The sequence below is a fragment of the Narcine bancroftii genome, chromosome 14, assembly GCF_036971445.1.
Source record: "Narcine bancroftii isolate sNarBan1 chromosome 14, sNarBan1.hap1, whole genome shotgun sequence".
NCBI lineage: Eukaryota > Metazoa > Chordata > Chondrichthyes > Torpediniformes > Narcinidae > Narcine > Narcine bancroftii.
In genome coordinates this window covers 36,953,377-37,388,558 of record NC_091482.1, presented here as the reverse complement: position 1 = coordinate 37,388,558, position 435,182 = coordinate 36,953,377, and the positions used below count along the sequence as shown (strand labels likewise).

The 435,182-nt window shown below is 42.3% G+C and overlaps 2 protein-coding genes and 1 long non-coding RNA gene across 5 annotated transcripts; 1 reads left to right on the top strand and 2 right to left on the bottom strand.

Annotated features, from left to right (window-relative positions):
• Positions 1 to 76,883: 76,883 nt before the first annotated feature.
• Positions 76,884 to 348,434, top strand: LOC138749270 (ras-like protein family member 10B). The gene is made up of 3 exons (XM_069910448.1): positions 76,884 to 77,099; positions 134,196 to 134,320; positions 348,164 to 348,434. The coding sequence occupies exons 1-3, from the start codon at positions 76,884 to 76,886 to the stop codon at positions 348,432 to 348,434; spliced, it is 612 nt and encodes a 203-aa protein (XP_069766549.1).
• On the bottom strand, positions 134,699 to 359,870 carry LOC138749271 (uncharacterized). 2 transcript variants are annotated; one of them, XR_011348529.1, is made up of 4 exons: positions 359,387 to 359,870; positions 165,552 to 165,607; positions 144,558 to 144,720; positions 134,699 to 134,871 (listed from the first exon to the last, which is right to left on the bottom strand). It is a non-coding gene; the product is annotated as an uncharacterized lncRNA (long non-coding RNA). The 2 variants fall into 2 exon arrangements; XR_011348528.1 differs by lacking the exon at positions 134,699 to 134,871 and having other exon boundaries at positions 144,428 to 144,720.
• A 31,087-nt stretch (positions 359,871 to 390,957) lies between these two features.
• LOC138749307 (GAS2-like protein 2A) lies at positions 390,958 to 416,200 on the bottom strand. Of its 2 annotated transcripts, XM_069910525.1 has the most exons (6): positions 415,675 to 416,200; positions 413,180 to 413,421; positions 410,785 to 410,892; positions 405,155 to 405,251; positions 401,455 to 401,761; positions 390,958 to 395,125 (listed from the first exon to the last, which is right to left on the bottom strand). In XM_069910525.1, exons 1-6 carry the CDS (start codon positions 416,018 to 416,020, stop codon positions 393,448 to 393,450), a joined length of 2,778 nt encoding a protein of 925 aa, XP_069766626.1. In that variant the 5' UTR covers positions 416,021 to 416,200; the 3' UTR covers positions 390,958 to 393,447. The 2 variants fall into 2 exon arrangements, with proteins under 2 accessions (XP_069766626.1, XP_069766627.1); XM_069910526.1 differs by lacking the exon at positions 410,785 to 410,892.
• Between the last annotated feature and the right edge of the window lie 18,982 nt (positions 416,201 to 435,182).

The window sequence follows — 435,182 nt, the reverse complement described above, 5'->3', positions numbered from 1 at the left end:
TCTGAGAAAAAAATACAACCTGCCTGCCCGCCTGGTTGAAGGTAGCAGCCAGGGCTACGTCCGAAGTGTCGTTTTTCACTTGGAAGGGTATATTCTCGTCCACCGCATGCATAGCGGCTTTTGCAATGTGGAGGTAGTTAAAAGCCACTTGGATTTCAGCCTAGCGGGGAAATTAATGGCTTTTAAGAGAGGGTGAACCTTATCAGAATATTAATATCTACTGGGCGTAATATGAGAAAAACCTCAAAGCCTTTGTGGTCCTGGGAATGGGAAGCTCTAACAGGGGGAGCATCCTATCAAGATCAGGGCCAATGATGTCATTCACCACGTAGCCAGGGATAGCCAGATGTTTAGTCCTGAACGTGCACTTCTCAGAGTTATAAGTGAGATTCAGGACTTTCGCTGTGTGGAGAAAACTCTGGATGTTGGCATCATGGTGACATTATTGAGGTAGGGGAAGGTAGCCTTTAACCCATACTCATCCTCTATTCTGTCCATCTGCCGCTGGAAGATAGAAACCCCATTAGTAATTCCAAAAGGGACTGTCTGGAATCGATAGAGATAGCTCTTAGCCTCAAATGCCGTATATGGACAGTCCTCAGAACGGATTGGCAGCTGGTGATAGACAGCTTTCAGGTCAATGGTCAAATAGACCCGATACTGCGCAATGTCATTCACCATGTCTGAAATATGAGGGAGGGGTATGCATCCAGGAGTGTGTACCAATTAATAGTTAGGCTATAGTCAATTACTAGCCTGGACTTGTTTTCCCCATTTACCACCACCACTTGCGCTCTCCATGGGCTGGTTCTAGGTTTGATGATACCTTTATCGAGCAAACGTTGTGTCTCAGACTTTATAAACTCTCGATCTGCTGCACTGTATCTCCTGCTCTTGGCAGCAATGGGTTTGCAGTCTGGGGACAGATTCGGGAGGAGAGGAGGAGGGTTAATATTTAGTGTGGAGAGGCTGCATGTGGATTCTGATTTTAGGGGCCCTCCATTCTGAATCGTTACAGTGGGGAGGGGACCAGAATACTCCAAGGTCACGCTTTTGAGGTGACATAGGAAGTCCAGGCCCAACAACACCAGAGCACACAATTCATCAAGTACATACAAGTGAAATTTACAGAATTCCCCCCCATCATACAACAGATGAACTATACAGTGTTGTTGAACACATGTAGAATGTGAATGAGACACGAGAAATATGCAGTAATTGGAAGCATACATCTTGAGGTTGTATTTTTGCACAGTTCGTGAGTCTATGAAGCTTTTAGTAGAGCCTGTGTAGATCAGGCATTTAGTGGAAAGTCATTTACCTTCACAGTCACCATGGAGTTGCTGAGCTGGTGAGGGCTGTCCTGATCTAGAACCATCAAGGCTAGGTCTCTGGAGACTCCATACTCCTCACTCGAGTGGCCCCCACTATCCTGGGTTGCCCTGCATGGGTAAAATGGCATCGACCTAGTGGCACAGCAAGAGAGCCGCCCTCCTTCTTCTTCCAACGTTAATGATGGTGCCGAGTTTAGATTTTGGTCATGGCAAGATGGCTGCTGAGTCTTTTTTATGCCATTTCCTCACTGCCACCCTCCTTCAGCGTGTCATCCAATAAGTGGATTCGGGTGAATTTGGGGGAGACAGCTTGGGGCTGGAATTAGATCCGGGAGCGGTGCAGCCTGCGGACTTCCCCGGGCTTCCCTTCAAACGATGCCCTTTCTTGCCACAGTTGGAACACACTGAGTCTTTAGCCGGGCAACGAGTCTGAGGATGCTTCCTCTTGCTGTAGAAATAGCACTTCCTAGCATGGGGAGCGGCAGCCATTAGGGCAGGGGTAGTGGAATGGGTCACCTGGCTGAGCAAGCTTGCTGGCTTCAAGGTTGTCATTCTCGAGTTTGGCCTGTTCCAATGATTTGGCCATTTCAACGTGGCTAGCCAGGTCCTTCTTACCCGACATGAGCAGTCGCTGCCTCATGTACCTCGAGCGGATCCCTGCGACTAGAGTGTCCTGGATCTGTTCTTCCTCATGATTGCGGCCTGTAGCCGCTTCATACCTGCACTTCTTAGCAAGTGTCCACAGATCCAGCAGGTAGTCATTGATGGTCTCTCCTGGCCGCTGGCAACGTAGAGCGAGTCGGTGCCTTGTTCTGCGACTTCAGGTACCGAGCCTTCAATGCCTCAATAGCAGTGTCATATGTAGTGCAGTACTGCATACCCTTTCGTTCTTACCCTCGAAATGAGTGCAGACCTTCTGAGTTCATCATTGTGGAAGACGTCTCTGGTCGCATTTAGGTAGGTATAGAAGCAATCTAGCCAGGACATGAACTCCTCAATTGCCTCAGGGGACAGAGGGTCTATTAGCAGCATACCAGGCTTGAGTAGCGCTTCCATCATTTAGGGAATAAGTGAATAAAATTGTAGCACGAATGAAAGCTCTCACAACTGGAGGGAGAACAAACACTTTTATTAGCTTCTAACTAGTGGTAGGGAGAACAAACACTTTTATTAGCTTCTAACTAGTGATAGAGTTTCACAGTCATCTTCAGAAGGGTTCTGGGTTTAGGCGGGAAACCAGGGTTATATATGTAAGCAGGTGGGGGTGGAGCCGGGTGGCGGGGCTAGCCATTAGCACAACACACTACCAGTGAATCCAAGTTCACTGCACTCCTTGAAAAGAGATTTTATAAATATGATTGAGAGTTGTAATTGATGGTGTACATAGTTCATCCTGATCCCCCCCAGACATGTATTAAATCAAAATTTACATCCAGCTCAAGCTAAACAGTCTCTCTCCTGACTTGGAGAAATCAATATGACATTAGTTTGCCAATCTCAATCTAACTGCTCACTTGCAGCTGATCGTTGAGTGCTATTAGCAATTTCAATTCATTGCAGAAGAATAGTTGATGTGGGATTTGATATCATTCCCGCTCACCGATTCGAATTTGTTAAATCTTTTCATCTAATGGTTTGGTTATTTCCATTTATTTAAGTTAATAGAAGGGATTCCAACATTGGCAGCTGTTGATGAAGCAGATATTTGGGTGAGAAGATTACGGTTTGAAGTCACCACTTCAATTTTGGTAAGTGCCTGACATTTTGATGAAATGACTTAAAATAAATTACTTGAACTTTGAAGAGGCAAAGTTTCCTTGTAACAAGAATTCTCTGGTGTTGCTCAGTTTAGGTTCATGGCTGCTTTTTGAATTGATACCAGTCATAGAGAACATGTCTTTGAAAGCAAGATTGACAGAGCAAGGGAGGGAGCAAGGAAAGATTATTTAATGTAAGATTATGGGAGGCATGGACAGGGTGGACAGCCAGCACCTTTTTATCCCCGAGGTGACAATAGAATTACAGGAGGACTTGTTCACGGTGAGTGGAGAAGAGTTTAGAGGAGACATCAGTGGTGTTTGTCTGCACAGAGAGTGATGGGTGCCTGGAAGGCCTTGCTGGGGGTGGTGGTGGAGGTTGGTACAATAGGGGCATTTTAAAGACTCTTTGGCAGGCAACATGGATGTAAGAAAAATAATTGGTTCTGGATGTGAAATAGGGAGGATTAGACTGTTGTGGAGTAGATTTACATTAGTCAGTACAACATCATGGGCTGAAGGGCCTGTGCTTTGATGATCTATGTTCCATGAAGAGAACTTCTTGATTCATTTATAAGGACAATTGAACAGTTCAACATGCACTAACCTTCCACTTCTGAAGTATATTGTGGAGACCTGTTCACTAATTTACATGGCTCCGCCCCTTGCTGTGAGTGTACCCGTGGCTCCACCCACTTGACCCCGTAGAAAGGCTCAATGCTGTAATTCCTCTCACAGAACCTGGGTCACTGCATGGGATGTGCTTGGTTTATTGCAAATAAAAGCCTGTCGTTCTCTAACTCTAGTCTTCCAAGTTATTGATAGTGCATCAATTTTATTTACAATAATTTTTACCCCAACAATGGATCAACTCTTGGAGCCTGATAAGCTGGAGATTGGCCCACCATCGCCAGAAGCTTCAGATAGCTTTGAACCCTGGCTATGCCACTTTGAAGTGTTTCTGCAAAATTCCACCATAATTGTGGCCTTCGAGGCAAACAAGCTGCACCTCCTCTTCTTCCGTGTCGGACATTAAGTGTTCCTTATAATCAGGGATGCCTCAACACATAAAGGACATACTGAAAGATCAGTAGAGGGAAAAAGTTAATGAGGTATATGCCAGACACATGCTGTCTACCCGCAGACAGCGACCTGGAGAATCGAGCGACGAATTCCTCCAGGCTCAGTGGGGTTTCGCACCAGTGCGCAACTTTCAGAGAAATACACAGAGGACATGATCCATGCCCCCTATGTCACAGGCATCAGATCAGATTACATGTGCCAGAGGTTACTTGAGCTGAGTAAGTTGGACTTAAAGGGGGCGATTGACCTTGTGAAATCACTGGAGATCGCCCTCCATAATATGGAGGCTTATTCAGTGAATGGTGCGGAGGCTTCATGGTCTCCACGGATGCCGCCATCTTGGAACGCAGGACTGCAAACTTCATGGTCTGCTACCACGTTCGGCTAGTGAACCCACCACAGCCACAGTCTCCCATAAGCATCTTAAGTGCTGCTTCTGTGGCCAGTCAAAGCACCCCGCAAACTCTGCCCAGCAAAAGATGCAATGTGCTCAAAGCACAGGAAGAAGGGGCACTGTGCAAAGGTATGCTGATTGCAGCCACCTTCTAGCTTCAGCGTCGCCACGTGCACAGCATGGGGGCCGCCATTATGGATGCTGCCATCTTCCAGGGATGACCACGCCATGACATGGGGGCCTTTCAAACACCTGAGTATGGATATCAAGGGCCCCCTCCCTCCACCAACCGCAATGTGTATGTCCTCACAGTCATCGATGAGTATTCACATTTCCCCTTTGCCATCCCTTACCCAGACATGACCACCACCACAGTCATCAGGGCACTGCGCAACTTGTTCACCCTTTTTGGGTAACCATCATATGTCAACAGCAACCAGGGGTCCTCATTCATGAGCAACGAGCTGTGCCAATACCTGCTGACCTGAGATATTGCCACTAGCAGGACCACTAGTTATAACCCCCCTAAGGGAATAGCCAAGTGGAGAGGGAGAGCCCCACCATGTGGAAGGCCATCCTCCTTGCCCTTAAGTCCAGGGGGCTGTCAGTTTCTCACTGGCAGGAAGTCCTTCCCGAGGTGCTCCATGCGATCAGATCACTTTTATTCACTGCCACCTCACAAACAAATTTTATCCTTTCCCAGGAAATCTATGTCGGAGACCACCCTGCCATCCTGATTGGTGTCGCCAGGTCCAATCCTGCTATGAAAACACGTGATGGGCCATAAAACCGCTGAATTGGTTGAAAGGGTCCAGCTCCTCCACACGAATCCCCAATATGTGACATACCCGGATGGGGGTGAGGACATTGTCTCCATTCAGGACCACGCATGCAGGAGCCCCTCAGGAACTTAACCACCAAGCATTACCCTCTGGAGTCTAGTTCCGGTCTCCATATTTGAGGAAGGATATACTGGCTTTGGAGGCGGTCCAGAGGAGGTTTACTAGGTTGATCCCTGGGATGAAGGGGTTGACTTATGATGAAAGATTAAATCGTCTAGGATTGTATTCACTCAAGTTGAGAAGAATGAGAGGAGTTCTTATAGAAACATATAGGATTATGAAGGGTATGGATAGGATAGATGTAGGAAGGTTTTTTGAGCTGGCCGGGGAAACTAAAACGAGAGGACACAGTCTCAAGATTCGGGGGAGTAGATTTAGGACAGAGATGAGGAAAAATAGTTTTACCCAGAGAATAGTGAATGTTTGGAATTCTCTAACCAGGGAAGTGGTTGAGGCTGCCTCATTAAACATATTTAAAATTCGGTTAGATAAATTTTTACATGATAGAGGAATTAGGGGATATGGGGAGAAGGCAAGTAAGTGGAGTTAGGTCATAAATTAGATCAGCCATGATCGTATTGAATGGCGGAGCAGACTCGATGGGCCATTTTTGGCCTACTCCTGTTCCTACTTCCTATGTTCCTATGTTCCATGGACACACACTAGATACCATCGCACCCTAGCTCTGCCCCCCCAGTCATTCCAGTTGAGCCGCCGTGCACCCAACAAGTTGACGCAGCGGCGGAGGTCCAGGACTCAACAGTGGTCCCAGCAACCGACTCTCTGATGCTCGCAACGAAAATCCAGGCCACAGAACAAACTTGACTTGTAAGAACCTCTGCCCCACTTCACCCCACTGGGCAAAATCAAAGAAAAAGGGGTGAATGTAGTGAACTGTTGTTTACTCATTTACATGGCTCCACCCACTTGACCCTGTATAAAGGCTTCAAAGCCTGGGTCACACTTCGTTTGTTGTAAATAAAAGCCTGTTGTTCTATAACTCCAATCTTTTGAATTATTGAGAGCACATCATATATAGCCTCCTTTTTTCTTTATTTCATTCATTTCATGATTCGATTTGTTGTCTTTTGAGTACTGGGAACACTGCTCTTCATTAGTGTGGGTTATTTGCTCCATTGGATGTAAATCTATTCCACTGTGAGGTTAGTGAGTCGATACATAAATCAAGATCCCAATGAAAGAATTATGTGTTGATTTGGAGTTGAACAGAATAAGCACTGGAATTAAGTTGGACTCATCAGGCAATATCAATAGATCTATGATACATTGAGTATCACCTGTTGACTTGAATGAGAAGTGGGAGAAGTACATGTGTGGCTGACTTTCACCCAAAGTCATTTTCAGCAGTTGTTGGGGCTGTATCATTCAGGCTGGCAAAGATGCAATTAGAATTCTTGACGAGTACTCCCAACAGACATTTCATTCTCAGAATGTGATCAATAGAAATTAGCTTCCATTGAAGCTGAATATATTAACCATGCAATCAACCATCCCTCCTGTAGCCTATGAGGCACAATGTAAAGAATTAATTTTCTCTGATACTCTGAACATGGGCTATAAACTAGAGAGAATGGCTCTATCCCAGATAGATGTCAGGCCCTGCTCACACTCCATAGCGATTGACCTTCCTTCAAGCAGCTGAAATCTTATTACTACTGTCATAACATCCCTTCTCCATCTGCGATCAATGCTATGGGCTGATGTTAAATGTTTGGATGAACACTGATTGGACCTAATGGATGCTGTACACAATAGTGACACTGCTGTTAGTCCATTGAAGTTGCTTTATCATCTGACTCTCATGACAGCTGGATGTCATTTACTGATCCATGACTCCCTTCCTGCCATTGCTAGAAAGATTAGAAATTGATCCAGTTTGCATTTGAATGGGGAGGATACTTCAGTCATCAGTTGGCACTATTTTTGAGTAAACTGACAGATGTAAGATTCAACGAGAACAACCTCTGAGTTAAAGTAGCCTGGCCCGGTGAGTTCTTTGCAAATTTCCAGATGAATAGGTGAGATTTTGATGATGAGTGCAGAGGCAGATTTGGCTCGAGGTCCATTGATTTTGAAATTAAAAACTGTGGTATTCGCATTCATGAGAAGGTGAATAGGATTCTTTTTAAAACACAAAGTAAGCGTTGAAAAAAAAGCAGGAAGAGGCTGTTTGGCTTCAAACCTGCCCCAAAAGATCAAAACAATTTCATCATCCTCGCCATGTCCTCTCTCCACTCATATCTTTACTGCATTTCAGGCTCCCCTCCCCCCACACACACTGGTTTTGCATTTAAATTGGAAAAGAAAAGATCTCCCCTCCATTCACAGAAACATTTGATAAAACCAGATAAAGCTGAACATGTTGAAATATGTTTCTGGATCATTATCCCTTTAGTTTTTGCTGACAAGTTAAATGTAAGACAATTAATTTTAAAATGAACATGTGCTTTTGTTCAATCAGCCCGTTTAAAAAAAAAGATTTAATGGAAGGACATGAAGCAAGAAATGCTGCAGGTGCTGTAATTGTTGTAAATACACAAAGGTGCTGGAGAAACTCAGCAGGTCCTGCAGCGTCGACAGGGGGAGTTTATAACCAATGTTTCGGGCCTGAGGTATGAGGAAAAGATAGGCAGAAGCCTCAATCAAAAGGTAGGGAGAGGAGGGAAGAAAGGGCATGGGAAGGAGCACAGGCCAACTGCCAAGATAGGTGGACTTGCATAGGAGGACGGGAGGGAAAAGCTGAGAATTGATCAGGAAGGTGGGGTAGCTCTCTAAATGCAGAGATGGAGGAGGGGAGACAAAGGGATGGGGGAGGGCAGAGAGAGAGACACTAGGGGCAGGGAGCTGAAGGAAAGGAGACAAGGGGATGGGGGAGAGACAGACAGACAGACAGACAGACACACACACACACACACACACACACACACACACCAGGGGCAGGGAGCTGGAGAAAGGAGAAATAGGATTAGGAAATGAGAGAGACACAGGGTTGGGGGTGGGGGTGGGATCTAACAGAATCCAGAGGTCAACATTAATGTCATCTGGTTGGAGGGTGTCCAGTCAGAATATGATGTATTGTTCCTCCAGTTTGCATGGTCTCAGTTGGGCAGTACGAGGCCATGGACAGACATGTAGACATGGGAATGGGGTGAGAAATTGAAATGGATCACCACTGGGAGATTAATTTGCTCCATTGGTACATAGACCACAGGAGATGCTCCAATTATGCCCACACCTCCTCTTTCCCCACCATTCGGGGCCCCAAACAGTTCTCCCATGTTAAGTAACATTTCACGTGTGAATCTACTGCATCCAGTGCTCCTGCATTGGTCTCCTCTACATCGGAGAGACTGAACACAGACTGGGAGATCACTTTGTTGAGCACCTCGGCTCCATCTCCTTCAATAGCATGGATCTCCCAATTTAGTTCCCGCCCCATTTCATTATCAACCCAGTTCTATTGTCTGCCCCATTAATAATGACCTCTGGTTTACATTAGGCCTGCTGGCCCCCATCTCCTTTCATCCAGCCCCCTACCACTTGTCTCTCCCTTTTCCTGAACCCCTGTCTCTTTGTGAATGGAAAAGCTCCTCTCTACCTTGATCAATTATCAGCTTTCTCTCCTATCCTTCTATCCCTATCCAACTTGGCTGTTGGCCTGTACACCTCCCCCTGCCCCTTTTCCCCTCTTCCCCCCCCCCACCTCTTATTCAGGCGCCTGCCTGTTTTTTGCTCATGGAGGGGCTCAGGCCTGGAAACATTGGTTCTAAATCTTTGCTTTCTCTGGGCACTGAGGTACTTTGCTGAGTTTCTCCAGCACTCATGAAAAGATGTCATAGTTTTCTGCTAAGGGAATTTAAAATAACCTCAAAAGAATTAAATTGTCCACTTGAATGGAAGTAGGTCAAGCAAGAGCACATTTCTTGGGCAGATGATCTGTTTAGCAGGCATTTTTCAGCATATGTTAGAATTAATAAATAACTAAAATGATCCAGATATCAGAAAAAAATCAGACTCCGCCATCCAGGGTACACTGACGCCATCAACTAGCAGAGGACTGTGCAACATTGCATTGGTGTGCGGCCAATGGAACATGATCAGAGACGGTCGCAAGCTCACAGCAGTTCAGTAGCCGAGTTAATGTTTTGGATCAACGAGCATTCATCAGGACTGGGAAAGGGAGAAAACAAGTGTGCTTTATGATGCAGACAGGGGGAGGAGTGAAAGGAACAGAGGGGATGGATGCCTGCAACAGGGTACAGTGAAAAGTTGTCAAGGAGACAAAGGGGAGTTGAAAACAAAAAAAAAAGGAAACAATAAAAATAAAATCAAGCCAGATATGGAGTGAGGGGAAAGAAGGAGGACAGTTATGTGGTTGTTCAATGTTTCCCCAAGCTCTTTGGCAAAAGATGAGAAGCCCTTATAATTTTTAATTTAATCTTAAGTTAGACATACACCATAAGCCCATGCTGCCCAATTTACACCCGATTAACCTGCACCCCTGATATGTTTTGAATGGTGGGAGGGAACTGAAGCCCCTGGGGAAAATCGACACGAACACGGTAAGAATGTACAAACAGACAGTGCGGGATTCGAACCCCGGTCCTGGTCGCTGGCACTGTCACAGCGTTGGGCTAACCACTATGCTAACCATGCCATCCATGATCAGGTATATTTGGAGACACAATGACTCTATGACTCAGATTCACATTTCATTTTCCCTCTGCCACTGGCCATCCAGATATTTGTATCTGGCAGTTGATAACATTCAGCTAATGGGGAAGGCATGGCTGGGCCAGATTCTGTCCTCATAAGGTGTTCACACCTGCTCATCTTCACCAAAAGTTTTGGATAGATCTGGGTAAGTTTTAAACAAGTAAGTATTTCATTTCATATTGGGCCAAACAATTTTGTACAAATAATAAATGTTCTGTGTGTAAATGCAGAACCCTGGGAGATTCCCAAGATTGATTCTTTCTTCTTTTTCTTTCTTTGGCTTGGCTTCGCCGACAAAGATTTATGGAGGGGTAAATGTCCATGTCAGCTGCAGGCTCATTTGTGGCTGACGAGTCCAATGCGGGACAGGCAGACACGGTTGCAGTGGTTGCAAGAAAAAATTGGTTGGTTGGGGTTGGGTGTTGGGTTTTTCCTCCTTTGTCTTTTGACAGTGAGGTGGGCTCTGCGGTCTTCTTCAAAGGAGGTTGCTGCCCGCCGAACTGTGAGGCTCCAAGATGCACGGTTTGAGGCGATATCAGCCCACTGGCGGTGGTCAATGTGGCAGGCGCCAAGAGATTTCTTTAGGCAGTCCTTGTACCTCTTCTTTGGTGCACCTCTGTCACGGTAGCCAGTGGAGAGCTCGCCATATAACATGATCTTGGGAAGGCGATGGTCCTCCATTCTGGAGACGTGACCTACCCAGCGCAGTTGGATCTTCAACAGCATGGATTCGATGCTGTCGGCCTCTGCCATCTCGAGTACTTCGATGTTGGAGATGAAGTCGCTCCAATGAATGTTGAGGATGGAGCGGAGACAACGCTGGTGGAAGCGTTCTAGGAGCCGTAGGTGATGCCGGTAGAGAACCCATGATTTGGACCCGAACAGGAGTGTGGGTATGACAATGGCTCTGTATATGCTAATCTTTGTGAGGTTTTTCAGTTGGTTGTTTTTCCAGACTCTTTTGTGTAGTCTTCCAAAGGCGCTATTTGCCTTGGCGAGTCTGTTGTCTATCTCGTTGTTGATCCTTGCATCCGATGAAATGGTGCAGCCAAGATAGGTAAACTGGTTGACCATTTTGAGTTTTGTGTGCCCGATGGAGATGTGGGGGGGCTGGTAGTCATGGTGGGGAGCTGGCTGATGGAGGACCTCCGTTTTCTTCAGGCTGACTTCCAGGCCAAACATTTTGGCAGTTTCCGCAAAACAGGACATCAAGAGCTGAAGAGCTGGCTCTGAATGGGCAACTAAAGCGGCATCGTCTGCAAAGAGTAGTTCACGGACAAGTTTGATTACTATACTTGGAAATGGCTGGAATTTAAACATATCTTTTTTAATGGTTCCAGTAAAGATGGGTAGTGTGCAGAGAAGAAAACCAAGCACATTTCAGCCATGCATCTACTGAAAAAAATTACCCAATGGATCCTTTGATTAACTTGCACACCAAATCTCTCACTTTTGTAGGAATTTTTAATCAGAGAAATAACACTGTTCTTCTGTTTTCTATATGACATATCAGAGCAGTGAAATTTCCTTTTACAAAATATGTGATCTTTATTCCCTGACACAATGATCAACTTGCAGGATTTATGATTTGTACAAATATACACAGAAATGTTCAGCCAATATTCCAAATTCATTTGCTAGTGGTCAGAGGTGGAAGCGGATTGCAGGTGGCATCTTCTTCATTGTGTTGAGATGGGCACAGAGAGGAAGGGGGAAACTGCATTATCAGTTGCAGCCCAGTCGTGAGTCAGCAGTGTGAACGGTAGTGGGCTGAGCACACAGCCCTGAGGTGCCCCAGTGCTCAGCATGATGGGACTTGAGGATTCGCTGCCAACCTGGACAGACTGTGGTCTTTCAGTCAAGAAACCCAGAATCCAGTTCTAGAGATGGGTGTTGAGTCCCAGCGAGGACAGTTCATCCACCAATCTCTGAGGTATGATTGTGTTGAGCTCTGAGCTGAAGTGGATGAACAACAGCGTGGTGTATGAGGCATTGTTGTCTCAGTGGATCAGGGTGTGGGGGGGTGGGGTTAAGGGCTATAGCATTGTCTGTGGATGGTAGGCAAATCAGAACAGATCCAATGCCACTGGAAGATGTTATATGATGCAACCCATTCCCCATCGCTCAAAGCACTTCGTGATCCTAGAAATCAGTGCAGTCACTCTCTTGGGCACCTGGATGACGGTCGCTGCCAGGAATCCTGTGGGGACAGTGGACTTCTGCAGAGGGACATGAAGATGTGTCCATTAGGACATCCTTCAACTGCAGGATAACTTCACAGTTTTTTTCCATTAATGTCGGGGAAAATTAACACTGTTGCTTTTGCTTTTTCAATGACTGTGAATTTGCTTATATTAAAACTGATAAGTTCTTATTAATCTTTTAAGTAATTTTCTCAAGATATCAATGCGTGTAATTTTCATTTATAATTTCACCGTGAGCTGTGTTTAAGTGGCTGAGCATCTTCTTCATTCTCCATGTTTGAATCTCACGATCTGTCCCAGCCACTGATATTTATTTCAGTTTTTCATGTTGTGTTTTGTGTTATATTGCTCAAAATTGTTTAGTCATGCTGATGTTTAGCAGATGGAGTTCTTACTTCTTGGGAGAATAGACTGCTTCTGTGTCACATGAAGTACTTCAAGGTACACGTCCCACTATTCTGCCAGCCCTTGAGCAACTTTTCCCTTGAATATTCCCCGCTTTACCTGAATGTGGGACGCAACCTCTCCCAATCACCAACATGGGATTTTTAAAAAATTAAATTTAGACATACAACACGGTAACAAGCCATTTCAGCCCATGAGTCCGTGCTGACCAATTTACACCCAATTAACCTACACCCCTGGTATGTTTCAAATAGTGGAAGGAAACTGGAGCCCCCACGCAGATATGAGGAAAACGTACAAACTCCTTATAGACAACGCAGGATTCAAACCCAGGTCGCTGGTGCCGCCTTATGTGAATAAATAAAACAGAAATCAGAGTTAAGAATTAAAGAGGCAACTTAAAACTCACCGTCACTCTTGCATTAAAATAGCAGTGATCTTCCAAGTGGTCACGCAATATGTGATATATCGATTATTTCTTTCCAACCTCACCTTCCCTTTATTGCCCGTATAAAAAATAACCCTGGAAGAACACAGCACTGGGATCAAATCAGTTCAGTTCACTGTCTAGGAAAGGCAAGTCAATGTGTTTGAGGTTATGAAATAAGTGAGGAATGGATATCTGTCTCTGGTGAAGCTTCCTGCCAGGATTCGCATAGGGAAAATGACCACATTGGCATCAACGGAACTATCTATCAGTACCCTCCATGAAGAGGATTGGGGATAGAAATCTTAAATGGTTCTATTCCTGAATTTCCAATCACGCGAAACAAGGAAAAGCCTCACTCTCTGGAAAGAACAAGCATGTGATCTCTCCTCGGATGTCAGACAAGGTGCACTTCATGGAGAGAGATGATCTTGATCTATCATTTGGTCAGATCTACTCAGAGCGGGAGAGGAACCTCAACATCCAAACTGAAACTTCAATTACTATAAATGATACTCCACAAATGAAGAGTTATTAGCAGCTATTAGCATTGACCTCACTCTTATCCAGGCATTAAGACAAATTTGTCAACAGACTGAACATAATCTCTTTATTCTCCTCAAGACACGTTGGAGCCTGAAGCAATACTATGTTGACTCAACTCTAAATCTTTCTTCTCACAGAAGCTATTTAGTAGCTGGATGGGATTTTCAGGCATACCGGATGGATTTATATAGCTTTAGCAACAATCAGAGGATTCCTCCCTATATATTGGTCTGAGTCTACCTGATAGAAAATGTTTCTAAACTCCTGTCATTTTAAGAGGATATTTTTTTTAACTTTACAGCTGGTTTCTCATCAGCTTGATTTGCTCAAACAAACCTTGCATATGTCTCTTAGAACTTGCAGTGATCAGTGTGGAACAGCAGAGAGTAAACCCATATTGAGGCCAGGTTCAGGCAGACCTACTTTCATCTAGTGATCTATCAGACCGAATGTACTTGAAGGTCATGAGGTTCCTTCTTGTAGTGGTGGCTATGCTGAGCTTGATTAGAGCACTACTTATCTTCCTGTCCAATGGAAATATTGTACTAGTTGGCAGATCAAAGCATTCTTTTAACTGAACCATTTCCTCACAAACTCATGGATTCCATTATCTTTCTCTTTCTTAATTGGAGATAAAAAAATATAGCTCAATCTTTTATTTAAATGATGAAAAATTGTGCAGAGGGACTTGGGAGGGTTTGTGCATAAATCACAAAAGGCTGGTAATCAAGAACAGATATGGGATGATGGCGCAGGGAGGTTCTACTGCAACTGGTCAAAGAAAGATGTGCAGTTCTGGCCACCTTCCTTGAGAAAGGAGATACTGGTTTTGGAAGAGGCTCACCATGTTGATTCAGAAATGAAGGGTTAGTTTCTGAGGAGAGAATGTGTAGTCTGGGACTGCGCACATTGGTGTTTGGAAGGAGAGCAGAGATGGTACAGTCATATAAAATTATGAACATATAAGATAGGAACATGGAGGCAAATGAATCCAGAACAAGAAACATAGCCCCATGATTCGGAGAGTAGATTTAAGACAGAACTATCTATCAGTTATGAGGAGGAACTGGTTTTTTTCCAGAGATGTTACGGAGTCCAGAGGACCCTAAAAACCAACAGCAATAGATATGCACCACAACACAGGGTTACTTAAACAAAAGTATTTTTTAATTATATTTGAACAAGAAAACAGAATTAAACTTTAACTTATTACTTAAACTACTTACTTAACCTACTTAACCTACTTAATTACCCCTCTAATACTAAGCATAGGTGTGTGTAATGTGTATATAAGCTTAGAAAAGTTCTTTGGATCACAATTCAATCTCACTGGTTGCAGGCAATTCTTGTACTGTGCATAGAAGTTAGCATTAATAAAGTTCACCAGTCTTTGGTGCTTATCAGGCAAATGGTTACCACTCAGGAGGGTTCTGGTTGGTCTTCAGAGAGAGATTCCTTTTTGTTCCAGGACATTTGCATTTATTCCTGTTTATTCAGTCTTACTGATGAAACCTGCTCCCTTCAGGGTTCTCCAGATGATCCTTCCTCTTTCAGGTCACCTTTCAGTCAGCCAGTCTTCTCCTTTGACCAGGCAGTCTTCCAAAAGTTTGCCAGCTTGGCCTCTGGAACTGATTTCTGTCTCTCTCCTCTCTATTTCACACCCTCCCTCCCTGAGAGCAAAACTGTTCTGTCTCTCCCTGCAAAAATCACATGTTCTCCCAGGCAAGCTGTATGCTGCAACTTTGTTGCTCTTGTTTTGCAAAAAGCACTCTGCAAAAGTCCTGCAAATATTCTGTGTTTTAAAACATTTGTGTGTAACCTGCTCTTACAATCCTGCCCAAAACACCTCTAAATACTCTGTCACAGAAGTAACAGAAGCAGTAGAGGCCGCCTCACTGAATATGACAGATAGTTGGGTTTTTAAGAATATGGGAATTAAGGGTTATAAGGGAACAGGTGGTTAAGTGGAGCTGAGTCATGGCCAGAAAAGGTTTGATGGGTCAGGTGGCCTACCTCTGCCCCTATTTCATATGTTCTTGTTTATATCGAAAGAAAAATGTTATATTTCATTCAGAAAATAGCCAACAGCTTTCTGAACTAATTTTCCTCTGAATTCAAGCCGCAGCCAAAAATAAAATGACTATTGAGGGAATGCTGCACTCTGGGACCGACTGTCTTGTGATGGAACAGTAAACCAAACCTCCTCCAATGGGCCACAGAACAATTATGGAAGCATCCAGGGTTTGCATATCTGTAAGTTGATTCTTCACAAGTCTCTTCCAGGGATAATAGTGAAGATGAAGCAACAGCTTTATCCCCACCTTGACAGAGCACCACCAGCTAAGTATTGCAATGAGGTACCAAAATGTCTGAAAGAAAATGGACCATTCCCATGTGACCATCAGAGTATGAAGCTGTGCAGTGCATTGAACTGGAAAGGAAATCAGTGGGCCAAAATGTAGAGTTAAAATTTCCTTTTTGACCCAAAGAAGAAATGACTGCAAATTCACATCAGGCCATGGGGTTCTCAAAACATATTATGTAAATAATCTTCCTCTAATTTCATCAATGAGAATTTATAATAAACCCTCAGTTGCTATGTAACCCATTAGCGAGAAGATAGGTTGCTATGTTACAATGAAAAAGGACTGGAACTGACATGAATGAAAGATCAGGACCCCCCCCCCCCCCACACCCCCTCCCCCTGCCAGTTTCTCTTGATTTTCTGTGTGAGTGGAATAACCTGGGGGGGGGGGGGTCTGAGTTAGTTGAACTCACTGGGGTGTATGTTGATGAGCCAGGAGTGTATGGAATTTCAAAGATAATTTTCTATGTTTATGAATAGAATAACAATAATTTGAAAAGGATGTCTGGGTGAAAATACACAGATCAATTTTACTTTTTAAGTTTTAAGCTGAGGCCATTAATCACAAATGAAAAATCTTTTATAAGGACGGTTACACCATTTGGATGAATGAGATAGATGGCCTGCTGTGTTGTTTTCTGGGGGTGGGGGAGGGAGTGGGTGCAGTGGGATTGAAGAGCCTGCTGTTTGACTATTTGTAGTCTTTTTCAACTCTTCAACAGTTCCTCGCAATGGAGATGACTTGCTTCCACTCTGTGTCTTTGAGATCAGCGGTGGCTGATCATGGGAACCTCTGATTCTCCCACAGATGGGACAAGGAGACAGTTAATAGAGTAAGTCAGTTGTCCAGAGCTGTTACACTCTTTCTATCATTCACTGTGGGTGTTTTTGTGCTTTTGGCTCAATGTCTAGAGGAGTTTGAAAGACACCATGGAGCTCCCTCTCCAGAGCTTTGAGGAACCTACCGTAGGTAGTCCACATCTCTGAGAGTCGCCTGAGCTGGGTTATAATAATAATTCACTGGAAGAACCATGGCCCGGTAAATGCAACATCCCTCAAGCACCAATATCAACGTAGCTTCTCTGTTCCATACCATGTGGTCAATTGTGCAATGGCAGTTGCTTGCTGCAATAGCATCCAATCATGAAGATAGTTCCTTGGCCATGAGCTTGAGTGATGAGCAAGTAAATGTAGATTATTTTCTAATCCATCTCCCATATTGTTATCAAATCACTGAAGTCCCAGGGTGACTGCCTGGGGTGAAAAGAAGAGGGGCCAGATGGAACTTCAGCCAAATCTCGTCACTGACCCAGGATTTTTCTGTAGCAATTACTGTAAAATTCCCAGGCTTGGTTTGTTGATTTTGTCCAATTAGGAAAAATCAAATCAAATCTCAGAGCATGATCAGGTAAATTCCTTTACCTAAGTTGATCTCTATCAGTTCTAGGCTTTTGTCATGGTTTGTGTCTGGTCAAACAATATATAATGCGGCTATTACCAGTCATATAACCATATAACCACTTACAGCACAGAACAGGCTAGTTCGGCCCTACTAGTCCATGCCGTAACAAATCCCCACCCTCCTAGTCCCACTGACCAGCACCCATTCCATACTCCTCCAGTCCTCTCCTATCCATGTAACTAACCAGTCTTTCCTTAAATGTAACCAATGATCCCGCCTCAACCACGTCTGTAGGTAGCTCATTCCACATCCCTACCACCCTTTGCATAAAGAAATTTCCCCTCATGTTCCCTTTATAATTTTCCCCCTTCAATCTTAAACCATGTCCTCTAGTTTGAATCTCCCCCACTCTTAATTGAAAAAGCCTATCCACGTTTACTCTGTCTGTCCCTTTTAAAATCTTAAACACCTCTATCAAGTCTCTCCTCAATCTTCTACGCTCCAGAGAAAAAAGCCCCAGTCTGCACAACCTTTCCCTGTAACTCAAATCTTGAAATCCTGTTATCATTCTCGTGAACCTTCTCTGCACTCTCTCTATTTTGTTTATATCTTTCCTATAATTTGGTGACCAAAACTGTACACAGTACTCCAAATTTGGCCTCACCAATGCCTTGTACAATTTCATCATAACCTCCCTACTCTTGAATTCAATACTCTGATTTATGAAGGCCAACATTCCAAATGCCTTCTTCACCACACCATCTACCTGAGTATCAGGTACTATTTACCACAACTCCTAAATCCCTTTGTTGCTCTGCACATCTCAATATCTTACCATTTAATGCATATGACCTATTTAGATTTGCCTTTCCAAAATATAACACCTCACACTTATCTGTATTAAATTCCATCAGCCATTTCTCAGCCCAAACCTCCAGGCTTCCTAAATCACCTTTTAATCTACGGTAATCTTCCTCACTGTCCACAACACCATCAATCTTTGTATCATCCGCAAACTTGCTTATCCAATTCTCCACCCCTACTTCCAGATCGTTAATATATATAACAAACAATAGTGGACCGAGGACTGATCCCTGAGGAACTCCACTAGTCACCGACTAGTAAGTCATTTGACTTATTCTCTCAATCACCAGCTGAGTGATGGACGGAGTCATCAACAGTGTTTTGGGTAACCTACTCAGTGATGCAATTTGGCTTTTACCACGATCACTCGGCTCCTGACCTCAGGACTAACATGGACCAGAAAGCTAGATTTCAGATGTCAGGTGCGCGTGATTGCCCATGACATCTGGGCAGCATTTGACCAAATGTGGCATCAAAGAAGCCTGGTGAAAGTGAAGTCACATGGAAGTGGAAAAACTCCAATGGTTGGAGTAATTCTCTGCCTCAAGTTTTTGAGGTCAATCAGGATTTCACTGCAGGACCATGTCCTGTGGCCAATTACTCTCAGCTTCTTCACAACCACTTTCCATTCATCAGAAGTAGGGATGCTTAGGATTCTTGATAAATTTTCTTTTCTATTCACAGATGAACAGGTGCATGCTAAAGTGCAGCAAGACCGCGATAATATTCAGGCATAGACTGCTGAGTAACATTTCATCATCTAATGATCACTACTTCCAACGAGAGTGAGTCTAATCACTTACCCAGGACATTCCATCACCAAGTCACATGCCGTCAACATCCTGGTGTCTCTATTAACCAAGAGCTCAACTGAATGAACCATATAAATACTGTTGCTATAAGAGCAGTTCAGAGGCAGGGAATTCTGTGGCAATTCTTTCTTACCATGTACAAGGCTCAGGTGAGGAGTGTGATGGTATACATTGCACTTGCATGGATGAGTGCAGTTTCAACTTGGCAAGAAATGTAACACCATTCAGATCAAAGCAGCTGTTTGATTGCTAATCCTAATCAATGATGACCTCTTTCCCCACTCCATAGGGGTTGGAGGGAGAACCACCTTGCTATGATTTGTTACTCTGACAGCAACTCCCAAGCCTATCATCTCAACAAAGGGCAGCAAGGAAAAGGATAGCAGGTGAATGGGAACACCAGCACCTCTGAGTCATACAGCATCCTGGCCTGGAAATGTAATTGCTGGTTCTTCCTCTTCACTGGATTTAAATCTAGGAACTCCCTCTCAACAGCACCCTCACCAGAGAGAGTGCAGTGCTCACACCACCTTCTCAAGTCAAATGAAGTTTATTGTCATCTGATTGAACAAGTACAAACCAATGAAACGCACAGACAACTAGACGTAACACACATACATTTGCAAGACAAGTATTTTTCTCTATAAGTAAATATTGTTTTGTATGTTTGAGAGTCTCGGGTGGTTAGTGTGAGCAGTTCCTTTGGTTGTTCAGCATTCTCCCTGCCAGTGGGAAGAAGCTGTTCCTCAACCTGGTGATGCTGTCTCTGATCCTCCTGTATCTCTTCCCTGATGGGAGCAGCTGAAAGATGCTGTGTGCAGAATGGAAGGGGTCCTCAATGATTTTGCACGCTTTCTTCAGACAATGATTGCAACAATTTATATTGATAGAGGGGAAGGAGACTCCAGTGATCCTCTCTGCCTCTCTTACGGTCCTGTGGATTGACCTCTGATTCATTTCTCCACACAACTGTACCACAATGTGATGCAGTCAGCCAGGATGCTCTCGATAGAGCTCCTATAGAAGGTTAATGTGACGGTGGCCTTGCCTCCCTCAGTCTTCTCAAAAAGTACGGTCACTGTTGCACCTTCCTGGCAAATTAGGAGATGTTATGTGTTCACCATAGGTCATTAGTTAAATGAAGTCCAAGGAACCTGGTATTCTCCACTCTCTCTAGTACAGAGTTGTTGATGTTAAAGGAGGGTAGTCAATCCTGGTCCTCCTGAAGTCAATGATCATCTCCTTCATCTTGTCCACATTGAGCATCAGGTTGTTACTCTTGCACCATTTCGCAAGATTTTCCACCTCTTCTCTGTAGTGCGACTCATCGTTGTTGCTGATGAGGCCGACGACTGTCATGTCACCTTGGTGACACTGTTGGAGCTGGATCTGGCAGTGAAATCACAGGTTAGTAGTGTGAACACAGCCCTGAGATGTGCCCAGTGCTCAGCCTAACGGAGCTCAATGTCCTGCTATGACCTGGACAGACTGTGGTCTTTCCATTAGGAAGACCAGAATCCATTTCCAGAGAGGGGTGTTGAGTCCCAGCAAATACAGCTTCCCCACCAGCCTCTGGAGAATGATCATATTAAACTCTGAGCTGAAGTCAATAAACAGCACCTGGCGTATCAGGCATCAATCTCCAGGTGGGTTAGGATGGAGTGAAGTGACAAGGTTACAGCAAAGTCTGTTTCTTCTAAAGGCAGTTTTGCCACCTTTGCCACCCATGTCCAAATTCTAAAAAGTAAACAGGCATTCAGAGTCCCAAATATTAAGGGTTACTACATTGTGGAGGTCCTCATTTCATCGGGCAGGATAACAGCTTCAGTTGGTTCAATAACTTGGAATCCTGTTTAGCAATTTTTCATATATTAGGATCTATTTACTGTAACAATCCTGCATCATTCATGTTTGCATTTTGCTTTTTATAGAAACAGGTAAAAACTCAATAAAATTATTGGGAACCTGCGCTTTCCAGAGTTAGGACTTTTTTTTAATTGAGATTTCCTGGATTTGTAGGATTTTTAAAAATTCAGTCCTGATTACAAGTAATTATGTATCTAATTGCGCGAATATATTTAAATATATATAAATATATTTATATATATATTTTTTTAAAGAAAATGGAAAGTTGTTGGAGGGACAACACCGTCGGGCTCCCTCCAACTAGATGGAGTCCATTACCCCTCCCCCCTCCACCCCGCCCCAGCCCAACTCTCCCTGTATCCTATTGTTTGTCTCCTTTCCTCTCTCTCTCTCTCTTCCCCTTTCCCTGTCTCCTTCATTCACAGAGAACCCTCCTCACCTTTCCTCTCTCTGTCCTCCTATCCACAGCCACTTCACACCTTGTGTCTGCCCCCCTCCCCCGGCCTTTCTTCCCTTCTCCCCAGCCTTTTTAATTCAGGCGTCTGTCTGGTCTATTTTTCCCTCATACCTCGGGCCCGAAAAGCACCCGGACGCTATGAGACCCGCTGAGTTCTTCCAGCATTTCTGTGCTTGAGTTCATGTCAAATACCTGGAGTTTCCAGGAAAACTGGCAGCTTGATACAGCGGATAAACACTGCATACGTTTTAAGGAGAAGTGGGGCGTTTTGCTTTCCCAATAGCAAAGTTCCAGCCAGTGTCCAGGCAAATAGGGTCGGAACCGGGTATCTGTTAGTTTTTGCTCATAAAACGGCTGTTGTGTCCACTATTTCTGTTCTAGCCCTTTGGGAAAAACTATCCCATTACATCTAACGGCCTGTTCTACCCCCTTTCATCGAACATCCATTTGAAAGTCAAATTGAATCGGTGTCCTTGAAATAGATCCACTGGCTCAGTTGTTCTTCTGCGGTTCAAGAGCGTTTATAGGACCTTTCTTCCGTCCCCGATGCGTCGTTTCTCGGCTGCGACGTTACAGAAGTTGGGTGTAAAAACCGATTCAGTGGTGTAGAGGACAGAGGGTTGTCAGGAGAGCTCCACTCCCTCCACACCTTTGTTCGGGTGCCTTGTCTCCCTGACTGAGGCAGAGAAAGTGACTCTGGTGGGGTTGATGAAGGCTCAGCGGCTGCTGAGGGAGTAGGATAACCTTCCCAGCTTCTGCAGCACTGGGCCATAGCAAACTGCTAGCTGTGGGGCTACACTCAGTACTTCTAATGTAGGACACGGAAATGCTTCCTTCGGCGCGGCCGTGAGCGACGGAGGGTTGAATTGGATGGGCTTTAGGACCGTGGAGAATCTGAACCCCGTGTGCGTTGGAGAACAGGAGACAGGGAAAGCACCAATAAGGCGTGAGAGCGCTATTCTCTCAAGGCAGAAAATGAGAAAATCGCATTATTCCTCCTCTCGTACAATTTAGTGGGAGGATTCGTCAATCGCGCAGACTGGTTTCGAAGTGTCTGGACTTATCGCCCTGTGGAAAGAATCCTTATCCAGGAAATTTGGCTTTACCCGCTAGGTGCCTCTCGCCTCCCTGATCTCAAACTCCGGCAAGAACTGGATGCAGCAGGTAAGAACTTTAGCGGATTCCAGAGGTCGCATCGCGTCCGAGCGGGGAGCTGCGGACAGACTCAGGGCATCCTCGGTCAATGGTCTGCAGATCCCATGGCCATATCACCCATCCCTGAACAATGCCAGGCGGAGGACGTTTCCTCGTTACAATGTTTTATAAAAGATCGTTTCTATTTTCATCAAGAAAACTATCGGAATGAATGACAGTATGACGAGTGAACTGCGTGCGTGTGTGTGTGAGAGAGTGTGAGTGTGTGTGTGTGTGAGTATGTGTGTATGTGTGTGAGTATGTATGTGTGAGAGTGTGTGTGTGCGTGTGAGTGTGTGTATGAATGTGTGTGAGTGTGTGTGTATGTATGTTTGTGTGAGTGTGCGTGTATGTGAGCGTGTGTTTATGTGTGTATTATGTATGTGTGAGTGTGTGTTTATGTATGTTTGTGTGTGTGTATGTATGTATGTTTGTGTGTGAGTGTTTGTAGGATTGAGTGTATGTGCTTGCTGTGTCCGTCCCTTGTCGGGCCATGAGTAGATTGCGTGCATCTGTATGTGTGAACTGTTACGCTTAAACAACCCTATTTCCGCCAACATTTTCTGTGCAGGTTAGTTCATATTTGTAGTATCTGAAGTATTGTTTCTCCTTGCTCATACTCGCTATCTGTCGGTACATTTTTTTGTCGCCATGCATTTTGCCCGTGCTTGTGACCGCTTTTATTTATTTTGTCATATTGGTCTGCATTCTTCCGAGCATTCCCGAATACATCTGGGACGGACATGTTGGCTACAAATTTAGAGCGAACTAACGAGAAGAGGGCAGTGTGTCTTACACAGTAAACGACGGAGGACCGCTGCATTTAAAATCCCAGATGCCGGCTGCTCACTGGGAATTGGAGGGTTACTGATTAACCACTAGCGGTGGAGTTAACACTAACCGTGGAGTTAACCACTAGCTATGGAGTTAACCACTAGCGGTGGAACCGACCACTAGCCTTGGAGTTAAAACTAGCCATGGAGTCAGCCATTAGAAGAGTCAACCACTAGCCATGGAGTCAGCCACTAGCCGTGGAGTTAACACTACCAGTGAGGTTAACCACTAGCCGTGGAGTTAACCACTAGCCATGAGGGTGACACTAGCTGTGGGGTAAACAGTAGCCGTGGAGTTAACCAGTAGCCGTGGAGTTAACCAATAGCCGTGGAGTTAACCAGTAGCCGTGGAGTTAACCACTAGCCGTGGAGTTAGCCACTAGCCGTGGAGTTAGCCACTAGCCGTGGAGTTAGCCACTAGCCGTGGAGTTAGCCACTAGCCGTGGAGTTAGCCACTAGCCGTGGAGTTAGCCACTAGCCGTGGAGTTAACACTAGCCATGGAGTTAACACTAGCCATGGAGTTAGCCACTAGACATAGAGTTAACACTAGCCGTGGGGTTAACCATTAGCCATGAAGTTAACCACGAGACGTGGAGTTATCCACTACCAGTGGAGTTAAATCTAGCCATGGAGTCAGCCACTAGCCGAGGAGTTAATACTCGACTTGGAGTTAGCCAGGAGCCGTGAAGTTAACCACTGGACGTGGATTTGACCACTTGACGTGGAGTTAGCCATTAATCGTGCAGTTGACCACTATCCGTGGAGTTAACTACTCGGCGTTGAGTTTGCCACGGAGCTCTCCATGGTGCTGGCCAGCCACTCGCTAACTGCGGTGTTATCCCTGGAACTGATTTCGCAAGGTCTCATTTTTAAACTATTCTCTTGTCGTTCCGATGCTTTGGCGTAAGACAGATGGTGGTGGGGGTGGGGGTGGGGGTGGGGGGGGGGGAGCCAAAGAATCTTATTACTCAGCAATTTAGTGGATTATGCACTAATTACATCTGGAAACAGCGAGAAGGCTTGTGTCCATAAAGTTGGGAGAATGAGACAAATTAATCAATTTAGATTGATTCTGCGGGTGCAATTGCAGGTCTTTTAGAATTGGAAAAGAGTACCGGATGCAGCAGGTTCCTTAGACGAATTGTGATTTTATTTCCTGGAATATTAACTCTAATAAAGATTTGTTTTTCAAAGTCAAACACTTCAGATCAGGAAAATTGAAATAAAACATTGGATATACTCAATAGGTCAGTTGTATGGAAAGGCGATTGACTTGAAACAATCACTTCTCCAACCGGAGAGACCTGCTAAACATTCCAACATTTTCTATTTTTTATTATTTACAAGTTTGCGTTTGCCTGATCCCTTTATAGAACAGTTGTGTTCCGCATTATTTTACACGTGGTTATAATTGGCACAGTGATATAAAAATATTCTCGTTGATTTCAGTTGCAGACACCCGCCACTACTTCATCTAGCGCTTCTCGTGTTCCCATAGTGTCCCGCTATTTATAACCACGGAGGCTCTTTCAGATTATTCTCGCTCTGTTGTAATATAGATTAAGATTTGTGCAGGTGAAGAACGCGCCTGTGCATGCGAGAATATGTTTGTGTGAGCGCCCTCGTTTACATACGCGCCTATGTTGTTCCTTCTAAACGACAGTTTCATCTTGAAATATCCCTGCACATGATCCTAAGGGTAAGTGCAAGCAAATTAAGGGGTTATGGTCGGGGAGAGGAGGGTTAATCTACAAGACTAATTTAAACATTTCCGATATTACATCCATAGCACAGCTATTTTCGGTCTTGATCTAATAATAGACTCATTGCTTAACCCTTTGCCAGCAAGGAACGTATATGCCAAACAATTGAAGAACTCGCCGAGGGGGTGGGGTCAGAAAATAACAAGGTGAACAGTCCTGAGATCTGTTCCCTTTTATAACATTGTGAATGAAAACAATTGTGAGTTTAAATGGGGAAATCGACTTGGATATGGGAAAGCACGATTAAAAGGTAAATTGCACTAAATTATTGCTGTTTCAACTGACTGGCTGTTTTCATTTCCATTAGGAGTGTAGTTTAGTAGAAAGTGGAGTAAATAACAATCTTATTTATAATGTTTTGTAAAGTGCATTTTGTCTGTTAATAGTGACCTTATTAAGACTAACAACATGCTGTTAGTTAATTGCCTACTGCTAATAAATACCAATTATGGGCATGTTCAAGGTATTAATGATAATTTGGATCAAACAAATTATTTGCTATTAGTCCTTTCATGGAAAAGCACCAGTAAGGAGGTTTGTGTTGTGATTAAGCTATTGTGATTACTGATGGCCTAAATCACAGAAAGTGATTGTAAATAAGAATGGTCTTGAGGAACAAGACTACACAGAGCATCATTTAGGGATGAAGATTATTTAGCAGCAATTTGGTGCTTACCATGTGAAATCTTAGCATTTTAAGACATGTTGGTTTTCAAAGTTGTATTTTATGATCCTTTCAGGTATCAATTTATAGTAAATAAACCACTCGACCAAACAGATAAATGCAGTTTCGGAGCTGCTTTCCATTTATTTCAATCACCCTCCTTGTTTTCACACATATTTGAACACATTCTAAACTAATCATTGCAACTACTTCATTGGCAATCAAGCTTCATATACTCAGCAAACACTGGAAAATGGGTTTCTTCCGAATTACCCACTGGATTTATTGCTGATCAAGTAAAACATTTGATAAAAGCATTTTTGATGATCCTGTTAGGATGGTTTCCAGCAGCACTCAGGAAGTTATTTTCTAAGCCTTTTTCAAACATACCTGCGTATTTTTTTTACTGGGCATGAAACAAAGTACTGGTAGGTATTTTTGCAGATGACTAGAGAAAGTTTTGTATCTAGCTGTTGACAGCATCCATTCAAGGCCATTTGCATATATCAACACCCTGGTGGTCATAGATTGGAAGATTTGTTCATTTAGATTTGGTATTTACAAACAAGGTGAATGGAAAGTGTCCCAAGATACTGTGCTTGGAAAAAAAAAAGGATAACATGGTTTATGGTTTTACAGGTGGAAGATTATGAATAGCATCCTCAGCCAAAATAAATTGATAAGCTTAAACAGGTCTATCCATGATTTCTGTGCCATGTTCAATTCAGGACTGATGTCAAACCATATTTCAGTTCAGGTTTTCTGGTCCACAGAGAAGAATGGGCTGCCTCCTGCTCTCAGGGAATGATGCCCACCAAATGTAGTCAGCCTTATGACATGAATTTTCCCTATACCTCTATAATATACAATCTGTGGGGAATCACCAGCAATAATGATGTCAATAAATAAGATAATCACAAAACAATAATTGATCATCATTGATTTTTTTTTAATAATGCAGTTTCCCAGCGGCTGTAAATCACCCATCCAATGTTCACCACCCATCTATCTATTAAGCCTGTTCTTGCATTTGGCAGGTCTTGGTTTCAATCTAGCAGGCATCTGGATACATACCTCATGATACCCCACAGCCATACCCCAGGTGAGAACAAGACCCACCCACAAAAATTCTGAAAGAAACTGACAGACATGTCCCACCTCAGCCAGTTGTCAAAAACATTGAATGTTTGTGAATATTTCTGACATTCAAAAAGATACCCCAAAGCAAAACCAGTTAAACAAATAAAATAACTAACTGAAATGCAAGCCAGAAATTAAGACACTTGAAATATTTAAATCATAATTTAAAAAAAAATCCTAAGTAATCTCCCTTGCAGACATTCTATTTTACCAAGCTGAAAGGAGATAATGTTCGCTGCCTGGTTAAGGTGATGGAGGTTCAATGGGTAGGTCACCCAATTCAAGTAGAGTACTGGTGAATTGCAGGGCTCATGTTCCATCACAATGGTTGATCAGAGTCAGATGATCATGCCAATTCCTGAAAGCAGCCAATTGAATGTTTGTGGTATGTTTCAAGGGGAGAGGAAAGATCATGACCAAACTAAAAAAAGGAACATGGGATAAAACCACAAATTCTAATATCATTTGCAAAAGACAAAGAGGACAGTTTGACCAATGAAATCCATGTTGACTCAGTAATCCTTTCAGCTGCATTCCCCTGTAAACTATTCTCCCTCATGTTCTCATCAATTTCCTCTGTCACCCACTTTTAGTTGGGAATGTTTAGTGGCCAAGTTATTGGTCAGCAAGCCTTTGGGATGTGGGAAGAAATAGAAACCTGGCAGAGCCCCATTGGCTGTAGGACATGCAAACTTTGTGCACAGCTGTTTCTTTTCTTTTTAAATATTTTTATTGATGTTTATATTATGCACACTTGAAGAGTACAGTTATATATTATGTTATAAAATTCAAAAGAAGAAAAAAACCAAAAAAAATTATAATTCAGAACCCCTACCAAGGAACCAAGTGGCAATAACCCGGAGATGGACAGCACAGCACCACAGCTTCTGAACAACCTAAACTGAACTATTGTGTGTGTGTAGGTGGAGAATTATCTGAATTTCATCAAAATTGCATGTCCGGCTATTAATGAAGTAAAAGATAAAAATTCGTTTTGAGTTGGAGTCAGTAAAACATCATCATCTTGACATTATCTGAATAGAGCAATTAAAGGGCAAGGTTCTAATCTGAACTTGAGAATCACCGATAATGTTTGAAAGATGTCTTTCCAAAATGTTTCTAAACGAGATCAAGTCCAGAACATGCGAACTAGAGCAGCATCACCAATTTCACATTTGTCACATAGAAGATTAATATCTGAATAAAAACTAGGCAATTTAACTGTAGACCTATGGACTACTTGAAATTGCTTGAATGTGTTGTGCCCAAAAGGAGGTCATATTAATTAGATAACAAATAGAAACATAGAAAATAGGTGCAGGAGTAGGCCATTTGGCCCTTCAAGCCTACACCATCATTCAATATGATCATGGCTGATCAGTACCCGGTTCCTGCCTTCTCCCCATACCCCTTGGTCCCCTTAGCCACAAGGGCAAAATCTAACCTACTCTTAAATATTGACAAGGAACCAGCCTCAAGTACTTCTTGTGGCAAAGAATTCTACAGATCCACCACCCACTGAGAGAAGAAATTTTTCCTCATCTCAGTCTTAAGAAACTTCCCCTTATCCTTAAACTGTGACCCCTGGTTCTGGTTTTTTCCAACATTGGAAACAACCTACCTGTATCTAGTCTGTCCAATCCCTTAAGAATTTTATATGTTTCTTTTTAAAAAAAAACTTTATTTATTTGAAGAATCATTAATAGTAATACAAAGTACATTCCATAAAGAAAATTTTATGAGTATATATTAAAAAATAATTAAAAAACAACTAAAAAAAAATCAGTCCCCACCCCCCTCCCACCCCATCTGCCAACTCTCTTAAGGAGAGCTAAAAATATATAAACAGAAACTAAAGGTATATAATAAATCAAAATGTATCTAAATGCATATATTCCAAATATGGTAACCACTTATTAACAAAAAAGAATAATTGTCATGTAAATTATATGTAATTTTTTCCATAACAATACAAGCTTTCAATTCATTGTGCCATCGCATTATATTAATCACTATATTATCTTTCCATGTACTTTCTACACATTTTTGAGCCACAGACAATGCTAAATATATAAATGCAATTTTAAATTTATCCAACCCTAATCCCCTTAAAGAAATCATATAACCCATTAAAAAAATAGATGGATCTAATGGTAACTTAAAATAATATAATTTTTCCAAAATCAACTTAATTTCATCCCAGAATGGTTGTACATGCACACAAGACCAAACAACATGTAAAAAAAAGTTCCAGTACATGCACCACATCTAAAACAAGAATCTGAATGACTGAAACCATATTTTTTCAATTTCTCTGGTGTTAAATACGATTGATGTAAAAAAAATTATAATTAACCATTCCATACTGTACATTCGTCATTTTAGTAACACTTTTATGACATGTATCTGCCCAGTTGTCTTCAGGAAAAACAAAAGCTAAATCATTTTCCCATTTAAGCTTAGATTTCTCCCATTCTGACTTATCCATATTGTCTTATAATACATAACAGAAATATAACCCCTTTTTGGTATGGAAAAAATCAAAGACTCAAATTCCGTTAATACAGGTAAAATCATCTCTCTACCATACATATTTTTCACCAAAGATCAAAGTTGATAATAAACAAATAAAGAATTTTCAGCAATATCAAAGAACTGACCTTCTACAAAACAATCCTATAATGTTTTTATACCCTTAAAATCCCAACTCTTTAAATGACTATTAAACATTGAAAAAGAAATAAGCTGATTATCATATAATTAAGTTAAAATTAACAATTTACCTTTTGATCCTAAAATTTTGTGTTTTTTAATCCATAATTTTAATAACTGTTTTAATATCGTATATTATGTTCCCTCAACAAATTTACATTCCATCGAAATATAAATTGATACACCTCAACTTCAGAGATACAGACCATCTCAACTTTAGCCCAACTCGGGGGCTGGTCAAAATCCATCAATCTTCTAATAAATTTCAACTGGGCTGCTTCATAATAATTTTGAAAATGAGGTAATTGAAGCCCACCTAATGCATACATCCAAGTAAGTTTATTTAATGCTCCCCGTGATAGTTTATCTTTCCATAAAATTCTTTCGTAACTTTATTTAAATCCTCAAAGAAACTCTTTGAAGGAGAAATCGGTATTGATTGAAATAAATATTGAATACGAATTTTATATTTTTTCTATAAGATCTCCCCTCAATCTTCTAAATTCCAGAGAATACAAGCCTAGTCGATCCAACCTTTCTTAATATGCAAGTCCTTCCATTCCTGGTATCAGTCTAGTGGATCTTCTCTGCACTCCCTCCATGGTGAGGATGTCCTTCCTCAGTTAAGGTGACCAAAACTGCACGCAGTACTCCAGGTGTGGTCTCACCAAGGCCCTGTACAGCTGTAGCAGGATCTCCCTACTCCTGGACTCAAATCCTCTTGCTATGAATGCCAACATATCATTCACCTTCCTCACCACCTGCTGCATCTTCACACCCACTTTCAATGACTGATGCATAGCAACACCCATGTCTCTCTGCATCTCCCCTTTTCCTAAACAGATACCATTTAGATAATAGTCCTCTTTCCTGATCTTACCTCCAAAGTGGATAACCTCACATTTATCGACATTATATTGCATCGTCCACATCTTGACCCACTCGCCTAACTTGTCCAAATCACTCTACACCCTCCTAGCATCCTCAACACAGCCAACCCTGCTACCCAACTTTGTGTCATCTCCAAATTTTGAGATATTGCTATCTATTCCCACATCTAAGTCATTGATATATATTGTAAACAACTGTGGCCCCCGACTAGTCACCGGCTGCCATTCTGTAAAGAACCCATTTATACCTACTCTTTGCTTCCTGTCTATCAACCAATTCTATATCCACCTTAATACCACACCTCCTATACCGTGCTCTTTAAGTTTATACGTTTGTCTTCAGTGTGGAATCTTATCAAGTGCCTTACTAAAGTCCAGATATACCAGATCCACTGATTTCCCCCCCCCCCCACCCAATCCACTCTACTGTTACATCCTCAAAAAACTCTTAGATTTTTTGTCACACATGATTTTCCCTTCACAAAACCATGTTGACTCCATCTGATGATGCCACTACTCTCCAAATGTACTGCGATTGCATCTTTAATAACTGATTCAAGCACCTTCCCTACAACCGATGTCAGGCTAACTGGTCTGTAGTTTCCCAGGTTCTCTCTCTCTCCCTTCTTAAAGAGTGGGGTTATGTTGGCCACCCTCCAATCCTTAGGAACTAATCCAGTATCTAAGGAGGTTTGGACAATTATTACTGCTGCATCCACTATTACCTGGGCTACTTCCTTCTGCACTCTTGGATGCAGACCATCCAGCCCTGGGGATTTATCCACCTTTAATCCCTGCAATTTAACTAATACAATCTCTTGACTTACAATTATTTCCTTTATTCCCTCCCTCACATTAGGTCCCCGATCCTCAACAATTTCCTGAAGATTAGTTATGTCGTCCTTGGTGAAGACAGAACTAAAGTAGTCATTCAGACAGTCTGCCATACCTTTGTTCTCCATGATTAACTCACCTGTTTCTGTCTGCAACTGACCCACATTTGTCTTAACAAACCTCTTTCTCTTATCGTATCTATAAAAACTTTTACAGTCATTTTTTATGTTCCCTTCCAGCTTTCTCTCATAATCTCTTTTACCATTCCTAATTAATCCTTTAGTCCTCTTCTGCAGAACTCTGAATTTCTCCCAATCATCAGGAATTTTTTTAGGGTAATTTATTTGCTGCTTCTTTGGATTTGATACTCTCTCTGATTTCCTTTATTAGTCACTGATGCGCTACCTTCCTTGATTTATTCTTTTTACAAACTGGGATGTACATCTGTTGAACTTGCTCCAATTTATCCTTAAATGATTGCCATTGTATTTCTACCATTAGCCCTTTAAGTACCATTTGCCAATCTATTTTAGCCAATTCATATTTCATACCATCAAAGTTTCCCCTCTTCAAGTTCAGAACTTTTGTATCTGAATCAACTCTGTTACATTCCATTCCTTAAAAAAAATTGATTTAAAATTTATACAAAATCCATAACATAAACATTAAAACTAAAACTACAACTTTCCCACCCCTACTCCCACCTCAACAAACAAAATTCATAACATAAACATTAAAAGTAAAACTATAACTATCCCACCCCTTTCCCGTCTTCCTCAAAAGACCCCACAAGGGAAGCAAAAACATTTATCACAATTTAAAATCAATTACTAAGTTCATACATCTCAAATAAGGCGACCACATCTCCATTGCCTCCAAACTCAAAAACCTCCCGACAGGCCACTCGGACCGGATCATGTCCATGCGACTCCCCCTTCAAAACAAGCGTCGCATCACCCTCATCATTGTCTATGCTCCAACCCTCCAGGCAGAACCAACAGAAAAGGACAAGTTCTACACTGACCTGCGCAACCTCATTCAACACACCCCTACAGCCGACAAGGTTGTCATCCTTGGCGACTTCAACGCTCGCGTCGGCAAAGACTCAGAAACCTGGCCAGGAATCCTGGGCAAGCATGGTGTCGGCAAGTGCAACGACAATGGGCGCCTCCTGTTGGAGCTCTGCGCAGAACAGCAGCTTGTCATTACAAACACCCTTTTTCAGCAGAGGGACAGCCTGAAGACTACCTGGATGCATCCCCGATCCAAACACTGGCACCTCCTGGACTACGTCCTGGTGCGAGAAAGAGACAAACGAGATGTGCTCCACACCAGGGTTATGCCCAGCGCGGAATGTCACACTGACCACCGGCTGGTTCGCTGCAAGCTCAACCTTCACTTCAAGCCAAAGCCCAGGAACAGTAAAGCCCCCAGAAAGAGGTTCAATGTTGGAAACCTGCAGTCAGACGAAGTGAGAGGAAACTTCCAGGCAAACCTCAAAGCAAAGCTCGACGATGCAATCCGCATCACGACTCGTCCCCTTAAACCCTCTGGGATCAGCTGAAGACTACCATACTGCAATCCACTGAAGAGGTACTGGGCTTCTCCTCCAGGAAAAACAAGGACTGGTTTGACGAAAACAGCCAGGAAATCCAGGAGCTGCTGGCAAAGAAGCGAGCTGCCCACCAGGCTCACCTTACAAAGCCGTCCTGTCCAGAGAAGAAACAAGCCTTCCGTCGCGCATGCAGCCATCTTCAGCGCAAACTCTGGGAGATCCAAAATGAGTGGTGGACTAGCCTCGCCAAGCGAACCCAGCTCAGTGCGGACATTGGCGACTTCAGGGGTTTCTATGAGGCTCTAAAGGCTGTGTACGGCCCCTCACCCCAAGTCCAAAGCCCGCTGCGCAGCTCAGATGGCAAAGTCCTCCTCAGCGACAAGATCTCCATCCTCAACCGATGGTCAGAACACTTCCAATCTCTTTTCAGTGCCAACCGCTCAGTCCAAGATTCCGCCCTGCTATAGCTTCTTCAACAGCCCCTAAGGCTAGAGCTGGATGAGGTCCTCACCCAGGATGAGACATATAAGGCAATTGAACAACTGAAAAGTGGCAAAGCAGCAGGTATGGATGGAATCCCCCAGAAGTCTGGAAGGCTGGCGGCAAAATTCTGCATGTCAAACTGCATGAGTTTTTCAAGCTTTGTTGGGACCAAGGAAAACTGCCTCAGGATCTTCGTGATGCCATCATCATCACCCTGTACAAAAACAAAGGCAAGAAATCAGACTGCTCAAACTACAGGGAAATCACGCTGCTCTCCATTGCAGGCAAAATCTTCGCTAGGATTCTCCTAAATAGAATAATACCTAGTGTCGCCGAGAATATTCTCCCAGAATCACAGTGCGGCTTTCGCGCAAACAGAGGAACTACTGACATGGTCTTTGCCCTCAGACAGCTCCAAGAAAAGTACAGAGAACAAAACAAAGGACTCTACATCACCTTTGTTGATCTCACCAAAGCTTTCGACACCGTGAGCAGGAAAGGGCTTTGGCAAATACTAGAGTGCCTCGGATGCCCCCCAAAGTTCCTCAACATGGTTATCCAACTGCACGAAAACCAACAAGGTCGGGTCAGATACAGCAATGAGCTCTACGAACCCTTCTCCATTAACAATGGCGTGAAGCAAGGCTGTGTTCTCGCACCAACCCTCTTTTCAATCTTCTTCAGCATGATGCTGAACCAAGCCATGAAAGACCTCAACAATGAAGACGCTGTTTACATCCGGTACCGCACGGAGGGCAGTCTCTTCAATCTGAGGCGCCTGCAAGCTCACACCAAGACACAAGAGAAACTTGTCCGTGAACTACTCTTTGCAGATGATGCCGCTTTAGTTGCCCATTCAGAGCCAGCTCTTCAGCGCTTGACGTCCTGTTTTGCGGAAACTGCCAAAATGTTTGGCCTGGAAGTCAGCCTGAAGAAAACGGAGGTCCTCCATCAGCCAGCTCCCCACCATGACTACCAGCCCCCACATCTCCATCGGGCACACAAAACTCAAAACTGTCAACCAGTTTACCTATCTCGGCTGCACCATTTCATTAGATGCAAGGATCGACAACGAGATAGACAACAGACTCGCCAAGGCAAATAGCGCCTTTGGAAGACTACACAAAAGAGTCTGGAAAAACAACCAACTGAAAAACCTCACAAAGATAAGCGTATACAGAGTCGTTGTCATACCCACACTCCTGTTCGGCTCCAAATCATGGGTCCTCTACCGGCATCACCTACGGCTCCTAGAACGCTTCCACCAGCGTTGTCTCCGCTCCATCATTCATGTCTCCTCAACATTCATTGGAGCGACTTCATCCCTAACATCGAAGTACTCGAGATGGCAGAGGCCGACAGCATCGAGTCCACGCTGCTGAAGATCCAGCTGCTCTGGGTGGGTCACGTCTCCAGAATGGAGGACCATCGCCTTCCCAAGATCATGTTATATGGCGAGCTCTCCACTGGCCACCGTGACAGAGGTGCACCAAAGAAGAGGTACAAGGACTGCCTAAAGAAATCTCTTGGTGCCTGCCACATTGACCACCGCCAGTGGGCTGATATCGCCTCAAACCGTGCATCTTGGCGCCTCACAGTTCGGCGGGCAGCAACCTCCTTTGAAGAAGACCGCAGAGCCCACCTCACTGACAAAAGACAAAGGAGGAAAAACCCAACACCCAACCCCAACCAACCAATTTTCCCCTGCAACCGCTGCAACCGTGTCTGCCTGTCCCGCATCGGACTTGTCAGCCACAATCGAGCCTGCAGCTGACGTGGACATTTACCCCCTCCATAAATCTTCGTCCGCAAAGCCAAGACAAAGAAGAAAGGAAAAAGAAAAGAAAGAATGATCATGCAGATTATGTTATTCTTTCCATATAAATACAGGACGTCAACTCATTATTGCCAACGATTTACATTGATCTCAACTTCATCTTCCCAAGAAGTTGCAATACATTTACGTGCCACCGTCAATGCTAAACACAAAAAGGCTATCTGAAATTTATCTAACCTCAAGTCCAAAAATGGAACAATATAACCCAGCAAGAAAATTTTAGGATCTAATAAAAACTGAATTTTAAACAAATATTGAAGAAAGTCCCTAATTCTATACCAAAATGATTGAAATTTATCACAAACCCAGACCAAATGTAAAAAAAGTTCCAACACATAATCCACATCTAAAATATAACTCTGAATTACTAAATCAATTTTTCCTCAATTTCTCAGGTGTTAAATATAATTAATGCAAGAAATTATAATTAATCATACTGTATCTTACATTAAACAATTTACTCACACCTTCCAAACACATCCTCTCCCAGTCGGCCTGGTCAATATCACAAGTTAAATAATTTTTCCATTTAATCCTAGATTTATTTAAGTTTATTTTTTCCATAGTGTCTTGTAACAAGGCATACATCTCTGAGATAAAACCCTTATCTGAAAAATGAAAAATCATAGACTCAAATTTTGTCAACTTAGGAATTTTTACTTCTCTTCCAAAATGTTCTTTTACTCTAATTTGATAATAAACAAAGAATTCCCTGAAATTCCAAATTTCTCTCTAAGTTGATTAAATGATAAAAATCACCCTCTTCAAAGCAATCCTGGAATGATTTTATTCCTTTACTTTGCCAATTTCTTAAAAATCTATTGTTCCATGAAAAAGGAATTAACCTATTTTGATATATTGGAGCCTGAACTGATTTTTTATCCTTAGAACCTATTAATATAATGTAATCCAGCACAGAACAGGCCAGTTTGGCCCTACTAATCCATGCCGGACTTTTATTCCAAATCCCTAATAAATGCATCAGGACATCATATCTTTGTAACAAAAAAGAATTTCATTTAAATACAAATTGATGTGGACAAGGTTCCGATATACCAGCCAATTCTACCTTGGCCAACTAGGCGGACATTCGTCTTAATACAATTTACTCAACCTATTGAAGACAAAGGTAAATCCTTCCATTTGATCAAATCAGCTTTAATCTTTCTCAATAACGGTATGTAATTTAAATTATACAATGATTGAATCTTAACCTCAATAATTTCCCTAAATACTTAATTTTATCAGTCCATAAAAGTTTAGTAATTTGTCTACATTGGTCATAGTTTCCTTTCAAAAATGGTAGTATTTCACATTTATCCCAATTCACTTTATTACCTGATCATTTACCATATCACTCCAAACATTCTTGCAAGTAAGTTAAAGATAGTTCTGGATTAGTTAAATATATCAAAACATCATCCACAAATAATCTTATATTCCTCATCTGCTAACTTTATACCCCGAATAGTCTTATTCTGTCCAATAGCCTGAGCTAAAGGTTTGATGACCAATGCAAATAGAGCTGGTGACAAAGGGAAACCTTGATGAGTAGAACATGATAATATATAAAAAAAGAAGAGGTTTGACCATTTGTCATCACCCTAGCTATACGATTTCTATATAATGCTTTCACCTAACCAATTAAAAAGGGTCCAAACTTTAAATAAAAAATTCAATTCAACCCTATCAAAAAATTCTCAGCATCTAATGCAACTAGGTCGTTTCATTGTCATGAAGCGTTAATTAATGAAATCACACTAAGAATATTATCAGATGCATACCTATTTTTAATAAAACCAGCCTGATCAGCACATACCAATTGTGGTAAATACTTTGCAAGTCTATTGCCCAACAATTTCGCTATTATTTTATAATCAACATTCAATAAAGAAATTGGTCGATATGAAGCTACTTTCAAAGGGTCTCTGTCTTTTTTTGGTATAACTGTTATTACTGCACTTAGTCATGAGTCTAGTAAGGCTTGTTCTTGAGTTACTTGATGAAGAACATCCATAAACAAAGAAGACAAATCATCATAAAAAACTTTATAAAATTCAACAGTAAACCCATCATCTCCTGGAGATTTCCCATTAGGCATTTGTTGAATAACATCCTTTATTTCTAAATATGTAAAAGGAGAATCTAATTTCCTCACATCATCTTCCACTAATATTGGAAAATTTAATTCTGACGAAAAAGATTCAATCAATCCGTTGTCTCGAACTCCCTCAGAGGTATATAATTTCTGATAAAATTATAAAAATTGGTCATTGATTTTCTGATGTTTAAAAGTAACTGAATTATCTTTCCTCACAGCATTAATAGTTCTTGATATCTGTTCCATTTTCAATTGCCAGACCAAAACATTATGGGCTCTATCCCCTAACTCATAATAAAGTTGTTCAGATCTTTGAATCAAACGTTCAAACTGATATGTTTGTAATGTATTATATCGTAACTTCAGTTTTGTCAAAAGTGCCTTATTATCTTCCGTACAATTCCTCTGAAATTCTTTTTCCAAATCAGTTTCTCCAAAGACCGAGTCTCTGCCAAAAACTTCTTTTCTTTTGTTGCATAACTAATAATTTGACCATGTAAAAAACACCTTCAAAGCATCCCATAAAGTAAAATTACTTTGAACTGTATTCCTATTCAGATCTAACAAAAAAGCAATTTGATCCTTAATAAATTTTACAAATTCCGTTTTTTTTCAATAACATTGAATTAAACATCCAACGAAGTTGATTGACTAACTTCCGGTCCAACACAAGAAATAAATAACAATGAATGATCAGAAATTATTCTACACTTATATTAGCTTGAATAAAATGTGGTTGCAAAGGTGGAGATACTTAAAAAAATCAATCCTTGAAAACGATTTATGGCATGGAGTAATATGAAAAATCTTTCTCAATAGAGTTTAATCTTCTCCAAACTTTTATCAGATTTAAATCTTTCATCAGCGACATCAATTGAACCACTGCCTTTGATTTTTTTTACAATTTTTGGGGATTTATCTAATAATGGATCTTTCTTCTTTTCTTTGGCTTGGCTTCGCGGACGAAGATTTATGGGGGGGGAAAAAAGTCCACGTCAGCTGCAGGCTCGTTTGTGGCTGACCAGTCCGATGCGGGACAGGCAGACACGATTGCAGCGGTTGCAAGGGAAAATTGGTTGGTTGGGGTTGGGTGTTGGGTTTTTCCTCCTTTGCCTTTTGTCAGTGAGGTGGGCTCTGCGGTCTTCTTCAAAGGAGGCTGCTGCCCGCCAAACTGTGAGGCGCCAAGATGCACGGTTTGAGGCGTTATCAGCCCACTGGCGGTGGTCAATGTGGCAGGCACCAAGAGATTTCTTTAGGCAGTCCTTGTACCTTTTCTTTGGTGCACCTCTGTCACGGTGGCCAGTGGAGAGCTCGCCATATAATACGATCTTGGGAAGGCGATGGTCCTCCATTCTGGAGACATGACCCATCCAGCGCAGCTGGATCTTCAGCAGCGTGGACTCGATGCTGTCGACCTCTGCCATCTCGAGTACCTCGACGTTAGGGGTGTGAGCGCTCCAATGGATGTTGAGGATGGAGCGGAGACAACGCTGGTGGAAGCGTTCTAGGAGCCGTTGGTGGTGCCGGTAGAGGACCCATGATTCGGAGCCGAACAGGAGTGTGGGTATGACAACGGCTCTGTATACGCTTATCTTTGTGAGGTATTTCAGTTGGTTGTTTTTCCAGACTCTTTTGTGTAGTCTTCCAAAGGAGCTATTTGCCTTGGCGAGTCTGTTGTCTATCTCATTGTCGATCCTTGCATCTGATGAAATGGTGCAGCCGAGATAGGTAAACTGGTTGACCGTTTTGAGTTTTGTGTGCCCGATGGAGATGTGGGGGGGCTGGTAGTCATGGTGGGGAGCTGGCTGATGGAGGACCTCAGTTTTCTTCAGGCTGACTTCCAGGCCAAACATTTTGGCAGTTTCCGCAAAGCAGGATGTCAAGCGCTGAAGAGCTGGCTCTGAATGGGCAACTAAAGCGGCATCATCTGCAAAGAGTAGTTCACGGACAAGTTTCTCTTGTGTCTTGGTGTGAGCTTGCAGGCGCCTCAGATTGAAGAGACTGCCATCCGTGCGGTACCGGATGTAAACAGCGTCTTCATTGTTGGGGTCTTTCATGGCTTGGTTCAGCATCATGCTGAAGAAGATTGAAAAGAGGGTTGGTGCGAGAACACAGCCTTGCTTCACGCCATTGTTAATGGAGAAGGGTTCAGAGAGCTCATTGCTGTATCTGACCCGACCTTGTTGGTTTTCGTGCAGTTGGATAATCATGTTGAGGAACTTTGGGGGACATCCGATGTGCTCTAGTATTTGCCAAAGCCCTTTCCTGCTCACGGTGTCGAAGGCTTTGGTGAGGTCAACAAAGGTGATGTAGAGTCCTTTGTTTTGTTCTCTGCACTTTTCTTGGAGCTGTCTGAGGGCAAAGACCATGTCAGTGGTTCCTCTGTTTGCGCGAAAGCCGCACTGTGATTCTGGGAGAATATTCTCGGCGACACTAGGTATTATTCTGTTTAGTAGAATCCTAGCGAAGATTTTGCCTGCAATGGAGAGCAACGTGATTCCCCTGTAGTTTGAGCAGTCTGATTTCTCGCCTTTGTTTTTGTACAGGGTGATGATGGTGGCATCACGAAGATCCTGAGGCAGTTTACCTTGGTCCCAACAAAGCTTGAAAAACTCATGCAGTTTGGCATGCAGAGTTTTGCCGCCAGCCTTCCAGACTTCTGGGGGGATTCCATCCATACCTGCTGCTTTGCCACTTTTCAGTTGTTCGATTGCCTTATATGTCTCATCCAGGGTGGGAACCTCATCCAGCTCTAGCCTTAGGGGCTGTTGAGGGAGCTGGAGCAGGGCGGAATCTTGGACTGAGCGGTTGGTACTGAAAAGAGATTGGAAGTGTTCTGACCATCGGTTGAGGATGGAGATCTTGTCGCTGAGGAGGACTTTGCCGTCTGAGCTGCGCAGCGGGCTTTGGACTTGGGGTGAGGGGCCGTACACAGCCTTTAGAGCCTCGTAGAAACCCCTGAAGTCGCCAATGTCCGCGCTGAGCTGTGTTCGTTTGGCGAGGCTAGTCCACCACTCATTTTGGATCTCCCGGAGTTTGCGCTGAAGATGGCTGCATGTGCGACGGAAGGCTTGTTTTTTCTCTGGACAGGACGGCTTTGTAAGGTGAGCCTGGTGGGCAGCTCGCTTCTTTGCCAGCAGCTCCTGGATTTCCTGGCTGTTTTCGTCAAACCAGTCCTTGTTTTTCCTGGAAGAGAAGCCCAGTACCTCTTCAGTGGATTGCAGTATGGTAGTCTTCAACTGATCCCAGAGGGTTTCAGGGGACGGGTCCGTGAGGCGGGTTGCAACGTCGAGCTTTGCTTTGAGGTTTGCCTGGAAGTTTCCTCTCGCTTCGTCTGACTGCAATAATGGATCTAACACACAATTAAAATCACCCCCAATTAAAATATTTTCTTTGACTTGATTTAAAGTTAGAAAAGTTTCAGACATAAATTGCTCCTCATCAACGTTAGGAGCATACACATTCAGCAAAGACCATGCTTCCGTGAAAAGTTTACAATTTATCATTAAAATTCGGCCAGCAGATTCCACCAAAGATTCAATTTCAAATGTTCTCTTTCAGTTAAATTAGTTTCCTGTGGAAAAGCAATATCAATTTTCATCTTTTTTATATAAGCTAAAACTCATTTTCATTTAATTGGACATTAAACATTAAACATTGTAAAATTCAGATTGGACATTATTATCAAAATACAATAAAAACAAATTCAGAATCCTCTCTTTCTATTCTTTCTATTCACAAAAAACCCCTGCCCTTCTCCAGTAATAAAATTTAAAGCTCCCCTTAGATCTAAATTAAAGAATTAATCAACCCCTTTTTAACAAAGTAAAACTAGCACTAAAAAAAGTATATTTTGTATAAATACTACAAAGGTAGTAACTCCCCACTTAACTGGGTGTGGAAAGATATAAAATGCCTCCCACTAGTGGCGGACGACTTCCGAAAGCTTCAGTGAACTCCATCCCCCCCAACTGGACTTACAAAATTATGTCTCAATCAGCTTTCAGTCCCAAAACTTGCTCTGGATCATCAATATCAATCAAACTTAGTCAGAGATGTCTTCCCATTCCCATTTCCATTCTTCTTATCAGATATCTTCCTCTTAGGCGAAGAATGCCTTTCAGTAGCCCTGTCTGGCAAAGAATTGGCAAAAATTAGAGCATCATATCACTCTCAAAGAATTGTGATTGGAAGTTCCCATAAAATATCTTAAAAACTGCAGGGTTTCTAAAAGAAAATTTATAACCCTTCTTCCAAAGCACTTCCTTAGCAGAATTAAATTCTTTACGCCTTTTAATAATTTCTTGACTTAAATCTGGGTAGAAGAAAACCTTGTTTCCTTGTACCATCAATGGGGATTGATATCTACGTGCATTTTGAACTGCAACTCTCAATATAGTTTCCCTATCTTGATAGCTTGGACAACGAATCAAAACAGCTCTTGGAGGTTGACCCGAGTATGGTTTCCTTCGTAAAGCCCTATGTGCTCTATCTAATTCCAAACCTTCTGGAAAAAATTCCAATCCCAATGCTTTGGGGATCCATTAAAAAAAATTTAAAATTGGATCCAAACCTTCAATTCCTTCAGAAATTCCCACTATTTTAACATTATTCTGACGACTTTGATTTTCCAAAGAGTATATTTTCTTCAACAAGTCCTTCTGAATTTCCCATCCAACAGAAAAATCTTCCACTTTTTCTATTTTTTGTAGTTTCAGTCCACTTGTTCTTTACAAACTTGAAACGTACCTTCCATCTTTTTAAAATTATCTTTAACTATATCCACTATATTCAGGCACCTATTAACATCAGCTTTGACAACAGAGATCTCTTTCTTAACGGAGGAAACATCTTCACAAATACTATTAATTTTTTCAGTCGTATTCATAAATCCATGACCAATCTGACTAGACATTTATGTTGACATGTTACCCATTTGATGAGCTATAGATTCTAAAATTGTAAAAACAACATCAAAAGTAGTTTCACCATGAGGCATCCCTTCTTTCCCTTCAGCAGCAGTCATTATTTCTTCTTCTGTCTGTTCAGTTTGAGACGAGGCTTTAGACTGTTGTTCTTTTAATTCAGTTCTTCTTGTAACTTTATTTCTGGTCTGCATGCCTGCAGAACCAGACTCGATATACTCAGAGCACTGCTGACTGACTTCCCCAATGGTCCAAACCTTGTCTAATAATTCGCGTACTCTTGACGCACCGCGCATGCCTGACAGCACTGAGGCCCGCATATGCATGTCTTCTGACGCACTGGCTTGGGCCTCTGCATCACCGGGACCCACAGTGGTATCGTGCTTCAGGGCCGACTCAGTCGATTCCGGCACTATTCCAATGTACCCAACATCTTGATAAGAGGAAAAAATCAGAAGCCCAGTGCCCTGAGCTGGTACACTTTGTTGTTTGGGTAGCTGTCCAATCGATTTCGTGGATTCCACTTGGTAAGTATGCCTCTTTTCTTCCATACTTTTAAATGGAAGTTTATTCTGAGTCTGTACCTTTGACTTCTTTGTATTGGCAGCCATTGTAGTCTTTTAACATTCAAACAACTTCTGAACAGACATTCCAGACTTTTAAAGTATTTTAATTCAAGTATTTATCAGTCCAGCTGGGGGAAGACGGAATTACATCTCTTCTTCCTTCGCCATCAGGCCACGCATTCCATTCCAATGAAGAATTCCACCATATTGTGGTCACTTTTGCCCAAGGGGTTCTTCACTACAAGATTGTTAATTAACCCTTCTCCATTACTCAGTACCCAGTCTAGAATAGCTTGTTCCCTCATCAGTTCCTCGACATGTTGATTTAGAAAACAATCCCGCATGCATTCTAAGAAATCCCCTTCCTCCTTACCCTACATCTAGATTAAAGTTATCCATTATATCTGCTGTCCCTTTGTTGCACACATTGCCAATTTCCTTCCTAATGCCATCCCTAACCTCACTGCTACTGTTAGGTGGCTTGTACACAACACCCACTAGCGTCTTCTTCCCCTTAGTGTTTCGCAGCTCTACCCACATCCATTCCACATCTTCTAAGCTAATGCCCTTTCTTTCTATCTCATTCACCTCTTCCCTAACCAACAATGCTACTCCACCTCCTTTTCCATTCTGTCTATCCCTCCTGAATGTCAAGTAACCCTGAATGTTGAGCTCCCAGTTGTGATCCCAACTCTATCATAGTCAAAAGGTATCATAGGTATCTCCACATTCAATTCATCCACTCTATTACAAATGATCCTTGCATTGAGACACAAGGCCTTTAGACTTAATTTAGCCTTGTTCTTATCCCTTTTACCATTATGTAAATAAGTATCTTTTTGATTTTCACCCCAGTCTTACCTGCCCGTCACTATTGCTTTTCACCTTGCTATCTTTTGCTTCTATCTTCTTTATACCCCTCTGACACTCTAGACTGGTACCCATCCCCCGCCACATTATTTTAAACCTTCCCCAACAGCGCTAGCAAACAAACCCCCAAGGACATTGGTCCCGGCCCTGCCGAGATGCAGAATGTCCTGTTTGTACTAGACCCATCTGCCCCAGAACCAGTTCTAAGAATCTAAAGCCCTCCCCCCCCTACACCACCATTCAAGCCACATATTTATTTTAGCTATCCTGCTATTCTTACTCTGACTAGCTTATGGCACCGGGAAGAATCCAGAGTCCCACTCCTCATCCAGGAATTAAAGAATCAAATCCTGGTCCCAATCATTCTTGATTTTAACTAAAGAGGGTGTTCTTAAATCAAGCAAATTATTACAAATAAGAGATATTAAACCTTTATGAGAAAGTAGGAAATCAAAAAGTTTATCAAGGATGTTTGCCTCAGGGATTTGCAGAAGGAAGACTGAGATTGAATAAAATGTATAACTTGTAAATATTTTTTAAAAATGAGGGCTTGGTCAGTTATATTTTACCACCAGTTGTTTAAAAGAAGCAAAATTATTTTGAATACAAGGATCTGACTTGGCACTGGTAGTTCTGACCAGAATTTTAGTTCTGAAATATTTGGGAATAATTGTGATTTGATATCTGTAGCCCCAGACCCAAACCAGAATTAAAAAAAAGTTTTCTAAGCAAGCATTCCTGAATGTATGCTTGAATGAGAAACCAATAACTCATTTTACCATCAGAAGATTAGTATTCTGAATCTCGCTGATTTTGAGGGGGTGGATGTAGATATACATCTCATTTTGGGGCTGTGGCACAACAGGCTTCAGGCTTGTGGCAGCTGAGGTCCATTATATCTGCTGTCCCTTTGTTGCACACATTGCCAATTTCCTTCCTAATGCCATTTTGCGAAAGAAGGGAATTTAAACCATCCAGTGTTCCTGCTACAAAGAAGAGCCTTTACAGAGGTTGCGCAGGACTGCATGGATATAACTGCCTGGACACAGACCAGGAGCTATTTGAACAAAGCAAGATGGTAGGGTGAAATTTGTTGAATCCTCCAAATTGAGAATTGAGGGAGTTTGAAGTAGGGAGATGTTGAGAATAAAGTGAAGATGAAAGGGTTGTGTGGAAATTGGAGCACACATTTCTCTCCCCAGATTTTCCTCGGATCTCTAGTGCAACATTCTGGTCAAAGTTTGTACATGGCCTCGTGATTTTGTGGAACCAGTATCTTTTAATATTTTAGTTTGAGTTGACAGAACTATACAGTATAATACGTAGACACTGTGGAACACTTCCCATTACCTAGTAGTGGTGCTCTCCCCTCGAGTATTGGAGTCAAGACCTTCCAGCTCTTGGGTTTTGGTGCAACTTCCTGTTGATTTCCTGTTAAGACAAGATGTTTGAACATAAAACTTGTGTTTGCATTGTTTTAGCCAAAGTGGCAATGATACTTCAACTGGAAACACTTGAGTTGTGATCTACTGTAAAGTACTTTAATTCCAGTAGTTCCTTCACATCATTATCTAAGATCATTTTGACCGCACAGGTACTTCATACTAGGTGCAGAAGTGGGACATGGAAATCTCATGGCACTGCTGCAATGTGTATTGGTATAGGTCTCTCATTTGGGCACGTGATTAGTGAATGCAGCTGCCCCTATATTTGCCGTGGATCAAATTGGGAGCAAGGCGATCTGCAGCACAGGTGAAAAGTATTGACAGGTACAGAGCAGCAGTTGGAATGAACAGTAAAATTGATGTACAAGTTCCACAGGCACTGAGTCATTGGGATATGGTATTCCAGAGTCAGGATCAGATTTATTGGCATGAACAGGGGTGTTATGAAATTTGTTATTTTGAAGTAGCAGTGTTGTGCATTACAAGGGTAAAATTGCAATTCTGTCAATACAGGATTTGGGGAAAAAAAGTGCTAAAAAGAAAAACAACACGAGGTAGTGTCCATAGATTGATTGTCAGTTCAAAAATCTGATAGTGGAGTGGAAGAAGTTTTTTGTAATGTTGAGTGTGTGCCTTCAGGCTCCTGTACCTCTTCTCTAATGATAGTAATGAGAAAAGGGTGGTTAGGGTCCTTGATAGAAGCTGCTTTCTCCTGCCTCTTAAAGATATCCTTAATGGAGTAATGATTAATAGCCATGTTGGCACTTGCTGAGTTTTCAGCCTTCTGTGATCCTTTCCTGTCCTGTGCATTGGCACTTCCATATCATACAGTAATGCAACCAGTCAAGAGGGCTCTCCATGTTGTACTTGGGCATTGATTCACTGCAGTAAAGGTTCAGAGAGCTTTGGCTCACTGGGTTTTGGTTTATCACGAAACCCATAGATTCTACCTGTGCTCGATATCACTGGGATACAACTTCCAAGGATGTGTATCGTTCTCTTTTATAGCATTGTTTTTGTGTAAATGTGTACAAGAAATGTGATCGGGACATTTGGCTGTGAGTGTGTTGTAAGATCATTCATAACTTTGCATGTTGTAAGTAACTAGTTCATGATCAGAAGCTGGAATCAAAGCATTCTACAATCCTGGTCCAAATACCAAGTTTGATTGGCATGAAGGAGGAACATGACTTCAAGTGGCAAAACGAGTTGCTGGAGTTATTCAGCTCATAGAATGTAGATGACAAAGACCATTCATTTCAGCCCAAAGATGATCTCTAAGAACAATGGACAAGGCTCAACCATCTTCAGCTCTCTCATAGATTGTGAAATTTGATCACAAATTCCCTTATTTCTATTAATTCAGGTTGACTAATAGTGGGAGGTTCTGTCTTGTCAAGACAAAGAACATTTGCTTCTACCATCATCAGACTAAAGCTTTTCAAGTAATGGAATCTATCCTGAATGCTGGGTGGCTCACCACTCGATTCTGCACAAAGAAGTGAGGTTAATGGGGAAGGGAGGTAGGTGCAAGCAAGTTTTCCCACACCCCCCCCCCTTCCAAATGGGGAAATTTCTGCGAAAGGATCTTTCCCCTCCCAACTGGTTTCTCCCCAGTGGAATGCCTCGCTGAGAGGCCCTTCCCTTCCCCCTCCCCCACCCCCACCGTCTTCAGGTTCCAGAGTCTCACTACCGAACTTGACTCCCAAATTTCTCTGATGCAGGACTGGTTAAGGAGGGGGGGGGAGGGGAGGGGGTCTCCGACGAGCAGATGCACTTCCTCTGTCGGTTTGGAAGGTTTCGGCGCTTACCTCCATGTGGCTGTCGTCATTTGGGGGGGAAATGTTTCTTTCAACTCCAGCAACCCCCAATCTTGTGGGGCTCAACGAAGGTCTGGTTTAACCTGCTTGGTTAAACTTACTTTGAGGAAGGGCTCGGTCTTTACCTCCGAGAGGCGCTGCCAGACCTGCTGAGTTCCTCCGGTCATCACAGCTTCTGCAAACTTTAGTGTTTCACTCAACCTGCCTGGGCACCTGCGCTTCACTCTCGATGGCCGTTCTCGGCTTCTGCCAGGCGGGCGCCTACCCGTTCTACGTGCTCTGCTGCCTCCTAGTCACCTACCTCCTGAACCAGCTTGATCGCTATGATCTCGCCATCGTCATTCAACCTCTGGCACAGGAGCTCGAGTTTGGGCACAAAAGTTGTGTCCCGGTCGAGAGTGCGGAAGGGAGCAGAACGCCGTGCCGTTATGCCAGTTCGCAGGAGAGGTGAGAACTGCGGGAGAGGGACGGGACGATCAACTTGGTGCCGCTGACTTGAAGTCTGAATTGTCTCTTTTGCTCTGGAGTTGTCGCCGTTCTGCTGAATGTTCAGGCATTCTCTGAGTCAGGGAATGGGGGAGAAGGGGTTGGGCAAAGTTGAATGAAGTCAAGAGAACAGACGATTTGGGAATGCGCTGGTGAATAGAGTTGAAGAATGGGCAATATTGAGGAAAGGCCATCTCTGAACACTACTTTAAAGCCACTTAACAATGACATTTAAAATATGAGGGGGGTGGAGAGAATAAATGCAGGTCGGCTTGCACTGAGGGGAGGTGAGAGACAAACCGAGGATGTGGGTTAAGGGGTGAATAGAGAAAGGTTTAGGGGGAACTTTCTTCTTCATACAGAGAATGGTGAGAGTGGAACGAGCTGCCAGCTGGAATAGCCTCAATTTAAGAAACACTTGGACAGGTACATGGCTGGGAAGGCTGGGGACTGGGTGCAGGTCAGCGGGACGAGCCAGAACAATAGTTCGGCACGGACTAGAAGGGCCTGCTTTCTAAACTGTCATGTTCTATGATTCGATGCATCCTGAGCACCGCACCCAAGGGAAATACCCTCAAGATTCAGGGGAGTAGATTTAAGTCATACATTGGGGTGGAACTGCTTCTCCCAGAGGGTAGTAAATGTATGGAACTTTCTGTCCAAGGAAGCAATCGCTCCTGCCTCATTCATTGTATTGAGGATACAGATTTTTGAATAGCAGAGAATTTAAGGGTTTTGAGGAACAGGTGAATAAACTGAGTTGAGTTCACGGTCGTTTACGCTATGATCTTATTGAATGGCAGAGCAGCTTCCTCCTGCTCCAATTATGGGCTAAGGGGAGAACTAATTGGGGAGGGGGCTGTACAGTGCATAGGTTGCATTAGGCATTGTGATGGGAGAGATGCGCTGGGACTGAAATGGCAATTCCATTCCCAATTCTTGGAATAAAGGGAGCAGTCACAAAATATTAGGGTCTCAGCGCCAAGGGCCTCCCTCAGCATTCTAAATATTTTGGAAAGGTCCGAAGGAGGAATGGGGGGAGGGGTCACAGAAGAGCAAGGACCGTTCACGCGAGGCAGGAATGTGGTGCAGGAAAAGAATAGAGGAATTCTGCAGGTCAGGAGCATCCAGGGAGGGAAAGGTCGAAACTCGGCTTCAGAGCAAATGTTGGTGGTGTCAGTCTCGCCGTTTGCTAAATCTTGGAGGTCACAGGTGCTATTTACCTCTTTAAAACGTTAGCAGCTGCCCTCGTGTTTCTTTTTTTTTAAAAAAATTCACACTGTGAGCCATATCAATTGTTATATATAGAGAATTTAGGTTAAAATGGCTTAAGTTAAAATGTGATGATTAATCATAAAAAGGGAAGCCAGAACGGACAGGGAGCTTACTAGCAGCCAAGGACAAAAGGTTCAGCTGGATATGTTTTTTTAAAACATATCTTTTCATGGTCATAGTGAGAGACATGCAGGAGACAAAAGATTGATAAGAAGGGTGAGAAACAGAATTTAGTGTATGTAGAGTTCGCAGCGTACGTAACGAACGTGATAATTAAAAATGCAGTTATACTTAGAATGCTTTTGCAATACTAACCAATTAAAACAGTATTAATAAGAAGGGGAAGGGCAAACAATAAGGGTATAAAAATCAATGCACTGTATGTATCGGGGCTTAACTGGTGAGAAGCCAGTTGAGTCCAACTCTGCAGACTTGTAAATAAAGCTTGTCGTGTCATCAGTTTTTAAGAGACTCATGTGTGAGAAGTTTTATTTCTGACATCAACCAAAATATGTACAAACGTTTCTCATTAAATTTACACAGTGGCATTTTCTCCCTTTTTTTCCCCTTTCCCTCCCTCCCCTCTTCCCACCCTCCTCCAAAACCCTTAAACATTCAACATATTCAATACAGTAAAACCATAAAACAATATCTTCACACAAAGGAAAGCAAACAAGAAAAATGCGCCATCTATTTGTTACACACTAAATCTAGTCATTTTGTCGTCTTATCATTTTCATTTTATTTGATGGAGGTCCTAGGCAAGATCTCTCTTTTATGCTCCATGTCCAGCCCCCAAATCTGTTCAAACAATGTGACCTTATCTTTTAAATTATGTTATTTTTTCCAATGGAATACATTTATTCATTTCCATGTACCATTGCTGTATAAATGTATACTGTATTCCATTTTCCAAGTTAACATTATACATTTTTTTTGTGCTTTATCCAATTTGACACCTAATTCTTTACTTCTTATGTTACTTAAAAGAAAGACCTCTGGATTTTTTGGTATGTTATTTTTTGTAAATTTCTTTAATATCTGATTTAGTTCTTCCCAAAACGTATTCACTTTTGTACTTGCCCAAATTGCATGTACTATTGTTCACATTTCCTTCTTACAGTGAAAACATCTATCTGATAATGTTGGATCCCATTTATTTAATTTTTGAGGAGTGATATATACTAATCTGCTAAAGTAGGGACCCATTTGACTTTTGCATTGTGAATACTGGCTTTTCTCATTCAGCTTTCATCTGCCCATCTTATCTTCCCTAACCAACATATGGAGGATGTTATAGTCTTCCATTAGGCAAGCTAGACAATGGAGTTGCTTAACTTGTGATCGTAGTTGCTAAATTAAGGATAAAATTCCAAATTAGAGTTTTTTTTAAATTCTTTTAGCTCTTCAGCAATTTAAAATTTTCACAAAGGAAGTGAGAAGGTTGGATGTGTACATGGAAGTGAGGGGGTTGGAGGGTTATTGGCGGTGAATGGGTGGTTTGAGCTAGTGGAGTTGTTCTAGTGAACCGGTGCGGACTCGAAAGGCCGACATGGCCTGTTTCCGCTCCGTAAATGGTTATATGGTTATATGGTAAAAGATCTTTAAAACATTTAATACCTAATCTCTGCCAGTCATTAAAGACAGTATCTTGCAAAGATGGTTGAAAAAGATGATTAAATATAATAGGGCTGGAAATAGCAAAGCCCTGAAAACCAAATCAAACCTTCTGAATTGTGCCCAATATTCTCCAACTATGTCTAATGATTGGATTATTCGTTAGTTGGTATAAAGACCATGAATTGCCAACATGGAAGTACTTTTAGTAAAGTTCAGTTCCATTTCTACACCTGAAGGGTGGTCAAATAAATTATCAAAGTGTACAAAAGAAGCAAATTATATATATTGACTGCCCAATAATAAAATCTAAAATTAGGAAACACCAATCCACCATTTCTTTTGGCTGTTTCGAAGATGAGCTTTAGGGTATTTTGTTTCCCATATGCAGGAAGATGTTAGTGAACTGAGTGAATCAAAAGATTTGGGAATGAAATTTGGTACAGATTGGAAAAGATACAAGAATGTATGTAAAATGTTCATCTTAACAGAATTGATGCGACCAATCATGGAAATAGAAAAAGGTGGCTATCTCGATAGCAGTAATTTGATTTGATTAAATAAAGTAGAAACATTTTCCTTAAAAAGATGGTTATAACTCCTAGTAATTGTAATACAGAGATGGGTAAATTGATCCTTCACAATCTTTAAAGGAAAATTAGAATACCTTAGTATAGAACCATTTAAAGGTAATAGTTCACTTTTATGCAGATTCAACTTATACCCAGAAAATGGACTAATATGAGAAAGCAAAGCTAATTTGCTTGGCAAAGAAACATCTGGATTAGAAACAAAAAGCTAGAGATCATCAACCTTGAGTTCAATGCTATTTCTACAGATCCCTATGAAATCTCTACTTTCACGATGAGCAACTGCTGGAGTTTCTAATACCAAGTCTAAAAAATAATGGATTTAAAGGACAACCTCAACAAGTACCCCATTGAAGATTAAAAGATAAATTAGTAAGAATTGAGGCAGTAAGAAATAAATATAATTAATTTAATCCATTTCATAAAACATGGTTAAAAATTAAATTTTTTCCAAAGTGGCATGTAGATAACCCCATTCTACCTGATCAAAATCCTTCTCTGTATCTAGAGAGAGAATACATTCAGGGGCAGGAGAGGGAGGTAAATATAAAATATTCAATATTCCAACAGCAGAGAATATTCTTTTTTTCAAATGTGGATCGACAATTTTAGCCAGGGCAAAAGTCAGTGGTTTGTGGTCCGTGCAAGCTCTTCCCTCAAGAAAATACCGGAAGTGGCGGATGGCTAAGTAGAACGCCAGCAGCTCTCTATCGAATGCACTGTACTTTAGTTCAGGGGGCCACAGATGTTTGCTGAAGAAAGCTAGTGGGTTCCAACTTCCTTCTATCTGCTGTTCCAGGGCTCCACCAATCGCTGTTCCTGAGGGCCATGGTTGCATCTGATCTGGGGTGGGTCAGGAGTGCAGCTTTAGTCAGGGGTTCTTTGGTTTCCACAAACACATGTGCGGATTTGTTGTCCCAGGTCAGGTCCTTCTCCTTGATGAGCAGAGGGCGTATCACTCGGGCAGCTGCTGGGATAAACCTACGATAAAAGTTAAATCATCCCCATGAACTCCTGCAGACCTTTGGTTGTACTGGGATTCAGGAAGCTGCGGATGGCCTCTACCTTGTCAAGCAGCAGTGTGGCCTCATCCTTTGTAATCCTGTGGCCCAGGAAGTCGATGGTGTTCAGGCCAAATTGGCATTTGGCCAGGTTGATGGTGAGGCTGAACTCTGCAGGTGTCTACAGAGATTTTGGAGGTGCTGAAGGTGTTCCTTTTGGGTTCTACTTGCCACGAGGATATCGTCGAGGTGGACAGGGATGGGCAATTAGTTTTCCCAAGGGGCCACATGAGAAACAATATATTGTGGAGGGCCGAACCAATAGGCTGAACTAAATTATGCATAATATTAATTCTATCTCTTTATAAAAACAGTAAATTGCATCGTTTTGACAAGATGTGACTGGTAAGAGTAAATGTGATGATTAACCAATGGTAAATAAGCTTAGGAAAAACATCATTTATTCAATCAAAATTACCCCAAACAATTGTAAACATAATGTGCATGTTCAAATGTACCATTTTTGAAAGACCAGCATTAAATCAGCTTTATATAAATTGTTATTACCATTTTGCTTGTAGTCCAACCACCTAATTTGCTGTTTTTCAGTTCTTTTTTCTTGTTCAGTGAGAGAAATCTAGTCTCTATTGGGCTTGAACAAGTGCATCGAAGTCAGGCTAAATGTCTGAGGTGGATATGCGAAGGACAGCTGACAGATGATCATCAGTGAGAGAGGATCGATACCTGGATTTGTTAAACTTCATCACTGAGAATATTTGTTCACATATGTAGGTAGATCCAAAGGGAACCAACATCTTCTGAGCATGTCTCCTCATATGTGGAAAGTTCTCCTCCTTGAGAGGAGTAAAAATCCAACAGTGATACTGACTTAAAGTGCTCTGCCGGCTGAACATCATTGGCTGCAGGTAAAGGGAGAGGAAATCATGTGCATTTCATCCTCAACTGTTTTGAAGTCTTCAAATTGTCTTGAAAACGCACCATGCAGTGCCCCTAATGTGGATGAGTACCTGCGGAGGTGATCAGCTGATGGTGTGTCTTCTTTCAGGGTTTGCATGTGAGTGAGAGTGCTACTCTCCAATTGGCTTGAAAGAAACTGCAACTTTCTCCTGAAAGCCTTCACCAGGCTGTACATTTCATGAACAAAAAGGCCCCTACGCTGCAGTTTTGTATTTAGTTCATTCATCAATGCAATCACATCAACAGCAAATGCAAGATTTGCCATCCAGTTCCTATCTGAGAGCTCTGGTATGTCTTTGCCTTTCTTCTCACAAGACTCTTGAATCTCTGCTTTCAGGTCCCAAACTCTTTTCACCAATTTGCTCAGGCTGAGCCATCTTACAGTTGTGTGGTAGCCTCTGTCACATGTTCAATCTCATGCTCCTCCATGAGTGTAACAAACTGTCTGTGATTTAATGCTCGTGCCCTGATGAAGTTAACTATTTTAGATATCCAACATCAATAACATGCACTGACTTATACAACACATTCTGATGTAAGAATATAAGAATACCAATTTCAGTTCTGGGATCATTTCAGTCACTTTATCTTGCATCCGTTTCAAAAGTCCAATGATTTTCCCTGTTAGATTTAATCAACCATCCTTTGTAACACCTGCCAGTCTGTCCCATTTCAGTCCCAGCTTGTCCAGGCATGCATTTACCTCCGTGAACAATCACTCCCCGTCGTCATCCCTTTCATTGACCACATTTCCCCCAGCTCCTCCATAATCTTAAAGTCCTTTGTTATCCCATGGACAAAGACGAGTAACTGGGCTGTGTCACAGACATCACAGGTCTCGTCCAGAGCCAAGGAGAAAAAAATCAATATTGTTCATTTTATTTTGCAGCTGAAGCTCCAGATTTCCCGCGATGTCCTCGATCCTTTTCATCACGGTTCACCTGGAGAGGGGCCCGTTCTCGAATGCTTTTTTCTCGGGGCATATTAGCACTGCAGAGTCCACCAAACACTTTTTGATGAACTCCCCCTCAGAGAATGGCTTACTGTTTTTAGCGATTTTTGTAGGATATCACAAAGCTGGTATTGGCTGCTTCATCCCTGGATGTTTAAAGCTTGGTTTAAAAAAAAGCGTGTTTAGTCTCATAATGGTGATTCAAATTGTAGTCCTTAAACATGGCGATCTGCTCTCCACAAACTAAACCCACGGCTTTACCTCTAACTTCAGTAAATAAATATTTAGTAGTCCATGTTTTGTTAAAAACTGCATTCTGCATCAATCTTTTGTTTTAGCATGAGCGGACATTTTTGTGGGCTAACACTTGTAAACTGAGTAAAGGTAAAGGTGTGCAGACGCACAGATTTATAAACGTAGGCTATTACATTTGTATATGTGCGTAGCCTATGTACGCATGTAACTTGTGCAAAAAAGACACCTTCAAAATAAAAGCAATGCAGTTTTAATCCACGCATGGGGTAAATTTATTTAAGTTTTATTTTCTAATTTCTGATTAACCTTACAGCCAAAGGGCCGGATGTGGCCCACGGGCTGTACATTGCCCAGGTCTGAGGTAGATGGAAGTGCCATCCAGTTCTCGGCCCACTATGTCTATCAGTCACTGGAATGCCTGTGCTGCATTTTTGAGCCCGAATGGCATCCTCAGGAACTCAAACAGCCCAAATGGAGTGATAATGGCTGTCTTAGGGATGTCATCAGGATGCACCACGATCTAGTGATATCCTCGCAAAAAGTTCACTTTTGAAAATATTGTTGCCCCATGCAAGTTTGCCACAAAATGCTGGATGTGTGGCACAGGGTATCATTTACCTCATTGAGCCGACAATAGTCAACACATGATCTCCAGCCCCCAGTTGCTTTAGGCACCATGTACAAGGGTGAGGCCCATGGGCTGTCTGACCGTTGAACAACACCCAACTCCTCGAGGTTGCAGAACTCCTCCTTGGCCAATTGGAGCTTCAACGGGGGGAAGTCTCACCCTTGCATGGCCCTTGGTCAGGATGTGATGACTTATGCCACGTCGAGGCATCTTCGCTGTGAACTGAGGGGAAAGGATTGCACCTTGGAGAACTCATCCTCCAAGCTCTGGGCAGAGTCCAGGCGCTTTGCCGGAAACCTGGCACCCCTCAGTGCGATGGTCTAGTAGGTCTTGGTGTGGACAAGTCACTTACCCTTAAGGTCCTCTAGGAGGCTGTAGGCTCGCAGGAAATCTGCTCCGAGGAGTGATTGTTCCACTGCAGCCAGCTTGAACTCCCACAAGCAGTGACTGCCCCCCAAACTGCATCTCAGCCCTACGAGTGCCATAGGTCTGTATACTGCTATTGTTAGCAGCCCTCAATATGGGTCCCGCTAGCCTGCGCCTAGTGTCCAACCCTGTCAGGGGTATCACACTGACCTTTGCTCCTGTATCCATCAGGAAGTGTCTGCCGGACAGGCAGTCCCAGACGTACAGGAGGGTCTCTTGGTGGCCAGCCATCGTGGCCTCGGTGCCCCATCTCTGGTTGTAGAAGCACCAACTGTCACTGAACTGACTCCTGCCTCTCATCTGCTGTTCCTTGCTTGGGACTGCTCTGGTCTGATTGCAGGACTTCTTTACAAACCCCATGGTAGCCAAGCACTTCTGCTTCTGTTTCCACAGAATGTCTGCCTGTGCTGGGACTTTCTGTGGGTTGGTGAAATGCACATCTGCCAGGAGCAATTGGATGTCTTCAGGCATCTGTTCCAGGAATGCTTGCTCGAACAGGATGCCGGGCTGCTCATCTCCCAGGAGGGCCAGCATCTCGTTGATGAGTGCTGATGGGGATTTGTCTCCAAGCCCATCCAGGTGGAGTAAACATGCTCCATTGCGAGAGTTAACAGATCTTTGAGGGCAGTGAATGTGCCTTCCGATGGTGGCCTGTGGATAAAGTAGGCCATTCTGTCTGCAGTCTGTGGATCCAGGGCACTGACCACATGGTGGTATCGGGTGGTCTCTGTGGTGATGCCCCGGATCTGGAACTGAACCTCCGTCTGGTCGAACCACATGCCGGGTCGAACTGTCCAGAAGGTTGGGTGCTTCAAGCCAACTGCGCTGACTGCTACTTCGCTATCCATCACTGGGTTTAGATGCTGTATAAACCCATCGGGGTCACCAATTGTAGCCGAACGCTACAAAGACACACACACACACACACACACACACACACACACACATTTTAGGGCTGTTGGTCTGTTGCTGCCCCAGCTTCTACCCCCATTGGTCCGTTGTCCTGGGAGTCGCTTTAACGATCTCTGTTCACGTCTGCTGCTGCGCGATGTGCCGGCCCGATCTCCACAATTGCGGGCCGCCACAGTTATCTGAATTTTATATCATATGTATCTGATATTATCTTCTCAAAAACCAATAAATGGATTGAAAGAGAAAGAATGAATTACAGCTGCAGATTAATGTACAACAGCAGGTTTAGAAGAAGAATGATTTAGCACAGTATGAAGCCAATATTTAAATCCCACCCCCCCACCCCCAGTATTGATTTAAATCAGGTAGGGCTGAAAAAAAATCACTTTCTAAAAGTTTGAAAACCTCTGATCAAGATCCTGGTGTGGCCTTGAATGACGTTCTTCATTATGCACTATTCTACCAATTTGATATCATGCACAAACTGAACATTTTCATTCAAATTTTTAATATGGAAAGTAACAGGGGAACCCATCACCAATCCACTTCTACAATAACCCTCCACTACTACCATCTGACATCCAACATCCACCTTTGGTCTTGTCAGTTTTTATGGTTACCTCGAAAAACACAGTCAAATTCATGAGAAAATTTCCCTCAAACAAAACCATTTGACTATTCCTCGCCTTTCCACATATAGGCAGAACTTATCTCGCAGAATCCCCTCCAGTAACTTTCCCACCACAGAAGTTAGGCTCACTGGCTAGTCATTCCCTGGCCTGTCCTTGCAGCCCTTCTTAAATAATGATGCAAATTTAGCCCCCCCACACCCGCCCCCCCCAGACTTCTTGTACCTCATTCCATCTGCAAATTTGGAAAGGTTCCCTGCACATCAGTTTGTTATTATATTATCGGAAACAGCGGTGTGCCCTATACTGCTCTCCATGGAGCTCCATTGTCCACCTCTCCCCATCTTAAAATTAGATTTACTCACTGCTCTGCTTTCTCTACCTAATCCAATTTCTTATCTACTTTGCCACTGACTGTTTATTCCATGGGATTTGTGGTTGTTAACTTGCCTTTATGAAAAGCGATCTGTATTTATGTCAACTACTTCATGATCACTAAACATCATGTTTACCTATTCATAGAATATGATCTCATCAGTCAAACATTTGCCTTTAACAAATCCAGTTTTAACCCATACCTTCAAAGGACACTGTTTGACCTGCTGAGCTTCTCCAGCATTTTGTGTTTTTACTTCAAGTGATTATCCCCTCTGAAGGTATTTTTACTGTAGGTTTGGCTGGAACTGTCCTTCCACACCTTGCTGAACAAGAGTATAATCTTGTCTTCTGGCACCACTGGAAGATTAAGGCCAACTCTCCCGAGCTCCATCCCCTGGGATGCATCCATCTGGATTGGGTGGCATCTTCCTGGTGTAACCAATGTCTCCTGAATCTTTTATTTTCATTTGCCACCTCCTTTATCACTTTGCCCTTGGCAGCATTTTGTTCCTTGGTAAAGACAGATACAAAATAATCATGAAATATTTCAACCACATTCTCTGCCTCAAGCCACTAATAAGTTCCCTTATCCCTTCTCTAAAGATCCTATTTCCATTTATACCATTGTGGAAGATTTTGGCAGTGTTGTGTTAGCTGTCAGCCTATTTCCTGTGTACTTTGTTGTCGGTAATCTCATTTTCCACTTCCTTTCAGAGTTTTTAAATTCAAACCAGTTCTCACTTAACAATAAACTGAATCACACGAAGCACCTGCATTTTTCTGCACTATTTTACTCTTGCCTTTTGTCATGCTGGGAGCCCTGATTTTGCTTACCCTGTCTTGTGGGAATGGACCAAATTGTACCCAAACCATTACATCTTTAAATCTGGCCCATTGGGCCATTAATTTTGCTTCCCAATCTTTGATTTCTATTTTTCTGGGTTATATCCCCTCTCATTCCACACAAGCAAGTATCTTGCGATTATATTCCTTGCCCTTTGCGTCAGTGAGTATGAAACAAATCTCACTGTCCCCCACTGAGAATTTAATATCTCCTTCCTCTCTGCCAGCATGACCATACTGATATGGAGTGGCAAGTTTCATCTATGATGGTTACGTTTCTCTGAAGCTAAAATTAAATGGTAAATATAACAGGCTGTTTAATCCTCTGAGTCAGCTCTGCCATTCAATAGCAGCATGATTGATCATTGCTTGGTAGCAGATTCCCATTCTCTCTCTATAACTCCCTGTGCATTTTGCGCTTCGTATTTATTTTCCATCTCCAAACTTTCCAGCTATGAGGCACCTACCCTGATCCATGGTCATGAATTTCACAGCTTTAACACCCTCCAGCTGAAGACATTTCTCCTTCTCTCAGTATCTAGTCTAACTCTGTAACTTGGGAACGTGAGCCCTCATTCTGAACACCCCACAGAGCTCGCATCTTCCAGTCTGCTGAGGCAGAGGACCAGGGAGAGACACTGGTGTTCCAAAAGAGATGGCAGGATATGTCACTATAGGCCTCTCAGTTTAAACTGAGTAGAGAATGACCAGTGAAAACATTGGATCTGGGTCTGGCCTTCCTGTTCCCCCAGGGAGAAGATTGCAGAGAACTTCTCTGACAACTTCATGACTGTCAACTGTAGCCCTCCACTTGACAGACAAAAGGGCTGTGATTCTGTACCACAGCATATGTCCAGCCATTTCTTCTCATGTTGCACAAAGATTCTGAACCTATTACATAGGAGTGGTACTTCTTGCCAAGGAGTTGGTATGCTGACAATAAAGTGAATTAGGGTTTTTAATTGAACTATATATACCAGGAAGCAGTGTAGTAAAACTGTGCTAATTATCAGATTTCCTGTTTCTAATCAGGATGGTCTGAAAAAAAAAGCAGATAAACATGTGGCCCAAACTCCCTTCTTTGAACTGAACTGTGACAGAATATAGATATGTTTTTGGGAGATAAATTTGGGCAGGTTTTTCATTGTAGGTCACATACAAATACTTTAAAACAGAGCTTATTTAAAATGCTGGACATGTCAGGGCCAACATTCTTTGCAAAAGCTTTGGAGAGTGCCCAAGAGAGTTCATTAATGGAATGTTGTTTGCAATCTATCTGGAGTGGAACTTGCTGTTCAAAGAGGGTCATGTGGTTTTGCAAGCAGAGAGAGTCAAATAGGCTTTCTCTCAGAGAGAGAGAGAGAGAGAGAGAGAGAGAGAGAGAGAGATCAGTTCTACTGTGTTACAGTCAGCAGCAGCAGCAGCTGGGACTGGAACAGGACAAGCTGGCAAGCTTGTGGAAAACCCCAAGATGGATTGTGAGTGCTTGATTCAGCCTGGTCAAAGCCCTTGTGCTTCATGCAAGAGGAAAGGACTGGTTCTCTAATGTTTCACTTGAAATAAGAGAAAGAGAAAAGGCACTCTGTGGTGACATGAAAGAAAGAGGTTATCATCTGGAGAACCCTGAGGGGGCAAGTTTCGTCAGCAAGACACTGGAGTGGCTGATGGAAGTAAATCAGTCGTGGATGTCCTGGAACAACAAATCTCTCTCTGAAAACTGACAAAAGCCAAAGCCTGGTGAACTTTATAAATGTTCAATTTTGTGCACAGTATAAGAATTGCCTGCAACCAGTGAATTTGGAGGAATGAGAAGTGAGATTGGACTGTGAACCAAAGAACTTTTCTGAACTCACAAACACATGCGCTTAGAATTAGAAGGGGGTTAAGTTAGGATAGTTAAGTTAATAGTGAAAGCTTGTTTCTGTTTTATGTTTAAAGATAATTCAAAGCAACTTTTGTTTAAGTAACCATTTGTCTTGGTGAATATCTATTACTGCTGGGTTTTGGGGTCCTCCAGACTCATAAAAGAACACAGATCAGGTTAACAGATATGCCTATAGGCTACTTCAATTACAATGCTTAAGCAGCGCACAATGTCTATATGTGGTCAGAAGGTGATTGCTGATTCGTGAAGAAGCCATCCAATTAAGAAGTCAAATGGCATCATAAACCACAAGTTGTTAGTTTTCATTAAATTATCTCCTTGACTAAATTATTGGCCTAAACCTCACTGGCAGCCATACAGCTTGTATCTGCAATCAGTTTGAAGAGAGTGCATTTGATTTTAGTAAATGTCTTCTGCCATGTCATGTCCAAGCATCCACTCTCTCTTGTGCCTCCAATAAATCACCTGCCAAGATAGTTTTCAATAAGGCCATTGGGGAAAATTAAAAATAAAAGATTTTGGGATAAGGGCATTGTAAAGTGAAATGGATAAGCAAACCCAGTGGGCTGAAAGGCAAGGAATTAAAAAAAAAATCACCATGATAAGAATGAAAAACCAAGCAATTCATCTATAAGATGATGGGATTTCAGAGATTTGGATGTTAATGTAACAGCTCACCTAGAAACTCTGGACATTGTGGTGTTATTTAAAGATATTTTTATTGAAGCAAAATAACCATATTTTTAATATGCAGATACACATTTTAAAAAACCAAATGAACAAATAAAATGCTCCCTCCCACCTCCCCCATCCTCCCACCCACAACCCTGATATGGGTGAAATTTCTCCCATGTTCACAATTGAAAAATAGCAAAAATAAAATTTGATCAAATTTGATAAAATATGAGGTCCTAGTGTGTGTGTGTGTGTGTGTGTGTGTGTGTGTGTGTGTGTGTGTGTGTGTGTGTGTGTGTGTGTGTGTGTGTGTGTGTGTGTGTGTGTGTGTGTGTATTACTAGCTCCTTAATGTAGTTGTATACTTAATGTAGGCATCACCTACGGCTCCTAGAACGCTTCCACCAGCGTTGTCTCCACTCCATCCTCAACATTCATTGGAGCGACTTCATCTCCAACATCGAAGTACTCAAGATGGCAGAGGCCGACAGCTACTGCTACTGAAGATCCAACTGCGCTGGGTAGGTCACGTCTCCAGAATGGAGGACCATCGCCTTCCCAAGATTGTGTTATATGGCGAGCTCTCCACTGGCCACCGAGACAGAGGTGCACCAAAGAAGAGGTACAAGGACTGCCTAAAGAAAGCTCTTGGTGCCTGCCACATTGACCACCGGCAATGGGCTGATATCGTCTCAAACCGTGCATTTTGGCGCCTCACAGTTCGGCAGGCAGCAACCTCCTTTGAAGAAGACCACAGAGCCCACCTCACTGACAAAAGACAAAGGAGGAAAAACCCAACACCCAACCCCAACCAACCAATTTTCCCTTGCAACCGCTGCAACCATGTCTGCCTGTCCCGCATCGGACTTGTCAGCCACAAACAAGCCTGCAGCTGACGTGGACATTACCCCTCCATAAATCTTCGTCCGTGAAGCCAAGCCAAAGAAAAGAAGAAATATTACTACATTATGGAGCTAGTCGGAGCATGGGAGGACAGGTACTTGTACTAATTCAGTAGCTGAGGGGGTGTCTTGATAGTTATGAGGCCAAAAAAATGCCCTGTCTTTTTTCATATGTTGCTGGTTTCCTCCTCACACTATACTATAGGATGTTAACTTGTTTAACCATTGACTCTGTGAAAGAAGAAATTCTGATTTGTAGGATACACTTTTTCCCAGCTGTGGCTGCAAGCAAGATTAGTATTATTGTAGTTCACATTAAGATCTTGTAGATCTCCCAAATTCCAGACCCTAGGGTCAAATGAAATTTTGGTTTTTGTAATATCTGAGGTTATTCTAACAATGTATTTCCAGAAGTCTTCCAGATAAAAGCAATTCAAAAGCATAGGAAGTAAATCTCCATCACAAGTTTTACATCTCTGTCAATTTGGAGAGGGGTTATGGTATATTTTGTGGACTCTATGTGGAGTATAATAGGTCCAGTTAAAGATATTAAACTATATTTGTTTATGTTAGTGGAGATTAATACAGTTTGAGACATTTGAAGAATATTACACCCATCGGCATCATTGTAATTTCATTCAAGATCAGATTCTCACTTATTTTTAATATCACCCTTAGTATAGATTGGCAATAAAAACATAATGTCCATGCCAATGGGTATGTGCATAAGGCAAATAAAGCATTGGGTTAAATCGATATAGGACTTATGATACCACACATATGGCACAATACACAGTTCTGTTCTGTTGACCCATGACAAAATACACTTCCCTTATAGGGAGAGCACTGAAGATTCACTGCATTTTTACCAGAAATCTGAAGGGTGGTGCAATAGTGCAGCTATAGATCTTCTGCCTTCCAGTTCGAGAGCTGGGTTCCATCATCCAATGTCAACTGCATGGAGTTTGTGTGTACTCCCTGTGACCATCCAAGTTTCTGTCGGTTGCTCAAGTTTTCACCCACACCCCGATTTGCCCCCTGTTTGTAGATGAGTGGTAGATTGGGGGGGGGGGGAGGGGAGTGGAAAATTAGGTGGGGTGGAGTTGATGGGAGTATGGGGAGAATTAAATCAGATTAATGTAGGATTACTGGTCACCATGGATTCAGTGGTTGGAAGGAGCTGTTCCTGTAATGTCTGACTGACTCTTCAAGATTATCCTGTGAGAAATTGCTTCAATAGGTCTGTGATTTTATAAGATTAGGCTGAGGGGTTAATAAGATTAACTTCAATAGTCACACAACATGGGGCAAGACCACCGGAGCTGTGAAACTCAGTTTTAACAGGTCACTATGTGTGTTCAAGAGGTGTAGGAAACACCAAGATGCTACCTCCCTGGATGAAGAATTTATATCCAAGGATTAAAATATTAGGAAAAAGTTTCTCATTCCAATGTTGTCAAGCTGAGTAAATTTCTTCCCCAGAGGGCTACAGAGGCTCAGCTATTGAACTTGCTCAAAACCATTAGGAAGATGAGGAAACAATGAGCAGACTCAGTAGGTCAGGCAGCGTCCATGGGTGGAGATGGTCAGTGGAGGTTTCGGGTCAGAGTCCTTTCCCAAGACTGCTGAGATGTTTGGCTTGTAAAGAAATGAATATCATGGGGATAGGCCAAAGGTGGGATTGATGCATTAATGGCCTGGGTGTGAAAGCAGTCTCTAAGGCCGGCGTGCATTCTCTGATCTTATAACCTGCCATCTGGTGTCTCTATGCTTCAGCAGCATCCACTTTTCCTTCCAGGCAGGCATCCTTCTGTTCTTTGTTACACATCAGCAGAGAGACTTCAGACAGAATTCCACTGATCATTTAAATGGGTATAGAAGTTATGAAAGGGGAGCAAAAGTGTTGGACACTGGACATTGGATGTCTATTTAGCTCACCTTGGCCCAGTGGTTGACAATGGTGAGTTGGCTAACATTATTGAGTGGTGGCAGAATTACAGAATGGACAGCCAACAATGGATGTAGCTCAGACGAGCTTTATTTAAGAGAAATATGACAAGTCTCACTCTCTCCCATAGCCCTGCATTTTTTCCTTTCAGACACACTCCACTCATTTGATCATTGCCCTTGTCTGCTTCGATTACTACCCTGCAGTGCAATCAACTGCTCAATGTAAAAAAAAATCTTCATGACTTCTTTGGTTGCTTCACCAGTCACTTTTATTTTGTCCCCATTCTTGACTCTTCATTATATTAAATATTTCTCTCTGATCACTTCAACCACACCCATCTCAAGGAGAACAACTGAAATTTCTCCACGTCATGCATATGGCTAAAGTCACTCAACCCCAAGCATTAGTTGGGTACATTTCTTCTGCTGCTTCACGGAAACCTTGACATCCTTTTTAAAGTGTGGCATTAATGCCCTGTGCTCTATTATTCCCAGCTCCAGTGACCCGAGTCTACTCCCAACCTTCAGAGCTATCTGGTTGGTATTTCCATGTTCTTGGGGTGGCCAGTTCCCTCCTACATTGCAGTGTGCGCTGAAGTTCGACAGCGACTGGGTCGGGGCTGGTAGTTCGGCAGCGACTGTACAGTACAGTCCAGGTTTATTGTGTAGAAAGTGAAGTCAAATCTTGAGAGTTAATATGTAACCAGAAATGTGGTGGATTGTATCTTTGTGGCTACATTGTAAACATTTGTCCTACATTGTAACAAAATATTAAAACATCACTAGAAAGCCCTGGACCCTATTAGTGTTCTTTTTCCTGTTAAAATAATTTTCTTTTCAACTTGTTGTGAACTCTGCACCTGTCCCCTGAATGTCTGTTCTTGTTTCCTTTTAGAATGATCTCAACTGGTTAACATTCTTATGTTTTGTTGTTATCACACTTCACATATCTCAGAATTATTCTTCATTTGTCTCTGTTGCAGACGACTGCTTTGTTGCCCTTTCATTCTAATCAATGTGCATACTTTTTAGCCATAAGCGAGGTCCAAGAAGACTAGAGAATATTGAGTATTTTTCCTTTGTCCAAGTGCAATCAGGAAAATTGAAGAAATTATATGTGAGCCTTGCAGCAGTGCTCGGGAAATTATTAGGGAGGAAGGTTCTCAAGGGCAGGACGTGCTTGCGTTGGGAAAGGCAGAGACTTAATAGGTCTAGTCCGAATAGCACTGGGGATCTTGGGCTGCAATTTACAGCTTCCTGAAAGGTGAAAACCCAAGTTCTTAGGATGGTTGAGAGGTGTTGGTATGCTTGCCTTCATCAATTAGATCACTGAGTCTTGAAGTTGGAAAGTCTTGTTGCAGCCATATTAAACTTTGGTTAGGTTACATTTGATGTTAGGTGTGCAATTCTGGTCACTACATTACGGAGTGATATGGTTAGACAAACATGGATTGTTTCCACTGGAGCATAGAAGCATGTAAAACTATGAGAGACACATGGTTGTATCGGTTTTACAGCACAGCGACAGGTTCTTCAGCCCAATTGTACACACAGTCAAGTTGTCTTCCTGATCATGCAACAGAAGTGAAATAGAAGTGTTTTGGAGGGATCTCCAATTATCGAGCAATTATCTACTCATCCAGCAGCACCAAGTCCAAACCACACTGGGATATCAGAGTTTTACTGTACCAAATCCTGAGGAATGCCATTGCACCCTTCCTTCTCGTCCCAAAACTATCTTCCACTTTTTCTCTTCCCATTCATATCCCATTTACTGCTACTGCCTCTGTTATTTAAGCTTTCAGTCTCAAAGACAAATACATTGTCCAACATTACATCAAACCCCTTTTGGTGGTCCATCTGTGCCAGACCATCTCCATTTCCCTCTTCAAGTTGCTCTATTAAAAAGGTTCTTCAATCAGTTCTGTCATTACTTTCTAGAAGGAATTCTGACAACTAACAGCATGTTAGCTTTAACTGGCAATGTTGGTGCATAGTTTTATAGTTGTAGTTTTAAAATACCCAAAAGAAAAATTTACTGCAAATATCTGGGCTTGGGTGTTACTAAAGGAAGGATAGTGTTGCATAAACCTGGTAAGGCATCAAGTGAAAATAAACCAAGTAATTTCAAGTGAGTCTGTCTAACTTTAGTCTGGAGCAAATTACTATGATCCCTTCTAAGGGACACTGAGAACTTACATTCAGATAAATGATAAATTTGGCAAGTCAGCATGGATTAAAAATTTTGAGAAGCTAATAAAGAAAGTCAAAGAGGCCAGTGTCTTTGGTGTCCACTATATGGTGTATAGCAAGATCCCACGTGACAGCAAAAACAAACTACTGATGGAAGTCAGCAAATCAAGCAGTATCTGTAGGGGCTAAAGAATGGACGACCTTTTGGATCTTGTCCAAAATCATGCAGCTAATGTGAAGGTAAAGGTTCCATTACTGTCATGCAATCCTTCATTTAGAATGTAACATACATGAAATTCTTCAACGTTTGTCCACCATAAGGAAGGCAGAGAGTCGCCACTTTGTTCAGCGGCCATCACAGAAACCTACAGCACTTGGTGTTCCCAGGCAGTCTCCCCTCCAAGTACTGACCAGGCCTGAACCTGCTTAGCTTTTGAGATCAGATGATTTCAGGTGTATTCAGGCCATGGGTTTAGAATGTCTTGTTGAACCTATACATAGCATTTTTTTAAAAAAAAGTACTGCTGGAGGAGCTCAGTAGCACTTGTGGGGGTGGGGGGGGAGGAGTGGGGGGTTTGGAGAAGAAAGGATGCTTTGGATTGAGACCTGAGGTGTCAGCAGAGCCCCCCACCCCCCACTGGTGCTGGCCGGCCCACTGAGTTCCTCCAGCTGTTTGCCAGATGGTCTAGATTCTAGCATCTGGAGTCAGTCTCGACAAAACTGGGATCTAAAAGAGTAGTAAATAGAATCCAAAATTAGAGCTACCAAGCAAAGGATAATGATTGAATGATGTTTTAGAGACAGGAAGGCTGTTCCAAATGGGATTTCACAGGGTTCAGTGGCTTACTGTTGATATATTAGTAATTTATATGTCAGAGATTGACATTTGCTGATTGTACAAGAATTGCTCGTGTGCTTGATGGTGAGAACAGTTAAACCAACCTTCCCCATCCATTTTGTCTTCTTGCTGCCAACGATTAAAGGATATATCTGTGATGCACTGTGACACAAGATTCGAAAGACTGATCAACAGGCTTTATTCTACTTAAAGTCTCTGCTGTAGTTAGCTGCACCTCTGTGTGACAGACCTCGAGGGGCCAGATGTGGCTTATATCGACAGCCGACTGGGTGGGGCTTGATCCATTCAGGTCGGCTGATTGACAGCCGGGCAGATGTGGTCTGTGCTCTGGTGATCTTCCTGTGGGTACACAGGTGGCCCCCTGCAGTAGGCTAGTGGTGTATCACACAATATCCCACCCCAATCATACTCCCTTCTCCGCCAAACACCCTTTGAGGAGCCAATACACGAGTTTGAAAATGGACACCTCTAGAATCAAGGGCAGTTTCTTTCCAGCTGTTATCAAACTTTTGAACAGATCACCCATTGGTTCAAGACAACTCCTTGGACTGTTTAACTGTGCGTTTCTCTTTAATACAATACCCTGCACCTTTGTTTCATTGTAACCCTGTTTATGAACTATGTGAGATGAACTTGGCTGGAAAGCTCACTGAACAAGGTTTTTCTCTGTATTTCAGTACAGGTAACAGCAAACAATTCAAGAAGAAATAGGTGGTCAGCTGAGCAGTTAAATACTAAATGGAGTTTAATTCTGAGGTGATGCATATAGCGGGTATATCAGGGAGGGAGGCTCCAGACCCAAAACATCATCCATTCTCTTTCTCCCACTGATGCTGCTCAACCTTGTTGAGTTGTTTCGTCAATTGTTCTTTTGCTCCAGATTCCAGCTTCTGCAACCTCTTGACTGTCCCCAAGGGAGGATATTGAGTGATGTGGAGGAGAACTTGGAGAGTGCATCCTTGAGTTCCCAGAAGAAACAGGGCAGGTCAACGTGGGTGCAGGCCACATCCCATTGAGAAGGGAATCGTGGGATGCTAACCGTGGCAGTGGATGAGCCAGGGGCTCACACCTGAAGGACCCACATGGGTGACTTGTGGTCAAAGAACCCACAGAGGCTGCAGGCTGCTGGAGAATGGCTCATGGGATCAGAATCTGAATTCAAGAGGGAGCTGAGGGCGAGAAGGGCTCCCAAAGGACATGGGTACTGAAGGCTTCCTGATTGTACTGGAGGTTTGGATCTAGAGCTCAGGTTGCCAATGGATAGAAGAAGAGCCCGTGCAGCTGCAGAGGCTGGGGAAATACTGGAGGAGAATCCACGGACACTCAGCAACTCTAAAGGGGCTCTCTTTTGCTTCTCATTCTCTTCCTGTAAGGGGTGCCAGGCAATACTAATGGCAATTCTTCATTTGCCTTATGCCACACTCAAGGACATTCTGTGCAATATTACATTTTTTAAATTATATGAAATAAAAGAATCAAGAATCTTGAATCTTGAATTTTGTCTGCAGACTTTCTTGTTTAAGGTCAACATGTTCTGAGGCTTGGAATATTGAATAGGGACATTATGCTGGAATTATGCACAACATGTTTCAGTGCTCTCTCCACACCTGGTCACCACATGCCTGGACTGGAAAAGGTGCAGGGGAGATTTACCAAGATATTGTCGGGAATGGAAAAAGGTAAATGTGAAGCAAGGTTGGATAATCTGGGGTCATTGTCTTTGGGAATGGGAGAATGATGGCATTAGTTGAACTGAGTAAAATTAAGGGGCCCAGACAGAATTAACAGGAAAGATGCTGTCCCTCCTACACATAGCACAGTACAGGCCCTTTGGCTGTCAATGTTGTTCTGACCCATATATTCCTTCCAAAAGAAAAAGTACTAAACCGTCCCTGTCCTGTAACCCTCTATTTTTCTTTTATCTATGTGTCTGTCTAAGAGTCTCTAAATGCCCCCAATGTTTCTGCCTTCACCACCATTCCTGGCAAGGCATTCCAGACACCCACAACTCTCTATATATAAAAAACTTACCCCTGATGTCTTCCCTGAACTTCCCTTCCTTCACTTTCTATTGATCCTCTAGTGTTTGCTGATCCTGCCCTGGGAAACAGGTGCTGGCTGTTCACTTTATCTATGCCTCTCATAATCTTGTAGACCTCTATTAAGTCTCCTCTCATCCTTCTACTTTCCAAAGTGAAAAGTCCCAGCTCTGCTAACCTTGTCTCATAAGACTTGTTTCCCAATCCAGGCAGGATTCTCTGCACCCTCTCCATAGCTTCCATATCCTTCCTATAATCAGGTGACCAGAACTGAATACAGTACACTGTGTGATCTACCAAAGATTTGTAGAATTGTAACATGACCTCCCTGCTCCTGAATTCAGTTGCCCATTAATGAATCCCAACATCCCATAGGCCTTTTCAACCTGTGAGGTGACCTTGAGGGATATAAGGATTTGGACCCCAAGGTCCCTCTGTTCATCTACAGTCTTAAGTAACCCACCCTGTATTCAGCCTTCTACTTTATCCTTCCAAAATGCATCACCTCACACTTGTCAGGATTGAAATCTATCTGCCACTTTTCTGTCCAACCTGTCTATATAGACATGCTGTCTATATCCTCTTGTAACCTTCGACAACCTTCAGCTCCATCCACAACTCCTCCAACCTTCGCATCATCTGCAAACTTACTGACCCATCCTTCCGCCTCTTTATTCAGTTAATTTATAAAATTCACAAAGAGCAGGGGTCCCAGAACAGATCCCTCCAGAAATCTACTAGTCACTGACGTCCAGGTAGAATACTTTCCTTTCACTACTGCTCATTACCTTCTTCCTACAAGCCAATTTTTTATACATACAACTAATTTTCCACTGATCCTGTCACCCATGACTTTCTGGATAAGTTTCTCATAAGGGATCTTGTCAAATGCCTTGTTAATATCTATGTAGACCACATCTTCCACCCTTTCCTCATAAATTTCTTTTGTGACCTCCTCAAAAAACTCAATTAGACTCTTGAGGCACAACCTTCCTTTTACAAAGCCATGCTGACTATCCTTGAGTAGACTGTACTTCTCCAAATGCTCCTAGATCCTGTCCATAAGAATCCTCTCCATTAGTTTGTATGCCACTGATGTAAGACTCACCGGTCTGTAATTCCCAGGATTCTTCCTATTACCTTTTTAAACAAGGGGACTACATTTGCCATTCTCTAATCCTCTGGCACCTCCCCTGTGGCCAAAGAGGATTCAAAGATCATAGATACTGCCCCAATTCTCTCTTCCCTTGCTTCCCAAAGCAGCCTGGGGTATATCATGCCTAGCCCCTTGACATCAATCTTATCAACTGATCCAACACTCCGCTTCCTTAATCTCCATGTTGTGCAGCACACAGGCCTGTTCAATTTCGAACTAACCCTTATCAAGGTCCTTTTCACTTGTGAATTCTGACAAAGTATTCATTTAAGACATCCCCAACCTCCTCCAGGCATGTTACCTCCTTTATCGTTTAGCGACCCCATCTTCATTCTCCTCATCCTTCTGTTCTTCACATACACATAGAACATCTTGGGGCTCTCAGTTTTACATGTCAAGGCCTTCTCATGTCCCCTTTGAGCTCTCCTAGGTCTTTTCTTAAGCTCCTTCCTGGCTACCTTATACTTCTCACGAGCTCTTCCACTTTCCTGTTTCCTATATCTAATGTATGTTTCCTTCTTTCTCTAAACTAGTTACCTGACCTGTTTTGTCAGCCACAGTTCCCTTTTCCTATGATCTTTTCCTTGTCCCAGTGGGACAAACCTATCGTGAACCCTGCACGTGGTCACTAAACTTCCTCCACATTATTTCTGTGCTTTCAACTTTAAACATGTTTCCAATTTACTCTTGCTAGTTCCTGCCTCTTCCTTTCATAATTACCCCTTCCCCTGTTGAGCACTTTCCCAGTTTGACTGTTTAGATCCTTTTTCATAGTTCAGGGAGTTGTGGTCCCTCTCACCAAAATGCTCTGCCAACAACAAGAAGTCCACCATCTGATCAGGTTCATTACCCAGTATGGCCTCTCCTCTCATCAGCTGGTCCACATACTGTGTCAGGAATCTTTCTTGAGTACACCTGACCAACTTGGCCCCCTCTATCCCTCTTACAGTCAGGAGGTGCCAGTCAATATTAGGGAAGTTGAAATCACCCATAGCTACAACCCTGTATTTCCTACACCATTGCAAAATCTGCCTGCTTATCTGCTCCTTGGTGTCCCAGGGGCTATTTGGGAGCATATAGATGTCTCCCAGCACAGTGATAGTTCCCTTCCTATTTCAGATTTCCACCCACTGACTCAGTGGACCCTCCCTCTTCAGTCTCCTCCCTTTCTATAGCCATGACCAGTAATGCTACTCCCCAACCTTTTCTACCTCCCATCCTATTAAAACACCTAAACCCTGGTACCTGCATCAGCCAATCCTGCCCTTCCTCCAGCCAAGTCTCTGTAAAAGCCATACATCATAGTTCCACATACTGATCCAAGCTCTAAGTTTATCCCCTTTATTCCTAATACTCCTAGCATTGAAATAGACACATTTGAACTTCCTCTAACTGGCTCCATTTATGTTCTGTCCCCTGCCTGTCCTTCCTCACCAACTCAGATGACATAGCATCATGCTTTTGTCCTTCTACCCTAATCTCTGCCCTCATATTCTGATTCTCCCCTCCCCCCCAGCCAAACTAGTTTAAACCCTCCCCAACAGCTCTAGTAAACCTGCCCACCTGGATATTTGTTCTTCTCCAGTTCAGATGCAGCCTGTCCTTCTAGTACAGGTCGGACATTTCCCTGGTAACCAACTCTTCAGCCACACATTCACCTGCCACAACGTCCTGTTGCTACCCTCTCTAGTGTGTGGCACAAGCAGCGATTCTCAGATTACCACCCTTGAGGACCTGCTTTTTAACTTACTTCCTAACTCCCAAAATTTTCTCCTCAGGACCTCATCCCTACTCTTGTCTATGTCATGGGTCCCCACGTGGACCACGACATCCAACTGCTCGTCCTCTCCTTCCAAAATGCTATGAACTCGATCAGAGATGTCCCTGACCCTGGCACCTGGGAGGCATATCATACCAACCAGGAGCCTCAGTCTTGTTCACAGAATCTTATATCCACTTGTCCAACCAATGAGCCCACAATCACCATCACTCTCCTCTTCTTCCCCCCCCCCCCCCACCCACCTTCTGAGCCAAGGGGCCAGCCTCTGTGATCAGCTCAACTTGTCATTGGTAGATTTTCCCAACCAACAGCATCTAAAACAGTGTACTTGTTGAGGGGAATGGCCACAGGCGTACTGTGCACTGTCTGCCTCTTCCCCTTCTCTCTCCTGACAGTCACCCAGCTACCTGCCCCCTGACCTTTGGGGCTCTTCACTGAGCTGCTCCCCTTCCTTTTATTACTCAGTGGTTATCTGATGGGTACGTGCTTGACTCTGGACAAAATTAGATGCTCTACGAATGTAATAGAATTTAACTTATGGGGGCCTTTCCTTGATTATTTTCAGAATTTATAAGATTATTGGATCCTATTTTACTGTTTGGTTGATCTTTAATACAGTAATAGAATATTTGTTTAATCACAAGGGAGGGGTTCAGACATTAGATTTGATTTGTACACATTTTGTTGTTTTTGTCTCTTTCACAGTTTCTTTACAGCAATTTGTTAATACACATTTTACTTTGTTAAATTCTTGTTATGAGCAAATATATACTTAAAACTTATTAAATCTCTCTTTCCAATATTTTTATTAAGAAGGTCCCATATCTCTGAGCAGAGGGATTAAGAAGAGAGGGTTGTAGATTTAAAGTAATTGATATAAAGTGGAGGGAAGAATTATTCACGCAAAAGGACCTGGAACTCATTGCCTGAATGGGTGGTAGAGGCCAAATCTTCATCTTAGTTAAACTCTACCTGGATGTGGATGTAAGTCTTGAACCAGGAGGAACCTATGAACTGGAGGGACCAGAATAGGTTGTTCTTTGCTGGCCAGCACACAGCAATGGGTGAAAGGGCCTCCTTCTCTGTCATGTTTCCTTTCATAAATCCATTTTGGCTTTATTGGATCAAATGATACAGTGATCACTAATTCTGAGCCTGGCTATCGTTTCTAGAGATTTCCCCATCACTGAGATTAAATTGGCTGTTCTGCAGTGACTGGGCTTTTCAATTTAAGTTTATTGTCATCTGATTGTACAAGTACAGCCCGATGAAACAGCGTTCTCTGGTCCTCAGTGTAAAACATGCAGACACATCACCAGATAGAACACATAGACAGACCAAACAATACATATGCAGGACAAGTATTCATGCATGCAAATAAATGAATAAATATTGTTTTGTGAATATGAGAGTCTCGGATGGTCAGTGTGAGCAGTTCCTTCAGTCGTTTAGCATTCTCACTGCTCATGGGAAGAAGCTGTTCCTCAGCCTGGTGGTACTGGCTCTGATACTCCCGTATCTCTTCCCCAACTGGAGCAGCTGAAAGTTGCTGTGTGCAGGGTGGAAGGGGTCATCAGCCCTCTTCAGACAATGATCCCAGTAGATCATGACAATGGGGTGTGGGGGTGTTAGAGGGAGACTCCAGAGATCTTCTCTGCCACTCTCAATGCCCTGTGGACTGACTCCATTCTATTTCTCTGCATCAACCATACCATGCTGTTTTGCAGCTGGCCAGGATGCTCTCGATAGAGCTCCTGTAACAAGTTGACATAATAGTGGCTCGTAGCCTTCCCACTTCAGTCTTCTCAGGATTTCAGTCACTGTTATGCCTTCCTGACAAGAGAGGAGATGTTGTGTGCCCACGATAGGTCATTAGTTATGTGAACTTCAAGAAACTTGGTGCTTTTCACTCTCTCAACTACAGAGTGTTGATGTGGAGTGGAGGGTGGTTGATCCTGGTCCTCCTGAAGTCAACGATCAGAGTCCACATTGAGACTCAGGTTGTTACTCTTGCACCATTTCATGAGTTTCTACTCTTCAATGTAGAGCGACTCAGGTTGTTGCTGATGAGGCCAACGACTGTGGTGTCACCTGCAAAATTGATGACCTTGTTGGAGCCGAATCTGGTAATGATGTGTGTGTCAGTAGCATGAAAAGGGGTGGGCTGACCACACAGCCTTGATGTGCACCAGTTCTCAGTGTGAGAGTGCTTGAAGATCTGCTACCGACCCAGATAGACTGTGGTCTTTCTGTTGGGAAGTCCAGGATCCAGTTACAGAGAGAGGTGTTGAGTTCCAGTGAGGCAGCTTCTTCACCTGCCTCTAGGGAATGATCATATTAATCACCAAGCTAAAGTTACTGAACAACAGTCTAGCATATGAGGCATCATTCTCCAGGTGGATCAGGACGGAGTGAAGGGACAAGACTTTGGAATTTTCTGTGGAATGGTTTCTTCCTTAACATGAGAGATGGAAGCTACTTGTGACTGCTTCACCAGTTCATAATATTAGGAGTGATCATTCCCTCAAGGCCAATATCTTGCACTAGTCCCCATTCCTGGATTTTGTCCGTTACTTAAGAGGGACCTTGGGGTTCAAGTCGTTAAGGTCGCTGCACAGATTGATAGGATAGTTAAGAAGGCCTAAGGGATGTTGGCTTCATTAATCGGGGGGTTGAGTTCAGGAGTAGAGAGGTCATATTGTAATTCTACAAATCTCTGGTAAGACCACATATTGTGTTCATTTCTGGCCACCTCATTATAGGAAGGATGTGGAAGCTATGGAGAATGTGCAGAAGAGATGGACCAGGATGTTGCCTGGATTGGGAAACAAGTCTTATGAGGCTAGGTTAGCAGAGCTGGGACTTTTCACTTTGGAGCGTAGAAGGATGAGAGGTGACTTGATGGAAATCTACAAGATTATGAGAGGCATAGATAGGGTGGACAACCAGCATCTGTTTTTCAGGGCAGGAATAGCAAACACCAGGAGACGTCTGTACAAAGTGAAGGGAGGAAACTTAATCAGAGACTCATTTAAGGACTCTTACTTGTGCACTTTATTTTTTTGTTCTCTGTGTATCATTATTGGTGGAGAGCGGGAGGTTTGAGCTAGTGGAGTTGTTCTAGTGAACCGGTGCAGACTCAAAAGGCCAACATGGCCTGTTTCCACTCCATAAATGGTTATGTGGTTATATGGAAGTTTAGGGGAGACGTCAGGGGTAAGCTTTTTACACAGAGAGTTGTGGGTGCCTGAACTGCCTGGATGATGGAGGAGGCTGAAACATTAGGGGGATTTAAGAGGCTAGTGGATGGCAGAAAAATAGAGGGTTAAGGAGAAGGGAGGGTTTTATATTTTCGGCATTGCAGGCCGAATGGCCTATACTTTGCTATGGTGTTCTATGTTCATCACTCTATCTTTAATATTCTCAGTGACAGCCTCCACAGTTCTAATGGGTGTAGAATTCCAAAGACATACAACCCCCCTGGTTGAAGAGATTTTTTTTTTCATCTTAACCATGAATAACCGACCCCTAATTTTGATTCTGTGGTCTCTGGTTCTAGACACTCCAGCTTGGGATTCATCACTGCTGTTCCTTGCCTGTCATCTGCTGTAATAATTGTCTGCATTTAAATTCAAACTCGAAGATTCCAGCGCAGTCTGTTAATCCCTCCACACAATCTGCTGTGCCAGGAATTAACAAGGGGGCTTCACATTTGCAGTTTTCCAGCAACAGGCTGCCCTCTGAATCTACAGATCTTTGGAAGATTATTGTCAGGGTCTCTGCAAATACCCACCTAACATTCCAAAGAAACCTGGGATGTATCCAATCTGAGCCAGGCAACTTAAGAGTAGCTGGTTTATCTGGACCCTTCTCCTTGGCCATTTTTTTTTAGTTTGTCTAGAATTTAAGCATCCTTTCTCTTTTTCTTTGATAACAATTATATTCAGAAGATCCTCCCACACCCAAGAGACTTGATCAAACACAGGAAGCTGAGCTCTGCTTGGTGTACTGTTGTTCAGGGAGGATACGACTCCCAATCACCATAGCCTAAGACCCCCAACCCTCTATTATTTCACCTCTCCACAGTGCCCAGGATCTTTATATTGCGGGGCTTCTTGTTGAGGTGGAACAATATGACAGAGGGGAGTGTGATTCCTCATGAGAAGGTTTTAATTTACTTCTCTTGCTGTAACCTCTCCTCATGTGCATCCCTGGACAAGAAACCAGGCAGACAAAATGCTCCTAATCTCTCATCCAGTGGGGCCTTGTGATCAGCTTGTAGTAGGCATGAATGAAGGGCTTGCTCCCTCCCCACTGTGGAACTCTGGCTCCTCTGCCCTGCGCTTTGTCCAGAGCCAAGGCTGTAGGTTTCCTGTTTAGATCAAGATGAGGATCGTAAAAGTCCAAAGGAGCTGCTTGAACAATCCAGAGTCCTCAAATTAATACAGTGAAAGTTCAAAAATCAGGATGGCAGAAATCCAGATCACCCAAAAATCCGGACTTCTCAAGCTCTCGGCAGAAATTCAGACCACTCAAGAATCCAGACCTCAAGTTCTTGGTAGCAATCTGGACCACCCAAAAATCTGGACTTCTCAAACTCTCGGCAAAAATCTTGATCACCCGAGAATCCGGACCTCAAACTCTTGGCAGAAATCCGCATCACCCGAGAATCTGGACTTTTCAAACTCTCAGCAGAAATCCGGATCAACCGAGAATCCGGGTTTCTCGAAAACTCTCTGCTTTGTGGGTGTGCGCGACCGTGCGCACGCGCGCATGTGTGTTTGCATCCATAAGCACCGCAGATGACAACAAGCAACCATGCAGAAGTTGTGGAAATGTAAGAAAAAATACAGTATTTATTTGTTTCTTTGTACTTTGTATTTTATCTGGAAAAAATGTTTTGCTAATAAACTATCCAAGTTTACCTTTAAATTCTCCTTAACTTTTAACTTTAAAAGTACTGCCCAAGAATATGGAAAATCCGTAAATCCAGACCAACCCATTCCCTGAGCAGCCAGATTTTAATGATGTTTACTGTATTGAGACAGAATCTAGTTCCTTTGTTCAGTTGTTGTCCCACATCCTTTATCAGGAAAATCCAGCCCAATTGGTCCTAAAGCAATGGGTCCTCCTGACCCATGAAGACAACTATTGCAATTATTTTCATGGAAATAGTCACTGTGAAAACACATTGAATATACATGTGCGGGTGTTGAATGGCCTCTCTTTCTTGTTCCAGGAGCAGGCCGACTGGAACTGTGTGGCCATGGTTCTCAACAGGATCTGACTGGCAGTCCCTGGAATATGCATGAGCTCAGCCCATGTGCACCAAGTGTCCCACAACGGCATGGTGACAACTTTCAAAATAGCAATCCTCGGAGCACAAGGGGTAGGGAAATCAGCAATCGTGCACCAGTTCCTCTACAATGATTACAGTGATCGTTACATGCCCACAAAGACACGCCACATCTACTTGCCTGCCGTGGTTATGAATGAGCATGTGCACGACCTCCAGATAATGGACTTTCCACCCATTCCATCCTTCCCAGTCAACACTCTGCAGGTAACTGTTATGCTGTTTGGTTGTTCTGCTGCTTACAGTCCGAGAGCCACTATCATTCCCCTGCTGCTGTGTGGCAGACTACTTCAAAACCTGTGTCCATTTTCACTCAGTTATTCATGGCAAGCTCAGCCCTGGAATCATCGCTCATGTGGCATAGAGCAGGCAATTCGGCATAACCTCTCCATGTTGACTTCTGAACCCTTCTTCTCCATATGTCTTTTGAGTATTGTTATTTTCCCTATTTGAAATTTTTAAATTTTACATTTGCATCCAGCATAGTAACAGGTCATTTTGGCTCATGAGCCCAAATAACCTACAACCTCAGTACATTTAGAACAGTTGGAGGAAACCAGAACCCCCCCCCTCCCGGAAACACCCATGCAGACAAGGGGAGAACATACAAACTCCTTACAGATGGTGCCGGATTCTAACCCGGTCCAGATTCTGGCACTGTAGAGGCATTGTGCTAACCACTACACCAACCGTGACACCCTACTTTGACAGGTTCTCCTGGGAGCTCATTCCAGAGATAGGCCACCCTCTAATTGAAAATATTGCCTCTTCTGTCCCTCCTCAATCTTTCCCCTCTCACATTAAACCTAAACCCTCTAATTCTCAAATCATCTACCCTGGGAAAAAAGACTAAGCATTTCACCCTGCCCAAGCCATTCACCTTCTTAGAAACCTTTGTAAGATCACCCCTAAGCCTTCAAGAGAAGCTAAGATGAGCTTGCTTGTTGATGGCCTTCTCTCCTTTTCCATCCCTTACTTCCTCTTCACTCTAGTTTTCTCCAAGTCTCCCTTTCCTCCATGACATGGGAGACAGCAAATGCTGGAAATGCTCAACAGGTCAGGCTAGGAGTTGACATCTGACATTTTGGGTAAAAACACACCGAAATGCTGGAGGAACTCAGCCAGTTTTTCAGCGTCCACAAAAAGCAACAATATATTGCCAACATTTCAGCCCTGTGCCCTTATTCAAGAAATAAACAGATTCTGAGTTGCTCTAGCATTTTGGTGTGTTTTTACCACAATCACAGCATCTGCAGATTTTGTAGCACCTCCTGTCTCCATTTCCTTTCATTCTTCTTCTTCTTGTTACCCAATTTCACAATCTTCTTGTTGAAGATTACTGCCCATCACTCTATTAGCTTGTCAATTGATTGCTTTTTAAAAAAATTTTTTTATTTTTCACACTATAAACCATATTAACCAAAATGCACACAAACATTTCCCTCTTGAATATACACAGAGTCATTTTCTCCCCTTTCCCCCCCTCTCTTCCCTCCCTCCTTCCCACCCCCTTCCCCACCCACTAAACGTTCAACATACATGAAACAATGTTGTCACACAATGAAAATAAACAAGAAAATTGTGTCATCTACTTTTACACACTGGGTCAGTTCATTTTGTCTTCTTCTCATTCTGTCATTTTAGGGGGTGGAGGTCCGTGGTAGGCCCTCTCTGTTGCATTCCATGTACAGTTCCCAAATTTGTTCAAATACTGTTAACTTAATCCATGCAGTACAAGAAAATAAGACACCAACAGTGGTGGTTGCTTGAGACACAGAGAAAGCCTTTGACAGAGTAGAATGGAATTATTTATTCAAAGTACTACAGAGGTTGAACCTACCAGAGAAATATATTAATTGGATTAAAGCATTATATAAGGGACCATTGGCGAAGGTGACAGTAAATGGATATATATCAAAGCAATTTAAATTAAGCAGGTCAACTAGGCAGGGATGTCCACTATCTCCCTCACTGTTTGTGTTAGCCATAGAACCCTTTGCAGAACTGATAAGAACAGAAAATAAAATAAAAGGGATAAAAATAAAAGAGAAGGAATATAAAATCAGTCTATTTGCAGATGACGTCATAGTATACTTAACAGAACCAGAATTATCAATAAAAGAATTACATAAGAAATTGAAGGAATATGGAGAAATATCGGGGTACAAGATCAATGTAAATAAAAGTGAAGCGATGCCAATGAATAATGCGGATTTCACAAAGTTTAAGAAAGAATCACCATTTAAATGGCAAACACAAGCAATCTCCTTCTTAATAACCTAGGCCATCTATACAAATTAAATTATCAGCCATTAATGAAGAAATTACAAGATGACTTAGGATATTTGGAAAGAATTGATTGCTTATTGAATGCCCTTTATCCCTGTTATCTGTTCTGGCCGACTATTTTAAACACTATTCCCCATTAAATTCTTCTCCTGAATTCCCTGTCAGTATGTGGGCATCAGAGGTGACATTGCACTTAATTTCCCATCAGTAGTTGTTCTGAGAAAGTGTGGATGAGCCAAGTTCTTGAAGAATTACCTGTGGGATTGCATCAAGAAGCAGTTAAAAATGACTGGAGTTCCATCTGATGAGGGGGTTACAAAAAAGGTTGATGAAGGGAAAGCTGTGGATGTTGTCTATTTAAACTTTAGTAAAGCTTTTGACAAAGTTCCCCACAGGAGGTTAGGAAAAAAGGTGGAGGCATTAGGTATAAATGAGGAGGTAGTGAAATGGATTCAGCAGTGGTTGGATGGGAGGTGTCAGAGAGTAGTGGTAGAAAATTGTTTATCCAATTGGAGGCCGGTGACTAGTGGAGTTCCTCAGGGATCGGTCCTGGGTCCACTATTGTTTGTTATATATATTAACGATCTGGAAGTAGGGGTGGAGAATTGGATAAGCAAGTTTGCGGATGATAAAAGTGATAAAAGATTGGTGGTGTTGTGGACAGTGAGGAAGATTACCGTAGATTAAAAGGTGATTTAGGAAGGCTGGAGGTGTGGGCTGAGAAATGGCTGATGGAATTTAATACAGATAAGTGTGAGGTGTTACCTATTTCTAAATAGGTCATATGCATTAAATGGTAGGCTATTGAGATGTGCAGAGCAACAAAGGGATTTAGGAGTTATGGTAAATAGTACCCTCAAGGCCGATACTAAGGTAGATGGTGTGGTGAAGAAGGCATTTGGAATGTTGGCCTTCATAAATCGGAGTATTGAATTCAAGAGTAGGGAGGTTATGATGAAATTGTACAAGGCATTGGTGAGGTCAAATTTGGAGTACTGTGTACAGTTTTGGTCACCAAATTATAGGAAAGATATAAACAAAATAGAGAGAGTGCAGAGAAGGTTCACAAGAATGTTGACAGGATTTCAAGGTTTGAGTTACAGGGAAAGGTTGTGCAGACTGGGGCTTTTTTCTCTGGAGCGTAGAAGATTGAGGGGGGACTTGATAGAGGTGCTTAAGATTTTAAAAGGGACAGACAGAGTAAATGTGGATAGGCTTTTTCAATTAAGAGTGGGGGAGATTCAAACTAGAGGGTATTGTTTAAGATTGAAGGGGGAAAATTATAAGGGGAACATGAGGGGAAATTTCTTTACGCAAAGGGTGGTAGGGATGTGGAATGAGCTTCCGACAGACGTGGTTGAGGCGGGATCATTGGTCACATTTAAGGAAAGACTGGATAGTTACATGGAGAGGAGAGGACTGGAGAGGTATGGACCGGGTGCTGGTCAGTGGGACTAGGAGGGTGGGGATTTGTTACGGCATGGCCTAGTAGGGCCGAACTGGCCTGTTCTGTGCTGTAAGTGGTTATATGGTTAAGATTCGAGATTCAGTTTACTGTCATGTAATAAAATAGTGTCATATTACACAAAATTGCTTTTCCTGTGGACGGATTCACCATTTGCAGAAATTGCCTGAAGCACCTTGCAGTCAGAGAAAGAGAAGTAAAGGAGAATCCCCTTAGAGTCACCGCCTGTGGATTTACCTCCAGCTCCTGCAGCCTCCGCTGTCATACAAAAAAAATTACACTTAAAAAATTCTTACAATAAAGTAAAAGCAAACTCACTGGGACTCCACCACTGGCCTACAGGTCTTTAAGTCTTCCTGATTCAACCTAATGAAGATGGATGGATAAATGGACACCCCCCCCCCCAACTATATCTTTTCCCCTATATAATACAGGTATGGTTGCCAAATTTTTAGTAAGGTGTCATATTTCCTCCAAATTCCAATGCACATTGCCTAGATGAGAGTCCAACTTCCAAGTATGTACTTCCTGACCACCGCTGAAGTGATCAACACAAATTGGATTTGAAATTTTGACCGTTTCAACGTAAGCCTTATGTCCACGATGCGGTCCTGTGGAATTTCTTTACCTATGGTTTTCTCTAGGGCTTGGCATAGCTCTACCTAAAAGGGCCACACCTTGGAGCATTACCAGGTTGAGTGCACAAAGGTTCCCGTCTCCATACCGCACCCTAAACATTGATCTGTAATTTCTGGCTTAGCCTTGTTCAGTTTCTGAGGTGTATAGTACAAATGGTGTAGACAATTATACTGCACCAGCCTGTATCTAGTATTAATAATTGAGGTCATGCTGTTATGACACAGGTCTGACCAGCGCCGTTCATCAATTGTTACACCTAAGTCTAACTCCCACCTCTGCCCAGATTTATGAAGACCTCCATCGGGCTTTCCACTTGGATTAAGAAATACATTGCAGTAATAAACTTACACGTGTTTCCCTTTCAAATCAGGGCCTCCATGCCACTGCACTTTGGTAGGACTTAATTTGTCCCTTATAAATGACCTTAACTGAAGATAGCAAAAGAATGTCCAGTTTGGCAAATAATATTTATTTTTAAGTTGTTCAAATGACATAAGCTGCCTCCGCTTGCAACAGTCCTCAATACACCTGAACCCTTTCTGGCACCAGTTATCTATTGTCCATGATATTAAGCCATACTGAGTTAGGGGAGTTGGTGAAGATTCCATCAGTGGGCGGGCTAGCTCCATATCTACAGTAGTCACCAATCTATTGGCCAAGGCCTTAACAAGTATCTTATAGTCCATATTCAGCACTGAAATAGGACTATGAGGACGGTTTCAGAAGATCCCTATCTTTTTTTTAGGAATCACCATAATAATTGCCATTGAAAAAGTTTATGGGAGTGTATGAGCTTCAACCACCTGATCTACCACCTCCATAAAGGTATTTGAATTCCCTATAAAACTTGGGGGGGTGGGGGGTGGGGGGGAAACACATCCTCCCCCAGAGGCTTGCCAGCTTGTATCAGACTTGGTGATTTTCCTATTTCTTCTTCTGTGAAGGGAACATTCAATCCCTCCTGATCTTCCTGACCTAAATTTGGTAACTCCAATATTGACAGGAATTCAATTTAGGCAGTCTCAGGCCTCCCCCAAAATTGTGACTTATACAATTTTTCATAAAATTGTCTGAAGGTGAAATCCAGCTTGATCTATATTTAATAATTTTGACAAATATTGTGCTAATCTATTTGCCATAGTTTTAGCTATAATTTTATAATCTGCATTCAATAGAGAGATTGGCCTATAAGATAATGGTTTCAATGGATCCCCATCTTTTGTGGGAATCACTGTAATAAGTGCAGTTGAGAAAGATTTTTGGAGAGTATGAGTTTCCGTTGCTTGTTCTAATACCTTCATTATATAAAGGAATTAGAAGATCCTTAAAAGTTTTATAAAATTCTGGTGGGAAACCATCTTCTCCCACATTAGATTGTAAGGAAGATAATGCCTTTATTATCTCTTGTTGAGTAAATGAAGCATTTATTCCTCTGTTCTTCAAGATTTAAATTAGGAACATCTAATTTTAACAGGAAATCATCTATTCTTCTTCTGTCCCTTAATGATTCAGATTTATAAAGTTGAAAATAGTAGTCTTTAAAACTTATAATTTGTGGATTATAAGAGATTCTGTCATTCTCTATCTGAATTGCATTGATTGTCCTTGAGGATTGTTCTGATTTTAACTGTCAGAAGAGGACCTTATGAGCTCTATTACCAAATTCATAATATTTCTGTTTTGTTTTAATTATCATTTTTCTAACTTGTATGTTTGCAAAATATTATACTCAAATTTCTTTCTCATCAACAATTGATAGTTATTATTTGAGCCCCTTTTTTGTAGATCTTTTTCTAATACTTTTATCTCCTGTTCCAATTTTTACACCTCAATTTGGAGGAGAAATTAATCATTTGATCTCTCAAATATGCTTTTAATGCATCCTAAAAGACAAATTTATCAGCAGTGGAATCGTAATTAGCCTCACAAAAAAAATGCAATTTCAGTTCTTCAAAAATCTCTTCTTCTCAACAACAAATTATTAAAATGCCATCTATAAACCATCTTTTTCTTGGTTGGTATCTCAATAATAAGTACAAGAGGTGAATGATCTGATATTAACCTGGCTTTATATTCGGTCCACATAATCCTATTTTGTAAATGTATTGATCCCAAAAAAATAAGCAATTCTTGAATAGGAATCATGTTGAACCAAATAATAAGAGTAATCTCTTTCTTTAGGATTTAGCCTCCACCAAATATCCATTAAATTCATCTCCTTCATTAAGTTTAAAGTGGTTTTAGCTGACTTTGTTCTTTTTACTGTTCTTCCAGACTTATCTAGAACTGGATTCAGAAGAAAATGAAGATCTTCACCAATTAATACATTTTTGTGCGCTTCAGCTAGATTTAAAAAATACTTCTTATATAAAATTATTATCATCTATGTTAGGAGCATAGATATTCACCAATGTCTATATCTACCTGCCATCTTCACCAATTAATACATTTTTGTGCGCTTCAGCTAGATTTTAAAAATACTTCTTATATAAAATTATTATCATCTATGTTAGGAGCATAGATATTCACCAATGTCCATATCTACCTGCCATCTCAGAAACCACCCTTTGCATTCCAATTGGAATATTTTTTGCAACTAAGATTACTACTTGTTAGGCACTTCCAGTGACCACAGAGACAAGACTAAGGGAATGATAGACTTTAATATACAGAAGAACCTTGTTGGCCTGGATCCAGGTATAAGAATGGAGGAAAGGTGTCTTGACTATTATGGCCCAGGACCACGGGGGAGGAGTCATAGGGTATGAGTCATCAGTGGGCGGGCCAGCTCCATATATAGAGTAGTCAACAATAACTATGTACAATGGAGGAAACATATCACCACACTACTACCTTGCTTTAGAATTATAAGATGAAGACAGGACCTTGCCCACCCAATCTCTTTTTAATTTTTTATGCTCATCCTCTATGAGATGAGTTTTTTGCAGGAAGGCCACGTTTACTTTTATTTTTTTAATATTCATTAGAGTCCTTTTCATATCTAATTTAAGTTAATATCGTGTTTCTCCTCCACTCCCCACCAAACCTATATTAATCAAATTTGGTTGAACTTCCAGTCTCAAACCCTGAAGTGAAAAAGAAAAGTACATAGTATAGATAAGAATAGGAAATAAAGATGAGGTACCCAAAGGTGGGACCAAAGATCTCTTAAGAATTGGTGATGCAAAGACATCAGTCACTTGATACCAACCAGAAATCTTGCATTTAATCCAGAGCCTCACTATTAATGCCATAATTAATATATTGAAGGAATGTCTAAATAAACTAAAATATATCAAAAATTTACAATATTAAACAAAAAAATATCTTAATATGTATTTTCTACATATTCCTACCATAACAACTTAAATATATATTTAATTGAGTACAATACAGTTGACCAATTAGATTTTAATTACAGGAGAAAGAGAAAAATTAGGAAAAGAAAAGCAGAATCAATGCATAAAAACTCACTTCTAGTAATATAATATCTCAAAATCCAATCCATCAGAAAAGAGAGAAAAACACTAATATCTTCTTTGGCTTGGCTTCGCGGACAAAGATTTATGGAGGGGGTAAATGTCCACGTCAGCTGCAGGCTCGTTTGTGGCTGACAAGTCCGATGCGGGACAGGCAGACACGGTTTCAGCGGTTGCAAGGGAAAATTGGTTGGTTGGGGTTGGGTGTTCGGTTTTTCCTCCTTTGTCTTTTGTCAGTGAGGTGGGCTCTGCAGTCTTCTTCAAAGGAGGTTGCTGCCTGCCGAACTGTGAGGCACCAAGATGCATGGTTTGAGGCGATATCAGCCCACTGGCGGTGGTCAATGTGGCAGGCACCAAGAGATTTCTTTAGACAGTCCTTGTACCTCTTCTTTGGTGCACCTCTGTCACGGTGGCCAGTGGAGAGCTCGCCATATAACACGATCTTGGGAAGGCGATGGTCCTCCATTCTGGAGACATGACCTACCCAGCACAGTTGGATCTTCAGCAGCGTGGATTCGATGCTGTCGGCCTCTGCCATCTCAAGTACTTCGATGTTAGGGATGAAGTCGCTCCAATGAATGTTGAGGATGGAGCGGAGTCAATGCTGGTGGAAGCGTCCTAGGAGCCGGTAGAGGACCCATGATTCGGAGCCGAACAGGAGTGTGGGTATGACAACGGCTCTGTATACGCTTATCTTTGTGAGGTTTTTCAGTTGGTTGTTTTTCCAGACTCTTTTGTGTAGTCTTCCAAAGGCGCTATTTGCCTTGACGAGTCTGTTGTCTATCTCGTTGTCGATCCTTGCATCTGATGCAATGGTGCAGCCGAGATAGGTAAACTGGTTGACCGTTTTGAGTTTTGTGTGCCCGATGGAGATGTGGGGGGGGGGGGCTGGTAGTCATGGTGGGGAGCTGGCTGATGGAGGACCTCAGTTTTCTTCAGGCTGACTTCCAGGCCAAACATTTTGGCAGTTTCCGCAAAACAGGACATCAAGCGCTGAAGAGCTATATCAATACATTCATAATTATATATATATATTTATTCCATTCTACTCTAAAGTTATATCAATCCATTCATATATTAATTTCTAATTTATCTACAGATCCACTACAGAAAAGAGAGAAAAAAAAAATCACATCCTTTAATTCATTCAATTTGTTATTTGAACTGGCAGCTTCTCAACAAAGGATTTTGCATTTTCAGAGTCAACAAATGTTTTATGAGCATCATTTCCCAGTACTATATTTAATGTCGCTAGCCCTTTTGTCTTAAAACTTGTTTAGCCGAGTCAAATTTTCTTCATTTGTTTAATAAAGTTGCAATTTTATCTGGATTTAAAAAAAGGTTTTATGACCTTAAACATTGAGTGGTGCTTTTCTCTCTCTTGCTTTCATAATCGCTGCTGGAATGATGTTTTATCTATCCTTGTATCTGAGTAGTTTAATCAGGATTGAACGAGGTTTCTGTCCCTGTAAGGGAATTGATGTATGATGTGCTCATTCAATTTCTAATCCATCTAAAAAGTTTTCAACACCTAAAATTTCTGGTATCCACTTCTCAAAAAAATTTATCCGGGTCATCTTTTTCAAATCCCTCAGGTAAACCAATTATTTTCACATTATTACATCTGCTATGATTTTCCATGGTGTCAAGTTTCTCCCTGATCTTTTCCTTATCCATTTCCAAACTTTCAATTTTTAACTTATTATCTGTTACCTGGGAGAATGTTTCTTCCATCTTCTCATTTTCATAACAAGTTCATTTGCAATCTCTCGAACTCTTGTTACTTATGTATATCTTTAATCTGTTTTTTCACTTTCAGAAACATTTTTGTTATTATCCAAAAGTTGTGCTATAACATCATTCAGCTTATATTTAATAGTCTCTGGAGGGTTTATAGTTTTTCCTCCTGATGAGACACTTCCCACAGCTGCTCCATGTATTTGTTTAAATAATTTTCACCTCCCTGCTACTCCAAAGCTGAAAGGGAAGCAGCCTCCAAGCTCTGCAGTGACTGTTAGCAGCAAGCCATCCTTAACAATGTTGCAGTGTCAGTATCTGACGCTACGAATCTCCTGTTCCAGTTCACTTGTCAGGCTTGATATTTCAGCTGGGTGCAGCAAATAGACCTCCCCATTTGCTTTCTTTAAGAGGCCCTGACTTCGGATCCAATGGCTTTGCCGGCAACACTGGTCCTGCTGCTTTTTGAGTGGCTTGTCTAGTCATTATAGCCTGTTTCTTCTTTCCCATTACACTTCCAAGAAAACAGCTTAAAAAATTATATTTTACAGCATTTATTCCCTATTTCATAGGAGAGCTCCAGGATATCACATGACCTCCCCCCCTCACCCCCCCCCCCCAATATATGCAATTGAAAAAGTTTCTGGGAGGGTATGGGCTTCAACCGCCTGATCCACCACCTCCATAAAGGTGGACATCAGGAGATCTTTGAATTCTCCCCCAGAGACTTGCCAGCTTTTATCAGACTTGATGATTTTCCTATTCTTCTGTGATTGGAGCATTCACCCCCACCAATGTTGTCCTTTCCCCTTTCTCCTCCACAGTCTCCATTAGTACCGCAGCATCAGAATGCTGCATTCTTAGTGCTTGGCTCTACTTGCTATGCACCTATGCCCAAAACACCATCTACATATTCGCTGATGATACCACAGTAAAATGGGTGAGGATTCAGCATACAGGAGGGAAATTGAAAACTTGGCTGAATGGTGCACCAACAACAACCTTGCACTCAGTCACGAAAACCAAGGAGCTGATTGTTGACTTCAGGAAGGGAAAGCCAGAGGTCATTGATTTATTGATCTAGTGATCCAATGATCCCCCAATGATCCCGTGATCATTGGGGGATCAGAGGTGGAGAGGGTGATCAAATTTAAGTTCTTGGGAGTCACTATCTCAGAGGATCTTTCATCGACCCAACACACCAATGGCATCATAGAGGAGGCACGTTAGCACCCCAACTTCCTCAGGAGCTTTGTGGAGGTTGATATGACATCAGAAGCCATGGCAAATTTCTAGAGGAGTGTGGTGGAAAGGGTGCTGACCCACTGTATCATGGTCTGGTATGAGGACACCAATACCCATGAGGTGAAAGCCCTGAATAGGTAGTGGACATATCCCAAGACTTCACCAGCAAAAGTCTTCCCACCGTCGAGAACATCCACAGAGAACATTGCTGTGGGAGAGCAGCAGCAATCGTCAAGGATCCACATCACCCAGCACATGCTCTATTCTCACTGCTACAATCAGGAAAGAGGTATCGGTGCCACAAAACTCACACCACTGGGTTCAGGAATAGCTCCTCCCCCTCCACCATCAGACACTTCAAGAACAAACTCAATCAGAAACTCATTTAAGGATTCTTACCTGTGCACTTTATTGATTTGTTCCTCTCTGTAATGCACAATCAGTTTGTTTATTTGTGTACATGTGTACGTTGAGTACAGTTATTATTTGCACTACCAATAAGTGGTAATTCTGCCTCACCCAAAGGAAAAAGAAACTCAAACTTTTATGTAACGTCATGTAGGTACTCTGACAATAAAGCTGAAATCTAATACTGTGGTTATACCAGGAATCCCAAAGCTGGATTAATGTTCTTGATGAGTACACAAGACTGCAAGGACTGTGCAGTGATTACTCCCACCAAGCCATTATTATTAGCCACAGATATATTGGTGTGGACAGATTTGGTTGATACTCCCTTACCATCTGCCATAAATCCAATCCAGCAACGGTACCTTTAGGACTTGGCCAGCTCTGTTTGTTGTTGCTAGCAAACCACACTTTGTGATGGACAATGAAGTCCCCACCCTCTGTACGTTCTGTGTCCTCGATGCTCTCAGAGAAGCACTGAAGAGAAGCATTGATTCATCAGCTGAAATTTGGGGTAGGGAAGAAAGTGTAAACAAGGACTTTTCCATGATCCCCCTTTTGCAAAATATGAAACAATTTGATGTTAAAAGTGGGAATTTAGTGTGAATAATAAGGGATGTCGTCACAGACTTGGTAGCAGGGCTTCTAGAATGGTGGGAAAGATGTGCAGAAATCCACAAGTGGTAAACCAGATTGTGCAAAGATGGTTTGATTGTTTCAGAAAAGAGCTCAGAACTGACATGGCAGATGTCACTCAACAATGGTGAAAAGAACTGGGCTTGGATTTTAACACAGGAGGTTCGGAAAAAAGCTGGAGGCATTAGGTATAAATGAGGAGGTAGTGAAATGGATTCAGCAATGGTTGGATGGGAGGTGTCAGAGAGTAGTGGTAGAAAATTGTTTGTCCAATTGGAGGCCGGTGACTAGTGGAGTTCCTCAGGGATCGGTCCTCGGTCCACTATTGTTTGATATATATTAACGATCTGGAAGTAGGGGTGGAGAATTGGATTAGCAAGTTTGCGGATGATACAAAGATTGGTGGTGTTGTGGACAGTGAGGAAGATTACCGTAGATTAAAAGGTGATTTAGGAAGGCTGGAGCTGTGGGCCGAGAAATGGCTGATGGAATTTAATGCAGATAAGTGTGAGGTGTTACATTTTGGAAAGGCAAATCTAAATAGGTCATATGCATTAAATGGTAGGCTATTGAGATGTGCAGAGCAACAAAGGGATTTAGGAATTGTGGTAAATAGTAGCCTCAAGGCTGATACTCAGGTAGATGGTGTGGTGAAGAAGGCATTTGGAATGTTGGCCTTCATAAATCGGAGTATTGAATTCAAGAGTAGGGAGGTTATGATGAAATTGTACAAGGCATTGGTGAGGTCAAATTTGGAGTACTGTGTACAGTTTTGGTCACCAAATTATAGGAAAGATATAAACAAAATAGAGAGAGTGCAGAGAAGGTTCACGAGAATGTTGACAGGATTTCAAGGTTTGAGTCACAGGGAAAGGTTGTGCAGACTGGGGCTTTTTTCTCTGGAGCATAGAAGATTAGAGGGGACTTGATAGAGGTGTTTAAGATTTTAAAAGGGGCAGACAGAGTAAACGTGGATAGGCTTTTTCAATTAAGATTGGGGGAGAATCAAACTAGAGGGCATGGTTTAAGATTGAAGGGGTAAAATTATAAGGGGAACATGAGGGGAAATTTCTCTACGCAAAGAGTGGTAGGGATGTGGAATGAGCTTCCGACAGACGTGTTCGAGGTGGGATCATTGGTTACATTTAAGGAAAGACTGGATAGTTACATGGATAGGAGAGGACTGGAGAGTTTGGACCGGGTGCTGGTCAGTGGGACTAAGAGGGTGGGGATTTGTTACAGCATGGACTAGTAGGGCCGAACTGGCCTGTTCTGTGCTGTAAGTGGTTATATGGTTATATGGATCAATTTTCTGTCATACATCCAGTGGGTCAAATATTCCAAAAATAAAGATTGATGTTGTTGGAAATGACAAACCAATCCTCCAGAGATGTGCTCAGAGAGCTAAATGTCATCATGAATATCTGACTCAGCATTTAGGAACATCAGCAGAAGATGATGAACAAGATTGTTAAAACCTCAAAATAGACTCCCAGAAAGGAACTGAATCATTGGCCTTGCATGTAACATTGGAGAAAGTGGTACTTGGAAGAGACTCAGTAACACTGTTGGAGAGTAGGTACAGGGCACAGTCTCAGTAACACTGTTGGAGAATAGGTACAGGGCACAGTCTCGGTAACACAGTTGGAGAGAAGGTGTAGGGCATGGTCTCAGTAACACCATTGGAGAGTAGGTACAGGGCACCGTCTCGGTAACACCGTTGGAAAGTAGGTACAGGGCACGGACTCAGTAACACCGTTGGAGACTAGGTACAGGGCACAGTCTCGGTAACGCTGTTGGAGAGTAGGCACAGGACACAGTCTCAGTAACAGTGATGGAGAGTAGGTACAGGGCACAGTCTTGGGAACAGTGTAGGAGAGTAGGTATATGGCACAGTCTTGTTAAAACTGTTGGAGAGTGGGTACTAGGTACAGTCTAAGTAACACTGGAGAGTAGATATTTGGTACAGTCTCAGACACACTGTTTAAGTGTGAGGATAGGATACAGTCTCAGTAACCATGTTGGAGAGTGGGTACTAGGTACAGTCTCAGTCACACTGTGGGAGAATGGATACTTGGTACAGTGTCAGCCACACTTTTGAAGTGTGACAATAGGATACAGTCTCAACCACACAATTGAAGTGAGAGGATAGGATACAGTCTCAGTAACCCTGTTGGAGAGTGGGTACTAGGTACAGTCTCAGCCACACTGTTGATGTGTGAGGATAGGATACAATCTCAGTAACAATCTTGGACTGCCTAAAGAAATCTCTTGGTGCCTGCCACATTGACCACCGCCAGTGGGCTGATAACGCCTCAAACCGTGCATCTTGGCGCCTCACAGTTTGGCGGGCAGCAGCCTCCTTTGAAGAAGACCGCAGAGCCCACCTCACTGACAAAAGGCAAAGGAGGAAAAACCCAACACCCAACCCCAACCAACCAATTTTCCCCTGCAACCGCTGCAATCGTGTCTGCCTGTCCCGCATCGGACTGGTCAGCCACAAACGAGCCTGCAGCTGACGTGGACTTTTTACCCCCTCCATAAATCTTCGTCCGCGAAGCCAAGCCAAAGTAACCTAGTACCCACTCCCCAACAGTGTTACTGAGACTCTATCCTATCCTCACACTTCAACAGTGTGGCTGAGAAGTGGATACTTGCACAGTCTCAGCACACTGTTGAAGTGTGACAATAGGATACAGTCTCAGCCACACTATTGAAGTGTGAGGATAGTATAGAGTCTCAGTAACAATGTTGGAGAGTGGATACTTGGTACAGTGTCAGCCACACTGTTGAAGTGTGAGGATAGGATACAGTCTCATTAACAATGTTGGAGAGTGGGTACTAGGTACAGTCTCTGTAACACTGTGGGAGAGTGGATATTTGGTACAGTCTCAACCACACTGTTGAAATAAGAGGATAAGATACAGTATCAGTAATACTGTCAGAGAGAGGGTACTAGATACAGTCTCAGTAACACTGTGGGAGAGTAGATACTTTGTACTGTCTCAGACACACTGTTGAAGTGTGAGGATAGGATACAGTCTCATTAACACTGTTGGAGAGTGGGTACTATGTACAGTCTCTGTAACACTGTGAGAGAGTGGATATTTGGTACAGTCTCAACCACACTGTTGAAATGAGAGGATAAGATACAGTCTCAGTAATACTGTGGGAGAGAGGGTACTAGATACAGTCTCAGTAACACTATGAGAGAGTAGATATTTGGTACAATCTCAGTAACAATGTTGGAGAATGGGTACTAGGTACAGTCTCAGTAACACTGTGTGAGAGTGGGTACTTGGTACAGTCTCAGACACACTGTTGAAGTGTGAGGATAGGATACAGTCTCAGTAACACTGATGGAGAGTGCATAATGGGAACAGTATCAGAATCAATTTGGAAGAGTGGGTATCAGTATAGTCTCAGTAACACTGTTGGAGAGTGTGGATGTGGGCACAATCTCAGTAATGCTGTGGGAGAGTGGATACTTGGCACAGTGTCAGAAACAGTGTTGGAGAGTCCTTACTAGGTAGAGTGTCAGTGACACTGTGGGATAGTGGGAACATGGCACAGTCTCAGTAATACAGTGGGAGAGTGAGAATATGGGTACACTCTCAGTAACATTGTTGGAGAGTACATACCAGGAACAGTCTCAGCGACTCTGTGGCTGGTGGGTATCGAGTGCCGTCTCAGTAATACTGTTGGAGAGTGGGGATATGGGTACAATCGCTGTAACACAGTGGGAGAGTGGGGATGTATGTACAGTCTCAGTAACACTGTGGAAAGAGTGGATATCTGGCAGAGTCGGTAACATTGTTGGTGAGTGGGCACTTAGTACAGTCTCAGTAACTGTGTGGGAGATTGGATACTTGGTTCAGTCTCAGTAACATTGTTGGAAGGTGGGGTGTGGGTAGAATCTCAGTAACACTGTTGGAGTGTGGGTACCGAGCTTCTTATAGATTTATATGCTACAATTGGAAATTAATGATGTATAACCAGCAAAGATTAGAAAATAGAACAGACTCATAGGTCTGTGCTGAAGACGATGTCCAAATCAAATTAGAACTCTGCTCTTTGCATCTGATAGGATTCCCTCCATCCCCTTCATATTCATGTGTCTATCAGAAGCCTCTTAACCTCTTCTGTTGTATCTGGTTGCATCAGTATTACTTACAACCCATTCCACTCTCTGTATAAAATATTTGCCTTACAGGAACGCTCCTGGATGTCCTTCTCAAATTCTGCCCCATCTGACCTCTGGCACTAAAGGTGTCCTAGTCAACATTCAGGAAATTAAAGTCTCCCTCTCCAACAGCCCTCTTGCTTTTGCAACTTTCCACATGTGTCTACACATCTGTTCCTCCATCTCTTGGTGGCTATTGGGACATCACCATATCAGAGCAATTGCACCTTTCTTTTTACTGATGTGTCCCCACACTCCATCAGTAGCTGAGCCTATCTTTATGAGTGCGATTGTTATGAGCCGAAAGGACCCCAAAACCCAGCAGCAATAGATATTCACCATGACAAATGGTTACTTAAACAAAAGTTGTTTTTAATTATCTTTAAACATGAAAACGGAATCAAACTTTAACTTATCTCTATTAACTTAACTAAACCCAACTTAACCCCCTTCTAAATCTAAGCGCACATGTATGTAATGTGTGTGTAAATTTAAGAAAAGTTCTTTGGTTCACAGTTCACTCTCACTTCACATTGCAGGCAATTCTTATACTGTGCAAAAAATGTAACATGTATAAAATTCACCAGGCTTTGGTGCTCAAAAGGTAAATGTTTACCACTCAGGAAGATTCTTTGGAGGTTTGCAGAGAGAGATACGTTGTTCCAGGCTTTCCACAACTGAGGTACCACCATTAGTCACCTCAATGTCTTGCTGATGAAACTTGCCCCATCAGGGTTCTCTTTTGTTCAGCCTACCACAGAGTTCCTTTCTGTTCCTCTTATTCCAAGAGAAACATCAGACAGATAGCACTTCCAGCCATCCGCCATTCTGGAGCTTTCTGTTTTAATTCCAACAAGCTTTCTGCTTGCCTCAGCTGTGACTGTTCACTCTCTCTCTCTTCATCTGCTAGAAAGCCCATGTGACTCTCTCACTTGCAAACCCCCCTGCCCCCCCCACCCCCACCACCACCACCTTCTCCAGCAAACAATAGGAGTTAGTCTTTTCCTCCCATCTGTTGTCTTAGGTAAACAAACTTCTCAGGAGTGACATTTCTGTGCACTTTGCAAAAAGGTCAGAAGCCTTATAAAAATGTTCAACACTAGTCGATTCATTTGATGACATCATTTCAATTAGCAGCTACTTGTGAAATGTGCATAGCATTCTCCATAGTTTCTGTAAAGTTCACTGAATATGAATTCTTCAGTATTTCAAATAAGATCTGTTTTAAAATGCGTGTATCTATGTAACCTACTCTAATTTTACCAAACTCTCCCAATATTTATCTACATTACACACTTGTGTCACTCCCTGAATTGCAATGCTGCATTAACATTGACCTTCACTCTATCCCATCTAAAACAATGGAACCCAGGTACAAATCCTATTCTTTTGGAGCCAATGTCTCTGTAATGGCCCACAACATCATAATTCCAAGTACACATCCAAACTTGAGGTTCAGCTGTCTTATCCACAATACTCCTTGCATTAACATGAACACCTTAAATTGCTCAGTATTGCTTTGACCATTTACCCACACCTTCCTGTCCTTCCTGTCAGGCTTGCTTGCCCTACCATCTGCCTTCCCCTCCACTTGCTGCCTTGTTGCTCAGGTTCCCACCCCTCCCTTGTGGGGAGGTTCACTAGCTTTACTAGTGAGTGGTTTAACAAGAAAGCTAGTGAACCTCCCCACAAGGATATTAGTTCCCTTTTTCAATTCAGGCATAACCCGTCTTTTATACAGATACACTTGCCCTGGAGGAGAGTCCAATGATCCAAACCAATGAATACCTCCCTCCTCCACCAGTTCCTTCGCTGCACACTATCGTCCTAGTTCTTACCTCACTAATAATCCTGAGCTTTATTATTTTTTTTATTTTTCACACTGTGAACCATATCAAACAAAATACATAAACATTTCCCTCTTAAATATACACAGTGGAATTTTCTCCCCTTTTTCCCCCTCCCTTCCCCTCCCCCTTCCCACTCCCCTCCAAACCCATGAAACGTTCAACATATACAATACAATAAAACCATTAAACAATATCATCACACAATGAAAATAAACAAGAAAATCATGTCATCTACTTTTACACACTTGATCAAGTCATTTTGTTTTCTTTTCATTTTATCATTTTAGTGGGTTGAGGTCTGAGAGAAGCCTTCTCTGTAATGTTCAATGTACGGTTCCCAAATTTTAATGTGACTTTATTTTTTAAATTATGTTATTTTTTCCATTGGAATTCATTTATTTATTTCTATGTACCATTGCTGTACTCTCAGGCGCTCTTCCGATTGCTAAAGTGACATTGTATATTTTTTGGCTACAGCTAAGGCTGTCATAATAAATCTATTTTGCACTTCATCCAGTTTGAGGCCTAATTTCTTACTTCTTATATTACTTAGAAGAAAGATCTCTGGATTTTTTGGTATGTTGCTTTTTGTAATTTTATTTAATACTTTATTTAGATCTTCCCACAATGTTTTCACTTTCTCACATGCCCAAATTGCATGTACTGTTGTTCCCATTTCCTTCTTACAGTGAAAACATTATCTATCTGATAATGTTGGATCCCATTTTTTTTTAACTTTTGGGGTGTGATATATAACCTGTGTAACCAATTATACTGTATCATACATAACCTTGTGTTTATTATATTCTTCATAGTTCCAGAGCATAACTTTTCCCATGTTTCATTTTTTTATCTTTATGTTTAAATCTTTTTCCCACTTTTGTTTGGGTTTATAGCTTATTTCATAATTTTCCTTCTCTTGCAGCTTGATGTACATGTTCGTTATAAATCTTTTTATTATTATTGTTTCTGTAATCACATATTCAAAGCTGCTTCCTTCTGGTAATCTCAGTCTTTTTCCCAATTTATCCTTCAAGTAGGCTTTCAGTTGGTGGTATGCAAACATAGTACCATATTTGTACTTCAATTGTTCAAATGATAATAAGTTATTTCCCAAAACACAATTTTCTGTTCTTTTAATTCTTTTTCTCTCCCATTCTCTAAAGGAAAGGTTATCTATTGTAAAAGAGAATAGCAGGTTTTGCGTTAATAATAATTTTGGTATTTGGTAATTTGTTTATTTCCTTTCTAAGTGAATCTTCTTCCATATATTGAGTAAATGATGCAATACTGGTGAGCTTTTATATCGTTGAAGCTTTTCATCCCACTTATAAAGTATATGTTCCGGTATCTTCTCCCCTATTTTATGTAGACCAATCTGGTTTTTCCCTTGTCTGATAAAAACCTGATAAATACCTTAATTGTGCAGCTCTATAATAATTTTTAAAGTTTGGTAACTGCATACCACCTTGGTTGTACCTTTTTGTTAAATTATCTAATGCTATCCTCGGTTTCCCCCCTTTCCATAAAAAATTCCTTATTATTCTCTTTATTTCATTAAAGAATTTCTCTGTTAAGGGAATTGGTAACGATTGAAATAAGTGTTGTATCCTTGGGAAGACATTCATTTAATGCAATTTACCCTCTCTATCAATGTTAGTGGTAATTCTTTCCAATGTTCTAAGTCTTCTTGCAATTTCTTTATTAATGGCTGATAATTTAATAAGTTATTATCTAATCTAATACCTAGGTATTGGATTGCTTGTGTTTGCCATTTAAATGGTGATTCTTTTTAAAATTCTGTATAATCCGCATTACTCATTGGCATTGCTTCACTTTTATTTGCATTGAGCTTGTACCCCGATATTTCTCCATATTCCTTCAATTTCTTATGTAGTTCCTTTATTGATATTTATTGATATTTCTGGTTCTGTTAAGTATACTATGATGTCATCTTCAAATAAATTGATTTGCATTTTCTTCTCCTTCTCCTTTATTTTTATCTCTTCTATTTTATTTTCTCTTCTTATCAGTTCTGCTAAAGCGAACAGTGAGGGAGATCATGGACGTCCCTGCCTAGTTGACCTGCTTAATTTAAATTGGTTCGATACATATCCATTTACTGTCACCTTTGCCAATGGTCCATTATATAATGCTTTAATCCAATTAATATATTTTTCTGGTAGATTGAACCTCTGTAATACTTTGAAGAAATAATTCCATTCTACCCTGTCAAAGGTTTTTTCTGCATCTAAAGCCACAGCCACTGTTGGTATCTTATTTCCTTGAACTGCATGAATTAAATTAATAAATTTACAGACATTATCTGCTGTTCGTCTTTTATTAATAAATCTAGTTTGATCTTGTTTTACTATTTTTGGTACACAGTCAGCCAATCTGTTTGCTAATAATTTTGCTATTATCTTATAATCTCACTTAAGTAGAGATATCAGTCAATATGATGCTGGTGTTAATGGATCCTTCCCCGTCTTTGCTTTTACTGTAATTATTGCTGTTTTACATAAATCTGCCAAGTTTTGCGTTTCTTCTATTTGGTTCATTACTTCCAGGAGAGGAGGAATTAATAACTCTTTAAATGATTTCTAGAATTCTATTGGGAATCCATCCTCTTCAGGTGTTTTATTGTTTGGCAGCTTTTTTTCTGTATCCTGTACTTCCTCTATTTCAAATGGTTTTATCAGCTTGTTTTGCTCCTCTTCTTGCAATTTTGGCATTTCAATTTTAGCTAAAAACTATTCTATTTTATCATCTTTCCCCTCATTCTCAGTTTGGTATAATTGTTCATAAAATTCCTTAAAGTTCTTATTATTCTCCATTGGATTATATGTAATTTATTTGTCCTTTTTCCTTGATGCCAATACAATTCTTTTAGCTTGTTCTGTTTTAAGGTGCCAAGCTAATATTTTTTGTGTTTTTTCTCCTAGCTCATAATACTTTTGCTTTATTTTCATTATGTTCTTCTCCACCTTATACATTTGTAATGTTTCATATTTTATTTTTTTTTCCACCAATTCTCTTCTTTTCATTATATCGTCCCTTGTTGCTAGTTCCTTTTCTGTACTTACTATCTCCCTTTCTAACTGTTCTATTTCCCGATTGTAGTCCTTTTTCATCTTAGTTACATAACTTATTATCTGTCCTCTAATGAAGGCTTTCATTGCATCCTATAATATAAATTTGTCTTTCACTGATTCCATATTTATTTCAAAGTACATTTTAATTTGGGGTTCAATAAATTCTCTAAATTCCTGTCTTTTAAGTAGCATGGAGTTTAATCTTCATCTATATGTTCTTGGTGGGATGTCCTCCAGTTCTATTGCTAATAACAGGGGTGAGTGATCAATTAGCAATCTAGCTTTACATTCAGTTTTTCTAACTCTCCCTTGAATATGGGCCGACAACAAAAACATATCAATCCTTGAGTATGTTTTATGCCTACTTGAATAATATGAGTATTCCTTCTCCCTTGGGTGCTGCCTCCTCCATATAACCATAAGTTTCATTTCCTGCATTGATTTAACCATAAATTTGGCCACTTTATTCTTTTTGCTAGTCTTTTGTCCAGTTTTATCCAACATTGGATCCAAATTAAGGTTAAAACCCCCTCCTATCAATATATTCCCCTGCAAATCTACAATCTTCAAAAAAATATCTTGCATAAACTTTTGATCCTCTTCATTAGGTGCATATATATTGATCAAATTCCAAAATTCTGAATATATCTGACACTTTATCATTACATACCTCCCTGCTGGATCTATTATTTCCTCGTCCATTTTGATTGGTACATTTTTATTAATTATTATAGCTACACCTCTGGCTTTTGAATTATATGATGCTGCCGCTACGTGCCCTACCCAGTCTCTGCTTAATTTATTATGTTCCACTTCAGTTAGATGCATTTCCTGCACAAATGCTATGTCTATTTTTTTTTCAGGAAATTTAATAGACTTTTTCATAATTTTACATAATTTTGTTATGTATTCCATTAATATTTATAGTCATATAGTTCAACATGGTCATCTCATATTCTGTTTACACCTTATTTCTGCTTCCTCACCAACCTTTTCCCCATTTTCATCTCTCAGTTTTCCCTTTCAACTCAATGTATGAACATACTTAAAACATAAAATACTTCAACAACTCCCACATCTAAAATTTCCTTAACCCCAAATGGCCCGTTCCCCCACTCTCTGAGTTGCCCCTTATCCCTTGCCAGCCAATCACAACTCCCTTCTCCATTTGGATTGTGAACCCGCTTGCAAGCGTCAACTGATTTGCAGTGACGGTTATTCTCTCCCACCCAACCCCCTCCAGAAATGACTTTATCTTCACATATAACAAAGCTCACCCTCTTTTTTCCCCACTTTCTTCCCTTTTCTTTCCCTTCTTTAGTTCTTACTTATACATTATTTTTATATTTTTATATGTATTTTGTCGTCATTCTTCGTTCTTGTTACATCTCTTCATCTCTCCTTCTGTCCTGCGGGCGTTCTGCAAATTCTCGTTCTTCCTCCGGATCTAAGAACAGTTTGTTTTGCTCCCCCGGGATAAATATTTTAAGCACAGCTGGATATCTTCACATAAATTTATAACCTTTTTTCCATAGGATCGATTTTGCTGTAAAATTTTGCTCCTTCCTCTTCTTTAAGAGTTCAAAACTTATGTCTGGGTAAAAAATATTTTTTGACCCTTGTATTCCAATGGATTTTTGTCTTCTCTAATTTTATTCCTTGCCCTCTCCTATATATTTTCTCTTGTTGTGTATCTCAGAAAGTTTACTAAAACAGATCTTGGTCTTTGCTGTGTCTGTGGTTTCGGGGCTAGTGTTCTGTGTGCCCTTTCTATTTCCATTCCTTCCTGTATTTCTGGCATTCCCAGGACTTTTGGAATCCATTCTTTTATAAATTCTTTCATATTTGTGCCTTCTTCATCTTCCTTTAGGCCCACTATTTTGATGTTGTTTCGCATACTATAGTCTTACTTAATCTTCTGAGCTAACAACTCTTGTGACTCTTTAACTTTTTTGTCATTTTCTTCCAATTTTCTTCTTAAGTCATTCCCTTCCATTTCTACAGCTGTTTCTCATTCTTTCACATTTTCTAATCTTTTCCCTATTTCTGTCATGACCAGCTCTATTCTACTCATTTTTTCTTCTGTATTTAATTTTTCTTTTCATTTCACTAAATTCTAATGTCATCCATTTTTTCGTGCTCTCATTTGTTCTTTAAAATTTTTTATCTATATTCTGTCCATCTACTTTACCTTCTCTGTGTAGAGCTTGGTCTTCTTCTGTGTCTGCACTTGTGTTTGTGTCTTCTACTTCTCTTCCTTGTATCTGAGTCTCTTCTGACTTTCCTGTTGAGTTGCTTGCCTCACTTTGCTGGGCTTCTTCTTGCTTGGCTTCTTGCTGTTGGTCCTCTTCTTCTGTGCTAGTCATCTGTTGGGCCTCCTGTTGCTGTTCTTCTTTCCTCTCACTCCCTTTCCTGTCACTTTCCTCTTCTTCCAGCTGTGAGCCCTGGTGTCGGGCATCCCTCAGCTGGTTGCGCTGTGTTTGCTCGCTCCTCAGCTGGGCCCCCCTCCCGTCAGTGTTCTCTTTTTCCTTAGTGAGCGCACTTTTGTTTGGGTCAGAGAGCCATTTTTGCAGTCCAGCAGTTGGGAGGTCGTGACTGTGGGATCATCACCAACCTTGGGGAACGGGCTCTCTTCTCCATGACAGATCCCTGTTGCTTCATGCTTCATGGCCTTCTCCTTTCTCTTCCGGTGTCTTTTCTTCTTTTTTTCCTGTGACAAATGATAATCTAAAGATGAAGTCAGTAAAACTATCCTGTCAAGGGCATATAGGTGTTGTTCTGCAACGTTGCCCAATGGAGAGTTTAGCCCGGCGATGTCAGGCTGTGACAGGTTCAGTTTATAAATTACACACTCCCTGACCAACCATTTCCTACAAGACCAGTCTAACAGGATTCACAGGGTATGTAATGTTCGGAACTTGCTAGTACATAGACCATTACTTGGGGACGTCATTTCCCCTTTATCGGGAGTGTACTTCTTGGAAATGTTATTTTCAGAGCCCCTGCACATGCTCTTGCAAAAAACAAATTCAGGATTTAAATTAAAACCAGGTGCTTAGTGACCTGTGCCCTGGCTGTGTTGGGAGATCATTACATCAATGGACTGTCCTCTGGCTGTGTTGGGTGATCATTACATCAATGGCCTGTGCTCTGCCTGCATTGGATGATCATTACATCAATGGCCTGCGCTCTGGCTGCGTTGGGTAATTATTACATCAATGGACTGTGCTCTGGCTGTGTTGGGTGATCATTATATCAATGGCCTGCACTCTGCCTGCGTTGGGGATCATTACATCAATGGCCTGCGCTCTGCCTGCATTGGGGGATCATTACATCAATGGCCTGCGCTGGGTGATCATTACATCAATGGCCTGCACTCTGCCTGCGTTGGGGATCATTACATCAATGGCCTGCGCTCTGCCTGCATTGGGGGATCATTACATCAATGGCCTGCGCTGGGTGATCATTACATCAATGGCCTGCGCTCTGGCTGCGATGGGTGATCATTACATCAATGGCTTTTTTGCTTGTGATTCCACTGCTATGGTGCCTAAGGCTGCAAGGTTCAATGCTGCCACATGGCTGCTGTGCTGCAGGCTAAGGCTGAGATGAGGAGATGGGGTGGGCTCCAACAGATTCATGCCCACAAGCAAATGAGCATCCAGATGGATGATGGGTGTGGGCATGAGGCTAGTGCAGGTCAAGGGGGCAGTGAGGGGTGAGGGTCTCCATAGTACTCCTTCCCCTTCCCCCACACATTTAATGCAGAGTTACATGGTAAAGCACATCAGATTAACCATCAGATGATGCTAAAGTTATGCTTTTCTTCTTGAATCTTTCATTGGACAAAAAATACTTCAGCAGAGTTTAGCTGCAAATAAATCTGATATATTACGAATTGTGTAACTTCAAGACTGACCTGTGAATCATCAGTTGTTTAAAGAGGAATAAAACCCATCAAGGCTAGCAAGTTTCCATCGTTGAGAGAGAGAGAGAGAGAGAGAGAGAGAGAGAGAGAGAGAGAGAGAGAGAGAGAGAGAGAGGAGAGAGAGAGAGGGGGAGCTCAGGATCATTTGGATTCATTGTGTTGATGGAACATGTGATGGTTTTAAATGCGAGGTGATGTCAAGTCTCCTGGGTGTAACTGCAGCAGAAGATGTTCCAGCAACTGAAGAGTTTTCCATCAATTTTGTTTCTTGAGATGATAGAAAGCCCTTGGGGAGTGAATGAATAAGTCACATACTCCAGGATGCCCAACTTTTTGCTCTGTTCCTGTAACCGAAATATTCAATAACATAAACATAAACATAACAATTACAGCACGGAAACAGGCCATTAGGCCCTTCTAGTCCGCACCGAACCAAACACCCCTTTCGAGTCCCACCTCCCTGCACAATGCCCATAACCCTCCATCTTCTTCTCATCCACATACCTGTCCAACCTTTTCTTAAATAATACAATTGACTCCGCCGCCACTATTTCTCCCGGAAGATCATTCCACACGGCTACCACTCTCTGAGTAAAGAAGTTCCCCCTCATGTTACCTCTAAACCTCTGCCCCTTAATTCTTAACTCATGTCCTCTTGTTTTAATCTTTCCTCCTCTTAACGGAAATAGTCTATCCACATCCACTCTGTCTATCCCTTTCATAATCTTAAATACTTCTATCAAATCCCCTCTCAACCTTCTACGCTCCAAAGAATAAAGACCTAATCTGTCCAATCTCTCCCTATACTCTAGATGCTTAAACCCAGGTAACATTCTGGTAAACCTTCTCTGCACTCTCGCCACTCTGTTTATATCCTTCCTATAATTAGGCGACCAGAACTGCACACAGAACTCCAAATTAGGCCGCACCAACGTCTTATACAATCTCAACATCACCTCCCAACTCCTATATTCCATGCAATGATTGATAAAGGCCAGCATACTAAAAGCCTTCTTCACCACCCTATTCACGTGAGTTTCTACCTTCAGGGAACGATGTACCGTTACTCCTAAATCTTTCTGCTCTTCTGTATTCCTCAATGCTCTCCCATTTACCACGTATGTCCTATTCTGATTCTTCTTACCAAAATGAAGCACCTCACACTTATCAGGATTAAATTCCATCTGCCATTTTTCAGCCCACTTTTCTAAGCAGCCCAAATCCCTCTGCAATCCTTGAAAACCTTCTTTATTATCCACTATTCCACCTATCTTAGTATCGTCTGCATATTTACTAATCCAATTTACCACCCCATCATCTAGATCATTAATGAATATAACGAACAACAATGGGCCCAATACAGATCCTTGAGGCACACCACTGGTCACCGGCCTCCAACCTGACAGACAATTATCCACTACCACTCTCTGGCCTCTCCCTTTCAGCCAATGTTCAATCCATTTGACTATCTTAAAATTTATACCTAAAGACTGCACCTTCCTAACTAACCTTCCATGTGGTACCTTATCGAAGGCCTTACTGAAGTCCATATAGACAACATCCACTGCGCTACCCTCATCCACATTCCTAGTCACCTCTTCAAAAAATTCAATCAGATTGGTCAAACATGACCTTCCTCCCACAAATTCATGTTGAGTGCTCCTGATCAGACCCTGTCTATCCAGATGTTTATAAGTACTATCTCTAAGAATTTTCTCCATTAATTTACCTACCACAGACGTCAAACTTACAGGCCGATAGTTGCCAGGCTTCCTCCTTGAACCCTTTTTAAATAACGGAACCACATGCGCAATGCGCCAATCCTCCGGCACTATCCCCATATCTAATGACATTTGGGAAGTTCATTTTAGTTGTTGAGAACAAACACTGCAATCCCCTCCCCTCTCCATGCCATAATATTCAAGTTCAAGTTTATTTTAAATTTAATTTTTTTTTTAGATTTAAAAAATATTTTTAGACATACAGCACGGTAACAGGCCATTTCAGCCCATGAGCCCATGCTGCCCAATTTACACCCAGTTAACTGACAGCCCCCTGTACATTTAGAATGGTGGGAGGAAACCGGAGTCTCTATGGAAAACCCACACAGACATGGGGAGAATGTACTAACACTTTACAGACAGCACGGGATTCAATCCCTGGCCCCGATCCCTGGCACTGTAATGGTGTGGCACTAACTGTTCTGCCCTAATTTATTGTCATGTGTACCAAAATGCAGTAACAGAGGAATTCAAGATGCTGCTTGACCTGCTGAACTCTTCCCTCAGATTATGTTTGGCCTCAGATTCCAGCAGTAAGTCTGCAGTGATAGTTTTTGCTTTGCAAACAGACATCTCACATATAGTACTTTAATGGATCTGAGTTAATATTAATATTTAAGTTAATGTAAAGCTATATTTCTTTTAAATATGTCTTAGGTAACGTAGTGGGTTTGGAACAGGGTTACACACACCCATACAATAAATTCAGAGGTGAGGTCATCTTTTGGAATCGTGACGTCTGCAAGCCAGAGTTATTAAGGTGATATGGTTTCCAAGAACCTGGAACTGGAAACTGTTAAAGATTCCAGTTCATGGTCATATGGTTTCCAAGAATTGAGATGATCTCATTGAGGATGTAATGTTACATGATTTTGAGAATTATATTGGCAAATTCAGACATTTTGAGCCAGTTCAAAAGACTCTGTGGAACACATAGGTGTTGGACCCTTGTGAAAGACAGGTTTGAATTGCTGTTATGTGTTACTCCAAATACAAGAGGAATACAGAAAATAGGTGGATTTCAAAAAGGAGATCACTTTCAGATTGCTCTTTTAAGAAAATTAAAGAGTGAAGCCTCATTGTGGAAGAAAACTCGATGACTCTTAAGAAGAAAACTGGACTGAAGAAAACTTGACCTGGAAAGACAGAGCTTGTATTATCCTTATCACAGGAGATACAACATTAGTGGCATTTAAATAAGTAAGAGCACCTCTGACTACCTTTAAGAAGTAAGAAACACCCAGTGGTATTTTAAAAGAAACGCACTGCTCCAACTGCTCTTTTAAGAAAAGAGAGACCGCCTCATTTGTGCCCAGAAGATTGTCACCCCCTGAAGACCAGCTCATCAAAAAACTTGAGTTTAAAGAGATCAGAAAATATAATGTTTAAAAGTGCTTCATAATTACTTCTGAATTGTGATTTAAAAGGATCCTGAAGTCAACAAGATATTTGAAACTGGACTTTAAAATTGACTTTTTCAGAATCAAGTTTAAACTGTGATAGTTTTGTAGTTTAATACACACACCCATTTACATTTGCACATAGTGGGAATTAAGTTAGAGTTAAGTTTAGAGATAAGTAAGAAATGTTAGGTTATTAATAGTTTAATAAAAACTATCATTTGAATTTATCATTATCGGGTGAATTTTCCATTGCTGCTCCTTTGTTAGATTTGTTAGTTTGTAAAAAAATTGGGGATTCGTCTGGCATTATACAAAAAAATTAAAAGGTTTATTGTGTGTGTGAATAAATAACAGCAATGGATATCAAACATTTTTTGGAATCATCAAATTTTTCAGATTTGAAAAAGGTAAAAAAAAGGAGTTGTTGTTTATCGCTAAAGAGTTGAAACTTGCAGAGTTAAAAATGTTCATGAGGAAATTTGAGATTCTAGAATTTTGACTGATTATTATGGAAAAGAATATTTTTGGAGAGGAGGAGTTAAAAAAAATTCTTGAGATTATATCACTTGAGCAGCAGTTACTGCTGAAAGAGATGGAGTTAGAAAAAATATAAAATTGATAGGCAGCTTGAGCTAGAGAGAGAAGAACTTAGCTCAGAGGGAGAGAGAAAAATTAGAATAGAGGAAGCGGAACAGCGAAGGAGATTTGAGACAAATGAAGCAGAGAAACAATGGGGTTTGAAAGAGAGAAACTTAGAAAATGTAGAGAAGGGAGGATGAGAAAGGAAAAGAAGATTGGAAAAATTCTGTTTAAAGAATTTTAAGTTACAGTTGATTGTGTGTTAAATCCAGAGCTTAAATTGAAGCCAAATGAAGCTTTTCAAAAGGGACAAAATTCTGCTACATTTATAAATGAGGATCATAATGTGAAATTTGTGCCCAAAATACCTTTTTCAAAGGGTAACATTAAGTACCAAAATAAGGTAGATGGGAAAAACCTTTTGGTCCATTTTCTAACTATTTTAAGAAAGCTGGTCATGTGGTAGTGAGCTGTCTTTCCTTGAAGAGAAAGAAAGAAAGGGAAACAGCACTAGAGGCTTATATTCAGAGATGGAAGTTAAAAAGTTTAAATTATTAGTAACAATGTTTTTTAATAAAAACGATTATTTTGAATGTACCATTGTCAGGTGAATTTTCCATGGCTGCTCCTTTGTTAGTACTAATAAGGTTTGTTAGTTCATAACAGTACAAAAGTGCAGAGTTACAGAATTGCTTTCGAGCAAAGGAAATATATTTACACTATTTTAGGGTTCATTCAGGCATCTGTTAACAGTGGGAAAGAAGCTGCCCTTGAATCTACAGGTGTGGAATTTTAAATGCAGGAATCTTCTTCCTGAAGCGAAGGGGGTGAAGAGAGTGTGGCCGGGGTGGGATGAGTCTTTTAATATGTTGGCTACATTTTCCAGGGCAGTGTGAGATGGAATCAATGGAGGGGAATTGATTGTGTGATGGGTTGAGCCATGTTCACACTCTTTGAGTTTCTTGCAGTCTTGGGCGGATCAGTTCCCGTCCCATGCAGTGAGATACTTTCAACAGGGCTCCTGTAGGTTGTTGAGAGATGTGGGAAATGGGCTAAATTTCTTCAGTGTTCTGAGGAAGTAAAGGCATGTATGTACTTTCTTGGCCAATGCATTGATGTGCGTTGATTAGAGTAGATCCTGATAGGTGGGTGAGTGAAGATATTTACACTTAAAGCTGTCTACCATCTCGACCTCAGTTCTGTAGTGTTGACCACCAAGTTGTATTTAGTGTTGCAGAACCATACCGGCCATCAAGTACATGTCTAGTTGGATTCCCTTGGCAACTTGTACTCACCAAGAAACTTCCTCAATGTTATGAGAGTTTCTGCTTCCATCATTTTCCCTGGCAATGCATTCCTGCTTTAAACTACACCATGGGGAAAAAAAATCTCTCTGCAAATCCCTTCTAACTCTCTTCCCTCTTAACTTCTGGATATTGGCAATCCCATTAAGTGAACAAGATTTTGCTATCAATCCTGGCCTTCAGCTTTCTCCGATTCAAGAGAGACAAAGACCATCCTATCTCGAATCTCCTCTGCCATTCTCTCTGGACTGATCAAATCCATCCTATACTGTGGTGACCAAAATAGTGTACAGTCCTCCAAGCTATGACCTAGTTAATATTGTTTTGTATCTTCCCTGTGCTTATGTTTTATTCCTTGGGTAATGAAGGCAAATCTTAAGTGTACCTTCTTAATCACATTATATACCTGTGCTGTTGCTTCAGCTTCCTTGGATAGGCGCACCAAAGCTCCTCTGTTTTTAAATCTTCCTTGGGGCCTACCATTCGTGAGGTATATCCTGGCTTTATCAGTTCCAGAATACAACAGTTCACATTTTCCAGGATTAAGGTTTGTTTGGCATTGCTCCGCTCATCTTACTAACTAAATTTAGTCAGGTGCCTGCCTGCGTTTTGCTCATAGCTTGATGAAGGGCCCAGGCCCGAAACATTAGTTACCCTTTAATTCCCACAGATGCGGGATGACCTGCTGTGTTTCTCCAGCACTTTTGTGTATTGGACCCTTGGTAATATACTTAATTACCTCAAGTCAATTAGTCAAACAGTATCTCCCTTAAGCAAAGCCATACTGATTATCCTTGATGAATCCTTGTCTCCCCAGGTGCAGATGAACCCTGCCCATCAGAACATTTTTCCAATATCTTGCCCCTTACATTAGACTAACAGTCCTGTAGTTACTTGCTGCCTTTCTTCAATCAAAGCACCACATTCATTCTATTCTACACATCTGACTTCTCATCTATTGAGGGAAGATTTGAAAATTTCTGTCTGAATCCCTGCTCTTCCTTCCCTTGGCTCCTATAGGAGTGCAAGAATCACACACCTTTAAGACCACTAAGATATTCAGTAATGATACTTCATTCTAAAATTCCAGCATCCACCAACTTGAATTCTCCAAGTACTGCATATAATCTCCACTTTAGTGACTACAGATAGGAAATAAGTTTTTTCTTAAATATTTTATTTTGAGAATCTTCAATCCACATGCAGTCAAATCAAAGAATAATCAGAAAGAAAAACATGGATATCCATAATATTATCAAAATAATACAAATATTAAGGAAAGTGAGAAAAAAGAAGCAAAGAGTCAAAAATGTGATTCAATTATTATAAAGAAAGAAAAATTACCATAATACTACAAAAATGCACATTCAGACATCTACATTGAACAAAGGGAGAAAAAGAGAATAGAAAGATTATGGAGAGAAAGAAGACCAAAATAACCCACCCCCCTCCGAGAAACAAGAAGAAAGAAAAGCAAGGAAAGAGAAAGAATAAGAAAAAAAAAACAGATTGTCTTTACCCTGATAAACCCCACTCCCATCAAAGGACAAATAACCTGACTTATCAAGGGTCCTCGGGGTTGGGAAAGAGACAGGTGGGGGGGAAATCATTAAGGATTTACCCTGATGTACCTTGGGTATGAATTCCATATTCTTGAAAATACATCAAACCTGTTTCTGAGGTGATCATCTCCAGGGGAACACAGTTAGGCATTTCTATCTTCCAGTGGCCTAAACCTAGATTTCCAAGTAACTGCTATGCATTTCCTGGCCACTGCTAAAATTAGCTTAACAAATTTTAATTGATAATTTGAAATTTCATTTAAGATCTTGTGTCTTCTAAATTCCCCAATAAAAACTATTCAGGTACCTGAGGTATCTAACTCCAGTATTTATTTTTCCCAGGAGATTACCTAAATCTTCCCAGAAAGGCCTCACTTTAGGGGATGAACAAGTTGAATGGAAGAAAGTACATATTTCTTGACCACATTAGAAACATTGGTCTGATATTTCTGATTTCAATTTATGTAATTTTTGTGGAGTGAGGTACAGTTGATGCAAGAAGTTATATTGCTCCAATCTGATTCCCAGCTTTGTCTTGATTTATTAAGCCCTTGTTCATGCCTAAAGTAGACAGGAACCTCACCTCCTACCTCTGGCTCCATGTAAAGTTGACCTCCACCTGGGCTCACCAGGCCAACCACATTACTGGCCTGAAAGCTGTCCATATTGTGTAACTTCCCATTCTCAGGAATTTCCAGCCAGGGAAAGCAGTCTCTTTATATCCATTAAAAAAAATATCTTTCTACAAGTCTCAATTTAATCAACTCTCCTTTTTTTTAAACTTCAGAAATCATAAGCCTTTCATTCTCAACCTTACGTTTTGGAACAAATCCTTCATTCACAAATCCTTACTGCAAATCTCTAAGGCAACAATTTATTCTTCCTTAGATACAAAGACCATAACAGCAGGCAGTGCTTCTCAACAAATTTTTGTACAATTTCATCAAAATTATTCTTCTCTTACAATCTTCAAATAAAAATTGGCATATCACTTTGTTCCTAATTGCTTCCTGTTAACTTTCCATGTTACACATTTGACTCCCAATGTTCTAAGAATTCCAACTGCTAAATGATTTCTCACTAATTTTTTAAAAAGTTACTTTTTCTTCACACCGTAACATTTTATTCCTTCTGTTACCTTCCCCCCAGCTACATTCACCTGATTATGCCTTTGCTCATACCTTGTGTTCTTCTCAGAGAGCACCTCCGCATACCTCTGTCACGGTCGTGTACTTACCTTCGTCGGGAGGAGGAGAGTGCGAGTGTCAGGATCAACCGTGTGGCAGTGAGCCAATGGGAAGGTCAGAGGAGTTTGGCTGTGCAGTGTTTGGGGAGTTGAAGAATGCAATGTTGTGTCTAGTGAATAAAAAGGAAAGTTGACTTCATGGTGTGTGGAAGAATATTCTTTATTTGTTTGTAAGCAGTGGTAAATCAATGCCATTTCACCTCGTTATCGTGTCAATAAACTTGGATGCATTACAATCTGTCCCACTCATCTAGCCATTAATAAAGGCTCATAATAACCAAGGCCACCATCAATCCTTACGTACCCAACTAGATACACCAGAAACTATTAGATCTGTTAGGTAACATGGTCAACTGCTCGCTGAATTCAGTGCAGCAATGTTGAGGAAGAAGCTTCCCAGAAAGTTACTATTCCTGCGCAGAAGCTGTTTGTTTGTGTCTATGTGGCTGACAAGTAGCATTTATAGGAAGTACAGCTCTCACTGAGTTCTTCATTCGATAAAGTGCTGTGTTAGTGCAATATTCCTCTCCTCTTGTTTTATTTCTTTCTTCTTCTTTCCACATCTCCACCATTTGTTCTCATGATTTAATGCTCTCAAAAGCCCTCCTAAATTTTCAGCTCCTCTCCATCTCCCTCCTTCTTTAAATCCCAATCTTTCCCCCATATATTTTGTTCTGCCCCTTCTTTGGTTGTCCATTTGAATTCGTCATGTTGCAGCATGGTTTCAAATATTCAAGAACTTCCATGATATTAAAGTATACAGCACAAAGAACTACATTCTTTTAAAAATAAACAACTTCTCTTTTTGTTTTATAACCAAAATCTTCAAGAATGAAGCATTGTTGCAAAGATGGAGTTGGGATTGTTACGAGTCCAGAGGACCTCAAAACCCAGCAGCAATAGATATGCACCACGACAAAGGGTTACTTAAACAAAAGTTGTTTTTAATTATCTTTGAAAATGAAAATTGAATCAAACTTTAACTTATCTCTATTGACTTACTTAACCTACTTAACCCCCTTCTAAGTGCACACGTGTGTAATGTGTATATAAATTTAGCAAAGTTCTTTGGTTGACAGTTCAATCTCACTGGATGCAGGCAACTCTTGTATTGTGCACAGAAATTAGCATTAATAAACTTTTCACCGGGCTTTGGTGTTTAACAGATAAATGGTAACCACTCAGGAGGCTTCTTGTTGGTTGTCAGAGAGAGAGTTTTCTCATTCCAGGGCAGCCACTCCAGTGTCTTGCTGATGAAATTTGACCCCTTTCAGGGTTCTCCAGATGATAACCTCTTTCTTTCAGGTCACCACAGAGTTCCTTTCTCTTTCTCCCATTCCAAGGGAAACCCTGGACAGCCAGACCTCTGCTTTGACCAGGCCGTCTTCCAAAGCTTGCCAGCTTGTCCCTCTGGAACCGAAGTCTCTGTCTCTCCTCTCTCTCACTCCCTCCCACTCTGAGAGCAGCAAAGCTGTTCTGCCTCTGCCTGCAAAGATCACATGTTCTTCCAGACAGCAACCTTTTCCAGACAAAGATGGTGCTGTATGTTGCTACATTGTTGTCTTTTGCAAACAGCAGCCCATCATGAGTCTGTGAGCTCTCTGCCAAACTCCTGCAAACATCTTTGTTTTACAGTGTTTGTGTGTGACTTGCTCCAACAAACCTTTACCAATTTATCTCCCAAACACCTCTATATACTCTGACACAGAATGTTATGGTAAAATTGCATAAGACATGTGTGAGGCCAAATTTGGAGTATTGTGTACAGTTTTGGTCACCAAACTACAGGAAAGTTATCAATAAGATGGAAAGAGTGCGGAGAAGATTTATTGGGTTGTTGTCCGGGCTTCAGGAACTGAGTTACAGGGAAAGGTTAAGCAGGTTATTCTTTGGAGCATTGAAGAATAAGGGGAGATTTGATAGAGACATTTACATTTATGAGGGGGATAGATGTAGGTCAGCTTTTTCCACTGAGTGTAGGTGAGATACAAGCCAGAGGACATGGGTTATGGGTGAAAGGGGAAAAGTTTAGGGGAACATGAGAGGGAACTTCATCCCAGAGAGAGTGGTGGAAGTGTGGAATGAGCTGCCAGCAGAAGTGCTGAATTTTTACCTTTAAGAAGAATTTGGACATGGATGGGAGAGGTATGAAGGGCTATGGACTGGGTTCAGGTCAGTGGGCCTAGTCAAAAATGATTTGGCACAGACTAGAAGGGCTGTAATGTTTTATGGTTCCATGAAACCCGATGTGGGGACCACATTGTTGAAACAGACAGCAGACTAGAAAGCTAAGGTCTACCTGTCTCCACAAGCATCCATTTCACTTTGCTTTGGCCTGGGAGCAGTGTATGTTGCACACAGAGTTAACTGCAGCAGAAATTCTTCTTGGACAAGTACAAGTGGTGAAGCATCCAAGGCAGGACTTATAAAATCAGCGACAGTCCTTGTGCACTCTGGTGAACGACCATCAACCACAATCTGACAGAGAATCGTGATAAAGTGTCAGCACTGCTTGCACGTTGCTGTCCCGGTTTCAAAGCAGGTTCTGAGGGAGGGGTTTGGGTGTAACAACCTTTATGGAGATATCTGGGAGGGAGGAGTCACAGGTTGAGGGGGTGGGCCAGCCCATACAGTACATACACATAGTGGTAGCACCACATCCACCCCTCCTCTTTAAACAAAGTCTGGAGGGGTGGTGTGGTTAAGTGTTCATTGCAGTTCCAAAGTCCCTTACAGGTTCAGCCTGTCTGGCGGTCTCTGTCACAGGGTCTGCTGCGGCACAGCTGTCATTTCCTGGGTGATGTCTTGTGTAACAGGCAGTGTCTCAAGTGGATGAGAGGGTTTTGGTACCGTGATGTTGTTCATGTCAGTTGGAGTTTGGGGTGTGAGATCGGGAACCAATAGTGGGGCCAGTTGCTCAGGGTTATCGGGGGAGGGGATTGGCCGGTTGAATGAGGGGGTCTTCTGCATGTGCCAGGTGCTGGATTGAGACGGTGTCCTGTTGACCATCCTGATACTCCACATAGGTGTATTGGGGTTTGGCGTGGAGGAGCTGGACCTTCTCAACCAGAGGGTCAGTGTGTGGTGTCTGATGTGCCTTCGGAGCAGCACAGGCCACAAGGTTCATCAGTCAGGATGGTCGAGTGGTTCCAAATACCAACTTCCTGGAGAAGGAAAAGAGCCTTTCATGCAGTGTTACATTCGTGGCTGTACAGAGAAGGGACCTGGTGGTATGGAGCACATCAGGAAGGGCGTCTTGCCACCGGGAGGTGGGTAGTCCTTTCAACAAGGGCTGAGAACTGATCTCCAAATGGTGGCATTTTCCCTCTCTACCTGCCCGTTCCCCTGGGGGTTATAGCCTATGGTCCCACTCATGACTATGCCCTTGGCCAACAGGTACTGTTGCAGGAAGTGGTGCCTCCCTGGCTTGTCATCCCCAGGGCCTCATCGATCCATATCTGGCACTGGAAGTGATGTCTGAGGTGGAGTCAGAAATGGGCTGGTCCAAGATGGCGATGGCTGTTGGCCAGACGTGGCAGTGCTGAAGGAAGGTTGGGACATACATACTTCCACATAGTGCCCTTTCTTCCCGCATCTGGAGCATGTGGCGGCACTTCAGGCTGGGCAGCTCTTCTGGGGGTGTTTCCCGTGCCCACAGAAGTAGCACTTCTGGTGCTCAGTGGCGGCGACAGTGACATGGTGCCTGCGTCCCCCCTGCAGCAGTTACATTACCTGAAGAGAACGCTTCAGCACCTTGTTGCGCTGTCCCCAATGATTTAGCCAAGTCCACTACTTCCTGCAGGCTCTGATCACCCTTTCCAGGAGCTTCTGTCTGATGTAGCCAGAGCTTATCCAGGCCACGCACTAGGCCTTGAGGTGGGCAACTGCCGAGACTTCTCATCAGTCACAGGCTCGCCCCAGCTGCCACAGTGAGCACATATACTTGTCAATCAACTCATCCGGTGCTTGGTTCCGGCTGCCCAGCAGTAATCGTGCGTAAATGATGTTTGTTGGGGCCCGGTCTGCTTCTGCAGGAACTCCATCACTTCAGAGCAAGTAGCAAAATCTCTTATCACTTGGGAAACTCGGTGGCTGACTTGAACAAAGAGCACTTCTCTCTTGTCTTTTTCCCTCCACATGTCGTTGCACCTCATGAATGCTTTGAGGCAGTGCAGTGGTCGAACTTAGTCAAGGCCTCCGGATCCTTGGGGTTGGTGTCTAATCCCTCCGCCCGTATTACCTTGTCCATCATCTGAAATTAAGGTGATTAAATTGTATGACCAACCAACCACAATCAGATAGAGAATCGTGATTAATAGGCTTTAATCACCTTTAAGTGTCAGCACAACTTGCATGTTGCTGGGCCGGTTCCAAGGCAGGTACTGAGGGAGGGGTTTGAGCATAACAGCCTTTATGGCAATATCTGGGAGGGAGGACTGGCCAGCCCATAGAGCACATACATATAAATGGGCAAGAGGAGGCTGCATACAGTTTGACAATGTCCAACTGAGCTCTGCACTTTGGCCCAATCGCACACTCTGTGGATGTGCTGCCGCACTCCTCTCCTATGTTCATGAGCTGGGAAACCGCTGCTCTCTGTGGTTAATGCCAGCAATCGGAACCAGGGTTTGAAGTCTGTAAGAGTTTGTATGGTCTCTCTGTGTCTGTGTGGGTTTTTGCCGGGGACTCCATTTCCTCTCACTATTCAAAATGTACTGGGGGTGTAGGTTGTAGGGTGTAATTTAGGCAGTACAGGCTCATGGGCCAAAATGGCCTGTGCTGTATGACTAAATTGAAATTTTAAATCATCACCTCGAGGACCTGTGGGAGATTTCTTGCCTTTGTTGGGTCACATCCTTTTAGATCCATGCACTTACCTGGAGGCAGTTTCCACCCCAATGATAGTTGTTATGCTGTATATCACAAAGTAGATCTCGGGTATTTATGTCCTACGTCAGCTCAGACTATGACAGGTGTGGAGGGAGGAAAAACCTCAAGTAGGGGACATCCTCTGGAACGCACCAACACATCTCCGGGCCTCGTTGACACAAAGATGCCTACCTCTCCACTCCCCACCTGCATCTGGGAAAATCAGGCTGGGAAAATCTCCTCCCTGCCTACAAACTGAAGCACGGGAATCATATACTGGACTGGTCCACATTTAAAAATTCATCAACCAGTCTAAAGGATGCCATTGCTGTCAAAAACTCCATCAGCAAGTGGAGTGCCAGAACTGGAAATGGTGAATAAACAGAGAGGTCCCGGATGCTGAGTTTCTTCAGCACGGTTGGGTTTTGCCCACCCTTCTGAAGCATTCAAGTCGGGTGAACCTGACCAAGACAGATTCACACTGTGAGCTTCACAAAGCCATCAGGAATGTCAAGAGACATTACCAAGCCAGGTTGGGATCCCAGACGAACCACACAGATGCCCATCAATCGTGCCAGTCACACACGCTATTATGGGCAAGACTGATGGGAAAAATCTCTTATCACTTGGGAAACTCGGTGGCTGACTTGAACAAAGAGCACTTCTCTCTTGACTTTTTCCCTCCACATGTCGTTGCACCTCATGAATGCTTTGAGGCAGTGCAGTGGTCGAACTTAGTCAAGGCCTCCGGATCCGATCCACACGTTGCACAGAAGGTCAGCGAAATGAGGTCCGCCCGAGAGCCTCGATTACACCTGTTTCTGCAGTCACTGTCGCAGACATCAGATCTGCCCTCCTTAGAGTGAACCCGTGGAAAGCGACTGGCCCAGACGGAAACCTCAGAACCTACTGGGAAGGGGTATTCATGGACATCTTTAGCCATCCACCTGCTTTCAGACCACGGTCACTCAGAGAAAACCACATTAACTACTGCCCAATGGCTCTGGCATCAGCTTTGAGATGTCGGTTATGTTTCAAATCAACTCCAGCCTCTCAGACATCCCAACTGCAGTACAATTTGCCCATAGCCACATGATTCCTTGGCAGGGAAGATAAGCAATTCAATTCAACGTGTCAAGTAAGTGCCTAATCTGTGAGCAGGAAATGACACTGACACAATTACCAGACTCAAATGAAAAATGTTACCCATTGCTCTCCTGTCTTATGAAGGAACAGCCTCTGTCAAACCTGTAACCTCAGTTCAAGATCATGATCATCAAACTGTACATATGCAACCTGACAAAACAGTGTTTCTCCACATACACACACAATGCACGACACACAATATTCACATATATAGTATACAGAAAAACATTGAAAATAAATATAAATAAATATTTGGAATAATTTACTTGGTTACAGGACACCGTTCACCAATCTCACAGCCTGCGGGAAGAAACTATTTCCCAGCCTGGTAATCCTAGTTTTGATGAATTTGTACCTCCTTCCTAATGCTAGTGGGTGGACGAGTGATATTGTGCGCTGGATGGAAAGAGTCCTCTATAATTCTTTGAGGTCCATTTAAGCAATGCTCCTGATGAATGTCATCAATGTAGAACAAAGCAACAATACAGCATAGTACAGGCCCTTTGACCCTCAATGTGGTGCTGACCTATATATTCCTTCAATTAAAGCCTCCCTATCCCGTAACCCTCTATTTTTCTTTCATCCATGTGTCTGTTAAATGTCCCCAATGTTCCAGCCTCAACCACCATCCCCAGCAAGGTATTCCAGGCCCCCACACTCTCTGTGTAAAAAAACATGCCCCTGACATCTCCCCTAAACTTCCCTCCATCACTTTGTACTTGTGTCCTCTGGTGTTTGCTGATCCTGCCCTGGGCAACAGGTGCTAGCTGTCCACCCTGTCTATGCCTCTCATAATCTTGTAGAACTCCTTCAAGTTTCCTCTAATCCTTCTACACTCCGAAGTGAAAAGTCCCAGCTCTGCTAACCTTGCCTCATAAGACTTGTTTCCCAATCCAGACAACATCCTGGTAAATCTCCTCTGAATCCTCTCCAAAGCTTCCACGTCCTTCCCATAATCAGGTGACCAGAACTGAACACAGCACTCTGTGTGATTGTACCAAAGATTTGTAGAGATTTACCGCAACCTCTCTACTCTTGAATTCAACTGCTCTATTAATGAATCCTAGCATCCCATAGGCCTTCTTAACTCTCCTATCAACTTCTGTGGTGACTTTGAGGGATGTATGGATTTGAACATCCACACTGTTAAGTAACCAACCATTAACCCAGCACTCAGCCTTCTAGTTAGTCCTTCCAAAATGCATCACCCCACACTTGAACTCCATCTGTCACTTTTCTGTCCAACTCTGCATCCTGTCTATATCCTCTTGTAACCTTCGACAACCTTCAGCTCCATCCTCAACTCCTCCAACCTTCTGCAAACTTACTGACCCATCCTTCCACCTCTTCATCCAGTTCATTTATAAAATTCACAGAGATCGGGGGGGGGGGGTGGCCCAAAACAGATCCCTCCAGAAATCTACTAGTCACCGACGTCCTGGTAGAATACATTCGTTCCACTACTGCTCTCTGCTTTCTTCCTGCAAGCCAATTTTTTTATCCACATGACCAAGGTTCTACTAACCCCATACCTCATGATTTTCTGGATGAGTCTTTGTGGGGGACCTTGTCAAAAGCTTTGCTAGAATCCATGTAGGCCATATCTACCACCCAACCCTCATCAATTTCTTTTGTTATCTCCTCAAAAAAATCAATTAGACTTGTGAGGCATGACTTTACCTTTACAAAGCCATGCTGACTATCCTTGAGTAGACTGGACTTCTCCAAATGTTCATAGATCCTATCCTTAAGAATCCTTTCCATTAGTTTGTACACCACTGATGTAAGACTAACCGGTTGATAATTCCCAGGATTCTCCCTATTATGTATTTTCAAACAAAATGACCAAATTTGCCATTCTCCAATCCTCCTGCATTTATCCTGCAGCCAAAGAGGAATAAAAGATCATAGCTACTGGCCCAGCTCTCTCTTCCCTCACTTCCCACAGCAGCCTGGGCTATATCACATCCAGCCCCTTGACATCAATCTTATCAATTGATGTTTTTAAGGAGATCCAACACGTCCACTTCCTTAATCTCCACATTGTCCAGCACAGAGACTTGTTCAATTTTAACTTCACCCTGATCAAGGTCCTTTTCTTTTGTGAATACTGAAGCAAAGTATTCATTTAGGACCTCCCCAACCTCCTCCACCTCCAGGCACATGTTGCTTTCTTTATCCTTTAGCGGCCGTACTTTCATTCTCCTCATCCTTCTGTTCTTCACATACGCATAGAATGCCTTTGAGTTCTCCTTCATTCACATGCCAAGGCCTTCTCATGCCCCCTTCAAACTCTCCTAGATCTTTTCTTAAGATCCTTCCTGGCTATCATATACTTCTCACAAACACTCCCTGTTTCCTGTATCTAACATATTCTTCCTTCTACCTCTTAGGTCGGGCATTAAGCCCGACCTGTTTCATCAGCAATGGTTCCTTTTTACTACAATCTTTTCCTTGTCCCATTGAGACAAACCTATCCTGAACCCTGCATAAGTGGTCCCTAAACTTTTCCAATCACTTCTGTGCTTTCACCCTTAAACATATGTTTCCAATTTATTCTCACTAGTTACTGCCTTATCCCTTCATAACTAGCCCTTCCCTAGTTAAGCACTTACCCAGATTGATTGTTTATATCCTTTTCCATAGCTATGTTGAAGCTAAGGGAGTTGTGGTCACTCTCATCAAAATGCTCCCCCAACAAGAGGTCTGCCACCTGACCAGGTTCATCACCCAGGACTAGATCCAGCATGCCTCGCCTCTTGTCGTCCGGTCCACATACTGTGTCAGGAATCCTTCTTGTACACACCTGAAAAACTCAGCCCCCTCTATTCTTCTTACAGTCACAAGGTGCCAGTCAATATTAGGGAAGTTGAAATCACCCATAAGGTCAACCCTGTATTTCCCACACCATTCCAAAATCTACCTGCTTATCTGCTCCTCAGTGACCCAGGGTCTATTTGGGGGCCTATGGATGACTCCCAGCACAGTGATAGCTCCCTTCCTATTTCTGACTTCCACCCACCGACTCAGTGGACCCTCCCTCTGCAGTGTCTTCCCTTTCTGTAGCTGAGATACTGTCGCTGACCAGTAATGCTACTCCCCCGCCCACCCCACACTTTCTACCTCCCATCCTATTCTTTTTAAAACACCTAAACCCTGGTACCAGCTTCAGCCAATCTTGCCCTTCCTCCAACCAAGTTTCTGTAATGGCCACAACATCGTAGTTAGAGGAAAGGAATACTTGACTGTTTTGATGATTCTCAATATTGATGTCTGATCCAGTGCTTTGCAATGATTTACAAATATTTACAATGATGCAGCCAGACAGGATACTCTCAATCAAGCTCCTGCAAAATGTTGTCCAGATGGGAGCCCGTAGCCTTGCCCTCCTCAACCTCCCAAGGAAGTGCTATGCCTTTCTGACTAATAAGGAGGTGTTATGGATCCAGAATAGGTTACCACTTCCTGCAAGTCTCTGCTGCACTGATTTGGACAATTATAGCTTTTTCTTCTGTTGCCAGGCCCAAATCCTAAAAGCAACTTCTCTTTGGGAGTCTGTTCACCCTGCAGACCTGTCACAACTTTCTACCGGACACCTATATCCCAAGAGAGGTTTGTGTTGCTGAAGCTTGTTGCCAGGACCTTGTGAACTAACTTTAGTTCTGGGTGCATTAGATGGACAGGTTGACAGTGTTAGCATCCAGAACAAAATGTCTTCCATGGCTCACATCTGAATCAGGACATTATGCATTCAAATCCCAAATGAATGACAAAGAAACAATCAAAACTGACACTTCAGTTGAGTACTGTGAGAGGGTCAGTGGAGTTACTTTAAGATGGGGTACTAAGCTCAGGTCCTGTCTACCCACTTGGTATAGATGGTAGGGATGGGAGAGCGGTTCGTCTTTGTGTCCTGGCATGTCTCTCCTGATTGTTGGATCTTGCTGTGCACACCTTCTAGCTTACAACAGTGACGTCTCTTCAGTTCATTCTTCCCTGCAGAACTATTGAAGTGCCTGAAGCTCCATGTATTTACTCTTCTAACCTCTCCACGGTAAATGTCAGATTTCTAAATGTGGGACCTGACCACAGGCTGGGTTTCAGATTGCCTTGATGAAGACTTGCAATTTTCACAACTGAAATTGACAGCTTCCACCTCTGTCTAGCACATCTGCTGCTCAAATATACTTGTTGAAAGACCATTATTGCCAACTGAATAATTCCCATTATTATCAGCTGCCAAATTAATGTTATTACCAAGTGGTGAAATAAAACCAATTTTACTCCATTATCACCATTAGTCACAGTGACTGTACAGTCACTGTATTAACACACCAACTATTTAATGCAACCATTGTTACCAAATGCTGCTATCCCAGCAATTACTGCTATAACTGTCTGATTTGAAATTACTGGCTTATTTCTTCTTGTGTTAACTATTCCATTGCCTTCCTGCCAGCTTCCCTTATACTGCATTTATTATTTTATTTTTGCTCCCGTGCAAGAGACAAAAAGGCAGCATGGTTAGCGCGGCAATTCGCACAACACATTTGCAGCGCCAGTGAACCAGACTGGAATCTGCTGCTGTCTGTAAGAAGTTCAAATACTCTCCCCATGTCCATGTGGGATTCATCTGGGTTCCTCCCACATTCCAAAGACATACGGTGCTCGTAGGTTAATTGGACACATGGGTGTGTTTGGACAGTGCAAACTTGTGGGCTGGAAGGACCTGTTACTGTGCTGAATCCCAGATTCTACAACTAACCTACATAAGGGGGAAATTTACAGAAGCCAATTTACCTGCCAACTTGTACATCTTTGGGACATGGGAGGAAACCAAAGCACCTGGAAAATGCCCTCAATGTCACTTGGAGACCTTGCAGACTCCACATGGTCATGATTGAACTATTTACAGTATTCACTTCAAATATGGAGCTGATAGCAGTTGGTGTGATCAACACAGACAAAAGCACACACACACACACACACACACACACATGTGCTGTCTCTTATTTAATTAAGATTTCTGGTCACAATCACTACCCTGTGACTGTTTGTGACTGACATCCAAGATTGAACCATAGACCTTTCATTCCTGTAGCACACAATCTCTGACCAACAATTAATCAAACAAGCTTGTCTTTGTATTAATTAAAGGTTCCCTGAACGCTGCCATGTTGAAGCTGTGTCAGGCCACTGCTTTCACTGCAGCCTCTGGAGAGAGAAGACTGAGATTGAGAGTGAAGGCAAGAGCAAGAACTTGAACTTGTACAGCCTCACTTCATTCTTTGGTGGATTTGGACAGGAACTGCTGTACCTGCAGGTCACAAAGAAACTTGGCTGCCAACTTTAATTGGACTAAATACACTGCTGAATAAACTGTGAATGAGTGCTATCCAATAGCCCCTGGAAGGAGATGCACTAGACAATAAGAATGCCTGAAAACACTGATGTACATAGTTGCAGAGCATCACAACACAAAAACCCTCGAATACTTCGCATATTCTCCACCACAACTGTACTATTAATGCAAGCACAAAGTGCATAAAAGGGACAGCTGGAAATATTTAATCCATCTCTGCCAATATTTGCATGAGTGCAGATTAATTTAAAAACTTATTATTCATTTGAAGTAATAGTGCAAATCTATTATTATGTCAAGGAAAGTGGAATTAAAATCATTCTGATTTTGTATTAACCTTTAATAATGTGCATTTCTGCATTTTAATCTGTACCCTCTGACAATTCCCATGAAATTCTTGAAACATGAAACTATTTTAATCAGCTCATACTGTGAAAGTGCGACAGGGCTTTGAGTAGGTACCCATACAGCATCAGCACTTGCGCTCAAAGACATTTGGATCTTGCAGTGTTTGAATTCAGTCACGTAAATAAAATGGTATTTTCAGTCAAGGTGGAATGAGAAAATGAAAAGCTGAAGTTATGCAGATTTCAAATGAAGAGTCCGTGAATTGAGAGCAGTTTATGTGGGTCATGGAGTAGGGAGTGCTGAGTTGCGGTCTGCCTTCAGTCCTGAATTAGCACACTGCTAGGCATAGCTATAAATGAAGATAGCTTATCCTCTTTGTGAATCCCACATCACCGTCTTAAGTACCGATCCTCTGGGTACATAGATCTAAGTGGAGAGGACATCAGAGCAGCATTTCAAGTCTCTCTGGATTTTGTTCTGTGGGGATGTGAATGTGTCTAATCTTTAAAACTGATGTTATCGATGATTGGACTTTATGCTTCATTCTATTTTTAGCCAGCATGGCAGCAGCCTTTAGATGAAATACTGCTTATGCAGACATTCTTTTACATGGCCAGGTCTTCATCTGAGTGTAAAAGACCTTTAGCGTAGATCACGAGATCATGAAGAATTGTCCTGGAATTGGTGTCCAAAGCTTATTCAAATAGAGACCAGCTCCTCACAAACCCATGTGCAGGCAGCAAGATTCTAACTAATTCCTTTCATTTAACCACCCTCGTACAACTCTGACAAACCCGAGGTTTTGTATTTTTGCATTTTGGGATATTAAACAGGGGTGGAACTTACACTGTGAATGGCAGGACCCTGTGGAACATCATAGAATAGAGACCCAGGGGTTCACTGTACATGGGGACGCAGATAGACAGTGGTGAAGAAGTCATTCAATACAGTTGCCTTCATCAGACAAGAATTTGAGTACAGGAGATGTGTCATCATGTTACAACTATACAAGATGTCAGTGAGACTACAATGAAAGTATTGTGAGCAGTAAATGAAGTATGTCATTGAGCTGGAACTATACAGAAAAGATTCATAAGGATGTTATCAGGACTGGAGGTCTTAATTTATTAGAAGAGACTGAATAGGATGAGACTATATTTTTTTCTGTTACAGAGGAAGCTTGAAGGGTAACTTTATGGAGATATATATAAATGCTACTTTGTAGAGATCCTGTAAAAATGGGTCTGTGGGTGAGTCTACATTTTTTGTTATTAGATTTAGATACCAATTTAGCCACCTAATTACACCCCATTAACGGCGGGAGGAAACCGGAGCCCCTGGAGGAAACCCACGCAGACATGGAGAGAACATACAAACTACTTATGGACAGCACAGGATTCATACCCTGGTCAAGATTGCTGGCGCTATAACAGCGTTATGCTAACCGTTATGCCAACTGTGCCCTCAGTCTCTGAGGGCACAGCCTCAGAATAAAAGGGACATCCTTTGCAAACAGAGATGAGAGGATTCTCTTCAGTTAGAGGATGGTGAATCTGTAGAGTTCATCACCACAGGTGGTTGTGGAGGCTACATCTTTGAGTAGATTTAAAGGAGAGGTGTAAAGGTGCCAAAGGTTGCAGAGAAAAGGCTATCAAATCGGGTTGAAAGGAAGAATACATCAGCCATGATGAGGCAGATCAGATTCAATGGGTTGAATCGCCTAATTCTGTTCCTATTTCTGATGGTCTTATTGTCTTAATTTTCCCCAATATATTCACTACCATTTGCTCTTTGAATAATCATACATTTAGCATGCTATTCAAAAGGGATTGTCTAAAGTTTCTTTTCAAGAACCCAATCTTGATGGGTTCTTAATCCTTTACAGCTTATCTCTTTTCCTCAGAGTCCACCCCCAAATCTTCTCTAGCACGTTGCTGAGAAACCTTGCCCCCTACCCATCCTCCCTGTGACCCATGCCATGAACTTGCTACCCCAGTGCTATTACCCTAGTACTATATGTGGATTCAACACCTGAATACTGGGCAGTTCAATTGTAGAAACTCTTTACAGACAGTGGCAGATTCCTTGAGTCCCTTGTTCCCTGGTAACTCACCTGGTTTTGTTTTTAATATTCCCTTTAATCTTACTAGTTCCACTGCTACAGGGCCAGCGACCGGGGTTCGAATCCAGCGCTGTCTGTAAGAAGTTTGTACATTCTCCCACGACTGTGGGTATCCTCTCGGGGCTCTGGTTTCCTCCCACCCTTCAAAATGCACTGGGGCTGTAGGTTAATTGTGGGTAATTGGGCAGCACGGGCTTGTGGGCGGAATGGCCTGTTACTGTGCTGTACGATTAAATGTAAATGTAATGCCCTGATTGATGATAGGTCAGTAGGTCTTCTCAAGATGGTGATTGCTTGAAGGAATAGCATTACAAAAGACAGATAGTCTTCAAAAACATTGTGAATTTAAACAGTCAGATGTGGTACCTAACTAACCCATCTAATAGTTAATTATACAGGGCAGATAAGTGGTAATATTTCAATTTTATGCACTCTGGACATCAGTATAAGTTGTTTCCCCAAGGCAGTGCAATTAGACATAATTCTGTTGATTTCATGATTATGAAAATTAATACCCACATTTAAAAGCTTCCTCAAGTTCAAAATGATCCAAATTAGTAAAACGGCTTCTAACTGTTTTGGAAAGGTCATGCACATTTTGGAGAATGGTCTGTTCCCACCTGTACAGGTCTGTAAGAGTCTGGGCACTCTCTCCCCTTGCACAGCAAGGTGGCATTTTATACAGTTGGGAGGTGGGGTGATAAACACTTCCAATTATCCATTATTTCCTGATATTACTTCACCAGTGTGGTCATCATTTAGCTTGGAAACTCTGTCAACTTATCAGTTGCTGAGTCCTTCCCCTCTCCTTTTCAATATTTTGTGTCTTCCCTATCCTGAAGCAGGGTTTTGACCTGACGTCAATCTGTTCATTTCCATTCTGCCTGACCTGCTGGGTTCCTTTAGCAATTTGGCTTGTTTTGCTCTCATTTCCAGCATCTGCAATCTTTAATTTAAAAAAATAAATACAGTACAGGCCATTTTGGTCCATGATCCCAATTTACACCCAATTTAACTTACAACCCCTGGTGTGTTTCAAATGGTGGGAAGAAACAGAGCCCCCGGGGAAACCCCACACAGACATGGGGAGAATAAGCAAACTCCATACAGACAGTGTGGGATTCAATCCCAAGTCCCGTATGCTAGCGCAGAAAAGGCATTGCACTAACCGCTATGCCAACTGTGCTGCCCAGGTGCTTCTATTAATCAATCAATGCTTGGTTAAGAACCACTCCAATAACAGTACCAGGGCAAACACTGATCTCTGATCTGTTCTCGCTGCTGCCATCAGGAAAGAGGTAGAGGTGCCAGAGACTCGCACCACCAGGTTCAGGAACAGCCACTCCCCCTCCACCATCAGACTCCTCAACAACAAACTCAATCAGGACTCATTTAGGGACTCTTACCGTTGCATTTTATTGTTTTTCTTTGTCTCTGTATTGGAGTCAATTTGTTTACATTCCTTTATTTGTTTATGTATGTACATTGTGTACATTTTTTTTCCAATTCTGCCTCACCCGCAGGAAAAAAGGTTGTATGTGATGTCATGTTTGTATTCTGACAATAAATCTGAAATTTGAATTGGCCTATTTCTGTTCCTGTGCCTTTTAGCCTATCAATCCTAGCCACATTCCTCCAATGGACATCCTTCCTTACAATTCTGCAAAGATCAATTGTCATAGGAACATTTCTTTTATTATCAAGGAGCGATGTCAGGAAAGACCCATTACCTATTTTCTACATCTTGAGAATAGGCTTTTATCCCAGAGCCCATTTGTTCCAGGAAAACTCGGCCTAGACTGTTGAGTTCAAATATGTCGAATAGATCTTCACCATACCTAAAACTGTTACTTTGCATGTCCAGATGCTCACTCAGGGCCTTCATTACATGGAGTTTTATAATCCCTCCCTCAGAGAGTCCTTTTGCTTCAGTCAGCCATTTATTCCTTACCTTTACTGCTGACACTTTGAACATCTATATGAATCAAGTCCAGTGTTTGTGTGGCAGGTATTGACTTTATCTCACTGTAATATTAGATTTTTAGGTTTCGACATACAGTACAGTAACAGGCCATTTCATTCCTTGAGCACATGCTGCCCAAGTATGCTCAATTGACCTACAATCCCTGGTATGTTCTTTTTTTAATTATTTTTTTATTTTTCACACTGTGAACCATATCAACCAAAATACATACAAACATTTCCCTCTTAAATATACACAGTGGCATTTTCTCCCTTTTTTTCCCCCCCTACCTTCCCTCCCCCCTTTCCACCCCCTTCCAAAACCAATAAACATTCAACATACACAATGCTCCCCCGGGATAAATATTTTAAGCACAGCTGGATATCTTCACATCAATGACCTGCGCTCTGGCTGCGATGGGTGATCAATGGTTTTTTTGCTTGTGATTCCACTGCTGTGGTGCCTAAGGCTGCAAAATTCAATGCTGCCACATGGCTGCTGTGCTGCAGGCTAAGGCTGAGATGAGGAGATGGGTTGGGCTCCAACAGATTCACGCCCACAAGCAAATGAGCAACCAGATGGATGATGGGTGTGGACATGATGTTAGTGCAGGTCAAGGGGGCAGTGAGGGGTGAGGGTCTCCATAGTACTCCTTCCCCTTCCCCCACACATTTAATGCAGAGTTACATGGTAAAGCGCATCAGATTAACCATCAGATGATGCTCAAGTTATGCTTTTCTTCTTGAATCTTTCATTGGACAGAAAGAGTCTATGAAAAATACTTCAGCAAAGTTTAGCTGCAAATAAATCTGATATATTACAAATTGTGTAACTTCAAGACTGACCTGTGAATCATCAGTTGTTTAAAGAGGAATAAAACCCATCAAGGCTAGCAAGTTTCCATCGTTGAGAGAGAGAGAGAGAGAGAGAGAGAGAGAGAGAGAGAGAGAGAGAAAATGAGAGAGAGAGAGAGAGAGAGAGAGAAAGAGAGAGTGAGAGAGGGAGCTCAGGATCATTTGGATTCATTGTGTTGATGGAACATGTGATGGTTTTAAAAGCGAGGTGATGTCAAGTCTCCTGGGTGTAACTGCAGCAGAAGATGGTCCAGCAACTGAAGAGTTTTCCATCAATTTTGTTTCTTGAGATGATAGAAAGCCCTTGGGGAGTGAATGAATAAGTCACATACTCCAGGATGCCCAACTTTTTGATCTGTTCCTGTAACCGAAATATTCAATTTAGGAAGTTCATTTTAGTTGTTGAGAACAAACACTGCAATGCCCTCCCCTCTCTATGCCATAATATTCAAGTTCAAGTTTATTTTAAATTTAATTTTTTTTTAGATTTAAAAAATATTTTTTGACATACAGCACGGTAACAGGTCATTTTGGCCCATGAGCCCATGCTGCCCAATTTACACCCAGTTAACTGACAACCCCCTGTACATTTAGAATGGTGGGAGGGAACCGGAGCCTCTGTGGAAAACCCACATAGACATGGGGAGAATGTACTAACACTTTACAGACAGCACGGGATTCAATCCCTGGTCCCAATCCCTGGCACTGTAATGGTGTGGCACCAACTGTTCTGCCCTAATTTATTGTCATGTGTACCAAAATGCAGTAACAGAGGAATCCCTGGTACATTCTGAAGGAAACTGGGGCCCCTGGGGAAATCCCATGCAGTCACGGGGAGAATGTACAAACTCCTTACAGACAGCGTGGGATTCGAACCCCGGTATCGATCGCTGATGCTGTAACAGTGCTGCTCTAACCGTTACGCCAACTGTGCTGCCAAGATGCAAGTGTGTAACTTCTCAGCATCCAGGTAATCACATGATTCAAATAATATAAATTCCTTTCTTTGTTGCCTTGGATGAACATTTTTGTTTTACCTCTGGTCACATTTGAGCAATGAAAAGGCTGGAGTCAATGGGCCATTTTTAGCTTTACAACATTTTTCAGAGAATAATTTACCTCCTGTAACCTGCAATGCAAAGGATTCTTATTTTAATTAAGCACCATCATTGGGGAGGTCAAATAACACTCTATGATTTGTGTCCAGTTAGCAAGGCTGGGAAACTGCCATGAATTAGTGAGTCCCTGTCTCCAGTAACTGAAGGCCAATCTGTAAATACTCTCAGCTATCAGAAACCATCAAAGAAGGTTTCATTTTCTTTGGAGAAAAATATTCGAAGGAAAAATTGTCTGAGGAAGCTTTCTTTGAACCTGGGTATCTGGGTCTTTATATTTACAAAGTGCATCATTGAGCTATGGTCTGCAGGGCCCTGGTCCTAGCGCTGGAATGCGGGATTAGATCATTCTTGTGTCTCTCTGACATAATGGGCTGACTGTTTTCTTTCAATGTTGTAAATTTTTAACATTTCTATGACATCTATGTGGTACTATCAATTAGACCCGACAGGCTAGAAGTCAAGGTTAACAGGCTTTAATCATTTAAACATAGTCAGATCTTACATGCTGTTGGCCCGATTCCAAGGCAGTACTGAGGGATGGGGATTGGACTTCACTGCCTTTATTAGGGATCCTGGAGGGGGAGGAATTATAGTATTGGGGGAGGGCCTACCAGTACAATGACTATATTACAGTGTTCTACCACATTCACCCCTTCATTTCAAATGGGCAGGGTGAAGTGTCAAGAGTCCATTCAGAGCCTATTTGCTGGTTCAGCTGTTCATCTGTCGAGCTGTCCAACACTGTGGCTGTGGTGTTGCTGAAGGCTCCTGGGGAGTACTCTGTGTGATGGGCTGCGATTCAGATGGCTGAACATAATCACTTGGGGCTGGTTCTGGGTGGGGGGGTTGTGAGTTGGTGTTCGGGTGGTGCAGTTGGTGCCAATGGTGGGGTTGGATCCTTGACTGTGTCTCTGCTAATCATGGGGGGGCGTTGCTGGTTGATCGACCGTGGTCGGTTCAGTGAGCGCCTCAGTTGTGGGGGCCCCTGCATAAGCCAGGTCCTGGACAGAGACAGTGTAGCTCCGCCCATCCTGGTACTGCACATAGGCATACTGGGGATTCACATGGAGGAGGTGGAGCTCCTCGACCAGGGAGTCTGCTTTGTGGGTTTAGGTGTGTCTCTGGAGTAGTACAGGCCCTAGTATCATCAGCCAGACCAGTAGCATTGTTCCCAATGCTGACCTCCCGGGGAAGGAAAAAATGTTTCATGAGGGGTCACATTTTTTGCTGTACAGAGGAGGGACCTGGTGGCGTGGAGTGCCTCTGGTCGGACCTCTTGCCATTGGGAGATGGGCAGCTTTTTGACTTGAGTTCCAGATGCTCTCCAAATGGTGCTGTTCTCTCTTTCCACCTGACCATTCCCTCAGGGATTAGAGCTGGTGGTCCTGCTTGTGGCTATATCTTTGGCCAGCAGGTATTCGCGCAACTCTTCACTCATAAATGAGGACCCCCGGTCACTGTGAATGTAATTTGGGTATCTAAAGAACGTGAAAAGGTTATGCAGGGACTTAATGACAGTGGTTGTAGTCATATCTGGACAGGAGATGGTGAACAGGAATCATGAGTATTCGTCAACAATGTTGAGGAAATACACATTCTGGTTCAGACCAACACAGTTCAGATCCTGTACATTCAGCCCACCATACAGGTCATCATCCCACAGGAGCCGGCTATAGCAGTAGTGGATAAAGCCACTGGACCAGCTGATCCCACCTCCAACCCTGTAACTCCTCCCTGTAGATCCCCAATAAAGGCTGATAGCCCTAGTCTTCCCCATCTATACCAACCTTGGATCTGAGCCAGCAACATGTGGACACATGCCTAAGGTTTCTGGATTACTCTATGCTCTTAATTCTTCTTCATGGATGTTAAAAGGTTAAATAAATTTGTCAGTGTAAATCAGAATGATTTACCATCAGCAGTTGGCACTGGATTTAGATGACTCAGTTTTAGGAGACTGACTTAAGGTGTCATATTTTTTCATGATGAGTTGGTTCAATAGAGTCATAATGTGCCATAATGATACAGGGAGGTTCAAATGTCCGATAGTTGTTGGGGAGAAAAAACTGCTGAAGCTAGAGGTGGCAGACTTTGGGTAGCAGAAAATGGGAACATGACCAGCATGACGGAGGTCATTCAAGATTCAAGATTCAGTTTATTGTCATTGTAATAAAACAGTGTTATAGTACATGAAATTGCCTTTTGCCTGCTGTGAAGTAGACAGATTCACCATTGGTAGAAATTGCCTGAACCAACTCTTACAGTCAGAGAGAGAAAGAGAAGTGAAGGAGAATTCCTCCCAGAGTCACCGAGTGCCCGTGGATTTGCCTCCAGTGCTTCCGCAGCCTCCTCAGTGGCACAGAGTAAAGTCCAAAATGTCAGCAGCCCGAGCTCCAGATCCGAACCCCTCAGCGCCTTCACCACCCCCTCACTTCTCAGATCTGATAACTCGTACCCCTTCAGCCAGTTTCGAGTTAATCTCCAGCAGTCTGCAGCCTTCCTGGGTTCCTCACCTTGAGTTGCCAGCAGTCCGCAGCATTATGATATTACTTGCCAGTATTTACCTTCAAATTGTGTATACCTATACTTCCATGGGGTCATACAGGAGAGAAACAGGCCCTGCCAACCATCAAGTACCATTACCATCATTCTTACATTGATCACAATGTGTTGATTCTAATACTGGCTTGTGTCTTGATTCAGAAATATACAAAGTTGACCATTTCTAAGCTATGAAAGATGGGACGTGGCTCAACCCAAATCAACTGAATATATGATGTGCATCTAACTCCCTGCTGCATGTTGTGGAAGGCAGTGTCTAAGCTGAAGGCTGTGAGAGAGAAATGGAGTCCCTGCCCTTCATCAAGTGCCCATTCAGACCAACTCCACCCTAAACTCATTTTATTCTCCCCACATCCCCATCACATTCTCCCACTGTGGGCGATTTACAGTGGGAAACTAGAAGCCCCAGAGGAAGATCATGGGATCCCATTTTAAAACCTATTTTGATAGGCATATACTTAAACTGAAATTAGCATAGGATATGGAACAGTACAGGAACAGGCCATTCAAGGTCTGCGCCAAACACAATTCCAATTTAAACTAAAATCCCTTCTGCCTCCATTTGCTGCACACTTGAGCATCTCTTTTCCTCAGTCTCTTTACATGGTATTACAGAGTTCTGTGTTGTGTATTGGCCTGTGTTGTGTGGTTTTATGTTAAAAAGTGACAGTTTGCCTTAGAGAGTCAAGTTGAAGGTGGACTGCTGAGAAAGTGGGAGACAGAGTGAGCATGTGCAGAAAATGATCTAAAAATTTCTGGACTTGGACAATAAACCACCACTGAGTGGTGCTGTGGAGTGGAAGGAGGCCCGGAGCATGATTCATGGTCTGGAAGACAGTTTAGAATGTTGGGATTTCAAAAAAGGATGAACATTCCAAAGGCAGCCATAAGGATCCGGACCAAGCCAGTGGTTCCTCTCTCTGCAAACAACACTAGACAACTTTGAATTTTGTTCTCTCTCTCTCTCTCTCTCTCTTTCTCTCCCTCTCTCTCTCTCTTTCTCTCAAACATCTCTTGGCTTCAGTTTACCAAACAGACTGAATTTTGTTTATGATCTTTGCTTTGGTTGAGATCGAGGTTTTGTGTTTCTTGTGTGTTTTGTGTCTAAGTTTTTCTGTGGGATGGTTGGAAATATAACTTAGACATTAATTACATATGTTATATTTAGGCTGGGGAATTTATTAGTTTTACACTGTTATAGAAATTTGCATAGTAACCAGTGGGCATTAGGGTTAGGGTTAGGGTAAAGGGGGGATTTTGAATTAAAGTGTGAAGGTGAATTTTTATTAATAAAGTAATTGTTCATCTTTACCCCTGTGATAGGCCTTCTTTGTGGTTGCTGGTATGATCTTGTAACAACGAGGATTTATGTGGAGTCACTTTTCCTAACATCCTCATTTATGGAGAAGGATCCAACAATGACCTTTCTAATTTGATTGACGTCTTCTTGATCATCCTGTGCTGTTTTCCTTGAGTAAGGAACAGGCAGGGCTGGACTCCCAGAGAGGGGCAGGAGCTTTGGAATCAGACCAGGTTAAAATCAAACTGCTGATTCTGGCAGAGGGAGAAGTAGGAGAAAGGGAGTGAAGGGGTTTCCATGGCGATAAACTGTAAATGAGGTCCAGACAACAGGTTAATGAGAATAGCTAGAGAGGGAGGGCTAGCTTGGAATGCAAAAGTGGTGAGATCCGATAGATCTAGGTGATTACGGGGAGAGTAGAGTTGAGCTGACACCATGTGGTCTGATGGACCGTAGTTGACCTGAGGTTGGAGGACTCAATATTGATGTGGCCAGATGAAAGCTGAGATGTTGTTCCTCAAATTTGCATTGGGCTTCATTATTACAGTCAGGAGGCCACACAAGCACACAAAGTGGGGGGGGGGGGGGGGGGGAGGGAATAGAAAATTAAAGAGACATTCATCAGCAATGTCAGGGTCACCCTATATTGATGCACTGAGCCATCACCCAATCTGTGTATCACAAAGTGGTCTCCACTACTTTGGAGAAGCTAAATACAGATTGGGTGATGGCTCAGTGAAGTAAAGTGAATCATTGCTTCACCTGAAAGGACTGCCTGGATAGTGGGAAGGGATGAGGTGCAGGAACAGGGGTGGCATTTCCTGTGGATAGAGGGGAAAGTGGCATAGGAAGGAGAGTGGTTGATGAGATAGAACAAAGAAAGCACAAAGGGGAGGGGAAGAATTGTTCTGTGATGAAAAATGAAAAGAATGATCCATTGACTGTGGGGACCAGTGGTCAGGAAGGTGAGGCCAGGGGAGTTATACCCTTGCTCTGTCCAGGTGGAATGGGGATGAATGCTGGAAAGAGAAAGGGTGCAAACAAGAGCTCTTGTTAGCTATGGTGGAGGGAAAGCTACAGTTCAGGAATAAGGAAGACGTCTGTGATTCCATACAACAGAGAGGGGGAAAACAGAAAGAATGGATGGAGTCCTTGTTGGAGGCAGAGAGGAAGGATGTATTAGGATATCTGTGGAAGGCTTGTAGTAGATCATTGTTTTATGCTTCTCATTTGAGATTAAGGCAAAAATAGAACCTGTGGGCAGGGTGGAAAGTGGCAGCAAAGTAATAAGATGGTTAAGTTTAGAGTCAGTCCAGGTGGAGTATGAGGTCGGATGAGAGTTGAAGACTTCATGCGCAGTATTTCCAGCTTGAGCATCTGTATGATGATCAGCAGGTTTGGTAAGTTTGAACCCACCAGATGGGTACTATGCTACTCGTGAAATGTGAATGGCAGAAAAACTATCTGACTGATGGATTGGGGGCAAGTGGTAATGCATTAATTGCAATAAGGTGAATGGCGCTGTTTGTAGACTCCCTGACACCGTCCATGCATTGAGGCAAGGCAGCTGCCACTGACATCTTCAGTCTCTGTGCTCGGGGAACATTGGCAGAGCAGCTTTAGACATGGACATGTCTTCTTTAAATTTTCAGATTTCAGAGTGCATACATTTTTTGTTTGTTTGTATATTTGTCATTTATTATTTTAAGAGGTGGAGGTTTGAAATTGGTGGTTTCTAGTATACTCTATGTATGGTTTCCAAATTTGTTCAAATAAAGTGTATTTATCTTTTAGATTGTAGGTAATCTTTTCTAATGGAAATCACTTGTTCATTTCTATGTACCATTGTTGTATTTTTAAGGTTGTTTCTGTTTTCCAAGTTGTCATTATGCATTTATTTTGCTGCTGCGAGCGCAATCATAATAAATCTTTTTTGAGTTTTGTCTAATTTTATGCCTAATTCTTTGTCTTTTATGTTGTTTAACAGGAGGATTTCTGGATCTTTTGCTATCTTATTGTTTGTAATTTTGTTTAAATCTTTCCAATTAAAAAAAAACTTTTGTACATGTCCAAATTGTGCAAAATATTGTTCTAATTTCTTGTTTACAATGGAAAATCTGTCTGACATTGTTGGATTCCATTTTTAAAAAATGTTTGTGGTGTCACGTATAATCTATGTAGCGAATTATATTGTATCATAGAAATCAGATATTTATTGTGTTCTTCATGGTTCCTGTGCATAGTTTCTCCTATGTTTCATTCTTTATTTGTATTTTTAAATCTTTTTCCCAACCTTGTTTAGGTTTGTACACTGTTTCATCATTCAGAGTACATACATGACATCACGTATAACCCTAAGACCCCTTTTTCCTGCAGGCGTGGCAGAATTACCATGAATTGGTCGTGCAAAAATAAACTGTGAGCAGCGTAAACTTCCACCACCATTGTTGGAGCCTTAACCTTCACGTTGTATCATCCATTCTTTCCCAGCAATGCTCCTGACCAGAGAGAGGCAGGTAAATCTTAACTGGTGTTGGTGCTGCAATACACTGTACAGGCAGGGGTGAAGAGACCACCTGGCCCAGCTCCACCACCAAGTAAAGTCCTTACAACCTGCTTGTCTGTTTGGAACACATTTGGATTCTATATGACCAGAGGAATTAGACCAGTCACCTCCATCCAAGAGTGGGATGTTGGTTGTACGTTCTTTCAAGTAAACCATTCCCTTGGCTACCACTGTATGCCAGATTCCACTTGAATCATTAAGGATGTTTATGTCGCTGGACAGTTGAGAAACTGAGCTTAATTCTGGTTTTCTCATTGATTCCAGGAGTGGGCGGACACCTGCTGCCGGGGATTACGGAGCGCTCATGCCTATGTACTGGTGTATGACATCTGCTGCTTTGATAGTTTTGAATACATCAAGACAATCCGACAACAAATATTAGACACAAGGTAAGAGAATTTCCAAGGGAAATGAAGTCATTGTTCATTTCACCTGGACATATTTTTTAAGATGAATTCAATTTTGGGATCAGTAGAACACTGCAAGGTCGGTTTTTGGTGGAGGGTGTGCTGGTGGAGAGAAAGTTCCAGGGTTTAAACTTCATGACAATGAACAAATGACAGGCAAGGGAAGTCGGAGCATTGGTGAAGTTGTTCCTCCCCTTGTTGTTCCTGGTGTGGTTTGGAGAGGCAAGGAGAGCATAGATTTCACAGGTAGTACACACTGCAACCATTGTACCCTGGCAATGGTGGGATGAGCTCATTTGAAATGAATTGAATTGAATTGATTATTGTCATGTAATGCAACTGACAGCACTCAAGACCACAGAGAGTTCAACACGCTTTTATTCAGTAAGAATAATACACAATGGTCTTTGGACTGAACTGGGTTTATATCAGGATATGTGGGGGCAGAGTCAGGGGAGGTGCCCATCTTTAAAACATCACATCAATAGTGAATTCCCAGTTCACTACATTCACCCCTTTCTTCAGAATGAAGCCTGCAGGTGAAAAAGAGAACATAGTATAGTCATAGAATTTTTTTTACATTATTTGCAATTCAACGTGTCAGAAGGTCTGGAGATGTGGGCCGAGCACCGTAGGCTCCAGACTTCCTGATCCTCCTGTGGTTCCAGGACTTCAGGGGGTGGGTGGTCCAGCTCTGGTTGAGGGATGGCTGGAGCCCCTTCCTGAGATGTCTCATCTGAGCCCCTTGGTGTTCCCCAGGGAATCCTGGGTAGATTCTGGCTCCCTTGAGGTGATGGACCCTCCGTTCCAATGGGTGCCAGGTCTCTGATCGAGACAGTATCCTCCCTGCCATCCGGGTATGCCACGTAGGCATGTGGGGTTGGCATGGAGTAGGTGCACTTTCTCGACCAGGGGTCAGAGTTGCTCTTCCTCATGTGCTTTTGGAGCAGCACTGGACCTGGGGCTGTAAGCCAAAGCAGGAGGGTGGTCCCTGACATTGGCTTTCTCTTGAAAGAAAACATCAGCTTGTGAGGAGTCGCATTGGTTACAGTGCAAAGTAGCGACCTAATGGAGTGGAGCGCCAGGGGTAGGACATCCTGCCAGTGTGAGTATGTAAGTCCTTTGGACCGGAGAACCAATTTTCCAGCCTTCCAAACTGTAGTGTTCTCCTTCTCAACCTGTCCGTCGCTCTGCGGGTTGCAGCTGGTTGTCCTGCTGGACGCAATTCCCCTTACCAGTAGGAACTGACATAGCTCCTCGCTCAGAAATGGGAGTGCAGTCACTATGCATATACCTGGGATACCCGAACAGGGTGAAAATGGAGTCTAGGGCTCTAATAACAGAAGGTGTGAACGTGTCCAGGCCGGGAATGATGAACGGGAGACAAGAGTACTCGTCAATGACTTTGAGAAAGTACACATTCCCTTCATGGAAAGGAGGGGTCCCTTGAAAGTGACACTGTCATTCGAAGGGCCGGGATGCCTTTATCAGGTGCGCTTTGCTGGGGTGGTAGAGGTGCAATTTGCATTCAGCATAGACCTGGCAGAACCTGGTCATTTCCCTGACATCCTCAATCGAGTAGGGGAAATTGCATGCCTTGACAAAATGAGCAATTCGAGTGATGCCTGGGTGGCAGAGCTCATCATGCAGAGGCACAGCTTCCTCTGGACAGGGTATCTGGAGGCTCATTGAGGGAACTAGGTCAGTAGACTATGTTGTAGTTGTAGTCATAGTTCGATCCTCCAGCAAGCAATTTCATCATTTTTAATTTTGCCTTGTTTTGTGCTGTTGAACATAAAAGCCATCGATCAGTGGTCCATGAGGAGTGTGAATTTCCTGCCCACCAGGTAGTGCCTCCAGTGCCTGATGGCCTCCACAATGGATTGGGCCTCTTTCTCCCCTGATGGATTCCGAAGCTTGTGGCCTGGTAGGGTCCTGGAAAAAATGCAACTTGCCTGCCTGCCTGATTAAGAGTTGCAGTCAGGGCTATGTCTGAGGTGTCATTTTCCACCTGGAAAGGTACATTCTCGTCCACCAAGCATGGTAGACTTTACAATGTGGCTTTGGACATAGTTGAAAGCAGTTTGAGCTTTAGCTGTCAGTGGTTTTCAAGCGGATACAAACCTTGTCTGTATATTGAGAAACCTACTGGACATAATATGAGAAGAAGCCCTGGCACCTCCTCAAAGTTTTCATAGTCCTCGGGATTGGGAGTTCTAATAGGGGGCACATCCTGTCAGGGTCGGGGCCAATGATGCCATTTTCCACCACGTAGCCCAAGATAGCCCTGAACACACACTTACTGGTTTTGTAAGTGAGGTTCCAGGCCTCAGCTGCATGGAGGAAATTCTGGAGGTTGGCGTCATGGTCCTCCAGAGAGTGGCCACAAATGGTAAAGTTGTTGAGGTAGGGGAAAATGGCCTTCAAATTAAATTTTTTTTTCATAACTTTATTTATTCATTCAACAAAGTTATTGCATACAATAAGAAAAATACATATTATGAATGATAAAATTTTTTCTTTATATATATATATAAAAAAAAAGAAAAGAAAAAAGAAAAAAAAAGAACCCCCCTCCCCCTCTCAACCTACTCTCTTTAGGAGAGCCAAAGAAAAAGAAAAAACACTGAAATATATTTACTAAAATCTAATCAAGGTAAATCTAAATGTAAATATTCTAAATATAAAGATATTTTACAAAAAGAATAATTATCATGTAAAGCATACGTAATTTTTTTCCATTACTAAACAAGTTTTCATCTCATTATACCATCTATTAATATCAATCACATTAGCATTTTTGCATGTACTTGCTATACATTTTTTGCAACAGATAAAGGTAAATACACAAAAGCAATCTGAAATTTATCTAATCCTAAATCTTTCAAAGGATTCAACTCACCCAACAAAAATATTGTCAGATCCAGAGGTATTTTGAGCTTATACAAATGGTCCAAAAACAGTTGAATTGCTTTCCAAAAAATTTGTATATGTACACATAACCAAACAGCATTAAAAAATTCCAACCTAATTACCACACCTAAAACAAGAATCTGATCCACTAAAACCATTTTTTAAAAACTTTTCAGGTGTTAAATACAATTGATGTAAAAAAATGTAATTAACCATTACATAACGAATATTTATCAATCTAGTAACACAATCATGACAGATATCTAACCAGTCATCCTCAGAAAAACTAAGGTTGATATCCCATTCCCATTTAATCTTAGATCTATTCCATCCTTTTTTTTCCAAACTTTCCTGTAATATTTGATACATCAATAAAATATATCCCTTCTTTGATGCAATGACAAGAAAAGATTCAAATTTAGTTAATTTAGGTAAAATCATGTTTCTACCAAATATTTGTTTTACTAGAGATCGAAGTTGATAATAAACAAATAAAGAATTCTCATTAATACCAAAATCTTCCCTCATTTGACTAAATGACAAAAATTGACCTTCTTTAAAACAATCCCCCAAGTTTTTTTATACATAACATAACATAACATAACAATTACAGCACGGAAACAGGCCATTAGGCCCTTCTAGTCCGCACCGAACCAAACACCCCTTTCTAGTCCCACCTCCCTGCACAATGCCCATAACCCTCCATCTTCTTCTCATCCATATACCTGTCCAACCTTTTCTTAAATAATACAATTGACTCCGCCGCCACTATTTCTTCCGGAAGATCATTCCACACGGCTACCACTCTCTGAGTAAAGAAGTTCCCCCTCATGTTACCTCTAAACCTCTGCCCCTTAATTCTTAACTCATGTCCTCTTGTTTTAATCTTTCCTCCTCTTAACGGAAATAGTCTATCCACATCCACTCTGTCTATCCCTTTCATAATCTTAAATACTTCTATCAAATCCCCTCTCAACCTTCTACGCTCCAAAGAATAAAGACCTAATCTGTCCAATCTCTCCCTATACTCTAGATGCTTAAACCCAGGTAACATTCTGGTAAACCTTCTCTGCACTCTCTCCACTCTGTTTATATCCTTCCTATAATTAGGCGACCAGAACTGCACACAGAACTCCAAATTAGGCCGCACCAACGTCTTATAGAATCTCAAAAAGATTTCCAATGTAATCTTTTTCATTCAAATGCATCTCCTGTAAAAAAGCAATATCAATCTTCATCTTTTTGATGTAAGCCAAACTCGCTTACATTTTGTCAAATCATTTACTCCCTGAACATTTAAGGTAGAAAATTTCAAATTCGACATATCTAATACAATTGCTAAATACCAAAAAGTCACAAAATTAATAATAACAAAGAAAAAAAAGGCAAAGAAAAAAAAATTATATATAGAACCCTCAAATTGAAATATATAGGCCCTTCAAATAAAAATAATATTAGTTAATAAGAGAGAATAAAACAACAAAAAAAAATACCAGAAGGTTGTAACTCCCTAAAAAAACTGGGTGTGGATTACCCACTGGGGAGTGATGACTAACAAAGAAATTAGTGCAATCCCCTCCTCCCCAGCCAGCTCGTCAGAAATATTAACATACTACAAAAAAAATCAGCCTTGAGATTCCAGTCCAGATGGTGAACTCATTTAAAGAGTAGATGAACTCTTTCCATTCCCGTTCTTTCCATTTCTGCCATTTTGTCCATTTCCAAGTCAATCAGATTTTCTTTTAGGAGATAATGGTGGACTCTTTCTTTGACCTCTGACATCTGGTAACCAATTAGCAAAAACCATTCCCTATGCTCACTCTCAAAAAATTGAAACTGATAATTTCCATAAAACAATTTCAACAGAGCAGGATAACGAAAAGCAAATTTGTAACCTTTACGCCATAAAACATCTTTAACTGGATTAAATTCATGTCGGTGTCGGATAATATCTTGACTCAAATCAGGGTAGAAGAAAACTCTACTATTCTGATTCATCATTGGAGTTTGCCTTTGTCTTGCATCTTGAACTTCAAGTCAAAGAATTGTCTCTCTATCCAAACAATTCAAACAACGAACTATCACAGCTCTTGACGGCTGAAGGTGGTCTTCTTAAAGCTCTATGTGCTCTTTCCAATACCAGTCCGTCAGGAAAGGACACTTTCCCCAACATCTGGGGAATCCAATTTTTAAAAAATTTGATGGGATCTTGACCTTCTATACCTTCTGGCAAACCCACAATTTTCACATTATTTCTTCTGCTTTGATTTTCCAAATAGTCCATTTTTAAAATTAACTCTTTTTCCTGGGCTCCTAAATATTTAACTGAATTTTCCACCTTTACTATTGTTTCTGTATTGGATTGTACCTGTTGTTTACATTCAGAAAGAGAAGCTTCAAATCTTTTAAAGGTTTCCCGGTTTTCTTTAACTTCTGCCTTAACCACATTTAAGTCTGAAATTATATCAGTATTCATTTGAACTATCCAAATAGGAAGCAATACCTTCAAACATCATGTTGACAAGCTGAAGTGCAGTTTGAGTTACAGGATCCGGTTCCATAATTTGTAACTCACTTTCTTCCAGCTCTTCTTCCATTTCCTGTACAGCAGTAGAGTAAGGTAAGTCTTCTTCTTGTTGCTCTTCAAAAGGTAGCATTCTAGTTGTTTTACTGTGAGTTTGGACACCCAACGATGATCCCCTAACTTCCTCAGAGGGTCCCCCCGCAGACCATTTTTTAATAAAATTACGGAGTTCTCCATAATTAACAGTTCCACCCAAGCGCATAGTCACTGCAGACTGCGTGTCTACCATCAGAATCTTCTTCCTCCGCGCTCCCGTCTCTTCCAATGGGAGAGTTCTTTGTAGCAAGCCTCCAGGCTTGTGCCCAACATCTCAGGAGCGTGCTCCTTCCTCCGCAGAACGGGTCGAACCAGCGCCATCTTGAGACTGGTGAGTAACTGTTACCTTTGCTTTTGTCCCCACCGGCGATCGTTGAAGCTTGGGAATAGCTGAAAACGGGTTGTTTAGGCCCCAATTCTTCTGCACTTTGAAACTGTATTTTCTTTTGTAACTGAAACTTAGTTTTTTTACATTAGTAGCCATAATGGCTCACCAAAATATCAAACTAAAAATTTAAGTTTTTAAATTAAAAATAAAGGGTTAAAACATGGGCATTTAAAAGTCTGACCGGAGAGGGCAGGGATTACACGTCTGATCTCTACGCCATCTTGCCACGCTCCCCTAAACTTAAATTCTTCCACCATTCAGTCCATCTGTCTCTGGAAGATTGAGACCCCATTTGTGATACCAAATGGAACCCTCCGAAACTCTGTTAGCCTCAAAAGCAGTGTAATGACGGTCCTCAGAATGGATTGGCAACTGGTGGTTGATGGTTGAATAAATGTACTGCGCAATTTCGTTCACCATGTCCAAAATACGGGGATGGGGTATGCGTCCAGGAGTGTAAAATGATTAATGGTTTGGATACTGTCAATTACTAGCCTGGACTTTTCTTCCCCCTTTACCACAACCACATGAGCTCTCCATGGACTGGTCCTGTGCTCGATAATGTTTTTGAAATTTATTTATAGTATCTCCATACATTCATTTCAAATTGACTTAGTATAATATTACATAATAGATACTAAATAATTTTCAAATTTTTACCCCCCCCCCACCTCCCCTAACCCCTTAGGAAACCACCTTGAGGTGGTTAATTCCCAAAAACCCAAATGGGTATGGTATAAACCACAAGTGGCCTATGACTTTTGGGAGCAGAAGTACCACTCCCTCCCCCCCCACCAGGCAGAGAAAATACACGTATAAACCGAAAAATCATCATTTCTTATATCGATAAAACCCCGGTCCATCAATTTAATCAATCTTATTCATAAACTCTTTTTTTTGAAAATCCAAACTTGATATTAAATTTTGCACCCTTTCCACCCTCCCAACACTGAGTGTTTACAATCAATAAAAGCTTTTTAAAAAAATTTTTTTTTCAAGTCTTCCTGAATTTCATCCACTGAATTAAAACACCTCTGAACATCCCAGTTCAACACCGAATCTTCCATTCTTCTCAGTCTCAAGTTGAATTTGTAGCTTACTTTCAAAAAAAGTTTTTTCAAATCTTTTAAAATTTTCTTGAACATAATTCCTTCAGTCTTGATCTTCTAAAGCATCAATGTTATTCATAAGTTCTTTCTTCTATGTTTCCCAATTTAATATCAAATTTTCCACTTTGTCAATCTTCTCAATGTTAAGTTGAAATTATTGTTTATTTTCAAGAAAAACTTATTCAAAATTTTTAACTCTTCTTAGACATTGCTCCTTCGACTTTAATTTTATAAATCATCAATCTTGTTCATAGTTTCTTTCTACTGAGTTTCCAAATTTAATAAAGTTTCCGTTTTTTCCAATTTTCTCAATATTAAACTGATCTTGTTGTTTAGTTTAAAAAAAACCTTTTCAAAACTATTAAAATCTGTTTGCAATGTATGCATACTCACAGATAATAAATTCACTCTTCCAATATTCCATCCAAAAAAAAAATCACTGATAAACCTTATTGCAGGTCAAGGAGTTCCATATATATATGTTTATCTTCAGAAAATATTTCAAATATTTCAAATCAACATTCGTCGCCATCTTTCAAAAAGGAGTCCGAAATCAACTTTAATAAGTTCTGTTCTTGAGAAAATTCCAGCACCAACTCCGGCTCAGTCTGGGCAAATAGGTCAAATTTCTTCCAAAGTCAAAGAATGTAATTTTGTTCTGTATTTATAGATAATAAGTTCATCCTTCCGATATTCCATCCAAAAAAAATCACTAATAAACTTTAATGTTATCTGGATTTTTAAAACTCACGGGCAACCAATGCCAATTACTGCAATTTATCTTCATAAAACATTTCAAATCAATATTCATCACCATCTTTCAGAGGGGTGTCCAAGGCCAGCTTATCCGACAGTCCAATTAATGAGCTCCGTTCTTAAGAAGATTCCAGCCTTGACTCCATGGTTCTGTCTGGGCAAGTAGGCCGAGTTTCTTCCAAAGTCGGAGAGTGTAGTTTTGTTCTGTATTTGAACTCTATTTTCCTTAATCTTTGTTGCCATTTTAAACTAAAAACAATTGATAAACAAAACAAAGACTTTTAACAGAAAAGAAATATTCTTAAAACGGGTATTTATATAACTGCCTGGGGGAGACCGGGAAGGCACGTCCGCTCCCTACGCCATCTTGCCACGCCCCCTGTGCTCGATAATGTTCTCCTCAAACAGTCGTTGTGTCTCAGGCTTGATGAATGCCTGGTCCTCTTCACTGTAGCTCCTGCTTTTTGTAGCCATTGGTCTGTAATCGATGCTCAGGTTCAGAAACTGAACTGGATCTACGTTCAGTGTGGAGAGACAGCAAATGGCATCACAGAATTTTGGGGCCTTCTGTTCTGAACTGTAATGGGAGGGAGAGGATCAGAATACTCCAGGGTCACATTTTTAAAGTGACACAAGAAGTCAAGACCCAACAGAATCGGAGCACATAAATTCTCAAGTACATACATTCTGAACCTACAGAAATCCCCCATCTGCAAAGATAAATGAATATTTACAGACTGCGTATGGGACACTAAAAAAGTACGATAATTAGAGGGATGCACTTGAAGATTGAGTGTTTGGACGGTCTCTGCATGTATGAAGCTCTTAGTCGAGCCAGATTCAATTAAACACTTCAATTTGTATCATGGTTAATGTGATTTATGGTGTGAAAAAAAAATTAAAAAAAAAAAAATTATGCCCGTTAACCCACATTTTCATCATGGAATTGTTAGGTTGGTATGGTACCTCCTGGTCCTACACCATTGCTGCCAGGACTCTGGAAATGCCATCATTCCCCTCGCTGGAGTCACTCCCCCCTTTCAGATCCTTGTGCAGGCAAGATGGCGGAGATCACACAGTACAGCAAGATGGCTGCCATCCTTCCTCATCTGATGAAGATGGTGCCAGGTTCGAAACGTGCCAGGATGGCTGCTGGGGCTTCTCGTGTTGCTGCTCTCACCGCGCGGCTCTGCAGGAAGACCACGGCATACAACACTGGCACCAGGAGATCATGGGTTTGGCTTTCAAACTCACCTCAGTCAGCCTGTTGAGGGTTGTGCATACGCTGAACCTCTCAGCCCAACACAGCAGATCTTCACCCAATGCCCCTTCTGACCAGAACTGGAGCAGATGGAGTCTTTTGCAGGACATTGAGTTCTTGGGTGCTGCTGCCAACCATAGAAGAAGCTTCCCCTGGTGCCGGAGGCTGGCGCCATCAGGGCTGAAGCAATGTGTGGAGCTGCTCCGGGAATCAGATTCTCCTGGAGTTTGCTGCCCTGCCTTCCAAGTTATCTGCTCCTAGTTGGGCCATTTCCAGTGACTCAGCCAGCAGTACATTGTCAGACCTTGCTCCAGGAACTGCTGCCTTATGTACTTGTACTTACCCCAGTGACAAAAGCATCCTGGATCTGCTCATCTTCCTGTTCTCAGGCCATGCCATCCTCATACCTGCAGTTCCTCACTAGTGCTTGTAGGATGAGGACAAAATATTTAATAGTCTCACCAGACTGCTGCTTCCATTGTCCTCATTGTCCTCACTAGGACAAAATTCTGGGGCCTCATATATCAAGCCTTCAGCCTTTCAATGGCCGACGCATAAGATGATCAGGAATCCTTTAGGGCGATGTGAGAGAGAAGCACTGACCTGTTGAGCTCATCCATTGAATAGACTGTTTGTGTGGCCAACAGGTACATTTGGAAGCACTCCAGCCAGTAGGTGAACTCTTCTGAGGCCTCTGGGGTCAGAGGGTCGATGACAAGCATCATGGGCTTCAACAGGGCTTCCATCCTTTTGTTTACTGAATAAAATTGTAGTCTGACTGAGGGCCCTCGAGACCAGAAAGAGTTCGACATGCTTTTATTCAGTAAGAATAACACACAATGATCTTCGGGCTGAACAGGTTTTGGTGGGAATCCAGGGTTTATATCGGGATATGTGGGGGTGGAGTCAGGGGAGGAGCCAGTCCTTAGACCATCACACCAGCAGGGAATTCCCAGTTCACTACATGTCATGTACACAAAGATGGAATGAAAAGCTTTGTTCTACATAGTACAGCAGGTAGGCAAGAATGAAACCATAGCAATACAATAAAACAGGTGCATGATTTACTATCGTGGAAGACAAACATACAGGATATGGTGTTAAAGAGAAAAGTATAATTAAACAGTGCACTTGGATGATTTCAAACTTGCTGGGAGTTAGCAGATACATACTCATCCAGGTAGGTGAGAATATCCCATTATGATATGTGCCTTGTGGATGAGTCACTCTCTACAAGACACCAAACTTCTTGGAGCCAAAGCATGTCTTCATCGAGTTGATAGTCTTCCAGGAGCCATCGATGTCTGGCTCTGTGTGTGTGTCCCCAGGAACAGCCTGTAGATCAGAAAGTTGACTGTCACGCTGCTGATGTGGATGAACCGTGACAAAGTCCCCTGCACCCTTCTCCACTCTTAGCGAATCTGCATTCAGCAAAGAGGTGGCTAACTGTCTCCTCCCCACTGCAGTCATCTCAAGGACAATGTGTGGGGTGGGTGGCCTTTTGGTTGTACAGGAAGGATCTATCAGAGAGGGTTCCTCTCACTGTCAGCCAGGCCAGGTTTTGGTGCTTGTTTGTGACCTCAGGCAATGAGGTATTCCGCCAGGTGACTTGGATGGTCTGCTCAGAGAACCACCCCAAAGAGTCCACTGAGTCTCTCAGTTTCTGCAAGACAATCTGTGGTGATCAGTGCCTGAAGGACTTATGGTCAAAGGTGTTGGTCTTGATAAACTTTTCCATGAAGAATAGGTGGTGTGGAAAGGTCCAGTTGACTGGGATATTGTGGAGCAACAGGGCCAGGCCCGTCCTTCACAACATCTCAGCTCTTGGTGTTCTCGTACTTTGGCTCCATGCATAGCTTGGTGCACCCACACAGAATGAGGGCTACATTGGGTACGCTTTTACCCCTGTTGTCTGGTGATTTGCACATGGCAACCATTCGGACCCTTTCCAACCTGGATCACCACGTGAACTGGAAAACCGTTCTTGTATGGCACGGTTAGCTTGTATGGCAGGCCAACACTGTTTTAGCTCCAGCAATAGGACTGGGGTTCGAATCCCATGCTGCCTTTAAGGAGTTTGTACATTCTCCCCATGTCTGGGTGAGTTTTCCCCAGGGGCTCTGGTTTCCTTCCACCATTCAAAAGCATACTGCGGGTGTACGTCTTTTGGGTGTAATTTGGAGTTACAGGCTCATGGGCCAAAAGGACCTGTTACCATGCTGTATGTATGTCTAAATTTGTCTAAACTGCCAGGGCGGAGATGCAGGTGATGGGGCACATCAACAGCAGTCCTGAAAGCATCTCGCACTTGATGACCTGGTTCTTCCCTGTAATTGAGAGGGAGTGCCACACCTACATACCTAATTTCTGCTGACTTTTGTGATCCGCTCTAACCAATTCTCATTGCATGCCCTGGCCACTGTTCAAAAAAGGATCCAAGAGTAAACCTGGTAATTATAGGCCTGTAACTGTGATGTCGGTGGTGGGTAAATTAATGGAAAGTGTCCTTAGAGATGGAATATACAACTATTTGGAAAAACAGGGATTGATTCGAAGTAGTCAGTATGGTTTTGTATGTGATAGATCATGTCTAACAAATCTTATAGAGTTTTTCGAGGAGGTTACTAAAAAGGTTGATGAGGGGAAGGTGGAGGATGTTGTCTAAGGCTATGGTTCCCCATAAGAGGTGAGTAAGGAAGGTAGAAGCATTAGCAATGATGAAGTAGTGAAATTGATTCCAAACACTAAATGGGAAGAAATGAGGATTCAGCAATGGTTGGATGGGAGATGCCAGAGAGTAGTGATGGAAAATTCTTTGTCGAATTGGGAGGCCGGTGATGAGTGAGGTCCTCAGGGATCGGTACTGGGTCCACTCCTGTTTGTCATATATATTAACAATCGAGATGATAGGGTGGCAAATTGGATTAGCAAATTTGCAGATGATACAAAAGTTGGCGGTGTTGTGGACATTGAGGAAGATTATCGAAGATTACAGGGTGATATACGGCAGTTAGAAGAGTGGGCTGAGAGATGGCAGATGGAGTTTAATACTGATAAATGTGAGGTGCTACATTTTGGTAGGACTAATCAAAATAGGTCATACATGTTAAATGGTAGATAATTGAGAAATGCAGTGGAACAAAGGGATTTAGAGGTCATGGTACATAATTCTCTAAAAGTTGAATTACATATGGATAGGGTGGTGTAGAAGGCATTTAGTATGTTGGCTTTCATAAATCAGTGTATAGAATACAGGGGTTGGGATGTTATGTTGAAATTGGTGAGGCCAAATTTGGAATATTGTGTGCAGTTTTGGTTGCCAAATTGCAGGAAGGATATAAAGAGAATAGAGAGAGTGCAGAGGAGGTTCACGAGAAAGTTGCTGGGGTTTCAGGGTTTGAGTTACAAGGAAAGTTTGGCCAGGCTGGGATTAATTCCATAGAGCGTATAAGGTTGAGGGGTGATTTGATAGAGGCATTCAAAATTATGAGGACAGGCTTTTACAGCTGTGAGTGGAGGAGATTCAAGCAAGAGGCATGGATTGAGATTAAAAGGAGAAATGTTTAAGGGAAATATGAGGGGGAATTTCTTCACACAGAGGGTGGTGGGGGTGTGGAATGAACTTCCGATAGAGATGGTAGAAATAAGATCAATGCTAATATTCAAGGAAAGGTTGGATAGGTATATGGACAGGAGAGGAGTGGAAGGTTATGGGCCAAATGCAGGTCAATGGGACCAGGTGGGAGATAATGTTTGGCATGGACTAGTAGGGGCAAACTAGCCTGTTTCGGTGTTGTAAAAGATTATATGTTTATAAAGTAGATCCCTAACATCTTCAGGCAGTCAGATCTGACTGTGAAAGGAATGGTGGACCGCTCAGACTAATTCTAGATCTGATTTAACCTTGCACCCGATGCCGACTCAAATTGGTTGCTGATCAGTCTGTGGACCGATCTTGTGTCTGAACAAAAGACGGCGACGTCATCATGGTACTGGGAAGTCTTGACTCAAGTGCATTCACTGCCTGGCAGCATCACTCCTCTTATGCACTTATACTTCCTGATGGATTGGGAAAAGGGCTCTATGCAGCACATGATGAATACTGGCGAAAGTGGACCACTCTGGCTGACTCCAGACTTGATGGGAAGATATCTGTTTTCAACCCATTGCTTTAGACTGCGCTACGGATGTGCAGTTTAATCCATTTCTGAATTCCCTCCCCAAAACTCATTTGGAGAGCATGCCCATCATGTACATGTGTAATATCCAATCAAAGGTTTCCTCCTGATCAGCATGCAGAGTAGACCTGCACTGCATCAAGGGGATTCATTCTGCAAAATTTGCTTTCACAGACTATAGGTAATCAAATGAATGGTATTGGTGCTGAGACGACATGACGCTGGTTTTCTTCATAGGTTACCACGATTAATCCAACATTGTGATTATCTACAGTACATGTTCTTGGCTAGTGTTGGGAACTCTCATATCTACCTGATTAGTGTTGGGAACTCTCATATCCACCTGGTTAGTGTTGGAAACTCTCATATATAACTGGTTAGTGTTGGAAACTCTCATATATAACTGGTTAGTCTTGGGTACTCTCATATCAACCTGGGTATGGTTGGGAACTCTCAGATATACCTGGTTAGTGGTGAGAACCCTCATATCTACCTGGTTAGTGTTGGTTACTCTCATATCTAACTGGTTAGTGTTGGGTACTCTCATATCTACATGGTTAGTGTGCGAACACTCATATCTACCTGGCTAGTGTGTGAAATCTCATATATAGCTTGTTAGTGTTGGGAACTCTCATTTCTACCTGGTTACTGTTGGGAACTCTCACATCCACTTGGTTATTGTTGGAAACTTTCATATCTAGTTGGTTAGTGTTCAGAACCTTCATATCATCCTGGCTAGATTTGTTAACCCTCATAGAATACCAGTTAGTGTTTGGAACTCTCATATCTACCTGGTTAGTGTAGGGAACTCTCATATCTACCTGGTTAGTGTTGGGAACTCGAATATCTACCTGGCTAATGTTGGGAATTCTCATATCTACCTGGCTAGTGTTAGGAACTCTCATGTCTACAAGTTAGTGTGCAAACTGAGGATCATAAGGGAAGGAGAAGCAGTGATAGAGAAGAGTTACAGGGAGACAGTCACCCCTAGAAGGCAGGAGTCAGGGAATTGGGTGACTGTGAGGAAAGGAGGGAGAGTGCCTGTGCAGAGTACCCCTGTGGAAGTGCCACTCAGCAACATGTATTCAGCATTGGATACTGCTGGGGTGAACAGCCTACCAGGGATGAGTCGTGGGGGTCAGGTCTCTGGCACAGGGGCTGCCCCTGAGTTTCAGAAGGGAAGGAGGGATAAGAACAGGATATGTAGTTGGGGACTATTAGTCAGAGGGACAGATAGAAGGTTTGTGGGACGAGATCGGGGATCCAGGTTGGTATGTTGCCTCCCTGGTGCTAGGGTCAGGGATATCTCTGATCGTGTTCATAGCATTCTGAAAGGGGAAGGAGAACAGCCAGAAGTCGTGGTCCATGTGGGGACCAATGACATAGTTAGAAGTGGGGATGAGGTCCTGAAACAGGATTATGTGGAATTAGGTAGGAAGTTAAAAAACAGGACCTCCAAGTTAGTAATCTCTGGATTGCTGCCGATGCCATGCGCTAGAGAGAGTAGAAATAGGAGGAAGTGGAGGATGAATGCATGGCTAAAGAGATGGTACATGGGGCAAGGGATAAGATTTCTGGATCATTGGGATCTCTTCTGGGGAAGGTCGGACCTGTACAAAAGGGACGGACTCCACTTGAACTGGAGGGGGACCAATGTGCTGGCAAGCAGATTTGCTAGAGCTGTGGGGGAAGGTTTAAACTAGTTTGGCAGGGGGGTGGGGAACAGAGTGTGAGTGCAGTGTCAAGGGAGCATGGCCACCTAGATAGGAATAATAACAATAACAAAGGTAGGATAAAAATTAGGGTAAAAGGTAGAAAAGAGAATTTAGGTGAGGGTCATTCTCTGAAATGCATATATTTTAATGCAAGAAGCGTAGTGAAGAAGGTAGATGAGCTTAGAGCATGGACAGATACTTGGGGTCATGATATTGTGGCAATTAGTGAGACCTGGCTACAGGAGGGGCAGGACTGGCAACTTAATATTCCAGGATACATTTGTTTTAGATGTGATAGAGCAGGGGGTAAGCAGGACATTACTGCTGTGAGGTGCAGGATGGTCTGGAAGGATTGTCCAGTGAGGCTGTTTGGGTGGATTTGAGGGGTGAAGGAGGCATGAGGGTGCTAATATTACAGACCACCAAATGGGCCAAGAAAATTAGAGGAACAAATTTGTAGGGAGATAACGTATATGTGTGAGAATCATAAGGTAGTGATCATGGGAGATTTTAACTTCCCTCACATTGATTGGGATACCCATACAGTTAGAGGGCTGCATGGGCTAGAGTTCGTTAAATATGTTCAAGATTGTTTTCTAAATCAATTAGTAGAAGAACCGACTCGGGACGGTGTAATACTAGATCTCCTGTTAGGGAATGAGCTAGGTCAGGTATCGGACATTAATGTTGGAGAACAAATTGGGTCTAGTGATCATAACTCTGCTAGTTTTCAGGTAGTTTTAGGGAAGAGGAAGGAGGGGCCTAAAGTTGAGATTCTGGATTGGAGAAGAGCAAATTTCGAAGGAATAAGAAGGGATTTGGGAGTATTGAGTGGGACAGGATATTTTCAGGTAAGGATGTAAATGAAAAATGGAAGATATTCAAAAAAGAAATTTTGAGGGTACAGTGAGGATCAAAAGAAAGGCTGGAAGTCATAGGGAGGCTTGGTTTTCGAGGAATATTGGAAATTTGGTTAAGAGAAAAAGGGAGGTGTACAAGAAGTATAAAGAGCAGGGAGCTGAGAGTTTGAAGGAGGACTACAAGGAGTGTAGAAGGAATCTTAAGAAAGAAATTAGAAAGGCCAAAAAAAGGCACGAAGAGGCTTTGGCAGACAGAGTAAAAATAAATCCAAAGTGTTTCTATAGGTACATTAAAAGTAAAAGATTAGTGAGGGATAAAATTTGACCCCTTGTAGATAGCGAAGGTAGGCTGAGTGAGAAGTCAGAGGAAATGGGGGAAATTTTGAATGATTTCTTTGCCTCGGTATTCACTAGGGAAAAAAAAATATTGAACCAGCTGGAGTAAAGAAAAATAGTGGGGACGTCATGAAGCATATAAGGATAACCGAGGAGGTAGTGATGGCTGTGTTGAAAAAGATAAAGGTGGATAAATCTCCGGGACCGGACAAAATATTCCCAAGGACACTCAGGGAGGCTTGTGGACAGATAGTGGGGCCATTAACAGAGATATTTAGGATGTCACTGGTCATGGGGGTAGTGCCAAAGGATTGGAGGGTGGCGCATGTGGTTCCACTGTTTAAGAAAGGGTCCAAATGTAAACCTGGGAATTATAGGTCTGTGAGTCTGACGTCTGTGGTGGGTAAGTTGATGGAAAGTGTTCTGAGGGATGGTATTTACAAATATTTGGAGGTACAGGGATTGATAGGGAGTAATCAGCATGGTTTTGTCAGGGATAGACATTGCTTGACAAACCTGATTGAGTTTTTCGAGGGGGTTACAAAAAAGGTTGATGAAGGGAAAGCTGTGGATGTTGTAAATTTAGACTTTAGTCAAGCTTTTGACAAAGTTCCCCACAGGAGGTTAGGAAAAAAGGTGGAGGCATTTGGTATAAATGAGGAGGTAGTGAAATGGATTCAGCAATGGTATTGTCAGATATTTATATCGACTAGGATAGTGTTGGGTAGTCTCATATCTACCTGGTTAGTGTTGGGAACTCTCATATCTATTTGACTAGTGTTTTAAACTCTCATATACACCTGGTAAATATTGGGAACCTTCATATATACGTGCTTAGAGTTGGGTATTCTCATATCTACCTGGTTAGTGTGCGAACTCTCATAACAACCTCGTTAGTGTTGCGTACACTCATCTACCTGGCTCATGTGTGAACTCTCATATCCACCTGGTTAATCATGCGTAATCTCATATCTACCTGGCAAGTAATGGGAACTTTCATATATACCTGGTAGTGTTGGGAACTCTCATATCTTACTGGCTAGTCTTGGGTACTCTCATATCTACATGGTTACTCTTGGGTACTCTCATATCTACATGGTTAGTGTGCGAACTCTCATAACAACTTTAGTGTTGCGTACACTCATCTAACTGGCTAGTGTGCAAAATCTCATATCTACCTGGGTAGACTTTGGTACTCTCTTTACTATCTGGCTAGTAATGGGAACTTTCATAAATACCTGGTAAGTGTTGAGAACCTGGCTAGAGTTGGATACTCGCATAGCTACCATCAGGTAGCATTGGGAAATTTGATATAAAGCCTGTAAGACTTGATATAAAGCTTGTTAGGCTTGGGAACCCACATTTCTACCTGGATAGTGTTCAGAACCCTCATATCATCCTGGCTAGATTTGGGAACCCTCATATTTTCATGGTTAGTGTGGGAACACTCATATCTACCAGGTTAGTTTTAGAAATCAAATTTTGACCTGGTTATTGTTGGATACTTTCATAACTACTTGGCTAGTATTGTCAGCTCTTTATATCTACTAGGATAGTGTTGGGTAGACTCATATCCACCTGGTTAGTGTTGGGAACTCTCATATCTACTTGACTAGTGATTTAAACTCTCATATATACCTGGTAAGTATTGGGAACCTTCATATATACGTGCTTAGAGTTGGGTATTCTCATATCTGTCTCATATCTACCAGGTTAATGTTGGGAATGCAAATATTTACATGTTTACTGTTGGGAAATCTCACATCTACCTGGCTCATATATACTATGTTATGTGGGGTACACTCATATCTACCTGGCTAGTGTTGGGAACCCAAATATCTACAAGGTTAGTCTTGGGCACTCTCATATCTACATGGTTAGCATGAAAACTCTCATATCTACCTGGTTAATGTTGGTTACTCTCATATCTACCTGGCTAGTGTGTGAACTCTCTCTTACTCACCTGGTTAGTCATGGTTTTTCTCATATCAACCTGGCTAGTAATAGGAACTTTCAGATATACCTGGCAGTGTTTTGAACTCTTATATCTAAATGGTTACTCTTGGGTACTCTCATATCTACATGGTTAGTATGCGAACACTCATATCTATCTGGTTAGTATTGGGTACACTCATATCTACCTGGCTAGTGTGCGAACACTCATATCTACCTGGCTAGTGTGCAAACACTCATATCTACCTGAATAGTGTTGGGAACTCTCAACTCTACCTGGTTAGTGTTGAGAACTCTCACATCTACCTGGTTATTGTTGGAAACTTTCATATCTAGTTGGTCAGTGTTCATATCCATCATATCATCCTGGCTAGATTTGGGAACCCTCATATCTTCCCATTTAGTGTTTGGAACTCTCATATCTAACTGGGTAGTTTAGGAAAATCTAATATCAACCTCTCATATCTACTTGGTAAGTGTTGGGAATGCACATTGCTTCCTGGCTAGTGTTGTGTCTCTCTTATCTAACGGGCTAGATTTGGACGTTCATATATTCATATATCTATCTGGAGATTGTTGGGTATTCTCATATCTACTGGTTAGTGTTAGAAACTTTCATATTTACCTGGCTAGTGTTGGGTACTCTCATATCTACCTGATTAGTCTGGCAACCACAATATCTACCTGGTTATTGTTGGATACTCTCATAACTACTTGGCTTGTACTGTCAACTCTTCATAACTACAAGGATGGTGTTGGATAGTCTCATATCTACCTGGTTATTGTTGGGAACACTCATATCTGCCTGGCTAGTGTTCTAAACACTCATATACACCTGGATAGTATTGGGAACTTTCATATCTACCTGCGTAGTGTTTGGTACTCTCATATCTACCTGGTTAGTGTTGGTAACTCTCATATATACCTGGTTAATGTTGGGAACCCTCATATCTTCCTGGTTAATTATGGGAACTCTCATTTCTATTCTTTTAGTGTTTGGAATTCACATATCATCCAGGCTAGTGTTGGGAACATTTATATTTATCCGGCTAGTATTGGCTACTCTCAAATCTACCTGTTTAGTGTGTGAACTTTCATAACAACCTCGTTAGTGTTGCATACACTCATCTACCTGGCTAGTGTGTGAACTCTCATATCCACCCAGTTAATCATGGGTAATCTCATATCTACCTGGCAAGTAATGGGATCTTTCATATAAACCTAGTAGTGTTGGGAACTCTCATATCTTACTGGCTAGTGTTGGGTACTCTCATATCAACATGGTTACTCTTGTGTACTCTCATATCTAGATGGTTAGTGTGCAAACTCTCATAACAACTTTAGTGTTGCGTACACCCATCTAACTGGCTAGTGTGTGAAATCTCATATCTACCTGGTTAGACTTGGGTATTCTCTTTACTACCTGGCTAGTAATGGGAACTTTCATAAATACCTGGTAAGTGTTGAGAGCTCTCATATCTACCTGGCTAGAGTTGGATACTCTCATAGCTACCTGATTAGCAGTGGGAACTTTCATATCTAGCTTGTTAGGCTTGGGAACTCTCATTTCTACATGGTTAGTGTTTAGAACCCTTATATCATCCTGGCTAGATTTGGGATCCCTTATATTTTCCCGGTTAGTGTGGGAACACTCATATCTAACCTAGTTAGTTTGGGAACTCAAATATCGACCTGGTTATTGTTGGATACTCTCATAACTACTTGGCTAGTATTGTCAACTCTTTATATCTACTAGGATAATGTCGGGCCTTCTCATATCTACCTGGTTAGTGTTGGGAACTCTCATATCTATTTGACAAGTGTTTTAAACTCTCATATACACCTGGTAAGTATTGGGAACCTTCATATATACCTGCTTAGAGTTGGGTATTCTCATATCTACCTGGTTAATGTTGGGAACTCTCATATCTACTTGGCTAGTCTTTTAAACTCTCATATACACCTGGTTAGTATTCGGAACTTACATATATACCTGCCTAGAGTTGTGTACTCTCATATCTACTTTTTTAGTGTTGGGAATGTGCATATTTACCTGGTTAGTGTTGGGAAATCTCACATCTACCTGGCTATCGTTTACTATTCTCATATCTACCTGGCTATTGTTGGGAACCCTCATATATTCCTGGTTAGTGATAGGAAATCTCATTTCTATCTGTTTAGTGTTGCGAATTCACATATCTTCCTGGATAGTGTTGGGAAAATTTATACCTACCTGGCTAGTGTTGGGTACACCCATATCTACCTGGATATTGTTGGGAACTCTGATATCTTCCTGGCTAGTGTTCAGTATTCTCATATCTACCTGGTTAATGTTGGGACCACTCATACCTCCATGGCTAGTGTTGGTAAGTCTCATAACATACTATGTTATGTTGGGTACACTCATATCAACCTAGATCATGTTGGGATGTCTCATATCTTCCAGGTAAATGAGAACAAAGCTCATATCTACTTGGCTAGTGTTGGGTACTCTAATATATAGCTGGATAGTGATAGACACTTTCATATTTACCTGGCTAGTGTTGGGTACTTTCACATCTACATGGTTAGCATGCAAACTCTCATATCTACCTGCTTAGTGTTGGGTACTCTCATATCTACATGGTTAGTGTGAAAAATCTCATACCTACATGGTTAGTATTGGGTACTCTCATATCTACATGGTTAGCATGCAAATTCTCATATCTACCTGGTTAGTGTTGGGTATACTCATATCTAACTGCCTCGTGTGTGAACTCTCATATCCACCTGGTTAATCATGCGTAATCTCATATCTACCTGGCAAGTAATGGGAACTTTCATATATACCTGGTAGTGTTGGGAACTCTCATATCTTACTGGCTAGTCTTGGGTACTCTCATATCTACATGGTTACTCTTGAGTACTCTCATATCTACATGGTTAGTGTGCGAACTCTCATAACAACATTAGTGTTGCGTACACTCATCTAACTGGCTAGTGTGCGAAATCTCATATCTTCCTGGGTAGACTTGGGTACTCTCTTTACTACCTGGCTAGTAATGGGAACTTTCATAAATACCTGGTAAGTGTTGAGAACCTGGCTAGAGTTGGATACTCACATAGCTACCATCAGGTAGCATTGGGAAATTTGATATAAAGCCTGTAAGACTTGATATAAAGCTTGTTAGGCTTGGGAACCCACATTTCTACCTGGATAGTGTTCAGAACCCTCATATCATCCTGGCTAGATTTGGGAACCCTCATATTTTCATGGTTAGTGTGGGAACACTCATATCTACCAGGTTAGTTTTAGAAATCAAATTTTGACCTGGTTATTGTTGGATACTTTCATAACTACTTGGCTAGTATTGTCAGCTCTTTATATCTACTAGGATAGTGTTGGGTAGACTCATATCCACCTGGTTAGTGTTGGGAACTCTCATATCTACTTGACTAGTGATTTAAACTCTCATATATACCTGGTAAGTATTGGGAACCTTCATATATACGTGCTTAGAGTTGGGTATTCTCATATCTACCTGGTTAGTGTTGGGAACGCAAATATTTACGTGGTTAGTGTTGGGAAATCTCACATCTACCTGGCTATTGTTTACTATTCTCATATCTACCTGGCTGGTGTTGGGAACCATCATATCTTCCTGCTTAGTGATAGGAACTCTAATTACTCTCTGTTAGTGTTGGGAATTCATATATCTTCAAGGATAGTGTTGGGAACATTTATACCTACCTGGCTAGTTTTTGGTACACCCATATCTACCTGGATAGTGTTGGGAACTCTCATATCTTCCTGGCTAGTGTTCGATATTCTCATATCTACCTGGTTAGTGTTGGGACCACTCATACCTCCATGGCTAGTGTTGGTAAGTCTTATATATACTAGATTATTTTTGGGTACAGTCATATCTACCTGGTTAGAGTGGGGAAAGCTCATATCTACATGGCAAGTGTTGGGAATTCAAATATCTACTTGGTTTGTGATGGGTACTCTCATATATAGCTGGTTAGTGTTAGAGACTTTCATATTTACATGGTTTGTGTTTTGAACTCTCATATCTAACTGTTTAGTGTTAGGTAATCTCACATCTACCTGGTTAGTGTTGGGACCACTCATATCTCCATGGCTAGTGTTGGTAAATCTCATATATACTATGTTATGTGGGGTACACTCATATCTACCTGGCTAGTGTTGGGAACCCAAATATTTACAAGGTTAGTCTTGGGTACTCTCATATCTACATGATAAGCATGAAAACTCTCATATCTACCTGGTTAGTGTTGGGTACTCTCATATATACCAGGTTAATTTAACTCTATCTACCTAGATTAGTGTTGAACTCTCATATCTACCTGGTTAGTGTTGGGTACTTCTATATCTACCCTGTTCTTCTTTGGCTTGGCTTCGCGGACGAAGATTTATGGAGGGGGTAAAAAGTCCACGTCAGCTGCAGGCTCGTTTGTGGCTGACAAGTCCGATGCGGGACAGGCAGACAAGATTGCAGCGGTTGCAGGGGAAAATTGGTTGGTTGGGGTTGGGTGTTGGGTTTTTCCTCCTTTGCCTTTTGTCAGTGAGGTGGGCTCTGCGGTCTTCTTCAAAGGAGGTTGCTGCCCGCCAAACTGTGAGGCGCCAAGATGCACGGTTTGATTCGTTATCAGCCCACTGGCGGTGGTCAATGTGGCAGGCACCAAGAGATTTCTTTAGGCAGTCCTTGTACCTTTTCTTTGGTGCACCTCTGTCACGGTGGCCAGTGGAGAGCTCGCCATATAACATGATCTTGGGAAGGCGATGGTCCTCCATTCTGGAGACGTGACCCATCTACCCTGTAGTGTTTTGCTAACTCTCATATCGATGTGTTTAGTGTTGGGATCACCCATATCGACCTGGTTAGTGTTGGGAACACTCATATCTACATTGATAGTGTTGGGAACTGTCATATCTGCCTGGCTAGAGTTTGGTACTCTCAAATCTACCTGAGTAATGTTGGGAACTCATATCTACCTGGTTATGTTGGAAACTCTCATATCTACCTGGTTAGTTTTGGGGACTCTCATATCTACCTTGATAGTGTTGGGAACTGTCATATCTACCTGGCTAGAGTATGTAACTCTCAAAACTACCTGGTTAATTTTGGGAACTCTCATATCTATCTGGCTATTGTTGGGAACTCTCATATATACCTGGTTAGTGTTAGGAACTCTCATATCTACCTGGTTAGTGTTAGGAACTCTCATATCTACCTGGTTAGTGTTGTGTACTCTGATATCTTCCTTGTTAGTGTTTTGCTAACTCTCATATCTATGAGTTTGGTGTTGGGATCTCTCATATCTACCTGACTAGTGTTGCATACTCTCATATCTATCCGGTTAATTTTGGGCACTCTATCTACCTAGTTAATGTTGGTTACCCTGATATCTACCAGATTAGTGATGAACTCTCATATCTACCTGGTTAGTGTTGGGAACTCTCATATCTACCTTGATAGTGTTGGGAACTGTCATATCTACCTGGTGAGAGTTTGGTCTTCTCATATCTACCAGGTTAGCATTGGGAACTCTCATATCTACTTGGCTAATGTTGGGAACTCGCATATCTACCTTGTTAGTGTTTTGCTAACTCTCATATCGATGTGCTTAGTGTTGGGATCACTCATAACTACCTAATTAGTGTTGGGAACTCTCATATCTACCAGGTTAGTGTTGGGTACTCTCATATCTACCTGGTTAGTGTTGGGTATTCTCATATCTACCTGTTTAGTGTTAAACTCTCATATCTACCTGGTTAGTGTTTTGTACTCTCATATCTTACTTGTTAGTGTTTTGCCAACTCTCATATCTATGTGATTAGTGTTGGGATTACTCATACCTACCTGGTTAGTGTTGGGAATTCTCATATCTACCTGGTTAGTGTTGGGAACTCTCATATCTACCCGGCTAGTGTTTAGTACGCTCATATAGAAACATAGAAACATAGAAGATAGGAGCAGGAGTAGGTCATTCGACCCTTCGAGCCTGCTCCGCCATTCAACGAGATCATGGCTGATCTTAACTAACTGTTTTGTGTTGGGAACATTCATATCTACCTAGCTATTGTTGGTACTCTCATATCTACCTGGTTAGGTTTGGGAAGTCTCATATCTACCAAGTTAGTGTTGGGTACTCTCATATCTACCTGGTTACTTTAGGGAACATTCATATCTACCTGGCTCGTGTTAGGCACTCTAATCTACCTCGTTTTTCTTGGGTACACTCATATCTACCTGGCTAGTGTATGAACTCTTATGTCTTCCTGGTTAGTCTTATATACCTGGCTCATGTGCAAACTCATATATCTACCTGATTAGTGTTGGGTACACTCATATCTATCTGGTTAGTGTTGGGAACTCTCATATCTACTTTGCTAATTTTGGAATCTCTCATATCTACCTGGTTAGTGTTGGGAACTCTCATATCAACCTGGTTAGTGTTGGGAATTCTCATATCTACCTTGATAGTGTTGGGAACTGTCATATCTACCTGGCTAGAGTTTGGTACTCTCAAATCTACCTGGTTAATGTTGGGAACTCTCATATCTACCTGGTTATTGTTGGGAACTCTCATACATACCTGGTTAGTGTTAGGAACACTCATATCTACCTGGTTAGTGTTGTGTACTCTCATATCTTCCTTGTTAGTGTTTTGCTAACTCTCATATCTATGAGTTTGGTGTTGGGATCTCTCATATCTACCTGACTAGTGTTGCATACTCTCATATCTATCTGATTAATTTTGGGCACTCTATCTACCTAGTTAATGTTGGTTACCCTGATATCTACCTGATTAGTGATGAACTCTCATATCTACCTGGTGAGAGTTTGGTCTTCTCATATCTACCAGGTTAGCATTGGGAACTCTCATATCTACTTGGCTAAAGTTGGGAACTCGCATATCTACCTTGTTAGTGTTTTGTTAACTCTCATATCAATGTGTTTAGTGTTGGGATCACTCATATCTACCTGGTTGTTGTTGGGAACTCTCATATATACCTGGTTAGTGTTAGGGACTCTCATATCTAACTGGTTAGTGTTGGGAACTCTATTATCTACCTGGTTAGTTTTGGGAATTCTCATATCAACCTAGTTAGTGTTGGGAACTCTCATATCTACCTGGTTAGTGTTGTGTACTCTCATATCTTACTTGTTAGTGTTTTCTTACTCTCATATCTATGAGTTTGGTGTTGGAATTTCTCATATCTACCTGACTAGTGTTGCATACTCTCATATCTATCCGGTTAATTTTGGGCACTCTATCTACCTAGTTAATGTTGGTTACCCTGATATCTACCTGATTAGTGATGAATTCTCATATCTACCTGGTTAGTTTGGGGAACTCTCATAACTACCTTGTTCGTGTTTTGCTAACTCTCATATCTATGTGTTTAGTGTTGGGATCTCTCATATCTGCCTGGTTAATGTTGGGAACTCTCATATCTACCAGGTTAATGTTGGGAACTCTCATATCTACCTTGATAGTGTTGGGAACTGTCATATCTATCTGGCTAGAGTTCGATACTCTCACATCTACCTGGTTAATGTTGGGAACTCTCATATCTACCTGGTTAGTTTTGGGAACTCTCATATGTATCTGGTTAGTGTTAGGAACTCTCATATCTACCTGGTTATTGTTGGGAACTCTCATGTCTACCTGTTTAGTGTTGTGAACTCTCATATCTACCTGGTTAGTGTTGGGTACTCTCATATCTTCCTTGTTAGTGTCTTGCTAACTCTCATATCTATGAGTTTAGTGTTGGGATCTCTCATATCTACCTGACTAGTGTTGCGAACTCTCATATATATCCAGTTAATTTTATGCACTCTATCTCCCTAGTTAATGTTGGTTACCCTAATATCTACCTGATTAGTGTTAGACATTCTGATATCCACCCACATAGTATTAGGTCACTTTATTATTTCCTCTTATATCTACCTTGTTTTTGTTGGGCACTCTAATATTATCTGGTTAGTTGTGGGTACTCTGACATCTACCTGGTTAATATTGGCCAATCTTACATCTACCTTGTTAACGTTGTTTCTCTGCTACCCATGTGGTAGTGTTTGGGCACACTGGTATTCTACTGATTAATGTTAGGGCACACTGGTAGATACTTGGTTCATATTGGGGAACGCTAATATCTATCTGTATAGTGTTGGCTTCTCTGATAACTACCTTGTTAGTGTTGGGGCACTCTGGTATAAACAGTTAGTGTTGGTCACTCTCCTGTCTCCTGTTTATTATTGAGTACTCTCATATCTACCTGGTTAGTGTTGGGGCATACTGATATCTACTTGGTTAGAGTTGAGGTACACTAATATCTAACCGGTTAGTTTTGGGACCCACTGGCATATAACTGGTTAGTGTTGGGGCACTATGATATCTACCTAATTAGTGTTAAGCCACCCTGATATCTACCTGATTAGTGTTGGGTTCTCTGATATCTAACTGGTTAGTGTTGTGGCACACTTGTATATACTGGTTAGTGTTAGGCCACCCTGATATCTACTCGGTTAGTGTTGGGTGTGCCCTGATGTCTGACTGGGTATTGGGATGTTTTGTTAGAAACAGAACTTATAGCACTGGACCCAGAAGAGACACTGAAGAATTAATAGATTTGAATCAAAGTGTCTTACAGCATGGATACATGCCCTTTATCCCATCATCTGCAGCAACCATCAGCTGCTCATTTATGGTCCTGCTGTTATTGTCCCCACATTTCCAAACATTCTCCTGGATCGTGGCCATCGCACACATATTGGGATGATTTGCTGCGAATAATTATCCCAACAATCTGCATATTGTTTGAGCAGTCAGAGGAATCTCACACAGTCAACTGGAGAACGTGCAAACTCCATGTGGATTGAACGGGTCACTGGAACTATAAGGCAGTGTCTCCACCTGCTCTGACACAGTGCAGCAATATCACATGCCTGAAATGTTATTGTTGTACTAGTGCATGGCACCAAGTTAGATCAAAGGAGAGGTGAATGCCGTTGAACTTAGAGAAATAAAAGGGAGCTGATGGAACAGACGGTCAGGGCACAGCAATGAAGCAAACAGGGCACAGCAGTACAGTAAAGTGTGCTGTTTCACCTGAAGCGATGAGATGCTGGCTTTTACCATGCATTCCTGTGTTATATAAATGAAGAAGGCAAGCTTTCGGCATCTTTGATTATAGGAAAGATATAAACAAAATAGAGAGAGTGCAGAGAAGGTTCACGAGAATGTTGACAGGATTTCAGGGTCTGAGATACAGGGAAAGGTTGTGCAGACTGGGGCTTTTTTCTCTGGAGCGTAGAAGATTGAGAGGGGACTTGATAGAGGTGTTTAAGATTTTAAAAGGGACAGACAGAGTAAATGTGGATAGGCTTTTTCAATTAAGAAAGGGGGAGATTCAAACTAGAGGACATGGTTTAAGATTGAAGGGGGAAAATTATAAGGGGAACATGAGGGGAAATTTCTTTATGCAGAGGGTGGTGGGGATGTGGAATGAGCTTCCGGCAGACGTGGTCGAGGCGGGATCATTGGTTACATTTAAGGAAAGACTGGATCGTTACATGGATAGGAGGGGACTAGAGGGGTATGGACCGGGTGCTGGTCAGTGGGACTAGGAGGGTGGGGCTTTGCTACAGCATGGACTAGTAGGGCCGAACTGGCCTGTTCTGTGCTGTAAGTGGTTATATGGTTATATGGTGGACAAAATGAGCCCAGCCTATTATTTGTTATTGATTCATTATAACTCTAACTTTTCCATTTCTCTTTTAAATCTTTTTTTATGGCCTTTCCCTCGAGCTGATACATCTTTTCTAAAGCATGCAGTAATTTCTTTTCCACAGTCAAGGTTAGAACATTGACTAGTACAGGCCCTTCAGCCCATAATGTTTACCTGCTTATGTAAATGTTTTACACATCTATCTTATCCTTCCCTTCCCCCACCCATAATCCTCATTTTTATTACATTCAGGGGCCTACCTGTGTTTTAATTGTACTGATTGTACCAGTCTTCACCATCACCCCAGGCAATGCATTCCAGGCACCCACCTCTCTCTGAGTAAAAATTCTTCATTAAATTTAAAATCCTAATTTTCTGATCCTCTCGAATTGAACCCAAATTATTGTTTGCATTTTTGTTCTCAATGAACAATCTATATCCCTGGACCTATTTGCTGTTGCACTCAACCAAGACTTACTTTCCAAAAAATATATAATGTAGCGGAGCGCTGAATGCACCACGCCCGAACCAGCGTCCTGACACTGGGAGGCCGCCTCCTATAGAGCCAGCCATGACGGGCTACATGGTTCAAAGTCGGTGTTCGACTCAGCAGCAGGTGGCTGCAGCAGCCCACTCTGATGGGGTGGCCAGCGGCAGCCAATTCGGTGGAGCGAGGGAAACAACCACACCCGGGGATGAGAGTGTCCCACTGATTGGCCTCTCCCCAGGTAGCACAAAATGACTAATCTGACCCCTGACTGGTCCAACCAGCATCGTGGACCTGAAGATTGAGCAATTAGCCTGCAAACAACATGGTTTTGTTGAAGCTGCCCAGCTTCTGGATATCACAGCCATGGGTGTTGTTCCAGCAAGTTGAGGCGCAGTTTGCCGTATGGAACATCACTGCCGATGACACCCACTTCTACAATGTGGTTGGCACACTCGAGCAGGACTCGGCAGCACATATTATCGACTTCCTCCAGAAACCTCTGGAACAAGGGAAGTATTAGGCCATTAAGGAGTTTTCGGGATTTCACGGTGCAAACACGTTGCCCATCTGCTACACATGGACGGTTTGGGGGACAGGGCCCATCCACTCTCATGAGCGACATGTTTGCCTTGAATGATGGCCATATCCCTTGTGCTCTATTCGAGCAAATTTTCCTGGAGCGGTTACCCAAGGACATCAGGCTGCTCATAACCGAAGAGGACTTTGCTGACCCCAAAAAAGCAGCCGCCATAGACGACCTGCTCTGGTTGGCAAAAAGGGATGCCTGTGTTTCGTTAGACCATGTGGCATCTTCTCGTCAACATCGGCCTACCAGGAAGCCACTCGACAGACTAACCAACAAGTCTTCCTCCAAGCATGCAAACCCCAGTGATCCATATTGCTTCTACCATCAGCAATGGGGTGCTGATGCCCATCGATTCCAATCACTCAGCGGGTTCCTGGGAAACGCTAATGCTGGCCATCGTTAATGGCTGAGGCGGCTGGCCTACACGATAGCCTTCTCCACATCTGGGATACAGTGTCAGGCCGATGCTTCATTGTCAACACCAGGGCCAAGCTCAGCATCCTCCCCACTCTACCTCCGACGCATGCCACTGGAAGGCAGGGTTACAGGCTGCCAATAACTCTTCAATACGGACTTATGGGACCCGTACTATCCACCGCCATTTTGGCAACCACTGCTTCGCTTGGCAATTTATTTTAGCAGATGTCCACCAGCCTCTCCTCATGGCTGATTTCCTGAGGGCCTACTCCCTCCTAGTCAATGTCAAGAGCCTCCAGCTAGTGCATGCAAAGACATTTCAGAGCCTTGCACTGGAAGGCACCAAACTGACCGCTCTCCACCTACACTTGGTGGCAAGTCCAAGCAACAAGTTTGGCAAGGTTCTAACTCCACTGAGCCTGAACACGAGGTAAGGCATCACATTCTCACTAAAGGTCCCCCACCACACCAGAGCATGATATCTTCTGCCAGATAAACCCACCCTTGCCAAGGAGGAATTTTTTTAAATGGAGGAACGGCATTGTCCACTGCTCCAACAGTACCCTTCTACATGGTCCCTAAGGCATCAGGGATTAGGGACTACCGCTAGCAAAATGAAGCCATCATGCCGGATAGATACCCCATACCCCATATTCAAGTCTTTTTCAGCAACCTGCAGGGGGCACGGATATTTTCCAAAATCAACTTGATCCATGGCTATCATCAGAACCCCGTCCACCCTGAGGATATCGCAAAGACTGCCATTATTACACCATTTGGGCTGTTCGAATTCCTCAGAATGCCCTTCAGCCTAAAAAATGCTGCACAGACTTTTCAAAGGCTTATGGATGCTGTGGTTAGGGATTTGAAGTTTGTGTTCATCTACCTTGATGACATTCTGATTGCAAGATGTGACCATGCTGAATACACCGCTCACATCAGACAGTTGTGCCACAGGTTGAGTGAGTTTGGCCTAACAATTAATCCAGCAAAATGTCAGTTCAGCAAAGACTTAATTTACTTTTTAGGTCACAGGATCAACTGCCACGGGCCCAAACCACTGCCCGACAAGGTAGAGGCTATTTGGGCCTTCCTCAAACCTACAAGAGTAAGGGGACTACAAGAGTTCACCGGTAAGGTGAATTTTTACTGCAGATTCCTGCCAGGAGCGGCTCGCACCATGAAACTATTCTCCCCTATGACTGGTACAAAGAAGACGATTTTGTGGAACCAAGAGGCATCCGATGCTTTCCAGGTAACAAAAGACCCTCTGACTAATGCTGCCCTCCTGATACCGCTCTCACAGTGGATGCAGCTGACACAGCAGTGGGGAAGTCTTGGAACAGTGGGTGAGTGGACACTGGAAACCCCTTGCATTTTTCAGTGGACATTTGCGGGTGCCTGAACTGAAATATAGTGCTTTTGATAGAGAACTCCTGGCATTGTACCTGGCAATCAAACATTTTAGATTCTTCCTTGAGGGCAGGAAGTTTCAAATTTTTACCGTCTACAAGCCCTTCACCTTCACCTTCACTAAGGTTTCTGGCCTGTGGTCAGCCAGGCAACAGAGGCATATTTCATATATTTCAGAATTTTCTACTGACATTCAGTATTATCTGGGAAAATCCAGTGTGGTGGCCAATGCCTTGTCATGTTCCACCGCAGGCGGTTCACACCTCAGCATCTAGCAGTGACTATCAGGCTCTGGCTGAAGCTCAGGCAGTGGACAAGGACATCGACAAGTATCACACTGCGATTACTAGCCTCCAGTTGGAGGACATACAGCTTGGCCCTGGGGAGCAGACCATCCTGCGTGACATATCTAAGGGTAAGCCTCGCCCTATCATTCCCACCACGTGGAGGAGGTACATTTTCAAGGACATACATACCCTACTATCAAAATGACCGTCAAAATGGTTTCTAGTTGATTCGTCTGGCATCGCATCTGCAAAGATATCAGACAGTGGGTCAGGAATTGTACACAGAGCCAGACCTTGAAAATCCATACCCACATTAAAGCTCCCCTACAGTCATTTCTACTAGCCTGATGCTGTTTCAGCCACATCCACATGGATCTGGTGGACCCCTACCAATATCTGGAGGTGCATGGACACTGGTACCGACAGGTCAACCAGATGGCCGGAAGCCATCCCTTTGCCAGAGATCTCGCGCCAGGGTCCTCCTGCACAACTAGGTGGTTAGATTTGGGTTTCCAGAGGATATAACTTCAGACATAGGCTCCCAATTTACCACCGGCCTCTGGGCTAATCTGGATAACGCCCTGGGTACTCAGCTCCACCATGCCATGGCTTACCATCCTCAGGCCAATGGTTTGATGGAGTGATTCCATCGATACCTTAAAGCAGCTCTCAGGGCCAGAATCAATGGCCCTAACTGGGGGGAACGAGCTGCCGTGTGTACTCCTGGGAATCCAGGCAGGTCCTACAGAGGACCTAAAGGTTTCTGCAGCCAGAATGGTGTACAGTGCACCATTAGTGATTCCGGGTGAATTCTTGACCACCAAAGACACTGGGGATGATTTCCCTGAGGCCGCCTTGTCCTGCCTGCAGGACCCTCACCCCGACATAGCCAAAACAGCACGGCTCACAGATGATATTCAAACCTAAAGAACATGAGACTTGTAAATATGTTTTTGTCAGACACGGGCCACACAGACCCCACTACAGAGACCTTACTAAGTTATATGACACAACGGGTCAACGTGTCTTATGGATATTGAGAGAAGAAACGAGACTTTCACCCTGGACCGGCTCAAGCTGGAATTCCTTGACTCTGACTATCCGATCCCTGACCCATCCCCACACCGAAGGGGCAGTCCTCCCAAGCCCAAGGCCTCGCCGAGCACGAATTCTGGATAGGGGGGGGGGGTCGTGTAGCAGCCGCCACATGCACCACACCTGAAACAGTGACCCGACACCGGGAGCTCGCGGCCTACACAGCTAACCAAGACGGCTACGCACTTCGAAGTTGGCGCTCGACTCAGCATCACGCTCCGATGGGCTGGCCAACAGCAGCCAATCGGGTGGAGCTAGGGAAACGGCCATACCCAGGATGAGAGGGGCTTACTGATTGGCCACTCCCTGGGTAGCACTAAACGACCAATCCCAGGAAGTGGATCGTAATGCCACCAGTCGGGGGGCATGATGATGTCAGAGATGGGCTTCTGAGTCCTTTATAAGCAGAGCTGCCAGCACAATAAACCAGTGTTGAATTCACTCCCGTAGGGTGTGTCTGCTACAACAACCAATGTATTATCCTGATCAAATTGTACCAGCTCCCCTGTATATTGTTCATTGACTGCCTCCTCGGTTATTCTGTGTATTTATTAATACCTTCATGTATGTCAGCACACTACTTCTCAACTTCTGCTGTATTTGAAAATTATTTTGATTTCCAGTCCTAAATTCAGATTAGATTTGAGATTTATTGTCAGAGTACATATATAGTCCTCCTCAGCGACAAGATCTCCATCCTCAACCGATGGTCAGAACACTTCCAATCTCTTTTCAGTACCAACCGCTCAGTCCAAGATTCCGCCCTGCTCCAGCTCCCTCAACAGCCCCTAAGGCTAGAGCTGGATGAGGTTCCCACCCTGGATGAGACATATAAGGCAATCGAACAACTGAAAAGTGGCAAAGCAGCAGGTATGGATGGAATCCCCCCAGAAGTCTGGAAGGCTGGCGGCAAAACTCTGCATGCCAAACTGCATGAGTTTTTCAAGCTTTGTTGGGACCAAGGTAAACTGCCTCAGGATCTTCGTGATGCCACCATCATCACCCTGTACAAAAACAAAGGCGAGAAATCAGACTGCTCAAACTACAGGGGAATCACGTTGCTCTCCATTGCAGGCAAAATCTTCGCTAGGATTCTACTAAACAGAATAATACCTAGTGTCGCCGAGAATATTCTCCCAGAATCACAGTGCGGCTTTCGCGCAAACAGAGGAACCACTGACATGGTCTTTGCCCTCAGACAGCTCCAAGAAAAGTGCAGAGAACAAAACAAAGGACTCTACATCACCTTTGTTGACCTCACCAAAGCCTTCGACACCGTGAGCAGGAAAGGGCTTTGGCAAATACTAGAGCGCATCGGATGTCCCCCAAAGTTCCTCAACATGATTATCCAACTGCACGAAAACCAACAAGGTCGGGTCAGATACAGCAATGAGCTCTCTGAACCCTTCTCCATTAACAATGGCGTGAAGCAAGGCTGTGTTCTCGCACCAACCCTCTTTTCAATCTTCTTCAGCATGATGCTGAACCAAGCCATGAAAGACCCCAACAATGAAGACGCTGTTTACATCCGGTACCGCACGGATGGCAGTCTCTTCAATCTGAGGCGCCTGCAAGCTCACACCAAGACACAAGAGAAACTTGTCCGTGAACTACTCTTTGCAGATGATGCCGCTTTAGTTGCCCATTCAGAGCCAGCTCTTCAGCGCTTGACATCCTGCTTTGCGGAAACTGCCAAAATGTTTGGCCTGGAAGTCAGCCTGAAGAAAACTGAGGTCCTCCATCAGCCAGCTCCCCACCATGACTACCAGCCCCCCCACATCTCCATCGGGCACACAAAACTCAAAACGGTCAACCAGTTTACCTATCTCGGCTGCACCATTTCATCAGATGCAAGGATCGACAATGAGATAGACAACAGACTCGCCAAGGCAAATAGCGCCTTTGGAAGACTACACAAAAGAGTCTGGAAAAACAACCAACTGAAATACCTCACAAAGATAAGCGTATACAGAGCCGTTGTCATACCCACACTCCTGTTCGGCTCCGAATCATGGGTCCTCTACCGGCACCACCTACGGCTCCTAGAACGCTTCCACCAGCGTTGTCTCCGCTCCATCCTCAACATCCATTGGAGCGCTCACACCCCTAACGTCGAGGTACTCGAGATGGCAGAGGTCGACAGCATCGAGTCCACGCTGCTGAAGATCCAGCTGCGCTGGATGGGTCACGTCTCCAGAATGGAGGACCATCGCCTTCCCAAGATCGTATTATATGGCGAGCTCTCCACTGGCCACCGTGACAGAGGTGCACCAAAGAAAAGGTACAAGGACTGCCTAAAGAAATCTCTTGGTGCCTGCCACATTGACCACCGCCAGTGGGCTGATAACGCCTCAAACCGTGCATCTTGGCGCTTCACAGTTTGGCGGGCAGCAGCCTCCTTTGAAGAAGACCGCAGAGCCCACCTCACTGACAAAAGGCAAAGGAGGAAAAACCGAACACCCAACCCCAACCAACCAATTTTCCCTTGCAACCGCTGCAATCGTGTCTGCCTGTCCCGCATCGGACTGGTCAGCCACAAACGAGCCTGCAGCTGACGTGGACTTTTTTTACCCCCTCCATAAATCTTCGTCCGCGAAGCCAAGCCAAAGAAAACATATATAATCCTGAGATTCTTTTTAATGCAGGAGAGGCAGAAGTACCACTTATTGGTAGTGCAAAAAACACTGTACGATAATCTGTGCCACGCCAGAGTCACGAGGCTATTCCATTTCGTTAGGATTCAGAACCTCCCGTACTCTGTTGAGGAAGTCCGGTCAACAACCATATGCTGCCAGATCTGCTCTGAGTGTAAGCCACAGTTCTACCAACCAGAAAAAGCACACTTCATCACACACCCCTTCGAATGACTCAGTGTCGATTTCAAGGGCCCCCTCCCAACCACCAATAGGAACGCTTACTTCCTGACGGTGGTGGACGAATTCTCCAGGTTCCCCTTTGCTATTCCCTGCCCGGATATGACCTTGACGACCATTATTAAGGAATTTCGCAGCATCTTCACCCTGTTTGGGTACCCCGACTGTATTCATAGCAACCGGGGGTCCTAGTTCATGAGTGAGGATCTGCGACAGTACTTCCTGGCCAGAGGCGTAGCCATCAGCAGGACCATCAGCTATAACCCCAAGGGTAATGGCCAGGTGGAAAGGGAGAATACTACTGTCTGGAAGGCAGTGCTCTTGGCCTTCAGGTCTAAGAACATGCCAGGGTCCCGCTGGCAGGACGTTTTGCCCGAAACCCTCCACGCTATCCAGTCGCTGCTATGCACCACTACTCTGACATCATCATGCTTTCCCTAGGAGATTGGCGAATGGTTCATCCATCCCTCTCTGGTTGGCAACCCCAGGGCCGGTCCTGCTATGGAAGCATGTCAGGGGCCCTAAGATGGACCCACTGGTTGAAGCAGTGCACCTCATACATGCCAACCCCCAATATGTGTTTGTGAAGTACCCTGATGGCCGTGAGGGCACTGTGCTGATACAAGACCTGGCGAGGGCCGAAGACCCCGAAAATGACTTGGCGGCCACCCAACCACACCGCGGATCCAATCGTGCTGCACCAGAGCTTGACCTTGGAGTCTGAGCCGCCTGCCTCACCAATGGATGTCCAGAAATCTACCCCCCATGAGGCAGCAGACCCCCCTTCACCCTGGGAGTCTCCTGCCAACACCCTGACCCCGATGGTTCCTGCATTGGATTCTACCCCAACGGCCTCCCCTCTGGAGGAGCACTGAATGGACATGCCAGTCCTTCGGCGGTCTGGCAGAAGGAGAATGTCATTCATGCAACTAAATCTCTAGTTGGAGGGAGCGTCCACTTTTCCATTTTTTTGTTTGTTGTTGTTTGTTGTTGACTAACCCTGGTTCTCTGTTTGTTCCCGGTGGGTTCTATTTAAAAAGAAGGGGTGAATGTAATGATATGGTTGTATGTACAGGCTGGCCCGCCCTCCTGGTGACATCCTCTCCTTGACTCCTCCCTGGTCTCCTCCTATGTGACCCAGGCAATAGTCGAGCCCCCTCTCCCTCTCCTCATTTTCCCTAGCCTTGATCTGGGCCAGCAGTCTCCTGTATAATAAAGCCTATCTTTCCCCTCAGTCTTTGTCTCTGTAATTATATGGGCAACTGGTAGCACCCAACAGAAAGAATGGGCAGAATGGAGAGAAAGAGAAAGGGAAAGCAGAGACACTATCAAGGAAAAGGGAAAGAGTGGAGGGATGGACAGAGGAGAGTGGGAGGAAGTGTGAAGGAGAGACAATGGGAACAAAGGAAGAGGGAGAAAGAACTACCAGTTGCTGGGAATTTAATGTGTGAACATGTTTGTCCAAGTCTGTCCTTGTTTGGTATCAGAGATGCTGATTCAGGTCCTGCTCTGGAGATTCAATCACACATCCAGGTTGAAAGAACAGATGTTGTTAAGGAGTTCTGCGTCATCAGTCCTGTCATCTGATGCATATCAATAGGAACAACATTGAGAAAAGTACTGTGTCACTACCAATAACGCCGACGATGATGGGTCTTTCACATGAAACATTTCTCATTCCACAGACACGGTCTGACCTACTTGGTCTTTCCAAAATTTTTGGCATTGGTCCTATTGGGCATTCTGGCTCCTGTTCGTATTTGTTCTGCTCTTTCATAGCATTGTTTGACCAGCACCAGCCACAGGGACACTTTTGACCAATACTGGGAAGTCAATCCTTTGATTTTAATGTTTAATTTACTTACCCTGCTTAAGCCGACCCTTTGCCCTACCAATCCCCAGCCCCTTTCAACCCACAGCTCAATATTGTGATCTCCCAACAAAGGTCATTCACCACCGCAACCCACATCACTTCGCCTCCTGGACCAGATTGGAGTTTGACTACTGGCCCTTTCTACCCCAACCTCCAACCTTGGGAGCTGGCCCCAATCCCAGAGTCACTACGTTTACAGTGGTATATTCTCCCCCATATGGAATGAAGGACCTTATCAACCTCAGACACTCAATTAAAGATGCAAACTAATTTTGAATCCCTAGTATTTAAATCAAGAGGTACAAATATTATTTTAATATTTATAATTTTAATTTTTTATAATTTAATATTAACACATATAATTATACTATAAAGTATATTCATAAATTGTATTAAGTATTAAATAACTAAATATACAACAAAAATAATCAAATATCAACATAATAAATAAATAAATAAATGGTAGCTGATAAATAAATGAACTTGAAGTTGAACTAATTATATCCCATTGGGTTGCTATATGGCATTATTAAGATTTGTTCCTCTTGACCCATCTTATTTTAACCTATCAGTCTCACTCAACAATTATAAAGCAATTAGGAAACTTTTATATTGTAACTTACAAATTGTTTAATGAAGACCACCTTATCTCCATCTGGACATCTTCACTGGGCTGTGAGATCATTTGATTTGAAACAGTAAAGGTACAGGTATATTTAATCTATTGTATTAACCTCACAGAGAAAAGGGTGGATAAAATTGGATGAGTGCCAAAACCCTGCAAAAGGTAGTGGAATCAGCCCAGTATATCACAGGCAAAGCTCTCCCACTATTGAGAATATCTGCAAGGAACGCTGCCGTCAGAGAGCAGCAGCAATCATCAAGGACCCACAGCACCCAGGACACGCTCTGTTCTCACTGCTGCCATCAGGAAGGAGGTACAGGTCTGACAGGACTCGTGTCACCAGGTTCAGGAATAGTTTCTACCCTTCCACCATCAGACTCCTCAACAATAGACTCATTCAGAGACTTAGATAAGGATATATTTTGCACATTATTTATTACTATATATTTATATCGACATCTGCATTTTGACAGTCAGTTTGTTGACAGTTCTTTCTTTGAGTACAGTTTACTGTTACTAGTAATAGAAATTCTGTCTACCTTGAAGGAATCTCAGGGTTGTTTGTGAAGTCATATATTTTTGTGGTGAACCACTGTATGTTTATGTTTGTCTGTTTGGGCACACCTATTGTGCAACTGTGTCTCTGGCTCCTCCCACAGGCTCCAGAATGTTCCACAGCTCGCTGGCCAGTGCAGAACAGACGAGCAGCATAGATGTGCTTTTGTTCTAAATCTAATAAAAACTGATCAGTTCATTCAACTTCAGTCTTTTGACGTTATTGATGGTGCAACAGTAAACCTGAACTTTGAACACAAGGCATAAATCTGAACATGAAGGTGACAGCAAAATTGTAGTTAAAGGGGAAAATATGATTCCTGAATTATTGTGGTTATATCTGTGCCAGAATTAGGATTGGGACAGCTGAAAGATTGAAGAGTAAGGCTTACATTGCAGCTCACCAACACGTGAATTTGGAGCAAGAGTGAGCCATTCACCCTGTGTACATCACTCGGCCAACATGTGGCCTAGAATTTAATGTGTGAGGACAGCCTAATGACATGTGACTACCGGGTGGGCCCAAATGGCCCATGGTATAAAGCCAAGGACCCAACTGTGTACTCTCTCTCTCTCTCTCTCTCTCTCTCTCCGCCCCCCCCCCCCCCCCCCGGATCACTGTAAACATGGCTAGCAGCCAACTGGATATTTATGTGAGTGGAATAAAGCTGTGTTGCCCCAAACAGTATTGTGCCTGTGTTTTCCTTTGGCACAGCCTGCCATTCACCCCTCAGACCAGCTCTACAATTCAACAATATTATGGCTGAGCATGGCCAATAGGCAATCCCTAGTTCCAGATGCTCTCACAGTAGCAAACATCTTCTCAATACCCATCTTGTCAAACTCCTCTGGATCTTAAACATTTCAAACAAGTCAAGTCTCCTTCAAACTGAATGTAAAACTAAACCTATTGTGATGGCTGGTACCTGTTGCACCAAAGTGAATAACCACTTTTAATCAGTCTAGTCCCAGTTTTGCTGTTGAATCACTTTGTGGAGAGTTTAGTTCTGGGTTTGAACTTAAAGACAAATCTCGATCTTTGGCAGTTTGGTCTGTAGCTTTCTGAAGTCTGCATTCGAAGCGATAACCAAGGTCGCTTCACAGTGAGTGCTTTCCAGTCTAGGTTCCTCTCTGGAAGATGGCATTCAATTGGCAACACACTTCGCATTTTGTCACTAGGGTTCAACGCTTGAAAATTTGACTTGGTTCTTGTGAGATGCTCATGCTTAAGAGGCTAAGAACATGAATGCCTTCTTTCTATCTGACACTTTGTTCCCTCTGATTAATGTCAACTCCAGAGGTCAAATTTTATTGGGAAAATTTCAAACAAAATCTCAATCTTTGCTGCAGAATTCAGCAGAACATTGAAAGAATAAGATACTGTGGGGTGGTGCAGAGTTGGGTAAGAAGATGGCAAGAGGCCAAGAAGGCCAGCTGCTTTGTTTGAAGCAGAGAATCTGTTTGAAACTAGCTCATTTTAAAAAGTTTACAAACAGGTCAAAATGGAGAAACAGACACTGCTCAAAGCGTATGGGTCCCCTACCCTGTTAAGCAGTCATTTAGTTGGTTTCTTCCGCCATTCTCTCCTGTGCTTTCCCACTGAAATTAATATCATTCAAGAGAAGCAGAAAGTGTGCCTTTATTCATTGGAGTTTGCACCCAACTGAAGGCACCCCCCCCCCCCCCCCCACAATGCACAACTGACATCACGCACACATGTGTGTTCCCACATCACTTTTGACCAATAAATCAAAATTTATTATCATGAACGTCATGAAATTTGGTGTGTTGTGACAACATCACAGTGCAAACACTCATATTATAACCATCTTACATTTCTATAAAAAATAAAAATAATAGTGCACGAGAAGTCAGGCAGTGTCTTTGGTTCATTGATCATTCAGGAATCTGATGACAGTGGCTGTCCTTGTGCCTCTGAGTCCTCGTCTTCAGGCTCCTGTACCCTTTTCCCGATGGTAGAAGAGTGGAGAGGGCATGGCCTGGGTACTGGGGATCTTTGAGGATAGAGGCTGCTTTTTTAAGACACCGCCTCATATGGATGTCCTCGATGGAGTGAAGTCTGGTGCCTGTGATGTCGCAGGCTGAGTTAACAACCCTCTGGAGTTTATTCTTGTCCTGAGAGTTGGTGCCTCCATACCAGGCACTGATGCAACCAGCTGAAATGCTCTGCACAGTAAATCTGTAGAAGTTTACAAGAGTCTTCAGTGACATACTGAACCACCTAAGACACCTCACGAAGTATAGCCGCTGGTGAGACTTCTTTATGATTGCATCAACATGAAGACTCCAGGAAAGATCCTCGGAAATGTTGACACTCAGGAATTTGGTTCTTGACCCTCTCCATGACTGAGCCCTCAATGAGTACTGAATCATGTTCCCCTGACTTTCTTCTGAAGTCCACAATCATCTCTTTGGTTTTGCTAATGTTGAGTGCAAGGTTGTTGCCTTTACACCATTCAATGAGCTGATCTATCTCCCTCCTGTACACTTCCTCATTGCTATTTTTGATTCTGCTGATAACTGTGGTGTCATCAGTAAACTTGTAGATGGCATTAGAATTGTGCCTGGCCACATAGTTGTGGGTGTATAATGAGTCGAGCAGTGGGTTAAGCACGCATCCTTAGGGTGTGTCTGTGTTGATGATCAGTGAGGAGGAGACATTGTTTCCAATTCGTACTGACTGGTCTTCTGATGAGAAAGTCAAGGATCCAGTTGCAGAGCGGGGTACAGAAGCCTAGAGTTTGTAGTTGAAGGCCGAGCTGCAGTCATTGAAGAACAGCTGTGTGTATGAGTTGCTGTTTTTGAGCTGATCCAGAGCTGAGTGGGGAGCCAGTGTGTCTGCTGTGGAGCGATCCAACCTCTCAAAGAATTTCATCACAGTAGAAGTTAGTGCTACTGGGCGGAGTCATTAAGGCAGCTTACTCTACTCTACTCTACTATGTACCTGACATCATGTGCGCATGCATGTTCCCATAACACTCTTCCCCTCAAAAAAAATTATGTATAAACTTAAAATTAACAATGTTGACACTACGTAGAATTTAACGAGGCGAACACTTCCGAGAATGTAACTATAACTTCCATTAATCATGCACTACTGGAAACATACAAAATCTTAAAGTCACCACCCATAGTCTTTAAGATGTACTGAATAAAGTCTTTACGTGACTCCACATAGTCTTTTAGATGTACTGGAGGGTGACTCTCTCTCTCTTGGATCTTCTCAGATCTGCTGAAGTACGACTCTTCAACACTTCTGGAGCAGATGACTTCCCTCGCCAGCTGACACTATGAGCTGTGTGTCTAATATTTGACCGGCATCTTTCTCCTGGGCCGCCGGTACCTCATAGTTCCTCAATTGTTTTCTCCATTGACATTGACCACATTTGGAATGTGCATCAACAATAATCAGAACATTTACTCCCAGGTATGGACCAGTGAAATCGATGTGAATTTGGTGCCATGGTTATGATGGCCATTTCCATGGGTTGGCTTCGGCCTGGGGTGCCTTCAGTTACATTTCTTGGCAGATGTGGCATCCCTGCACGATCTGTTCAATGTCACTGTCAATCGATGACCACCAGATGTGTGAGCTTGCCAGTGCCTTCATCCAGGCCATTCCTGAATGTTTGGTGTGGAGCTCAGTTAGCAAGGCCTGTTGTCGTTTCTTGAGGATGATTGCTCTCTTCCCCACAACAGGCAAACCTCTTCAATTGATATTTTGTTTCATTGCAAAGCTTTCAATTCAGGGTTAGGGTTAGGGTTACTGTCGGCATCTGGCCACCCATTCAAGGTGAATTATAGAATCTTTGACAGTGTAGCCTCTTTGCTGATAGCCTTCAATGTAATAGGCAAGTAAGTGGTGAAGTGTTCCTGGTTGATCGCTGTGGCTTCCACCGTCCAATTAATGTTCCCTTCCGCCTGTTCTGTCTCAGGCAGAGGTAAGCGTAATAATGCATCTGCATGGCTGTTCTCATCTGCCAGATGATGCTTTAGGTCATAATTATACACTGCAAGCTCCATCGCCCCCATCTTTGAATTCTCACTGCCGCTAAAGTAAACTTCCTACTATATAGGTATTGGTGAAATTGCTTAAGACCAAAGATTATGGCCAGTCCTTTCTTCTCCAGTTCTGCAGAATTCTAGTCACAAGCTATCATGGAGCAGGAAACATATAAAAACCATAGAACACAAAACAGGCCATTCAGCCCTTCTAATCTGTGCTGAAACATCATTCTGTTAGTTCCACTGATCTGCACCTATTCCATAACCTTCCAGACCTCTCCCATCCATGTATCTACCCAATTTATTCTTAAAACTCAAGAGTGAATCCACGTTTACCACATCAGATGACAGCTCATTCCGCACTCCCACCACTCTCTTAATGGCGTGCCCCCTAATATTCCCCCTAAACATTTCCCCTTTCACCCTAAAGCCATGTCCTCTTGTATTTATCTCTCCTAATCTAAGTGTAAAAACCTACTTGCATTTACTCTGTCTGTACCCCTCATAATTTTGTTAACCTCTATCAAATCTCCCCTCATTCTTCCACACTCAAAGGAATAAAATCTAACCTGTTTAATCTTTCCCTGTAATTCAACTCCTGAAGACCCGGCAACATCCTAGTAAATCTTCTCTGCACTCTTTCAATCTTACTGATATCCTTCCTATTGTTTGGTGACCAGAACTGCTCACAATACTCCAAATTTGGCCTCACCAATGTTTTTTACAACCTCAACATGACATCTCAACTCCTTTACTCAATACTTTGATTTATGAAGGCCAAGGTGCCAAAACCTTTCTTTACAACCGTGTCCACTTGTGACACCACCCAGATCCCTTTGTTCCTCCACACTCCTCAGTGCCCAACTAGTTACTGTGTACGTCCCACTTTGGTCTGTCCTTCTGAAATGCATCACCTCACATTTGTCTGCATTAAACTCCATCTGCCATTTTTTGGCCCATTTTTCCAGTTGGCCCAGATCCCTCTGCAAGCTTTGAAAGCCTTTCTCTCTGTTCACAACACCTCCAATCTTAGTGTGATAAGAAAAATTGTTGATCCAATTTACCACATTATCGTCCAGATCATTGATGTAGATGACAAACAACAATGGTCTCAGAACCAATCATTGAGGTATACCCTAGTCACAGGCCTTCAGTCTGAGAAGCAACCATCTACTACCATTTATCCCATTCAGCCAATATCGAATCCAGTTTGCAACCTCTCCATGGATATTGTGTGCCTGAACCTTCTGAACTAACCTTCCATTTGGGACCTTGTCAAAGGCCTTACTAAAGTCCATGTAGACAACATCCACAGCCTTTCATTCATCCACTTTCTTGGTAAACTCCTCGAAAAACTCTATAAGATTCGTTAAACATGTCCTGCCATGCACAAATCCAAGCTGACTGTCCTTAATGGCCTTTTATTTGCTGTAAGGCAAGAAGTAGGGGTATAGCCAGGTTCTAAAATTAGGTAGAATGAGTACAGAGAAAAAGTCACCATGACACATGCCAGATGGAGAGTCAATGCTTGAATGATGGGCTGCACTGATTTTCAGTGGTGTCAGAGCAGAGGGAGAGGGTGTCAGAGTGGGGGGAGAGGGTGTCAGAGCAGGAGGAAAGGTGGGGGAAGAGGTTGGGTCAGAGCAGGGGAGAGGATGTCAGAGTGGGGTAGAGGAGGTGTCAGAGTGTGAGTAGTGGTGGTGTCAGAGTGGCGGGGGAGAGGGTGTCGGAGCAGGGGAGAGGTTGTATCAGAGCAGGGGGAGAGGTGGTGTCAGAGCGAGGAAGAGTGTGTCAGAATGGGGGGAGAGGGTGTCAGAGTGGGGGGAGAGGTGGTGTCTGAGCGGGGGTGGCAGTGGTATCAGAGTGGGGGGAGAGGTAAGGTCAGAGCAGGAGGAGTGGTGTCAGAGCGGTGGGAGAGGTGGGGTCATAGCAGGGGGAGAGGTTGGGTCAGTGTGGGGGGAGAGTTGGGGTGAGAGCGGGGTGAGAGGTGGTGTCATGGTGGGGGGAGATGTGGTGTCAGAGTGGTGGGAGAGGTGGTGACAGAGCAGGGGAGAGATTGTCAGAGTGGGGGTAGAGGTGGTGTCAGAGTAGGGTGAGAGTTGGGGTCAGAGCAGGGGAAGAGTGTGTCATAGTGGGGGTAGAGGTGGGGCCAGAACATGGGGAGAGGTGTGGTCAGAGCGGGGGGCAAGGTGGTGTCAGAGTGGGGGTAAAGTGTGGGGTCAGAGCAGGGGGAGATGTGATGTCAATGAGGGGGGAGAGGTGTGTTGGACTGAGGGTGGAAGGCTCCACTTTTGAAAGTCTACATGAAGCGCTCTGCTTCCCCAAGAGTACTAGCATGGTTAGGTGCAGATAATATGTCATGTCCCCCTGCTCCCCCCACCTAGCTACACTACTGGCAACAAATATCTCCTTCTCTTTAATCTCTATATATTCCATGCCACAATTGCTTGTTCCCTTTCCTTCCTTATACACCCTGAATAAATACTGATGCAAAAAACTGTTTACCATCTCCCCCATCTCATCATGTGAGGCTCTACGCATAGACAACCACTATGATCGTCTAGGCAAAAATTGTTGTCCCTTACTATCCTTTTACTCTTAACATTGTTCTGGACCATGGACAGTTTTATTTCTTACCAGGGACAGTGGCCGACTATGCAGTGGGAGAAAGGAGCGCCTGAGCAGTGAGCTGGGAGGGTGAACAGCTGTGTGGAGTGCGAGAGCCATGCTCTGAAGTCGATGGGCACGCTGACCGTGAGCCTGCTGCTTTCTTCCCCTCTCCTCTAATCAGAGTGCCAAAGACACATGCTACGACAGCGTCTAGTGCGCTGAGTAACAGTCTGTCAGTATGTTCACCCGACTGCTCCAGCTAAAAGGAAGGAGGCAGCGCTGCTTGGTTCACAGAAGCCAGCACTTCTGCTCTGACAGATTCCCAGTGTGTGTGTCCAACCTACTTCTCCAGTCCCCATTTGAGAAGAGGACTTTGTGTGACACAAGTCATTTGGTATAACCCAAGGCAGGGTTTTGGTGGAGAAGATTGAATGTGACAGAGGGTCATCTGGCACAATCTCAAAGAAGGCTTCAGAGGTGCAAACTTCGTGCTGGTGACTTGGAGGTCACTGTGAGAAACTCTCTCGTGACAAAACTGAAGGTGGTCGTTGCCACACAAGAGAGGTCTCTTTCAGTCAATTGCCAAGACTTTTGTAAGTCGACTCAGTGACAACAGTTATCCCTTTCCGCGTTCAACTCAAAGGCCTGTGCACGACTGAAGTAAGACATTAAAGGCTGTGGATTGTTCTTTTGATTGATTTACTTGACGAGACTGACTTGGATTTTTTTGTTTTGGGACCCTATTTGGGGGCATTTGGGCTTAGACTGTAATGGTCTGAGTATTTTTCCACATACACACTATAAAAATCCATTGTTAGTATATAGTTGCCATAAAGGCAAAAAATCTGGGTGTTGTTAATTATATGATTGACAATTGCTAATAAATTTTGAGTTAACCCATCTGTTTATGCGTCTTTCAATTGTAGCTAGTGAGGTGTAACAACGTATTTGTTGCCTTCCTGATTTATTTCTTAAGTATTTTCTATACTCTGCTAGTACCTCATTTGCTCCTTGTTGCCCACACCTGCTATAGACCTTCTTAACCAGATCGCCAATATCCCTTGAAAACTAGGGTTCTCTACGCCAGTTAACTTTGTCTTTAATCCTGATACGAACATCCAACTCTGCACTCACAACATTTCACCTTACTGAACACATCATTGTCAGAAAACAACTTACCCAATCCACTCTTCCTAAATCCTTTATCATTTCCACAAAATTGGCCTTTCTCCAATTTAGAATCTCAACTTGAGGACCAGACCTATCCTGTTCCATAATTAACTTGCAACTAATGACATTATGATCACTGGATGCAAAATATTCACCTGCACATACTTCTGACATCTGACCTGTCTGGTTCCCCAACAGGAAATCAAGTGCTGCATCCTCTCTAGTTGGTATTTCTATATATTGATTTAGAAAACTTTCCTGAACGCATTTCACAAACTCCAAGCCATCCAGCCCTTTTACAGTATGGGAGTCTCAGTCAATATATAGAAAGATAAAATCTCCGACTATCACAACTTCTTGTTTCTTACATCGGTCTGCTATCTCTCCACAGTTTGCTCCTCCAGTTCTCTCTGACTATTGGGAGATCCATAATACATCCCTATCAGTGTAGTCACACCTTTCCCACTCCTCAGCATCCATATGGCCTCTGGCGATGAGCCCTTTGACCTGTTCTGTCCACGCACAGCTGTGATATTTTCCCTGACTAGCAATGCTCCTCCTTGCTCATTCATCCCTCCCCCTCTATCATGTCTGAGGTAACGGAACCCCAGTCCTGCCCCTCCTGCAATCAAGTCTCACTAATAGCAATTCTGTCATAATCCCGCATGCCAATCCACACCCTAAGCTTGTCAGTCTTCCCGACAACACTCCTTGCATTGAAATAAATACACCTGAGAACATTTGTAGCATGTACAGACCTCAGATTTCTGTCTATACATGCAGTCCTCACATGACCTATATCCTCCTCCACCTCACTGTCTGCTCTAATGCTCTGGTTCCCCTCCCCCTCCAAATCTAGTTTAAAGCCCCTCCCTCCCAGAGCAGCACTAGCAAATCGCAGCCCTGGAGTCCTGTCCTTCAACATTGCTCCTAACTCCCTGAACTCTCTTTGCAGGACCTCCTCATCCTTCCTACCCATGATGTTGGTCCCTACATGAACCATGACATCTGGCTGCTCACCCTCCCTCCTGAGAATATCGAGAACTCGATCTGAGATATCATGGACCCTGGCACCAGGGAGGCAACAGAGCAACCGAGATTCTCTGTCCCCCTAACTATGGAATCCCCATCACTACTGCTCTCCTCTTTACCCTCCTTCCTTTATATTTTTTAATTTTTAAAATTTTTCACACTATGAACCACATCAATCAAAATACATACAAACATTTCCCTCTTAAATCTACACAGTTGCATTTTCTCCCCATTTCCCCCCCCCCCCCACATTCCCTCCCTCCTTCCCACCGCCCTCCAAACCCATTAAATGTTCAACATATACAATACAATAAAACCATTAAACAATGTCATCACACAATGAAAATAAACAAGAAAATTGTGTCATCTACTTTTACACACTGGATCAGGTCATTTTGTCTTCTTTTCATTTTATCATTTTAGGGGGTGGAGGTCTGAGGGAAGCCCTCTCTATTGTGTTCCATGTATGGTTCCAAAAATTTGTTCAAATAATGTGACTTTATTTTTTTAATTATATGTTATTTTTTCCAAAGGAATACATTTATTCATTTCCATGTACCATTGCTGTACTCTCAGGCTCTCTTCTGATTTCCAAGTTGACATTATACATTTTTTTGCTACTGCTAAGGCTATCATAATAAATCTTTTTTACGCTTCATCCAGTTTGAGACCTAATTCTTTACTTCTTATATTACTTAGAAGAAAGATCTCTGGATTTTTTGGTATGTTGCTTTTTGTGATTTTATTTAATACCGATTTAGATCTTCCCAAAACTTTTTCACTTTCTCACATGCCTAAATTGCATGTACTGTTGTTCCCATTTCCTTCTTACAGTGAAAACATTATCTGATACTGTTGGGTCCCATTTATTTAACTTCTGGGGTGTGATATATAGCCTGTGTACCCAATTATATTGTATCATGTGTAACCTCATATTTATTATATTTTTCATAGCTCCAGAGCATAACTTTTCCCATATTTCATTTTTTATCTTTATGTTTAAATCTTTTTCCCCCTTTTGTTTGGGTTTATAGCTTATTTCATAACTTTCCTTCTCTTTTAGCTTGATATACATGTTTGTTATAATTTTTTTTATTATCGTTGTTTCTGTAATCACATATTCAAAGCTGCTTCCTTCTGGTAATTTCAGCCTGCTTCCCAATTTGTCCTTGAAGTAGGTTTTCAGTCGGTGGTATGCAAACATTGTAACATGAGTTATTCCATAGTTGTACTTCATTTGTTCAAAAGTTAATAAATCATTTCCTAAAAAAACAATTTTCTATTCTTTTAATTCATTTTCTCTCCCATTCTCTAAAGGGAAGGATATCTGTTGTGGAAAGGATTAGTTGATTTTGTGTCAATAATAATTTTGGTAGTTGGTAACTTGTTTTTTTCCTTTCTACTTGAATCTTCTTCCATATGTTGAGTAAATGGTGCAGTACTGGTGAACTTTTAAATTGCACCAGTTTTTCATCCCACTTATAAAGTATATGTTCTGGTACCTTCTCCCCTATTTTATCTAGCTCTATCTTGGTACAATCTAGTTTTTCCTTTGTTTGATAAAAATCTGATAGATACCTTAATTTTGCTGCTCTATAATAATTTTTAAAGTTTGGTAGCTGCAAACCACCTTGTTTGTACCATTTTGTTAATTTATCTAACACTATCCTCAGCTCCCCCCCCCCCCACCCTTTCTAATAAGAATTTCCTTATTATTCTCTTTAGTTCATTGAAGAATTTCTCTGTTAAGGGAATTGGTAATGATTGAAATAGGTATTTTATCCTTGGGAAGACATTCCTTTTAATGCAATTTACTCTCCCTATCAATGTTAGTGGCATTTTTTTCCAATGTTCTAATTAATCCTGTAATTTCTTCATTAATGGCTGATAATTTAATTTGTATAGGTGGCCTAAATTATTATCTAATCTAATACCTAGGTATCTGATTGCTTGTGTTCATATCAACCAATATCTCTACTTAATTCAGATTATAAGATTATAGTAAAACTATTAGCAAACAGATTGACTGACTGTGTACCAAAAATAGTAAAACAAGATCAAACTGGATTTATTAAAAATAGAAGAACAATGGACAATGTCTGTAAGTTCATTATTTTAATCCATGCAGTACATGGAAATAAAATACCAACAGTGGCTGTTGCTTTAGATGTAGAAAAAGCCTATGACAGGGTAGAATGGAATTATTTATTCAAAGTATTACAGAGGTTCAACTTACCAAAAAATTATATTAATTGGATTAAAGCATTATATAATGGACCATTGGCGAAGGTGACAGTAAATGGATATGTATTAAGCCAATTTAAATTAAGTAGGTCAACTAGACAGGGATGTCCACTGTCTCCCTCACTGTTTGCTTTAGCAATAGGACCATTGGCAGAACTGATAAGAACAGAAAATAAAATAAAGGGATAAAAATAAAGAAGGAGTATAAAATCAGTTTATTTGTAGATGAGATCATAGTAAACTTAACAGACCCAGAAATATCAATAAAAGAACTACATAAGAAATTGAAGGAATACGGAGAAATATCGGGGTACAAGATCAACACAAATAAAAGTGAAGCGATGCCAATGAAAAATGCGGATTACACAGAGTTTTTTAAAAAATCCCTCCTTCCTTTTTGAGCTGAGGGTCCAGTCATGGTACCAGAGAAATGACCACTACAACTTGTCACTGGTAGGTCATTCCCACCATCACCAAAACTGTGCTTATTGTTGATGGGAATGGCCACAGGAGAGTCTATTCCCCTTCCCTCTCCTGACAGTAACCCAGCTACCTACCTCCTGACTTTTGGGTATGACTGTCTCTCTGAAACCCCTCTCTGTGTTCCTTTTAAAATGGTTCTCTCACTTAGGTTGGTTCCCACCACTCTCCCAACTCCCTCATTTCTCCTCTGTCTGCAAATGGTTGTTCTCCCTTTTCTGTGACTTGTGACAAAGCGCACCTAAACCAATAGGCATCAACAGGTAATTTCCTCGTCTGGGTCATAATGTACGAGAACATTGACCCTTGAAGTCATCAGATTTTTCAAGTGATTGAAAGTTTAGTTGCTTTCTGCATTCCAGCACATTTCTGGTCTTTTTTTTAACAATTGGTTGAGCGGGTAGCACCGTGTTGACATGTTAAGGATGTGCTTTCGATAATTGTTAACCAAACCTAATAACAAGTGTTACTCAGCTTAATTTGATGGGCAAGGTGCACTGAGGATGGCTTCGGTGCCTGACTCCTTCACGGTTAATTATAAATCCCAACTACGTTACTGAGGGTACCATGAATACACACTTGTCTTGTCGCAGTCTAACTTCAGCCTGTTTTAACCTGGCTAGGATTTTTTTCAAGCTCTGCATCATCTCGACCCATTATGATTATGTCATTAGGTAATATCCAACATTTAGTCCTTTCAGTGGTTTGTCCATGACAGCTTAAAATATTGCTGGAGCTGATGATATCCCATATGGCATCCTGGAGTAAGTGAACAATCCCAGGTGAGTCTTGAGATGAATATATTTCTTTGATTCTGGGTCCAGTTTGACTTGTTGATTTGCTTATGGTAAGTCCAATTTTGTGAATTTTTTTCCCATCATTTAGATCTTGAAATAATTCCTTCGTTTTTGGAATGGGATGTCCGGGAACCTTGGTTAATTGTGACCTGATAGTCCCCACTAATTTGAATTTGACCATTGGGTTTCTAACTGGCCAGTGGCTGTTCTGAAGTTTCTCAAATATTCCTTCATTTTTCAATCTGTTGAGCTCCATCTCAATTCCTTTTTTTTATTGCCAAACGTACTGTCCTTGGCTTAAAGAACTTTGGTTTGGTTTCCAGTTCCAGTCGCAATTTCACCTGGACTCCCTGAATTTTTACCAGGTCCTTCTCAAAAACTGTCTGATGCGTGTGAAGCACCTGCTTCAGCTTTGATTTCTTTTTGCCCACAGTTTGTCCATTTTTCACCGCAACAATTTCCTTCCAATCCAGTTGGACGTGTGGCAACTAATCCCTTCGAGGTGGATCCTTTTGTGTCTACAATGTAAAGGGGTAATGCTTTATTTGTCTGTCCCTTATACTCGATGTCTGTGTTACATTCCCATTGCACTTTGACTTTCTCTCTGGTAACAATCTTTAACACTATGTCTGACCATTTAATTTCAAGTTTGGACAGTAGTTTGTCTTTCAGATCTTTCGTCATTAATGGCACAGCCGCCCCTGTGTTGAGTTTCATCTGGACTAGTTCATTGTTATCTTTAATTTGAACAAAATTTTCTGACTTGTGATCAATTACGTTACTGCCAATGCCCCGCCATCCTCGGACTTGCTTTGGTTCTTTGACTCACCACTGGAAGTTTGCCATTTCCCCCGAGGTTTTTTTATTTTGGAAGATTGTTTTTTATGCTTCAATTTCTGGATTTTCTTGCCTCAGTGACTCTCTTCTTCTCTGTTTTCTCTCTGTCTTTGACACTTTGACTTAATGTATCCCTCCTTGTCACTCAAATAATCCTTGTCCCCTTTGTGATAACAGTTATCAGGGCTGTGGTTATCCCTAACAGAGTGGACCATTCTCTTCACCTTGTATAATATCAATGTTTCAAAACTATCTCATAGGTGGACTTCATGACCAAACATTTCCTGCTCAACACTTGTTGTTGGGCATGGCAGCTAGCCAAACGGATTACCAACTGGTGTCTCAAGGACTCATCCAAAAAAATTTCCAAAACTACGTCTTCAACACCTTACACAATTCGGGAAAAATATTGGCTCACCATTTTGCCTGTCTTATGCTTTTGGGTGTAGAATTTGTATCTTTCCGTAGTCACCACTGGTTTTGGGGACAGATGCTCTCCAACCTCGTCACATAACTTTATGAGACTTGGTATTTAGATTTGCTGGTGCCAATATGGTCTTGATCAGATAAAACCCCTTAAAGGTTTTATCTTACAGGTTTCTGTATCCCTTTCATCATGGGCAATGCCATCCATATCGAACCTATCCACATAGTCATTCCAGTTTTCCACTTCTTGAACTACTCTTTACAGACGATGCCGCTTTAGTTGTCCATTCAGAGCCAGCTCTCCAGCACATGACGTCCTGTTTTGCAGAAACTGCCAAAATGTTTGGCCTGGAAGTCAGCCTGAAGAAAACTGAGATCCTCCATCAGCCAGTTCCCCACCATGACTACCAGCCCCTCCACATCTCCATTAGGCACACAAAACTCAAAACGGTCAACCAGTTTACCTACCTCGGCTGCACCATTTCATCGGATGCAAGGATCGACAACGAGATAGACAACAGACTCGCCAAGGCAAATAGTGCCTTTGGAAGACTACACAAAAGAGTCTGGAAAAACAACCATCTGAAGAAACACACAAAGATCAGCGTGTACAGAGCCGTTGTCATACCCACGCTCCTGTTCAGCTCCGAATCATGGGTCCTCTACCGGCATCACCTACGGCTCCTTGAACGCTTCCATCAGCGCTGTCTCCACTCCATCCTCAACATTCATCACCAACATCGAAGTACTCGAGCTGGCAGAGTCCGCAAGCATCGAATCCATGCTGCTGAAGACCAAACTGCGCTGGGTGGGTCATGTCTCCAGAATGGAGGACCATCGCCTTCCCAAGATCATGTTATATGGCGAGCTCTCCACTGGCCACTGAGACAGAGGTGCACCAAAGAAGAGGTACAAGGACTGCTTAAAGAAATCTCTTGGTGCCTGCCACATTGACCACCGCCAGTGGGCTGATATCATCTTCAACCGTGCATCTTGGCACCTCACAGTTCGGCGGGCAGCAACCTTCTTTGAAGAAGACCGCAGAGCCCACCTCACTGACAAAAGACAAAGGAGGAAAAACCCAACACCAACCAACCAATTTTCCCTTGCAACCGCTGCAACTGTGCCTGCCTGTCCCGCATCAGACTTGTCAGTCACCATTGAGCCTGCAGCAGACGTGGACATACCCCTCCACAAATCTTTGTCCGCAAAGCCAAACCAAAGAAGAAAAGATATTCTTCAAATCGTCCTTCCGTCATTTCATATGAATACTTCATATTCAGTAACAAAGTAAATCCAGAATTTATTCTCACTTTTTTGTCGTCTTCCTCTCAAGTTTCTTCCCTTTTCCTTTCTTTCTGCTGTCAAACACATTCTTCTATCTCGCTGTAGCTTGACTTCATTCCTTTTATAACTCAATTTTCAGCTCTTTTTTTTCCAAAATCCTGTCGATCCTGTCATCCAGAGAGTGGATTTTTCATCCTCTCTCATATATGACAAATAACATACTTTGAAAATAACATCACTCGAGAGAAGTGGTAAGCGTGTCTTTATTCTTCCGAAGATGGCACCTGACTAAACTCTCACCACAATGCACACTGCGTACCTGATGTCACCCGTGCATGCACGTTCCCACAACACTTCGCGTAGCTGACATCACACAGCATGCATGTTCCCATAACAAGTCAAGTCACCTTTACTTATTGTTCATGCCCTGCTCACACGGTAAAGAAGAGATAGTGTTCCTCCAGGACCATGGAGCATATTTATGTACATATGTTAGAATAGAAGTTAAACACATAACATAACATAACATAACATAACAATTACAGCACGGAAACAGGCCATTAGGCCCTTTTAGTCCGCACCGAACCAAACACCCCTTTCTAATCCCACCTCCCTGCACAATGCCCATAACCCTCCATCTTCCTCTCATCCATATACCTGTCCAACCTTTTCTTAAATAATACAATTGACTCCGCCGCCACTATTTCTCCCGGAAGATGATTCCACACAGCTACCACTCTCTGAGTAAAGAAGTTCCCCCTCATGTTACCTCTAAACCTCTGCCCCTTAATTCTTAACTCATGTCCTCTTGTTTTAAACCTTCCTCCTCTTAACGGAAATAGTCTATCCACATCCATTCTGTCTATCCCTTTCATAATCTTAAATACTTCTATCAAATCCCCTCTCAACCTTCTATGCTCCAAAGAATAAAGACCCAATCTGTCCAATCTCTCCCCATACTCCAGATGCTTAAACCCAGGCAACATTCTGGTAAACCTTCTCTGCACTCTCTCCACTCTGTTTATATCCTTCCTATAATTAGGCGACCAGAACTGCACACAGAACTCCAAATTAGGCCGCACCAACGTCTTATACAATCTCAACATCACCTCCCAACTCCTATATTCCATGCAATGATTGATAAAGGCCAGCATACTAAAAGCCTTCTTCACCACCCTATTCACGTGAGTTTCTACCTTCAGGGAATGATGTACCGTCATTCCTAAATCTTTCTGCTCTTCTGTATTCCTCAATGCTCTCCCATTTACCACATTTGTCCTATTCTGATTCTTCTTACCAAAATGAAGCACCTCACACTTATCAGGATTAAATTCCATCTGCCATTTTTCAGCCCACTTTTCTAAGCAGCCCAAATCCCTCTGCAATCCTTGAAAACCTTCTTCATTATCCACTATTCCACCTATCTTAGTATCGTCTGCATATTTACTAATCCAATTCACCACCCCAGATCATTAATGTATATAACGAACAACAATGGGCCCAATACAGATCCTTGAGGCACACCACTGGTCACCGGCCTCCAACCTGACAGACAATTATCCACTACCACTCTCTGGCCTCTCCCTTTCAGCCAATGTTCAATCCATTTGACTATCTCAAAATTTATACCTAAAGACTGCACCTTCCTAACTAACCTTCCATGTGGTACCTTATCGAAGGCCTTACTGAAGTCCATATAGACAACATCCACTACGCTACCCTCATCCACATTCCTAGTCACCTTTTCAAAAAATTCAATCAGATTGGTCAAACATGACCTTCCTCCCACAAATCCATGTTGAGTGCTCCTGATCAGACCCTGTCTATCCAGATGTTTATAAGTACTATCTCTAAGAATTTTCTCCATTAATTTACCTACCACAGACGTCAAACTTACAGGCCGATAGTTGCCAGGCTTCCTCCTTGAACCCTTTTTAAATAACGGAACCACATGCGCAATGCGCCAATCCTCCGGCACTATCCCCATATCTAATGACATTTGAAAAATTACCGCCAGAGCCTCTGCTATTTCCTCCTTCACTTCTCTCAATGTCCTGGGGAAGATCCCGTCTGGTCCCGGAGACTTATCCACCTTTATATTCTTCAAAAGCCTTAAAACTACACCTTTTGTAATCTCTATATTCCCCATATTTACCCAATTTGCTTTTTTTATCCCACATCTCCCAATATCCTTCTCCTTAGTGAATACCGAAGAAAAGAAACTGTTCAATATCTCCCCCATTTCTCTAGGTTCCACACACAGTTTTCCACTCTGATTTTCTAAGGGACCAATTTTGTCTCTAGCTTTCCTCTTACCATTAACATATTTGTAGAACTCTTTTGGATTAGTTTTCACCCTGCTTGCCATAGTTTTCTCGTACCTTCTTTTAGCTTTCCTAATCCCTCTCTTAAGATTCCTCTTACATTCAATGTATCTTTCAAACATCTCCTTAACTCCATGCTTCTTATATCTAATGTACCGTCATTTAAACTGTTCTCCCTTCTGCCATCTGGTAGAAGGTACCGTAGCACTCGAGCCCTGACGTCCTGATTGGGCAACAGTTATTTTTCCACTAAGCTACCAGACTCCTAAACTCCCAGAATATATGTGGATAAAGTTTCTTGGTACCATGGACTCTTGCAGTATACGTCTTAAGATATTAAGACGTATACAAGTCAAGTCACCTTTGACTTGTATATATTCACCAATATTCCTTGAAAACCACGGCTCTCTCAAACCTTTTGCCCCTCCTTTTAACCTAACAGGAACATAAAGCTTTTGCACTCTCAAAATCTGATCTTTAAAAGACTTCCATCTCTCTACTACATCCTGCCCATAAAACAAATTGTCCCAATGCACACCCTGCAAGTCCTTTCGCATCTCCTCAAATCTAGCTTTTCCCCAATCAAAAACCTCAATCCTTGGCCCTGATTTCTCTCTTTCCATAATGACATTGAAGCTGATGGCATTATGATCACTGGACCCGAAGTGCTCGCCAACACTAACCTCCGTCACTTGACCCATCCCATTTGCCAACAGTAGATCTAACACTGCTCCTTCTCTGGTCGGCACCTCTACATATTGTTGTAAAAAACTATCTTGCACACATGTGGGCAAGTATACGTCTTAAGATATTAAGACGTATACTGCAAGAGTCCATGGTACCAAGAAACTTTATCCACATATATTCTGGGAGTTTAGGAGTCTGGTAGCTTAGTGGAAAAATAACTGTTGCCCAATCAGGACGTCAGGGCTCGAGTGCTACGGTACCTTCTACCAGATGGCAGAAGGGAGAACAGTTTAAATGAGGGGTGTGTGGAGACCTTCACAATGTTTATTGCCTTTCACCTACTTCGATTGTTGTAGGTGTCCTTCATGGAAGGAAGAGGTTCCCCACTGATCTTTTCCACTGACTTCACTATCCTCTGCAGGGAGTTACATTCCGAGGAGGTACAGCTTCCAAACCAAGTGGTAATGCAGTTGCACAGGATGGTCTCTGTAGAACGTAGTGAGGATGGGGGATGGGAGATGAAATTTCCTCAGCCTTCGCAGGAAGCAGAGAAGCTACTGGGCTTTCTTGGCTATGGAGTTTGTGTTAAGGGACCAGGTGAGATTCTTCCCCAGGTGCACTCCAAGGAACTTGATACTCTAGACAACCTCAACGGTGGAGCTGTCAATGGTCAGTGGAGCGTGATTCCCCCTGGGCCCTCCTGAAGTCGACCACCATCTTTTGTTTTATCAACATTCAGAGACAGGCTGTTGGCTCTGCATTAGTGTCCATTAGTGACTGCACCTCATCTCAGTACGCAGACTCATGTTCTCACTAATAAGGCCCACCACGGTCATGTCATCAGAGAACTTGATGATGTGGTTCGAGTTGTGTTTAGCTGCATAGTTGTGGGTCAGCAGAGTAAACAGCAGTGGACTAAGCACGCAGCCCTGCGGGGCCCCCATGCTCAGTGTGATGGTCTTGGAGGGGCTGTTACCGATCCGGACTGCCTGAGGTCTCCCCGACATGAAGTCAAGAATCCAATTGCAGAGGGAGGTGTTTAGACCCAGCAGCTCAACTTCCTTATCAGGTACCGAGGTATGATTGTTTTGAATAGTGAACATATGAGTCCTTATTTTCCAAGTGGGTGAAGGCTAGATGGAGGGCGGTGGTGATGGCATCATCCATGGAATGGTTGGATCTGTGGGTGAACTGTAGGGGGTCCAGTGTCAGGGTCACCAGGAGCTTGATGTGCCCCATGACAAGCCTCTCGAAACACTTCATGACAATGGATGTGAGTGTGGTAGGGCAGAAGTAATTGAGACAAAACACAGATGATTTCTTGGATGCAGGGACAAAGGTGATTTGCTTTGAAGCATGTTGGGACCACGGCGCTACTCAGGGAGATGTTAAAGATGTCGGTGAGAAGATCTGCCAGTTGAGCCACACATCTGCACTACTGACTATATAAAAACATTAAAAATATTTATGTTTCATGAGGTGAAAAGAAAACAAGACTTTTACTCTGAGCATTACAAGTGTGGCTTGTAATTCCAGAAGAGGCAGATTAAAGGAAACTGTTCTTATTGAACATGTAGGAATGAACAAAACATGAACATTTATATTACAACATTTTTAAAAAGGTTCTTAGAATACAAAAGTTTGTAAAAAATGAGTCATTAGAGAACCTTAAGCATAAACTTGAGGATGTGAAAACTTCATAAAAATAACTTATAAAATGCAAGATTTGTGTGAAAGTGTTTTGATGTCAGGGTCCAAATTGGACAGTGATAGTCGAAGGTCTCCTCTTGTTGTGATATCAAGTTCATTCCTTGAATTTGTCAAGGAAACGACCTCACTGAATCCACACTCAACTAAATATGTTGAGGGAAAGGCAATGAAAAATATTTTGACCTTTTCCCATCGTTTTGGAAATCTATTCGACAGATCACTCTTAACTCAAAATATTTTAAATATTGATGGAACATATGGTGTGCAATTATATTTCTCTGTTCATCAATCAATCCTTCTTACATTTCTGCCTCAATATCAGTGAGTTGTACTTCAAATGGATCTACTATCCAATATGGGATATTGAGGTTTCACGGGTCATTAAATCTTTATTGCAGATCTGAGTGTATTTGCATCAGGGGTTTCACATAAACAATAATGTCATCGTCCTTCAGTGCCTCTCAGATTTGGAAATAGTAAAAGTTCTGACGTCGAATCTAGGCTTCAAGCTTTTGATGGAAAGAATTGATGGCTTCATTATTATCAATGAGGTTATTGTCTTTACCCTTAAATTCTTGTTCAATAAATTGAGTTTGTCAAAGATAGTCATCAGATAAAATGTGTCTGCCATTGCATCAATGGGTTTTTCTCCACGTTTGTTATGAGAAAGAAAGCAGCAAAGTCTGGGAATGGTCGTCATCTTCTTCACACAACTGCTGGAAAACACGGTCTTGAAGGGGATCTGATGTTATAAAGATTACTCTCTTTATGACTATGGAAAGTAAAGCATATGGCGCTCTGCGTAGCTGGAGAAAGCACAGTCACCATACCAAAGGTCATTAACAACTGTTCATTCCAATTCAGCGTGTGCCCCTTTAAGGGCAGCGTGGGCTCAGCCACCATGTGCATGGTCATGTCATAATCACTGCCCAGGGTGTGCTCTGGAAGAGAGGCTGGAGTCAGGGAGAACCCCTGACGATGCCATCATCCCATGGCTGCCCCGCCACATGGCAATACACATGGCGCCAGTTTGCCATGAGAATGTGTGCCACCACACAACACCCCCCAGAACCGGCTATGCATCCTGCCGCTTTGGTGGCCGGCCCTGACACTTGGGCACGGCCATCTGCACCGGCTAGGATGTCCAAATGAGCAGCTTTTAAGCGGTCCACAGTATAAAGTTCCTCCTCCCCCTCCCCACCCCCCACATCCAGGGTGAAAGTCCCACCTGATCGCCGGAGAACCTTACATGGCCCTTCGTATTGGTGCTGCAACGAGGGCCTCTGTGGACCTCTCCGGACAAATGCAAGGCACACCGCATCCAGTTCTGTGGGTCTATGGGATGATTTGGTGCCGTGATGTGATAGGGGTGATGGGGTTAGGTTGGCCAGTCTTTTGCGGAGGTCCGCTAGCAGCTCACCTTCTCTGGGCCGAAAAATTTGCCTGGTAGGGAGAGTGGCGCGCCATATACCATCTCCGCCAACGAGGCTTGCAGGTCTTCCTTGGGCACCGTTCTGATCCCGAGGAGGACCCAGGGTAACTTGTCTCCCCAGTCCGGGCCGGAAAGTCTTGCCATCAGAGTGGACTTCAAGTGTCAGTAGAACCTTTCCACCAACCTGTTAGACTGTGGGTGGTAGGCTGTGGTGTGGTGGAGTATTACCCTCAAAAGCTTCACCAGCTGAATCTACAGTGTGGAGGTAAACTGAGCACCTCTGTTGCTCGTGATGTGTGCTGGCACGCTGAAACAAGCGATCCACTGGCTGACCAGGGCTTTGGGACACATCTCTGCCAATGCCTCACAGCTTCCGGCCATCTCGTTGCTCTGTCCACTATCGTAAAAAGGTAGCGCAACTCCTTGGACACCTGCAAGGGGCCCACAACATCAATGTGGATGTGCTGGAACCTCCGCGTTGCTGAGTTGAAATGTTGGATATGGGCCTATGTGTGCCTGTGAATTTTAGAAGCCCGGCACCTGGTGCAGTTCCAGGCCAACTCCTCCACCTCTTTTTTGAGCCCATGCCAGACGAATCATTGTACCACTATCCTCATGGTTGCCTTTATTGAGGGATGAGCAAGATTGTGGATCGAGCTGATGACACTTGCCCTCCACTCCTTCAGAACTACTGGGCGCGTTGGGCCAGTGGGGGTGTCGCAGAGCAACACCTGAGGGGAGTCAGATAGCCAGATATCCTCGAGGTGCAGACTCGAGATGGCAGTCTGGAGGGCTTGTGTTTCAGTGTCATGCTGTTGGGCCTGTGCCAGTTGCACATAGTCGAGGCTGGGAGCTAACATGTTGATGGCCAGGCAGGAGAGTGTGTCCACGACTAAATTGTCTTTGCCTGCCCTGTGCTGGATGTCCATGCTGTACTCGGATATATAGGAAAGTTGCTGCTGCTGCCTGGCAGACCATGGGTCCTTGGCCATATCCAGTGCTTGGGTAAGGGGCTTATGTTCAGTGAAGACTGTGAAAGTTCTGCCCTCCAAGAAATAACAAAAGTGGCGGATGGCCAGGTACAGCGCCAGAAGCTTCCGGTCGAACACACTGTATTTAAGCTCTGGCAACAGCAACTGCTCAGTGAAAAAGCCCAGAGGGCGCCATTGCCCGTCCAGCCACTGTTCCAATACTCCCCGACTGCCATAGCTGAAGCATTGGCCAAAAGCGCCAAGTGTGCTCCCATGCACGGATGTACCAATAACATCACCCTGGCGAGGGCCTGTTTTGTTGCTGTGAAGGCCTCATCTGCCTCCTTTGACCAGGCTAGGGTCGTGATTAGCGCGAATAGAGGGCACATGGTGCAAGCAGTGCTGGGGATGAATCTACGATAGAAATTGATCATCCCCACAAATTCTTGGAGGCCTTTAAGGGTGGAAGGTTTGGAGAAATGCTGGATGTCTGCCACTTTCTGCAGTGCCGGAGCAGCACCAGATGCTGAGATGGTGTGCCCCAGGAACTGCAGTGTTTGCTTCCCAAACTGGCATTTGGCCTTGTTGACTGTGAGGCCGAACTCTGCCAGCCGGGCGAACAGGGTGTGGAGATGAGCCTTGTGTTCTTCGCGGCTGTGGCTGGCGACCAGAATGCCATCCAGGTAGATAAAGACAAAGTCCAAATACCTACCCACCGCGTCCATGAGGCGCTTGAACATCTGGGCCATGTATTTAACCCGAATGGCATCCGGAGGAATTCGAATAGGCCGAAAGGGGTGATTATAGCAGTTTTTTCAATATTGTAGGGGTGAACAGGGCATGGTATCCCCACACTGTCGACCTTAGAAAAGAACTGCGCGCCGTGGAGGATAGCCGCGATGTCCCGAGTACCTGCCTGGAGTCGTGGTGTAATTTAACTGCCTCAGGGCCTCCATCCACCAGATGATTTAGGAACCATGTGGAGAGGCGCCACCCAGGTACTGTCCGACTGTCGGACGATGCCCAACTCCTGGAGCTTGGAGAATTCCTCCTTCGCCTGATTCAATTTTTCTCGTGGCAGCCGTCTAGCTATGGCATGCAATGGGGGGCTGTGTGTGGTGATGTGGTGGAACACTCCATGTCGTGGGAAAGTGATGTTGAATCATCGCTCCAGGATGGCGGGAAACTCACTGAGAATATCAGTGTACTCAGCCCTGGTGGTGACTACTGCGGCAATTCTGGGCTTGTCGTGACCCGCCATGCCCAGTTGCACTGAGTGAAAAATGCAGGCGTTGAGCAGCCTCCTGCCCCTCACATCCACCAGCAGGCCGTGAGCCCTCAGGAAATTGGGGTTAGTGAAATGTAGCTGGATATCGTCTGGCATTTGTTCCATGAAAATCTGGCAGAAGAGGGAACATGGCTCGTGATCATCCATCAGAGCCAGCATCTCACCCATCAGGGCTGAAGGGCTGCAGTCACCTAACCCATCCAGATGTAAGAGCTTGGAAGCACGCTGCTAGGGGGTAAGGCCAAACATCCCCAGGAGCAGGTTTTTGAGGGCTGTATATTTGCTCTCTGTTAGTGGCCAATGTCTCCTGATCCAGTGCACCCACGACGTGGTAGAACTTTGTGGCTTCGGCTGAGATGTGCGCAGGTGGAATTGTGCCTCTGTCTGCCTGAACCACGTTCGTGGATGATGGGACCAGAAAGGGAGAAGCTTGAGGGCTAAGAAGTTTACCTCAGCTGTGTCCATCGTTAATTGGGTCCAGAAAGACATCTGGGCCCATGTGGGTCACCACTGTGACACTCTGCACTGCTGGAGTAAGCACAGTCACCACACCAAAGATCGTTAATGACTGTTTATTTGAATTCAACGTGCGCCCCTTAAAGGGCAGCGTGGGCTCAGCCACCATGTGCATGGTGATATCATAATTGCTGCCCAGGGCACACGCTAGAAGGGAGGCTGGAGTCAGGGAGAACCCCTGACAATGCCTTCTTCCCATGGCTGCCCCACCACATAGCGATACACGCGGGGTCATTTCGCCATGAGAATGTGCGCCGTCACAAGCATTTAAATATCGTCTTTTGATGTTAGCTGGAAAGTGTTCCCTATGAGTGGCGCAATAAACAGTAAAGACTGAAGGTATAAAGTTTTTCAGGTGCACGACGAATCCTTCGTGTTGTCCAACCCGTGAAGCCGCATAATCAGTTGCACAGGCAACTATGTTCTCGAAAGGAATACAGTTTCATTAATGTAATTTATGTAATATTTATGTAATTTTTAACTTCTTTGGAAATAGTAATTCCCTTTGTATCTGTTTTAATTCTTCTGGCAAACAATGTCTCTTCCAACAGTTCATTTCCAGTCCAGAATCTGGCTTAAGCCATGTGAAGAACATCATTCCCTTGCAGAGTGGAGTTGTCTAATTGTCAAGAGAATTTCTTGGATCATAATGAAAGGACTCATTGCTTTTCAATATCCCTTCCCATCCCATATTTCTTCTAGAAACAGTGGAATTACTTGAAGGAATCACCTGAATAGTTTCTTTGGCATTTAAGTTCATGACATCAGATATTATTATGGACACTGAGGGCAAAATAAGTGAATCAGCGACGTTCTGAGTATTTCTACGTTTAGCAATCAATTCACTTATGTTGCTTGGTGCCAGAAGACCCCTTTCTAGTTTCTGTGACATTTCAGTAATTATCTGCATGAGCGTTGGCGTTCTCTCAAAATTAGCTCAAAGGGTTTTGAAGTAATCCAGGAGTTTATCTTTTTTCTCTTTACGTACAGTCTCTAAATTTTGTTTCAGCTTTCGTTTGAAAATGTATTCAAACAGGGACAGAGAAGGATTTTATGGTGATGTAATGAACCATTCAATAAGTATTCCACCAAACACTTCTTTTTCTGAGAAATTCATGGGTAAAATTATTACTGAAATTACAAAAACTATTATAAAACATCGGTACTTCTAAGCACACATCATCAAAGGTCAGGATCGAACTGGGGATGGCTAGAATTGGGAGGCGGCATTGACGCAGCCCTACTCCCCTGCTCAAATAACAGCTCAATGTGGCAAGCATCCAATGGTCCAGTTCTTTGACTGTCTTCTGGTAAACTGAGCACATCCTTTTAATGTCTGTCCCAAGAGCTTTGTCAACATTGTTCCATTGTTGAACCTCCTTCTCTATTTCAAGGTTGGAGGTTCCTTTTATTGTTACGTAATAATACATTAAAAATGTAACATATATGATATCCTTTAACTTTTGTCTGCCATGAGCCTGGCACCCCGAACAAGAGGAGAAAGAGAAGCGAAAGAGAGTCCCTTCACAGACACTCAGTGTCTATGGATTCATACCCAATGCTTCTGCAGCATCTGGCCACACAGACTCCTGTTCGATTCATCGGCCACCCAATCCACGATCAGGAAGCCTCCAGCACATTGAATGCAGTCATTGGAAACCCTGGATCAAAGCATTTAACATATGGATCCCACTTTAATTTCCAGCATCAGAGGTTCTCAAGCAGTAGCCATGAGAAAACATCCTCAGTGATGTCCTCCTCACACTCCAGAAATCAACTGTATACCTGTACTCCAATAACAAGTTTGCCTGCATTGACAGTCTCTGATTTGGAATAGCTCTCGTTGTGACTTCTTATTAGAATGTCTAATAACAAAAGGATTTCTTTAAATTTTTAATGATATTTTAATCTAAACACAAGGGTATGTGTTCCCTCTCGACATAAATGAAGGCATTCACAATTAGATGCAGCTAACGTTTAACATGAGGCATTGCATATTTAGTTTTGTCCTGGGCTTAGTATTGTGGTGAACAAGAAATGCTTCATTTACTGATCATTCCTTGTGTTTACCCTATTTCATTTGTTGTTCCTGGCTCCATAGCCATCCCACATCCTTTTAATACATGATAGGACTGAATGAGCTCCACTGGAAAATCTGGAAGGAGCCTTGTGAATGACTGTGTCACTCCTTGGAACAACCTTCACCCTGTGAAAATGTACAAGCTTTGGCCTCTCTATTTCCTTCAACTTTCGCAACATATGTTGGGAAACATAGAGACTAATGCAAGGGAGGAGCCTAAAGAAATCAGTATCTCTAAGGACATGGTCTTGGGGAAATTGAAGGGAATGAAGGCCAATAAATCCCAGGGGCCTGATAATCTAAATCCTAGGGTATTTAAAGAAGTGGACATTCAGATAGCAGATGCTTAAAAAATTATTTTCCAGAACTTGATAGACTCAGGATGAGTACCCATGGATTGGAGGGTAGCTAATGTTACCCCACTATTTAAAAAGGGGGGTAGAGAAAAAGCAGGGAATTATAGGCCGGTGAGCCTTACGTCAGTAGTGGGCAAAATGATGGAATCCATTATTAAAGATGTAATAGCGGAGCATATGACAAGCAGAGAAGGGATCGGACAGAGTCAACATGGATTCACAAAAGGTAAATCATGCTTGACAAATCTATTGGAATTCTTTGAGATGGTGACAGGTAAAATAGATGGGGGAGAGCCAGTGGATGTGGTATACCTGGATTTCCAAAAGGCCTTCGATAAGGTCCCACATAAACGACTGGCATGCAAAATCGAGGCTCATGGGATTGGGGGCAAGGTATTGATGTGGATTGAGAACTGGCTGGCAGATAGAAGACAGAGAGTTGGGATAAACGGCTCATTTTCTGAGTGGCAGGCGGTGACCAGTGGGGTGCCACAGGGATCTGTACTGGGACCCCAGCTGTTCACAATTTACATTAATGAGGGGATTGGATGCAATATCTCCAAATTTGCAGATGACACTAAGCTAGGAGGGGCTGTGTGCACTGAAGAGGGGGTCAGGAAGCTCCAGTGTGATTTGGATAAATTGGGGGAGTGGGCACATACATGGCAAATGCACTCCAATGTGGATAAATGTGAGGTTATCCACTTTGGTAATACATACCGGAGAGCAGATTACTATTTGAATGGCAATAGATTGGGAGATGGGCAAGTGCAGAGAGACCTAGGGGTTCTTGTGCACCATTCACTGAAGGCGAGCATGCAGGTACAGCATGCGGTTAAAAAGGCAAATGGTATGTTGGCCTTCATATCAAGAGGGTTTTGAGTATAGGAATAAGGATACCTTACTGCAGCTGTACAGAGCCTTGGTGAGACCACACCTGGAGTATTGTGTGCAGTTTTGGTCACCTTATCTGAGGAAGGATGTCCTTGCAATGGAGGGAGTGCAGAGGCGATTCACCAGGCTGATACCTGGAATGGCAGGAATAACTTATGAGGAAAGATTGTGCAATTTGGGATTGTACTCGCTGGAGTTTAGAAGATTGAGAGGGGATCTCACAGACACATATAAAATTCTGGCAGGACTGGACAGAATGGATGTGGAAGGGATGTTTCCAATGGTGGGGGAGTCCAGAACCCGAGGCCGTGGTTCGAGGATAATAGGCAAACCATTTAGGACCGAGATGAGGAGGAATTCCTTTACCCAGAGGGTGGTGTATCTGTGGAATTCATTGCCACAGAGAGCAGTAGAGGCAGGTTCATTGAATATATTTAAGAGGGAATTAGATATATTTCTTCAGTATAAGGGAATTAGGGGTTACGGAGAGAAGGCGGAGATGGGGTACTAAACTTTAAGATCAGCCATGATCTCATTGAATGGCGGAACAGGCTCGAAGAGCCGAATGACCTACTCCTGCTCCTATCTTCTATGTTTCTATTACACTCTTCCTCATTCTCACCAAAATCTGAGATGGTGGCAATCAACAGATTTTCTTGGTCAATGATCTACTCCTGGCAAGATTTATCAAGCCAGGCCTGGAAAATGACTGGGTTCTGCGGACTATCCTCATGTTCGAGTGAAGCCTTTTGCTTGCATTGAAACTGCTAACTATCTTTGTCAACATTCACTTGGGTAATTCAGTTCGGAGATGTCCAATTTTGTAAACCTTACTAACTTGGTTAATGTTGGTAGTTTACAGCTTAGTTTTGTGTGACTCTGGAGTTTCAACTTGGCCTTTCTGTTGGCCTTAGACACAGTCATTACTGGTGTCACCCACTTTTATTGGAAGTTTTCATAAGTACACCTTTGTTCTAGACCAGGGGTGTCAAACTCAAATTCACAGAGGGCCAAAATTAAAAACTTGGACTAAGTCGTGGGCGAAACTAAATATTTATTGAAAATTTTCAACAACATCTGCATGTTTTCTCTTCTTTCAACATATGTAATGTTAAACTTTTTCTTATTAAAATATATGTTTAATAATAGTTTGGGTTAAACTCTTTCCAGAAGAAGCATTAACAAATGAGAAATAAAATATTCAATAAATAATATTTCTCTATAGCCTTTAAGCTCCTTTTAAATGTAGTTTTTTTCATAAGCCAACAAGTCAAAAAAATAACAACTTGCTTCAATGACAAACAGGTTTGTCTTTTAAAATGATGAACATATAGTCTGTCTTGAAAGGTCCTGTTTTCTGTCTTTCGTTTGGCCATTTTTCATAAGGGGTTTATTACATGTGAGTTAGGCGACAGGTCACAGATGCTTATGAAAGTAAACAGAGGAGGTGGGGGCGATTAGCGGGCTGACGGGCCAGCGCCAACGCATTTGCAAAGCATTCTGGGATTTGTAGTATTAGCTGTGCATGTGCTATACTGGTGCGGCGGCCAGTGGGCCAGCTCTAATACATATTTGATATGATCTTGCGGGCCAAATATAATTATATCCTGGGACAAATCTGGCCCGCGGGCCTGAGTTTGACATGTGTGTTCTAGACAATTCAGCTGCCACTCAAATGGCAACACAGTTAATGTAGCGTTTTGAATCTGCTGCAATCTGTTTGTATGTTTTCCCAGTGACCACGTGGGTTTCAATCGGGTGCTCCAGGTTCCGCCCAAATTCTGAAGATGTACAGGGTTAGTAAGTTAATGGTCGCATGGGTGTAATTGGGCAGAACACCTGTTACCATACTGTATCTCTAAGTAAAAGCTCTGTAGAGTATGTTACTGCTCTGGGCATGAAGTCTGGTCTAAAATAATATGCAGATTTTACTCTGGCATTCCACTGTCTCCAAGCACATCACCATACCACCCATCAATGTGTCTAGCTGCTCAGTGTTTAAAATGCAAATATTCCACCAATGCAGCTTGGCTTGTCACAGCCAAACTTTCTCAATGAAGGCGGGCTTGTTCGCGTGGTTTGCCACAATGATGGGGAGATGCACTGGCTCTCTGCTCTAATGTTGGTAAAGATACCCACTAGGTTTCAGAGTGGTCATGTTCTCCATCAATGGAACATGGCTAAGCATTAGCAAGTCACTGTCCTGACTCAGTATCGAACAGGCTGCGGCAGCGTCGATCTCATAGCCCCAGATTCTGGTTGGCACCTTCACTTCAAAGTCTGTCAGTTCCATCCTGTGGTTCTTTGCGACACAGATCGATAATGATCCCTGTTCTTTATTGTTCAAATAAACATCTGAGATTTGCAAACCTCTGCCTTTTTAAATTGGCAGTGAACTTACTTTTATTCCTTGTCTTGGCCTTGGATCTGACAATGATATCCCCTGGACATTTTAAGCCGACAAGGCAGTGCTAAGCAAAAGCCTTTGCAATGATAACAGCAAACTGAACCTGTCGCACAAAGTGCCTCAGTGATATTATCTTGTGCGCATCAGGGAGTTGTAGCAAGCCTGTCACTTGTGATGAATTAAATGCTCAGCTGCTGTTTCCATTGACGTAGCAACTTTACATCCAAGTTTGAATGCCAGGTTTTGCATAATCAATCGTTAAGAATGAATCCCCATTTACTAGACTAACATCCATCCTGTAGGTCAGCAAAATTGCAAAACCAGGTCAATTCTTTCACAAAATAATGAACTCAGATTCAGCATCAGAATTTATTGTCATGAGCAAGTCACCCTTTCAGGTGGCCAGAATACCCCAACATAAAGCTGCCTAAAATACCCGAATGCGGTTGTTGGGAGGCCACCTGAAAGCGGAGAACCGTGACCCAAGGAGTACTTACCCAACACTCCTTGGATAGGTGTATTCTCCGCTTCCGAGCGCTCCCCCTAGGCACCTGAAAGTGGACGGGACAACGGCCACAGTTGACAGGAGCCGGCATTCGCTCCGCAGCTCCTCTTCCTGCTGTGGACTTTTCAGGTTCCAGAACAGCGCCTTCAGCGCTGCCACCTGAACGTCGCCTCACACACACTCACAGCCGGCTCTGGAGCCACAGCCTCCCAGCTATTCCACCTGAAAGCGGTTAAAATTTGTTGTTTTCTGGCTGCATCGCTGTCCAAACATTCACATAAACCAACTTACAAAAGTTTTTAAAAAATAATGTACAGAAAATCAAAGTCAGGACATGTCTGTGGTTCATCAATCATTCAGGAATCTGATGGCAGAGGGAAGATGCTATCTTTGTGCCACTGAGTGCTCCTGTACCTCACAAATTGTCTCCTTATATTTTGGGGTCCTTCCCTGAAACTTACAATTCTGGTGAATTTCTAGCATTTTCTTCATAACATCTTTAAACAAGACTTCTTTCACCTTGTGTGGTTCATGAATGTGCCATATGTCTCTCTAGCCCAGTCTCTCCAATGCTGCATTTGATATCCAATGCAGTGATGTGGTGTTGATTTTGGGAGGTCACTGTAAGGTAAAGTATGACAGAGTTCTTAACCACATTGATGTGCAAATGGACCTGGGCTCCCTGAAAATGGCCATGCAAGTAGACAGTGGTGAAGAAAGCAAATGGGACATTTCCCTTCATTTGTCATGCAGGGGTGACCAAACTACAGTCCCTGTTGCCCCTTTTTAAGTGGCCCAGGGTGAATTTTAAACTAAAATGGAACATGTCCTATTAGAACATAGTCTTTAAGAATAAAATGGAGAGGTTACACATTACACCTTTTAGTGAGATGTTACTGCCATTTTGAACAACTACCAGGCTGACCAATGAAATGTTACTCATCAATGAAAATGTTTATCTCAATTTAAAAAACATTTATCTCAGTTGATTAAACATGGCAGAACTGAAAAGATTGAAAGTAGCAAGAGAATGCCAAAAATTTCAAACTCCTTACAGACAGTGCAGGATTCGAACCGGGTCGCTGGCGCTGTAATAACAATGCATTAATTGCACTGCTAACCAGTTATTTTGATAGAAAATTAATTTTTGATGGCATGGGGGTGGGGGTTAGTTCTGGTCTAAAAACACTGTTTTTTTTTGCAGTGTAACTGGTTGAAAACTGCTGGGTTTAATATTGTTTGGCCAGGACACCTTATATTTTTCTGTATGTGGCCCACAACCAAAACTGTTTGGCCTCCCTTGGTCTTATCCATTGAGTAACAAGGCTAAGGAATCAAGTTTCAACACTAGGTTCTCATCAACTTATGATAGATTTACAATCCGGAAAACCCATCATAAGTCACAAACAAAAGATACCACACTTTTTATAATTAAATTTTGAATACCTTAATTCCACACTGAAAAAAATATTACCTACACAGGTGAATGCACACTGGGCCTGAAGAATGTTTGAAGCATTGAAGTAAAATGAATTGCTGGATGGTGAGGATGGTGGATGTCAAAGGGAAAGGGTCATCAATTTCACTTTTTTCTGATGATACTCAAGAAAAATTCGTTCACCGCACTACATCATTGACACTTGTTCAAGGAACTGGGGCATCGACACTTGTTCAACCGACTATGTCATCAACACTTGTTCAACCCACTATGTCATCGACACTTGTTCAAGGCACTGGGGCATCGACACTTGTTCAACCGACTATGTCATCGACACTCATTCAACCCAATGCGTCATTGACACTCGTTCAACCCACTGCGTCATTGACACTCGTTCAACCCACAGAGTCTTCAACGCACTACATCATCTACACTCGTACAACACACCACGTCATCGACACTTGTTTCACACACTATGTCATTGACACTCAAACAATGCACTATGTCATTGACACTTGTTCAAAGCACTACGTTATCGACACTCGAACGATGCACTCTATCCTCAACACTTGTTCAAGACACTGGGGCATCAACATTCGTTCAACGCACTACGTCATTGACACTCGTTCAAGGCACTGGGGCATCGACACTCATTCAACGCACTACGTCATCGACACTCGTTCAATGCACTGGGGCATCGACACTGATTCAACGCACCACGTCATCGACACTTGTACAACACAGTACATCATCGACACTTGTTCAACCCATTGGGTCATCGAAACTTGTTCAATGCACTGGGCCATCAACACTCGTTCAATGAACTACATCATCTACACTCGTACAACGCACCACGTCATCGACACTCATTCAACGCACTACATCATCGACACTCGTTCAACCCACTGCGTCATCGACACTCATTCAACGCACAATGTCATCAACATTCATACAACACACTACGTCATTGACACTTGTTCAATGCACTGGGGCATCAACACTCATACAGGTCCATTTGCACGTCATCGAAACTCGTTCAACGCACTACATCATCGACACTTGTTAAAAGCACTGGGGCATCAATACTCGTTCAACGCACTATGTCATCAACACTCGAACAACGCACTACATCATCGACACTTGTTCAACGCACTGGGGCATCGACATTCGTTCAATGCACTACGTCATCGACACTTGTTCAACACACTGGGGCATCGACGCTCATTCAACGCACCATGTCATTGACACTCGTACAACACAGTACATCATCGACACTCGTTCAACCCACTGTGTCAGCGAAACTTGTTCAATGCACTGGGCCATCAACACTCGTTCAACGCACTACGTCATCTACACTCATACAACGCACCACATCATCGACACTCATTCAACGCACAATTTCATCGACACTCATACAACGCACTACGTCATTGACACTTGTTCAATGCACTGGGGCATCAGCACTCATACAATGCACCACGTCATCGAAACTCGTTCAACCCACTGTGTCAACAACACTCATTCAACGCCCTTTTGTCATCTACACTCGAACAACGCACTACATCATCGACACTTGTTCAACGCACTGGGGCATCGACATAGGTTCAATGCACTACGTCATCGACACTCGTTCAACACACTGGGGCATCGACACTCATTCAACGCACCATGTCATCGACACTCGTACAACACAGTACATCATCGACACTCATTCAACCCACTGCGTCATTGACTCTCGTTCAATGCACTACGTCATCTACACTCGTACAACGCACCACGTCATCAACACTCATTCAACACACTATGTCATCGACACTTGTTCAATGCACTGGGGCATCAACACTCGTTCAACGCACTATGTCATCGACATTTGTTCAAAGCACTACGTTATTAATACTTGAACAATGCACTACATCATCGACACTTGTTCAACGCACTGGGGCATCAACATTCATTCAACGCACTACGTCATTGACAGTCGTTCAACGCACTGGGGCATCGTCACTCATTCAACGCACTACGTCATCGACATTTGTTCAAAGCACTACGTTATCGACACTCGAACATCACACTACATCATCGACACTTGTTCAACACACTGGGGCATCGACATTCATTCAAAGCACTACGTCATTGACAGTCGTTCAACGCACTGGGGCATCGACACTCATTCAATGCACTACGTCATCGACACTCGTTCAATGCACTGGGGCATCCACACTCATTCAACGCACCATGTCATCGACATTCGTACAACACACTACATCATTGACACTCATTCAACCCACTGCGTCATCGACACTTGTTTAACCCATTGTGTCATTGACACTCATTCAACACACTATGTCATCGACACTTGTTCAATGCACTGGGCCATTAACACTCGTTCAACACACTATGTCATCGACACTTGTTCAATGCATGTCATCAACATTTGTTCAACGCACCATGTCATCGACACTCATTCAATGCACTACATCATCGACACTCGTTCAACCCACTGCATCATCGACACTCGTTCAACCCACTGTGTCATCTACACTCGTACAATGCACCACGTCATCGACACTTGGTCAACGCACTATGTCATCGACACTTGGTCAATGCATTGGGGCATCAACACTCGTTCAACACACTACGTCATCGACACTTGTTCAACGCATGTCATCGACATTTGTTCAACGCACCACGTCATCGACACTCGTTCAATGCACTACATCATCAACACTCATTCAACCCACTGTGTCAGCGACACTCGTTCAACACACTACGTCATCTACACTCGTTCAACACACTACGTCATCGACACTTGTTCAACACACTATGTCATTGACACTTGTTCAACCCACTGCGTCATCGACACTCATTCAACACACTATGTCATTGACACTTGTTCAATGCACTGGGGCATCAACACTCATTCAGCGCATTACATCATCGACATTTGTTCAAAGCACTACATTATCAACACTCGAACAATGCACGACATCATCGACACTTGTTCAATGCACTGGGGCATCGACATTCATTCAATGCACTACATCATTGACATTTGTTCAATGCACTGGGGCATCAACACTCGTTCAACGCACCACGTCATTGACACTTGTTCAGCGCACAACTTCATGAACACTCATACAACACACTACATCATTGACACTCGTTCAACGCACTATGTCATTGACATTTCAATGCACTACGTTATCGACACTCGTTCAACGCACTACATTATCAACACTTGTTCAACGCACTACGTCATTTACACTTGTTCAATGGACTGGGGCATTGACATTCATTCAATGCCCTACGTCATCGACATTCATTCAACGCACTACGTCATCGACACTCATACAACACACTATGTCATTGACACTTGTTCAACACACTACGTCATCGACAATCATACAATGCACTACATCATCAACACTCATACGACCCACTACGTCATTGACACTTGAACAATGCACTACATCATCGACACTTGTTCAACGCACTATGTCATTGACACTCGTACAAGGCACTATATCATCGACACTCGTTCAACGCACTACATCATCCACACTCATACAACGCACTACGTTATCGACATTTGTTCAACGCACTGGGTCATCGACACTTGTTCAAGGCAGTGGGACATCAACACCTGTTCAACGCAGTGGGGCATTGACACTTGTTGAATGCACTATGTCATCGACACTTGTTCAACACACTGCGTCATCAACACTTGTTCAATGCAGTGGGGCATCGACACTTGTTCAACGCACTGTCATTGATACTTGTTCAAGGCAGTGGGGCATCAACACTTATTCAATGCAGTGGGGCATCGACACTTGCTCAACGAATTGGGGCATTGATGCTGGATGATGATTTAACAGGCATTATCTTCTGCAGGAAGATAACACTCTTTGTCTGGACAGCAGCATGAAAGAGTAACATACCGCACAGTGTGGTTACAGATTGGAATTTGAAATTGAAAGTACGGATTCAAACTATGGTAACTTAAAAAGATTATAAGTCGTACCGTCGTTAGTAGGGGAGCAGTTTGGTTTGACCACACAAAATATTTTGTGCAGTTCTGGTGGCCTCATTACAGGAGGAATATGGAGGCTAAAGAGAAGATTCTACTTGGACCTATAAGCAGAGCAAGATGAACATGGGTCGTTTCTTCTGAAGTGTCGGAGGTGGGAGGGGAGATTTGATAAAGGTTTAGAAAATTATGAGTGGCATCATTTGGAGAGATAGTCATATTCTTTTCCCCAGGGTAAAAATGTCACAGTAGAGGATGTGCGTTGAAGGTGAGAATGGAGACGTTATTGGGTGCTTCAATGGTGTAGGGAAAAATGTTTCCACAGGGAGTGGTGGGCGCCTGGCTGCCAGGAGTAGTGGTGGAAGCAATGTTTAAGAGCCTTCCAGATGTTTCCTCTTGTATCGTAAGTGCGAGTTCTTAAGACAACTCATGGATGAAGGAAAAGGTTCTTTATATAAAAATTGGTATGAACAGCACCTCATGGCCATGAGGCTGCAAGTCTCCATTACAGATCCAGTATACTGTGTGTCTCCTGCTCTATGTTCTCTATCATTACACCAGATACACACAGGGAATAGAGCATGTTATGAACTGCACATAATGAGCAGCATTAGGCAATGAAGCAGACAGTTTAATTTTAAAACACACATTTTATTTCTAACTCTTAAACTATGCTTAAAACTAAATCTATCCCCAGCTATGCATAGGTGTCGTGTGTGTGTGTGTGTGTGTGTGCATGTGTGTGTGCGTGCGTGCGTGCGTGCGTGCGTGTGTGCATGCGTGCGTGCGTGCGTGCGTGCGTGTGTGCGCGTGCGTGCGTGCGTGTGTGATATACCCAAACAATTACTGTCTGGGCCACAATCTAGAAAGTTACTTCAAAGTTCAGTCTTTTAAAAAAGATGTTGAAGTGCAGGCCTTTGAAATTTGCTGGGAAGACTGAGGTTGTGGTTGCTACAGACTCACAAGTTCTTCTTGTGTTACCTTTGAAGAAATGTTCCATCTAGCAGGCTTAGTGGTGATGATTTAGTGCATGTAATTCAATCACAATGTGACCTTTAGATATAGAGTATTTACAGGCTGGTAAATCAACTGTTTGCTAACCCATATCCCATTGCAATGTGCATTTTGGGATCACAAGCACAAAGCCAGACCTAATGTCATTTAATTTAGGTTCTGAATTTCAACTTTGGAATGGGGAGTGAGGGACGACACTTGGCAACAGTGCAGTATCCCTCAGGATTGCCCTGGAGTGTTAGCCTGGAGTTCTCTCTCAAGTCTCCATGCTGCTCCCTGCTTATTTATGAAGTTCCTTCCTGGAACCAGCCTTGGATCCAGAGATGGGGTCGAAACCCCTCCAAGGCAGCAAAATAACATAAAAATATCATATCATTAAAAACAGCAGGTGGACTCAGGAGGGGAAACCTCAACCATTTTGTTCAGTGTTGGGGGAGGGTACTGCACAAAAGGTAACCTTTTTACATTTTAAAATTTAGACGTCAGCACGGTAGCAGCCATTTCGGCCCATGAGCCTGTACCGGCCAATTACAACCCCCGGTATGTTTCAAAAAGTGGAAGGAAACCAGACCCCCCCTGGGGAAACCCATGAAGACACGGGGAGAACATACAAACAGCGTGAGATTTAAACCCCGGTCCCAATCGCTGGCGCTGTAACATTGCTACGCTAATCGCTTCATCAAACATGCCATCCAGATCCCAGATTATCCTTGGCTTATTCATAATGGAAATGATACAAATATTATCACAGTGGATGAATACCACTGGTGAGGCTGTGAATTACTTACCTTCAAATGCATTTGTGAGGTAATGGGGATTGGTGTATCATCAGAAGGAAGCCTCTATGGGTCTATTACAGGGCAGAGATGGTCTAGGATTTTCACAAGTGAAGAAATGGAGGTGACCTGCATCTGATCAGATCATACAGTCATCTACCCAGACTGCCAACACTGTGTCTAGCAGTTGTGGATGGTGGGGCATTGGGTGAAGGCAATCATTTATATTCTGAGCATGTCACAATTTCTTATATCCCGGCTGGATGGCAAGACACATCTGAGCTTCTTGCCTGAGGGACGACACTTGGCAGCAGTGCAGTACCCCTCAGGATTGCCCTGGAGTGTTAGCCTGGAGTTCTCTCTCAAGTCTCCACACTGCTCCTGCTTATTGATGAAACTCCTTCCTGGAACCAGCCTTGGATCTGGAGATGGGGCCGAAACCCCACCAAGGCAGCAAAATAACATAAAAATATCATATCATTAAAAACAGCAGGTAGACTCAGGATGGGAAACCTCAACCATTTTGTTCACTACGTTCTTCCTTATGGTCTGGAAGCAACTTCAGACCCACGGGTGAAGTTGACTCGCTTGAAGCACAATCTAGGGAAGGTTCCTGTTGTTTAAGCTGAAGTGAAAGAGAATCCACCCTTGCTGAGTACAGTCAGTCCACCCTTCTATGGCTCCAACGACCACAGCCTTTTGATTCACTTCCTCACATTTTGCCAAAGACACAGATCTCATTGTCTGGTAATTAGTAGCAAGGAATAAAGACTCTCAACTATCTCAGTGAGAAGCCAGGGGGCTGGAAAATTTTCCAATTGAATTTTATCTCAAAACAGATGGGTGCCAGGCTGAAGTACCTGGACCCTACTGCCATGCTGATGGCCAGGAAGCATGTTCAATGATGCCCTATTGTGTACAACACAAATGTTGACAGAGACAAGACAGACAGAGTGCGGCGAAGGGACTGTCGCTGTAATATTTAATATTGAGCCCATAATTTCCGACCCATCAAGAGCTCTCTTGTCCTGCTGCAACATGCGCACACACACACACACACACACACACACACACACACACACATACATAAACACACATGCACGCATACACAAGCAGGAACACACACACACACGCACACACACACAAACACACACCCATGCATACACACACACCCGGCCCGTCAGCGTGTTCCTGTGGAATTAAGGTCGTCTCGTATCTGCATGGGTTTTCCCCGGTTGTGGGCAATTTCCTCCCACTGTTTCAAATGTACTATGCTTGTCGGAAAATTGGGTGTAAATTGAGTGATATGGACTCGTGGGCTGAAATGACCTATAACCGTGATGTATGTCTAAATTTAAAGTCAGTGTGCATTTGGAGAGTGAGGCATGGAGACAGAGAAATCACAAGAGTTCCCAGACAATTGCTGCTCATGAGGAGTAATGAGCGATATTGTCACACCGTCTGGGTAGAGGTGGAAACTGAACACACTCAGCGCTGAGAGCCAGTCGACACTCAAGAAATCTGTGGCAGCATTGGCACGGGGACCAGTTATCACTGTCACAGAGAACAACGTCACAGAGATCAACATCACAGTGATCAATGTCACAGAGAACAAATTTACAGAGATTAACGTCACAGAGGATAAGGTCACGGAGTTCAACATCACAGTGATCAACATCACAGAGAACAGTCAGAGAGAACAATGTCACAATGATCAACGTAACAGAGAACAGCGTCACAGAAATCAACATCTCAAAGATCCACGTAACGATGATCAATGTCACAGAGATCAACGTCACGGAGAACAAAGTCACAGAGATCATCACAGAGAACAATGTCACAATGATCAACGTCACAAAGAACAACATCATAATGATCAACGTCGCAGAGAACAATGTCACAAAGGTCAATGTCACAAAGATCAATGTCACAGAGAATGTCACAGAAAACAACGTCACAGAGATCAATGTCACAGTGAACAATGTCACTAATCTCAATGTCACAATGATCAACATCACAGAGAACAACGTCACAGAGAAGAACATCAAAGAGGTCAATGTCACAATGATAAAAGACCCAGAGAACAATGTAACAATTATCAATGTCATGAGGAACAACGTCACAGAGAACAACGTCAAAGTGATCATCGTCACATTGATCAACGTCAGGTCAGAATGAACAAAATCACAGAGCACAACATCACAGAAATCATGTCACACTGAACAATGTCACAGTGATCAACGTGACAGAGAATAATGTCACAGCGATCAACGACACAGTAATCAATATCACAATGATGAACGTCACAATGATCAACGTCACAGAGAACATCACATTGATCAATGTCACAGTGAATAATGTCACAATGATCAATGACACAGAGAAAAACGTCACAGAAATAAATGTCACAGAGATCAACGTCACGATGATCAAATCACAGAGAAAAACGTCACAGAGAACAATATTACAGTGATTAACATCATGATGATCAATGTCACAGAGAACAACATCACAGAGAACAACGTTACAGTGATCAACATCACAATGATCAATGTTACAATAAACAGCATCACACAGATTAATGTCACAGAAAACAATGTCACAATGATCAATGACAGAGAGAACCATGTCACACAGAACCACATCACAGACATCAATGTCACAGAGAACAAAGTCACAGAGATCAATGTGACAGAAAACAATGTCACAAAAATCAATGTCACAGAATTGAACATCACAGAGAACAACGTCACAGTGATCAACGTCACAATGATCAACATCACAGAGATGATCGTCACAGCGATTAACGTTACCATGATCAATGTCACAGAGATGAAAGTCACGAGGTTCATCGTCACAGAGAACAACGTCACAGTGATTAACATCACAATGATCAACGTCACAGAGAACAACGTCACAGTGAACAACATCATAGTGATTAATGTCAGAGGTCAGCACCACAAGGTTTAACGTCACAGAGAACAACATCAAAGATATCAACGTCACAGTGATAAATTACCCAGAGAACAATGTAAAAATGATCACTGTCATGAGGAACAACGTCACATAGAACAACGTCACAGTGATCAACGTCACAATGATCAACGTCAAGATGATCAAAATAACAGAGCACAACATCACAGAAATCAATGTCACAGTGAACAATGTCACAATGATCAACATCACAGAGAACATCTTCACAGAGATCAATGCCACAGTTATCAACGTCACAGAGAACAATGTCAGAGCGATCAGTGTCACAGAGAACAACGTCACAGTGAACAATGTCATAGTGAATAATGTCACAGAGATCAACATCACAATGTTCAACGTCACAGAGAAGAACAACAAAGAGATCAATGTCACAATGATAAAAGACCCAGAGAACAATGTAAGAAAGATGAATGTCACGAGGAACAACGTCACAGAGAACAATGTCACAGTGATCATCATCACATTGATCAAAGACAGGATGATCAAAATCAAAGAGCACAACATCACAGAAATCAATGTCACAGTGAACAATGTCACAATGATCAACATCACAGAGAACATCTTCACAGAGATCAATGCCACAGTGATCAACGTCACAGAGAACAATGTCAGAGCGATCAGTGTCACAAAGAACAACATCACAGAGAACAACTTTACAGTGATCAACATCACAATGATCAATGTTACAATAAACAGCATCACACAGATTAATGTCACAGTGAACAATGTCACAATGATCAATGACACAGAGAACCATGTCACACAGAACCACATCACAGACATCAATGTCACAGAGAACAAAGTCACAGAGATCAATGTGACAGAAAACAATGTCACAAAAATCAATGTCACAGAATTGAACATCACAGAGAACAACGTCACACTGATCAACGTCACAATGATCAACATCACCGAGATGATCGTCACAGCGATTAACGTTACCATGATCAATGTCACAGAGATGAAAGTCACGAGGTTCATCGTCACAGAGAACAACGTCACAGTGATTAACATCACAATGATCAATGTCACAGAGAACAACGTCACAGTGAACAACGTCATAGTGATTAATGTCAAAGGTCAACACCACAAGGTTTAACGTCACAGAGAACAGCATCAAAGATATCAATGTCACAGTGATAAATTACCCAGAGAACAATGTAAAAATGATCACTGTCACGAGGAACAACGTCACATAGAACAACGTCACTGTGATCAACGTCACAATGATCAACGTCAGGATGATCAAAATAACAGAGCACAACATCACAGAAATCAATGTCACAGTGAAAAATGTCACAATGATCAACATCACAGAGAACATCTTCACAGAGATCAATGCCACAGTGATCAACGTCACAGAGAACAATGTCAGAGCGATCAGTGTCACAGAGAACAACGTCACAGTGAACAATGTCATAGTGATTAATGTCACAGAGATCAACATTACAATGTTCAACGTCACAGAGAAGAACAACAAAGAGATCAATGTCACAATGATAAAAGACCCAGAGAACAATGTAACAATGATGAATGTCACGAGGAACAACGTCACAAAGAACAACGTCACAGTGATCATCATCACATTGATCAAAGACAGGATGATCAAAATCAAAGAGCACAACATCACAGAGATCAATGTCACAGTGATCAATGTCACAGGGAACAATGTGACAGAGAACAATGTCACAATGATCAACGTCACAGAGAACAATGTCACACAGAACCATATTACAGACATCAATGTCACAGAGTACAGAGTCACAGAGATCAATGTGACAGAAATCAACGTCACAAAGATAAATGTCACAGAATTGAAAATCACAGAGAACAACGTCACAGTGATCAACGTCACAATGATCAATGTCACAATAATCAACATCACAGAGACGAATGTCACAGTGATTAACTTTACAATGATCAATGTCACAGAGATCAACGTCACAAGGTTCAATGTCACAGAGAACAATGTGACAGTGATTAACATCACAATGATCAACGTCACAGAGGACATCACAGTGATCAATGTCACTTTGAACAACGTCACAGGGAACAATGTCACAGTGAACAATGTCATGGTGATCAATGTCACAGAGATCAACATCACAATGTTCAACGTCACAGAGAAGAACATCAAAGAGATCAATGTCACAATGATAAAAGACCCAGAGAACAATGTAACAATGATCAATGTCACGAGGAACAACGTCACAGAGAACAACGTCACAGTGATCATCGTCACATTGATCAACATCAGGATGATCAAAATCACAGAGCACAACATCACAGAAATCAATGTCACAGTGAACAATGTCACAATGATCAATGTCACAAAAAACATCTTAACAGAGATCAATGCCACAGTGATCAACGTCACAGAGACAATGACACAGCAATCAATGACACAGTGATCAATAACACAGAGAACAAAGTCACAGAGGACAATGTCACAGCGATCAACATCACATTGATCAATGTCACAGTGATCAACGTCACAATGAACAGCATCACACAGATTAATGTCACAGAGAACAATGTCACAATGATCAATGACTCAGAGAAAAACCTCGCAGAAATCAATGTCACAGAGATCAACGTCACGATGATGAAGTTCACAGAGAAAAACATCACAGAGAACAACATTACAGTGATTAACATCAGGATGATCAATGTCACAGAGATGAATGTCAAAGAGAACAACATGACAGAAATCAACTTCACAGAGAACAATGTCACAATGACCAACGTCACTGAGAACATCACAGTGATCAATGTTACAATGATAAACGTCAGAGTGAACAACGTCACAGAGATAAATGTCACAGTGAACAATGTCACAATAATCAATCACAGAGAAAAACAATGTCACAGACATTGTCACAGAAATCAACGTCACGATGTTCAAAGACACGGAGAAAAGCATCACAGAAAACCACATCACAGACATGAATGTCACAGAGAACAATGTCACAGTGATCAAGGTCACAATGATCAATGTCACAATGATCAACATCACAGCGATTAACATGTCACAGAGATCAACGTCACAATGTTCAACGTCACAGAGAACAACGTCACAGTGATTAACATCACAATGATGAATGTCACAGAGAACAACGTCACAGGGACGAACGTCACAATGAACAACTTCGCAGAGATCAATGTCACAGAGATGAATGTCAAAGAGAACAACGTGACAGAAATCAACTTCACAGTGATCAATGTCACGATGATAAACGTCAGAGTGAACAACGTCACAGAGATAAATGTCACAGTGAACAATATCACAATAATCAATCACAGAGAAAAACAATGTCACAGACATTGTCACAGAAATCAACGTCACGATGTTCAAAGACACGGAGAAAAGCATCACAGAAAACCACATCACAGACATGAATGTCACAGAGAACAATGTCACAGTGATCAAAGTCACAATGATCAATGACTCATAGAAAAACGTCACAGAAATGAATGTCACAGAGATCAACGTCACAATGATGAAAGTCACAGAGAAAAATGTTACAGAGAACAACATTACAGTGATTAACAACAGGATAATCAATGTCACAGAGATGAATGTCAAAGAGACAGAAATCAACTTCACAGTGAACAATGTCACAATGATCAACGACACTGAGAACAATGTCACAATGATCAACATCACAGAGAACATCTTCACAGAGATCAATGCCAGAGTGATCGACATCACAGAGAACAATGTCACGCAGAACCACATCACAGACATCAGTCACAGAGAACAAAGTCACAGAGATGAATGTGACAGAAATCAACTTCACAGTGAACAATGTCACAATGATCATCGACACTGAGGACTATGTCACAATGATCAACATCACAGAGAACATCTTCACAGAGATCAATGCCAGAGTGATCGACGTCACAGAGAACAATGTCACGCAGAACCACATCACAGATATCAGTCACAGAGAACAAAGTCACAGAGATGAATGTGACAGAAATCAATGTCACAAAGATCAATGTCACAGATTTGAACATCACAGAGAACAACGTTACAGTGATCAACGTTACAATGATCAACATCATAGAGACGAAAGTCACAGACATTAACTTTATAGTGATCAACGTCACAGAGAACAACGTCACAATGATTAATATCACAATGATCAATGCCACAGAGAACAACGTCACAGGGAACAATATCACAGAGAAGAACATCACAGAGATGAATGCCACAGTGAACAATGTCACAACGACGAACGTCACAATGAACAACGTCACAGAGAACATCACAGAGATCAACGTCACAGTGAACAATGTCACAATGATGAATGTCGCAATGATCAACGTCACAGAGAACAACGTCACAGATATCAATGTCACAGTGAACAATGTCACAATAATCAATGACACAGAGAAAAACGCCACAGAAATGAATGTCACAGAAACCAACGTCGCGTTGTTCAAAGCCACAGAGAAAAACGTCACAGAGAACCACATGACAGACATGAATGCCACAGAGAACAACATCACAGAGAACAATGTCACAGCGATCAACATCACATTGATCAATGTCACAGTGATCAACATCACAATGAACAACATCACACAGATTAATGTCACAGTGAACAATATCACAGTGATCAATGACACGGAAAAAACATCACTGAAATCAATGTCACAGAGATCAACGACACGATGATCAAAGTCACAGAGAAAAACATCACAGAGAACAACAATATAGTGATTAACATCACAATGATCAATGTCACAGAGATCAATGTCACAGAGAACAACGTGACAAACATCAACTTCACAGAGAACAACGTCACAATGATCAATGTCACAGAGAACAATGTCACACAGAACCACATCATAGACATCAATGTCACAGAGAACAAAGTCACAGACATCAATGTTACAGAAATCAACGTCACAAAGATCAATTTCACAGAATTGAACATCACAGAGAACAACGTCACAGTGATCAAGGTCACAATGATCATTGTCACAATGATCAACATCACAATGTTCAACGTCACAGAGAAGAACATCAAAGAGATCAATGTCACAATGATAAAAGACCCAGAGAAAAATGTAACAATGATCAATATCACGAGGAACAACGTCAAAGAGAACAACGTCACAGTGATCATCGTCACATTGATCAACATCAGGATGATCAAAATCACAGAGCACAACATCACAGAAATCAATGTCACAGTGAACAATGTCACAATGATCAATGTCACAAAAAACATCTTAACAGAGATCAATGCCACAGTGATCAACGTCACAGAGAACAATGACACAGCAATCAATGACACAGTGATCAATATAACAGAGAACAAAGTCACAGAGGACAATGTCACAGCGATCAACATCACATTGATCAATGTCACATTGATCAACGTCACAATGAACAGCATCACACAGATTAATGTCACAGAGAACAATGTCACAATGATCAATGACTCAGAGAAACACCTCGCAGAAATCAATGTCACAGAGATCAACGTCACGATGATGAAGTTCACAGAGAAAAACATCACAGAGAACAACATTACAGTGATTAACATCAGGATGATCAATGTCACAGAGATGAATGTCAAAGAGAACAACATGACAGAAATCAACTTCACAGAGAACAATGTCACAATGACCAACGTCACTGAGAACATCACAGTGATCAATGTTACAATGATAAACGTCAGAGTGAACAACGTCACAGAGATAAATGTCACAGTGAACAATGTCACAATAATCAATCACAGAGAAAAACAATGTCACAGACATTGTCACAGAAATCAACGTCACGATGTTCAAAGACACGGAGAAAAGCATCACAGAAAACCACATCACAGACATGAATGTCACAGAGAACAATGTCACAGTGATCAAGGTCACAATGATCAATGTCACAATGATCAACATCACAGCGATTAACATGTCACAGAGATCAACGTCACAATGTTCAACGTCACAGAGAACAACGTCACAGTGATTAACATCACAATGATGAATGTCACAGAGAACAACGTCACAGGGACGAACGTCACAATGAACAACTTCGCAGAGATCAATGTCACAGAGATGAATGTCAAAGAGAACAACGTGACAGAAATCAACTTCACAGTGATCAATGTCACGATGATAAACGTCAGAGTGAACAACGTCACAGAGATAAATGTCACAGTGAACAATATCACAATAATCAATCACAGAGAAAAACAATGTCACAGACATTGTCACAGAAATCAACGTCACGATGTTCAAAGACACGGAGAAAAGCATCACAGAAAACCACATCACAGACATGAATGTCACAGAGAACAATGTCACAGTGATCAAAGTCACAATGATCAATGACTCATAGAAAAATGTCACAGAAATGAATGTCACAGAGATCAACGTCACAATGATGAAAGTCACAGAGAAAAATGTTACAGAGAACAACATTACAGTGATTAACAACAGGATAATCAATGTCACAGAGATGAATGTCAAAGAGACAGAAATCAACTTCACAGTGAACAATGTCACAATGATCAACGACACTGAGAACAATGTCACAATGATCAACATCACAGAGAACATCTTCACAGAGATCAATGCCAGAGTGATCGACATCACAGAGAACAATGTCACGCAGAACCACATCACAGACATCAGTCACAGAGAACAAAGTCACAGAGATGAATGTGACAGAAATCAACTTCACAGTGAACAATGTCACAATGATCATCGACACTGAGGACTATGTCACAATGATCAACATCACAGAGAACATCTTCACAGAGATCAATGCCAGAGTGATCGACGTCACAGAGAACAATGTCACGCAGAACCACATCACAGATATCAGTCACAGAGAACAAAGTCACAGAGATGAATGTGACAGAAATCAATGTCACAAAGATCAATGTCACAGATTTGAACATCACAGAGAACAACGTTACAGTGATCAACGTTACAATGATCAACATCATAGAGACGAAAGTCACAGACATTAACTTTATAATGATCAACGTCACAGAGAACAACGTCACAATGATTAATATCACAATGATCAATGCCACAGAGAACAACGTCACAGGGAACAATATCACAGAGAAGAACATCACAGAGATGAATGCCACAGTGAACAATGTCACAACGACGAACGTCACAATGAACAACGTCACAGAGAACATCACAGAGATCAACGTCACAGTGAACAATGTCACAATGATGAATGTCGCAATGATCAACGTCACAGAGAACAACGTCACAGATATCAATGTCACAGTGAACAATGTCACAATAATCAATGACACAGAGAAAAACGCCACAGAAATGAATGTCACAGAAACCAACGTCGCGTTGTTCAAAGCCACAGAGAAAAACGTCACAGAGAACCACATGACAGACATGAATGTCACAGAGAACAACATCACAGAGAACAATGTCACAGCGATCAACATCACAATGAACAACATCACACAGATTAATGTCACAGTGAACAATATCACAGTGATCAATGACACGGAAAAAACATCACTGAAATCAATGTCACAGAGATCAACGACACGATGATCAAAGTCACAGAGAAAAACATCACAGAGAACAACAATATAGTGATTAACATCACAATGATCAATGTCACAGAGATCAATGTCACAGAGAACAACGTGACAAACATCAACTTCACAGAGAACAACGTCACAATGATCAATGTCACAGAGAACAATGTCACACAGAACCACATCATAGACATCAATGTCACAGAGAACAAAGTCACAGACATCAATGTTACAGAAATCAACGTCACAAAGATCAATTTCACAGAATTGAACATCACAGAGAACAACGTCACAGTGATCAAGGTCACAATGATCATTGTCACAATGATCAACATCACAATGTTCAACGTCACAGAGAAGAACATCAAAGAGATCAATGTCACAATGATAAAAGACCCAGAGAAAAATGTAACAATGATCAATATCACGAGGAACAACGTCACAGAGAACAACGTCACAGTGATCATCGTCACATTGATCAACATCAGGATGATCAAAATCACAGAGCACAACATCACAGAAATCAATGTCACAGTGAACAATGTCGCAATGATCAATGTCACAAAAAACATCTTAACAGAGATCAATGCCACAGTGATCAACGTCACAGAGAACAATGACACAGCAATCAATGACACAGTGATCAATATAACAGAGAACAAAGTCACAGAGGACAATGTCACAGCGATCAACATCACATTGATCAATGTCACATTGATCAACGTCACAATGAACAGCATCACACAGATTAATGTCACAGAGAACAATGTCACAATGATCAATGACTCAGAGAAACACCTCGCAGAAATCAATGTCACAGAGATCAACGTCACGATGATGAAGTTCACAGAGAAAAACATCACAGAGAACAACATTACAGTGATTAACATCAGGATGATCAATGTCACAGAGATGAATGTCAAAGAGAACAACGTGACAGAAATCAACTTCACAGAGAACGATGTCACAATGATCAACGTCACTGAGAACATCACAGTGATCAATGTTACAATGATAAACGTCAGAGTGAACAACGTCACAGAGATAAATGTCACAGTGAACAATGTCACAATAATCAATCACAGAGAAAAACAATGTCATAGACATTGTCACAGAAATCAACGTCACGATGTTCAAAGACACGGAGAAAAGCATCACAGAAAACCACATCACAGACATGAATGTCACAGAGAACAATGTCACAGTGATCAAGGTCACAATGATCAATGTCACAATGATCAACATCACAGCGATTAACATGTCACAGAGATCAACGTCACAATGTTCAACGTCACAGAGAACAACGTCACAGTGATTAACATCACAATGATGAATGTCACAGAGAACAACGTCACAGGGACGAACGTCACAATGAACAACTTCGCAGAGATCAATGTCACAGAGATGAATGTCAAAGAGAACAACGTGACAGAAATCAACTTCACAGTGATCAATGTCACGATGATAAACGTCAGAGTGAACAACGTCACAGAGATAAATGTCACAGTGAACAATATCACAATAATCAATCACAGAGAAAAACAATGTCACAGACATTGTCACAGAAATCAACGTCACGATGTTCAAAGCCACGGAGAAGAGCGTCACAGAGAACCACATCACAGACATCAATGTCACAGTGATCAATGTCACAATGATCAATGACTCATAGAAAAACGTCACAGAAATGAATGTCACAGAGATCAACGTCACAATGATGAAAGTCACAGAGAAAAATGTTACAGAGAACAACATTACAGTGATTAACAACAGGATAATCAATGTCACAGAGATGAATGTCAAAGAGACAGAAATCAACTTCACAGTGAACAATGTCACAATGATCAACGACACTGAGAACAATGTCACAATGATCAACATCACAGAGAACATCTTCACAGAGATCAATGCCAGAGTGATCGACATCACAGAGAACAATGTCACGCAGAACCACATCACAGACATCAGTCACAGAGAACAAAGTCACAGAGATGAATGTGACAGAAATCAACTTCACAGTGAACAATGTCACAATGATCATCGACACTGAGGACTATGTCACAATGATCAACATCACAGAGAACATCTTCACAGAGATCAATGCCAGAGTGATCGACGTCACAGAGAACAATGTCACGCAGAACCACATCACAGATATCAGTCACAGAGAACAAAGTCACAGAGATGAATGTGACAGAAATCAATGTCACAAAGATCAATGTCACAGATTTGAACATCACAGAGAACAATGTTACAGTGATCAACGTTACAATGATCAACATCATAGAGACGAAAGTCACAGACATTAACTTTATAATGATCAACGTCACAGAGAACAACGTCACAATGATTAATATCACAATGATCAATGCCACAGAGAACAACGTCACAGGGAACAATATCACAGAGAAGAACATCACAGAGATGAATGCCACAGTGAACAATGTCACAACGACGAACGTCACAATGAACAACGTCACAGAGAACATCACAGAGATCAACGTCACAGTGAACAATGTCACAATGATGAATGTCGCAATGATCAACGTCACAGAGAACAACGTCACAGATATCAATGTCACAGTGAACAATGTCACAATAATCAATGACACAGAGAAAAACGCCACAGAAATGAATGTCACAGAAACCAACGTCGCGTTGTTCAAAGCCACAGAGAAAAACGTCACAGAGAACCACATGACAGACATGAATGCCACAGAGAACAACATCACAGAGAACAATGTCACAGCGATCAACATCACATTGATCAATGTCACAGTGATCAACATCACAATGAACAACATCACACAGATTAATGTCACAGTGAACAATATCACAGTGATCAATGACACGGAAAAAACATCACTGAAATCAATGTCACAGAGATCAACGACACGATGATCAAAGTCACAGAGAAAAACATCACAGAGAACAACAATATAGTGATTAACATCACAATGATCAATGTCACAGAGATCAATGTCACAGAGAACGTGACAAACATCAACTTCACAGAGAACAACGTCACAATGATCAATGTCACAGAGAACAATGTCACACAGAACCACATCATAGACATCAATGTCACAGAGAACAAAGTCACAGACATCAATGTTACAGAAATCAACGTCACAAAGATCAATTTCACAGAATTGAACATCACAGAGAACAACGTCACAGTGATCAAGGTCACAATGATCATTGTCACAATGATCAACATCACAATGTTCAACGTCACAGAGAAGAACATCAAAGAGATCAATGTCACAATGATAAAAGACCCAGAGAAAAATGTAACAATGATCAATATCACGAGGAACAACGTCACAGAGAACAACGTCACAGTGATCATCGTCACATTGATCAACATCAGGATGATCAAAATCACAGAGCACAACATCACAGAAATCAATGTCGCAATGATCAATGTCACAAAAAACATCTTAACAGAGATCAATGCCACAGTGATCAACGTCACAGAGAACAATGACACAGCAATCAATGACACAGTGATCAATATAACAGAGAACAAAGTCACAGAGGACAATGTCACAGCGATCAACATCACATTGATCAATGTCACATTGATCAATGTCACAATGAACAGCATCACACAGATTAATGTCACAGAGAACAATGTCACAATGATCAATGACTCAGAGAAACACCTCGCAGAAATCAATGTCACAGAGATCAACGTCACGATGATGAAGTTCACAGAGAAAAACATCACAGAGAACAACATTACAGTGATTAACATCAGGATGATCAATGTCACAGAGATGAATGTCAAAGAGAACAACGTGACAGAAATCAACTTCACAGAGAACGATGTCACAATGATCAACGTCACTGAGAACATCACAGTGATCAATGTTACAATGATAAACGTCAGAGTGAACAACGTCACAGAGATAAATGTCACAGTGAACAATGTCACAATAATCAATCACAGAGAAAAACAATGTCACAGACATTGTCACAGAAATCAACGTCACGATGTTCAAAGACATGGAGAAAAGTGTCACAGAAAACCACATCACAGACATGAATGTCACAGAGAACAATGTTACAGTGATCAAGGTCACAATGATCAATGTCACAATGATCAACATCACAGCGATTAACATGTCACAGAGATCAACGTCACAATGTTCAACGTCACAGAGAACGTCACAGTGATTAACATCACAATGATGAATGTCACAGAGAACAACGTCACAGGGACGAACGTCACAATGAACAACTTCGAAGAGATCAATGTCACAGAGATGAATGTCAAAGAGAACAACGTGACAGAAATCAACTTCACAGTGATCAATGTCACGATGATAAACGTCAGAGTGAACAACGTCACAGAGATAAATGTCACAGTGAACAATGTCACAATAATCAATCACAGAGAAAAACAATGTCACAGACATTGTCACAGAAATCAACATCATGATGTTCAAAGCCACGGAGAAGAGCGTCACAGAGAACCACATCACAGACATCAATGTCACAGTGAACAATGTCACAATGATCAATGACTCATAGAAAAACGTCACAGAAATGAATGTCACAGAGATCAACGTCACAATGATGAAAGTCACAGAGAAAAATGTTACAGAGAACAACATTACAGTAATTAACAACAGGATAATCAATGTCACAGAGATGAATGTCAAAGAGAACAATGTGACAGAAATCAACTTCACAGTGAACAATGTCACAATGATCAGCGACACTGAGAACAATGTCACAATGATCAACATCACAGAGAACATCTTCACAGAGATCAATGCCAGAGTGATCGACGTCACAGAGAACAATGTCACGCAGAACCACATCACAGACATCAGTCACAGAGAACAAAGTCACAGAGATGAATGTGACAGAAATCAATGTCACAAAGATCAATGTCACAGATTTGAACATCACAGAGAACAACGTTACAGTGATCAACGTTACAATGATCAACATCATAGAGACGAACGTCACAGACATTAACTTTATAATGATCAACGTCACAGAGAACAACGTCACAGGGAACAACATCACAGAGATGAATGCCACAGTGAACAATGTCACAACGACGAACGTCACAATGAACAACGTCACAGAGAACATCACAGAGATCAATGTCACAGTGAACAATGTCACAATGATGAATGTCACAATGATCAACGTCACAGAGAACAACGTCACAGATATCAATGTCACAGTGAACAATGTCACAATAATCAATGACACAGAGAAAAACGCCACAGAAATGAATGTCACAGAAATCAACGTCACGTTGTTCAAAGCCACAGAGAAAAACGTCACAGAGAACCACATGACAGACATGAATGTCACAGAGAACAACATCACAGTGATCATGGACACAGAGAAAACATCACAGAGAACAATGTCACAGCGATCAACATCACATTGATCAATTTCACAGTGATCAACATCACAATGAACAACATCACACAGATTAATGTCACAGTGAACAATGTCACAGTGATCAATGACACGGAAAAAAACATCACAGAAATCAATGTCACAGATATCAAAGTCACGATGATCAAAGTCACAGAGATCAATGTCACAGAGAACAACGTCACAGGGACGAACGTCACAATGAACAACTTCGAAGAGATCAATGTCACAGAGATGAATGTCAAAGAGAACAACGTGACAGAAATCAACTTCACAGTGATCAATGTCACGATGATAAACGTCAGAGTGAACAACGTCACAGAGATAAATGTCACAGAGAACAACGTCACAGTGATCATCGTCACATTGATCAACGTCAGGATGATCAAAATCACAGAGCACAACATCTGAGAAATGAATGTCACAGTGAACGATGTCACAATGATCAATGTCACAGAGAACATCACAGTGATCAATGACACAGTGATCAATGTCACAGAGAACATCACAGAGATCAACGTCACATTGATCAATGTCATAGAGATCAACGTCACAATGAACAGCATCACACAGATTAATGTCACAGTGAACAATGTCACAATGATCAATGACCCATAGAAAAACGTCACAGAAATCAATGTCACAGAGAACAACGTGACAGAGAACAACATCAGAGAGACCAACGTCACAGAGAACAATGTCACAGTGATCTAACTCACAATGATTAATATCACAATGATCAACATCACAGAGATGAACGTCACAGTGATTAACGTTACAATGACCAATGTCACAGAGAACAAAGACACAGAGATCAATGTGACAGAAATCAACGTCAGAAAGATCAATGTCACAGAATTGAAAATCACAGAGAACGTCACAGAGATCAAAGTCACAATGTTCAATGTCACAGAGAACAACGTCACAGTGATTAACATAACAATGATCAACGTCACAGAGAACAACGTCACAGAGAACAATGTCACAGGTATCAATGCTACAGTGTAGAATGTCACAATGATAAACATCAAAATGATCAACGTCACAGAGGACATCACATTGAACAATATCACAATGACAAACGTCACAATGATCAATGTCACAGAGATCAACATCACAATGATCAATGTCACAGAGAACAACTTCACAGGGAACAACGTCACAGTGATCATCGTCACATTGATCAACGTCAGGATTATCAAAATCACAGAGCACAATATCACAGAGATCAATGCCGCAGTGAACAATGTGAGAACGACGAACGTCACAATGAACAACGTCACAGAGGACATTACATTGAACAATGTCACAATGACGAACGTCAGAATGATCAGTCACAGAGATCAGTATCACAGAGAACAACGTCACACTGAACTACGTCATAGTGATCAGTGTCACAGAGATCAACATCTCCCAATGTCACTATGATAAAAGACCCAGAGTACAATGTAACAATGATCAATGTCACGAGGAACAACGTCAAAGAGAACAACATCACAGTGATCATTGTCACATTGATCAACGTCAGGATGATCAAAATCACAGAGCACAACATCACGGAAATCAATGTCACAGTGAACAATCTCACAATGATCAACGTCACAGAGAACAATGTCACAATGATCAACGTCACAGAAACATCACAGTGATCAATGTCACAGTGATCAATGTCACAAAGATCAACGTCACAATGTTCAACGTCACAGAGAACAATGTCACAATGATTAACATCACAATGATCAACGTTGCAGAGAACAACGACACAGAGAACAAAGTCACAGAGAACAACATCACAGAGAATAATGTCACAGGGATCAATGCCACAGTATGCAATGTCACAATGACGAACGTCACAATAATCAATGTCAGAGAGGACATCACAGTGATCAATGTCACAATGACCAATGTCACAAAGAACAACGTGACAGAGCACAACATCAGAGAGAACAACGTCACAGAGAACAATGTCACAGTGATCTAACTCACAATGATCAATATCACAATGATCAACATCACAGAGACGAACGTCACAGTGATTAACGTTACAATGACCAATGTCACAGAGAACAAAGACACAGAGATCAATGTGACAGAAATCAACGTCAGAAAGATCAATGTCACAGAATTGAAAATCACAGAGAACAACGTCACAGAGATCAATGTCACAATGTTCAATGTCACAGAGAACAACATCACAGTGATTAACATAACAATGATCAACGTCACAGAGAACAACGTCACAGTGATCAACATCAGGATGATCAAAATCACAGAGCACAATATCACAGAAATCAATGTCACAGTGAACAATGTCACAATGATCAACATCACAGAGAACAACATCACAATGGTCAACGTCACAGAGAACATCTTCACAGAGATCAATGCCAAAGTGAACAATGTCACACATAACCATATCACAGACATCATTGTCACAGAGAACAAAGTCACAGAGATCAATGTGACAGAAATGAACATCACAAAGATCAATGTCATAGTATTGAAAATCACAGAGAACAACGTCACACTGATTAACATCACAATGATCAACGTCACAGAGAACAACGTCACAGTGATTAACATCACAATGATCAACGTCACAGAGAACAACGTCACAGTGATTAACATCACAATGATCAACGTTACAGAGAAAAACGTCACAGAGAACAGAGTCACAGAGAAAAACATCACAGTGAACAACGTCACATGGATCAATGCCACAGTATACAATTTCACAATGACGAACGTCACAATAATCAACGTCAAAGAGGACATCACAGTGATCAATGTCACAATACCCAATGTCACAGAGAACAACATGACAGAGAACAACATCAGAGAGACCAACGTCACAGAGATCAATGTCACAGTGAACAATGTCACAATGACGAACGTGACAATGATCAATGTGACTGAGAACATCACAGTGATCAATGTCATGATGATAAACGTCACAGAGAACAACGTCATAGAGATCAGTGTCACAGAGAACAATGTCACAGAGAACAACATCACAGAGAACAACGTCACAGAGATCAATGTCAAAGTGAACAATAACACAATGACGAATGTCACAATGATAAATGTCACAGAGAACATCTCAGAGATCAATACCACAGTGATCAATGTCACAGAATTGAACATCACAGAGAACAATGTCACAGTGATCTACATCACAATGATCAATGTCACAATGATCTACATCACAGAGACGAACGTCACAGTCATTAACGTTATCATGATCAATGTCACAGAGATGAACATCATGATGTTCATCCTCACAGAGAACAACATTATATTGATTAACATCACAATGATCAATATCACAGAGAACAATGTCACAGTGATCGATGTCACAGAGAACAACATCATAGAGAACAATGTTACAGCGATCAAGGTCACAATGTACAACATCAGACAGATTAATGTAACAGTGAACAATGTCACAATGATCAATGACACAGAGAAAAACCTCACAGAAATCAATGTCACACAGATCAGCATCACGATGATCAAAGTCACAGAGAAAAACGTCACAGAGAACACTACAGTGATTAACATCACTATGATCAATGTCACAGAGACAAGTCACAGAGAACAACGTGACAGAAATCAACTTCACAGAGAACAACATCACAATGATCAACGTCACAGAGAACAATGTCACACAGAACCGCATCACAGACATCAGTCACAGAGAACAAAGTCACAGAGATCAATGTGACAGAAATCAAAGTCACAAAGATCAATGTCACAGAATTGAACATCACAGAGAACAACGTTACAGTGATCAACGTCACAATGACCAACATAACAGAGAACAATGTCACACAGAACCACATCACAGACATCAATGTCATAGAAAACAAAGTCACAGAGATCAATGTGACAGAAATCAATGTCACAAAGATCAATGTCACAGAATTGAACATCACAGAGAACAACATCACAGAGATCAACATCACAATGATCAACATCACAGAGAACAACTTCACAGGGAACAACGTCACAGTGATCATCGTCACATTGATCAACGTCAGGATTATCAAAATCACAGAGCACAACATCACAGAGATCAATGCCGCAGTGAACAATGTGACAACGACGAACGTCACAATGAACAATGTCACAGAGAACATCACAGTCATCAATTTCACAATGATAAACGTCACAATGAACAACGTCTTAGTGATCAATGTCACAGAGGTCAACACCACAATGTTCAACGTCAAAGAGAACAACATCAAAGCGATCAATGTCACATTGATAAATGACCCAGAGAACAATGTAACTATGATCAATGTCACGAGGAACAAAGTTACAGAGAACAACGTCACAGTGATCAACATCACAATGATCAACGTCAGGATGATCAAGATCAAAGAGCACAACATCACAGAAATCAATGTCACAGTGAACAATGTCACAATGATCAACATCACAGAGAACAATGTCACAACGATCAACGTCACAGAGAACATCTTCACAGAGATCAATGCCACAGTGATCAACGTCACAGAGAATATCACAGTGATCAATGTCACAGTGATCAATGTCACAGAGAACAACTTCACAGAGAACAATGTCACAGTGATCAAAGTCACAATGCACATCACACAGATTAATGTCACAGTGAACAATGTCACAATGATCAATGACAGAGAGAAAAACCTAACAGAAATCAACGTCACACAGATCAAAATCATGATGATCAAAGTCACAGAGCAAAACGTCACAGAGAACATTACAGTGATTAACATCACGATGATCAATGTCACAGAGAACAGTCACAGAGAACAAAGTGACAGAAATCAACTTCACAGAGAACAACATCAGAATGATCAACGTCACAGAGAACAATGTCACAGAGATCAATGCCAAAGTGAACAATGTCACACAGAACCATATCACAGACATCAATGTCACAGAGAACAAAGTCACAGAGATCAATGTGACAGAAATCAACATCACAAAGATCAATGTCATAGTATTGAAAATCACAGAGAACAACGTCACAGTGATCAACATCACAATGTTCAACATCACAATGATCAACGTCACAGAAAACAACGTCACAGTGATTAACATCACAATGATCAAATTTACAGACAAAAACGTCACAGAGAACAGAGTCACAGAGAAAAACATCACAGAGAACAAGGTCACATGGATCAATGCCACAGTATACAATTTCACAATGACGAACGTCACAATACCCAACGTCACTGAGAACAACATGACAGAGAGCAACATCAGAGAGACCAACATCACAATGATCAATGTCACAATGATCAACATCGCAGAGACGAACTTCATAATGATTAACGTTACAATGATCAATGTCACAGAGATCAATGTCACAATGTTCAACGTCACAAATAACAACATCACAGTGATTAACATCACAATGATCAACGTCACAGAGAACAACGTCACAGGGAACAACATGACAGAGATCAATGCCACAATGAACAATGTCACAACGACAAACGTCACAATGAACAATGTCACAGACAACATCACAGTGATCAATGTCACAATGATCAACGTCAAAGAGAACAACGTCACAGTTAACAAAGTCATCGTGATCAAAGTCACAGAGGTCAACACCACAATGTTCAACATCACAGAGAACAACATCAAAGAGATCAATGTCACAGTGATAAATGACCCAGAGAACAATGTAACAATGATCAATGTTACGAGGAACAACGTCACAGAGAACAACGTCACAGTGATAAACATCAGGATGATCAAAATCACAGAGCACAATATCACAGAAATCAATCTCACAGTGAACAATGTCACAATGCTCAACATCACAGAGAACAACGTCACAATGGTCAACGTCACAGAGAACATCTTCACAGAGATCAATTCCACACTGATCAACGTCACAGAGAACAATGACACAGCAATCAACGACACAGTGATCAATATCACAATCACGAACGTCACAATGATCAACGTCACAGAGAACAACATCACAGAGAATAATGTCACAGAGATTAATGCCAAAGTGAACAATGTCACACAGAACCATATCACTGACATCAATGTCACAGAGAACAAAGTCACAGAGATCATTGTGACAGAAATCAACATCACAAAGATCAATGTCATAGTATTGAAAATCACAGAGAACAACGTCACAGTGATTAACATCACAATGATCAATGTCACAGAGAACAACGTCACAGTGATTAACATCACAATGATCAACGTTACAGAGAAAAACGTCACAGAGAACAGAGTCACAGAGAAAAACATCACAGTGAACAACGTCACATGGATCAATGCCACAGTATACAATTTCACAATGACGAACGTCACAATAATCAACGTCAAAGAGGACATCACAGTGATCAATGTCACAATACCCAATGTCACAGAGAACAACATGACAGAGAACAACATCAGAGAGACCAACGTCACAGAGATCAATGTCACAGTGAACAATGACACAATGAGGAACGTGACAATGATCAATGTGACTGAGAACATCACAGTGATCAATGTCATGATAATAAACGTCACAGAGAACAACGTCATAGAGATCAGTGTCCCAGAGAACAATGTCACAGAGAACAACATCACAGAGAACAACGTCACAGAGATCAATGTCAAAGTGAACAATAACACAATGACGAACGTCACAATGATAAATGTCACAGAGAACATCTCAGAGATCAATACCACAGTGATCAATGTCACAGAGAACCATGTCACAATGATCAACGTCACAGAGAACAATGTCACAAAGAACCATATCACAGACATCAATGTCACAGAGATCAGTATCACAGAGAACAACGTCACAGTGAACAATGTCACAGTGATCAACGTCACAATGATCAACATCACAGAGAACAACATCACAGTGATTAACATCACAATGATCAACGTTACAGAGAACAACGTCACAGAGAACAACATCACAGAGAACAACGTCACAGAGAACAACATCACAGCGATCAATGTCACAGAGAACGACGTCACAGTGATCAACATCACTATGATCAACATCACAGATAACAACACCACGAAAATCAATGTCACAGTGATTGATGTCACAATGATCAATGTCACAGAAATCAACGTCATTATGATCAAAGTCACAGAGAATAACGTCAAAATGAACAACATCAGAGTGATTACCATGATAATGATCAACTTCAGAGAGATCAACATCTCAGAAAGATCAACGTCTCAGAGAACAACGTCACAATGATCAACATCACAGAGAATAACATGACAGAGATCAAATTCACAGAGAACAACGTCACAGAGAAAAACATCACAGTGAACAACGTCACATGGATCAATGCCACAGTATACAATTTCACAATGACGAACGTCACAATAATCAACGTCAAAGAGGACATCACAGTGATCAATGTCACAATACCCAATGTCACAGAGAACAAAATGACAGAGAACAACATCAGAGAGACCAACGTCACAGAGATCAATGTCACAGTGAACAATGTCACAATGACGAACGTGACAATGATCAATGTGACTGAGAACATCACAGTTATCAACGTCATGATGATAAACGTCACAGAGAAAAACGTCATAGAGATCAGTGTCACAGAGAACAATGTCACAGAGAACAACATCACAGAGAACAACGTCACAGAGATCAATGTCAAAGTGAACAATAACACAATGACGAACGTCACAATGATAAATGTCACAGAGAACATCTCAGAGATCAATACCACAGTGATCAATGTCACAGAGAACCATGTCACAATGATCAACGTCACAGAGAACAATGTCACACAGAACCATATCACAGACATCAATGTCACAGAGATCAGTATCACAGAGAACAACATCACAGTGAACAACGTCACGGTGATCAACGTCACAATGATCAACATCACAGAGAACAACGTCACAGTGATTAACATCACAATGATCAACGTTACAGAGAACAACGTCACAGAGACCAACATCACAGAGAACAACGTCACAGGGATCAATGCCACAGTATACAATGTCACAATGACAAACGTCACAATAATCAATGTCACAGAGGACATCACAGTGATCAATGTGACAATGACCAATGTCACAGAGAACAATGTCACAGAGAACAACATCACAGAGAACAACGTCACAGAGATCAATAACACAATGACGAATGTCACAATGATAAATGTCACAGAGAACATCTCAGAGATCAATACCACAGTGATCAATGTCACAGAATTGAACATCACAGAGAACAATGTCACAGTGATCTACATCACAATGATCAATGTCACAATGATCTACATCACAGAGACGAACGTCACAGTCATTAACGTTATCATGATCAATGTCACAGAGATGAACATCATGATGTTCATCCTCACAGAGAACAACATTATATTGATTAACATCACAATGATCAATATCACAGAGAACAATGTCACAGTGATCGATGTCACAGAGAACAACATCATAGAGAACAATGTTACAGCGATCAAGGTCACAATGTACAACATCAGACAGATTAATGTAACAGTGAACAATGTCACAATGATCAATGACACAGAGAAAAACCTCACAGAAATCAATGTCACACAGATCAGCATCACGATGATCAAAGTCACAGAGACAAACGTCACAGAGAACACTACAGTGATTAACATCACTATGATCAATGTCACAGAGACAAGTCACAGAGAACAACGTGACAGAAATCAACTTCACAGAGAACAACATCACAATGATCAACGTCACAGAGAACAATGTCACACAGAACCGCATCACAGACATCAGTCACAGAGAACAAAGTCACAGAGATCAATGTGACAGAAATCAAAGTCACAAAGATCAATGTCACAGAATTGAACATCACAGAGAACAACGTCACCGTGATTAAAATCACAATGATCAACGTCACAGAGAAAATCACAGTGATCTATGTCACAGAATTGAACATCACAGAGAACAACGTTACAGTGATCAACGTCACAATGACCAACATAACAGAGAACAATGTCACACAGAACCACATCACAGACATCAATGTCATAGAAAACAAAGTCACAGAGATCAATGTGACAGAAATCAATGTCACAAAGAACAACATCACAGAGATCAACATCACAATGATCAACATCACAGAGAACAACTTCACAGGGAACAACGTCACAGTGATCATCGTCACATTGATCAACGTCAGGATTATCAAAATCACAGAGCACAACATCACAGAGATCAATGCCGCAGTGAACAATGTGACAACGACGAACGTCACAATGAACAATGTCACAGAGAACATCACAGTCATCAATTTCACAATGATAAACGTCACAATGAACAACGTCTTAGTGATCAATGTCACAGAGGTCAACACCACAATGTTCAACGTCAAAGAGAACAACATCAAAGCGATCAATGTCACATTGATAAATGATCCAGAGAACAATGTAACTATGATCAATGTCACGAGGAACAAAGTCACAGAGAACAACGTCACAGTGATTAACATCACAATGATCAATGTCACAGAGAACAACGTCACAGTGATTAACATCACAATGATCAACGTTACAGAGAAAAACGTCACAGAGAACAGAGTCACAGAGAAAAACATCACAGTGAACAACGTCACATGGATCAATGCCACAGTATACAATTTCACAATGACGAACGTCACAATAATCAACGTCAAAGAGGACATCACAGTGATCAATGTCACAATACCCAATGTCACAGAGAACAACATGACAGAGAACAACATCAGAGAGACCAACGTCACAGAGATCAATGTCACAGTGAACAATGACACAATGAGGAACGTGACAATGATCAATGTGACTGAGAACATCACAGTGATCAATGTCATGATGATAAACGTCACAGAGAACAACGTCATAGAGATCAGTGTCCCAGAGAACAATGTCACAGAGAACAACATCACAGAGAACAACGTCACAGAGATCAATGTCAAAGTGAACAATAACACAATGACGAACGTCACAATGATAAATGTCACAGAGAACATCTCAGAGATCAATACCACAGTGATCAATGTCACAGAGAACCATGTCACAATGATCAACGTCACAGAGAACAATGTCACAAAGAACCATATCACAGACATCAATGTCACAGAGATCAGTATCACAGAGAACAACGTCACAGTGAACAATGTCACAGTGATCAACGTCACAATGATCAACATCACAGAGAACAACGTCACAGTGATTAACATCACAATGATCAACGTTACAGAGAACAACGTCACAGAGAACAACATCACAGAGAACAACGTCACAGAGAACAACATCACAGCGATCAATGTCACAGAGAACGACGTCACAGTGATCAACATCACTATGATCAACATCACAGATAACAACACCACGAAAATCAATGTCACAGTGATTGATGTCACAATGATCAATGTCACAGAAATCAACGTCATTATGATCAAAGTCACAGAGAATAACGTCAAAATGAACAACATCAGAGTGATGACCATGATAATGATCAACTTCAGAGAGATCAACATCTCAGAAAGATCAACGTCTCAGAGAACAACGTCACAATGATCAACATCACAGAGAATAACATGACAGAGATCAAATTCACAGAGAACAACGTCACAGAGAAAAACATCACAGTGAACAACGTCACATGGATCAATGCCACAGTATACAATTTCACAATGACGAACGTCACAATAATCAACGTCAAAGAGGACATCACAGTGATCAATGTCACAATACCCAATGTCACAGAGAACAAAATGACAGAGAACAACATCAGAGAGACCAACGTCACAGAGATCAATGTCACAGTGAACAATGTCACAATGACGAACGTGACAATGATCAATGTGACTGAGAACATCACAGTTATCAACGTCATGATGATAAACGTCACAGAGAAAAACGTCATAGAGATCAGTGTCACAGAGAACAATGTCACAGAGAACAACATCACAGTGAACAACGTCACAGAGATCAATGTCAAAGTGAACAATAACACAATGACGAACGTCACAATGATAAATGTCACAGAGAACATCTCAGAGATCAATACCACAGTGATCAATGTCACAGAGAACCATGTCACAATGATCAACGTCACAGAGAACAATGTCACACAGAACCATATCACAGACATCAATGTCACAGAGATCAGTATCACAGAGAACAACATCACAGTGAACAACGTCACAGTGATCAACGTCACAATGATCAACATCACAGAGAACAACGTCACAGTGATTAACATCACAATGATCAACGTTACAGAGAACAACGTCACAGAGACCAACATCACAGAGAACAACGTCACAGGGATCAATGCCACAGTATACAATGTCACAATGACAAACGTCACAATAATCAATGTCACAGAGGACATCACAGTGATCAATGTGACAATGACCAATGTCACAGAGAACAATGTCACAGAGAACAACATCACAGAATTGAACATCACAGAGAACAATGTCACAGTGATCTACATCACAATGATCAATGTCACAATGATCTACATCACAGAGACGAACGTCACAGTCATTAACGTTATCATGATCAATGTCACAGAGATGAACATCATGATGTTCATCCTCACAGAGAACAACATTATATTGATTAACATCACAATGATCAATATCACAGAGAACAATGTCACAGTGATCGATGTCACAGAGAACAACATCATAGAGAACAATGTTACAGCGATCAAGGTCACAATGTACAACATCAGACAGATTAATGTAACAGTGAACAATGTCACAATGATCAATGACACAGAGAAAAACCTCACAGAAATCAATGTCACACAGATCAGCATCACGATGATCAAAGTCACAGAGAAAAACGTCACAGAGAACACTACAGTGATTAACATCACTATGATCAATGTCACAGAGACAAGTCACAGAGAACAACGTGACAGAAATCAACTTCACAGAGAACAACATCACAATGATCAACGTCACAGAGAACAATGTCACACAGAACCGCATCACAGACATCAGTCACAGAGAACAAAGTCACAGAGATCAATGTGACAGAAATCAAAGTCACAAAGATCAATGTCACAGAATTGAACATCACAGAGAACAACGTCACCGTGATTAAAATCACAATGATCAACGTCACAGAGAAAATCACAGTGATCTATGTCACAGAATTGAACATCACAGAGAACAACGTTACAGTGATCAACGTCACAATGACCAACATAACAGAGAACAATGTCACACAGAACCACATCACAGACATCAATGTCATAGAAAACAAAGTCACAGAGATCAATGTGACAGAAATCAATGTCACAAAGATCAATGTCACAGAATTGAACATCACAGAGAACAACATCACAGAGATCAACATCACAATGATCAACATCACAGAGAACAACTTCACAGGGAACAACGTCACAGTGATCATCGTCACATTGATCAACGTCAGGATTATCAAAATCACAGAGCACAACATCACAGAGATCAATGCCGCAGTGAACAATGTGACAACGACGAACGTCACAATGAACAATGTCACAGAGAACATCACAGTCATCAATTTCACAATGATAAACGTCACAATGAACAACGTCTTAGTGATCAATGTCACAGAGGTCAACACCACAATGTTCAACGTCAAAGAGAACAACATCAAAGCGATCAATGTCACATTGATAAATGATCCAGAGAACAATGTAACTATGATCAATGTCACGAGGAACAAAGTCACAGAGAACAACGTCACAGTGATCAACATCACAATGATCAACGTCAGGATGATCAAGATCAAAGAGCACAACATCACAGAAATCAATGTCACAGTGAACAATGTCACAATGATCAACATCACAGAGAACAATGTCACAACGATCAACGTCACAGAGAACATCTTCACAGAGATCAATGCCACAGTGATCAATGTCACAGAGAATATCACAGTGATCAATGTCACAGTGATCAATGTCACAGAGAACAACTTCACAGAGAACAATGTCACAGTGATCAAAGTCACAATGCACATCACACAGATTAATGTCACAGTGAACAATGTCACAATGATCAATGACACAGAGAAAAACCTAACAGAAATCAACGTCACACAGATCAAAATCATGATGATCAAAGTCACAGAGCAAAACGTCACAGAGAACATTACAGTGATTAACATCACGATGATCAATGTCACAGAGAACAGTCACAGAGAACAAAGTGACAGAAATCAACTTCACAGAGAACAACATCAGAATGATCAACGTCACAGAGAACAATGTCACAGAGATCAATGCCAAAGTGAACAATGTCACACAGAACCATATCACAGACATTAATGTCACAGAGAACAAAGTCACAGAGATCAATGTGACAGAAATCAACATCACAAAGATCAATGTCATAGTATTGAAAATCACAGAGAACAACGTCACAGTGATCAACATCACAATGATCAACATCACAGAGACGAACGTCACAATGATTAACGTTACAATGATCAATGTCACAGAGATCAACATCGCAATGTTCAACATCACAATGATCAACGTCACAGAAAACAACGTCACAATGATTAACATCACAATGATCAAATTTACAGACAAAAACGTCACAGAGAACAGAGTCACAGAGAAAAACATCACAGAGAACAAGGTCACATGGATCAATGCCACAGTATACAATTTCACAATGACGAACGTCACAATACCCAACGTCACTGAGAACAACATGACAGAGAGCAACATCAGAGAGACCAACATCACAATGATCAATGTCACAATGATCAACATCGCAGAGACGAACGTCACAATGATTAACGTTACAATGATCAGCATCAGAAAGTCAACCTCACATGACCAATGTCACAGTGATCAATGTCACAATGATCAACATCACAGAGACGAACGTCACAATGATTAACGTTACAATGATCAATGTCACAGAGATTAACATCACAATGTTCAACATCACAATGATCAACGTCACAGAGAACAACGTCACAGTGATTAACATCACAATGATCAAAGTTACAGACAAAAACATCACAGAGAACAGAGTCACAGAGAAAAACATGACAAAGAGCAACATCAGAGAGACCAACATCACAATGATCAATGTCACATTGATCAACATCACAGAGACGAACGTCACAGTGATTAACGTTACAATGATCAATGTCACAGAGATCAATGTCACAATGTTCAACGTCACAAATAACAACATCACAGTGATTAACATCACAATGATCAACGTCACAGAGAACAACGTCACAGGGAACAACATGACAGAGATCAATGCCACAATGAACAATGTCACAACGACGAACGTCACAATGAACAATGTCACAGACAACATCACAGTGATCAATGTCACAATGATCAACGTCAAAGAGAACAACGTCACAGTTAACAAAGTCATAGTGATCAAAGTCACAGAGGTCAACACCACAATGTTCAACATCACAGAGAACAACATCACAGAGAATAATGTCACAGAGATCAATGTCAAAGTGAACAATGTCACACAGAACCATATCACAGACATCAATGTCACAGAGAACAAAGTCACAGAGATCAATGTGACAGAAATCAACATCACAAAGATCAATGTCATAGTATTGAAAATCACAGAGAACAACGTCACAGTGATTAACATCACAATGATCAACGTCACAGAGAACAACGTCACAGTGATTAACATCACAATGATCAACGTTACAGAGAAAAACGTCACAGAGAACAGAGTCACAGAGAAAAACATCACAGTGAACAACGTCACATGGATCAATGCCACAGTATACAATTTCACAATGATGAACGTCACAATAATCAACGTCAAAGAGGACATCACAGTGATCAATGTCACAATACCCAATGTCACAGAGAACAAAATGACAGAGAACAACATCAGAGAGACCAACGTCACAGAGATCAATGTCACAGTGAACAATGTCACAATGACGAACGTGACAATGATCAATGTGACTGAGAACATCACAGTGATCAATGTCATGATGATAAACGTCACAGAGAACAACGTCATAGAGATCAGTGTCACAGAGAACAATGTCACAGAGAACAACATCACAGTGAACAACGTCACAGAGATCAATGTCACAGTGAACAATGTCACAATGACGAACGTGACAATGATCAATGTGACTGAGAACATCACAGTGATCAATGTCATGATGATAAACGTCACAGAGAACAACGTCATAGAGATCAGTGTCATAGAGAACAATGTCACAGAGAACAACATCACAGTGAACAACGTCACAGAGATCAATGTGAAAGTGAACAATAACACAATGACGAACGTCACAATAATAAATGTCACAGAGAACATGTCAGAGATCAATACCACAGTGATCAATGTCACAGAGAACCATGTCACAATGATCAACGTCACAGACATCTATGTCACAGAGATCAGTATCACAGAGAACAACGTCACAGTGAACAATGTCACAGTGATCAACGTCACAATGATCAACATCACAGAGAACAACGTCACAGTGATTAACATCACAATGATCAACGTTACAGAGAACAACGTCACAGAGAACAACATCACAGAGAACAACGTCACAGAGAACAACGTCACAGCGATCAATGTCACAGAGAACGACGTCACAGTGATCAACATCACTATGATCAACATCACAGATAACAACACCACGAAAATCAATGTCACAGTGATTGATGTCACAATGATCAATGTCACAGAAATCAACGTCATTATGATCAAAGTCACAGAGAATAACGTCAAAATGAACAACATCAGAGTGATTACCATGACAATGATCAACTTCAGAGAGATCAACATCTCAGAAAGATCAACGTCTCAGAGAACAATGTCACAATGATCAACATCACAGAGAATAACATGACAGAGATCAAATTCACAGAGAACAACATCACAGAGAACAAAGTCACCGTGATCAACATCACAATGATCAACATCAGGATGATCAAAATCATAGAGCACAATATCACAGAAATCAATGTCACAGTGAACAATGTCACAATGATCAACATCACAAAGAACATTGTAACAATGATCAACGTCACAGAGAACATCTTCACAGAGAACAATGTCACAGAGATCAATGCCAAAGTGAACAATGTCATACAGAACCATATCACAGACATCAATGTCACAGAGAACAAAGTCACAGAGATCAATGTGACAGAAATCAACATCACAAAGATCAATGTCATATTATTGAAAATCACAGAGAACAACGTCACAGTGATCAACATCACAATGATCAATGTCACAGAGAACGACGTCACAGTGATCAACATCACTATGATCAACATCACAGATAACAACACCATGAAAATCAATGTCACAGTGATTGATGTCACAATGATCAATGTCACAGAAATCAACGTCATTATGATCAAAGTCACAGAGAATAACGTCAAAATGAACAACATCAGAGTGATTACCATGACAATGATCAACTTCAGAGAGATCAACATCTCAGACAGATCAACGTCTCAGAGAACAATGTCACAATGATCAACATCACAGAGAATAACATGACAGAGATCAAATTCACAGAGAACAACGTCACAGAGAACAAAGTCACCGTGATCAACGTCACAATGATCAACATCAGGATGATCAAAATCATAGAGCACAATATCACAAAAATCAATGTCACAGTGAACAATGTCACAATGATCAACATCACAGAGAACATTGTAACAATGATCAACGTCACAGAGAACATTTTCACAGAGAACAATGTCACAGAGATCAATGCCAAAGTGAACAATGTCATACAGAACCATATCACAGACATCAATGTCACAGAGAACAAAGTCACAGAGATCAATGTGACAGAAATCAACATCACAAAGATCAATGTCATATTATTGAAAATCACAGAGAACAACGTCACAGTGATCAACATCACAATAATCAACATAACAGAGAACAAAGTCACAATGATCAACATCACAGAGACAAACGTCACAGTGATTAACGTTACAATGATCAATGTCACAGAGATGAACGTCACAATGTTCAATGTCACAGAGAACAACGTCACAGTGATTAACAGCACAATGATCAACATTACAGAGAAAAACGTCACAGAGAACAGAGTCACAGAGAAAAACATCACAGAGAACAATGTCACATGGATCAATGCCACTGTATACAATTTCACAATGATGAACGTCACAATAATCAATGTCAAAGAGGACATCACAGTGATCAAAGTCACAATGACCAATGTCACAGAGAACAACGTGACAGAGAACAACATCAGAGAGACAAACGTCACAGAGATCAATGACACAGTGAACAATGTCACAATGACGAACGTGACAATGATCAATGTGACTGAGAACATCACAGTGATCAATGCCACGATGATAAACGTCACAGAGAACAACGTCACAGAGATCAGTGTCAGAGAGATCAACATCACAATGTTCAAAGTCATGGAGAACATCAAAGAAATCAATGTCACAGTGAAAAATTACCCAGAGAACAATGTAACAATAATCAATGTCACGAGGAACAACGTCACAGAGAACAACGTCACAGTGATCAACATCACAATGATCGACATCAGGATGATCAACATCACAGAGCACAATATCACAGAAATCAATGTCACAGTGAACAATGTCACAATGATCAACATCACAGAGAACAATGTCACAGTGATCAACGTCACAGAGAACAATGACACAGCAATCAACGACTCAGTAATCAATATCACAATGATGAACGTCACAATGATAAACGTCACAGAGAACAACGTCACAGAGATCAATGTCACAGTGAACAATGTCACAATAATCGATGACACAGAGAAAAACGTCACAAAAATCAGCATCACGATGTTCAAAGCCACGTTGAAATACGTCACAGAGAACCACGTCACAGACATGAATGTTACAGAGAACAACGTAACAGTGATCAAGGTCACAGAGATCAATGTCATGGTGATTAACATCACAATGATCAATGTCACAGAGACCAACATCACAGAGAACAACATCACAGAGAACAACGTCACAGAGATCAATGTCAAAGTGAACAATAACACAATGACGAACGTCACAATGATAAATGTCACAGAGAACACCTCAGAGATTAATACCACAGTGATCAATGTCACAGAGAACAATGTCACAGAGAACCATGTCACAATGATCAATGTCACAGAGAACAATGTCACACAGAACCATATCACAGACATCAATGTCACAGAGATCAGTATCACAGAGAACAACGTCACAGTGAACAACGTCACAGTGATCAACGTCACAATGTTCAACGTCACAGAGAACAACGTCACAGTGATTAACATCACAATGATCAACGTTACAGAGAACAACATCACAGAGAACAAAGTCACAGAGAACAACATCACAGAGAACAACGTCACAGGGATCAATGCCACAGTATACAATGTTACAATGACGAACATCACAATAATCAATGTCAGAGAGGACATCACAGTGATCAATGTCACAATGACCAATCTCACAGAGAACATCTTCATCGAGATCAATGCCACAGTGATCAATGTCATGGAGAAGAATGTCACAGAAATCAATGTCACAGTGATCAATGTCACAGAGATCAACGTCACAGAGAAAAGCATCACAAAGAACAACGTCACAATGATCAATGTCACACTGATGAATGACACAGAGATCAATGTCACAGCGAACAACGTCACAGTGATCAACATCACAATGATCAACATCACGATGATCAACATCACAGAGAACAACGTCACAGAAATCAGTGTCATAGTGAACAATGTCACAATGATCAACGTCACACAGAACAATGTCACAATGATCAACGTCACAGAGAACATCTTCACAGAGATCAATGTCACAGCGATCAACGTTACAGTGATCAACGTCACAATGATCAACGTCACAAAGATCAAAGTCACAGAGAATAATGTCACAGTGATAAATATGACAATGATCAACTTCAGAGAGATCAACGTCTCAGAGAGATCCAAGTCCAAGAGAACAATGTGACAATGATCAACGTCACAGAGAACAACGTGACACAGTTCAAATTCACAGAGAACAACATCACAGAGAGCATCACAGAGATCAATGTCACAGAGATCAACGTCACAGTGTTCAAAGTCACAGTGATCAATGTCACAGAGAACAACATCACACAGATTATTGTCACAGAGAACAACTTCACAGTGATCAACATCACCATGATCAAAATCATGATGATCAACATCACAGTGAACAACATCACAGAAATCAGTGTCACAGTGAACAATGTCACAATGATCAACGTCACAGAAAACATCTTCACAGAGATCAATGTCACAGTGATCAACGTCACAGAGAACAACGTCACAGAAAACGTCACAGTGATTAACATGACAATGATCAACGTCACAGACAACAACGTCACAGAGAACAACATCACAGAGAACAATGTCACAGTGATCAATGTCACAGAGATGAACGTCACAGAGAAAAGCATCACAGAGAACAACCTCACAGCGATCAACGTCACAGTGTTCAAAGTCACAGTGATCAATGTGACAGAGAACAACATCACACAGATTAATGTCACAGAGAATGACATCACAGTGATCAACGTCACAGTGATCAACATCACGATGATCAACATCACAGATAACAATGCCACAAAAATGAATGTCACAGTGATTGATGTCACAATGATCAATGTCACAGAAATCAACGTCACTATGATCAAAGTCACAGAGAAAAACGTCAAAGTGAACAACATCAGAGTGATTACCATGACAAACATCAACTTCAGAGAGGTCAACGTCTCAGAGAGATCAACGTCACAGAGAACAATGTCACAATGATCAATGTCACAGGGAACAACTTGACACAGATCAAATTCACAGAGAACAACGTCACAGAGAGCATCACATAGATCAATGTCACAGACATCAACGATCCAGAGTTCAATGACACACAGAACAACATCACAGAGAATGTCATAGAGAACAACGTCACAATGATCAATGTCTCAGAGAACAACGTCACTGATCAACCTCACTGTGATCAAAGTCACAGAGAACAATGTAACTGAGGTCAAGGGCACAGAGATCAATCACACAGATCAATGTTACAGTGATCAACGTCACAGAGAAGAACATCACCGAGAACAACGTCACCATGATCAACGTCACAGAGAACAACATCACAATCATCAATGTCTCAGACAACATCAGAGAACAACATCAGAGATTAATGTCACAGAGAATGACGTCACAGTGATCAACTTCACAATGATCAACCTCACGATGGTGTACATCACAGAGAACAATGTCACAAAAATCAATGTCACAGTGATTAATGTCATAATGATCAATGTCACAGAAATGAATGTCACTATGATCAAAGTCACAGAGAAAAATGTCAAAGTGAACGACGTCAGAGTGATTACCATGACAATGATCAACTTCAGAGAGATCAATGTCCCAGAGAACAATGTCATAATGATCAACATCACAGAGAACAACATCACAGTGATCAACGTCACAATGATCAACGTCACAGAGAACAACGTCACAGAGAACAACATCACGGAGATCAATGTCACAGTGAACAATATCACAATTACCAACATCAAAATGATCAGCATCAGAGAATCAACATCACATGATCAATGTCACAACGATCAATGTCACAGAGAAAAACGTCACAGTGAACAATGTCACAATGATCAACATGACACTGATCAACATCACAGAGAACAACATCTCAGTGATCAATGTCACAATGATCAACGTCACAGAGAACAACATCACGATGTTCAATGTCACACAGAACAACATCAGAGTGATTACCATGACAATGCTCAACTACAGAGAGATCAACATCCCAGAGAACAACATCAGAGTGATCAACGTCACAGAGAACAACGTCACAGACAACAACGTCACAGCGATCAGTGTCACAGAGAACGACGTCACAGTGATCAACATCACTATGATCAACATCACAGATAACAACACCACGAAAATCAATGTCACAGTGATTGATGTCACAATGATCAATGTCACAGAAATTAACGTCATTATGATCAAAGTCACAGAGAATAACGTCAAAATGAACAAAATCAGAGTGATTACCATGACAATGATCAACTTCAGAGAGATCAACATCTCAGAAAGATCAACGTCTCAGAGAACAATGTCACAATGATCAACATCACAGAGAATAACATGACAGAGATCAAATTCACAGAGAACAAAGTCACCGTTATCAACGTCACAATGATCAACATCAGGATGATCAAAATCATAGAGCACAATATCACAGAAATCAATGTCACAGTGAACAATGTCACAATGATCAACATCACAGAGAACATTGTAACAATGATCAACGTCACAGAGAACATCTTCACAGAGAACAATGTCACAGAGATCAATGCCAAAGTGAACAATGTCATACAGAACCATATCACAGACATCAATGTCACAGAGAACAAAGTCACAGAGATCAATGTGACAGAAATCAACATCACAAAGATCAATGTCATATTATTGAAAATCACAGAGAACGTCACAGTGATCAACATCACAATGATCAACGTCACAGAGAACAAAGTCACAGTGATCAACATCACAATGATCAACATCACAGAGAACAACGTCACAATGATCAACATCACAATGATCACAATCACCTAGACAAACGTCACAGTGATTAACGTTACAATGATCAATGTCACAGAAATCAATGTCACAATGTTCAACGTCACAGAGAACAACGTCACAGTGATTAACACCACAATGATCAACGTTACAGAGAAAAACGTCACAGAGAACAGAGTCACAGAGAAAAACATCAAAGAGAACAACGTCACATGGATCAATGCCACTGTAAACAATTTCACAATGATGAACGTCACAATAATCAATGTCAAAGAGGACATCACAGTGATCAATGTCACAATGACCAATGTCACAGAGAACAACGTGACAGAGAACAACATCAGAGAGACCAACGTCACAGAGATCAATGACACAGTGAACAATGTCACAATGACGAACGTGACAATGATCAATGTGACTGAGAACATTACAGTGATCAATGTCACGATGATAAACGTCACAGAGAACAACGTCACAGAGATCAGTGTCAGAGAGAACAATTTCACAGTGAACAACGTCATAGTGATCAATGTCACAGAGATCAACATCACAATGTTCAAAGTCACGGAGAACATCAAAGAAATCAATGTCTCAGTGAAAAATGACCCAGAGAACAATGTAACAATAATAAATGTCACGAGGAACAACGTCACAGAGAACAACGTCACAGTGATCAACATCACAATGATCAACATCAGGATGATCAACATCACAGAGCACAATATCACAGAAATCAATGTCACAGTGAACAATGTCACAATGATCAACATCACAGAGAACAATGTCACAGTGATCAACGTCACAGAGAACAATGACACAGCAATCAACGACACAGTAATCAATATCACAATGACGAACGTCACAATGATAAACGTCACAGAGAACAACGTCACAGAGATCAATGTCACAGTGAACAATGTCACAATAATCAATGACACAGAGAAAAACGTCACAGAAATCAATGTCACAGAAATCAGCATCACGATGTTCAAAGCCATTTGAAATACGTCACAGAGAACCACGTCACAGACATGAATGTTACAGAGAACAACGTAACAGTGATCAAGGTCACAGAGATCAACGTCATGGTGATTAACATCACAATGATCAATGTCACAGAGACCAACATCACAGAGAACAACATCACAGAGATCAATGTCAAAGTGAACAATAACACAATGACGAACGTCACAATGATAAATGTCACAGAGAACATCTCAGAGATCAATACCACAGTGATCAATGTCACAGAGAACAATGTCACAGAGAACCATGTCACAATGATCAACGTCACAGAGAACAATGTCACACAGAACCATATCACAGACATCAATGTCACAGAGATCAGTATCACAGAGAACAACGTCACAGTGATCAACGTCACAATGTTCAACGTCACAGAGAACAACGTCACAGTGATTAACATCACAATGATCAACGTTACAGAGAACAACATCACAGAGAACAAAGTCACAGAGAACAACATCACAGAGAACAACGACACAGGGATCAATGCCACAGTATACAATGTTACAATGACGAACATCACAATAATCAATGTCAGAGAGGACATCACAGTGATCAATGTCACAATGACCAATGTCACAGAGAACAACGTGACAGAGAACAACGTCACAGAGATCAATGTGACAGAAATCAATGTCACAAAGATCAATGTCACAGAGATCAACATCACAGAGAACAACATCACAGAGATCAATGCCACAATGAACAATGTCACAACCACGAACGTCACAATGAACAATGTCACAGACAACATCACAGTGATCAATGTCACAATGATCAATGTCACAGAGAACAACGTCACAGTTAACAAAGTCATAGTGATCAAAGTCACAGAGGTCAACACCACAATGTTCAACGTCACAGAGAACAACATCAAAGAGATCAATGTCACAGTGATAAATGACCCAGAGAACAATGTAACAATGATCAATGTCACGAGGAACAACGTCACAGAGGACAACGTCACAGTGATCAATGTCACAATGATCAACATCAGGATGATCAACATCACAGACCACAATATCACAGAAATCAATGTGACAGTGAACAATGTCACAATGATCAACATCACAGAGAACAATGTCACAGTGATCAACGTCACAGAGAACAATGACACAGCAATCAACAACACAGTACTCGATATCACAATGACGAACGTCACAATGATCAACGTCACAGAGAAAATCGAAGTGATCAATGTCACAATGATAAACGTCACAGAGAACAACGTCACAGAGATCAATGTCACAGTGAACAATGTCACAATAATCAATGACACATAGAAAAACATCACAGAAATCAACGTCACAGAAATCAACGTCACGATGTTCAAAGCCACGTTGAAATACATCACAGACATGAATGTTACAGAGAACAACGTCACAGTGATCAAGGTCACAGAGATCAACATCATGGTGATTAACATCACAATGATCAATGTCACAGAGACCAACGTCACAGAGAACAACATCACAGACAACAACATCACAGAGAACAACATCACAGATCAATGTCAAAGTGAACAATAACATAATGACGAACGTCACAATGATAAATGTCACAGAGAACATCTCAGAGATCAATACCACAGTGATCAATGTCACAGAGAACAATGTCACAGAGAACCATCTCACAATGATCAACGTCACAGAGAACAATGTCACACAGAACCATATCACAGACATCAATGTCACAGAGATCAGTATCACAGAGAACAACGTCACAGTGAACAACATCACACTGATCAACATCACAATGATCAATGTTACAGAGAACAACCTCACAGAGAACAACATCACAGTGAACAATGTCACATGGATCAATGCCACAGTATACAATGTCACAATGACAAACGTCACAATAATCAATGTCAGAGAGGACATCACAGTGATCAATGTCACAATGATCAACGTCACAGAGAACAATGTCACAATGATCAACGCCACAGAGAACATAACAGTGATAAATGTCACAGTGATCAATGTCACAGAGAAAAACGTCACAGAGTACAATGTCACAGCGATCAACATCACATTGATCAATGTCACAGAGATCAATGTCACAGAGAACAACGTGACAGAAAACAACTTCACAGAGAACAACGTCACAATGAACAACGTCACAGAGAACAATGTCACACAGTACCACATCACAGACATCAATGTCACAAAGATCAAAGTCACAGAGAACAATGTCACAGTGATAAACATGACAATGTTCAACGCCACATAGAACAACGGCACAGAGGACAATATCACAGAGATCAACGTCACAGTGATTAACGTCACAATGATCAATGTCACAGTGAGCAACAACAGAGAACAAAGTCACAGATATTAACGTCACAGAAAATAACATCAAAGAGATCAACGTCATAATGTTCATCGTCACAGAGAACAATGACACAGTGATTAACATGACAATGATCAACATCACAGACAACAACGTCACAGAGAACAACATCACGATGTTCAATGTCACAGAGAACAACATCAGAGTGATTACCATGAAAATGATCAACTTCAGAGAGATTAACGTCCCAGAGAACAATGTCACAATGTTCAACGTTCCAGAGAACAATGTCACAATGATCAACGTCACAGAGATAAACAATCCAGAGTTCAATGACATACAGAACAACATCAAAGAGAACGTAATACAGAACAACATCACTGATCAACGTCACGGAGATCAATGTCACAATTATCAACGTCAAAATGATCAGCATCAGAAAGTCAACATCACATGAGCAATGTCAGAATGATCATTGTCACAGAGAACATCTTCATAGAGATTAATGCCACAGTGATCAACGTCATGGAGAAGAATGTCACAGAAATCAATGTCAGAGAGATCAATGTCACAGAGATCAACGTAACTGAGGTTAAAGTCACAGAGATCAATCACACAGATCAATGTCACAGTGATCAACATCACAGAGAACAACATTACAATGGACAAAGTCCCAGAGCAAAATTTCACAGAACAAAGCCACAATGATCAACGTCACTGTGTTTAATGTCAAAATGATCAATGTCTTAGAGAACATCACAGAGAACAACATCACAGAGATCAAAGTCACGGTGAACAATGTCACAATGATCAACATGACCATGATCAACATCACAGAGAACAACATCACAGTGATCAACGTCACAATGATCAACATCACAGAGAACAACGTCACGGAGATCAATGTCACAGTGAACAATGTCACAATTATCAACGTCAAAATGATCAGCATCAGAAAGTCAACATCACATGACCAATGTCACAATGATCAATGTCACAGAGAAAAACATCACAGTGAACAATGTCACAATGATCAACATGACACTGATCAACATCACAGAGAACAATATCTCAGTGATCAACGTCACAATGATCAACGTCACAGAGAACAACATCACAGAGATCAATGTCACAGTGAACAATGTCACAATTATCAACGTCAAAATGATCAGCATCAGAAAGTCAACATCACATGACCAATGTCACAATGATCAATGTCACAGAGAACATCTTCACAGAGATCAATGTCACAGTGAACAATGTCACAATTATCAACGTCAAAATGATCAGCATCAGAAAGTCAACATCACATGACCAATGTCACAATGATCAATGTCACAGAGAACATCTTCACAGAGATCAATGCCACAGAGATCAACGTCATGGAGAAGAACGTCACAGAAATCAATGTCACAGTGATCAATGTCACAGAGATCAACATCACAGCGAAAAGCATCACAGTGAACAACGTCACAGCGATCAACATCACAGTGTTCAAAGTGACAGTGATCAATGTCACAGAGAACAACATCACACAGATTATTGTCACAGAGAACAACATCACAGAAATCAATGTCACAGTGAACAATGTCACAATGATCAATGTCACAGAGAACATCTTCACAGAGATCAATGTTACAATGATCAACGTCATTGAGATCAATGTCACAGTGATCAACGTCACAGAGATAAATGTCACAGAGAACAACGTCACAAAAATCAGTGTCACAGTGAACAATGTCAAAATGGTCAACGTCACAGAGAACAATGTCACAATTATCAACGTCACAGAGAACATCTTCACAGAGATCAATGTCACAGTGAACAATGTCACAGTGATCAACTTAACAATGATCAACATCACAAAGAACAACGTCACAAAAATCAATGACTCAGTGATCAACGTCCCAGAAAACTAAGCCACAATAATGAATGTCACGAGGAACAACGTCACATAGAACAACGTCACAATGATCAACGTCACAATGATAAACATCACAATGATCAACATCACAGAGAATAACGTCACAGAGTACAACATCAAGATGTTCAATGTCACAGTGAACAATGTCACAATGACGAATGTCACAATGATCAACGTCACTGAGAACATCACAGTCCTCAATATCACAATGATCAACGTCACAGAGATCAACGTCACAGATCAATGTCACAGAGATCAACATCACAGGGAACAACATCACAGGGAACAACATCACAATGATCAACGTCACAGAGAACAACGTCACGAAGATCAATGTCACAGTGAACAATGTCACAATTATCAACGTCAAAATGATCGGCATCAGAATGTCAACATCACATGACCAATGTCACAATGATCAATGTCACAGAGAAAAACGTCACAGAGAACAATGTCACGGAGAACAACATCACACAGATTAATGTCACAGAGAACGACGTCACAGTGATCAATGTCACAATGATCAACATCACTATGATCAACATCACAGATAACAATGCCACGAAAATCAATGTCACAGTGATTGATGTCACAATTATCAATATCACAGAAATCAACGTCACTATGATCAAAGTCACAGAGAAAAACATCAAAGTGAACAACATCAGAGTGATTACCATGACAATCATCAACTTCAGAGAGATCAACGTCTCAGAAAGATCAAAGTTTCAGAGAACAATGTCACAATGATCAACGTCACGGGGAACAACGTGACAGAGATCAAATTCACAGAGAACAACGTCACCGTGATCGACGTCACAGAGTAGAGCATCACAATGGTCAATGTCTCCGAGCAAAATTTCACAGAACATTGCCACAATGATCAACGTCACAGTGTTTAATGTCAAAATGATCAATGTCTCAGGGAACATCAGAGAGAAAAACATCACACAGATTAATGTCACAGAGAACGACGTCACTGTGATCAACGTCACAATGATCAAACTCACGATGATCAACATCACAGAGAACAACGTCACAAAAATCAATGTGACAGTGATGAATGTCACAATGATCAATGTTACAGAAATGAACGTCACTATGATCAAAGTCACAGAGAAAGACGTCAAAGTGAACAACGTCAGAGTGATTACCATGACAATGATCAATTTCAGAGAGATCAACGTCCCAGAGAACAATGTCACAATGATCAACGTCACAGAGAACAACGTGATAGAGATCAATGCCATAGTGTTCAACGTCATGGAGAAGAATGTCACAGAAATCAATGTCACAGTGATCAATCACAGAGATCAACGTCACAAAGAAAAGTTTCACAGAGAACAATGTCACAGCGATCAACGTCACAGATTTCAAAGTCACAGTGATCAATGTCACAGAGAACAACATCACACAGATTATTGTCACAGCGAACAACGTCACAGTGATCAATGTCACAATGATCAATGTCACAAAGATCAAAGTCACAGAGAATAACTTCACCGTGATAAATATGACAATGATCAACTTCAGAGAGATCAACGTCTCAGAGAGATCAACGTCCCAGAGAACAATGTCACAATGATCAACGTCACAGAGAACAACATGATAGAGATCTAATTCACAGAGAACAAAATCACAGAGAGCATCACAGAGATCAATGTCACAGAGATCAACGATCCAGAGTTCAATGACACACATAACAACATCACAGAGAACGTCATACAGAACAACGTAACAATGATCAATGTCTCAGAGAACAACGTCACTGATCAACATCACTGTGATCATAGTCACAGAGAACAACGTAACTGAGGTTAACGTCACAGAGATCAATCACACAGATCAATGTCACAGTGATCAACATCACAGAGAACAACATCACAATCGTCAATGTCTCAGAGCAAAATTTCACAGAACAATGCCACAATGATCAGCGTCACAGTGTGTAATGTCAAAATGATCAATGTTTGAGACAACATCACAGAGAACAACATCACAGAGATCAACGTCACAATGATCAACGTCACAGAGAACAACGTCACAGAGATCAATGTCACAGTGAACAATGTCACAATTATCAACGTCAAACTGATCAGCATCAGAAAGTCAACATCACATGACCAATGTCAGAATGATCAATGTCACAGAGAACATCTTCATCGAGATCAATGCAACAGAGATCAACATGACAGCGAAAAGCATCACAGAGAACAACGTCACAGCGATCAACATCACAGTGTTCAAAGTGACAGTGATCAATGTCACAGAGAACATCACACAGATTATTGTCACAGAGAACAACGTCACAGAAATCAATGACACAGTGAACAATGTCACAATGATCAACGTCACAGAGAACATCTTCACAGAGATCAATGTCACAATGATCAATGTCACAGAGATCAATGTCACAGTGGTCAACGTCACAGAGATCAATGTCACAGAGAACAACGTCACAAAAATCAGTGTCACAGTGAACAATGTCAAAATGATCAACGTCACAGAGAACAATGTCACAATTATCAACGTCACAGAGAACATCTTCACAGAGATCAATGTCACAGGAATTTAATGCTGATAAGTGATAAGTGATAAGTGTGATGTGCTTCATTTTGGTAAGAAGAATCAGAATAGGACATACGTGGTAAATGGGAGAGCAATGAGGAATACAGAAGAGCAGAAAGATTTAGGAGTGACGGTACATCGTTCCCTGAAGGTAGAAACTCACGTGAATAGGGTGGTGAAGAAGGCTTTTAGTATGCTGGCCTTTATCAATCATTGCATGGAATATAGGAGTTGGGAGGTGATGTTGAGATTGTATAAGACGTTGGTGCGGCCTAATTTGGAGTTCTGTGTGCAGTTCTGGTCGCCAAATTATGGGAAGGATATAAACAGAGTGGAGAGAGTGCAGAGAAGGTTTACCAGAATGTTACCTGGGTTTAAGCATCTAGAGTATAGGGAGAGATTGGACAGATTAGGTCTTTATTCTTTGGAGCGTAGATGGTTGAGAGGGGATTTGATAGAAGTATTTAAGATTATGAAAGGGATAGACAGAATGGATGTGGATAGACTATTTCCGTTAAGAGGAGGAAAGATTAAAACAAGAGGACATGAGTTAAGAATTAAGGGGCAGAGGTTTAGAGGTAACATGAGGGGGAACTTATTTACTCAGAGAGTGGTAGCCGTGTGGAATGATCTTCCGGGAGAAATAGTGGTGGCGGAGTCAATTGTATTATTTAAGAAAAGGTTGGATAGGTATATGGATGAGAAGAAGATGGAGGGTTATGGGCATTGTGCAGGGAGGTGGGACTAGAAAGGGGTGTTTGGTTCGGTGTGGACTAGAAGGGCCTAATGGCGTGTTTCTGTGCTCTAATTGTTATGTTATGTTGTTATGTGAACAATTTCACAGTGATCAACTTCAAAATGATCAACATCACAAAGAACAACGTCACAAAAATCAATGACTCAGTGATCAACGTCCCAGAAAACAATGCCACAATAATGAATGTCACGAGGAACAACGTCACATAGAACAACATCACAATGATCAACGTCACAAAGATAAACATCACAATGATCAATATCACAGAGAATAACGTCACAGAGAACAACATCAAGATGTTCAATGTCACAGTGAACAATGTCACAATGACGAATGTCACAATGATCAACGTCACTGAGAACATCACAGTCCTCAATATCACGATGATCAACATCACAGAGATCAACGTCACAGAGAAAAGCATCACAGAGAACAAAGTCACAACGATCAACATCACAGTATTCAAAGTCACAGTGATCAATGTCACAGAGAACAACATCACACAGATTATTGTCACAGAGAACAACGTCACAGTGATCAACATCACAGTGATCAACATCATGATGATCAACATCACGATGATCAACATCACCCAGAATAACAATATAGAAATCAATGTCTCAGTAAACAATGTCACAATGATCAACATCACTGAGATCTGTCACAGAGAACATTTTCACAGAGATCAATGTCACAGTGATCAACATCACAGAGATCATCATCACAGAGAACAACATCACAGAGAACAATGTCACAATGATCAACGTCATAATGATCAATGTCACAGAGAACAACGTCACAGTGATTAATGTCACAATGATCAATGTCACAGTGATCAACATCACAGAGATCATCATCACAGAGAACAACATCACAGAGAACAATGTCACAATGATCAACGTCATAATGATCAATGTCACAGAGAACAACGTCACAGTGATTAATGTCACAATGATCAATGTCACAGAGAACAAAGTCACCGAGAACAATGTCACAGAGATCAATGTCACAGAGATCAATGTCACAGAAATCAACGTCACGAAGGTCAATGTCACAGAATTTAACATCAGGGAGTACAACATCACGGTGATCAACGTCACAATGATCAATGTCATAATGATCAACATCACAGAGACCAACGTCACAGTCATTAACGTTACAATGATCAATGTCACAGACAATAACGTTACAGAGAACAACGTTACAGAGAACAACATCACAGAGACCAATGTCACAGAGATAATGTCACAGTGAACAATGTCACAATGACCAACGTCACAATGATCAACGTCACAGAGAATAAATTTACAGAGATGAATGTCACAGAAATCAACATCACAAAGAACAACGTCACAGATAACAATAACAATGAGAACAATGTCACATTGCTCAACATCACAGTGATTAACGTCACAATGATCAACATCACAGAGAACGTCACAGAGATCAACGTCACAATGATCAATGTTAAAGAGAACAACTTCACAGTGATCAATGTCACAGTGATCAAACACACAGAGAACAACATAACAGAGATCAATGTCACAATGATCAAATTCACAGAGAACAACATAACGGAGATCAACGTCACAGAGATCAATCAGAGATCAACGTCATAGAGATCAACATCACAGAGATCAATGAGTAAGTGACCAACGTCCCAGAGAACAATGTCACAATGATCAATGTCACAAAAAACAATGTTACAGAGAGCGTCACAGTGATCAACGTCACAATGATAAACATCACAGAGAACAATGTGACAGAAATCAGTGTCACAGTGAACAATGTCACAATGATCAACGTCACAGAGAACAATGTCACTATGATCAACATCACAGAGAACATCTTCACAGAGATCAATGTCAGACAGAACAACATCACAGAGAACATCTTCACAGAGATCAATGTCAGACAGAACAACATCACAAAGAACGTCATAGAGAACAATGTCACAATGATCAATGCCTCAGAGAACAACGTCACTGATCAACGTCACTGTGATCAAAGTCCCAGTGAACAATGTCTCAGAGAACATCACTGATCAACGTCACTGTGATCAAAGTCACAGACAACAACATAACTGAGGTCAACGTCACAGAGATCAATCACGCAGAACAATGTCACAGTGATCAACGTCACAGAGAACAACGTCACAGAGAACATTACAATGATCAATGTCAGAGAAAAAATTCACAGAACAATGCCACAATGATCAACTTCACAGTGTATAATGTAAAAATGATCAATGTCACAGAGAACAACATCACAGAGAACAACATCACAGTGATCAATGTCACAATGATCAACGTCACAGAGAACAATGGAACAGAGATAAAATTCACGGAGAACAACGTCAAAGAGATGAATGTCACAGTGAGCAATGCCACAATGACCAACGTCTCAATGATCAATGTCAAAGAGAATAAATTCACAGAGATCAATGAGACAGAAATCAACATCACAAGGATCAATGTCAAAATGTTCAACGTCACAGAAAACAACGTCACAATGATCAACATCACAGAGAACAACGTCACAGAGAACAACATCACGATGTTCAATTTCACAAAGATCAATGTCACAATGATCAACGGCACAGAGAACAAAGTCACAGAGATCAATGTCACAGAAATCAATGTCACGAAGATCAATGTCAAAATATTCAACGTAACAGAAAACGACATCACAGTGATCAACGTCACAATTATCAACATCACAATGATCAACATCACAAAGAACAACGTCACAAAATTCAATGACTCAGTGATCAATGTCGCAGAAAACAATGAAACAAGAATGAATGTCACAAAGAACAACGTCACAGAGTACAACGCACAATAATCAACGTCACAATGATAAACATCACAATGATCAACATCACAGAGAATAACGTCACAGAGAACAACATCACGATGTTCAATGTCACAGTGAACAATGTCACAATTATCAACGTCACAATGATCAGCATCAGAAACTCAACATCACATGACCAATGTCACAGTGATCAACGTCACAGAGATCAACGTCACAGAGAAAAGCATCACAGAGAATAACGTCACAGTGATCAACATCACAGTGTTCAAAGTCACATTGATAAATGTCACAGAGAACAACATCACACAGATTATTGTCACAGAGAACAACATCACAGTGATCAACATCACAATGGTCAACATCACGATGATCAACATCACCCAGAATAACGTCACAGAAATCAATGTCACAGTGAACAATGTCACAATGATCAACGTCACTGAGATCAATGTCACAGAGAACATCTTCACAGAGATCAATGTCACAGTGATCAAAGTCACAGTGATCAAAGTCACAGAGAACATAACAGAGATCAACGTCACAGAGATCAATGTCTCAGTGACCAACGTCCCAGAGTACAATGTCACAATGATCAATGTCACAAAGAACAATGTTACAGAGAACAACGTCACTTGATCAACGTCACAATGATAAACATTACAGAGAACAATGTCACAGAAATCAGTGTCACAGTGAACAATGTCACAATGATCAAAGTCACAGAGAACAAAGTCACTATGATCAACATCACAGAGAACATCTTCACAGAGATCAATGTCAGACAGAACAACATCACAGAGAATGTCATAGGGAACAACGTCACAATGATCAATGTCTCAGAGAACAACGTCACTGATCAACGTCACTGTGATCAACGTCACAGAGAACAATGGAACAGAGATCAAATTCACAGAGAACAACGTCATAGAGATGAATGTCACAGTGAGCAATGTCACAGAGATCAACGTCACAGAGAACAACGTCACAGTGATCAACGTCACAGACAATAACGTTACAGAGAACAACATTACGGAGAACAACATCACAGAGAACAACGTAACAGAGATTAATGTCACAATGATCAAATTCACAGAGAACATAACTGAGATCAATGTCACAGAGATCAATCACAGAGATCAACGTCACAGAGATCAACGTCACAGAAATCAACATCACAGAGAATAACGTCACAGAGAACAACATCACGATGTTCAATGTCACAGTGAACAATGTCACAATTATCAACGTCACAATGATCAGCATCAGAAAGTCAACCTCACATGACCAATGTCACAGTGATCAATGTCACAGAGATCAACATCACAGAGAACAACGTCACAGAAATCAATGTCACAGTGATTAATGTCACAATAATCAATGTCAAAGAAATCAATGTCACAGTGAACAATGCCACAGTGATCAACGTCACAGAGAACAACATCACACAGATTAAAGTCACAGAGAACAATATCACAATGATCAACATCACACAAATCATCTTCACAGAGATCAATGTCACAGTGATCAACATCACAGAGAACATCGTCACAGAGAACAAGGTCACAGAGAACAACGTCATAGCGATCGATGTCACAATGATCAAAGTCACAGAGAACATAACAGAGATCAACGTCACAGAGATCAATCACAGAGATCAACGTCACAGAGATCAATGTCTCAGTGACCAACGTCCCAGAGAACAATGTCACAATGATCAATGTCACAAAGAACAATGTTACAGAGAACAACGTCACAGTGAACAATGTCACAATGATCAAAGTCACAGAGAACAATGTCACTATGATCAACATCACAGAGAACATCTTCACAGAGATCAATGTCAGACAGAACAACATCACAGAGAACATCATAGGGAACAACGTCACAATGATCAATGTCTCAGAGAACAACATCACTGATCAACGTCACTGTGATCAAAGTCCCAGAGAACAATATCTCAGAGAACAAACTCACTGATCAATGTCACTGTGATCAAAGTCACAGAGAACAACATAACTGAGGTCAACGTCACAGAGATCAATCACACTGAACAATGTCACAGTGATCAACGTCACAGACAACAACATCACAGAGAACAACATCACAGTGATCAAAGTCACAATGATCAACGTCACAGAGAACAATGGAACAGAGATCAAATTCACAGAGAACAACATCACAGAGATGAATGTCACAGTGATCAACATCGCAGAGATCAATGTCACAGAGAACAAATCACAGTGATCAACATCACAATGATCAACATCACAGAGAACAACGTCACAATGATCAACATCACAATGATCAACATCACCTAGACAAACGTCACAGTGATTAACGTTACAATGTTCAACGTCACAGAGAACAACGTCACAGTGATTAACATCAGAATGATCAACGTTACAGAGAAAAACGTAACAGAGAACAGAGTCACAGAGAAAAACATCAAAGAGAACAACGTCACATGGATCAATGCCACTGTATACAATTTCACAATGATGAACGTCACAATAATCAATGTCAAAGAGGACATCACAGTGATCAATGTCACAATGACCAATGTCACAGAGAACAACGTGACAGAGAACAACATCAGAGAGACCAACGTCACAGAGATCAATGACACAGTGAACAATGTCACAATGACGAACGTGACAATGATCAATGTGACTGAGAACATCACAGTGATCAATGTCACGATGATAAACATCACAGAGAACAACGTCACAGAGATCAGTGTCAGAGAGAACAATTTCACAGTGAACAACATCATAGTGATCAATGTCACAGAGATCAACATCACAATGTTCAAAGTCACGGAGAACATCAAAGAAATCAATGTCTCAGTGACAAATGACCCAGAGAACAATGTAACAATAATCAATGTCACGAGGAACAACGTCACAGAGAACAACGTCACAGTGATCAACATCACAATGATCAACATCAGGATGATCAACATTACAGAGCACAATATCACAGAAATCAATGTCACAGTGAACAATGTCACAATGATCAACATCACAGAGAACAATGTCAAAGTGATCAACGTCACAGAGAACAATGACACAGCAATCAACGACACAGTAATCAATATCACAATGATGAACGTCACAATGATAAACGTCACAGAGAACAACGTCACAGAGATCAATGTCACAGTGAACAATGTCACAATAATCAATGACACAGAGAAAAACGTCACAGAAATCAATGTCACAGAAATCAGCATCACGATGTTCAAAGCCATTTGAAATACGTCACAGAGAACCACGTCACAGACATGAATGTTACAGAGAACAACGTAACAGTGATCAAGGTCACAGAGATCAACGTCATGGTGATTAACATCACAATGATCAATGTCACAGAGACCAACATCACAGAGAACAACATCACAGAGAACGTCACAGAGATCAATGTCAAAGTGAACAATAACACAATGACGAACATCACAATGATAAATGTCACAGAGAACATCTCAGAGATCAATACCACAGTGATCAATGTCACAGAGAACAATGTCACAGAGAACCATGTCACAATGATCAACGTCACAGAGAACAATGTCACACAGAACCATATCACAGACATCAATGTCACAGAGATCAGTATCACAGAGAACAACGTCACAGTGAACAACGTCACAGTGATCAACGTCACAATGTTCAACGTCACAGAGAACAACGTCACAGTGATTAACATCACAATGATCAACGTTACAGAGAACAACATCACAGAGAACAAAGTCACAGAGAACAACATCACAGAGAACAACGTCACAGGGATCAATGCCACAGTATACAATGTTACAATGACGAACATCACAATAATCAATGTCAGAGAGGACATCACAGTGATCAATGTCACAATGACCAATGTCACAGAGAACATCTTCACAGAGATCAATGTCACAGTGATCAAAATCACAGAGATCAACGTCACAGAGAACAATGTCACAGAGATAAATGTCACAGCGATCAACGTCACAGTGTTCAAAGTCACAGTGATCAATGTCACAGAGAACAACATCACACAGATTATTGTCACAGAGAACAACATCACAGTGATCAACATCACGATGATCAACATCACCCAGAATAACGTCAGAGAAATCAATGTCACAGAGATCAATGTCACAGTGATCAACATCACAGAGATCAATGTCACAGAGAACAACGTCACAGTGATCAACGTCACAGACAATAACGTTACAAAGAACAACATTACGGAGAACAACATCACAGAGAACAACGTAACAGAGATTAATGTCACAATGATCAAATTCACAGAGAACATAACTGAGATCAATGTCACAGAGATCAATCACAGAGATCAACGTCACAGAGATCAACGTCACAGAAATCAACATCACAGAGAATAACGTCACAGAGAACAACATCACGATGTTCAATGTCACAATTATCAACGTCACAATTATCAACGTCACAATTATCAGCATCAGAAAGTCAACCTCACATGACCAATGTCACAGTGATCAATGTCACAGAGATCAACATCACAGAGAACAACGTCACAGAAATCAATGTCACAGTGATTAATGTCACAATAATCAATGTCAAAGAAATCAATGTCACAGTGAACAATGTCACAGTGATCAACATCACAGAGAACAACATCACACAGATTAAAGTCACAGAGAACAACATCACAATGATCAACATCACACAAATCATCTTCACAGAGATCAATGTCACAGTGATCAACGGCACAGAGAACAAAGTCACAGAGATCAATGTCACAGAAATCAAAGTCACGAAGATCAATGTCAAAATATTCAACGTAACAGAAAACGACATCACTGTGATAAACGTCACAATTATCAACATCACAATGATCAACATCACAAAGAACAACGTCACAAAAATCAATGACTCAGTGATCAATGTCGCAGAAAACAATGAAACAAGAATGAATGTCACAAAGAACAACGTCACAGAGTACAACGCACAATAATAAACGTCACAATGATAAACATCACAATGATCAACATCACAGAGAATAACGTCACAGAGAACAACATCACGATGTTCAATGTCACAGTGAACAATGTCACAATTATCAACGTCACAATGATCAGCATCAGAAAGTCAACATCACATGACCAATGTCACAGTGATCAACGTCACAGAGATCAACGTCACAGAGAAAAGCATCACAGAGAATAACGTCACAGTGATCAACATCACAGTGTTCAAAGTCACATTGATAAATGTCACAGAGAACAACATCACACAGATTATTGTCACAGAGAACAACATCACAGTGATCAACATCACAATGGTCAACATCACGATGATCAACATCACCCAGAATAACGTCACAGAAATCAATGTCACAGTGAACAATGTCACAATGATCAACGTCACTGAGATCAATGTCACAGAGAACATCTTCACAGAGATCAATGTCACAGTGATCAACGTCACAGAGATCAACGTCACAGAGAACAACGTCACAGTGATCAACGTCACAGACAATAACGTTACAGAGAACAACGTTACAGAGAACAACATCACAGAGAACAATGTAACAGAGATCAATGTCACAGGGAACAATGTCACAATGGCCAACGTCACAATGATCAACGTCACAGAGAATACATTTACAGAGATCAATGTCACAGAAATCAACATCACAAAGAACAACGTCACAGATAACAATATCTAAGAGAACAATGTCACAGTGCTCAACATCACAGTGATTAACGTCACAATGATCAACATCACAGAGAACATCACAGAGAACAACATCACAATGTTCAATAGCACACAAAACAATGACACAGTGATCAACGTCACAGAGAACAACGTCATAGTGATCAATGTCACAGTGATCAAAGACACAGAGAACAACGTAACAGAGATCAATGTCACAGGGAACAATGTCACAATTGCCAACGTCACAATGATCAACGTCATAGAGAATACATTTACAGAGATCAATGTCACAGAAATCAATATCACAAAGAACAACGTCACAGATAACAAAATCTAAGAGAACAATGTCACAGTGCTCAACATCACAGTGATTAACGTCACAATGATCAACATCACAGAGAACATCGTCACAGAGAACAAGGTCACAGAGAACAAAGTCATAGCGATCAATGTCACAATGATCAAGGTCGCAGAGAACATAACAGAGATCAACGTCACAGAGATCAATCACAGAGATCAACGTCACAGAGATCAATGTCTCAGTGACCAACGTCCCAGAGAACAATGTCACAATGATCAATGTCACAAAGAACAATGTTACAGAGAACAACGTCACTTGATCAAAGTCACAATGATAAACATTACAGAGAACAATGTCACAGAAATTAGTGTCACAGTGAACAATGTCACAATGATCAAAGTCACAGAGAACAAAGTCACTATGATCAACATCACAGAGAACATCTTCACAGAGATCAATGTCAGACAGAACAACATTACAGAGAATGTCATTGGGAACAACGTCACAATGATCAATGTCTCAGAGAACAACGTCACTGATCAACGTCACTGTGATCAACATCACAGAGAACAATGGAACAGAGATCAAATTCACAGAGAACAACGTCATAGAGATGAATGTCACAGTGAGCAATGTCACAGAGATCAACGTCACAGAGAACAATGTCACAGAGAACATCTTCACAGAGATCAATGTCACAGTGATCAAAATCACAGAGATCAACGTCACAGAGAACAATGTCACAGAGATAAATGTCACAGACAATAACATTACGGAGAACAACGTTACAGAGAACAACATCACAGAGAACAATGTAACAGAGATCAATGTCACAGGGAACAATGTCACAATGGCCAACGTCACAATGATCAACGTCACAGAGAATACATTTACAGAGATCAATGTCACAGAAATCAACATCACAAAGAACGTCACAGATAACAATATCTAAGAGAACAATGTCACAGTGCTCAACATCACAGTGATTAACGTCACAATGATCAACATCACAGAGAACATCACAGAGAACAACATCACAGAGAACAACGTAACAGAGATCAATGTCACAATGATCAAATTCACAGAGAACATAACTGAGATCAATGTCACAGAGATCAATCACAGAGATCCACGTCACAGAGATGAATGTCACAGTGTGCAATGCCACAATGACCAACGTCTCAATGATCAATGTCAAAGAGAATAAATTCACAGAGATCAATGAGACAGAAATCAACATCACAAGGATCAATGTCAAAATGTTCAACGTCACAGAAAACAACGTCACAATGATCAACATCACAGAGAACAACGTCACAGAGAACAACATCACGATGTTCAATTTCACAAAGATCAATGTCACAATGATCAACGGCACAGAGAACAAAGTCACAGAGATCAATGTCACAGAAATCAATGTCATGAAGATCAATGTCAAAATATTCAACGTAACAGAAAACGACATCACAGTGATCAACGTCACAATTATCAACATCACAATGATCAACATCACAAAGAACAACGTCACAAAATTCAATGACTCAGTGATCAATGTCGCAGAAAACAATGAAACAAGAATGAATGTCACAAAGAACAACGTCACAGAGTACAACGCACAATAATCAATGTCACAATGATAAACATCACAATGATCAACATCACAGAGAATAACGTCACAGAGAACAACATCACGATGTTCAATGTCACAGTGAACAATGTCACAATTATCAACGTCACAATGATCAGCATCAGAAACTCAACATCACATGACCAATGTCACAGTGATCAACGTCACAGAGATCAACGTCACAGAGAAAAGCATCACAGAGAATAACGTCACAGTGATCAACATCACAGTGTTCAAAGTCACATTGATAAATGTCACAGAGAACAACATCACACAGATTATTGTCACAGAGAACAACATCACAGTGATCAACATCACAATGGTCAACATCACGATGATCAACATCACCCAGAATAACGTCACAGAAATCAATGTCACAGTGAACAATGTCACAATGATCAACGTCACTGAGATCAATGTCACAGAGAACATCTTCACAGAGATCAATGTCACAGTGATCAACGTCACAGAGATCAACGTCACAGAGAACAACGGCACAGTGATCAACGTCACAGACAATAACGTTACAGAGAACAACATTACAGAGAACAACATCACAGAGAACAATGTAACAGAGATCAATGTCACAGGGAACAATGTCACAATGGCCAACGTCACAATGATCAAAGTCACAGAGAATACATTTACAGAGATCAATGTCACAGAAATCAATATCACAAAGAACAACGTCACAGATAACAAAATCTAAGAGAACAATGTCACAGTGCTCAACATCACAGTGATTAACGTCACAATGATCAACATCACAGAGAACATCGTCACAGAGAACAAGGTCACAGAGAACAACGTCATAGCGATCAATGTCACAATGATCAAAGTCACAGAGAACATAACAGAGATCAACGTCACAGAGATCAATCACAGAGATCAACGTCACAGAGATCAATGTCTCAGTGACCAACGTCCCAGAGTACAATGTCACAATGATCAATGTCACAAAGAACAATGTTACAGAGAACAACGTCACTTGATCAACGTCACAATGATAAACATTACAGAGAACAATGTCACAGAAATCAGTGTCACAGTGAACAATGTCACAATGATCAAAGTCACAGAGAACAAAGTCACTATGATCAACATCACAGAGAACATCTTCACAGAGATCAATGTCAGACAGAACAACATCACAGAGAATGTCATAGGGAACAACGTCACAATGATCAATGTCTCAGAGAACAACGTCACTGATCAACGTCACTGTGATCAACGTCACAGAGAACAATGGAACAGAGATCAAATTCACAGAGAACAACGTCATAGAGATGAATGTCACAGTGAGCAATGTCACAGAGATCAACGTCACAGAGAACAATGTCACAGAGAACATCTTCACAGAGATCAATGTCACAGTGATCAACATCACAGAGATCAACGTCACAGAGAACAATGTCACAGACATAAATGTCACAGCGATCAACGTCACAGTGTTCAAAGTCACAGTGATCAATGTCACAGAGAACAACATCACACAGATTATTGTCACAGAGAACAACATCACAGTGATCAACATCACGATGATCAACATCACCCAGAATAACGTCAGAGAAATCAATGTCACAGAGATCAATGTCACAGTGATCAACATCACAGAGATCAATGTCACAGAGAACAACGTCACAGTGATCAACGTCACAGACAATAACGTTACAGAGAACAACATTACGGAGAACAACATCACAGAGAACAACGTAACAGAGATTAATGTCACAATGATCAAATTCACAGAGAACATAACTGAGATCAATGTCACAGAGATCAACGTCACAGAAATCAACATCACAGAGAATAACGTCACAGAGAACAACATCACGATGTTCAATGTCACAGTGAACAATGTCACAATTATCAACGTCACAATGATCAGCATCAGAAAGTCAACCTCACATGACCAATGTCACAGTGATCAATGTCACAGAGATCAACATCACAGAGAACAACGTCACAGAAATCAATGTCACAGTGATTAATGTCACAATAATCAATGTCAAAGAAATCAATGTCACAGTGAACAATGCCACAGTGATCAACGTCACAGAGAACAACATCACACAGATTAAAGTCACAGAGAACAATATCACAATGATCAACATCACACAAATCATCTTCACAGAGATCAATGTCACAGTGATCAACATCACAGAGAACATCGTCACAGAGAACAACGTCATAGCGATCGATGTCACAATGATCAAAGTCACAGAGAACGTCACAGAGATCAACGTCACAGAGATCAATCACAGAGATCAACGTCACAGAGATCAATGTCTCAGTGACCAACGTCCCAGAGAACAATGTCACAATGATCAATGTCACAAAGAACAATGTTACAGTGAACAACGTCACAGTGAACAATGTCACAATGATCAAAGTCACAGAGAACAATGTCACTATGATCAACATCACAGAGAACATCTTCACAGAGATCAATGTCAGACAGAACAACATCACAGAGAACATCATAGGGAACAACGTCACAATGATCAATGTCTCAGAGAACAACATCACTGATCAACGTCACTGTGATCAAAGTCCCAGAGAACAATATCTCAGAGAACAAACTCACTGATCAATGTCACTGTGATCAAAGTCACAGAGAACAACATAACTGAGGTCAACGTCACAGAGATCAATCACACTGAACAATGTCACAGTGATCAACGTCACAGACAACAACATCACAGAGAACAACATCACAGTGATCAAAGTCACAATGATCAACGTCACAGAGAACAATGGAACAGAGATCAAATTCACAGAGAACAACATCACAGAGATGAATGTCACAGTGATCAACATCGCAGAGATCAATGTCACAGAGAACAAATCACAGTGATCAACATCACAATGATCAACATCACAGAGAACAACGTCACAATGATCAACATCACAATGATCAACATCACCTAGACAAACGTCACAGTGATTAACGTTACAATGTTCAACGTCACAGAGAACAACGTCACAGTGATTAACATCAGAATGATCAACGTTACAGAGAAAAACGTAACAGAGAACAGAGTCACAGAGAAAAACATCAAAGAGAACAACGTCACATGGATCAATGCCACTGTATACAATTTCACAATGATGAATGTCACAATAATCAATGTCAAAGAGGACATCACAGTGATCAATGTCACAATGACCAATGTCACAGAGAACAACGTGACAGAGAACAACATCAGAGAGACCAACGTCACAGAGATCAATGACACAGTGAACAATGTCACAATGACGAACGTGACAATGATCAATGTGACTGAGAACATCACAGTGATCAATGTCACGATGATAAACATCACAGAGAACAACGTCACAGAGATCAGTGTCAGAGAGAACAATTTCACAGTGAACAACGTCATAGTGATCAATGTCACAGAGATCAACATCACAATGTTCAAAGTCACGGAGAACATCAAAGAAATCAATGTCTCAGTGACAAATGACCCAGAGAACAATGTAACAATAATCAATGTCACGAGGAACAACGTCACAGAGAACAACGTCACAGTGATCAACATCACAATGATCAACATCAGGATGATCAACATTACAGAGCACAATATCACAGAAATCAATGTCACAGTGAACAATGTCACAATGATCAACATCACAGAGAACAATGTCACAGTGATCAACGTCACAGAGAACAATGACACAGCAATCAACGACACAGTAATCAATATCACAATGATGAACGTCACATGATAAACGTCACAGAGAACAACGTCACAGAGATCAATGTCACAGAGAACAATGTCACAATAATCAATGACACAGAGAAAAACGTCACAGAAATCAATGTCACAGAAATCAGCATCACGATGTTCAAAGCCATTTGAAATACGTCACAGAGAACCACGTCACAGACATGAATGTTACAGAGAACAACGTAACAGTGATCAAGGTCACAGAGATCAACGTCATGGTGATTAACATCACAATGATCAATGTCACAGAGACCAACATCACAGAGAACAACATCACAGAGAACGTCACAGAGATCAATGTCAAAGTGAACAATAACACAATGACGAACATCACAATGATAAATGTCACAGAGAACATCTCAGAGATCAATACCACAGTGATCAATGTCACAGAGAACAATGTCACAGAGAACCATGTCACAATGATCAACGTCACAGAGAACAATGTCACACAGAACCATATCACAGACATCAATGTCACAGAGATCAGTATCACAGAGAACAACGTCACAGTGAACAACGTCACAGTGATCAACGTCACAATGTTCAACGTCACAGAGAACAACGTCACAGTGATTAACATCACAATGATCAACGTTACAGAGAACAACATCACAGAGAACAAAGTCACAGAGAACAACATCACAGGGATCAATGCCACAGTATACAATGTTACAATGACGAACATCACAATAATCAATGTCAGAGAGGACATCACAGTGATCAATGTCACAATGACCAATGTCACAGAGAACATCTTCACAGAGATCAATGTCACAGTGATCAAAATCACAGAGATCAACGTCACAGAGAACAATGTCACAGAGATAAATGTCACAGCGATCAACGTCACAGTGTTCAAAGTCACAGTGATCAATGTCACAGAGAACAACATCACACAGATTATTGTCACAGAGAACAACATCACAGTGATCAACATCACGATGATCAACATCACCCAGAATAACGTCAGAGAAATCAATGTCACAGAGATCAATGTCACAGTGATCAACATCACAGAGATCAATGTCACAGAGAACAACGTCACAGTGATCAATCACAGAGATCAACGTCACAGAGATCAATGTCTCAGTGACCAACGTCCCAGAGAACAATGTCACAATGATCAATGTCACAAAGAACAATGTTACAGTGAACAACGTCACAGTGAACAATGTCACAATGATCAAAGTCACAGAGAACAATGTCACTATGATCAACATCACAGAGAACATCTTCACAGAGATCAATGTCAGACAGAACAACATCACAGAGAACATCATAGGGAACAACGTCACAATGATCAATGTCTCAGAGAACAACATCACTGATCAACGTCACTGTGATCAAAGTCCCAGAGAACAATATCTCAGAGAACAAACTCACTGATCAATGTCACTGTGATCAAAGTCACAGAGAACAACATAACTGAGGTCAACGTCACAGAGATCAATCACACTGAACAATGTCACAGTGATCAACGTCACAGACAACAACATCACAGAGAACAACATCACAGTGATCAAAGTCACAATGATCAACGTCACAGAGAACAATGGAACAGAGATCAAATTCACAGAGAACAACATCACAGAGATGAATGTCACAGTGATCAACATCGCAGAGATCAATGTCACAGAGAACAAATCACAGTGATCAACATCACAATGATCAACATCACAGAGAACAACGTCACAATGATCAACATCACAATGATCAACATCACCTAGACAAACGTCACAGTGATTAACGTTACAATGTTCAACGTCACAGAGAACAACGTCACAGTGATTAACATCAGAATGATCAACGTTACAGAGAAAAACGTAACAGAGAACAGAGTCACAGAGAAAAACATCAAAGAGAACAACGTCACATGGATCAATGCCACTGTATACAATTTCACAATGATGAATGTCACAATAATCAATGTCAAAGAGGACATCACAGTGATCAATGTCACAATGACCAATGTCACAGAGAACAACGTGACAGAGAACAACATCAGAGAGACCAACGTCACAGAGATCAATGACACAGTGAACAATGTCACAATGACGAACGTGACAATGATCAATGTGACTGAGAACATCACAGTGATCAATGTCACGATGATAAACATCACAGAGAACAACGTCACAGAGATCAGTGTCAGAGAGAACAATTTCACAGTGAACAACGTCATAGTGATCAATGTCACAGAGATCAACATCACAATGTTCAAAGTCACGGAGAACATCAAAGAAATCAATGTCTCAGTGACAAATGACCCAGAGAACAATGTAACAATAATCAATGTCACGAGGAACAACGTCACAGAGAACAACGTCACAGTGATCAACATCACAATGATCAACATCAGGATGATCAACATTACAGAGCACAATATCACAGAAATCAATGTCACAGTGAACAATGTCACAATGATCAACATCACAGAGAACAATGTCACAGTGATCAACGTCACAGAGAACAATGACACAGCAATCAACGACACAGTAATCAATATCACAATGATGAACGTCACATGATAAACGTCACAGAGAACAACATCACAGAGATCAATGTCACAGTGAACAATGTCACAATAATCAATGACACAGAGAAAAACGTCACAGAAATCAATGTCACAGAAATCAGCATCACGATGTTCAAAGCCATTTGAAATACGTCACAGAGAACCACGTCACAGACATGAATGTTACAGAGAACAACGTAACAGTGATCAAGGTCACAGAGATCAACGTCATGGTGATTAACATCACAATGATCAATGTCACAGAGACCAACATCACAGAGAACAACATCACAGAGAACGTCACAGAGATCAATGTCAAAGTGAACAATAACACAATGACGAACATCACAATGATAAATGTCACAGAGAACATCTCAGAGATCAATACCACAGTGATCAATGTCACAGAGAACAATGTCACAGAGAACCATGTCACAATGATCAACGTCACAGAGAACAATGTCACACAGAACCATATCACAGACATCAATGTCACAGAGATCAGTATCACAGAGAACAACGTCACAGTGAACAACGTCACAGTGATCAACGTCACAATGTTCAACGTCACAGAGAACAACGTCACAGTGATTAACATCACAATGATCAACGTTACAGAGAACAACATCACAGAGAACAAAGTCACAGAGAACAACATCACAGAGAACAACGTCACAGGGATCAATGCCACAGTATACAATGTTACAATGACGAACATCACAATAATCAATGTCAGAGAGGACATCACAGTCATCAATGTCACAATGACCAATGTCACAGAGAACATCTTCACAGAGATCAATGTCACAGTGATCAAAATCACAGAGATCAACGTCACAGAGAACAATGTCACAGAGATAAATGTCACAGCGATCAACGTCACAGTGTTCAAAGTCACAGTGATCAATGTCACAGAGAACAACATCACACAGATTATTGTCACAGAGAACAACATCACAGTGATCAACATCACGATGATCAACATCACCCAGAATAACGTCAGAGAAATCAATGTCACAGAGATCAATGTCACAGTGATCAACATCACAGAGATCAATGTCACAGAGAACAACGTCACAGTGATCAACGTCACAGACAATAACGTTACAAAGAACAACATTACGGAGAACAACATCACAGAGAACAACGTAACAGAGATTAATGTCACAATGATCAAATTCACAGAGAACATAACTGAGATCAATGTCACAGAGATCAATCACAGAGATCAACGTCACAGAGATCAACGTCACAGAGAATAACGTCACAGAGAACAACATCACGATGTTCAATGTCACAATTATCAACGTCACAATTATCAACGTCACAATGATCAGCATCAGAAAGTCAACCTCACATGACCAATGTCACAGTGATCAATGTCACAGAGATCAACATCACAGAGAACAACGTCACAGAAATCAATGTCACAGTGATTAATGTCACAATAATCAATGTCAAAGAAATCAATGTCACAGTGAACAATGTCACAGTGATCAACATCACAGAGAACAACATCACACAGATTAAAGTCACAGAGAACAACATCACAATGATCAACATCACACAAATCATCTTCACAGAGATCAATGTCACAGTGATCAACGGCACAGAGAACAAAGTCACAGAGATCAATGTCACAGAAATCAAAGTCACGAAGATCAATGTCAAAATATTCAACGTAACAGAAAACGACATCACTGTGATAAACGTCACAATTATCAACATCACAATGATCAACATCACAAAGAACAACGTCACAAAAATCAATGACTCAGTGATCAATGTCGCAGAAAACAATGAAACAAGAATGAATGTCACAAAGAACAACGTCACAGAGTACAACGCACAATAATAAACGTCACAATGATAAACATCACAATGATCAACATCACAGAGAATAACGTCACAGAGAACAACATCACGATGTTCAATGTCACAGTGAACAATGTCACAATTATCAACGTCACAATGATCAGCATCAGAAAGTCAACATCACATGACCAATGTCACAGTGATCAACGTCACAGAGATCAACGTCACAGAGAAAAGCATCACAGAGAATAACGTCACAGTGATCAACATCACAGTGTTCAAAGTCACATTGATAAATGTCACAGAGAACAACATCACACAGATTATTGTCACAGAGAACAACATCACAGTGATCAACATCACAATGGTCAACATCACGATAATCAACATCACCCAGAATAACGTCACAGAAATCAATGTCACAGTGAACAATGTCACAATGATCAACGTCACTGAGATCAATGTCACAGAGAACATCTTCACAGAGATCAATGTCACAGTGATCAACGTCACAGAGATCAACGTCACAGAGAACAACGTCACAGTGATCAACGTCACAGACAATAACGTTACAGAGAACAACGTTACAGAGAACAACATCACAGAGAACAATGTAACAGAGATCAATGTCACAGGGAACAATGTCACAATGGCCAACGTCACAATGATCAACGTCACAGAGAATACATTTACAGAGATCAATGTCACAGAAATCAACATCACAAAGAACAACGTCACAGATAACAATATCTAAGAGAACAATGTCACAGTGCTCAACATCACAGTGATTAACGTCACAATGATCAACATCACAGAGAACATCACAGAGAACAACATCACAATGTTCAATAGCACACAAAACAATGACACAGTGATCAACGTCACAGAGAACAACGTCATAGTGATCAATGTCACAGTGATCAAAGACACAGAGAACAACGTAACAGAGATCAATGTCACAGGGAACAATGTCACAATGGCCAACGTCACAATGATCAAAGTCACAGAGAATACATTTACAGAGATCAATGTCACAGAAATCAATATCACAAAGAACAACGTCACAGATAACAAAATCTAAGAGAACAATGTCACAGTGCTCAACATCACAGTGATTAACGTCACAATGATCAACATCACAGAGAACATCGTCACAGAGAACAAGGTCACAGAGAACAAAGTCATAGTGATCAATGTCACAATGATCAAAGTCGCAGAGAACATAACAGAGATCAACGTCACAGAGATCAATCACAGAGATCAACGTCACAGAGATCAATGTCTCAGTGACCAACGTCCCAGAGAACAATGTCACAATGATCAATGTCACAAAGAACAATGTTACAGAGAACAACGTCACTTGATCAAAGTCACAATGATAAACATTACAGAGAACAATGTCACAGAAATTAGTGTCACAGTGAACAATGTCACAATGATCAAAGTCACAGAGAACAAAGTCACTATGATCAACATCACAGAGAACATCTTCACAGAGATCAATGTCAGACAGAACAACATTACAGAGAATGTCATTGGGAACAACGTCACAATGATCAATGTCTCAGAGAACAACGTCACTGATCAACGTCACTGTGATCAACATCACAGAGAACAATGGAACAGAGATCAAATTCACAGAGAACAACGTCATAGAGATGAATGTCACAGTGAGCAATGTCACAGAGATCAACGTCACAGAAAACAATGTCACAGAGAACATCTTCACAGAGATCAATGTCACAGTGATCAAAATCACAGAGATCAACGTCACAGAGAACAATGTCACAGAGATAAATGTCACAGCGATCAACGTCACAGTGTTCAAAGTCACAGTGATCAATGTCACAGAGAACAACATCACACAGATTATTGTCACAGAGAACAACATCACAGTGATCAACATCACGATGATCAACATCACCCAGAATAACGTCAGAGAAATCAATGTCACAGAGATCAATGTCACAGTGATCAACATCACAGAGATCAATGTCACAGAGAACAACGTCACAGTGATCAACGTCACAGACAATAACGTTACAGAGAACAACATTACGGAGAACAACATCACAGAGAACAACGTAACAGAGATTAATGTCACAATGATCAAATTCACAGAGAACATAACTGAGATCAATGTCACAGAGATCAATCACAGAGATCAACGTCACAGAGATCAACGTCACAGAAATCAACATCACAGAGAATAACGTCACAGAGAACAACATCACGATGTTCAATGTCACAGTGAACAATGTCACAATTATCAACGTCACAATGATCAGCATCAGAAAGTCAACCTCACATGACCAATGTCACAGTGATCAATGTCACAGAGATCAACATCACAGAGAACAACATCACAGAAATCAATGTCACTGTGATTAATGTCACAATAATCAATGTCAAAGAAATCAATGTCACAGTGAACAATGTCACAGTGATCAACGTCACAGAGAACAACATCACACAGATTAAAGTCACAGAGAACAACATCACAATTATCAACATCACACAAATCATCTTCACAGAGATCAATGTCACAGTGATCAACATCACAGAGAACATCGTCACAGAGAACAAGGTCACAGAGAGCAACGTCATAGCGATCAATGTCACAATGATCAAAGTCACAGAGAACATAACAGAGATCAATGTCACAGAGATCAATCACAGAGATCAACGTCACAGAGATCAATGTCTCAGTGACCAACGTCCCAGAGAACAATGTCACAATGATCAATGTCACAAAGAACAATGTTACAGAGAACAACGTCACAGTGAACAATGTCACAATGATCAAAGTCACAGAGAACAATGTCACTATGATCAACATCACAGAGAACATCTTCACAGAGATCAATGTCAGACAGAACAACATCACAGAGAACATCATAGGGAACAACGTCACAATGATCAATGTCTCAGAGAACAACATCACTGATCAACGTCACTGTGATCAAAGTCCCAGAGAACAATATCTCAGAGAACAAAGTCACTGATCAATGTCACTGTGATCAAAGTCACAGAGAACAACATAACTGAGGTCAACGTCACAGAGATCAATCACACAGAACAATGTCACAGTGATCAACGTCACAGACAACAACATCACAGAGAACAACATCACAGTGATCAAAGTCACAATGATCAACATCACAGAGAACAATGGAACAGAGATCAAATTCACAGAAAACAATGTCACAGAGATGAATGTCACAGTGATCAACATCGCAGAGATCAACGTCACAGAGAACAATGTCACAGAGAACATCTTCACAGAGATCAATGTCACAGTGATCAACATCACAGAGATCAACGTCACAGAGAACAACGTCACAGTGATCAACGTCACAGACAATAACATTACGGAGAACAACGTTACAGAGAACAACATCACAGAGAACAATGTAACAGAGATCAATGTCACAGGGAACAATGTCACAATGGCCAACGTCACAATGATCAACGTCACAGAGAATACATTTACAGAGATCAATGTCACAGAAATCAACATCACAAAGAACAACGTCACAGATAACAATATCTAAGAGAACAATGTCACAGTGCTCAACATCACAGTGATTAACGTCACAATGATCAACATCACAGAGAACATCACAGAGAACAACATCACAATGTTCAATAGCACACAGAACAATGTCACAGTGATCAACGTCAAAGAGAACAACGTCATAGTGATCAATGTCACAGTGATCAAAGACACAGAGAACAACGTAACAGAGATCAACATCACAGGGAACAATGTCACAATGGCCAACGTCACAGAGATCAACGTCACAGAGATCAATGTCTCAGTGACCAACGTTCCAGAGAACAATGTCACAATGATCAATGTCTCAGAGAACAACATCACTGATCAACGTCACTGTGATCAAAGTCCCAGAGAACAATATCTCAGAGAACAAACTCACTGATCAATGTCACTGTGATCAAAGTCACAGAGAACAACATAACTGAGGTCAACGTCACAGAGATCAATCACACAGAACAATGTCACAGTGATCAACGTCACAGACAACAACATCAAAGAGAACAACATCACAGTGATCAAAGTCACAATGATCAACGTCACAGAGAACAATGGAACAGAGATCAAATTCACAGAGAACAACGTCACAGAGATGAATGTCACAGTGATCAACATCGCAGAGATCAACGTCACAGAGAACAATGTCACAGAGAACATCTTCACAGAGATCAATGTCACAGTGATCAACATCACAGAGATCAACGTCACAGAGAACAACGTCACTTGATCAACGTCACAATGATAAACATCACAGAGAACAATGTCACTGAAATCAGTGTCACAGTGAACAATGTCACAATGATAAAAGTCACAGAGAACAAAGTCACTATGATCAACATCACAGAGAACATCTTCACAGAGATCAATGTCAGACAGAACAACATCACAGAGAATGTCATAGGGAACAACGTCACAATGATCAATGTCTCAGAGAACAACGTCCCTGATCAATGTCACTGTGATCAACATCACAGAGAACAATGGAACAGAGATCAAATTCACAGAGAACAACGTCATAGAGATGAATGTCACAGTGAGCAATGTCACAGAGATGAACGTCACAGAGAACAATGTCACAGAGAACATCTTCACAGAGATCAATGTCACAGTGATCAACATCACAGAGATCAACGTCACAGAGAACAATGTCACAGAGATAAATGTCACAGCGATCAACGTCACAGTGTTCAAAGTCACAGTGATCAATGTCACAGAGAACAACATCACACAGATTATTGTCACAGAGAACAACATCACAGTGATCAACATCACGATGATCAACATCACCCAGAATAACGTCAGAGAAATCAATGTCACAGAGATCAATGTCACAGTGATCAACATCACAGAGATCAATGTCACAGAGAACAACGTCACAGTGATCAAGGTCACAGACAATAACGTTACAGAGAACAACATTACAGAGAACAACATCACAGAGAACAACGTAACAGAGATCAATGTCACAATGATCAAATTCACAGAGAACATAACTGAGATCAATGTCACAGAGATCAATCACAGAGATCAACGTCACAGAGATCAACGTCACAGAAATCAACATCACAGAGAATAACGTCACAGAGAACAACATCACGATGTTCAATGTCACAGTGAACAATGTCACAATTATCAACGTCACAATGATAAGCATCAGAAAGTCAACCTCACATGACCAATGTCACAGTGATCAATGTCACAGAGATCAACATCACAGAGAACAACGTCACAGAAATCAATGTCACAGTGATTAATGTCACAATAATCAATGTCAAAGAAATCAATGTCACAGTGAACAATGCCACAGTGATCAACGTCACAGAGAACAACATCACACAGATTAAAGTCACAGAGAACAACATCACAATGATCAACATCACACAAATCATCTTCACAGAGATCAATGTCACAGTGATCAACATCACAGAGAACAATGTCACAGATATCAACGTCACAGAGAACAACGTCATAGCGATCAATGTCACAATGATCAAAGTCACAGAGAACATAACAGAGATCAACGTCACAGAGATCAATCACAGAGATCAACGTCACAGAGATCAATGTCTCAGTGACCAACGTCCCAGAGAACAATGTCACAATGATCAATGTCACAAAGAACAATGTTACAGAGAACAACGTCACTTGATCAACGTCACAATGATAAACATCACAGAGAACAATGTCACAGAAATCAGTGTCACAGTGAACAATGTCACAATGATCAAAGTCACAGAGAACAAAGTCACTATGATCAACATCACAGAGAACGTCTTCACAGAGATCAATGTCAGACAGAACAACATCACAGAGAATGTCATAGGGAACAACGTCACAATGATCAATGTCTCAGAGAACAACGTCACTGATCAACGTCACTGTGATCAACATCACAGAGAACAATGGAACAGAGATCAAATTCACAGAGAACAACGTCATAGAGATGAATGTCACAGTGAGCAATGTCACAGTGATCAACATCACAGAGATCAACGTCACAGAGAACAATGTCACAGAGATAAATGTCACAGCGATCAAAGTCACAGTGTTCAAAGTCACAGTGATCAATGTCACAGAGAACAACATCACACAGATTATTGTCACAGAGAACAACATCACAGTGATCAACATCACGATGATCAACATCATCCAGAATAACGTCAGAGAAATCAATGTCACAGAGATCAATGTCACAGTGATCAACATCACAGAGATCAATGTCACAGAGAACAACGTCACAGTGATCAACGTCACAGACAATAACGTTACAGTGAACAACATTACAGAGAACAACATCACATAGAACAACGTAACAGAGATCAATGTCACAATGACCAAATTCACAGAGAACATAACTGAGATCAATGTCACAGAGATCAATCACAGAGATCAACGTCACAGAGATCAATGTCTCAGTGACCAACGTCCCAGAGAACAATGTCACAATGATCAATGTCACAAAGAACAATGTTACAGAGAACAACGTCACAGTGAACAATGTCACAATGATCAAAGTCACAGAGAACAATGTCACTATGATCAACATCACAGAGAACATCTTCACAGAGATCAATGTCAGACAGAACAACATCACAGAGAACATCATAGGGAACAACGTCACAATGATCAATGTCTCAGAGAACAACATCACTGATCAACGTCACTGTGATCAAAGTCCCAGAGAACAATATCTCAGAGAACAAAGTCACTGATCAATGTCACTGTGATCAAAGTCACAGAGAACAACATAACTGAGGTCAACGTCACAGAGATCAATCACACAGAACAATGTCACAGTGATCAACGTCACAGACAACAACATCACAGAGAACAACATCACAGTGATCAAAGTCACAATGATCAACATCACAGAGAACAATGGAACAGAGATCAAATTCACAGAAAACAATGTCACAGAGATGAATGTCACAGTGATCAACATCGCAGAGATCAACGTCACAGAGAACAATGTCACAGAGAACATCTTCACAGAGATCAATGTCACAGTGATCAACATCACAGAGATCAACGTCACAGAGAACAACGTCACAGTGATCAACGTCACAGACAATAACATTACAGAGAACAACGTTACAAACAACAACATCACAGAGAACAATGTAACAGAGATCAATGTCACTGGGAACAATGTCACAATGGCCAACGTCACAATGATCAATGTCACAGAGAATACATTTACAGAGGTCAATGTCACAGAAATCAACATCACAAAGAACAACGTCACAGATAACAATATCTAAGAGAACAATGTCACAGTGCTCAACATCACAGTGATTAACGTCACAATGATCAACATCACAGAGAACATCACAGAGAACAACATCACAATGTTCAATAGCACACAGAACAATGTCACAGTGATCAACGTCACAGAGAACAACGTCATAGTGATCAATGTCACAGTGATCAAAGACACAGAAAAACGTAACAGAGATCAACATCACAGGGAACAATGTCACAATGGCCAACGTCACAGAGATCAATGTCTCAGTGACCAACGTCCCAGAGAACAATGTCACAATGATCAATGTCACAAAGAACAATGTTACAGAGAACAACATCACAGTGAACAATGTCACAATGATCAAAGTCACAGAGAACAATGTCACTATGATCAACATCACAGAGAACATCATCACAGAGATCAATGTCAGACAGAACAACATCACAGAGAACATCATAGGGAACAACGTCACAATGATCAATGTCTCAGAGAACAACATCACTGATCAACGTCACTGTGATCAAAGTCCCAGAGAACAATATCTCAGAGAACAAAGTCACTGATCAATGTCACTGTGATCAAAGTCACAGAGAACAACATAACTGAGGTCAACGTCACAGAGATCAATCACACAGAACAATGTCACAGTGATCAACGTCACAGACAACAACATCACAGAGAACAACATCACAGTGATCAAAGTCACAATGATCAACGTCACAGAGAACAATGGAACAGAGATCAAATTCACAGAGAACAACGTCACAGAGATGAATGTCACAGTGATCAACATCGCAGAGATCAACGTCACAGAGAACAATGTCACAGAGAACATCTTCACAGAGATCAATGTCACAGTGATCAACATCACAGAGATCAACGTCACAGAGAACAACGTCACTTGATCAACGTCACAATGATAAACATCACAGAGAACAATGTCACAGAAATCAGTGTCACAGTGAACAATGTCACAATGATAAAAGTCACAGAGAACAAAGTCACTATGATCAACATCACAGAGAACATCTTCACAGAGATCAATGTCAGAAAGAACAACATCACAGAGAATGTCAGAGGGAACAACGTCACAATGATCAATGTCTCAGAGAACAACGTCCCTGATCAATGTCACTGTGATCAACATCACAGAGAACAATGGAACAGAGATCAAATTCACAGAGAACAACGTCATAGAGATGAATGTCACAGTGAGCAATGTCACAGAGATCAACGTCACAGAGAACAATGTCACAGAGAACATCTTCACAGAGATCAATGTCACAGTGATCAACATCACAGAGATCAACGTCACAGAGAACAATGTCACAGACATAAATGTCGCAGCGATCAACGTCACAGTGTTCAAAGTCACAGTGATCAATGTCACAGAGAACAACATCACACAGCTTATTGTCACAGAGAACAACATCACAGTGATCAACATCACGATGATCAACATCACCCAGAATAACGTCAGAGAAATCAATGTCACAGAGATCAATGTCACAGTGATCAACATCACAGAGATCAATGTCACAGAGAACAACGTCACAGTGATCAACGTCACAGACAATAACGTTACAGAGAACAACATTACAGAGAACAACATCACAGAGAACAACGTAACAGAGATCAATGTCACAATGATCAAATTCACAGAGAACATAACTGAGATCAATGTCACAGAGATCAATCACAGAGATCAACGTCACAGAGATCAACGTCACAGAGAACAACGTCACAGAAATCAATGTCACAGTGATCAATGTCACAGAGATCAACATCACAGAGAACAACGTCACAGAAATCAATGTCACAGTGATTAATGTCACAATAATCAATGTCAAAGAAATCAATGTCACAGTGAACAATGCCACAGTGATCAATGTCACAGAGAACAACATCACACAGATTAAAGTCACAGAGAACAACATCACAATGATCAACATCACACAAATCATCTTCACAGAGATCAATGTCACAGTGATCAACATCACAGAGAACATCGTCACAGAGAACAAGGTCACAGAGAACAACGTCATAGCGATCAATGTCACAATGATCAAAGTCACAGAGATCAATCACAGAGATCAACGTCACAGAGATCAATGTCTCAGTGACCAACGTCCCAGAGAACAATGTCACAATGTTCAATGTCACAAAGAACAATATTACAGAGAACAACGTCACAGTGAACAATGTCACAATGATCAAAGTCACAGAGAACAATGTCACTATGATCAACGTCACAGAGAACATCTTCACAGAGATCAATGTCAGACAGAACAACATCACAGAGAACATCATAGGGAACAACGTCACAATGATCAATGTCTCAGAGAACAACATCACTGATCAACGTCACTGTGATCAAAGTCCCAGAGAACAATATCTCAGAGAACAAACTCACTGATCAATGTCACTGTGATCAAAGTCACAGAGAAGAACATAACTGAGGTCAATGTCACAGAGATCAATCACACAGAACAATGTCACAGTGATCAACGTCACAGACAACAACATCACAGAGAACAACATCACAGTGATCAAAGTCACAATGATCAACGTCACAGAGAACAATGGAACAGAGATCAAATTCACAGAGAACAACGTCACAGAGATGAATGTCACAGTGATCAACATCGCAGAGATCAACGTCACAGAGAACAATGTCACAGAGAACATCTTCACAGAGATCAATGTCACAGTGATCAACATCACAGAGATCAACGTCACAGAGAACAACGTCACTTGATCAACGTCACAATGATAAACATCACAGAGAACAATGTCACAGAAATCAGTGACACAGTGAACAATGTCACAATGATAAAAGTCACAGAGAACAAAGTCACTATGATCAACATCACAGAGAACATCTTCACAGAGATCAATGTCAGACAGAACAACATCACAGAGAATGTCATAGGGAACAACGTCACAATGATCAATGTCTCAGAGAACAACGTCCCTGATCAATGTCACTGTGATCAACATCACAGAGAACAATGGAACAGAGATAAAATTCACAGAGAACAACGTCATAGAGATGAATGTCACAGTGAGCAATGTCACAGAGATCAACGTCACAGAGAACAATGTCACAGAGAACATCTTCACAGAGATCAATGTCACAGTGATCAACATCACAGAGATCAATGTCACAGAGAACAATGTCACAGAGATAAAAGTCACAGCGATCAATGTCACAGTGTTCAAAGTCACAGTGATCAATGTCACAGAGAACAACATCACACAGATTATTGTCACAGAGAATAACATCAAAGTGATCAACATCACGATGATCAACATCACCCAGAATAACGTCAGAGAAATCAATGTCACAGAGATCAATGTCACAGTGATCAACATCACAGAGATCAATGTCACAGAGAACAACGTCACAGTGATCAACGTCACAGACAATAACGTTACAGAGAACAACATTACAGAGAACAACATCACAGAGAACAACGTAACAGAGATCAATGTCACAATGATCAAATACACAGAGAACATAACTGAGATCAATGTCACAGAGATCAATCACAGAAATCAACGTCACAGAGATCAACGTCACAGAAATCAACATCACAGAGAATAACGTCACAGAGAACAACATCACGATGTTCAATGTCACAGTGAACAATGTCACAATTATCAACGTCACAATGATCAGCATCAGAAAGTCAACCTCACATGACCAATGTCACAGTGATCAATGTCACAGAGATCAACATCACAGAGAACAACGTCACAGAAATCAATGTCACAGTGATTAATGTCACAATAATCAATGTCAAAGAAATCAATGTCACAGTGAACAATGCCACAGTGATCAACGTCACAGAGAACAACATCACACAGATTAAAGTCACAGAGAACAACATCACAATGATCAACATCACACAAATCATCTTCACAGAGATCAATGTCACAGTGATCAACATCACAGAGAACATCGTCACAGAGAACAAGGTCACAGAGAACAACGTCATAGCGATCAATGTCACAATGATCAAAGTCACAGAGAACATAACAGAGATCAATCACAGAGATCAACGTCACAGAGATCAATGTCTCAGTGACCAACGTCCCAGAGAACAATGTCACAATGATCAATGTCACAAAGAACAATATTACAGAGAACAACGTCACAGTGAACAATGTCACAATGATCAAAGTCACAGAGAACAATGTCACTATGATCAACATCACAGAGAACATCTTCACAGAGATCAATGTCAGACAGAACAACATCACAGAGAACATCATAGGGAACAACGTCACATTGATCAATGTCTCAGAGAACAACATCACTGATCAACGTCACTGTGATCAAAGTCCCAGAGAACAATATCTCAGAGAACAAAGTCACTGATCAATGTCACTGTGATCAAAGTCACAATGATCAACGTCACAGAGAACAATGGAACAGAGATCAAATTCACAGAGAACAACGTCACAGAGATGAATGTCACAATGATCAACATCGCAGAAATCAACGTCACAGAGAACAATGTCACAGAGAACATCTTCACAGAGATCAATGTCACAGTGATCAACATCACAGAGATCAACGTCACAGAGAACAATGTCACAGAGATCAATGTCACAGTGATCAACTTCACAATGATCAACATCACAAAGAACAACGTCACAAAAATCAATGATTCAGTGATCAATGTCCCAGAAAACAATGAAACAAGAATGAATGTCACAAAGAACAACGTCACAGAGTACAACGTCACAATGATCACTGTCACAATGATAAACATCACAATGATCAACATCACAGAGAATAACGTCACAGAGAACAACATCACGATGTTCAATGTCACAGTGAACAATGTCACAATTATCAACGTCACAATGATCAGCATCAGAAAGTCAACATCACATGACCAATGTCACAGTGATCAACGTCACAAAAATCAACATCACAGAGAAAAGCATCACAGAGAACAACGTCACAGCGATCAACGTCACAGTGTTCAAATCACAATGATCAATGTCACAGAGAACAAAGTCACAGAGATCAATGCCACACACATCAATGTCACAATGATGAACGTTACGGAGAACAGCATCACAGTGAATAATGTCACAGCGATCAATGTCACAATGATCAAATTCACAGAGAACAACATAACAGAGATCAACATCACAAAGATCAATCACAGAGATCAACGTCACTGAGATCAATGTCACAGAGATCAATGTTTCAGTGACCAACGTCCCAGGAAACAATGTCACAATGATCAATGTCACAAAGAACAATGTTACAGAGAACAACGTCACAGTGATCAACGTCAAAATAATAAACATCACAGAGAACAACGTCACAGAAATCAGTGTCACAGTGAACAATGTCACAATGATCAATGTCACAGAGAACAATGTCACTATGAATCAACGTCACAGAGAACATCTTCACAGAGATCAATGTCAGACAGAACAACATCACAGAGAACGTCACAGAGAACAATGTCACAATGATCAATGTCTCAGAGAACAACGTCACTGATCAACGTCATTGTGATCAAAGTCACAGAGAACAACATAATTGAGGTCAACGTCACAGAGATCAATCACACAGATCAATGTCACAGTGATCAGCATCAGAAAGTCAACATCACATGACCAATGTCACAGTGACATTGTCAACGTCACAGAAAAAAACGTCACAATGATCAATGCCTCAGGCAAAAATTTCACAGAACAATGCCACAATGATCAACGTCACAGTGTATAATGTCAAAATTATCAATGTCACAGAGAACACGGAACAGAGATCAAATTCACAGTGAACAATGTCACAATGACCAACGTCTCAATGATTAATGTCACAGAGAATAAATTCACAGAGATCAATGAGACAGAAATCAACATCACAAGGATCAATGTCAAAATGTTCAACGTCACAGAAAACAACGTCACAATGATCAACATCACAGAGAACAACGTCACAGAGAACAACATCACGATGTTCAATGTCACAAAGATCAATGTCACAATGATCAATGGCACAGAGAACAAAGTCACAGAGATGAATGCCACAGACATCAATGTCACAATGATGAACGTCATGAAGAACATCACAGTGAGCAACGTCAGTGATCAATGTCACAGAGTATAAATTCACAGAGATCTTTTTTTTTTTGGCTTGGCTTCGCGGACGAAGATTTATGGAGGGGGTAAAAAGTCCACGTCAGCTGCAGGCTTGTTTGTGGCTGACAAGTCCGATGCGGGACAGGCAGACACGGTTGCAGCGGTTGCAGGGGAAAATTGGTTGGTTGGGGTTGGGTGTTGGGTTTTTCCTCCTTTGCCTTTTGTCAGTGAGGTGGGCTCTGCAGTCTTCTTCAAAGGAGGTTGCTGCCAGCCAAACTGTGAGGCGCCAAGATGCACGGTTTGAGGCGTTATCAGCCCACTGGCGGTGGTCAATGTGGCAGGCACCAAGAGATTTCTTTAGGCAGTCCTTGTACCTTTTCTTTGGTGCACCTCTGTCACGGTGGCCAGTGGAGAGCTCGCCATATAACACGATCTTGGGAAGGCGATGGTCCTCCATTCTGGAGACGTGACCCATCCAGCGCAGCTGGATCTTCAGCAGTGTGGACTCGATGCTGTCGACCTCTGCCATCTCGAGTACTTCGACGTTAGGGATGAAAGCGCTCGAATGGATGTTGAGGATGGAGCGGAGACAACGCTGGTGGAAGCGTTCTAGGAGCCGTAGGTGGTGCCGGTAGAGGACCCATGATTCGGAGCCGAACAGGAGTGTGGGTATGACAACGGCTCTGTATACGCTTAACTTTGTGAGGTTTTTCAGTTGGTTGTCACAGAGAACAACGTCACAGTGATCAACATCACAATGATCAACATCACGATGATCAACATCACCCAGAATAACGTCACAGAAATCAATGTCACAGTGAACAATGTCACCATGATCAACGTCACTGAGATCAATGTCACAGAGAACATCTTCACAGAGATCTATGTCACAGTGATCAAAATCACAGAGATCAATGTCACAGAGAACAACGTCACAGTGATCAACGTCACAGACAATAACGTTACAGAGAACAACGTTACAGAGAACAACGTCAGTGATCAACGTCACAGTGTTCAAAGTCACAATGATCAACATCACAGAGAACAACGCCAGAGTGATCAACGTCACAGTGGTCAATGTCACAGAGAACAACGTCACAGAGATCAATGTCACAGAAATCAACATCACGAAGATCAATGACAAAATATTCAACGTCACAGTGATCAACGTCACGATGATCAACGTCACAGAGAACAATGTCACAGAGATCAATGTCACAGTGAACAATGTCAAAGTGGTCAACTTCACAATGATCAACATCACAATGATCAACATCACAAAGAACAACGTCACAAAAATCAATGACTCACTGATCAACGTCCCAGAAAACAATGAAACAATAATGAATGTCACAAAGAACAACATCACAGAGTACAACGTAACAATGATCAACGTCACAATGATAAACATCACAATGATCAACATCACAGAGAATAACGTCAGAGAACAACATCACGATGTTCAATGTCACAGTGAACAATGTCACAATTATCAACGTCACAATGATCAGCATCAGAAAGTCAACCTCACATGACCAATGTCACAATGATCAATGTCTCAGTGAACAACATCACAGTGATCAACGTCACGAAGATCAACATCACAGAGAACAATGTCACAGTGAACAATGTCACAGGGATCAATGTCACAATGATCAATTTCATGATGATCAACATCACAGAGAACAACGTCACAAAAATCAATGTCTCAGAGATAAACGTCCAAGAAAAAAATGTCACAAAGATGAATGTCACAAAGAACAACGTCACAGAGTACAACTTCACAATGATCAACGTCACAATGATAAACATCACATTGATCAACATCACAGAGAACAATGTCACAGAGAACATCACGATGTTCAATGTCACAGTGAACAATGTCACAAGTATCAACGTCACAATGATCAGCATCAGAAAGTCAACATGACATGATCAATGTCACAATGATCAATGTCACAGAGAAAAACATCCACAGAAATCAATGTCACAGTGATCAACATCACAGAGAACAACATCACCTAGAACAACGTCACCGTGATCAACGTCACAGAGAACAACATCACAATGATCAATGTTTCAGAGAAAGATTTCTCAGAACAATGCCACAATGATTAACATCACCGTGATTAATGTCAAAATGATCAATGTCAAAGAGAACAACATCACAGAGAACAAAATCACAGAGATCAATGTCACAGTGAACAATGTCACAATGATCAACATGACAATGATCAACATCACAGAGAACAACATCAGTGAGCAACGTCACAGTGATCAACGTCAGTGTTCAAAGTCACAGTGATCAATGTCACAAAGAACAACATCACAAAGATTAATGTCGCAGAGAATGTCACAGTGATCAACGTCACAATGATCAACATCACGATGATCAACATCACAGAGATCAACGTCACAGAGATCAAGGTCACAGAGATCAATCACAGAGATCAATATCATAACAATCAACGTCACAGAGATCAATGTCTCAGTGATCAACATCCCAGAGAACAATGTCACAAAGAGCAACATCACAGAGAACAACGTCACAGAAATCAGTGTCACAGTGAACAATGTAACAATGATCAACGTCACAGAGAACAATGTTACAATGATCGTCACAGAGAACATCATGACAGAGATCAATGTCACAGTGATCAACGACACAGAGATCAACATCACAGAGAACAACATCCCAGAGAACAATGTCACAATGATCAATGTCACAAAGAGCAACATCAGAGAGAACAACATCACAGAAATCAGTGGCACAGTGAACAATGTAACAATGATCAACGTCACAGAGAACAATGTTACAATGATCGTCACAGAGAACATCATGACAGAGATCAATGTCACAGTGATCAACGACACAGAGCTCAACATCACAGAGAACAACGTCACAGAGAACAACGTCACAGTCCTCAACGTAACAGTGATTAACATCACAATGGTCAACATCACAGAGAACAACGTCACAGAGAACAACATCACGATGTTCAATGTCACAGACAACAATGTCACAAGTATCAATGTCACAGTGAACAATATCATAAAGATCAATGTCACAATGATGAACGTCACGGAGAACAACATCACAGTGAATAACGTCACAGCGATCAATGTCACAGAGAACAACTTCACAGAGATCAATGTCACAGTGATCAAGGTTACAGAGAATAACGTCACAGTGACCAAAGTAACAATGACCAATTTCAGGATGATCAACATCACAGTGAACAACATCACAGAGAAAAACAATGTAAAAGAGATCAATGTCACAGTGATCAATGTCACAGAGAACAACATCACACAGATTAATGTCACTGAGAACAATGTCACAATGATCAACATCACAGAGAATAACATCACAGACATCAACGTCACAGCGAACAATGTCACGGTGATTAATGTCACAATATTCAATGTCACAGAGAACAATGTCACAGTGATCAACGTGACAATGATCAACGACACATAGAAAAATAGAACAGAGGACAACATCACAGAGATGAACATCACAGTGATCAACATCACAATGATCAAAATCACAAAAATCAATGTCACTGTGAACAACATCAAAATGATGAATGTCACAATATTCAACATCACAGAGAATAACCTCACAGAGATCAATGTCACAGTGAACAATTTCACAATGACCAACGTCACAATGATCAACGTCACAGAGAACAATGTTATAATGATCGTCACAGAGAACATCATGACAGAGATCAATGTCACAGTGATCAACGACACAGAGATCAACATCACAGAGAACAACATCCCAGAGAACAATGTCACAATGATCAATGTCCCAAAGAGCAACATCACAGATAACAACGTCACAGAAATCAATGTCTCAGAGATAAACGTCCAAGAAAAAAATGTCACAAAGATGAATGTCACAAAGAACAACGTCACAGAGTACAACTTCACAATGATCAACGTCACAATGATAAACATCACATTGATCAACATCACAGAGAACAATGTCACAGAGAACATCACGATGTTCAATGTCACAGTGAACAATGTCACAAGTATCAACGTCACAATGATCAGCATCAGAAAGTCAACATGACATGATCAATGTCACAATGATCAATGTCACAGAGAAAAACATCCACAGAAATCAATGTCACAGTGATCAACGTCACAGCGATCAACGTCAGTGTTCAAAGTCACAGTGATCAATGTCTCAGTGACCAGCGTACCAGAGAACAATGTCACAATGATCAAATTCACAGAGAACAGCGACACAGAAATCAGTGTCACAGTGAACAATGACAAAATGATCAACGTCACAGAGAACATCGTCACAGAGATCAATGTCACATTGATCAACGTCACAGAGAACAACGTCACAGAGAACAATGTCACAGCGATCAACGTCACAGTGTTCAAAGTCACAGTGATCAATGTTACAAAGAACAACATCATTCAGATTAATGTCGCAGGGAATGTCACAGTGATGAACGTCACAATGATCAATGTAAAAGAAATCAACGTCACAATGATCAATGTCTCAGAGAACAACGTCACTGATCAACGTCACTGTGATCAAAGTCACAGAGAACAAGTAACTGAGGTCAAAGTCACAGAGATCAATCACACAGATCAATGTCACAGTGATCAATGTCACAGAGAACAACATCACCGAGAATAACATCACCGTGATCAATGTAACAGAGAACAACATCACAATGATCAATGTTTCAGAGAAAGATTTCACAGAACAATGCCACAATGATCAACATCACCGTTATTAATGTCAAAATGATCAATGTCAAAGAGAACAACATCACAGAGAACAAAATCACAGAGATCAATGTCACAGTGAACCATGTCACAATGATCAACATGACAATGATCAACGTCACAGAGAACAACGTCACATCGATCAACATCACAGTGATATAAGTCACACAGAACAACATCACACAGATTAAATTCACAGAGAACAACATCACAATGATCAACGTCACACAGAACATCCTCACAGAGATCAATGTCACACTGATCAAAGTCAAAGAGAACATCGTCACAGAGAACAACGTCACAGAGAACAACGTCACAGAGATCAAAGTCACAATTATCAATGTCACAATGATCAGTGTCACAGAGATCAATGTCACAGTGATTAATGTCACAATGATCAATGTCACAGAGATCAATGTCACAGTAAACAATGTCACAAAGAACAACATCATTCAGATTAATGTTGCAGAGAATGTCACAGTGATCAACGTCACAATGATCAACATCACGATGATCAACATCACAGAGAACAACGTCACAGAAATCAATGTAACAGTGATTAATGTCACAATGATCAATGTCAAAGAAATCAACGTCACAATGATCAATGTCTCAGAGAACAACGTCACTGACCAACGTCACTGTGATCAAAGTCACAGAGAACAAGTAACTGAGGTCAATGTCACAGAGATCAATCACACAGATCAATGTCACAGTGATCAACATCACAGAGTACAACATCACCTAGAACAACGTCACCGTGATCAACGTCACAGAGAACAACATCACAATGATCAATGTTTCAGAGAAAGATTTCACAGAACAATGCCACAATGATTAACATCACCGTGATTAATGTCAAAATGATCAATGTCAAAGAGAACAACATCACAGAGAACAAAATCACAGAGATCAATGTCACAGTGAACAATGTCACAATGATCAACATGACAATGATCAACATCACAGAGAACAACATCAGTGAGCAACGTCACAGTGATCAACGTCAGTGTTCAAAGTCACAGTGATCAATGTCACAAAGAACAACATCACAAAGATTAATGTCGCAGAGAATGTCACAGTGATCAACGTCACAATGATCAACATCACGATGATCAACATCACAGAGATCAACGTCACAGAGATCAAGGTCACAGAGATCAATCACAGAGATCAATATCATAACAATCAACGTCACAGAGATCAATGTCTCAGTGATCAACATCCCAGAGAACAATGTCACAAAGAGCAACATCACAGAGAACAACGTCACAGAAATCAGTGTCACAGTGAACAATGTAACAATGATCAACGTCACAGAGAACAATGTTACAATGATCGTCACAGAGAACATCATGACAGAGATCAATGTCACAGTGATCAACGACACAGAGATCAACATCACAGAGAACAACATCCCAGAGAACAATGTCACAATGATCAATGTCACAAAGAGCAACATCAGAGAGAACAACATCACAGAAATCAGTGGCACAGTGAACAATGTAACAATGATCAACGTCACAGAGAACAATGTTACAATGATCGTCACAGAGAACATCATGACAGAGATCAATGTCACAGTGATCAACGACACAGAGCTCAACATCACAGAGAACAACGTCACAGAGAACAACGTCACAGTCCTCAACGTAACAGTGATTAACATCACAATGGTCAACATCACAGAGAACAACGTCACAGAGAACAACATCACGATGTTCAATGTCACAGACAACAATGTCACAAGTATCAATGTCACAGTGAACAATATCATAAAGATCAATGTCACAATGATGAACGTCACGGAGAACAACATCACAGTGAATAACGTCACAGCGATCAATGTCACAGAGAACAACTTCACAGAGATCAATGTCACAGTGATCAAGGTTACAGAGAATAACGTCACAGTGACCAAAGTAACAATGACCAATTTCAGGATGATCAACATCACAGTGAACAACATCACAGAGAAAAACAATGTAAAAGAGATCAATGTCACAGTGATCAATGTCACAGAGAACAACATCACACAGATTAATGTCACTGAGAACAATGTCACAATGATCAACATCACAGAGAATAACATCACAGACATCAACGTCACAGCGAACAATGTCACGGTGATTAATGTCACAATATTCAATGTCACAGAGAACAATGTCACAGTGATCAACGTGACAATGATCAACGACACATAGAAAAATAGAACAGAGGACAACATCACAGAGATGAACATCACAGTGATCAACATCACAATGATCAAAATCACAAAAATCAATGTCACTGTGAACAACATCAAAATGATGAATGTCACAATATTCAACATCACAGAGAATAACCTCACAGAGATCAATGTCACAGTGAACAATTTCACAATGACCAACGTCACAATGATCAACGTCACAGAGAACAATGTTATAATGATCGTCACAGAGAACATCATGACAGAGATCAATGTCACAGTGATCAACGACACAGAGATCAACATCACAGAGAACAACATCCCAGAGAACAATGTCACAATGATCAATGTCCCAAAGAGCAACATCACAGATAACAACGTCACAGAAATCAGTGTCACAGTGAACAATGTAACAATGATCAACGTCACAGAGAACAATGTTACAATGTTCGTCACAGAGAACATCATGACAGAGATCAATGTCACAGTGATCAACGACACAGAGATCAACATCACAGAGAACAACGTCACAGAGAACTTCACAGAGAACATCACAGACAACATCAACATCACAGATAATAACGTCACATAGAACAACGTCACAGTGTGCAACGTCACAGTGATTAACGTCACAATGATGAACATCGCAGAGAAAAACGTCACAGAGAACAAAAACAATGTAACTGAGATCAATGTCACAATTATCAAACTCACAGAGAACAATCATAGAGATCAACGTCACAGAGATCAACGTCACAGAGATCAATGTCTCAGTGATCAACGTCCCAGAAAACAATGACACAATCATCAGTCACAAAGAACAACATCACAGAGAACAACATCACAGTCATTAACATCATAATGATCAATGTCACAGTGATTAATGTCACAATGATCAACATCACAGAGAACAACGTCATGATGTTCAATATCACAGAAATCAATATCACAGAGATCAATGTCACAGTGAACAATGTCACAAAGATCAATGTCACAGAGAATAACATCACAGGGATCAATGTCACAGAGATCACTGTCACAGAGATCAACATCACAGCGAACAATGTCACGGTGATTAATGTCACAATGATCAATGTCACAGAGAACAACGTCACAGTGATCAACGTGACAATGAACAACGTCACAAAGATCAATGTCACAGAGGAAAATGTCACAGTGATCAACGTCACAATGATCAACATCTGAAAAATCAATGTCACTGTGAACAACATCAAAATGATGAATGTTACAATGTTCAACATCACAGAGAATAACCTCACAGTGATAACATCACAAAGATTAATGTGACAGAGAACAACATCAAAGAGAACAACATCACAGAGAACAACGTCACAGAGATCAATGTCACAGTGAACAATTTCACAATGACCAACGTCACATTGATCAACGTCACAGAGAACAACATCACAGAGAACAATGTCACAGCGATCAACGTCACATTGATCAATGTCACAGTTATCAATGTCACAATGAACAACATCACACAGATTAATGTCACAGAGAAAAACATCACAATGATCAACATCGCAGAGGATTACGTCACAATGATCAATGTCACAGAGAACAATGTTACAGTGATCAACGTGACAATGATCAACGTCACATAGAACAACGGCACAGAGGAAAACATCACAGATATCAATGTCACAGTGATCAATGTCAGGGAACAACATCAAAATTATCAATGTCACAATGTTCAACGTGACAGAGAACAAAGTCACAGAAATCAATGCCACCCACATCAATGTCACAATGATGAACGTCACGGAGAACAACATCACAGTGAACAACTTCACAGTGATCAATGTCACAGAAATCAATGTCACAGAGAACAACATCACAGAGAACAACGTCACATCGATCAACGTCACGGTGATCAAAGTCACACAGAACAACATCACACAGATTAAATTCTCAGAGAACAACATCACAATGATCAACGTCACACAGAACATCTACACAGAGATCAATGTCACAGTGATCAAAGTCAAAGAGAACATCGTCACAGAGAACAACGTCACAGAGAACAACGTAACAGAGATCAATGTCACAATGATCAAAGTCACAGAGAACAATCATAGAGATCAACGTCACACAGATCAACGTCACAGAGATCAATGTCTCAGTGATCAATGTCACAGAGATCAATGTCACAGTGAACAATGTCACAAAGATCAATGTCACAATGATCAACGTCACAGAGAACAAAGTCACAGCGATCAATGTCACAGTGATCAAAGTCACACTGAACAACATCAGACAGATTGAAGTCACAGAGAACAACATCACAATAATCATTGTAACACAGAACATCTTCACAGAGATCAATGTCACGGTGACCAAAGTCACAGAGAACATCATCACAGAGAACAACATCACAGAGAACAACGTAACAGAGATCAATGTCACAATGATCAAAGTCTCAGAGAACAACGTAACAGAGATCAACGTCAAGAGATCAATCACAGAGATCAACGTCACAGAGATCAACATCACAATGATCAACATCACGATGATCAACATCACCCAGAATAACGTCACAGAAATCAATGTCACAGTGAACAATGTCACCATGATCAACGTCACTGAGATCAATGTCACAGAGAACATCTTCACAGAGATCTATGTCACAGTGATCAAAATCACAGAGATCAATGTCACAGAGAACAACGTCACAGTGATCAACGTCACAGACAATAACGTTACAGAGAACAACGTTACAGAGAACAACGTCAGTGATCAACGTCACAGTGTTCAAAGTCACAATGATCAACATCACAGAGAACAACGCCAGAGTGATCAACGTCACAGTGGTCAATGTCACAGAGAACAACGTCACAGAGATCAATGTCACAGAAATCAACATCACGAAGATCAATGACAAAATATTCAACGTCACAGTGATCAACGTCACGATGATCAACGTCACAGAGAACAATGTCACAGAGATCAATGTCACAGTGAACAATGTCAAAGTGGTCAACTTCACAATGATCAACATCACAATGATCAACATCACAAAGAACAACGTCACAAAAATCAATGACTCACTGATCAACGTCCCAGAAAACAATGAAACAATAATGAATGTCACAAAGAACAACATCACAGAGTACAACGTAACAATGATCAACGTCACAATGATAAACATCACAATGATCAACATCACAGAGAATAACGTCAGAGAACAACATCACGATGTTCAATGTCACAGTGAACAATGTCACAATTATCAACGTCACAATGATCAGCATCAGAAAGTCAACCTCACATGACCAATGTCACAATGATCAATGTCTCAGTGAACAACATCACAGTGATCAACGTCACGAAGATCAACATCACAGAGAACAATGTCACAGTGAACAATGTCACAGGGATCAATGTCACAATGATCAATTTCATGATGATCAACATCACAGAGAACAACGTCACAAAAATCAATGTCTCAGAGATAAACGTCCAAGAAAAAAATGTCACAAAGATGAATGTCACAAAGAACAACGTCACAGAGTACAACTTCACAATGATCAACGTCACAATGATAAACATCACATTGATCAACATCACAGAGAACAATGTCACAGAGAACATCACGATGTTCAATGTCACAGTGAACAATGTCACAAGTATCAACGTCACAATGATCAGCATCAGAAAGTCAACATGACATGATCAATGTCACAATGATCAATGTCACAGAGAAAAACATCCACAGAAATCAATGTCACAGTGATCAACATCACAGAGAACAACATCACCTAGAACAACGTCACCGTGATCAACGTCACAGAGAACAACATCACAATGATCAATGTTTCAGAGAAAGATTTCTCAGAACAATGCCACAATGATTAACATCACCGTGATTAATGTCAAAATGATCAATGTCAAAGAGAACAACATCACAGAGAACAAAATCACAGAGATCAATGTCACAGTGAACAATGTCACAATGATCAACATGACAATGATCAACATCACAGAGAACAACATCAGTGAGCAACGTCACAGTGATCAACGTCAGTGTTCAAAGTCACAGTGATCAATGTCACAAAGAACAACATCACAAAGATTAATGTCGCAGAGAATGTCACAGTGATCAACGTCACAATGATCAACATCACGATGATCAACATCACAGAGATCAACGTCACAGAGATCAAGGTCACAGAGATCAATCACAGAGATCAATATCATAACAATCAACGTCACAGAGATCAATGTCTCAGTGATCAACATCCCAGAGAACAATGTCACAAAGAGCAACATCACAGAGAACAACGTCACAGAAATCAGTGTCACAGTGAACAATGTAACAATGATCAACGTCACAGAGAACAATGTTACAATGATCGTCACAGAGAACATCATGACAGAGATCAATGTCACAGTGATCAACGACACAGAGATCAACATCACAGAGAACAACATCCCAGAGAACAATGTCACAATGATCAATGTCACAAAGAGCAACATCAGAGAGAACAACATCACAGAAATCAGTGGCACAGTGAACAATGTAACAATGATCAACGTCACAGAGAACAATGTTACAATGATCGTCACAGAGAACATCATGACAGAGATCAATGTCACAGTGATCAACGACACAGAGCTCAACATCACAGAGAACAACGTCACAGAGAACAACGTCACAGTCCTCAACGTAACAGTGATTAACATCACAATGGTCAACATCACAGAGAACAACGTCACAGAGAACAACATCACGATGTTCAATGTCACAGACAACAATGTCACAAGTATCAATGTCACAGTGAACAATATCATAAAGATCAATGTCACAATGATGAACGTCACGGAGAACAACATCACAGTGAATAACGTCACAGCGATCAATGTCACAGAGAACAACTTCACAGAGATCAATGTCACAGTGATCAAGGTTACAGAGAATAACGTCACAGTGACCAAAGTAACAATGACCAATTTCAGGATGATCAACATCACAGTGAACAACATCACAGAGAAAAACAATGTAAAAGAGATCAATGTCACAGTGATCAATGTCACAGAGAACAACATCACACAGATTAATGTCACTGAGAACAATGTCACAATGATCAACATCACAGAGAATAACATCACAGACATCAACGTCACAGCGAACAATGTCACGGTGATTAATGTCACAATATTCAATGTCACAGAGAACAATGTCACAGTGATCAACGTGACAATGATCAACGACACATAGAAAAATAGAACAGAGGACAACATCACAGAGATGAACATCACAGTGATCAACATCACAATGATCAAAATCACAAAAATCAATGTCACTGTGAACAACATCAAAATGATGAATGTCACAATATTCAACATCACAGAGAATAACCTCACAGAGATCAATGTCACAGTGAACAATTTCACAATGACCAACGTCACAATGATCAACGTCACAGAGAACAATGTTATAATGATCGTCACAGAGAACATCATGACAGAGATCAATGTCACAGTGATCAACGACACAGAGATCAACATCACAGAGAACAACATCCCAGAGAACAATGTCACAATGATCAATGTCCCAAAGAGCAACATCACAGATAACAACGTCACAGAAATCAATGTCTCAGAGATAAACGTCCAAGAAAAAAATGTCACAAAGATGAATGTCACAAAGAACAACGTCACAGAGTACAACTTCACAATGATCAACGTCACAATGATAAACATCACATTGATCAACATCACAGAGAACAATGTCACAGAGAACATCACGATGTTCAATGTCACAGTGAACAATGTCACAAGTATCAACGTCACAATGATCAGCATCAGAAAGTCAACATGACATGATCAATGTCACAATGATCAATGTCACAGAGAAAAACATCCACAGAAATCAATGTCACAGTGATCAACGTCACAGCGATCAACGTCAGTGTTCAAAGTCACAGTGATCAATGTCTCAGTGACCAGCGTACCAGAGAACAATGTCACAATGATCAAATTCACAGAGAACAGCGACACAGAAATCAGTGTCACAGTGAACAATGACAAAATGATCAACGTCACAGAGAACATCGTCACAGAGATCAATGTCACATTGATCAACGTCACAGAGAACAACGTCACAGAGAACAATGTCACAGCGATCAACGTCACAGTGTTCAAAGTCACAGTGATCAATGTTACAAAGAACAACATCATTCAGATTAATGTCGCAGGGAATGTCACAGTGATGAACGTCACAATGATCAATGTAAAAGAAATCAACGTCACAATGATCAATGTCTCAGAGAACAACGTCACTGATCAACGTCACTGTGATCAAAGTCACAGAGAACAAGTAACTGAGGTCAAAGTCACAGAGATCAATCACACAGATCAATGTCACAGTGATCAATGTCACAGAGAACAACATCACCGAGAATAACATCACCGTGATCAATGTAACAGAGAACAACATCACAATGATCAATGTTTCAGAGAAAGATTTCACAGAACAATGCCACAATGATCAACATCACCGTTATTAATGTCAAAATGATCAATGTCAAAGAGAACAACATCACAGAGAACAAAATCACAGAGATCAATGTCACAGTGAACCATGTCACAATGATCAACATGACAATGATCAACGTCACAGAGAACAACGTCACATCGATCAACATCACAGTGATATAAGTCACACAGAACAACATCACACAGATTAAATTCACAGAGAACAACATCACAATGATCAACGTCACACAGAACATCCTCACAGAGATCAATGTCACACTGATCAAAGTCAAAGAGAACATCGTCACAGAGAACAACGTCACAGAGAACAACGTCACAGAGATCAAAGTCACAATTATCAATGTCACAATGATCAGTGTCACAGAGATCAATGTCACAGTGATTAATGTCACAATGATCAATGTCACAGAGATCAATGTCACAGTAAACAATGTCACAAAGAACAACATCATTCAGATTAATGTTGCAGAGAATGTCACAGTGATCAACGTCACAATGATCAACATCACGATGATCAACATCACAGAGAACAACGTCACAGAAATCAATGTAACAGTGATTAATGTCACAATGATCAATGTCAAAGAAATCAACGTCACAATGATCAATGTCTCAGAGAACAACGTCACTGACCAACGTCACTGTGATCAAAGTCACAGAGAACAAGTAACTGAGGTCAATGTCACAGAGATCAATCACACAGATCAATGTCACAGTGATCAACATCACAGAGTACAACATCACCTAGAACAACGTCACCGTGATCAACGTCACAGAGAACAACATCACAATGATCAATGTTTCAGAGAAAGATTTCACAGAACAATGCCACAATGATTAACATCACCGTGATTAATGTCAAAATGATCAATGTCAAAGAGAACAACATCACAGAGAACAAAATCACAGAGATCAATGTCACAGTGAACAATGTCACAATGATCAACATGACAATGATCAACATCACAGAGAACAACATCAGTGAGCAACGTCACAGTGATCAACGTCAGTGTTCAAAGTCACAGTGATCAATGTCACAAAGAACAACATCACAAAGATTAATGTCGCAGAGAATGTCACAGTGATCAACGTCACAATGATCAACATCACGATGATCAACATCACAGAGATCAACGTCACAGAGATCAAGGTCACAGAGATCAATCACAGAGATCAATATCATAACAATCAACGTCACAGAGATCAATGTCTCAGTGATCAACATCCCAGAGAACAATGTCACAAAGAGCAACATCACAGAGAACAACGTCACAGAAATCAGTGTCACAGTGAACAATGTAACAATGATCAACGTCACAGAGAACAATGTTACAATGATCGTCACAGAGAACATCATGACAGAGATCAATGTCACAGTGATCAACGACACAGAGATCAACATCACAGAGAACAACATCCCAGAGAACAATGTCACAATGATCAATGTCACAAAGAGCAACATCAGAGAGAACAACATCACAGAAATCAGTGGCACAGTGAACAATGTAACAATGATCAACGTCACAGAGAACAATGTTACAATGATCGTCACAGAGAACATCATGACAGAGATCAATGTCACAGTGATCAACGACACAGAGCTCAACATCACAGAGAACAACGTCACAGAGAACAACGTCACAGTCCTCAACGTAACAGTGATTAACATCACAATGGTCAACATCACAGAGAACAACGTCACAGAGAACAACATCACGATGTTCAATGTCACAGACAACAATGTCACAAGTATCAATGTCACAGTGAACAATATCATAAAGATCAATGTCACAATGATGAACGTCACGGAGAACAACATCACAGTGAATAACGTCACAGCGATCAATGTCACAGAGAACAACTTCACAGAGATCAATGTCACAGTGATCAAGGTTACAGAGAATAACGTCACAGTGACCAAAGTAACAATGACCAATTTCAGGATGATCAACATCACAGTGAACAACATCACAGAGAAAAACAATGTAAAAGAGATCAATGTCACAGTGATCAATGTCACAGAGAACAACATCACACAGATTAATGTCACTGAGAACAATGTCACAATGATCAACATCACAGAGAATAACATCACAGACATCAACGTCACAGCGAACAATGTCACGGTGATTAATGTCACAATATTCAATGTCACAGAGAACAATGTCACAGTGATCAACGTGACAATGATCAACGACACATAGAAAAATAGAACAGAGGACAACATCACAGAGATGAACATCACAGTGATCAACATCACAATGATCAAAATCACAAAAATCAATGTCACTGTGAACAACATCAAAATGATGAATGTCACAATATTCAACATCACAGAGAATAACCTCACAGAGATCAATGTCACAGTGAACAATTTCACAATGACCAACGTCACAATGATCAACGTCACAGAGAACAATGTTATAATGATCGTCACAGAGAACATCATGACAGAGATCAATGTCACAGTGATCAACGACACAGAGATCAACATCACAGAGAACAACATCCCAGAGAACAATGTCACAATGATCAATGTCCCAAAGAGCAACATCACAGATAACAACGTCACAGAAATCAGTGTCACAGTGAACAATGTAACAATGATCAACGTCACAGAGAACAATGTTACAATGTTCGTCACAGAGAACATCATGACAGAGATCAATGTCACAGTGATCAACGACACAGAGATCAACATCACAGAGAACAACGTCACAGAGAACTTCACAGAGAACATCACAGACAACATCAACATCACAGATAATAACGTCACATAGAACAACGTCACAGTGTGCAACGTCACAGTGATTAACGTCACAATGATGAACATCGCAGAGAAAAACGTCACAGAGAACAAAAACAATGTAACTGAGATCAATGTCACAATTATCAAACTCACAGAGAACAATCATAGAGATCAACGTCACAGAGATCAACGTCACAGAGATCAATGTCTCAGTGATCAACGTCCCAGAAAACAATGACACAATCATCAGTCACAAAGAACAACATCACAGAGAACAACATCACAGTCATTAACATCATAATGATCAATGTCACAGTGATTAATGTCACAATGATCAACATCACAGAGAACAACGTCATGATGTTCAATATCACAGAAATCAATATCACAGAGATCAATGTCACAGTGAACAATGTCACAAAGATCAATGTCACAGAGAATAACATCACAGGGATCAATGTCACAGAGATCACTGTCACAGAGATCAACATCACAGCGAACAATGTCACGGTGATTAATGTCACAATGATCAATGTCACAGAGAACAACGTCACAGTGATCAACGTGACAATGAACAACGTCACAAAGATCAATGTCACAGAGGAAAATGTCACAGTGATCAACGTCACAATGATCAACATCTGAAAAATCAATGTCACTGTGAACAACATCAAAATGATGAATGTTACAATGTTCAACATCACAGAGAATAACCTCACAGTGATAACATCACAAAGATTAATGTGACAGAGAACAACATCAAAGAGAACAACATCACAGAGAACAACGTCACAGAGATCAATGTCACAGTGAACAATTTCACAATGACCAACGTCACATTGATCAACGTCACAGAGAACAACATCACAGAGAACAATGTCACAGCGATCAACGTCACATTGATCAATGTCACAGTTATCAATGTCACAATGAACAACATCACACAGATTAATGTCACAGAGAAAAACATCACAATGATCAACATCGCAGAGGATTACGTCACAATGATCAATGTCACAGAGAACAATGTTACAGTGATCAACGTGACAATGATCAACGTCACATAGAACAACGGCACAGAGGAAAACATCACAGATATCAATGTCACAGTGATCAATGTCAGGGAACAACATCAAAATTATCAATGTCACAATGTTCAACGTGACAGAGAACAAAGTCACAGAAATCAATGCCACCCACATCAATGTCACAATGATGAACGTCACGGAGAACAACATCACAGTGAACAACTTCACAGTGATCAATGTCACAGAAATCAATGTCACAGAGAACAACATCACAGAGAACAACGTCACATCGATCAACGTCACGGTGATCAAAGTCACACAGAACAACATCACACAGATTAAATTCTCAGAGAACAACATCACAATGATCAACGTCACACAGAACATCTACACAGAGATCAATGTCACAGTGATCAAAGTCAAAGAGAACATCGTCACAGAGAACAACGTCACAGAGAACAACGTAACAGAGATCAATGTCACAATGATCAAAGTCACAGAGAACAATCATAGAGATCAACGTCACACAGATCAACGTCACAGAGATCAATGTCTCAGTGATCAATGTCACAGAGATCAATGTCACAGTGAACAATGTCACAAAGATCAATGTCACAATGATCAACGTCACAGAGAACAAAGTCACAGCGATCAATGTCACAGTGATCAAAGTCACACTGAACAACATCAGACAGATTGAAGTCACAGAGAACAACATCACAATAATCATTGTAACACAGAACATCTTCACAGAGATCAATGTCACGGTGACCAAAGTCACAGAGAACATCATCACAGAGAACAACATCACAGAGAACAACGTAACAGAGATCAATGTCACAATGATCAAAGTCTCAGAGAACAACGTAACAGAGATCAACGTCAAGAGATCAATCACAGAGATCAACGTCACAGAGATCAACGTCACAATGATCAATGTCACAAAGAACAACGTCACAGAGAACAAAGTCACAGAGACCAATGTCACAGAGAACAACGTCACAGACATCAATGTCAAAGTGTTCAAAGTCACAGTGATCAATGTCACAGAGAACAACATCACACAGATTAATGTCACGGAGAACAATGTAACAATGATCAACATCACAGAGAATAACATCACAGGGATCAGTGTCACAGAGATCAGTCACAGAGATAAACGTCACAGTGATCAAAGTCACACTGAAAAACATCACACAGATTGAAGTCACAGAGAACATCACAATGATCAACGTAACACAGAACATCTTCACAGAGATCAATGTCACAGTGATCAATGTCACAATGATCAAAGTCTCAGAGAACAACGTAACAGAGATCAACGTCAAGAGATCAATCACAGAGATCAACGTCACAGAGATCAACGTCACAATGATCAATGTCACAAAGAACAACATCACAGAGAACAACGTCACAGAGATCAACATCACAGAGATCAATGACACAGAGAACAAAGACACAGAGATCAACGTCAAAATGATCAACGTCACAGAAATCAACATCACAGAGAACAGTGTCACGGAGATCAACATCACAGAGAAAAACGTCACAATGATGAACGTCACAGAGAAAATCAACACAGTGAACAACGTCACAATGATCAAGGTGACAGAATACAACTTCACAGAGAACATCACAGAGAACAACATCACAGTGAACAAAATCACAGTGAACAACGTCATGATGACAAACATCACAGAGAACAACTTCACAAAAAACATCACAGAGATCAAAGAGACAGAGATCAAAGACCCAGAGATCACTTATGCAGAGATGAACGTCACAGTGATCAATGTCACAATGATCAACGTGATAGAGAACAACGTCACAATGGTCAACGTTAAAATGTTCAATGTCACACAGGACAACTAAACAGATATCAACGTCACAATCATCAAAATCACGGAGAACAACGTCACAAAGATCAATGTCACAGAGATCAATGTCACACAGAACAACTTAACAGAGATCAACATCACAAAGATCCACGTCACAGAGAACAACGTCACAGAGATCAATTTCATAGATATGAACTTCACAATTAACAATAACACAGAGAACAACGTCACAGAGATCTTTTTTCTTTGGTTTGGCTTCGCGGACGAAGATTTATAGAGGGGGTAAATGTCCACGTTAGCTGCAGGCTCTTTTGTGGCTGACAAGTCCGATGCGGGACAGGCAGACACGATTGCAGCGGTTGCAGGGGAAAATTGGTTGGTTGGGGTTGGGTTTTGGGTTTTTCCTCCTTTGTCTTTTGTCAGTGAGGTGGACTCTGCAGTCTTCTTCAAAGGAGGTTGCTGCCCGCCGAACTGTGAGGCGCCAAGATGCACGGTTTGAGGCGATATCAGCCCACTGGCGGTGGTCAATGTGGCAGGCACCAAGAGATTTCTTTAGGCAGTTCTTGTACCTCTTCTTTGGTGCACCTCTGTCACGGTGGCCAGTGGAGAGCTCGCCATATAACACGATCTTGGGAAGGCGATGGTCCTCCATTCTGGCGACATGACCCACCCAGCGCAGCTGGATCTTCAGCAGCGTGGACTCGATGCTGTTGGCCTCAGCCGTCTCGAGTACTTTGATGCTAGGGATGAAGGCGCTCCAATGAGTGTTGAGGATGGAGCGGAGACAACGCTGGTGGAAGAGTTCTAGAAGCCGTAGATGATGCAGGTAGAGGACGCATGATTCGGAGCTGAACAGGAGTGTGGGTATGACAACGGCTCTGTATATGAACCTTTGTGAGGTTTTTCTGTTGGTTGTTTTTCCAGACTCTTTGGTGTAGTCTTACAAAGGCGCTATTTGCCTTGGCGAGTCTGTTGTCTATCTCGTTGTCGACCCTTGCATCTGATGAAATGGTGCAGCCGAGATAGGTAAACTGGTTGACTGATCAACGTCACAGCGATCAACATAACAGAGAAGAATGTCACAGAGATCTACGTCACAGAGATCAACGTCACAGAGATCAACATCACAATGATCAAGATTACAGAGATCTAAGTCACAAAGAACAACGTCACACAGAGCAACATCACAGTGATCAACATGACAATGATCAATGTCACAGAGAACAATGTCATGGAGATCAACATCACAGAGAACAACGTCACAATGATCAACGTCACAGAGAACAACTTAACAGAGATCAACGTCACAATGATCAACATCATGGAGAACAAAGTCACAAAGATCAATGTCACAGAGATCAACTTCACAATGATCAACGGCACAGAGAACAACGTCAGAGAGATCAACGTCACAGAGATCAATGTCACATAGAACAACATGTCAGAGATCAAATTCACAGAGAACAATGTCACACATCAACGACACAGTGATCAATGTCACAGAAAACAACGTCACAGAGAACAAAGACACAGAGATTGAAGTCACAGAGATGAACGTCTGAATGATCAACGTCACACAGATCAACGTCACAAAGATCCACGTCACAGAGAACAACGTCACAGAGATCAATGTCACAGATATGAACTTCACAATTATCAATGACACAAAGGAGAACGTCACAGAGATCACTGTCACAGACATCAACATCACAGAGAACAATATGTCAGAGATCAACTTCACAGAGAACAATGTCACAGATCAACGTCACAGTGATCAACGTCACAGAGAACAATGTCACAGAGATGTACGTCACAGAGATCAATGTCACAGAGAACAAAGTCACAGAGAACAACGTCAGAGAGAACAAAATCACAGTGATCAACATCACAACGATCAATGTCACTGAGAACATCATCACAGTGAAGAACGTCACAATGATCAATGTCACAGAGAACAAAGTCACAGAGAACAACTTCACAGAGAACAACGTCACAGAGAACATCACAGAGAACATTATCACCGTGAACAACATTACAGAGAACAAAGTTACAGAGTTCAACGTCACAGAGATCAATGTCAGAGAGAACAACTTGATCATTGCAGAAGACTAATTTTGAAGTAGCTAGCAAAGTGACCTACCTCTGCTTATAATGTGTACATTTGTATATCCTTCAGGTTTGTGAGTAATGAAAGAAACTTTGCAAGAGCATAAACACAAAGCTTATCCCAGTTGTTGACATATGCTTTATGACAAATTGTCATGGAAGTGTGCATCAGTTCGACAGTGGAGTCACCACTTGGGCTGGGGTGAAGTTTGACATCACCTGCAGTGGTGTGTAGGTGCATCAATTCCCCAGAAATAGAAAACTGAAAACCTCCCAATATTCTAGTACGTTTCTGTGTGAATTCAGATTGCAAGATCACGTGACTCAGACAATATATAGTCCAAGTGATTATATTTCTGGTTAATATCTTCAAGTTACAACCTGAGCCTTGAGGAGTTTTCACACCAAGGGTGTTGGAAATCCAGACTTCTCTTTGTTACAGGATGTGGAACACTTGCAACCTTGAAGGCAGCAGTGAGGTTAGATGGATGCAGACCAATGGAGCTAAATTATAGGTCTAGGATCTAAATGAAAGGTGGATCGGGTTCAAGGGGCTCAGTGGTATTCCAAAGGCACTTTATGGACTTGCTGGTCACTGGATCTGCCACAAATCTGTCAGACATTGAATACTTACTCAGCAACTGTAGTAATCATCATCTTTCTCTGCAATTGACTTACTAATCCCCTCACAGTCTCTCTGACTGATAGTCTGTGGCTTTGCACTGGGTAATGGAAGTCTGAGTTTACTCCCTTTCTGCACATTGTCCCTGTAACTGCCCCATTATCTTGCCTTTTATCTCATTTTTTGTGAGGGTCTTTAACTAGATTATACATCTTAAACATTTCACAGCTCCAGGTAATGGGACAGAGAGTGCAATCAATTGAGGGACAAGTTTGTATCTTTGAACAGTCTTCAAGGTTGTCAGAAGATTGCCTGAAGCAGACTCAGCCGCAGACACTGATGATTGAGTACCTGCTTTACCCAACTAGACAGCCGAAGATTGGGTTGGGAACCCCTCATTTGGCCATCGACCTCCATTGGTTGCTGTCCATCAAAATGCCACCTCTTCTAATATTACTTTGTGCCCCTCTGCTGGGATAGTCCAACTATGATTCTTCAGCTGGCAAACCAACCCCTTCTCACAGCTCCACCTTAGAATGCTGCAGGTTAAACTCCTTTGCATTCACAACTAGACAACGTTGATGACGTTCGGTGCTCTTCAAAGTAAAATTAAGGACTTGAGTTTTTACATCTTTCCCAGTTCCAGGATGTCTAAAAGCATTTTAAAGCATAGCTCTGCTCTCAATGAATGCTTATTTTTGCAATAGTGGCCAATTTGCATCGAACAAGCACCTGTAAAAATCAATGTGATAATCATCTCTTGTGATGGTGATTGAGTAGTAGCAGAAATAATTCCAACACACATCTTTGAAGAAATTGATGCAGCTGGGCCTTACTTTAAGTATGTTGACTACTCTGTCAAACCTCCAGGTGCACTGTGGAAAGTGTACTGATCATTTGCATGATAGTCTGGTTTGGGAATTTGAGTGCGCAGGAGGACAGAAAGCTGCAGAAAGTGGCAAATATGGCCAGGTCCATTGCTGGCTCCGACCTCCCATCCACCAAAGACATCTACGTGAGGCAATGCCAAGATCATAGTGGACCTCCTATCACCCTGGTCATAATCTGTTCTCACTGCTAACTTTCGCCAGAAAATATAGAACTCTGAACCACAAAGTTTCTTTCCAAAAGCTATCAGATTCTTGAGCCTCACCTTGTTAGACTAACCATGGACTACTCCAACAGCACACAAGGACTGAACGCACCTTTGAAATGCTACTGTGGTAACTGTGAAAAATTATCTATCCCTCTTTTGTATTTATTATTTCTTTTCAACTTAATTTTTTATGTATCATCGATAAAGACACTGTGTTCCAAGGATTTATGCATCTCTGACTTGCCTGTGTATAGTGATTCTAATTCAAAGTGGGAATGTGTGTAAGTTTATTTCTATGATCTATTTCATATTCCAAAGTGAGGGGCCGGAGCCAGGATTACACAGGTCGAGGGAGAGATGGGAGTCGGATTTTGGTACAACAATCCACGAGTGGAACTGATCAGGCTTGTGACAGCAGTTATTAATGCCAGGTACAGTTTGCTTCATCAGCTGTACCTCACACCACAAACATTACATACATCTAAACCAGAAATTTCAGAAATGTGCTTCAGGTGTGGTGTGGAGACTGGAATCTTTATCCATTCACCCTGTCTGTGTATGAAGGTGAGATCCTTCTGGGAGGACCTGGGGTGTGGGGGGGGACATTCTGAAAAAAATTACTAAGATGGATTTTCCACAGGATCCAGAATTGTACCTTCTGGGGAACATTAAAAATTACTAAGATGGATTTTCCACAGGATCCAGAATTGTACCTTCTGGGGAACATTAAGGGCGTGTGTTTCAAACTGTCCAAGTACGAAATTCAGTTTGTGAGGGTCATCTTAGCAGTAGCCAGGAAGTGTATAGGGGTCACGTGGCAGTCTGACTCCCAACTAAATATCACATGATGGAATATGGAAATGAGGAGAAATTGGAGAAAATCATGTATGATTTAAGGAGGAAACATGACTCGCTCATTAGCATGTGACAACCTTATCTGAAATATATTGGTTTGCAGTTCGGAACAAGGGTACTAAAACAATCCGTCCCAACAGGAAAACAATTGGGTTTGTTGTTACCTTCTGTTACTCGGTCAGTCTGGTTGTTTTTTCCCTGAACTTTTTCCTAGGGTTCTGTAGGAGTTGTTGACCCCACCGGTATTTGGGTTTTTCTTCTCTGTATAATTTATACAACTTATTCTCGGTTGTATCGGGGCAAAAGGGGGTGGGAAGATTAAAACAGACTCTGTATGTTATATGGGTGTTGGAAGAGATTGTACTGTACATTTGAATTTATACGAGTCAGTGAAAATCAAAATAAAATATTAAAAAGGACTGCAATGGGTGAAATGAATTTGATTCAAGGTTTGGGGACGTGATTCGAAGTTCATACCTCTGCATAAGATAATGTTGAAAACAGAATTAGTTAATGGACTTTATGGATCAGATTAAGTTTACCAGTGGATGGGATTTTATTATTATTAGGTTGGCAGAGGGTAAAGTTGTTCCTCTCTGAAACAGAGACAGATTTGGATATATACTCAGCTTGTGCAGTAATGTGGGCAATGGCAAGAAAGCTTGCCAGTGAAGACAGAGCTATACAAAATGACTTAGAAAGGACAGAAGTCTGTGATGGTGCAATCAGGTTGTAGTGACCTGCCCAAAGAGTTGTTGTTATCTCGAAAGGAGCTTATAAAGAGGCAGAACAGAGATCCTGATCTTACTGAAGTGAGAGATAATTCGCTCTCTGTTGATGAAATTAAGAAAGTGCTAGTTGGATATTATTTCAAGGAAGGTCTATTGATGAGGAAGTGGAGAGCACTTGATATCTCTGCCAGGTTGTAGTTCCTAAAGCCTATGGGGATGAAATTTGAACCTTTGCCTGTAGTACACCTTTAGGTGGTCATCTTGGGATAAAGAAAACTATCTATAAAATAATGAAACAAATTTATCAGCCTAGTCTAAGAAAAGATGTTGAGACATTTTGTCAGACCTGTCACACTCCTCAGGTTGACAGGAAGCCTAATCAGGGTCCCACAGCAGCTCCTTTAAAACCTATTCCTGCTTTTGGTGAACCTTTTGCTAAAATTATTGTGGATTGTCTTTTCCCATCGATCAAGACAAAAGTTAACTGTCATGTGTACAGCTTCCAGTTTCCAGAAGCAATACCACTTAGAAATATAAAAGCTAAAACTGTGTGGAGAGCTCTTGTAACACTTTTCACCTGATTTAGTTTGCCTAAATCAGACCAGGGGAGTAATTTTATGTGAGGATTGTTTCAGCAGTGGGGGCTAAACAGATCACAGAATCAGCATATCATCCAGAAGGGGGCTTGGAGAGGTTCCATTTGATCCTAAAAACAATGATGAGAACCTTTTGTTGTGAGAATGAGAAGGACTGGAATGAATGTGTCCATTTGCTTTTGTTTGCAGTGAGGGAGTCTGTCCATGAATCATTATGTTTTAGCCCTTTTGAGTTGGTACTCCAAAAAAAGTTGTGATAAGTGTTATGTTATTAATAGTTAATAATAAAAATTATTGTTCTTTTGAAAACACCACTGTCTTGGTGAATTTCTATTGTTGCAGGTCTATGTCATAACAATGGTCAAACCAAAAAAAAATATACATCTGGAATGTGCAATTTAATCGCATTCCAGGCTTTACAATATTAGGAGAGATAGGCAATAAAGGAAAGGGGGTGGGGTAGCTTTGATGATGAGAAAAGGGACTGACACAATTGACAGGAAGGATATTAACTCAGAAGATGCGGAATTTATATGGGTAGAACTGAGGAATAGCAAGGGGCAGAAAAAATTAGTGGGGGTGGTATATAGGCCTCCAAATAGTAATGTAGAGGTGAGGGAAGGCTTAATAAGAGAAATTAGAGAAGCGTGGAATAAGGGAACAGCTGTCATCATGGGAAATTTTAATTTACATATAGATTGGACTAGCCAAATTAGTAAAAATACTGAGGAGGAGGAATTCCTTGAATGTTTATGGGACGGTTATCTAGACCAATATGTCGAGGAACCAACTTGGGAGCAGGCCATTTTGGACTGGGTATTATGTAATGAAAAGGGGCTAATCAGCAAACTTGTTGTACGAGGCCCTTTGGGTAGGAGCGATCACAATATGATTGAATTCTCACTCAACATGGAGAGTGAAGAAATTAAAACCGAGACTAAGGTCCTGGATTTAAATAAAGGGAATTATGATGGTATGAGACGGGAGCTGAATAAGATTGATTGGTGGTGTTTATGGGGGAGTTGACGGTGGATAGACAATGGAAAGCATTCAAAGATCTAATGGAAGAATTGCAGAAATGGTTTATACCAGTTTGGCATAAAAATAAACCAAAAAAGATGACTCAACCGTGGATAACAAGGGAAATTAGAGACAGAATTAGGTCCAAAAAGAGAGCATATCAATTGGCCAAAACAAGTACCAAATCCAAAGACTAGGAACAGTTCAAGATGCAGCAAAGGAGGACAAAGGGGATCAAGAGGGAAAAAATAAATTACGAAAGTAAACTTGCGACAAACATAAAAACCAACTGCAAAAGCTTTTATTGATATGTCAAGAGGAAAAGACTGGTGAAATCCAGAGTAGGTCCCTTGCAGTCAGAATCAGGGGAATATATAATGGGGAATAAGGAAATGGCAGACCAATTAAATTCTTACTTAGTTCTGTTTTCACAAGAGAGGATACAAATAACCTCCCAAGGATGTTGGTAAACATAGATACTAATGCAAGGGAGGAGCTGAAAGAAATCAGTATCTCTAATGGCATGGTCTTGGGGAAATTGAAGGGACTGAAGGCCGATAAATCCCAAGGGCCTGATAATCTACATCCTAGGGTACTTAAAGAAGTGGACATTCAGATAGCAGATGCTTTAAAAATTATTTTCCAGAGCTCAATGGACTCAGGATTAGTACCCATGGATGGAGGGTAGCTAATGTTACCCCACTATTTAAAAAGGGGGGGTAGAGAAAAAGTGGGGAATTATAGGCCAGTGAGCCTTAGTGGGCAAAATGATGGAATCCATTATTAAGGATGTAATAGCAGAGCATATGACTAACAGAGAAGGGATCGGACAGAGTCAATATGGATTTACAAAAGGTAAATTGTGCTTGACAAATCTATTGGAATTCTTTGAGATGGTGACAGGTAAAATAGATGGGGGAGAGCCAGTGGATGTGGTGTACTGGATTTCTAAAAGACCTTCGATAAGGTTCAACATTGGCATGCAAAATCAAGGCTCATGGGATTGGGGGAAGGTATTGATGTGGATTGAGAGCTGGCTGGCAGATAGAAGACAGAGAGTTGGGATAAACGGCTCCTTTTCTGAGTGGCAGGCGGTAACCAGTGGGGTGCCACAGGGATCTATACTGGGACCCCAGCTGTTCACAATTTACATTAATGATCTAGATGAGGGGATTGGATGTAATATCTCCAAATTTGCAAATGACACTAAGCTTGGAGGGGTTGTGTGCACTGAAGAGGGGGTCAGGAAACTCCAGTGTAATTTGGATAAATTGGGGGACTGGGCAGATACATGGCAAATGCACTCCAATGTGGATAAATGTGAGGTTTTCCACTTTTGTAATACAAACCGGAGGGCAGACTACTATTTGAATGGCAATAGATTGGGAGATGGGGAAGTGCAGAGAGACCTAGTGCACCAGTCACTGAAGGCGAGCATGCAGGTACAGCAGGCAGTTAAAAAGGCAAATGGTATGTTGGCCTTCATATCAAGAGGATTTGAGTATAGGAATAAGGATACCTTACTGCAGTTGTACAGAGCCTTGGTGAGACCCCACCTGGAGTATTGTGTGCAGTTTTGGTCGCCTTATCTGAGGAAGGATGTTCTTGCAATGGAGGGAGTGCAAAGGCGATTCACCAGGCTGATACCTGGAATGGCAGGAATAACTTATGAGGAAAGATTGCGCAAATTGGGATTGTACTCGCTGGAGTTTAGAAGATTGAGAGGGGATCTCAATTCTGGTAGGACTGGACAGAATGGATGCGGAAGGGATGTTTCCGATGGTGGGAGAGTCCAGAACCCGGGGCCATGGTTTGAGGATAATCGGCAAACCATTTAGGACTGGGATGAGGAGGAATTTCTTTACCCAGAGGGTGGTGAATCTGTGGAATTCATTGCCACAGAGAGCAGTAGAGGCAGGTTCATTGAATATATTTAAGAGGGAATTAGATATATTTCTTCAGTATAAGGCTATTAAAGGTTACGGAGAGAAGGCAGGGACGGGGTACTGAACTTTAAGATCAGCCATGATCTCGTTGAATGGCGGAGCAGGCTCGAAGGGCCGAATGACCTACTCCTGCTCCTATCTTCTATGTTTCTATGTTTCTATGATTCCATTCCATTAGATTGTCCTCACTGAATGCCATGTTGCATCGCCTTTTTCATCCCTGTCAGGTGTGACAGAGAGGGAAACCTGATCATCCACTCTCCCTCATATGTTACCAATCTCCACTGAAGAACTCAAACCTAATGAGGTCAGTATACAGACACATCAGAAATAGTAGCTGTCCGGCCAATCGAGCCTGCTCTGCCATTCAATGAGATCATGGCCAAACTGATGAGGGGCTCATCTCCACCTACCTGTCTTCTCTCCATATCCCTCAATTCCCCTGCTTTGTAAAGATCAACCTGCCATGTCTTAAATATATTTACTGAGGTTGTCTCCACTGCTTCAACACAGATTTACACAGAAATTACACAAAATTACACAGATCCATCAATCTCTGAGAAAAGCAGTTCCACCTCATCTTTGTCCTAAATCTACTACCCTGAATCCTGAGTCTATGTCCCCTAGTTCTAGTCTCCCCCATCAATGGGAACAACTTACCGACCTCTATCATACCTCTGCCTTTCATAATTTAATACATTTCCATAAGATCCCTTCTCATTCTTCTAAATTCCAGTGAGCACATGCCTCGATCTCTCCTCATAGGCTAACCCCCTAATCTCTGGAATCAACCCGGTGAGCCTCCTCTGCATCACCTCGAAAGTCAGTACATCCTACCTCAAGAAAGGAGACCAGAACTACACGCTGTCCATGAGGTGCAGTGTACAGTCCTAAACTCCATATCCTGCAACCAGACAGAGAAACTATTCGTGAGTTACATACTTTGTAAACAGTTGGCTTTTTTTTAAATCCAACTATCGTGTGCTAAGCAATGGAAAAGTGGACAATATTTTGAATGCCTGTCCTCTAGAGCAGGTACCAGAGGGAACACAGCATTTCCACTCTGCCTGGAATTGGCCCTATTCACAGGAAGTTTCTGTGTGGTCTCTGGATTACACCGCCCTGCTGTGTTACTCTCCACATAATAGAGGTTGGGTCGCAAAGACTGAGGCTGTCACTACAAAGACTCCCATTCCTTCTTTGGCTGTTGTGCAGCTCACAAAGTTTTTGCTGAGAAGGTGATACACAAGGAAGTCATGAGTTTTAAAGACGCATGAAACAATTTGCATTTAGGGGACTGGAGAATCTTTGTATCATTTGTCGGGAATGTTTGTACTCTCGCTTTTTGTACCAAGCTTCCCTCTGGATTCTGGCAAAGCGTCGCCACACTCCGGCACTATCTTACAGAACAAGAAAGGAAAGAAAAGAGGGTCAGTTCCTTCAAAGCCAGCAAAGACACAAGAGGGGTGCCGATGCAGGGCCTTGACCCAAACCATTATCGACCCCTCTGCCTCCGAGGGGGATGCTGACCCGTTGAGCTCTTCTATCATTTTGCTGGGAGTTTTTTCCCCCCCACTGTGCTTTCCTCACAGTGAGGCCCAGAAAACCTTCACTACAAGCTGCCCGGAGGCTGACGTGGACAGTCAGGATCCCATTCAGGGCATTGCAGCTTATATGGAACGAATGCAACTGAAGCCTAATGGCTTCCTCTGAGGACTCAGTGCACCATCTGTTGGCAGTCCAGCTCCAACTGTCCCACTTGAAAGGGTCCCGACTGCATAAAATATTTGGATCTGCCCACAAGTCATTGTCGCTCAAGCCCAGCATCCTTCCTGATTGTGGATGTCAGCGAGCCAGCACTGAACAGAAGTTAAAGCACAGCCACCAGCTGGAGACACTACCCAGCAGGGCTGTAGCCAAATGAGCTTGTACACAATGTCTTTTCTGAAAATAAAATAGTTCCCTCACAGCCACACGTGGGCTGCACAGATTCCTCCCCAATGATTCACCAATGTGTTCACTGCAGAGAATCTGGTTTGCAAATGAAGTTTATTTTATTTGTAGCCAAGCTGCTGGGAAGATGACAAACCTGATGATTGTTGATTGAGTGAGCTGGGGGTGGGGGAATAATGTTGATTTATTTATCTCTCACACTACCTCCCCACTTCTCTCCATTAGGCTCCAACTCTGCCAGCCTGCATAAATAAAATAGAAAGACCAAAACAGAAAGGAAAATAAACAGAGTTAAAAGAGCAAGGGAGAAGCAATAATTTTCCAAGTCATTGAAACAAGTAGTGGGTGCAGTAATGCATCATCTGAAACACAATCCCACAACACTACATCTGACCTCATGGAGCATTGCCACCTTGTGACAAAACGTTTGATTCTGCCTTCAGTTATATGTTGAATGGTATATGTACAGGTCTGTTGGAGATTGGAAGAATATCTTCATTTTAAAGTCTGGCTTTCCCACATATTAGCTGAACAGTGAGGAAATTTTGTAGCATTTCCCTTAGGTGGTTTGCATTTGAGAAGTGTCAGGAATGATTAGAGCATTCGCCTTGTTCTCTTTGCATGTTCAATTCAGGGATTTGGGAAGAAGATAAATGTTAACCACGTTGAGCTCCAAAAGCTTTGAACATTGTCCTGAGGTTGAAAATTATCTTTGCCCAGATAGGAACAATTTTGCTCAGGTTTTTGGGTGTCTTATCAACCATCCATGGTGTTGACTCTTGATCAATTAGTGGGATCTTTTCATTCTCCATTGCATGGTTCTGTAACTTCAGGGTACCTGCAGGACATGCACATGACATGCAATTAGCAGCAGGAGTGGATCACTCACTGCCCTCCTCATTCTTTAACCTGCTCTGTATCAACTCCATGCTCCCTCTGACCCAGGGCAAATAATGACCCCCAACCACCCACACCAACCTTAATTTTAAATTTAAACATCCAGCACAGTCACTGGCCATTTCAGCCCATGAGTCCATGCCACCCAATTTACATCCAATTAACCTACACCCTCAGAACGTTTCAAGTGGTGGAAGAAAACTGAAGCACCTGGGGAAAACCCATGCAGACACAGGGAGAATGTACAAACTCCTTAATGACAGCGTGGAATTTGAACCCTGGTCCTGATTGCTGGCGCTGTAAAGGTGTTGTACTATCCACTACGCCAACCGTGCCACCCCTCAGCTACCTCTGCCCTTAAAAAATTTCAAATACTCTGCCCTTTGAGATTTCCAAAGACTCACAACTCATGTCAAAATAATTAGACCTCGTCTCTATCTTCAGTGGGTGGCACATTGTTTTAAACAGTCCAGAATTGCCCACAGCATGCTCTCTTTTATTTTAATTTTATTGATAGATGCCACACAATCAATTACATTACATACATTTCATTCACAATTTGTCAAACATGACTGAAAAAGAAAAGAGAAAAAAGAGAAAAGAAGCCACCCCCAACAAACCGAATCCCCCCAAAGACCCTAAGAAAAAAATAAGACCTAATCCTCTGCCCCTCCCTAAAAAAAATGGAAATAAAAACTTGAAATGGAAAAAGAAAAAATGGAGTGGATATTTAAAAAAATCATAAAGATTATGTAAACCAAAATGTTATAACATATCCAAATATGTAAATCTTAAATATTAATCCTAATTAATCATATATCCATTAAGAATCTCACATCTCTTCCAACATCCAATTTAAATCCTATTTTCAATCAATTCTCTAAAGTAAATAAAGCATCAATGTAATCAATATAACTCCATTCATATACAGAAACATAATAGTAGAACCCTCTATTGGCGCTAAAGAATATTGCATCACCCCCCTCTATCATACAAGATGTGGCTCATTGCCACAAACGAGCCGTCAAACAACTGCCGACATCAGAACGGAGTCTCTAATTTACTCGTCCATTGTCTCATTCCAAATAATTCCCTCTCATTTACTTGGCCTATTAGAAGGCAAAGTTTCCACCAAATCTGATGCCTGTTTGTAATCCATAAAAAAATGTATTTTTCACATCCAGTAATACAATCTTCATCATCACTGGATAATGTAACATAAACATATCCCTTTTCCCAAACACTTCTCTCAACTTCATTAAATTGTCTCCTCTTAGCTAACTGCTGTGTAGTGATATCTGGATAAATGAAAACCTTCGAACCATGATATTCCAGGGGGCTTTAATTTATTCTCACTTTTTTTGCTAATAAAACTAAAATATTTTCTTTGTCTCGATATTTTGAGCACTTAACTACGATAGAGCAAGGTTTCTCATTTGGTTGCAGTCATGGCTGCCTCTTTGCAGTTACTGCTGTGTAATAGTAAACTTCAAATTTTTATCTCATCTAAAGTTCTTTCTTCAAGGACAGTGAGCAGTATCATTGAAAGGAAATGTTAGCATTTTTTTATTGATTTGGAAGAGATACTGAATCATCCATTCTTAATCGCTTTTGTTGCCTCTGCATCTTTCTGCCCATTTTCAGGTTCAATTATACATTTCCAATTGATCAATGATGAAGGAATCAAAACACAAAACTGCTGGAAAAGTATCATTCTGTAGAGGGAAAAGGTGTCTCTTGGATTGAGACCTTGCACCAGGACTGAGAGGGAAGGGGAAAGGTTGCTAGTACGAGGGAGGCTTAGCTGATGGGTGGAACCATTTGGGGAGGGGATGGGAAAGGTGAACAAAGGAAGCCTAGGTGGGCAGGTGGATGTGTGTGGGAGGAGAATGACAGGGGTGTGGGTAATTGGAAATAGGAAAACTATTTGGTTCTCAATTGGAATGTGAGATGTCATTCTTCCAATTTGCATTTGGTCTTACCTGAACAATGAAGAAGGCTGAGGATAGGAAGGTCGAGGTTGGAATGGGAAGGGGAGCTCAAGTAACATGGAACTGTGAACTCAAGATGGCCATTGCGGACAGAGCACAGGTTTTCCACAAAATTGTGTTCATCTGTGCTTAGTTTATCCAGTTACAGAGGAGGTCACCTCATGAGCTCTGAATGCAGTAGACCAGGTTGGAAGAGGTGAGGATGGAACACAGCCTCACCTGGAAGGTCTGTCCCTGGATGGTGGTGCAAGTGCCTTGGTTATGATGAACGTGAAAATATTTGAACATACTGTGACAGAGTATTTAGAACTTTATGTCTGGGTCGTTTTAGCAGTTGGTTTATCAGTTGGTTTATGAATTACTTCATCTGCATATCGTCCTGAAACTCGGGGAGCTTCGGAAAGATTTCATTCTACTCTTAAAAATAAGATGAGGATTTATTGTTTGCAGAATGGGAAGATTGGGATGAGGGTATTCATTTATTGTTTGCAGCAAGGGAGGCTGTGCAGGAGTCATTAGGTTTCAGCCCTTTTGAAATTGTGTTTGGACATCAGGTTAGAGGATCTTTAATGTTGATAAAAGAACAATGGGTTAATGAGGATGTGCAGTTGAATTTGTTGGATTATGTTTCTAAATTTAAAGATAGGTAACAAAAAGTGTGGACTTTGGCTCAAGAGAATTTAGAAATGGCTCAGGGTAAAATGAAGTGTTTATTTGACAGGAAAGCTCGGGTGAGGAATTTTAACACAGGAAGTAAAGTTTTGATTTTGTTTCCAACACATGACAATCCTTTGAGAGCAAGATTTTCTGGACCGTAGTTAAATCAAAACTGAATGATGTTCATTATGTTGTTAACACTCCAGATAGAAGGAATAAAACTCCAGTTTGTCAAATAAATATGTTGAAACCTTATTATGAGAATAAGTGTAGTGGAGAACAATCTGTTCGCATAAAACAGCACCCATATAAAATAAACATTCAGAAGAGTGCAATCATGGATCAGGAGGTGGAATATATGTTGAGGAATGACATTATTAGACCTTCAATCTCAGATTGGAGTTCTCCTTGTATTCTGGTACCAACACCAGATAGAACTGTTAGGTTCTGCACAGATTATAGGAAGGTTAATTCAGTAACTAAAACCGATGCTTATCCTATTCCAAGAATAGATGACTGTATTGATAAAATTGGCAAAGCTAAATTTCTTACTAAGTTGGATTTGTTGAAGGGTAACTGGTGCATACCTTTAACTGAGAGAGGAAATTATATTTCAGGTTTTGTATCTCCATCTGGTTTATACGAGTATAATGTGTTACCTTTTGGCATGAAAAATGTCCCTGCAACATTCCAGAGGATGATTCATTCAGTTAACATATACAGATGCTTATATTGATGACTCGTTACAAAAAGTGACACATGGGAAGAACATTTAAGGCAATTGGACAAATTGTTTGCAAGATTATCCAAAGTAAACTTAACTGTTAATTTAGCCAAGAGTGAATTTGCAAATGCCACAGTAACATACCTGGGTTATGTAGTTGGCCAAGGCAAAGTTGCCCCTATACAAGCTAAGGTGAAAGCAATTTCTGAGTTTCCTACTCCCAATGGCAAGAAGGCAGTGAGAAGGTTTTTAGGAATGGCAGGATTATAAGAAATTTTGCTCATGTTGCTCTTCCTTTAACCAACTTTTTTAAGAAAGGGGAGAAATTTGTGTGGACTAAAGAGTGTCAGACAGCTTTAGAAAATTTAAAGGAGATGCTCTGCCATTGCCCTCTGTTTAAAATCTCCTTACTTTGAAAAACCTTTTTCTGTAGCAGTAGACACCAGTGAGGGAGCAGCAGTTTTATTGCAAAAACATAATGAAATTGGCCATTCAGATGCCTACTTTTCAAAAAAATTCAATGTTCATCAAAGGACCTATTCCACTATTGAAAAAGAACTGTTGTCTATCGTGTTTGCTCTGCAGAATTTTGATGTATATCTCAGTACATCTCAAGAACCAATTGTGATATTTACTGATCACAATCCTGTGGTGTTTTTGAATAAAATGAAGAATAAAAACAGAAGATTGTTACCGGAGTCTGATATTACAAGAATAACATCTGCAAATTAGCCATATCAGGGGTATGAATAATGTGATAGCAGATTGTTGTCAAGGTGTTAAAATTGATCATTTATAGAATATTCTTGAAATTGAGTTACTGTACTATAACATGTTATATATTATGTATTGTTATCTCTTTAGTGTTTTTAAGACAGTTTAGCTATAACTGAATTTTAACTCAAGAGTTAAAATTCTTTTAAAGGGGGAAGGTGTGACAAAGTATTTAGAAGTGGTTTGGGAGGAATTGTTAAAGCAGGTTGCACACAAACATTTTAAAACACAGAATTTTTACAGGACTTTTGCAGAGCGCTATTTTGCAGAAAGCAACAAAGTAGTGTAGCGGCAGCTACACTGCTACTGAAAGAACACACAACCAGATGGGTTGAGCTCAGTGAGCAGAACTGATTTATTGCAGGCTGCTGGGCTGGACTTGTACTCCCAGCCCGAAACTGGCTGAGAACCACACTGGGGGGTGCTGACGTCACCCGGGCATTACATGGTCCCCCAACGCGGACTTCTGAGCCCTGTGCTGAAATGGAGCCATTTCGACCGGCTGCCCCGCTGCGTGGGTTACAAGCGGGGCCGGTTCGCCTGCCTAGTGGTGTGCCACAACACAGGCCCCCGCCCCCAAGAACCAACACCAATGTCCTTTTTAGCTGAGTGGCCTTGCTTTTTGGGCTGGGCCACAATCACAGGTTCGGTGGGGTCGAGGTGCGCTGGCTTCAGCCTGTACACAGTAAACAGTTCGCACCTGCTGCCGATGTCCAGTGTGAACGTAGACCCTGAATGCTGGACAACCTTGTACGGCCCCTTGTAAGACCTCTGGCAGAGGTGCCGCGGGCAGGCCCCGTTGAATAAAAATGTACTCTGCGGAAAGCAGCTCGCTGGGGATGTGAGATGGCCATGTGCCGTGTCTGGACAGCGGTGAGGGTGCAAAGGAGTCCGAGCAGGCCCAGATGCTCAGGAGCACCCAAGGCAGTTTGTCCACCCAGTCGGGACCGGTGAGGCAGGCCATAAGTGCTGACTTAAGGTGGCGGTGCAGACGCTCGACCAGCCCATTGGCCTGCCGGTGATAGGCCATGGTGCGGTGTAGCTCGATCCCCAACTTGTTGGCGAGCTGTGCCCAGAGTGCAGAGGTGAACTGGGCAGCCCAATTGCTGGTGAGGTGATTTGGAACGCCAAACCGGGTGACCCAACAGTGCAACAGCACTCGGGAGCAGGCATCCATGGAGGCGTCTGGCATTGGGATCGCCTCGGGCCAACAAGTGGTGCGGTCCATCACCGTGAACAGATAACGGTTGCCCTGGGAAACAGGTAAGGGCCTGACTATGTCCACGTTAATGTGGCTGAACCGTTCCCGGACATGCTCGAACTCTTGCATGGGCGCCCTGCTTTGCCTATGTATGTTGGACATTTGGCAATGGGTGCATGTTCTGGCCCAGCCCGCGATCTGCTTCTGCAGCCCATGCCAGTCGAACTGCTCTGCCACCATCTGGACCGTGGACCTGATGAACAGATGCAAAAGGTCGTGGATGGAAGACTTGCCTGCACCATTGCTGTGGAACCACTGACCGTGGGCTACCCATGGAGACATCGCACAGGACGGTGCTTCCGTGCTCAGAGTCGGGAGGTCTCGGAACTGCAGGTCCATGATGGCAGTCCTGAAGGCTCGCGTCTCCTCGTCGAACTTCTGGTCCTGAGTGAGCTGGTCGAAGTTGAGGCTGGGCGTCAGCATGTAGATGGTTGGTCACGAGAGTGCATCGGTGACCATGTTGTCCTTCCCTGCCTTGCGCCGAATGTCAGTGGTAAACTCTGACACGAAGGAGAGATAACGCTGCTGGCGGACCAACCAGGGGTCCTTCGCCATCGCGAGTGCCTGGGGGAGGGATTTGAGGTCAGTGAAGATGGTAAATGTCCTCCCCTCCAAGAAATAGCAGAAATGTCGCACCGCCAGGTACATACCCAGTACTCAAGGTCAAAAGTGCTATACTTGCGCTGTGGTGGGTGGAGAAGCTGGCTGAAGAATGCCAGCGGCTTCCATTGTCCGTTCACCTGCTGCTCCAGGACAGCGCCTATGGCTGTGGCAGAGGCATCGACGGAGAGTGCCATATGCAGGTCGGTAGGCGAGCATGATAGTCTTTGCGAGGGCTTCCCGGGATGAATCGGTTGTAGAAGTTGACCATGCCCATGAACACCTGCAGCCCCTTGAGATTGTCCAGACATGGGAATTCCTTGATAGCGGTGACTTCGTGCGGCGGGTGTGGCTCCCTTGGTATGGCCCAGGAACTGCATGGACTCTTTCCCAAACTGGCACTTGGCTGGTTTGATGGTGAGGCCAAAGGTGGGCCATGTGTTGCGCCCGATCCCTGCATACTGAGTCCATGAGGCGCTGGAAAGTCTGAGCGGCATTCTTGAGCCCGAATGGCATGCGAAGGTATTCGAACAAGCTGAAGGGGGTGATGATGGGTATGTCCTCAGGGTGCAGTTGGATTTGGTGATATCCACACACCAAGTCAACCTTGGAGAAAACCCTTGCACCATGCAGGTTGGCCGTAAAGTCCTGGATGTGAGGGATGCGGTAATGGTCAGGAACCGTCGCCTTGTTGAGCCATCGATAGTCTCCGCAATGGTGCCAGTCGCCAGAGGCTTTCGGGACCAGATGAAGTGGCGAGGCCCGTGGGCTGTCGGACCACCGAATGATCCCCAGCTCCAATGGATGCGAAAACTCCCCTTTCGCCATCTGGAACTTGTCAGGCGGAGCCGGCGTGCCTTGGCGTAAACCAATGGGCCCTGGGTGGGGATGTGGTGGAACACCCTGTGGCGCGGCGAGACAATGGAGAACTGTGGCTTGAGGAGGGTCGGAAACTCATCCAGGACTCGCTGGAACTTGTCTCTGGGTGTGCTGATCATGGCCATCTGCGGCTGCTCTGTGCAGGAGGTGTCGAGGCAAGTGGCCAGGAAAGTACAGGCATCCACCAGGCGCCTACCCTGAATGTCCACCAGAAGCCCATGGGTGAGGAGGAAGTCAGCACCCAGGATGGCGGTCGGAAGGGATGAGATGGTGAACCTCCACGAGAACTTTCGTCAGCCGATCTGGAAGTGGACTGTCTTGTCTCCATATGTCCGGATCTCTGTTGTGTTGGCCGCATGGAGAGGAGGCCCTCGAGGTCAGTTCCTGGACTCGATGGCCATGGCCGGCATGACGCTGATCTGGGCCCCAGTGTCAACAAGGAATCACCGGCCGCTGACTGAGTCCCGCAGGTAGAGAAGGCTGTGTCCTTGGCCAGTCGCCGCAGCCATTAACAGTGGCCGGCCTGCTCATTTCCCTGGAACGAGCAGGGCTGACGACACTTCCGAGCCTTGGCTCCCCAGTGCTGGTAGTAGAAGCAGAGGCCTGGAGTGTATGCCGTGCCCCTGGTTATGCTCTTTGTGGCCCCTACAGGGGCCGATGCTCTACTGCAGTGCTCGAGGTGGGCTTCGCGTGGTCATACCTGTGCCTGATGACCTGCTGAACTGCCGAGCCCTCTGGGAATCGCTCAAGCCATAGCTCTTGGGCTTTCTGAGCAACCTTCCTCGGGTCGGTAAAGCTCTCTTGGGCCAGTAACGGCGGATGTCCTTGGGCAGATGGTCGAGGAAAATGCGCTCGAAGAGTGAGCACGTGGTGCATCTTGTCCATTAGCTCCATTGGGGACCTGACCCCCAGGGCGTCGAGGTGCAGCATTCAAGCGGCACGCTGGTACCTGGATAGTCTTAGGGATCCGGCGAGCATTCGCTTGATGGTTTTGTATTTGTCTTCGGTGGGTGGGTGCTGAACGAGGTGCGGCACGCTGGCGCCTGGATAGTCTGAGGGATCCGGCAAGCACTCACTTGATGGTCTTGTATTTGTCTTCGGTGGGTGGGTGCTGAACGAGGTGCAGCACGCATTTGGCGGTGACCACATGGTAGAATTTGGTCATGTCGGATGAAATCTTGCGGAGGTGAAACTAAGCCTCTGCGTAGCCGAACCAGGTCTCCAGCTCCTGAACCCAGAATTCAGGCAGCTTGACAGCTATAGCACTGATCCCAGGTTCGCTCATGATGGGTTCAAAGACGTTTGAACCAGTCGGGGTCACCAATTGTAGCGGCATCTACACTGCTACTGAAAGAACACACAATCAGATGGGTTGAGCTCAGTGAGCAGAACTGATTTATTGCAGGCTGCTGGGCTGGACATACTCCCAGCCCGGACCTGGCTGAGAACTGTGCTGGGGGTGCTGACATCACCCAGGCATCACATGGTCCCCCAGAGTGGGCTTCTCTGCCCCGTGCTGAGGAGAAGGGGCAACCCCCCGACGGCAATAGATTGGGAGATGGGGAAGTGCAGAGAGACCTAGGGGTACTCGTGCACCAGTCACTGAATGCGAGCATGCAGGTACAGCAGGCGGTTAAAAAGGCAAATGGTATGTTGGCCTTCATATCAAGAGGGTTTTAAGTATAGGAATAAGGATACCTTACTGCAGTTGTACAGAGCCTTAGTGAGACCACACCTGGAGTATTGTGTGCAGTTTTGGTCGCCTTATCTGAGGAAGGATGTTCTTGCAATGGAGGGAGTGCAAAGGCGATTCACCAGGCTGATACCCGGAATGGCAGGAATAACTTATGAGGAAAGATTGCGCAATTTGGGATTGTACTCGTTGGAGTTTAGAAGATTGAGAGGGGATCTCATAGAGACATATAAAATTCTGGCAGGACTGGACAAGGGATGTTTCTAATGGTGGGGGAGGTCCAGAACCCGGGGCCATGGTTCAAGGATAATAGGCAAACCATTTAGGAATTTCTTTACCCAGAGGGTGGTGAATCTGTGGAATTCATTGCCACAGAGAGCAGTAGAGGCAGGTTCATTGAATATATTTAAGAGGGAATTAGATATATTTATATGGAAAGCTCTCCACTGGCCACCGAGACAGAGGTGCACCAAAGAAGAGGTACAAGGACTGCTTAAAGAAATCTCTTGGTGCCTGCCACATTGACCACCGCCAGTGGGCTGATATTGCCTCCAACCGTGCATCTTGGCGCCTCACAGTTCGGCGGGCTGCAACCTCCTTTGAAGAAGACCGCAGAGCCCACCTCACTGACAAAAGACAAAGGAAGAAAAACCCAACACCCAACCCCAACCAACCAATTTTCCCTTGCAACCGCTGCAACCATGCCTCCCTGTCCCGCATCGGACGTGTCAGTCACCAACGAGCCTGCAGCAGACGTGGACATACCCCTCCATAAATCTTCATCCACGAAGCCAAGCCAAAGAAAGAAGATATATTTCTTCAGTATAAGGGAATTAGGGGTTACGGAGAGAAGGCGGGGACGGTGTACTGAACTTTAAGATCAGCCATGATCTCAGTGAATGGCGGAGCAGGCTCGAAGGGCCGAATGACGTACTCCTGCTCCTATCTTCTATGTTTCTATGTTTCATGGCCAATAAAACTGTACTAGAATGTTGGAATCTAATATGATTAACGACTTGTTTAACCGACTAACTAGTTAACAGAAACAGTTAACTGAGAGATTATTTTCAATAAGTCTAATTATTAAATACTACATTACTTTAGGTAACCAGCCTTTTGTGTGAACATTAACTTCCTTGGTGCTCTGGTTGCAAACCATGTGTGCGTACGCACACATGCACAGCTTCAATAGACCATTGGGGAGGGAGATTAGTACAATGAGGACATAGGCATGTGGAGGTAAGAAAAATAGAGGGTTAATGGTGGGTAAGGAAGGATGTGAAGTAGGCTTACATAGATTTGAATATAGAAGAACGAGAGGGGATCTCACAGAAACATTTCAAATAATGAATTGATTGGACAGAGTGGATTTTAATAAGATGTTTTCCTAGCTGGGTGATTCCAGGACAAGAATTAAAAAGTACCAATTTACAACCGAGATGAGGAGAAATTTCTTTAGCCAGAGGGTCATGGAATTTGTGGAATTCGTTGCCACATGTAGCTGTGGAGGCAGGATCTTTTGGGGAATTTAAAGAGGAAATTGGTAGGTATCTAATTAGTCAGGATATCGTGGGATATGGGGACAAGGCCAGAATTTGGAACTAGATGTGAGAACAGTTTAGCTCAGGGAGATTTCATGGAGCAGACTCAATGGGCCAAATGGCCTGCTTCTGTTCCTTTTTCTTGTGATCTTGTGAGCACAACACTGTGGGCTGAAACGCCTGTACTGTGCTGTAATGTTCTATGTTCTAGGCCATTGGGATTTTAGCTGTGTAAAGTTTTATTGTACTATCAGGTACATGAGTCTAAAATTTAACGTGTGGAATTATGGTCTTTTATTTTCTAATTGATCCTCACACTCCAAGACAGCACAGATGTATTAGAATTATTTAGGTGTTTAAAATGCTATGAGGATTCATTTGGGTAGATAGTTTAAGTTGTGCGAGAATGTTCCAAGTTGCCCTTTCTCCAGCACTGACAGATAATTCTTTAATTAGCTCATTTATGAAGCATGGAATTGAGTGGGTTTTTAAGCACCCACTACTCTCCGTGTTAAAAACCTACCACTGACTTTTCTCCTAAACTCTCCTCCCCTCACCTTGAACAGATGTCTGCTGGTATTTAATTTTTTTAAATGTTTATGCTTTTAATTTTAGACATACAGCATATTAACAGGCCATTTTGGCCCACACACCCGTGCTGCCCAATCTACACCCAATTAACCTACACCCCAGTGGGGAAAACCTACACAGACATGGGGAGAACATACAAACTCCTTACAGCAGCAAGGGATTCAAACCCTGGTGCTGATCGCTGGCACTGTAACAGTGTTGCGCTAACTGCTACACCACCCATTGTGGTCCCAGGAAACAGGTGCTCCCTGTCCACCTTAATCTTAATCCTGTCCTCTCATAATCTTGTAGACCTCTATTGTCACCTTTCATCCTTCTTCAGTCCAAAGAGAAAACCCCTAGTTTTGTTAACCTTGCCTCATAAGACACATTCTCCAATCCAGACAATATCAGGGTAAATCTCCTCTGCACCCTTTTCAAAGCTTCCACATCCTTCCTGTAATGAGGTGACCAGAAATGAACATAACATTCCAGTAAGGCTTGGATAGTACAAAATGAAGTGTAGGATCCCAGGAGATCTGAGAAATATAGGGACCTTGTTGTACCTGTTCATGGATCCATGGAGGGAGGGGCATATGTAGACAATAGAGTTAAGAAAATATACAGGATATTTGCCTTCATTAGGCAGACAAATAAGAGAAGGGATATTATTAGAACCAACCAAATATTGAAAGGGCTGGATAGAGTGGATATGGCGATGATATTTCCAGTTGGGAGAGCGTCTAGGACCAGAGGGCACACCTCAAAATAAAAAAAAAGATCTGCCCATGGAACAGAGATGAGAATAAATTTCTTCTCTGGAAGGTGGTGAATCAATAGTGTTCATTGCCACAGATGGCTGGAAGGCTAAGGCAGGGTATATTTAAAGTGGAGGTTGATTTCTTCATTAGTCAGAGAGTCAAAAGTTATGGGGGGGTGGAGTGGTGGGAGGCAGAAGAATGGGGTTAAGAGGAAGAATGCACCAGCTATGAATTGAATGATGGAGCAGACTCAATGGGCCGAATGGCCAAGTCTGCTCCCACATCTTATGGTCGTCTTAAATGATGGTACAACTATAGAGAGCATGGGTTAGGACAAGGCTAAAGTACTGCATGCAGTTCTGGTTACTACCCTATAGAAGAGGGTGCAGAGGATGTTGTCTGGCATGCAGCATTTCATTCAGAGGGAGAGATGGGGTAAACTATCATTGTTTTGTTTGAAGTGAAGGAGAGTGAGGGAAAACCCAACTGATAGAAATTGATATGATTTTTGGAGGAGGAGACTAAAAGGATCGATGTGACCAAGACAGTTGATGGAACTGTCTTTTTTGATTTTTGTAAAGTGTTTAAAAAGGTCCCCCATGGCAGAGCAATAGGGTGGGTAAGGGAATACGGTAAAGGAGGCCCATCAGCCAATTGAGTTACAAATTTGCTAAGTGATAGGAGTCAGAGAGTAATTATAGAGAGCAGTTTTTTAGGCTAGGAGATCAACCAGTGGCGTGCCATTTAAGAACTATTTAGATGGGCTTGTTAAACACTGGGATCTACCTCCCACTGATTCGGAAGGTCCTCTTGTTCCCTTGTGTTCTACATACTCACATCAGCCCTGTCAAGCTCCCAAGAGGCTCTTATATTTGAACAGTAACCCTCCCTTCCACTAACTCTAAGGAAAATAGATCTTGTTTCTCTCGTTAGGATGGATGTAAAACATGAAAGTGGTTGAAGAAACTCAACACAAACTTTTTTGTTCGGATGCCTGCCAACATTTTGTTATACTGTGATGAAGGGCTCATGTCTGAAATATTTGCTATGTAAATGACTCTGTTAGACCAGCTGAGTTTCTCCAGTATCATGTCTATAGTCTCTGGATAGGATGACCCTCTCTTCCCATGAATTATCCAGATGAATCTCAGTTAGACTGTCGCCAGTGTTGAAATATCCTTTTTTTTAAGGTAAGGAGAGCAAATTGTGCACAGAATTCCAGATATGATCTCACCCAAGAACCCACTCCACCATAACGAAACATCCTTATTCTTAAATTCCCACACTTCACCAAAAAAGTCAACGTGTCACTTATCGCTGAACTAATTGTTGGGTTTGTTTGCAAGTGTTTTGCAATTCACTCCAACGCTGAGATCTCTCTGATTTTCACTCATTTACAATCTCTCTCCATTTAGATATAATCTGTCTTCTTTTCTTTGGCTTGGCTTCGTGGACGAAGATTTATGGAGGGGGTAAAAGTCCACGTCAGCTGCAGGCTCGTTTGTGGCTGACAAGTCTGATGCGGGACAGGCAGACACGGTTGCAGCGGCTGCAGGGGAAAATTGGTTGGTTGGGGTTGGGTGTTGGGTTTTTCCTCCTTTGCCTTTTGTCAGTGAGGTGGGCTCTGTGGTCTTCTTCAAAGGAGGTTGCTGCCCGCCAAACTGTGAGGCGCCAAGATGCACGGTTTGAGGCGATATCAGCCCACTAGCGGTGGTCAATGTGGCAGGCACCAAGAGATTTCTTTAGGCAGTCCTTGTACCTTTACTTTGGTGCACCTCTGTCACGGTGGCCAGTGGAGAGCTCGCCATATAACACGATCTTGGGAAGGCGATGGTCCTCCATTCTGGAGACGTGACCCATCCAGCGCAGCTGGATCTTCAGCAGCGTGGACTCGATGCCGTCGACCTCTGCCATCTCGAGTACTTCGACGTTAGGGATGAAAGCGCTCTAATGGATGTTGAGGATGGAGCGGAGACAACGCTGGTGGAAGCGTTCTAAGAGCCGTAGGTGATGCCGGTAGAGGACCCATGATTCGGAGCCGAACAGGAGTGTGGGTATGACAACGGCTCTGTATACGCTTATCTTTGTGAGGTTTTTCAGTTGGTTGTTTTTCCAGACTCTTTTGTGTAGTCTTCCAAAGTCGCTATTTGCCTTGGCGAGTCTGTTGTCTATCTCATTGTCGATCCTTGCATCTGATGAAATGGTGCAGCCGAGATAGGTAAACTGGTTGACCGATTTGAGTTTTGTGTACCCGATGGAGATGTGGGGGGGCTGGTAGTCATGGTGGGGAGCTGGCTGATGGAGGACCTCAGTTTTCTTCAGGCTGACTTCCAGGCCAAACATTTTGGCAGTTTCCGCAAAGCAGGACGTCAAGCGCTGAAGAGCTGGCTCTGAATGGGCAACTAAAGTGGCATCGTCTGCAAAGAGTAGTTCACGGACAAGTTTCTCTTGTGTCTTGGTGTGAGCTTGCAGGCGCCTCAGATTGAAGAGACTGCCATCCGTGCGGTACCGGATGTAAACAGCGTCTTCATTGTTGGGGTCTTTCATGGCTTGGTTCAGCATCATGCTGAAGAAAATTGAAAAGAGGGTTGGTGCGAGAACACAGCCTTGCTTCACGCCATTGTTAATGGAGAAGGGTTCGGAGAGCTCATTGCTGTATCTGACCCGACCTTGTTGGTTTTCGTGCAGTTGGATAATCATGTTGAGGAACTTTGGGGGACATCCGATGCGCTCTAGTATTTGCCAAAGCCCTTTCCTGCTCACGATGTCGAAGGCTTTGGTGAGGTCAACAAAGGTGATGTAGAGTCCTTTGTTTTGTTCTCTGCACTTTTCTTGGAGCTGTCTGAGGGCAAAGACCATGTCAGTAGTTCCTCTGTTTGCGCGAAAGCCGCACTGTGATTCTGGGAGAATATTCTCGGCGACACTAGGTATTATTCTATTTAGTAGAATCCTAGCGAAGATTTTGCCTGCAATGGAGAGCAACGTGATTCCCCTGTAGTTTGAGCAGTCTGATTTCTCGCCTTTGTTTTTGTACAGGGTGATGATGGTGGCATCACGAAGGTCCTGAGGCAGTTTTCCTTGGTCCCAACAAAGCTTGAAAAACTCATGCAGTTTGGCATGTAGAGTTTTAACCTCACCTTACAACAAATAAAGAAAACCCTCACTCATTTCTTCCAGCACACCATGAAGACAACTTTCTTTATGAACCACTAGGCACAACTCCCCAAACATCACCCACTAAACTCCTCTGACCTTCTCGTTGGCTCACTGACACATGGGTGATCCTGAGACTCTCACTTTCTCCCGAAAAAGGTAAGTACGTGACCTCGACAGCCTCCCCTCCCCCTACCCCGCCTCAGCCTCTGAGCCATGCAAGGAGACGACCAATTGGAACTGTTACGCTATATAACAGTCCGGTGGGCTGACAGTTCAGCTTGACCTCATACAATAGTAGAAGTCAGGCAAAGCACGGTCTGACTGGTAAGGGTGCGACTGGTCTTCTGACCTTCTCATTGCCACACGGGTGATCCTGACCCTCTCACTCTCCTCCTCCTGATGAAGGAATGCGACCGTGACAAATCCACCTTTTGATTTTTTTTATTAAACTGCCTGACCTCACTTTTTCCCACATTAAGTATTTTTTACCAGGTTTTCTTTCCCAGTGATTTATTCCATCCACATCCCTTTGCACAATCACAGCAAGCTCCTCCACCTATTTTTGTATCATCTGTAAATGTGGAAACATTATCTTCCCTCTACTGGGTGACTAAGTTCAACTTTATTTATCATCCAATTGCACAAATAAAACTAGATGAAACAGCGTCCTCCCGTTCCCAGTGCAAAATCATTCAGACCCACAATCAGGGGTCAAGTCAAGTCCAGTTTATTGTCATCTGATTGTACAAGAAAAACCTGAAAAAACAACGTTCTCCTGTTCTCGGTTCAAAACACGCAGACACACAACCAGACATTACACACATACAGACAAACAATGCATCTGAAGGACAAATATTTATCTATACAATTAATTCATAAATATTGTTTTGTACATATGAAAGTCTCAGATGGTCAGTGTGAGCAGTTCCTTTGGTCCGTGAGAAGCTGCTTCACAGCCTGGTGGTGCTGGCTCTGATACTCCTGACGGGAACAGCTGAAAGATATGTGCAGGGTGGAAGGGGGTCCTCAATGATTTTGCATGTCCTCTTCAGTCAACAATACTGGTAGATCATGTCGAGGGGTGGGGGGGGGGGAAGTGAGACCCCAGTGATCCTCTATGCCACTTTTATGGTTCTGTGGATTGACCTCCAATCAATATCTCTGCAGCAAACGTATCTCACTGTGGTGTGTTTAACAAGCTCAATGAAGTAATTGAAGCTTAAACAGGGAATGTCCTGATGCAGCCAGCCAGGACACTCTCGATAGAGCTCCTACAGAAGGTTGCCCACCTCAGTCTTCTCGGGAAGTGCAGATGCTGTGGTGCCTTCCGGACAAGTGAGGAGTTGTTGTATCCAGGGTAGGTCACTTGTTAAGTGGACTCTGAGGAACTTGGTGCTCTCTGCTCTCTCCACTACCAAGTTATTAATGTGTAGTAGAGGGTGTAGCGCAACATCATCATTGCTGATGAGGCCGACGACTGTCGTGTCATCTGCAAACTTGATGACACTGTTGGAGCTGGATCTGACGTGGCAATTGTCGATCAGTGGCGTGAAGAGTAGCAGGCTGAAAACACAGCCCTGAGGTGCTCCAGCACTCAGCATGCTGGTACTCAACTTTCTGCTGCTAACTCAGACAGATTGTGGTCTTTCCATTAGGAAGTCCAGAATCCAGTTACAGAAAGGGGTGTTGAGTCCTAGTGAGGACAGCTTCCCCACCAGAATGATCATGTTAAACACTTAGATGAAGTCAATGAACAGCAGCCTAGCATATGAGGTGCTGTTTCCTGGTGGGCCAGGATGGATTAGAGCACACATGTCAAACTCTGGCCCGCGGGCCAAATTTGGCCCGCGATATAATTATATTTGGCCCGCAAGATCATATCAAAAATGTATTAGAGGTGGCCCGCTGGCCGCCGCGCCAGTATAGCGCATGCACAGTAACCGCTGTGTCCCAGGGTGAGAGAGAGAGAGAAAAAAATCCTGGTCCTTGAAAAGTAGTGGTGGGTGGTTTAATAAACATGCTGTCGTGTCCCCCCCCCACCCACCCCCCCCCCACCGCAGCGCGGCCTGGCCAGTGTCAGGGGAAGCCAAGGCCGCTTCCCAGCGCCCGGAACCCCAGTGGCACAGCGTTTCTTGGAGCTGCAGATGGAGTCGGGACACCGGAGGGAAGATTGGGGCTCCCCGCCAGGCGATGGGGGCGCCGGGCGCCGGGCGCCCTGCACCTTCCCACCGGACCAGCGGCGGGTGCCCGGAGTACACGTGGAGAGCGAGGCTGGTCAGGCAGGTAGGGTGGAACCCCCCCCGCCAATCTCGGGAGTGGCGTGGGCTGGATCGGGATTAGCCGCGCTCACTTTCTCCTCCACCGCTGACCGGGATCCCAGCGCGGTCCTGAGCGTGGAGACTGCCCTGGAAAAGTCCTGGGACACCTGCATGGAAAGAAAAGGGGGTCCAGGAGAAACTCAGCAGGTCAAGGGGGGTCCGGGAGAAACTCAGCAGGTCAAGGGAGGTCTGGGAGAAACTCAGCAGGTCAAGGGAGTCCGGTAGAAACTCAGGGGGGGCTTGATCTCGCCAGGACCGTTGCCCACTCCCCCTCCCTGTCGCAGGCCGACCCGCGACTCACGGTGACGGGGCCGCTGATCCGCCGAGATGCCGCCCTGCAGCGAGAGCCGATGCTCCCACACTGTCATTGTCCAACCCGATCGCCCGCACACCCCGCCCTCCCGCACACAGGCCTGAGTAAGGATTATGAACTTTAATCTCAGGATAAAACAATCTTCCAATAGTTTCATGTCACAGTGATAAATATATTCCTGGTTAAAAATGGTCCTGCACCTGGATACAAGCTCATTAGGCATAAAACTTGAAAAGTGTGTAAATCAAAGGATATCTGTACCAATGGAAAAAAGGGCATGGCAAATAACCCTGCTAGAGTTCATGCCCACAATCAGTCACCCATTTGATTGTTTCAGGAATCATGTTATTCTCCCACATTCTCAATAGCCTTCAGATTTTACTATTCGACAGCACACTAGCAACATTTGACAAATCCTCTATAGAGAAATATTATTTATTGAATATTTTCTTTCTCATTTGTTGATGCTTCTGGAAAGAGTTTATCCAAAACTATTATTAAACATTTATTTTAATAAGAAAAAGTTTAACATTACATATGTTGAAAGAAGAGAAAACATGCAGATGTTGTTGAAAATTTTCAATAAATATTTAGTTCGGCCCTCGACTTAGTCCAAGTTTTTAATTTTGGCCCTCCGTGAATTTGAGTTTGACACCCCTGGATTAGAGGGACAAGGGTATAGCATCATCAGTGGAATGGTTTCTTCTACAGGCTCACTGAAATGGGCCCAGAGTCTCTGGGAGGTGCGCTTTAATGTGTTCCATCAAGTAACAATTTGGGCAAAGAATCAATCTGGAGTACCTCCCTCCAGCCCAGATATTTATTCCATCTCTCTCTTTTCTATATAGTTTTCAACCATTGCTAAAACACTTCCTGCTTTATCTTGACCTTTCACTTTTGCACCTGTCTCTTAAATGCCCTTTGGAAATCTAAATACACTAATGTTCCCCCTCTATCAACTTTCCTCATCTTTAAAGAATTTGAACAAGTTTGCCAAACATGATTTATCTTTCATAAAACCATCTTGACCTGATTTGATCATATTCAGGTCTCCTAAATGATTTGTTGTTTCTTCTTCGATTGTTGAGTGTAGCAACCGCTGTGGCCGGGCATGTCTGTCCCGCTCTAGCCACTTGGCCACCAGCGAGCCTGCAGCAGACGTGGTACAGCCCCCTTCCTAAATCTTCATTCGCAAAGCCAAGCTGTGACATTGAGTCCAACATCTCACCATCAAATTGCCTTGTGATTTTCTACTTCCCCCTTTTTGAAGAAGACTCTTTTCCACTTTTCTGGAGCACTCACAGAATTAGTGAGTTTGGAAAAATCCCACTGTCTCTGCAGGCACTTCCTTGGGTGCAGGCCATCTGGTCCTGCGGATTTGTCTTCCATGATCCCTTTGTTTCACTAATACTTTATCCCTTGTGACTAGATTCCCCTGTTATTTGAAATTAACCCAAATGTTATCTCAGGAATATTAGAAATGTCTTCCATAGTGAAGACTGAAGCAAAAGTTTGATTTAACAATTTAAATCACATAACTGTAATCAGCCTCTTTTTCTGGAGATCCTTCGTGTCTACACGATTATGAGAGCCATATTCCTGGGGCAGGAATAGCCATCACCAGAGGACATGTGTATAAGGTGAAGGGAGAGAAGTTTAGGGGAGACATCAGGGGTAAGATTTTACACAGAGAGTGTGGGGGCCTGGAATGCCTTGCCAGGGGTGGAGGTGGAGACTGGAACATCAGGGAGCATTTAAGAGGGCGCATGGATGGAAGAAAAACAGAGAGTTACGGGGTAGGGAGGGCTTCAATTGTTTTAAAGAATATGTGGCGACACAACATCGAGGGTCAAAGGGCCTGTACAGTGCTGTGTTCCTTTTGCCAAAACCACCTTTGCCTGTTTATGTACGTGTAAAAGCGCTCCTGGTGTGGATATTTTGTGCCGATTTTGTGTGAATATCAATGTTCTCACCTTAAATGAGCATTATGGTATTTCACTGCTGGGTCCTACATACTTCCCAATTTTCTGGTCAAATTCACACTCTGATTTTCTACAATGCATAGCAAGGATCATTTGAGACTTGTCTACACAGTAAAACCCATGGAGTGAATTTAAGGCCAGATGCAGTTGTAGATCTACCTTTAACCTCATAATCTAGGAAAGTTTCATGATTTTTCAGAACATTCTAATTTATTCCCACAAGCTTTATTGCTTCAGCTGTGTGAAAATGGAACAATTCATAACTTTCTACTTCACTCCCACATGAGGGGTTAAAATGGTGGACATCCAGGGCTGTTGTGATAGCAACACTGCTACTGTGGCAGATCTGAGAGAGCAGAGTCTCAATGCTCCTCTGTGCGGTCCTACTTCCCAGGCATTACCCGAAGACATATGCAGACATATGAGGCTGGTGATGTTTATTTTTAAAACCTCGGTGAACCAACAGACGTTCGAGATGGTAGCCCAAACCATAGGGGTTTCAGGCTTCGGGGGATCAGCACTGCACAAGAATGAGTGGACACCGCCCAGCCCCACCGAGAAGAAGAAGCTTGGGGACATCCCTACTGGGGAGGAGAGGAGACCAGGGCAATGGACCAGTGAGGCCTCAGACCAGCTGCAGACCAGAAAGACAGACCAGCTGCAGACTGCTGGAGGCTGGCTCATGGAAACCAAGTATTGGACTGGGATCCATGAGGCTGTTGATGACAAGCAGGGTTCCCAAACGACCTTGGGTGTTAGCAAGATGGCAGCACTTCCCTGGGGGGGGCCATGGAGGGCAAGGAACAGAGATACAATGCTCTCACATGGTCCAACTGCCCATTCTGACTGCTGTCAGCCCTGAACAGGCTTTAAATGACCTGCTAAAAGACTGCAGGGAAGCAAAGGACTGGTGCAGGGCACCAGAAAACAGGGAGACCATCCCCTCCTGTGCACCCTTCCCTCACCCCATCTGAGAAGAAGCAGAGGAGATGGTCCATGGGATGGTGACCACAGTGGAGCACCCCTGAAGGGTTCTGCTGCTGAAGAACGAACCCACAGCTGGCAGGTCATGGGCTGCTGGAGAGGAACGAACACACAGGCTGTGAGCTGCTGGAGACTGGCTAAAGGGGCACCAGATCATTGAACCAGGATGCAAGAGGGTGGCAAGGATGCTGAAAGGTTCCTGATCATGTAGGAGGTTCAGGTCTGATGCTTGGGATGCTGGTGGTTCAGACTGAAGTGACCTGCGGAAGCTGCAGGAATGCAGGAGGCAAATCCATGGACACTCAGTGACTCACTTTTGCTTCTCTTTCTCTGACTCTAAGAGGCGCTGAGCAATTGCTGCTAATGGCAAATCTGTCTGCTGCACAGCAGACAAAAGGCAAATTTATGTAATAAAACACTGCTTTTATTGCATGACAATAAATTGGAGGTTCAGAACCAGGAGCTAGGTCTCACTGCTGGAATGGACAGGATGTAAAGGTTCTGGAATTGCAGGCTGCAAATCCATGGACACTCGATGTCTCTGTAAGGGACTCTCTATTGCTTCTCTCTCACTTAAGGGTGAAGCTGAGCTTGGGGTATCTCTTTGTGCTCCTTTGTGGCAAGCATGATAATAAAGGAGTCTTGAAATCCTTCCTTTTCCAGTGGAGATTCCCAGAGATGTGCTATTTCTTTATCTGAGAAGTCAGGGCAGTGGGACTGAGTGGGAGGATGATGGAATGGCAGAGTAGACACAATGCTCCTATGTCTTCTTACATAGTACAATGCTGTCAACCTATGGCTCACCACAGCCATTAGTTACCAAGATTTCTGGCTGCCGTTTCTCTGAAAGCTACACTGCACTTCACTGGGCAAATTTAATTGTGTATGTCTAATACCTCAAAAACTATTATTACTATTTTAGAAATGTCCTCACTAAGGTTCAATTAATGAAGATGAGAAAGGTGGAGGATAAGGTTGTCCAGAAAGCATTTGACTGAAGAAACTGAGAACTGGGTGGGAGGGTTGTAGAACAGGCAGTGTCAGGTTACTGTTAAGATGGAAGATGTGACAGTTCTGTACACAGAAGTTCATCGTAGTAAATGTACATTCAGGAGCAGGTTTGACATCTATATGGAAAGGCAGACAATTTCACTAAAGGATTTCCCTTTGGAATGCTATTGGAATTCTCATTGTCCCATTGAGCTGTAGAACATAGAAACATACCATCAGGTAAATAAGATGCTGGGAAACTGGAGAACAAACAAAATGCTGGAGGAACTCAGCTGGCCAGGCTGCCTCTGTGGAAGGCAAAAGGTTCCCTTTGAAGGGTTTTGGGCTGAAACATCAACTATGCTTTTGCCTTCTATTGATGCTGTTACGACCCCAGAGGACCCAAAAATCCAGCAGCAATAGATATGCACCAATACAAATGGTTACTTACACATAAGTTGCTTTTAATTATCCTTGAATATGAAAATAGCATCAAACTTTAACTTATTACTATCAACTTACTTAACCACCCCCCCCCCTCTAATTCTAAGCGCACATGTGTGTAATATGTATACAAGTTTAGAAAAGTTCTTTGGTTCACAGTCTAATCTCACTGGTCTTGTTAGCATTAATAAACTTCACCAGGCTTTGGTGTTTAACAGGTAAATGGTAACCACTCAAGAGGGTTCTTGTTGGTTTTCAGAGAGTTTTCTCATTACAGGGCAGCCACTCCAGTGTCTTGCTGATGAAACTTGCCCTCTTCAGGGTTCTCCAGATGATAATCTCTTTATTTTTCCTTCTCTTTCTCTTATTCCAAGGGAAACCCTGAACAGCCAGGCTCCTCCTTTGACCAGGCCATCTTCCAAAGCCTGCCAGCTTGTCCCTCTGGAACCGAAGTCTCTGTCTCTCCTCTCTATCACTCCCTCCCACTCTGAGAGCAGCAAAGCTGTTCTGCCTCTGCCTGCAAAGATCACATGTTCTTCCAGACAGCAACCTGTTTTCCAGACAAAGCTGCTGCTGTATGTTGATACATTGTTGCCTTTTGCAAACAGCAGCCCATCATGAGTCTGTGAGCACTCTGCCAAACTCCTGCAAACATTCTGTGTTTTACAGTGTTTGTGTGTGACCTGCTCTAACAAACCTTTCCCAATTTATCTCCCAAACACCTCTATATTCTCTGTCACACTGTTGCCTGACCTATTGAATTCCTCCTGTTTCTCTGTACCCCTTTCCAATCTCATTTACAAGTTCTCAGTTTGTAGCCTGTTATATCCTGGGGGCTTCCTGCCCACCTGCCTCCACCACCCTCTCAGGCTGAGATCTGCATTGAAAAAATAAATTTCCAAGTAAAAGAAAATTCCTCCTCAGATCCATCTCAACCTCCTGCTCCTTCCCGTAAACCTGTTGGTTGGCCGTGGACGTCCCTGCCATCGAAAAATGTTTCTTCGAATCTATCCTGACTATGCCTCTCATAATTTTGTACACATCTAGCAGGATTCTCCTCATCCTCATCTGCTCAGTAAATACATATGCAGACTGAATTTAATTGGATTTATTTGGCATGCTCTCAGCCAACAGTGTTGTAATAAGATTTCCTTAGCTTGAAGTGTTGCTACTGAGATTGATGGTATGATGTAGCGTTGGGTCTCTTATAAATTAAACAAGTAAATTATTCCAAAATATTTATACATATTTATTTTATATTATATTTTATTTGTGCACCGTAGTCAAGAGAAACACTGTTTCATCAGAATGTCTATGGACAGTGAGGTGATAATAATAAAGTTAAATTTTTTGGTTCTGGGAAACAAGTTTTGATTAAGCAGTTCATGTGTTATCACACTCTACAGATTTTACTGCAGAGAGTACTGTCATTTGTATTTTCTTGGCATCAATGGGAAAGAATAATGTATGGCCTTTCTGAATAAGAATCATTGTTCTCGTCTTCTTGTGGAATCCCTCTCTATCAATAGCAGTTTTGTCTGCAGCAGCCAGGTGTTGTAACACTTCATTCCAGATGGCAGATGGCTTTCCTTCGTTAGCGGGGTTTGTATATTTAACTGCCTGGACACAACCCTTGGCTGGCCCCTCCCACAGACTCCAAAATAAAGGTGGCGGTCCCATCTCCCGAGGCTCGTCGACCAGCATGGGCGTGGCTCCATTCTATTGCTAATAAAAGCCAATCTGTTTTACATAACTTCTAGTCATTTGCAGTAATTGATCAATTTTATTTGCAATACATTTTGATAATGGAGCAGATCCTAAAACCAGAGAAGTTGGACATTGATCCACAATCCTCCAACAACTTTGAACTCTGGCTGCGTTGCTTCGAAGCGTTCCTGCAGACATCATCTACTATCGTTCGATCAGAGAACACAAGCTGAAGGTACTACATTCCCGGGTCGAGCCCCTGGTATATTCAATGACCAGGGATGCCGAGTCGCACCCAGAGGCAATGAGCATCCTGAAAGGCCAGAACCTGAGGAAGATAAATGAGGTCTATGCAAGACACCTCCTGACTACCCAAAAACACAACCTGGGGAATCGAGCACCAAGTACCTCCGGGCCCTCGAGCTCTTGGATGGGCCTGCGACTGCCACAGTGTACTGCCACAGAGGACCTGATCAGAGACGCTTATGTTGCAGGTATCAGGTCCAACTACATCCACCAGAGACTGTGAGGTGAGCTCAACTTGAGGAGGGCGGTCGAACTGACAGGCATGGTCGAGTTGGCCCTCTAGAATATGGAAACCTACTCAGCCAACTACACGGCCACCTCATTGTTGCCCCAGGATGTGGGGTGGTCGCAACCCTGTGAAATACAGCCACCGACACGTCCTGCCAGCGACCTGACCATGGCTGCTGTACTCCATGTGATAGTACAGATTCTATCACCAATGTGTATATGTACAGATTGTGGTGTAGGATGACTGTGATTGGCTGAGAGCATAGCCACACCTACTGGCAGGTCTTAAAGGATTGCTCCTAGCCAGACCAGATCATTCTGGACTGGCTGACTTACATGTGATATGCTCCAGTCTTTTAGTTAATAAAAGACTTGGTTTGGATCAACAAGTCTTTGGTTCTTTCAACATGCTCTACACTTCGTGAGCACATAAAGTGCTACTTCTGTGGCCTGAACTTGAATGACAACATTGTCTGACTGAATTAATGCAACCTAGATTGTATACCTAAAATGGATGAGGGGGGGGTGGGGGGTGGCTTGGGAGGAGGGAGGGTGGGGAGAAAAAGTCACTGTAAATGTGTGAAAAAGAAAAAGTGTATACCATGGCTATTGTGATTTATGGTGTGAAAAATAAAAAATTTAAAAAAAAACAAACACACAAGGAAATGCTGCCTGGTGAAAGACATGGTTTGCTCTAACTGTGGGAAGAAAGGTCATAACACAAACATGGGTAAGTCCAAGTCACCCCAACCCAGCAACGCTGCGTGCGGGCCATGGGGGATGCCACCATTTTGGGACTGAACACCTGAAGACTCCACCACATCTACAGTCAGCAATCCAATTCTGGCCTCCATCAAGGATCAAGGTAGCCCTCACCAACTTACCTGATCGATGATGGCATCCAGATAAATGGTCATGAGGCGAACTGCCCATTCAATAGTGGGAGCACGGAGAGCTTCACCCACCCCGACACGGTACAGCCGCAAAGTGTCTTTGGCCTCGAAGTCCCATATGGCTGATGTTCTTGGCTACTGTGTAGTGACTCTGACCTTATGAGGCACAGACTACAAAGACTTTAAGCTCCTGGTCATGTCACTTCTTTGCGTAGCTGTGCAACTGGGACTGGATTTTCAATGCCACCTTAAGAGTGTGACAATGGAGTATGATGGGCCCCATTCCCCACCTCACTATCTGTACCAGCAGTTTTTAAACTGCCCACTGCGCTCCACCTGCAAACACCCCCTCCCCCTGCCGGCCTCTTCCCCCACCGTTTCCAGCCAGCAACCCAAAGATTGAACACTGCAGACAACCTGCGGATTCCCAACTCTCAAGATTATCTATCCACCATTGTTCATTAACCTCACACCCCACTGTAAATCTGATGCCACTAAAAGTAGGTGGTACAGTGCCGGGGACAGGACATTTATTAGGTCGGAGGTGCAGCAGCTACTCAATGAGGGGATCATTGAAGCCAGCACCAGCCCCAGGAAAGCCCAAGTGGTGGTGGTGAGGAATGAGGAGAAAATCAGGATGGTCATTGACTAACAGTCAGACCATTAACAGATACACACAGCTGGAAGTATACCCTCTTCCCTGAATATCTGATATGGTAAACCAAATTGTGCGATATCAGGCACCAATATACTAGTTTTGAGGTGGATGGTCATCTCTACCATTTCCTGAGGATTCCCTTTGGTGTCTCCAATGAGATCTCAATCTTCCAGCAGGAGATGGACCAAATGGTAGACCAGTATGAGCTGCAGGCCACATTTCCGTATCTGGACAATATCACCATTTGTGGCCATGATCTGCAGGACCATGACTCCAACCTCCAAAGATTCCTTCCAACCACCAAACTTCTTAACCTGATATACAATAAGAAAAAAATGCATATTTTGCACAACCTGCCTGGCTATCCTTGTCATTTCCCCGACCCCAATCATGCACCGTCTTTTGGAACTCCCCCTTCCCCACACCATCAAAGACCTGAAAAGGTGCTTGGGCTTCTTCTTCTATGCCCATTGGGTCCCCAATTATGCAGACAAGCCCCTCCCCAGCCCATTTTCCCTGCTGTTAGAGGGTCATGCAACCTTCATACGCATCAAGGTAGACATTGCCAAGGCCACAATGAATGCTGTTGATGAATCCACCCCATTCCAGGTGGAGAGCAATGTGTCCAACTTCGCTCTGACAGCCAACCATAACTAGATGGGCAGACCCATAGCCTTCTTTCCTCACAGCCTCCAGGGCCCCAAAATTCAACATTTCTCTATCGAGAAGGAGGCCCAGGCCATTGTCATGGCGGTACAGCACTGGAGACACTACCTGGCCGCCAAATGATTTACCTTGCTAACTAACCAACATGAGGTCAAATCAAAATGACAAGATATTGAGGTGGAGAATTCAACTTTCCATCTACAATTATGAAACCTTGTACCGGTTCGGGAAACACAACGAGCTCCCTGATGCCCTATCCTGTGGAACATGTGCCAGGACACAAATAAACCGATTGCAAACTCTCCACAGTGACCTCTGCTACCCCAGGGTCACTAGGTTCTTCATCTTTATCAAAGCCCTCAATCTGCTTATTCCATTGAGGAGATCAGGCCTATGACCAGAAACTGCCAGGTCTGTGCAGAATGCAAACCGCACTTCTAGCGATCAGACAGAGCACATCTTATAAAGGCTACCCACCCCTTTGAACGCCTGCACATTGATTTCAAAGGAGCTCTCCCCTCCTCTGACTGCAACATGTACTTCCTCAACAGCCACATTTCCCGTTCACCATCCCCTGCTCAGACATGACAACAGCCACCATCATCAAGGCCCTGTGTAATATCTTCACCTTGTTCGGGTACCGCTGCTATATCCATAGCGACCGGGGATCCTCTTTTATGAATGATGAGCTGCGTCAGTACCTGCTGGCCAGAGGCATGAGCAGGACCACAGGTTACAACCCCTGAGGGATGGGCAGGTGGAAAGGGAGAACGCCACTGTCTGGAAGGCCATCCTCCTCATCCTGCATCTAGGGGCCTTCCAGTCTCCCACTGGCAAGTTGTCCTCCCAGAGGCGCTCCACTCAATCAGATCGCTCCTACATATTTCTTAGACTCTTCTCATCTTTTTGGATGTATTTCCTTCTCCAATTTCATTATTCTTTATCTAACTGGTCTACTTCCTTCATATATTCTTTCTTTACTTTTGAAGTATAGCTTAAATATGCCTTCATAGAGTCACATAGTGTAAACTTGCTTGTTACTGAGGCTTTATTGGTTTCAAGAAAAAAATTTATCTGTTGTCTCATATAATCACAAAATTCTTTTCTTCAATAAGGTTGTATTTAACCTCCATCTTTTGCTTTTCTTCCAATAAAATTGACAAAATTAAAGGTAAATAATCCAATAAAACTCGTGCTTGATATTCCACCCTTTGTACTCTATGTTGAAATTAGAAACATTTTTATTCATGAATGTTTTATATTGAAACAAATAAAAGGAATAATCCTTTTCATTGGGATAAATTATTCTCCAAACATCCACTAAATCCATATCTTTCATTAAATCTACTACTGTTTTTGTAACTTTATTTTTCATCATTTTTTTCTCCTGATCTATCTCTTTTAGGGTTTAAAGCAAAATTAAAATCTCCCTCTAATATAACTTTGATAATTGCATAAAAACATCTTGTGTAAATTTACCATCATCTAGATTTGGTGCATACACATTCATTAAGGTCATTGTTCCAAGTAAATATGACAATTTACCATAAAATATCTTCCAGCTAAATCTACAGTAGTATCTAATATTTTTATTGGTATTTTTTTAATCAATATTGCTGTACCTCTGGCCTTAGAATTAAATCATGATATTATTACAGTTCCTACCCAGTCTCTTTTTAATTTTTCATGTTCTTTTTCTGTCAAATGCATTTCTTGCAAAAAGCCAATGTCTACTTTAGTTTTTATTTCATATATAGCTAATTTTTTTCTGCTTTATTTGGTTCTGTACCCCATGAATATTAATACTAATAAAATTCAACTTATCAGCCATCAACTCTTCCATTAAATCTAGAGATTTAATATTGCCATTGATTAATACGAATGCCTTGCTGAAATCCATATAAACAATGCCTACAGTTCTGTCCAGCCAGAGGCCATGTTTCCATGTTTTATAACTCTGGGACTCTGTGGCTATAGGAGAGTCCAGGGGAAGGGGAAAGGGCAGTGAGATTACGTTGTATCGAACATCAGGCTCTAGAGGCCTTATTGCCTCCTCTAGATCCCATATTCTTTGCTACTACACTTGGTTCCAAAGCATGTAAAGGATATTTAAGCAGTATAAATGTTCAAAAAGAGTTAAACAGTACAGAAACCTCAACAGATTAGGTTCAGCAGTTACATTGCCATGCCAGTTATCCAGAGGCTTTGATTAACAATTTAGAGATCTAGGTTAAAATCCCACCCTGTCAACTGTAAAATTTAAATTCAGCCATCATGAGCACAAAACCGTCAGAAATACTTGCCCTAATGTCCCTCATAGAGGGAATCTATAGATGACTCCAGACCCACCAACGTGATTGGGTCTTGAATGCCCAATTAAGCCCCGCTCATCAAAGGCCACTGGGAATGGGCCACTGCCCATGACACTCAATCACTGAAAAATCAGTTAAAAAATAGATAAATGAGGGACAGCAAGAATGAGATAAGTTGACAGTGTTGGATGAAGTTGGGTGTTGGACTTCAGAGACCAGCTGGTCATCGTGTCCTCTTTGAAGATGCACAGGAGAGGGTGCATGCTGGAAACCTTGGCCAAACACAAACTGCTGGAGACACCCAGTGGGTCAAGCAGCATCAGCAGGATGAACAGAACGATCAACGTTTCGAGCTGAAAGTCCTGATCGGGACTGATGAAGGCTCAGTCTACTCCTGATTTGTGATCCCGCAGATATTTTTAAATATGAGACATACAGCGCGGTATCAGGCTAATTTGTCCCTACGAGTCCGCGCCGCCCAATTTGCGCCCCACACCTCAGTACATTTCGAATGGTGGGAGGAAACCGGAGACCCAGAGGAAACCCACGCAAACACGGGGAGCACATACAAACTCCTAACAGATAGCATGGGTTTCGAACCCAGGCCCAGTCCAATCTCTGGTTCTGTAAAAGCATTTAATTTACCGCTACGTTAACTGTACTATCTTATCTCTACTCCAATTTCTGACTCTTAAATATTCTGTCTGTTTTATATTCAAGTAATGTGTAATGTTGAATAAAATGAAATCTTAGCAATGGCATGGGGTGTCACAGTTGGCGTGGCGGTTAGCTCAACGCTGTTACAGCACTACCGATCAGGACTGAGGTTTGAATCCCCTGCTGTCTGTTTTACGTTCTCCCCGTGCCTTCATGGGTTTTCCCCAGGGGTTCTGGTTTCCTCCCACTGTTCAAAATGTACCCGGGGTTATAAGTTCATTGGTTGTAATTCGGCGGCACTGATTGGAAGGGCTGTTACTGAGCGGTGTCTTTAAATATTAACATCATTGGTGCAGGAGATGAGTTACCAAATCGGTAATCAGTAGCCTTTCCATTTTTCTCTTCCTACCCAGGGTGATTGGAACCAGCGAGATCCCCATCATTATCGTCGGGAACAAACGGGACCTGCAGAGAGGCCGTGTCATCCCCAGGCGGAACGTTTCCAACCTCGTGAAGAAGACCTGGAAGTGCGGCTACATTGAGTGTTCAGCCAAGTACAACTGGCACATTCTCCTACTGTTCAATGAACTCCTGAAGACTGTGGGCTGCGCACACTGCAGGCACATGCACACCGCCATCCGCTTTCAGGGAGCCCTGCGGCCAAACCGGTGCAGTGTGATGTGATCCAGGTCCCCACTGGGGCTGCAGCTGTGTGACTGTATTTCCATCAGGAACTTTCGATATGTAGCGGGTAGATTTTTTTACCACTGCGCTCTCAGCCAGCTGCGCACACAACTTGGATTCGAGTGCAGCAAAGTGTGGCCTGCTCTCTCAGCAACTGGTATGGGTTCTGGCAGCTCCCCACCATCTTCAGTCCAAGTTGTAGTTAGCCCCTGGTGGACCTTTAATTTGCTTGGATTAGCAATAACTAATCAGAAGGACTTCAATAACCTGGCATCCTGCAACCACAGATACAGCTGTAAATGCAGCACCAGCCCCTCCCCTCTGACCGTGGTTCCAGGATCATCCCATCCCCTAGACCTGGCCACAAAATCTGGGCCGACTCTGCTGCAGAGTCATAGATTCACAGCCCATAGGCCTTCACCCACTGGGCTTTCTCTCATCAACAAACACCCATAAACACCAGCCCTGCTTCATTATCCTGTCCGCACCATTAATTCTACCTGTCACCTATCAAAATTGGGACAAGTTCATTTTTCATTTTTAAAATTTGTAATTTTTCAGTTAAATTTAAGCATACAGCACGGTAACTTTTCAGCCCACGGGCCCGTGCAGACCAATCGTGCCCAATTAACCTATAGCTCGCATATTTTTTGGAGGGGGGGAGGAATCCCCCGGGGAAAATCAACGCAGACGAGGTGAGAATATACAAACTCCTGACAGACACCATGACATTTGAACCCCTGTCCCGATCGCTGGCACTGTAATGGCATTGCGCAAACCACTACGCCAACTGGCTGCCCTTTGCAGTTCATTTGCAGTTAAATTACCAACCTGCACATTTTTGTCATATGGAAATAAAGTGGGGAATCGCAGCCAGCACGTGCAAACGCCACACAGCCAGCAGTGGTAGTCGTGTTGCTGGAGCCAAGGTCACTATTCCATCAACTGTGATGCCCACTGGCAGATGCTCTCTTTTAAAATACCCTCTCGGTAGGCATATGGCTTGCCACAATTTACCAACAGAGCACTGAAGCCCACCCTCCCCCTCCCACCCACTCCCCGTGTCCTCCTCACCCACAGCTCCAAGGAGAAGTAACTGGTTGATGAGACTGTCTTGTACACAGGTTGGTGTCACTGTGCTGGATGCAGGTTGGTTAGACCATGTATAATCAGGTTGGTAAGACTATGTGTCCGCAGGCTGGTGAGGTTGTGTGTACACAGATTGGCTAGATGACATGTACACAGGTCGGTGTCAGGGTGAGTCTATGTACATGCAGGTTGGTGAGATTTTACACAGGTTGGTGTCACAGTGCTGTAAACAGGTTGGTGAGACTGTGTATACACGAGTGAGTGAGACAGTGTGTACACAGGTTGGTCTACCCCTCTGTCTATCTTTGAGGGATGAGAGGAGAAGAAAAGCAGAAAGCTTTGGAAGAATGCAGAAGGGATGTTTACATCTTGAGGAGAAGGTTATGTTGTAATTGCAAGTGGACCCCTGACTCGGTTACCCGTGGGCCCCCAACTCAATTACCCACCGGCCCCTGACTTGGTTACCCATGGACCCTCGACTCTGTTACCCATGGACCCCTGACTCGGTTACCTGTGGAGGCCATGGGTGTATAAACCAACATTTCAGACTTGAGCCTTTCATCAAGGTTATTAACAAAATGAAGGCAAGGTTTGAATAAAAAGGCAGGGCGGAGTGAAGAAAGGGTGTGGGTGGTGGGTGGGGAGGGGCAGCGACAGCGGGAACTCAAGCCAACAGCCAAGAGGCTGAAAGTGTGCATTGATAGGTGGGCAGGAGAGAAAAGCTGAGAATTGATCTGGCTGAGGGGGTAGCTCTGTGAATGCAGAGGTGGAGGAGAGGAGACCGGGGGAGAGAGGGAGCATGGGAGAGGGGAGAGGGGGAGAAGAGCTGGAAGAAAGGAGACCAGGATAGGGAAAGAGGTAAGGGCTAACAGAAACTGGAGGTCAATACCAGGGAACCTGGGATCTGAGATCATTTAGCCCTAAAGATGAGATGAGTGAGCACTGTTCCAGTGGTTACTCACACGCCTGATTTGTGTTTCATTCCCAGCACCAGTTCTCATTGGCGAGTCTACATCCACGCTCTCTCACCCGGCTTAGCCTAATGAACTCCACTTCTCACTCTCCAAACCTGGCAAATTGCTGCTAAAAATGAAAGCCTTCGTTTCTCCCCCCCCTGCAGCCTCCTCCTGAAATAGGCCATTTTACTGATGGATTTGAGTCCATGATCTTCCAAATTCTTGACAGGTAGGGGCCACAAAGAGAAATAATTGAAGTTGTAGCTTATTATTCACCAGACAATCCAGTGTATGAGGGTTTTTTTTCAATAAGGATAATTAATCCCTGCAAACCTATCGATACTGACTGCAACTTTCAGAGGGAGAGTGAAAGGGTAAAGAGGACATTCTGATCGGTAATTCACTCTGCACTTGGGAGAAACGTGAAACAGCTGTCAAAACCTCTGAGAATGGTTGTGTCAGCTTGGGATTTAGTTGTTAAAATAGTGCAGTCTAAATAGGTCATATACATTGAATGGTAGACAATTGAGGAGTGCAGAGCAACAAAGTGATTTAGGAGTTATGGTAAATAGTACCCTCAAGGCTGATACTCAGGTAGATGGTGTGGTGAAGAAGGCATTTGGAATGTTGGCCTTCATAAATCAGAGTATTGAATTCAAGAGTAGGGAGGTTATGATGAAATTGTACAAGGCATTGGTGAGGCCAAATTTGGAGTACTGTGTACAGTTTTGGTCACCAAAATATGGGAAAGATATAAACAAAATAGAGAGAGTGCAGAGAAGGTTCACGAGAATGTTGACAGGATTTCAGGGTCTGAGTTACAGGGAAAGGTTGTGCAGACTGGGTCTTTTTTCTCTGGAGCGTAGAAGATTGAGAGGGGACTTGATAGAAGTGTTTAAGATTTTAAAAGGGACAGACAGAGTAAATGTGGATAGGCTTTTTCAATTAAGAAAAGAGAGATTCAAACTAGAGGACATGGTTTAAGATTGAAGGGGGAAAATTATAAGGGGAACATGAGGGGAAATTTCTTTACGCAGAAGGTGGTGGGAATGTGGAATGAGCTTCCGGCAGACGTGGTCGAGGCGGGATCATTGGTTACATTTAAGGAAAGACTGGATCGTTACATGGATAGGAGGGGACTAGAGGGGTATGGACCGGGTGCTGGTCAGTGGGACTAGGAGGGTGGGGATTTGCTATGGCATGGACTAGTAGGGCCGAACTGTCCTGTTCTGTGCTATATGTGGTTATATGGTTAAAGGAGCCTGAGCTATAGGAAGAGGTTGAGCAGACGAGAGTTTTATTCCTTGGTATGGGAGGATGAGGGGTGATCACATAGAGATGTACAAAATCATGAGAGGAAAAGATCGGGTGAACGCGGAAAGTCTTTTGACCAGAGTAGGTAAATCAGAGGACATGGGTTTAAGGTGAGGGGAAGTGGTGGGTGGGGGGGGGGGGGGAGAGAGATTTAACATGAACCTGAGGGATAACATTTTTACCCAGAAATTGGTGGGATTATGGAGTGGGCTGGTGAAGGAGCAGGTACTAAAGGAATATTTAAGAAAACATTGGAAAGGTACAGGAATAGGATTGGTTTAGGATTGGGCCAAATGCAGCACCAGTGTGGGTGGACCATTTTGGTTGGCATGAGAAGGATGGGCCAAAGGGACTGTTTGACTCCCTGGCCATCACAGTTTGATAACATGAATCTTTACAGTTCTTTCTTTTTTACCCATAGTTTTATTAATTTGAATTCCAATAAGAGTGAACAGTTGCTGAGCCCACAACTGTTCAAGAGGTATATTAATGATCTAGAGGACGGGACAGTGCTGAGCCCACAACTGTTCAAGAGGTATATTAATGATCTAGAGGACGGGACAGTGCTGAGCCCACAACTGTTCAAGAGGTATATTAATGATCTAGAGGACGGGACAGTGCTGAGCCCACAACTGTTCAAGAGGTATATTAATGATCTAGAGGACGGGACAGTGCTGAGCCCACAACTGTTCAAGAGGTATATTAATGATCTAGAGGACGGGACAGTGCTGAGCCCACAACCGTTCAAGAGGTATATTAATGATCTAGAGGACGGGACAGTGCTGAGCTCACAACCGTTCAAAAGGTATATTAATGATCTAGAGGACGGGACAGTGCTGAGCCCACAACTGTTCAAGAGGTATATTAATGATCTAGAGGACGGGACAGTGCTGAGCCCACAACCGTTCAAGAGGTATATTAATGATCTAGAGGACGGGACAGTGCTGAGCCCACAACCGTTCAAGAGGTATATTAATGATCTAGAGGACGGGACAGTGCTGAGCCCACAACCGTTCAAGAGGTATATTAATGATCTAGAGGACGGGACAGTGCTGAGCCCACAACCGTTCAAGAGGTATATTAATGATCTAGAGGACGGGACAGTGCTGAGCCCACAACTGTTCAAGAGGTATATTAATGATCTAGAGGACGGGACAGTGCTGAGCCCACAACCGTTCAAGAGGTATATTAATGATCTAGAGGACGGGACAGTGCTGAGCCCACAACTGTTCAAGAGGTATATTAATGATCTAGAGGACGGGACAGTGCAGTGCATTGAAATTTGCTGATGATACGAAGTTGCGTGGGAAAGCAAATTATGCAGAGGAATCAGAGAGTCTGCAGAGGGATATAGATAGGTTAAGTGAGAAGGCAAGAGTCTGACAGATGGAGGACAATGTTGGCAAATGTGAGGTTATCCACTTTGGAAGGAAAAAAAATGGAAAATCACATTATTATTTCAATGGAAAGTGATTGCAGAAAGAGTTGGGAGTGCTTTTGCATGAATCACAAAAGGTTGGTTTGCTGATGCAGCTGGCAATCAAGGCAGCACATGTTGGCCTTCATTGAAGGTTATGCTACAACTGTACAAGGTCCTGGTGATGCCACATCTGGAGCACTGTGTGCAATTCTGGTCTCCTTACGTGGGAAGGATGTATCTGCTTTGGAGGTGGAGCAGAGGAGGCTCACCAGATTGATTTTGGAGATGAGGGGGTTGGCCTGAGAAGAGATTGTCGTCTGCATCTGTACTCACTAGAATTTAGAAGAATAAGAGGGGATCTTATAGAAATGTACAAAATGTATGAAAGGCATAGATAAGATAGAGGGAGATAAGTTGTTCCCATTGGTGGGGAAGACTAGAACTAGGGGACATAGCCTCAAGATGCAGAGTAGTAGATTTAGGAGAGAGATGAGGCATAACTGCTTTTCCCAGAGGGTAGTGCATCTATGGAATTTGCTCTCATTGAAGCAGTGGAGGCTACCTCAATATATTTAAGACAATGTTGGATATATTTTTACACAGTAGGGGAATTAAGGAACATGGGGAAAAGGCAGGTAAGTGGAGATGAGCCTATCATCAGATCAACCATGATCTGATGGCAGAACAGGATCGACAGGCCGGGTTGCCGACTCCTGCTTCTATTTCCAAAGCACTTATGTTCATACCAGGAGCTCCTTCTTCAACCTTGATTCTCACTAGTTTAGGTTGGATTTTATAATATTGGTCCATTTTGTATAATTACACATCTGGCATATGGTTTTATCAAATAGAATGGCTTTGGAAATTAATCAGGCCAATAACCAGCATGTACTCAATTGTATGAGATACCAAAAAGTTTAACTGGATTGCATTTTTGTCTTACAACGAAGGTCAGCATGGAGAAGGGGAGGGCTCTGCTTTCTGAAGTGATATTCACGTGAGGACATGTGCATTGATGTCCAAAACATGCCAAGGTCAGAAGTAGAGTTTCTGCAAACTTCAGCTGTGATGATGTGGTTTGATTGAGATACAAACTGTTTTAACTCCCAATTGATCTTTCATTTGTATTGTACGTATTATAATTATTAATCAACACTGACGGGTTTGTGCAATTATTAATACTCCACATTGTACAACAATCTCTTGTACCCAGAGTAAAAACTTCCAATCCTAAAACTGGATAAATACCTTTACTCAAAACATGCTATAATAGAGCAAAATAAATTTTATTTACAATAATTAACTATGTGAGTGTAAATCTGTCTTCAATCACACTAGAGTGGAAACACGTTTAGCAGATTAAATCTTCTCTACAGAGGAGACAGAGATGCAGAGTGTTGGTGCCTCAGTCCTGATCTCAAGGATACTGGCTGCCAAAAGTGTGAGATGAATCGGAATGGTGTTGATGAGCAAGAGAAAATCACGGGGGGGGGGGGCGGGGGAGGGAAAGCTGAATGGCTGGGAGATGAATCCTGTGAGAGCCAGCATAAATAGTGGGCTGATTGGCCTCCTACATTGCAAGAAAGCATCTAAAGTTAAACATATAGCACGGCAACAAGCCATTTGGCCCACAAGTCCATGCTGCCTAATTAACGTACAACCCCTAGTGTATTTCAAATGGTAGGTGGAGGCCAGAGCCCCCGGGGAAAATTCATGCAGGCACAAGGAGAAAGTAAACTCATTACAGACAGCACGGGATCTGATCGCTGGCCGCGAAGCCAACCGTGCCGCCCAAAGTTGTGTGGAAATTCTTTATAACATTTGAAACAAAGATACAAATTGAGCTCAGCAACAAGAAATAAGGCAAGATTATGTTCAAAACTTCAATGAGAGAGAGACAGAGAGAAAGATAGAGAGGGAAGGTTATTGAGAAACACACAAGGTACTACTCTGAGACACTTGGAGAGAGATGGGACACGCAATATTTGGAGATCTGCAATATTCAGCAAGAGATACTCTACACAGAGTGGAGATTGCTCAATATTCAGAGATGATGAGGGAGCACAATAAAAGAGAAATAAACTATTCAACACAGAGAGAGAGATGGGGAGAGTTTATTGTAGGGGAGCAATAGCGTTCAAGATGAAGCAAGAGAGGAGGGGAGAGTGAGAGGTGGAAGAGAGAACAGAGGTGGAAGAGAGAAATAGAGAGTTTCACTCAACTTTGGGAAGAAAAGATGAGAGAGAGAGGGTAAAGTCTTCAACATTGCAAGAGAGACAAAGATATATGAAGAATTCTCCACATGGAGAGAGGGAGAGGAAGAGCAGAAGGGAACATTCAATATTCAATGAGAGGGAGGGAGTGGGGGGAGTCACAATATTGTGGAACGGACAGTGAGACAGAGAGAGGGGGTGAGACAAAGCACTCATCATCAGGAGTGTGAAATGTGGGGATGTGAGATGGAAGGGCATGCTCCAGTCATCTGACAGGAGGTGAGATTAATATGGGAGGATTATTACAAGGAGAGAGGACAAGCACAACCAATCACTGTTGAGAAGACGAGCGAGGTCAAAAAAGAGGTGGCTATGTAGCACTGAAAGATCGTGAAGGCGAAAAATAAATTACAGATTAGCCTTCAGATCATCAACCCCTAGGACCAGAAGTCCAGGGGGTGGGGAGTGGGGAGAGTTGGGAGGGGGGGATTTGCTGTACAATGTACTTTTATTCAAATCTGTCCCCTCAGGAAACCACGGTGATTACAGAGAAAGTACTTTGAATTGGATGTTTTTAAATGGCCACTTATGCCATCATTTATTTTCATGAATAAACATTTTCAGCCTTGACTTGAATTCATATCACAAATTCTCCAGAGGGTTTCAATTAGCTTCCTGCTACTTGATACTTTGGATCAGGCAATTGAAAAATTGAATTGGGTGGTGAAGTGGTGTTTTTCTAAGTGCCACTCAACAGAAAGCCATTGTCTCCATGAGGGAGGGGTGAAATGCAGTTAAGTACAAGAAATAAATCCCAACACTCATGGCACAAGATTTCTTATGCAAAATGACTGGCACTATGGGCATACAGGGAGTGTTTACAGTCAAGATTTGATGTACATACCTACATACAGCAAGGTAAAAGGCATTTCGGCCCACGAGCCCCTGCCACCCAAGTATACCCAATTGACCTACAACCCCAGTATGTTTTGAAGGATAGGTGGCTCCCAGATGAAACTCACGCAGACACTGGGAGAACGCACAAATTCCTTACCGACAGGGTCAGATTTGAACCCTGGTTGCTGGTGCTGTAACAACGCTGCACTAACCTGCATTAATTGTGCTGCTTGAGGCTTACTTCTTTAGGAAACATATTGGTTGGCCGCAGGGAAGCAGGTGTTCAGAGTGCGGGTTCACCTGGTCAGCAATCGCCGTCAACGTTTTCAAAGTTTCAATCCCAAAGTCTGCAGCACCTGGCGTGGTACCCTGGCCATGCACTCCAGAGAGGGTCCAATCTTCTGATGTACATTAGACAACCTCATCATCAGGACCATTCAGACTTTAAGTGAGGCCTTGCCAGCAGAGGTAGAGGGAAAGGTAGCAGCTCAAAGTTGCTCTTTGGCGAGACAAATGATGAGTGGTGAATGAGAGAGGATGAACAGCCCCAGGCAACAAGAGCAATTACCAGAGGACATTGCTTTAAGGAGAGTGGAGTAAAGCTTTGGGGGAAATAGGTGATAAGTTTTTTTGTTTTTTTTTTTTTTTTTTTTTTTTTTTTTCCACACAGAGAGAAGTGGGTGCCATTGCCAGGGGTGGTGGTGGTAATGGTGGAGGCTGGCACAATACAGGCATTCAAAATACCTTTCATTGGCACATGGATACAAGAAAAATAAGGGGTTATGGGTGGGATGTATGGGAAAATTAATTTGTGTGGAGTAAGGTTGTTACAACATTGTGGACTGAAAGGCTGTCCTATTTATTGTCACACGCACTAAGATCAGGAAGATAATTTTACCTGCAATCCAGCTATTCAACCCAAAACACAGTTCAGCAATTAAAACACTGGAGAGTGCCGAGTACAGAGAGAGAGAGAGATCGGTTTGAACAGACCACAGGCATCATTACTTTGGGAGGGTGAGGTTCATTCAGGAGTCTGATCACAGCAGGAAAGAAACTTCTTGAATCTGGATGTGCAAGACCTCATACTTGTGCTGAAGAAGAAAGTTTGGCTGGGGTAGGATAAGTTCTTTAATGTATTGTCTGCTTTTGCAAGGCAGCAGGAAGTGGAGTCGATGGAAGTGGAGCTGGTCAAATGGCAATCCCAGGGCTCATGAACTGGCAGTCAAATTAGGGACACTGTTGAAGTAATCACACCAACAAGACTATAGGTTTGACAGGTTTGAAGAGCATTTGGGAGGCAGAAGGTGGGATAGATAGGAGTACCAGGAACACTATTACATCCAGGAGACAGGAAGGGGATAGATGGGTTGCAGTTAGGTGAGGGAGAAGGAACAGACAGGCAGAGTAGGGCCCCTTGGGTGTGCGTCCCCCTGAGAAAGTGTTTTGGAAAGTGTTGATGACCTACTGGGTACAAGCCATGGCAATCAGACCTCTGGCTCAGAATCTGGTACTGTGGCTAAGAAGGGAAGGGAGAAAATGAAGCAAGATGCAGTGATAGGAAGACAGATGAGGTTCTGTGGAGGAGATGTTGAATCCTGATGGTATGTGGCCTCCCTGGTGCCAGAATCCAGGATAGCTCAGATTGAGCTCATGACCTTATTAGGTGGGAGGGGAATCAGCCAGATGTCATGGTCCATGTTGGGACCAATAACAGTAGAAGGAAGGGTGAGGAGAGAACCTCCAGGCTAGTTAGAGCAGCTTTAATCCAATAAATTTTAGGTGGAGTGCAGTGTGCCCCACGCTTTACACCCATGGTTCGTGTGCCGTGGCCAAGCAAGCTGGGACGTGGCAGCGAGGTCCTTGGGTCGTAGGTTTTATATCGGAGTGGCCTTCTCCTATGCAGGTTTCTTACCCGGGCTGGAGGGGCCTGCCTCCCCTCCTAGGTCGGACCATACCTGGTCGCAAATCATCTGTGGACATGGCCTAGGTAAGTTTAATTGGGTTCTCTAACTACAAAGATCGACAACGAGATAGACAACAGACTCACCAAGGCAAATAGCGCCTTTGGAAGACTACACAAAAGAGTCTGGAAAAACAACCAACTGAAAAACCTCACAAAGATTAGCGTATACAGAGCCGTTGTCATACCCACACTCCTGTTCGGCTCCGAATCATGGGTCCTCTACCAGCATCACCTACGGCTCCTAGAACGCTTCCACCAGCATTGTCTCCGCTCCATCCTCAACATACATTGGAGCGACTTCATCTCCAACATCGAAGTACTCGAGATGGCAGAGGCCGACAGCATCAAATCCGCGCTGCTGAAGATCAAACTGCGCTGGGTAGGTCACGTCTCCAGAATGGAGGACCTTCGCCTTCCCAAGATCGTGTTATATGGCGAGCTCTCCACTGGCCACCGTGACAGAGGTGCACCAAAGAGGTAGAAGGAGTGCCTAAAGAAATCCCACATTGACCACCGCCAGTGGGCTGATATCACTTCAAACCGTGCATCTTGGCGCCTCACAGGCGCCCAACGCACCGCGCATGTTGCAGCCAGCACTCCTACAACAGAACGCACCGCACATGCTCCAGCCGGTGCTCCCAACACCCGGACGCACCGCGCACGCCTCCTTTGAAGAAGACTGCAGAGCCCACCTCACTGACAAAAGACAAAGGAGGAAAAACCCAACACCCAACCCCAACCAACCAATTTTCCCTTGCAACCGTGTCTGCCTGCCCCGCACCGGACTTGTCAGCCACAAACGAGCCTGCAGCAGACATGGTCATACCCCTCCATAAATCTTCGTCCGCGAAGCCAAGCCAAAGAATCCAATAAATAGTTACTTGAAGACTGTGATACACTGCTGAGTGACGTATTTTCAATTAGTTTCAATACAAGTCCAGAAGTATTTAAATCCTTTATTTTAACCCATAAAAATGAAATGATCTTCTTTAAGGTTGAAATGAAATATTCATAAATAACAACTGAATAAACTTCCAGTAACATCCGTATTAAACTCCATGAAAGTAGTCAACAAATGCTATGGCAATCTAACTCACCCTCCTTCAATGTCGCTTCCATGTTTAATTATATTATTTCTAAAAACATGCCCCAGTCGATGTCCCCCGACGCACCGCTCATGTTCCAGCCGGTGCTCCCAACACCCGGACGCACCGCGCACGCTTGTGCCGGCGCTCCTACACCGGACGCACTGCACATGCTCCAGCCGACGCTCCTGCAACCGGACGCAACGCGCATGTTCCAGCCAGCGCTCCTATACCCAGACGCACCGCACGTGCTCCAACCGGCCCTCGTGCATCCGGACACACCGCGCTCCAGTCGACGCTCCTCCACCGGACGCATCGCGCATGCTCCAGCCGGCGCTCCTACACCGGACGCAACGCGCATGCTCCAGCCGGCGCTCGTGCACCCGGACGCACTGCGCATGCTCCTGGAACTGCAACTGCACGCTGCACCAAAGTTGGCCGCGGAAAGTGAAATAAACCGAGCAAGTCTCTGTCAACTGCGCATGGACTAATGTTTCACCAACCTAACAAGGTAAGTAAATGAATTACACATTTTGGCTCTTACAATACTGGCCCCCAACTATTATGCCTTAAATAATAATTATACAATGATACAAACAACATATAAAATTCAGACCTTATCTTCTTTCTTCATAAGGCCAGAGGTTACCAACATCTTTGCCACCACTCTAGATCAATAATGTCTGTAACCTGCGTCATATGCAAATAACAAAATAAAGTGAGATTGCACTTTTAAAATTTACTCTGTCCCTAGAAGAAGACAGACTTTGTCAATGAGTCTGTTTAGAAAGTCGTTCTTAGTTTTAATTCGAACTTGATTCGAACTCGAACTTTGTCCTGAATAGTCTCAACCATTTTTTCCAAGCAACCAAGAGTTTCGAGGTGTTAAATCATGTACAATATTAACAGTGTCTCCTGGTGTAAAATTGCGTCTGAGAATAAACCATATCTGGCGTTCATTCCATCTTTAACCCATCTTATCCCAACAAATCTGGCATGAACTGAACTTGCCTCCACCTTCGAAGAGCAGATACGTCCTCCTTCTGAAACTGTCCTGGTGGCATCAACGGCGTAATCTTAAGAAGCAGAAGGTGGTTCAGTGTAAGTGCCTCAAGATCGTTTGGAAGCTTTAGTGATTGACAACTGTTGAGAATAGCTTCAACTTCACATAAAACTGTGTGAAGACTTTACTCATCGAGACTATAGAACCCTTCGTACTGATCTAATTAATCTTTCCCATACTCCTCCATGGTGTGAACCACGGGGGGGTGAAATGTCCAATTAATTCCTTTCTGGGCCTCTGTGCATTGTGTATTTGATCCTGCTTCCAGCTTTCAGTTGCCACAAAATTGTCAGATCGTATTTCCATCACTTGTCCATGTCTGGCTCTAAAACTCTGAAGGGCATTGATCAGTGTAAAGAGATAAAGCCACTTCAATATGAATTGCTCATATAGCTAAACTGGCTCTGTCCTGAACCAAATCTGCCATCTGCTGTTGTTCAGGAGTAGGATTTCTTCACCGAAAAACAAACACATTTAGACATAATTTTTCTAGTTAACCCAGTGGCACCAGGAATCCAAAGTTTTTGACCTAATCTGGATAGCATATGATTGGGACCACCATGATCCACCTTTTCATAAATATGCCAAAGAATCAGATCAGAAATATAAAAATCCTTGGCCAGAAGTGACGGGATGTTTCATTTCTTCGAGCACTGCTGCTCTGCTAAGTTGCCCACCAACTTTTAATACACCATTCTCCAAAATGGGGTTACGTTTACAAAGATGACGTGTCCTTTTTAACATTCATTCCCTTTGTTAAACTTGAAATTTTGTCTGCAGATCTTTTCTTCTGACCAAAACAAATTATCTTCATCCCAGCATGAATTAATTCTTCAACTGTGAGATGTCCTCTTTCTTGTGTTTCATGAACATTGTTCAATTGTTACGATTCAAATACCAGCTTTTGAATCTGAGCAACTATGCTGTTGCCCTTCTCAAACTATTCAAGGATGAAAAGTAACTAAATCCTTTTGTTTAGATATTATCTGAACAACATTTGCAAATTTAATTCCATTTGCAGATTGATCATAGGGGTCTTCTTGCTTGATTTCAGGGTCATCTAATACAATTCTAATTTATCAGGATTGAGAGGCCAAAGAAGACTTGGCTTTGAAACCTCGGGAAGCCAGGTTGGCAGGATTTTCAACTACATTAACATATCTCCATTATAGTGGACATGAGACTTTGTCAATTTCAGTAACTCTGTTAGCCACAAAAGTTCAAAACCTTGTGGCCTTATTGTTGAGATATATGAGCACAGAGGTGCTATCAGTCCAAAATATGGAGTCTGTGAGATTCATCAGCAAATCCTTTCTTAGCCCTGTGTCCCTTCTACTCACTATGATAGCAGCCATCAACTCCATTCAAGGATAATAACTGGCTTTAAAGGAGCCACTCTTGCTTTTCCTCTTACAAATCCTCAATGTATCTGACCATGATTAGTATACAGTAACAGATAACTAACTGTTCTGTAACCATCCTCACATGCATCAGCAAAATGATGCAGTTGAAAAAATGTCACCATTCTAAAGTTGGTAGTTTTGAAACATCTGCCAACCCTGAAGTCTTCCAACATATGAAGATCCTGATTCCAACATGTCCATTTCTGTACAATGGAGTTTGGTATTGTATCATCCCAACCAATCTTCTTTCCGCATAAATCTTGCAGGATCTTCTTGACAGTCGGGACTACTGACTCCAAGGGATCATAAATTGAAAGAATCCCCCTTCTTGTAAGAGGTCAGTCCTTCAAAATGATTTTGAATTTGAAAACGCCAAACTGAACACACTGTTGTACACCCAGCACCCTCTCCACAGGAAGGTCACATGGTTCATGTCCAGATTCTTCATTCCCTTTGCCCTCTCTGTTTCAGATATGGCAGCCAACACATGATGACTCTTACTTATCCATTTGAAAGTAGAAAACCACCCTTTAAACAGATCACTCATAGTTCAGAATAAAGGGATATCACATCTTCTGAATTTGCAGAAGTGAGACAGTCATCTACATAGAAATTGTTCATGATGGTGCTGACAGCTTGAGACCTAAACTGTTCCATATTCTCCTCAGCTCATCTTTTAAGGCCAAACTTCACACAACTTGGAGATGAAGTTGCTCCAAACAAATGCACTGTTATTCTGTATTCCACCATGTAGTCTCTATCATGCTACCAGAGGAACCATTATGTCACGGTTTTCATTTGGCACCTTCACCTGGTAGAATATTGCCTCAATGTCACCAGTGATAACAAAAGTTTCTTTACAGAATCTAACCAAGACCCACATCAATGTACTAGTCAGGTCTGATCTAGTAAAAGCTAAGAACTTTGTGAAATTTCCCGAAAGGTCACTGCACAGTCAAACACTACACAATGTTTTTTCCTTTTGTGGATGTAAAACCTTGTGGTATAGTAGATACCATTTTTTACCGTCACTATGTCCCAAGACATTACTAGGTGTTTTCTCTTCATAACCTTTGTATATCATATCAGACATGAAATTGGTATAGTCTGACTGTAAAGAAGAATTCTTTCTGAATCTTCTCTTTAGGTTGAGTGTACATGGTTCAGCAACACTTCTATTGTCAGGCACATAAACTTCTTTTTATCTTTAAAGGTAATCTAATACAATAATGCCCTAGTTTAACAGATTCTGAGACTAAATCCAAGAACTGCCTATCTTCACTTGAAGGTTCTTGGTCGTCACTCTTGAATTGCTGTGCCCACAGCTCATCAAGTTTAACAACCAGCAAAAGGAGTTGCGGTTTTGGTACATAAGAATTTACCATTTCAATTGCAAGACCAGGAGTAAAATGGAGGAAGACTACTTAAGTTGAATTGTATGATCTCTAATGAAGCCTGGACTTTGATTGATGTTTATGCTCCAAATGTTGAAGACACTGCTTTTATTACAGAAATATCTTTATTATTGGGACAAGCTAATTTCAATGTGATGATTGGGGGGGGATTTAAATATGGTATTAGAACCGTTATTGGATAAGTATCCAAAGGTAATTAAGAAATCTAAGATGGCGAAACATATGGCTAATATAATGAAAGATTTGAATTTAGTTGATATTTGGCGTAGATTTAATCCTACACAGAAAGACTTCTTTTTATTCTTCTCGGCATAATTCTTTTTCAAGACTTGATTATTTTTTAATTTCGGCACATTTACAGGATAAGGTTATATCTGTGGATTATAAGGCAAGGTTAGTCTCAGACCATTCATTGTTATTACTGGAATATCAAAGTTCTCAAGTTACACAACATACTTTAAGATGGAGATTTAATACTATGATTTAATACAAAAGCCAGAATTTATTGTTTATTTGAGAAAATAAATTGAGGATTTCATTGCTAATAATGTTCACTCTGTTTCTGATCAGTTTGTTTTGTGGGACGCAATGAAAGCTTTTTTACGAGGTCAGATTATCAGTTATGCATCCAAACTGAAGAAAGAGAGAGTTAGAGAAACTGAGGATTTGGAGAAGAAAATAACAGTCTGTGAAAAAGAATTTCAAAAGAAAGCTACTGAATTCCAAAAGATCCAATTAACTAATTTAAAGTTGAAGTATAATAAGTTACAGTCATATCGATTTGAAAGTTTGTTGAATCGTTCAAAAAATAAATTTTATGAATGGGGTGAGAAAGCTCATAAAGGGTATTACTTTTAGTCAAAAAGAAATTAACGATGAATTTTGTAATTTTTACAAAAAACTTTATTTGACTGAATGTAAAGAGATAAAAAGAAGATGCAATAGACTCTTTTTTGAAAAATATTAATTTACCACAGTTATCTCAAGAAGACAGACAAGAGTTAGATAAACCTTTTACGGATAGTGAAATTGAAATTGCTATAAAAGATATGCCAAATGGAAAAGCGCCTGGTGGAGATGGTTTTTCTATTGAGTTTTACAAGACTTTTTATGTTGATATATCTTCCTTATTTAAGAATGTAATACAACAACTTTATGATACTTTTCAATTACCTGAGTCCTGTTCTAAAGCTATGATTACAGTTATACCAAAAAAAGATAAAGATCCCTTACAGGTAGCTTCTTACCGTCCTATATCTTTGTTAAATGTAGACTATAAAATAGTGGCTAAAGTTATGGCTAATAGGTTGGCTCAGTATTTACCAAAGATAATACATCGTGATCAAACAGGTTTTATAAAAAATAGGTATGCTTCGGATAATATTCTACGATTAATTACTTTGATAAATAGATCTAAATCTCAGAAGAATTATCCAATGGTGGTTTCATTGGATGCAGAAAAGGCATTCGATAGAGTAGAATGGAAGTTTTTATTTAAAGTACTTGAAAAGTTTTCGTTTGGTCTCTCATTTATTGGTATGATTTGGGCTCTGTATAATGATCTGAAAGCTAGAGTTGTTACTAATGGTTTGCTTTCAGAATCCTTCAATTTAACAAGATCTACTAGTCAAGGATGTCCATTATCACCCGCCTTGTTTGCTTTAGTTATTGAACCTCTAGCACAATTAATATGTCAGAATGATAGTATCAAAGATATGAGAGTCTTGAATGAAGATTATAAAATAAGTTTATTTGCAGATGACGTTTTGCTGTATTTGGTGGATCCTGATGTTTCCTCTGCCAGCACTTCAAGATTCCTTAGAGATTTATGGTCAATTATCTAGTTATAAGGTTAATTGGACTAAAAGTGAAATTTTATCAATTAGTAAAGATGATTATTCAATGTTTAGAAATATTACGAATTTGAAGTGGATGAAACAAATTAAATATTTGGGAATTAATGTTAATACTGACTACCAAAATTTATATTCATTTAATTATCTTCCTTTAATGAAGAAGATTAAGGCAGATTTAGTGAAATGGAAAGATTTACCTTTGGGTTTATTAGGAAGAATTAATACTATAAAAATGAATATTTTTCCTCGTATACAATATTTATTTCAATCAATTCCTTGTTGTTTACAAAAAAGATTTTTTAAGGAATTATATAAAGTAATTAGGGATTTTTTGTGGAAAGGAAAATTTCCTAGGGTGGCGTTGAAAAAATTGATGTGGGATTTTCAACTTGGAGGGTTACGGCTACCTAACTGTCAATTTTATTATGAAGCAGCTCAATTTAGATTTCTTAGCGCATTAATGGCCACACAAGATATGCCAAGTTGGGCACAGATAGAATTGGCAGTTATTTCTGAAAAATTTTCAAATGAATTTTTATTTCGATGGAATAAAAATTTGTTACGAACTTATGATGTACCAATAATGAATTTATGGACAAGTAAATTACATAAAATGGGATTGAAAAATAAGTGGTCGGGAAGATTACCATTATATAATAATCAACTTGTTCCTTTTACGGTATCTAATACTATTTTGAAACAATGGGAGGAGAAAGGAATACATAATTTATCTGACTGTTTTTTAGAAGGTCATTTTTGTTCTTTTGTAGAATTGCAAAAGAGATTTGATATAAGTGGTTATTCTATATTTGTGTATTATCAGTTAAGATCTTTTGTAAAACAGGTATGCAGTCGTCAAATGAATTTACTGTCTGAAACTGATTTTGAGAAATATGTGCTCTCATTTCCAAAAAAGGGTTATATATCAGGTTTGTATCGTATTTTGTTGGAAAGTGAAAGTAAAATAGATTGGGATAAAGATAAAATGAAATGGGAAAAAGATTTAAGTTTAACAATAACTGAAGAAGATTGGTCTGAAATCTGCCATAATAGTGTTCGAAAATTGATTAATGCTAGATTGGTGATGATTAATTATAGTTTTATACATCAATTATATTTAACACCCGAAAAATTTAAAAAATTTGGTTTTAGTAAGTCAGATCTTTGTTTTCGTTGTGATCAGGTTTCTGGTACTTTTTTATATGCTGTTTGGTTGTGTGATCGGTTACAACAATTTTGGAAAGGTATTCAATCTGTATATAATCTTCAAATTGTATTAGACCCTGATATATTTTTATTAGGGAATATGCAACCGTTGATTGATTTAGAATTAGATAATTACCAGATCTCTTTTATTTACTTAGCGCTGGCAGTGGCCAAGAAATGTATAGCGATTACTTGGAAGAATAGAAATGTATTGTCTTTAGATAGGTGGTATTCAGAGATGAAGTTTTGTTTGGTTATGGAAAGAATATCTTTTTCTATACAAGATAAGATGTCTTTTTATAAGTTAAAGTGGACCCCATTTATTGATTATATACAATTTAAATAAGTTTGAATTAATCATTTTTTTTCTTTAAAAAAAACTTTTTTTATTATATATTTTTTCTACATATATGTTTTCTTTTTTTTCTTTCTTTTTTTCTTTTATTAGTTGTTTTTTTTTCATTTAAGTTATTTTTGTTTTTGTTTTTTCATATATATTCTTATATAATAAAAATTTTTTGGATTAATAATTAATACTTAATTAATTTTTTTTGTTTTTTTTATATATATCGATCTTTTTTATAAGATATATATTTTTTATTATACTAATAATATTAATTCTTCACTCTTTATCGTGGGGGTGGGGAGGGGGGGTTTAGGGGTTAAAAATAGGTTTTTTTTAAGTCTTAGTTTTTAGATGTTAGGGGGAGATGCCGAGATTGGTATTGTATTAACTGTTACTTTATACTTGTATTACTTTATTTTGTATTTTTTCTGTACGTGAATTACTTACTTTCTTCATATGTTAAAATTAATAAATAAAGTTTTGAAAAAAATAAGTTTAACAACCAAAATTCTGTTGACACTTGCCTCTGAATGTTCCCGAGCAATATCACCTTGTCCTTCTAATGGTCCATTAATTGTCCAACCAAGCACAGTTTTAACAGTGAAAGGTCCATTTTCTACTTCTAGTGGTTCCAAAGCCTTTGATACATCTGAACCAATTTCTATTTCGGACCCAATTTCAGGTAAATAAATATTTTTTTTTCAAGTGAGACCACCCTTTGATATCATTTTGATATGGGATGTTTCCTTCGTGCACAGGCATCGTCTTCTGAGTGTATAAAGTTAGAAGATCACAAAAATCTTTGTCATCTGATCCAGCAACCTTTAAGCCTATATCAATGCTGGTTTCAACAGCCTTTTTCTTGTCCATGGTTTTCAAAATAATTCTCTGCCTCCTTCCTTGAATATTAATTTTGTTCATTAGTCCTACCATGCAAAAAGATGCAGTACTACCTGCGTCAAGAAATGCACTAGTGCATATTATTATATTCCCATTCTTGACTTGGACAGACACTATTGAGACATTGCAGTTATCCACACTGGCCCCAGTAAGGCCATGAGGCTATAATACTGTTTTCTGTTTGCTCTTTTTCCAATTCCTTGTTCCTTTGATGGATATGCAGCATACTAGGATGCTTGAAATAGCACATGTTACACCTACCATAAATATGCATGTATAATGCCAAAATATTTGTACCAAAATTCAAACTCAAAGCAGGGGGTCGCATTATAAATGCATATTTATGGCAGCGCGAATCAGGCGGGCGAGGGGGAAGCGACAGCACCGTGAATCGGGCGGGCGAGGGGGAAGAGAGACAGCAGCGCGAATCAGGCGGGTGAGGGGGGAGAGATGGCAATGCGAATCAGGCGGGCGAGGGGGAAAGAGAGACAGCAGCACGAATTGGGAAGGTGAGGGGAGGGGGTTATATTATGCACAGGGGTAAAATTTTCCTCCCTTTTCCCCCCAAAAAATGGGGGGGGGGGGTTGCATCATACTCGAAACACGTTATACACACATATTTACGGTAAATTGCTTCCTGCAGTTTTCACTGATGTGCCCTTTACACAGAAAGCCAAAGCATGTTCCATTTTCCTTTAAAAAAAGCCACTTTCTCTTTGTGTTCCTTCTTTTCCAACCATAAAAGCATTTCCAAAGCATGTCCACCTTTACAGAACAAACAACTCTTCTCAGTAGGTAAACTTTCCTTTTCCTTCGTTACTTTATATTTTTTAAAATTTATAGCTAACACATTAGTAGCAAAAGTTCTCTTTTTCAATTACAGACTAGGCTTTAAATTAGACCTCCTTACATCTTTGTTCCTCATGGAAGTGTCTCTGGCATTTCCATATACTGGATCCAATTCAAGATACACCTGCCCTTCGAGGAAATCCACCAAATCCTTTAAGTTATCTCATTGATCATAATTTTCCTAGAAATCACAAGCCCTTCTTCTCCATCTATCCCATATCTGGTGGGGTAATTTATCTAAGGTAATTTATCACAGGCACTTCAAGATCACGAATATTGTCATTTTCTTCCATGGCTCTTCAACATCCTCTTAAAGAGAGTGTCTACTTGTAGGGCCTTTGCATCATTCAGTTTTATTGATGACCATTTAAGAGCTTTAAAGCAATTTGATGCTTATTGCCGAAATTCTTCTCTCATAAATACCTGTCGAATCCTCTCTCCAAAAACATAGTCTTTACAAGTTCAATTGGCCGTCCTTCTGTGTACATTTTCAAATAATAAAGACAATCTTAAGTGACTTTAATATGTTGCTCCTTAATACCAAAGTCAGCAGCTGCTTCAGCCATTTTACTCGTCTTGTTCCACTGTCCTGTGAGCACATACAACGCAAACCCAGATCAACCGTCCCCAATAGACTAGAGGTAGCAAAATCCAAAGTCGTAGAGTAGTGGCCTCAGGATCACTTCCAGAACACTGGAGAGTTCTGAAATAGGAGAATGTCAGCTTAAGACGTGGCTGGGAATATGGTGTAGGAGGGAGGGCTTCAGGTTTCTAGATCATTGGGCTCTGTTCCAGGGAAGGTGGGATCTGTACTGACGTGACAGATAGCATCTGAACTGGAAAAGGATCAATATCCTCGTGGGTTGGTTTGTTAGTCTTGACCCGATGAGTTTAAACAAGATTTGCAGGGGAGAGGAACCAGACTGTTAGAGCAGTTAGTGAGAAGGAGGATGATAGAGGTCATGCAAGGACTGCATGTATAGAAAGAAATTAAAGGTTGGTACATGATAGACATTTTCTCAGGTGTATTTATTTTAATGCTAGGAGTATTGTTAGAATGATCTTGGGACATGGATTGACATGTGGGAAGGCTATTTCTGTGGATTAAAAAAAAAAGAAAAAACACTTTACCCCTCTTAAAGGGCCAGTCCAGCACTCCAGTTGTAGACGAAGAAGACGTACCTGGCATCGAAGATGATTCTAATGATTCCGCAAGTGAAGAGGAAGATATAAGCACAGAAGAAGAAGAATTTAAAGACAAGGCAAAGTTTTTAAGAAAAAAATGGATAAAATTGAGACTAAAATTGATAAACTTGTGAATGCAATGGAAAATAATTTTAAATGTTTAACTGGAGAAATACAACAAGCTAAAATTGACTTAACCAAGTTAATAAATAACATTCCTCAGAGGGTTGATAAATTAGAAGAAAGAATTCAAGATGACCGTGATGAAGTTCAATGTATTGCGGAAAGAACAAATGTTTATGAGGACTCTGATACTGCTTTGATTTCTCTGAATGAAAACTTATTGGAAAAGTCAAAATTTTGGAAAACTATAGTAGAAGGAATAATCTTAAAATTGTTCAAATGTCTGAAGGCAAAGAAGGCCAAGAAGAAATTCATTTTTTTCAAGATTGGATACTGGAAATATTTGTTCAAGATCATTTTGAAGGGAGAATTTTGATTGAGAGAACCCATAGAGATCTCCGACCAAAACCAGGGACTGAATCAGAAACATCGGTCTATATTGATCACATTTTTAAATTATCAAGATAGAGAGAAGATACTTGGTTTGGCAATGAGAAGAGCAAAAGAACGTGGACCTTTGAACTACGAGGGTGATAAGATCTTTTTAATCCATATTGGAGTCAAGCTCTTTTCAAGAGGAAGAAAGAGTTCAATCCATTTAAGAAGGATTTCTATGATTTGTGCTGTGATATCCAGCTACATTGAAAGTATTTATGTCAGATCAGCAGAATGTCTTCTTCACCAATTATATTCGGGCTGAAGATTTTGTTAAAGACTCGATTACCACAAGAGGACTTGTTGAAATAATTTATTAATAAATGTATTATGTTCTCCTCTTTCAATAAGGATTTTTCCTTTTCCCCAGGAGTCGGGGGGTTGTGTTTGTTAGTTTCTGATGACTGCTTGTGTTTTTGTGGTTTGACCACAATCTGTAAAATGGAGGGTGGTAATGCTAGCTTTTCTGGCATTTTGGGGAGGGAGGGATTTGTTATTATTGACTTTTTTGTTAGCTTAATGCTTTTTATAATCGTTATATTTTGAATGTTCAGTGTTTTTGGTTTGCAGATGATGACACCTCAGGACAATTTAATTTATGGGAATTCCTCCTGGACAGGAATGTATGATAATAATTTGGAAAATAGTGGGTAAAACAGTTAAGATATTGAGTTTTAATATTAATGGAATTGACAGACCCATAAAAAGAAAGAAGGTTTTATCGTATATCAAGAAATTAGGAGTAGACTTTTTTTTTCAAGAGACTCACTTAACTGAAAGTCGAACATTTAAATTGAAAAGATTGGGAAGGCCAGGTAGCTTTCTATACATAGAGCTAGGGAAGTGGTCATTTTATTTTAAAAATTACCAGTTAAAATTCAAGATGTAACAACAGATCCAGCGAGAAAGTATCTTATAGTAAATTGTCAAATATATTCTGAAGAATGGACTTTATTGAATGTTTATGTACCAAATTTAGATGATCAGAAATTTATATAGGATACTTTTTTTAATTTAGTAAATGTACATAAAAATGGTTTTGTGGGTAGTTATTTTAATTTTTGTCCAGAACCTATATTGGATAAATCTTTAAGAAAAACAGTGAAATTAAAGTCAGCTAAAACATTGTTATCTTTATTGAAATATTTTAATCTAATTGATACATGGAGAAGAATGCATCTTATTATTTTTATTCTAGCAGGTTTGATACATATTCTAGAATCGATTTTTTTTCTTTCAGCTTAATCTCAATCAAGAGTGATTGCTGCGGATTATAAGTCTAGATTAATATCTGAACATTCTCCTCTTTCAATTGAGTTGAAATTTGCAGAAAAAACAGTATTGATCTTATAAATGAAGATTGAATACTTTATTGTTGAAAGACCAAATTTTTGTGTACTTATAAGGCAACATATTCAGTTGTTTGTGAAATTAATTTACATTCAGTAGAAAATATGTTTTTTTTTAATTTAAGATATATTGAAAGCTTATAAACAAGGGCAAATTATAAGTTATTCCTCAAAATTTAAAAAGGAATATATGAAGGATATAGATAAATTGGAAAAATAAATTCAAAAATGATCCTCTGAGGATAAATATAGAACTTTAGTAAATTTAAAAAATTACAATATAATACATTGTTAACATACACAACAGAGAAAATAATATTACTGTCTAAGCAGAAATAATATGAGTTAGGGGAATGATCACATAAAGTACTGGCTTGGCAATTAAATGTAGAATAATCTTCTAGAATAATTAATGTAATACAGTAGGATAATGATTAAGTTACATATGAACCACAAAGAATTAATGATATGTTTAATGAATTTTATGAGGTTATATACATCTGAATCATTATGAGATGAAGAGGCTGTAGATGATTATTTGTCACAATTGTCAATACCATGTTTAACTCAAGAAAGTTTAGATCAATTAGAGAGTCCTTTTACTGAGCAGGACATTTATGATACACTTACTAGTTACAAAATAATAAATCTCCAGGTGAAGATGGGTTTCCAGTTGAATTTTATAAATAGTTTAAGGATTTATTGATTCCATTCTTTATGAAAGTAATAGAACAGGCTTCTAAACAACATTGTCTTCCATAAATATTTCCATGGCAATAACTACAGTTATTCCTAAAAAAGATAGAGATCCATTAAAGCCTACTTCTTTTAGATCTATAACTCTGTTAAATGTAGATTATAAAATTGTAGCAAAAGTATTAGTGAATAAGATTAATGAATATCTTCCTGATTTAATAAACATGGATCAAATGGATTTTGTTAAAAATAGACGAACTTTGGAGAATATTGTAAGGTTATTAAGTATAATTCGTTTAGCTCAGAAGAAAGAAGATTTGAGTCTTATTGTAACTTTAGATGTAGAAAAAGCTTTTGATAGGTTAGAGTGGGACTTTTTATTTAAGGTGTGAAGTAAATTTGGTTTTGGTGCAAATTTTATAAATTGGATTATAGAAGTCCTGAAGCTAAAGTGATAACAAATAGATAGATATCTCAATCTTTTAATTTAAATAGATCTAGCAAGATCTAATCCTTTATCACCAGCTTTGTTTGCTTTAGCTTTTGAACTATTGCACAAAAGATTAGAGATAATCAACAGTTAAAGGGATTTGAGATAAATCAGATACAACATAAAATTAGTGTTTTGCTGATTTAGTTCATTTAACTCACCCACAAATATCACTACCAAGACTTTATAGTCAATTGTTAGATTATGGAAAAATTTCAGGATATAAGATAAGTTGGGATAAAAAGATAATTGGAACTCGTAAAAGGAGATTAATCACAATGTAGATAAACAGTTCATTTTAAATGGACAAATAAGATTAATACATATTGATACTAATTTGAAAAAATGTATAGAAATCAAATTATATTCAAATATTTAAAAAGATAGAGGAAGACCTAAAGAAATGGGCAAGTTTACTGATTACATTAATTGGGAGACTTAATTGTATTAAGATTAATGTTTTTTCATGACTTCAACATTTATTTCAAACTTTACCTATACCTTTACCTCAGAATTTTTTTCAAGATTTAAATAAGCAAGTTCAGAAATTTCTCTGAAAAGGGAAGATGGTAAGAAGGTCATTAGCAAAATTAACATGGAAATATGAACAAGGAGGATTACAACTTCCCAATTTTAAGAATTATTACAGAGCAGCACAATCAAGGTTTTTAGTTTTTATTGTTACAAGCCCAGAGGACCCCAAAATCCAACAGCAATAAATGGTCACTTAAACAAAATTTGCTTTTAATTATCTTTAAACATGAAAACAGGATCAAACTTTAACTTACAGCTATTAACTTAACTAACCTAACTTAACCCCCTTCTAATTCTAAGCGCACATGTATGTAATGTGTAAGTTCAGAAAAGTTCTTTAATTCACAGTCCAATCTCTTCTCATTCCTCCAAGTTCACTAGTTGCAGACAATTCTTATACTGTGGACTGAATTGAACATTTATGAAGTTCACCAGACTTTGATGTTTGAAAGGTAAATGGTTACCGTTGCCGCTCAGGAAGGTTCTTGTCAGTTTTCAGAGAGAGATTCATAGTTCCTGGACATAAGCTAATCCCTTTTAATCAGCCACTTCAGTGTCTTGCCAAGGAAACTTGCCCCATCAGGGTTTTCCAGATGATAACCTCTTTCTTTCAGGTCACCACAGAGTGCCTTTTTGTTTCTCTTATTCCAAGTGAAATATTAGGCAGCCAGTCTTCTCCTCTTGCTTGAACCATAAGGGCTTTGACCAGGCTGAACTAAGAACTCTCAACCCATCTTCAAAATGGGGTTTTACACAAGCTTGCCAGCTTGTCCTGTTCCAGTCCCAGCTGCTGCTGAACTGTAAAACTGCAGAACTGAATTATCTCTCTCTCTCTCTGAGAAAAGGCCTGTTTTACTCTCTCCGCTTGCAAAACCCGCAGCTCTCTCTGCTTGCAAAACCTGCAGCTTCAAACTACTCCGATCTCTTTCATCGGTTGCTTTTCAAAACAGCATCCTTAAATGACATCTCTTGGGCACTCCCAAAAGTTTTTGCAAAGTCCACTGGAGCTGACCTGTCTGGCTTGAGCAGAGCACCAGTATTTTAAATGAGATCTATTCTGAAGTGTTTATATGTGACCTACACTAAAAATCTGCCCCAATTTATCTCCCAAAAACATATTTGTATATAATACAAACACAACATAATCTGTTCATTAGAATTAGACCATATTGAATTAAATAAAATAGGAGAATTTAGACCACATGAGTTTATTTATAAATGGGATTCCAAATCTAGTGTAATAGATAAGAAAGCTCCAATATTAAAACATTTGCTGAATATTTGGAATAAAGTTAAATTAGAAACGGATGGAAATATTCTTAATCCCTTATTGATTTTTCAAAAAATAATCCTTATTTAAATATATGGCATTATAAGGGAATCTCTAAATTAGGGGATTGTTATGATAATAATAGATTGATGTCTTTTGATCAATTAATGATTAAATATGATATATCTTGTAATACATTATTTTGTTATTTTTCAATTGAGGGCTTTTTTAAGAGAGCAATTAGGGTCGGAAATGGTTTTAAAAGATCTTTGAAATTTGGGACAAATTATGGTTGAAGAAATTATTTTAAAATTTTATTTCAATTGCATATATATTATTACAAGAAAAGACACCTAAAGAAGGCTTGTTTAATTCAAAAGAAAGATGGGAATAAGATTTGGACATGATAATAGATCAACATAACTGGCAAAATTTGTGTAAATAAGTTATGACAAATACTATTAATGTACGATATAGATTACTTCATTGTAATTTTTTACATCAACTGTATATCACTCCTCAGAAATTGAGTAGATGGAGATCGGATTTATTGGATTAATGTTTTAGATGTGGAACTTTTCTTCATTCTACGTGGTTTTGTTCAAAGGTTAAGCCTTGTTGGATTTCTATCAGAAAATTATTGCAATGGATAACAGGAGTGAACTTTCCTTTAAATCCTGAATGACTTTTGTTCGGAAATTTTGAAAGTGTTAGTCTTAAATTATGTCAGATTTTCAATTAAAATTTGTTGTTGGTTTTAGTAATAACAAGGAAATGTGTCTCTGTAACACGGAAATCTGATGTTTCATTAACATTGCATGCTGAGATTCAAAGTTGTATTCCATTAGAAAAAAATTATGTATAATTTAAGGGATAAATATTCATTAATTTTGCAAATTTGGGGTCTGTATGCTAAAACAATAAAATTAAGATTTTGTGAATTAATTTTTCCTGATCAGTGAAGTTTCCCTGAAAGTATAAAAATGTTAGGGTGTTTTTGAGGTCTCTGTGTGTCAACTGATATAATCCAAATTAATTATTTGTAATCATATGTAATAATAAAATATCATATACATTAGTTTTGGGATTAAATTAGTTTAGGGGAGGATGGGTTAATAGGGGGTTTCGTTTTTTATGTGTAGTAATTGGTTTTTTCTTTTTATTTTAGTTTTTAGATTTTAGTTTATATTTTTTATTTTTATATAGTTTCAGCATATATTTCTTAATATTTTATTATGTTACTATGGTATATTGTTAATTTATTGATATTTGTGGCGGCCCACAACCGCGGTACAACATGCGGTAATAATCAATGGCATAGCAATAGTGAACTGGCGCAGTTGGAAGCTGGGGCAATACAAGACCAGCAGCCCTAAAATGGGGCTGGCCAGGCTGGCCAGCTAACAAAGCAACACCAGGCTGGGGAAGAAGGGTGTTCCCCTGGGCGGGAATCCCATTTTTTTATTCATGCAGCTGATGTCAGCCAATCAACCAAATGGTAGGAACTCCAACAGTATAAAAGGAGCATTTGCAGCCTCAATAAAGCCAGAGGTTAATCTCCCACACTGCGGGTGTGTGTTTCTTCATAGTAGACTGCTACAATATATTGAATAAATAAAATATTTTTAAAAAGCATGGCTTTGTGCATGGTAGGTTGTGTTTAACACATCTTGTAGAGTTTTTTGATTGAGCTTACAGTGAACCAACCGGTGGTCAGTGTGACATTCCGCGCTGGGCATGACCCTGGTGTGGAGCACATCTCGTTTGTCTCTTTCTCTCACCAGGACGTAGTCCAGGAGGTGCCAGTGTTTGGATCGGGGATGCATCCAGGTAGTCTTCAGGCTGTCCCTCTGCTGAAAAAGGATGTTTGTAATGACATGCCGCTGTTCTGCGCAGAGCTCCAACAGGAGGAGCCCATTGTCGTTGCTTGCCCAGGATTCCTGGCCAGGTTTCTGAGTCTTTGCTGGCGCGAGCGTTGAAGTGGCCAAGGATGACAACCTTGTCGGCTGTAGGGGTGCATTGAATGAGGTTGCGCAGGTCAGTGTAGAACTTGTCCTTTTCTGCTGGTTCTGCCTGGAGGGTTGGAGCATAGACACTGATGAGGGTGATACGACGCTTGTTTTGAAGGGGGAGTTGCATGGACATGATCCGGTCCGAGTGGCCTGTCGGGAGGTTTTCGAGTTTGGAGGCAATGGCAAGAAATCAGACTGCTCAAACTACAGGGGAATCACGCTGCTCTCCATTACAGGCAAAATCTTCGCTAGGATTCTCCTAAATAGAATAATACCTAGTGTCGCCGAGAATATTCTCCCAGAATCACAGTGCGGCTTTCGCGCAAAGAGAGGAACTACTGACATGGTCTTTGCCCTCAGACAGCTCCAAGAAAAGTGCAGAGAACAAAACAAAGGACTCTACATCACCTTTGTTGACCTCACCAAAGCCTTCGACACCGTGAGCAGGAAAGGGCTTTGGCAAATACTAGAGCGCATCGGATGCCCCCCAAAGTTCCTCAACATGATTATCCAACTGCACGAAAACCAACAAGGTCGGGTCAGATACAGCAATGAGCTCTCTGAACCCTTCTCCATTAACAATGATGTGAAGCAAGGCTGTGTTCTCGCACCAACCCTCTTTTCAATCTTCTTCAGCATGATGGTGAACCAAGCCATGAAAGACCTCAACAATGAAGACGCTGTTTACATCCGGTTCCGCACGGATGGCAGTCTCTTCAATCTGAGGCGCCTGCAAGCTCACACCAAGACACAAGAGAAACTTGTCCGTGAACTACTCTTTGCAGACAATGCCGCTTTAGTTGCCCATTCAGAGCCAGCTCTTCAGCGCTTGACGTCCTGTTTTGCTGAAACTGCCAAAATGTTTGGCCTGGAAGTCAGCCTGAAGAAAACGGAGGTCCTCCATCAGCCAGCTCCCCACCATGACTACCAGCCCCCCCACATCTCCATCGGGCACACAAAACTCAACGGTCAACCAGTTTACCTATCTCGGCTGCACCATTTAATCAGATGCAAGGATCGACAACAAGATAGACAACAGACTCTCCAAGGCAAATAGCGCCTTTGTAAGACTACACAAAAGAGTCTGGAAAAACAACCAACTGAAAAACCTCACAAAGATTAGCGTATACAGAGCCGTTGTCATACCCACACTCCTGTTCGGCTCCGAATCATGGGTCCTCTACCGGCATCACCTACGGCTCCTAGAACGCTTCCACCAGCGTTGTCTCCGCTCCATCCTCAAAATTCATTGGAGCGACTTCCTCCCTAACATCGAAGTACTCGAGATGGCAGAGGCCGACAGCATCGAGTCAACGCTGCTGAAGAACCAGCTGCGCTGGGTGGGTCACGTCTCCAGAATGGAAGACCATCGCCTTCCCAAGATCGTGTTATATGGCGAGCTCTCCACTGGCCACCGTGACAGAGGTGCACCAAAGAAGAGGTACAAGGACTGCCTAAAGAAATCTCTTGGTGCCTGCCACATTGACCACCGCAAGTGGGCTGATATCGCCTCAAATCGTGCATCTTGGCGCCTCACAGTTCGGCGGGCAGCAACCTCCTTTGAAGAAGACCGCAGAGCCCACCTCACTGACAAAAGACAAAGGAGGAAAAACCCAACACCCAACCCCAACCAACCAATTTTCCCCTGCAACCGCTGCAACCGTGTCTGCCTGTCCCGCATCGGACTTGTCAGCCACAATCGAGCCTAGAGCTCGAGCTTTTACCCCCTCCAAAAATCTTCGTCCGCGAAGCCAAGCCAAAGAAAAAAGAGTTTTTCTAGGAGATTATCAGGAAAGTAGATGAAGGAAAGGTTGTGGATGTTGTCTACATGCACTTTAGCAAGGCCTTTGACAAGGTCCCACATGGGAGGTTAGTTCAAAAGATTATGATACTATGTACCCAAGGAGAAGTTATAAACTGGATTCAAAATTACTGTGTGGGAGAAAACAGAGAGTTGTAGTGGATGGTTGCTTCTCAAACTGGAGGCCTGTGGCTAGTGGTGTGTCTCAGGGATCTGTGGTAGGACCATCGTCGTTTGTTGTTTATATCATTGATCAGGATGATAATGTGATAAATTGGATCAGCATGTTTGCTGATGACACAAAGGATAGAGGCATTGTAGAATGCAAGGAAGATTTACAAAACTAGCAGAGGGATCTAGACCAACTGGGAGAATAGGCCAAAAAATGGAAGATGGTGCTTAATGCAGACAAGTGGTAGGTGATGCATTTTGCAAGGGCATAGGATGCACACAGTAAATGATAGGGCACTGAGGAGAGCAGAGAGATCTGGGAATACAGATGCATTGTTCCCTGAAATTAGTGTCGCAGGCGGACAGGGTTGTAAAGAAAATCATAGCCTTTATAAATCAAAGTATTGAGTATAGGAGTTGGGATGTTATGTTGAAGTTGCTAAATTTGGAATATTGGGTGCAGTTCTGGTCACCAAACTACAGGAAGGATGTTAATAATTTAGAAAGAGTGCAGAGAAGATTTACTAGTATATTGGCAAGTCATCAGGAGTTGACTTACAAGGAAAGGTTAGGACTTTATTCCTTGGAGCGAAGAAGAATGAGGGGAGATTTGACTGAGGTGTACAAGATTATGAGAAGTATAGACAGAATGGATGCAAGTAGGCTTTTTCCACTTAGATTGGGGGAGATAAATACAAGGGGTTATGGCAGTATGCCAATAGGCAGGCGAACCGGCCCCACTTATCACGCACGCAGCGGGGCAGCCGGCCAAAATTGCGCCATCGGGGGTTTCCTCCTGACCTCAGCACCGGGCTCAGAAGCCTACGCTTGGCGACCGATGTGACACCTCTGTGACATCAGGGGCTCCCAGCGTGGTTCTCAGTCAGGTCCAGGCTGGGAGTATAAGACAAGCCAGGCAGCCTGCAATAAATCAGTTTTGCTCACTGAACTCAACCCATCTGGTTGTGCTTCAGTTAGCAGTGTAGCCGCCGCTACAATTGGTGACCCCGACAGGTTCAAACATCTTTGAACCCGACATGAACGACCCTTCGATCAACACTATTGCCATCAAGCTTCCTGACTTCTGGGTTCAGGAGCCAGGGACCTGGTTCAGCCATGCAGAGGCTCAGTTTCACCTCCATCAGATTCAACCAAGTTTTACCATGTGGTGGCCGCCCTGGACCAGGCCACTGCCAAATGAGTGCTGCACCTCGTTCAGCACCCACCCGCGGAAGATAAGTACGGGACCATCAAGCCGGTGCTCACTGGCTTCCTCAGCCTCTCCAGGCGCCAGCGTGCCACTCGGATGCTGCACCTTGATGCCTTGAGGGACAGAACTCCAATCGAAATGATGGACGAGATGCTCACGCTCATGGGCGATCACACCAACTGCCCACTCTTTGAGCTCATCTTCCTTGACCATCTGCCTGAAGACATCCAACCATTACTGTCCCAGGCGAGCATCGTCGACCCGAGGAAGGTCACTCAAAAGGCTCAGGAGCTATGGCTCGAACAATTCCCAGAGGGATCAGCAGTCCAGCAGGTTACGAGTCACGGGCATGACCATGCCAAGCCTTCCTCTAGCGCTGCAGTGCAACACCTGGCCCCTGCATGGGCCTCAAAGAGCATCGCCAGAAGCAAGCCATCCACTTCAGGCCTCTGCTTCTTCCACCAGCACTGGGAAGCCAAGGCTCAGAAGTGTCGTTAGCCCTGCTCATTCCAGGGAAACTAGCAGGCTGGCCGCTGTTAATGGCTGCAGTGGCTGGCCAAGAACACAGCTTTCTCTACCTGTGGGATTCGGTCAGCGGCCAACACTTCCTCGTCGACATCGGGGCCCAGATCAGAGTCATCCCAGCCACAATCATCGAGTCCTGGAACCGGCCTCAAGGACCTCCACTCTATGCAGCCAATTCAACAGAGATCCAAACATAGGGAGACAAGACCGTCCACTTCCAGATCGGCCAACGGTAGTTCTCGTGGAGGTTCACCATTTCATCCCTCCCAACTGCCATCCTGGGTGTCGACTTCCTCCTCACCCACAGACTCCTGGTCGACATTCGAGGTAAGTGACTAGTAGATGCCCGTACCTTCCAATCCATTCACCTCAACGCCTCCCGCACAGAGCAGCCGCAGATGGCCACTGTCAGCACGCCCAAGGACAAGTTTCAGCATATCCTGGATAAGTTCCCGTCTTTCCTCAAGCCACAGTTCTCCGCTGCCTCATTACGCCACAGGGTGTTTAATTACATCCCCACCCAAGGCCCGCTGGTCCATGCCAAGGCACGTCGGCTCCCACCGGATAAGCTCCAGATAGCAGAGTTCTCGCATCTGCAGGAGCTGGGGATAATTCGACACTTCGACAATCCTTGGGTCTCACCACTCCACCTGGCTTCAAAAGACTCCCCTGCAGAGATTATCGACAGCTTAATGACGCAACGGTACCTGACCGTTACCCGATCCCTACATTCATGACTTTATGGCCAACCTGCATGGCGTGAGGGTATTCTCCAAGGTTGACAGTGCGCAGGTATCACCAAATTCTGGTGCACCCCGAGGACATACTCAAAACAGCCATCATCACCCCCTTCAGCTTGTTCAAGTTCCTACGCATGCCGTTCATGCTCAAGAACGCCGCCCAGACCTTCCATTGCCTTATGGACACCGTGGGCAGGGATTTCAATTTCTTATTCATTTACCTGGATGACATCCTTGTCGCCAGCAGAGACCAGGCACAATACAAGTCTCACCTGCGCACCCTCTTCTCCCGACTGGACGACTTTGGCCTAACAATCAATCCAGCCAAATGCCAGTTCGGGAAATAGTCCATGCAGTTCCTGGGCCATACCATCATGGCCGAAGGAGCTACACCTGCCGTTACGAAGGTCGCTGCAGTCAGGGAGTTCCCAACCCAGAAAACCTCAAGGGGCTACAGGAGTTCGCAGGAATCGTCAATTTCTATAACTGCTTCATTCCAGGAGCTGCGCACATCATGCAGTCGCTCTTCGCCCTCATCGCGGTCAAAGACAAGACCCTCGCCTGGACTCCAGAGGCCAGCAGGGCATTCAAAGCCATGAAAGATGCCCTCACGAAGGCTACCCTGCTTGTCCACCCACGCATCGATCTGCATATGGAGCTCTCCATCGATGCCTCTGCCACAGCCATCGGCACCATCCTGGAGCAGCAGGTGAACGGTCAGTAGAAACCATTGGCATATTTTAGCCAACTTCTTCACCTGCCAGAGTGCAAGTATAGCACTTTCTATCATGAGTTGCTGGGCATGTACCTGGCGGTGCATCATTTCCGCTATTTCTTGGAGGGGAAGCCTTTCACCATTTTTACCGACTACAAACCCCTCACTCAGGCGCTCACTAAGGCAAGAGATCCCTGGTCAGCCCACGAACAGCGTCACCTCTCCTTCGTGTCAGAGTTCAGCACTGACATTCAGCACATGGTGGGCAAAGACAACGTAGTTGCCAACACACTCTCACGACCGGCCATTTGCGTGCTAACACCTGGTCTCGACTTCAACCAGCTCACCCGGGACCAGAAGTCCGATGAGGAGACATAGAAACATAGAAGATAGGAGATTGGAGCAGGAGTAGGTAATTCTGCCCTTCGAGCCTGCTCCGCCATTCAATGAGATCATGGCTGATCTTAAAGTTCAGTACCCCATCCCCGCCTTCTCTCCGTAACCCCTAATTCCCTTATACTGAAGAAATATATCTAATTCCCTCTTAAATATATTCAATGAGCCAGTCTCTACTGCTCTCTGTGGCAATGAATTCCACAGATTCACCACCCTCTGGGTAAATTACTCCTCATCTCGGTTCTAAATGGTTTGCCTATTATTCTCGAACCATGGCCCCGGGTTCTGGACTCCCCCACCATTGAGACACAGGCCTTCAGGACTGCCATCACAGGCCTGCGGTTCCAGGATCTCCCGACTCCTCACAGTGAGGTCGCCATCCTCTGCGATGTCTCCATGGGCACCCCACGACCAGTGGTTCCCCAGCAGTGGCGCAGGCAAGTCTTCCACCGTATCCATGACCTTTCCCACCATTCCATCAGGTCCATGGTCCGTATGGTGGCAGAACGTTTCATCTGGCACAGGCTTCGGAAGCAGATTGCAGACTGGGCCAGAACCTGCACCCATTACCAGCTTTCCAAGGTACGCAGGTACACCAGAGCACCCGTACAAGATTTTGAACACATCTGGGAACAGTTCAGCCACATACATGTGGACATCTTCAGATCCTTACCCATTTCTCGAGGTAACCGTTACCTTTTCACAGTGGTAGACTGCACCACTCGTTGGCCTGAGGCGACCCCGATGCCAGATGACTCCTGCTCCCGGGTGCTTTTGAACAGTTGGGTTGCCCGGTTTGGCATCCTAAACACCTCACAGGCTGGGGATCGACCTACATCACACCACGGCCTATCACCCACAGGCCAATGGTCTAGTCGAGCGATTGCAACACCAGCTTAAGTCAGCACTAATGGCCTGCCTCACCAGCCTTGACTGGGTGGACGAGCTGCCTTGGGTGCTCCTGGGCATCCGCTCGACACCCAAAGAAGACCTACAAGCGTCATCAGCTGAGCTGGTCTACAGTGCACCGCTAGCCCTACCCGGTGAGTTCATCAATGCACCTCACAACCCCCAGCAGTCAATGCACGGTCTACTTCCCCGCCTCCAGGCCCAGTTGGACTCCTTCACAGCCCCACCGCCGCCCAGACACAGCACATGGGCCTCTTATGTCCCCAGCGAGCTGTATTCCGCAGAGTACGTTTTTATCAGACAGGGTCAGTACATAGCACCTCTACAAAAACCATACGAAGGGCTGTACAAATTCATCCAGCGCTCAGGATCCACTTTCACACTGGACATCGATGGTAAGTGGGAACTGTTTACAGTGGACAGGTTAAAGCCAGCCCACCTCAACCCCACTGAGCCAGTAGTTGTGGCCCAACTTAAGAAGCGAGGCCACCCGGCAAAAAAGGACATTGGCACCAGATCTGGGAGGGTTGTGTGGCGGTACACCATTGGCAGGCGAACCAGCCTCACATCACACATGCGGTGGGGCAGCCGGCCAAAATGGCACCATTGGGGGTTTCCTCCCGACCTTGGCACCGGGCTCAGAAGCCCGCGCTTGGCAACCCACGTGATGCCCCAGTGACATTTGGGCCCACCTAGCGCAATCTTCAGCCAGGTCCGGGCTGGGAGTATAAGACCAGCCAGGCAGCCTGCAATAAATCAGTTTTGCTCACTGAACTCAACCCGTCTGGTTGTGCAATCCTTCAGTTAGCAGTGTAGCCGCCGCTACAGAGTCATAGTTTTAAGCCAAAAGGGAAAGGTTTGGGGAAACATTAGGGGAAATATCTTCACTCAGAGAGCGGTGGGAGTGTGCAATGGGCTGCCATCTTGTGTGGTGACTGTGGGCTCGATCCCCCAAAGCAGATTATGTGTGAAGTGGAAGACATTCCAGTTAATCCAGCCAACCACTTCCCATACACTACATTGGAGCGAACGTTGCCGCCCCAGGAATCTTACATTGCAGAAATGCTAGATGATGGCAGCCTTGGTGACAGGAGACTCTCAGAGATGCTGAGAAAATGGCGCAGGCTGGCCACCAGCTTATCCTCAAGGACCGTCTCTCGGGACCTCAATTCCTTGTCGATTCCAGTGCAGAGATTTCGCCGGTCCCTCCAACTCTCCAAGAACGCAGACGACCTAACACACTATGTATTTTATCTGCTGCCAACAATTCTCATATTCACACATATGGCCAGAGTTCACTCATGTCGGTATTCAGTCTCAGTAAGCTGTTTCAGGGGTTTTCACAGTAGCAAATGAAAAACATTCCATCGAGAGAGCAGATATTCTGTCACACTTTCCCCTGCTGGTGGATGTGAAGAAGTGATTCTTCACATGTAGTGGATCGTTGCACTTGTATGCAAGTGAGCTGCATTTGCCATCCCTCGAGGGTTATCACCCACCTAACCAGACTCCCACTCAGTGACTACCCATTCTGAGGGTTGCTCGAGCATTTCCATCACTTGGTAACCCCGCCATATGGACACAGGAACATCAAACATGCAGTGACCACACATAGAGACTCGTGGTCCTCCGGTTGCAGCAAGTGTATGTAGGCAGACCCCGGTTTGTCTTAAGATGGTTAAAGCTGGGAATAGTTTGTGGATTTGACAGTTGCTGGGCATCGTCGCTGCATATGGTCCCGAAGATTACCATACCATTCCCTATTACGTGCAAAAACAATGCAAAGTGTTGTTTGTTGAATTTACGAGTCTTTGAAAATAAAAAAATTCTAAACAACAACAATTCCTGATTGATACAACATTCCAAATTTACAGGATTTCTCAATAAACCTGCACGGCAAATGGGTATTTGCAAAAATAGATCTGGTGCTGGCCTACTATCAGATTCCGGTGGAACCTGCAATGTTGCCAAGTCAGCTGTGAGAAAATTGCTTTTCTGACGAAAATGGAGTATGTTTTGGCTGTCTGCATAAAGAACACATCAGCAAAAACTGCAAAAAGTGACTCCGCTGCGATATATGCAGTCAAAAGCTTCCCAAAATGCTACATATCTTCCAAGAAAAGAAGAATATGGAAAAGGAACAAACAGCAACAAATGAAGCAGTTGAAAACAGTGGTGAAGCCTTGGTACGGACAAATTATCTTACTGCGGCCAGTGAGAACAACTGCAAACTTTTAATAGTACCTGTGCAAGTGAAGGCCAAGAAATGGGAGGGCAATAATATATACTTATGCATTTCTAGACCCAGGTAGCACTACGTCATTTTGCACTGTGGGGCTAATGAATAAGCTTAATCTTCAAGGAAGAAGGTCAAAAATTCTATTGAGAACTATAGGTCAAGTTAAGCATTGAAACCAATGTTGTTTTGGGTCTAGACATTGCTGGACTGGATAGCACGATTTTGGTGAATTCCCAGGCATATACACTCAGAAAACTGCCTGTGCATAAAGGAAACATCCCACATCAAAATGACATTGAACCATGCATGCATTTGAAAAATGTTTGTTTACATGAAATCAACTCTGAGATTGAGTTGCTGATTGGTTCAGATGTACCAAAAGCTCTGGAACCACTAGACAATTAAGGAGTGTGGGAGATGAACCTTACGCTATCAAAACTATGCTTGGTTGGACGATTAATGGACCATTAGGAGAAAGAAAAGAGGTTCCAAATCAATCGACTATCAGTGTCAACAGGCTATCAATAATCGATGGTTAAACTTGATAAGCTCTGGAAGTTACATTCAAGAATGACTTTCCTGAGTGCCTAAGGGACGACCAAGAACCTTCAAAGGAAGACTAGCAGTTCTTGAAATCGGTGTCAAAAACTGCCATGCTGGTTAATGATCATTATTATATTGGATTACCTTTAAAGAAAAGGAAAATATGCATGCCTGATAACTGAAGTGTTGTCAAACAGATACTGAATTTAAAGAGAAGATTCAAGAACGATTCTTCCTTCCATTCAGACTACACCAACTGTGTGTCTGACATGATATTTAAAGGTTATGCAGAGAAAGTACCACAACGTAGTGATGGCAGAAAATGGTACTTACCACACCATAGGGTTTTGCATCCACAGAAGGAAGAGCTTTGATTGTGGAGCAACATTTCTGAGAGTTTCACTAAATTCCCATCTCTTACAGGGTCCAGACTTGAACAGTATGTTAATTGGAGTCTTAACCAGATTTCGTGATGAACACTGCAGACATTGAAAATTTTGACTTGTTACAATTCCTTTGGTGGCCTGATGGAGACTACAGTCAGAACATAGTGGAATACAGAATGACGGGACATCTATATGAAGCGACTTCATCACCAAGTTGTGCTAATTTTGCCTTTAGAAAGTGTGCTGAGGAACAATTTAACTCTCAAGCTATAAGCACCATCAGGAATAACTTATCTGCATGACTGTCTCACTTCTGCAGCTACAGAAGAAGAAGCAATGTCTTTATCATGAGTTGAGAGCAATCTGTTTCAAAGGATATTACCAAATGGATAAGTGACAGTTGTCATGTATTGACTGCCATATCTGAGAGAGGTCAATGGGAATGAAGGATGTGCCCTTGGACCATGAGAACCTTCCTGAAGCGAGGATGTTAGGTGTGTTCAGTGTGACTTTTTTTGAATATTTTATTTAAAATTTTAAAACCACGATACATTTAATTAATAATGAATTATGCATATAAAACAGTACATGTGGTAGTGTCTTTTTAAGTTCAAAATCATTTTGAAGGACCGACCTCTCACAAGAAGGGGATTCTATCAGCAAATATATATATATATATATATATATATATATATATATAATCCTCTAGGAATACTGGCACCAGTCGTCCTGACTGCTAAGAAGATGCTGCAAGATTTGTGTAGGAAAAGGATTGGTTACCAGAATCCATTGTACAAGAATGGACGAAGATTGACAGATACTTAAAACCTCAAATTTTGGAACTGTGGCATCTGCTCAATTACATCATTTTGGAAATGCATGTGAAGATGGTTCTTGAACTGTTAGTTACCTGTTACTGCATGATAACCAGGATCAGGTACACTGTGAATTTACCAGTGGAGTTCCCACAAATGGAGTTGACGGCTGCTACCATGGCGAGCAGAATGGACATAATGCTGAAGAGAGACTTGAAGATGGAAGTAGCAGACTCCCTGTTTTGGAGTGATAGCACCTCTGTGCTCAAATACATCAACAATAAGACCACAGGTTTTTGAAATTTCATAGCTAACAATTACAGAAATCGATAGTCTCATCCATACAGTGAAGATATGTTAACGCAACCTTCCTGTTGATCTTGGTTCCCGAGGTTTGAAAGGCAAGTCTTTTCTGAAGAATGAAATGTGGGTATCAAGGCTTCGATTTCTTCTACAGCCTCAAAAGGACTGGCTTCAAAATCCTGATAATTTATGTTATCAATAGACCGTGAAATCAGGAGTAAGACTGCAAATACAGTTCAGAAAATTTCTGAATAAGTGGATCCCATTACCCGCCTAATCCATTACTTCTCACCCTGGAATCATTTGAAAAAGGCAACAGCATGGATGGCCAGATTTAAAAGATGGTTTCTGAATCGTAGAAGAGAGAACATGAGCAATGTTCCTGCTCAGTTTCAATCGGGTGACCTCCACCATGGAGATTTACCATGGACATCTACCATGGAGATCTACCTCAAAAAGAAACAGATGAACTTGAGACTCAAGAAAAGGTCGGTCTCCAAGTTGAAGAATTGATTAATGCTGAGATCATCTGTTTTTGCCAGAGGAAGAGATTTTCAGATGAAATTTCAAGTCTAAGAAAGGGAATGAATATTCTTAAAGGTAAACCTTTGTTGCCACTGGGACAGTTTCAGAAAGAAGCTCCACAGTTGGAAGCAGGTACAATTTATATTGGATTTTTTCTGGAAAAGATGGGTGAAAGAATATCTTCCACTGTTGCAGGAGCAACAGAAATGGTTTAAAATTAGGCACAATTTCACAGCTGGGGATATCATAATCATCATGGACCTTTCAGCACCTCAAAATTCCTGGTTGATGGGGAAGATTGTTGATACCATGCAAAAGAGGACTTGTATGTGACTTGATCAAGACTAAAACTGGCTTTCTGAACAGACCAATTTACAAAATCTGTCTTTTCCAAGAGGCAGAAAGACTTCCATTTTCTTTTGAAATTTAACCGATATATACTACTATGTACTATGTTTGATTCTTTTTCTTTGTGATGGTAATTATTATTTTTTGACATAATAATTAGAGGGCCGGAATTGTAAGGATTAAAATGAATTGTGTTATGAGCCCAGAGGAACCCAAAACCCAGCAGGAATAGATATTCACCAAACAAATGGTCACTTAAACAAGAGTTGTTTTTAATTATCTTTAAACATGAAAGCAGAATCACATTTTAACTTATCATTATTGACTTAATTAACCTAACTTAACCCCCTTCTAATTCTAAGTTCAGAAAAGTTCTTTGATTCACAGTCCAATCTCACTTCTCATTTCTCCAAGTTCACAGGATGCAGGCAATTCTTATACTGTGCACAGCATTTAACATTTATGAATTTCACCAGGCTTTGGTGCTTGAAAGATAAATGGTTACTGCTCAGGAAGGTTTTCAGAGAGAGATTTTTTGTTTGCTGGACACCCACAACTGATATCCTTTTAATCAGCACTTCAGTGTCTTGCCGAAGAAACTTGCCCCCTCAGGGTTCTCCAGATGATAACTTCTTTCTTTCAGGTCACCACAGAGTTCCTTTTTTTTCCCTTATTTCAAATGAAACATTAGACAGTCAGTCCTCTCTTCTTGCATGAACCACAAGGGCTTCGGCCAGGTTGAACTAAGCACTCACAACCCATCTTCCAAATGAGGTTTTCCCACAAGCTTGCCAGTTTGTCCCTGTTCCAGTCCCAGCTGCTGCTGCAGACTGTAAATTTGCAGAACTAAATTCCCCCTCTCGCTCTCTCTCTCTCTCAGAGAGAAAACCTGTGTTACTCTCTCTGCTTGCAAAACCACATGACCCTCCTTGAACAACTTCCACTCCAGACAGTCTGCAGCTGTGACAAGTTATTTCATCTGTTGCCTTTTTGTAAACAATAATCCATTAGTGAAGTCTCTTGGGCACTCTCCAAAGCTTTTGCAAAGGCTCTTGACCTCGACATGTCTATCATGAGCAGAACTCCAGTATTTTAAATAAGATCTGTTTTAAAGTGTTTGTATTTGACCTACACTAAACCTGCCCCAATATATCTCCCAAAAACATATCTATATACAATACAAACACAACATAATCTGTCACAATTGCAAGTTGCAAGCAAATTCTGTATGCAGCTTTCATGTTGTTTATATGTTCTTTTAAGTGTCTCCTAGCTACATCTTTGAGTCAAGGTCTTATGGATTGTTAGAGATTACACGTTAGTTTTATTTCCTTTGTTCTACGAAATGGTAAGGAATTAGAATGATCCAACAATTTTAATGACTTTACCAAAGTTTTAGCACAATATAACAACAATGAATGGTTTGTAGCAATGTTTAGCAACCAATAATGAGGTTAACAATGTTTAATAATCTCTGGAAAACTCAACTCAATTTTAGTACAGACTTGCTTGAATGAGTCATAGACAACAGCAGTGTTCTTATATCCTGCAAATGTTTATAAAAGAAAATAGTCACTACAACGGCCCTTACGAGGCCAACCTAAAAATTTTGCAATTCTGCAGAATGGGAAGGCTGACTTTGTCACCATTGACCATGTGAAGCCAGCGTAGATTGATGATCCACTTTCTCTATTTACTATCAACACCAAAGAAACAGCTGGACCCCTGCCAGTCAGATCATCTACCACCCGCCATGAAGTCCTGGACTAAATCCAGCCAGAATGTCAGTCACCGCTTGTGATGTAACATGCATGCACTGATGACTCATCCAGAATGACGTGTGAGAAATGTAGCATGCATGTGCAGACCAGAATGGGGAGTTTGAACAGTGTGGTGTTTACACGCATCACTGGGTCTAGGGAGAAGAATGAAGTGTTTGTGAAGCAAACAGTAAAATGTCAACTTTTTATTGTACTGAAGAGCAGTTGTGTTCTTTTAATGGTTTACGTAAAATCCTTGGAACATAGGAAGATGAGGGGTGATGTCATAGAAGTGGTCAAGATCAGGAAGCATAGATCAGGTGAACATAGAGAGTCTTTTGCCTGGAGAAAGGGAAATAGCGAACAAGGGAACACAAGTTTAAGGTGAGGAATGGGGAAGATTTAATGAGAACCTGAGGGTTAAGAATTTTACACAGAGGGTGAAGAGTATATGGAATGGCCTGCTGGAGGAGGTGATTAAGGCAGGTATTACTGCATTGTGTAATTAAAAATTGTAAAAATATAGGGATGGGATGGGTTCAGGGGGATATAGGCCAAATGCAGGCAGGTGGAACAAGTGTGGATAGGACATTTTAGTCAGCATGGGAAAGTTGGGCCAAAGGGCCTATATCCACACTATGAACTCCATGACTAACTCCTGCAGAATCATCTGCTCACCTCCAAACAGAGGGCAATTCACTGCGGTCAATCAAGCTACCAGCTGCCATGTTTTTGGAACATGAGGAGAAACAGGAGCTGCTGAGGAGAAAACAGCCGCGGCCACAGGGAGATTGGGCAAACTCCACACAGACAGCATCACAACCGCAGCCACAGGGAGATCAGGCAAACTCCACACAGACAGCATCCGAGGTCAGGATCGAATCTGGGTCACTGGAGGCTATGAGGCAACTGCTCCGCCATCTGAACCAGGGGATCTTCGTACTGTGATGGATGCAGGTCAAATACAATAGCAAGGTTTCAAACAGGGAACCAGTGATTACATTTTTTTTTTTAAATCTTTATTGAAAAAATCATTCTTTTTTTACAAAAAAATAAATGCTGCAATCTTAAAGACAACATAATGACTTCTTATTAAATTTTCAATGCCGCAGTATTGAAAGTGCCCAGTGTAGGATCACTATACTGCTTTCACACTCAACACAATGCAATGTTATGAATGCTTATTTTGTGGAATGTTCATGCACAGAGTAACCTGTTCACAATCAATTGCAATGGCTTCTTTCTGCTAACAACAACGCGGTAAGAGAAATGAGTGAAGACTGCGAGGGACATCTCAGCATCCACCCTTCCCCAGTGCTGGCCAATGACGATTAAACAGAAATGCAGAAACATTCTGTTGGTCAGGCAGTGTCTCTGCTCCTTTATCTCCCTCTGCCCTATCTGCTGAGTATTCCCAGCATTTTCTGGTTTCCAGTCGCTGCAGCTTTTGTGGAAAAGAGACTGCAGATACTGGAACTGAGCAGGTCAGACAGTAACCATGAAGGAAAACTGACCTCTTTCTGTTTCCACCTGCCACTCTCCTACCTCTTTTCTCCCAAATCCACCCCTCCTGCTTTCACAGTCAGCTCGATCTGTCTGTCATCCATCTCCCCTCCTCGCTCCATGTATTGGTCCCACTTCCCCTCTCCTCTCTCCATCCTGAAGCAGGATTTCGACTCGAACTGTCCTCTGTCCACTTCCATCCAGGGATGCAGCCTGACCTGCTCAGTTCCTCCAGTGGTTTGTTTTCTGCACTTTTGCTTTTTCTGTTTCTATTCATCAAAATAAAACATCACATGAAACACTCAGATCTCTGAGACACTTGCAGCTTAATTTCTCAATCTGTAACCAAATGAAAAGCCCCTCTTGTCAAAGTAGAGGACTGCTCGAAACAAATTTCCAAGCTCTGTGTGAGCATAAATTTTCTCCAAGGAATGAGATGCCAGAAATCTCAGCCCAAGCTGCTTTGCATTGGAGAGGTTAATGTTTACTGGGGGTAGCAAAGAGTCAAATGTTGTCAACAGATCCCAGGCCTTCTTCATCATAGTGCAGACATTCCTTCGTGTCATAAAGCTTGGCCCTTCAGACCAACTTACCAGAGGTAACCAAGCTGGCATTTGGTTCCCATCCACCTAAGCCCTTCCTATCTCTTTATCTGTTCAAATGTCATAATTGTACCTGCTTTTATAACATTCTCCCATTATGGTCTCCTCTACATCGGGGAGACTGGACACAGACTGGGAGATGGCTTTGTTGAGCACCTTGGCTCTGTCTGCTCCAATAGTGTAGATCTCCCAGTGGCCACCCATTTCAATTCCCCATCCCATTCCTTTGCTGACATAACTGTCCATATGCACTGCCAGACTGAGACCACCCACAAATTGGAGGAACAACACCTCATCTTCCATCTGGGCACCAGATGGACCTCCAGTTTCCGTTAAACCCCCATCCCCTTCTCCTTCCCTCCTTCCCTTTTCCCTCTGTCTCCTTTCACAGATCCAAAAATCAATTCTCACCTCTCCTTCTGTCATATCCAATTAACACCTTTTGTTGGTCTGAACCCTTCCCCCAGCCAGTCTTCAGTCTTCTTACACCTTCCTGTTCTTTGCTTCTTTCTTGAAGAAGGACTCAGGCCCGAAATGTCAAAAATATATCTTTACATCCTATGGACGCAACGAGACCAGCTTGGTTGCTCCAGTATTTCAGTGTGTTATTACTATAACTTTCTCTGGTAGCTCATTCCAGGTATAAACTGCAAATTGAGTAAAATGGTTGTCTTCTTAAATCTCTCCCCTCTCCTCTTAAACCTATGGCCTCTATTTCTAAAAGTGTCTATCATGGGAAAAAGAATAACCTCATGATTATAAATCTCTATAAGCCTATCCAACCTGGATTGATTCATTCACAGTTGGTCCTCTCAGATTTTCATTAGATACTGCCAATGCTGAGATGGTTTTGGGGTGGAACGTTTCCCATTCCCACTCATTTTGATGTTGGAAGAAGTGCTGCCTGAAATCATCTTGCTCTAACACTAAACTCTAACACATATCAACCTGACATTTGTCCTGAACTAAATCAAGTTAGGGCAAGACTGGAGACTGACAAACAATCAGGTCCAACAGCTGATAAATTAAAATTCAATGTTCAACAAACTGACAACAATAATGAGAAATATTCTGTGGAGTCAGGACCAAATGCACAACCACCAATCTCACTGATGTCATCACACTCATTTTAATTAAAATTGAAATCATTTGTAAACAACCATTTTTTTTTTAAATCAGCATCTGCAAACATTTTTTGGACACTAAACTTCTGAGTTTACAAATAACTATGTTAATTGGTGTTACAAATTGATCTGTCAGTCAATGCCCTCTTGCTATGATTAAAAGGCTTCCTTTCATTTGAGATTTCTGCCTATTCTTCTGATCCATTCGGTATAATTCGATTTAAGTATATAGTTGACCTGCAAATGTTTTGCTCTTATTACTAAAGAGTAACCCACACAAAATGATCAATGAAGAATTGCTTGAGATGGAACTAACAGTGCAGGTTTTAAACCCATGACTCCTCTTCATTCCCCTGCCCATCGTCGTCAGTAATGGATTGTTTCTTGGAACTTCTATCTTGTGCCCTATTCACAAGTTGAGAAGGCCAAGAGTCCTCCTCTGAACCAGGATCTTTTGTCTGTGTCAAATACAAAAATGATTTCTGTTTGCCCTGAACTTTAGATCTCACAACTTTGCTGTTAGCTTTCAGAGGTAAATGAGTACTTGCAGATTTTGAGGTGCCTTTCAATTTTTTATCTTCCTCTCTGTAGGATAGAGGTGTTGGAATTCTTGACGGCTTCTTCTCTGGTCTATTGTCCCACCTGGGACGTATTTTGGGCCGAAGTTTCAGCTTGTAGATAGAAGGAACTCTCTCTGGCTTTCTTAAGGATCTTTTTTGTCGCTCATGTTGAACCTTGGTCCTGTGAGGAGTACAGGGTGGTCCTGGCCAATCAAAGGATGAATTGGTGTCAGACCCTTCATTGGTGGATATAGAATTCAGCTCAAGAACAGTCATTTTATTTTGAGACACTACCACATCTCTTCTCATAGCATCCTTCAGAGTATGGCTCTTTTGGTCACAGATTGAACCAATCTCAATATCTCTTTGGTCTTCAGGTGTGGTGGGGAATGTCTTGCTACTTTCTTCTGTGTAGCTCAGACGTGGTGGCATCATCTCTCGGGAACTCTTTGCCACCCATTTCTGAGTGCCCATGTGACTGAGGCTTGGTGGTCCACTCACAAGCTCGGCCACTGGGTTACTGAACCCTCCGCCACTCTGAGCAGGTTTGACCGGGGGCAGTGAAGCCTCAGTGTCACCACCTGGGGGCCATTTGGTGTGATGGTCATGGTTGGCTGCAAGTTGGAAAGGGGACATTGAAAACTGCGAAGAGCACGTGGCACCAAATCTTTGAGCTTCCTTCTGCTTTGGGAAACTGGCCTCTCTTGCTGCTGAGGAACACTTTTTTGCCTCACTCTCCTCAATCAAGCACATCTCCAGAGCTTTTATATTAGACACAATTTCATCTTCAAAGCCTCTGTTAAGTTCAGATTCCTGTGCCGTGTTAATGGACACTGGTGTGAATAAGCAGGCATTGTTCACACCCTTGTTGTTTAAATTGTAAAGGTCTGGAGTTACCGATTGAATAGGACTTCTTTGTGGATTTGGTTTCTTTGACCCATCAGGTGTTGGTTTCCTGGTAGATTTGGCTTCTTGCCTGGCAGTACGTGGGGTAAGCAACTGAAGAGTTGTTTGATCCCTTTCACTTTTCCTCCCAGCACCTGGGGTCACTGACAGCCCGCACTGTTGGCCAGGTGCAAGTGAGAGGCCTTTGGAGATCACGGAGCTCGTTTCCAAAGCAGGTTTTTGAGCCTGTGACAAAGCCCTTGTGCTTTGCTTGTTCACGTCTAAGATGCTTTGGTCAGTTTTGGAATCGGCACACTGGTTGTTGATCCAAGTGCGGCTCATCTTGCCATCTGACCGCTGAGGGAAGCCAGGTGGTCCTGGCTCTTTCTTGCTCTCCATTGCAGGTACGACACTCCTCCTGCTTTCCTGAGCTCCAAAATTGGGCTTGGAAGCTATTGGTAAAGTTCTGATCTTCTCTCTCCCTGTTCGTGCAGCAGTGATGCTGGAATTGGCTTTACAGCTGTCGACGCTAACTGGCATAGACAGCCCATCTCTCTGCCTAGAGAAAAATTAGAAACATACGTTAATAGGAAGTGAATCATGTGAAATGATTCCAGAATAATCATTTATTTATTTTTATATTACTTTTTTATGTATCTCTGTGATTATTACATGTTGTGTATTGTGTGTGTTCACCATGGTCCACAGAAACACTGTTTCATCTGGTTGTATATGTTCTGTCAGATGATAATTAAACATGAATTTTAAGTTCTTTACTAGCCATTATACCCAAAATAATGAGAATGGTTCTTCCTCGAGCAGTCTAGCAAGTCAGCTATAACATGCACATGGCTATGAAAAGTAGAAGAGCATGAGCACAATTAAAAGTGAAGGTGTAGCGGCCGGGTAGCGGGCCGAGCGGGCACACAGTGCAGTATCATGAACTGTCGCCAGCACTGTACTCACCTAATGGACCACACGCGAGATACTGAGTACCGAGGAACAGCATGTTGACCTGCTGAGTCTCCTGCCGGAAGGTGCAGGAGACTAACAGGGCTTAATTTAAACCTGCCGGTCTCGTGGACTGGAAGCAAACTCGTAATGACGTCCCACCTTGTCCTGTGGAGCCCAGAACGTGGTATATAAAATAAGCTTGTAAACTCTAAATAAACCAGTCTGGCGTGTGTTTGTATTACTTTAGTAGCTCTACCATAGTAGCCGCTGCAAAGGTTCCATTATGGTCACGTAATATGACATTTATAATGTAACATACATGAAATTCTTTAATATTTGTCCGCTGTAAGGCAGACAGTCACAACTTTGTCCAGCGCCCCTCCCAGAAACCTATAGCAGCTGATGTATCGAGGTGATTTCCCCTCCAAGTATTGACCAGGCCTGAGCCTGCTTAGCTTCCGAGATCAGACAATCTCAGGTGTATTAATTATAGCACAACAGTGAAAACGATCAATTAGTACAAGCGGTGGTTCAGAAGCTGGAGAGAAGGATCGATTTTACTGTTTACCATCATGTCCAATTAGGGCCAGCATCCTGGACAGCGCCACATCCTGAAGGCAGGTATGCAGGCATTTAGGTCACAAGAGGTTTATAGATGCTGCGGTTCAGTGCCAGAGGAACTCAGTAATATCCATGGGAAGCCGTAGGTTGTTGACATTTTGGGCTGAGCCCTTCTCCAGGTCCAAAACATGTTGTTGACATTTTGGGCCTGAGCCCTTCTCTAGGTCCAAAACATCACTTGCTTTCTTTTGATACTGCGAGACCTGCTGAGTTTCTTCAGCACTTATGTGCTGCAGGCATATAGAGCATGGGTCCTATTACAACTTGATGGGTCTTTTCGACCACCTTGCCAGGATCAGTTGGTGCCTCGCATGATTGGTCCACACCACTCAACTTCTCTCACTGGCTTCTGTGTATCAATTTTAACCATCTTTAATTAAGATTGATACATCAGTAGCTTAATTAACTGCTATATTTTACCACTTGTAGGGGTAAAGGCAAAAATAATAAGGGGGAGCGGATGAGATACAATGTTACGGAGCTGCAGAGAGCTGAGGAATGGTGGGAGCTGGCATTGATACAATGGGCTAAATGGCCTCTTTTGTCTCTTGAATCTTCCAGTGCTACTTTCACCCTAACACAACTACCTCGGGACGACTGAAAGATCTCACTGTTACATTGAAACCTCACTTGCTTTGTTCTTGTACTAACGGCAACTGTGAATATTTATCCTTTTAACTGTTTCTCTGGTTTTCAGTCTGTGTATTGTAGAACTTTAAAGGACACTTATTGTTGTTGGTGTATCATATTTCCCTTGTTTGGCTGCACCAAGTAGGAATTTGGTGCATCTGTAAGTTGTATGACAATAAAATCTCATTACTCCCCAAGATTAGAGTGGGGCATTGGTTCCCTTGGGGCTTCTCTGCTTTCCCTTTACCAGTGTCACATTAACCCCTGATCTCATTTCCCAGTCCAATGCTGAGGGGGCACACCTGCCTTTTCCAACCCCACTCCCCAGATGGAGACAGGTGGGCTCATCAAAGCAATGGATGTCTCATCTCCACTGCTGTCAGTCCACTCCTCAGCCAGCCAATTAAAAGGACCAGAACTTTAAGGGTAGGAGTTAAAATGGCAGTTTAACCCACGGTTGATCCTGGCCCATCTGACCCTAGGCTCAAGCCAGAGGTGCAGTTACACCCACTTTAGTTCCTCTGGTCCATCTGATGCCAGGCACAGGCCAGTAGGGTGAGCTCCATAGTGGGTGTTCCACTGGGGCTAATACCATCCCTATTCACTGCCATGTATAGCCTTCCTCCACACCTTGTTTAACAAGTAATGTGGCCTCAGAATCTGAACACAACACAGACTGATACTTTTAAGTGCATGAGATGATAGATGGGAGGAGAGGAGGGAACAAGTAGACTCACAGCAGGGCATGGATATTAACCCTTTCTGCTGCTACATGTCTCCCAACAGGAATGAAGTGGTACAGGGGTCTTTGTGCCCAGAAAAGAAATGTGCCAGTACAATGAACACCCACTGCCCAGATGCAGACCGCAGGCTATGATCTGTATGGGATTGAGGTACCCAAATGTGCTCACATGTCTCTTGGGAGGATCCCCTGTTGCGTGGAAATGTCTAGACAGATTGAGAGTTGGTGCTGTATCAAACGGTGACAGTGGGTAGTTTATCACTGCCCTTGGACAGGGTGACAGTTGATAATTTATTACTGCCCTGGGACAGGGTGACAGTGGGTGGTTTATCACAGCCCTGGGGCAGGGTGACGGTGGGTGGTTTATCACTGCCCTAGGACAGGGTGACAGTCGATAGTTTGTCACCGCCCTGAGGTAGGGTGACAGTGGGTGGTTTATCACTGCCCTGGGGCAGGGTGTCAGTGGGTAGTTTATCACCTCCCTGATCTTCTGATAGGTTTCCTCCACTGCAGACCAGATGGTTTATTAATAGAATAGTTGGAGCCACAAATCAACTCAATGATTCCCAGGGTAACTAAAACTTTCTGCATTTTCTCCCTAATGACTGTATAAGGGTATAAGGTTGGTTCCACTGCTGATGGCTTCAGTCTGTCAGGAAAAAAGAGTGTGAATGATCTGTCATCGACAAATACTTGGTTGCACACCTTCAGTGACTGGTGCACAAGAACCCCTAGGTCTCTCTGCACTTCCCCATCTCCCAATCTATTGCCATTCAAATAGTAATCTGCCCTCCAGTTTGTATTACCAAAGTGGATAACCTCACATTTATCAACATTGTAGTGCATTTGCCCAGTCCCCCAATTTATCCAAATCATACTGGCACAGAGCCCCTCCTAGCTTAGTGTCGTCTGCAAATTTGGAGATATTACATCCAATCCCCTCATCTAGATCATTAATGTAAATTGTGAACAGCTGGGGTCCCAGTACATATCCCTGTGGCACTCCACTGGTCACCGCCTGCCACTCAGAAAATGAGCCATTTATCCCAACTCTTTGTCTTCTATCTGCCAGCCAGTTCTCAATCCACATCAATACCTTGCCCCCAATCCCATGAGCCTCGATTTTGCATGCCAGTCGTTTATATGGGACCTTATCAAAGGCCTTTTGGAAATCCAGGTATACCACATCCACTGTCTCTCCCCCATCTATTTTACCTGTCACCATCTCAAAGAATTCCAATAGATTTGTCAAGCATTTACCTTTTGTAAATCCATGTTGACTCTGTCCGATCCCTTCTCTGCTAGTCATATGCTCCGCTATTACATCCTTAATAATGGATTCCATCATTTTGCCCACTACTGATGTAAGGCTCACCGGCCTATAATTCCCTGCTTTTTCTCTACCCCCCTTTTTAAATAGTGGGGTTACATTAGCTACCAACACTACTACTAGATTAAACTACCAATCCATGGGTACTGATCCTGAGTCTATCAAGTTCTGGGAAATAATTTTTAAAGCATCTGCTATCTGAATGTCCACTTCTTTAAGTACCCTAGGATGTAGATTATCAGGCCCTTGGGAATTATTGGCCTTCAATCCCTTCAATTTCCCCAAGATCATGTCCTTAGAGATACTGATTTCTTTCAGCTCCTCCCTTGCATTAGTCTCTATGTGTCCCAACATCCTTGGGAGGTTATTTGTATCCTCTCTTGTAAAAACAGAACTAAAGTAAGAATTTAATTGGTCTGCCATTTCCTTATTCCCCATTATATATTCCCCTGATTCTGACTGCAAGGGACCTACTCTGGATTTCACCAATCTTTTCCTCTTGACATATCTATAAAAGCTTTTGCAGTTGGTTTTTATGTTTGCCGCACGATTACTTTCGTAATTTATTTTTACCCTCTTGAGTAATCCCTTTGTCCTCCTTTGCTGCATCTTGAACTGTTCCCAGTCTTCGAATTTGGTACTTTTTTTGGCCAATTGATATGCTCTCTCTTTGGGCCTAATGCTGTCTCTAATTTCCCTTGTTATCCAGGATAAAGGAGGCAACGTGTGCCTGGAGGCAGAGGAGGTCTTAAGTGAATACTTTATTTCAGTATTCACAAGAGAAAAGGACCTGGATCAGGTTGAGATTGGAATAAACAGGCTTGTGTGCTGGACAGTGTTGAGATTAAGGAAGTAGTAGTGTTGGGCGTCCTTCAAAAAATTAAAATTGATAAGTCCCTGGAGCCAGATGCGATATACCACAAGTTGCTGTGGGGAGGGAAGAGATGGGTGGGGCAATGGCAATGATCTTTGAGTCCTCTTTGACCACAGGGGAGGTGCTGGAGGACTGGACAATGGCAAATGTAGTCCCCTTGTTTAATAAAAGGTAATAGGGAGAATCCTGGGAATTATATACTGGAGAGTCTTACATCAGTATTCAAGAGGATTCTTAAGGTAAGGATCTATGAGCATTTGGAGAAGTACAATCTATTCAGGGATGGTCAGCATGGCTTTGTGAAGGGAAGGTTGTGCAATTATTATTTTTGATGAGGTACAAAATAAATTGATCAGATGTGGTCGACATGGATTTTAGTAAGGGATTTGATGAGGTACCCAATGAGAGACTCATTCAGAAAGTCATGAGGAATGGGATCGATGGTAAATCTTTCCTGCACCCTCTCCATAACTTCCACATACTTCTCACCAGAGATTCATAGAGTTGCAACATGACCTCTCGACTCTTGAACTCCTTCCCCAGCATCCCATAAACCTTAACTGTCCTATCAACCTGTGCGGTGACCTTGAGATGTATGAATTTGGACCCCAAGGTCCCTCTGTTCCCATGTTCTGGTTACTAGAGATAAGTTAAAGTTTGATTCTGTTTTCATGTTTAAAGATAATTAAAAACAACTTTTGTTTAAGTAACCATTTGTCGTGGTGAATATCTATTGCTGCTGGGGTTTGGGGTCCTCTGGGCTCATAACAGGTATCACAGCAACAACCTTGCACTCAACACCAGTAAAACTAAGGAAATGATTGTGAACTTCAGGAAGGGATGCCAGGAGAGCACAAACCAGTCCTCATCGAAGGGTCAGTGGTGTAAAGGATAATAAACTTCAAATTCCTGGGTGTCACCATCTCTGATCTGTCCTGGAGCCATCATGTCGACACCATCTTGAAGAAGGTTCACCAGTGGCTGTGAAGTTTATTAGCAGTTTGAGAAGGTTGGTGCATCACCAAAGGCTCTTGCAAATTTCTACAGATGTACCATGCAGAGCATTCTGACTGGTTACATCACTGTCTGGTATGGGGGTGCCAATGCACAGGACAGCAACGGGCTGCCGAAGGTTGTAAACTCAGCCAGCACCATAATGGGCAGCAGTCTTCACTCCACTAAGAGGCAGTGTCACAAGAAAGCAGCCTCTATCCTCAAGGACCTCCACCACCCAGACCATGCCCTCTTCACACTGCTACCATCAGGAAGGGAGTACAGGAGCCTGACACATACCCACTGTTACAAATGCATCCTCTTCCCCTCTGCCATCAGATTTCTGAATGCACAATGAACATGAGCCCTCATTTCTCTTTATTGCAATAGTTATTTACAAAATTGTAATTTATTGTAGTTTTGCTCCTTGTTCTGCACAGTACAACAAATGGCAAGCCCAAAACGTTGATTCTGTATCTTTATCGTTGCTAATATAAAGGACACTGTTTGACCTGCTGAGTTTCTCCAGCATTGTGTGTTTTAACTTCAACGCAACATGCCATTGTTATGTAATGAACCTATATAATGTATGAACCAGAGGAGTTCCTGAAACTCAATCCAAGGAGATAACAGCAACTACAAATCTAATTCTGTTCACCCACCTTTGCTCTCAATTCTTTAATGCCTGTGGCTTACTCAGTAGCACACCCACGTCCTGTTTTTAAACATTGTCTGGTTCTCTACCTGGTTTGAAAGATCTGCCGTAGCTCTGACTTGTCCCAGAGATTCCTCTTGGCTGAGTTAATTCCAGAGAAGGTGGGGACATCTGGCGATGGGGGTCGGAGAGCAGCATTGTGACTCCTCAGGGAAGGAGCATTGGGCACGGTTATTCTCCACTCCATCGGAGGCATGGGGCTTTGGGACCTTGACAGAATGAGCGCAGCCTGCGGCTTATTCGGCTGCTCTGTCCTTGAAGGCAAGCGAGCCTTGATCTCATGCATGGGCATGGCGGATCTCTGTGGGCTGCTGAATCTCGACGCTTGCTTGTGAGCTGTTGAAAATTCAAGGGATTAGTGATCAATTATTAGAGATCAGTAGTGCTCAGCACAGCCCCAGCGATCCAGGTTTGTATCCAGAGGTTGTACGTTCTCCCCATACCTTCATGGGTTTCCTCCAGGTGCTCTGGTCTCCACCCACTCTCCAAAATCAGACAAGGTTTGTAGATTAATTAGTCACATACATATATTTGGTTGGCATAGGCTTGTGGGCTGGAAGGGCCTGTTACCTTACTGTCTCAATACAAAAAATTGTGATGAGACAGAGAGCAGCGACGTAACAGGTGCAGTCCTTCTGAGCAGGAAGGCTTGAGCTCAAAAGCTTGGAATTTCTTAGAATGCAGAGATACAAGCAAACCAGAGGGTTTAGGGATGGAATTAGCAGCAAGAGCAGGGCTTTATTGCAACTCAACCAGGACTGCATGGTAGAGCATTGGTATTATGAGGCAGTGATATGGAGAGGCGGAATTGGCAGTCCCTGAACGGGATGAATCTGCAAATTATGATTTCATAAAATGTCTTTATTCCAGTATGCTCAGAACATCAGGTTTACCGAACAGGCAGATTTTAAGGACTATTTTAAAAAATCTTGTATAATACATCTGGAGTCAGCTAATTGAGACAACTGTGAAGAAGACACCAACACCTCTACTTTCTAAAAACAGATCTGAGGAGATTTGGCATGTCAATAAATGCTCTCATCAAATTTTTCCAGGTGTTCCCTGGAAAGTATACTGACTGGTGACATCATAGCCTGGTTTGGTCAATTGAGTGCCCAGGAAGGCAGACGTCTGCAGGAAGTGGGAAACATAGCCAGGTCTATTGCAGGCTCCATCTTCCCAGCATTGAAGACATCTTGAGGCAGTACCTCATAAGAAGACAGCCAGCATCATAAAGGAGCAACATCGCTCTAGCCACCACCTCTCCTCACTGCTCCCTTCGGGCAGACATACAGGAACCTCAGATCCAGCACCTCTAGGTTCAAGAACAGTTTTTTTTCCCCCCAACCACCATCAAGCTCTTGAATTTCCCCTTTACCACTAGAAAGCCTTTCATTTACTGAACTTTTCTTTTCCTTACACTAACTGTAACTGGAAAGATTTATATTGATTGCCTCTTTTCGCACTGGGGTATAATTCATATGTAGGACTGTCATTGTTTCTTTTAGACATAGTACCAGTTTGGCAGCAGCAACTAAGAATTTTGGTGCATATTTAAATTTAAATTAAATTTGCACAAACAGCACAGTAACAGGCTCTTCCAGCCCATGAGCCCATGCCACCTAATTGAACTGCAATCCTTGGATGTTTTGAAGGGTGAGAGGGTGCCGGCCCAGAGGAAACCCACAGACACAGGGAGAATGTGAAAACTCCTTACAGACAGCATCAGATTTGAATCCGGGTCGATGGCGGTCTAAAAGCGTGGCACTAGCCGCCGCGCTAACCATGCCACAATGCACATGTACATTGTTCTTGTGTGCATGAGAATAAACTCATTAACTTGACCTTAATTTCCATGGGCTATTCAACACGATGATCATCTTCTACTGACCCAATATTGAAAATATTCAGGTGAACAAGGCAGAAGGAGAGCGGAAGAATGGTAAAAGAACAACCAACAAAGGTGTGGTGATGCAACCACTACACTGGTTGCACACCCACCAGCCGACTGTAGGGGGCAACCATGTACCTGCAGGTCGGCAACCTGGGAGGCTGGCCCCACCTGCTGGCTGTCAATCACCGGCCCATCTAAAGACTCAAGCTGGCCTCTTCGGGTACAATCAGACATGTGGAGCCAGTAAGATACTGAGACTGGTGTGTACATTTAAGCTAATTAAAGCCTGTTGTACAGCCTGTGGAATCATTCACACAATAGGGCTCACAATTTAATTAGCTTAAAATTAAAAGGACCATGGAGAGGTTCTTCACCATCGAGAGGCTGGATATCAACCCTCAACATCCGGACGCTCCAGCATACTTCGAGATCCAGAAACATCCAATCGAGGCGATCATCCATGCACAGGCTAAGGTCATCAACACTAACCAGAAGAGACTCGTGATTGTTTGCACCACGCTGGGCCCACACACTTTCCTGGTGATCTGACACTGCACGGATTTTGAACCGGCGATGGTCATCGTGGAAGGCATGTACCAGCCCCCGACGAACATACTCTATGCCCGGTACCTGCTCAGCATCTGGGTACAGCAGCCGGGTGAGATGGGTGGAGGCCCTGCAAGAATTAGCACGCCCATGCAAGATCAAAGCTGGGGTGACTGCTGGGGAGATGTCCTGTCCTAGGAAATCGGCGACTGCCATCTCCCTGCCAGCATGGCTGATGTCTCCGGAACGAGTACTCCTTCGTAAACATGAGGACCCACAAATCCGACTAGTTGAGCAGATGCACCTCCTCCATGCAAACCCAAATTACGCCTATGTCAGGTACCCCAATGGATGTGATGACACCTTTATGACTATGGTCCTGGCACCAGCAGGGGCCCAGCCCTCTCACTGCAGTCACCATTGGCCCATCCATCCAGGATTCCCTGGGAGCCAACACCCTCTCTCGACCTTTCCAGAGGGCCCCACTTGCACAGACCCGCCCCACACTTACATTCCCACTTTGTCAGACACCACCCTGCCCGCACCGCCGGCCACCCTGGCCACCTTGGACCCAGCCCACCCTCAGATGGCCCTGACCCTGCCAACCATGGACCAAGATCTTGTCCTGCAACAGTCCTTGACCGCCTGAACTTGTAGATACTATTCGGTACCGAGAACACCGCCTCCCCAGAACATTTTAAAAGGGGGGTGAATGTGGTGATACAACCACTACACTGGTCAACTGCAGAGGGCAACCACTGTACCTAAAGGTAGGCATCCTAGGAGGCTGGCCCCACCTGCCGCTGTCAATCACCGGTATAAAGACTCGAGCCGGCCCCTTCGGGGACAGTCAGACATGTGAAGCCAGCAAGATACTAAGACTGGAGTGTACATTTAAGCTAATTAAAGTCTGTTGTACAGTCTGTGGACTTTGCGTCGGAATCATTCGCACAGCAATGCTTACACAAAGCATTTACAGATCTCCAATGGGTCAATACAGAGGAGATATTCTAGTTCTTTCAATCAGATGGGTCCATTCTCTGGGAGCTGCCGGTCAAACCAGCATTAATTAACCATCCCCAATTGCCCACCTTCTTCACCTGCACCAGTCCATTGGTAATGGTGTTCCCCACAGCTTTAGAAGTTCCAGGACTGCACCTAAGGAGAATTTTTTATGAACAGTCAGGTAGACAAAGTGTCAGTGATCAGTAGAACAGAATTTTGAATCAGTTGTTCATTTATCACTTTCCATCCACGGGTCAACCCACTCCCAGTTTGCAGGCACTTACTGAGCGATGTACAGCGGCATGGGTCATGCTTGTCGAGGTAATGCTGTAGGGTGTCCCATCCTCCTCCAACTCGCACCATTACGTGATTCCGCAAAATCTATGGGAAATGGCAGAACATTAGGATCATTAATGCTCACAATTTGTACATTCATAGCTTTGCATCTACAACAAACTGTTCTCAGTGCACAAAATCAATTTGTGTTGGATTTTATGGAGTCACAGCATGGAAACAGGTCCTTCGACCCAACACTGACCAAAATATTCCCCCCCCACCCCCCACACACTGGTTCCACCTGCCTGTGTTTGGCCCATATCTCAGCAGAATCAGAATTTGTTGTCATGAACAAGTCCTGAAATTCGATGTTTTGCAAAGTCATATTATAACCATCTTACATCACTATATATATATATATATATATATATATATATAAAAGTGCATGAAAAGTCAGGCTGTATCTGGTTCATTAATCATTCAGGAATTTGATGGCAGTAGGGAAGAAACTGTCCCTGTGCCACTGAGTGCTCATCTTTAGGCTCCTGAACCTTTTTCCCGATGGTAGCAGAGTGAGGAGGGTTTGGCCTGGGTGGTGGGGGTCTTTGAGGATAGAGGCTGCTTTTTTAAGACACCACCTCTGGTGCCTGTGATATCGCAGGCCGAGTTAACAACCATCTGGAGTTTATTCTTGTCCTGAGATTTGGCGCCTCCATACCAGGCAGTGATGCAACCAACCAGAATGCTCTCCATGGTACACCTGTAGAAATTTACAAGAGTCTTCGGTGACGTACTGAATCTCCTCAAACACCTCACAAAGTATAGCCACTGGTGGGCCTTCATGATTGCATCAACATGAAGGCTCCAGGACAGATCCTCGGAGATGTTGACACCCAGGAATTTGAAATTCTTGACCCTCTCAATGACTGATCCCTCGATGAGGGCATCCTATCCATGTATTTGTCCAATTTTTTCTTAAACGTTGCAATAGTACCTGCCTTAACCAGTTCCCTACACCCACCAATGTAAAAATATTCCCCTTCAGGTTCCTGTTAAACCTCCTCATTCTCACCTTAAACCCATGCCCCCTGGATACCGATTCCCCTACTCTGAGCAAAACACTCTGCATTCACCCAGTTGGTTCCTCACATGATTTTGTACACCTCTGTGAGATCACCACTCATCCTCCTGCAATCCAAGATATAAAACCCTAGTCTGCTCAACCTCTGCCTAGCAACATCCCCATAAATCTTCTTTACCCCCTCTCCAGCTTGGCAACATCTTTCCTGTAATGCAGTGACCAAAATAGAGCACAAATTATATATGGAATCAAACACAGAATTTCAGGATCACAACATGGAACCATTACTATAGAAACGCAATATCTCTCACCCAATCTGGCGGGACAGAGAGAGAGATCATGGTGGCAACTGTCACAACATAAATGATCCTTGACCGTGTCCTAAGATTTGCCTTATTCAATCAGACACTTGGCAGATCAGGCAGCAACCGGGCAGAGTGAAAGTCAGTTAATGTTTAAGCTTATTTAATTTTCTTCAGAACTGGAACAGTGAGAAAATTGTCAGAAGGCAGCAGAAGATGGGGGAGGTTACAGGCAATTTCGGCTCCACAAACCCATGCCACCCAATTAACCTACATCCCCTGGTTTATTTCAAACAATGGGAGGAAACTGGAGGCCCTGGGAAAAACCCACACAGAAGTGGGAAGAATGTACAAACTCCTTACAGATAGCATCCATGTGTAAAAAATGGTCAATGCTGCAGGCCAAGAGCCTATCTCGGGAGACTGAGGATGTCGAGGAGAGAAGCTAGTGTAGGAGGGGTAGGATGGGGGGGGCCCACCTTGCATTGGTGAACCAGGGAGAGGTGAAGAATGACAGACTGAGGCAGTGGGTTGGCAGGGGCCAGATAAAGGGAGTGAGAGAGGCAAGAAAAATAATGGGGCCAGGTGGAAGAAGGGTCACGCATGGGAAGTAAAGGGTGACCAAAGATTTGGGCCTGGGCTCTTCATCAGGTACAAGAGAAAAAACAGGGAGTCCTATATCTCGGAATTTACTACAGACATCGGACACATTGCAGGGACATAGCAGACACACTCTCATGCCCAACAATCTCAGAGGTTACAGGTAGTATCAACATGACCCAACTAGCCAGGAACCAGGCCAAGGACGCAGGCCTACTGTATGGCCATCACAGGACTGCAGGTACAGGAGTTCGCCCCTGAACCAGGAGGACCACTACACCTTTGCGACATATCCACTGGCCGCCCGAGGTCCATCCTTCCCGCTGTTTGGAGACGCTAGGTGTTTAAACCAAGTGCATGGATTTTCTCACTCCTCCATCAGATCAATGGTCCACCTCATCTCAGATCACTTTGTATGGCACGGACTACGCCACGAAGTCTCCCTCTGGGCGAAGACCTGCGTACAATGTCAACGTGCCAAAACCCAGCGACACAAGGCATTGTTAACCCTTCCCACCTATGGAAAACAGATTCCACCATATACATGTGGACATCATAGGACCACTGCCAATCAGCCAAGGGATGAGGGACTCGTTCACCACGGTCAACCATTTCACACGCTGACCAGAGGCCATCCTGCGGCACATAGACTTGCGTGCGAGCATTCATGTTGCAGTGGGTCGCTCATTTCATCATCTCCTCCGACCAAGAAATTCAGTTCACCTCCTCCCTGTGGCCAACACTATCAAAATTCTGTGGTTACCAGTTACACAACCCCCAAATGAACGGACTTGTGGAGCGCTTTCACCACCACCTGAAAGCATCTCTGAAAGCTCGACTCCAGGGCCCCGAACTGGATGGACGAACTCCCATGGGTGCTGCACGGATGCCGTGCAGCACCCAAAGAAGGCCTCCCCACCTCGTCGGCTGAGATAGTCTACAGGACACTGCTCGCCATTCCAGGTGACCTCCATTTCAGCTTAACTGAACTTCAACCCAATGCCATGGACGTCCAGCAGCGTTTAAAGGACAGCACAGCCAACCCACACCCACTCCCTACCACCACACACAGCCAACCCACATCCACTCCCTACCACCACACATGACATGCCATGCCCACTCCCTACCACCACACACAGCCAACCCACATCCACTCCCTACCACCACACATGACATGCCATGCCCACTCCCTACCACCACACACAGCCAACCCACACCCACTCCCTACCACCACACAGACATGCCACACCACCATGCCACGCCCCAGAAGATTTGAAAAATACTGATTTTGTTTTTCTCAGGAGGGGCCAGCCAGGAACCCCTTTGCAATGCCCTTACAATGGACCTTTTAAAGTGCTTAAAAGGAATGGGGTGGTTTGGACATTGGGGGTAGACAGGACATGTTGACTAGTGACTATTTGAAACGGGCCCACTTAGACAGCACGGAACCTTTCATTGCTCCTCATTTGCAGCAACGTGGCTTCCCTCCTAAGGGCCCTAAAAACAAAGTCTATGAGAACTGCTTGAGATTCTGGGGGGGGTGGAGGGGGTGGTGTAACGGTCCGGTCTGGTCTGGTCTGGCCCTATATACAAGGGGCCAAATCGTCACAGCACACAACCTCCACACAACGGCACAGAGACCGCCTCACTGAGGTGAAATGCCAGGGTTAAAGAGTGGACTGCGGGGAGTGAGCGGCGCTCCTGAGACTGTGCGCTGATGTCACTCCCATGAGCCAGCGCGGCGGGTGAGGGTTGCGCAGTGTTGCTTTTGTAGTGTGGTCTGTTCGAACAAAGAGTCAGTTACTGGTTCACTCAGCTCGGTGCAGATGTGTTCCTTTCTTTTCGTAGCACCACCGTATCATGGGCGCTACAAGACAATATTTATTTCTTGGCAAGCTTCTACAGATGTGTGGTGGAAAGTGTGCTGACCAGCTGCATCACAGTCTGATATGGGAACACTGATAACCCTGGGCATAAAGCCCTGCCAAAAGTAGTGGGCACAGCCCAGGACATTACAGGCAAAACCCTCCCCACCATCGAGCATGGGACGCTGCTGTCAGAGAGCAGTCCCACTCATCAAGGATCCACTCCACCCAGATGCGCTTCATTCTCGCTATTGCCATCAGGAAAGAGGTATCGGTGCCATAAGACTCACACCACCTGGTTCAGGAACAGCTGCTACCCCTCCACTGTCAGATTTCTCAACGACAAACTCAGAGACTCATTTAATGATTCTGACTTGGCACTTTATTTATTATTGAATTTTTTTTCTGTATTGTACAGTTCGTTTACCAGTTATTCTTTGTATACATATTTTTTACAGTTATTTGCACTACCAAAAAACAGAAATTCTGACTGGCCCACAGAAAAAAAGAACCTCAGGGTTGTATGTGATGTCATATATGTGATGACAATAAATTTGAACTTTGAGCAGGAGCAATATTATAAATTCCCTTAATTTCCTGCACTTATCCTTGCGGAGATTCCCATGTAAATGATTTGCACTGAATTAATGCAAGATTTTTCCTGCCTTTGCAACTAAACCCTTTCTAGCTCATTATGTAGTCACAGTCTCAGGGAGGTGAATCATCCATTTTGCCACCGTTTCAAAACACGCCACGAAATGGCCACTATGGAACTAGGAGCACAAGGTTCCAATATTATGTGGAATTCTATCTTTCGCAGCAATTTCCCTTTCAGTTGCTCTTAATTAAGACTGGTTATATTTTCTGTTTTGTTCAATGTATTTTTACCTTCATTAAAAGTTGAAAAGTTTACAGAATTAGACTTTCTGAAACATGTTCTGCCTAAATTTATTCAGGTCTTCAGTCATAATCAGGGACATCAAAGAATGCAAGGACTTGAATGCCATTTTTTAAGATTGTCGTGAAGATGGTCAGCGCTGAATTTTGGCACGATCCCTGATTGGTAGATAAGGTGGAAAAGAAGCATATGGGACCCAGCGGAACTGTAGCACAAAATGGCAGAGAAGTTAAAAGGCATGGATAGACTACAGATAGTGAATTGGTGTACATTTGGTACAGTTCTGCTCACCGCACTGTGAGGAGAATGGAATCGCGCAAGAGTGGAGACTTAGGAGATGTTGCCAGTGTTGGGCCATTTTCAATTCAAGGAGAGACATTAAGCTTCAGTGGCTTTCATTGGAGCAGAGGAAAATTCAATTCCAAGTAAAACTGGGACAGAATGGACAGCGTTAATGACTTGTGAAAGATGGATTTACATTAAATTGTGGAAGATGCACACTTAAGAGAAGGTCTGCAACTCATGGACTGAAGCATTGATGGAAGCACAAAGTAATCACACTGCTGGAGGAACTTAGCAGGTCGAACTGCATCAGGCAAAGATCATTAGGCGCTTGATTAGCCAGGACATCAAAAGTTATTGGGGAGTACAACGGGCAGTGGGGCTGGGTGGGAGAGTGATTGAATGCTGGGGCAAATTCGATGGGCTGAATAGCCTATTTCTGCTCTAATGGTCTTGAAGAGAATGATTGACATTTCAGGCCAGAGCCTCTCATCAGGACTAGGGATAGAGAGAAGAGAAGCCTGTGCAAAGAGGTGAGGGTGAGAGGAGCAGGATCTGGAGAACCACTTGAAACAGCAAGAGACCAAGACCAATATCTATGGGCACTCACCCGTACAAATATCAAGGTGCTGGAGTCTCCCACCTGATACTTCCCTTCAGAGACTTTGACCATGGGGAATTGATTGGGACAAGTGCAGCGACTCACAAGATGGCGAACCTTTGGGTTGAAAGCAAAATGAACTTGCACATCCTGAAACACTTCACAATCCACACAGATCAGTTGTGATGTGAATTTTTTAAATATACAGCACCGTAACAGACCGTTCCGGCCCATGGGCCCGCGATGTCCAATTACCTCCACGTAACCCACAAACCCCATCCGTCTTTGGAGCATGGGAGGAACCTGGAGGTGAATGGCCTAGACACGAGGAGAACATACGATTTCCTTACAGACAGCGGCGGACATGAACCCAGGTCGCTAGCACTGTAATAGCGTTGCACTAACCGCCACCTCTGATACAGCTTTGGGTGCCTGGGCATTCACTACTGACCTCTAGTGCCGTCTGATGGGCTAAAATACCAAGCGATCACCACCTCCAACAACAGGGAGTCGAGCAACCTACCCCTAATGTTGAAGGACAGTGAAACCCACCATCAATGACCATTGATCAGAGTGCAGCCATCAGATCTTTCCTCATCCTCAGAGGGTAGAGGAAGAGAGTTGGTGTCAGATGGCACTTGCAGTCCCAAAGCAGGGAAATAGGCTCTTCAGAACATGAAGCACCCAATGAGACCCATTCTTCTCTCATCCTGTGAGAAAACAGTTATTGTTCACGCACCACCCAACCAGCTGATCTATCCCACTTGAAGAAACAAAGGAAAAGTTGAACATTCGTAGTGGTCATGGTGGCCATACATTGCCCTTGCACCATTAAAGCCAACTTGATCCTACTTGATATATAGGGTGGACAGTGAGAGGGTGGAAATGGCTTTAAGGCAGTGGTTTTCAAACTGCCCCCCCTAAAGTCACATTCATCCTAAAGTAATCCCTATGCCACAGGTGCTCTGTGATTAATGGGAAGGGAAGGTTGAGAATCACTGCTCTGGACCCAAATGTAGCGGAAATATTTTGCTTGAGAAAAATTGTCATTGCCCCATTTCCTTTGGAGTTCTGAAACCGTGCACATAACGAGTCCATGAGCTACGATTAAAACAGTGGTTTTCAAATTTTTTCTTTCCACCCACATCCCACCTGAAGCAAACCCTGACTAATCGCAGGTCATCGATGGCAATAGGGATTGCTTCATGCAGAATGGGAGTTGGGGTGGGGGAAGTTTGAAAACCACTGCTTTAAGGTGAGAGGGGTGAGTTTAAAGAAGATTTATGAAGCCAGTGTTTTATTCCGAGAGTGATAGATGCCCCGGAAAGTGTTGCTGGGGAAGGGGAGGAAGCAGATATGACAGCAAAGATGAAGAAGCGTTAAATTGGCCACAGGAAAAGAGGGATAGAGACCTTGTGCAGGTAGATAGGAACAGTCTGTCCACGTAGGCAGCAGAGCATCAAGCAGAATCACACTGATCCCTGGCGCACCTTAAGGATCTTTTAAAAAAACTCACTTCGAGTACCAGTGCAGTTTTGGGCACCTTGTTTGAGAAAGGAGCTGCTAGCATTGGAGTGGGTTCAAAGAAGATTTACTAGAATGATGCAAAGAATGAAAGGGATAGCATGTGAGGAACATTTGTCGCCTCTTAGACTAATCTTTCTGGAGTACAGAAGGATGGAGGGGACCTCAGAGGCATTTTGAATGCTGAAAGGCCTGGAGAGAGTCGACGAGATGATGTTTTTTTTACCCCCCCCATTGTAGGGAAATCTAGGACAAGAGGACATAAATTTTGGCATATAAAAGGTCATCCATTCAAAACAAATAATGTGCTGAAATATCTTTGGTAGTCTGTAGAACTTGTTGCCACAGGCAGCTGTGGAAGTGAGGTTGTTGGGTGTATTTAAGACAGAAATTGACAGGTATGTGATTAGGGCATCAAGGGTTATGGAGAGAAGGACAAGGAGTGGGGCTGAGTGATAAGGATCAGCTCACAATTAAATTGCAGAGCAGACCTGATGAGCCAATTAGCCTACTTCTGCTCTTGTATCCTGTGATCCTCTCACAGTCCCACCAGATTCTGCCACTCACCTGTGCATTAGGGGAAACCTACAGCTGCCAATTAACCTGCTCATCTTTGGGATGCAGAAGGAAACCAGAGCACCCAGGGTGGTGGGGGTAGGGGGGGAGGGAATCTCACAGAGAATCTCACAGGGCTCCACACAGAGAGCGCCCGACCTGAACCCAGGCTCACTGGATCTGTGACAAGGCAGCTCTACCTGTCACGCCAATTCAGGAGTTGATGGAAGAACAGAGAAGGCAGCACTCCTCAGATGGCTCCTTCGAAGGATCAACTCAGCCTGAGATGGAACAAGGATTGAGCATGCAGTCATAGATAACTCACCATCTCATCCAGGTTCTTGAAGTCACACAGCTGCTTCTGTGACTTGGGTTTGGGAGAGACAGTAGCTGCTGGCAAGTCCATCTCCTCGCGAATCTCCTCCTCAATCTCTTCCTCCATCTGAATGAGCACTGGAGCCAACATGCCCAACTTGGAAGCTCTCCTGGCCACCTCCAGCAGACACAGCACCACGTTCTTCTCATTCTTCCTAAGGACCAAGTCCTCAGTCTCAAACATGAGCACATCTGCAATGGAAACAAACCATTCAGCAACCGAGTTTCAGGCTGGCAAGCACCAGCACAAAGAACCAGAATTATTCAGTGGCATCTACAACCTTGAAGGATGGACATTCATCCTAAAGGCAGATAAGAAAGGCCTTAAGTGTAGTTTCTATGATAGTATTTGGAAGGTTAGTAATGGGATGATTACACTGGACAACAAAGATTTGCTTCCTGAACATTTTTGGGTGTGTTTCCCTGTTGATCAAGTGCACAGGGAGCTGGGGCAGCTTTTCTGCTCATAAATCAATCTCATTTGAGAGGCTGTCCTCGCCCAGTGTAGAAGTCGCTCAGAAGTTCACTATGTGTGCTGTGTACAAGGAAAGCTTTAGAGTACCTGCTGCTTTAGAGCAGGAACAGAGCCTTCGGCCCACAATGTCTGCGCCAAACAGGATGCCAAATTAAAAGAAGTCTCATGTTCCTGCATCTGATCAATATCCATCTGTTCCCTGCATATTAGTGCATCTGTCAAGAAGCCACCTTAAAGCAACTATCACTACTTGGCTCTTTCATGATCTTCAGCAGGAGTTCCTGGTATACCAGTGTCTGTCTGCTGATTTTCCAATATTTCTAAATTCAAAAGATATAGATCCAGCCGTTCCAATGTAGATTTGTTGATTGATTTATTAACTTTACTTCCCTCTGATGCTGTCTGTTTTGTTGTATTCTTCAGGTTATTAATAAAGTTCTTACTACAATATGGAAGAGTAAGCAACTAATCACAGAGCCCCTGTGGCAAAGGACTTAAAGTAGGATGTGAGTGGAAAGAAAAAGTTTGCAAACCATTGGCCCAGGGAAGAGGGTTCTCTTCATCTTCCCTCAAACCCTCCACCCACTTACTTTAAATCCATTCCCCTTTCTTTCAGGGAAGTTTTATTGACGATCAAGTACACATTGAACTAATCCCAGTTTTTATTCTCCCCACATTGCCAACAGTTTTCTGCCCTCCCTTGACCCCACCTCCCTAAGTCCTTCCACTCACACCACAATTTATATTCCACATAGTTCTCGGCTAAACTCCCTGCTCTTACATTCTATGCCTCTGCCTCAAATGAAAACATCCTGCATGGCCTTAAGCACCATGTTGATCTGTCCTGTTGATCTATGGACAGACACATCAGGGGCACATTCTTCAGCGCATTCCATTGCCCATGATGTCATCCCACCTGGAATGAGCTATTTGGGCCCCAATGGAGAAATAATTCCTTCCAACCTTTTACAAAATCTTTTATACAATTTCGGGAAAGATTGACAGGTTCTTGATTAACCAGGACATCGAGGGTTATGGGGAGAAGGCCGGGAATTGGGGCTGAGTGGTGCATTTCAAGATTCCTTTATTGTCATGTAATAAAGACAGTGCAATATGACACGAAATTTACTTTTGCCCGCTGTAAGGAGACAGATTCACCATCGGCAGAAATTACTTGAAGTGCCTCTTACATTCAGAGAAAGAGAAGCAAAAGGGAGTCCCTCCAGAGTCCAGGAAGAAGACAGTGGCTGGAGGCCAGAAGGAAGAGCCAGCCGGGCCACCCCAAACCCAGGACGGGATATGGCAACTGCAGAGGAGACCACATGCCTAGAAGGGAGATGTGCCTGGCGTTCGGCCAGCAGTGCAGGAACTATGGCAAATGGAACCACTTCAGCAGATGCTGCATAGTCCAGACCATTTGGAACCAGAGCAGAGGGAGAGAGTGACCTCCTCCACGATGAGTACTACGTCAACAGGCTCACCATGAGGACGGCAGGCAACCCAGCAGAAACCCAGATCAGAGGTTATGGGCCCTTCAAGTCAATGGCAAGATGGCCTAGATGAAAGTCGACACTGGGGCCAAATGCAATGTCATTTCACTGAGGGCATTTAACCTGCTGAGAAAGAAGAAACAAGTCGAACCATGCAGCAAATCTATGAGCCTGGTGGCTAATGGAGGCAGCAGAATCCAGACCAACGGCACAGCTGGAGTGTTTCGAACAAGGACAGCTCCACGTGCTAACCTTCTTCGTGGTCCGAGAGGACGTCGTGCCTCTGCTAGGCATCAGTGCGTGCATGGACATCGGCTTGTCTCATTCAGCACAGAGGTCCATGAGATAAGTCCACCTGGGGCAGCGGGCGGGCGGGCGAGCGAGCGAGCGGGGGGGGGGGGGCAGCAGAGAGGGGGAGAGGGAGGGAGTCATGTGCCGCCGAGGTCCCGCGGGAAGAGCAGCGGGTGAGCGGGCCAGTACCTTGGATCTGCAGCTCCTTCCGGCACCACTGGATGAAGTTGGAGACGTTGACGCGGGCTTGGAAGGTACCGGGCTGAGCGGCCGCCGCGTAGCTGACGCCGGCCTGCGGCAGCGCGATGGGAACCTTGAGGTGGGAGGAGTGATGGGCCAGCCGGCTGATGTGGTTGGCGTGGAAGCAGAGAAGGCCCCCTGTCTCCAGGTCGCGCATCAGCTGCTCCAGCCCCGTGTCCAGTCCGTACAGCTGGTTCAACCACTCGGCCAGGTCCTCCTTCATCGCCACCACGTACTCCTCGCTCGACTTAAAAGGGCGGATGCTGGTGCTCGTGGCCGACTGGATGCTGGCCATCCCCGGACGATGGCACCAGCCACCCTCGCCGCTACCCCTCCTTGGGCCAAAGTGTCTCCCTGCGCCGGGGACGGGCAAGGGGCGTCCGACACAGGGCGACCGGTGCGTGGAAGGAGGGCGTTTGTCGCCCTCTTGGCCACGGTGTTTACACTCACATCCCTGTGTTTGCTTCTACGCCCGCTCCCTGGCGACGGGAACCCGCCCCCACCCCGCCCCCGCCCCCGCCCGCCCCCGCCCCCGCCCCCACCCGCCCCCGCCCCCACCCGCCCCCGCCCCCACCCGCCCCCGCCCCCACCCGCCCCCACCCCGCCTCCACCCGCCCCCACCCCGCCTCCACCCGCCCCCACCCCGCCTCCACCCGCCCCCACCCCGCCTCCACCCGCCCCCACCCCGCCTCCACCCGCCCCCACCCCGCCTCCACCCGCCCCCACCCCGCCTCCACCCCGCCTCCACCCGCCCCCACCCCGCCTCCACCCGCCCCCACCCCGCCTCCACCCCGCCTCCACCCGCCCCCACCCCGCCTCCACCCGCCCCCACCCCGCCTCCACCCGCCCCCACCCCGCCTCCACCCGCCCCCACCCCGCCTCCACCCGCCCCCACCCCGCCTCCACCCGCCCCCACCCCGCCTCCACCCGCCCCCACCCCGCCTCCTGACTTAACCCCTTCCTGCCCGCCCTCCTCCACCTCCGGCCGGAATCACGGTGCTCGGGCACGGGGGAGGCTGATGTGGGGGAATAGCGCAGGGTCCCTCACGGAGCACAATATTGGCCCCTAGAGGACGCGGTCGATATTAAGGAAGGTGCCCAACTCTATGCTGGTAAGGGGGGGTCTTTGAAAGATGGTAGAGAGGAGAAAGGGGGGAGGGGAGAGAAAGGAAGGAGCGACAGAAAGTGGGAGGGGAAGAGAGGGAGAGAAATTGAGACTGAGATGGAGGGTCCAAGGGAGGGAGGTGGAGAGGGAGGGAGTTGAAGTGGGAGGTGGAGAGGGAGGGAGGTGGAGGAGGAAGGAGAGGAGAAGGAGAGGGAGGGAGGTGTAAAGGGAAGAGGGGAGGTATGAAGGGAAGAGGGGGAGGTGTGAAGGAAGGTAGGATTGATGGGGTGATGGGAAGGTGGTGGGAGGTGTGAGGTAAAGATGGTGGAAGGAGGATGATGGGGAGGTATGAAGGGGAGGTTTGAAGGAGGGTAGGATTGATGGGGATGTGTGATGGGGAGGAGGCGGGAGGTGTGAAGGAGGGAGGTATGAAAGGAAGAGGGGGAGGTCGAGATGGTGGAAGGAGGAGGGTAGGATTGATGGGGAGGTGTGAAGGAGGGAGGTAGGAAGGGAAGGGGAAGTGTGAAGGAGGGAGGTGTGAGGTAGAGATGGTGGAAGGAGGGTAGGGTTGATGGGGAGCAAGTGAGATTTAAGGGCCTTTTATCGAGTAAAAACTGTGTCTGTAAAGATGGAGATTCTCTGCCCTCATATCGCTGACCCAACCTTCATAAATGATCTGGGAGCAGCTCCAAGACGCCGACTCCGATCCTTCCAGGGGACAGTCCTAGCGGTGGAGTGGAGCACTCCACCTCACTTTATGACCTGATGATGTCACGATGACACCGTCATCCCGCAACCTAGGATCTAGTTGAGTCGAGACCTACATGGACACTGTCACATTTCCACCTTGAAGGTAAAGATGCCCAGGAGCAAGCAGAGGAAGACACTGTCGGGCAGGGGTCGATTGCATTGGGTAGGCTAGATTTTTTTTAAACAGAGATTTGGTTAGGTGTTTCCCAGAGCAGTTCCAACTGTGTGGGGGATTATGGGTAACAAAAGATGGCCATTGCTCGCCATGTATTTATGCCGTCATGTTGATGGGCAACACCATGGCAATGGTCGCCCTGCCTACATTGGCTCCGGAAAATGCACTGAGGTGCCTCTCTGCCTAAAAGTGATGCTGGGGCAGCCTTTTAGGGCTGCTAAAAAAATAAACAAGTGCAGTTTTTTTTCTCTCCGTGCATGGAGCCATCCTAAATGTGGAAACCCTCCATAAAATCACCCTCAGAAAAGGATGTCCAGAGCATGAATAGAGGTACCTGATGGCTGCCCTGGGTCCAGCATCTAACATGGGGGGGGGGGGGGGTGTGCAGAGCAGGAATTGGGAGAAAGCAGTCACTATGTGAGTGTGTGCGGTGGAGGGCAGAAGTGGTAACGTGTACAGGCCATTCACAGTCATGGCTCTCCTTACTCCTGCGCTATTTTCCAGCTGTGTCCCCATTTCCCTTGCTTCCCAAGAAGGCAGCCAGCTCAGTGAAGGATCCCCAATACCCTGGTCGCAAATGCTTCTCATTGGTACTTTCAGCAAGAAGGTACAGAAGCCTGAAGCCAGCACCTCTAGGTTCAATTACAGTTTCTTTCCATCATCTATCATGCTCTTGAACTTCCCCTTGATGCACTGATCATTGGGTGGTCCAAAACCACAAGAGACCTGTCTGCAAACTTGCAAGTCACCTTTTTGCACAAGGATTACTGTGGATATTTATCATCGATACATCATATGAATTTATTGTCTCCTTTAATGAACTTATGTTTACTATTGTAGTTGTTTTTGTGTGTATCTGTTTGGCTGCAGCAAGTCAAAATTTCAGTTCAGATCATACACCCATTATTATTGCTATCATTTAATATCCTGAAATCTAACCATCTCTGGAGGAAAATAATCAACGCAATTGGTTCTTTCTGGAAACGAACTTAAAAGAAGTCTAACAGAGTTTTCACTTTTTTTATCCTGGTGTTGGATCAGAATATTAACCTACATCCCTTCACCTCCTTGCTGGATGCCAAATGACACCAGATTTGTGAAAAAACGATTGCCAACTCACCCAGAAGACCTGAGTTATCAGTACTCCTGAACTGGAAGGTTAGGTTCAGAATCCCACTCGTCCCCTGCTAAGCAATCCCAACTTTGCTGTTTATTTTAAATTAACTTGGGAACAGATTTGTTGGCAGACTTCAGATCTGAGGGAGCTAGAGTATGTGTGTGATTTCCACCTGCAAAGCACAAACAGTGGATAAGGGTTGGGGAATGATGGTAAACAGATTGGGAGAAATGATTGCACAGGCCTGGTTAACATCCCCTCTGTGTGGCCCAGTCTATGTGCTCTATAGTCAGCCCCTGAGAGCCTGAATAATTATATGTCTGTGAGCTTGTCTGGGCTCTGAGCTCTGTGTCTTTGTTGGCAGCTGTCTACGTTACAGACACAACTCACATGAGACCTACTGGAAAAAATTGCCAATTATAATCATGATATTGAGGGTGAGCAGGATATTTAAACCCCCATACACCTGAACTCTCAACACGACCCAAAGGTGTGTTTGGCCTTGAAGGCAAAAGACATCCTTTTTTTTAATTTTTAATTTTTCACACTATAAACCATATTGATCAAGATACATACATTTTCCTTCTTAAATATATACAGTGTCGTTTTCTCCCCCACCCTTCCCTCCTCCCCTCCCTCACCTCCCCTCCCATTTATTTAAAGTTCAGAATATAATGTTGTCAAACAATGTTGTCACTCAATAAAAATAAACAAGAAATTCCACTGAGTCCATTCTTTTCATTATCTTCTCCTTCTGTCATTTTAGGTGGTAGATGTCCACGTAGGTTTTCTCTATTGTGTTTCATGTATGGCTCCCATATTTGTTCAAATATTGTAATGTTATTTCTTAAATTATATGTTATTTTTTCTAATGGAATACATTTATTCATTTCTATATACCATTGTTGTATTCTCAAGTTATCTTCTAATTTCCAGGTTGACATAATACATTTTTTTGCTACAGCTGGGGCTATCATAACAAATCTTTTTTGTGCTCCATCCAAATCGAGTCCAAATTCTTTGTTTTTTATGTTACTTAAGAGGACATCCTTGAAGGGGATTCGATACTCAATTACCTTCATTAACCAGACCTCTGAAAACCCTTTAAATCAGGGGTTTTCAAAAGTTTTCTTTCCATTCACATGTCATTTTAAGTAATCCCTATGCCATCGCTGCTCTGTGAGTAGTAAGGGATTGCTTAAGGTGGGATGTGAGTGGGAAGGGAAGGTTGAGAATCACTGCTCTAGACCCAATTGTTACTGAAATATTTTGCTTGAGAAAAATGGTCATTGGCCCATTTCCTTTGGAGTTATGAAACCGTGCACATAACAAGTCCATGGGGTACGATTAAAACAATAGTTTTCAAACTTTTTCTTTCCATCCACATCCCACCTTAAGCAATCTCTTGCCTTTTTCAATATTTTTAATGGTTTTATCAAATAAATGTTTCATAGGTACATAACAATAAAATAAAGTATTAACAAATCTCGAACAGCAATACAAATAGAACTGAGACCTGTGTTACATTAAAGAGAAAGATCAAAAGAAATACATTATACTAATTATCTAATTCAATCCCCTCCTTTTGGAGGCTACTGCCGAGCAAACTGTCCACAACTAATACTAATAGCTGCTCTGTGATTCAAAAAGGGATTGCTTAAGGTAGTATGTGAGTGGAAACAAAATGTTTGAAAGCCACTGCTTTAAATGATTCCTTATTCCTTTATTCCAAAGTATTAGGTGTAGAGTTGAGTATTTGCTCATGAGTGCTGACCCATTGTAAGTCTCTTCACCATTTCTGTGTAGTTAGATGGCATACCCAATATTCCGTGATGGACTATATTTTGTTCAGCATTAAGGATGTTCACGCTTCAATGGCTCCGATGGATTCAATGTCCATGTCACTAATTCCCTCTCCACCTAAGTGTGGTTGTCACTCGGAGGGAGATCGTATACTGCCATAATTAATGGTATTAATTTATTTCCTTCACTGACAGCACTGATGATGCTAGTGTTATTTCTTCTGTACTGAGAAAGCGGTTAAGGTCAATCACATTGTGGTTCTGATGCTACTTCCAGGAGAGACCAGTAGATTTCCTTTACTAACTGACATAAATGAGCTTGATGCATATACAAACATGCTTGTGCTGCGTGACCTCCAGCACCTTTGGGTATCACCCTCGACTCCAACATCTGCAGACTTTCTCGTTTAACTCCTGGTAGATTGACATGGATTACAAGCTTCTGTTTCATTTTGGGATTGATGCAGGCTGCAAATATTTACAGTTTTCACAACATTCAGAGATGGAGTGGCCCCATTAAATATTGACTATAAACAAAGTGCTCTAGAAGAAGAGCCAAGAACAATGGTTGTTTATTCAGGAAAAAACAGATGGAGAGAGAGAAAGATGTGATTATGAGTCATGTGATTGGGACACAAAGAATTCAGTATTGATCAGCCAGCCATCCCATAAAAAAAGAGGAGGATTGACACTGTGTGGAAATAGACATTTCTGCTGATTCTCCTTGTCAGGGGAATTATTGAATCACTGTGACCATTGTAATGGTCATTTTGATTGACCTATATCTGGGTAAAGGAAGCAGAAGAATCCCTGCATTGGATCCTGACTATTGTGATGGTCATGTTGAGTGACCCATACTTGGGTTTTGGAAACATCATGGAAGTCACACATTTTGTTTTCCCCATGCAAGGAGGAGGGGAGTTGTGACAATCATTTGTATGAAAGGGCATTTCTCTGGAAACAACTCAACAAGGATTTGTGAGTTTTCAGTAGTCTAATAACTCAGTCTCTAACCTCCTTCGTAATTGCTTATGAGCATCAGTTTAGAAGTCTGTTTCAACACAGGATTTCAAAGACTGAACCTTGGGAATGACTTTCCAGAATTGGTAATGGTTTGGATATTCCACACACACACACACACACACACACACACACACACACACACACATATATATATATATATATATATATATATATACATATATATATATCACATAACACATAAGTATATTTGTGCATAGTTGGGGTAAATTTAAGTGATATTATATTATTAGAAATAATTATTAAATATATTAAAAATAACACTGTCTTGGTGATTTTCTATTACTGCTGGTCTGCGACGTAACACATGGCAAGTTTCATTGCCACCTTTTGCCTTCAAAAAAGGGATGTTTGTGAAAAATATATGAAAATGTCAAAATAGAGTGAAACCACAAAGTTTGCAGATGCTGCGATTGTAGTTAATACAGAAAGGATCAGACAGCAGGATCTCAGTATATCATTTTGACCTAGATTAATACAAAAAAGTGTTGGAAAAACTCAGCACATCCCACGGCATCCAGAGAAGGCAGAGATATATAGCTCAGACTCAAAATGTTGGTTGTATTTCTTTGCTTCTATAGACACTGTGAGATCTGCTGAATTTCTCCAGCATTTTTCTGTATTAATCGAGATCCTTCTGTCTGATCTCAGCTGCATTCAGCAGGGCTGGCTGAGATATGAAACCATATACATCCAGGCTCATGTTCTGCAAATCACCAGCTGTGAGTTAGCTGCCAAAGATATACCTCTGGGAACGTTAACAATACGATGCCATTGCTTCCCCCAGCATAAAGCAGACAAAACAGAGCTCCATAAACCAGGAAGAGATGCACACATGCTGGGATCTGGAAATAATTAAAAAGCAATGGCTGGAGGAACCAGTCGGGCGACCAGAATCCAAGGGAGAAAAAGTGGTCGGCATTTCAGCCTAGGATCCCTCAAGGCTTTGATGACAGTCCTAGTTCTGGTCACATCAGCCAAGGGAAGAATCAAATTCAAATCTACCTTCTCACCCATCTCAACAATTATTTTGTGTTTCAACACAATCACCTCTAAAATCTGAAGCATTATGAGATGGTGGGGAAGGATGATAGATCCTTTTCTGCTGTTGACCACCTCCTCTTCTGCCTGTATTTGAAGGGAGTCACCAACACATAGGTTGAAATCAATGTACTCTGGACAGAGACCAGGAAGGTCATACTGCCAGAAGTCAGCTTGGCCCCAATGGGGTCTCCTGTGTTGTAATAAATAATTAAGCTAGAGCAAACACTGGAATAAGATGGAAGTGGCAAGGCTCATCTGAACTGTCAAAAATAAATTCATTATCGTTGTAATGTGGAAGAACCCACAAACACCTCATTGGTCAGGAATGAGCAGCAGGGCCTACACATCCTCAGGACGTTGAGGAGGGCAAGGCCACCAGCCTCCATCTCGCCAACATTTCTCAGGAGCACAATCGAGAGTGTCTCGAAGGGTCCATCCTTGTGTGCAACGGTAGCTTCAAAGCATCGAACCGGAAGTTAATATAGATCATCAAAATGGTTGAGAAGATCATTGGGATTTTGGGGTATCTCCTCAAATAATAATTATTGAGGACCCTTTTCATCCAGCCCACAGTAACTCCCATCAATAAAGAGGTACAGGAGCATCAAAATAAGGGCTGCCTGGCTGGGAAAGTGCTTCTTCCCAAGGCTGTGAGATTAATGATCCTGTAACTGAGTCTGGAAAAACAACCACCTGAAGAAACACACAAAGATCAGCGTGAACAGAGCCGTTGTCATACCCACGCTCCTGTTCGGCTCCGAATCATGGGTCCTCTACCGGCATCACCTACGACTCCTAGAACGCTTCCATCAGCGCTGTCTCCGCTCCATCCTCAACATTCATTGGAATGACTTCATCACCAACATCGAAGTACTCGAGCTGGCAGAGTCCGCAAGCATTGAATCCATGCTGCTGAAGACCCAACTGCGCTGGGTGGGTCACGTCTCCAGAATGGAGGACCATCGCCTTCCCAAGATCGTGTTCTATGGCGAGCTCTCCACTGGCCACCGAGACAAAGGTGCACCAAAGAAGAGGTACAAGGACTGCTTAAAGAAATCTCTTGGTGCCTGCCACATTGACCACCGCCAGTGGGCTGATATCGCCTCCAACCGTGCATCTTGGAGCCTCACAGTTCGGAGGGCAGCAACCTCCTTTGAAGCCCACCTCACTGACAAAAGACAAAGGAGGAAAAACCCAACACCGAACCCCAACCAACCAATTTTCCCTTGCAACCGCTGCAACAGTGCCTGCCTGTCCTGCATCGGACTTTTCAGTCACCAACGAGCCTGCAGCAGACGTGGACGTACCCCTCCAAAAAAGAACTGAGTGAATCATCCCAAAATATTTATGTACACTTATTTTAAATTATATCTTTATAATATATGTGCTTATTATGTGCTCTATATTGTGTGTATATGTCTGTGCACTGTGGTCCGGACAAACACTGTCTTGTCTGGTTGCATTTACAGTTTGATGATAATGAACTTGAAAGGAAGGGTTAACCACCGAACCTGCTGGAGATGAGCACTAGGTGAGTGACTGAACGATAGCATTGTGCACCCCGCCTGCTGGAAGCACACAGAGTTGCTGCTGAATCATATCTCAGTGCTCCCTCTGGGATTACACAAAGTCCAGGCAGTGGATGGAAGAATTCTTCACCCCCTACCCCTCTCCCCACCAATGGTTTGTGGGTAGCTTGTGCTGACTGGTGGTCTATGGGGTTGCGAAGGCAGACGTGTGTTAAACAAGGTTGTAAGTTTTTTTTGAAACTTTATTTAAAGATTTTATTACATGAATAAAACAAAGAAATTACATTTAAAGAAAAAATAAAAATAAAGTAATTATTGCAACACATTAATAATCTAACTTAAGTCAATCTAACCCCCCCATATATATGACCAATAAAAAAAACTATATATATAAAAAAACCCACCCTTCCCCCAAAATAAAGAGTGAAGAATTAATAAAGTTAATAATATTATATATATAAAAACACTCACAAACAAAAGAAAATAACAAGTAAAAATATTAATTAAAAAAGTTATCAAATCTAAAATATCACACATAAAACATATTTAAATCAAACTTAATTGCAAGTACTTAACAAATGGAGTCCACTTCAGCTTATAAAAAGACATCTTATCTTGAATTGAAAAAGATATCTTTTCTATAATTAAACAAGACTTCATCTCTAAATACCACCTATCTAAGGTTAGTATATTTCTATCTTTCCAAGTAAGCGCTATACATTTCTTAGCCACTGCTAAGGCTAAATAGATTTTAAAAATCTGATAATCATTTAAGCCTAAATCAATTAATGATTGCATATTCCCTAATAAAAATATATCAGGATCTAATACAACATAGATATTATATAAACTATTAAATATAGATTGAATACCTTTCCAAAATTGTTGCAATCAATCACAAAACCAAGCTGTATGTAAAAAAGTATTAGCCGTCTGATCACAACGAAAACAACAATCTACCTTACTAAGACCAAACATTTTTAATTTATCTGGTGTTAAATATAATTGATGTATAAAATTATAATTAATCATCGCTAATCTAGCATTAATCAATTTCCAAATACTATTCTGACATATTTCCATCCAAGCTTCTTCAGCTATTATAGAACCTAAATCTTTTTCCCATTTCAACTTATCTTTATCCCAATCTTTCTTATTTTCATTTTCTTATAAAATACAATACAAATCAGATATATACCCCATTTTTGGTATGGAAAGTACATATTTCTCAAAACTAGTTTCAGGCAATAAAATCATATGTCGGCCACATACCTGTTTTACAAATGATCTTAACTGATAATATACAAATACAGAATTTCCACTAATACCAAATTTCCTTTGTAATTCCTCAAAAGAACAAAAACATCCTTCAAAAAAACAATCTGATAATTTTTTTATTCCTTTCCTTTCCCATTGTTTCAAAATAATATTGGAGACTGTAAAAGGAACAAGTTGATTATTATATAATGGCAATCGCCCAGACCATTTATTTTTAAGCCCCAATTTATTAAGTTTACTTGTCCATAAATTCAGTAAATGTTTCAATATTGGTACATCATAAGTTCGTAATAAATTTTTATTCCATCGAAACAAAAACTCATGTGGAAATTTTTCTAAAATAACTGCCATTTCTATCTTTGCCCAACTAGGTGGGTCCTCCGTATTCATTAATACACTAAGAAATTTAAATTGAGCTGCCTCATAATAATGTTGAAAATTCGGTAATCTCAAACCTCCAAATTGAAAATCCCACATCAACTTTCTCATTGCTACCCTCGGAAATTTTCCCTTCCATAAAAAATCTCTAACTGCTTTATATAAATCCTTAAAAATACTTTTTTTTTTAAATAAGGAATTGATTGAAATAAATACTGTATCCGAGGAAAAATATTCATTTTTATAGTGTTAATCCTCCCCAGTAAACCTAAAGGTAAATCCTTCCACCTAATCAAATCTAACTTAATCTTTTTTATTAAAGGAAGATAATTAATTCAGAATCCTTTGATTTAACAAGGTCTACTAGGCATTGTCACCTGCTTTATTTGCCATAGTTTTTGAACCTATGCCACAATTAATATGTCAAAATGAAAATGTTAAGGGTATGAGAGTTTTGAATGAGGAATATAAGATTAATTTATTTGCTGATGATGTTTTATTATATTTGGTGGATCCTGATATTTCTTTACCAGCAATTCAAGAATCTTTAGAAAATTATGGTCAATTATCTGGTTATAAGGCAAACTGGGCTAAAAGTGAAATTTTGTCAATTTGTAAAGATGATTATTCAATATATAAAAATATTATAAATTTGAAGTGGACTAAACAAATTAAATATTTAGGAATTAATGTTAATACAGAATATCAAGATTTATATTCAATTAATTATCTTCCTTTAATAAAAAAGATTCAACAAGGATGTAAGTTTGATGGCAAAACTGAAAACTCTCCAGACATTTTCCCACTAGAACAAAACAATAATTACTCAGTGATCTGGGAAGGTTTTGAGCTCACCAGCTTCTCACCCCTACGACATTGGGTGTCCATGGGTTTGTTGCAGATGGCCCACACAAACTAAAGGTTGATACACACAGGAGGCTGCAGATGCAGGAAGCTGAGCCTAAATTTGATGTACCGGAGGAACTTAGCAGCATCAGTGGAAGAAATAGAGTGGATGACGTTTCAAGTTGAAACCTTTCATCAAGACAGGGATGTGGAGAAGGGAAGCTAATGTAAAAAGGGCTGACTGGGAGGGGTAGGGCAGGGGCCCATGTGAATGAGGGTGATGTGAAGGATGGCGGACAGAGGCTGGAGTCTGGCAGATGCCGAAGGGAGAGAGGGGAGCAAATAAGAATGATGGGGTCTGGTGGAGGAAGATGAATCACACAGTGGGGAATGCATGATGAGGGACTGACAGTGTTGGAGTCTGATACAAAGACAAGGGGGCAAAGATGGTAGAGAGAGAGACTGGGTGGAACTGTGGGAGGGGGGGTAGAGAGCAAAATAATTTAATGGGAAAATAGTGGTGGAACCAAACAGAAACGATGAATGAAATGGGTGGGTGAGAAAACAGGAAATAATGAGAAGGATGGGGAGGGGAAAGTGATGTGGAAGAAGATTGGGTCCAAAGGCTCTAGAGGGATGATAAATGTTTGCTGGTTCAACTGCATAACAGCTTAGTGCTTTCCATGGAAACTCCATGGGAAGGGTGTTCCCAAGACTGTCAGTGGGAAACCGGTGACTGAGAGATCCAAGGCAGACATGCAGAGCCCTGTCTATGGCAAGAGAGGAGTTTAGTCTTTGCAGCAGGATGTGGGAGGTCATTGATAGAGAGCATGGTCAAAATCTTTTTCCCGTGGTAGGGACAAGAAAAATGAGAGGACAGAGGTTTAAAGTGAGAGGCAGGAGTTTTAAAGGGGATCTGAGGGATAATTTTTACACAGAGAGTGATGAATATCTGGAGGTCACTGGGAGAGCAGGTGGGGCAATCAGGAGGAATCACTGATTCAGGCATTCAGATGGAAACAACAATGTAGACAATATGGTTCCAATGGGTTTAGTGTAGAGGAGCACGGCCTTGATAAGCTGAGGAGCCTTTCTCGGTGAAGTCCCGTAGTCTGCACCCACATCCTCCCAGTTACTCGGGACCAAACATCCCAGAGAAAGTTCAAAACCTTTGGTGAGGAGCATTGGGTGAAGTGACCGTGCTTCTTCAGAAGGACAGGATGAGGACTGCTCTGTCAAAGGTTCTGGTTTGCATCTTTCTGTGTCCATCTCTTTCATACTGGGTGAAATGTGAAAATACAGCGTAATGCTGAAGGAACTCAATTGGTCTTTCAGCGTCTGTAAAAGACAAAGATATATTGCTGACGTTCAGGGCCTGAGACTTTCTTCAAAGTCTGAAGAAGGGTTCAGGCCTAAAACATCACCAATATGTCTTTGCTTTTATGGATGCTGAGTTCCTTCTTTCATTTTGGACCTGGAACAACATATTGGATTTAGCCATCAACAAAGGGATAAGTGAAGAATATGTCATTCTATGCCAAGGGACATTGCCACTCTTCCACATGTCATACAGCATGAAACAAGCCAAATTCATGTTGATCATGAACGATATTGAAGTCTATTTTTCCCCAAAGCTGGAGGATATTGGTGTCTCTCCTAACACTGGGGAGTGGTGGGGGGGAAATATTGAGGTCTATTGTACCTCATACTGGGGAGATTGTGGTTGACCCACCGCAACACTAAGGATATTGGGGTGGATTGTACCAAAAATCTCAAGTATAGTGGGGTTATTGTACCCTAGCTCAGGGATATTTGGGTTTATTTATTCCTTTTTCAATACATTTATTGAAATTTAAATTCCACATTAAAAATACAGAGTACATAAGAATACATTGAATTATATTTGAATTCATATTGAATTCAAGAATACAGTAGAAAAGTTGAGAATGCACTACACTCAGATCATTCTATTTCATCCACAGTACCTCACATTCTTAAACAAATTCTAGTAATATAAAAGGAAATCTAATCCCATGACCAAAACCAAACCTATCTGGTAAAGAAGGAAAAAAATTCCCTGTCGCAGTAAGAAATGACTTTATAAGCCAACATCTCTGAATTAATACCTAATCAAAGATTTTGAAAGTAATTCAAAAAGGATCCCCACAGTGTTCGAAAATTTAAATTCAAATCAGTATTATGAATCCAAACGAATTGTAGACCACACACATTGACGGACTGTTTATTATCGCTGGCCCTTTCAACCAGGTGAACGTCAAGTCAGGGGTACCTAAATTCAGTATGTGGACTTTGCTACGAGAGGGGTGAACGTGTTGAATCTTGTGTTTACGAACATTTCCGACGCATATCGAGCAGAGTCCTGTCCCCACCGTGGGTACTCAGACCACATCTATGTAATGCTAATCCCAGCATACAGACCACTTATCAGACACTCCAGACCAGTCCTGAGTATGTTAAAACCTGGCCAGCAGGGACCATTTGTACACTTCAAAACTGCTTTGAGCTCATTGACTGGCACATGTTCAAGGAGGCAGCAACTGATGGTGATTGCATCAATCTGGAGGAGTTTACAGCATTAGTGACCAGCTACATCAGTAAATGTACTGATGTGCCAAGTCCATCACTACTTGTTCTAATCTCAACCTTTTTCTTTCCACTCACATACCACTTTAAGTAATCCCTATGCCATCTGTGATTAGTAAGGGATTGATAAGGTGGTATGTTAGTGGGAAAGGAAGGTTGAGAATCACTCCTCCAGACCCAATTGTTACTGAAATATTTTGCTTGAGAAAAATTGTCATTGGCCCATTTCCTTTGGAGTTATGAAAAGTGCACATAACGAGTCAATTAGGTACAGTGGTTTTCAAACTTTTTCTTTCCACTCACATACCACCTTAAGCAATCCCTTACTAATCACAGAGCACCTATGGCACAGGGAATACTCAAAGTGGTGTGTAAGTGGAAAGAAAATGTTTGAGAACCACTGTTCCAATCAGAAGCCATGGGTGACTGCGGAGGTCCGTGCACTGCTCAGGAACTGAGACCCTGCCTTCAGAGCGGGTGACAAGGGAGCCCTAGTGATTGCAAGAGCCAAACTGCCTAATGCCATCAGGGAGGCTAAGTATGCACATGCCCAGCACATTCACAGACACTTACTGGACAACAAGGACATCCGACACATATGGAAGGGCAACCATGATATCACCAACCACAGGACTACACCATCTTCCTGTGCTGGTGATGCCTCCCTCCCAGATGAACTGAAAATCTACATACACTTTGAGGTGAAAACTGATGTGGCAGCAAAGAAGACCTCCCTCCTCCAAATGACCAGTTGCTGTGTCTTACAGCGGCCAATGTGAGGAATGTGTTAGGCAAAGTCAACTTGCAGAAAGCTGGTGGACCAGATAACAGTCCCGGCACAGTCCTCAGGAATGTGTGGCTCAGCTGCCAGATGTTCTCACTGACATCTTTAACATTTCTCTGAGAAGCGCCGTGATCCCAACATGCTTCAAAGTTGCCACCATTGTCCCTGTGCCGAAGAAGTCGCCCGTGTCCTGCCTCAATGATTTCTGCCCTGTCGCACTCACTTTCATCGTCATGAGGTTCGTCATGGCTCTTGGTTCATCAAGCTCCTGGTGAACTGCCCTACAGTTCACATACAGATCCAACCATTCCATGGATGATGCCATCACCACCACCCTCCATCTAGTCCTCACCCACCTGGAAAATAAGAACGTATGTTCAAATGCTGTTTATTGACCAGTTCAGTTTTGACATGATCATACCTCAGTACCTGAGAAGGAAGTTGAGCTGCTGGATCTAAACACCTCCCTCTGTAATTGGATTCTCAACTTCCTGTTGGGGAGACCTCAGGCTGTCTGGATCAGTAACAGCCCCTCCAAGACCATCACACTGAGCAAGGCCCCCCCACCCCTTCTAGGTCTGCATGCTTAGTCTGCTGCTGTTCACTCTGCTGACCAACAACTGTGCAGCGAAACACAGCTCAAACCACATCATCAAGTTCGCTGATGACATGACCGTGAGAACGATGAGTCAGCATACAGAGATGAGGTGCAGTCACTAACGGACTGGTGCAGAGCCAACAACCTGTATCCAAACGTTGATAAGACAAAAGAGATGGTTGTTGACTTCAGGAGGGCCCAGGGGGACCACACTCCATTGACCATTGATGGCTCCACCATTGACATCATCAAGAGTATCAAGTTCCTTGGAGTGCACCTGGCGGAGAATCTTACCTGATCCCTTAACACCAGCTCCATAGCCAAGAAAGCCCAGCAGCACCTCTACTTCCAGCAAAGACTGAGGAAAGTCCATCTCCCAACCCCCATCCTCACTACATTCTACAGAATACTGAGAGCATCCTGTGCAACTGCATCACTGCCTGGTTTGGAAGCTGTACCTCCTCAGACCGCAAGACCCTGCAGAGGATAGTGAAGTCAGTGGGAAAGATCATTGGAGAATCTCTTCCTACCATGAGGGATCCCTACAACACTTGATGTAGGCGAAGGGAAATAAACATTGTGAAGGTCTCCACACACCCCTCATGTAAACTATTCTCCCTTCTGCCATCTTGTAGGAGGTACAGTAGCTTTTATGTCATTATGTCCAGATTGGGCAACACTTTTTTCTTCCAAGCCATCAGGCTCCTGAACTCCCAGAACAGATGTGGATAGTGAACCATGGACTTTTACTGTAACTTCTATTCTAACTTATATTTATGAAAATCTACCTCATCTTTACCATGCAATGTATGGTATGAATGACAAATAAAGGTGACTTGACTTGAATGTTTTCTAAATGTAAACATGACACAGAGTCACATAGCCATTGAGAATGATTAGATAGTGTAAAGTCCTACTATCTAACCAATCTCTTTGGCTTGGCTTCGCGGACGAAGATTTATGGAGGGGGTAAAAGTCCACGTCAGCTGCAGGCTCATTTGTGGCTGACAAGTCCGATGCGGGACAGGCAGACACGGTTGCAGTGGCTGCAGGGGAAAATTGGTTGGTTGGGGTTGGCATACATGCAAATCAAATGCTGTTAAGGTTATGTCACTCTCTCCAACAATATCAAACAAGGCAGTTAAAAGATTAGGTTTAAAATTTAATTTAAAAAGTATAGAAAAACTTTGAAATACATATGTCCCAAGACTCAGACATATCCAAAACATATGAATTTAGTGAAACATCTGCATTGTTCCATCTATCACAAGGGGATACATCCGCATAAAAATGAGATAGTTTCTTCGGAGATTGAAAACTGTAGGACCTGTTCCCAGACTTTTTTAAATTTTATCTAAAGGAGTCTCTTTTATTCCCAAAAACATAAGATAAATGTTAAATATTGAGCCATTGTAAAATTGTTGCAAATTAAAAATTACATCTATTAAATTCTTATCAAAGCTCTTAGGAAATGTATATAAATGAGATCTCAAAAAATTATATTGTAAATAACAAAAAAATATGAGTACTTGGTAATCTATATTTAACTGACAGTTGTTCCAAAGAAGCAAGTTTCCCTTCAATAAATAAATCTTTAAAACATTTAATGCCCAATCTATGCCATTCTTTAAAAGCTACATCAATCATGGAAGGTTTACAGAAATAATTAGAAAAAAAAGGACTGGAGAGAAAATCTCAGTAAACCAAAATGTTTTATAAGCTGCATCCAGGTCCTCAAAGAATATTTAACTACTGGGATGTCGGTTAATTTATTTAAAGATAAGGAACCAAAAAGAGAAATAAAATAAAATTTTGTAACAGGATTAGATTCCAAAGAGATCCATATTGGACAGTCTTCACGGTTAATATAAGGTTTGCTGTATTCCAGCACTTCAGGATATTGGGAGATCACTGTCTACCATGGGAAATATTTCTATGCCACACCCCAAAACTGTGGATACCGTGGAGATATTGGGGTCCACTGTGTAGTCCAACACAGGATACTGGGGACAGGATTCCACAGAGCAGGGGGATATTCAGGTATACTATAACCCAACACCAGAAGGCATTGGGGTATATTATACTACATGGCATGCCCACTCCCTGTGTGCCCATAATCAGAGAATGCCACCTAACTTCATATGGCATGTGGTGAATTCCAAATCAGTCGGCACCAGATTATGTTGTCTACATTGTCCATCAAAAGGTACTCTGTAAACACCCACATTTCATTCTGCAATATACAACTCCCTGTGTGTGGTGTCCTGTGCACCCACTCCCTGTGTGTAATGTACTGTGTCCCCTCTCCCCTTGTGTAGTGTACTGTGTCCCCTCTTCCCACATGTAGTGTCCTGTGTACCCACTCCCCGTGTGTAGTGTTCTGTGTACCCTCTCCCCATGTGTAGTGTACTGTGTACCCACTCACTGTGTTTATTGTACTGTGTCTCCTCTTCCCCTGTATAGTGTACTGTGTCCCCTCTCCCCATGTGTAGTGAACTTTGTATCCTCTCCCTGTGTGTATTGTACTGTGTCCCCTTTCCCCATATGTAGTGTACTGTGTACCCACTCCCTGTGTGTATTGTACTGTGTCCACTGTCCCCGTGTGTAGTGTACTGTGTATCCTCTCCCCGTGTGTATAGTACTGTGTCCCCTCTCCCGGTGTGTAGTGTACTGTGTACCGACTTCCCATGTGCATTGTACTATGTCCCCTTTCCCCATGTACAGTGTACTGTGTACCCACTCCCCGTGTGTAATTTACTGTGTCCCCTCTCCCCATATATAGTGTACTGTGTCCACTCTCCCTGTTGTGAGTTGTGTGTTGTTGGGTGTACGTTGCGTGGTATACGGTGTGTGGTGTGCGATGCATGATGTATGGTGAGTGGTGTATGGTGTGTAGTGTACAGTGCGTGGGATATGGTGGGTGGGGTACAGTTCAGGTTGTACGTTTTGTGGTGTACATTGTTGTATGTACGGTGAGTGGCATACAGTGTGTGGCATATGGTGCGTGGGGTACAGTTTGGGTTGTATGTTGTGGGATGTACGTTGTTTGGTGTACATTGCGTAGTGTATGATGCATGGTGTACAGTGTGTAGTGTACGTTGTGTGGGGTATGGTGCGGGGTGTATGGTGCAGAGTGTACAGTAAGTGGTGTATGGTGTGGAGTGTACATTGCAGGGTGCATGCTGTGTGATGTACGGTGCGGGATGTATGGTGCAGGGTGTACATTGTGTTGTGTATGGTGAGTGATGTGCAGTGTGTGGCATACGGTGCATGGGTACGGTTTGGGGTCTATGTTATGTGGTGTACAATGAGTGGTGTACGGTGCGGAGTGTATGTTGTGTGGTGTATTATGAGTGGTGTACCATGCAGGGTGTATGTTGTGCGGTGTACCATGTGTGGTGCACCTTGAGTGGTATATGGTGTGCGGTAAACGGTGTGTGGTGTAGGGTGAGTGTTGTATGGTGCATGGTGTACAGTGCATAATGTACAGAGTAGTTTATGGTGCAGAGTGTATGGTGCTTGGTGTACGATGAGTGGTATACGGTGCGTGGTGTATGGTGAGTGGTGTACAGTGCAGGGTATACGGTGCAGGGTGTACGTTGTGTGGTGTTTTGTGAGTGGTGTACGGTCAGTTGTGTAACGTGCATGGTGTTTGGTGCCTGGGGTTCAGTTCGGGGTATACAGTGAGTGCTGTATGGTGCATGGTGTACAGCGCATGGTATCTGGTGAGTGGTGTACAGTGTGTGGTGTACGTTGCGTGGGTAACGTTGTAGGATGTATGGTATGGTGTACAATAAGTGGTGTATGGTGCGTGGTGTATGATGTGGGGTATGTGGTGTGTGGTGTATGGTATGTAGTGTACATTGCATGGTGTACAGTACATGGCGTTTGGTGCATGGCCTATGGTGTGTTGGGTACGGTTTGGGTTGTACATTGTTGGGTGTACAGTGCAGGGTATATGGTGCGTGGTATACGGTGAGTGTTGTATGGTGCGTGGTGTAGGGTGTAAGTTGTGTAGCGTACCACGAGTGGTGTACTGTACGTGGTGTATGGTGCGTGGCGTATGGTGCTTGGGGTACAGTTTGGGCTTTACGTATGGTGTACAATAAATGGTGTATGGTGCGGGGTGTACGGTGAGTGTTTTAAGGTGCATGGTTTATGGTGAGTGGTGTATAATTTGGGGTGTATGTTATGGGGGTACATCGTTGGGTGTATGTTGCGTGTACGGTGAGTGGTGTACTGTGTGTGGTGTATGGTGAGTGTTGTACAGTGTGTGGTGTACAGTGCATGGCGTACGGTGAGTGGTGTACCTTGTTAGGTGTATGGTGCGTGGTGTACAGTGTGTTGTACATTGTGTGGTGTACGGTGCAGAGTGTATGGTAAGTGGTATACAGTGCAGGGTGTAC

Bases quoted from the DNA above. Each gene is read 5' to 3' on its own strand.
- LOC138749270 (XM_069910448.1), top strand. From the start codon at position 76,884: ATGGTGACAACTTTCAAAATAGCAATCCTCGGAGCACAAGGGGTAGGG. The intron at 77,100-134,195 runs GTAACTGTTATG...CATTGATTCCAG, and splicing joins TCCCAGTCAACACTCTGCAG to GAGTGGGCGGACACCTGCTG. The intron at 134,321-348,163 runs GTAAGAGAATTT...CTTCCTACCCAG, and splicing joins CAACAAATATTAGACACAAG to GGTGATTGGAACCAGCGAGA.
- LOC138749307 (XM_069910525.1), bottom strand. From the start codon at position 416,020: ATGGCCAGCATCCAGTCGGCCACGAGCACCAGCATCCGCCCTTTTAAG. The intron at 405,252-410,784 runs GTGAGTGCCCAT...CATTTCCCATAG, and splicing joins GCACCTTGATATTTGTACGG to ATTTTGCGGAATCACGTAAT. The intron at 395,126-401,454 runs GTAGAGAACCAG...ATTTTTCTCTAG, and splicing joins CGGCAGATCTTTCAAACCAG to GCAGAGAGATGGGCTGTCTA.